This window comes from Ceratotherium simum, chromosome 11 (genome assembly GCF_057802395.1).
Source record: "Ceratotherium simum simum isolate JZ-2026a chromosome 11, ASM5780239v1, whole genome shotgun sequence".
NCBI lineage: Eukaryota > Metazoa > Chordata > Mammalia > Perissodactyla > Rhinocerotidae > Ceratotherium > Ceratotherium simum.
Genome location: NC_141910.1, coordinates 39,198,492 through 39,775,207, shown reverse-complemented (window position 1 = coordinate 39,775,207; position 576,716 = coordinate 39,198,492). Strand labels below are relative to the sequence as shown.

General features: G+C 44.9%; 2 protein-coding genes, 3 long non-coding RNA genes and 2 pseudogenes across 8 annotated transcripts; 2 read left to right on the top strand and 5 right to left on the bottom strand.

Moving 5' to 3' along the window:
• Positions 1-136,802: 136,802 nt before the first annotated feature.
• Positions 136,803-169,190, bottom strand: LOC147915978 (uncharacterized). Of its 2 annotated transcripts, none has more exons than XR_015553658.1 (3): positions 168,999-169,190; positions 137,111-137,376; positions 136,803-136,963 (listed from the first exon to the last, which is right to left on the bottom strand). It is a non-coding gene; the product is annotated as an uncharacterized LOC147915978 (long non-coding RNA). The 2 variants fall into 2 exon arrangements; XR_015553659.1 differs by lacking the exon at positions 168,999-169,190 and adding an exon at positions 164,053-164,348.
• Positions 151,495-155,971, bottom strand: LOC147915979 (uncharacterized). The gene is made up of 2 exons (XR_015553661.1): positions 154,087-155,971; positions 151,495-151,642 (listed from the first exon to the last, which is right to left on the bottom strand). It is a non-coding gene; the product is annotated as an uncharacterized LOC147915979 (long non-coding RNA).
• Positions 169,191-177,242: 8,052 nt separating the features above from the next.
• Positions 177,243-177,880, top strand: LOC101404046 (28 kDa heat- and acid-stable phosphoprotein pseudogene; annotated as a pseudogene).
• Positions 177,881-196,578: 18,698 nt separating this feature from the next.
• On the top strand, positions 196,579-213,077 carry LOC147915977 (uncharacterized). Its single transcript, XR_015553660.1, has 3 exons — positions 196,579-196,715; positions 204,674-204,795; positions 212,981-213,077. It is a non-coding gene; the product is annotated as an uncharacterized LOC147915977 (long non-coding RNA).
• A 21,751-nt stretch (positions 213,078-234,828) lies between these two features.
• ZFP36L2 (ZFP36 like 2 zinc finger CCCH-type) lies at positions 234,829-239,071 on the bottom strand. The gene is made up of 2 exons (XM_004436712.3): positions 238,715-239,071; positions 234,829-238,212 (listed from the first exon to the last, which is right to left on the bottom strand). Exons 1-2 carry the CDS (start codon positions 238,763-238,765, stop codon positions 236,767-236,769), a joined length of 1,497 nt encoding a protein of 498 aa, XP_004436769.1. The 5' UTR covers positions 238,766-239,071; the 3' UTR covers positions 234,829-236,766.
• A 3,316-nt stretch (positions 239,072-242,387) lies between these two features.
• THADA (THADA armadillo repeat containing) lies at positions 242,388-555,649 on the bottom strand. Of its 3 annotated transcripts, none has more exons than XM_087436834.1 (38): positions 555,295-555,649; positions 552,245-552,344; positions 551,619-551,713; positions 550,786-550,916; positions 546,415-546,563; positions 546,262-546,294; positions 545,959-546,007; positions 542,945-543,132; positions 539,710-539,804; positions 538,599-538,819; positions 536,723-537,429; positions 535,180-535,331; positions 534,109-534,264; positions 533,265-533,387; positions 529,991-530,114; positions 523,114-523,265; positions 520,051-520,264; positions 516,459-516,594; positions 515,958-516,091; positions 512,912-513,070; positions 511,353-511,510; positions 502,565-502,674; positions 484,437-484,569; positions 481,663-481,776; positions 476,185-476,307; positions 464,768-464,859; positions 421,431-421,520; positions 419,940-420,071; positions 388,639-388,807; positions 341,039-341,154; positions 318,114-318,208; positions 293,956-294,335; positions 293,208-293,326; positions 292,805-292,877; positions 289,634-289,787; positions 286,005-286,136; positions 244,608-244,777; positions 242,388-243,514 (listed from the first exon to the last, which is right to left on the bottom strand). In XM_087436834.1, exons 2-38 carry the CDS (start codon positions 552,318-552,320, stop codon positions 243,119-243,121), a joined length of 5,850 nt encoding a protein of 1,949 aa, XP_087292960.1. In that variant the 5' UTR covers positions 552,321-552,344; positions 555,295-555,649; the 3' UTR covers positions 242,388-243,118. The 3 variants fall into 3 exon arrangements, with proteins under 3 accessions (XP_087292960.1, XP_014647807.2, XP_087292961.1); XM_014792321.2 differs by having other exon boundaries at positions 515,958-516,094; positions 555,295-555,648; XM_087436835.1 differs by lacking the exon at positions 419,940-420,071 and having other exon boundaries at positions 515,958-516,094.
• A 12,112-nt stretch (positions 555,650-567,761) lies between these two features.
• LOC101388008 (dynein light chain 1, cytoplasmic pseudogene) lies at positions 567,762-568,173 on the bottom strand (annotated as a pseudogene).
• Between the last annotated feature and the right edge of the window lie 8,543 nt (positions 568,174-576,716).

Sequence of the window (576,716 nt, the reverse complement as noted above, 5' to 3'; positions counted from 1 at the left end):
TCCCCGCGGCTCACCCCACATCTCAGAGGGCTTGATAGTGACCTGACCCCAACAGGACTTTTCCTGCTGGTCCCAAACACCAGGGGAGCCCTGTGAGAAGCTGCGCAAGTGTGGATTCTCTCCCAGGAATACTGTCGACCTAAGTGTGCCACCAGGCAAAGGTGCAAACAGTTGCAGGGATCCTGGGTACCCGGAAGCCTGGGTACACAGAGCCCAGGTTGGGAGCTTTTGGTCCTACAGACCCAACTGCTGGGTTTGTCTGCAGGCCACCTCCACCCAGTCCTCCTTCCAACCTCAGTCCAACCCCTCCTCCCAGGAAGCTGCAGTGCCCGACCCCCGCCCAGAGCCTGAGCAGGGCAGGTGGCCCTCAGCGCAGCCAGGCCAGCAGGGGCTCCCTCCGTTGGACTCTGCGAATGGAGCCTGACCAACCTACACATTTGGTGATCAACTTGCTCTGTAGAAACAGTCCCTGGGGGCCTGGAATCTTTGTTGCAAAAATAAATTTTCCCTTTGGACTTAGCTTTTCTAACCTTGCTTTCTCTGCATTTTGTGGTTTTTTTTTTTCTTTCTAGTATCCCAAGCTGCTTTTATCTTCTTCCTTTCCTTCCACTGAGACCCAAACAGACCTCCTGGTAAACAAACTCTCCGGCCATGCTCTTAAAGAGACAGCACATGCTTATTGCCAGCTGGACGCCAATTCCTGCTCACCCAGCGTCTGCAAGACACGTGTGGTATGATGGGCTGGGGGTGTCAAAGATCGCTATGGAACACTCATAGGAAGAGGTTGGCTTAAAGCAGTTTACCAAAAAATTTCCCTAGGAGACCCTTCTCCCCTGCCACACCTCACTAAAGACACAGGAGGGAGTATTTTGGGGTTTCGCTATAGCAGAGGTCTCCCTGAGTGAGGTTTGACTATGAGACTATCATTTTCTTTTGTCTGTGATCTGAAAAGGATTTCTTCTTTTTCAAGTGTGATTTACAAAAGAAAATATTTTCATCTCAAACTCCCCCTCAACCGCTAGCAAATGAACACATCTTTGAAGTGATAATATCAAACAAAGGGGAAATATGATGGGAGGGACAAATCTATTCTGCACACAACTTTCCCGGAACTTGGCTGCTTGGAGAGGCTCTGGTCTTAATTTGCACTGTTTGTGTATTGCTGGGTTGGTGCGCTGAAGTCACAGTGGGGCGGGGGTCAGCGTGTGTGTGTGCACGTGCGTGTGCTTGAGTCTGCACATGCGCCAGACTGCTGCCTCAAAGGTCTTTGCCCTGAACAGGGGTCTCCACAGCACTGGGTATGTGGACAAGCCGAGGACAGTCGGCACTTCCCGCCTGAGTCGTCTGGATGGAAAAGACTGACAGTTCTCAGAGGGTGGGGCTGTGCTCATTTCCATCCCCCAAGCCGCCCAGCCCAGCGAGGAGGGTGTCCAGGCCCAGATCCAAGGCAGCAGGTCGGCAGGGGCTGAGATTCTGCATTTGTAATGGCTCTCTGGGGAGGCTGAGGCTGAGCCGCTGGTCTCAGCCCTCAGCCCCGTTCAAGTAGCGGGCTGAGAGAGGTGGCAGTGGTCCTGCTGCCCGCCGTGAAGGTAGGGCCACCTGCGCCCTTTCCTGCTCCCCTTACCAGGTGCTGGCACCGCCATCGAGGCACAGCTGCTGGCTCTCCAAAACCAGAGACCTCTGTGGAACAAACCAGACCTACCTAAGGTGGCTTTTCCCCTTTAAGAGAACACATTCCTAGGCGGGACAGTGGCCCCAGGGCTCTCTCCCACTCCCACTTGGAAGCCAGGCAGAAAAACTGCCTGGTGGGCAGGATTATGGGATTAGTCAACTTTCCCAAAACAGGCCTAGCGGCTCTGGGTCCCCCGATGAGTTTTGGTCTGAGCCTTTCCCTGTGATTAGTGACAGCTGTGTCAGTCGGGCTCCCTCCTCCCTCTCCCAGCCTTGCCTCATCCCTGAGGCCTAGTAACTTGCTGTGTTGCCTTAATCAGAGGCCCCAGAAATTGGGGGAAACATGTTTCAGTGAAAATGAGCCCTATGGCTCAGTGGCTCTGGGCCCAAGGAGGAAGGTATTACCTATTGGACCAAGGGTCTGGCATTGCCAACCTCTCCCATCCCACCAGAGAGCAGCCACCCTGTGCTAGAGGGGCTGAGGGGGCCTATTAGGCAATGATGATCTGTCGTCTGTCCAGCTCCTGCCTCAGATTCCTGCTGGCCCTCTGTCCCCCCACTGGGTCTCTGGGCCCAGCTCCCAGGGTCCCCCTACACTCTAGGGCAGGCTGGGGACCTGACCCTCCTTGACCTGGGCCTGCTCTGCAGTCTCAGTTAGTTTGTGAGCTGGTATTTCCGAGGATACGAGCTCCTAAATACCAATCAACTGACACCACCGTGCTGGGACAGTCTGACATCCAAGGATGTCCCTGTGGACAGATCCAGGGCTCAGATCTAAGCTGGGAGGGATGCCCCATAGCTCCACATGGGCCCAGCGGCCTCATCCGCATTTAGAAGTCCCTTGCAGAGAAGCCGTCCACTCACAGCTGGTGTCCTATGGGGACTCCCTGGAGCTTTTTTCTCTGTGTAAAGGCTGGTGGCAGGGAAATAAAATTTTGGTGTTCTCAACAATGCCTACAATCCCTAGAGCCAGTGTGGTCCTCTTTTTAGGCCTTCGGCTCCTCAAAAATCTTCTGGTGGAGCTGACCTGGTATCCTGTCTGGAAATGAGGTTCTGCTGCCATGTGTCAGCCACCAGGGGCTGCCTGGACTCCTCTGGGCTGTGATGTCCCCGGCCACACCCAGAATCCCAAGTCCTGCGCACAGGACAGAATTCAGAGCACAATAGGACCAAGGCCCAAGTTCAGGCGGAGGCCAGAGCTCTTTTGCTGCCAACCTCAGACCAGACTGGAAATGGGGACAAGGCTGAGCTCTCAGTCTTTCTCAAGGAAAGGGCTGGTTCTTCATTTAAGGGTATAATATAACCTGGGAAGTCAATAGTTCTCATGGGTAAAAGAAATAAGCTCATTAACTATTAGAGCTGGACAGAAGTGTATAGATCTCTTAATTTTAGCTCGCATCAGCATCACCTGGAGGGCTTGGTAAAACACAGAGTTCTGGGCCCTGCCTGAGACATTCTGATTCAGTAGGGGTGGCAGCGGAGAATTCGTATTTCTAACAAGTTCTCAAATGATGCCGAAGATAAAGGGACACACTTTGAGAAGCATGGTACTTGTCCTTCTCTCCCATTTTACAAATGCAGAAACCAAGCCCCGGTGGGAAGCCGCAGCTTGAGCGAGTCCGCAAGGGGGGATGGTGCAGCTGGGAGTGAAGATCTCCCACCTCCCTGGCAGGTGCATTTCCACTGTCCAGCCCTGCCCACAGCCTGCAGCCCAGGGTCACAGTGCTGGTAGCCAGCCCTCCCTGCCACTGGGCGCTGTTGAGTGCTGGCTGTGACTCGGAAAATGGGTTTGTGCCTGTAGCACCCATTTAGTGCTGGAAATGGAAGTGGCATGTTTTGGCGCGTCCTGGCCTCTAGGCTGATAACTATTTATTTGGACAATTAAGAACACAACTTCAGCTGAACCACAAAATCAGACGGAAATCTTTATCTCGGGTGGCATGCTCTCGGTTTCCTCCCATGCCCTTGCAGGCTTGCTGAGTGGGGCCACGTTGGACGTGGTGCATCTGGGAATAATTCCAGTGGCTGTGGCCTCTGCTCTAGAAGATCAGTCAAGGATATCAGAAGCAAGCCTCCTTGATTGTCCTTTGAGTTGACCATGGGGATGGGATGGGGATGTTAGGAAGGGACTCGAGCTCTTTAATCAGGGACCCTAGGGCCTGTGGGGTCCCTTGAGGTGAGGGTGGGTCTTCTTCTGCAATTGGCCATGAGATGCAGTATCTGCTGGACCATCTTCTGCTACCCCAGAGATCACTGTCTCAAATTATCCCCTCATCCTCCTCCTGCTAAGAAATGGGTGGGCGCACACCACCCATCCCCACTCCAGCACACCAGGGGGGCCCTTGGTTCTGGCACCACCTAGGCCCCCTTTCAGTCTCCACCTCTCTGGGCATTCCTGGGCCTCCACCACAAGGAGGGCTTCACAGGGAGATAAGTCAGGTGTTGCTTATAACCCTTCCTGAAGTTTAAGCTTCTCCCAAAACAAAACTCAAGCCTCAGTCTCCCGCAGCACCAACCCCCAGTAGCTCCAAGAGGAGCTGGCCCACTCAGCCACAACTGGTCACGGTTGGCCACTATGTTGAGACACGGTGTCATGACCGGGTGCTTGGGGGCTTGTGTGGGGTGGCCAGGATGGCCTCCCTCCCGAGGCTGCTCTCCCTTACCCACTCCCTGCAATGAGAGTTGAGCAGGCCTGCCCTGCTCTCAGATCTTCCAGGGCTCTACCAGGTGCCCACTGGGTTCCTGCAAACACTGATCCGACTTGTTTCTAGAACCTCAGATTTTAAAATTCTACATCTTATTCTGTTCCTAAATGATTTGTCAATCTCGTCTCCCCAGCTAAGAGCTGTGAAAACTTCTTGGGGCGGGAACTGAGTCTCCTGCCAATCACAAGCCCCACCCACCACCCTCCCTGCCCCCATGAACCACCTGGGGTCTGAGCTGAGGCTGATGAGTGATTTTGGCATTCACCACCTTGGCTAATGACCCTTGTCACATGTGTGTGCATGAGGACAAGGGGTGTGGGGGGACACTGAAACACATCTGACCTCTTTATCTGCCTCAGCAGCTACCTTGGGATGTCTGCCCCCCACCCCCACACACATCCTGGGGATAGGGTGCAAGGGCCAAGCACCTGGGAGGCAAGAGGGTGCTGTCTCCCCTCCGGAGGTGCCTTCTCACACTCTGCCCATTGTGGATTCCAGCAAAGAGGGTGGAGGGCGGGAGTCTCAGTGGAAACAGTCAAATCCCCAATTTGTTTCTCCATCTTGGCTCCAATCCCAATTTTAAAAGAAAGAAGCACAGCCACTGGAGGCTGAGCCGAGCGTGGGGGAAGTCAGCAGTCCAGGGAGGTGAAAATTAGGCAAGAGCGTGAAGAACTCTGCATTGTTTCAGAATCTGTCAACTGCTTCCACATTCACACAGACTGGTAAGGACGATGTCAGGGAGAATGGGATTATAACAATAGAGGAGAGAAGACACAGCAACACACAGTGTAAACCTGGGGAGGGTACCGTGGGTGCCATTAGCCCGTGAGGCCAGTGGCTCAAGTTGGTGAGAGCGCATCCCTGCCCTCCTGCCCTGGTCCCTCCCAGGCCTGCTGGTCCAGCCCACCTCCTTCCTCCTCCTCCTGGCGGCTTGGAGGTTCTGACTGTCAGCAGGCCCTTTCCCCTGGGCTGGGCCCTCACCATGCCCCATTTTTTGGAGACGTTGAGGACGTTTCCTAAGTTGCTAGCTGGGGGCCTTGGGGAAATGATGGAGGCCTGCCTGAGAGTGGAGGCTACAGCTTGGAGGTGGAGGAAGGAGGGACAGGGGGCTGAGGACTGTGGGCCCCTCTCCCTCTGTGAAGGAGTCAAATGGGGGAAGAGGGGAGAGGGCTCAGTGGTTCTTGTCCTGTGACCACACCTCCGTAGATGTCCCCTACTCTCCTCGTGCTTCAGGGGAAGGGGCCAGACTGCAGGGGCAGCAGCTGGTAATAATAATCACCCTTGTTTACTGAGTGCCACGCCCCAGGCACTGGGCTTCATGCTTCACACAAGTTATTTCATTTAATCACCACAGCACCCTCACACAGTGGGAACTGTTCCCCTTCCACAGAAGAGGAAACAATCTCAGGCCATGGGGGGAGCTTGCTCAAGGTCACACAGTTCTTAACTGGCAGAGCTGGGGCCTGATAGCAAAGCCTTGCATCCCATCCTGTTTCCCGACTTGGCTATGATGCTCTGGGGGGATGTGGCCTGCCCTGCAGAGTCCCTGTCCAGGGCAGGCTGGGGCGGTGGGCTGTGGGGGACCTTGCCTGGCTCTCTCCTGGGGTAGTGTGGGACGGGCGGCCCTGGCTCTGAAGGCTGCCTGGCTTCCTTTAGGAGGCGGTGCTGCTCCCCACAGAGCCAAGCCCACACACTCATCATCTGGACAGGCCTGACTGCTCGCCAGAGGTGTGAATGTGCTCGGGTGTTGGGACCGGAATGAGGCACTTTAATGGACAAGTTGGAATCTGTTTGTGAGCAGTAAATTGCCCCAGTCCCTGGGGCCATTTTCCATCATAAATCTGAACAATCTGACTTTGCAAATCCCCAGTGCTGGATCCATTTCCAGGGCAATAGGAAGGCTTTTGGGAGCTCTCACAGGGCTGGGCCTGCAAGGAGCTGAGCCCCCACTGAAGGCCACAAGCCCTCGCCCACCTCCTGCCCTCCTACCCGCACTGTGCTTGGCACCGAGGGGCCTGCCTTCCTCCTTGAGAGCCTGTTCTGCTCTTCTAGGGCGTGCACTGTCCTGATTATCCTCGGACCATTGAGCCGGCTGCTTCCTATTTCCCTCTGGCTACTCGTTCTGCTGCCTCCCACCAGGGTCTAGTCAAGGGTCTCTCTCCTGGGAGTGTCATCTGTGGCCATAGCTTCAGGAACCATGCTATGTGTATGACCTCAGAGCTGCATCTGTAGTCCTGACTTCTCTACCATGTTTCTGCCTATGAGATCCTCCACCACGGTGTCCCACAGTCACCTCAAACTCTTGCTGTCTAACCTGAACTCATCCCCCGCTTGTCTCCTAGCCTGCCCCACCAGCGGGCCCAGAACCTCTCTAGAATTGCCTTTGGCACCTCCTTCTCCCTAGTCTCGCAGGTAGCCCCAACTCCTGCTTCTAGACCCCAAGAGGTCACATCTCTTCATCCCTTCTCCATTCCTCTTGAAATCCCATATACTGGATCATTTTTTGCAAGAGCCTCCTGACTGTCTCCCCCCTTCCAGTTATGTAGCCCATGCTCCTGACCAGTCATCCTAAAGACAGACCCAGAGCATGTTACTTCCCAACACCAACACTCTCAGTGACTCCCCAGTGCCTCCAAAGTAACCCTACACTCTTTAGCATAGATTCACAGTCCCCTCCTTGAATCAGCTCCCAACCCTGCTCTCCAGCCTGATTCCCTACTCTTGCTCCTTAGAACCTGTGTGTTGCAACTGTTCCAGACTCTCCGAATCAGCCTTGCACTTATGACTCCACAACGTGGCTCCCAGGGGCCTCCTGCTCGGCGTGGGCAGTCAGTCCTGCCTCTGCCCGTCACAAGACTACTCTTTGTATGAGACCCAGCCCAGACACCAAACACCCAAACCCAAGTGATGGTTAAGAACATGGAAGCTAGAGCCAGCCTGACTGGGTACAAGACCCCGTTCTACAACTTCTATTGTTTGACCTTTGGGTAAGTCACTTAACCCTTCTGCACCTTGGTTTACTCATCTGTAAAATGAGGAAAATAGTGGTAGCACCTGCCTCCCTGGGTATTTGAGGATTAAGTGAGACTGTGTAAAGCACTTGGTCAGCACTTTACGTGTCAGCTATGATACCCCAGATTGTGAAGCCTCCTTTGATCCCATAGGCCAGATCTCCATACTTCCATAGCATTTTTGTTACACCGCCAGCAACACTCATCACATTTGCCTGGTTGTGGAGTTAGAATTCTTTGATGGCAATAGGGCAATTGTCAGAAACCCACTGGGGTAAACAAGGGGATTTTTATCACAAGGATATGGGTGAGTCTTGTAACACCCAAGGGCAAGAATGCAGCAGCACCTCAGGGGGCCCCGGCATTGCCAGCTGGAAATACTGCTTGGAACAGTATTCTCTCTTGGAACATCCACTTAATTATTTTCTTTGTAGACTGTAGCCTTGAAGACTTGGTTGAAATCCGCTGCCCACAGCACTCGAGGGTACATGCCACTGTCCAACATTGAAAAATGGAATCTCTGTCTTGATTCCAGGAGCTCTGACCAACCTCTCTTGGGTAGCAGTGGGAGGGGATCATGTTATATGGAATTGTTGCTGGGGGTGCCCCGCTATGGGAAAGGGGGTGAATTTAGGTGGGTCCATGCCATGGACTGCAAATTGGTCCCCAAAATCTGTTTCCCCTTCTTCTTCTTTTTTTTTTTTTTGTGAGGAAGATCAGCTCTGAGCTAACATCCATGCTAATCCTCCTCTTTTTGCTGAGGAAGACCGGCTCTGAGCTAACATCTGTTGCCAATCCTCCTCCTTTTTTTTTTTCCCCAAAGCCCCAGTAGATAGTTGTATGTCATAGTTGCACATTCTAGTTGCTGTATGTGGGACGCGGCCTCAGCATGGCCCGAGAAGTGGTGCATCGGTGCGCGCCTGGGATGCGAACCTGGGCCACCAATAGCGGAGCGCGCACACACAACCGCTATGCCACGGGTCCGGCCCTCCCCTTCTTTCTTAGTAAGAGAACTTCCAATTTTTGCTGCCCTGAATAAAGACTACATTTCCCAGCCTGCTTTGCAGCTGGATGTGACCATGTGACTAAGTTCTAGCCAAAGTGTCATTAAAGGGAGGGAATGCCCTTCTTTGCTTCTTTCTAGTAACTGGATTCTGGAGCCAGACTGAGTTGATATCCTGGCCCTGCCACCTATTAGTTGTATGACCTTGGGCAAGTCACTTAACCCTTTTGTGCCACAGTTTTCTTAGCAATAAAATGGGAGTAAAAATAATATTGACATAATAGAGCTATTGTGAGGATTCCATGAATTAATATTTGAAGAGTGATGAGAATGGTTCCTGCACACAATGTGTGCTCTATAAATGTGGGGAAGAAGATGGTGATGGTGATGAAGAAGAAGACGGCCAGGCTGGAGCTCCAGGGCCGTGGTGGGTGTTGAGGTAGTACCACATGTTGAGGGTGGCCTGGACCCTTAACACTTGTTGAACCACAGCACCAGCCTGGACTGCTTGCCTCCTGACTTTGTTTGCAGGAAAGAAAAATCAACTTCCACCTTGGTTAAGCCATTGCCATTTGGGGTTTTCGGTTACTTGCAGCCTAACCTAACCCTAAATGATATGGGGCCTTGTAGGTTCAGCATACACCCCAGGCCACTGCATCATGTTATAGTCCCTCGAGACCATGTCTTATTGTGCCTATTTAGGTTGTACATTCCTTAGATAGTACAAGACAGGGAGCTTTCCACGCTATCTTTGTGTCTTTTATTCTCCTTATAAAATCCTGCTCACAGTAGGTGCTCGATAAATAGGTATTGAATGAATGGAAGAATGATGCTAAAAATTGTTCTGATTAGGTCAACTCTGTCTACATTCTGAAACATCCAGAGGATTCTTTGTGTTGACTGGTTGCAGAAAATTGGTGATAATAATAATAACAACATTTATCCAGCATAATGCCTGGTGTTCTAAGTACTTCAAGTGTGTGAAATTGTTTCACCCTCACGACAACCGACAACCGTGTGAAGTAAGTACTCTTATCAGCTTCCTTTTACAAACAAGGAACTGGGCTTCAGAGAGATGGAGGTCAAGGTCTTAGATCTAGCCAGTAGAACCAGGACTCAAACTCAAGCAGTCTGACTCCAGAGCCCAGGACCTTAACAATTTGCTAGGAAGCTTGCTCTAGGGCTTTTCTCCTGTGAGCCCTTTGGAAAGGAGGTTGAGATCATGGAGAGCCTGTGCAGGCCAACAAGAACACATCGCTTCAGAGAGACCTTGCTTCTCTTTACACTTTGGAGGTTTGTTTGGAAGGCTGAGCTTCAGGGAGACAGAAAGGAAAATGTCAGTGTTTTCCTGAGATCAATGGGGTGAAGATCCAAACAGACCCTGAGTCCCTGGACCAACCCACTCTCTCTCCTCCGTACTGCCATAGCATTTTTGTGGACATGACCAGCAGCTGGTCGAACTGGTAATCTTTGGAAAAATGGTGACAGTGGCAGAGTTCGTCTTCATTCTGCTCCTATCTGCCTGTTTTCTGATTTTTAGCATCTTATGTCCTATTAGGGCCCTCACATGTTATCTCGGCAAGGAAAGCTTCATCGAAAAACTTAGTTGCCTCAAATGAAAATTTCATGGTGGGATTTTAGGCAACAGAGATTTTGGGCTTGGAGAACTTCCCGCTGCCTCTCAAATCACTATTGTCTGCTTCTTTTCCTTTCCCTTCCCCTCCTCCTCTTCCTTCTTCTCCTTTTATTATTTTTTTGTAAGCATTTCTCACCCCCCTCTCTTATTCTAAACCCCAAAGCCTGAGTATCCTTCATGGCCCACTTTCAGTCGCCTTGTCCAGGGAGCCTTTCCTGCCTATTCCCATGCACACTGGCCACGCTGTCACACTGGCACTTACATTCTGGCCTGTATGCTTTAGCACCTCTCCATGTCCTGGGCCAGTCCTCCAAATGCTGCTTTTGGCTTTGGTTTTGTTAAACTATTTGTTCTCAGAGGACCAAGGCCCCATGGAACAGCCAGAGATGTCGTTGCAGGAATTTCTACTTTGGGAAGTTGTTTTGGCCTCCCTTGTCTTGTAAGGCTCTTTCTGCCCTGAGACTGAAAGACTCTCGACTCCTCCTCTCATTTCGCCGTGGTGCCTGGTTCAGCGTTTGAGTAACAGATGTGAGCTTAGGAAAGACGTATTGAGCTAAATCTTTCCCTTTCTGGAAGCATGTGTGAAGGGCCATTGAGGCAATGGTGGAAAAGCTGTCCTGTTTTCAAAGGTCTCCCAACAAGGAAGCAAAGCACTTTCCAGGCGTGGGGATCAGAGCTTTTTCAAGGCCGCCACGTTACATGCTCTTGGTTGTGCTAGAATGGATGTTCTCCTGCTCCCTCTGGCCTGGCTGGCCTCAACACTCCTCTGGTTCAGTCTCTGGGCTGGAAACCACAGCTGGCCCTTCCTGAAATGACTCAATATCCAACTTGAACTCAGCTGCAGTCTCCTCCCTGCCGCCTGCAGGCGGCCAGTCCCGCAGGACCAGGCCAGGACCACAGAGGTCCCTGTTTTTCTCAGAAAGATCCCACTGCCAACCAGGGACGGCCACGCCAGAAATTCTGCAAAATGCAAGTGCAAGCACTTTCAAGCTGTAGCTTCGTGTTTCTTGTCCCTGCGGCCTCGTTCTGCCAAACTTGATGATGCTCGGATGGAGTGAGTTCATCTCAGACAAGAACACGTGTTTCCCTCTGATTTTCCCCAGAACTCAGGTCTATAGCCACCAGGAAACTGCTTGGGATGGGGCTAGAGGAGGGAGGCAGAGTCCCTGGGGTGGGGCCAGGGCAGAGCGTCCTGCCCCACTGGAGCCTGGACCCCTGACCCCAACACTACTGGAAAACGCAGACCCTCCAGGAGCCCATTCTAAACAAAGCTAGAGGAAGTATTTGCAACTGGGTTTGAGTTTGCACTGTGACCTGGTGTTCAAAGGCTTTTGGCACCTTAGGAGATGGCACCTATGTTCCCAGCATTCAATTCAAGACCTTCCTGCCTGCCTCTCTCCCTCCCCCAACACTCTGGACCACAGGGTAGAATGAATGGAGTTGTGACTGGAGACACAGGTGGAAACAACGACCCCTTCCTTCCTTCACATTTGCTTGAGACCCCGAGGCCTTTGCATCTTGCCAAGCCTGAGTTATTCCTCCTTTAGTACGCTGAATCCACTGTCTGGAAACGGCTCAACACCTTCACCCATCCACGTCCTCCCCGTCCTTCAGGGTGTGGCTCAATCTTGCCTTCATCATCTCCCTTCCCTACCCCGGAGGACTCAGACCTCTTTTTCTCCTTTGAGGTCTTAACTCTTGATGTCTGCACCACTCTTGTGTGGCATTAATCCACATTCAATACTGTGACATTGTTTATTGTCTCATGTGGCTGTGAAGTGTTTTGTGTGTTCGTTTTCTGTCCACTTTCTGCACACTGTAAACCAGTTCTGTCCAACAGAATAAAATGTAAGCTACATATGTAATTTTAAATTTCCCAGTAGTCACATTAAACAAGTCCAAAGAAACAGGCAAAATTAGTTTTAATATTTTATTTAACCCAATATGTCAAAAATAAATGGAACCAATATAAAAATTATTAATGATATATTTTACTTTTTTTGGTACAAAGTCTTCAAAATCTGGTATGTATTTTATTCTTATAGCACATGTCAATTTGGCTGCTAAATTTTCATAGAAAACTCCCAATCTGTATTTAGATTTAGTAACGACCTCTCTTTTTCTTCCATCTGCCAAATATCAGACCAGAAGCTTTCCTTGGTGTTTCCAATATGGAACCATACAACAAAGGGGATTCTGGGAATTGTAGTTCCCAGCTTCTCTTGGTGCCCAGAGGAGACCTTAGAAAGGGGTGGTGACGATGCTGAGCTGACAACAGATGATCTGCCCACTATTTCATTGGATGAGCACTCCTAAGAGTAAATAGGAGGAGTTGCCAGGTGAAAGGAGGAGCAGAGGCAGAGCACACACAGTAAGGGAAGACAGTTAAGTAGAGCAGGGACCCTGAGTAAACTGAGAGGAGAGGAGTCTGGCGTAGTATGGGAAGCAGAGAAGAAGAAAGATGGAGGGAGGAGCACACTGAGTCTCTGCGGGGCCCCTAAAGTGTTCTAGGCTTCCAGATGCTCCAGTGTCATGAAGTGGCCAGGCCTGCATCTAGATGACACCCATGTCGGGGTGGGGGTACTCACAGTTGTCCCTCTGCCTGACTCTGGGTGCTAAGATTTGCTGGGACAAGGTGGTTGCTCTCAAGGTTTCAGATGCTCTGTGAACTCAGAGGCTGTAGGATTCCCACCTCCTCCAGGAAGTCTTCCCAATCATCTCTCCATTAAGCCTGAACCCCTTATTTTGACACTTGTTCACACATACACTGTCACGGCTTGTTTGGTGTTCTGCACATGCTGTTTGCCCCCTTGTAGCTCCTTGGAGTCAGAGGCCCAACCTATCTTCTAAATCCCACACAGTCCTGGAAGGTGCTCCACACTTCTGGGCTGGACTGAGCTGGGGAAAGGTCTGCAGGCATCAACAGAGCCACTGAAGCTGCTCCTGTCACCCATGGGCAGGGCTCTGGGAGAAGGGACAAAAATGCATTTAGGGCCACTTCCTTTTATCCCCCAGAACAGCCAACCTAACTGAGGGAACTAGAGGAGCAAACCTCACTGAAGGAAATCAGAGATCAACTGGAATCAATCCTCAGGCTATTGAAAAGAGTAACGCAAACAAAACACAGGTTGTGTGTATGTTTGTGTATGGGGGGGGCTCTGGTTGCCCTGGTACTAAGAGCCACACCCACCAAGGCTGGGCCGAAACAGGGGTGAGGCTCTGAGAGGGAAACTTGGGTAAACAGCCAACCATCTCGGAGAGGCCCCGCACCGCATTAGAACAGCTGCCTAGTAATGAGGAGACCCGCAACTGAGGACACCAGCTTCTGACCAGCAGAGGAGCCTCTCTTTCTAGGCATTAACTCTAGAAATTGGAGGTACCTAAATTGGAGGTACCTATGACCCTTCTGGGCTGAATTTATGGGCTAGAGCCCATCTAGTCTAATGCCACCATCTTACAGGTGAGGAAACCAAAGTGAACTGGAGGTCAGGTTGGAAGTCAGATCTAGTCTCCTGTCTCCCTCTAAAAGCCTTTTCCTTCTTCTCTTGGTCCTTCTTACTGGTCTCACCACATATGTTCTCAGGACTGGGGTCTTTTTTCTGATGTTTCATCTTCTGAAGAGATCTCGTTCCCCATATGTTTATTTTAGCAGCATCAGAGCAAGCTTTGATTGCCAGGTGCATCTGAGGAACTTACGAATGGTTAGTTAGGTCTCATCTACCGATCTGGAGGGGAGCGTGCATGGGGCAGAAAATCAGACCCTCCAGGCCTGATGAGCTATCCAAATATCCAAAGTCACACCACGGAGTTTGAAGCAATGAAGTAGGGTTGACTTGACAAGGCTTGTCCTTGGAAACTATATTCCCCACCCCCCACCCCCCACTTTGTGCTTGCAATTCAAGTCTCTGGCACCAGATGGCAGTGTTGCTCTGTTATGAATTTTAGACAACTTGTTATTCTGAAGGAGGTTTTAAATATTCATTCATTCATTCATTCATTCCACAAGTATTTACTGAGTGCTTACAATATGCCAAGCACTTTCTAGGTACTTGGGATACAGCAGTGAACGCAACACAAAAAGCTGTGCCCTCTTGGAGTTTATGTTCTTGTGCAGGGAGATGACGAATAAATGAGAAAAACATTTGGTATATCAGATGCCGTGGAGAAAAATAAAGCAGAGAAGAGGGGAAAGGAGAGCTTGGATGGGAGATGTAGTGAAGCTAAAGGGGAGGTCAGAGATGACAAGATCATAGAAACTGAGAGCTGGAAAAGGCTATGGAAGCTTTAGGTAGGATCGTAGAAGCAGAAAAAGTTTGTATAGGAAGAGGGTTTAGAGGGGGTTATGTTATATTTGACAGACAGGGAGACTAAGGCTTGGAAAGGGAGAGTGACTTGCCCAAGGTGAAAAATCTGGCGGGCAGAGGCTGGCAGTCTTGAGTTCCGGGCCCACCCCACCCTTCCCTGCTGCCTCCATCTCCTCCCAAACCCCACCTTGGTTCTGTGAGGGGCTCTCCCTCAACTTGGCAGAGACTATGAACTCAGCAAGTACTGTTTGCTTTTCTTCCTGGGCACATTTTCCAGCCTACCTTGCAGTTACTGAGTTTTGGCCAATGGATATTCGGTAGGCATGATATACACCAATTCCAGGCCTGGCCCCTAAAAACCTCCCATATGATCTTGATGCACTCCCCTCTCCCCATCTGTGCAACTAGAAGCACGGGCCTCTAGACCCCTAGAGGATGAGGAAGTCACTAAAAGGAGGGAGACAGGGTCCCTGGGTGACTGCATGAAGAGCACCCCAGCACCCTGCTTTGGACTGTGACATGAGTAAGTTTGGTGTGTTAAGCTGTTGAGATTTGGGGGTTGTTTGTTACAGCAGCTAGCTTATTCTAACTATTACACCCACCATGACTGAACCTAACGTGTCCATGTCCCACCAGCCTTAGCTCCCAACACTACACCTAGGGGACGCCTGTCTCTCTGTTGCCTGTGCAGAGCCCTTCTCTCTTTGCTTGGTCAGCAAAGCATTTTTATTAGAGGAGCCACCCCTCTTCTTGGTGAAGCTGTGTCTTACGGGGCCTCCCATCACCACCCGGGGGGGCATGTGATCCAAGCAGCCATTCCGACTGCACAATTCTCTCGGCCAAGTGATTGGCTCAGGGGTGGAGACATAACACAGTAAGAGTCTTGCTTAGCATTCGGGCTATGGATGCTGGAAAGAGAGTCTCTCCTCCTCTGAGACACTGAATGATGAGGACCAAGAGAGCCTGAAGCTGCCGGAGCCACTGTCCGAGGACACGAGGAAGAGGCTGTCGGCAGAAAGAAACCAACACGGAGAGAAAAGGAGCCGAAGGGCCAGAGAGAAAATTCGACTCTACCACAACATTCCAAGCTTGGCTGAAGCCAGGCCTATCTTCAGTTTTCCCAGTTACAAGAGCCAATTATCGTTTTGAAAAAATTGATCCAGTTTGAATTTCTGTCACTGAGCACAGAAAGAGTTCTGATTAATAAGTAATTATTGAACTAACATGTATCGAGGCTTACTGCTCGTGTTCTGAGCCAGAGACCAGGATAAAATGGCAAACAAATGAGACACCACCTCCTGTCCCCGCGTGCAAATATATGGGCAGGTGGGCCTGGTGCCGAAACCAACGTAAAGTAGCAGAGCAACCTATTGAGAAGCTGGGTGTCATTTTTCGACTTTTTAGGTTGCTGGCTTATCAGGACAAGAGAGGAAATATGTGCCTTTTCCTTTACCCTTCTGGAAAGGCTGGCTTTTGAGTTCTTGAGGTTTGGGCTTTCCTTATCACCCCGAGGGAAGTAACAGTCTTTGGTCTGTGTTTCCGGCCAAATGGAGAAGTTGCCAGGCCGGGGTGGGCTGCCCAGTGATTTGGAGGGCCTGTGCCCATCAGGTGGTTAACCGGGGTGTCTGGCAGGAGGGCCAGGAGAGGGGCACGGGCTTTAGGGGTTGTGGGACCTCTTGGGCCGAAGAGGAGAAGTGTTGAGGGTTCTGTGGGGCTAGGGGCATGGATAGCAGAGATCTGCCCCCATAGAATTGCTGAGGTGGTACGGCCCTGGAGAGGACGGGGGCTGCTCTGTGCCTGCGAGAACTGGACCCCAGGTGCTGGGGCTCGGGAACCTTGAGGAGGGTCCCCAGGTCACTTCTGCCTCAGAATAGAGGTACCCCCTCTGCATGGACATGTGGGCAGCACCAGAGACAACCACTGATTGACAGTTAAACCCCTGTGAACTATTGTCATGGACAAGGCAAATCCTAGGTTCCTTCTATAATCTCCTTCATCTACTTTCTATAATCTTGACAAATGCGGGTTTTAGCTAGATGTAACTTAATTTGGGAAATTTAAAAATGCAACATTTCTTGCACCCTAAATTTTGTGGAGTGATTAATATCTGTATAAATTTAATTACAAGTTGTTACAAATTGTGAAGGGAAATTACTGGGCTCTGAGAATCCATATAATGGGGAATCTAATCAATTCACCGGGAGTAAATAATGAGTCGCTTCTTGAATGCAGTTTGGTCTTAGGTTACATGAAGTTGGGAACCCCCATAGTTCCTGGAATTTATTTTCTTATAACAATCACTTTTTATGTGCAAGAGCTTCAGGCTCTCTTGATCCTCATCACTCAATATCCCAGAGGAAGAGCGACTTTCTAGCACCTATAAACCAAATCTTAAGCAAAACTCTGATTTGTATCATTGGGTTGTGTCTATCCCCGAACCAATCAATTGGCCAAGAGGATTGTGTACTTAGAACACCAGCCGAGATTATCTTATTTAATCCCCACAACAACCTTCTAAGGTAAATATCATTATCCCCATTTTACAGATGAGCAAACTGATGTGGAAACAGGTTAATTTACTCATCCAAAGTTGTGGAGGACATTATTATTGTTCACCAACATCTAGTTCCCCTGTCTTTCTGGGAGCGTGGGAGAATGGTACTTCCCAGCCCTGTTGAAGTTAAATGATGTCACGTGACTTTCTTTGGCTAGTGAAATGTGAATGGACCTGATATGGGTAATTTCCTGGTGGAAGCACTTAATCGCTGGTGCTTGACCCCAGTTTTCTCCCCTCTCCACAGTGAGTGAGGAAGGCTGTGTCAATATGGCAGTGCACCACAGGTCTCCACATGGAGGGCAGCTGCAGAGTCACCAGACAGGTCACAAGGCTTTGTGTCAGTGAGTAGACCTTTGTTGTTTGAGGCCACTGAGATTTGGGGGCTATTTGTTTCTGCAGCATAACTTAGCCTAGCCTGACTGATGTCAACATTACTCAGCTAACAAGTAGCAGAGCTAGAATTTGAACCAAAATGTGTCCGACCCCAAAGCCTGTGTTCATAAGCATTACTCTATTCTGCGCCCATTCTTTGGGAGGTATTTTTAGCAAAATTTGCAGTCTCCTAACTCTAGTGTTCCCTGTAACCTCTGTGAGTTTTGATCCCTAAAGGATACAGCTTTCTCCCTCAGCTTTCACCCACTTCCTGGGTAGCTACGTTTCTCCTCATTGTCATCGAATGGCGTTTGGCAAAAAAGAAGGGTCTTGCCTTCAGGAGCAGCCGGCAAGCCTAACATGGTGTGAGCTGCACCTCGCTCCCATTCTCCTCCAACCGGTCTCTGCCTCTCACCGTGGTCCCTTTTCAGGAGCCAGATTCCTGCTGGAAACTCTTTGGGGGAAGATCCGGTTGGGATCCCAGGGTTATTACTAGTGTTGTGCCATGGAAAGAAAAGCCTGGAAACCAGGCTGTTGCTGTGTCATTTGCTAGAGAGGAGTGGAAGGGAGGACAGCCATCAGGGTGACAGAGAATCCAAGAGTCGCTGAGATGCTGAGGGGATGGGGGAGCTGGAAACCCAGACTGGGAAGACCCAGAGGCTCCCCCTCAGTGGTTTGATATCACTGGTCTGGAATACAGGACTGAGATCTCTCGATGGATAGATAGATAGATAGATAGATAGATAGATAGATACATAGATACATAGATACATAGATAGGTAGGTAGATAGATTAGATAGATAGATTAGATAGATAGATAGGTAGGTAGATAGATTAGATAGGTAGGTAGGTAGGTAGATTAGATAGATTAGATAAATAGATTAGATAGATAGATAGATAGATAGATAGATAGAGATATTTTTAATTAATACATTTTGCTTTTTAGAACAGTTTTAGATTTACATTAAAATTGACCATATGATATAAAGAGTTCCCATACATCCCCTTGCCACTGCACAGAGTTCCTCTATTATCAGCATCGTACGTTAGTATGGTACCCTGGGTACAATGAATGAACCAATATTGAGAGATTATTACTAACTAAAGTCCATGCTTTGTTCAGAGTCCCTTCGTTTTTACCTAATGTTCTTTCACTCTCCCAAGATCCCATCCAGGGTGTACGACACTACATTTGGTTACCGCGTCCCCTTAGGGAGGTAACAGTTTCTCCAACTGTCCCTGCTCTCGAAGACCTTGACGGTTTCGAGGAGTGCTGGTCGGGTGTATTGTCGGATGTCCATCTGCTGGAATTTGTTGGATATCAGTTTCTCTCACGACTAGACTGGGGGTTTGAGGTTTTTGAGCAGAGATATTTTTAAAAGTTTTTCCGGGTAATTCTCAGTTGCAGCCAGGGTTACCCAGATGATTAGCTCATGAGGGACAGGCTTCTGCCTCCGCCAGGCCTGGGCACCAGAGAGGCTGATCGTCTGTGACAAGGCGCTGCCCTCCTCCTTCTCCTGGAATCATTGATGCAGTTAATCCTGCGACTGCTCGGTTGAGAGAACTGAGCCTGTCACTCACCGTCCAGCGTAGGACAGCCTTGTCGTTTCAGAGGGGGATGAAGCCCGTAGGGAAGAGAGATGTCCCCCACAGCCCAGTGTGACCACTCAGAGGGCAGAGCAGGGGTCTGGGAGGTAGTGAGCCCTCATAACAACAAGGGGAACACTCATGACCATCTTGTCTGATCTTCAGCTACCCTCTAAAACACCATGTTAATTGACCACTAACAGCCGATCTCAACTCCCTTCTCCTTTGCCCTCTTCCAACCATAGAAGCTGAGAAAGTGACACTTTCCCAGCCTTCTTTGTGGCTCAAAATGGTAACCAGTTCTGGCTAACAAGATATAAGAGAAGTTTGCTGGGAGTTGTAGGGGTTGTGAGGGTTTTGGGGAGTGGAGATGGGAAAGCTTCTGAGAAAGATTTTTCATCCCTGATCAAATAAGAAAAGCCCATGAAGAGAGCTCTTTCCACTTTGACCATCACCCTACATCCCGACTTTGGAGGAAGTCTTAAGAAGATGTGATACCTGGAGCTGTGGCAGCCATATTGCAACCATAAGGGGGAAGATAGAAAGAATTTAGACACTGACCCAGAGCCCTGGCATCTTGGAGTTGCAAAGCCAGCTTGTTAACTGCCCACCTCTAGACTTCTTAGTAAGCAACTCTCCTTTGGTTTAAGTCCCTATTAGTCAGAGTTTCTATTACTTGCAGAAAAACACACAGGCTCTGTTAGAGGCCCTGTGAGATTTGGTAGGCAGGCATCACCGTTAGAGGACAGATGAGACCTAGAGAGGTTAGGGACTTGCCTGAGGTGTCCTGATATGGAAGGACATGTTATCCCAGGGTAGCTGAGCAAAGAGTGGGTGTGGCTGCAGATAAGACAGTGGTTGATCTGGGGTGGGGTGGGCATCTGGAACACCAGGAGAGGAGTCAGCAGCCACTGCAAGTTCCTGAGCATGAAGGAAGAGGCATTGGGAGGAGGCACGGGGAAGGTTTGGGGGACTTTGGCCAGAAAGCAGACATGCAAACTCGCAGGTGAAACAACAAAGAGCAGCCCGCCTCCCGGCAGGGACTTCCTTGTGGCGGCCTCCAGAGAGCCTGCAGGAAGGAAGGAAAGGCAGGGGCTGGGATTCAACGTAGACTGAAAGGAGCTAAATTTAGACCCGACATCCAGGGAGATGCTAGGAAATCCACTCGAGATGATCTCTCGCTCTGCAGGGCTTTGCTCTATAGAGGCACAGCCAGCTGCATTTTCTCATGTGGCCTCGGCCATCCTTTGTGGTAGGCGGGGGGAGGACGTTCATTTACAGGTGAGGCAGCAATGACACAAAGCCACACGGTGGAGCAAAGGCCAGAACCCAGGTCTCACGGGCCCTGGTCTCAGCTGTCTCCCTGGGAGGGGAAAAAAGGGAGCATTTGCTGATTTCCGTGGTGTAAATGCTCCCACTGCGGCTGATTTTGCCAATGTTTAAATAACGTTCTTGCAAAAGCTCTGGCATTTAACCATCGGCTCCGTGAGCTCATAGGAGCCTGCCGGCCGCAGCCCCCTGCCCTCTGCCCCGACCTGCTGACTTAGTTCAGGCCCACAGGCCCCTCCTTCTTTCTGGTGGCGGGCCTGTCCCTCTCCCACCCCGAGCCTGGCTGTGGTGTTCAAGGTCTTGACCCCACAACCTGATGCTGCCCGTGTGTCCCTAACCATGTCTCTGGTTTGCCGCCTCCATTTACCCCTAATCCTGACCCCAAATTCCTGCCCCTGCCCCTCTCGGTAACTTGCTGGACGGCTCATTGTGGGACCCTCTCCCTCGTACCTTGGCCACAGCTGTCCCTTGCCATTGCCAGCCTGCCTGGATCAGCCCTGGGACCTCATATGGATAATGTTCAACCTCGTGACTTGGGAGTGGGGTGTCTATATGTTACAGATGAAAAGGCGCTGGAAGCTCGCTCTGAATTTCTTTCGTTTTCCAAATGTCACACTATTCCCTCACAGAGCTCGGAGATGCCCTCAAAGCCTGGATTCCCTCTTGTCTTCCCAAATGTAACCGTCTGCCCTGCTCGCATGTGCTTACTCTCTCTCCTGCACTGAGCAAAAAACATGTGCCAAGTTGACCCACGGCTCCTCCAGCTCTCAGGGACCCTCTGTCCTTCCAACCCTCCCCTTCAGACCCATCCACTGGGGTCTGTGTCTGCTGTCCCGTGCCCAAAACCTACTCCTCCGTGCCCTCTTCCTGTCCTTATTAAGGTCTTATCACCATTCCACTACCCAATCCTAACCACTACTACCAAGGCATAGGTAAAGACCTACTGCCTCTCAATCCCACCCCTGATGTCCCACTGCACTTCCAGCTGAGCTCCTCAGCATGCTTGAGTACCACCTCCTCCAGGAAGCCTTCCTTGATCTCCTCCTGTCTTCTTTCAGGGCTGGCTGTCCTATTTTTCTACATCCCGAGCAAACCTGGATTGCAACTCTCCTCCCGCTGTGATATACCATTTCCTTGCAGGTCTCTCCCATTAGGCAGTGGTTTTTTGGGAGGAGGAACTGTGTCACTCGGCCTTGGAGCCTAACACGGCGCCTGGCATGTGGTAGGTACTCATAAACGTGGGGTGTTTCAGTGACTCCTGTGGTCATTTGTCTAAAAGCACTTCCTGTTGGAGTGCCTCCCAGCCTCTCTACTAGAGTGGGAGTTTCTTGAGGCCACGAACCTGTCCTGTTTCTCGGGGCCCCTCCCAACACATAGCTTCAGGCAGGCTGGGGCACAATAGACACTGTGGGGAGGGTGGGCAGAACCAAGTGTGTGCTTCATGTTGCTTCAGGCACACCGCCTGTTGACTGATGTGTCCTAAGAGGCAATTACATTTAAGGGAAAAGTTTTTTACATGCTCGCAAGTCCCATCTGATTATGAAGACCCTTGGAGGGCAGGGGACCGTGTGTTCTCTGTGGAAGCTGGGTGGCAGGACGCCACTGTGAGCAAAGGCAGAGGGCTGGGGCCAGGTGGGCCAGTTTCCAAATGGCCTATCCCTATCCCGGAAAGGCCAGAGGAATCTCTGAGTCTGTCTGTGGGGCTGGGGACCACTCATGAGGGTGGGACAAGCCTTCTCCTCCACCCTTCCACTCGCTGGCCAGCCTCCTTCGCAGGGAACCTGGACTCCGGCTCCCACTGGAACCCCACAAGCAGAAATGTTCCTTTGGTTTTCCTGTTGGAATCCCACGAGCAGGAATGTTCTCGTGGTTTTCCTGTTGCAATCCTTGGGGCAGGAATGTTCTCGTGGGTTTCCTGTTGGAATTCCATGAAAAGCGCTTTGATTCTTCCAGGCTTATGCCCCTAAAATTTCAGGGCCATGGGGTCCTGGGGGATTCCCAAGCCCAGCCCCTCCCAGGCTTTGCCCATGGGTTCTGGGCATCTAATTAGTGTGGAAACCTCCTGAAGGAGGGACTCTTCGGCCACATACGGTGCTGCTGCTGAGATTTCTGAGCTAAGCTATGGTAACTTCTGTTCTGCTGCCATAAACAGGTCCCCTGGAGGGTGGCCAGCCCTGATGTGGGGTGACGGGGTACAGCGGGGTCATGCTTATGTGGAGCCACACTGCCTGGGTCTGGATCCTAGCTACTTAGTAGCTGGCTATAGAATTATCCAGAACTCTGAGCCTCAGTTTCCTCATCTAGGTGGTGATCAAATCTATGTCACAGAGTTCCTGTTAGGGAGATCAATGAGGTAACTTTCCCCACCTCCTTTCACCGAGCCCGGGATCAGGTCACACTTGCCACACCTTTGGCGTGGTCCAGCCGCCCCCTGCCTTTGATGGGCAGAATCTCTTCTTCTCCTTTGCAAGGTCTCATCCAACTCACAGCTCCATTCTCCGTGCCCCTTCCTGCTCCCAACAGCTCTGGCCAGGTGTCAAGGGTCACACTCAGGTTCCCCATGGGCCCTACCTCTGGCTCCACCCACCTGCAGCCACCTCCCCTGGAGTCCTTGGCAGGCTGCGGGGCCTCCTTTGCACCAAGGGTGTTTGAGGAAAGAGGCCAGGGGTGAGGCCAGAGCAAACTGTCCAGTTGGCATGTCTTTTTTTTTTTGCATTCGTGTACATTTTTAATTAAATTCTCCCAATATCCTTTTTTACTGAGGCTTAGCTCCTGGGACAATGGCTTAGTGATCCTCCCACTGGGTCCCTGTTGGGGAGAGTGGCAGGGAGAGCCACCCCACCCATCACCCCCACTTCTTTTGCTTCTTCTTCATCCTCCTCCTCCTCCTCCTACTCGTTCCAGCCTCTTTCTGTTTCTCAGGGCACTTGCACATTCACTTTCTCTCTGAATCCCTACAAAACCCTAGTTAGGCAGACGGAGCATAGGCCACCTTTCTCATTTAGGGAAGAAACGAAAGCTCAGACAGAGTAATCATATTAGTAGCTCACATTTTTTATGTTAATTAGAAATATTTTGGAATAGGTAATACACTCATATGGTTGATGAATCAGAATTATACAAAACGTGTACAGTCAAAAGCCCAGCTCTCACAAGAGATTTTCACATTTGAGGTATATGGGATAACTATTCGGTTTCAAAACTGATACAGCTTGAACTAAAAAGCCTGACTTATGGCCTATCAAACATACATTGTACATCTGCTTAACCATTAAAGTAAAGAATAAACTTTCTTAAGATAAGAATGCATACTTCCCCTCCTACGCCCTATTGGTAACGCCCTATTGGTAATGCCCACATTAGTCCCTTTTCTGACATCACGGTCACGTTGACCTGCTAAATTGCAATTGAATACCTCCTTGAAATTTTGATAAAAATGTATCCTGGGTGTGTTTAATGTATGTTCTTTGTTCTAAAAAGATATAAGACTGTACTGAAAACCATGCTTCTCTAAGCATGGAACGCTTTCTAATACCTTCCCGGGTTATGATCCTCACTCTGGCTCAGGTAAATTCACCTTATTTCTCTTATCTATAGAATGGTTATTGGTTATTTTGCGTCAACAGTTCCCATCCTGTCCCCTCCCACCCTCCCTCTGCAAGGTAACCCTCTTTACCAGTTTCTTAGATAGCCTTCCAGAATATCCTTATGTAAATCCAAGCAAATAGGGCACGTAGTCTGACTTCTCCACTCCCTGCCCGGATGGTAGCATACTCCACAAGCTGTCATGTCATGCTTTACCCCTCAACCACGATCTTGCAATGTCTCCCCCCAGTTCCTGGAGGGTAGCCCTATTCTTTTCCCATCACAGACCACCTACACTGAGCATTTGCTGTGGCCAGGCACTGTGCCAGAGGACCAGCATGGATCACTTTATTTAATCATCACACGAACCTAAATGCCTGGTGTGCTATCATCAGCCCCTTTTACAGATGAGGAAACTGAAGTGTGGAGAGTTAACCTAGTCCAGGGGACATGCCCTCTGGTTCCAGAGACAGCTCTCTCATCCGCCCATGCTGCCTTGAGGTCCTGGAAGGGCCAACCTCCTGATTTTATCCAGTGAGTGGTTTGAACGCAAACACTCACCCAGTTCTGAAAGCCACAGTCTTTAGACTGCCAACTAACTCACACCCAATTGCGCTACTTCACCACCCACGAAAGGAATGGGTCAGAATGTTATCTAAGTGGTTATGTATGTGCCATTGTTTCACTGAATTCACTGTTCCACTGTATCCCCACTGCATGTAGAAATCATCATTCCCATTTTCTGGATGAGGAAAATGAAGCTCCAACAGGTTGGGTGACTTTGTAAAGGGATCAAGCCAGGATTAGGCTCAGGGCTCCGGACTCCTCTCAGCAGCCCATTCGGCCCTACTCCTCTTCCTCTACCTTGCCTCCTGAGGCAGGGGAGGTGTTGGCTGCCGAGGCCCCTCTCTGGGAGGGAGGTAGAGGCAGGTGTGACAGCTGTGGAGGCAGAGCAGGCTCTGGGTCAGCCCAGGGGGGTGGGGAGGAGGTGCTCCCTGACGGCTGGTGAAAGGAAGCGAATCCTGTCCCCTCCCCCCTAACCTGGGCCTCCTGGGACAGAAGGACCCAGGCCACTTACAGTGATGCCGGAGGCAGCTAAAGTGGCTGCCCAGAGCTGTTCTTCACAAGGAATTGGCTTCTCTGAGGCAGCTGGGATGATGGACTCTCCTTGGTTTCTTTCTCACTCTATAACTGTGTTGGGGGCAGGGGTAGGCCCTGAGTCCCGGCCTGCTGGCCTATCTGGCTGCTGTTCAGTTCCCTGGGCTCTGTGCTTTCCAACTCATCCCAACAAAGGAAATTCATGCCCAGGGTACGGAGGTTTTGGGTTTGGTGGGAAGCTGGCTTGCACTCCCAGGGTGGGGAGTCTTGGAACCAGGGGAATGTAGCCTCAGCAGGAGGGACCTGCTCCCCTTCTTTCTGGCCTTTGGTGGTGTCCTTGGCAGGGGCAGTCCCATGGGTGCCACGGATACCTGGGTCAGGGTGGGCCAAGGCTCATCCAGCTTGGGCATATGGTTCCATTAAGTCTGCACTGCCTTCCACGGGCCCCTTCTCACCAGCCTCCTCTGCCTCCCCTTCCTGCCCTCCCCTCTGCTTTCCTTCCCAACATTCCCAACCCCGCCCCAGGGAATACTAGCAGTGACAGCCACCATTGGTTGAGCACACACCACATGCATTAAAGCTGCCATTTATCAAGCCCTCACGGTGTGCCAGGCCTGTGCAAAGCATTTTACACACACATGCTATGTCAATTAATCCTCACAATCCCCAAGTGAGGAAGTACTATTATTATCTCCATTTTACAGATGAGAGAACTGAGGAAGAGACCCGCCCAAGGTCACCCAGCCAGCGAGTGTAGGCAAGGTCTGTGTGACTCAAGGCCGGGCTGAGTGGGGAGTCTCAGGGGCACGGAGGGAGAGGGGCCGCTGGGGCGGGTGTCCCGGCAGTGGCTGGAGGACCTCCACACTCACCCCCGCCTCTAGGCTGTGGGCCATGGGACCAAGAAGAAAGGAAACGGCCTACTGTGGGTGTCCCTCTCTTCTGGCCCTCTTAAGCAATCACCCTTCTGTCTGTCCTGATAGTTGTGGGCTGCAGGTGAGGACCAACAAAGAGGAACCTTGCTTCTGCCTCACTTCATGTCCTTCCATCTCTCTGCATCTTTATGCTTCTGTTTCTTTCATCTCTATTTCTCTGTGTCACTCATCTCTCTGTCTCACTCGGATCTCTCTCTCTCTTCATTCATCCCTCCATCTTTCTCTATCTCTTTGTCCTGGCAGGAGGTGGGGGGAGGCCTCTGGAGCTCAGGTGGGGTCATGCCCTCACAGCAAAAGCCCTTAGAAGCCCTCAGAACAGAGAGGCTCCTGTTATTACAGTTAGAGTCTTTCAGCCCAGAGTCCAAGCTCGGCCCCAGCCTGGGTAGACCCACCTGGGGACACCCTCTTAACCTCTGGACACATCCACTGCATGAAGCTTCCCCCTCCATGGATTTGGGGAGCTGGATGATTATTGGGAAGCCATTTCCTCTGTGTGTGACCTCTCACCCTTTTCTATTAGGGGTTCCCCAGGGCAGGGGACACCTATTGCCCCATCACAAGGGGTCCCTTGGGACACAGCTGTGCCTCCCTCACCAGTGGAGGACCTTACCTCTCTCAGATCCTCGGTCTACTCCCTTGCTCCTTCCTGTTTCACTGGCTCTCTTTTGGGATCTCTGGGCCTTTAATTCCATTTCCCTGGGCGCTGGACCTGGAGGCCTGTGCTTCTGCTGACCAGCGCATAGCAGTGGGGGGCTGTTCTCCAGACACGTGTGAGAGAGCATTCCCTGTAGGGCACAAGGGCAAGCCAAGGAAGAAGTCACCCTTGGAGAGTGTTGCTTTTTTGGCTTTTCTAAAAGTTGCGAAAATGTGGCTTTGTCTGAGCAAGTCAAAAAAAAAATCAGTGCCACCTCCCACAAATGATACCATTTCTCAGGCCTGGGGAGCCGCAGTTGGTAGACAAATAAGACATTAAAAATAGCCTTGTGTTTCCCAATCTTAAGGCCTCTGGGGGCTGCAGGGAGAGGCCTTGGCCCATTGTCTGCCTGCCCTGGGTTAGGGGTGGGCGTGGGGGCTGTTTGTAGGCGCAGTAATTCCCGGTCAGAGAAGGGAGGAGAGGGAGTTCTTGGCGAGGATGAGCAAGATAACGTCCACTTGAATGGAGTGGCTGTTTGGTGTTTATTTTTCCTTTCCCAGGCCAAGAAATAGAGCACACTCCATTTTGAACTTCGCTTTCCACCAACTTCTTTTTCCCCCCTCTGCTTTTGCTTTCTTTCAAAAGTGTGCAGGGGAGACAGAGATACAAGGTCTTATTTTCATCTGGGCTCTGGCCCAAGAACCTCGACCAAAAAGTTACTTAAGTCATATTTCCATCATCTGCAGATGGCTGTGTATTTATTTCTCACCAAAGTAAAATCCCAAATGGACTGCAGATATTTGCACGAGTCAAAACTGCTTCCTCCTGGCAGGGTGGGGATGGAGCTTTGATCCTTCTGAGAAAACAGAAATGTTGGCCTCCGCCGGGCAACAATGGTGCATTTAGGATTTCCCAGAAGTCCCTGACAGCTCATCCCTGAGTGGGTGGGATGGAGGCCTCAGGGGTCCAGAGGGGCCAGATCCCAGAGACGGGCAAAGGGGCTTTGAGCAGCAAAGCGGGCAGAAATCAAAGCAGGTAGGGTCACGGAGCAGGTGGCTGGCCCAGAATAACCCTGGGGAGGATGCAGCCACCCTATGAACTCTGTGAGCATGACTGTGTGCAGAAGGAAAGGCAAACTGTGGAAAATTACTCGGGGAGAAACGCTGCTCCTGGACACAGAGCCCCGCTGTTAGGCCCGTGTTGTCTGGCCCCCATCTCTTTCTTGGCTCTCTCACCTCCAGGGCGCTGAGCCTGGCACGGGAGACGGCCCCTCGCCTGAGGGCCACTGGTTCAGCCCTGGGTCAGGAGGGGCCCCTCTCTGCCACCAGGAGGTGCGCTCGTCCCCAGGGTGGAAATCCTCCTGGTGCCCCTGTCCCCCTCCCAGACCCCACCCCCTGTCCCCATGGGGCGAGGGTCTGAGTGAGGATGGTGGGGGGCTCTCCAGAGGACCCACTTAGGGGCTGAGGAAGGCAAACACGAAGGAACCAGAGAAAGAGAAGTGGGAAAAGGCTGAACACCAAAAGCTTGCGTTCTAATCTTTTCTCCCCTCTCCCTTTCCCTGCTTCTCATTTTCATTGATGTCCAATATGTATGTACATTGTTCCCTCTGTTTCTTGGCTTTTGTTTTCCTCCTTTTCAGCTTCAGGGATTCTTTGCAACAGGGCTTATTTCTGCCAAGTGACTCTTATGTTGCCGTCGCCGTCCATTACAAAATCGCAGATGTGTCCCCCTGGCTGTGGGGGGTGGACCTGCAAGCCCCCAGGAGGGAGTTGAAGGCTTTGCAGAGGAACAGAGCTTTCCCACGAAGGAAGCAGAAAACTGCGCGTGCCCTTGTACCCTTTCCAGAACTTTCCTGGCTTCCTCAGGGCTGTCCTTCACTCTACCCTTTTCCCAGCCCCATACAGATCCTCTTTGCCTGGGCCACCTTGGCATCCCAGACTGTAGGGCCCGAGTGGGACCCTGTGCCCCAGGGTCTGACTTTCTGGCTGGAGGCTCCCTCAGTAAATTCAGCACCCCTGCGCAGGGAACTGGGCCCCGGGTCTCTAGTTTGCTTCTTCCCAGTTGGTTTCTCTCGCTCTCCTTGGCTCCTCTCAATCCCCGTCAGTCAGCAGGCCCGTTCCCCCACCCGGGCCCCTCCCTCTCTCCCCCACATCTTGGCTCAGCCCTCTGTTTTCCTTTAAGACTTGCTTTCAACAGAGTGCAGAGTTGGCCACCAGTGTCTCTGGCCTGGCCCACCTCGAAGCCTGACCCTGACTCATGGTCCTGGGCCCCGACAGGACGTGGTTCACACTGGTTTAAAAAACTCTGGACGGCGAAGTCACAAACCATCTGCACCCTCTTCTTCCGCTCGAGACGTTATTTATGTGTGCGGCTTTGTGCTCGTTGCTAAATGCGGCCTGTGTGAAGGCTGTTAATTAACCCTTTGAGAAATGAGCTTCCCATCAGGCCAGGGACAGGAACCAGGAACATGTTTGTAATCAGGTAGTTAAAGGCTGAAGATTTATCCCGCTGCAGATTAATGAAGCCAGAGGAAGGGGCAGAGGAGATGCCCCCCGAAGTGGTTTAAATAAAGCTCGTTTTGTGCACACAGGTTGTCAGAAGGGCAGGAAATTCTAAATCAACTGTGCTCCTGGGCCTTGTTGAGGAGACAGGAGGTGTGGAGGGGAGGGAGTGGGGGTGTGAGGCGTGGCGGCAGAGGCTGGCTATCAGGGGACCGGTACAGGCGGCTCTCCCAGTGATGGGTTGTGTGGTCACTTCATCTCTTTGGCCATCTGTAAAATGGGCCCCATGTCTAGCCCTGCTTTTCCCACAGGACGATTGTGAGGGAGAGTGGAGGAAAGAGTCTGAGGGGCTACCCAAACATAAGCAGTCATCAAAAGGGTGATTATGTTGAGGAGGCATTTGGGGGGTGTGTGGAGAGGGAGGTGACAAAGTAGGAGGTGAGACTGTCATTCCCAGTGGGGCCAGGAAGTTCATAAGTTCTCCAGAGGGGACCTCTATTCCTTCATTTGTGAAATGAGGGTCATTCTAGAATCTTCACAGCTGGCTAGGTGATTATAGTTTCCCCAATGCTGGAAACAGTCCTTCTCCTGAAAAACAATGAGGCCAACTTTGAGTTTCACTCACCCTTGGTTTCCCACCCCACGATGCCTCGTCCCCCACCCCTTCCCAGATGCACAGAAGGTAGTGTTGCTGGGGGTGGGGGAGGAGGAGGGCAGGCGGGAAGTTCCACCATGACCCTGCTGGGCGTGGGGTGCAGAGACCGAGTGGGCCACTGAGGCCGGCCGGTATTTATAACGACGACTGTACATTCCGGGTAAAGGCATGCTGAAAAAGCGCCGCTGAAAGCCGGGCTCCGACGCCTGCACGCAGCCAAGCTTCCTGTTAAAGCCCAGAAAACAAAAAAATGTATTCACAGCTCTGAGCCTTCCTCGCTTCCCAGGCTTATTTCAGTTGAAAATATTCAGTGTTGGAAAGAGGAGAGGAAAAGGAAATGGAGTCCAGCCTGATCCTTAGTGACCCTGCATCTGCCACGCATCAACCTCATAAGGGCGTTGTGAGGGGCAGATGAGACAATGCAGGAAGAACAGCTTCAGCAGGCGAGGCACTGAAGAGTGCTCCCTCTACTCCTCCCTCCTCCCCCATCCCTCTCCTCCTCCCTCCCCCTCCTACCCCTTTCTTTCCTCTCCCTCTCCATGCTGTCCTGAGGTCTGCCATAGCACCCCTCTGCTGCATGCCTTTATAATGGATCCAGATTAAACCAACCCAATCTTTCAATGATTTGACCCGGACAGACCCAAATGATGATGAACCCTAAGGTGAACAGAACCCAAATATCTGTATTTCAACCTGATTCATAAACAAAGCGAAAGTGTACATGTTTAGAGTTTTCCCTTAGCTGTGCTTGAGCAAGTTTCCAGGTGATTCTGAAGCAGGCTGAAGCTTGATAATCACTGTTCCAGAGCGTGCAAGTGCTCCCCAAGCCTAGACAAGAGGCAGGAGAGAGCGATGACGTTTCACATTTGGAAATGGCTCTGGGGGAGCCCTTTGCCAGCAAGCACACCTGTTTTGGCCACCTGCTGCCTCTCTGGCGCCTCTTGTCACTCAACAGGGGCCCAGGAAGCCTGCATTCCACTCCAGGAGTGGGGAGGTGAGGCTGCCTTTGGAGTGTTTCCGCCCCCAGTGAAGGTCGGCTCCTGACTCCCCTTTATGGTGGGTTCACCTCCTCACTCCTAAGGTCCAGAGAGGACTGAGAGCATTTCCTGAACACTTCTCTTCCACAGCCCTCTCCTGCACCTCCCCACCTGGGGTCGGTAAAGCTACCAGTCTTCCCAGACCCTTGGCTTTCCCAACTGTCAGACACGAGTCAATAGAACTTTCCGTGTCGATGAAAATGTTCTATCTTTGTGCTGCCCAATATGGCAGCCACAAGCCACATGTCGCTATTGAGCACTTGAAATGTGGCTAGAGTGACCGAGGAACTAAAATTTTAATTTTCTTGCACTGAAATTAATTTAAATTTAAATAGCCACACATGGCTCATGGCTACTGTATTGCACAGTGGAATTCTAGAATCTCCTTCAATGCCTTGGTCTCTGAGGCCTATCTTCCCTGCGTCATTGGCATCTGCTCTAGCTTATGGAATCCTGTCCCATTACACAGAGGGGAAACTGAGGCCCAAGAGAGAGGGTACTCTGGGATGGAGGAAGCTAAGGGGGACTGGAACACACCTCCTACTCTGCCTTCTAGCCCAGGCCTTTGGCCTGCAGTCCCAACGGACCCTGGCCTCTGGCGGAGGTGTGGGAAGTTGAATGTGATGAAACCCAAGCCCCCTTGGCTGGCGCCCAGCTGTGGTTTCACACTTGAGCTGCGGAATCGGGCGGAGGCGGCTGGAGAGGACCGTCAGAGGATGGGAATTCGGGTGGCCCAGCCAGCAGGCCCTGTGAGTAGGAGCTGTCCCCAAGGGGGTTTCCAGGTCAAGCAGGCTTCCAGATTCGATTGGTGCCTCCTGGCAGCTGAGGGCTCTGTGTGACCCAGGCCCTCCGGGATGCCCTTCTGTGGGGATGGACAGAGAGGGGACAATGGAGGTGTTGAACGAGTATGTGTGGAAGAGAAGGGGTGCATGATAGCACCAGCTTTACTAGGGAGCAGACCAGCCAGCTCACCCTACCTTCCCCACCATCACTACCGGCTACACAATTTGTGGGACCCAGTGCAAAATGAAAATGCAGGGCCCCTTGTTCAAAAATTATTAAGGATTGCAAAATGGTGACATTAGAGCATTAAACCAAGTGGGGGCCCTTCTGATCATAGGGCCCCAAGTGACTGCACAGGTTGCAAACTCATGAAGGCTTCAGAAGAACAGAGGACCTATCATCTGGGCCAGGCTTAGGACAAAAGCTGGCCCATTCCTCTATTCCCAGCCCCCTGGGGCTTCTGGAGGCAGACAGCGGTTTCGAGCCTCCTCCAGGACACGTATCACATCTCCCCCAGTCTTCTCGTAGGTGGGCTAATGCCTTCAGGCTGGGGTAAGGGAGGCTTGAGATAGACCATCTCAGCACCTGCTGATCCCTGTCGCAGCCTAGAGGAGGGGACAGGGAGGCAACATGCAGCGAGAGGTCATAAAAGCAATGCCTGTTTATCATGGACTTTCTTCACGCCAGGTGCCCTGCTAAGTGTCCCAGCTGTATTGTCTCATCCGATCCACCTAACACACCAGGAAGCAGATGGGAAAACCAAACACGAGTTTGGGGGACAAAACCAAAAGTCCCTGCAGAACGAGGGACTTTCTGCAGAGGGAAATGTTCTATATCTTGGTTGTGTGGTTGTTACGTGTGTGTATATAGTTGTCAAAATTCCTCAAGCTGTGCACTTAATCCGTGCATTTACTGCATGTAAATTATCCCTCAATAAAGTTGATTTATTAAAAAACGTGTTTTAAAAGCTGAGGCACAGAGACTTTGAGAACTCGCCCAAGGTCACGTTCCTACTAAGTGACAGAACTAGGACTCAAGAGTAGTGCCATGCTGGTGCAAAGATCACCCATCATGGAGTGAGAAAGACGAGGTTTCAGACCTACTGATTTCTTCTTCTTGAGTAAGTTACAGAGCCTCTCTGACCCTCGGGCTCCTCATCTGTAACATGGGCCTCCCAGGGTGGTGGTTTAGGGCTGTCAGGAATCTGTTGGCAGGGTAAGGACCCTACAATGTTCCCGGAAGCTGGATGTGGTGCTCTTGTCCTGCTGTTTGTGCCTGTGGACTGGGGGCAATGCTGAGGGGCAGCCTCTCACGCCCAGCACCCTCCTTTCACCTCCACCAGCCCCCATGGCTTTCAGCGCACGTCCTGCCCAATCACCGAGAAGCACGGCCAGAGCAGGGCGGCACCAGGGGTCTCCGGGCAGCATTCGAGGTGTGGACCTCCCTCTGTGGAGTCACTGAGAAGCTCCCATTGTGGGGAGCTGATTTGGGATTTAGAAATGTGGGAGATGGGAGAAGGGATCTGCAGGGTGCGTGCTAAGGTCCTCGGCTTTGTTGGAGGGAGGGTGGAGTTTGCTATAGACATCGTTAGAAAAAAATATCAAGTTAAGAACATCTTAAAAAGTAAGGATCTCCACTAAAAGACTAGAAATAGGATGTGTGACTTCCAGCCTCTGGCCACATGCCCCTCCACTCTGCTGGGCTGGACTGTGTATTTACTTATGGGCCCCCCACAAGGAGCTTAAGTTGTGTTTATCTCTTTGGTCTCCCCACCCCTGCCCAGGGCTTGGCACATACTCAGTGCTTAATAAATGCTGGTAGATGAAGAACCGAGAACTGGGGTTAAACACGCCCACATGAGAACTTGGGCCCAAACTACCGGGCGGGGGGGTGGGGAGGTGCGATAGCCATTGCTCCAGTAGGAAAGTGGCTCTGAGCCCCCCGCCAGCTTCCTGACATAGGCCAATTCAGTGATTCTGTTTCCAGGCCAATTCCTTCTCTGGTCTGTTTTTGGGAAAATTCTATTGTTTTTATCCCCAAAGAGCCACCTTGGTCCCCAAATCCTAATAACACCTCCATCAATAGAGTAACACATGAAATGAGAAATAGACTAACACAGGAAGTGAGAAAGCTGAGGCTCAGAGAGGTTAGGGACTCCCCCAAGGACACACAGCGAGGTCTTGACGGAGTCAGCCCAAGCCCTCAGTCCTCCTGGCCCCTGTCCAGCTCCACAACACTCCCTGCTGCCTCTAGTGCTCTCTCAGCTCCCACCCCCCACCCCAGTAATAGAACCCAGCTGGGTGGGGTTGGCTGCTGAGAGGCTCCAGGCTTGGCTTGGGCCAGCGGCTCATGGAAATTGGGCCATTTTTCTGGGGCGGAAATGAGAAGCAGATGTGGTTCGGGAGCTGGGGTGCAGACTCATGCCGTGTCAGGGGGCTCAGGTTACATGAAGGAACACGTGACTGTGGTTACAAAAACAGCCTGAAACCCCTAAGGCCCACGCTGGGGTCCTGCCCAGACTGGGGAGCCAAGCCCCACCCCCACCCCTCACCTCCTTGATAGCCCCTGGGATCCTGCAAGGAGCTGGGGGAGACGGGAGGGGCTGGGAGAGAGGCCCCTGGCTACTGTGCCTTCTCACTGCCACTCTGTGTGTGTTGTTTCTGCTCCTCAGCTCAGAGTCCTGTCCATAGGAGGATGCCCAGGAAGGCCAAGGCACCCTCTACAGAGGCCACAGCAGCCTGTAGCCACAGGGCTGGCTTGATGCCTTGGCCCAGGCCCCCACACACCTTTTACAGCCTCACACTACACCTGATGTTTCGCCACTTTGCTTCCATCCTTTGGGTTAAGAGATTGGCCGCTGGTCGCAATGCCCGCCTTTTCTTGGAAAGCATCAGGTCCCGTGCAGTATTCAGACAGCCTCACCTGAGTGGAGATTAATTTATCAACTCCTTCCATAAACAGCCAACGGGGCCTGGACCCAAGGGGCAGGGGTGAGGCAGGACTCCGGAGGAAGTGCAGTCCTGGCACAGACGAGGAGGAGCACAGGAACAATTTGGCAATGGTAGCATTTGTGTGTGGGGGTCTCTGATCTGCTCAGGCCCCTGATTTTCTCCCTCAGCTAAAGAGGCAGGGCCCCATTCATTCATTCAGTAAATGGTTCTTGCTCACCCACTGTGGCCAGGCAAGCAGGCTAAGCTCTGAGGATCCAGAGGTGACTGGGCCTGGATCCAGTCTTAGGGACCTCACTGACCACTGAAGGAGCCCACGTGAAAACCAGTAAATAGCTTCAATTGATTCAGAGAAATGGGAGTAGGAGCAGAGGACTAAAGGTAAGGAGGGCCAGGCCAGGAGGATCTCAGGGACCACTTTTTAAGGTTTTAGGTTTTTCTCTGAATGAGATGGGAGGTTTTGGAGTGTTTTGAGCAGACAGATGCACATTGACTGGCTTTTCAGAGGACCACTTGGGCTGCTGTGTCCACAGTAGCCTGGAAGGGGTGAGGCCAAGGGCAGGTGGCCTGGTCAGGGGACATCAACAACAGTCCAGGCAGGGGCGATGGCACTGCAGCCAGGTGGTGGCGGTGGAGGCTGGGAGAAGCGCTGGGCAGAAACCTGAATACGGTACCACAGTCATCGGAGAAGGGCATGATTAACTCTGACTCAGGACACTTTCCCAGGGGAGGTGACTCAAGCAGGATCTTGAAAATGAGCAGTGCAGCAGGTACTCCAGAGAGTTAGAGCATTCCAACACCGAGTGTGACGGGCGAAGCGGAGAGAGCCAGGGCTGTTCGGGGAGCCGCAAAGTAGCTCCTCCCTGCTGGAGCAGAAGGGCCAGGAAGGGCAAGGCGGGCCAGGCCAATCAGGAAGGATCTTGCCCCTCTGCCAAAGGGTGTGACCCAGTGGGCACTGGGGAGTGCGTGACGGGTTTTAAACTGGGGGCTGGGAATTCACAAGGCCCAATCTCCAGTTAAGAAGAGTCCTGTGGTCACCATGAAGGGGTCGGAGGGAGGCGGAGAGAGGACACCCAGATGGGAAGGAGAAATGAGGGCCTGACCCAGTGCAGTGGAGACAGAGGAGGGGGATAGAAAGGTTTAGGGAGAACAGAGGGGTTCTCCGAATGCTGTGGGGCTGGGGAGGGAGGAGCAGGCCGTTTGGAGGAGGAGGAGTCTGTTTGGGATGGGCTGACTTGGAAGTCCCTGTGGGAAATAGCATGGAGGAGTGTGGAGGGCACTGCGCCCAGATGTCCATCTCAGAGTCCTCAGGGGGCAGGAGGCAGTTTAAGCTGGGAAGTCCACCAGCTAGGGGACACCTCCAGATTTCTATTGTTGTTTATTGTTTAGGAAGATCTGAATAGAGGTATAGCTCCCTGCTCTTTGCCTCCCTCCCTAGGCCTTTGGGAGACAGGGTTAGAAAAATAATCTTGAGGGTGAAGAGGAAGGATCCCAGGTCTCCTGGGATAATGCTGAGAAATCATAGACAAGTGCTTCTGAACAGGTGCCCGTTCAGCCAGGGTGTCTGTGGGAGCGCCCGGACATGCAGGGGTCTCGGCATCAGCCTGTCTGTGGGGCTCTGCGTGCAGATGCATGCTTCATTTCTTCTCCCCAGGTTTCTTGTTCTCCAGCAGCCTTTCCCTGTGCAGGCTGAGGTGCGGTTTATTGCCCAGGGACGCGGAGGGCGGATTCGGAGCAAGGCGTCGAGTGGAGATGCAGCAGGACGTGATGCAGAGAAGCTGCTGGCCGCAGCAGTAGGACCAGAACGGGGGACTCAAGGAACAGAGAACGAGAACCAAAAAGGCAGCGCCATCCTTCCCCCCGGGGGACCTCGGAGGGCTGTGGGGGAGAAACCCCAGTCAGGTTTGAGGGTAGACCTCACTGCAAGGGGCTGAGTGGGGCTTGACTCGCAGATTGCAGCCGTGGGATTTTCAGTGAACCCCCTTAGCAAAGCAGCAATTCACAATGGTGCCAATGCAATACGGTGCTGCCCAGGAGGTAGTTTGATATGGATGAGGAAGGGGTCTGGGAAGTGGCTTCATGGAACTCTGCCTCTTCTGGTGTGATTGGGGTGAATGCAGCCGGGTGGTCCTAGGTTCCAGGGGCCACAGAGGCAAGATCTGCACCAGCAGTCATGTGCAGGGACCACCCCTCCACCCCCCACCCCCAGTGAGCCCCAGGGACCAGGCCAGACCAGCCCTGTCCCATCGTGTGTGCAGAAGAATGCAGGGGGCTCCATGCAGACCTTGACTCCCTCTTCTCACCACCACGAGGTCACATGAATGTCTCCCTGCCCCAGGAAATTATCTTGGCTAGCAGAAGGGAGGCAGGGGCAGTGAGAAAACCCTAGAAAACAACATTTTACTCAAAGGAGCCTGAGTCAAACATACAGAAATGGAGATATCTGTAGTGGACAAGTTAAAGGTTTCTTTTTGTTTGTTTTCTTTTTCTTTCTTTTTTTTTTTTTTTTTTGCCTGTCAACAGTAGGAATGGTCTCATCAGATCAAGATGAGAACAGTATGGGCCGGCCCCATGGCTTAGCAGTTAAGTGCGTGCACTCTGCTGCTGGCGGCCCGGGTTTGGATCCCGGGCGCGCACCAACGCACTGCTTCTCTGGCCATGCTGAGGCCGCATCCCACATACAGCAACTAGAAGGATGTGCAGCTATGACATACAACTATCTGCTGGGGCTTTGGGGGAAAAAATAAATAAATAAAATTATTTAAAAAAAAAATTACAAGATGAGAACAGTACAAGAAAAATTAAGGATGCTGGTTTTATCCATCTGAGCTGAAGTGTGATTTCCAACCCTGGCACACACATGGCTGTACAAGTTTGCCTGGGCAGCTGTGTACTTTTGATTCCTGTAGTCAGACTTTGCTTTGAGACTCACTGTGTATTTTGCTTTGGCCAGGAGTTGAGAATCATAAAATCATCAAATCCATATTAATTATCTACTGCTGCATAATAAATTACTCCAAAACTTAGCAGCTGAAAACAACAATAAACATGTATTATCTCACTCTTTCTGTGGGTTAGGAATTTGGAAATAGCTCCACAGGAGTTTTCTAGCTCAGAGTCTCTCATAAAGAAATAGTCAAGATGTCAGCCAGGGCTGCAATCATCTGAAGGCTCGACTGAGGCCAGCAGCTCTAATTCTAAGACATGCCCGCCAAGTCGGGGCCGGCTGTCGGCAGAAGGCCTCCATTTCTTGCCTCATGGATCTCTCTATAGGGATGCTTGAGTGTCCTTCTGATACAGTGGTGGCTTCCTCCAGAGTAAGTCATCTGAAAGAGCAATGTCTTTTATGACGACCTAGCCTTGGAAGTCACACTTTTTCTTGTGGTCCCTGCCCTCAAAAAGCTTATTGCAGGGTGGATGAAACATCCCTACCACAAAACACGATGTCTGAGGTCCAAGCGACGTGATAGGGGCTTTCTGAGGACAGAGGGAGCTGCCCAGTCAGGCAGCAGGAAGTATTCCTGGGAATGGGCTGAAGAACGCCTGCCCCCTTGTCCTGCTCCAAGTGGCTCCTCCCTGCAGAAGAAGGTCTGGTACCTGTGGACTGGTCAGATGCCTTTGGGGACCTGGCCGAATGAGGGGGCTAGTTCCTGCTCAGTGGACAGCCAGGGGTATGTGGAGGGGGGCACTCTGAGACTGGAGAGAGGCTGCCAGGGAGCTCCTCTGGGGGAGCTGGGGTAGGGCCCCCTGGGGACTTAGAAGTGAGGCAAGGAAGGGGACAGTCAAGTGAGAGACGGGGCCAGAGAGGGGGGAGGGCAGGGATCCTAGGATGAGGCCACAGGGTCCTCTGCTTGGTCAGTGTGCCATCTTCCTGGCTGTCATCCCTGGTCACAGATTCATTCATTCATTCGTTCATTCATTCATTCCTGCATGCCTCGCTGCTCCAGGCCAGGTCCCTGTCCTCGGTGAGCTTGCATTTTAGGGGCTATGCATGCATGAGGAGCCTTCCTGGGAGAGGGTGGGAGACAGTCAGGAAAGGCTTCTCCTGGGAGATGAGGTCTGAGCTGCTCCTTGAAGGGGAGGAGGAACGAGCCAAGCAAGGGAGGGTGTTCCGGACTGGGAAACCAGCGAACATACAGGCCCAGGTGTGGCAGAGCACGATGCATTCCTGGCACAGCTGTAATGGGGACGGCTGGGAGAGTGTTGAGAGGTGAATCTGGAGGGGCCTAGAAGAGGTGTGGCCCTGCCAGCTGGGTGGGGTGGTTTGGATTCCCTCCAGGAGACAACAGGGAGATTATGCAGAAATTCAAACAGAGGCATGAAGGGATCGGTTTGACAATTGAGAAAGATTGTCTGGGCAGTAGAAAGAGTGAGTCCAGGAGGAAAGAGCAGTAACCTGGGCTATGCATGCGAGAGCAGAAGCAGGGACAGAAAGGAGAGAACAAGTTCCAGAGGTCTTTAGAAGGATGAGCAGTCCCCAGTTTGGCTTATAGACTGAGTGACAACCCCGCCCACAGACTGAGCCCACCTCAGCTCATCTCAGATAAACTGTCTACTTCAGGTCTTGCACCGAGCCCAACCCTCTGCTTTGGAAGATCTCTTGGCCCACACTGATCCAGCCAACTCCTACCCCAATCATGCTGCCCTCCTCTCAGAGGGACACTCATCCTGGTAACAACCGCCCTTTACCTGGAAGGTGGTGAGGACCTGATGTAGGCCTGTGAGTTGGGAAGTGGTGGAGCAGAACTGACAGCGGTAGGGAGGCCACTCCAGGGCCGTCGCCACAGGGCAGCCCGAGGAAAGGAGGTGCTGGGCGGGGGCAGCAAGCTGGGAGAGGTCCAGCCAAAGACAGAGACCTGGGCAGGGTTCCGGGCCCCTCCAGATAGGCTTGAGTGCAGGGCCCTGAAGAGTTGGGAGAAAGAATCTGGCCAGCCAGAGCACTGGCCACCTGAGAGGTGCCTGGGGGTGATGGGAGATGACCCCATACTGAGTCTATGTCCTATAGCCCGGAACAGAGGCTATGATCACTGAGATGGGAGTTACCCCAAATTATCAAACCCCTCAATGGAGTAAGCTGTGCTGCTCCCTTCCCACAGCAGGTGGCGCCATCGTGCTGGGATTGGTGATTGAGGGGTCTGAGTGAGCTGCCGGGAAACCCCGCCTGGGAGTAGGAGAGAAGGACAGGAGCCCTCCCTGGGAGCTGCTCCGGGGGCACCCCAGTCCTGCCTCCCAGAAGGCCTTCTCCTCACCTGGTGCCTACCTGCTCCATTCACTCCTCCCCACCGGCTGGCCTCGTCCGCAGCTCTCCCTGCCTCTCCCCTCAGTCCCTGCTGCCCTTGCGGTCCTCCAGACCCCTCCATTCCTGCTTTCAGCTGAGGTCCAGGGCAAGGGTCTGGGGAGCTGGTTCACTCCTACGCATCATCACAGGAGAAGGGAACTCCAGGCCCAGTCCAGGGGGCATGCGTTTGGCAGTAGGAATGTCACTGTGGGGGTTTTTCCCTCAGCAGCAGGGGCTTGCCCACATCTTGTGTTCTCAGGAGGGGCTCAATGCCCCTGGCTACGGGAGGGGGTTACCAGGAGGGAGCCAGGAGCATTTACTAGTGGCAGGAGGGGCAGGGAGGAGAGAGCGTTTGCTTTGTGTGATGAATGACAAAATAAATTACAACAGCTTCAGTGTGGTGAGAAACCCCTTGCCAGTGAATGTGCCTTGTGTCTCATAATCTTAGGCCTTCAGTCAAGGAGGAAAAGCTGAGGAGCCCGTCCGCTCCCCACTTCTTCCTTTCCTGCCCTTGGGGCAGGGGAGCCCACTCCTCACAAGGGGTGGGCATCCCCTCCCCCATGTCAGGGGGACAGACCTGTGTCAGCCAGCGCCGGTGATGGCAGAGCTGGCTTAGGTGGTGCATGGAATTGGGGGTGGGCCCAGAAAGGCAGTGGGACGTGGCAGCAAGGATGCCCGTGGCAGAAGGACTCTCTGAAGGAGCAGGGGAGTCCTCCAGGGAAACTTCCAAAGGGACCCCAGAGTCCCTAGGGTGGGGACTTAGGGGCACAAGGGCCTCCAGAGAGAAGTGCAGGGGGAACAGGTGTGTTGTGTTGGAACAGTGTGTTCTGGTCCCCAAAAGCCGTCTGCCTCGCCTGGGAACCCATAGGCGCCCAGCCTACCGCTCCTCCCATCCTATATTCCTTAAGGATAGCTGCCATGTTTTTTAGTTGGTGTCGCTAGTCTGCTAAGAATGAGAAGGCTGTGAGACAACAGAGCAGTATATTTTAAAGACGGGTGCCCTGGTAGCAAGAGGCGCCCCCTCCCCTGTGCCCGCCTTGCACACCGCCAGTCCCCAAGCTGTCACTCATTTCCTTTCCTCAACTGGGGGCACTGTGGGTCCCTACATCTGGTTCTGTTTCAGCCTTGAAAAAAAGGCAATTTGTCACCCTCAGTCTTCCTAAGGGTGGGGAGCCCTCTCTCTAGTTGCTTCTGGTTCACCCTGAACTTTAAGGTGGTCAGTGTAGCGAAGGCAGTGCGAGTCTGTATGTGACGTGTGACCTCTTGTTTCAAAGTGCACCTGACTGGGACAGGTGGGTTGGTGCTGAGGAGGCTGGGAAGGAGACCTGGGCAGTGTGAACAGAGGGGAGAAATGAGAGGATATCGGAGAAGGGAGAATAAGAAGAGCCAGGCAAGAAGAGGAGGTCACTGGCGGCTGCCCTGTCACTGCTCAGGAAGGGATGCCCACGGCACCCCAGCGGTAAGCGTGGAGCTGCCACAGGGAGGAAGGGGCCAGGAGGCGGTGGGGGCTGCACTTAGGGCTGGATCAGGTGGGCAGCCGCAAAGGTCAGCCAGAAATGTCCTCGTCTGCTCCCAAACTGGTGGGGCTGGAAGTGGGGGAGAGGGAAATGTGATAAAGAGTTCTCAGACATCTTGGGCAGCCAGCTGGAGGGAGGTCTGGGCTGGCAAGGCCGATTTGGGAACTTCTGCCATGTATCTGGAATGTTCTGACTGATGTAGAAGTTGTCTCCTGAGTTGTTGTTCTGCAAGAAAGTAACTTCTTGCTTGATTTGTGGCTGAGGGTGGCATTGCTGATAAACCTACCAACGTTGCTCATTGCTCATGGTGGAGGGAGGAGGGAGGTCATGGCTCTCAGCCTCCAAGGAGCTTACAGAGCAGCTGGGGAGGCAGCACAAGTGCAGAATGAGATAAGAAGTGACAGAGGAGTGTCAGAGTAGGAGGAACCAGGAGGATAGGATCAGGATGGGCTCAAGGAGGACTTCTTGGAGGAGGAAGCAAATTCAGATGGAGAGAGTAGAAAGGTTTCCAAGATTTTAACAATGCAAGCAAAGGCATCAAGAAGGAATGAAAGTTTTGGGGGATGGGGAAAAGTGGGGGGACACTAAGAAAGGGCCTGGCACACAGAAGACACTCAACAGATTTTCTAAGGAAGGAAGGAAGGAAGGGTAGGTGGGGATGGGGGAGGAAAAAAGAGGGAGCTGGTCTCAGAGGCAGGTCACCCACCCCCCATCAGCGCATGTCAAGCAGCTGCAGAAGCACCCCGCCTGGGGAGCCCCACAGTGGACCCTGGCCTCACCAACCCCCACCGTAACATGCCCGCAGACAAGAAGCTGAGGCTTAAAAACAGGCGTGTGGCCAAACCCCGCTCATCAGCCTCCTCCAGGGCCTATCTCCTCCCAATTCCTTGCTGAGCAGCAGCCACTCCAGCGCCCTGCTGGAGGTGGGGGTGTTTGCCACCCTGGGGTGACTGGCCGGCCAGTAACCCCCCACCAAGATGGCAGCCTAGCGAGACAGCAGGGCCTTTGTCTGGTCCTGACCCTGCTGGGAGGCCCAGCCGGCCTGAGTTTGCTCAGTGTTAATTATTGACCAGGTGCCCGGGGACAGGCCCCTCCAGCTAGCTGGATGGCGGGCACTCAGGCTGGGGCTGGAGCCTCCCACAGCATCAGGTGGGGCCCACCTGGGGCCAGGGGAGGAGAGGACCCTGGCCTTGAGTGAGGAGCAAGGGAGTTCAAATGCCTCCCCACTGCTCCCCGAGCCCAGTATCAAGTGAGGTGCAGAAAGTGTCCAGCCCAGAGTGACTGAAAATTCTGTGTGGCACCTCCTCGTTCTGACCCTCCAGAAGGACAGGGAGGAGCAGGAGAAACACCTTTACCCCAAAAAGCAAGGAGATGGAGGATGGAGAGAGGACCCCCAGATGAGGGTGTGAGGTTCTCTGGGGAAAGCACAGCCAGACTTAGACCCAGTGGCCCCCCCTCCAAGCAGCACATGGCACAGACCCCCTCCTCAGGTCCTTTGATGCAAACCACCAGCCCGAGAGAGAGTTTGGGGGGTTGATTCATTCTGCGCCAGAGAGGAGAGGGATAAGGACCCCTAGCCCTGGCCCGACCACTTCTGGTTTCTGGCCCCAGGTGAGTCTGGCACTGTCCATCCCAAGGCCACAGCAGGGAGGGCTCAGCCAGGAGCAAGGAGGAAGGTACACAGAGTGATGTGCATATCAAGAGACAGGTGGTAGGGGAGGAAAGGGGAGAGAGAGAGAGAGATGCTGTTTGTGAGATCACCAGCTCCTAGTGCTTCTTATGAGCAGAAGTGATCTCAGTTGATCACCCTCAACAGCCCTGTGAGCTGGGTGCTATTAATACACCCGTCTGACAAATGAGGAAACTGAGGCTCAAGTCAGTCACCTATCCAAGTCCCAGAATTAGGAAACAGCAGAGCAGAGGCAGTCTGACTCCAGACCTGTATGACTCTCTTATCTGCGGGGTCAGGGTGGAGGGGAGGGTTGAGGACGAGAATGGCGCCCATGCTGCAGCGGAGAGCGGAGAACAGTCCTGGGGGTCCTGGGCCCGGGCTCAGGGATGCCTCTGAGGTGGAGGCGGGTGGGAATCTGGCCTAGATACCGAAGCCTGACCACCTAATGTTCTCCATGGGGAAGGAGACCGCGTGGGCTGGCCCCAGGTGTCAGGCAAGTGTGTCCCAGGCTTTGAGAGGGAGGGTGGGGAGCCTCACCCACTTCCTCAACACCCCCTTCCCTTCCCCTTTGGCTTCACCTGTGAGAAGTCAATATTGATGTTTTATGACCCAGGATAAACACACATTTTTTTCCTCCCGTGGAGGGGTTATCTGGTCTGGAGGGTTAATCAGTGACCACTTGGGGGTGGGGGAAGCCTTTGAAAAGAAAGCAGCTATTCAATTCAGGCCCCTCAGCCCAGCCCCTCCCCTCACCCCCCACCTCCCCTGACACTCCACCTCCGCACTCCAGTGGGAACTGACCCAGCCCTGCCATGGGTGTGGACAGGGCATTTGGGAATCTGAGGCTGGAGTCCGTGTGGGTGTGTTTGGAGGACTGTTAGGTAGGATGCATCCAAGGAGAGCATCCTTGAAGCAGTTGGCCCTGAGCATGGTGGTTTTCACCGCAAGGACCGTATCCAAGGGTTGGCAGGACAGGTGGGCCCTGCATGTGGCTGTCATCGGCCCAGCGTGGTCAGGCCTCGGGGGTAAGGAACAAGCACTGTTACTTGGGAGTCATACACAGAGGAAATATGACTCATGTCACAAAGATGACCCAAGAGGATGCTGGCTGCTCCCCAGGCAGGGGTGTTGGGGCCCAACACGAGGGCCAGCCCTGCCTCTCACCTGCTGTGTGGCCTTGGATGGTGACTTAACACCTCTGAGCCTCAAGTGCCTCACCTCTCCTCCCGGGGGGGGGGGTTTCAAGGATTGAATGAGATCTCTACTTATAGAGAGGAAACAATAATGTGACTATTTAAAATTCAAATGGATTGTGGCCTCCACAGCCTTCTCCCTCTGCGGTTGATGGCCTCTTTGCTTAGGGAAACCCGGTGATAGGCCTTCAGGGTTTAGAAAACTGAGTGCTCCTGAGCTTCACCTGGAGGGGTTAGGCTGAGTTGGAGCAAGAGCTGAACTGTGCTGCATAACAAAGCAAGAGGAATTATGATGCTGTGAGGGCAGCTCAGGAGAATGCCCAAGGACCCAGGAATGGATGAGGATAGAGAGATATCAGGCGTCTGGAGAGGGGGCTTGAACAGCGCTGTGTGGGGTCGGAATAGGGACCGACAGAGGAACAGTCTGAGAAGAAATTCCCTGTGGTGGGTAATGACCAGCACATTCTGAGGAGGTGATATGTGACCATGCATTTGAAGTAGTTTTCCACCCTGTGCTATATCAACCTCCATTACTCCTGAATTTGATTAAACATCTGCCACACACGTGAGCCTTGGGTTCTTGGTGCACTGGGAGAGATGAAGGAGGAGACTGGCATCAGCTTAGAAAGAGGCAGTTCTGAGAGAGGACGGCAGGCCCGGGGCTGAGGGTCACGATGAGGAGCAAAGATACCTCGGAGAGGCACACTGAGTTGGGAGAAACAAATTGCCCACCTCAGAAAGCCCTCAGGAATATTGGGCATGGAGGTGATCGCACAAGGCTGGAGAACTTAAAGACACACAGGCTAGGGACACCTGAGACTCATGGGTGAAGCTGCCTTTTAAACATGAATCACACTACAAATATCCGCCATCATGGGATTGCGTTATGGTCTGAGAAAATTGAAGTTGAACCCATGTAGTCACCAACCCTGTGCTGGGCACTGGGGTGGGCCTACAGATGGTGAAGATGGTAAGACCAGGTCCTTGCGCCTCAAAGAGTTCTCTCAGGAGGAGACAGGCTGTGGCAGAGATGACTAATTGTCTCCCTGCATTGCTTCCTCCCTTCTCTCTCAGTGTGATAAAGCCAGAGTTTTTAGCTGGCATACAGAGGCCTAGAATAAAGACTGCATTCATAGCCTCCCTTACAACTCAGTGTATGATCAAAGGGAAGTGAACAGAAGTAGCATGTACAATTTCTAGATTGCACACTCCCCTGCCCCTTTCCCTCTTCCTGTTCACTGGAATCAAAACTTGGGGGTGAACCATGTTGGACCATGTGGATGAGGACACACTCCTGGAATGGTGCAGCAACAAGACAAAAGAAGCCTAGAGTCCTGATGATGTCACAGGGCAGAACCATCTCACCAGCTTGGACTCTCTCCTGAGACAAAAATAAACTTCCATCTTGTTTAAGCTGCTGTTATGTTTGGTCTCCCAGTAATAGCTGTCAAAGTCTATTCCATAATTAATTAATTTTTTTTTTAAAGATTTTATTTATTTATTTATTTTTCCCCCCAAAGCCCCAGTAGATAGTTGTATGTCATAGCTGCACATCCTTCTAGTTGCTGTATGTGGGGCGCGGCCTCAGCATGGCCGGAGAAGCGGTGCCGGTGCGCGCCCGGGATCCGAACCCGGGTCGCCAGCAGTGGAGCGCGCTCACTTAACCGCTAAGCCACGGGGCCGGCCCTCCATAATTAATTTAGACTACCTAGAAGTAGACTACTGTCATAAAAAACTCACATATGTGGCATTAGCTTCACGGTCAGGTGGCGCAAACACAGATATACAGACTGGAAAGTTGGTGACACTGGTTATGCTGTGGCAGAAGATTTAGTAAAACTGTCATCAGTGATTGATACCTTGACAGGAAGACCACATGCTCTCTGAGCCTGTAACTCTAGGAGAACTGGAGAATTGGTGAGTACTGACTGCTTCTTGCTGCTTTCAGCAGATTCCTAGAAAAGAGACATGAACTCAGGTTAACCCTAGCCAGTTTGCAAACAGAGATGGAAAGCAATACAGTTCAGCTAAGGGGACACCTCTGCCTGCTGCCTGCAATCTAAGTTAACTGAGAGTCTGGAAATTTGGAGCCTTGAAGAGTTCTAAAAGCCAGCTGCCTCTGTGCCCCGAATGGAAGCAGTGACCTAAGTTGGCTCTGAAAAGGCAGCCTTCGTGGGAGTTAAGACTATGGCCCTGAGCCTTTCTCAAGCTTTCCCAGTTAAGAATTCTCTGCCAGACAATGGAGCCAGCCCAGCAGCCAAGATCAGATTAAGGGTGTTCCCTTTCCACCCAAACCCATTGTCTCAGATGGCCTGAAGATAGCAGCCGTTAAGCTGAGAGAGGGGTCTGGGCAGAACATAGAAGCCAGTAAAAATACAGCCAGAGTCTTCAGCCTGACAAACTGTGTCAGGACAAGACCTTTGGCTGAAGTTACCTGCACATGGAACTGACTAGAAGCAAATAGTCCAGAAGCCTGAGAGAGGCATATTCTTCAATGCCCACGTCAGATGCAGTTATGGAGGATAATGACCTGGTAAGAGCCTCCCAGAAGGCAAAGCCAGGGGCCAAGGAGGACAGTGGACAAGGGAGCTACTTATAGAAAACAGAAGAGCAAGGAGTCTTTCTAATTTCTAACTAGCGTGATTTGGTAACTGCTATGGACTGGGGCCATTGTGTAGTTCCCATTGTTTTATTTTTTTGAATAAGAATTGTTTTTAAAATGTGGTATGTGGTCCTTGTTCCGTCATTGTGTATTGGAGGAGGGTGGGGGGCAGATAACTTGTCTTTTAGTGTGTTGGCCTCCAGGACACAGATAACCACATCCAGACCTGATTGGGGTGTTGGGTGCAGGATGGCATGGCACCTGAGGTTGTTTTTCTTAGAAGGCAGTGTTTGTGTTTTATGTGTGATCACAGAGAGGAGGGTGGCTAAAGGGGTGGACTGTGGCAGAGACTGCTAACTTCACCAAAGTTCCCTTTTTCCTTTGCCTCTTATAATAATTAACACCTGACTTTAGTGAAGCATGTGGCACCCAGGATAAAACTGCATTTCCCCGACTCCTTTGAAGTTTATATGTGGCTGTAACTACATTCTGGTCAATAGGATGTGAATAAAGTGATGGTACAAGTTCTGGATCATATCATTAAAAGGCAGGAGACACTCTCTCCTTCCCCTTTCCCTGCCCTGATGGCTGGAAGGCAGATGCATTGGAGAGCCGTGTTGGTCCACGCATATGTGTACAAAACTCTAAAGATGATGGAACAACAAGACAGAAAGAGCCTGGATCCCAATATTGCAAAGCTGAGCCGGCGTGTCTGTTAGGACTTTTAAATGAGACACAGATAAACTTGCTCAAACCACTGGTATTTTGGTTTTATTTGTTTGTTTTTGTTGTAGCAGCTGAGCCTCAAACTTAACGAATATGGACACATCTCAATTACTGCAATGCAGTGGAATAAATGCTCTAGTAGACATATGTGTAAGGTGAAGCGAGAAGAGGGATTAATTCTGTCTGGGGGAAATCTGGGGAAGACTCCCAAGGCGGGTGATATTTGAAATGAGTATTGAAGGATGATGGACTTTTCCAGATGCACAAGGGAGGTGAAAGGTAAGGACATACCTGATAGTTGGACAGTATGAGCAAAGGCTCCAAGTGGTGAAAACCCCTGACAATGGTTCAGATGCACAAAGGGAGGAGCAGTCCTGGGAGATGGGACTGGTGGCGTAGATGGGGCCAGTTGTGAAGGGCCTTGAACATCACGCTATGGGGTTTAGACTTTCCATTTGGAACCACTGAGGGGTTTAGCAGAGAAGTAACATGATCTAAGTTTTGGTTTTCTAAAAAAAGATAAGTCTAGCAACAGTGTTTAGGTGGATTTGAGAAGAGAGAGCCGGAGGGTAGAGGGAAGGAACCATGTAAATGTAATGTAAGTCAATTCTGATTTTCCCACAGAACAATATTATAATAGAGGATTATGTTCCTGGCCATGGGCCTGATATATGAATTTTTATAGAACTGGCCACAAAAACCAAACTCAAGTAGCTATAATGGTATACTCATAATCTGTACATTACAAAGTTTCTAAATAGTATAGGAATAATTAAATAGAGCCACACAGTAACTAACCACAAAAATATGTATGTATAATATAATACAATGACCTTAGTCTCATATTTCTGATCTTTAAGAAATTTATTGTGGGGCCGGCCTCGTGGCTTAGCCGTTAAGTGCGCATGCTCCGCTACTAGCGGCCCGGGTTCAGATCCCGGACGCGCACCGACTCACCGCTTCTCCAGCCATGCTGTGGCTGCCTCCCACATACAGCAACTAGAGGGATGTGCAACTATGACATACAACTATCTACTGCGGGTTTGGGGAAAAAAAAGGAGGATGATTGGCAATATATGTTAGCTCAGAGCTGGTCTTCCTCAGCAAAAAGAGGAGGATTAGCATGGATGTTAGCTCAGGGCTGATCTTCCTCACACACAAAAAAAGAAATTTATTGTGTTACAAAAGTGATCTCTGTTTATTTTTAATAGCTATATTGAGGTTTAATTGACCTATAATAAACTGCACATATTTAAAGTGTATAATATGATAAATTTTGACATATTTATACATCTTTGAAACCATCACCACAATCAAGAAAATGAACATTTCCATCACCCTTAAAGTTTCCTTCTGTGTAATTCCGTCTTCTCACCCCTTCCCCATCTCTCCCATCCCCAGGCAATCACCAATCTGCTTTGTGTTTCTAGAAAATTGAATTTTCTAGAATTTTATATAAATGGAATCATATAATATGTACTCCTTTTTGTCTGACTTCTTTCTCTCAACATAGTTTTGAGACTCATTCATTTTGCAGCATAGTTAGTTCCATTTTAATGTTGAGTAATATTCCATTGTCTAGATATACCGCAGTGTGTATCCATTCACCTGTTGATGGACATTTGGATTGTTTCTAGTATTGGGTTATTACTAATAAAGCTGCTATGTGCATTCATGAATGAGTCTTTGTATGGACATATGCTTTCATTTCTCTGGGTAAATATCTGGGAGAGGAATGGTTGGATCACACAAGAGGTGTATGATCAACTGTTTAAGAAACTGCCAAGAAGCGTCCCAAAGTGGTTGGTGGTTGTACCATTTTACAATCTCACCAGTTGCATATGCAGGTTCCAGTTCATCCACATCCTTGCCAAAACTTGGTGTGGTCAGTCTTTTCATTTTAGCCACTCTAATAGGTGTTTCATGGTATCTCAAATCTTTTATCCATTGTTTATTGGATTGTTTTCTTATTATTAGGTTTTGAGAGTTCTTTATATATTCTGGATACAAGTCCTTTATCAGATATATGATTTGCAAATATTTTCTCCAAGTCTGTGGCTACTCTTTTCATTCTCTGAACAGTGTCTGTTAAGAGCAGACGTTTTTCATTTGGATGGTTAATGTGGATAATTTGGTTGATTTTAATTTGGGCAATTTATCAATTTGTTCTTTTATACATCATGTTTTTGGTGCTGTATCTAAGAAATTTTTGCTTACCCTATGGTCACAAAGGTTTTATTCTAGATGTTTTATAGTTTTAAGTTTTACATTTAGGTCTATAGTCCATTTTGAGTTATATTTTGTATATGGTGCAAAGTATAGATAGAAATTTACTTTTTTGTTTATGGATATGAATTGTTCCAGCACCGTTTGTTGAAAAGACTATCCCTCTTGCACTGCACTGCCTTTGTGTCTTTGTTGAAAATGACTTGTCCATATAAGTATAAGATAACACTTATAGGTCAATTATACCTCAATAAAGCTATTAAAAAATAAGCATAGGGTTTATTTCTGGTCTCTCGATTCTGTTCCATTGACCTATTTGTCTATCTTTATGCCAATATCACACTGTCTTGATTGACTAGCTTTATAATAAGTTTTGAAATCAGGTAGCATTTGTTTTCCAACTTTGTTCTTCAAAGGGAGTTTTGGCTCTTCTAGGTCCTTGGCACTTCCATATGAACTTTAGAATCAGTTTTTCAAGACTTTGCTTATTTTTATGTACAGAAAACACAAAGAAGAAATTAAAAATCACAATAATCTTGCCACTTACAGATTATCCCTGATAATATTTTAGGTATATACTTCTAGACTTTTTCTATGCTTTAAAATATTTGCTTTATTAAATGTTTAGGTAGCATTTCATGCTAAGCACTGTTTGTTTGGTTTTGACATCAGGTTTATTGAAATATAATTTACATACAGTAAAATTCACTTTTCAAGTGTATATTTGACAAGTTTTGACAAACACATACAGGCTTGTAACCACCATCACAATCAAGATGTAGAACATTTTCATCATCCCAAAAAGTTCCCTTGTGTCCTTTTGCAGTCATTCCTGTCTTCCAACCCCCGGGAATCACTGGTCTGATTTCTGTCCCTATACTTTTGCCTTTTTTCCAGAATGTCATATAATTGGAATCGTAGTATGTAATCTTTTGTGTCTGACTTCTTTCACTTAGCATATTGCTTTTGAGTTTCATCCATGTTGTGTATATGAGTAATTTGTTCCTTTGTATGGCTAAGTAGTATTCCATTGTATGGACATACCACAGTGTGTTTATCCATTGATGGACATTTAGGTTGTTTCCAGTTTGGGGCAATTGTGAATAAAGCTACTATAAACATTTGTGTACCAGTATTCGTGTGTACATGTATTTTCATTTCTCTTGGGTAAATACCTAGAAGTAGGATTGCTGAATCATTTGCTAAGTGAATATTTAACTTTATAAGAAACCACCAAACTTCTTTCCTAGGTGGCTGTACCATTTTGTATTCCCACCAGCAACATATGAAAGTTCCAGTCACTTTGTATCTTCCTCAGCAGTTGGTATTGTCAGTTTTTAAGATTGCAGCCATTCTAGTTGGTGTGTCATGGTGTCTCCTTGGATTTTCATTTGCATTTCCCTAATAACTAATGAGGTTGTGCATCTCTTATGTGTTTATTTTATATTCATATATCTTCTTTGATGAAGTGCCTGTTCAAATTTTTCGCCTGTTTTTCAACTGGGTTGTTTAAATCTTCTTGCTATTGAGTTGTGAGAGTTCTCTGTATGCTCTGCCAGGTACAGTTTTAAGTGCTTTGCAAATATTGACTAATTTACTCTTCTAACACCCAAATGATGTAGGTACTATTATTTTCCTTCTTTTACAGATGAGGAAACTGCAGCACAAGAAGGTTAAATAACTAGCCCCAGTTCTCTCAGCTAGAAACTGGACGGCCAGGATTGATCCCAGATAACCCAACTCCAGAGTTGCCTGTGCTATTAGCTGTGATGTTATGGTGCCTCTCTACGTGCGTATCTTTTTCCTGCCTCAGTCTTGCAGTGATTCGTAAGGTGTAGGAGCACTCACACTGGAATGTAACATTTGGAGGTCCTCCTTTGGGGAGATTTTCATGGGAACTTTTGAAGAGACTTGGGGGCAGTCTTTGAGTCCCCATTTGATGGCCCTTGAAGAAGTGAAACAGGGGTATTTGTTCTCATCAGGATGCTAAGTTCCAAGGGTGGGACTCCTGTCCTCAAATATGGGTAGACGATGTCATTACGGTTGTCACTGCCAGATGGAATGAATTTTACGGGTTGTCATGAGTAAAGCTCAATAAGCAGAAATTTTTCTAAGCAGGGACTCCTGTAAGTTAGAGACGGTCTCTCTGTTATCAAGCAAGAACACAGAGAGCAGGGGCCATGTGGTGTAGTGGTTAAGAATGAGGAGTCTGGAACAAGACTGTCTGGGTCCAAATACCAGCTCTGATGCTTACAAGCTGTAAACTTTGGACAACTTCTCTATACCTCGGTGCCCTCACATGGAAACAGGGATAACAATAGCATTACTGCATCAGATTGTTAGTGAGCTGAAATAAAATGACACATGCAAAGCATTTAGGACAGAGGCTAGCAGATAGTAAATGCTCAATAAATATTGGTTATTTTATGTTATTATTATTATTATTATTAAGTCATGGGTTAGAGCAGTCTTAGAAGATTTTCCTGTTTTCTCACAGAGCTGGTAAGGAGGGTGACTCCTGGCTGCTGCTAACATTACTGCTCCCCAATCTCACAAACTGCCCCTGGGATCCCCTCTGTGACCCTGACCCAGGACCCAGCCCCAGTGAAGCCCTTAGGCTGGAAGCTACCCTAGAACAGACAGGCCAACTTGAAGTGGTAGCTCAGCAAGTTTTCGGCTGCAAGTGTTAGAAATTCTGACTCAAGCTGGCTTGAAGAATAAGGATGTTTATTATCTCATATAACGGGGAGTCTGGAAGTAGGACAGACTCTAGCTGGGTTGATCCACGGGCTCAGTGATGCTATCAAGGTTCTTCTGTTAAAATGCTCACTATTCTGTCTGATTGACTACGTTACATTTAAATCTTTTTTAATACTTTATGATACTGCAATTTGAATGTCTGATTCCACTTATTTTGAGTCTTGGTATTCATAATGGCCATAGTTGTAAGAAATGATAGGCAGGCATCATTCACTGTGCCCATGAAATCATGACGTTTATAATTCACTCCCATCCATCTGTTGTGCAATTTAATTGACATTTAGCTAGTAAATTTCCACCTTTCCTAACTACAACCAGTTATTCTTGTAAAATAATTAGGTTTTGTGTTTTTATATTTTTAACAAACGCTTTCAAAATTCTCTTAAACTTTTTATTCGGCAAATTTTCCAAGCTTATTTCTTTAACTGTATAGATAGAATTTTTAGTAGGTGACATATTTACATAGTTTTCAGTAATAACATCACCTTATAATGGAAAAACTTCCAAATAACCATTTTCAAAATGCTCTCTCCTTAGCATACATTTTATTTGAAAAGCTCTTCCTCGATTACTGCTAAAATGTCCCCTATAGCTTGATAGGAGGGACTATATTTGTCTGAAATATCTGCTGAGGTCGCACTCTGCTACAAACCGCCTGTCATAGAAAAGGTCAGAGAGTCTAGAACCCACTCATCTTTCCGTAAAAGAAAAATGCAGAAATCGTCCTTAAATTTCTGTATGTGTGTGTGAGGAGATCAGGCCTGTGCTAACATCCGCCAATTCTCTTCTTTTTTTGCTGAGGAAGACTGGCCCTGGGCTAACATCGGTGCCCATCTTCCTCCACTTTATATGGGACACTGCTATAGCATGGCTTGCCAAGCAGTGCGTCAGGTGTGCGCCTGGGATCTGAACCTGCGAACCCCGGGCTGCCACAGCAGAGCGCGCGCACTTAACCCCTTGTGCCACCACGCAGGCCGGAAATCGTCCTTAAATTTGATTCCCAGAAGACCTGTGGGCTCAGAAAAGTTTCCTGTTATACCCCTCTCATTGACCAAGTATGAACATATTCTTCTGTCTAAGGCATCGTTTTTCTAAAACCAACCATGCTGGAGATGCGGCAGAGCACTTGCTCAGTCATAAACGAAGCCATTCGCTAAAAGCAAGCCAAAGTGGGAAGACGCCCCCAAAACACCCAACACAGAGGAGCTTGCCCTCATCCCCGGGATTCCTAGAGAAACTTCCGCGACTGAGGATGGTCTGAAACTAGGACTAGGGGAGGGCATCGTGTCAATCCATTTATTAAATATTTGGTAAGTCTTAAATTTCTAGATTTAAAAAAAAAACCGACTCAATATTTTTATGCCTCACTCAAAGGATCATATTGCACATTTCGCTTTGGAGACTGAGATGTAGGGAGGGAGCTTCCATGGGGTAAGCCGAGAGACGCCTGACTGCGGGTTGGACTATGAAGGCAGGAGGTCCCCCTTTGGGGGAGTAATAGCTTTTCCTTCTAATCAGAAGGAAAGCCCAGGCTCCCAAGCTCCTCAGCTCCTGGTACCATCTCCTGAAGAGGGCCTGGGACCACCTCGTCCTCTGCGCCCTCCCCCTCTGGCTACCCCTCAGAGGGGTCCTTTGAGCCCTGGGGAGGGACAGAGGGCCTGGAGGCAGGAAGGGGCCGCCAGAGCTGCAGGGTGATTTCTCTGGGAGGCTCCTGGATGCACCCCTCTCTGGGCCAGGCCTCCATTAACGGGCAGTGGAGGGGCTGCTGGCTGGACTGCAGGCAGGAGCTGTGGGTGTTGTAGGGAGCAAAGCCCTACTGTGGGGCCTCATCGCCCTGAACCTGGAGTCATCCTGGGAGGCAGGACCTGGCAAAGGGCCCCTCCCCACTGCTCCCAGCTTTACAGAGCCTTGGCTTATAAGATCCTTTGTAAATATTTGTTGGATTTAGTTGAATGGAATTGAAGTCTCATTTCCTGATTCCAGCGAGGTTGAGAGTGCAGGCTGGGTGGGCTGGCCTCTGATTTGGGGGGTGGGATGGGAGGGATGCAAGGCCAAATTGGGCAGCTCAGCCTTGGGAGAATGTCTTGACCTGGAAGACTTCAGCCATTCCCGTCCTTTCATCTGCCATTGCTTGTGTGAGGGTCCCCAACCCAGATGAGGGTCCCTGATGTTGTCCAGGATGCAGGAAAGCAGCAGAAGGGAGAGGCTAAGAGGGACAAGGAGGGGCTGCAAGTGAAGGGGGCAGCCAAGCCCAGAACCCCAGGGAATGTGTGTCTTCCTGCAGAACCTGGGTTTCAGTTGGACAGAGTCTTGGCCCCGATCTTCCAATCCTTTTCCCCCAAGGAAGCTTCATAGCCAGTTCTGCCCTCTTGGGCCTGGCGCTTGGGGAAGGAGCCCTATTTTGGCAACAGATAAGACCTAGGCACGTGTGTCCCCACATGCTCAGAAGCATTACCTGTCCTCATTGCACACACACAGACCCACCTGTGTATGTACTTGCAGACTCGCCCAGCCAGCCCCAGACACACGTGTGTCGCCACATGCAGACACACAAGCACACACACTTGCCTGCACTCGGTCAGACCTACTGGCGTGAACACACATATATGCACCCCCAGAGACAGCCAGCGCTCCCAGACATGTGTCGTCCCTCAGGCGCAGAGAGTTACCCCACAGGTCCTACTCTGAGGGACATGAAACAGACGGGGTCCTCCAGGCTGCGTGCTTCTCCAAGGCTCTACCACGGTGGGAGCCACATACAGCTGCTGGCATGACACAGGCTCCCATTGTGCTGCCAGGCCCAGGGACACAATGGGGGCCTATTTCCTCCCTCTTCCTACAACCCTGCCCTGCAGCCTGGGGCCTGGAAGCCCAGCCGCCTGTTTCAGAGGGTTGGGGAAATTCCCCGGAGGCCACGTTCTGCATGAGGAGCTCTTGGGGAACCCCAGTCTGATGGGGGAGATGTAACTCCCACCCCAGGGGAACTGGGGGCCCCCTCCACTCTTTGAGTGGGAAGGGGAAAATCGGAGTTTGCGTTGTCCTGCCTGAGGTGGGCACAGACACCTACCACGTCTGAGGGGCGAGTTTAGATTCCTCGTCAAAGCAGGAGGTGGCCACTCTGTGAGTCTGGATTTTGAGGGTGTGGAGGCTGTAGCCTGCTGGTTGCTTGACCCTCTCAAATGTCCCCCATGAGCAGAGCCACTGTCGTCACCACACCTTTCACTCCTGTTTTGACATCTTCACTGCTTTTTCTGGCATTTAACACCACCCCCCTCCCACACGTCTTCATTCATTCAGTCTCTCAATGTTGATGGAGTGCTTACTAGGTATGGGGCACTGCTCTGAGCACGGGGGTGCTGGGCTTCTCTCATTTTACCCTCTGTGATATCTTTGCACGAGTCTTATCTTCCAGGCAAACTGATTTCTCTTGCTTTCTTCCAAATACAATGCCTTTCCCTTTCTCTGTGCTTTTTGCTCATTCACACATTCATAAATGCAATAAGCACTTATTGAGCATAGGGTTACCAGACAAAAGAATGCAGTATTTTTATTCATCATTATTAGTATTCATTGTTTATCTGAAATTGAAATTTAACTTAGCATTCTGAATTTTTATTTGCTAAATTTGGCAACCCTAACTGAGCACCTACGGTGAGCTGTGCTTGGGAGATACAGTGATGACAGACCCAGTGTCTGCCTCAGGGAGCTCCCAGCTAGTAGGTGACTGACACAAACACATCCCTACCACAAGGAAGAGTGGGGCTTTTATAGGGGAATTACAAGGCACCATGGGTGCTTGGGGAAGGGGAACCCAACCTGGCCTTGGAAGATCCAAGAAGGCTTCCTGGAGGAAGGGTACTTGAGTTAAGTCTTGTCTTAGTCCATTCCAGCTGCTACAACAGAATACCACAGACTGGGTGGCTTATAAACAACAGAAACTTATTTCTCACAGTTCTGGCGGTGGGTAGTCCAAGGTCAAGGCACCAGCAGATTTGGTGTCTGGTGAGGGCCTCTTCCTAGCTGATAGATGGCCATCGTCTTGCTGTATCCTCACGTGGTGGAAGGGGTGAGGGAGCTCTCTGGGCTCTCTTTTATAAGGGCACTAATCCTGTTCAAGAGGGTTCCGCCCTCATGACCTAATCACCCCCGAGGCCCCATCTCCTAATACCATCACATTGAGGTTAGGATTTCAACCCATAATTTTGGGAGAGACACAAATGTTCAGTCCATAACAAGTCTTAAAAATTAAGTGAGGAAAGAGCCACAGTGAGCACTGGAATGGGAGAGATGAGGCACAATTCTATGCATTGGCACAGGGAGCTGCACCTTTGAATGGCTGTCTACTGGGTGAGGTCGAATGAGACAGGACTGAAGGTGTTTGGAGGGGCCACAGTCAAGGCCAGCATTCAAGATTGGGCAGATAGAGACAAAGGAAACTCAGTCCGTGCCTGTAGCCTCTGCTTTCTAGAAAAGCCTGAGGCAAAGAAGGACCCATGATTACAGATTGAGTGCTTGAAGCTCAAAAGGGGAAAAGGCAGGTGTCACCTTGACCTTGTGCTGGGGACCACCTTGACATCCTCCCTTCCACTCCATGGTCCCCCAGCTGGGACCTAGGTAGCCAACTCGTGGCTGAATGTGAGGGAGGCGGCTGGGGCCAGGCGCCGATCTGAGTGTACATGCGTGTGAGCACATATGGCTAGGAGACGTGCTGGGTGCTCGCATGTGTGACATTTGTTATTGCCTCATTGGTTTGGATTTGCAAAACTAGCGCAGCAAAGATAAATGGACATGGCATCAGCTTTAGACACACTGAGTTCGAATCCTGGCTCTATCACTTACTAGCTGGATAATCTCCACTGAGTTACTTAACCTCTCTGAGCCTCAGTTTCCCTCTTTGTAAAGTGGGAAAAATTTCACGTAATCTTACCTTAAAACAAACAAGCCAACACATTCATGCAAGGGTGTTAGGAAGATTAAATGAGATGATGTATATAAAATAACAGGCACATAACAGGCTCCATAAAGATTTGTTTTTCTTCCCCTCTAAGCACCACACCTGCTATTCACAGGGCAGTCACCACATAAGTAACAACAGCAACGACATTTATATAATGTGAACCAACCAGTTAAGCTTTTCTAAGATATTCATAATTAAGAGATGCAACAGGGCCGGCCCCGTGGCGTAGCGGTTAAAGTGCACGCACTCCGCTGCTGGTGGCCCAGGCCCGGATCCCAGGCACGCACCGACGCACCACTTGTCAGGCCATGCTGTGGTGGCGTCCCATATAAAGTAGAGGAAGATTGGCACAGATGTTAGCTCAGGGCCAGTCTTCTTCAGTGAAAAGAGGAAGATTGGCACGGATGTTAGCTCAGGGCTGATCTTCCTCATAAAAAAAAAAAAAAGAGAGAGAGAAGGAACAAAGTACTCTTCTTCTATGGTAGTGAGCTTTCCCTGTAATTACAATCTTTCCTAAACTAAGAAGCATGAAAACTTGTTACTCACCAATGGTTAAGATTTAAAGAAATAAAAATATCCGGGCACAGTCAGGTATTTCCATCATTAAATCTCTACTGATACAAACGTTTTCTTTATTCTGATTTAAGAATTTCTCTGGGAACTGTTCTCAGGACTCCCAGGGAGCAATGGGCCATCTGTGGCTCTTCCTGTACTGTCAGCATTAATTGCCCCAAGAGAAGGCTAAATCTGTGAGTCTGTTCTGCTAATCCCGGGGAAAACCTTGTTTCCTACTACATTCTCTTGCCTCTGCTTTGCACAGTAAAGAAGGCATCTGTTAGGGACTGAACATTTGTGTCCCCCCTAAATTCATATATTGAAGCCCTAATCACCCAGTGTGGCTATATTTGGAAGTGGGGCCTCTAATGATGTAATTAAGGTTAAATGGGGTCACAAGTGTGGGGCCCTAATCTGATAGGACTGATGTCCTTATAAGAAGAGGAAGAGACAACAGCGATTTCTCTCGCTCTGCACCTGCACAGAGGGAAGGCCGTGTGAAGACACAGTGAGAAGGCAGCGATCTACAAGCCCTGAGAAGGGCCCTCAGCAGGAACCACATCAGCCGGCGCCTTGATCTTGGACTGTGAGAACTGTGAGAAATAAATGCCTGTTGTTTAAGCCCCTCAGTCTGTGGTGTTGCGTTATGGTAGCCCCAGTGGACTCAGAAGCCTCTCTGTTTCTCCCACGCCCTGACTGCCTATGGCAGCTTTGTTTCAGACCTGCGCCAGCGCACGACACACACGCACAAGACACGAGTTCACCCCACGGCTGGTTTCTAATCAGCAGATTTCCCCAGCAGCCGAGCTTCCACCACAGTCCATTCCCTTTCCTTTAACCCATGTCCAGTCTTCATTGAAGAGGCTTCTTTACTCGCTGCTTTGGGGCAGCAGATTCTACACACTGACATTGTCTAGGGACTTTTCCTCCTTAAAGTGATCTTTTCTTCCAAATCTATATTTTAAAGCACATCCAAATGGCACGGCAGAGTTTTCAAATGGTGATCCCTGTTACCATCTGGAATGCTCACTCTGTGTTCTGGTGGGAGGAGGTGGTGGTGTGGTTAATGAGCCCCTACTCCCACCCCCACCACAGGCTGGGCTCCTTTGAGCTGCCGTTCCTTTGCTTACTCCCACCTGCTACCCTGGCTTGGGTCCATCCCACCTTTCCCACGTCTTCCCTGCAGCGTTAGATGGTCAGGCTGCACCTTAGTCACCTTTGTGATACTGATTTACCGAGGGCCTGCTGCGTGCCCACGTGCTGGGCACCACGCTCAGTGCTCACCTTCTCTCTTTCCGTCCTCAGTGTTAACCCCCTTGGGTGGTTTCTCTCATCATCCCTGTTTTACAGATGAGGAAGCTGTAGCTCATGTGACAAAGTTCCTTGTCATCGGGGGAAAGAGCTGGGATTCACACGGAGCCTCCTGGTGATAATCTGCCTCAGCCCCCAGCCCAGGCCCAGCCCTCAGTGCCTTTCCTGACCAGCCATCCCAGAGCCACTACCCCTTTCCCTCTGTCTGACCCACCACGTGTTCCCCGAGGTGCTCGACTTTAGGACTCTTTATTTTCAGGTATATTCCACTAGAACATTAGCTCCTGGAATCCCCAGCACCTATAAACAGAGCCTGCACATGATGGACTCTCAATTATATTGGGTGAAGAAATGAACCATTTTTTCCTACCTAGACTTCAAGCCCTAGGCAGCAGAACGCACGTGCCTGGCTTCTGCCCCGACAACAGCACCCAGTCCAGGGCCGGGCACACCAGGGGGCCTCCTCTCCCACCCACTGGACACTCTTGACTGTCCTTCCCCTGCCTCTAGCTGCTTGTTATAAAACCGCTGCTGGGCCAGACTTGTGCCCTTGACCCCCACCCCTGCTGCCGGAACCGACTCTTGCTATGATTGCTAATATTCCTTTCCCTATTTTCTCTGAATCAACATTAGCTTCGCTAGCTCCCTTCCCTCCTCCTGATAAGGATGGGGTAACGGCATCTGTACGAACTTGGGGTGTGCTTGCCTTGCCTTGTCAGAACAGCAGCTCCTATCTGGCTGGCGATGGGCTGGGAGCCAGACCCCAACAATGGAGGCCTTGTGAGCCGGCCCTGGGGGTGTGCTGGGAGCCCGCAAGTTAGCACACACACAACCCTTCCTGGTGCCACCTCCTTATCTTCTGCCACCGAGCCCTTGCCAGTGCTGGGGCTGTAACCCAACCCCTGTAATTGCATGCATCGATAGAGCGTTCCTGGGCTTAGGCCACCATTAAACATTGACTTAGGGTGTTGGGGGCAGCCATCACAGACTGTGGGTGCTCCTGATTGAGGGAGCCTCCAGCTGGGTGTTCCCCACTCTCCTCCCAGTGGTCTTGGGCTGACTAAGAAAACCACAGCACAAGGCAGGCAGACTTGGCTTCCCACCTCTGAGTCAGTAAGCTGGGGGAGTCCCCAGCCCATTCAAAAAGAATGGTTTCTCTTCCCCTCTCTCCCTGAGCCTACCTCCTGCTGTCCCTAGCCCCCTCTTTCTCTGGATTTCTCCATCTCTCTCATTCTGCTTGCCTTTCTTGTCTTCAGCTTTCTCCTACCTTCTTTCTCAGGCTCGTTCCCTCCTTAGGCCCAGCCTCTCTCCCCATCTTCCTCTGTCTCCCTGGGTCTTTTCCCAGGTAGGGAGCTCAGATGGAGGCTCTGCTGTCTCCACCCCACCCCAGGACTCAGACCTCTCTGGGAAACCTAAGGTGCTGTGGGGGAAGCAGCTGCTTCCAAGACCCCCTCCCACCTGTCCCAAGAACATCATCCTGGCTGCACCAAGCCTCCAGGGCTGTGGGCTCCAAACAGTGGCTGGGATGTGGTGGGATATGTGACTGGCAAGACCCCTGCCCTCCCAGAACTTCCAATTTAGGGGAGGAAACAGGTGCTGAACAAGTCTTCAGGTAGCGAGTACTGTGATAAGTGACAGGTGAGTTCTAATTTGGGACTCACCCAATGGAAAATAAGAATTGGCTTCTTTGCACTGGGGTCTGTTTGTTCCAGGTACACCCCTAGTCATCATGTTATGTTCAGTCTCATTTGTATGTTTCAAGAGGATGCCTCTGGTAGCCATGTAAAAAACAACAACAAGAATGAGAGTGAACAGGCAGAGACAGGAGGGGCAGGCAAAGGGGACCATTGGAATAGCACAGAAAAGAGGTGATGGAGGGGCTGGGCAACAAGCTGGCAATGGAGAAAAAGGGACTGATTCAAGAGCATCTGGGTGGTGACTCTGCAGCTGAGGGTCGGATGCTGCTGGGTGGAGAGGGAAGGAGCACACAGCAGGGCATGACTCAGGCTGGACAGTCAGGACACGCTCCCCCTGGACACAGAGATTGGTCTTGGGGAGGGCACACAGCCACTTGGGGGACGCTGAAGAAGAGAGGTTGCACTCTTCTCTGAGTTTGTGAGCCATAAGGAAATGTAAGCCTGGCGCTGGCAGTGGCATCTTTGCCACCACGTCGAATGAGGCAGCCAGAGAATGAAACCAACACAGAAGAAAGCAGGAAATGGAGAGAATGAGTTCTGGTAACATCATTTGAACCTCTGGATCCATCCACGCCTAAAGCTAGATCCACTCTCTGATGCATTATGTGAACTAATAAAATCTTTTTATTTCCCTGGGAGCTTGTTTGAATATTTTTGCATGCAACTGAAAGAGGAATTCCAATAAGACTAACACAGCATCCAAAAGGAGATGTCAGGTGGACCTTCTGGAGCAAAGACAGATGCAGAAGCCAGGCTCTGAGGAGGAACAGACAAAGGAAACAATGGCTGGAGATGGACATGGAATCAAGGGACATGTGGCAGAGACTCCCAAATGACTCCAATATTCATTTTTGCTTTCTTTCTCAAATTTTTAGCTGAGCACATGGCCCTTCCAGGTAGGTGCGACCATGGGGCTAAGTCTGGCCAAAGGGATGTGAATGGAAGTATTGTGAGCGCTTTCCTTTACCAGTGGATGGGTAAACCTGGTAATGAGAACTGCAGCAGCTCTAGTGGACACTGTGGCGGTGGATACTGCCCAACACTAAGTTCAAAACTGAACTCCTTTCCACAACTGCCAAGAGTATTGTCTGCTCACAGCTCAGCTGAGTCTTTCCCCAGAAATTGCTTTGCCCAAAGTTATGCCTCCTGCCCACGAGTATCAAATGGAAGCCTGTATCCAATGACTGGTGGGATAACAAGGCCAGCTCCTTGTCTTAATTGAGACAGCTTTGAGGGCCACCCTAGCTCCTGAGCTCCTGTGGGATTGGCTGAGTCCTCTGTTGTGACCGTGTCACACCTCAACTCCGCCCTTTGCCCAGTCCTATTTCCACCACTCCCTTCCACAAGGGTTCATCCTAAGAGCACTCCCCAATAAAACACCTGTCTGCAAGTCTCTGTCTCAGTCTGTTCCTGAGGAACCCAACCTATGACAGAAGCTGTCTTAGACCATGTGATGGAAGCAGCATGTTGAAAATAGTGAAGTAAAAAGATACAAACCACTAAACCACACTATCAGCCCTGAACCATCAACTTACATGATAGAAAAACAAACTTCTATTTTGTTTAAGCCAACGTAGTTTGAGGTCTCTTGTTTATAGCAGTTTAAACCATATGCTGATTAACATAGATTTTGATATCAAGAAGTGGAACGTTGTGGCAAAATTTTAAATATGAGGCATTGTGCTATTGTCAGACAGTGGGCAGATATTTCAGGCTGGAAAGCTGGTGGTGCGTGTTATGCAAAGCTTTAGGTGACACATGTCCTATGATATCTTGGAAGACAGCTCACATGACTACTGAGCCTCTAGTTCTAGAGGAAGTGGTTAGAAAAGGTGCGAACACTGGTAGGTATAGTCTTCTTCCACATTTAGCAAGGTCATGTATGAGAGAAAAACTCAGAATAGAGACAGCAGTTTGCAAGCAGAGACGAAAGTGAATAGAGGTCTGTTAATGGAGACTCTTCCTGCCTGTGGCCAGTAATCTAAGTTGACTAAGAATCCAGTATCTGGAGCTTCTGCGTGCTGAGAGAGCCAACTGCTTTTGTACCCCAAAACTGAAGCAGTGATGTGAAGGGGCCCTGAAGAGGCAGCTTTACCAGGAGATAAGACTGTGGCCCAAGGCCTTTTCCCGGTCAGCTCCAGTTAAAAATCCCCTGCCAGACAGTGGGAGTCAGCCTGGCAGCCCAGATGGGATTGGGGGTATTGCTTTCCCACTCAGGCCCACTATGTTAAGTAACCTCACAAACTATCATTATGTTGAGGGAGGATGGACAGAGTATAGAGGCCAGTAAATAAATATGCGTAAATGTGGCTTCAGGCTCAAGATTTGCGTCTAGACCAGCTTTTTTGGCCGAGTTACTTGCTCATAGAACAGAATGGAAGCAAATAGACGAATTATACCAATTTTTTAAAAATAGTTTTTTGAGATAGAGTTCATGTATGAAAAAGTTCACCATTTTAAAGTGTACAATTCAGTGGTTTTTAGTATATTCACAGAGTTGTGCAACCATCACTATTATCTAATTCTAGAACATTTTCATTACCTCCAAAAGAACCCCACACCCATTAGCAGTCAATCACCATTTCTCCCTCCCCCTTGCTCCAGCCTCTGGCAACCATTAATCTACTTTCTGTCTCTACAAATTTGCCTATTCTGAACATTTCGTATAATGGAAATCATAAAATATGTGATCTTTTTTGTCTGGCTTCTTTCACTTAGCGTAATAGTTTCAAGAATCATCCCTGTAGTACCTGGACCAGTATTTCATTCCTTTTTATCGCTGAATAATATTCCATTATATGGATAAACATTTTGTTTATTCATCCATCAACTGATAGACTTTTGGGTTGTTTCCACTTTTTGGCTATTATAAATAATCTTGCTATGAACATTCATGAACAAATTTTTATGTGGATATATATTTTCAGTTTTCTTGGGTATATAGCTAGGAGTGGAATTGCAGGGTCATAAGGTAATCCTGTGTTTAACTTTTTGAGGAACCGCCAAACTGTGTTCCAAAGTAGCTGCACTGTTTTACATTCCCAGCAGTAATGTATGAGGGTTACAGTTTTTCCATATTCTCTCCAACACTTATTATTATCTACCTTTTTTATTACAGCCATCCTAGTGGTTGTGGAGCAGTATCTTATTGTGGTTTTTATTTGAATTTCCATGTTGGCTAATGATGTTGGGCCCTTTTCATGTGTTTATGAGCAATTTGTATATCTTCTTTAAAGAAATGACCATTTAAATCCTTTGCCAATTTTTAAGTTGAGTTACGTGTCTTCTTATTGCTGAGTTATAAGCATTCTTTATATATTCTGAATTCGAGTCCCTCATTGAATATAGAATTTGCCAGTATTTTCTCCCATTCTGTGGGTTGTCTTTTCACTTTCTTGATGGTGTTCTTCGAAGCACAAAGGTTTTTAATTTTGATGAAATCTGATTTATCTATTTTTTCTTTTTTTGCTTGTGCTTTTCATGTCATATCTAAAAAAATCCAATGTTTAATCCAAGACGATGAAGTTTTATAGTTTTATCTCCTACATTTAGGTCTATGATTCACTTCGAGTTAATTTTTTTACATGGTGTGAGGTAGGGATCCAACTACATTCTTTTGAATATGGATATCCAGTTGTCCCAGCACCATGTGTTGAAAAGGCTGTTCTTCCCTCATGTGTAAGAGTTTATTTCTAGACTCTCAATTCTACTCCATTGATCTATATATCTATCCTTATGTGAGTAACACACTGTCCTAATTACTACAGTTTTGCAGTAAATTTTGAAATAGGGTAGTGTGAGTCTTCCAACTTTGTTCTTCTTTTTCAAAATTGTCTTGGCTACTCTGGGCCTCTTGCAATTCCATATGAATTTTAAGATCAGTTTTCAATTTCTGCAAAAAAAAAGCAGCTGGAATTTTAATACGGATTATGTTGCAATCTATAGATCATTTGGCTGAGTATTGTCATCTTAACGATATTAAGTCTTCCAAAACATGGACACAGGATGACTTTCCTTTTATTTAGGACTTCTTTAATTTCTTTTAGTGATGTTTTGTAGTTTTCAATGTATAAGCCTGGAACTTCTTTTGTTAAATTTATCCCTACTTTATAGTTTTATATATGATTGTGAATGGAATTATTTTCTAAATTTAGTTTTTGTATTATTATACTAAGTTTTCGAGGGAAATTAATTGACAAGAGTTTACAAGTCTTGCCTTTAAAATATTGGGATTGTTCAACTCCTAAAGCAAGACATAAGCTCCCAAACTTGCACCAGCAGAAAACAGGCTGTGAGAGCTGTATCCTCACAGAAGGGCATATTCCCCAAGGCCCTCTTCAGATGTGGCCCTGGAGGAAAACAGGTAGACAAGGAAGGACCTCCCAGAAGGCAGAGCCAGGGGCCACAGAGAATAATAGATAAAGGAGATGTTTTCAGGTAATTAGTACCAAGGAACATACTCCTCTGGGAGGCAGGAAACCTTTGGAATTCTTGCCCAGTGGGATCTGCTAATTGCTATGTTGCTGCGATGTGTTTTCTATTTTTCCCCTTCCAAGTGGCAGTTTTAATTGTGGTTATCCTGTTCCTACCTCCTATTGTATATATGTATTTGTATGTGTATGTGTATGTGTATGTGCTGTTGGCTGGTGGAGGGGGCAAGTAGATAACTTGTTTTTTTGTTTATATGTCACTGGACCAATATCTGAACTTCATGTAAAGATATGACAATCACCAAGAGGGCCTGGACTCTGAGCTTGTGGGTTTGGGGCTTGGGAAGAGGATTAGCATGTTCCATTTGGGAAGGGAGGGTGCATTTACTTGGGTAGCCAAAGGTGCAGACTCTGGCAGAGGTCACTAGCTTTCCTCAATAGCAATTCTCCTCTTCCTCAATAGTGGTGGAATGTTTAAGTGAACACACTGCTGCCCAGTGAAAGACTGTATTTCCTAACTTCCTTTGCAACTAGCTGTATGTTTTGACCAAGTCTGAGGGCAATGTAATGTGAGTGGACACAACGTATGCAAGTTCCAGGCCAAGCCATTCAAAGGAAGTAGCCATATTTTCTCCTTCCTCTTTACCCCTTTCCTTCTGGCTGGGAGGTTGACATGCTGGCAAGGTCTAGAACATCTATCTCAGAGAGAAACTGTGAGCTAAGAAAGGCAGAACCACAGACAGAAGCTACTGTATCACCCTCTACTGCCTTCCTAGACTTTTCATGCAAGAGTTAAACTTCTTGTTTGATATACTGTCTTTGGGGATTCCTTTGTTACAGTAACCTAAACTTTATGCTAACTAATACAGGAAGTTTGTCTGTTTTTAAGATGGGAGATACTAGAGCATGTATTGTGCTCATGAAAATGACCCATTAGAGGGGGAGAGATTGATGAGGCAAGAGAGCGAGGGGATAAGCAAAGGAACAAAGCCCTTGAGAAGATGAGAAGGGATGGGATCCAGGGAACAAGAGACAGAGTTTTTCTTTGACTGAAGAAATTGGAACACTTTTTCCATTGCGATGGGAAGAATAAGCAAAGATGGGTGCAGAGGCAGGGAGATTCGTGGATTCAGTGGTGAGAAGATGAGGGAGGTTTAATATATTTGCAAGAGAGTAATGTCATGACAACCCATGGAATCTTTATTTTATTGGACTCCTCCACTCAGCAGTGGTTCCCTGACACGCTCATCACTGATCCGTGCATGGTTTATTTTTCTTTAATTAGTTATCTGTAATGATGTAATAGGCACCTGCAAAATCACCACCAAAACAAAAGCCTTGACAATGACCCACATCTTACCATATGGTTCCCTCTCCGCATCCCATTCCCCAGCCTCCCCGACCCACAGTAACCATCATCCTGAATCCTGTATGCCACATCCCTTGCTTCCCTTTTTATATAGTTTTATTGCATCTACGTATGTTTCCAAAAATTATATACATATATTTTATATTAATTGTTTTTAACCTCATTAAGAGGGTATCACTCTCATAATCTTTGGGGACTTACATTTTCATTTAATTGTATACTGCTAAGGTTTATCCGTATTGTGTTGTTGTGGCTCATTTGTTTAACCTACTGTATGATATTCCTTTGTGTGAATATACCACAGTAAATTCATCCACAAGCCGTGGAATCTCAGCTGGGAGAGGAGAGAAGTGAAGGCAGAATGGGGCTGATGGATAGAGAGAAAGTGAAGGAATCAATGGACTGGAAAGTTCTATGAGGCCAGAGAGCTGTTGCAAGGGCCCTTGGGCCAGGGAGCTGAAAGGCTTAGAGGTGATAGATGGATAGTAGGAGGTGAGAATTTCTGATTTCAGAAGTGGTGAGGTTTTTGGTGACTGTAAAATCTTCAGGGATAAATGTAGCAATGGGTAGCTAAGGCCAGAATTATTGGAGATGAATGTGAAGGAAGCGAGAGGCCAGGCTGTGGATACAGGTCGTTCTATTTGTCTAGGATGGTGGCAGGAGGTGGGGTAGAGAAAAAGATGATGAGTCTGGAACTGGAACTGGGATATCCAGTGGGTGGGGGAGCATGCCTGGGAGGCTGGGAGAGGACAGGGACGAGGAGGGAGGGTGGTATAGCTGGAAGGAAGAATGTCAATGGTGCAGGGCTTTACAAGAGGATGGGAGTATTGGGCTAGAAATGACAATGAGGAATAATAAGGACAAACTCCACGTTTTAGCTCTGAGGTGCAGAGAATGTGAGAATAAACAGCCGCCACTTGAGAGGGCTGCAGGGAGGTGGTGGCTTAGGGCCAAGAGGAGGAGGAAACATTCCAAGAAGAGGTTGAAGATATAAGGGGGGATGCTGACTGTGGTGCAAGAGCTCCAGAGTGCATTGTGTGAGAAGAGAGGGGATGGGTACAGCAGGTGAGGCAGCAGGTGTATCAGGACTCAGCTGAGGCAGGCAAGTAAGCCGGGCTGTGCTGAGAGAGGAGGTGACCCTGGATCTCATGGATGGCCAGCTTTGGCTATCCCTCACAAGCTAAGAGCAGCTGCATGCTCCTCACAGTGGCATGCATGTGGAAGGGTCATCGCTCAGCATCTTGCCCCCATGGTCCTGTGTCACCAGCCCTGTTTGTCCCTTAGGCTCGATGTACCTCATGGGAGGGGGAACCAGAAAGTCAATACTCTTCTCTTGGGTCCAGTGCTGGTGTCCGGGGAAACCAGTGTGGAGAATTGCCTTGCGTAGAGGTGGGGCTAGAGGTCTCACCTCCTCTGAAGACCTCTGAGGAGATCCAGGGATGCAGCCTAGAGACCTAATGTTGTCTTCCTGTTGGTTCATATGGGGTCTGCTGGCTCCCACGGCCCTAGGCTAGTCCAACTTCCTTTTGAGAAGTTTTCTGACCTCAGTCTGAGGGTAGAGACACCATCTCGGCTCTTAGGGAGGTCCATCTAAGGAGATTTGGAGAGAAAGAAGAAGGGGTGAAGCCACCCTCTTGGGAGCCAAGGACGACTCTAAGAAAGAAGTGGTCCTGCCCGCCATTGTTCTTAAATATAATCAGTTCAGAAAGAAAGGAAGAGCCCAGCCCAGCACCAGCCTGTGTTACTGTGGTTTGAGGCAATGTTTCCTTCTAGATTTCCCACTTGGGCTCAACTCAGTTATCCTTCAATTATGAAAGCTTGAAATGAAGGTAGGGGATCGTGAGACACAAAGTCCTCAGATTATCTTCTGTGCCTCATCTCCTACACCGACCTCAAACATGACCCGGCCACTGCCAATCCACCATCCCAGAAACCCAAGACCTACCCGGCTGGTGCTTTCTTTTCCCTCTCCCAGGGTCATGGGCCATAGAAGATCTGAGTAGGAGCCCAGGGACAGAACACTCCCAGGCAGCAGGAGAAGAGGCAGGTTTCATCAGTTTCTCCTGAGTTGTCTGTTGCTCAGCTCTCAGCAACTCTGAGCCCCAGCTCCCTGCCTCATGGGGAGATGGGCTGTCTGCTGTGCTTTGCCCTTACCCTAATGGGAGGGGCACAGCTCATCTCCTGGGGGCAGGGAGGGGCAACGGTTTTATATTTCTCCTTGGCTCTAGCACTCAGAATCCCCTGGTCTGATGAGGGAGCCATGGCCTGGAGCCCCTGGGCTGACACAGAGTCTGGTCTAACTCACATGCAAAACACTTTGGAACATGCCAGGTTGAGATGGAGTCAGGATGGAGGGAGAAATGAAAAGAACTTCTCATGTTAGGGAGAGCAGATCTGGCCATGTGATATGTCGTGTCACACTCTCAGCAAAGGGTGGGCTGGTCACAGGCAGGATTTTTCTGGGTTTGGATGGAGGTATACATGGTCAGGGAACAAATTTGGTCTTGGATACAAGAGATAGAGTTTTCAGCCCATGGCAGTGGGTACCAAGAAAAGTTCCCAAGGTGTATTACTTAGAGTATAGACTTGGCTGTTGTAATAGAGACCCAAAATAAGAGTGGCTCAAACAAGAGAGATGTATATTTCTTTTTGTGTAATAGTCCAAGCATAAGTAGTTTGGGGCCAAAATGGCGTAAAGGACTCAGGCTTCTTCTAACGAACTTGCTGCTGTGTCACCTCTATGGTCCTGTTCTTACCATGGGATCCAAGGTGGTTCACCATCACATAGGCTTCCAGATAGCACCAAGTCGGGGAAAGAGGGTCAAGAGAGGCTCCCTCCTTAAGGACACCATCTGGAAGTTGCATGCCTTGCTTTTTCTCACATCCCGTTGGCCAGAACTCTTAGACATCTGGCTGTCCTTAGCTGCAAGGGAGCTTGGGAAATGTAGTTTTCATTCTGGGCAGCCATGTATCCAGTAAACACTTTTTTGTTCTGTTAGAGAAAAGGGGCCAACTAGCAGTTCTGCCACACGAAACCCCAAGTGCACAGCAAAAGAGGTTCTTGTCTTTGCCCACCCGGTACCTCATTCCGCCTAGCTGCAGGGTTGGGCACGTGACTCAGTCTGGGAAAATCACGGTAACACATCCCGTTGGTCACAGCAATTGGTCCAGAACTGGGCACATGTCTCAAGTAGAGCCAATCAGAGTTCTTCCTCAGGACTTTTTCCTCACCAAATCTGGTAGCTGATGGTGCGATTTCCTTTCTGGTCGTGAAACTATGAGAATGCAACCCTGAACTGACATGGTCATTTTCCCGGCCAGAACAGGGCAGAGCCTGTCTGCAGAAGAAAGGGTGCCGCCAGACTCTGAGAGACGCGAAGAGAAGAGAGGCCGGCAGGGTGAGTAGGCCTCACTCCAGGCCTCCCTGTGGCCAGCTCCATCCTCGTCCTGATGGAGCCAGCTAGTCAATACAACATTTTCACCAAGCTGATTCAAGTTGAGTTTTGGCAATTTGCACCCCAGAGTCCAGACCTACACGGTAGTGGAAGTGATGATTTTTGTCCCTGGGGGAACCCGTGGGGTGAGGGTGTGGGGGAGACAAAACTGAGATTAAAAACCTGGAAGGAAAGAATGTGGGCTCCAGCCAAGCTGTATCTTTCTCCTGCTCATTTGCCCTGAGGCATCTTCAAGTTCCCACACAGCATCTCACAGTAGAGGCTGCTGGGTTTCTTTGCCTTCTTCCAGTCAGTCCTGTTTACTGCAAGGCAGCCCTCCTCTTAGGCCTGATCTAGCCAGCCCAGCTTTGAGGAGGGGGCCTGAGGAGGGGCAACCCTCACAAAGGGCTCATTCTCTGCTGGTCTGAGGCTATTATCAGGCAAACCTAAACTCTGAATCACCTGCATCCGTGGGTAGCCCCGTAGGTGGGACTGCTTGATTCCCCTCTGGGCCTCCCTGTGTCAGGACCTATGAGTGAGGGCGGACTCTCAATAAAGGTTCCTTGTGTTCTGTCCCCTCACACTATCAAGGTTCTGTCCAAGGCCTTCCTGAGCCCCCTCTTCCTATTCTCTTCACTCACCCCCTCTCCCTGGCCCCCATCCCATCCCACTCACCTTGTATACCAGCATTAACCCCTCAGGGTAGACGGAGTGGTGGCTGGGGACAGAAGGGCATGTGCGTGAACATACTCTCTCCAACTCAGTCAGAACGAGGACCAAATCTGAGAATGTCCTGTTCTTCTGAACCTCTGACTCCTCCACTTCCCTGGGGCCTCCCAGTCCCCTGACTTGCCAGAGACAGCAACCAAGCTGTCCTGGGCCTGTGGTATCACCCAGTGGCTAGCCTTGGAACTATCTGGCTCCCAACCTCTTTTCTCCTCCACCTCCTTTTTTTTCTTTTGGGGTTTTGGGGGGATGGGTCACATATATTCCATAATCTCCGTTTTCTCTCTGTTTTTATCCTTGTTTTCTACCACAGTCAGTTCAATTCAGCTCATTCTTCCTTAGGCCGTCTTTAAAACCCAAACTACACACCTTTGAATCTACTTCCTTCATCTTTCTAACAGCTCTGCCCCGATTCCCTCAGGAGGTCCTTTCCTCCTGAGGTTTATTCTGTATACCCAAACAGTCCTGGCTGATTGAGTGTCAGGATGGAGCCAGGCCTGCCTCTGTGTCAGGAAAAAGGCAGACTGAACGTCAGAAAGATTAATGATGAAGAACAAAGGCTTTCAGCCTCTAAAGCCCTTGAAAACCACCTTGAAGTTTCCTTCAGAACATCCCACCCATCTCCTCATACTCCTGTTAAGAAACCTGCTTTCCACCCACCAGCTGGGAGAGAATATTTGCAAAACATACATCTGACAAGGGGTTGATCTCCATAATATATAAAGAACACACACAACTGAACAACAAAAAAACAAACAACCCAATCGAAAAATGGGCAGAGGAAATGAACAGACACTTCTCCAAAGAAGATATACAGATGGCCAATAGGCACATGAAAAGATGTTCAACGTCACTAATCATCAGGGAAACGCAAATCAAAACAACACTAAGATATCACCTCACGCCCGTTAGAATGGCTATAATCACCAAGACAAAAAACAACAAGTGTTGGAAAGGATAGGGAGACACAGGAACTCTCATACACAGCTGGTGGGAATGCAAACTGGTGCAGCCTCTGTGGAAAACGGTATGGAGATTCCTCAAAGAATTAAAAATAGAGATGCCCTACGACCCAGCCATCCCACTACTGGGAATCTATCCAACGAACCTGAAATCAACAATCCAAAGAGGCTTATGCACCCCTATGTTCATTGCAGCATTATTCACCACAGCCAAGAAGTGGAAGCAACCTAAGTGTCCACGATTGGATTAAGAAAATGTGATATATCCATACAATGGAATACTACTCAGCCATAAAAAAAAGACAAAATCGTCCCATTTGCAACAACATGCATGGGCCTGGAGCCTATTATGTTAAGTGAAATAAGCCAGAAAGAGAAAGATAAACACTGTATGATCTCACTCATATGTGGAATATAAACCAACACATGGACAGAGAAAACTGTATTGTGCTTACCAGGGGCAGTGGGGGTGGGGGGTGGGCACAAGGTGTGAAGGGAGTCATATATATGGTGATGGACAAACAAAAATGTACAACCCAAAATTTCACAATGTTAAAAACTATTAAAACATCAATAATAAAAAAAAAAGAAACCTGCTTTCCCTCAAGCACCAGCTTTCAAGAGAAAATAAACAGACTTTTCTAGATCAGCATTATTATTTTTCCATTTCTACCTACAGGTTTTGCAAGAGTAGAGTTTTCTTTTTTCCCCATGTAGGTGTGTGGCAGTCCAGCTTTGTGATGGGTTAAATGGGCATTTATGGCTCAATCTGCAAAACCGAGCCCCATTCATAATGCTGAGTCCTCGACTTTCTGTTGGCTTATTGTCTGGAATGCCAACTCACTTCACAGAAACCAAGTTTTGAGATATAACTCACTGGTAAGCTGGAACTGCCTGATTGTAACCATTTAAGAAATGAGATACTTTCCGGGGCAAGATGATGGTTGCTTGTTATTGTTGTTTTAAACAGTCTAATACATGAGAACTATCGGATTTCCCAAGAAATGGAAACCATGACCCTGCTAGAAGCCTTGAGGCTTCTACAATGGGCTGGGCCAGTGGGCTAAGGTTGGGGGGAGGGTATACGGAGTGAAGAACTAAGTGATGCTCTGTGGACACAAAGACCAGGTAGAGAGGGTGTGAGAAGGGCCGAGCTGAGTGGAGGGGGCTGGAGAGAAGTCTTAGGGCCAAGGACTGGAGAGACAGACCCAACTAACATTTATTAAGCACTCTCCACGTGCCAGGAAGGGCCCAATGGGGAAACATGTGGGTACCCCAGGCAGGCTGACAATTTTGTGTCCCATCAAACTGATATTCATTTACTATCAGTCCAACTTGAATGTAGTGGCAACTGATCTCTGCTTAGAGGAATGGGGCAGTGGACAGAGAAGAGGATCCTTATTGTCAACACTCCATCTCCTCTGAGCAGTTCAGCTCTGACCGCAGGCTTGCATGCCCCAATTAGTCAAACAAAAGTTGTAGAGACCTTGCCTTGCCCTCCTAAGGGAACAGCTTAGAGACCGACTGTTGTTATTCTAACCTGATTTTGGGGATCCCCCATCCCCCTTTAGTAGCTCATTAAAGCAGAATATCTGACTGTCCTTTGGAGGAGTTCCAGACATGGTTGTCTTCATCTCCTTCTATTTCCAGTGATGTTTGAGTGCCTCGTAAAGATGGCTCCCTAGCCAGCTGCTTGGCTGGCTCACCCCTTTAACCCGCTCTGGTGTGGGCACTGAGAATGTAATCATGCTGCCATATAAGCATCATGATCTCCATTCTCCCTGGTGAAACTGAGGTTTAGCTGCCCTAGAGGTCCATAGCTGGTGAGTAAATCTCATCTTTGAGCTGAGATCTGAATTCAGATTCATCCATCTTATTCCAAAGCCCAGATCTTCTTCACTTCCTCCCCCTCCCCCAGAAGAAAGTGGAAAGAAAAAGCTGTTGAGACCAGGAGGGTGGGACAAATGAAGGGATATAGGAGGTGGAGGTTTGAACAGGGACTTATAGCAAGCCAAGTCAGAGACCCAGTGGGTGGCAAGGAGGCTGGGTGCCCAGCAGCAAGACAGCTCAGGTGGGGTGAGGGGAGTAGGGTGGAGCCAGTGTGGGCTCCTGGGGTTGGGGGGCGGGGGGGTGAAGAAGCCTTGTCCTGGAGAGAAGGGGGCATGTGATGCAGCCAAGCCAGGGCCCCTCCCTCCTCACGTGGGCCCACTAGCAGGGCCCACTGATGGGATAGAGTAGGCCTGGGGTCTGGCAAAAGAGGCTGAAACATAAGGGGGATTTTTGCAGGAGAAATCTCTCCTTCAGCCCTAGATTGGAGGCTGCAGAAAGTCATTTGGACCAGGTCGGGGCAGGATGCTGAGTGCCCGGGATCTGACCCTGGTTGGTCCCCCTTCACTCCCCATCTCCCTTCCCTCCAAACCCTCAGTCCAGGCTGGCTCAGCTCCAGGGCCAAGGAGGGCCTGCAGCCTGTTCCTGGCCTCCCCAGCAGAGGGCTCCAGAGCAGAGCTCAGGAGTGGGATGGGGGAGGAAATCTGGGCCTCTCTCCCTGAAGGGAGGTGCAGGAAGCACTGGGCATTCCGCTCTGCTCACGGGTGTCCTGATGTCCATATGCATGGGTGGTCTTTACTTGTGCATGGGTGTGTCTGCATTTGTGTGCACCCATGTGAGTGTATGCAAGTGTGTAAAGTGGATGTATCTGCGTATGTGGGTGTGAAGATGTCTGTCAGTGCATGTGCATGACTGCTTGTTTGTAAGTGTGTTGGCTGGTGTCTGTGCATGTGTGTTTGCCCATTTCCTCTTTGCACACTTGTAGCACTGCTTGTAGCCCTGTGGATATTAGTGTGCATGTGGGTGCCTGTATGATTTGTGCATAGATATCTATGCTTGGGCTTGTAGAGGAGAGAGGAGAAAAATAAGTGACGGGGTGTGCTGTGGAATCTCAACATTCTCAGGGACAGGGACGTGGGGCCCTCTCTACCATCCCACAGCCACACACACTGACCCAGCCGGGCTGCCTCCTGCCCTTGCTCAGCGCAGCCCCTGAGTTTGTCAAAACCTCATTTACGGCAGGCGTTGCTGACGTCCAGTTCTCAGGAAGCAGGGCTTTCCAGAGCTCTGTGCGTGTCTCTCTCTGCGTTCTGGTTCCCTCATTTGCAGCTTGAAAATGTTCTCCTTGTTGAGAGGGTGTAGCAGAGCCCCAGAGCATGGGGGGAAGGTAGGAGGCTGCGGGAGAGGAACAACAGGCCCATGCCTGGTTCATCCATGGGTGAAGGAAGGCGGCGGCCACAGGGGAAAGGGCCTGGCCCTCAAGTCTGGGGGCCTGGACAGGGCCTAGTCATGCCACCAGCTGAGGCCCTGGCTGATGGAAAGCAGCCCCTCCTGGGCTCCTTGCAGTGATCTGGGCTGGTGCTCAGCCAGGGCCCTGGTGGGAGGCCAGATGGGAAACTCTCCTCACCCTGCGTCATGTTGAAAAGACGCTTAGAGCAGGGAGTGGGGCAGAGTCTGGCACCCACCACACGACGGGAGGGTGTATTAGTTTCCTGTCACTGCTGTAACAAATCACCACAAACTTAGTGGCTTAAAACAACACACATTTATTATTTTACAGTCCTGGAGGTCAGAAGTCCAAAATCAGCCTCATTGGGCTCAAGTCAAGGTATTGGCAGGGCTATGTTCCTTCTGGAGGCTCTAGGGGAGAATCCATTTCCTTGCCTTCTCCAGATTCTAGAGGCCGCTTGCATTCCTTGGCTTACAGCCCCTTTCGCCATCTTGCCATCACATCGACTTTTCTACTGCCTTCCACCTTTCTGCCTCCCTCTTATGAAGACCCCTGTGATTACCTTGGGCCCTCCCAGATAATTCAGGACAATCTGCCCATCTCGAGATCCTTAACATGATCATATCTCCAAAGTCCTTTTGCCTATGAGGTGACACATTCACAAGTTCTGGGGATTAGGATATGGACATCTTTGGGGGCCATGATTCTGTCTGCCAAGGACATAATCACAGACAGGCTGACAAAAGGAGGTAACATTCTTAATCCTCCTGCAGTTTCACTGAGGAGCTGTCTGGTCCTCACAGTCTTGTCTGGGGGATTGAGCACCAGGAACCAGGGCATGCTGGCTGGGTAAAAGGCCTGCCCCCTCTGCCCGCGCTCCCAGCAACCCCCAGCCAGGCACCAGCTATGACCTCGGTTCAGACTGGCCACTGGAGCCTCCCTTACCCCTCCCAGCCTGCTCCAGATCCAGCCTCTGGCCTCGTCCATGCTCCTAGAGTGCTCCTCACTTGATTCCTTTCCTGTCCTGGCCTCCACTCCCCGCCCCAGAGGCAGTCTGCCGCCTCTTGACAGACGGTGGGGCTCCAGCCTGCCCGCTCAGCCCACCCCCCTCAGCCCTCTCCACACGTGTGAAAACCACATGCACGGGCTCTCTCCAGCTCCCCACAGAAAGCCCAACCACAAGATCCAGAGTGGAGGTGGGGGGGACACGCACGACCGTGCAGGCCAGCGCTGGGGAGTCCGATGGGACACCCGGCCTCCCAGATGCTTTACAAGGCCAAACTCCCCAGCACAGTCAGCCCCACATCTGGAGTTAAGCTGGAAATTCCAACTGCTCTCCGCTGCTAAGAAATGTGTCAAATCTTCCCAGAGATTTCGTGGAAGTGGGAAGCACTGTGGGGGTGGAGGTAGGGGTAGGGGTGGAGGCGCTCACTCCGCAGGACCCAAGAGCTTTGGGGAAATCCAGATGTCACAATGTGTCCACAGTCCTCTGGCTGATGGTTCCCCTGGCCCCCTCGGCTCCACTCCCTGCCCCGTGAAAATTAAAGACGGCTGGAGGAGGCGGGGTAGTTCGTTTCTTGCTAGGACCCGCAAGTCCGTCCATGTGTGTGCGTGTGAAACTGTGACCTTTTTGATAGGGATTGAGTTATTTTTTCCTGGAGAGAAAAATGTTGACATGCCTTTGGAGGACTGTCTGCCAGAAAATCCCCTGATGCATGAAGAAGGCATGCTCTTCCCTTCTCTCTAACACAGGCATGCGCACACACCTCTCAGAGGCCCAGGATCTCACCAACCAACCACGTTTGGGCCCCTTCAGGGCCTCACCTGCACTTCTAGCCCAGCCCCATCCCGTATGGGACAGGGATTCCATACAGCTGGGCCTGCAGGGTCCGAGAACAGGCTCGGCCACTTGCTCGTTCTGTGTCTCTAGGCAAGTGTATCTGTTTCCTACGGCTGCTGTAACAAATCACCACAAACTGAGTGGCTTAACACAACACAAATTTATTCTCTTACAATTCTGGAGGTCAGAAGTCCAAAATAAGTCTCACTGGGCTAAAGTCAAGATGTCCACAGGGCTGGTTCCTCCTGGAGGCTCCAAGGGATGATCCATCTCCTTGCCTTTTCCAGCTTCTAGTGGCTGCCGGTATTCCTTGGCTTGTGGCCCCTTCCTCCATGTTGAGAGAATGTCACTCCAATCTCTGCTTCCACCATCATATCGCCTTCTCTAATTTGGACCCAACCGCATCCTTCTTATAAGGGTGCTTGTGATTACACTGGGCCCACCTGGATAATCCCCATTCCAAGAGCCTTAATTTAATCACATCTGCAAAGTTCCTTTTGCATTCACGGGTTCTGGGGATTATCTGAACATATTTGGGGGCCATTATTCAGCCTTCTGCAGCAAGTGTCCCTCTCTGGGCCTCACCTGTAGCTTCAGAAGGTCGGTCTCCATTGGCCTCTTCCAGATGTGTTGCAGAGATGCTGAGTCTCTGCCCTACCAGACCTCTGGTGAAATGGGCCTGGCCCCTCCCTTCTCAACTCATCACTGAGTCTCTGGGACTCATATTTTCTCCTCTCCTTTGTCAGAAGGGAGGCCCTGTCTACCCTGCATCCAGCCCTGGGAGTCTGATACACCTATCTGGGGCCCTCACCCATCAGTCTACACCTGAGGAGCATCTTCAACCTGTGAAACATTCACTCCAGCCCCAACTTAGTTTAGGATCTCAATTATACCTTTCTCCAAGGCTGGGTCCTCAACTGCCTGTCTGTGACATGGGGACGAGAATCCTGGAGTTCATTCAAGGATATTGGGTAGGTATCCAAGACCTCTGAACGGGAGAGGCGGGGTTGTGGGAACCCATTCCCGGCAGTAGCCCTCATTGAGTCAGCCTACCAGAGCTCAGGCCACCTCAGTCACAGCGTGACCTTAAAACTCCCTTGCGAGGGAGAGTCAGAGAGGGACGATGCTGACCCAGCCTAGGCAGTCCCATGGGACCCAACTGGCCATGCTGGCGCCTTCAGAGGCCTCCAGAGTGAAGTGCTTCTTAGAGCCAGACCTTCCTTCCCTCCTTCCCTCTCTTCCTTCCTTTCCCTCCCCTTCCTTCCCTTTCTTCCTGTATGACCCAGTGCCCAGTCCAATGTCAGGCACAAGACACAGAGCTGGAAGGGGTCAGTCCCCTGGCCTGTGAGAAGCCAGCGGGGAGACAGCCATGCAAATATCTCCTCCCAAGCAGTGTGCTGGGCACTGGTCCCTGGAGTTCCCAAAAGCCCTGTGGAAGCCAAATGAGGCTGCCTAAGGTGTCAGGAGGGCTTCCTGGGGCGGGCAGTGCTACATTTTACACCCTAAAACACACAAACACTGAGTTGACCTACACATCCCATGTGAGGAGAGACAGCCATGCTTTGGCTCATGCAGTTCCCACTGCTTGATATTTTTCCACTCTCCTCTCCTGGATAGCTCTGAAGCAGGTGCCACCTCTTCCAGGAAGTCTTCCCTGAAGTCTGGGGAGGCTAAATTTCCTCCCTGATACTCTCGGCACCCCACAGGGAGGCTCTTTGAGTCCAGATGAGGCACTGATTTTATCCTGAAGATAAGAGAGAGCCACTGCCCTGGAGGGGCCCAGAGTGGGAAAGGGAGCGTGTCTGGTGAGATGGCACTGGGCTCTGCTGAGCCTGCTTTTTAGGAGTTGATGGGCCCCTAAAGATCACCCCCTTCCATCCCCCTCTCTGCACAGAAAGGGCGCCAAGCTCTGGGTGGTGATGCTGGGACCAGAAGCCCCCTCTCCTGATTTCAGTCCAGTGCCCTTTCCACGAACCATCCTGTCTTGATGGTGGCCCTGTCCTGACCACCTCTGTGTCCACAAGTGCTTGATGACCCGACGTGAGGGGAGTGAGCACAGGGGAACTGAGCCCACCAGAGACAAGTGTCCAGAAAGCACATTGAGTTGATGTCACAATTTGGTCACACACTGGCCTAACTCTCAAGGTGGTGCCCAGGTTTCCCATTATCCCCTCATGGAGGAGATGTTAAGACAAAGATCTGGGGGCCGGCCCGGTGGCTCAGTGGTTAAGTGCTCGCGCTCCACTTCGGCGGCCTGGAGTTCACAGGTTCGGATTCCGGGCGCGCACCGACACACCGCTTGTTAAGCCATGCTGTCGCGGCGTCCGGTATAAAGTAGAGGAAGGTGGGCACGGATGTTAGCCCAGGGCCAATCTTCCTCAGCAAAAAGAGGAGGATTGGCATCACATGTTAGCTCAGGGCTGATCTTCCTCACCAAAAAATTAAAAAAAATAAAATAAGAGAGAGATCTGGATCTGAGTTCTGGCTCTGCCTTTTCCTGCCTGTGTGACTTCTTTGAGCTCCCATCTCCTTATCAGCAAAATGAGGATAACAATTGGACATACCTCGTAGGTATGTTTTGACAACTAAATAAGATAATGTCTGAGAAGTCTGCAGTGCTCTGGCTGGCACATAGACATGCCTCTGAATGGTGACTCTAAGTATATTCTCTGTTATCCGAGCCCCCATCACTGCCTCTTCACGCTCTCATTCTCTGGGCTCAAACTTCTGGAATCAGGAAAGCAGTCTGATTTAAACTGATTCATACAGGTCCCAGCCTTAGCCCTACTCAAAAAGAGTTCATTAGGTCTGTGATGGGTTCCCAAACATTATTTTTATGAATCTTTATTTTTTAATGAACATCCTGAATGATCCTGATGCTTACCCAGGTTTGGGACCCCCTGGAATAAGTTAGGATGAGATTTTATTTTAATAAAGGCCAACTTGTGCCCTCAGAAATGCGGGGTTAGCTTAGAGACCCCTTCTCATGGCCCCTGGAACCACAGCAAGTAGGACCCTCTCACTTCCCATGGGGAGGGTGGCACTTCTCCACAGCAGCCCTCTGGAAGGGGTGGGGGCAGTGCCAACTGTGTCCCCTCCTGCAGCTGTTTCAGTGCCCTGGCCCAGTGGAAATCACTGTGAAATTCATTCTCCACATCTCCCAAAGCTGGGCCAGGTGGCCACTGGCTGGAGCGGCCAATCCCACCAGACAAGAGGCTCTGCGAGCCAAGGAAATATACCCACCCAACTCCACTCAGCACAGGGCTGCCGCAAATCCTGCCTTCCTGGGCCTACAAGTGCTTTTTGTCCCAAATCAATTCATGCTTTCTCATGGGGAGACCTTCTTGACTCGGTGTCAGGAAGCGCCCAGCTCTTGCGTTCCTGCAGGTTCGTTCAGGACTGTTTGGCTTTGGAAGGTGGTTGTGGCTGGATTCCACCTCAGCCCAGGGACACCGTGAGGCCTGGGACAGAGCTAGCCACTCTGGGAAAATGTGAGTGGAGGAGGCAAGGAAAGCTGTAGATTAGGACAATGTGGCCTCGGCAGATTTTGCTCATCCCTGTGAATGACAGCCTGTGGGGGCTTTCCCTGCATCAGGAAACTCGGCCTTTTTATTAGCTGCAGGGAGGAGCAGGAGCAGGGCTTTGGCCAAGGAAGAAGGGAAAGGCCCAGAATGAGAGCACTGTCCTCCGCCAAGGACACAGGACTGTTGACGTGGGAGAGATGGGCGCAGCCTCTGGATCTAGTCCACAGTGAGGAGGAAATGGTTTTCACTGAAAAACAAAGTTGAAAAACAGTTTACTGAAGGGAAGAGAAAGAGGAAAGGGGAAAAAAAAACCCACCTCAAACTGTCTAATCATCAAAATCACCTAGTTGGTTAAAAAAAAAAGATTCCAAAACTCGTTCCAAGTCAATAAAATATTATTCTTGGTAGCTCTGGGTTTCTTTTCCTTGTGGTTTAAAAATGTAGATCTCTTGTCAATTATATCTCAATAAAGCTGGGGAAAAAATTAAGTTACATGTAAAAGCAGTGGAAGAATTAAAATCAGTTGTGCAAGAAACAAAATTTTCAGAAGGGATTCAGCGGAAGTGGAGGTTGAGGAATGTGAATTAAATCTTCGCCTTCCTAAACCTAAGTATCTGAACTGGAAAAATTAATAAGACAATAAGCTTTGTTTTGTAATTAAAGGAGAACCTGCCATTGGAAATAAAACGAGAACAAATCTTTTTAAAATGTAGATTTCAACTCACATAGCTTGGGAGACCCCTGGGTGGGTGTGTATCAGGACAGAGAGGAAGCAATACCTTATGGCATCAACAACGTGGGTTATGTTTCTAATTTTCTAATTAGGCTTGATGAAGCAGGAGGAGAGAGAGACACAACAGGATTGGGAAAAAAAATCCTAAAAGCCACTTCTCTCCACCCAGGCTGGGTCTTCGTCTAAATGAATCTGTCCCATCCCTCCTTCCTTTCTCACTCAAGTGAATCTCACTCAATTTCTTGAGTGAATTGTCTCCATTCACCTTCTACATTCCCTCTTCGTCTCCCTTCCACCATCAGCCCCTTGCCACCTGAATAACAGAAGGCTGAATAATGCCCCCCCTCAAGATGTTCATGTCCTAATCCCCAAAATCTGTCCATGTCACCTTATTTATATAGGACTTTGCACGTGTGATTAAATTTAGGATCTTTTTTTTTTAAGGTATTTTATTTTATTTTTTTTTTTGTGAGGAAGATCAGCCCTGAGCTAACATCCATGCTAATCCTCCTCTTTTTGCTGAGGAAGACTGGCTCTTAGCTAACATCCACTGCCAATCCTCCTCCTTTTTTTCCCCAAAGCCCCAGTAGGTAGCTGTATGTCATAGTTGCACATCTTCTAGTTGCTGTATGTGGGATGCGGTTTCAGCATGGCTAGAGAAGCGGTGCGTCGGTGCACGCCCGGGATCCGAACCCGGGCTGCCAGTAGCGGAGCGCGTGCACTTAACCGCTAAGCCACGGGGCAGGCCCTAAATTTAGGATCTTGAGATGGGGAGATTATACTGGGTTATTTGGGTGGATCTAATGTATTCACAGGGGTCCTTTAAGAGAGATACAGAGAGGAAGGCGATGTAATGAACAGAGCAGAGATTGGAGTGATGTTCTCCCAAGATGGAGGAAGGGGCCACAAGCCAAGAAATACTGACGGCCACCAGAAGCTGAAAAATGCAAGGAGACACCAGGAGGAACCAGCCCTGCTAACACCTTGACTTTAGCCCTGTGAGACTGATTTTAGACTTTGGACCTCCAGAACTGCAAGAGAATAAAGTTTTATTGTTTAATCACTCAGTTTGCAGTAATTTGATACACAGCAATAGGAAACTCATACCCCTGATTTCGACCCTGCCCATCCCACCACCCAGCCCTTGCCAAGGTCTCCAGGGACCAATCCATGGGCCCTTCTCAGCACTTCTCTCTCTTGTCATCTTGGCAATGTTTGATATTTTCCCCATCACTCTTACTTAAATCCTGTGACAGCCCACTCCACTGGTGGTCTTCCTGCCTCTCAGATCCTCCTCCTCAGCCCCCTCCCAGCACTCTCCTATCCCACCTCCAACATGGAAGTGTGCCGCAGGGTTTTCTTCTGAAGCCACTTCTCTCACTCTTTTCTGGGGAGTGGCTACTTCCCAGTGATAATCCCAAATCAAGGCCATATGCTTCACATCCTAATATCCAACTGCCTAAGGGTCCCCCTGCTCCCTCAACAAACCAATATTTCTATCTGAAGTACATTTCCCACCTTGCTTGCCTCTTGAAATCTGGTTCAGCTGTTTAATCTCTCAAGGCCCAGCTCAAACATCACCTCCTCCAAGAAGTCTTCCTTGTCAGTCATACCATATGCTTGATTTTCTAAATTTTGCCTTGTTTTTAATTAATAAAATTTATCTTTCAGAGCAGTTTTAGGTTCACAGCAAAATTGAGCAGAAAGTACAGAGTTCCACACGACACATTTTTCGTAAGCTATTGTGCAACCAACTTTTATTGACATTATCTTATTTACCTTACTCAACAACTCTGTGAGGTGGGGATGCTTTTTCTTTTTTTTTGGTTCAGCTTTATTGAAGTATAATCGACAAATAAAAACTGCATATATTTAGGGTGTACAGTGTGCTGTTTTGATATAGGTATATATTGTGAAATGATTACCACAATCAAGCTAACTATCACATCCATCACCTCACATAGTTACCTTTTTTTGGTGAAAACAATTAAGATATAATCTCTTAGCAAATTTCAAGTATATAATGTAGTATTATTAGCTATAGTCACCATGCTGTACATTAGGTTTCCAGAACTTACTCATCTGATAACTGAAAGTTTGTACCTTTCACCAACATCTCCCCATTTCTCCCACCCCCCAGCACCTGGCAACCTCCATTCTATTCTCTGCTTCTGAGTTGGACATCTTTAGATTCCACATACAAGTAAGATCATACTGTATTTATCTTTCTGTGTCTGGCTTATTTCACTTAGAATAACATCCTCCAGGTTCAGCCATGTTGTCGCAAATGACAGGATTTCCTTGCCATATGCTTGTTAACTGTGCCCATCTGTTGGCCCCATGGATTGTGAGCCCCATAGAAGCAGAGTCATGGCCTGGTCAACCTCAGATGCTCAGTGCCCAGCACAGGGGGATGGAGCTCTAGAACACACCCTCCCTCCTCACAGCCTCAACATAACCACCTGACCAGGCGGTAGAACACTGCCCTAGCCCCTCTGCCACTCTCTTGTCTTCTGGCCTCAACCAGCCTGCCACAGTGGGGTCCCCTAACCTTAAAGGTTCAGGACAACAGGTGTCAAGTGTCCTGCACGGTGCCTGTGGCCCAGTGGGAGCTCACAAATGGTAGCCTCGCTCTTCCGATGGGAACACTGCTAGTTCTGTGACCTCATTCCCTGCACTCTACCCTTGTTTGCTCTGTTCCAGCCATACTGACCTCCTGACTTCTACTCAAACATGCCAGTCTTGCTCCTGCCTCAGGACCGTTGCACTTGCTGTTCCCTCTGCCTCGATGGTCTTCCTCCAGATACCCACAGGGCTTGCTCCTTCTCTTCACTCAGGCCTTTGCTCAAACACCAACATGGAGAGGGTTCCCTGAATTATCCCATCTGAAAGTCACTCACCCCTCTGTGTCCCTTTCTAGCCACTTTACCCTGCTTTGTGTTCTTCACATCTTAACACCATTGGACATGCTTTTTGGGTTTATTATTTTACACTAGAATGTTGTTTCTTGAGGGCAGGAACTCTGCGTCTTTTGGTCACTACTGTTTTCTCAGTGACTGGCACATAGTCTGTGCTCGTGAATGTTTGTTGACAATGACTTTGGCGGGAGCCCAGCCTTTCACAGGGCCTCTGGCTCAGGCTGCGCTGAGCCACTTTCCCATGGGATGGTACCCCTCCGGTTTGGCGACGCTGGGTGGTGAAGAGAGACTCAGAGCTGTGTCTCCGAGTCCAGGACCTGCCCTATGTCTCACCCTGCAGGCCTCGGACAAGTCTCTTTACCTCTCTGGGCCTCAGATTCCCCGTCTGAAGAGGGGGAAGGTGGTCTCTATCCTGTATACTCCCTGGGAGGCCACGAGAATAGGCCGGAAGAGATCCTCCACAGAGGGGCTTCCGAGTGGGCTTGGTGCTCCCACACCAGGCGCTGGGAGGCCCCAGTGGGGCCTGCACAGGTTTTGCACCAACCACCAAGCCCAGGACAGCAACTGCCCCTCCCTGAGCTCTCTCTGCTAGGCTCGCCAGCCCTCCCCCAAGACTCCGGGGCCTCCTGAGAAGCTGTGTGGGGGCAGCAGGGCAGGGCCCAGCCCAGGAGCACCAGGGACTGCTGGCTTCAGCTTCTGTCTGGGCTCCAAAGGGCAGTCACACAGGGTAGTAGAGAGGGTGCACCTGAGCCTCCGGAAACTTCTGTGGGTCTCAGAATGTGGGCCAACGTGGTAAAGCACTGCTCTGGGGTTTCCTGTTACTTTTGTTCAAGTTAATACAATTTAACAAGCGTGCATTGGTCAGAGACACCAAGAAATTTACAGACGTTCACCTCCTTTGACTTGGTGATTCTATTTCTAGGAATTTATCCTAAAGAAATAATCAGAGATGTATGCAAAGATGTACGTGCAAGGATGTTTATTAAATTATTATTTATAATAGCAAACAATTTGGAAATAGCTTAAATGTCTAACAATAGGAGATTGGCTTAATAATTAGTGTGCCGTACAATGGGATACTATGCAGCCCTTTAAAATGATATTTTCAAAGACTATTTTTTTTTTATAATTTTATTTATTTATTTATTTATTCCCCCAAAGCCCCAGTAGATAGTTGTACGTCATAGTTGCACGTCCTTCTGGTTGCTGTATGTGGGACACGGCCTCAGCATGGCCGGAGAAGCGGTGCGTCAGTGCGCGCCCGGGATCCGAACCCGGGCCGCCAGCAGCGGAGCGCGCGCAGCCAACCACTAAGCCACGGGGCCGGCCCTTCAAAGACTATTTTAATGATCCAGGAAAATTCTTATGATGCAATTTCTGTGGGAAAAAAATCAGATTTTATGTATGTGTGTGTGTATGGATTATTTGATATCTGTGTATAAAATCAGGATTTTATATGTGTGTGCGTTTGTGTATATATACACACACATATATACATAATATTATCCCGATTTTATTTAAATGTATATATGTGTGTATGTATGCCAATAATGTTTATCTCCATTTAGTGTGGTGACTATGGGGTAATTTTATTTTATTCCTTACACTTTTCTAGATTTATACGCTATTAGTTTATTTAATGGGGGAAAAAGATTCATGGATTACCTATCATGCCTTCATTAGGGCAGAATGTAGATGGAGTGGTGTTAAGAAAAGCTTGGGGATATCAAGCAAATGCATTTGCTCTTAAAGTCTGGAAGCTTCCTGGGTCCTGAGAGCTCTTTTATGTGTGTGGGGCATAAGTCCCCCAAAATGAGTGCTGTGGCTTGGTGGTACACTGAGATAGTTTTATCAGGAGCCTGAATGGAGGACTAGTGCCTTCTCCCCGTGTGTCATGATGGGTCCCGTCTGAGAGGGGAGGTCATTCTCAAGGTGAGAATGCCCCAGGTGCCCGGGGAAGAATGGGTCTTTCAAAGTGGAAAGTGGACCCGGGAAGAAGACACTAAAGACTAAGATGGGACAGAGGACTCTGGATGTGGGGCCTCTGTCCCCTCATGGACCTCCACAGAGGATGGGCAGGACCTGGGAGCCTTTGGAGGGAGCCTGGCTGAGGCAGGACTGGGCACCCTTCCCCAAGGAAGCTTAATGGGTTTTGCAGTTCTTCTAGGCACTGTGTTTATGTTCCTGTTGTTTTCCCTTAGGGTTTCTTAACACCATCTGGTATATCTCGCCACGTTTCTTAGCTGTATTCTGCAGAAAGAAGCCAAAGACTGGGTCTCTAACTAGGCTTGGTCCAGAGAATTGCAAGGACAGTGGCATCCTGGGGCACTAGCCAGGGGGAGGCAGTGGGAACAAAGAAAAGCGACCCACCCAGAGAAAAGTGGGAGTGAAGGGAGAGTGAGCAGAGGGAGCAGAGGTAGGGCTCTTTGATCCAGCTATCCCTCCTACCTGGAAATTCTCCTTCCTGAGCTACATCTTGGAGGTTCTGGTTTGTAAAATAATAACAGTAATAATCTTTATCCTTTGTTTATAAACAAATGCATGACTATTCTGGAAAAAGTTAAAAATTCAGATAAGCAAAACTAAAATAAAAGCAAAGGAAAAAGAAGGAATCTAAAATTACCCCTTAGGGCTGGCCCCGTGGCTTAGCGGTTAAGTGCGCTCCCGGGCGCGCACCAACGCACCGCTTCTCTGGCCATGCTGAGGCCACGTCCCACATACAGCAACTAGAAGGATGTGCAACTATGACATACAACTATCTACTGGGGCTTTGGGGAAAAAAAAAAAGGAGGAGGATTGGCAATAGATGTTAGCTCAGAGCCGGTCTTCCTCAGCAAAAAGAGAAGGATTAGCATGGATGTTAGCTCAGGGCTGATCTTCCTCACAAAAAATAAATAAATAAATAAATAAATAAATAAATAAATAAATAAATAAATAAAATTACCCCTTATCTCACAACCGGGCAGTGGTTTGGTGGATATCCTTCCAACATTTTTAATGAATTGACGTATTTTCAAAATCAATGATTTTCTGTTTCTATCAGCCTTTTTTTTTTCCTGCTGACTGTGCTATAAACTTATTTCAATGTCATTAAATGTTCTTCTACGGCATCATCTTTTAAAGGCTGCATTGCATTTCACTTTCTGGATAGTTGATAATTTATTTAACCAATCCTCTTTTGTTGTACATTTAGGTTGCTGCCAGTTTTTCAGGCTTATAAATAACACAGTGAAAAACAACCCTGTAGCTAGATCTTTACACGTCCTATGTGTATTCCCCTAGAATAAGTCTCAGAAATAGACGCCCTGCCTGAAAGGATGCTAGGTTTTGTTTCCATCCCTGAGCAGGCCCCAGGGAAGGCCGGATGTTTCTGGAGGTCTTGGCGCTGAGCCCTGCACGCCAAGCTCCAGGGCCGCATGCCTGCATGTTCCACACGCTCCAGGCCATCCGCCTCTCCTCTCCCCACCCCACCCCCAGGCTGCAGGCTCACCGGGGAGAATGAATTACACCTCCCAGCCGGACATGAGGCCATTTGTCTTGTGCTCTGGAATCCTGATGAGATAAAATCTGGGCAGAGCACATTTATTTATTTAATGTATTTCTGGGCGGGTGAGCCTAGCCCTTGGGGATCACCTTCTCCAGATCGGGGTTAAGAGTTTACAGGGAGGAGGAGCAGGTTACAGGGTGCAGACCAGCTCCAGGGCTCACTCCATGTGGGCTGGGGGTGGGGGGCACTTTCCCCACCTCAGGCCCACCCCAGCCTCCCCGAATCGTGCCTCTCAACCTCGGGCTCGGGAAATTGCAGGTGTCGACTCTTCGTTACCCAGCTGAGACTGGCAGCGAGGAATCCTCTCTGCAGAGGAGGAACCAGGTGCCGAGTTGTGCACCCAAATCTCTCCTTCCAGGAGAAGTAGAATCTCCCTGCCCCCGACTTCAGGGCTCTGGATTGCTCCCCAAGGCCTCTCTGGTGCAGCCCCTGGGGTCCTGCTCAGGCCTCTGGTTTATCTGAGCACAAACAGCGATCCCCATCTCTGGGGCTTTATCCTCGTTTTTGCTCAAACTCTGCAAATGCCCCCTTGAGATCCCTCAAACACGTAAGGTTCTCTTGTGCTCAGACAAACAGAACACACCTCCTGGCCCTAGCTGCTGCCTGTCCTGTGTGTCCCATCTTTGACTCTCTGCAAGAATAGTGTCTCTCCAGATAGCATGCACAGCATGTGTCCTCCAGGCCGGGGGGCTCCCAACCCCTGTCAGGTCACCAGGGGAGCTTCGTAAATATGCAGGCTCTAGGGCCTCTCCCCAGAGACACAGATTCTGCTGGTCTGGAGAGATGCCCAGGAACCTGTATTTTCACAAAGGGTGATCCTCCTGGCTCTTCCCACAGAGCTGTCTTCTCGTTCCTCATCTCTGCTGATGTGGGGGGACAGGGCGTTTGGCCGCTGGGTCAAGCAGGCCCAAGGCATGTGAAGCAATGAGAAACAGATGGCTACAAAGCTCAGGTAACCTAAGTTCAGGAGGTTTGGCAGCCAAACTAGCCTCTTCTGGCAGGGGGACTTGGCCAGGGGAACCTGAGCAGCCACACAAAGCCATCCTCACAGCCTCTCTGGCCGTGAGTCCCCAGGTGCTTTCTTGCCAGAGATGCACAGGCATGCCTCTGGTTGGCTGGGCCTGCAGGGGTTTGTGGCCAGGAGAATCAAAGCAGCTGTCCTCAGCTCCCATGGACGCTTCCTCTAGAAGGCTCTGGTGACAGCACACCAGCTCTGAGGAGAAAAGGCCTCTGTGGGCCAGAGGTGGGTCTGTCACACAAAGACCCATACTCCGCCCCTCCAGTTCTAACACCACCCCCTGCTCAGGGCCCTGGACCTCCTGTGTCAGCCCAGGGGACTCAGGTGGACCACACCCCTTCATGCTGCTGCCCCTCCCTCACGCCCCAGGCGGGAAGTTGAGCCTCCTTCTTTCTCCACCAGGGCCTCTTGGGGCCCCCTGGGACTGCGAGGAGTGCTATGATGAGCCAGGGGTCCCTGTGGGAGGTGACCTCACAGAGACCCTGCTTGGTTCCAGCCTCTCCTGATTGCTGGACTTTTGACAATAAAAGCAATTTATTAAATTACAAAAAAAACTCATTCTCCATCTCAGTTAATGGCAACTCCATCCCTGCAGTTGCTCAGGCCAAAACCTTGGAGTTATCCTTGAATCTTTTCTCTTAGAACCCTGTCCAATCCATCAGAGAATCCTGTCAGCTGGATTTCAACTTATTCCAGAACCCAATCACCTCTCACCACTTCTGGTCTGTCCTCTCTTGCCTAGATAATTTCAACAGCCTTTTGCCTGGTGTGCCTGCTCCATGAAGTAGCCAGGGGGGCCTGGCAGAATTGGATGGTGATGGGGGCAGGACTGGTCTGGGTCAAGCTATGCCACCGACCTCCATATGTGTTCAGGACCCTCCTGTCCAGATTCAATTTCTTCTTGGCTCTTCTTACTGAGAAGAGTAGTTCATTAGTCATATACAAAATGAGATTCCTTTTGTATACCTTCACAAGGTATCACAAATCTCAAAAATTCTTCTTCAAATCTCGTGTCCTAGTTCAGGGTATACAAAATCTGCCATCCTCATGACTCCTCTCCGGCATTGAGACTTGGAGCCATGATCCAGAGCGAGACACTCAGCAATCTGGGGGCCCATCTGAGATGCTGAGACCAGGGCCAACGGAGTCCCAGCACTGCAACACCCCGCTTGGAATCCGCTATGGGATGATTCTGCAACAGATATGATGATGCAACAGATGTGCATGAATGACATGGGAAAGCTGGGTCCCATCCCCTTTGGGGGACACTTTCATCATACTCTGTCAGCAGAAGAGGGCTCCTCCGAGGAGCTTGCATCGGGACCCATCTTTCTGTGGGAGCTCAGGCTCAGTGCCGGGTGATATGAGCAGAAACGGACTTTTCCTGGGACTCTGTGGTGTGTGTTTGGGTGTATGTGTGTGTGTGTGATTACATACCCTGCCCCACCTCCCCTGCAGCTCCTCCAACCTGGAGGTGACAGTGACCAGGCTCTGCCTCTCCTCCCTCCCACCCTCCCACCCTTCTACCCTAACCCCACCTCCACTGATGGCCAAGCCCTGTGGTGGGCCTCAGAGGGCAGCTCTCAGGCCACTCTCCCAAGCTGGCTTTTGCTTAGTCTTGTTTTCCAAGCCATCACCATTGGACTGGACTCCCTGGCTGCAGCTGAGCTGCCTTGCATCAGGGCTCAGAGGAGCCAGGCCGTCTTGTCCAAGTGGGGACTTGAGGCTCAGATAGGAGGAGGCACCAAGCCTGTGTTGCCCAGCAGCTCCACAGCAGAAGAGGGGTCAGAAGCCAGATCCGCTTTTCAGCGCAGGCCAGGCCTGCTGAGAAAGGGGTAGGCAGGGGAGGAAGGAGGAGCGGGTGGCCCCCAGGCTGGGGTGCTGGAACCAGCAGCTCTCTTCACCCCCGGCTTAGCCCTGAGGCCTGCCTGGGCCTGCTCTCTGCCAACTGTGCCTCCTCTGTCTTCATGAGCCCCAGGGCCTGCGAGAGGCTTCTCCCCTTCTGCGGTCCTGTGTCCGCCCCTCTGCAGTTCCCTCCCTCTCTTAGCTTCTGCCTTTGCAGGCTCCAGGCGAGGGTGCAAAGGCTGGCGGGGAGGGGGTGTCTATGCCAGACTCAGCCAGACTCACTTCCACCTAGTCGAGCTGCCCTCCCCTTGACAGCCTGCCTAGAAGGCACCCCTCCCTCTCCATTCCCCCTCCATTCCCCCCGCCCCTGCTGCCCCCCAGCCCTGACTCAGCCCATAAATTACCTGAAGATGGTCGCTGACTCAGCCAGGAAGCCCAGAGCACCCCTCCCCACCCTCAGGCCTCAACCCCACAGCTGGCTCTCATTCCAGAATGCTTGGTCCCCTCCCCTCAGGAAATTCCTGGAAAATATCAGGCTTCTTCGAGGGGAGGTCTCCTAACCACAACCGCAGCAGGGAAGGGAGCCACTGAAGCTTCATCCATCAGCCTGCCGCCCTGGCCCTCCTCCCCCAGCTTGTGTGTTTGTGTGGGGCTGAGCATGGAGGTGTCAGTTCCCCATAACCTGACAAGCACATGGCGGAGGAGGGAAGAGAGGAGGGAGGAGAGGCCAGCGTGGGGTGGGGCAGTTGGGGAAGGCCTCTGGGAGATAATACTAGTCCTGGGCCAGGAAGGGTGGTGAAAATGATAAGTAGAGAGAGGGAAAGAGTGCTCCAGGCCCAGGACATGGCCTGAGCAAAGGCAAAGAGATGGGAAGGAGCTGGGTATGTATGGGGGGTGGGGAGGGAGTTGAAGAGTAACCGGGCTGAAGGGGTTCCAGACACGAGAGCCTGAGCTGATGAGGCCAGAGGGCCAGGGCCAGGGCTAAGCTGCGGAATTTGCAGTGATCTCCAAAGCAAAGGCCTGAGAGACTCCAGGGGGCTTGAGAGTGTAGGAGAGGGGATGGAGGTGACCCAGCAATGGCTGAGGAGATGAGTCTGGGAAGAGATGAATCTTGATTAGCAAGCCCCAAGGAATACTGGTTCCTGCAATTCCTGGGGCCTCCTTGGCTCCCAGGGCCTGCTCAGACCTGGGGGGCTGGGTAGGGCCTCTACATCATGACACCTCAGTCAGATGGCAGAGGCCGGGCTCCTGCCCTCAAGGAACCCAGATTGAGGGAGACGGCCATTGCATCAGGGAACCCCCAGTCTAAAGAAGAAACAGATATCCCAGGCCCTTGCTCCCTCTTCTGGACCCTAGTGCCCTCTTGAATCCCTTCCTTGGAAACCACATTAGTTTGTGAGGGAAAGCCCAGTCCAGTCTGCAGATAAAACACCTTTTTTTTTTGGCTGTTTCCCCTCAGACAATAACAACTTTTTAAAGTACAAAAATTCCTGCCCAACTTCCCCCCAGGAAGGATGGCTGGGTGATGTGGCTGTAGCCATAGTAACAGAGTCACTGAGGAGAGAAACAAAGTAAGCCAGCTGACCCAAGGGGTGGGACGGATGGGGAAGCTGTCCTGAGGCCCCCAGGCCCCAGGGGTGGGACACCAAGCCAGGGAGCTGTGGGGAGGGGCCTGCTGAGTTTCTAGCATTTATTCACCTTTCCCAGTGATAGCAATTCCACACGGCAAGGCAGGGAGTCAGAGAGAGGTGGGGTCTGAGACAGAGAACGGCAGGGAAGGAGCCAGCCAGACAAACGAAAAAGGAAAGAGAGAGAGGCCGGGAGAGGCAGAGTGACACAGAGAGGAGAAATTCCTTGAAAGCAAGGATTGGGTCTCAGTTCCTCCTGTATCCTCAGCCCTGAAGCTGCTTAACAAGAGTGTTTCCCAGGAAGGCCCTCCTTATCCCCAGTCAGGACTAAGCTTCCGCAGTGCACAGGCCTGTCAAAGCCCCAAAACATTATACTGACATTCTTGAGTTGCATGTTGGACCACCCCACCCGACTCTGGACCCCAAGAATAAGATCTCCCTTGTTCATGATAGCATCGCAGCACCTAGAGGGTGCCCCTCCCCTCACTGTCTGTTCAACGTATGAAAGAAAGGCAGAAGGACTGTGGGCAATAGGAGGCCAGACAGACCCACAGCGGGCTTTGGCCTCTGGGGAGAGGTCCAGGGCACTTGCCCCTCCTTTGCAGCCCTGCGGCAGGGGCCTGCCTGTTCCTGGAGCCTGAGGTGGGGAAAAGCAGGCAGCGAGGCCCTGACAGGCAGGAGAGGGTGACCTCTGTGGGCCCCAGGCCTGAGAGGCCATGGGTCTGCTGGCAGGGCTGGTCTGGTAAGGAGGGAGGGCATCCTGCCTCATTGTCACTGGCCCAGCCGCATTTCCAGAAATTCTTCCCACCAGTAAGAAGAGGAAAGAGAAGCCTGGGCCGCCCCTCGGGCTGCCGGGAAAAGGGTGAGCAGGTGGGAACCAGGTTTCCCAGAGCTCTCACGGGCCGGCTGGAACTCTGGGGCCTCCTGCCTGGGTCAAAGGGCTGGCTCAGCCCTGGGACAGAGGCTGGGCCCCAGCCAGAGGTGTCAGAAGAACTGACCAATGGAACTCGGGCTTGCCATGTCCATTCCGGGCCAGGCCGTGTTTATGTCTGCAGAACAGAGACAGGAAGAATGAAGGCCTGGAAATCGCTGGGCTTCCCACAGGCCTTTTTAAATTCTGGGGTTGGGGAAGACTAAAGCTTATATTCAAGCCACAGTAGTTATTGCCTCCCCTCTATTTCGGTTTCTAGCCCTATACTAGCTCTTGATGGGGAGACATAGGAAAAAGTATTATTATTATTCTCCAGGATAGCATTTCCCTAGTGTGTTCTGCCCAACATCAGCCTATGGGGTGATCCTTGATAAAACAGGTAGGTTTGCAGAATGAGCACATCAGCTACCCTCTTTAAGACTCCCAGTGCACAATGTAAATATTAAAATCTCAAAGAAATCCTAAAGAGACCCAATTCACCTTGGTTAATCCAGTGTTTCTCAAACTTCTTTGACCACGGAACCCTTTTTTCATGGGACACCGTGAAGCAGAGTTCCTAGAAACATATTTTGGGAAAAGCTGCATTAACGCTTTTGATGAGTGGTTTTCTAACTTTGTTCCAGCCAAAGTGGCCCAGGGGTGATCTAAGGAAAAAGAGGGAAATGAGTCAGCTGGATTCGGTGTCTCCATCCCACCCCCACCCACCTCAACTCAACCAGTAGGTCCTTTATTCTACTTGAATTGGGCTTCCAACAATACATTTTTATCTGATGAAAGTGCTCTGCTGCTAAAACTAAGTTTGAGAGCCGTTGCTTTATGGTTCTTCATGAATATATGAAGAAAAAAAAAGAATAGGCAGAATCTAGAAATAAAAATATAAATTTAAAATTCAGTGCATTAAACAGAAGAGGAACATGGTGTCTGAGGAACTCACCCAGGGTGTAAATCTCAGAGTGCTCTGCCCAGGTATTTCTCATCCCATTTTACAGATGAAGAAACCAGGACAGAAGGAGTTGAGCTACCTGCCCAGGACTCTAACTAGGTCTCTGACCAGGTATCTTGCCATGCTTTGCGAGTATTGGGGGTTAGGAGAAGGCCTCCTACCCTCAGGAGGAGGTAATTTCATGGAGGAGGTAAAAGTTGGTAAAAAAAAAAAAGAGCTCACCAAACAATGGTGAATGGAGCAAAGGGTCGGGGGGCTTCTCTTTGAGATCTGGAATTGCACCATGACATGGCCCACAGCCTGGCATGATTCTGCTATGTGGAAACTCATGTCTGTCTTCGGTTCTAGAGATTTCTTAGCCATTGTCTCTCTAAATATTGCCTCTCGTTCCTTCCAATCTCTCTTCCTGGAATGCTACCTGGCGTAGGTTGGACCATCTCTTTCTATTCTCCTTACCTCTCACTCTTCCTTATTTTCTACTTGTTTACCTCTTTGTGCTACCTTTTGGGTGAATTCTCAGATCTCCTTTTCCGGCTCTGTTTGTCTCACTAAGTTTTACATTTTGATGATTATTTTTTATTTTAGAAGTTCCACTGTCAGGCTTTTGAAACTCAAAATCCAAGAATTCTAGCCTCTTCCCTGAGGCAACAAATACCGAATGGTCAAGCTCTGGTTTCCCACCTGGTGTCCTAGGCTGATGTTCCCAGCCCCCAGCAGCCTGACTAGGTCCCTGCGGTAACCCCAGGGTCCTGCGAGCACTCACAATCTCTGTGTGCGCCTCAAAGCAACCTAGCTACCAGAAGTGGGCGGAGCTAAGGAGTGCAAGAAAATATTGGGGGAAAAGACTAGTTACTATTTTTAAAAGTGTTATCCCACATCCCACATATATAGTAGATACCACTACTACCATAGTTACGATGATCGTTACTATCATACCACCTTCCTGAAACCTTGGGAATGTCCCTGTCTCTAAACCTTGGTTTCCTCACCTGAGCCTGCACTAATCTGCCGCATTTGAAATTTGATTCTTTTCCTCATCAGTCTCTGAAGCTTCCCCTCCCCGCAATCCGCCTTCTCTTTCCGCTTTTCCTGGTCCAATGAAGGGTCTAGGCTGGTAGAGGCTTGGGCCCTGATAACAGCCGAACAATGACAGCAGAAGCCCCTGAGCGAGGGCGTGGGAACCAGCTGAGGTTGTGGGTAGAGGGACAGGAAAAGGGGAGGAGGAAACCCCACAGCTGGACAGGCAGACACGTCCGCCCCCAGCCCTGCCCTGGAAGCCCTGCTTGGCGGTGTGTGGAAACCAGCCTGTTTCTCTTGGATGGTCCCTCCTGGGCCACTCATTCATTCAACAGCTATTTACCGGACACCTACTAGGTAGCAGGCCCTGTGCCAGGAACAACCTTGCCCCTCGGGACTGTCCCTTCAACTCTGCAAAAACATTCATGGCTGTTGCTTTTGGGCTCACACCACAGTCCCGTGTAGCAAGAAGGGCTCCCATAGACAGCCCTTTTTGACAAATCAGCCGCTCCAGAAGGCGCCATGCGTTCTCCAAGGGCACACAGCAGAGCGGTCCTCGCTGCCCCTTCAGCCCCTGGCCTGGGGAATGACATCCTCTGGCCATCTTGCCTGAAGGTGGCTAAAAGAGATTGATTCGCCACATTTTGTGGTCTGAAAAGTTTGATGAGTAATTTTTATTGGAAACTGCCAGCTGCAAACTTTTTCATCAGCCTTCATGAGCTGGCGGCTGGCACTCCAGTCACTTTTCTGCTTGTCTGGATTTCACAGGACCCATAAAGCAGACCCCAGAAATTCCTGATTTCTGCTTGGAAATCCGGGCTCTTCACTCTCATTTTTGGCTCTGGCTGCACGGGGAGCTGTTTCAAACCCTGATGTTACTTCATGTCCCTGCCAGGCCCTGCTCAAGGCCAGGGCATCACGGAGCAAGAACACCACACGCTTACCCATAATGCACACGTCCCGGGTCACGCACGCATACATGATGCACACACATCCTGCACACGTATACATTGTACCTTCCTATTCTGGTGTTTACTGTATCCAATATGCACACTGCATATACCCCATACACCATATACATCTGTGCTCTGCAGACACACCACTGCATAACACACACGCACTCAACACAAGCACACGTTCATTACACACTTACACCACACGAACAAACATACACCTTGTGCGTCGACACGCACTACACACATATTCACAACACACACACACATCGACATACACATTCACAAACATACTCTATTTTTTGATTAAAGTTCTTAAGATTTTAGTTCTATTTAAACCCAATTAAATAACTCACCAACTTCCTTTGGTCTATTCTTTTCTTTCTTGACAATTCTTATGGATTTTTTCTGTTTCAGAAAAAACAAACAAAGCAACAACAGCAAAACTTTCTTTATTATTAGCTATAGATAAAGACAGCTGGGCACAAATTTCTCAAAATACCAGAAAAACAAACAGACCAAGAACTCAGATTTGGGAGGATTTACTCTCCTCTTCTTCCTTATGAAACTGTGGCTAAGCCTTTGTCTCTACGAGGCCAAGTGGAACATACTTGGAAACACCATCTGGATGTGTGGCCCTGGGGGAACACACATAAGATTTGTCACAAGTACTGGGAGAACCACTTCGCATAGAAGGTTGGTCCTCCCCCTCACCCCTTTGCCCACTGTTAGAACACGGCTGTTGCAAAATGTGTTATGAAGACTGGAGGTAGGAGGCCCATGTGCCACCACACGCTGTGAAGTCACAGCAGACTTCACTAATGGGTCACTGAATCTGTCCCTCCCAGCCTGGACTTGGTGTCACAGTCCTCCACACAGCCTTACCAGTTAATCAGGGCTGGCGAGTGAGATAGGAACTATTTGAGATCCCACAGAGCCCAAACGCTTTGGTTTATGGGTGAGGAAACTGAGGCCCAAAGAAGGGGAGTGACTTGCGTGAGGTCACACAGCACCATTCAAGCTGCTTGGCAAAATAGGGTGACCCTCACAGAGCCCTCTGCTCTGCAGTTACTCCATAGATGTGGCCGGTGTGGGAGCAAAGACCTCCCTGGAGACTGAAGAAGAGGGGCCAGAGGCAGGCTAGGCCAGGCCAGGGTCTCCCTAGACCAACTGAACCTCTGTTTCCCTGGTCCAAGCCCTGCCCACCCTCACTGGGACATGCTGAGGGTCCCTGCTCGCTCAGATACAGCGTCCCTGGCCCTCCAGCCCTGGGCCTCTGGCCTTCAGGATCAAGGCGGTGAGTAGAGGGCCTTCCAGTCTCATGGATGTCATCCCCTCCAGTGCTCTCCCCTTCTCTCCTCTGTCTCAGACCCCACCTCCTCCCCAAAGCCTTCCTGGCCCCACTAGGTCTCACCAAGTGTCTCTCCCCGAATTTCCACACCTCACAAACAGATATGTGTCCGTATGCTGGCACCTATTGGCCCCTGAACTGGGCACCAGGTTTGGTCCCACAACTAAGCCAGAAGTGCCCCCTTCTGATCACCACACCTTTGCCGTTGCCGTGCCTCTGCAAGACTGCCCCTCCCACCTCCCCACTGCTTCCCACTCCTCCTTTAACCCCCACCGCAGATGTCACCCTGCCTTCCCCAAAGCACACGGGCCTCGCGCTAATCACCAAAACTGTGTTTCTGGGCTTATCTCACAACCCTGAGCAGGCCCTGCTTGCTGTTGTCATGAGCGTGAATGGTGTCTGGGTGGTATCCCTCAGTGCAGTCATTTTCAGTCTTCTAATAACCACTGAGCTTTTCTCTGAGAGAAACCCCTCCCACCCTCCACCCCCGCTACCCTCACCCCCCCCCCCCCACCTCCCTGCAACCCCAGGCAACTCAGGTCTCTTGTGGGAAACTCTGCTTGCCCACACTGAAAGCTCCTTGGCCAGGCCCCAGCTCTGGGCACATTGTAGGTGCTGAGGACATGTCTGTTGATGGGGCACCAAGGGATGCATAGGTGACAGAGTCCTGCCCTCCAGGGGTTCCTGGCCAACCCCACTCCCCTGGACTGGGCCCAAGGCAGGACAAAGGAGGGCTCCCGTGGACTGATTGCCTGGTCTCCAGGCACTTTCTCTCGGGGTGTTCCTGTTCCTTAGGGCAACAGCTGCTGCAGGCAGCACTAAAGGGGGACACTGGAGGGGAGGCTTCTCCCGGGCGGCCCTGTCACAGGGCCAGCTGGACACAGCGCCCCCACCTGTGCTGCTGCTTCCAGCCTGGGGTGGGTGTTGTGGCTGCCAGGAACATTCTTTCCCTGGGGGGGGGATACAGCTGCTGAGAGAGCGGCAGGGTGATGGGGAGGGAGGGGAGGCTGAGAGAATGTGAGCCTCAGCATCTGAGTCATATCACACCAGACAGACAGATGCTTACACAGACAGACAGATGTGCCATCACGCGTGCTCATCACACACTCACACAGATACCCCCACCCAATTACAAACCACACAATGGCAGGGTCCCCTCCACCAGGAATTTGAGCAAAACCAGCACTGAGAGAGGCTGAAATGGTTTCAGACAATGAAGGAACAGAACACAGCGACCAAAGGCAGGACAGGAAAAACTGTGCCTTTACCCGAGGAAAAGCCTCAGAGCCTATTGTTTCATCCCAGCTCAAACCAGGGACTTGAAGGGACTTTATCTTCTCTGGACCCCAGACCCCAAAGCCTGGAACTCAGCTCTGTGAACCTCACCAGCCCTGTAAGCTACGTGGTGGGAAAAACCTTGGATTGGGCCCCAGGAGGTCTGGGTCTCCAGGCTCAGCCAGGACCAGCTGGGTGACCTTGGACCAGTCCCTTGACTTCTCAGCTGCCTGATCTCCATGCAAAGGGCAGTTCCAATGTCCTTTCAGCCTTGAAATTATGTAAAAGGGGTGAGAAGAGGGGCAGCGGAGGATGGGTGCTTAGAAAGGGGGACCCTCTGACTGTCTGGGAGTCTGGGAATTATGGAGCACATCATACTGTCCCTTGAGGACACCTAGAGAGAGGAGAGGACAGTTGGGAAGGGAACGGAGGCCAGGCCCTTCCTCCACTGTGGGAAGAGGCCAATTTCTGGGGCAAGCCTTCCCTGCCCCCACCCTCACAAGCCCAGCCTGGGTGAGCCACCCATCAGTGCCTCCAGCAGGCATGCCCCTGTCTGAGAACCAGACTCTGAGGCTTGCAAAGATGATTCAGGGAGATAATATATGGAAAGGGCTTAGGTGTGCACCTGGCATGGTAATGCTGGCAATCGTCACTGTTGTTGTCCTTACAGCTATTATTACGTCTCTCTTGGATTTCCAGGGACTTGTCTGTCTCCATCCGAGGCTGAGAATTTCCTGAGGTGAGGATCATGTCTGTTTTGTCCGTTGCTCTATCTTATATGCCACAGTGCTGGGCAACAACAGGTGGCAGACTTATCTACTGTTGGGGGCTGACCTGGAGATGCGCTTTGGGGGAGAGGCCTCTTCCTTTCCAAGCCCCTGTCTCTGCATGGCTTCCTGCCTGGGGTTCCCCCATCTCACCATTCACCACTCCCTGTTGCACTCCCCGTGGGTAAGTCAAGGATGGTGGGACCACTCCAGCTCTGCTCTTCTGGATCAGTCTCCCCAGAGCCCTGAGTCCTGGTTCAGACTCTGTGCTTGGGTCCCAGAGATCCTCCTGGCATCCCTGGCCCTATAGGAGCCTCGACCCTAAGGAAGTACCTGATGGGCACTGTCCTACCTCTCAGGACCTGGCCACACTGGAATGAGGCTTGGATCCTCAGGGGGACTCATTGCAGAGCCAGGACCAGCGTGGGGGCAGGCAGAGTGGCAAGAGTGGGCACCATTCCCACTCCAGAGAGAAGAGATGAGCTCCCACCCTCAGGGAGGGCCCAGTCTGCTCCAAGTTTCTACCCTGAGAGACTCAATGCTGCAGTGTGGGAAATGACAACCTGATAATAATGGTCTGGGAGCAGCTCACGGGTTTCTGTTTGCTGTTGCTTTGTTTTCTGAGCATTTCCTCTATCCACTACTTATTTTATAAACTTGATCTTTTATCTTCACAGCAACTTGGTGTTAGACACTATCTTCATCACTGTTTTAAAGACAAACTTGCCAAGGCTCAGAAAGGTTAAACTCCGTGCCTGAGGCCACACAGTAAGTGATATACTTGGGACTCGAACCCAGGGCCACCTGGTATGAGAGTCTATTCTGCACCTCCACCACGGCAACAGCAATCCTACTTAGAGGTGTGGGGTTCTTTGGCAATTTATCAGCATGTTTCCAGTCGTTTGCTCCTTTATTTCTGCCAGCAATCTAGCATGGCAGGGTTACTATCCCCATTTTGCAGTTGATGAAACTAAGACTCAGAGAGGACAAGTGATACCCCAAGGTCACCCTTCCAGGAAGCAGCAGCATCAGGACTAGGACCCCAGCCTGAGTTTAAATCACGTACGTCTTCCCTCTGCCAAGATTCTCATCCACAGAAGAGAGAGCAAGAAGCATCTTCCCTGGCTAGAGGATGAGGGAGAGGAGGAAGAGAAGGAGCAGGAGGAGGAAGAGAGACGAAGGAAGGAAGAGAAGGAAATACCCCATATTTCTTTATCTGTTTCCATTTTATATAATTCACAGATGTTCCTGCCTTTTCATGGCTCCCTGGGCACATAGGATGTTTTTTTGGTCCTTCAGAATGTGGTACTGAGAGCGACAGTATTCGGTTTCCTGATCAATGTACATACAACTGAGTTTTTTCTTATCTTTATACAATGGTTCCCATGTACTTTGAATCCTTTTCTAAGACTATTATTCAGTATAACCCCTACATTTTATTTATTTATTTATTTATTTTTGTGAGGAAGATCAGCCCTGAGCTAACATCTGCCAATCTTCCTCTTTTTTCTTTTTTTTTGCTGAGGAAGACTGGCCCTGGACTAACATCCGTGCCCATCTTCCTCCACTTTATATGGGATGCCGCCACAGCATGGCTTTACAAGCGGTGCGTCGGTGTGTGCCCGGGATCTGAACTGGCGAACCCCGGGCCACCGCAGCGGAGCGTGCGCACTTAACCGCTTGCGCCACCGGGCGGGCCCACCCCTATGTTTTATGTTAGCTTAAAATGAGATTCACTAGACTTTCACCATGGAAGAATATATGAGGGAAGCCCTAAAGGTCACTGAATTTTGCAAGCTGCTTTTTACATCTAGTATATTTTGAACATAATTCCAGGTTAATCAATATAGATCTGCCATATTTTCTTCCTTTTTTAGTAAATTTTTAACATTTTCAATATAAGTATATGTTAGATACAACAAAACACAAAGATATTAAGTTTGATAAAATTTTTACGTATGTATACACTTATTTAACTCCTACCCAGATCAAGGTATTGAACATTTCTGATACTCCAGAAGGTTCCCTCATCTCCTTCCTAGTCAATACCTCCTGCCCCCATAGGCTACTGTTCTGAACTCTATCACCTTACACTAGCTTTGCCTGTTTTGGAATTTTATGTAAATGGAATCACGAGGTATGTACTTTTGTGTGTTTGGCTTCTCTCATTCGACATATGTTTTTTGAGGTTCATCTATGTAGTTGCATAAATCAGTAGCTCGTTCTTTTTAATTGCTGTGTAGATTTCCATCTTCAAATATACCACAATTTGTTTATCTATTTTTCTGTTGACATATATCTAGAAAGGCAGGTTAAAACCGCAATGCGACACCTTTACAGATTCCCTAGAAGAGCTGCAATGAAACAGGTTGACAGTATTGAGTGTTGGTGAAGATGGTGGGCCACGTGGAGCTGCCACAGACTGCTGATGGCAGCATTCGTTGGAACAATCACCATTTTGCTGCATTGACTCAAATTGCACATACACATATCTTTAGATCCAGCAATTCCGTCTTTGGGATATGCCCAGGAGAAAGGCGTGCTTATGCCTGCCAAAAGACGTGTACCAGAATGTTCACGGCAGCTTGGTTGATAATTCTATCACTGTGTAAATGGCTGCCAAGTTGTGCATTGTAGGAATGTACCAATCTCCCATTGACTGGTATCAGTTCTAAACAAGGCTGTGATAAGCGTCCTTATACACACGCCTTGAATGAACTTACTATTATTTCCTTAGGAGCAATTCCCAGAAGTGGATTGCTGAGTCAGAAGATATGTCTGTTTTTAGGGTTTGAGACCCACATTGCTAAGCTGTCCGCAGAAGGGTTACATCAGTGTCCCCTCCACTGGTCGCATGTGCCTGTGATCGCGAGGTTTTCACAAACCCAAAAGTCTCTCCCTGCTTAAATGTGCCCCGCCCACTTGGCTTTCCTGGCTCCTGGCTGTGAAAGGAAGGAATGTTTGGTGGTAAACACGCTGGATGCACAATGGCCACAGTTCTCAGTGCAGGCCACTGGGCCACAGGGCCACCACCCTCCTTCACCTGCTGAGCCCAGGGTCATCGGAGCAGCCGTTAGGGCCAGAGTGTCCACTGGTGCTGGTGGCCTCCCACAGGCTGAGCACAGGAAGCGGTGGCTGCAGCACATAAGTGACCAGCTGCCCTGGCCCAGGAGGCCAATGCAGGCCAGTCCAACATGGGAACATCAGCGGGTGAGCTAAACACCCAGCATCTCTTTCTCCTCAGCCCTTCAGCTAGGTTCCGGGCCTCTCTCTGAACCTCTTCCAGATTTCCCTTCCCCAAATGCCCAGAGGGTGTCCCGGTGTTCAGGCAGGCAGTGGTGTGTGCAGGGGCGTTGGGGAGTGGGTTGGAATGGCCCAAGTGTCAAAGGCCTTCCCTCTTCTTCGAGATCAGGGCAGGGTCACCCGAGTTGATGTGAATAGAAGTCCCCAACTTGACCAATGACACTGCCTGAAATGCCCCCATTGTACCCTTGCCTTTGTGTCTGACGCTGCCCCACCTGCCCATCCACCCAGGGAGTGGCAGAGTCAGCGCGAGGGAGGGAAGTTATGAGGCCCCTTCCCCCCAGCGGGAAAGGGGAAGGAAGGTTGCCGGAAGCCTGCTTCCCCAGCTTCACAATTCAGCTGCCAGCTGCATGGGTCAGACCAGCTGTTCCAGCCATTCCAATGCAGACAAGCCCTTTCTCCACGCCAGGGGAAGACCCAGTACTCAATTTCCCCCAAGTTCTTTCCTGCCAAGGGTCTGACTTCTGCCAACCCCCAGGGCAGGGACTGAGCATCTGCAGGGAACAGTTCAGCTGGAGTCTGGCAGAGGCACTCCGTTCCCTGGGAGACTAAGGCCTAGAGAAGAGATGACTGGTCTCGGTTGCCACATCTGTAAGACAAGCTTGTGGCTCCCAGAGGCCAGGCTCAGGGTGGGGGCCAAGAGAAAGGAGGAGATAGGCTGAGCAGCCCTGACCCTGGACTTCAAAGTCCCAAAGGCAAGGAAACAAGTATGGTTGTTGGTCCTCACCTGGTTATTGTCACAAACACGTCACTGACCAGGGGGGTGTGACAAGGATTCTGGACTCAGTAAATGCCCTGGAAATTAGAGATAGATTCTACACAGCTGTCCACTCTGTCCTCCCCTCCTGGGCTGGGCAAGGGGCTCTGGGCTGGCCTGGAGTCTAGGAGGAGAAGGGGCTTCTTCTCCTCATCTTGGGGTGGGGCTGGGCCGCGGTTCTCAGGCCGAATCCTACAAGCTGCCAGAAGGCAGTACCCAGGCCAGGCCACCACTTACACATACGTCACTGTGCAAATTAGGAAAAGGCACCATCATGAGGAGAGACAAACCACAAAAAACACCCCCTGTAAACCAGTGAACTTCAGAAAAGGCCCCTTCTTCAGGGAGGGTCTGCCAGGGGCCCTCCCCTTGGCTGCCCCCCCATGCGTTGGTTCTGCAGGGCCTCTCCCCACCTCAACCAGCCAACACTAGGAGACAAGCCCCTAGGTCATAAGCCCACCATCATCCCTGGCCCCCAGAAATGGAGACCTATTTCCAGGGTGAGAGAGGGAACAGGAAGAGTCTGGCTGGGTGCCTTAAGGCTCTGAAATCCTGAACTAGGGCAGAACTGGGGCAGCATCTCAATGAAGCTGCCGACAGATCCTGTGCCTTGAGCCAGCTGCACACCAGACCTGTGAGGGGGACCCCGGCTGTGCCAGGCTGGCAGGGTCGCTGGAGTCAGAGCCAGGGAGCACACGGCACTGCCCCATACCATGGCCATGGAGGTGCCCCAAAGGCAGCAGAGGCTGAGGGGCGTGAGGGTCCTGGGAGGCAGAGATCCTGAGCCTCCATTCAACGCAGCGACATCCACTGAGCCATGGCAGGGCCTGGTGACAGCTCGACCTGCCCCGAGGGAGCAGGCCCCTTGTTCCCTCCTCCCAACAAGAGCCTGCCTGTGGGGACTGGGAGAGGTGCCGGTGAGGAGTCCTCCATCAAGTCCAGTGCCATGGACCTCAATCTCTCAATCCTGCCTTCTCGTTAGAATCACCTGGGCCTTAAAGCAACACAGCTTCTGGGCCCACCAGGACTCCACCACTCTGCAGTAGGGTCAAGCATCATTTATTTACCTATTTTCAGGTTCCAGGGTATTCTACTGTGCAGCCAGCCAGGGTCAAGAATTACCAAAGGGAGGCTCCTTTCTCCAGAAAGGGCTCTGAGATCAACTAAGTTTGGGAAACCCCTCCTATTCTAGCTCCTCCTGGTGATTCACAGGACACATTGACATACCATAGACCTTTCCAAGCAAAAAAATTCTTTGCTCCGGAAACTGTTGGTGGGGCTGGTGGTGTGTGTGTGTGTGTACGTGTGTGCAATATCGTCCCTATTTTATAAACGGGACTCCAGGAGGCTAAGGAATTCGGCTGATGTCGTCACCATGGTCCGTGGCAGAGTGCCAAGTCAGACTCAGGGCTCCCTCCACTTCAAACATCACCCCCACTCAGCACACCCTGAATGCCTCCAGATACGGGACTCTCAGCGACTCCTCCTGGGGGTCTGGTGGCCCCAGGTGGGGCTGGAGCAGGCTGCTCCACACAGCTCCCTCTCCCAGCTAGACTCCTGTCTCTCCCTGCAGTCAGGCCCCAGTCCTGCTGGAGGCCAGGACCCTCCTGCTTCCTGCCTAGCCCCTCACAGAGCAGGGCTGGCAGAACCCATCCTCCCTGCAGAGGTGTTCAGTGCCCACCCCCCGCCCCGGGACCAGACCCTCTTGTTCTGGTCCGGTGCAGGCTGTCAATCCACTCTGCTATCTGTCTCCCCTCAGGGCAGGGAGGGAGGGGTACGGTTTCCAAATTCTATTCCTGCAGGTCAACAGCATCAACATGGCTTTCCCAACATTAAGAAGTGGGTCATTCTTCCAGACACAATGGTGGCATTGAAGGCACTAGGGAAGGCTCCGGGAGAGTTGCTGGAGGTTGCATGATCATCCTTAAGTATGACTTTAGGACCAGCAAGCTCCGAAACTCAGGCTGCTCTCCCCCCTGACCTACGCCCCTCCCCCGGGTCCCTGCTCCCTGCTTCTCAGGCTGGGGCAGTGGTTCCCCCTTCCAAAAGAATTTCAGAGAAATTCCCTTGAGCCCCAGGTCCCTTGTTCTTTCAGCGAAAGGGAGCTCCTAGAGCTAGTGAAAGCTGAGTCCTGGGGTGCAGCCTGGATGCAAAGCATTTCTGAGTTCTCAGAACATGCACGAAGATGTATGTGGGAAAGTCTGAGCATGTTCATTTCTCTCTGGCTACATCTACTTAAGATGAAACCTTAGCTTCCTCAGGAGTCTGCCGCATGTCATCAGGCAGTTCCTGAGAAAAGACTTTGTGTGTGAAAACTCTCTGGCTTTCCTGTGGCAAGGCTCACTCATACTGTGTCCCTTCTCTCTGGGCTCTGATTTCAACCACAAATCAATGTCTTCCCACAAGATGTGTGGATGATAAGCTTCTGTTTCCCAGTGACGTTTATGAACGAAACATCCTCCCCATCAGTGCATCACCCCCCAGAGCAGGGACTCCACATCCCACCTGACAACTCTCTTATTCCCTCAACAGCCCAGCCAAAAGGAAGTAAGCAGACAGTCAGAATCAGAGAGGTGTAGGAAGGGGTCAGGGGACCAGGATTCCTGGGCCACAAGCGCCATGAGAGTGAGCAATACACAGGCAGAGTGATAACTCATAGTCCGGAGAGGCAGGCTGGTGGCACCTGGGAAGTCTGGTTGGGGACCCAAGTGGCCAGGCAAGGATGATTTTAGATGGCAGGCCCTCCAAGGTGGGCCCTGGCTAGCATGCCAGAACCCAGGAGGGCTGGTACCTTGGCTTGGCACAATAATCACACACATGCCAGGTGCTTCTCTATGTACTTTATGTTTATTAGCTTATTTAATCTTCCCCAAAATTTTATAATATCTACTATTATTATCCCCATTTTACAGATGAAGTAACTGAGGCACAAAGAGAGTAAGTAACTTGCCTAGAGTCGTAAAATCAGTATGTGGTAGAGGCAGGATTTGAACCAGTCTGGCTCCAGAGTCAATGTACTGAACCACCACACCACAACTCACCCTCAGGAAGGAAAATCCAGTTATTGGATGTTTTAGTTACCATAGCTGTGCAACCCCAAAACTTAGTGGCTTAAAATGTCGTCAATCACCTCTTTAGCTCATGAATCTACAGCCTGGGCAGGGTGGGAACAGTTGGGTTCTGCTCTACAAGATGGTAGCTGGGGCAGCTTGTCTGAGGGCTGGAGGACCCACTGGCAAGATGACTCACTCACAGGGTTAGCAAGTGAGAACCGGCTGCTGGCTGGGAGCTCGGTCAGGGCCGAGAGCTGGGAACCGTGTTCCTCTCTCCGTGGGCCTCTCCACAGGCTGCTCAGGCTTCCTCACAGAATAGTGGCGGGGTTCCAAGGATGAGAATCCTGAGAGACAGGAAGTGGAAACTGACAGTTTCTTAAAGCCTAGGCCCAGAAACTGGCACTGCATCACTTTCCCCATATTCCCTTGGCTGAAGCAGTCATATATCCCAGGTTCAAGGCCAGGGATATAAACCTCACCTTCAAATGGAAGCAGAGTCAGAATTTGGGGACTGACCATGTTTTAAAACTGCCACATTGGGCCTGGGATCTGGAAGAAGTGCTGGATCTCAGGAACAAGGGAGAAGCAGCCAGCTGTTAGCTCTTGCTCAGGGCAGACCAGAGGGAAGGCGAGTGCACACCGACCCAGCAAGTCTCCAGTGTGTGCCAGGTCCTGGCCCTCTCAGGCATTATCTTAATTTATCTTTGCAGCGACACTTGGACATGAGTTTTCTCACCACTTTTTATAGATGAGCACTCAGGGGCTCAGAGAGGGTATTAGCCTTATCCAAGGTCACACAGCTGGTAAGTGGCAGAGCTTTCCTGAATCCAGAGCTGAACCCTTAACTCCTCTGGTGGGCTGCCCACAGATGCGGAACAGGACTGGCCCCAGAGGTATGACGAGGTTGGCCGGGAAGAGGAAGGAGGGTAAGAAGCCAGGCCATCACTCCCCACCCACTCACCTCCTCCAGAAGCCCTCCCAGATCAGGGAAGGGCTCCAAAACACCCTGTCCCAAGGCATCCTTTCCCTCTGGTGCCTCCTCTCAGGCTGGGGCATGTACAGACCTCCCTCCTCGGCCCTGCTTCCCAAGCTGTGTTTCTCAACCCTGAGCAGTTCCCGAAATCCTCTCTGTACTTTCTTGAAACCATTCCAGGGGCATTCTCCCCATGCCACCTGTCTCAGCCATGAGCTGTGAACAATTACCAGCACAAGCCTTTCAATTTTTTAAATAAAATTGTTATTTTAGAATAGTTCTAGATTCACAGAAAAATTGTGAGGATGGTACAGAGAGTTCCCATATTCTCCACACCCAATTTCCCCTATCATTATCATCTTAGGTTAGTATGGTACATTTGTCACAACGACGAAACCAATATTGATGCATCATTATTAGCCTTACAATATCATTAACATTATATGTGAGGCCATATTTTCTTCAGCTTTCCTTAGTTTTTTACCTAATGCTCTTTTTCTTTTCCGAGATACCGCATTATATTTAGTTGTCATGTCTGCCTGGGCTCCTCTTGGCTGTGACAGTTTCTCAGACTTTCCTTGTTTTTGATCATCTTGACAGTTTTGAGGAGTATTGGCAGGTGTTTTGTAGAATGTACCCCAGTTGGTACTTGTCTGATGTTTTTCTCATGGTGAGACTGGAGTTATGGGTTTGGGGAAGGAAGGCCACAGAGGAAAAGCACCATTTTCAGTACATCACAGCAAGGGTACCTACCACGGTGACTTGTCGCAGCCAAAGTTGACCTGGACCACTGGGCTAAGTCAGTGTCTGTCAGGTGTCTCCACTCTCAAGTTATTCTTTTTCCTCCTTTCCAGACTGCACTGTTGTGAAGGAGGTCACTCTGCACAGCAGCCCACATCTCAGGAGTGGGGAACTATGCTCATCCTTGAGGGCGAAATGCCTACATAAATCATTGGGAATTCTTTTGCACAGGAGTTTTGTCTTCGCCCCCATTTATTTATTTACTTTATTAAATAACAATTATTTCATTAACTGTTCGATCATCTATTTATGTAAGTATGGACTCATGGATATTTATTTTATACTTTGGGTAATAATCCAATACTACCGTATTTATTTTCTTGCTCAAATTGTTCCAGCTCTGGTCACTGGAGCTCTCTCAGTTGGCTCTTGTGTCCCTTTGACATACTCCCATAAGTTTTTTTAGCACTGTCTTACTTTTTGGCACTACAAGATGCTCCAGGCTCATCTTGTATTTCCCCTGCCCCATTACTAGGATCAGCCATGGCTCCAAGGAGCCCTGGTTCCTGGTATTGGAGAACAGGATTAGAAACCAAGATCTGGGCACTAAGTTTGTGCGTTGCTACTGGTGTCATTGCTTCTAGGCCCTCTCAGCTGATAGAATAAGGAAATATACGTGTGCATACTAACCTGTGTGCCTGCCAAACTAGTCAAATATACACATAATATTTCTATATGTAACCATCCGTGTCTATATTAAGGTAAACTTGAGTTCATGCTACTGTCTACAACTCTAACCCATTATCACAAAGATCATTCCAGCCTTCTCCCCTTGCTTGTCTGTAACCTCGCACCTCCCCCTCCCACAGTGAGAAACCTGGCCCCCACCCTCCACCCTCCACCATCCACCATCCATTTACTTACCTGTCCAATTCCAATACACCTGTCCTGTGGTTTTGGAATCGTTAACCCACACTCCACGGGAAATGGCTTCACCGACAGCACAGAGCTTACACGGTTTCTTTTGCTTTTAGTCTTACAGATTCATTTCCAAAGTTACTTAAATCAGAACCTCCCTCACCCACCCACTCTAGTGAGGTGGTTTCACACATTTGTAATACAGACAGGTTGGTCATAGTCTGCATTCTGTCCTGGATCCCCTGACCTCCTAAATGATTTTTTTAATTTGCACACATTAAGATTCGCTCTTTGTGCTGTAAAGGTCTACGAGTTTTGACAAACGCAGTGTCATGTATCTGACATTGAAATATCATACAGAATAATTTCACCTTCCAAAAAAACCCCTGGGCTTCATCTGTTCAACCTTTCCCCCACTCTCAAGAAGCCTTCACTTTTAAAGCATATGTAAATTTTTTTTCAAACTTCTTTTTATGCATATTATCTCATTTAATCTGCAAAGCAGCCCTGTGGGTTGGGAAGAACAGAAGCATCATTCCTACTTCACGGAGGGGGAGACTGAGGCTCAGAAGCGTGAACAGACTTGCCTTTGGCCACAGGGCTAGTGTGTGCAGACTCGAGACTGAGCCTGCTGCTGCTTTATTCCTGCTCCACCCGGGCAGGGGCGGTTCGCAGACCCCAGAGGTGGAGGCAGCAGGCTGGGTTTCAGTCAGGCAGAAGACCGGGCCATAAGTCAAAACAAGCCGTGGGCCGACAGCAGGACACCTGAGCTCTGGTTCTGATTCTGCCCCCCATTCACTGGGTGGCCCTGACTAACTCATTTTCCTTGGCTGGGCCTCAGTTTCCTCCTCTGTAAAGCTGTGAGGGATGAGGTGACCCCTAGGTCCCATTCAAGTCTACAGGCTGGGCCTGGCCTTGGGCATGCGGCTGACTGTAGTCAGCAAGGAGGTTTGGGGGCAGTCAGCGTTGGTGGTTGCGAAGTAAGGCTCAAGTCTACCACAGAGAAGCAGTGGGGGGCCCCATCAGCGTCGGGGTGTATGTGCCCAGAGTGCCAGTTCCCAAGGCCACTCTGCTCTCCCCCCAGCAAGCTCTCCAGGTGGTGAAACCAAAAATACTTTTGGGTCTCATTCCATGGTTTACGGCAGTGTTCTCCAAACTGCAGTTCAAGACCCAATGGGTCATGACCTGCAATTTTTGAAAAATAGAATGAAAGAGAATAAGATAGACTAGATCAATGCATTCAACATAATAAGGATAAGTATAAACTTTTGTTTCGATTGTATGTGTGGGTAATGGGAGAAAATGTAAAATGTATTGGTCAGAAAAGCCTGAAGTTGCTGGCTGACAGAACACATTTTAAATCCTTATCTCATTTTATCCTACTATAACCCTGCGTGGAGGGATGATTATTATTATCTCTATTTTCCAAGTAAGGAAACAGGCTTGGAGAGATCCAATGGTGCACTCGAGGTCTCTGAGTTAGGGAGGGGCAGGTTGTGAAGAAATCTCCTGGCTCCCAGACCCGGCTGGGGTTTCCCGCATTTGGCCCCAAACAGAACGGTGGCACTTGTCTACTTCACAAGGTCCCGAGCGGCGCAGCCCACGGGAAGGAAGTCCAGGTTGGAGGATGTCTGGACCCCTGAACCTGCCGGCCCCACTGTGGCTTGGCAGGAGGAGGATTGTTCACGATCCACCCACCATCGCCCCCCTAGAAGAACCCCCACTGAACTCAGTGGGAGTTCAGCCAGAACCAGGCTCTGCCAAGGTGGGCGATGAAGGCAGAGGAGTGAGCTGGTGGAAGAGGCTGAGAAAGGTTACCTGGGCCTCCTCCCTCCACCCAGATGCCACACACACCACACTTAGCAAACACACTCACAAAAGCAGCTCTAGCTGGGGCTCCAGACTCCCTCAGGACCCCAAATCCCAGCCCTGAGCAACTGTGGGTCCTACAGTGTGTCCATCTGTCCTGCCTCTATTCCCCAGGTTCTCCTGTGTTGCCTGAAACCACCATGAGCCCACTGGAGGCATATTTTGCCCCTTTTCTTCTTTCTTGTCCCCCTGATCTGAACACCCACAACAATGCTGTGTTGTCTTACGATTTATGAGCTCACAAAACTCACTAATCCTTTTTCCTCAATTACCTCGATGTAAAGAAACCCTTGGTTTCTCTGCCGACAGAAGGGCCCTACTTCTCCCTTGGACACAGACCACGAGGCCCTGGCCAGAACCCCTCCCACAGGGCTGTGTGGTTTACTTGTGGTCTCTTCATTCAAAGGTCATCATTGTTGGAAAATCCCTGACAGTGGCGAGGAAAAGGCAGGAAAAATGAGGGGCAGGAGGAGCACAAATCTTTTCCTGAAGCACAAATCTTCCGGCCAGCCCCTTCTTGGTCACTGTCCCTTGGTGAGCCAGGTACGTCCACCAGGCCACAGTGGGTCTCAGCATCTCCCAGTGACTGGGGTTTGAGGGCACCGGGAAGAGTCCCCTGGCCGCTGTGGTGGGAACTCACCTGCAAGCCCCGGATCCCCTGGAGTGAAAGCACCATGACCTCACTTCAGGTCTCTGCTCAAGTGTCACCAACTCAGAGAGGCTGCCTCTGACCCCCTCCTCACCCAGCTCTCTACGCCCCTTCCTGGTTTTGCGTTTTTCACAACCATTCCTACCATCTGATAGCTATCTGTTTACCTGCAGCCTTCCCCACTAGAATGTAGCACAGGGCTCTTGCTTTTGTTCATGGCCTTCTCCCTTGCAGCCTAGGACAGTTTCGGGCATATAGTAAGCACTCAATAAATATATATTGAATAAATGAATGAATGATTTTCTTGGGCCTTAAGATGGCCAAAAGGACCCACTCTGTGGCCTGCCCAGAACCCTTTGGACATGTACTCCCTATGAATTCTAGAAGAGCAGTAGTCCAGATCCGCTGATGGCTGGGCCAGATTCATGCTAGGAACAGCCCAGACCCTCTCGTTGGCCAGTCCTGTTGGGGCCGGTGGCTGCCCCCAAGGCTGTGACTGCTTCAGAGTTGCTCCCCTTTCTGGCCTGGCCACAGGAGGCCATGAGCTGAGGGCCTGGGTCCACTCAGCCCCCTGTACTCACACTCTGCTGTTGGAGCCCCGCCACACCTTCCCTGGCCCAGTCCTGGACATCTTGGGCGCTTCTCACCGTCCTGGAGCTGCTCCCCACTAGGCAGAGCCCAGAGCTTCCCTGGACTGTGCAAGAGACATGGCTTGGGCCCAGAGGGTTCCTGGTTTCCCTACACTTAGAAGGGGCCAGGACCCTGGGGTCCCCAGGAAGGAGGGAAGGGAGGGCCTGAGGCGTGTTGGGCCCCAAATGGACCCACAGTGAGCAGGCAAGTTGAACCCTGGCCATGGGAGAGATAGAGGGAAGAGAGAGACAGAGACAGAAAACCTCCAAGTGGACAGGCAGAGAGCGAGAGAACGAGAGAGAAAACAGAGAGAAGAGAATCAGAGAGAGAGAAACAGACAATCGGGGAACCAGCCCCGGAGACCCACAGGCAGAGCAGACAGAGGACAAGGGCGCAGAGGCCACCGCAGGAGCGGGCTGGCAGCGAGGCTCGCGGGCGGCTGAATCGCCGCTCTGTTCGGGCGCCGCACTGAGGGGCTTTCTTCGCGGCCGTGGGAAAGCGGTGGGCGAGCGCCCCGGCCGCCATGTGGACCGTAATTAGCCGGATTAGGGCGGGAGTCGCGCGGCCCCGGCGGACCGGCCGGGAACAAAAGGCCCCTCTTTGCCCGCGCAAACGGCGGGGTCGCGAGGTCACCGGGCAGGGTCCCCCAGGAGCGGGCGAGGGGACGCGCGTCCGGAGAATGGGGCGTCTGTGCACCTGGCGGGGACCCGGAGGAGGTCCAGATCTGGGGACGCGGGAGGAGAGCAGGGAGGAAGAGAAGAGAGGACGGAGGCAGAAAAGGGAGGCCAGAGGCAGCGAGACACCACAGAGGGCAGGGACCTGAACGGTCTCATTAGTAATAGTATTGATGACATGGATAGCATTTATTGAGCACTTCCTGTGTAACCAGCTCCGTGCCCAGATGTGCATCATCTCATTTAATCCTCATAACACCCTCTGAGGGGATCCTGTAATGCCCAGATTTTACACATAAGAGAGGTGGGTATAGAGATTGACTTGCCCAAGGTCACACAGGATGAAGAGGTGCCTCACACATTCGCTGGCCCAGAGTAGACACTCAACAATTACAGGTTGAATGAATGAATGCATGAATGAATGACAGCGTTGGCCCTGACCTTATCCCTGTGCTTACCTACCACCTGGGAGATATGGGACATGGGGGCTCCCAGCCTGACCCAGGGTCTTCTCCCTTCAGGAAAGTTGTTCTGGGAGATCCATGCTGGGGTGTGTCAATACTGACATCCCAACCCACCTGGGCAGTGCAGGGGACTCCAGTCACTAGGGTCAGGGGTTCAAGAGTGGGAAATGTGACCATTTGGTTTCCTTCCCAGCAGCCCCAGCAGAACCTCCCTCAGGGATCTGTGCCTGCAGCCCCCCAGCCCCTCCAACGCACAGGACAGCATGAAGGATGGTGACCCATGCGGGTGGGAAGAGGAGGACCTGAGACCTTCCCTTGCCACCCGGCTCTCACCAGCCACTCCAGAGAGTCAAAAATGCTCCAATTTTGAATGAAGAACATTCTCTGGGCTGTGAGTGTCATGCCCCAGCTGACCAAACATCTCTCCTCACAGGAGATGTAGTCAGAGAACACGTTCCCCTGCCCGTAGCAGCCAGCAGGTAGTGGGAATGGGAGTAGTGGACAGGTGGGCCTCATGTGAGGCATTAGGGCTGACTGAGACTGTGGCAAAGTCTGTTGTAAACGTGGCAGTGACTGCTCACTCTGGCCCATGAGCGCCTTATGGGCCAAACTAGGCAGGCCTGAGCTTTTCAAGAGAAATAAGAAATTCAGCCTTGTAGGTGGGATTTCCAAGTTTCAGAGTATACTGTGGACCACACTAACATAGGTAGTGCCCAGATTCAGTCCGCAGATTGGCAGTTCATAACTCCCCTTCTAGATGTAGCATTGGAAATGCTCCTGGTACTCTGAGGTTCAGGAAGAAGGAATATCCCATACCTTCCCCCAAGCCCCTCTCCCTGCAGCTTCTCCAGGGTTAGTGGGTATAGGGATGGGTATTGGAGGATGCCCAGCCCCTGCCCAGATCCCTGTGCCCTGCACCAGGCTATCCCCATGGTGGAGATGCTCAGGCAGGAAGTCTCCAGGCCACTGAGATCTGGGTGAAAGCCCAGTGAACCATTAAATGAGCGTTTTCTCCCAGGACAGCAGCGCTGGAGTGTGAAAGCCACCAGCACAGGAGGAGGCAGTGCCTACCTCTGCCCAGCTCCCCCTCACACCCCACCTCCATTCACCCTCACAAACGTCTCATCAAGTGTAGGATTACTGTTATCCCACTTCTCAGATGAAGAAACTGAGGCACAGCGGGCTGGAGCATTTGTCTGAGGGGAGTAGAGAGTGAGCCTCTGGGGGTATATCTTGAAGGGGCTCCAAGTTTGAGATTTGTTTGAAATGTTGTGTCTTCTTAAAAATTGGTGTGAATTTTGCTTCCTAGTTCATAATGTGTACAGGGCTATTTCGATATACAAATGATGGTAGTTTTTCCTCCTATAATCTGGTAAACTTGACTTTGGGACAGTGAGCCACATTATCTTAGGGCATCTCGAACCCCTAGCACTTCATTGTGAAGGCTCAGCAGTCCACATCCACAAGAGAGAGAAGCCCAGATTGGGGAACCAGCCCCCCAAAGTCAGATCTCGATGAAGTAGACCTGAACCCAGGGCCCTGAATTTCTCGGTGGGCATGACAGGCATAAAGGAGGTTTGGTTGCTGTTTGTGTCTCTCTTTAGTTCCCCATTTCTACCTCATGGAAAATTGGGGGGAGGGGCCTCTGCTGCCTCCGTGGGGCCACTTGTTCAGCTGCAGATCCCGACTCCCGCAAAGCCAGGACACAGTCTCTCTTTTCTCCTCCCTCGGCTACCTCCATGTTCTCTCCTTTTTACCCACCAAAACTTCTGCCACAGCAGCTGCTGCCTCTAGCTCCTGAGAGGGGCAGGCCCATGTGGCCAAGTGCTCCCGACTCCTGGGCAGGGCCTGAGATGCAGAGAGGGCCTTGGGCCCCAGGTAATGGCTATGAGGTGGTGGTGGGATCTAGGGGTCAGGCCACTCTCTCTCCTGGCCCCTAAAAGAGCATAAATCAGGGAGCCGGAGGCCGCAGGGTGAGCAGCCAGAGAAAAGGAGGGGTTAGTTCTGGGGCAGCTGCCCTCAGGGAGCGTGGAGCCAGAAGCAGGAAGAACTTTCTCTTTTCCCAGGAATACCCATCACTGGACCTTGCCAGCCCAATGGAGGGCTCTGTGGGGTCCTGGGGGGCTCGTCCATCTCCTCTCCAACACATGCCCACTTTTTCCTTCTAGCCGCTGATGGTGGTTTCAGAGATACCCAGGCCAGAGGCGTGGTGAATGCTGGCTTCCTGCCCCTACCCCTACTCCATTAGAGACGGGGACATGCTTAGGGGAAGGATCACTCAAAAGAAACCCAAGCTCTGGCGAGAAAGCCCTTGGAGAAATGTGGGAAATGTGTGGAGCTGTTACAGTCCCTGATCAAGTTTCTGAGCTCTGCGTTCCCAGCCAGGCCCAGAACATTTAAGTCACAGTGTCCCTCTCTTTGCCTCTTCCCCACTTTGCACGTAACCAGCTCAGGGGCTCAAGTTCCCACTCAGGAAGCACAAGGCGGCAGCTCAGCCCCTTCCACCAACGGCAAGGGAGCAATTTCATTCCAAGGCATATGGCTAATTACATTGACCACTTATTTAAGTCTCTGTCCTTGAGGAAAACCAAATTCCCACAAGTGTCTCCCCTCCCCCCCGGCTCTACACCCCACCCCAACTCATCGCTGGGTCACAAGCATGGACCTAGGTCTCCTGGCCTAGAGCACTCAAGATGGCCAACTGTGGCGTGGATGTCAAGGCAGGCCTGGGCCTCAGGAGGGGCACAGAGGGAAACCTGCTCTACCCATCAGTGAACTTGACGTCATGGTTCTGGACACGCACCATGGAAAGATGGGTTTGTGCATCCGAAATGCAGTAAGCAATGAGCTCAGGGCCCGATCCAGGTGGCCTTCATGTCCTATGGATGGGATGAGGGAGGACACCCGAGTGCGCAGCCTCCATGGCTGGATTCCAGCCAGCATTTCATAGCATCCTTCATGATGGAGACCTGGAGGGTGGAGCGGTCCATGTCCCAGGACTGATGAGTCCTCAGTGGATGGGCCTTGAGGCCCATGGTAGCCTGGAGAGAGCTTCCTATGCAGCCTTGGGCCTGGCCCCTTCAACATGTTTGTCAGGGACTTAGATGAAGAGGTGGGTGGCAGAATTCTCAAATTTGCAGAATATCAAAGCTGAGGAAGAGTAGGAAATACTCTGAAGGATAAAATCCAAAAGGTTTGGTCGTGCTGGGTGGCTAGGCCACATTTAAGAGGTAAGTCTGAAGAGAGTCTGCTTATGGGGTCCAACAGATCAACTGCCTCAGCCCATGTAAAAACAGAAGGATTTAGGCTATTCAGCTTAGTGCCAATCAGCTGTGTGATGAATCCGAACAAAACAGTGATGTGATCTTCAGCATTAAGGAAAGTCTTGTTTTGCAGGATTTCTTTGTCCCATAAATCCCATTAAGGGATTTCTTGTCAATCCACTGACCACTCACATCAAAAACCTCTGGGGCTTGTTAAAAATTCTGATTTAAAAAAAAAAAATTCAGATTACCAGGCCCGCCCCAGATTACTGAATCAGACTCTTTAGGGATGGGGTCCCGGAATGTGCATTTTTAACCACCTCCCAGTTGATTTTTCAGTTCTGCCTCCCTGTTTAGCCCACGCTAGCCTCTCTTGCCAGGACTGACCTACCTCTTAGCAAAGTAAGAGGATCCCCTGCCCAGCAAAACTTTCCTCTACACTAGAAATTCCACTGTCAGGGCTTTGCTCCTTTTGGGTTATGACTTTGCCCCTACAAATGGCCTTGTCATGGAAGATTTTAAAAGATAAAGACAGCTGGCTTATAGCAAAATTGTGGTGGGGGCACTGGGTGGGGACGCAGGCTGAACTTCCCAGACAAAGAACAAGGCTTAATCATACTGCCGGAGGGCCGAGATCCAGCTCAGCCTGAAGCCGAGAGACTGAGAAATAAGCCATTTGTTCCTCGCTGGCGTGGGAAGCACTCAGGCTTCAGAGAAGCAGCCTGACCTGAGTGTAAATCCCGGCAGGCCCTTAGCAGCTGTGTGACCCTGAACATTGACTTCAACTTCTCTGAGGCTCCAATTCACCCTCTGAGATAATGACACCTTCCTCACCCAGTTGTTCTGAGAAGTAGATGAAAAGAATGTCATTGTATGTATATAAAGCCCCCAAGGCTTTGCACACAGTAGGTGCTCAATGGTGCTTGTTGAATACATGAATGGGTAAATAAATAGTGGATGCATGGGTGGATGGGTGGATGGGTGGATGGGTGGACGGGTGGATGGGTGGACAGATGGACAGGCGGCTCTGCGATTCCTTCTTTCTTACTTGCAGAATCCTGTCTTTCTCACTCTCCCTCTGAATTGATTATCCATAGTTTTCCCACCCAGTGTAATTCCCTGACATCTCAGAGATGCCTTGATTTGGGGTCCAAGTCATGCCTCCCAGGAAAAGCCCTTCTCCTCCCTCCCCACCCCACCCAATGCCCTTCTCCCAGCCCCTGCCCAACTGCCAAGGTATTCCTGTCTGGCATTAGGTCTCAAAATCAGCACAGGGGCAAATCTCAGGGCACAACCTTTGGCAGGTTCCCCTTATACAGGCCGGCAGCGTGCTACTGAATCCAGGTCGGCTCACCTCCCTGGCCAGCCTCCGGGAACAACCTGTTTTCAGGCTGGCTGGGACTTGTAGAGGAACATCAGCTGCATGAGGCACAAATCCTGCCCTCCTAGAACTTGGACTCAAGGAGGAAAAATAGGAGACAGTTAGAAGGTGGTAACTGCTGAGCGTGAGAAAGCCCTCCCAGCCAGGGCAGAATTAGGGAAGACATAACGAAGGGAGTGACATTTGGATCTTAACGGATGGAGACATTTGGACATGCAGAGTTGGGGGAAGAGCATTCCAAGGAGAGGGAACAGCCAATACAAAGGCCAGAGAGGGCAGCGTAAGAGATGGTTCTGTCTGGCAGAAGCACAGGTGAGGGGGAAGTGGTCGAAGAGAACTGAGGCTGTAAGATTGTTGGAGAAGGCACCGGGCAAGGCTGTGAATGCCAAGCTAAGGTATATACTTGACTCCCCCAGTGTGAATCCAGGCAGAAGCAGGGTATGTGGTCTGGGTGTGGTCCTTCTTCCTCTCCCCTCAAGGCTCCAACCACAACCTCTTTCTGTACCCCGCTGTGTGTTTTCCCACCAGGTGTCTGTGAGCTCTGGCCTGGGTGCCTTCAGTGATTCATGGCAGCCTGGTGGGCCACTTCTTCTGGGGCCATCTGCATTTATAAATCCCTGCTCCCACAGGAATGAAGGGAGGAAGGTCAGACCTTGTGCAGGCTGTCTGGGGGTCTGCTGATGCCCGTGTAAGGGTGAGGGGCTTCTCAGCCCCAGGCACGTGCAGCTGCTCTTTTGGCTGTAGGGCCTCCCCACTCCTCCCACTCCTGCAGTCTGCAAGTGGGACATCTTACCCCTGCACTCTCCCCAGCTAAATCAAGCCACACAGAGAGCAGCCAGCCGCCAGCGGGTCTTATTTCACTGGAATGTTGGCATCAAACTTGAGATCGGAAATGAACTCATTATCTGATTATTTTTATTTATGAAAATGTAACTGCTCTGGGAGAGGTCTTTCTTGAGTAGTCTTCTGAGTGGATGAGTAATTCTCTCCCCTTCATATACACATGCTCAGGCACATATGTTCAGGCACACACACACTCAGAGACTCAGATATGCAGACCCTCCCCTTCAGACACACACACACACACACACACACACACACACACACACACACAGAGGCAGCTGCATGTTCCAGCAGATACATACCTTCAAGTACACACACCATCACATGGAGACACATGTTCTGGGTCTAAAAAGCTCCTTTGAGGGCAAGGACCTTGTCTTTTTTATTCACAGCAGAATCCCTAGTGGCACATAATAGGCAATCAGTAAATATTTGCAGAATGAATGGCTAAGTTGTAGATGCACACACATTACTCGCACACACACACAAACAGGTAGGCATGCACACCCAGCATCTTCCCTTCTTGGAGAATAGCAATGTCAGAGATTCCCTAATTCCACAGCCTGAAGTCTTCACACCATGAATCACACCTAGTATTAGTTGAGAACACACTATCCAGAAACTTCCGGTGGAGAGGTCTACCGCCAGTCCCCAGGAGGCCAAGGCAGTCCTTCCTCTGACCTGCTAAGATCTCACCAGATACTCAAAGCCATCCCACTGGCCTTGCCAACCTGAGGTCTAATGTGATGGTCTGGCCAAGAAAGCCTGAGGTGGTTATGCAGGGCAAACTATTTTCCAGGAATGTTCTCTGGAGACTGCCCCCACTCACCCACGGATGGCTAAGTGGCAGGTCCTGGCACAGGGTCTTGGGCAATGCCAGCCCCCAAGCTCTGTCTCTCTCTCTCTCTCTTCCAGCCCATGGCCATGACTCAGGCTTTCTGAGGCCTGTGAATGTCTCCCTGGGAGGGCACTGGGCCAGAGGCAGGGCTGGTGGGCAGGCAGGGGTAGAGAGCCAAAAAAAAGATTACCTGGAGGCTGATCTTAGCATGGAACACTCAGCAGGACCATGACCCTGACCCCTAACTGTCCCTAAATGCCTCCCCCATAGAGAGGGCAGCCTGCTGTGGTTGAAAGACCTCTGGGTGGGAGTGAGGCTCACCTGAATTGACAACCCTGCTGGTCACATACTAGCCACGTGACTTTGGATGGGTCATTGACACTGCAACTTAATTTCTGCCAGCATCTTGGGCAATTGTATCCTTCCTGCTTCGCTGCCCTAGGCCCCACCTTCTCCTGACCTCCCTTCCAGCCCCCAAAGAAGAGCCCACAACTCCCACTATAGCATTTCAGGCCTCTTCAAGTGACTCTTTAAAGGTGCAGAGCCCTCCAGGGTGGGCCATCCTAGCAGCGTGTAAGAGCTGCCTGATGTTCCCCAGAAGCTGCGCCAGGACACGGAGGGCACTGAGAGGAGGACACAACTTGTTTTGCTAACATTGCTGTGTCCCAAGGCCTAGCCAGTAAGAAGGAAGGACTGTGATCTCTTAAAACTCCAAGTCACCCATCAATTCCACTCCTACGTATATACCTAGGAGAATCGAATGCATGTGTCTTTGAATAGGCCTGCACAACAGTGCTTTATTCATAGTACCTCAAACTGGAACAACCCAAATATCTATCAACAGGAGAATGGTTAAACAAACTGTGGTGTACTCATATGATGGAACACTTACACAGCGGTGAAACGCCACTGGAAAAGAGCTTCTGCTACACACAACAGCATGGATGTGTCTCCCATGACGTTGAATAAAATAAGCCAGACACAAAAGGCTATATGATACCATTTGTAGGTGGTCAAGAATAGGCAAAATGAATGTATGGTGATAGAAATTAGACTACTGGTCACTCTGAGGAGTGGTATTTACTGCAGAGGGGCACAGGAGGCCTTCTGTGGAGCTGAAATGCTCGATGTCTTGATCTGGTGGTTACATGGGCGTAGACCCATATGTGGCAATCCATCCGGCTCTACACTCTATTGCACGTGAATTTTACTAGGGGAGCATCCCAAGACACAAAGAGCCTAACCCAAGGAGAAAGGAGGAGTTCTGAAGGGAACTCACAGGAGTTTGGGGCGGAAGACCAGGGAATAGGAATAGAGTAAAGCCAATAGCGGAAAAAAGAAGGCCCAGGGCATTTTCCCTGGAAAGGCTGAGTGACATGACCAAGGAGGGGTTGCCGTGAAGGAGGGGGTAGGGACCCGACCCTGCAGCTGACCCTGCATGTACCAGACCAAGTCAGGTTACCTTCAGTAGGTGTCCTGCACAGGGCTAGTGCAGTGGGGTTGGAACCCAAGGTGGAGGCCCATCTCAGACTATCTGTCTCCTCCCCATTTCTTTCCTGCTTGCAGCTTTAAGGCAAAGAAAAGACTGAGTCCCAAGCCTTTCTTTTAGCCTCAATTAATAGATAAACTTAATCTGCCCAATGTGCTTAAATAAAAGGTGTAAAGAAGAAAGCTAATTCGTTCTGCCTTGCTTTATCCTAAACTAAACTCATGGACAGAATTTCTCATAAGAAAGAACATTCCAGAAACTGCATTCTGGCCCACTATCCTGGGCCTCTTGATGATGGTCTGTGGTCCTGTGAGTGGGCAGGAATGTATGTCTTGGTGTGTGTTAGCCTCTGCATATTGTGTTTCCTGATAATGGGGTCCTCTGGTTTTATCTTCACACACTCAACCCCTCCTCATTCTGCTTTTATACCCCTGTTCAGCTCATCATGCCCCTCCCCCACAGATACCCCCAGTCTTCCTGCCCTGTCAGTGGGTCTGATTATCATTTCACCATGACATGGAGAGACTAAGACCTCATCCTTCTTGGATACTTTTTTTAAGAAACCCAGGGAAGGCAAAACTTAACCTGAAGGCATTGCTTTCAAGTGCCATGACAGGCAACTTAAGATCTCACCACACTATGGGCCTTGAGGGCTGATCATGGGTAGCTAGTGACATATTGAGGACCTGGGGTCCAAAGGGCATGGCACCTCCCTACTTCTGGAGCCCGAGCATCTGTATGAGTGACCAGAAGAAAGGCTACCTAGCCTTGGGCAGCTCTGGACATATCTGCCGCTCTGGAATGATGGAGGACAGCAGGGGCAATGGCCCCAGAACTGGGGTTCCCTTCTCCCAGGCCTGGCCCTGTCCCCTTCTCCTTCTCTGCGCAGCCCTTGCTCCAGTCCCGCCGATCTCCTCACACAGCCCACCGTGGGCCATCCTCATTCCTGTTCCCTCAATTCCCACCCAATGGCAGGCACGTACTGCATATTTACTACAGAGCCCGGCAGGGCACTGTGCAAAGTGAGTCAGTTACCTACTAGGTAGGTGCTGTTATTATGCTCACTCCACAGGTGAGGAAACCTTGGCTGAGGAATCAAGTGTCTCCTCTGAAGTTACACAGCTGGTAGTTGGTGCAACCAGGATTTAAACCCAGGCTGTTGGACTCCAGAACCCAGCCCTACTAACCCCTAGACTGTTAACTCCTCCCCAGAGCCCAGTCAGCTAGTCCCTCCATGAGAGGCTCTAGAGGGTGATGGTCAAGGGCACAGGCCAAGGAGCCAGGCTGCCCAGTTTGTGCCCAGGTCCTCCTCTTCCTGGGTGGACTCTGGAGCATGTTACCTAGCCCCTCCATACCCCAGTTCCCTCACCCCTCTCATCTGGATGGGAATCGGATTGGGTAGGGTGGTCGTTCTTGCCCATTCGGAGCTCTCACGTTCAGCCACCTCTCTGAAGGCTGTCTTTGGCTCTGGCACCACACTTGGTCCAGTCTGTCCAGGCTGAGAACAGGTCAATGGTATAATGCAAGGCAACATTTGTAGGGCCTGCTCCAAAGAAGACCATGGGACCCAGGGCTGAGTAAGAAAACGCAGCCCTCTGGATGTCACAGACTCCTCTCCAACACAGTGGCCAGCACGTACAAAGACCTGTGCCAGGGACCCTGGAGCCCACTGCCCGTGCTCCTCCAGCCCACTCTGCTCCCACCCCTGACCCCAGCACCCCCACCATCTGGATCTACTGCACACTTGAGTGCACTCTGTTTAATACTTTTCCCTGGGTCCCATCTGTGAATTTTGTTTCCCCAGCTAGGCTGTGAACACTCCTAGAGCAAGAACTGTGTTTTCCCCATGCTCCATCTCCCCGACAGCCCAGATACAGGCTGGAGCAGACACCAGGTCCTCAAAACACACTTGAAATGGATGCAATTGGGTTGGGGGCTTAGATACTATAACTTTAGGGTTTTGGGTTAAATATTTAGTCTTACTAGAGGTGGAAAAAGAAACAGTATGAGGTGGGGTGGATGTGGACTTGGATGTAAATGAATGCAAATCACAGTTCAATGATATGCAGATGTGCATCCAGGATTTGTGGGAAGGAGTCCCAAGACCTCAGAATCCTGGTCTTGGCAGGCTCTGCCCTCTGAGGGGCTCCATGTCTGCTGGAGATCCTGCGTGGCAACCCTAGAAGCAGGCCCCTGCGTGGCTCTGCAGCACCAGTGGAAACCATCTGAGGAGCTGCACCCACTCCCCAGGGCAGCCTGGCCGACAGGAGGTATGTAAAGATGGAGGTTTGCCCTGGAGAAGGGCTAGGGGCGTAGCTAGAGCTGGGGAGCCCTAGGTTCTGGGGACACACAGCTCTGGGGGAGCATAGAGCGCTGGACCAGGAAGGAAAGACCATACCTGGTGTCATTTCCAGGTTTTCAGACTCTCCCAGCTCTCTGCTGTGACCACCACTGGGGAGCCCCTGGCTGGCTGCCACACGCCACCACCACTCCCAGCCCTACGTTATGCTGCCCACCAATCCTCAGCCCGTACCCCAAGTGGGTGGGCAGGCCATGGTAACTGGAGGATCTAGGGGCTTCCCAACACTGACGGGTACCCTCTTTGGCCAGGCACTGTGACTGTAACTGTCACAGTCAAAGAAACTGAGGCTCAGAGAAGTTGGAGTGGCCCTAAGCTACACAATGGGTCAGGGCAGAACCAGATCAGAACCCAAGTCTCCAGAGTTGGGGAGGGAGAGCAATGACAGTCTGAATGGGTGGGTTCTCGCATGGCAACCCAACCCCAAAGGGGCCATCTCCTTCAGGCACGTCATGGCGAGGAGGCGGAAGAAGGAGAGAGGGAGGACAGGGCCAGAGAGGTGGCACCAAGAGAGCCAGGCTGGGCCTGCAGGGCCGAGAAGCCCGGCCTCTGGGAGCCTTCAGGGGGTTTGCAAGACAGTCCAAATCCGGGGTTCCCACGGCGGCAGGTGGGCATCCAGTGGGCCAGGCCGAACAGGGCTGGCACCAACTCTAGCAGGGTTGGAGGTGCCAGCTCTCACCCGCCAGCCGGCCTGCCAGCTGGGGAAGCTTCATTAGGATTCCTCAGCCCTCCAACCCATTTCCTTCCTGGTGAACAGGAAAGCTAATGGCCCCTGTCGCCTGCTGCCAGGGCAGGATGGACTGGGCTGGCAGCTTCAGGCCGGGCTGGGGGTGGGGGTGACCGCACAAGCTCAGGAAGCATACTTCCCCTCTGCCTTGGAGTAGGAAGCCCCCGATGTGACCCTAAATTTCCCCAAGTCAGAGACCATCTACCTGTCTGTCTGTCTGCCTATCTATCCCCCCAGGGTCCAGGAGGCTGGTGAGTGCGGACAGACAGACACAGGCTGTGGGAAGCTTCTCTGATTAATGGGTGATGAAAACCAGACTCCATCAGGATGGGAGTGGGAACAGAGAGGCGGAGAGAGGCTGTCTGTTTCATGCTTGGCTCAGCTTTGAGCCCACAGCCTGGGGAAGGAGGGTGGGGGCAGCTGGGGGCAGTGCCTGGCCACGGCCTCTATGTCCCAGCCCGGGCAGCAGGCCCCACTTCCCCAATGCCCACCTGGCATTCAGCCTCTGCCCCAGAAGGCAGCCCTGCAAGGAACCAGCTTTGCTCCCAACCTCCAGGGACTTTTGGAGGTCCTGAAATACCCTCCCTCCCAGAACACCCCGGGGTCTCACCCCAAGGTAAACACAGTCACCCCACTCCTCCATCCCTTCATCTTCCTCCTTGCCGTGGCGCCGACTCTCTCGGGGCCCAGACCCAGAAGCTCTTCTTACCTCTCACTCCCCAAATACCTGACAACCCCAAACTCTGTCCTCAGAACCTGCTCAGCTCAGCCCTCACCATGGAAACTTTGAAAAGTTTAAATCAAGTAGATTTTCCCCCAGAGATTCCTTGACAGCAAAAACTACATCAAGAGGATTTAGATCAAACCTCCAAACACGCAGTCTAGAGAAACAAAGTTAGAGGGAGCCTTGCACAACCACTTCTCGTAGTCTCCACCAGACAGACACCTGGAGGGACCTTGCAACACCCTCCTCCCTGCCCAAAAATATCCCCCCGGCCGCCAGATTCCACCGTTCAGTCCCCCAGAGTGAGGTGCTGCCCTCCCTCACAGATACTGAACTGTGAGAGTCTTTCAGAGGCTTCCCAGCATGTCCACCCCCAGGGCCCTGGGATCCAGCCAGGCAGGGCCTGAAAGGAGGAAATGGGATACAGATAGAGGAAGTGGCTTTGAGAAGGTGGGGCACACAGGCAGACTTTGCTGACCGAAGACTTTTGCTGCTGGCTGGCCAGGCCTGCCTGTCATCAGAATAAAAATTATGTTCTGGTTGTCAAAAAAATATTTCCCAGATAGCTGTTGTGTTATGGTGAGGCAGGCAGATAAGGAAAGCAGTATTTATTCCTTCCTCCCTGCGTACCAGATACCTTTTGCATATTTGTTTGGCTCACTGCATCTCAGAAACTATCTCTCTGGAGAAAGTGAGGCTCAGGGAGGTTGCCCACCCCACCCCACCCTCCACCCCTCAGGGGTAAAGTGACAGAGCAGAGATCCTAGGTCTGTCAGACACAAAACCCTCCTACTTTCTGAAGCCCCACCCTGCCAGGGGCTCCGGAGAGACAGCTGGACACCACCTAGGAAGAATCAGAGGAGATTTTTAGAAAAGGCCTCATGTGAGAATGAGAAAACCGTCACTAGGGTTTTTTAATCAATAAAGCAGAAATATAACCTTCCTCCTTGCAAACATTTCTGGACTCCCAGGGGTACCCAACTGTGTGTCCAACAAATTATTAAGGAAGCAAACATAAAATTTAAAAATCCCCATCCCTGCCAGTCAGAGAATGCTTTTTACCGGGGATAGGGAAGGGTGCAGCCAAACTTTATTGCTCCTTTCATCCCAGCTCCTGTCTCTTGCCTTGACAGAGCCCAGACATGTCATCTGAGAAGGCGGAGGGAGAGGTCACTGCCCTTCTCTTGTTTCTGCCCAGGGCTCTGCTCTTCTGCAGGGAATGCAGGCCTGGAACAGCTTTGCAGCCCACAGGCTGTGGTGTGGAAGGAGCTCCTGGGGCGGTGCTTATAAAGGGGGGTGTAAAATGCAGCCCTCCCCCCATCCCCTGAGTGGGAAGACAAGACACCCTTGACCTGGGCTGAGACCCCGAGGTTCATTTGTGGCTGTTCAGGTCAGAGAAGCGTTCATGACGCAAAGAGCCTTCAAATCAGCTGGACCCGGGCCTCAGCCCCAGCAAACTGAGCACCTCACTTAGCCTGCCCTGTCTGCAAAGGGGGAGTCATCAGACCCTCCTCACACACCTTCTCAGGATGAAATGAGAAAGGAGTAGCATATTGATTTTCCATTGTTGCATAACAGATTACCATCAAGTTAGCAAATTAAAACAACACCCGTTTATTATCTCACAGTTCTGTAGGTTAGAAGTCCAGGTGGGCTCAGCTGGATTCTCTGCTCAGGTCTCACAAGGCCAAAGTCAAGGGGTGAGCTGGCTGGGCTTGTGTCTAGAAGCTCCGGGAAAGAATCTGCTCCCAAGTTCATTTGGGTTGTAGCAGAACTCTGCTCCTGTTTGTAGGACTGAGGTGCTGTTTCCTTGTTGTTTGTCTCAGCTCCCAGAAGCTGCTCTCTTTCAGGTCTCTTCCATGTGGTCTCCTCCATCTTCAAGTCATCAAAGGTACGTGGAATCCCCCTCGTGCTTCAAATCTATGCCTTCTTTTCCTGCCACCAGCCAGAGAAAACCCCCAGCTTTTAAAGGGCTCAGATGATTAGATTAGGCATACCTAACAGATAACCTCCCTTTGACTTAAAGTCAACTGATTTATAATCTTAATTAGGTTTTTTAAATCCCTTTGCTATACAATGTTACAGAATCAGGGGCTTGATATCTCATCCTATTCAGGGATTAGGGCGGAAAATCTCAGACAGGTCATATTTAGAATTCTGCCTACTACAGGGAGCAAAAGCTCTTTGGCATATTTGTCTAAATTCTAGACTAGACTCTTATCACAGTATTTCCTTCCCTCTGCCCCAGGCACTCAGAGGAAACAGTGACACTGGGCTGGGCGGCTGCTTGGGAACCCCTGATCCTTCTCTCTTCCTCCTCTTGGGCCAGCCTCTGGAGATTTTCAAGACCTGAGGGAGGGAGTACTGCTTCAGGATCCTTGGGATTTTGCTGCTGTCCATCACCTTCTCCCTTCCGGAGTTTCAGCCACCCCATCCCACCAAGTCCCCTGCCTGGGCTCCACTCTTCCCTTCACACTTGTGGCACTGCACCATTTATGTGTTCCATGGTGGCCATCTACACTCGCCTACTCTCTGCCCACCAAATCTGGTATCTACCAGTCCCCACTCTGTTAGTCTGCTCTCTCCCTCTGATCCCAATGGATACCTTACAGGCCATATTTCCCAGACCTTACTGCAAGGGCAGGGATGGAGTCTGTCTTACACCCTCTTGTGTTCCCAACACTCGGCCCATTGCCAGGAGTGGAGCAGACACTCAACAAATATTTGTTGTGGTTTCTCTGGGCTCGTGTATCGGTTGGGTCCATTTGCTAAAGTGCTTCTCTCCCTGTCCTAAACCCAAACATATGTCACCACCCACCCCTGCAGCAAGTGAAGCCCAGCGTCACGCTCTCCATCAGCCCAAGGGCAGTGACCAAAGTGAGGGGCTGACTATGTGGGTCCCTCAGGGTGAAATGCCACCACTAACTCTGTTCTGTCCCACACCACACATCACACACACACACACTCATCAGAGACTCCACATCCCCCTTGGCCCATGGCGGGGGAGGGCAAGAGTCACCACCCACAGGCTTCCACCCCTCGCCAAACCTGGGCCTCAGCTCAGTGATCTCTCTAGGAGTCTTTTTGCACTGGCCTTAATCTTTTTTCATTCCCTCCCTGAATTTGGACCTGTGTTTTCATCCCCCAGGGACCCACCCACTTCCTCTTGGGAATCCAGCCGAGGACAGTGTGGTTTGAAGAACATTCTAATCCCAGCCCCAAAGCTCCAAGAGAAAAAATGACTAAAAGCCCTGGAATGTGGAGCCTGCTGCTTCCTGCAAAGCATTTTGAATGAAACACGTAACCAACAGCTGCAGCGCAGAGAATGGAAACTCTGAGGGACGTCATGGCTCCAGGTCCTCAAATAGCAGGGCTGGGAGCAGAACAAGTTCTTTATTTCAGCCCAGCCCAGGCGCCCTCGGGGCCCACCTCCTCCTCTCTCCTTCCAGGAACCAGGCCCGACGTGCCAAGGATGTGCTCTGGTTGCTCACTTATTTCAAACACTCTGCAACCCCCCAAAAGCCCCAGACTCTTCGTGGGGGGGTAGTAAGCCCCCTTCCCACTCACCAGCCCCCAATGGCCTCTAGGACCCCACAGCTCAGCCACTCTGCTCTCTCAGGAGCAGAAGAAGGTTAGCCCATCCCTGGCACAGTTCCCACCCTGGAATCAGCCCCAGGCCAACCCTGGCAGTGCCAGCCGGCTCATGCGAAGCTCTAGGAGAGCGTTACCCAAGGCCACTGTCAGGGTAGACTTGGGACGAGGAGGGAAGGACAGACAGTCCCATAAGGAGCAAAAGTCTTGGAAGTTAGGGAATTCCTAAAGATCATTCCTGACTGAAGGGAGGACACTCTAACACTTTTTCAACTTCCTTCTTGAGATGTAACATACATACAGTAAAGCACGTTAGTCTTAACAGTATAGCTCAATGAACTTTCATATAGACATACACTACCTGAATCAAAATACAGAACATTTTGAATACCCTAGAAGGTTCCCTGGAGCCCCTTCCCAGTCAATATCTCTCCACCTCAGAGGTAACCACTCTTGGAAATTTCTCTCCCCATCAATTAACTTTGCCCATTTTGGACTTCTTGTAAATGAAATGTGCTCTTGCCACCGGCATCGTGTCTATGAGATTCACTCATGTTGCAGACACGCTAACAGCCCGGTGGCACCTGCCGTGCTCCAGGCACTGTACAGAGGACAGCACGTTGACTTTCTGCACTGAAGCCTGGATTTCAAGCCCAGTTTGCAGATAAGGAAGTTGGTTAAATCAGCAGTTCATTGCCACACACTCAGGACACGGAGGAGCTAGAATTCAAACCCAGGAGAGATCAACTCCAGAGCCGATTATGTCTTCTCTTTCCTCTTTACAAATATAAGGAGACCTGCTCTCATTACACCAAGAAGTGGGAAAACATTGCCTTAGCCTGGAATTTCCCCACAAACGAAACTCATTTCAGGATTTTGCACACTCAAGAGCCCAACAGGAGCCCCATTTTACTTTAGTTCCCCTAGTCTATGGGGGTATAGGTAAGGCAGAGGCCAAGGGGTGAGCCGTGGGAGGGGAGGGCAGCTCAGAGCACCAGGCGAGAGGAGAAGACTTGGGAGGAAAAGAATGAAAAGTTTCATTCATTTAGTCAGCGAATATTTATTGAGTACCTACTGTATGCCAGGCACTGTCCTGGGCACTTTTGGGTTATCTAACACCATATAACAAACCACCCTAAAACATAGCGGCTTAAAATGAACAACAAACACTTGTTATCTCTCATGATTTTATAAGTTGACTGGACAATTCTTCTACTGATCTCACTGGGGGAGTCTCTCATACTGCTACTGCCAGATGGCAGCTGGGACTGTAGTCATCTGGGAACTTGACTGGGCTGGCTGAGTCAAGATGGCAGATTCTCATCTGGCACCCAGGCAAGGAGTCTGGAAGGCTGGGTTCAGCTGGGACTCTAGGATTCCTGGGATTCCCTCTCTCTCCACGTACTCTCAGGATCTCTCCCTCTCCGCGTGGCCTTTGCGGGTCTCCTCTCCTTATGGATTTCTCCAGCAGGGCATCCAGACTTCTTATGTAACAGCTCAGGGTTCCCAAAAATGCAAAAGTGGAAATTCCCAAGCTTTATTAAACCTTAGGCCTGCACTGGCGCAGCATCGCTTTGGCCTGATTCTATTGGTTAAGGTGAGTTACAGTCCTAGACCAGATTCAATGTGGGAGGGAACTCTACAAGAGAATGAATATCAGGAGGCGTGGTTCATCAGTGCCATCACTGGAGACTAACTACCACCAAAAAAAGTTCTTTTGCTTCTTTTTCGTTTATTCAACAAATATTCACTGTCAAGCACACAGTTCCTTCTTGAATAGAGTATACTTAAACTAAATGTCACTTTTGTTTGATTCACAGTTATAATTCGGGATAACAGCCACCGAGAAGCTCTGTAAAGGGTAAGGAACATTCATTGGGTGCTTACTACATACCAGTCCCCAAGCTTATTGCTTCACAAACTGTATCTCATGGACTCCTTACTCATTCACCCTCCTTTGAAGTAGGTACTATCATTAGCCCTATTGATAGATGAGGAAAAGGTTGCTTAAAGAAATTATCTATTGTTGAATAACAAACCACCCCAAAACTTAATGGCTGAAAAAACAACAATGATCTATTACCATTCACAGTGTCTGTGGGTCAGGAAACAAGTAACTCAGCTGGGAAGTTCTGGCTTGGAGTCCCATGAAGGTGTAGTCAGACTGTGACTGAGGCTTGTTCACTCACATATGTGGCACCTGGGCTGGGAGGACTCAAACAAGTCGGGTTGGACCAGCTGGGGTTCCTCCAGCATCTCTGTCCTTCTATGGCCTCTCCACGTGAACTCTCCAACATGGCGCCTTCAGAATAGCTGGACATCTTCCCTGGAAACTCAGGAATCCAAAGGCATATGTCCTGAGAGAGACCAAGACAGAAGTTCTGCCACCTTTTCTAACCTAGCCTTGGAAGTCATGCAATGTCATTTCTACCACATTCTGTTTCTTAAGGCAGTTACAAAGGCTTACCCAGGTATAGGGGAGGGACATCAGTTCCATTTCTTGATAGGAATTGTGTCAACAAATTTGAGACATGTTTAAATCAGCACAATCTATCCTCTGGACATAAATTATTTACATTCCTCTCACATGCAAAATATACTCACTCCCTTCCAATGATCCCCAAAAGTCTCATGCTATTATGGCATCAGGGTTAAGCTAGAGGTCTGGGATCCCTTCATCTAAACCACTCAGGTATGGAGGCAGTTCCTCAGATGCAATTCCTCAGGCACAGCTCCTGAGTACTATTCCTTTTTATCTAAAGACTTGTGAACTAAAGAGAAAAGTTATCTGTTCCATGCACACCCAACACACAATGATGGGACAGGCACTGAACAACCACTATAAATACTCCCATTCAAAAGAGGTGGGTAGGGTGGGGTAGGGAGGGAGTTACACAGCAGTCACTGGTCCATAGCAATTTTGAAATCCAGATAGGCACATATTGCCAGTCCTACTGCCTGGGAATGTTTCTCCACAGCTCTTGGCTCTGTCCTCTGGGCTCTTGGTTCCACCTTCTGAATCTTCCTTCCTTTACTATTAAAAAATGGTTGGTGTTTCCAACTGGGTACTTTCTCAGGTTGCTTCCGTCTTGGGGGCCCAAAGTCCAAAAAAATTGGGGAGCTTTTTCCATTTTTTTCTACTCTGCCCCATTTAGTCCAAGCTGGTGGTGCTTCTGACAATACAATTCTATTTAAAACTTTTTGAGTTTCCTATGGATCCTATTGAGCTTCACTCCCTTAGTTAAAAGCTATACCACAAGTCTCATCAAGCTCTTCTCTACCTTGAGCTTTGTGTAAGGTTGTTGAGGGACAATTCCCTTAAGAAACTTGGAAACCCTATTGTTTAATAAAGAGAATCTGTAAGGAACACTCTTGAAACAGTTAGAGGGCCTTTCTGTCTCTGAAAGATTTTATGGAGCATTCAATCTTTCTGAGGTTTTAACAAAGGTTCTTAGAGTCCCACTCTGGATTTTATCTTTGTCCTGAAGCCCTTTCAGACTTTGAGAATCTTTTGCCATCTGTGGAGGCTGAGAATGAGAAACAAGATTACTTCCAAACTTGGAAAATTCCTGGCTTTTTAATATTTTCTATAAATTTTGCTTGAAAATTAAAGTTTCCTTTGTAACTCATCTTTCTCTATCTTTATCATATGTAGTTAAAATAATCCAGTTGGCACTTTCAACATTCTGCTTAAAATTCTCTTATAAAATAAAAATTATCATAAATTTCAAGGAAAATTTATTTTTAAAAAAGTCTCCTTAGCCCAAACCATTAGGTCGTTACGTACATTTCTGTTGTCCACATCACTTCAAGTGACAATGTTGCTAAATTTTCCTCCACTACATAACGGCTCCCTTTCCTCTTGCTTCCACTAACATTTTTGTCACTTTCCTTTAAGCCCTGACCAGCAGCTTCCTTAAGGGCCATCAGGCTTCCACTAACAATATCTTCAAAACCCTTACAATTTCTGCCCACCTCCCAGTCCTAAGCCACAGACTTAGGTTTTGTTATGGCAGCTCTCCACTTGTAGGTAACAAAAGTCTGTATCAACTATCTTGCATTGTGCAATCCATCCCAAAACAATGGTCTTAAAACAATAGCAATCATTTATTTTGCTCACAAATTTGGGGCTGGGACTGGGAATAAGCCAGGCAGTTCTCCCTCAGGATCTCTCTCATGAGTTTTCAGTCAGTTGGTGGTTGGGGCTGGGGTTAGCTCAAATGCTTCTTCATTCGCATGCCTGAGGCCTAGGCTAGGAAGACTCAAGCAGCTTGGGGCTGGATGGCTGGGGCTCCTCAGGCATCCCTCTCTTTGAATGTGGTCTCTCTACAAAGCAGCCTCAGGATGGCTGGATTTCTTTTATGGTGGCTGAAGGCTCTCAGCAAGAGTGTCCCAAAAAGAGCCATCAGAAGCTGCACGGTCTTTTCTAACATAGCCCGAGAAATTACAGTGCAACTTTTGTCGCAATTTGTCTAGGCACTCCCAAATCCCCATCCAGGTTCAAGGGGTGGGAACACAGACTCCAGTTCTTGGTGAGAGGAGAGTGAAAGGATTGTGGACATGTTTTAAAACCATCACAAGACGTGAAGTAACATGTCCAAGGTCACACAGCTGGAAAGTGACAGAGTTGAGGTTTGAACCCAGGCATTCTGATTCCAGACTCACTTCCTTAACTGCTAGTCTACACTGCCTCCTGTGTTTGTAGACATGGAGGTAGATGGGGCACGAGGCAGGAGTAAGTGGGTCCCCTGGCGGGAAAGTTCCTGACCTGTTTTTCTCTACTCGGCTTTCTCTCAGAAAAGTAGTGGGACTCTTCGGGGAGCTGCCTGATGTGAAATGAATTAATGAATCAGAGCTGGAGCAGCATCCTCTTAAGGCATTTTCTCCTCCCTGAGATGATTTTCTTCCCCGTGGCCACCAGTGTCTTGATTGTGGTTTCCATGTCACCCTCACCACAGCCCGAGACACCTCCTTGTCCACTCGCTCCTGCACACTTGCTCTCACTTTCTCACTGGGTGTGTTCACACGGGGGAAGGTGAGTGTCCCGTGACATTTCAAGAATGTCTGCCAGACTGGTGGAAATCTTCCTCTGAAGCCTGCAGGTTATTCATCAAAAGATAAGGCTTCGGGCCCGCCCCACGGCTTAGCGGTTAAGCGCGCGAGCTCTGCTACTGGCGGCCCGGGTTCGGATCCCGGGCGCGAACTGACGCACTGCTTCTCCGGCCCTGCTGAGGCCGCGTCCCACATACAGCAACTAGAAAGATGTGCAACTATGACATACAACTATCTACTGGGGCTTTGGGGAAAAAAAGGAGGAGGATTGGCAATAGATGTTAGCTCAGAGCCAGTCTTCCTCAGCAAAAAGAGGAGGATTGGCATGGATGTTAGCTCAGGGTTAATCATCCTCACAAAAAAAAAAAAAAAAAAGATAAGCCTTCTGTCGACTTGACCAGGCCATGGAATTTTCCTAAGTTTCCTTTAAGGCTTGACTTTCAACAGATTTCAACACACAAAAATTAAAAACTACATCTTTGTCATGAGCGTTCAAGTCCTAAATAGAGCTTGCATGATAGAACATTTCCAGCGAATCTCGTCTGGAATAATGCTTCCTATTCTGAATGACACCTCGATACCGAGGATGAATCTGTCAGGAAACAAATGGTGGGCAGGCAGGCCGCCATGAATGGTTATGTAGTCTGTGCACTGCACAAAGGGGCCTGGCCAAGGAAATAAGCGGGGTGGGGCCTGAAAACCAGCCCCACATTCCACTAGCCAAACCTTTCACCCTGATAAGGGGCTGTGTCTGCCTGGAGGAAAGAACAGTTTTTTCTAATTTGTCAGCCCAGAGAGGCCCCTTTTTCTACCTCAACAAAGATACGATATGTATTAGGAGCATCACTAGGGGAAGGTGGGAAGATACAACAAAATATTATATTAACCTATTCCATAGGACAAGCAATAGAAACGAACCCTGGCAAATAAGATGAATAAATTTACTAAATTTCAAGGAAGAGTTGAAGAACTGTGCCTCAGGACAGGCCAGAGCCAGGGCAGTTCCGAGGACCTAAGCATCTGGAGTCAATGAAACTCTTTAGAACACTTGCATTAAAGCAGCCCCATTCCAACAGCTCCCAGTATCTGCCTCTCAGTTCCAAATTCCAGAATCTCGAGAGAAAGAATCTGGTTGGCCCCGCTTGGTTCAGCTATTCCCTCCATACCCATCAGCTATGGCCAGGGGCAGGAAGGGTCATCTAGCATAGAGTCTACACTGTAGATTTCAGCTGCTGAGCTCCTCGCCGTGAGTATCAGGGGGCCCATGAGCATCCTCACCCAGGCCCTAACTGTGAGCTGTGCGGCCCTCAAAGAGCTGCCTTCAGCAGTTCTGTACAATTGTCTAGGGCTTCTCGTCCCCAGGAAGGTCAATAGCTAATTGGTTATCTTCCCAAAGTCCTAACAGGCTGATCTGACCCAACCAGTCACAGAAAGATTCCTGTGGCTGTTCAGCCACTGGTTTTACTCTCTGTGCAGCAGACGACATTTTCCATTCACCAAAGATCTTATTTGTGAGTGCTTTTAGCATCAATGGAAAGTCAATTCTTCATATTCTTCTCCTTACTGAGATGTGTCACTGACAGGTGACAGCAGTCACACAGCTCTATAAAACTATTCAGAGGCCAACCTATGATCAGAAACGAATTTTGGAAAAATTCACAAAATTATTTTGCAGTGTCTTGATGGGCAACCTCCTGAAATTTTTTTTTTAATTTTTATTTTTTATTTTTTGGTGAGGAAGATTGGCCCTGAGGTAACATCCGTGCTCATCTTCTTCTATTTTGTATGTGGGATGCCTCCACAGCATGGCTTGATGAGTGGTGTAGGTCTGCACCCAGGATCCGAACTCACGAACCTAGGGCCTCCCAAGCAGAGCACACTGAACTTGAACCACTCTGCCATCCAGCCGGCCCCTTAAAATATTTTTTTAAATTACAGTACATTTAAAAATAATCTAACAGAAACCTAGGTGGCCACTCCCCAGATTCAACAGATGTTAACAGTTTGCCATTTTGCTTCAGATTTCTTTTTCTTTTTAAAGAAATAAAATTTCAGTTACAGCTAAGCCACTGCCCCCATCCCTCTCCCTCCTGCCCACACAGTTAGGAGTGCCATCCTGGAACTGGTGGTATCACTTCCAAGAGTGTTTTTGGTTTTGACTTTTCTTTTTGTTTGGACCTCAAGTGCAGAAGTTGAGTCAATCACTCTCCTCAATGGCACACTCTCATCACTGTTCCTTCTGCACAAAGGCCCTCTCTTGTTTTATTTATTCCTTTGATCCTCGTTCACTAACCCAGGCCCCTCCATCCCTAACAGCAACCACATTAATGTGTTTTTCATCACATCTTTGTTTGTATGTGTCCCTCTAAAACATACATTGCCGTTCTGTGTACACGGATTTTTAGTTTACATAAATTATATTGTGCTGTAGATTTTACTCTGTTTCTTGCCTTCTTCAGACAGCACTGTTTCTAGGTCCACCCACATCGTTGGGTGTACATCTAGTCAGTTGTACCTCCACCCCATTTGACTTAGCCCATTCTTACCCCATTCCCCCAGTGAAGTGGAGGAGGAGGCAAACCGAGGAGATGGTTAGGAATAGGCTTGTCCTCAAGATTCTGTCCCAGGAGAGAGATGTGCCAATGCCCCCTCCCTGACCACGCATGTGTGCATGCACGTACACACACAATCACACACACATACACACACACACATCTTTAGCTGGGGCCCTGGCAAGTGGAGGTGGGGAAAAGCAAGCTGGGAATTCTATCAAAAGAAGACCTTTCCTAGCGCTCTGGTATTTTTAAATCCAAGTCTTTACCTCCTCCAGGAAGCCTACCCTGACCACTCCCTTCCATACTGATCTCTCCCCCTTCTGGGGACTATGAATCTCATTTAATCATACACTAGTCTATTCCAGTCTTTCTCTGACTATCTCCCTAATCAGACTAAAATCCTCTTGAAGGAAAGAACCATCTCTTGTCATTTTGGTCTCTCTTGCTCAACGCCTGGTGCAGAGGAAATGAAGGAAGGGAGTGGGAAGTTGAATAGTGATTTTGCTTAATTCAGGCCCTGTTCCCTCTGTCTTAGGGATACACCAGCTTTTAACAAACACTTGCGTGCCAGGTTCTCAGAAGTTCAGAGAGGAAACATACACTGTTCCAGCTTTCATGGAGCCCTTTTATGGAGGATGCAAACATCCAAACATGAAGTTGTAGGACAACATGGAGAATGCAAAGACTTGAGCATACTCCTGGGGTACAGAGGAGGAAATTCCAGCTCAGTGCAAGGGGAGGCCTGGGGGGCTCCTAGAGGTGGTGACTTCCAAGCGGAACCTGAAAGAGAAGAGCTAAATTTAGAACTGGGAGTAGGGCAAGGGGATTATGAAATAAGATTGAGAGGATACAAGAAATATCATTATGGTGTGCATTCCAGTTATTATGGCTGTGTAACAAATTACCATAATATTGGCATCCACCAACCATTTATTATGTTTGCAGGTTCTTTGGGTCAGGAATTCGGACAGAGCACAGCAGGAAGGGCTTGTCTCTGCTCTGTGATGTCTGGGGCCTCAGCTGGAAGCATCTAAGGCTGGACTTTGGAATCATCTGAAGGCTCATTCACTCACAAAACTGGTGGTGGGTGCACACTGTAGGTTGGGGGCCTCAGTTCCCCTTCGTATGGGTCTTTCCATTGGTCTCTCCAGGCAGGCTAGTTTGGGCTTCTTCACAGCGTAGCAGCTGGGTTCCTAGGGTGAGCATCCCGAAAAAGAGAGAGCCAGATGGAAATTATATCCTTTATATGACTTAGCATCCAAAATCATCACTTCTGCTGTACCCTATTGGCCAGAGTAGTCACAAGCCCCTGCCAAGATTCAATGAAAGGAAAGACAGACCCCACCTCTCAGTGGCAGGAGTGTCATTCACATTGAAAGAAGATCATACGGGATGGGATATAGATTTTGGTGCCGCCATCTTTGGAGAATACACTCGCCACAATATGTACTGATAGGGTAGAGGGACAACAAGGGAGGGACAGGCGTCCAATATTGCTGGAGTAGAATATTCAAAACAGAGGCAGCCAGATACAAGGATACAAGGATAGGTCAGGCCAGGTTCTGGAGGGTCTTCACCACACTTAGGACAATGCTTATAGGCAAAAGAGGACTTTGGAAGCCCAGGACCCCTGCCCCCTCATTCCCATCACCCAGCACCTCCTCCGTGCTTGATCAGAAAATATCTAAGGCCCTCTATGGGTGCCTAGAGCAGAGGGACTCTCAGGGTTGGTCTGTGCCCTTGGTGTAAGAGTCAAGGATAGCCAGCCACCAGCCCCTACGCTTGTCCCTGTGTGCATGTGTCCACATACCTGGCCAAGCCCAATCTGTCAGCCCCAGAGTCCCATGGATGCTGCTGCTTGGGTGGCAGGCAGGGACTCTTCAGAAACGCCCTTCCAGATCCATTCTGAACGGTCCTGGGCAGAGCAAGACCCATACACACACAATCCCACAAGGTGTAGGCCAAAGGGCAACATGATATCAAGGAGAGAGCTCTTGTTTGGAGTCAGGAGTCCTATGTTCTCATCTTGTCTCCACCCGACGAGTGGCGGGCCTTGGGGAGGTCATTTATCTTGCTGGACTTTGCAGGCAAATGCAAGAATTGCACTAGAGAGGAGTTTTCTCCAAGTATAGTCATTGGAGCCCAGCAATTAAAATCACCTGGCTGGAAAATTACAGTGAGATACTACGTCACACCCACCAGAATGGCTAAAATCAACAAGATTGACAATACCAAGTGCTGACAAGAACGTAGAGCAACTGGAACTCTCATACTTTGTTGGTGGGGATGCAAAATTGTGTACCCACTTCAGAAAAGCTTGGCAGTATCCACTACAGCTAAACACCTTCCCTATGACCCAGCAATTCCACTCCTAGATAAAAGACATAAAAACATATGGCCACAAGAGATGCTTGTACAAAATGATCATAGCACCTTTATTTATAACAGCCAAAAACTGGAAACAGTCCAGGTGTCCATTAACAGGTGAACAGATAAACTAATCACAAGCAACAAACTACTCATACACACAACATGGGTGGACCTCAGAAACGTTACTCTGAGTGAGAGAAGTCAGAAACAAGAGTGAATACTGTATGACTTCACTTATTGTGAAGTCCAGAAACAGGTGAAACTCAACAGGTTATGACGGAAGTCAGAGCAGTGGATGACTAGCGGGGTGCGGGGGAGGGAGACTAGAAAGAGGGCTCATGGAACTTTCTGGAGTGAAAGAATTGTTCTATATCTTGACGAGTTGTAGGTTACACAAATGTGTACATTTGACACTTAAGATCTGTGCATTTCACTGTTATACTTTAATTTTTTAAAAATAAAATCATCGGGACTGCTTGTTAGAATGCGACTTCCTGGGCGCCTAGACTACTGAGTCGGGGAGTCCTCTGGAGTGCGGGCCGCGGAATCTGCATTCTGAACAGGCTCCAGCTTTGGGGAGAGCATTAGATTTGAGACCCACGTCCCCACGGGCGACACCCACACACTGCTCTCTCTCTCCATGTGCCCCACCGCCATTCCCACCCAGCATTTGGCGCCTCCCGCGCTCCGCAAGCCCCCAGCCCTCTGCCCAGTCGCCCCTGGTAACCAAGAAAGGGCTTGAAAACCCTCAAAGTGCAGCCGCCTGGGGAGGGGCCGTCCACAGTGTCAGCAAGACAAGGGCAAATACAAAATGCGGGGTAATCGGCGGTTTTCTAATTCGCGGCCCTTTGTGCGGCGGCGCGGAGCCGGCGGCGCGCTCCCAAGCCCTGGCCTTTCAGCGCGGGGCCGGCCGCCCGCTCCCCGCTCCGCGGCGCATAATTAATCGGGCTTTACAGGGCCCGGGACAAAGGCGCCCATTCACCCCGCCGCTCCTCCCCCGGGATATTGTTATTTCTAAAAACTGCAGCCAGCTGGGCCGCGGAGAAACGTCAGCTCTGTGGGAGAATGAGCGGCCGGCCGCCGAGGAGAGAGGGAGCTCTGTCTCTACGCGCGGAGCGGGGTTAGAGCGGGAGAGGCAGCCAGGGGTGGGCAGGGGGCCCCGGGTCTTTTCTGAAGTCTGCGCGACTTCTCAGACAGCCTCGTGATTGCCATGGGGCCCTGGAGGAGAGCGCCATGGAAATGGTAATGGGGAGCATTGAGGCTGGTTCTTAGGGAAGGAGAAGGGTGGCACTGCTCCCTGGGGGGAGGAGGGGCCGACGGATGGCCCGGTGAGGAGGCCAGAGTGTCCCCACCTGTACCAGGCCCTCCCTGACACCGGGAAAAATGGGTCAAGGAATAAAGGCCTGGGTCTGGGTCCATGGAGCCTGCAGTTAAGTCAGGGGCTGGGGATGTGAAGACCCCGTAGTTAGCCGGCTTCTGCACCAAGGACCATCTGGGGAGCTTATTCAAAACAACCTACACAGGCAGGGGCCTCACCCCCAAAGTCTGCACTGAGGCAGGGGCATCTGTATTTTCGTAGCTCTCCACGTACTTCTGAAGCCCACCCACTCAGGCCTGCCCCAGGGGGGTGGCTCAGGCGCTCCACTTCCCATTTCACAGAGGAGGAAACAGGCCCCGGCTCCCAAACCGACTTGCCCAGGAGGTCAGAACAGAGCTGGAATGGGACCCTGGGTGTGCTGGTTGTGTGCAAGATCAGAACGGAAGAGAGAGGCTGCTGAAAGAGAGGCCTCACCCCCCCCACCCCCCCCAACCCCCACCCCGAGAGCATTTCTTGACTGTTTGGGCCTGTTCTGAGCCCTCCCTTCCCTGGCCTCTCCTTGCAGGAGACTGATCTGCCTAATTAAATGCCTCCAGTGTGTTCTGCCGCATGGGTTCACTGGGGTTTCCCCTACCCACTCCATCAGAGGCACCCTTCAGTGCAGGCCCCAACATCACATTGGTGTTGTGTGCAGGCCAGAGCCAGTAGAGCTCCAGCCAAGGCTCATTGGATGTGAACAGCATCTCATGACTCCAGGGTCCAGTCCTCTAGGCTAAGTTCCCCTTAAAAGCCCAGTGCCCTCCCTAGCCCCAGCAGAGGGCTTGGGCCCAGGTCAGCCATAGCGGGCTACACTTTTGCCACTGAACCCAAGGAATCGGGCACCCGTTCATTCCTCCTCCCAAAGCTGGGAGTAGTCATGAACAGCCACCATGGATTTCCAAAACCTCAGCATCCTGAACACCTTCCAGAACAAGCAGGGACCTTTCCAAAACCCTGCCCATCCCAGCCCATCTCGAAGAGACATTCTGTCCCTCAGCTGTACTCTGGAAAATGTTCCCTCAGCGTAAGACTGCCAGTCCTGAGCAGGACCACAGGTCTCGGAGCCACACTGTGCCATGGAGCCTCGCTCCTCCCATGAGTCAGGGGAAGGAAGCCTCCTGTATTTTCAGAGGAGCCCAGGCTGGCCTCCAAGGCCCAGAGAAGGTGCCCAACCAAGATCACTCTGCTTCCGCCAGGCTACACTGGACACTGCCTCGCATGAATATCATGCGACATTCATATCTGTGGGTGGCAGAATGTGCAGAAAACTCAAGAACAAAGTGGAGGGAAAGAGAGCAGAGAGTTCAGCCAAGGCCTGGCCAGGCCTCTAAGGGGGCAGATCAGCCGTCCAGCAGCAAGCCAACTCAGGCATAGCCACTAAAGCCAGCAAAATTTCCCAGGGGACCTGGTGACCTAGGCAGCCCCCAATGGCCAGGCCACCAGCATGGAATCAAGCAGAAAAACAAGCTAGCTGTCTCCCATTGAATAAGCTCTTTTTAAGGTATACAGTGATCTGATACTGTCTGGAAATGAGAGAAAGAAGGCTCAGCTATAAGGAAACTAGACTAAGTAAAAAAATGTCATTGAAATACACACTGAAGTGTTTAGGGGTAAAGGGGCAAAATGTCTCTAACGTGTTCTCAAATGATTCCATAAAATGTAAATAATTGGTGAATCTCACAAAAGAGCTTATAGAAATTACCTATAATACTATAAATTTTCTGAAGTTTGAGATTTAAAAAATAAACAAAGAGAACAGTAGTCAGCACACACACAAACACAGCATCAGTATTCCAAATCCTAAACCCAGGGATGGGACTCCACTCTCCTGTTGTCCCCCATACATGTACACACACACTCCTAAGCATCTTTCATTGTCTTCTTTTTTTTTTTGTCTTGTAGTTTTTTTTTTTGTGAGGAAGATCAGCCCTGAGCTAACATCTGCCAATCCTCCTCTTTTTGCTGAGGAAGACTGGCCCTGGGCTAACATCCGTGCGCATCTTCCTCTACTTTATATGTGGGACGCCGCCACAGCGTGGCTTAACAAGCAGTGCGTTGGTGCGCGCCCAGGATCCGAACCCGTGAACCCCAGGCCGCCGCAGCGGAGCGCTCTCACTTAACCGCTTGCGCCACCGGACCGGCCCCTCATTGTCTTCTTTTATAGCAGTTTGTGAACCCAGGTTGGTTTGGAGGTCCTAAGGATAAGGCCTGTGTTGTTTCTCTCTATAATCCTATTGCAGCTAGCCCCGTACTTTGTAAACAGTAGACGTTCAACCAAACCTGGCATCCAGTCATTTGCCATGGAAGGTTTCCAGCTCTGAGTGAGATGGAAGAAGGAGGAAGAGAAGGGGGCTGGCCAATGGGAAGACAGAATCAAGAAATATGGTAGAATCCATTAAGATTTTCCAGTTTAATACATTCATGTCAGAACTGATGCTTTTTTTCAAGGTTAGTAGTCAGGCCCACCTAATCAGATCCTTCCATCCTTCCATGAAGCTTGGAAAGTATCTCAGCCCCAGTGGGGCTGCCCCATAGAGTCCCCTCAGAGTGCTTACAGGCATACACAGCCTGAACCTGGCCATGTTCACGTCAACATGTGGCTAGCAGAGTCAGTAATATATTTATTGAAACATCCCCTCATTCTCTGAGTGTTTCATGCATATGAATCTTGTCTCCCCAATGAGACTACAGGGGTCAAGGCCTTGATTCCTCCCACCCCCCAAACCATGGCCGCCCTAATGGGCTTCATAGAGATACAGACCCATGACGAGCCCTCCAGTGCCTCCACCAGGGACTGTGTCTGGTTTGCTCTCTTCTACATCCCTGGCAGTTAGCACAGTGGTTGGCACATAGTTGGCGCAAGTAAAGCCTCACTGAATAATGAAGTGAGTGGGAATCTTGTTGAGTTCAGTTGAGTGAATTGAGTTGAGTTGCCTTCTTTGCCCGGGCTTACTCAGCAGGCTCTTTGAGAGCTGTACTTCTGACCTCACATGCTCACCAGGAGGCAGAACCAATGCAGGCCTCCCCTCTCTGCCTGTCCTCAGAGCAGGTCCCTCTGGTTGCTGATTCTACCATGTCCCTGAGAAAGACGGTGGCACCCTCTCTGTGGCCAGTGTGGCACGATCAGTGTTAGGACAGATGGACTCTGCCTCTGAGTCCTCTTCTCGTGGTCCTCTGGGGTGGGGCCTCCTTGGGAAGAGAAACTTTGCCCCTCACATTTCTGGTGGGAACAAGACCTTCTGTAAGAGAGCTCTGGGTCGAAGTTATGGTCCCCACCCCCACTCCCTCACTCCATCCCCACAATCACAGGTGTGGACATGGCTCGGCATGGGGACAGGGAGTGCAGCACCCTGCAGGTGCCCGTGACTGAGGGAGAGCAGTGGGCTTGGTAGGGGCAGGAAAATGTGACCAGATTGGTCATCAGGAGCTCCCTTTTCCTCTCTGGTGCTTGGGACCAGGGCACTTGTGATGGGGCAGTGGGCCTGCTCCTTCCAGTTGCCAGCAGGAATGGGAAATTGAGGCATGAGGATCTTCAATCAGGCTCTCAGAACCCTTTCAGGCGTCTGACCCCAGGGCTAAGAGCCTTGTGCAATATTCTCCCTGCTGCTACTTTGGGGCCTGAGCCCCAGGTCAGTACAGGGAGGAGTTGGATGCATTCCTGGTCCTAGGGACGGGAGGACGTTTCAGGTTACCCAGAGAAATCTGCACACCTTGGGGGAGGGGGAAGTTCCTCCTTTAATAGCACCCACCATGGGGCTGGGCCATCTTGACAAAGCCTCTCTCTCTCAGCACCTCTCACATCTCCCTGCGCCCCTTTGGAGGAAGCCGCTCGCTGGGCCTTTGGGGCAGGACTGGGCATGCTCCCAGCACACTCCGTCCGGTCTACATTTGCTTCCAGTCCAAGAAAAAGCCAGGATCCCTGGCTGGGAACTCATTCTCCCTCCCCCTTCTCCCTTTCTTTTCTTTTTCCCTCCCCTTCGCTTTCCCCCAGCCCCCACAACCCACCCCAGGAGCTTCCAAAGTGACAACATCTGGGCCCAAATCAAACCCTTGTCCTCAGGCCCCTGCTGGCATCTTTCCCAGCTTGCCCACCTTCCTCCTCCAGCTCTGCAGCCTGGCCAACCTCCTCACCTCCACCCCCGCCATTCCTCTTTGTGGACAACTTTCTAAATGCAGCCCAACTTCCCCTTTTGGTCCACAGGCCCCGTAAAACAGCTGCAACAAGTCAGCAGCCCTGCAAAAGTTCTCTTGCAAAGTCTGGCTGAGAGCAACGCCCTCTGGCTCTAGCCATTGCTTCCCCACTCCCAGGCTCTGGAGGGCCTGTCTCCTCCTTCAGGAAACAGTGGGGAGACCCCCAGAGACACAATCTCTTCAACAATCTAATCTAGAGAGAGCTCCCTGAGGGATCCAGCTGAGTGCAGTAAATGGGAGGAGACAGCCCCAAGACTGGCCTGGTTTCTGGACCCTGCCGAGCCCTGTGGGACCCCAAGCAATCCACTAACTCCCTCTGGACACAGTCCTCTCCTTTGTAGAACAGAGGGATGGGTTGCTTGTTTTTCTGGCCCTTTCCAGTCTAAAATTCCACAAATCTGTAATTTCTCTTTAGGGTGCTCCTGCCCAGTGACTGGAGAGAGAGGGGGCTTCGTCCAGGGACACACAGCTACCTGAGGGTTGTCTGACTCGAACCCAGATCTCCTCAACTGCATTCGTGTTCTCTCTGTGACACTCAGCCCTCAGTAAAACAGTGGCTGTCACGCCTGATTCCTGATCAGAATCACCTGGGGACATTTTACAACCTATCAATCCTGGGCCGCACTCCAGACCAATGAAGTCAGAACCTCAGGTTGGGACCTGGTCATCAGCCTGTTTGGAAAGTTACCCAAGTGATTCTGACTGAGCAGTCAAGGTTTAGAACCATTGTGTAAAAGGCTTCTAGAAACTAAAGATGAAGCTCTAAGCCAGAGGTGCCACATATTGGTGCTACGCTCTCTGCTGAGAAGGATTTTGAGGCCAGTGAAACGGGCTCTGTGATGAACTAGGCATGTCTGTTGTGGGTGGGTGGGGAGTGGCTGTGGCCTGCTCACCACCCTCCCCAACCCAGGATGCTGGTGTAGGGCCAGCCTGCTCCCTACCAGGCCCCCAGGCCTACCCATGCACCTCCAGGGCGGACGACCCCAGGACTGCAGTCCAGGAGCTGGACACCAACCTCACAAGAGGCAGGAGGCCCCGGGGCAGCTCCAGCCCTCCAAGGGCTTTGTGAGGGTTGAGAAAAGGAAAATAGAGAAGGGAAACTGAAGCAGAGCGAATGCAGTGAAGGAGAAAAAGACAAGAGAAAGAGGAAGGACCCTGAGGCCAGAGAGTCATGTGAATGGCATTTAGGGAACAAAGCCCCCTCCACCATGCCTCCCTGCTCCCCAGTCATCCCCTGGGCCTGGTAAGAAGCGCTCTTCCGCCAGGTTCCAGGGCATGGAGAGCACTGCTGCCCACAGAGGCCCAGGACAGAAAGTCCAAATCCAGGAATTTGCCAGTTCTGAGTCTGTGAGCCCTGTGCATCCTCTCCCTAGGCAGAGCTGCAAGGAGCCCTCCCTGCCCAGCACTCTCAGATCCCTCCCTCCTCTGCTCAACAGAGCCAGGGTCGCCCATCAGGCATTTAAGCAAAATCACTTGGCCATTCCTAGTCCAAAGTAAAGGCTAAATCCAACTCCCGAGATACTTGGTGTCACATCAAGGTGATCCAGGTGACGCTGCTGGCTAGCCGTGTGACCTTGAGCAGGCCACCTCCCTCCGCTCCCCAGGCCTCAGTGCCTGATCTTGTCTGCTTTCCAGTGAAGGCATACTTGGAAGGAAGGAATGTGGCTGTAGCCCAAGGGTCGAGAGCCCGGGATCTGGGGACAGAGGCCTGGGCTTGTGTCCTGGCTTCGCCGCTTACTAGCGTTGTGAGCTCTGTGCCTCTGTGTCCTCACCTGTTAGATGCGAGTTAATAGACAGATGACAGAAAGGGAGAAGACAACACAGTCCAAACGAACGTGGGACTGAGATCTGGAACACACAAGGACCGCCTTCTGCAAACTGTAAGAAGAAGATGGCAACTCCGATAGAAAACGGGGCAAAGGCTATGAGCAGGCAATTAACAGAGCTACAAGAACACACACAAACAGGATAGCAGTTAATGCATCAGAGGTTTCTACCAGGGGGGAATGGGACAAAAATGGATGGTGGTTCCCGTCTTGGGGGCAATTTTGGCCCCCTACCACAACCAGGGGACATTTGGCAATGTCTGGAGACATTTTTGGTTGGCACAGGGTGGGGTAGTGCCTACTGGCATCTAGTGAGTAGAGGCCAGGGATGCTGTAAAACATCCTACAATGCACAGAACAGCCCCCACAACCAAGATATATCTAGCCCAAAATGTCAATAGCACTGAAGTTGAGAAACCCTGGACTAGATAGATGGATAAATAGATAGATGAAAGGGCCTTGCTAGGACAAGGGATGAAAATGTGCCATGAGATGCTGAGGCACAGAATTCATTCAAATAAACCAAATACAATGGCTATAATAATGGTTCCTAAATGTTTGAGACACAGTACAGCATTCAGTTAATGCTCACTGCTCTGTTGTTACTCTTTCCTTGAGGAGTCTGAACTCCTTGGCCCTCTTCCATTTGTTCCAGCAGCAAAGCTGTGGGCCTCAGGCCAGAGGGACTCCTGTGTTGCCCAGAGATGGGTGGGCAGTCATAGTGGGCACCCCAGCTCTCGGTCCTGTGCCCTCGCGGTGGGATGGAGGGAAGCAATAGCTGTACAGAGGCAAAGATGGGTGGGAGTGCCTGGGGTGGGGAGCAAAGAGGAAGAGAAAGGAGACACTGCAAGTTTCAATGTTTCACAACATCACAAAAATACCCAGAAAGCCTGGGTTGGGGGAGCGAGGGCCACGAGGAGAAGTTCAAATTGAGCAATGGCTGTGGTTCTCTTCTCAAATTCATGGAAAATCCTCTTTTCACACTCTCTGGTTCGGTGAAGCCAGACCCTTCAATATCTCCACGGTGGCCTAGAAAGGGACAGCCACCATGCCTTGCACTCTCGCCTTCCCCTCACCTCCTCCTCGTTCTTCTCCCACTCACCCTGGCCAATCCTCCATCCCCTGTTTTCTGGGATGGCAACTGCCACTCTGGTCCTACCAGAGCCCTGAAGCAATTGGGAAGATACATGCAAAGTAATAATAATAATATTAATAATAATACTAATCCCATCTGTTAGAAGTCAGCATCTGGAAAGAAATCATCTCCCTTATATAACAGGCCAAGAGATCCTCTAGGATTCCTAAAGCTGAGCCCCAAATTTGGCTCTGAGCTTCCTGGTAGCCCAAGTAAAATGAGAATTGGGGTCACTTTCATGGGTCACCTTGCCCATAATCAGAAGCCCACCAATTCCTCTGAGGAGGAAGAGCTTTGCCAGGAACTGAAGCTTAAAATATATTCCGCTTGAAGGTCTGATAGAGAGCACTGGCCGAGGTGGTGAATACTAGCAACAGCAGCATCCCAAAATAAATTCCACAGCGGGACTCCTCCGGCCATTTTCCATGAAGGCCCATCCTAAGGGAGAGACATAATAAAGATTTTCTGGTGGCTAAATAATGTGGTCCAAGAGCAACTCAGCTTCATGAGAGCCGACGCGGTTCAGGGATAAGTCTCATCTGGAAGAATGGCTGGAATGCATGGCCTTTAAATAACCCTCATGAACTTTATTTCTCTCAACTGAGCTTTTGATAAAACTTGGGCAGCGGGAGGCAGTTGGAGGTTGTAACCGCTGACAAGGGTCTGGCAGGCAGCGCTCTGGCGCTGGGTGAGGCAGGGCTGTGGGTCCCTGGCACCTGCAGAGACATCATTCATGGATTCAGCTATTCACAGACTCCCCCAAAGGCCCAGAACATTCAGGGCTTTCTTATTTTGCTCTGGCCTGACGTGGAACTAGACCAAGAGCCTGGCGGAAGTAAGAGCCTCGGATCTGGCGGGGCCCTGGCCGGCACCAAGAGCCCCGCCTCACTTTGGGTTATTATTAAGGGGAGTAATGGCTCTCATTCATTGTGGGTCTAGGCATGATGTCACTACCTCAATCAATCTTTACAACCAAGCTCTTAGGTAGATGCTGTGACCATCCTCATTTTACAGATGAGTGAACTGAGGCTCAGAGAGCTTTGCCAATGTAGCAGAGTTACTAAGAGCAGAACTACGATGCCCACTCAAATCTGATTCCAAAGTGCACACACTTTTAACCGCTACACCGTGATACCCCACTACATAGAATGAGATAAAATCTGTGGGAAAAGTGAAAAGGCAGTTAATTTGTGGCATGAGAGCACAGGAAACACATGACTCTCAGAATGCGATTCAGGAGAAAGCCGGAAGCCTGCAGCAACGTTTTTCATTTAAGACTGTGAGGCTTCTCGAAGCCCTCTCAAACATCCAGATCCTGCTGGGTGGTAAACATCAGTCGCACACAAGTTTCTGTAAATGTCAGGGGACAGAGGGGTTGCAGGGAAGGGCCCAGCTTAAACAAAACCTGCAGCGCAGTGGGTAAAGGACACCCTGTGACCAAGCTCAAGACACGCCCCCAGAAGGTGCTGGGGATCCCTCCTGCATGTCAGTGAGCGAGCAATGCAGAGCCCAACACTGCGCGCTTGAGCACAGGGCCAAGGATCCCTCCGAGGCACAGCCACATGTGCTTCCTGTCACTTCTTGGGAAACCAGCAGGTGGGCACATCCCGGACAAAATAGAACCTGTGACGTTGTCTTCCCAGCAGGTATCCTGTGACTCCCTTAGCTCATGACACTGAAGACCCCCCTCCTTTGACTGGATACACTGAACTTCTTTAGCAGGTCTCTTCAGAATGGGGATGGGAGTGTCTAGACCACAGGAAAGCTTTCCACATCAGCGAGCGACATGCTGACAAGCAGGGCCTGGGCTCGGCCCCAGGAAATCTGATGACTCAGGAGGACGTGTGTTCTCCCCACAGATGTGTTACCAGGCCCCTGGTGATGGGCCCTCCCTGTGCCAGGCGTGAGGGTGAGGAGAGGAGTCAGGCCCAGCCCCTGCCTTCATGGGATTTACAGTCTAGAACAGGGTGCAGACGTGGGAACACCTCAGTGTGTCTTCATTATTCCCTTCTAAAAACTGAGAAAGGAAGGAAGTGAGAGAAGGAGGGACATACCTACAAAACAGATCCAGACTCTAACCGCCTCTTCCCTTGGCCCCACTCACGCTTATCACCGTCCTCTCTGGCTTAGATTCTTGCAATGTGGACCTGAACACAGCAGGCCTGCTCCTTCCACAGGGACTTTGCCCTTGCTCTTCCCTTTGCCCTTTCACAAGTGTCCTCATGACCCAGCATCTTCATGTATTTGCTCAAATATCCCTTCTCAATGAGGCTTTCCTTTCATTGAGGCCACTCAACTAAGTTCACAAAAATACCCCTCTCTCTGCCAGTCCACAGATGCTTTAGTAGGTGCAATACAGGGGGGCTTTGCTCAGTAACTCCTCAGCCCATTCTCTTAAGGAACTCAGGACAGGTTTCCCCCTGGCCTTGGCCAGAGGCTATTTCCATGGTGCACAAGAGTGTACCCAGAAGTGGCCCTCCCTGCCAACCATCAGCCAGTGCACTGGGATCAAGCCCGGATCAGCCCAGTGTACAGTCCTCTCCCATCCTGGGGAAATTCCAGCAGAGCCTGGGCAGACTTCTCCCTCACCCTCTTGACCATGTTGTAGTTCTGACTTGTTGGAGCAGGGTTGGGTACCTGGTCACCAAACTCATTTTCTCCTCTTCCTGGGCACCCATCTGGACTACATTTCCAGCTCCTTTGCCATCAAGGGTGGCCAGTGGAGTGTGAGCAGGAGCAATGTGTCTCTTTCCCAGGCTGAGGATGTGAAGAAGTAGATGTGCCTCATCACCTCTCTTTCCCCGTCTACCATGACCTCATGGTCTAGGAGATGGCAGAGCCACGAGATGGAAGGAGCCTGGGTGCCTGAATCTCCACTTGGAGGAAGGCTGCGTGCCAATCCGAGCACCCATTATGTGAGTAAAAATAGACTTTGTGAGCACCCTACATTTCGGAAGTTGGCTACCGAATGAACTTGGTGTTTAACTTCCTGCCCGTCTAAGGACCCTGGGCCTGCCCTCACTCCAATGCACTTCTCTCCCCTCCCCTAATTGCATTTCCCACCTGAACTGTGTCCCCTCTTCCTCACCCATACCAGGCCTCCAATGATGACTGAGCAGCTTATAATGAATCATTTCTGCTCTTGGGATCTGTGAGCTGATGTGAAAGGCAGCCTGGCAAAGAGGGAAGGCTCTTCCCACGACCTCCCTATAAGCCTGGTCCCAACAGCATGTGACTTTGGGGGAGACTCCAACCTTACAGTGACTCAGCTTCCTCATCCTTAAAATGGGAATGAGAGCATCTGCTCATGCACCTCACAGAGGACAAGACAGGAGGCCCCGATATGCAGGAGCAGCTGCTGAGCCAGACCCTCTGCCAACATCATCTCCCTTACAGCACTTAGATGGGGAAACTGAGGCATACAGAGGTTTAAAAGTACCTGCCAAGTTCACCCAATTAGTAAGTAGCTGTCTGCTACCCCTGACTTGGTCCTCAGCATCTTCTCTCCCTCACTGAATGGCACCACCCAGGTGCTCAACTCAGAGACATCAGGTTATCCCTGACTCCTCCCTCACCCTCACCTCCCTTGTACAACTCAGCGCCAAAAGCCCAGTTGTTTTACCTTAAAAACAGCTCTCCAATCTAGCACTTCCCTCCATCTCTGTTGCCATTACTCTGGTCTAACCCCCCGCGTGTCTCTCCCACACTCCCGCAATAGCCTCCGTGTTGGTCTCCACACAGCTCTTCCTCCACGCAGCAGCCACAGGCATCTTTTGGAAACGCAAATCTGACCATCCAACTCCCAGGTTAAGGCAGCTCAATGGCTTCCTACTGCTCTTGTGACAAAGCCTTGCCATGGTCTGCCCAGCTTGTGAGATCAGCCTCTTCTTGAACCCCATTCCCCTGCCCCTCCTCTCTTCATCCTGGTCAGGGTGGCCTTCCTTCAGTCTCCTGAGTGCCCACCAACTCCCTCTTTGGTAGGAACATCCCTCGCACGTGCTGTTCCTTCTGCATGGAACACCCTTCCTTCCCTTCTTCACCTGGTTTACTCCTAATCACCCTTCATATCTCAGGTCTGGTGTCACTTCAACAAGAACTTTTCCCTGACCTTCTTGACTTGGTGACATCCCTCTATAGCACTCATCACTGTTATTATTTTATGTCTATTTGAGTAATTATTTTGAAGGTACATCTCCCTCACATGACTTTAAACTCCACGAGGACAGGAATTGTGACCATTTTGCTTGCCATTGAAACCCAGTGTCTAACACAGTGTCTGAGTCATAGGAGAACTTCAATATGGGCTGAATGGTTAATCAGTGAGCACTAGAATTGAAGTCCAAGTCTGCATGTCTCCTCACTTATCAGTTGTCGTGGGGAGTTGTATTGGTCTGCTCAGGCTGCCGTAACAAGAGACCACAGGCTGCGCAGCTTAAACAACAGAATTTTATTTTCTCATGGTTCTGGAGACTAGAAGTCCAAGATCAAGGTGCCAGCGGACTTGGTTTCTGGTGAGACCTCTCTCCTCGGCTTACAGATGCACCTTCTTGCTGTGTCCTTGTCCTCACATGGCCTTTGCTCTGTGCACACGAGGACAGAGAGAGATCTCAGGTATCTCTTCTTCTCGTAAAGGCATCACTACTATTGGATTTGGACCTCATCCTTATGACCTCATTCAACCTTAATTACCTCTTTAAAGGCCCCATCTCTAAATACAGCCACATTGAGAGCTAGAGTTACAACATATAAATTTAGGGGGACAAAATTCAGTCCATAACATTCTGCCACCTAGCCCCCCAAATTCACATCCTCTTCACATGCAACATACATTCACCCCTATCCCAACAGCCCCAAAAGTCTTAACCCATTCCACATCAATTCCAAGTCCAAAAGCTCACTAAATGTAATCTAAATCAGATATGGGTGAGACTCAATACGGGTGCTTCATCCTGAAGCAAAATTCCTCTCCAGCTGTGAACCTGTCAAACCAGACAAGTCATGTCCTTCCAAAACGACAGTGGTAGGACAGCCACAGGATAGACATTCCCATTCCAAAGGGAGAACTTGGGAAGAAGAAAGTAGTAACAGGTCCCAAGCAAGTCCAAAACTAGCAAGGCAAATTCCATTTGATTTTAAGGCTTAAATCTTCTTCAGAATAATGTTCTGCCCTCAGTGCCCACTGGGGCCCTGTATCTCCCCATGGCCCTACGCAGTGGCCCTGCCCCTTCAGCTCTGCTGGATGCTGATGGCCATGCCCCTGAGACACTGGGTGGTGGCATCCTGGCTGTCTGAAACTGAGGAAGTGGCCCCACTCTCTGAAACCAGGAGAAAGCAGCCTTGTCCCCTGGGCCTGTGGTGGGAGTGGCAGCCCTGATGATCTCTGAATGACCTTCACGGTCATTTTTCCCTTTTCTTGAAGGATAACGATGTTTGAAGCTGGATAGCTCTTTTGTCCTGTCCCGTAGATCCCAGACATCCAACAGCCTTCCTCCATTCCATTTTCTCTATCCCCTTTAGTCCCAGCTGGCAGCACCTCTGCTTGTATAATCCAATCTCTATTCCTGGCTTCAGCTGAGATGGCTGATTAAATTTGTGGCTGATCTCTTTATGGTATGATCGTCAGCCACACCCCTGGTGTTTTCTCCAGAACGTGCTTTCTCATTTTTTGCAATATGGATAGGCTGCGAATTTTCCGAATCATCAAGTTCTGGTTTCTTTTTGCTTAACAATTCTTTCAATTTCTCTCTCTCTTCTCACATTTTCCTTTAAGCAGTAAGGAGAAGCCAGGCCGCATTTTCAACGCTTTGCCTAGTAATCTACTCTGCTAAATATCCAAGGTTGTCATTCACAAGTTCTACCTTCCACCAATCTATCTATCTATATATCTATATACATAGGTAAAGAAATTTATTATAAGGAATTGGCTTATGCAATTATGGAGGCTGGCAAGTCCAAAATCTGCAGAGCTGGTGTTCCAGTTTGAATCTAAAGGCTGGCAGACTGCTGTAGAAGCAGGAAAAGCCAATGTCTCGGTTTGAAAGCTGTCAGGCAGGAGAATTCTCTCTTACTCAGGGGAGGGTCAGCCTTTAGTTCTAGTCAAGCCTTCAACTGATTGGATGAGGCCCACCCACATTATAAAAGGCAATCTACTTTACTCAGTCTACCAATTTAAATTCTTAATTTCTTTCAAACATACCTTCACAGAATAATGTTTGACCAACTATCTGAGAACTCCGTGGCCCAGTCAAATCAACACATAAATTAACCATCACAGGACTCATACCAGAAAATAGATGTGATTGAGACTTAATGAGTATGCAGGACGAGTATAAGGGCTTGCACCAGAGCTGGTGTTGTGATTTGCCATTCACTCTTTCCATACAGATTTGTTACACACCTACTACAAGGTATCTATTGTTATGTAACAAACTACCCCACAACTTAGTGGCTTAAAACAGCAACAATTTATCCTTTCTCGTTCATGATTTTGTGGATCAGGAATTTGGGCAAGGCTCAGCTGAGTGGTTCTTCTGCTCCAGGGAGCATCAGTTCACGTCACTCATTCAGCTGGGTGAGGCTGGTAAGTCCAAGAAGCTCTCACTAAAGTATCTGGTGCCTCAGCTCCTCCACATAGCCCCTCTCTCTCTCTCGGTGCTGTCTTGTCCTTCCTGGTCTGCCCACGATTCTTTACAGCTCAGTGGCTAGCTCCCAGAGAGTGTTCCAAGAGGACAAGCCTCAGGAGGAGAAGCAAGCACTTGTCAGATCTATTCTTGCATCGTGCTTCTAGTGGCACATTGGCCAGAGCAAGTCGCACACGCAAGCCCACATGCGGGAGAGGACTATACAAGGGCATGAATACCAGAATGTGTGGTTCCTTGCGGGCCCCCAGTGGAACAGTCCACCAACACATGACTCTTATAGCACGAGTGTATATGACTCATATCACACCAGTCCCGACTCTTGCCCTCAAGGATTTCGCAGTCCAGCACAGCATTTCCAAATGTACTGGACTACAGCATCTTACCATCATTGCTGTGATGAGCAAGCCCCTATTTGACTTCCTGGCCTCTTCGGATAGAGCATCCCATTCTGTAAAGGTGGATTATCATGTGATAATAGTGTATGAACATAGTTATCACTTTTCATACATTTGTTTTTCAAAATAAATGTTAAAGGAAAAATATTGCTAGTTTTGTATATTTGTGGGAGAATGCTATATTACCTTCCAAGACATGCTAATGTTGCTCAGAACATAGTTTTGGAAATGCTGGCCTGGTGACTCCTAGCAGGAATTTAAAGGTCTTTTGGCTTTTAGGACCACAGACCCAGGTGGGCCACAGTGGGTTGTGGATCAGAGACAGCTTGTCACAGGGGCTAGAAGGTCTGGGCTTTCTGTGGGACTATCTGTTTCATCTCCGCGGCCATGAGTGATGGGAGGTCAAGGATCATCATTCTTACACCACATCTGACAACACATGGGTCTGGGACAACACATGTCAGTTGACCCAAAATGTCATACTGTGTCACCCTGTGCCCTCTCTGCACCTGGCACCAAAGGGTGCCACATGTTTCACACACTAAACAATACCCACCCCACCACATCTGACCCCACTTCAGAATGATTGAGAACATCAGGAGGCAGTTCCCAAGGGCTTGAAAGTTCCATCCCAAAGCCAGTTTCTGAAGCACTGCGAAAAGAGAGGCCCCCAGCACCAACCAGAGCAAGCAGGGCCACCGGCCAGCAGACCAAGGTGGCTCAGAGTGGACTTGCTCAGGTTGTCTGTAGCAGAATCCCCAGTGGCAACTAGGAGATTCCAATGCAGTAGGCTGGAAGGACGCCCAGGAATCTGCATTCTTAGCCTCCACTGTGGGTCACAGGGTGCTAGTCCCTCCCCAGATTTAGGACTTCCATGTGGTTATTTCTGAAAAGTCCCCACGGAGTGGGGGCAGAGGAGGGACACCCACCTTGAGATGTGGCCCTAGCTGATGTCTACCAGCAGCCAGAGATTTGAGTCATGTCACGTGCCAAATGGACGTTTATTTGCAGACTCTTGAGATATATATTTCTCTCACAACTTCAGAGATGACTTGCCTCTACAGGTTTCCTTCACGGAACAATCCCCAGAGATTAAATCTGTTTTGGAGTTGTATTTTGAAAAAAGAGGAAATTGGATCCTGGTTCTGGGTGGGACAAGGGGTGAGGGGAGGGGAAGGGAAGTTCAGAAAGGAGGCAAAAGGCACAGATTTCCAGAAACTCCCTCATGTTTTCCTCCCCCCTGTATTTTATCCTGCTCACTCTCACCTCCCCACCAAGACAAAACCCAGGTCTGGCTTGGACAGCACCTTCCCTCCTTCCCTGCCTCCCTGCCCCTCACCCCAAAGGTGCCCACAGCTCCTCTCAGAACCAGGGCCCAGTGTAATAAGTCAGACAGAGAAAGTCAATTACTGTATGAATGGGGCCAGCCTGGTGGCATAGTGGTTAAGTTCACGTGGTCTGCTTCAGCGGCCCAGGGTTTGCCGGTTCGGATCCTAGGTGCAGACCTACATACCACTCATCAAGCCATGCTGAGGCAGTGTCCCACATAGAAGAACTGGAAAGACCTACAACTAGGATACACAACTATGCACTGGGGGATTTGGGGGGGGGGAATCTTAAAAAAAAAAAAATACTGTATGATCTCACTTATATGTGGAATCTATAAAAATAGAACTCATAGAAACAGAGAACAGATTGGTGGTTACCAGAGGTGGGGGAAGGGGTGGGTGACTGTGGTCAAAGGTACAAACTTCCAGTTATAAGATAAATAAGTTCTGGGGATATAATGTACAGCATGGTGACTATAGTTAACAATATTGTATTGTATATTTGAAAGTTGCTAAGAAAGTCGATCTCAAAAGTTCTTATTACAAGGAAAAGAAATCGTACAATGTGAGGTGATGAATGTTAGCTATACTTATTGTGGTAATCATTTTGTAATATACACATATATCAAATCACTGTTTTACACCTTAAACTTATACAATGTTATATGTCAATTATATCTCAATAAAAGTGGAAAAAATTAAAATTAAAAGGCATTGATCCACAGTGAGTTCAGGATTAATCTCAATGTCAAATATTTGGAACGCAGATATTCTGGATTAGCTCAGCCTTATGTTTTAACTATCAGTCACACTGGGGATAGAGTTGATATCCTACAAGAGGGCATTATTTGTGAATTCTAAAAGCTCTGCATTGTAATGTCCTAATTCCTGTGACAATACTCTTATCAAGTTGCGTATGTACTTTCACATCTGCATTTGTGTTGTATTGTGTGAGTCCTTCCCCTACTTAAAAAAAGAACTGGGCCCCTGTCTCCCCCATTAACAGCTCTGCCTGAGGCTCTCCCCTCAGGGCCTTCTCTCCAGAACACCCCAGGCCCCACTGTCTGGGTCTGACCATACACTCCGCACGAGGGGGATAATCAAAGGGCAATGCTTAACCCAAGGGCTACACCGCCAGCTCAGCAGTGTGGGTGGGAGAGTGCTTGGGGTCTTCCCAGGGACCCTGGGGGCAGACACAGCCCACCACACTCCAACCAGCCCTCAGGTGGCCTTCTGGTTTCTCCCCATTTCTGAGTACAGGTGACTCGTGTCCATACTCCAATCTAAGTCCTCAGAGCAGATGCCCTTAACCTGGGAACACAGACATCCCCCTAGAGGTCTGTGGATAGAATTCAGGGGTGCATGACTTTGGATAGGAAAAAATATGTCTTTATTTTCACTACCTCTAACTGAAATTTGGCATTTCCTTTCATTGTAAACGTAAGGGAACAATCTACAGTAGTATTTGCAGAAACTGTGACTTTGTCGCCAATAGAAATCACAGACATTTTCAGATCACATTAGAGTTGTTGCAAATGTTGAAATATCATTTATACACACCACTACTTTAAAATGATCACCACTAAAGTGTCAAGAAAGAAGCACATATGTCACTATATCATAAAGCTGTTTCCTTATTATTTTGATATCTGTATTTTCATACCGTTGGTTTCTTTTGCAGTCCTGTGGATTTCATTTTACACATTTGGAAACATTATTCCAAGAAGGGGTCCACAGGCTTCACCAGATGCCCATTGGGTCCCTGGTACATGAAAGTCAAGTCCTCGAGTCCTCAGTCCTAGCAGGCCTCAGACTGTTTCCAGTATGAAAACCCCAAAAGTGTCCTTCCTCCTAGTAATTGTACATTGGTATTCTCTAGATTGAGAAAACGCTGTAATAGACCAACGCCATTATGTGATGCTTGCCTTTAAACAAATTTGCATTTTATTCATCACAATAGTATCTCTTGACTTTTGCAAAACAGTGGCCACATCTGTAAGAGAGCTCTCATTGACCAGTCTGGTTTCCAGACCCTGCGCAGTAACCCTGATCCCACACTCGGGCCCACTGAGTTACAGCATGTGGATCTGCCAGGCAGAGGGCGTGAGTCTCAGAGCGGGTCACCCTCCTTGCTCCTGGCACAAGGCTGGCCCCAGGAAACACTTGACAGGGACGAGGTGGCTTGGGTTGACCTGAGTTAGCTGTGCTTGGGTAGAACATGACTGGAGCCTCTCCACTTCTCCACCAGCCCCAAGCCCATCGGCTCTGAAGGGGAGTTGCCAGAGTTAGCAAAGAAAAATACAGGGTGCCCAGTTAAATGTGAATTTAAGACAAATAATGAATCATTTTTTAGTATAAGTATGTCCCATGCAATATTTGGAATATACTAATACTAAAAAAATCAGTGATCTTTTATGGGGGCACCCTCCCCTCCAGGAGCCTGTTCCCAGAGAAGCCCCTGCCCTGGCCCAGCTGAAGGCTGTGCCCCAGCCCAGATTCTCAGTCGAGACTCCTACCTCAGCATGAGGTCTGCCCCGGAAAGGGACCATTCAGGATAGGAAGTGGGGCCAAGGAGACTTGACAGAAGCCCACAGCCCTGGCAGTCCATATCTCAAGCCATTCCCGTCACTGCCTCGGTCTGAGACACACCCCGCACCCCATCTGTAAAATGAGAGAACTGGTCCAGGGTGCAACTCTAAACCCCCTCCTCACTCAGTTGGATTTAATAAGTACTATTTACTTTAGGAAAGAAGACTCTCTAACCTCTGCTCTCATGAGGGACCTTTCCAAACCCAGCCTGGCTTCCAAACCCAGCCGTCTTTAGGCAGCAGCCTGGGCCCCCTCTGCTCACCTCAGCCTGGAGCCCCTCACTCAACGGCAGCTCCCACAAATCAAACCTACAAGGACACCATTGGAAAGGACCCAACAACCAGCCACCCACAAAAAAAGCACACAACAGCAAAAGCAGAGAGTCACATAGACCCATTTACTTAGGAGAGAGGGAGGCAGATAAACCCAGACACACAGAGAAGCCCTCACACGCACAGGACGGGAAAAGTGCCCACTGAGCACCCACCCAGCACACACACCCCACCCAGACACATGCCACACACACACACACACAAACTGAGCACAAATCATACACTCACTGAAGGTGGCCACTATCACCCATGTCCCCAGCCACGCCTCATCTGGGTTCTCATCCTGAACCCCAAATGTCCACGGCATTTCTGGGGCTAAAGCTTCTCCCAACTGCACCCCTCAAGCTGCTAAAAAAACCTGAAGGTGTTCCCAAAGAGCTTTGTTTTTCACACCAAGCTAAAGCAATAGAGTACTTAGAAGTTGGATTCCGGAAGATGTTACCCCAAATGGTGAAGATGACGATGATGATGACCATGAAGACGACAACAACCACAACCGTCAGCATTTATTGAGCGCCAGCTGTGCCCCAGGAACTGTGCTAAGTGCTTTACATACATCACCTCATTCAACCCTCCCAACAATGTATAAGGCAGGAACTGTCATTATGCCCATTACAGATGAGGAAACTGAGGCTCAGAGATGTTCAATGAATGCCTCGGGAGAGAGTCCAGCATCTGGCCCCAGGGCTGTCTAACTCCCAAACACAGCCTTACCCACAAGGCCACATGGACAGGTCCGGCCCCTGGGTGAGGCACGTCTGTGAGCTCGGGGTCCCCTCGCTAACCAGAGACCCAGGGATCCTCCGGGGTGAAGGGGGCTGGGAGGGCTGACTTCCCTCACCCTCCTTGTGGATCTCTGCCCCAGGGAATCGGGCCCAGGCCCCTCACAATAAAAGAGCTCCTCATAAGAGGAGAGATCTGCCTCTGCTCAGCTACCAAGAGCCCTGGTCTCCAAGCCCACCCAGGGAGGGTGCAGAGGAGGACCCTGAGGAGCCGCTAGAGAGGGCTGTCTCAGGGAGACCAGCCTCTGGGACATTCTTAACCCCAACTAAAGGAGGGGGGCACCCTTCACAGCCTCCAACCCTGCACTGGGGCCTGGCTAACAGCTGTTCCCAGCTGGAGGCTCTCTGTGCCCCCCACCCCGTCAGTCCCCAGGGGACATGGAAGCAGCTTTGATGAAGCCTATCAAAGCATTCTTGTCCTTACAGCTGTTTCCCGGGAGGGCCACTGGAGCCACAATAACCCTCACATCTGTTTAAGGGGCTGGGGGCTGGTACTCTACCCTCAGCCCTTCAGGAGGGCTGCTGCCCATCAGCAGAGGGGAAAATGACTGTGCACATCCGAGAGACACAGTTCAGAACCTTTGACCATTAGGACTGGAAGGGGCCACCCATCCCCATTTCACAGATGACTTAACTGAGGCCAAGCCACCCCCTGCTCCCAAAGGGTTCCCTACACAGATCCCACTTCCCCACGGACTCTCTAGGCAGGCCCTGGCTCCTTCTCCTCTGGCTCAGGTCAGCCTCCATGCACACAAGACATGACCGGCCCAGAAAGAGGTGTGAGGGACACGCGGGAGTTGAAGGCCACGTGGAGGGCAGGCTGGTGTCTGCTCTGAGACGCCTGCTCCATCTCATTCTCCTGCATGAGCCACTGCCCCCTTCTCGCCCACTATTTTATACCCAATCTGTGGATTCATTTAAATCAGGGTTTCTCAGCCTCAACACTGTTAACATTTGGGGCTGGATATTTCTTTGTTGTGGGGGCTGTTCTGTGCATTGTAGGACGGCTAACAGCATTCCTGGTCTCTACCCACTAGATGACAGTAGCACCCACCTCCCTGTAGTGACAACCAAAATTATCTCCAGGGGCTGGCCCAGTGGCGTAATGGTTAAGTTCCCATGCTCCGCTTCAGCAGCCCAGGGTTCACAGGTTTGGATCCCAGGTGCGGACTTACTCACTGCTTATCAAGCCATGCTGTGGCAGGCGTCCCACATATAAAGTAGAGGAAGATGGGCATGGATGTTAGCCCAGGGCCAATCTTCCTCAGCAAAAAGAGGAGGATTGGCAACAGATGTTAGCTCAGGGCTAATCTTCCTCACCAAAACAAACAAACAAACAAACAAACAAACAAACCACAAAACTATCTCTAGACATTGCCAAATGTCCCCCGGGAGCAAAACCATGCCAAGTTGAGAACCACTGATTTAAGTGGGCTTAAAGGAGCATGTATGGACTGTCCCTTGTGTCTTGCCAAAGGTACAGGGAAGGTGACATAGGTATTCCCTCCTGAGGCCTGGAGCTCCTATGGGGCAGATAGGATAATAAAGGTACCCAGGACAAAGCAGTGTGTGCCAGGAGATCCTGTAACAGGCTGAAGTCGGGGAAATCATTGAGGCTGGGATCCATCCAGGAAGGCTTCCTGAAGGAGGAAGAATGTGATCTGGGCCTTATACAGGCAGTCTGGGAAGGATTCAGTTTAAGAGGAAAATCTCAAAGACAATGAGCAGGTTCCAGGGTGGGGATGAGTGGAGACTTTCCAGGGAGGGGGCAGGAGGGTGACGGCAGCTGGCTGGATTTTAACCTGCAGTGTGTTACGGCTGTCTTCCTCCAGGGCAGGTCCTGGAGCCCAGAGCAGGGAAGATGTTAGGGATGAGTGGGGAGGGGGAGATGGGGGAATTGTGGCATGTCTGAGCTCCTAGGGGGCAGGTAGAGGCTTGTTTCTCCCTGAATTCCCAGCACCCAACGCAGAATCAGGCTAAGGAAATGCTGAGATGAAAAAGCTGCTGGTGATGTGGAGAAAAGGTCTGACGAGGAGGAAGGCAGGCCTGGGCTCTGGAGGGTTGGGAGGACCATCACTGGATGGTGAGGGTGCTGATGAGGGGACCCAGCCAGAGGGCAAGGAAGGGACCCGACCAGCCCCTCGCCCTGATTTCTCAGGGTCCGCCCTCACCTAATGTCTCCCCCACAGTCCATGGGGGATGGGGCCGGGGGCCAGTGGGAGGTAGCTCTAATCAAGGGGTAGCTGCTGGGCCAGGAGCAGGTCTCCCGGCTTCCTGCCAGGCTGCAGACCTCTCTCTCTTTGGAAGAGAATTCAGCGGGTTCATGCGAGGAGAAAGGTGAACTTCTTGGCCTAGGAAGGTCCCTTCCCAGACAGAAGCACTGGCTCCCCACTCCCAGTCTGGGCTTTCTGAGCCATGGGTGCACGTCCACCCTCAGACTGGACTCACTGAGGGCAGAGGCGACACCTTCCCGGGGATCACCCTAGGGAAATGCAAAGTGTGGGGCTGGTGCTGCCCACAGGGAGCTTCTGGACTGACTCATCAGCAGGGGGCGCTGTGGGCTCAGGCACAGGGTTTGGACAGCTGGAAGGGTGGAGACTAGACCCGACTCCAGTATATCCTGTTACATCCCCCACCCCAGCCAGGTTCGCCTGCCTTGGACACAGCAGGGGCTCTACTTCCTCCCAACGTCCCAGCCTACCCCATTCTCCTCCCCTCCTCTGAAAGAGGAAGAAGGGGCAGGAATTATTATGCCCATTTTGCAGATGAGGAAACTGAGCCATATAAATGCCGAAAAGACTGGAAGGGATAGCAGCAGGGCAGAATGGATGGAGTCTTGGCATTGGAGCCAGTAGACCCAGGTTTGCAAGGGTACCAGTTCAGCATCTCACTCCCAGCGTGGTTGGGGGCAAATTTTGGGGCCTCGACGAGCAAACCACTGCAGTTGCTGTAAGGGAGCCTAGCATGGCAGCCCAGATGGCCCCAGGCTGAGAACAATTCTGACACTGGGCATCCCAGCCCCTGTGGACAGCACCGGGTCCTGGGAGGAAGGCTGGTGAAAGGGGACAAGGCAGGCTTGCTCAAGCCATTGTCTGAGGGAGAGAGCAGACAGCCAGAAAGGGGACCAAGTCGGGGGTCTGAACAAAGGGCAGAGGGGACAGAGGGGCTGTGCTAGAGAGCTCCAGGGAGGAGAGGGGGGCCGAGGTGCCCGCTGTGCTGAGTCGTCTGCACTTTCTCCCAGGTCCTAGTAATTAACAACAACAGTGGAAACCATGGGTGCCATTCGCTACACTTCCTGGTGTGCCCGGCTCTGTGCCAAGCACTTGACTGACTCAATTACCCATCCTGGGGAGCAGGTAATGGTATCACCCCATTCGATAGATAAAAACAGGAAAGCTCCGAGAGATAAAGTAACTTGTCTGAGTTCCCCAGCAGGAAAGGGGCAAGACAGAATACCACCCAGGTCTGCCTGGCACTGCTCTCTTGGTGGGGTCGGGGTCGAGGTGGGTGCAGTGTCGGGACAGAGCTCTGATGGCTTCCTCTCAGGGACAGTGGTGGAGGAGAACCAGCCCTGGCCCAGGTGTGCTATCTGCTCTCAGGATCTGCTCACCAGCTTGCAGGGTCACAGGAGTGACCTCATTGGTGGGTTTTTTGGTTTTTCTGTTTGTTTTTTCCTTTTTCCTTCTAAGAACAATTCATTTTGGTCAAATAACTAGAGTTAAAGCGACTGGTGTTGAGAAATCTCCCCCACCCCCTTCCCTGGCCCCAGGCAGTGACATTTGAGGAACTGTCTCCTGGGGCCATGGAGGATGCTGTTGGGGCAGTTCAAAGGGTTGGCTCTTCTCCCTGCCCAGCCCCACCCACTTCCCCCCACCACCTCCCACACCTGCCGAGCTCGAGCTCGGGCGGCCTCCCACCATGGACTGAGGTCCAGCCCCAGCGGCCTGAGCTGAGCCTTTCTCTGTGGCCTCTCGGCCTCGCCCCTTCTGCTATCCATCTCAAGTGGTGGGGAGAAGGCAGAGCAGGACAGTGTGGGGAGAGGAACTAAACCCTCCCCTCTCGTCCCGCCCGGCCTCAGAGGAGGAGACCAGGGTGAGGCTGAAATGGAACAGCACATGTCTCTGGTCACCTCTGTCACCACTCTACTGACCCCATGGCACCTTCCATGTGGCACTGACCACAGGTCAGCATTGAGAAGGGTGACAAGGTGAGGGGGGTGAGAGGGAACGCTGGCCACAGAGGAGAAGGACTGGCTTGGGCTCTGAGGAGGCTGCCCAGGCCGACGAAGGCAGAGGAAAGAGTTAGGGCACCTGAGAGAGCTGCGTCCCAGAGCAGAGGGGCTGGATGGAGAGGCTGGACCCAGCTAGGCCTGCACCAGACAGAACTGAAGAACAGATGTCTGAGCCAGCAGAGGGCTGGACTCGGGGTCTGCACCCCAAGCCTACAGCGGGACACACTGAAGGGCGAGCAGCTTGGCACACATCTGAACAAAGAGAGAGGGAATAAGTAGGGGGCAGGGGTGGAAAGTGTCTCTCAGGACTTGACTCCAGACAGCACTTCCTGGGAAGTAAACTGAGGCCCCAGTGCAACAAAGCAAGAAACTAGGCCACGCACCTTGAGGCTAAAGGCCAAGTAACTGAGGGTCCCAATTTACCTGCCCTGGTAGCTTCTGGCAAGAGAGAGCCCTCCACTGCCTTTCCCTGCAGGATGTGCCAGGCCAGGGGCCGCAGTGCCGAGAAGAAGACAGAGGCGGTGGTGATGTCAACCAAGAAATTAAGTAAGCAGAGGAGCTGATAACGCTGCCCAGCAAGGCCACCTGCGGGCAAGGTGACTCATCGAGACGGGACCCACATCACAGGGTGCTTGTTGTTGTGCCCAGACTGTGGGACGGGGAAGGAGGGGGGGCCGGGACAGGTTCCTCACCCAGTCCTCTGCTCAGTGGAGAGGTCTCAGAACACAGTGTCCTCCGCCTCCGAGCTCGCCGCCAGCTCAGGAAACAGCCCTCCCTCCGCTGCTGTGATTATCTTTGTCCACAGTGTTTGGTGTGTGTTTGTGGGGCATGGCAGGGTGGTTTCCCCACCCGTGTCCCGCTGGGCGCTCCAGGTACCAGAGATTGCTAACAGCAGAACAGTTGCTCCCCCTGGTTGGACGACTGTCTGTGGAAACAACACCACCGGATGGCAAACTGCTAACCGCGACCACGTGGTGTCCTCATGGAGGGAACAGCCTGTTCCTCTTGCAGCAGCACCTGTAGAGTTCCCTCCACTCATCGCTCCCTCTCCCTTGGGCCGGCTGAGGGGGCCAAAACTGTCGTGTTCTTCCCCAGCCCCAGGGGCGCCACGTACTGTCATCCAAGTTGAGAACTGTACAACTGGAGGGGGCACCATTCACTTTACAATGTATGTGCCAGACCGCATGGCTGTGCTGGGTGGCCCTGCCCCTTCTCATTTCTAAATTACGTCCCACTCCTCTGCCTAGAATTATCTATTTAGCTGGTCCTTCATAAATTTGTCTTCACACCAGACTTTCTCCCATTAGCATAAGCTTCTTCCTCTACCACCAGACTCCTTTTATTCATTCATTCATTCCACAAAACATTGTTGAGTTTGTGCCAGGTACTATTCTAGGCAAGGGAACAAGACAGACCCTCCCTGAGCTCACGGAGCTCACATCCCCCCCCGGGGGGGGGGCACAATAAGTAAATAATCTGATATATAAAACTGCAAGTGACATAAGTGCCATGAAGAAAAATAAAGCCAGGCCAGGAGGAGGAGGGTGATAGGGCCTTGCTTCAGCTAGGACTTTCCAGAAAGGTTTCTCTCTGAGGAGGTGGCCTGAGCGGAGACCTGGAGGCAGTGAGGGAAGGAGCCTTCCCGGCAGATCCCCTCCTGCCAGGCCTCCCACGCCAAAAGAAGTTTCTCTAATCCTGCCTGGGTCTGCCAGGAGCCTGTGGCGTGGCCTGGGGCACTCGCTTCCCGGCGCTGGGTGTCCATTTCCTCCTTGACAAACAAGAGGCCCGGTCGCACTGGCTCTCCCAGGGCTCCTCCAGCATGAATTCACTCACCTGTAGGCATGAGGAACTTCATGACAGGAGCCTGGGTTGGAAGGCCAGCTCAGCCACCTACAAGCTGTGTGATCTCAGGCAGGTTACTTGACCTCTCTGAGCTGGTTCCTTATATAAAATGCCTACCTCAGGGTGTTGTGAAGGATTCAATGAGCTTGTGGATATAAAACCACCTGGTGTATAGTAGGTGCTTAATAGAGATCTAGGATCACACCTGGGAGAGGTGAGGTGATGAGGGTGGGGGGAAGAGGTGCTGTTAACCCGTTGCCTTGCATCAAAGGAGCCTGGAGAGAGCAGTGCCGACCTAAGGACAGGAAGCTCTGCTGGCTGCCTGGTTGTGCAGAGAACAGCGCGGGGGCCTCGGGGCGGGGACCCTGCCTCACAGACCCAGGCGGGGGAGGGGGGCGTGCGGGCTTGCGCACTCCGCAGTGACGTCAGAGGTGAGGGTGGGGCGGGGAGCGGCGGCGCAGGCCGGGGAGCCGTGGCCCCACCGCCTTGCTTTCAACTTCCTCTGCGGACCGGGGTGTGCTCCGCTCATCTTCTTCCTTCCCCCTTCCTTCAGGCTGTTTTGGGGGAGCGCTTCCACACTCAGCTCCAGTCACTGTGCCCCCTTCTCAACTCCCAGAGCCCTAGATGGAGAGGTGAAAGTTCATGCTGGCCCAGCCAGGTCAACAGGTCTTTCCCGAGGCCCCCTGTGTGTCTGGGCTCCTCGACCCTCCGGGAGCCCCAGAACAGCAAGCCGCAGCCGCCAGGCGTGGGGTGCAAGCGGTAACAATAGTCGGCGCTGCCGGCCGCCTCGGCCGCGCACTGTTCGGCCACGACCTCACTCGACGTGCATCTGATGATGTGGGAGTTCTTATCCCTTTGCTAGTTGAGGACACTGAGGCCCCAGGAAGTAGGGCTCTGGGCACTCAGGCAGCAGGGTTGACCCGCGTTCTTGCAGGAGACGGCCTGAGAGGAGCCTTGCAAGGCAGAGGGCACTGGGAGAGGCAGAGGCAAGAGGAGGTGGGTGCAGCAGCCTGGGGCTGGGATGGGGCATTAGGGGGATGTCTGTCCCACAGATGGTTGCAGGCCAAGGTGTGAGGCCTCCCCCAGCCTCCGCCCCCCACCTGCTGCATTAGGGTCCCCAGGGTGGCACTCTGAGTCTCCAGCGAGCTCCCAGGTGGCCTGGAAGCTGCTGGCTCAGTCCGGGAGGCCAGAGCTGGGCTGCCAGCCCTGATGAAGCCCGTTTCTCAGGCCCCTCCTGGCCCTGGGGCAGGAAACAATAATAGTGACAGCTAACATTTATTGACAACTTTCCCACACAGCAGGTGCTCTGCTCCGAGCGTTGCATATATGAACCTATTTAATCCTCACATCTCTGGGAAGGAGGAAACTGGGGCACAGAGAGGTTAAGTGACTTGCCTAAGGTCATACAGAGCCGACAGTCAACCCAGGCTGCGAAGTTCCAGAAGCCACCCTCACCTCCCCTCAAAGCCGGGTGTCCTGGAGCAGAGAAGGTGCCAGGCCAGGGGGTTGTGCTGGACCTGGCAGGCGCTAGGGAGCCACGGCAGGTACCCGCCAACCAGCATTTGCGTGATGGACCACGGGTACACGGGCTCTACCCCACTGAGGGCTGAATGCGGGACCCATCCTATGGGGATATGGTTTTGACAGGAGAAGGAGAAGGAGGGCAGTGCTCCCCCCAAAGGAAAGAGCTGACAAACGAGGCTGGGTGGCCGTGCACCGGGCATGAAGCATGAACGGTGGAAGTTCAGACACCGGGAAGGGAGCACCTAGCCGCTTCCTCTGCCACCTCTCCCCGCCTGCAGGGGTCCTGGTACAGATGGGTGCACAGCTCTGGTACTAAAGCCTAAGAGCAGCCAGCCCAGTAGGGCCACCTTGCTGTCCATCTGTCTGTGTGCACGTGCGTGTGTGTGCGTGTGCAAGAAGGGAAGGAAAAGCGGCCTCTGCATATGCTCGTTTGCAGGGGAGGCTGTCCCCCACCCCCACCTGCTGCTGTGGTCGCAGAGAACAGGACACTCTGACTCTAATCTGCACCTCTGGAGCCTCGAAACCACAGCCACGTCAGCGGCACGTGTACCGGGGCTGGGTGGGAGGTGGGGCCCCGGATGCAGGGTGCGCAGGTGCATGTCAACATGTGTGTGCAGGGCCAGCCTGGGGGATGTGGTTCCCGCCCTCACCCACCCCCCGGGGAAGAGGGCAGGTGGGGTGGAAGGAAGCTGGATGTCTCCCAGGTGGTGGGGCACAGAGTCCAACCCCTCTGGCCACAAGCCCAGAGGTCCAGCCACCACCCCTCCCCAGCCCCTCAGGGGAGCAGCCATTCCTGCCTCAGGTTCTGTCTTCTCTCAGCAACAGTCCCAACGTCTGCGGAGCATCTAAAGTGGCCCCACACAGCTCCAGGCACTTGGGAAATCGGTGAACAAAACTAAGGTTCCTGCCCTCATGGGTCCAACACTCTTGTTGGGGAGACACAACAGCTAGAATGAATCAACTCTGCAGCATGTAAGTAGGCAATGGCTGCTGGGGAAAAAGAGGAGCCAGAGCAGGGCTGGGAGGTGACTGTGAGGGCGTGTGTGCACGTGCACACAGGTCACAGTGTTGAATTGAGTGGTCCAGGTAGGCCCCATTGAGAAGGTGACATTTCAACAAACGCCTGGAGAGGGAGGGTCCAAGCAGGGAGAACATTCCAGACAGAGGAAATGACTAGAACAGAGGCCCTGAGGCAGGAGAGTGCCTGGCCAGGACTGAAGGAAGTGCAGCCTGGCCTGGGGGATGGACTGAATTGGCCCCACACTTCCTGGCATCTGCTCACCTTGCTAAAAGCAAAGGCCTGATTTCCAGTGGGTTAAAGAAAAAGGACCCTCTGGTACCCATAGAAGAGGCCAAAGGGCTCTCAGTGGAACCGATGTCATGGGAAGAAGGGGACAGAGAGGGAAAAGGGGTTTAGACCAGAGGGAGCATATGACTGCTCTGGGGCCTGAGCTCAGGGAGGAGGCCCTAGGCCTGGGGAGCCCTAAAGGGGGGTGAGGGGAGGAAGCAAAGGATGGGACCAGGCTGCCCTGGGGCCCATAGGCCTCCCTGAGGGGGGCAAGTCTCTGGGGTCCCAGGGCCCCGACAAGCCAGCCCCTGGGAGCTCACTGAGACAGTGCAGTGTGGAGTTCCATCCTGCTCCTGGAGGGTCACCTGGCCGCCCACAGGAAGGAAGGAAGGCTTGGGGTGCAACCACTCTCTGCCCCACCTCCCTCTGCCTGCTGGAGGCCACCAGACCTGCCTGCCAGACCCTTCTGAGGTCAGTGCCACTCCCCCCATTAAAGCAACCACCAAGGAAGTTGGGAGGGGCCAGCGGACCTGAGGAGATCTAGCTGATGGTTGACCGGGGCAAGGGTGTGCATGCACGTCCACCCTGCCCTGCAGTTTGTGGGAGCTGGCATTCTAGGAGATAGGGTCCCCCTAAACCAGCCAGACCACCACCAAAGGATGGGGGCCAGCCCAGTGTCCAGTTGTGACAGACAGGGAGGTGGGAAATGAGGAAGTAGAAACAAGGGGGGAGGCTTGACCTGGGCCCCTAGGATGGGAGCTAATCTGAATGGGTAGAGAGGAGAGGGACATCTCCGTGCACGCACACATTTGCACACACATACACACTCAGTCCCTGAAGCCCCCACACATGTAGGTTCTCACAGGCAGGGATATGCACATACATCTCACACACAGCCAAAGTAACACTCAGACACCCCTGCATTAGGGACATTCACACTCACGTAAGGCATGCCATCATGACAAAGGGCACACATGTACTTACACGCTGTCGTAGACGTAGATGGGTTCTCGGGGGCACCAGAAGCACGTAGGCCCCTTGGAAACGGGCCTGGGAGAAGATGGAGATGTGCCTGCAGAGCATAAGGAGAACAGAGGATGGAAGGGGGTGGGGCGAGACAGGTGGAGATGGGTGACAAACAAGAAGACCCAGAAAAAGGCACATTGTAGACACACCCACAAGCAGACCACACACACCCCGTTACCAGTCAGCCTCAGACAGACCCCACAGCCTTCCTGCCTGCCAAGGGACACGACTTAGCAACCATGTGACATGGTGCAAGTCACTCAATCTCTCCAAGGTTTGATTTTCTCTCCTATAAAAGGAGAATTTGATAACACCTGCTTTCCAGGCCAAACTGATTTCCTGTGAGTGGACAGTAAATCCTGTCTACTCTACCTCCAAAAAATTGTTCAGAATCCCACCACTTCTCCCACCTCTACCACGACCACCCTAGCCAGGCCACCGTCCCACCTATCTCCCTGCCCCCTCTCTGGCTCCCCGCTGCAGTCTGTGGTCCAGGCGGCAGCCACTGCCCCTCTCCTCCAAACCTGCTGGTATGTTTTCATCTCATCCATAGTAAAAGGCAAAGTCCTTAAATGGCCCAGGGGGAGCTGCCCTCCCAGTCCCTTCTCTCTCTCCTCGTTCTCAACTCCAGGGGCACTAAAATATAAAGCCCTTCTTTCTTCCATACTCTCTCAAGTCATCATGATGTTTTTTATTTGCTACTTAATGTTGTTCTAAGTAAAGAAAAAATTAAATTTTAAAAATATTAGCATGGATTTTACTGGTCAGCTTTTTTATTTTTTCCCCCAGAGCCCCAGTAGATAGTTATATGTCATAGCTGCACATCCTTCTAGTTGCTGTATGTGGGACGCGGCCTCGGCATGGCTGGAGAAGCGGTGCGACGGTGCACCAGGGATCCGAATGGGGGCCGCCAGCAGTGGGGTGCGCGCACTTAACCGCTAAGCCACGGGCCGGCCCATGGTCAGCTTTTAAATGCAAATATTAGAGCACTTAACTCATGTGGAATCACCAAAATTATGCAATTTCTATTTCATAGCTTGTGTATGCACATGTATTTCATTCTCTCCAGAATGGTGGAAACACTGCTCAAAATACTGCACAAAACTCAATTTTTTATTTCTTTTTTTTTCTGCTTTTACTTTTATTTGCATTTATTTTATGCCGAATTTATTGGTGGCCATAAGTTTTTGTGTGCTCTAGGATATCTTTTTCTTCTGTGCAACCTCCTCTCTGGTTTAGGAGCGATCTTCTCTTCAGTGACGAGCATCTCAGCGTGGCGGGCGCGCTCTCGCAGGGGTGAATCAGACCCGGAGCTCCGTTAAATGCGGCAGCACGTCCTAGGGGCTTTCTTCACCAGGGTATGCTCAATGACCAGCGAGTCTACATCTAAACCTTTAAGTTCAGCATTACTCTCTTCGTTTTTAAGCATGAGCAGCAAAAATTCAGCACTCTTTCTGTGCCACCGCCCCTGTGTCCAGCCCCGCGGTTTGCCCGGGGCACCCCTCCCAGCTCCGCCCTTGTAACAACGGGACAGCACACATTGCTTCTGTAAAGTGACATCCTTCAGACTCAGATGGCTTTTCAGATATGCACATCCTTGATGGCCAGGGCAGTTTCACGGGTGTTATTAAAGTGAACACGAAGATTTGACCCTCTTGATTTGCATGATTTTGTGGGGTTTTCTGAGTCAAGTGACCGGGAGCCATTTTTTAAAATTACTGCAGGCTGCTTATGGGAAGAGCTTCTCTTCTTGGTATGCACACATTCTCCCAAGATTCTCTACCTCTGCTGGCTGATAGGTAAGGAAGGACTTAAAGAAAAAGTAACTCTCTGTATAGGGACAGGGATGCAAGGAAGAGGATGGGCATGCATATTGTGCATGTCTCCACTGCGCCACAGACTTCACTTACGAAACACAACGCTACACCTAGAATAAATGAGCTGTCCCATGAAGCCCTGCCCGAATCTTAGAACCATGAGCAAATAAATAGTTGTTTTGAGTCACTGAGTTTTGCAGTGGCTTGTTACGTGGCAGTTGGCGACTGATACAATGGTCAAGATCACACGCAGCTAGTACGAGACCAGGCTGCGGTTGAACCCACGTGGGTCTGCTTTTCAAGTCCACGTTCCTCTCTGCCCCACCTGGGCTTCCTTACAAATGTTTCATAGTGTAACTCCTGTTCTTCTCCTTGGAGAGTTGATGAGTTTAGGGTTGAGCTAAGGGGCGAAGGTTACTTGGCTGCAACAAATCAAAGTTATTATTAGAGCTTGGAAGAAATCACATCTGGACTTGATGTGGGGAACGGGGTTGGCGGGTGGGTCAGGGCTGAGAACAGGCCTAGCCTCTGTCCAGGGTGAGCCTGGGCCCAGCAGGGTGCTTGGACATCTGTTTTCCATCCTGATTCAGTAAATAAAACTGCTTTCCTCTGCTGACCCTACAGGAAATGGGAGTCAGAAGTTCAACTGGCCAGGAGTGGACCTCTTCTCTGATAGGAGCCCTCCTATATGCCTGGACAAGATGCAGAATGCAGGGCCTTAGGCTACTGCACTCTCTTCCCTCTGAACCAGCAGAGAAAGGAACTCTTAGGGCCTCCCTTTGTTGAGGAATCAGGTTTTTCTCATTTAACCAATGGCTGTTGTCCCTGCTGTCAGCTGTTAGCATATCAAATTAGTATGTTGGGAGTTTGTTTTTTTGATCCCATGGTTCATGCATCAGTAAAAATGTTTTCAGTGGCCAGAAACAGAGAACTTCTATTCAGTTGGCTTAGACAATAAGGAAAGTGTATTATCTCACAGGACAAGAAGTCCAGAGGAAGGGTAGCTTCAGCAGAGGTTAATCCTGCAGCTCAACATCATCATCAAGGCCCCAGGTTATTTCCTCTTTTTCTTCTCGGCTATTATCCGCTTGTTGCCTTGTCCTTGGCTAGCTTGCCTCATGGTCACAAGATGGCTGCCACCACCCCAGACATCACATTGTCACAAAACAATGTCCATAGCAGCGAGACAAAAGACAAAAAACATACCCCAGGAAACATCTCATCCTTGTGTCCCATTTTAAGATCAAAGAAAATTTTTCCCAGAAGACTGTCTCTCACTGCTCATTGGCTAGAATTGAGCCACTTCTCATGCCTGAATCTATCCCAAGCAAGGAGGATATTCCCACTATTACTGCCACAGTACTAGCCCTGAGCCCAGAAGGAAAAGGATGAACACCTGGAACGAACCCAGATTCAGCAGGTACTGAGGGGGAGGGTAGTGGGAGGGAGAAGGGTCACTGGGTAGGCAGCCAACTGTGTGTGCTCCTCATTTGTTCAGACCCAGTTTTTCTACAGGTGGGGGAAGAGGAGGGGAGGAGATTGGTATTTACAAAGTGAGCCAGGCCCCAGATTCTGTTACTTAACTGAATTGCCTCACGAAGTACTTACAGGGAGTATACTTCACCTAAAGTATTCACAGGAAATATGTAAAAACTCAGGGATGGAGGCAGAGACATCGGTCTCTCATCTGAGCATCTGCCTAGGTCCTTAAGAGCATCAGTGTTGGAATTAGACAGACCCAGGTGTGAATTCTGGCCCTGTCCCTGTCTGCGTTTCTGATCTTGTACAAGTATTTCATCTCTCTGTATCACCCTTTCTTTATATGTAAAATGAAAATAACAGGACCCACCCCCAGACTATTTTATTAACCAGTACACTGCCCGGCATATAGAAAAGGGTCAAAAAATATTTTGGGCAGATGGAACCGTGTAACCCAGCTTGGCTTTTTCCTCCTACAAAGCTACGCCCGCCTCCTTCCTCGAGCTCATCTCCCTCCTCCCAGCCCCATCCTCGGGCTCCAGGCTCTCTCCTCTCACATCCCTCCTACCCCTCAGGCTCAGCACTTCCTGTCTGGGCTGCCCCACCTAGCACCCAGACATGGTGTCCCATCCACCTTCCAGATAAGGAAACTAGATTCCTCTGTGGCTGCCCACCCCACAGAATCACTGCTCACCAGGTACCCGTGTATCCACACTCCAGGCCCCAGCTCCTCTCCGTTCCCATGATATTGACTTCTCTCTATTTATTGGTCAGGGTTCTTGGTTGCAAGCAACAGAAAGCTCACAGACTCCTCGGGCTGGCTGGAGAGCCAGGCTCAGGAATCAGGGAGGACCAGACGGCAGCCAGAACCCCAGCCCAAATCACACCTCAGGGCCAGACCAGGGAGGACACTAGCGCAACTGGCCCTGAGGCTCCACTGCCCCTGAAAACATCCTGCTGCTGCTGCGGCCAGTTCTGTCAGAAACATCCCATCTCTGCTTCTTTGTATCCCTTGTTTAAGATTCAGAGTTCCTGGGTGGGTGTATCTGATTGGCTGAGCCAGGTCACATGCCTGCCCTGTGGCTGCAAAGGAGGCTGGGTAAGTGAGGTCAGGTTTCTAGGGTGGGAGGAGGGCTCTGCCTCCCCATGAGACTCACAAGGTAGGGGATGCTGGAGAGCCACAGAAAGCGTGAAGGGGCACTCTGCTGGGTGAGAGATTGTTTGCTCCCAGAGTGTCAGGGCCTGTGGCTGCCTATCCTGTCCCTCCCTCCCAGCATTAGGAGCAGCCATGCTCTCAAACAGGCTTCAGGAATGTCTCCGGTGATCTGACTCACCTGGACTCAGAGAACATCGGTGCTGGGGGGACCACACCCTGGGATCCCTACAAAGGAAGTTTGAGGACTAACACAGGATCGCCACTTTCTATTTTGCCAAGTAAGACTATCAAAAGCAAATAATAAATAAACCACTTTCTACTCTCACCATCATATCATACAAGAAGGGACATCTTAAACACCAATAAAACTAAAAGGACAGGGGAAAGCATGATTTTAGAATTGAGCACAACCCTTAGAGCTAAATACTTGTTAGCTTTAAGAAGAACTCCAGGCTGTCCGGATGTTTCTACTCTCTCTGGAAACCTATGAAAAGGTCATGACACAGCTGACTGTGCCCATGCACTGTAGACTAGATGACAGCGTTATATCAGTGGTCAGTTTCCTGATTTTGTTAACTGCAGGGGTTGTGCAAGTCCTACGTTGTAAGAGAGTGTCCTTGTTCTTAGGAAATACACCCTGAAGCATTTAGAGGCAAAAGGGCACTGTCTGCAACTTACTCTCCAATAGCTTGGGAAGAAATTGCACACACACACACACACTCTCACACTCTCAAACACATCCATCAGTGTACAGAGAGAGAGAGAAATAAAGCAAAAGGGACAAAGTGTCAATAATTGATCAATCTGAGTAAAAGGTATGCCAGAGTCTTTGTACTATTCTTGTGACTTTTTCACAAATTTGAAATTATATCAGAATTAAACGTTACCAAAAAAAAAAGTTAGCAGTGAGTTAGTGATTCTCAAGAAGGGTTGGGTTTCACTTGGTACGTTACTCATTTTGGTGCTGTTTGAATTTTCATGAACATATGTGATGTTTGTAATCAGAAAGAATAAAACAAAAAATATAGAAATTAAAGAGAAAAAGCAAAGGCCATGACAAAGGGCTGGCCCGGTGGTGTAGCGATTAAGTTTGTGTGCTCTACTTTGGCAGCCCAGGGTTCATGGGTTCAGATCCTGGGCGTGGACCTACACATCACTCATCAAGCCATGCTGTGGCGGCGTCCCATATAAAGTAGAGGAAGATGGGCACGGATGTTAGCCCAGGGCCAATCTGTCTCAGTAGAAAGAGGAGGATTGGCACAGATGTTAGCTAAGGGCCAATCTTCCTCACCAAAAAAAAAGAAAGAAAGAAAAGGCCATGACAGACTCAGTCTAGCATTTGACACTTGCCGATCTGGCCAAAGCACCCATTCCACAGAGGAGGGAACTGAGGCCAAGGCAGGGGCTGTGGCTTGCTCAGTAGCACACAGTGGGTATCATCAGAGTCAGGACTCGACCAGGGCTCCTGCTGCCTGCACAGGTTCCTTCCATTCCGGGATGCTGCCCCCCTAAGCTGAGTTGAGGGCCCAAGGCTGTGGACGGCCAGGCAGAACTGCGGGGGGATGCAGGGATCTGTCCCCTCTGAGGATGCCACATCCTGCCAGGATGTATTCCTTCAAACTTTCATCCCCATGAGGCCCCTTCAAGCCAAGGAGGGTCATCAAGAATTGCTCCCTGCACATTTACTCATTTCTTAGATGGGGAAACTGAGAGGTTCTGGGTCCTGCCCAAGATCACACTGCAAGTTCCAGACTCTAGTTGAGGAACAGAGTAATTGGCCAGATTTGGCTAAGTCACCTTAAGCCCAAGTTAGGAACAAAGGAAGGGAGGGGCCTTAGGAATTTGAGGGGGAAAGGGAGGGGAAGCCCGCGGTGGCCAGATGAGGAAATTCCCCTTCCCTTACCCTTTTCCCTTTCGGTGTGGCTTCTGTTCCCCTGAGCCTGAAAGAAGAAGAAACAGTGTTTCGCAGGTTCACCATGTCCTACAACTTCAGGAGGCATCACTCACATGCCAGTCTATGAAAAGGGCACCTCCTGGAGTTGTGCAGTGGACAGCCCACACAGCTGTACACGGCAACCCTGGGAGAGTCATTTGTTGTTGTTGTTGTTGTTGTTGTTGTTGTTGGGTGGCAGGGAGGTGTTTGGGGAAGGGTCAGGAGTGACTAACACTGTGGCCTAGATTAACCAGTGACTGATTCCATCCACTCAGTCAACCACTATTTATTGCCACAGATTATATGCCAGTCATCACACTAGGGGCTGGGACTTTCCAGGCTTGAAATAGATGGACACTCTAAGGAGGAGCTGGAAGTAGGGACGGGGGTGGAGAGGCAGCCTTCCCACAACAGAAACCCACAAACCTTCCCCATCCACTCCTTCCCCTCTGCCCAGACTTCTCCATCCTTCAGGTCCTCAAGGAGGAAGCCTCCAGAATCCTCCCCTCCCCTCCTCCCACAGTCGATAGACTGTCGGGCTTTCCACCTTTCCTGGAGGTCTCCTCCACCAGGTCGTGGGAGCCCCTTGGACACCAGGCTGCAGTGCAATTCCTTCCTGCATGTGGTCTCTGGAATTCCCTCATCCATCCATCCATTCACTCATTCGTTTGTCTGTTCATTTTACTTTTATTCCACAGGCATTTGTCTGTTTGTCAACTATATTTTTTTAATGAAAAAAGAGATATGTACCGGTGGTTAAAAAAAAAATTAAACATAGCAAAAGCGAAAAGTAATTCTCCCTCCATCTTCCCAGTTTCCCTCTCGGAGACAACCATTCTTCCCAGTTTCTAAGTCTCCTTCCAATTCTTTCTAGAGATTTCCTAATGTAAAAATATGAATACATGTATGTGAATGTATATTATTTTCCTTTTTTCACAAGAGAAATAATGCATTGTTCTGCACCTTGACTTTTCTTCACTTAACTCTGTATCAAAGTATTTGTTCCATATCAACTCATTCTTCTACAGCTATGTATCATTCCAGTGTGGGGATGTCCTGCCATCTATGTCAGTGCCCTATTGGTCAACATCTAGTCCATTCCCAGTTTTGCATGGCCATGAAAGTCTTTCTCCATGCCTCTTTTTTTTTTTTTATAATTTTATTTATTTTTTTCCCCCCAAAGCCCCAGTAGATAGTTGTATGTCATAGCTGCACATCCTTCTAGTTGCTGTAGGTGGGACACGGCCTCAGCATGGCCGGAGAAGCAGTGTGTCGGTGCATGCCCGGGATCCAAACCCGGGCCGCCAGCAGTCGAGCACGCGCACTTAACCGCTAAGCCACAGGGCCGGCCCTCTCCATGCATCTTTGTACATTTGTAGGAGCCTAGATTCCTTGAAGTGTGATTTCTGGGTTAAAGGGAATGTGCATTTTGTATTTTGATAGATATCATCCAACTGTCCTCAAAAAATTACACCAAATTGTACCAAAAACCACTTTTTTGTCTTTGCCAACCTGGAGAATGAAAATGGTATCTCATTTTAATTTTCATTCTTTATTATGAGGGATGTTAGCTTTTTTTTCCTATTTCCAAATCACTGTATTTCTCTTTCTCTTCCCTCTCTTCAACAGTATTGAAGGAACTGCTGGGCACCAGACTGTTCACTCTTTCAGTCACACAGGCAGAGTATCTGGGACCTATGAAATTTTTGAGGTCCTACAAAAGGGTTTGAGACCCAGGGGGGAAAATGAATTGGCTTCAAAGTATTTTTAAAAGACTAGAGGTCAGTTCGAGGTGCCACCGCTGCAGCTGCCAGAGCCTTGATGCCTAAAGGAGGGAGAAGGGGAGGCCACAAAGGCCAGCTGAGGCAGTACACGAGCCCCAAGGAGATCAAAGCACAGCTCCAGGCTGAAAAGCAGAAGGCCAGGGGAGAAGAGGAACAAGTTGAAGGTGGAGATGGGGCTGCAGGTGACCCCCAAAAGAGAAGAAATCCCTAGACTCAGATGCAAGTGAGGATGAAGAAGATGATTACCAGCAAAAGCGCAAAGGTGTGGAAGGGCTCACTGACGTTGAGAACCCCAACTGGGTGGCACAGACAACCAACAAGTTCACACAACTGGACCTGGACGGGCCCAAGGAGCTTTCCAGGAGAGAACGAGAAGCAATCGAGAAGCAGAAGGCAAAAGAGCTTTACATGAAAATACATTTAGCTGGGAAGACTGAGCAAGCCAAGGCTGACCTTGCCAAGCTGGAGGCTGTGAGGAAGAAAGAAGAGAGGAAAGCAAAAGACGACGCGACTTTGTTGGGAAAACGGATGCAGTGGCTCTCCCTGAATAAGTAGCATGGCCCATGGCAGGAGAGACCAGCAACCTGGGCGGTGCTGCCAGCACCACTGCCGTGTCTCACCCACCCCGTGCCCTGGCACCGCTGCAGCAGCCCCTCACGATGAGAAGCCTCCCCACGGCCTGCGGCCTCCTCTTCATCTTGGCACAGAAATCGTTTGGGGGGCTGGGACGGGGCTGGGGGGAGGGGGCAGCTGCTATCTTTGAGACAGAATGATGCAGGACGGCATTTCATTTGTAACCGTTCGAATGTTTTTGCTGTTTTTAGAATTCCGAACCCTGGTTGGGGGGTGCCTGGGAGGTGGGGTAAGAAGAGCTTCCATTTGTCCCGTAGATTGCATGGTAGGGGCCGTTGTGCTGCGGGTAGCTGCTGCTGAGTTTGCAACAACCAGCCCGTCTGGTGCCTGGGTGCTCACTCAGAAGAGCTGTCCTCTGAGAGCCCCAGCCCCGGGGTCCTTGAGGGTCATGGCTCGTCCCCAGCCAGTCCCCTTTGACGGAGCCCTCCCCTCTGCCCTCCCCTGCCTCATTCCCACCCACCTGACCAGGGCCCAGGCCCATTCTTTTTTTTTTATAATTTTATTTATTTATTTTTTCCCCCAAAGCCCCAATAGATAGTTGTATGTCACAGCTGCACATCCTTCTAGTTGCTGTATGTGGGACACGGCCTCAGCATGGCCGGAGAAGCGGTGCGTCGGTGCGCGCCCGGGATCCGAACCTGGGCTGCCAGTAGCGGAGTGCGCGCACTTAACGGCTAAGCCACGGGGCTGGCCCCCAGGCCAATTCTTAATCCTACCCTTCAATCACCCAGGAAACATGCTCCACAAATCCAACTTGTGTATTTGGCAGATTAAACTTGACATTATCGTAAAAAAAAAAAAAAAAACTAGAAAATTGAAACTAAAATGATATAATTTACTGTCAACCAAACATAATCTTACGGCAAGTTCGTTAACTGGAAGACCTGGAACTCGTGAACATTTCATTATATTTGAAAGCAATTTGTTGGTTTAGATGTTCTCATTTCAAAGAATTCCCAAGTACGCGTGATGCTTTTCAAGAAATTAGAGTCAATTTTAAATTAAACACATTAACTGTTAAGTTGGATAATTTTACAATGATAATTATCTGAAAACCCTTTTTAAAAATTTACGATAAAATGACATTCAATGTGGAATCAGAGTGCATTTTAATATGTTTCATGTGATTTGGCTGGGGCCTCCAAAAGTAAGCGTGTCAAGGGCCAATGATAGTTTTATTTAAAAAGCCTATAAACCTCTGAACCAGACAGACGAGGTCTCAGCCCTCATGGACCTTCCGGTCGAAGAACAAGCTGACCTTCTCACCAGAAGTAGGAGACAGTGAAGGGGATCTGACTGAGTCTGGCTAGCCAAGGACCCCTGGCTCCTTCCCCAAACCCCTGACTGTCACAGAGATGAAACCATCTTCTGTGTCACCCCCACCCTCAGGCTAGTGGCTCAGCGCTGGACACCAGGATTTTGGGAAAACAATGCTGGGAAAAATAGGGGTAGAGGTGACACTATCTGTGGTCTCAGGACCAGCCTGGGGTGGCGATGGGAGTGGGAAGTGGGGGACAGAGATAGGGAGGAAAAGGAACAAATTGTCCCTAAATGACATCTCAAGACATCAGAACAAAATGTGCTTTTCTGTTTCCTACTCTCGCCCTCTTTTAAAGGGAAATAGAGGTCATTCCTTGAAAGGGACCATCTGGGGTCTAAGTCACAAGTGTGAAGGTTTTAAGACTGGGAAGTGAGCAATTCAGCACCTCCCCCTCCTTGCTGTCTGCCTTCCCTCCCAGTCTGAAACTGAGCCGGGAAGGGCAGAGAGGACCCACAGGACGTGGTGTTAGAGCCCAGCGCATGTGTGTATGCGCATGTGCATGTGCACACGTGCCCACGCCCTCCCCCAATACTGTGTCTATCCCCAGTCGCAGGCATAGGATGGAGCTGTCACACTCAGTAACGATCTGTTAAATCCATTGAATTGAATGGCACAGTGGAGTCAGATGAGTGGCTTTGAATCCCACCTGTGCTCTCTACCAGGTGTGTGGCCTTGAGCAAACTGCTGCCCTCCTCTGAGCTCAGTTCCCTCATTTGTACAAAGAGCACTAGGAAACCTAGCTTGTAGGGACATTATGCGGATGAAATGAAGTGAAGTTGGTAAGTAGCTCTGGGCAGGGCCTTTTTTCTTCTTACGCTTTAGCTGTCCTGGAAGGGAAGCCCCCTGCACAGATGCCGGTGGCAGGGCAAGAGCAAGACCACCTGGTTAGAGGGTGCTGTCGGGGAGGAGGAGATGGTGGTAGTGCAGGAAAGGTGCACATTGGCCTGAGAGGACTTCAAGCTTGCCCTGCTATGTGTGTGTAGGGAGCTACTGAAGGTTCTGCAGCAGGGGAGGGGCCAGAGCAAAGGGAGGTGGTTGGGATCCCCCTGTTCCATCTTCCACGGCCACTACCTGGATCCCAGATATGTGTCACTCTCTCCTCCTTCTGCGCACCCCGTCCCACAGCCCAGGGAGGGCTCCTGAGCCACAGCTCAGCTCCCACCAAGACTACGTCAGGGAGGAGAACAGCAGAGAGTGAGCCCACGGACAGAGGATGACTAAGGACGTGTCTGAGCCTGGGTGTGAAGCCCTACTCTGCGCCCTCCTTGCTGGGTGACCTGGATCCCTCGGAGCCTCAGCTTTCTCCCTGTCAAGTGGGATGACAGTGACCTCACCGGGTCGTTGTGATGGTTAAATTAGGTCATACCTGTAAAGCGCTTAGCACCCTGCCTGCCATATGGTTGGAGCTCGGTGCGCGTTGTTATTGACTCTTAGCAAATTGACAAGGGAAAGAGAAGATGAGACCGAAGGGAGACAAAAGGGAGAGAATGAGGAGGGATTAGAGGCAGGGGAGGGTGACACACGGGCAGCCCAGCCTCTTCTGCCTCTCTGGACGGTCCACCTGCAGCCAGCAAAGAAGCCCTTTGGAAGGAGTGGGTGACAGAGGGGCCCAGCCATTTGGTAAGAGAGGAGGTCATCCCTGGCCCACTTGTCTCCTCTCCTCCCACCTCCAGCCCTGCCTGGCCCACCTCTCAGGGTGACTGGGCTGTGCATGGTGGGCCAGCAGCGTCCTGGGGGTTCCAGAGCTGGGCCTCCTGCAAAGGGAGATGGGGTGGGAGGTTCCTGGGAGATAGGGGGTAGGGCTGCAGGAGTGGGGCATGGGAGCTGGGATTCCCCAGTGATCATCGGGGCCCCAGGCACAGCCCACCCTGCTTAACTAGAGGTCACAGGCTGCTCTGTTTGAAGAGTGGGCCTGGGTGGCAGAGAACCAGCGGCACTGGCTGAGACGGTTCACTCCCCCCGCAGGCCAGCTGGGCCCTCCCCAGAGGCTGGGCACCTGAGCAGGTGTGGGGGGAGATCTACAGGCTGTCACTTCTAAAAATAAGAGCCTAGCAGCCTGGGAGTCAGCCAGGTGTGGCTGCCACATAGCCTCCCAGACTGGCTGATATGCATGTGCACGCCAGTTCTGGGCCTGCACAGACACACGCCAACTGCCTAGCACAGACCCAGGGGACCCACAGACACCCCCAAAGACACACGCTCAAGTTGACATGCACACGGCCTTGCTTAGGCCTGACCCTGTTCACGTAGAGCCCCCTTATCCACACACAGCCTCTCACCACACTCACACTCCCCAACACACGCTGGCACAGACCCAGCAGCTCCTGGCTCCAGAATACCAGCCTCCTGAGGACAGCGCCCCTATTGGTTTTGTCCACTGCTGCTTCTTCAGTGCCTATAACAGTGCCCGGCACATCCCAGGTGCTCACAAAATGTTTGCTCTGTAAACTAATGTGTGCACACACACTCCCACAAACACACATTCTATAATTAATTACCCCACCCTCAGCCCCAACCCCGCCCCAGTGTTCCAGTTCTCCTAGGCCCCAGAGAGGGCAGCACCAGGAGGCCTGTCCTTCTGTGGCCTGGCCAATCCCCCACACCCAGATTCCAAGCCACGGTGAGGACTTTGTGGGGTCCTAGGGAAGCAGCAGCTTCAAGCCTCTGTTTGGGAGGGTGTGGGAATCATCATTTTCTACTGAAAAATCCTCCCTAGGGGAGCCACAGCACTGTGCTGGAGTTCTGGGTAGCGAAAGGTCTGCCTGGATCATGTCCCAGGAAATCCCAGGGTGGGGGGGGGGCATGTGACCTGCCCCGTGGCTGTCCCTGGCCCCCTGCTCTGAGGGAGCTCGCATTTTAGGTGGCCCCTCTCCATCTAGGAGCACTCAGCTCTGCTCCCATTGGGCGTGGGCCGGGCTTCCCACAGCCTGCACACAACCGCAGCAGAGTGAGGCCTGAGGACACAAGATCAGAGCAGGGTGGTCAGAGAGGACTCCCTGGAGGAGAGAAGCCTTGTATGGCGACAGACAGGAAGACCTTCTGGGAAGAAGGCTGGAAGGGGCATCTGAGCATCTTTGATTCCAGGGCTGGCAGCGGAGAAACGTGTCTGTGCTAGGACCTCATGACACCCACGGGGTGAAGTGGAGGCTGACTGGGCGGGCTGAGCACCAGGAATGAGGGTGTGCTGTGACCCTGGGAGCTATCAAGGGTCAGGGCGAGGCCTGTGATCATAGCCTGCATCAGACAACTTGAGAATGAGGTGCCTGAGGGGGGAGGGACCAGGGACAGACAGGTGGCCAATGGATGGATGAATGGATCGACTAGCAGATGGACTGAAAGACACAGGCAGCTAAATGGACAAATGGGAAGACAGAAATGAGTGGATGGCCACTGGATATCTCCCTCTCAGTCCCCACAATGGCCTGAAGACCCAGCTACTCCCACCCCAGTCCCCGCCCTCTCCCGCCCCATTCCCTGTCTCCTTCCCTGGCCAGGCTCCCAGGGAGGCCAACACCTGCTTGGCCTGATGCCCAGAGACTCACCTTCCAGCCAGGTACAAGCCCAGATGTGGAATCACCTCCAGGTGTTCTCCCCTGAGCAGGTGTGCATAGGATGGCGTGGGGGGAGGGCAGTGTCTATGAGCTAACACCTCTAAAAATAGCCCCCCAGCAGCTAGGGAGTGCCCAAATCATGGCACAAACACACACTCGCACACATAGCCATTGGCTGAATCACAACCCCACAGACGCTGGCTGACACGCACAAGTGGACACCCATTCACTGATACCGAAACACCAGGGCCCCAAATGCCACAGGGCCACTACCATTGCACAACTCCAGAATGAGCCAGTCGTGTGGTCTACAATGTATAGGGCAACCTGGACCCTCAGATACACCCCAATGCTACATTAACCTGCAAAGTTTCATTGAACAGCTCCTGGCCCCAACCTCGTGGGATGTCAGAACACCTCTCACCCTCTAGACACTTTAAATCTCACCTTCAACAGCTCCTTCCAGAGAAAGCTGGACCCACGGGGCCCTTCCTGATCTCCCCATCCAACCCTGCCTCCTGCCCCACCTCCCCACATTTGCCCTCCTCCAGTCACATCTCATACCTTGGGTGGGCTCCACACTATTCCGACAACTGGGAACCCCTTTCCCAACTCAATCTGGGACCCCACATACTGGTCCCATCATTCAGGACAGAGATCTCTGTATACCTAAAGTTTAACGGTGTGACGCACAATACAGCCTTGATAAGTGTTTGTTGACTGACTGACCAGCTGACTGGCTGGATGAAATCACTAGAAATATAAGTCAGCTAAGAATTAGCGCCAGACAGGCTGGTGTGGACCACCTGCTATGGAATTCTAGTCAGAGTAGGGGAGCCCCCACGGGCTGGAGGACTTTAAGCCCCCACAAGCACGCATTTGTCACTACCACCCCCATGGAATGAGTCCTGCACCCTCGTACCTTCCCCTCTACGTAGAAAAGATGCACAACTGACGGGTCAGCCAGGCCTAGCCATCTAGCGAGGGCAGGGGAGATCAGCAGGCCATGGAAGGAGCCTGCAGCCAAGGCCGGGGTCTCCCCATCCCGTTTCCTCCACCCACTAACACCTTGGGAAGCCCAGGCACTTTTCTAGGCCTTTCTTCAGGGCTGGTGAGTGCCAGGGCAGGCCCTCTGCCAACTCAACGGGTCCAGGGACTTTGGATGTGTTGACGCTGGTGGCCCTGCCACACCCCACGTGGGCCCAGTTGTCCAGAGCTCGGTACTGGCCTATGCCTGGGCCTGGCATTGATTGATTGATTGATTGACATGGAGTTTCGTTCCTGCAGCAAGGACCAATCACACTGTGCCGTGTTCACTCTGTGTAAGGTCCATTTCTAATCACTTTATTCATAGTTGTCATTTAATCCTTGCAATGACCTTTAGAGGTAGATACTATTCTGATGCCCATTTTACCGTTGTGAAAACTGAGACATAGAGACGGATGAACCAGCTTACCTGAGGTCACAGCAGCTGGGAGCCAGCAGAGCAGTCCGGATTCAAACCCAGCCTGTCTGGCTCCAGAGCCCGCACTTTAACCACTGCACTATACTAGGTCTCTTTTTAAATTTATTTTTAAAAAAGAAAAGGTGAGATTACTTGGTCCACACTGCCTTTGGCATTAGTGGCATGGACATGTGACATTCCAGGTCATTCTCAGCCCTGTGTTTCACACACACACACACGTGCACACAGCTTGCCTCATTCTGGTGCTGCCAGGCACATCCCTGTGACCTGCTGGTTCCTCCAGGGCCAGGCATCAGGCCGGTAGGAACACTGTGCTCGCAGCTTTGGGTCCAAGTCTATTCTGGAACATACCACCCCCTCCTCTGCCACCCTAGTTCTGCCCCAGGCCAGCAATCCTGGAAAGCTCAAAGGCGGCTTCTTTCAGGGGAGATTTTTCCACGGGGCTTCTGCGGCTGGAATTGGGTTAAGCTGAGAAGGGTCCCACCCACAGTCCCACAGAAAGCTTGGAGTGGGCATCAGGGCAGTTCCTTTTCTCTGGGCAGGGGCCCTGGGAGGCGTGAGACCCACCCAGTACCCTTTCCCATCCTGCCGCGTCTATGGGGGCTGCTTCTGGACTCTCAGAGGATTTCAGGCCCCCAGCACTTTTTTCACCAGCTTTGCTCGGTCCCACCCCGTTACCAGAGAGTGTGTGACTGTGCGCCCAGCACTGGGCTGGCTGCTGCGGGGCCTGCCCCTGACAGCTTGCCACGCCCATCGCACGGTACAGCCTCCCATGAGCTGTCAGTGACACTGATGCAGCAAATCCCCGAAGAGCTTCCTGGGCCTGTGCTCGGCCACCAGCCTTGGACTCACCTCCAGGACCTCCACCTGCTGCTCAGGGGCCCAAGAGTATGTCCTACGCTGCGTCCTGACCACTGGCCCCGGCCCTGGCTGTTGTTTCGGTGGCAGGAAAGCCCCGGCCACACTGCCCCCTGCCCAGGGCTAAGTGCAGAGCCTGCCACTCAGCAGATGACTAACCAGGCCCCTCCTCGGCCCAGGCACTTCCAGCCCCTCCTCCTTGCCCAGCCTGAGTCAGAGGCCCGTCAGCTCCTGCTGCCCCCAGGGCCCAGCGGATTTGGGTGGGAGGAGCTGTCCGGGTGCCAGGGCCTGAGGAGATGGGCCAGGCTCTCACTCCTCACTGACCTGATCTTTAGCAGGGCCTCCTGAGCATTCTTTGATCTAGAAATTCCGCATGTACATGCACACACACACACTCCCATTCACACCCAGCCACTCTCTGACCAGAGATGGAACAGTCCAGGTGTGGGGCTGAGGCAGGCCAGGGAGGAGTGCTGGGCTGAGCCAGAGCAGCAGTGTGAGTGCGGCCTCCTGGCCTCTCCTGCAGAGGCCCCAGCACCTCCTGGTACTGGAGAGCTTCTTGTTCCCTCCCCAGAAGGGGTACAAATTCTAGTGCTCTCTCTCCCTCTCACTCTCTCCCTCTCTCTCTCTCCCCACTCAAGTTCTCCCCCTTCTCACACCAGCCTCACAGAAAGAGTACCCAAGCCTCATAAAGCCTTGGGCCCCCAACTCAACCCCTGGAAGCTGAGGTAGGGCCCTCATGGTCCAGTCTCAAGGGATTTCCCCTCCCCAGGGCTGCCCTGTTGGGCCCCACTCCCCCCTGGCCGGACCTAGCCATTGCTGCAGTGGCCGGCCCACTCCTCCACTTGCCGGCTCCTGCCCAGCACACAGAAGCACACGCTGTGGCTCTGCACCACTTCCCAAGACCTGCCAGACTGCTTAGGGTCGAGGGGCATTTTATTTTCTTTTGTTTTCACCCCCGTGTACACGCTGTTGGCTCTGCCGGAAATGCTCTCCCTCCTATTTTTGCTGAAACACCTTCCTGACCGTAAAGTCAGCAATCAACGCTTGAGCACTTAGTGTTAGCCAGGCCCTGTACTAAGAACTTTCCATATATGCATTCATTTGATCCTCACAAGAAGCCTAAGAAGAAAGTACCATTAATTATACCCATTGTTCAGATGAGGAGACTGAAGCTGAGAGAGGTTAAGGAATGATGCATTTCTACCCATCTTTCAAGATTAACTTGGGCACCACCTTCCTGGGACTCTCCCTTCTCCTCCTCACTGCACCCTTGCCAGCTGCCCCAGGCAGGAGAATGTGCCCCCAGCCTAGAGCCACTCCCCCTTATAGTGACTTCTGTTGTGGCTGTTATGCAGCCCACAGGCATTCATGTTTGTCCTTCTCCTCTGTCAAGGGCCCTGTGAGAGCCAGTGGGCGGGCCTGGGTCTGAGTCACTGCCCAGTACTGAGCCTGGCAAGCTGGTGGTGCAGGTAACTCTTTGCTGCCTGGAGAAGTGACCAGAGGAAGGCAGGCCAGGGCCCTCCTCCCTTCTCTCCTCCCTCTGACTCGCCCATTCCTCAGCCACTTTCCTCCCCCTCTCCTCACCCCTGCGTTTCTCCGTGCCCGACCCTGTCCACACCTTTCCTACCAGTTCCCATGAAGAGCAGTGGGCCCCTGCCCTGTCCTCAGGTTGGGCTTGCCGGTGGGCAGCAGAATCTGTGCTGGGCTGAACTTGGGAGAGGGGTGGGGCCGGTCCCTTTAGCAACCCCCCAGCTCCAGGGGGCCCAGCATGGACCTGAACACTGGGAGCCCAGGCTCCGCACCTGGGTCACCTCTGGCCGGCCCCTTCAGTGTGTGTGTGTACACTCGTGGAGGGGAGGAAGGGAAATGAACCATTGCGCCCAATGCCACATTTATTTAAGGGGCACCGAGTTAAAAATAGACGCCGAGTGCCCTGCGAGCAGGCAGCAGGCACGCTGACCTCTGGCTCAGATAGGAGAGGGATTCCAGGAGCCCTGAGAACTGTCTGCGCCTCGGAGCCCTCCACACAGGTCCCTCTCCTGCAGACAGATTTGTGGTTCTGTCAAGTGTCACACACACCCCAGCGTTGCTGGGTGGCACCAGCGACATGTTTTGTGCGCTTCGCAGATTGCAGGGTTTTGTAGCAGAAGAGCATGAACTGTAGACCTAGATGGGACCCCTGCAGGGGATTACTATAACTGCCCCATTTCCACCCCATTTTGCAGAGGGGGGCCTGAAGCTCCTGGAGAAATGACTGGCTCAATGTTATGCAGAGCAAGGCTGGAATGAGGTTCCCAATTCTGGACTCTTTCCACTGTTATATCACACTAATCTTGTTATATTGTACGGTGTTCGAATACATTTTGTTCTTTTGTGTTATGTTATGTAATGTCTTGCAGGCGGGGGTGGGGGTTGTGGTGGGAGTGAGGAAGTCATTGGAAGGAGGAGGTGACAAAAAGGCAACAAGTCTGAGGTACAGGCCCCCCTCATCCTCCCCCACCTGAGATTTCTCCTCACGTCAGGTGTATTGGGTGTGGCTCAGCACCCAGAGCCCTAATTAGTGCCTGTTGACAGTTTCTGGTTTGTGTGTTATCACCTTGGGTCCACTTATCTTTATCAGAGCTGAAGGTTGATTGGAGCATTCTGGCTAGGGCTCAAAGCAACTCCACTCTGATTCCACCAAGCATTTATGACCACTGTGAATAGCAGCTCTCTTCTCTCCAGATAACAGCCCCACTTGTCCAAGAGCTGCTCTATGGAGTCTTTGGCTTGATCCCCAGCGTGCACGCCAAGAAGATAGCACAGAATTCTCCCTTCAGCCTGGGGAGGACAGTGATGCCCAGTGAGGTGGGACCCAGGCCTCCTGATCTCCAGGCCTCCTGATCTCCAGCCTCAGGCTCCTGCAACAATGCCCCAGGCAGCTGACCTGCCAGAACCCCCTACCCGGGGCTGCTGTCCTTGCTCCTCCAGCCTCTCTTGCCGGTTCAGCAAGGAACAGAGGTTCCTAGGCCTTATCAGCCCAAGAGGCGGAATATTAATCTCGCCATCTATGTGCCAGCCCTGCCCCCTCACAGCCGGCCTGCCCACTCCAGGTGGGTAAGGGCTGTACTCATCAGGCCAGGGTGAGAAGGGCCCTGTGTGAGCACTGCATGTGGCCTCTATGGCCACCTGAGGGGCTCATCCTTGATCTCTTCCCAACATTAGCCTCAGGGCCAGGCCTTCGGGTCCTTCCCAGCTCCCCTCTGAGCCTCAGGGGAGACTCCCAGCTTGGCCACTGTCTCCTTCCTCAGGACCCAGGGCAAGTCACTGCACACCCAGACCTCACCTGCATCGCCTGTCAACTGAGAATGGACTTTGCTCTGTCCTAGAATACCCTCCTTCCCGCTGAGTCTGGGTGACCACCCTTCCCCTCAGAACAAACCCACCTGGATCAGGATCCAGGGCCCTAGATATAGCTCTTTTGTGTCTCGAACTTCACTGGCTCCCACTTACTGCCACCCAACCCCATTAGCTCCTGGGCCACGTCTCCAGGGACCGGCTGAGGGAGATGGAGATGCCTTGTGAGGATGTCCTGAGAGAACTCAGGTGGGGATAGGTTCCTGCCAGACAGGTGTGTGTGTGTGTTTCCACCCACCCTCCGGGGGCATTGTCTGGAGGGGGCATTGTCCAGAGGGCTGGGCGGTTGCCTTTATGGCCAGGCATAAAAGATAATCATTGACCACATCAATGCAGCCCTGCGCTTCAGTGCCGCCCAGGCTGGATCCTGCCAGGCCCTGGATTACTTTACAGTCACATAAAAGGAGCCTCCAGACTGGCCCCTGGGGACTTTGGCCCTCAAAGGGGGAGCGGGAGGGTGCCGCTCCCTGGAGATAGCCTTTTCTTATAATATTTACTTGGCCAGAGAAGAGCCCTTGCCTTTTATCAAACACCACTGGGATTGTCTCAGCCCAGCCTGCCTGAGCCACAGAGTCCCCATCAACAGGGGCCACCTCCTTCCCCTCCCTCCTCTGCCTCTCCTGTCATGACCCACCAGCAGCCTGAACACACCCAGCAAGGCTCCTTCCCAGGCTGGGACTCAGGACACATCTTGGAGGCCTTATTTCCTTTACAAGTTTTATTTCATTGAGCCCTCACTAATGCCATGGGGTAGGAACCGAGATAACTCCCATTTTACAGACAGGAAAACTTGGGCTCAGAGAGGCTGAATAACTTTCCTAAGTCACACAGCCAGTAAATGGCAAATCTCATTAGCAAATATTTGCACCCCAGCGGAACTACCTTTTCTCATCCTGTCATTCAAACCAGATCAAATCAACTCAACGAACACTCCCCAAGGCTTGATTCTGGCAGGGACACCTGGGGGCAGAGAGAGAAGGTGGGAATTGGACTGAACCCTGGAGGAAAGGTAGGCTGCAGACAGGTGAATATACCGGGAAAGGGCATTCTAAACAAAGGCTTGAGCAAAACCTGAGAGGCAGAAAATGGCAGGAAATGTTCAGGCACAGACAAGAACCCTGGGAATGCGAAAGGGGATAGCCAGAGACAATGCTGGAAAGTCCCGAGGGGCCCAAAGCAGCCGGCCAGACTGGCAGCCCTTGTCCAGAACGCAGTGGGGAGCCACAGCGGGTTCATGAGCAGCAGCGTGACTTTACCAGAGCCGTGTTTTAGAAATGTCTCCCAGGCCACAGAGTGGCGACCGACGTCCCTGGAGTTGTGTAACGCGGCCCTGTGGGAGGCGCTAGACTGAAGGCCAGTCAGGAGTTGCCACGCCTCTGTATCTTTGCTCACACTCTGCCTCTACCAGCTGCCCCACCCTGGGCGAGCTCAGTGACCTCACTGGCCTCGGTTTTCTCATCTATCAAATGGAGATAACAGTAGTACACACATCATGGGTATTGTTGTTGCTCTGACAGTGGGGGAGAACTAGCTGAGGTCCCTGATTCAGTGCCTGGCACATAGCAGATGCTCAGTGAATGGCAGCCGCTCTCAGTGTTAGGACACACCGTTCCTTTTGTTCTGCCTGAAGAAATCAAACCAGCCCCTCAATAATCTAGTTTGGACTTCACTTTTGAGGATCCCCATGGACGCATTGCTCTCTCCCCTGAGCTTACCTAGCTCTGGACTCGTGCCAGTAATGTAGCATTAGCACATCATGTGACAGTTGTTTGAATATATAACCGTCACCCTCACCATCTCTGTGCTCCTGCACCAGACGCTTAGCGGGCCTTGGTAAATTTTTGTGACTTGGTTCAAAGTTGCATAAAAAGTGAAATAATGTCAGAAGAGGAGAAGCAGAAAGAGGAAGAGGAAGGGGCCTATTCAGGGGCACTTTGCTAAGGCTCTTCACGTGCATTATTTTATGAATCCTCTCATCTACCCTATAAGGTAGGTGTATCAGGCAGGATAGGCTAGCTGATGCCTCAGTAACAAACATCCCAATATTTCAGCAGTTTAAAATAGTAAAGATTTATTTCTCTCTCATTCCAAATGAGCACTGCAGGTCACCTGGAGGGCTCTGAGCTGTGTTGTCCTCACTCAGGGACCCAGGCTGAAGGAAGTTCCTATTGACATCATTGTTCACCATCACCATGGCAACAAGAAGGGGATATACAAGTTCACACGTTAGCTGTTGTTGTTGCTACCTGGAAGTGGCATGTACCAATTCTACTCACATTTCATTGGCCAAAGCAAGTCACTCAGCCACACTCATTTCAAGAGGGTGGTGAAAGCCTGTGTTCCCAAGCCCCTGTCATGAAGGCCACACAAGGCACGTCAGGTCCATCTCCAGCTTTGCTAACAGCACTCCCAATAGGGCCACCCAAAGCCCCCTTGTGGCCCATCCAAAGGATATCCATCTCTCCCCTCCCCTGGAACCCCCCCTCCTTCATAGCATCAACACACAAGAATCTGGGTCAGTCTTCATCTTCCAGCAACACTGAACTCATCGAGGAATTAGCCTTGACTTTGGTTAGGCATGAAAATCACAACCATATTTCACGTCTGACACCGAGACATTGTGGATCTAGCAAGGAGCACGGGAGAGAGGAAAGAAAACCAGGGACAGCTGGCTTGGGGTTGGAATGGGATTTATTCCCAAATAATTACATGCTATCTGTGGGCTGGGATCACACACTTGAGTTTGTACCACAAAGAGAGTCTGCCCCATGCATTTCCCAGAGCCCATTACCTGTTTTTTCCATCATCATTTGCAACGGGGATTGTGTAGGCTCTGAAGGCAAGTCTGTTATGGTATGTGTGTGTGTATTTGTGTGAGTGTGCGAGACAGCGAGCCAGAAAGAGAGCTACGAGCAGCCAAGGAGTGTCTCTTGTGAGCGGAGTCCCAGCTGGTGCCGAGGAGAGAGAAAGATAGGTCTCTGTCTAGCTTCTGACCCAGACTTAAGAAAAGCCTTCCACGTCCAAAAGTGTGTGCTAAGCCTGGCTCCCTCTAAGAAGTAGCAAAATAGAAACGCCCTCAACCTTGGGCAGACTTCATTCTGCTCCAGGGGCCAGTTAAAGGAGACGCAGTCAGGCAAAATGGTCAGGGCTCAGGGCTCAGGGTTGGGGGGGATGGGGGCAGAAATAGGCAGAGTGTCAGGCAGATAAAGCAGAGCAAAAGTTCAAGGTCAGAGACCAGCACAATTCAGAGGGCAAACTGGGGACAGGGGCAGGAGCTGCTGAGGGGGCAGGACGATACTGTGAGAGCAGGATGGTACAATGGGGAAGCAAGGCTCTGGAGCTCTGCTGTTTACCAGCTGCGTGACCTGGGCAGTTCCCCAGCTTCTCGAAGCCTCCGTTTCCTCAACTGTAAACTGAGGTTAATGAGAGCCGCCACGTCATGAAGCTATTGTCGGGTGAGTGAGCTCATGAGAAAAGCCAGCCCAGGCCTGGCTCTGAGCAGGTGTGCGGTAGACAAGGCCTTGCCCTGCTCTCTGGGCCCATGACTGCTGTGCCCTGGCCCCTAGCGTGGGGTGGGGCCTGGTGAGAAATCCTCCCTCCCTCGCTCCCCAGCCTGTGTGAGCTGCGGAATGGGGAGGAGCCTTGTCCGGGAGAATCAAGTCCAGAGGGACTCCAGGAGAATCAAGTCCAGAGGGACACCAGTTACCGGGTGGGCAGAAGCCTAAGATGAGCTCCCCTCGGTTTTCAGTCCTTCACATCCCTTACTGTCCTTCCCTCCAGACCTTGCTGGGCACTTGCTGGTTGCCAGGGCCCTGCTGGGGGTGGGGGGTACAGTTCTGGAGGCAGAAGAAGTTCCAGAGCCTGCCCTTTAGGAGCTCATAGTCTAAATAGGAGGAGCGGGGGTCGCTCACTACCTAGGAAACAAGGAAAAGGAACCATGATTTGGGGTGGGAAGAGCTCGGGGCCAGGAGGTGCCATCAGCAAAGGAGCTGGAGCCTGAAGGATGGAGAGGACGAGGGAAGTGGAGGGGCACTGCAGGCAGCGGGCACAGCCAGAAGAAAGGCCTGGAGGGGTTCATGGGATGCAGCGGGTGGCGAATGCAGGATCCTAGAGACAGGAGCAGTAGGCTGGGCTGTGCGTGGGGGGGACGTCTGACTTCGGGAATTATGGTGAGGGTAAACAGAAGGGCTCTGGGGTTCTGTTTGGTCAGGGGCGGGAGGGCAGCCAAAGCACCTAGAGATAAGTACTTCCAGAGAAAGGACAGGTGCTGGGGAATGTGGGATGCTGAGTTCACAGCCCCCAGGTGCAGACAGGGGAAGGGCAGGTCTCTTTGGGTGGGGTCCCCACTTCCTCTATCACAGGCCTGGGGACAGGACCTCACTTCACCATCCCACAGCCAGGCCCCGGCTATGTTGACAAACGTGCCCTTCCCCTTGGCCGGAGGAGCTGAGATGTGGCTTTGTTAAGCTGGAAGTGAGTCACAGAGCTTTTCCTTCCTTCTCTTCCTCTCCACTTTGTTTGCCTGACACCTTGGGCATTCTCTCTCTCACACACACACACACACACACACACACACACGCCTGCCTTTCAAAATCCATGAACTATAAATAAGTAGTCTACCGGCATAAACACCTCGATCCAGCCAGCACTTGGTGGGGGGGTGGTGAGGGGCTTGGCTCAGGGTTCTGGAGTGTGTGTGTATCTGCAGAGCGTGTGCCGGTGTGCGGGTGCACACAGGTGTTGTCGAGTCTCTGACGTGCTGGGTGTCTCTGAATGTGTGAGCTCATCTGTGTGGTTGAGGTCAGGAGAGGGTATCTGTGAAGGGAGCTGTGGCATATATGTGTCTGTGAGGTTGTGGTTGGAAGAAAGTTTCCATGGGAGGCTGGGCCTTCGTCGGTTGTGGGGACGAGCAGAGGTGTGTGTGTTGTGTGTCTGTACCTCAGAGGGGCAGGGCGTGGGCGGCGAGAGTGTGTTTGTGCCCGAGGTGTGTCCGCATGGATATCCGTGTTGTGGAGGAGGTGGGTGCAGGGCGTGGAGGAAGTGTTTCTGTGTGTGTTCGTGTGGCCGTTGAGGGTGTCTGTGCCTGGACAGCCAGCCTTGCGTCTGGCTTTGCAGGATCTGAAAGGACTTGGGTTTGTGACTGAGGCCAGTGTCACACCTTCCAGTTACATTTTCCTCAGCCTGGCTGGAGGGTCGGAGATAAACCCAGGTCAGCATTGGTGGCTCTGGTGGGGGTGATGTCACAGTCCCAGGGCTCTCCAGGGGTATGGAAGCTTATCAGACAGAGCACCTGGCCTAGGAAAGGGGCAAAGGCAGGGCCTTTCTCCCTCCCTCCCTCCCGCTCTCCCTCACTGTAGTCCACCTGCCGCGCAGAGTCCAGCCAGGGAAAAGGGGCACCAGGAGCACAGGACCCGCCGGCCGCCACCAGGCAGGACTCAGCTTGGGCATCCCCTCCACTAGCACGTAGGTCTGTCCCCTACTTATGAGCCCCTCCCACCCGACTCTGCTCTCTGCTAGACTGTGAACTCCAGAAGGCAGGGCCACTGTCTCCTCTTTCTCCTCCCAGCCTCAGACTCCCCATGTGTGAAAGCAGGACAATGATATCTACGGACAGGGTAGCTACACCCCAGGTGAGCCTGGAGCAATGGCCGGCAGAGTGGAGCTCAGCACCTTCCTTCTCACCTCCCTTGCCTCGGAGAAGGAAAAACAGTTCAGCCGGAGACTCCCTGGTGGGGGGTGCAGGTCCTTGGGCCATCTCTAGGGGGCGCTGACAGGCAGCCAGCGCCTGCCTGCACCTGTCAGTGGATTAAATGGGCAAAAAACAGGGCAGGGCTGACGGAGAGGGAGAGGGGCTTGAGGGATTCGTGTGATGGGGGGCGGAAGTTCAGTGGGGCCTGAGGGAGGATTTGTCTGTGGGATGTGTGACTTCTGTCACCCACCGGCCGTAGGAAAAGCACCAGGTGCCCCTCTGAGAATTCAATCCCAGGACCGGGCTCTATGCAGGGGATGGTCAGGTCGTCCCTGGATGCTTGATTGAGGCCCCACTCCTCCTGGATGGTGGAGGGAGGGCCACAAGGGATAACTGGGGTCTGCCTGCTTTCCCTTACCTCTGCAGGCCTCGCCAAGGCACACCCTCCCCTAGAGCCTGAAGGAGATGAAAATCAGCTACCTCAGCCCCAGGAGGTGGCAGCAGACAGGATGAGGGCACCGTCCCCCAGCATGGGCCCTGGAGGGAAGGGTCATGTGGGGGACTCTGGCCTTCCAAACCTGGCTGCCTTCTCCTGGGATGCACCCCCATGACTGGGGACCCGTGAGGGCAAAGCCATGCCCCTCTGCCCCATGGGACCAGGCTCCCTGCATGCCTGCATTGCCAGGAGGGAGGCAGCTCCAGGGTCAATGCTGAATTCTGGGGGGTGGTCCCTGTGTAAGGAGGTGCTGCCTTCCTCCAGCACTGCCCCTCCATAAAGGGCATTTGTGCCCAGACAACACCCCCCACCTGGGGCTGGGGGGCAGGGGCTGCTGTGAACACAGTGCCACAGTGAAAGCAGGACAAACGCGCCTGTGTGCACCCTGGCCGAGGTGCCGGAGGAAGCGCGGTCGGGGCCGAAGTGTTAATGGGCCTCCTTCCTGCCCTGCCCATGCCAGCTCCTCAGTGCTCATCCCCTCTCCCCTGAAATGCCCGCTTCCGCTCAAGTCCCAGCATACTCCCTCCGTGTCCCTGGCTGCAGATCTGTCCTGCTTTGACAAACATCCCTCCCAGCCTTCGGGTTTATGGCTTTTCCGTGTGCCTTCCTTCATGTGGTTGGGAACCAACTCTCTGGTCCCCAGAGCAGAGGCTGGGCCTGGCCAAGCCACGTGAGGGGAGACTGGGACCAGGGAGACAAGGCCCAGCCAGGGCACAACGCAGGAGGGACGAGCTCTGTCCTGAAGGAGGACAGGCCAAAGCAGCTGCAGGAGCCAGGAGGGGTCCCCAGAGAGGACAAGGAGACCATTCCTGAAGGGGACAGCACCAGCCCACGTGATGGCAAGCAGCAACCGCAAGAAGCCAAACAGGGGACTCGTGGGCGTGTTTCTATTTTGGGGTTTTTTTTCTATTTTTGTTTTTAATGGAACATTTATTAAGCACCGACTGTGCCCTGTGCTAAGTCAGTCCCATGAATTCATTAGTTCATTTAATTCTCCCCATTTTACAGATGACAAAACTAGGGCCCAGAGAAGCTAAGTAACATGAGCCCGGGTCACAGAGCTGGCTACTGGCAGTGCGAGGACTCAAGCCCAGGCAGTGTCCGTGTGTGGAAGAAAAGGCACCACACTATTTGCATTCTTGTCAGTCACTGCTGGGCTTTTGTATCTGGGCCTGGGACTGCCCCTTAGGCGTCCCTGCATCCAGGGGTCAGCCCCAAGAGGGCCGAGGAGGAACCATTCAACCCCAGAGCTACGTGTGCCCTCAGAGAGGAGGGCGCCCTGGGGGCCTCAAGCCCCCTTAGGTATCAGCATCATCTACAAGCTGACATCTCCCACATAACAGGACACATTTTCAAATGTATGTAGAAGCTCTTCAATAAAACACACTCATTTAAAAGCATTACTGAATGTGCACTTGCTTTTGGTCATTTGTACCTTTTATTCAAAGGATTTTAAAAGTATGACTGCTGTCACAGGGAGCCAGGAGCTGGTCTGCAAAATGTTTCGAGTCTATAAAAGAGGGTTTGTGTTCAAAAAGGTCAGAAATGACTTTACAGACGGAGCCCCTGAGGTCCTGAGAGGTAGCACATCTTGGCCACGATTCAAAGCAAGCTGGGGCCCAGGGAGGGTGCTAAGAGTGGGGTGGGGCTCTCTGTCTGTCTGATCAGGGCAGCCCCCCACATCTCACCAAAGAAGAGGGCCTGCCCCAAGGCTGCAGGTGTGGCCCCTGGGGGATACAACGCAGTGGGGTGTGGAGCTTGAGGTGACGAAGGGGCTAGGAGAAATTCAGGACGTTGCCTGTCTCCCAGCAACATAGGGACAATTCCAGGAACCAAGAAAGATCCCCAGCCTTACCTGTCATTTACTTCTCAGAGCCTTTCCTAAGGCCGGCACGTGCAGATCCTGATGGGGAAGAAGCCAGCCTTGTACGGACAAGTGGGAAGACGAAGAGGGGGGCCTCTTTCAGTGGGGAATATGCCCCCACTCCACGCAACTGGGCCAAAGGGATGGACACCACCCCCCCCCAATGGAAGGAAGCAAAAGAAAGACATTTCTGGAGCATTTACTGTGTGCCCAGCATTGTGTTTTCACAGGTTAGTAATTTTCTTTTGTTTTTAATCTCAACAATCTTGTAAAGCAGATCTGACAACTCCCATTTTCACAGATGCACCTCAGAGAGGTTAAAAGCTATTAAAAGGCAGAGCCAGCACCTACACTTAAGCCCACACTATGGGGCCTGATCTGTGTTCTGGGGGATCTGAGCTGCTGGAGGGAGGGCTGAGGGCGGGTGGGGGGGAGGAGGCCCAGCCCCCACAGCCCCAGCCCCAGCGAACATCCTCTGCCTGCCTTTGTTCACAAAACCGAAAAAATGATGATGGTTTTCCTTCCTCTCTTTAAGAAAACAACAGAATCAAAACAAACAGAGAAGGGGAACTCCCCTCCTGTAGCTTTTGCCAGAAATAAAAGGAAGAAATAGTCCCAGTCATGCCCTGGGCTGCCCTGCTGCTGGGACAGGGTCTGGGAGGGGAAGAGAGAGCAGCCCTCGTGAAAACCCAAAGCTTCAGCTCCCCCACCTCCTGGTCCTGATCTGAGCTTGGCCTCACCCCCAGCAGCCCTTCCCCCATCCGTCGCCTCACCACCCAAGATCGGACACACACACACAGCTGAAGCAGCTGAAACTTCCCAGAGGGCTTTAGTAAATCCTAAGGAAGGGCAAAGAGGAACAAAAAACATGCAAGTCCAAGCAATAAAAACAGCCCCCAAAATGCACACCAGCACTGTCAACTCCCATGGCCAGTTCTCACTCAGGGCTCCCAGGCTCTGCCCACTTTCTCTCTCCTGAGCTACCTGCAGTGAAGCACCCAGAGGGCAGTGATAGCCTCACGGGGTCCCTTCCTTCCTAGAGTCAGGCTTGTCTGCACTTAGCAGCCACAACAGTCAAAGTCTGGAGTAGCCTTGAGTTCGTGGTACTGCAGGACACCCACCCCTACTCTGGCCAGGGCCCTCCCATCCATCACCTAGTTCAGCTTGCCATTCCAGATGTCTTGTGCTGATTGGCTCACTTGGAGTGACTGACAGGTTCAGAGATCTGCCCCCTGCATACAGGACGGTGGCCTTAAAGGCTCAGCAGTGTCATCCTCACAGAGCTTACAGTAACAGGACTTGGTCTCACAGAACCAGCCCTTCGGTCAGCCTCACTCTTTGACAGGGACTCTGGGGCCAAGAGCACCTTTTGAAAACTGCCTGGATAGATTAAGGAATTTGTGATATGGGTTCAAGGTCAGGCTATAGCTGGAGAATAGTTTTTCCCCACTGAGACTAATTAGTCTCAGCAAATACTAAATGAGTACTTAGTTATGTACTCAGTGCTGTACCCGGTCCTGTGGGAAACGTAAGAAGACAGAGGAGTCTCAGTCTCCCAGGGACCTGTGAGAGATGGTGGCAGGGAGAGGATTAGGCCTAAACAATTAGAGAAGACTCTAAATGGAAACGCCTCTCCTCTTGGAGCAGTGGGAGGTTAGAGAGAGAAAGAGCACGGGTGATGTTGCTAACTGTTTGAGGATTACTGCACAGGGCTGACAGGTCCTGCACTTAGTAGGTGCTCAGTTGGTGTCTGTTGGATGAACCACCACTGTCTGGGCTTCACTGGTAGCAGAGGGTCAGAGGAGGTCAAGCAAGGACCCCCAATGCCCCACCCAGCCTTCATCCTTTCTCATCTGAACATTAAGGCAGACATCCTCATTTGCTTTACGCCTTTAATACATCCTCCAAGTGGAGCTATTGTGCCAAAACACAGGACAGATTGTGTCATGCCCTCCATCAAAAGCCTTTGCTGGCTCCCCATTGCCCACTAAATAGTCTATGACAGCTGCCTCCTTCCCCCCCAAAAGGAGTGAGCACAGTGGTTGGGGGCTCAGGCTCCACAGTCAGACCCCTGAATTTAGATCCTGGCTCCAACCCTTACCAGGCATTGACCGGGGACAAGTTTCCAGTACTTCCCTAGCCTCTGTTTCCGCTCTGTAAACTGGGGATGCTAAAGGCATCTGCTTGTAGAGGTTTGGAGAAGGTTAAACAAGGTGCATCCTGCATAGGGATACACAGTGGAGCCCCCACACGTGTTGGCTTTCCTCAGTATTACAAGGATAATAGTTTTGTCTTCCCACTGGCCCAGGAAGCTTCTTGAGGGCAGGCACCACGTGACAGTTGCCCTGCATCCTCCCCCAGGCCCAGCTCAGTGTTATGCCATGTAGGAGCTCAGTAATGCTTGTAGACCAGAGGGTAGAGCTTAGAAAGGGGGCCCAGAGCTGGTGGATTTGATTTCTCCCCGGCCCAGAACACCCTCTTCTGCCATCTCTGGCCTGGGCACTCTCTTACTCAGTCTTTAAGATCCCACTCTGTCTGCCTCCTCCAGGAAACCTTCCCTGTCACTCAGGTTGGGTCAGACCCCTTGGTGTCCCCACTGCACGCATGGCAGATAAGCCTTGATCAATGCACTATTATACAGTAGTTCTTGGTTTATGCAGCTGGCTCTCAAGAGACTGTGCCCCCTGTCACTTCTCTACGGAGTCTAGCTCAGCAGCAGCCTAACAAGGTTTTGATGAATGTATTCACAAATTTGCTCTGTGACCTTGAGCAAAACCCCTCTGTCCCATTCTAACATGGGGAAAGCACTATCTTTCTTAGATAAGTGGGAGGAAGGGGCTCGGAGGTGGAAGGTTCAGGGCCAGGAGAGGAATGAAGTGACTGGTGACACCCACTATGGCCAGATGGGGCATTAGAGGAGGCCACATTGGCTCATCCAATGAGGGCAAGGGTAGAGAATTGCCCCATACCCTGATGGGCCCCTGGTGGGGGGCTCTCTCCACATGGGGGTAGAAGGGCATGGTCTGTTGGCAAGGCCGATTAAAAAAAAAGGAGTTCTATGTTTCCAGGCTCTTCCCATCCAGTAACCTGGTCCCCAAGACCTTCCTGCAGGATCTGCTCCACCCTCCTGGCCATCAATGCCAGTTGTGACCTTGAACCAGTCACTACTCATCTCTGGACCTCCAGGTTCTCCTCTTCACCGACCAGGGCTTAAGGTGCCCTCAGGGGCCGGTGCCCAGGAGGGAGCCCAGGGATGGAATCCTGGCTAGCTGACCACCCCCACCAGGGTGTTGGCCCAGGAAAGCGAGTTTCAGGTTTCAGCTTTCAGAGTGTTTTCCTGTCTAGGGCACTTTCTATTTTTCAATACTTTTCCTATCACAGCCAAACAACAAAAAAGGAAATTGGTGAGCCTTCTAAGGGCTGGGAGGGAGGGGGTGGGCAGAACCCACCCTGGGAAAGGCCTGAGGCAGGGCTGGAGGGGAAAGGCCCCTCTCCTCCATCCCCCACACCCTCCCACCCCCCTGCCCCATCCTCTCACTCTCCTCCCTGCCTGGCTGACTCATTGTTTTGCAACAAACAGCAGGCGGCCAGGCCCTGGCAGTTTCTCGAAGTCCAGCCCCAAAGCAGGCTGGGTTGAATCCCGGCCCTCCCAACGGCCCAGCCAGGCCCAGAACGATTGGGTTATCTCCGCCCGCATCCCCTTTGTTTGGGGCGGCCACTTGCTCACCCAAGGTAAACAAACGTGGGGCATGCGAGAAAAGAAGGGACTCATTACCTCCCGAAGCCACAGAGGCCTGGCTGGGGACCAGCAGGACTGTCAGAGATCCTCCTCCCCCAGAGAGGTTTCCCTGCCTAGAGGAGGGATTTCAGAACACAGCATCCAGAGACTGGTGCCTGGGTTCAAATCCCAGCTCTGCCACTTACTGCTGGTGACCTTGGACAAGTCACTGACCCTGTCTGCTTCAACCTCCCCGTCTGCAGAATGTCGGGATAATAGCACCTACCTCACAGAGTGTTCTGAGCACTGATGAGTTCATATTTACAAAGGGCTATATAAATGATGTTAATTTTTTTAAAGAGCTATATGTAAGTGGTGTTAAATGGAAAAAAAAGAAAAAGTCTATAAGCAATGTCAAATAAACCCAATGCCCAAGGCCAGGCTCTTAGGAGATTTCTCAGTCCCCCAGCCCCCAGCCCCCAGCCCACCTGACTCTCCCAGCGGGCCAGGCTCCTTCACTCTGCATCCCTGCGCTGAGGGCATTGATGGGCCCCAGCAGGACAGGCATGGAGGCCCCAAGCTCCTTTTCAAATGGAAGTTGTGGGGGATATCCTCCAGGGAGGCAGGCGCCAGCCCGGGAGGATCGGGCCACCTGAGGGGCTGCACTGAGAGGCTTTTGGGTTTCCTGCTAGAGCTTTTGGAATTTCAAAAAGCTGTCCCCAGGGATGGACAGCCCACAGGGGTGAAGTGACGGAGGGAGGGTGGCGGTGCTGCGAGCTCTCCCTGAAGTCCAACAGTGGAACCTGTGCTGCCATTTTCTTCTCTGGACTGATTTTCCCAAATAGCTGATTTCTCAGGCTCAAGTTCCAGATTCAAATCCTGGTTCTGACACTTACCAGCTGGGAGACTTTGGGCAAGTTGCTTTCTCTCTCTGAAGCTCCATTTCCTTGTCTGTAATAAGAGATGATAATCCTGCTTTGCATGGCTGGCAGAGGATTAAACGAGGCAACACAGGCGAAGCTCTTAGAGCGGTGGGTGCCTGGGTGCAGGAGCAGGGCTCCATTAGCGGGCGTCCTCACCGGGGACCTGGGAATCTCCTTACATCCAGCCTGACTCCATTTGGCAGTAGATTGGTGCCCAACCCCCACCCCGTTTCCTGCATCCTTTCTGATGAGTCTAAGGGCCTGAGGTTGGCTTCTCAGCCTCTTCCTTCCTGGTTCCCCCAGTGGTGCCAACAGTGCACAGAAGTTAACAGAGTGCACTTCAGAGCCCAAGAGATTGGGGTTGATGTCCAGGCTCCTCCATCACTAGCAGTGAGACCCTGGTCACAAGTCATGGGTCCTCTCCAAGCCTCTGTCACTCAGTCATTCAATCAGCAAATATTTCTGAGAACCTGCTCTGTGCCTGACACCATGTACCTGCTGCAGGTACAATAGTGAATAAGAAAGATCAAACCCCTGCCTTCAGAGAGTCAGAGTCTAAAAACGGAGACAAATATTAAATGTATATCTGAACATATGATTATTGAGTGCTACAGAGATTGAGGATGCCATGGGATAATATTTCCAGGAGGGCTCAAGGGAAGGTCTTCCTAAGGATTAAGCCAGAACCTGAAGGATATCTAAGAATGGTAAGTGCTGGGCAAGTAGAGGGAGAGAACACTGTACAGACAGCAGAAATAACATGTTCAAAGGCCCTGAGGTCAGAAGAGTTTGGTACTCATACTGAAAGGAGTCCATAGCAAGTAAGTAAAAGAGAGACTCAAAATGAAGTTGGAAAGTAGCAAGGGCCAGATCAGGTGGGACCACATAGACCTTGGGAAAGACTCTGGACTAGAACTATTGAGCAGTTTTAAGGAGAAGGGAATGTGGTTAGAGCTCTTTCAAAAATGTCTTCAGCAGCTGAATGGACAATGGCTTGGAGTAGATTCCAGGAGACCAAGGAGGAGGCTATCTTTCAAGGGAGAGAGGATGTAGTTGGACTAGGGACAGCAAAGCTAGAGAGGAGGGCAGACCAAGACATGCTCAGGGAGTGAATACAATACGAATTGGTGATGGGGTAGGTATGGAGCTGGAAGGAGAAGGTGTCAAATATAAGTCAGGTTTCCACATGGGAAACTGGGTGGAAGGCAGGGACACTCACTGAGAGAGGAAGCCCCAGGGAGGGGCAGATTTGACGGGAGGGGGGATAACAGGATTTTAGTTTTAGAGATCTATGTTTGAAACATCTATATCAAGTAGGCAGCTGGATACATCAGTCTGGAGTTTAAAAGAGAGGTCTAGGTTGAGAATTGGAAATTGAAGAAATGGAATTAATACGGGAGAGGACAAGATTGCCTGGGAGAGAGTAATCTATGCTAGTCAAAGAGGACCAGGCCCAAGGCCTGAGGAGCGCCCCATTTAAGTGCCTCGTGAAACTGGAGCCTCAGTTTTATCATCTCTAAAATGGAGATAATAGTCCCCATAGCTCACAGCATAACTGAGGGTTATATCAAGTAATGGACGCAAGGCTCTTACCCAGCTCCCAGCACACAGCAAATGCACAATAAATGGTGGGTAGGAAAGGTGTGCTCATGCATATGGTCAGCAATATTCTTCATTTGCAAGTGATGGAAACTCAAACTAGTTTTAGAAAAAGAGGAGTTTATTCAAAGGATTCAGGAAACCCCCTACAATCAGAGGAAGAGCTGAATCACAAAACCACGCACGAAGGGGAGGCACACAGTCCTCGAGGGACGCTCGCTAGGCCTCTCCTCTCTACCTCCTGTTGGGATCAACTTCTTTCTCTCCCGGATTCTCTGACTTCCCTTGGGTGACAGGGGACACAGCTGCAGGCCAGGCCTGCTTTCACATCTCCATGTTCCCTCCACCAGAGAGGGACTTATTCATACTCTCTCTGATCCCAAGTGAACGAAATCTCAGGGAAGGACTCTGAATGGCTCAGCTTTGTTTGGGAACCTGCCCCCGCCCCATTCAACACAGGAGGACAGGGACCAGCGTCCACGAAAACGTGGCATTGCCATATTGGGGGGTTGGGGGGCAGGGCTGCTAGGTCAGCAAAACAATAGGCAGCCCCCTCATATTATTAACCTGGAAATGTTCTTGTAGTCAAGAAAGGGGGCTAATTTAGTACAGGTGATTAAAAACAAAACACAACCCCTGGCTATGTTGCCATCTATTGATCCTGACGCTCCCTTGATAACCACCCCTCCCCACTCCCCCCAGCTCCCCATCCCCTGGACTCACCAATAACCCCATCACATGCCTCCTAGGCCCATGGTGTTTCCCCCACAGGCAGTCCTTGCAGATGGACCTCCTCTAGGCCCAGCTTTGAGGGGTCCCCTCTTCAGAGCCTTCAATGACATCCCAGACCCTAGGATTGAGGTCAGTCTCCTCGGCCTCACCTCTCAACGTTTCCCGTCCTTCCATCACGGCACCTCTCATGTCAGTCAAGGCCCAGCCTACCCCAGACCTCCTCCGGGATGGGTCTTGGGACCTCTCCAGCCTCCTGCCCCCTCCCACTGACCTCCAAACTCCTGCTGCAATGCTCCTCGCTCACATTTGAGGAGTGCCTGCCACATGCTGGTCACTGTAGATAGTTACTGTTTCTACATGCCCCGTCTGGCTTACTGCCTGAATGACAGACCGCACCACCCCATCTGACAGAGAGGAAACAGGCACAGCGAGGTTCAGCAACTTGCCATGATTTCACCGCTGGTTAGTGAAATACCCAGGACTTGAATCCAAGACTGACGACCCACCCCAAAACCTTTGCTCTAAACCAGGGGCCAGCAAACTATGGCCCCGTGGGCCAAATTCTGCCTACTCTCTGCTTTTGGGCAGCCCAAGAGCTAGAATGGTGTTCACATGGTTAGGAAAAAAAAAAGAAGCATAAAATTTTGGTGCATGTGAAAATCACTTAAAATTAAAATTTCACTGTTCATAAATAAAGTTTTATTGAAACACAGTCACACCCATTTGTTTAGATATTGTCTGTGACTGTTTTCACGCTACAATGGCAGAGCTGAGTAGTTGTGACAGAGACCAGCCTAACACTTTTACTGTTTGGCCCTTCACAGAAGAAGTTTGCGGACCCCTCCTCTAAAAGGCACCACCAGCCCACCTTCCCTGATGTCCCACAGCCCCAGGGAGTTCTAAACGCCCCGCCTGCCTCTAGGGGTTGCTCTTTCTCTGAGTGCTGAGCCTGCTCTAGGATCTTGGAGGGAAAGCAAGGTGGGTTTTAGCCTTCTTTGTATACCCTCAGGTACTCAAGACTTGCCCCGGATGGAAGTGAAGGTTCAAGACTTCACTTGAGAGACATGAGAAAGTCCCAAAAATTCTTCTAAACTAACCCTACTGGTGTCCCCTGGCTGAGCCAGGCTGTCCATCCCAGGGTGGACTGTGGGAGGCCTTTGTCCTGGCAGGATCTGACTCATCTGAAGTGCACTCTGGGTCTTGTTTGGTTTTCAAGGAACCAGCTTCAAGGAAAGAAGCAGAAGGACTGCGTCTTATCCGGAAGAATGAGCCGGAGAGTTGTCCTGGGGACCGAGCGGGATCATGAAAGAAAGCACGGAGCCTAAAGGCTGGCATGTAGTAGGTGCTTGATGACCAGCAGCTTTTGTGAGGAGGAGGAGGTGGTAAATGGAGAATTCTGGAAGCTCCCAGCTTTTGCTTGCCTGGATGGGGCTTTTGTGTAAATTAGAAAGAGGCTCTCCTTCCTCCAGCACATAAGGCCCTGGCCACACCAGGACACCCTTGGCGAGTGGAGTGAGAGCTGTACATCAGCCCCCGCTCCCACCCTCAGACCAGGTGCCTTTGTGCAGTGCACACACTTCACAGCTGTCTGTGGCAGCCCTGCTAGAACTGGAGTAGGGAGGCCCTGAATGAGGTTTTCTGAGTTTACCCTCCTAACTCGGCCACTAACTCGGGCCAGTCCACAAACCCTCCTGGGCTTCAGTTTCCTCTTCTGTGTAATGCGGATGCTTGTCCTATCTCCCTCAGGCAGTTCTGAGGATGAAATGAAGGAGCAGATGTGGAAATCAAGGGTGAAAGGTTTTGATGTCAACCAAATGACCAAATGGAAGCCTGCCATTTGGGGTCCTCCAGAAGCTGCTATTCACAGAAAGGGCTTTATTGTTGACGTTTTTAGAAATTATATGTCGTAGAAAGTTTGGAAAGCAGAGAGCTATATTGCCCATCATCTACCATGGCTAATATCATTTCTACGCTTATCTTGCTTTTTGGGGGGACAGGGGGTAGGGGAGGTCCAGAGAGGGGAAGACACTAGAGCAGTACTTCTCACACTGCACCTGGGGGCTTTGTTAAAAAGCAGATTCTGGTCCGGTAGGTCTGGGTTGGGTTCCGAGAGTGTATTTTTAACTGGGTCCCAGATGATGCCTATCTGAGGACCACACTCTGTCACAAGGACCTAGAAGACCCTAGAGCAGCCCGAGGGGTGGGCCCAGGGTTTCCTTGCCCCAACGGGGCAGTGGGAACAGCGAAAGTTTCCGCCATCCCAGCAGACCTGCTCCTTGAAGGAAGAGGAAGGGTAGGACTCCAGGGAGCAGCCCCTAGCCCGGCCGGCCCCAGATCTGGAAACCGTGGGAGTGAAGGCCTGGTTGAAGGCCCCGCACCCTCAGCGGGGGGACTGAAGCTGGGCAGGCAGGGAAGGGCTGGGTTTCCCCAGATCAAAGCAGGTCCCCCAGCCTTTGATTCCCAAACAAGCAGCCTCTTTGGAGGCTGACTGGAGTTTGGGGCTGACTGGCCTTGGGGCCTGGGGTGCGTGGTCAGAGGCCCTCCCCCGGCCTGCTCTCTTTTTGCATAACAGCTTGGCTGCCTAACAAAAGGGCAGTCCTTGAAAGGCCGAATGGGGCTGTTAAAGGCTTCCGGCAATGGTTTAATTGGGGGCGATTAGAGTGTCCTCCCCAGGAAGGCCTGCCCTTCAAAGGCCAAGCAGGCCTGGCTCCCCTGCCCTCAGCACCTCTCCCCTCGGCCACGCCCCACATGGTGGCCCTGCCCCCAGCCTCTCCCCTCCCCTGACTGGGCCCCCACCTCCCCTGCGGCTCCCTGCGGACCTGGGAAGTCAGCGACCGGACACTTTGGCCAGCCTGTCTGGGGGGATTCCGTGCCGGCCCCTGGACCATCAGCACCATTTGTTCACACAGTTTGGTCTCGTGGCTGAGTCTGGTGTGGGAGGGCGGGGAAGGCTGAGTTAGAGACGCAAACGCCCCGGAATCGGCCCACCCGGAGCACTCCCGCTGTCTGGCCCCAGGACACCTAGACTGGTCTTTGGGTCCCACCCTGAGCTCCCTTACCAGCCCCTCTCCCCAGGACCCCCACCTGTCTGGAACTTCATGGTCACTGTTGGGGGTCCCATGGCCGACCACACATTAATCTTCCAGACATCTGCTGAGCACACTACCTGGGAGACCTTGGTGGTTCAGAGGTGACTAGAATGGGACCACGGGGGTGGCGGGTACTGGGGAGTGACAGGCAAAAGCAATAGGGCATGATACGAAGTAAAACAAGGTAAGCTGTAAGCAGACGGCTACCTCTGGTGGGGCTGGGGGAGCAGAGGGGCAAGGAAGACTTTCTGAAAGCAACAGAGTTAGAATGCGGTCGGCTCACTTTTGCCCAGCCGCCAACCCTGATGTTGGTAGCAAGAACACAGCTGGCTTCACTAACAGGCCTTGCCCACCCAACCCACTCAGGGATCCCTGGGAGGGGGAGCGGGGCGGGCTTTCCATCATGTCTAGAAATAGTTGCTCTGTGGGCTTCTGGTTCAGACACTCCCCCAGAGCCCATGGAGTCTCTCAAATACCTTCTGTGAAACGTTTATCCAGAGAGAGGAAGACACTAGGGCAGTACTTCTCAAACTGCACCACTTTGTTAAAAAGCAGGTTCTGATCCAGTAGGCCTGGGGTGGGGCCTGAGAGTTTGCATTTCTAACGGAGTCCCAGATGACGCCCACCTGAGGACCACACTCTGTGACAAGGGCCTTGAAGACCCTGGAGCAGCCCAAAGAGGTGGGGCCAACCTCCCAATATGTTGGCTAGGCCGACCTATTGGGAGCTGTCCTAGGGGCTGCTTTGGATGCTCTTTTCCTCTCTCATCTCTTCAGGCCCATCCTCCAAGTGAAGGTCTACAGCCTTTCCCTTCAGGGTGCTCTGTTTTGTCCCCCACGCCTGCTGTCGTCAACCCCATTGGGCTTTGGTCCCCTGTTGACTGCCCAGTGCCTTTCTGAGGATGGAGGTGCTGGGGCCAAGGGTCTCTGGGATTTCCGTATCCCAGGATGAGAGTGCAATAAAACCAAGTCCCTAGGCTAGGAGGCAGGGAGCCTAGACCTGAACTGCAGGCTGCAGAAAGCCTCCATTTGGACATCCCTGTCCTGTGTGAGTCCTCTCTAGGGAGGTGTCCCTGACTATCCCCCCACCCACCTGAGAGCTTTCCTGTCCTGTCCCCAGAACCTGCTCTGGCTCTCAGAAGCCCACGCAGGGCAGGGCCGAGTAAGCAGGGGCCCTGAGAGGGGGGCGGGGACACAGACTCTGAGCAGAGCATTCTGACTGAATCCCAAAAGCCAGGCAGGTGCCCTGACTTTGATTCTCATCAACGTCTGATCTCAGAGATCTGGCTGCTGGTTACATCGGAGGCACTGTAGCAGCTCACTAACCAGAGCAGCCAGCTGGGAGGCACACAGTCGAGCCCCATCTCTACCTCTGGAGGCTCCTGGAGGGCAGAGCAGCAGATATCAGAGATTCTCACATGAATTCTCCACCCGTCCCAGCCTCAGCCTGGCAAAGAAGCGGCTAGTGAAGCAGCTCCAGACTTCCAGATATGAGATAAAACTGGAGCCATTCCCTCATACAGGGCATGCATTGAGGACAAGTAGGCACGCTTAAGAATCAGGGCTGTGGAAACTTGGAAAGGAGCTGTCTGCTCCCCCTACGCTAGCACCCTGCCCCCCAGACTTACGCCTTTACTCCTAGGGTGACCAACTGTCCCAGGTCTCTGGGACTGAGGTGAGTTTCTGGGATGGATAATGGACTTTCAGTTTTAAAACCGAGACAGTCCCAGGCAAACCATCCTGATTTGTCCAGGACTGAGGGGTTTCCTAGGACAAGGTTTCAGCATTAAAACTGGGAAGGCCCTGGGCAAACCGAGACAAGTTGGTCACCCTACCTTTCCCCCGTATCCTGGCCCCTGCCCCCATCACTCCCCTGACACTGTGTACGAAGGCCACCACCAACCTTCAAACTCCACCTCCTGCGGCCTCTTCTCCCTCCTCCTGCCCCATGGCGGGTAGGCATGAGAGAAGGCTGGGGCAGTCCTGGGGGGTGCACCGGAGGTGGGGCAAGGGGGCAGGGAAGTGACAGCCTCCTTTGTCCCACCCTCCCTAAACCCGTTTCTAGGCCTGCACCCTTTATCACTCCCTCACACTATCTGGCCGCTGAAGGAGTATCTCCTCCTCGCTCACCCCAGCCCTGCCCTGACTCAGATAAGCTGAGGGGCCACCCCAGGAAGATAGAGGTGGAGCTGCGGCCTGGGTCCTTCTCTGCCCTGAACCTCCCTGCCTGACCCTTGGCCCGACCTTGGCCAGTAAAGCACCAGGGCATCCCTATGTGCCTTACACATCCCAAGGTGGACAGGAATTCCTATGCTCACTTGACAGACAAGAAAATGGAGGCGGGAGAAATGATGTGATCTGCCCAAGGTCGTCAGGCCAGACCTGCAAAATGTAGGGGCTGGAAGGGGCCCCAGAGGGCAGATCGAAAGGCTCCTGTGATGGAGTTTCAGGGAGGGTGTGTTTTGAGGCCAGCCACAGAGAAGACCCCCAGATGAAGATTCAGCACTTCTACCCCCCTGCTGGTCTTGGGCCAGACTCCCAGACCACCAAGCACCCAAGCCCAGAGCCCCAGGGCCTGCCTCCTGCAGCCTCCTGTCCCCAGGAAGGCCTTCTGCCTGCATTTCTCCCTCCAACAAGGCCTGCTTTCTGCTGCCAAAGCTCAGTTTTAGTGTTATCAGGGTCCTACTCACAAGCCTCCCTGGGTTCCCCTTGCTCCAGGACAGCCAGGCATTCCAAACCTTCCCTGACCACCCCCCCCAACGATCAGCCCCACTTCCATCCTCTAGGCAGTGGCTGTGGCCGCACAGAATTCCTCGTGGTCCCCAAACATGCCGTGTGCTTTCTTGCCTCTGCTCACCCTGGCCCCTCCGCAGGGAAAGGACACCTTTCCTTCACCTGGATCTGTGGAAACCCTGCTGGTCCCCGAGGGCCTGTCACGTCTCCTCCTCCAGGAAGCTTCCCTGAGCATTTGAGTCAGAAACACATTCTCCTTCTTCAAACGGCTTTAGCGCTTACCATGTGCCAGGCGCTGTGCTAGGCCCTGTGTCTCATTCAACCCTCACGACAACCACAAGCAATAAGTACTTTACTACTATCATCCCCTTGTTATAGACAAGAAACTGGAGCACGAGAAGTCAGGGAACAGGCCCAAGGTCACACAGCTGGAAATGGAGGCAGGATGTAGGTTCTGGCAGTTTTTCATCCAGAGGCTGAGCTCTAAACCACTGTTAGGCCCCCCTCACTCACTGCGTGGTATGTGAGTCTTTTCTATCCTGTCCTGGCTACACTGGACTAGAAGTTCCTCAGGGCAGGGACCATGGAACAGGACTGGCCTCCTGCAGGAGTCTTAGTATTTACTTAGCTCAGAAAAGGCGGCTTCACTCCAGGCCCCTGTTCAGCCCTAGAGGGAAGGATGGAATTCTATTAACTCTCAGACCCATTTCTGATTCTCACCTGGCTTCTTTTTGGCTTTGGGGGCCTGATCATGGGATGTGGGTGGGGCAGCCAGAAAGGGACTGAGCCCCCCGTAGCCCCCCAGGACTTCTCTGCCCCTCTAATGCCTCCCTCCCAAAAGCCAACTCCACACACTCCTCCTTTGAGAAGCCGTTCCTGCTGCCCCCGGGCCTGCCTCGGCCTGGTCCCTCGGTCCTCTTCCTGCCTGTCTCCTGCTCCATCTGGGGGATGTGTCCAGATCCCCATGCTGACTCTGAGCTCCCTGCCTGCAGCTCCCTAACATCCACACGGGCTCTGGCTGCATGTCTGCTGAAGGAGGGGGCAGAGGAAAAGGAACTCTGCTTTGGGATAGACTCCTTGGCTTCTTAATGTACCTTGAAGACTTCAGTCCTCTGGTGGGTGTCAGCCAGGCTCAGATACACTGAGTTACCCAGAGGCCCTCAGAGCTGGGGCTGGGAGAGGAGGTGCAGGCATGCCCAAGGGTGTGCCTGCGTGTGTCTGTGTGTCCACACGCCCATGAGTGACTGTGTGCATCCATGTGTGAGTGTGTGTGATTCACATACACCCTTGCACAGTCTGCTTATGTGTGTGAATTCCTGTGCTTGAAGGCTCCTGGGTACGTGCGAGCATGCACGCAGGACTCCTCCCTCCCCCCACTCACCCAACTCCTACTCAGCTCTCAGGATGCTCCCCTGCCCCGCCTCACCCCTGAAGCCTGCTCTGACCCTCCAGCTCACACTGTCCTCCACCCCCCCACCCCCACCCCCGCCTCCTCCCCACTGACCTGCAGCCCTGACCTCCTGACCTGCGTCACATACACTACCCATCTTGTTCTGGTTCAGGCCTGGAGTTTGGTCACCCTTGCTCCCTGAGGGTGAGGCTAAGTCCTTTTCAAATTACCCCTAAAGCCCAGCTTACGATGGGGGACACAGCCTTGCCAATATACACTCACTGACCTGAATTAAAACCAGCCGCGTTGAAAGCAACTGCACTGAAGTGAATGGAATCAGAGCACCCTAGCTTTTCTCTCTGAATTCTTTTACTCTCTGTATCTTTCCATCGGTACTTTCTCTAATTTGTTTGCTGTCTCATTCGTACAAAGTACTTCCTGGTACACCCGTATCTCGTTCACATCTCATGACAATCCTTCAAGATAAGAATATTTATCCTCATTGCACAGAGGAGGAAACTGAGGCTCAGAGAGGCTACGTGACTCGCCCAAGGTCACACGGCCTGGAAGCAGGGCCTGGAATCCTCACCCCTAAATGGACACCACCCCCAGCCACTCCCCACCAGCAAGTGCCTCCACCTCTGGGGTTAGAGGGTAAGCCAGGCCTGGAAGAGGTTCTTCCTGACCTTCTCATACTCTCTTCTTGTCCTGAGGTCACTGTGGGAAGGAGATGAAGCAGGCCCCCCCTCCCCGCCCGGGGCCAGGGACGACCCCACCTGGCCAGCACTCCCAGCTGCAGGAGAGGCAGTGAGACCTGTGGACATTGTTCCTCACCTGTGGTTACTGATTTGACAACAGTCCCGTTCCTCTCTAGCCAGCCAGGGAGTTAATGATTAAGGAAGGGATTAAATATTAACCACCTGTCGGGCCATGGCGTAATGTCTCCGTCTGCACCTGAGCCTGCCTAAAAATACCTCCCACCCACGATGGGCCAGCCCCATGCAGGGCCGCTAAGCCCCTTGCTTCTGGCCACCACCTCCCCATGCACCCACCCCGGCCCTGGCCCTAGCCCACTTCCTTCCTGCCCATGCCCACCCCGTCATAATCTCCCACACCCACAGCGCAGACCCAAGAAGTGTTCCTGTAGCTTGAAAGCCACATTGCTGGAAGCACTCCTGGTGGGCTTTCTGGAGGAGGAGGATTTGCTGGGAGCTAACTGCTGTGTGTTCCTGGGGCTTGGAGGGCAGCCTGGGTCAGTAGGTTACATTCCTCTGTGTGATCTAGTTTATCAGTGTTCTTATCTCCTCTCCAAAGTCCTTCCTCCACCGAAAGACCTCTCTGAATCTACACATACCAGGCCCCAACACCCTGGGCTACAGGGATTTATTTCCCTAAAGAATCACGAACCATTCTTTTTTTTCTCCGAGCAGTGAGGATCCGGGGGCCGCCTCCGGGAAGCCTCTCAGACTGAACTGGCCCCAAGCACTTGTGGGCCTCCTCCCCAGCTTTCCTCAGCCCTGGGTGATTCAGGCTGGCAGGGACTGTTGCACAGCTGCAGGAAACTGGCTGCATCTGTTAGAACGGTCCTTTGAAGTTCAACCGTGCAGCCCATGTGGCCCTCCCAAGGCGGGGGGCAGGGACAGCTCTATCACACCCAAGCCGGAGGCCTGCCCTCCGCAAGCAAGCCCGTGGTCAGCCTCCCCACTGCAGGAACCACAGACCATGTGTCACAGGGCTCAATCAGTCTTTTTCTAGAAAAACTGAATTCTTTATTCAAGTCACAAGTCTACTGAAAAGCTCTCAGTTTCTGCTCACGGGGAAGCCCCGAGTTTGCCTGCCAAGCACCCACATCAGCTTATACCACCCTCCCTACGTGTCCTACGGAAGCACATGCCCTCTGCAGGCCTGGTGACAGGCATTATCATCCCCATTTTACAGATGGGAAACTGAAGCTGGGTGAGGTAAAAGGACTTAGCCAGGTTCAAACAGCCAGAAAGTGGCAGAGGCCAGCCTGCCTGACTCGAAAGCCATACAAAATTTAGGAGAGCCTAGTACTGTTCGTCCCACAGCTGCCTCAATCCCAGACTCACCTGTTCTCCAAACCAGGTACGGCCGTGTCTTTCCTTTTTCCTTTAACCTTCTCTCACCTATGTTGACACTTAGGATGTGACCCAAGGAGCCTCCACAGGGAGACTAGGAGCTCTAGACGGATTTCCAAGTCCCTCCCAAAATAGGGCTCATCACTTTAAAAGGTTTTGTTATGCTCCTGCAGAGACTTCTAGAAGGACTCACGGCCTTCCTTCTTCCTGCAGGTTGTAAATCATCTCCCCAGACCTGGACGGCTTTGACTCTGCCTTGCCTGGTGGTTTCCTCACATCGTCGCTTGTGTTTACACACGAGGAAACCCTGGTCCCCAGAGGTCAAGTGCCTCCCTGGCCGGTGGCTCCCACAGGAGTTCCTCAGGGCGGCGGTGGTGCTGAGTGCAGCGATGGACTCCTGTTGGCACCCATGGGGGCTTCCAGGCCAACATCTGGGAGGTTTCCTTTGGGGGCTATGGCCCCTGTCTTAGACCCAGAGCAGAACAGCTCACCCTGGCAGCCTCATCCTGCTCCCCTCTGCCCCAGCACTGTCCCTAGGACACTGCTCCCCAGAGTCTGCCTTCTCCCACCCCTGACAGTGACCCTGAGGTTTCCCAGAGGGCACTCAGAAGCCCAGGAAACACGCACTCTTAGCCTAAACAATGCTCCCATCTCCCACCCCCAGTACACACATCCTTTGATTCAGGCCTCCCCGTGAGGAGGGAGTGCAGCCCGGGCCCTGCCCCTTCTCTCAGGCTCAGAGGCCCAAAGCTCCACCCCCGGCCCCAGGCTGGCCCTCCACTCTGTCCTTTCACTCTGCATTTCTGTTTCTGACTTTCTCGCTCACAGTCACTGACAGGCACTCACAAATTTAGATGAATCCAGCAGAGCAGGGAGGAGAGACACGACACCCAACACCAGACAGGTTTTAAATGGGGGGGGGACTCTCAACTTTTTATTTGCATCTCTTTTGCATATATTTGCATGCGCTGCTTTGGAAGCTCTCCATTTCCCAAAGAACACGGAGAAGTAACGGATCTGTGGGCCCCAAGGGGCACTGAGGCCTCAGTGAGGTTTCCAAATGCCTTGGGTGAGTCTCAGGATCCGGGTCCTGAGGTGCAGGAGGGAGCACAGAAGGGGCAGAGCACTGAGGTGAATAGGGGGAGGGCAGGATAGAGGGAGCAGGGAGGAAGCAGCCGCTCCTGGGCTGGGGCCTGGAGGAACTTGAGGGCCTTGGCTGCCTTCCTGTGGCAGGGACCCCCGCTCTGTGCACCCCTCCACTTGCAGGCCACTGCCTGGCCAGGCTGGGGGTAGGGGCAGGAGTTTTCCAAAGGTCCAGGTGCACTGTGAGACATAGCTCCTGGGGGCCAAGTATGGAAGGTAATGGAGAAGCATGAGGATGGACCCCGAGAAAGCGGGAGCACAAGAGACACTGAGGCAGGGCCAGAGGAAAAGGGCACCAGGAGAGGACGGCCCAGGACTGTGGCTGCTGGGGAAGGTGGGTCCTGCTCTTTAGGTGAACTGGACCTTGGAGGCCCAACGCTATCTGCCCTCCCACCCCACACATCAGTTCTCAGTGTATTCCCCACAGAACCAGAGCCAATATTCCAGGCAGCCAGAACTCTGGCCTGGCTCTGCACCCCTGGCTGGGTGACCTCGGGCAAGTCTCTGTCCCTCTTTGGGCCTTAGTTTCCTCTTCAGTAAATCATCTGGGGAGCAGATGATTTCCAGGGGCCCACTCAGGTCTGACATTCTGTTCCACGCTGGCACAGCCTCTCCCGGTTCCCTGAGGCTCAGGAAGCTTCAGTGTCTACCTCTAAGATCAAGTTCAAATCTGAGTGTTCAGGATCCTTCTGGACCTGGTACCATCCGACCAAATCAGCCTCATCTTTCCCTGTTTTTCCGACAGTCCTGCTGGCCCACTTCCTCCCTGCCCCTCCAGTCCCTGCTCCAGCCTCCTTTCCTTTCCCCACCAAGTGCCCCCTTCCTGCAACACCTGCCCTTCCTGCAGGTCCGGCTTCATGGACACGTGACCTGTGCAGTTACTCAAGACCCTGTGCTTAGAAGGGCCCCTGCTCAGTTTACGACTCTGTTGATGCCATCCTGAAATTTAAAAAGTTTGAACAAGGGGCTCTGAATTTTCATTTTGCACTGGGCTCCCCAAATTATGCACCTGGTCCCACCTTCCTCTCTTGCCATCAGCTCCTCCTCAGCCCCACCACCCCGTGGAGCCCTCATTGATCTAGGGAGAAGGTGGGGCCTGGGATGACCAGAAGTACAGGCCCAGGGGGAAAAAGCAAAGACCCTTTGCACATCATAGGCTCAGGCCTTGTGTCACCTGGGGAAAATGGCTCAGGAAAAACCACCGGGTGTGGAGAATGGAAAGAGGCAGAGACCCTGGCTCTGTCTTAGATGGAAACCTGACTGCTGGTCCGGAAGTCCCGAGGCCCGATGGGGAGGCCAGGCACCTGGCCCAGGAAAGCCCTAATCTCGTGCAGGAGGCAGTTCTCTGCCAGGGCACAGTGGGGGTGGGGGCAGGCCCACACTTTGAATATCACTTGCCTCCTCCCTGCGACCCTTGCTGGGAACAGAGAGGCTGCTTCTGGGGCCAGAGAAGCAGAAGCTGGGTACCCGCTCTGTCCCTAATCCCCACCCTGCAGAGCTCCCACTCCAAAGGCATCTTCAAAGAGAAGCCTCTCTACCTACACCCCCCACTGAGGGGACTGAGGCAATGCCTTTCCTGTTTGCAAATAGCCTCACTGAGCGGGGTGGACACGGCCCCTGTAGCTGCAGCCCCTGCAGCCCCTGCAGCCCCTTCCCTGCAGGGGCCTGGATGGAGCTGTCCTCCCTGCAGCCCCCTCCCTGGCCCTGAGGGTATGTTGTGGTCGGGCCTCCCCAGTGCCTTGTGAGTCAGGCCCCACCCCAACCCTGGAGCCACAGGTGGGGCACTGGCCTGAGCTCCTGCTCACCTGGCAGATCCTGATTGATTGTCATGTATGTAGAGGGAGGGCAGAGCCATCCCTGCAGGGGCTGTGATCCTGCTGAGACCCCAGGGCTACGGAGGCTTTGGGCCAGTCCTAGGCCTTGGGCACTGGAGAAGGAGAGGTGGGAGGAGTGGGCTGGACTGTCCCAGCTGGCCTCTGGCTTCTCCTCTCAGAACCTTCTTTAACCAGAGCCCTGTCCACATCAGGTAGCCACTGGCCTTTGGGCCTCTGCTAACGGAACACCTTCCCACTTCTTTGCCTGGCTAACTCCACTCATCCTTGAACATCTGACTTGAGAGTCTCTTTCCCCAGGAAGCCTTCCCTGAACATAGGGTTGCTTAAGTGTCCCCATAGCCTTTCCTCAGAAAATTCTTGCCTGTGTATGCCTCTAGCCTGATCAGCTCGGGGCTTCCTGAGGGCAGCGCTGTGTCCTCTGCTCTCCACGACCCCTGGCAGGTCTGCAGCTGGGGTCAAGGTCTCGGGTGTGGCGGGGAAGCCAGACTGGGGCAGAGGTGAGGGGTAGGTGGGAGGTGGGGTTTCTTCCCTTCCAACATGTGCAAAGTGTGTGTCCCATCTGCCATAAGAATAAGCACTGCCACTTATGAGCCTATGTACCCAGAGAGGAGGTATTCACAGGGAGTGGAGCTAGGACCCATCTAGATAGAGTGGCCGCTCAAATCACACAGACCAGTACAAAGGTCTGCTGCGGGGGCTGTATCGCCCAAGCGATGTCCGAGACCTCAGCTGCCTGGTCCGGACACATCCTGCACCAAGGCAGGGGGCTGAGCCAACTGACCCCTCACGGGCCTCCAGGTCAGGATCTGAGCATCCAGGTGACCACAAGCTGAGGCTCCCACTGACTTGCAGCCCCCCACCCCCACCCAAGCCTGCAGCCCCTGACCCACTCCCGGCAAGTCAAGTGTCCTCCCTCCCATCAGCCCAACCGGCTCCCAGTTCAGCTGCAGAAACGGCCAAACGTCTCTCTGGAACCCAAACAGGAAGCCAGGGAGAAGGGGGCCCAACGGCCGGGATCTCTGAGGTTCCTCCAGGAAACGTGTGAGGAGGAGGGTGGCGCAAAGACGGACCTGCTCACCCCACAGCCCTGGCACTGGGAGCCCACCACAGGCGCCTAGCACCCCCCAACCCACGTCCTGCTGGCAGGGTCCTCTTATGGGTCTTTTGGAACCCTTGCTCCTGGATCACTTTTTTTTGTTTTTTCACAGACTTTATTTTTTAGAGCAGTTTTAGATTCACAGCAAAATTAAGCGGAGAGTACAGAGAGTTCCCATATACCCTCTTCGCCCCACGACACATAGCCTCCCCTATTACCAACATCCCCACCAGAGTGCTACAGTTGTTACAATTTTCAAACCGATGTTGACACATCATTATTATCCAAAGTCCATAGTTTATATTAAGGTTCACCCATGGTGTCGGACATTCTATATGTTTAGACAAATGTGTAGTCACATGTAACCACCATTATAGTGTCATACAGAGTAGTTTCACTGCCCTAAAAATCCCCTGTGCTCTGCTGATTCATCTCTCTCTCTGCTCTAATCCCTGGTAACCCCTGATCTTTCTACTGTCTCCATAGTTTTGCCTTTTCCAGAACGTCAGATAGGTGGAATCATACAGTATGTAGGCTTTTCAGATTGGCTTCTTTCACTTAGTAATATGCATTTAATTTTCCTCCATGTCTTTTCATGGCTGTATTCATTTCCTTTTAGCATTAAATATTCCATTGTCTGCATGTATCACAGTTTATTTACTCATGCACACACTGAGGGACATCTTGGTTGCTTCCAAGTTGTGGCAATCATGAATAAAGCTGCTATAAACACCTGTGTGCAGGTTTTTGTGTGGACATAAGTTTTCAACTCATTTGAGTAAATACCAAGGAGCACAATTGATCCATCATAAATTGCTCCTTTACATAAATTTGTAAAAAATTGCCAAACTGCCTTCCAAAGTGGGTGTACCATTTTGCATTCACTCCCACCAGCAATGAATGAGAACTACTGTTTCTCTGCATTCTCGCCAGCATTTCATGTTGTCCGTATTTTGGATTTTTGACATTCTAACAGGTGTTCAGTGGTATCTCACTATTGTTCTAATTCACGATTCCATAATGACATAAGATGTTGAGCTGGGTCACTTTGAAGGCAGGTTTTTCTTCAACTAATCCTGAGATCTTATTAACTTCATTTCGTATCAGCGTACCCTCGAGGGTCAAGCACACAGGATGGAGAAATGCCTGAATCTTAGGATCTGGCTCCTTGTTGGCCTTGGCAAGTCACTTAGCAACCTGGACCTCAGTTTCTCAGCTTATGAAATGGAGCTCACAGCACTTTTCCCACTTGAGGGGGATGTGGGGGGGGTCTCTGTCCACTAGGATGTGGGTCATGGCTTAGCATGGGGGGCAGTGGTGAGTGAAGCCACAGACCACAGGCTGCCTCACCTGGTGCTGGGCCAGCAATGACTGCAAACTAGGGAGCCCCACAGGCCAGGACTGAGGAGAGAGTCAGGGCATCACCCCCCGACCCTGCACCCCCAGCTGAACCTCAGGCCCTCCAGGACTGGCCAGCGCCGTGTGGTACGTGTGCACGCATCAGCCGCAGGGATGTAGGAGGCTCCTCTGAGAGGACAGGAGGGCAGGGCTTGGCAGAGAGCCCCTGGCCACAGAGTATGCTCCACCAGCTCCCCTGGGAAGGACTGGACCAGAGGCTCAGAAAGCAGGGCAGGCAGCGATGGGACATGCAAATTGCAGGCAAACAGCAGAGGTCCTGGTCCTTGTCCCCAGAGGAAAAGAGCCTGTGCTCTGGGAGGTTTCACTCAAACAGGAGAGAAGACCCCAAAGCCTCTGGGCTGGCCTGGGCCCCTCAAAGGCCTCCTGAGCCAGTTGGGGGTGGGAGAAGCAAGGCAGGGCCTCCCCTCCCCCGTCCTCTGTCTGGGGCCCATGGGCCCTTCAGCCTCTTGCTACCAGCCAGGCCCTGCCCTCAGCAGCAAGACCCAAAAACCATACCCCCTCTCTCATCAACTGTCATTACATCTTTGTTTTTTGACACTACAGAAAAGGAGCAGAATGGCTTGTAATCCCAAGTGCTCAGATAACATCTGTTGACATTAAAAAAATAATAATATATGCACATGGTAGGGAAGCCAAACAAAAACGTTTAAAATAAAAGTAAAACTCTCCCCTCTTCACTCTTTTCCAGCCTCTGTCTGAAAGTAACCAGTTAGTTTCTTGTGTAGCCTGCCAGAAAAGATGTTACGCCCACGCTGGCACATATGTAAGTGCGGGTATCTGTAAAGAGAATGCATCAGACAGGAGCGCTGGAACACACGGAGCTTCCCGCGCACTTTTAACCTCACGGCCTAGACGGCCCTCTGATCAGCACACACAGACCCAGCCCATTCTTGGGCAGCGTGGAATAGACCTTTTTACAGATGTGCTGTGGGGGGGCACGTCCCCTGAGAACAGCCCTCTACATGGTGTCTGGTCTCATTAGAGCATTTTAAATCCTCACTCACCTCTTTCCTAATCACCCCTGATAACCCCTGGGCCAGAATGTCTTTGGCCCACCTCAGAGCCCAGAAATCAGAGTTGCAATTAACCCAAAGCGAGCAGAGAGAGCTTCTGGAGGCAGGGAGGCCTGGTGGCCTTGGGCAAGGCACGCACTTTCTCTGAACCTCAGTTTCTGCCTCTGTAACATGGGGTAACCCTGTCTTAAAGTGGAGGTAGAGATTTTTAAAAGACAGCACGGTCTGATAAATGGGCTTCCTATACCCTTGTGGAATTTGGAGGCCATTTGATGAAACAAAACTTGCCCTTGGGCCTTCAGGGCACAGGAGAATAATAGATGACGAAACAGAGGCACAGAGAGATTGAGGAACTTGCCCAAGGTCACACAGCTGGTAAATGGGAAAAGCGGGAGGGAACCAGTCAGCCTGGCTCCGGAGGCTGTGCTCTGCAATACCAGGTGGACAGCGATTGCCACGGGAAGGCATGACCGTGGCGGGGCGTCCAGGGACTGGAGGGCTGGAGGAAGCTGGGCGGAGAGGGAGCAGGAGGTGAATAGGAGCTAAGGGAGGCAAAGAGACCTTCCAAACTGGACAAGGTGTACGAGCGCATTCACCCTCCAGCCCCTCTGCATCCCTCCTTCTCACGGAGCCCAGGGCCAGGACTGCAGACTCCGACTTCACTAGAAGGAGTGACCACAGGAAGGTTTGCAGGGATGCTGCCCGAGTGGGGAGAGAGGAAGGCCCTGACATTTAGGGTCACTGTGTGCCAGGTGTGGTGTGTTTTATGTCACTTAATCCTTGTACAACAGAGAATTTTACTGCTGGGGGAGGCTAGCCATTGCAGTTCATGAACCATCCCTCCCTGCTGAGGGTGGGTGACCACATGGGCCCAGCGCAGCAGGGGAACAGAGGGAAGATGATGTGATCCGGGGCCCTCAGGACCTCCCAGGCCAGGGCGAGCGGACAGGATGGCAGGATGCTTCCTCTGGCGGGGGGGTGACCACAGAGCCAGCCACGGGCCACCTCGCCCCTGGGCTCCCCCTTCCTTCCTGCTGCCCTGCCCTGTCTTTGACTCTGACCAGGACCACAGCTCTCCTTGCTTTCTAGAAATCTTTGCTTTCTAGCTTTCTGGTTTTTACTCACCTGTCTCCCTAGTTTGGGTTTCCACCTTAGTAAAGAGAATTTTCTCTCTCTCCCTCCCTTCTGTACACGCACAAGGACACACAGGCTGCTTGATGACAATCTCTCCAAAGGACTCTCAGGGAAGGACCCCAAGGTCAAAGGGACCCTGAACCTCCCAGCGCACTGGAAGCCCCTAGGGCAAGACTTGGCTGCAGGGTCTCTGGTCAGAGCCTGGCTTTCCTGGGGCTGAGCAGCCCACTCAGATTACAAGACACCTCCTGCTACAACCGTGTGCCCCCGCCACAGGCCCGGCTGGGTTGAACTTGGAGCAAACGGCCCTGATGGTCAAAGGAGGGAAGTACAGGCCTCGTCTCCTGCGCTTGCCTGTAGCTGGACTCCCAGGCCTTGGTCTATCCATATCTGCTCCCTGCACAGCCCCTGCCCACCTTCCTCTTCTGAAATCCACCTGAGCTTAGAAAAGGGGAGAACAGTTTGGCTGGGCACCATCTGCACTGTGATGAGATCAGAGAGGGGAGGCTGTGCTATGGGCAGGTGCAATCCTGGAAGCCTTTCTGCAAGAGGTGGCATGACACAACCAGACAAAGGCATTGGGAAGGCAGTGCTGGCAGGGACATAAAAGGGTGGGAGTAAAGATACCTGGCGTGAGTGTGCAGTGGGCAGGAGGGTGGAGATAATGCAATCATTCCTCCAAGTATTTGTTAAGCACCTACCATGTGCCAGGCTCTGTTCTAAGTCCTGGTGGCATAGCAAAACAGACCAGAGAAACAAACAAAATTCGCTAGAGCTGACATTTTAGCGGGAAGGACACCATCGAGTGGGAAGGATGCCCTGAGGGGATAGGCTCAGCATCCCCCAAGGATCAAAAGCTCAACTGAGTCAGGCTGGGAGGGAGGACCCATTCCAGTGGCCCGCTTACCCTGTGAGAGCCAGGCCTGGGCCCCATCTCTGCTGCCAGAGGGAAGCTCGGCACAGATGGGGCAAGTGGAGGCCCAGGCCAAACTTACCTCCAAGTAATTGCAGCCTCTGCCACGTTGCCTTCTTCTTTTAAGGGTCAGCCTTGCCCTTGCCCTGATGCCCACCTCTTTCTGGAAGTCCTCTCTGATTAACCCCTCCCCTCATTGCAGTGGACAGATGAGGGTGCCATCTTTCTTAGAGGACACTGCCCTCCAGCTGATCAGAAACTTTTTTAAAGTCTAGAAAGATATCCTCCAACTGACCCTGTCACTTCTCCCCACACTGACCTGGATGAAAAATGCTGGCCTGTCTTGTTAAAGGTCTGGAGCTAGGAATCAGTAACCTGCAGTTGCAGTCCAGACTCTGTCAGATCTCAGGAAAGGTGTTTCTCTGGGCCTCAGTTTCCTCACCTGTACAATGGGAGGAGGCTTTCCCCTGCAATCCCACTGCAAGGGGAGCAGCAGCAGAGCTGGCATTTATTGACCACTAAGGGTGCCAGGCACCCAGCCAAGCCTGTCACACAGTGTGGCCTGTAATCCTCTCAGTAACCTTGTGAGGAAGACCCGATGGCCATTCCCATTTTGCAGACCAGGAAACTGAGGCTCAGAGGGGTTCATGAGTTGCCTAAAGTCATATGGTGTGAGATTCCAGAAACCCTGCTCTTGACATATCACTCTATTGCTGTGAGTAAAAGATTCCATCCCATTCTGTTCAACCAGTTATTCAGTCAACTAGCAGTTAAGAGGCACCAACTATATGGTAGCCACTGAGTAAGCCACAGCCTTTATTTGAGCATCTAGTGGGCGCCTGGCTGGCTCTATGTTGGGGAGGGGGACGCAGGGCAGGTTCCTGCCCTTCAGGAGCCTGGAGGTGTGGGGGCTTAGTCCCGGGAGGTTATGAACGTGGGCTCTGACACCAAACAGCTGTGTAACCCTGGATAATTCACTCATCCTCTCTCCGCCTGGGTTCTCGGCAGGAAGAATGCCACCATCTAGGGTTGAAGCGGGGATGACATGTGATAATGAGGGCCCCTCCAGGGACCGGGTTTGGCAGAGAGTGTGCTGCATAAATTGTGGCCGTGATTATTAAAGTGAACAACTGGAGAACAAGGGATGATTGTGCAGGGCCACATGTCAGGCTGTGTCCAGAGGCGCCTCAGGAGTTCAGAGCATGGAGAGAGGACTCTGGCCTGGAGCAGGCCAGGGAGGCTCCCTGGAAGAGAGGGGCCTGGGGTGCAGGGCTGAAGGGCTGAGCAGCTGGGAGGCGGGTGTCTGGGGATGAGGTGTGGGGGGCAAGGAGGAGGCACACCTCTGCACCCCAAGGCCACCCTGCGGACGTGAGCAGTGAGTCCACACTGGTTCACCGCAGGGCGACAGGCTCCTCTGGGACACAGGGAGCCCCCGAAGGCTTCAGAGAGAGGACAGCTCTGCGGGTGAGGAAGGTGGTGTGTCTCATTTGTGGGCGATGCACAGCCTACGGCAGACCCAGGAGAAGCCCAGGTGGATCCGGCTGGGATCTCCTCTCTGACCTGCCCCCTGGGCCGGGATCAAGAGCTGGAGACTCTTGATCACTCCCTGGAGAGTTCTTGTGACCCCTGGCCTCGGCCTCCTTGGCCCCCATCATCACCCCCAGCCCAGCCCGCAGGACTCAAGGCGGCGGGAATGGAGGGCCAGAAGAGCTGCGCCGTCCAGGGCCTGCTTGTGGCGGGCAAGGGAAAGGCCCAGAATGTGTTGACGTTTTCCCTCCTTTCCTCCTGGTGGCCCGCCCGGCCGGCAGTTACACCACTGCGGTTTGCTGGCCCCAGGGAGGGCCTCCGTTACATAACGCCTGACACAACCGCCCCTAAAACCCACGCACACTGGCCCGCGCTCAGACCCCCTCACTCCTGCACACATACACGCTTGCCCACGCGCTCCCGCAGGGATGCACCTACGCAGCCTCACACCCTCGACGGGCGACACTGTTGTCTCAGGGGGGTTCCCGCTGCCCCCACCAACCCTCACACGGGTGGGGGCCTCCCCTCCAGCTTCAGTGGGAGAATCTTCCCACCTCCTGGCCCTCAAGCCCCAGGGGCCCTGAGCCCAGTGGGACTGACCCAGGCCTGCCCGTGGGTCCCAGGTGACAGCCTCAGTCTTTGGTGCCAGCCCTGGCGGTGGACAACCACCAGCTGCCCTCGAGAGCCTGGAGGTGTGGGGAGACGGGACTTAGCCACGGGAGGATTTGAGAACAGCACAGGGAGACAGAGAAGGCCAGACCCGGGGGGCAGCCCCTGGTATGTGGACTCTAGAAACTCAGAACAGGCATCCCGGGAGCGGATGGGGAGGGAACGGCCTCTGAGGCCCTGCGAGGTGGGAGGTATTTAGTGCAGCATTTTTGGAGGGCTACTAGATGGCAGGTTTTAGGGTTTTATTTTTTTTATTTTTTTAAACTTTTTTTTTTGAATTTTTTTTTTTAAATTTTATTTATTTATTTTTTTCCCCCAAAGCCCCAGTAGATAGTTGTATGTCATAGTTGCACATCTTTCTAGTTGCTGTATGTGGGACGCGGCCTCAGCATGGCCGGAGAAGCGGTGCGTCTGTGCGCGCCCAGGATCCGAACCCGGGTTGCCAGCAGCAGAGCACGCGCACCCAACCGCTAAGCCACGGGGCCGGCCCAGGTTTTAGGGTTTTAAATGCACATTACCCTCCACAGAAACACATGAGCCGCCCCACAAGCCAGCAATGCTGCCTCTGGGGATTCATCTGATGGAAACACTCACCCAAGGGTCTGTGTGCAAGGATGTTTGCGCTGCACTGTTGGCCGATATGAAATAGTGCAAGCCTTGGCGGCCATCGCTAGGGCCCTCATACTGTGGAATACCATGCCACCATTAAAGGAAGGTGCTGGCAGGCTGAGTGAGGAGAAGGGGCCTATGGATGGGAGGTAGAGTGTGACCCCATTCTGCGAACTCAAACGATAGATGAACGTGTGTGTCTAAATATTTATAAATATAGCTGCATGATCAAATCTCTGGAACTCCTCACACCAAGCGGTGACCAAGTGGTCAGCTCATCTAGTGGGGCTGAGGAGCAAGGTTAGGAGGGACTTTTCTATCTGTACATATGGGAATTCAATGTCTGCAGTTGGGTATTCAGAACAAGCATGCATGAGTTTGGAAGAAGAGGAAAAACTCAACGAGAGGCCATGTCCACCAAGGAGCGGTGTATTTCTCCCCATTCTGAAGGGCTGGGGCATCCATCCTCACGGGGGTGGAGGTGGCATTCATGAGCTGGGAGACCTTGGGCAAGTGTTTTCATTTCTCTGAGCTGCATTTTCCACATCTGTTAAACGAGAGAGAACAGTACCACGCTCACAGGGGGTCTGGTTTTATTGCACAAACAGTTATTGAGGCCCTTCTAGGAGCCAGGCTGGGGTGTGCAAGGAGGAACATGATGTTCTTGCTTTGAAGGAATTTACAGGCTAGATAGGAAGACAGAGCTGTAACCAGCTGGCGTAGGACAATGTGCTCTGTGCTCCTTCAAAAGCCTGCGTGGGGGCCCTGGGTGGGGTGGGTGAAGGGGCCAAATCTGAGACTGAGATTCAGCTGAGGCAGAGGAAGCAGGGGCATGTGTGTGTGGGGTGTGTGTCCCAGGCAGGGGCTTGGGGAGAGCAGAGGCCCAGAGATGTGAAGAGCCATCGGTGCTCCAGGGCAGGGGAGGAGCAGTGAGCATCAAGCAGAGCCTCCAAGAGCATGTTTGGAAGCTTGGATTTGAACTGGGGTTGAGGTAACTTCAGGGTCTTTGGGCAGGAGAGGCATGATGGCCTGAGTGTTTTAGAAGCTGGACCTGGGGAACGGTAGCTGGGAGGAGGAGCAGCTGGGGGACCCTGGTTCACTCGCTGTCCAGGTGAGCGGGGGAGCCTGAGTTTCAGGCAGCCTCTGAGGGGAGGGGTAGAAGCTGGAGAAAGCCAGGAGGACGCCAGGTTCTGGTGTGGGCGACTGGATGGATGTGGTACCACAGGTGTGGAGACAGGGATAACAGGAGGGGTCGGTGTGAGGGTCTATGTCTCTGGGGCATCTGAGAGGAGGCGGGTCCCAGGCTACTGGGTGGGGCTGTGAGGTGCCACCACTTGGTGGGCAGTCCCTTCATTTCTCCTCCACTGGCACTTACAGTCTACTGGACAGATCGGTAGTTGTGGAATATTCTGGACTCTCTTGGCTCGTGGAGGGAGGGAGAGCCATCAAGGGCATTATGGGTGTGTCCCAGGACCTGCTTTGGAAAAGGACAACCCTTCAAGGGTTAGATGACAGAGGCTTCCCTCCTCACAGTTGTTTGCATTTTAATAGAACATTCTAGAATAGCAGTGCTGTCCAACAGAACTTTCTCCGATGATGGAAGTGTTCTGTGCTGTTCAGTGCAGTAAGCCTCTAGTAACATGTGGCTACTGAGCACTTGAAATGTGGCTAGTGTGACTGAGGAAATGAGTTCTAAGTTTTGTTTAAATTAAATTTAAATAGCCACATATGGCTAGTGCCTACCATATTGGACAGTGCAGATCTATCTAGAATTTCCAAAGGAAAGCAGTTGCCACTCTCATCTTTTTTTTTTTTTTGGGGAGAAAGATCAGCCCTGAGCTAACATCCATGCCAATCCTCCCCCCCTTTTGTTTTTGCTGAGGAAGACTGGCCCTGGGCTAACATCCATGCCCATCTTCCTCCACTTTATATGGGATGCCGCCACAGCATGGCCTGACAAGCGGTGCGTCGGTGCGTGCCCGGGATCCGAACCCGGGCCGCCAGCAGCAGAGCATGCACACTTAACCGCTACGCCACCTGGCTGGCCCCGCCACTCTCATCTTAAGGTCTGTGTGGTTGGGGGAGTTTGGTGGGGGCAGACTAGGGGGCCTTCCTGACCCCTCTCAGATTGGGTGGCTATTGATTACATGTGAAAGAAAACCAAGAGAAAAATATCAAACTGTTACGTCATCAGGTTCTATTTTCACGGCGTGGGTTGATTCACTTAAGCTTCGTGATAGCCCAAGGAGGTAGGCCTGGCATTTTACAGACTAGGACATCAAGGCACAGAGAGCGTTAGAGCTGGCTCACGGTCACACAGCCGGCAGGAGCAAAGCTAGGCTCTGAATCCGGCAGCCTGGGCTGCTAACCACACTGCTTGCCTGCACATAGCTTCATCCGTGGGACCCTGAGCCGGCCCTCTCCTAGACACTTCTGACATGGCCTCATATTTTGAGCCTCATGCTGGTTTCGTGCAGCAGGACCTGCATCATCATCCCCATTTCATAGATGAGGAAACTGAGGCTCAGAGATTTGCTCAGGATCACACAGGTAGGGAGTGGCAGTGGAGTCTACAGGAGCTCTTGCTGTAACCCCTGCGTGACCAGACCCCTCGCACAGCGGCCACGACCTGGAGCCCTCTCGTGCCCCAGCCCCTGCAGCAGCTCTGGGCTCACAGGGCTGTACTTTGTAAGCTCCCAGCCATATCCACCCCGCCAACCCTCCAGGCCCTCGCTGAGTGGCCGGCTGGACAGAACAACCGAGAGCTGCCGTCTGAGCCTCTCAGCCCCGAGGCTTTCCATCTGCTTTGGTGAGAGTCGATATTTAGCATTTTTACCAACAGCCCCACCAGCACAGCTTACACCTAGGGAGGACAGTGTCCTGGGGGGTCTCTTTTCCCAGGGCTCCTGGAGGCACCCAGAAACTGGGAAGTCTTCAGAGGGGTCCTCCCTGCCTCTCTTAGCCTTCGTTTTCTCATCTGTGGAATGAAAGGGCTACATTAGGTCATGGATTGTCAAACCTTTTTTAGCGTTAAAATTGTTTTTATAAGGAATCATTTTTTTCTAGTCTACTCTCCACACAACCGAAATCACTTAAAAATGTGCAAGTGGTTTTCTTACTCCCCGGCTTAAAATGCTTCAGTGGCTTCCCCCTGCTCTGGGGACAGTGCCCGCCTTCAGGAAGCTTAGAGTCTAAGAAGGAAGGACACACACACATAAACAAAGGCATTTAAAATATGTCAGAGGGTAACAAGTGCTAGGGAAACATAAAGCAGGAGAGAGAGAGGGAATGCCGGATGGGGCTGTTGTTTTAGAGCAGGTGGTCTGGGGGCCCCTCTGAAAAGGCAACAGTTAGCAGGAAATTGAAGGAAACGGGCCATGGGGAAGAGCGCGACAGAGGGAATAGCAAGTGCAAAGGCCCTGAGACAGAGGGCAGGCCCAGCATGATTAAGGACCAGCCAAGAGGCCTGTATGGTTGGAGCAGGATGAGGGAAGGGGGAGTCAAGGTCAGAAAGGAAAGCGGCTAAGGGGCGAGCGGGGAGCGAGAGATAATGTAAGACCTCGTAGGCCTTTTAACATTTTAGATTTTATTCTGAGTGAGGATTTTGAGCTGAAGGGTGACTTGAAGTAACTGTGTTTTAAAAGCACAGATGAGGTAGGAGGCAGTCTACCCTGGAATGCAACCTGGGAAAGCTTCTTGGAAACCTGGGTTTATACACTGCGTGGGAGTCAGACCGGTAGAGAGGAGTCAGAGAGGCAGCCTGAGGCGATCTGAAGGAGCAACAGCTTAAATTCCTTTGAATTCTGCTTCAGCCTTTTCCCAGCTGCTTGGCCCCAGGCATATGACAGCTTCTCGGAGCTCAGTTTCCTCATCTTTGAAATGGGGAGAGTAACAGTTCCTCAGTCTTGGGTAGATCTAAGGACTGTCATTAACATACATAAAGCTTGAGTGCAGAACAGGAGTTCCATAAAGAGGAGCCATTAGAATCTTTAAGGCATTCCGACCAGGAGACCTGTTGGCCAAGCTGCGGGAGGAGGGGCAGCGGAAGACGATGCAGCATGATGGTAACAATAATAACAGCCAGCTAACCCCTGTTGAATACTTATGTCTCCTAGGCACTGGGCAAGGCATTTCGCATCTATTATCTCACTTAATCTTTACAACACAAACAAGGACAACAACAGATTAACCCATTTTTCAAATGAAGAAACTGAGGCTCAAAGAGACTGTGAACTGTGCTCAAGGTCACACAGTGGGTAATCTGCAGCCCCTGGGACCCATTCCCTTTCCCCACCTCTGACTTCCAGTTCTTTCCACTGGTGAGAACCTACTGGGCTCTGGGGTGAAAGGTCCAAATGAATCTCACTCTCAGGGGTATTTACATTTTTAGGGGGGGCTCTGAGGGTAATTTTTTTAATTGAAAACGTTTAACCAAAATATAGAAAAGTTCAGGGCCGGCCCCGTGGCTTAGCGGTTAAGTGCACGCGCTCCGCTGCTGGCGGCCTGGGTTCGGATCCCCGGCGCGCACCGACACACCGCTTCTCCGGCCACGCTTAGGCCGAGTCCCACATACAGCAACTAGAAGGATGTGCAGCTATGACGTACAACAATCTACTGGGGCTTTGGGGGGAAAAAAATAAATAAATAAAATCTTTAAAAAAAAAAAAAGAAAAGTTCAAAGGATAATATAAGAAAACGACAGTGCAGAAGTCATTGAAACTTCTAATAGAGGAATTGGTGGGGGGGGGAGGGCAGGCGAGAGAGCTCTTGGGGGCTGAGCCGATCACCCTAGCCCCATCTTGTGTCACTTTGCTCTGTTCTCCACCCCCAGGCACCGTCTCCTTTCCTTTCCTCTCTGGAACCATGTTCCCTCTAACCACAGGGCCTTTGCACTGGCTTGCTCCTTTTTACTTGGAAAGCTCTTTCACTGGCCCTTTGCCTTATTAAGTGTTTCTTACTCTTTGTTTTTTCAGGGGCTTCCTGGGTCCTAGGTGAGGTCAGTTTCTCTGACAGAGGCTCCCTCGGTACCCTGCCCGTCCCCTTCATAGCCCAGATTTCAGCTTGTGAATATACATTTAAAAAAAAAATTAAGGTATAATTCACATACAATAAAATTCACTAGATTAAAGTATACAAATGTACAAATTTTAGTATATTCATAAGGTTGTACAACCATCACCACTGTCTAATTGCAGAACATTTTCATCAACCCAAAAATAAATATTGTATCTATCCAGTCCTCCAGCCCCTGGCAACCACTAATCTACTTTTTGTCTCTGCGATTTGTCTATTCCAGACATTTCATATAAGTGGAATCATATAATTGGTGGTCTTTTTTGTCTGGTTTCTTTCATTTAGCATAATATCATCAAGGTTCATCCACGTTGTAGCATGTATTGGTACCTCATTCCTTTCTATGACTAACTACTATTCCATTGTATGGATAGCCCACATTTTGGTTATTCATTGGCTGATGGACATTTGGGTTGTTTCTACTTTTTGGCTATTGTGAACAAGTGTACAAGTTTTTTACGTGGACACCACGGAGTCCATGTATTCAGATCTAGTAGGGGAAACAGACATTAATAAAATAGTTATAAAAACAAATGGATTACTTTGGAAAATAGTATGGCAGTTCCTCAAAAAGTTGAATGTAGAGTTACCACGCGATCCAGCAATTCTACTTCTAGGTATATACCCAAAAGAATTGAAAAATTATGTTTACACAAAAACTTGTGCATGGGTGTTCATAGCAGCATTATTCAACAATAGCCAAAAGGTGGAAATAACTTGACTCTCTATCAGCCGATGAATGAATAAACAAAATGTGGTGTACCCATACAATGGAATATTATCCTGCCATACAAAGGAGTGAAGGCTGATTCACGACACAATATGAATGAACCTGGAAAACATTGTGCGCACTCCATGAAGGCAGGGGTGGCGTCTGTCAGCTCACCTCTGTTAACCCAGTGTAGTCATTTACTAGACAATCAAGAACTATCTGTGGGATGAATAGAAGGTCCTGGCCAGTAGTCCCAGCATCCCACCGGTTAGATGCCTGGACAGAATCCCAGGGCACGAAGGGGAACCTGCCAGCAAGTCTGAATCGCACCAGCTCCAGCCCTCAGCAACATATGCCTCCCGCCCTGTGGCATCCCAGATTTCCATCTCCACTATGTCTCGCCCTGGGAATCTGAGCATCCCGTACGCGCTCGGTCAAGTCCCGGCACATTAGTCTGACTGGACCGGAAGCCTCAGCAGTAGCCCGGCCAGGGGGAGACAAGCAGGTAGGACAGGATCGCCTGCCACATACCTCAGCCAAATTCCTCCCCCCTGAAGTGCACCCCTTCTCTGCTCAGTGGTGCGGGGGAACAAACAGCAGCTTCCCGGTGACCCCACAGCCCCTTCTCAAGTGGTGCTGGGCTCAGAGACTGCCCTGCAAGCAGCCTCTCACCCCATCACCACCGGGGCTGTGGGATTTGGTAAGACAAGGCCCTGGGCCTGCATTTCAAATGGTCCCCCTCCCCACAAAGCCGGCCAGTGGAGGGGTCACAGGCCACCCCACAGCCTGGTCCAACCTCCTGCAGAGGGGTCGCTGGGAATTCTGTGTTTCTTCAAATATTTCTGGGCCATAGAGTTTTGTTTGAAATAATCTTAATTAGCCGGAAACTAGGAGTTTAATAAATGGAAAACAGAGAACTTTCCAAGGCCACCACTGGGAAACAGTCGCTTTTTTAAAAATTCCGCCTGGCTTCTCAGGCCAGCGAAGCACCCTGACACGAGGGCCCAATTGCCAGAGGAATCCACAAAGAAAACAAAGCTTATTTTTAGAGAAATATTTTAAACTCGGTTTCAGTGAGCTCAGAAGTTTTCTTGTCTGTCTAAAATCCTTAATATCTTTCCTTCTATTTCAGAGCTGCCTCTCACCCCAGAGGGCACAAGAACTCCTATCTGACAAGAGCTATTTCTGTACAGATGGAAATAAAAGGGCTCCCTCCCCCTCCAACCAGAGAATTAATTGTTTCTAAATATGTCCCTGCAGTCAGGCCCAGAGGCCTGTCCTTGGCAGGTGTGCCCAGCCATAACATGGGTCTGGGGTCCCTGCGGGCCTGGAGGCCTGTCTGCCACCCTTCCACGAAGCCCCGTTCTGCCCAGCACCCTACAGGAAGCGGATGGCAGCCCGGCCACCATTTCCGGGTTTTGAAAGCAGTTTTTAACTTGAAAGAGGTCTGCTAAAAAGGGTTGCTTTTCCTCTGTAGGTGTTGTTAACACCCCCATCCCCACATAGACACCACCCCCCAGACACACGCAGACCTAAACATACAGCAACACCCACAGATCCTTCCTCACATCTCACAGACACACACACCTACCCAACACAGCAACAGCTACACAGACATACCCACCCACAGCAACGGGCACACCCAAACCCACACCCACACTCACATGCAGATACACACACACCTACACACACACACACACACACAGAGCAACAAACTCACACCCACACTCACACATGATCCACACATACACCTACACACATAGAGCAAAAGACACACTCAAACCCACACCCACACACATACACATGCAGTGACAGACAACTTGAACCCATACCCACACTCACGCACAGATCCCCAAACACACCTATACACACACAGCAACAGACACACCCAAACCCACACCCATACTCACATGCAGATTTCCACACACACACCCATAGACTCGCACACCCTACGGACACACATACCCCACACACATATCAACAGCCACACAGATCGACACACCTCACAGGCACAGCCCCACACACCAGTACTCCCCTACAGAACACCACACATAGACACAGACTCCTGAACACTTGCACACAAAGCAATACCCACGAACGTGTGCACACCCACCTAGACAGAGAAGGACACAGATACACACACGTATACACTCTCCATATGGACACACCCCACAGACCTCCCTCCATACACAGACACACCCACACTCATAAGCTTTCCAGGCCTAGCAAAAACTGTCAGGGGAAAGGGGAGAACCCACCTACGCAGGGATGGGCCCTGAGGTGCCCCGGGTTCCTGCCGCCTGGGGCCCCCCACCCTGCCTCCTTTCCACAGGGCTCCTCCTGGGCAGGCCCGTCCAGCCACCAGGCCCTGGCTTCTCCCTGGCCCTCCCTCTTCTCCTCCCTTCTTGGCCTTGCCAGCAGCACAGAACTGGAACTGCCCTGGATGGCTATGGTCTGCACATCCCCTGGAGTGTGAACAAGAAGATATAAACATAATTAAATGAGGTAGCAACAATGGAGACTGGCTACAGGCCCCTGATGGAAGGTGAGCCTGGCCACGGCTCAGCCTCCAGGGGCCTCATCAACTCACGAGGCCGAGGAAGGCGCAGAGACCCAACTTCCGCTTTCAGGAAGACGTGGCCAGAGTCACATCTGCCCTCACTCTTGTCACCACAAGCAAAACTGAAGGAGAGCAAGTGTCTGGGGACGATTCCCTTCCAGGTTCAAACGTTCTCTAGCAGGCTTCCTCCCTGCACACATCCAGCAAGGGGGTTTTCTGAGGCCCCCCAGGCAGGTTTTAACACTGAGCATCCTAGTGCTGGGCCAGACCTGCACCAGGAGCTATGCCTGTCTGTCCTTCCTGCACTGGGCCCTCCCAGGCCTGGCCCTTGCATCCGGGTCTCACAATCCTCCACCTATTCCCACGGGCGAGTGCAGGGCTTTGGCCTTCTCAATAGTTTTGGTGTGTGTGTGTGTTTCCTTTTATACGCTCAGCAGTAGGTTCAGACAGAGTGAGGGGTGGAAAATACATACATGCACGCATCCCTCTTCTGAAATCATTTAGAAGGTGGCACACACTAATTGGGCTGCTTAAAAATACCTTAGTTTCAAACAGCCAGGGGAAATGCCATTCTAAACACCATCACATTCTGGGCTCATTTTCACAACTGACTACAAAAGAATTTTATCAACGCAGTGTAACGCAGTCTTGGAGCCAGAATCAGTTTTAGTTCCGCTCCCCAGCCCCTGATAGGAATCCTGGCTTGTCCTTACTTGCAATTTTTACTTCTAGTTCCCTTAATTTACAAGAAAACTTTCCTAAGGGTGATCAAGCAATAGTAGTTTTGTTTGCTGTTAATTCCAGCCGCTGCAGAAAGACAATGACCTACATACCCTCCATTGATCTGCGGCAAGAGGAAATTTCTGAATGATTCCCCCCAGCTTTCCACGCTCCACTGGGCCTAAAATACAAAACATCAGATCCTAGCAGTTGGGCTTTCAAACAAACCAATTTTTAAAAATCAATGTGGTTTACCCCCAAAAGAAGTCTAACATTCCAGCTGATCAAAAGTACTTGTTTAGAAAAATAAGTTTTGGAATGAAGTGGAAACAAGGCCTTTGAAATGCAGCTTGGCCTAAATAGCACCACATTCTAGACTTTTCCTTCCCATTGCACATTCTTTATGATGAAGAGGCCAAGGAGCCTGCAGGGTCTTCGCTGGGCGAGCCCTCCTTGGCCTCAGGCTTCCCCTCCCCCACCGCTGCGGCCCTCAGCCAGGGGCCGGGCATCTGAGAGAACTTTGAAACTATTCCTCATCCCCTTCGGCAGCGTGTGCCAAGCACCAAAACGCTCCAGTTAACACCAGCGCAATCATCGCTAACGTAAAACAGCTGCCCGAGGCCTGGAGGGCTCCAGACTGCCCCGCCCGCCAGGCTCAGCTGTGAGACGCAGGAGACCCGCCCCCCGGCTAATGCAGGGCAGAGAGGGGACACAAGTATTGGTTGATAGAGTCCAGCTGTTGCAGATAAGAAAACAAACTATTGCTAAATCTCTTACCTACTTTGGAAAAAGCATCTGAACTGGGGAGGGGGGCAGGGGGGAGCATGATGGAGAAGAAAAAACATGATTTATGAACCTGATTTTTAGTTTTCAAAATAATTGTAGAAAAAAAAATATAAGGTTTAGTTCAATTGTGAGCATCAGCAGACAAATCGGTGGGGTTTTTTTTTTTTTTTTCCTTTCCCAGAGACCTGGGTTGAATTTGCTTTCTGGCCCCTTCCAGTCGTCTAAAGCACAGACATGAATCCTTTTGCATAAATAACGAGTGCTCACTCTCAGAGGAAGCTGTCCGCATAAACAAACATTACCCAGATAGAAGTTTAACTTGTTTAATCTTCCCTCCTCCCTGGACCAAGACACAGCCAGGCTTTCCAAAGTCCAGGCAAAACCCTGGTTCTCGGGCCCAAGAAAGGCTGGGCCTAACCCCCCACCCTCTGGTTCAGCACTCTAAAGGCCCGCAGGGCTGGCAACACTCTCCTCCCTTCTCTGCCCAAGCAGTTGTTTCCTGGGTGTCCCAGCGAAAAAGTCGGACCTTCAGCTGCCACTGCAGACATGTGATCCACTTGGTGACTCACAGGCGGGCCACACCCCTTCAGGCCTCCCAGCCAGGCCCTGCCACCAGCCAGCCAGCTAACACTGGGATGCATCTTATTACCGAGGGGAACAGCTAACTAATGCCCCTGACAGTCCAAATAATTTCTTTCTTTCAGCTAAAAGAACTTGCTATGAAATACATAGGGGGCAGGCTCTCTGAATGTTAGCCCCCAAGCCCTCCAAGACCCTGGCAATGCCTGACCCAGGGGAAGCTGGAAAGCTAGATATTCCTGTTTAAAAAAAGAAAGCTGTGTTATACATCAATACTTTTTTTTCCCAAAAATTTTATTGGGGGAAAACTACAAAACATTTACAGTACAATGTTTACAGTCACAATTTGTAGTGAACTGATTCCCCAAAATATATTACAACTCAAGTTGACTTATCTTGTTACATTCAAAAACCTACTTCTGTCAAAGTAGTCCAGAGTACATACATACATAGTGCTCCAACTGTACCTACGTACAAACTAAAGCTACTGCTCATTCATCAGCTGTCCAGGAAAGCGTTCCTGCCTTTCTACACGGAAAAAAAAATAGTACAAGTTTTGGAATCTTCTGTAATTAAACAAGGCATATTCATGTACTACATACCATTTTAGCACTAAGAGGTGGACTCTTCACTTTGTATCTATATAAAAAAAGTGGTAAAAATCTTTTCCTTTTGTGCAGTTGAACCCATCCTACATTCAAATTCTCTCAAGCACTAATAGACAAAATACTTATTTGGTTGAGGAAGATTTAAGGCAAGTTCTGGCCCTTCCAAAGGCACTGAGACTATCCCCCCATTATTGCTACATGTCTTTATATGCAGAGTACGTCACAGTAGAACTGGTGGAATATGCAAACACAAAACATTTTTTGCTAATTTATAAAGTTGGAATGAGAAAAGCATGCCACATTTAAGCCCGATTGCAAAGTATGTGGGCACTTTTTTTTTTTTAAAGTTGGATGGGCTACAACCATTATACATTCTAAGAAAACTCATAAGATATTCCTCAAACTACTTCCACAGCATCAAGATAGATTTCTGTAAAGAAATCATGCAATCTTTCAAAATTTACGTAAACAAGGAAAGAAATTAATGAAATAAATATTACATACAATCTCTTAAATTAAGATTTTTTTACTCATTTACAATAAAATAACCAAGTGAAGTTACAAAAGGCATATATTACTGTGAAAAGAACATACACTCCACATTTTGCCGATTAATAATGGCAATCATAATTTAACATAATAAAAGAATATATATCTATTGCTTTTCATCATACTTGATAAATACAGTATGAACAAAATTTTCAATGTATACTTTTCACAAGATAATAAATAAGTTAAATAGTTTTTTCATATTGAGTTGTGGTGCAGTGGTGCGAATCAACTCAAAACAGCTAAAAATTCAGCAGTTATTCCCAACAATTACAAACTAAACTCTGCCCAAGGCTTCCAGAAAGAGCAGACAAAATGGTTCTAAATTAAACATAAACTAAGTGGTGGCAACGAAACCAGTAACCAGTATGAAACTTTGGAATGCAAGGGTTTTTTTTCCAGACATAAAACTTTGTTTGAAAAGAAAAAAAAAAAAACCTATGGAGCTGAGGACTACTATCAAGGCATATTCTTGGCAGAATACTGGATTCTAAAAGCTTATAGGTTTAGCAAGGTGGTGGCTGGCTGGCTTTGTTTACACTGGTCTGAGACAAACGACAATTAGGAACTTCTCTCGAGATAAGAGTTCCCACATCTGGACTGTAACTAATGCTTTTCAAGTGAAGATATGGAATGGTGGTTGGTAGCTGCTGGTGCTGGGTTGATTTTCCTCAAGTCCCAAACTCGTCGGAGACCTTAAAAAGTTTAAGTGTTTGGTTTTTTGTTCTATTCGCATCACAACTGCCCTGTTGTGAATATTTTGTTCATCGATACAAAAAGTTCGTTGGCTTTTTTTGCTCAACAAGGAAACTTCGTAATAATAATAAAAATAATAATAAAAAAACAAAAGAGGAAACCGAAAGGGGAGGGGTGGGGGCCCCTCCCGGCACACAAGTTCGAGTCCAAGTGCTCGGTCCGGCCTGCAGTCTTGCCTGTGGCCTATGTCACCCCCAACTCCCGTGGCCCCCTGCCCCTAGCAGGGGCGAGATGGCAGGGGCACCCTCCGACACCCCCAGAACGGCCTTCCCTTCCTCCTCACTGGCGCCCTCTTGCCTCAGTCGTCGGAGATGGAGAGACGGCTGAAGATGGGCAGGCGGCGGCCGGGGTCGAGGCTGGGGGACTCGGAGCCGCTTAGGCTGCCCGAGCTCAAGGAGCCGCTCAGGTAGCTGTCGCGATCCGACAGCGAGTCCGGGGGACTGGGAGGCGCGTCGAACACGGGAGACTCGGACAGGCGGCGCGGCAGCTGGAAACTGAAGGGCGGCGAGGGCGGCGCGGCGGCGCTGGAAGGGAGGGGCGCGCTGGGCGGCGCCGGGGGCTGCGCGGGGGGCACCAGGCCCTGCTGCTGCTGCTGCTGCTGCTGCTGCTGCTGCTGGCTGCGATAGTAGGCGGCGGCGGCCACGGCGGCGAAGTTGTGGGTCTGGATGGCAAGCGGCGTGATGAGGCTGCTCAGCTCCGGGCCGAAGGCGAAGGCGTTGTTTGCGCACGAGGCGGACGAGCAGGCGGCGCACGGAGCGCCCGGCGCCAGCAGGTCCTCGGCGCCCCCGGTGCCATACAGCAGTGCGGCCGCGGCCGCTGCCGCCGCCGAGGCACAGCACGTCGGGGCGCCAGAGGGCGTGGAGGCCGCCGAGGCCGACGAGCAGGACGAAGCGGACGAGGAGCAGGACGAGGCCGAGGAGCAGGAGGGCGGCGGCGGAGTGCGAGACGTGGGGCTGTCGAGCAGCAGCGGCGACTCGAGGCCCCCCGGGGGCTGGTGGTGGCCCGACGGGAAGCCCGAGAAGCTGAGGCTGTGGTGTAGCTTGGGCCGCGGCTCCCGCGGGAAGCCCAGGTGCAGCGCGTCGCGCGCGCTGAAGGTGCGCAGGTCCCCAGAGGCGCCCCCCGACGGCGCGGGCCGTCGCTCATCGGCGTTGTGGATGAAGTGGCAGCGCGGCCCGTAGGGGCAGAAGCCGATGGTGTGGAAGGTGCGGCACAGCTCCGTCTTGTACTTCGGGTGCCGGGTCAGGCTGCGCAGCTCGTGGAAGCCATGCGCGAACTGGCACTTCTCGCCATACTTGCACGTGCCGCTCTCCTCGAAGGGCCGGCACAGCTCAGTTTTGTAGCGCGTCGAGTTGATCTGGGAGCCGCCACCACCCTTCTGCTGTTGCTGCAGGTGCAGGAGGTGCTGGCTGCGCTCTCCGTTCTCGCTGAACGAGCGGTCCCGAAATTTGTTCTCCTTGTTCAGCAGGGCCGTGCCGCCGCCCCCCGACGGCTCCTTGAGGGTGCCATAGGTGGCCGGGCCGCCGGCCGCCCCGCTGCCACAGCTGCTGCCGTTAGCCGCGCCCGGGAACTTGGGTGAGCAGCTGCCAGGGCTAGGTGCGGGGTGGGCGAGCGCGTGCAGGTTGCTGGCCGAGTGCCGTCGGAGGAAGCCCGGCGTGAAGCCCGAGCTGGGGGCGGCGGCCACGGGCGTCCCCACCGCCTTCTTGTCCAGCATGTTCAGATTGAGGTTGGCCAGGGATTTCTCCGTCTGCCAAAAGGAGGGGAGCGGGGAAGGGATGAAAAACGGAAAGGGAGGGAAGAATTGGAGCGAATTGCACGGTAACTTCCAGCCTTCTGATTCTTTTTCCTTTTTGCAGATTTCGACTCAACCCTCACCCTCCGCCCGTACACGCGCAAAAGAATCAAGTTCGCGTTGGGAGGAGCCGGGACTCCCACCCCAGGCCGCGCTCGGTTTCGACATGTGATCCTCAGCAGTGGGCCGCCGGCCTGGGCGGCGCAAACCCCGTCCGGGAAGCCTTGGGTAGCGTGGCCGCGGTCGGCTCCGGAGGAACTAAACAGCTACAGCGGCTCTCTCCTGCCCTTCCTCTCTCCCTGCTCCCTCTCCCCGCCCACAAGGCGAGAGCACACACTACTGTAAACTTCGGGATTTTTCCCGACCCCAAAAAGTCAAAGTGGGGAGGGGTCCCCCAAAAGCCAAGGACAGAAGGCAAAGTCTGAAAACTCTAAGGGCTTCCTGCTCTCCCGCCTACCTTGCACAAGAAGTCGATATCGTAGAAGGCGGACAGAAGTGTGGTCGACATGTTTCTGGATCCTGTAATGGTCGGAGCTGCAGGCAGGGAGGTCCGGAGGAGCCCTCGGGGCGGCGCGGCCGGGCTCGAGCCACGACGAATAACGGGCGAGGGGCGGGGAAGGGACCGAAAGTTTGCCGGGGGGCGAGAAGAGAGGGAGAGGGAAGCAGCGTGGACTGGTTTGAGGGTAACCGGGAGTGCGAAGTGGGGGGGAAAGGAGAAGCAAAGAGTGCTCCTCTGCGCCCCGGGGTGCCCGGCCCGCCCCCCCTCGCGGAGCCGACGGCAGCTCGCGGACTGCTGGAACTCGGCGGCCAGCGAGCGCGCGCCCTATATAGAGCCTGGGAGCGCGGCAGCGGCTGGGCGGGCGTGCCGGGGGAGGGGACAGTACGCTGACCCTGGCGGGGTCTCCAGGCAACGCCGCCCGCCGGCTCGCGGACGTCAGGCGCCTTCCTGGCCTCCCATTGGCCGCCGCCAATTTTTTTCCTCTGGGGGAGGGGGTGGAGAGGCCTCGGGGCGGGGCAGACTGCCCCGGCGCCGGGGGCGGCGTGTAGAGCTCGGCCCAGATGGGTGCAGCGGGCTGGCGGCGGGTAGATACGGCTCCCCTCCTCTGAGGCTGCACTGTTGGAAATCCCCAGCAAGTGTAACGTGGCCGGGGTTCTGCAGCCATGGACGTGTCTTTCCCCGCCCGGTCCTGCTAGGTGGAATTGCGGAGCTTTTCTCTTCCACCCTGGGTTTTATACTGGGCGCGGGAATTGCAAAATGCAAGAATGTTTGCAACTGTCCGCGCGGCCCAGATGGTTTGCAAAGGGTGTCCTGGCCAGGGGGCGGCGGCTCTGGGCCTGAGTCCGGTGGGTGGTGGCTCCATCCCGGCTGCACGTGGAGACGGGGTGGGGGTGGGGGCGGGAGCAGCCACGCGGACGACTGCCGCGGCCTTCTCGCCCGGAGGAGCCTGGGCCGGTTTCTCCGCCCCCCTCCCCGCCCAGGCTGCAGTAAACAGGGCTTGAGAGCCGGGCCTGCCGGGCAGGGCTGAGTGTCTGAGGACAAGGCGCTGGCGTTGCTAATCACATCACAAGACCTTGAGACTGGGCCAAAGGCGCGGAGTGGCGCGGGGCGTCCCGGGCGGGGGAGCCGGCTGGGAGGACTGGAGGAAAGGCCGGGAGAGCCGCGCAGGCATGGAGGCAACTTCCCGCCACCCCGTCCGTCTGCTGGTCCGCCAAACCTTCCCCAGCCCTCCAGGGGGTTGAGGTGCAGCCCCGGCGGTAGGGGGCGCCACGCCCTGCCTTAGCTCGTTGTGGCCTCTAGGCTCTGGCTGAGGCCGACCAGCGGCCAGGCGGGGCTGGGCACCGAGGACGTGGATGGGGGGCTCGCCCCCGTTTCCTCCTCTCGCCAGTCCCGCACCCCAAAAGCCTGAGCAGGGAAATGCTCTTTGCCAACGGGCGCGCTTCGGGTATGGGGCAGACACCCCCCCCTAGCGCCCAGTGAGGCTAAAGCCGCTGACAGCCCCGCTAGGGCAGATCTGGAGTCTGGTGCAGAGCACTGCTCACTCTACGTCTACACGTGTGCCGCCAAAAAGCTAGAGCCGGGCCGAGTTGGAAGGTCCAGTACCTGCCAGAAAAGGAAGCTACGCGATGACTCACGCCCCCTTCCCAAATTGATCTTATTTCTTGCTATGTTTCCTTGTGCTCGTTCCCATTTAGTGCTCCTTCCCTCTCTCAGTTAACCTGGAAGGGGATGAGCCAGGCCGGTCACTCAGGGAACAGACTCTTCAGAGTTCAGCTAGCATGCAGTTCCCACTGCTGTACTCCTCACTCCGCCCAGGGAGCCAGAGCCGGGGTAGGGCTGCAAGGACTTTGGGATCAGAAACAGGACTGGAGTTCAGGCCCTGCCCCTTACAAGCCATGTGATCTCAGGCAAATCACATAATCTCTTTGGTACCTGGGTTTCCTTGTAAAACTAAGATAATTCCTGCTTTACTCATCTCTCACCTTTGTCAAGGCCCAAATGAGTTATCTGTTAAGGTGTTTAGAAGATAAACAAGTATAATCCATCTTATTTATTAAAACAAATTGACAAAGCATAAAAATAGAGAAAGCCAGGCCTCTGAACTATGGCCACATGGGTAGAAGTCCACAGAATCATGAATGCAGAGCTGAAGGGTCACCAAATCTTAGACCCTAGAGCTTGGAGCCAAGGGTAGTGACCTCGGAGGAGGTGACTGCTTCACCCTTTATGACCTAGCCTACGCTGGCCCCTAGACAGGGCTGGGTGACTGTGGCTGACACTCGTAGCTTAAGAGTCCCCAAGAACTCTGTTTTGTTCTTTGTTGAAATGACCCCAAACACAACAGTTTGAAGGTGGCCTGACAGTAGGGTATCTAAGTCCTTGTCGTGTCCACCCTGCCCCCCCCCACCCCCAGGAATGCATCAGGAAAGTGTGAAATAGCCATTTTCCCTAGCCAATGCTACTTGAGGTCAGTAACAAGATTTCAGATACAAAACCAGTGGGAACATCTGTCCCTCCTGCCATCCTGGGCTGGCCACAGCCAGGCAGGATCAAAATCTGGGGTAATTCTTAGTCAACAGCTATGAGAACACCGGCTTTGGGGGCTTGGTAGAAGGATTCTGGAGATAAAACGTAAACAGGCTACGGTACAGGCTTTGGTAGAGAGTACCTGCTGGTGTAAAATGTTTTTATTATTATGTAACTGCTTTTATTTTATTTAAATGGAGAAAAAAGGAACGCCGGCCTTTTCCAATGAGCTGGGCTTTGCTGGGGCCAGTTTCATAATTATTCTACCATGGTTATCACCACATTACGCCCACAATTCCCTGAATTCTCACCAGCTAGGTCTTCTGAGAACAAAAAGAAATCTTAGGTTGGCAACTTGCCATCAAGTGTGAGCTACACAGATGCCCCACCAGGTAATTAATTGAGGATAACAAAAAACACATTTTGAGCTGAAAGGTGGAAAACCACTCAGGTAATTTCCTGTTCTCTTTAGGACAAAACTTTGGACAGTAAGTTAACTTTATTCCAGCTTCTTCCCACAGAGCCCTTTCTCTATACTTTCGGTATGGCTGTGTTTTTAGTGTTAGGTAGTTTTCTTTCAAATAGAGACAACTTATATTCAAAACATAAGCCTTTCTGCAGTAGGAAATGATCATCTCAAACTCTCTCTCCTCTAAACTGCCGCTCAGGCTCTCACACATGAGAGAAATAATTCTAAGTGACTGCACATCTGAGAAGTATTTAAAAATATTTACAGACACTAAAAGCTGGACCAAGTTTATATACTATTACTGAAATGCCTTTTTCAGATAACTAGGGTGAAAAATGAATGTGGATGAGGCTATGACCCATCCTAGCTATGAATTTCAAGATAACTGTCTGCAGGTAACACTTATTCTGAAATTATAAATTAAAAAGGGCAAACCAGTGAAAAACGAGACCAGCAGTAAAATGTATGCAAGAGCGACACCTGCTGGGAGTCTGAGGAAGAGGGGCTGGGCCAGGCTCAGAAAGGGGGAAAACCCTTGTTTTTAGATTACATCAGTAAAATGCGTAAATGTGTCTTCTGGGATCTTAAATGAGAATCTTCTTGTTACCGCCACCAAGAAAGTGATATTAAACAGTGTAGGCATCAAATAAATCATTTATTCTGGCTCTCCTTTCCCCAGGTTCCTTCTAGCACCCAAGAGTCTATGCTTTCACTGGGTGGCAAAATCAGCTCTTCTAGCATTAGCGCAAACTCTTTTTTGGGAAGCACGAATTCTCAATGGCTCTTTTAATAATTATGAAAGCATGTGTAGGTCACTGTAGGACTTTCACATGCAGACAGTAAAAACAAAGCTATTTGTATGAAGTTGATCCCTAACTTTCCCAGGATCCAACATTTGGAATATATTTTTGCCTTGGGTAAAATGGAATAAAATTTGGAAGTCTGACCAAATGGGTTGTTTGCCAACTAATGCGCCCCCTACATCCAGCCAAAAAGGGCGGGGGGGGAAATCATGTATTAAAACCCAATTCTGTGTAGCCAATTCACAGAAAATACAGGCCGGCTAAGGCTGGACATTAGAGGTCCTGGGGGACAGAAAAGGCTAATTCAGGGACGCAGGTGGCCTGCACCTGGGAACAGAGTAAATATTCAACGTGTGGCCTCACTTCCTACAGTAGCTGCAATAAACCAGGTTGCCTTGAATGAATGAACTGAAGAAAAATTCCTCTGCAGGAAGAGACAGAAGACTAGACTCACAGCAGTGGGGGAGGCCTGAGGGGGAAAAAATATTTGAATTTATGTTTGACACGTTTCCTGCAGAGTTAGCGGGGGAATAATCCACCCCCACCCCCACAAGTCTTCTTTCTTCAATAAGCTGTTTCTCTTCTTGGAAGAGTTAATTGATTCACTTCTGCAAGAGAGTCCGAAGCACTGAGAGCTAGTGTGTCTTCCCCTTCCTTTCCTTCCAGAAAGGCCAGCAGCCTCAGGCAAGCCAAAGTCCTCTCCTCCTGAATGCGTAGTCTTGTGAATTCCACTGTCCTCAAAAACTCGGCAGTTGGTGGCAGCTCTCTGAAGAGCTGAGAAAGGAGGTGGCACTGCTCTGATGCTGTCCTTTGAAGATGACGGAGACTCTCAGGGCTGAGGGGCCGCCAGCTGGACTTGGAGAGGAGATGGAAGAGGTGCTTGTAGAGGTATTTCACGAAGATCAGGGTCTCAGCCCAAAAGTTGACTTCTGCTTTTTCAAACAGGTAGTCTTCTTCCACCTGAATCAAACGAAAAAGCCAAAAGTCAACCTTCTAGGGGATGTTGACAAGCCCCAGTCCAGACCAGAGTCCTGCCAGATGCAGAAGAGGTGTGTCCCCTCCCCCTGGGTGAGAGGACCCACTCTTGCCTGTCAACACCCATGTATACACACCACTTGCAGCCTTGAAGGTCACCTTCTATTTTCACTCATTGTACTTCTCCACAGGAGAGGAACTGTTTTCCCCAGACTTAACATGACCTTTGATAAAGATGTGTTTGTGGTTCAAAGCCAAGATATTTTGGGGGCCTGGTACTGAAAAGGGGACCTCAACATGGGAGTGGGCCCTGGACCTAAATTAGGTACATCTAGAAATTAGGGAGGAAGGAGGAAGGGAAATCTTAGCAGCAGAACAAAGACAAAGAATTACCAAACACGACACTAGTCTCTGAATATGAAACCAAAGTTCTATAACACTGGGGATTTTCAAGGTCATTTTATCACAGACATTTTATCTTGTCTCCAAATTTCCCATAAACAGGCTGCTTTTGAACTCTTGGCCTCCTGGTGATGCCAAGTAGGCCAGCTGAGTCAGACACTGGTAGATGTGAATTTCAGTCCTCAAGATGATTTTGCTGTTTGTCTCGGTCCTCAGTTTCCCTATCTGTTGACTGCTCCCCCACCTGGAGGGGGCTAATAGTTTTCCTCAAGTAACAAATGCCCTGGAAGGACCATGATTCTCTGGAAATGTTTCACCTTCAGACCTAACCATGGGGGGCCCCTGGCCATCCCAATGTTGACTAATAAGCATTCTGCATAATTAAACTCTCAACTTCCAAGGGGCCTCTTTCAAAGTCCTCTCCCCACACTGACCTGAAGGCTTACTATGGGAATCCCAAAAGCCAGCGAGAGAGCTGCCCCCGTGCCCCCAGCAGCACCCTGCAGGCAGCCATGGTCATTTGGAGACTTTCCTAATCGGTTATTGCTGTGTCTGAGCATTCAGCAGCACACTTTCAGCAGGCACGTTAAGCCCAAGTAAGCCTGTAAGTGGTGTATGCAGTGGGTGTAGGACACTCCACCCCGCCGCCTCCCCTGCCCTGAGACCCCGAGATTACCTGATGTGCACGCTCCACACAGACCATGAGGTCATCACCCTCTCCCAACAGCCATCCCAGCAGGACTGGGAGTCCAGTGGCCAGCTGGTCCCACTGCTGGAGCAGGTCACATAGCACGGCCAGGGCCAGGTCCAGTGTGATGGAGGCATCCACCTGGCAGAAGGCAAATTCTGCGGAAACAAGAGAGAGGTGAGCAATCAATGTGCTGCTCAAGGCGAACCCACTGGGAGGCTCTGCAGGCCTCTGGGAACGTGAAGGACCTCAGGTAAAATCAATGCCACCAGCCTGGCAGGGAAGCTGGTGGGATGGGATCACTAAAGGTTATTAATCCCTTCTGAGTCTTGCTGTCTATACAACTAGAATGAGTCATGGGCCTGAATCCCACCATTTCCATGCCCCTTATCCCATTGTGGACAGAAGCAGCCCCACCTGCAGGACTAGACATTTATCTGCCCTCAGCCTCTCTAGTGTACCTGGAAGCAAAGCAGGAAAGCTTCCCACCCAGTGTCTCCTCCGCAGGCCTGCCACAATGCCTGAATTCCACTGGTTTGCCTTTTCCTCTGAAAGCAACTCCCGTTAGGCACATAACACATTAAATCTCTAACATCTTAGTGCGGGCCATCAGCAGACCTTTTCTTTAAGTGTCAGAGAGTAAATATTTTAGACTTTGGGGGTCTTAAGGTCTGTGTCACAACTACTCAACTCTGCTGAAAGCAGCTATAGACAATATATAAACAAATGGTTGTGGTTGTGTTCTGATAAAATTTTATTTACATTCCAATAAAATTTGAATTTCATCTAATTTTCTCATGTCACAAAATATTCTTTTGATATTTTCCCAACCATCTAAAAATGTAAAAACCATTCATAGTTCACAGGCTGTACAACAACAGGCGGTGGGCTGGAATTAGCTCATATTTTGCTGCCCTCTGTCTTACAGCGAATTCATTTTTCAGACACACGTCTTCCTAGTTGGCTTGGGGAAGGATGCTGAAAGAGTAGAATGGGGTGCAGAAAGAGGAAGTGGGTGCACCTTGGGGAAACCATTGCTTACTTCACCATTTTGCCTTAGACAGTCCTAAATATGGGTTTGAAGGGAGGTTCAGGGTGTTGACACTTCTGCTAACAACCTTGTCTCTCCCACCTCAACCTGCAGGAGATCTGAAACATGGGACTTAAATCCCACCACACAGACAATGAACCTCTGTAGATCCATCCAGGCACCAATGCTTGTCTTTCAATGAACTACTTCTGTTGAGACCTCGTCTTTCCCAAATCCCTATCTCCAACTCCAGCCCACAAACCTATCCCTGACCATCTGGCTCCAAAAGAGACGTGCTCAGCACACAGGGAGAAGGCTCAGAGTCTGGAATGGAAGGCTGAGCTCCCCAGGGTGTTGAACCAGGCTTAGTGGGATGGCTCCCCACTGAAGGCCTATTATGTGCCTTTCTCTCCAGTCCTCAACATCCTATGGGCTGGGTATTACCATCCTTTCTTCACAGATGAGGAATCCAGGGCACAGACAGGTTAACCCACTTGCATACAGTCACAGGGCTTTAAGTGGCTATAAAGAAACTGGAATCAGCAACAAGTTTCACGGTGCATGCAGAGCACAGATTTGGAGAATCAGCACCAACATTCCAGAGATGTAGGTCTTTATGGTCAGATAAGCAGGGTTGGTGACCCTCCAGCAGGGCCAGGACTACCTAGAGCCCATGGAGCAGAGCCTAGACTCATGGAAGCAGCCAAAGGACCAATGTTACCATCCTCAGAGCCCCAAGTCAATCCCCCAGGACACCTGCCCCTTAGTGCCCCTGCTCCCCATGCTGCTGGCTCTGCAGCCTGGAACCAGGACTTAAACTGGGAAACAGAAAAAAGCAGGGGGAGGAGGGGGTGTGTGAAGGTGTGTTCTGGCATGTCTGAGCCATGTGTTGGTCGAGCCTTCACCTACAATACAGTCTCTATTTTTATCTCTACCTGACTCCTCTGTGTAGTTTTCAACTGGTTTAGAATCTGTATGGGGAGGAGGTATAATTAAACTGGCATCTTTCAAACCTCAAAGAATTGAAAATATACATGAAGCCCAGCATAGGATTAAACACATAGCAGATGCTCAGAACATTCCAGGTTATGGCTCTGGAGATCATGAAATCTTCTCCTTTACCCCACGTGGTTTAGTTTGAACACTAACACGGGGACTGCCACCAAGAAAGCATTCCGTAAATGGTTAACTAGTATTATTGTTGGTAATAGTGAACACTCTCCTTCTATTGAACCCTTATTGCTCCCACCACCATGGGGGAGGTATCCCTGTTTAAGAAATGAGGAGGCTGTGCTCACAGGGGTTGGGTGACAGGTCCGAGTTCGTATGGTTGGCAGTGGAGGCAGAGGCTGCCCCTACCCTGCAGGGAGGCAATGCAGACACACTCCCTGCACCCCATGGAGATGAAGAAGTCAGACTTGGTTTTATCACTTTTATTCATTAAAAAAAGTTCCCAGCTGGAGGCCATATTTTGAAAAAAGGTGACAACTGTAAGTCCTTGTATTATGGCACCAACAGGAGCTCAGTTTATCTTGAAACCTTTCAGAAAAATCTGCCCTCTGATTCACCCCTGTCTTCCCTACCCTTGTTTTTTTTCAGTCTCCTTAAGGCAAGAAGTGAAAGTCCCACAAGGAAGAAAAAAGTTTCATCCACGAGCAACATCAGTGCCTGCAGCTCAGGCAACACCCCGGTTGAGTCCATAAGGAACACATGGAGGTGACCAGAGATGCCACCAGGAAGACGAGACTGCCGCACTTGCCCCACCTGACAGGAGAGAGGGCCCTCATCCTGCACCACTTGCCATGAATCGTGTTTAGGAAGTGGCAGGAAAGTGCCAGGAATGACAGAGGCACAAGAGGAGAGCTAGGGTGTTGGCTGGAAGTGGATCTAGATAGAATCATAACCACCTAAACGCTGACCCTGCCAGATGAGGAGGGAAGGGGAAGGAAAGCTGGGAGGGGGGTGAGGGGTGGGGGAGGATTGTGGGATTTAGATTTCCTGCTTGAGGGGCCAGATGCACCCCACCAAGTTCCCTCTTTTACTACCTTGCCCTGGTCTAAGACAGCTTAGTCAGAACAGCCCAGATCAGCCCAGATCTCCCCTGGCCAAATGCCTTGTGAAGGGGAGGCTGAAGAGTAGGGAGAGGAGCTTGTCAGTTAATCATGCAGCCAGCCAGGCCGTCATAGGCTCGCCAGTCCATCAAGGAAACAGGAAAGTAAGTGACCAAGCAACAAGTGTATCTGAAGAATCTGTTGTGTGTCCAGAACAGCCAAAACAATCTGGAAAAATACAACAAAACTGGAGGACTCACACATCCTGATTTCAAAACTTACCACAAAGCTACAGGAATCAAGACAGTATGTTACTGGCAAAAGGAGAGACATACAGATCAATGAGATAGGACTGAATGTCCAGAAATAAACCCTCACACACACAGTCAATTCATTTTTGACAAGGGTGCCAAAACAATTAATTGGGGGAAAAGAACAGTCTTTTCAACCAATGGAGCTGGGACAACTGGATATCCACATGCAAAAGAATGAAGTTGGTCCCCTACCTCACATCATATACAAAAATTAAGTCAACATGTATCAAAGACTGAAATTTAAGAGCTAAAACTATCAAACTCATAAAAGAAATTAAAGGAGTAAAGCTTTGTGACCTTGGATTAGGCAATGGTTTGTTAAATATGATAAGAAAAGCATAAGCAACAAAAGAAAAGTTAGACTTCATCAAAATTGAAAGCTTTTGTGCTTCAAAGGACATCATCAAGAAAGTGAAAAGACAACTCACAGAACTGGAGAAAATATTTGCAAATCCTGTATCTGACAAGGGACTTGTATCCAGAATACATAAAGAGCTCTTAAAACCCAATAATAAAAAGACAAATAACCCAATTAAAACATGTGCAAAGGATCTGAATAGACATTTCTCCAGAGAAGATATACAAATAACCAATAAGCACATGAAAAGATCAGGAAACCATCAGAAAAATTCAAATCAAAACCATAATGAGATACCACTTCACACCCACTAGGATAACTGTAATCAAAAAGACAGATAATAAGTTTTGGAGAAGATGTGAAGAAATTGGAACTCTCATACATTGCTGTTAGGAACGTAAAATGGTGCAGCCACTTTGGAAAACAGTCTTGAAGTTTCTCCCACTCTTAGGCATATACCTAAGAGAAATAAAAAACATGTGTCCACACAAAAACTTGTACATGAATGTTCATAGCAGCATATACATAATAGCCAATAAGTGGAAACAACCAAAATGTCCATCAACTGATGAGTGGACAAATAAAATGTAGTATATCCATACAATGGAATATTATTCAGCCATAAAAAGGAATGAAGTACTGATACATGCTACAACACAGATGAACCTTGAAAACATTATGCTAAGTGAAAGAAGCCAGACACAAAAGACCAGGTATTGTATAATTCCACTTATATGAAATGTCCAGAATAGGCAAATCTTAGAGATAAAAAGTAGATTAGTGGTTGCCAGGAGTTGCAGAATGGAGAATGACTGCTGACAGATACAGTGTTTCTTTTAGGGTTGATGAACATGTTCTGGAATTAGATAGTGCTGATGGTTCCACAACCTTATGAATATACTAAAATTTATACATATGTACACTTTAATTTGGTGTATTTTATGGTATATGAATTATATCTGGGCTGGGGGGCATGCGGAATGTGGAAGGCTGAAAATGGCCTCCCACAAGATATCCATGTCAAGTCCCTGGAACCTATGAATATTACCTTACTTGGAAAAAGGGTCTTGGTAGATATGATTAAGTTGATGATACTGAGGTGAGGAGATAATCTTGGATGATCTGGGTGCACCCTAAATGCCATCACAATTGTCCTAATAAGAGAGAGGCAGAGGGAGATTTGACCAACCAGACACACAGAGGAGAAGGTGATGTGAAGACGAGGGCAGAGGGTGGAGTGATGCAAGCAAAGGAATATTGACAGCCTCCAGAAGCTCGAAGAGGCAAGGACTAGATTCTTCCCTAGAGCCTCCAGAGGGAGTGTGACCCTGCTGGTTCCTTAATTTTGGACTTTTGGCCTCCAGAACTGTGAAACAATAAATTGCTGTTGTTTCAAGCCACAAACTTGTGGACATTTGTTACAGCAGCCACAGGAAACTAACAACAGAGGAATGAAGGGTAATTGCTAAAGGGTGTGGGATTTCTTTCTAGAGTAATGAGAATGTTCTAAAATTGATTGTGTTGATGGTTGCAGAACTCAGTGAATATGCTCAAAACCATTGAATTGTACCCTTTAAATGGCTGACTTGTATGGTATATCTCAGTAAGTCTGCTATATTAAAAACAAAATCCACTACGTGCCCAAGTTGGTTCCAGTTGCTGGGAGGAAGCCTGACCCCAGTGCCTGCCTTGAAAAAGCTCACAGTCTACTTGAGGAGCCTGGACAAACGCTTAGAGCCCTCATGCTTGCTTGTATTGGCCTAGGACTCAGGTGCTGGAGGACTCTGCAGGGGTGAACGGTTGGTCAGAAGGTGGAGAGGGCCCAAGAAGACTTCCTGGAGGAGTTGGGACTCTGCCCAGCCCTTCACCAAATGGTCAGGTACTAGGTGCTGACGGTCTTCTGTGTGGCCAGCACCATGCTAAGGACTGGGAAAGCAAGGTAAGTAGCTGACATGTCCTGCCCTCAAGAACTGGTGGTCTAGATGAGAAGGTAAGACTAACACTCAGGCAACAGTGAGGACATCAGTCGCTCAGTGGAGGGTCTGGATCCTAAGGCTGCAGGAGTCAGGGGAGGGAAAAGAGGTCAGTGTGGTCATCTCCAAGACTGTGCTTCCCACCGGCTACACAGCTAAGGCCAGAGTGAAATATACCCTAGACCCCTCCAGGAGTGCTTCAAAGGGGTGAGGTGTGCTGGTACACACTCATGTCTGTGGTAGGCCTACAAAAGGGGGATTCACATTCAGTCATTTGGAAGCGAGTTGGAAACCCAACAAATGAGCATTTAGAACTGGTTAATCCTGCACCTTCCATCCTTGTGAGTGTATAACTCACTTGGATTGTAAGGAGGGAGAAGCAAACAAGAGGCTTCAGGGCCGCTGCATTGTAGACTTCCTCTTGCTACTGCCCCAGCGACATCAGGGCTCTCCTGCCCAGGCAGATGCTTGGCTATCAGAAAGTCTTACTTGCTCCCCACCTCCATAAAGAGGCCCACCTTGGGGCTGGCAGCTGAAGACCCAGGCTTCACACAGTGATCCACCACAAGTCCCAGCCTGCGTCCCCTCACTAAGAGAAGCGATCATTTCTAGGCAGGTAGACAGGCTTTAAGGTTATTTTCAATTGTACTGATTAAAATGAAAATGCCAATGTGGATTTTTTCCATGTTGCCAACCTTGAAAACCAATTCAGACCACGGATTAAAAGCCCACAGTCGGATTCTAAGGTATCATGGAGATGCCTTCTAGATTAAGGCCATTGGTCAAGTCTCTTTCCCAGTCCTTTCCAAGAGAGGTTAAGTCAGCACAGTAAATGATGAGTAAATGGCGATGGGTTGAATGCTCCCTGCCCCTAGAACTCTAGAGAATCCTGTATTTTTTTGTGAGGAAGATCAGCCCTGAGCTAACATCCATGCCAATCCTCCTCTTTTTGCTGAGGAAGACTAGCCCTGGGCTAACATCTGTGCCTATCTTCCTCCACTTTATATGGGACGCCGCCACAGCATGGCCTGACAAGAGGTGTGTTGGTGCGTGCCCGGGATCCGAACCCCAGCTGCCAGCAGCAGAGCGTGAGCACTTAACCGCTACGCCACGGGGCCGGCCCCTAGAGAATCCTGTTTTAAGCATTTGTGGAAAAATCCCTCGACCCCGCCATCCATCCATCCACTCACCCACTCATTCACCCATCAATTCAAGCTTTTATCTACCCACAAGTTTTTATCAGTCACCTGCTGTGTGTGTGGGCACTGTGAGGAACATGAAAATTCTAGTCCCTTCTCTCAGAGAGCAGATAGTTTAGTCAGAGGCAAGCTGACAGGAAATAGTTCAAGATGGTGTATGATGTGGACTAATTATACTATTACTAGCAGTAATGAAAGGACAGAGAAGGAAAAAAAGTGTGGGGAGTGGGAGGAAGGAGAGCTTCATGGAGGGGAAGCTGGGCAGGCATAGGGTCCGAGACCAAGCACGGCTGGGCTGAAGGGAAGAGGAGGGAGACTAGACCTGCCTGTTGAGAAGGGGCGTTTGTGAGGGGAGCTGGAGGTGAAGATGGAGGAGCAGTCAGGCTGGAGCAGGCCTGAGGAGGCAAAGGCAGTGTCTGACTGAGTACTACGGTGCCTTCTTTTCTGTGAGCAAAAATATTTTAAGGTTTCACTAGGTTGTTTCCAGACAACTTCATTATTTCCAGTCTTCTCCATAGACTTCTTCACTTCCCCTCAGCAGGGCAGGAGCCTGTATTTTAATTAGTCACGAGAAACAAGTGTGGAACTGAAGCTTGCTTCAGCTGCTGACTCTGCCATTCAAGTCTTCCTGGGGCTGCCAGAAGCCTCTCTGGCCCCCTGCCTCTCCTGACCCTCCACCCTAGAGCCCAGGGCTCTCTGCTCTTCAGAGCCATGAGAGCCAGGGCTCAGAGCTGGGATTTCCAGGCATGGCAGTCCGTGAGAGGACTTCATGGTTATACCATCTAAGGTCATCATCTCAGCCTTTACCACTAAACAGAGCTCCCAGATGAACCCTACCCGAAACAAATGCCCAGAGGAAGGTCCTAAGGAATGGGGAGGGGTGGCACTTCCAGCTTTGAAGAACCCAGCAGGAAGTCTGGAAGGGGGAACATGGGGTATTTGTGGTATTAGTCTCTGTTCTTTATCTGAATATTTAAAAAATTTCATCAAAGAAGAACCAAATGTGCCGGTCAGTGCTCCCAAGGGCAGCCCCAGCATGCACTGGGCCGAGTGCCAGGGGCGTGTGCAGCACTAGGACTACTGCCCACCCCCTCACTGCTCTAAGCTGTGCTCCTGGACTCCAGCGAGCCCTTCCCCCACTCCCAACCTGGCCATGGTATTAACTCTGCAGGTGAATTCAGACATGATTCACCTGGCCCAGGTGGACTCCTCTACCTCCTCCTTTTTCTTCTTTAAGCCCTGGAAACGATTGTTTAAAAGACAGTACACATGGAGGCAGAACACAGCCAAACATACACAGCTCAAGGGTTCTAAGGTCCCAAGGGACCCATCAGAAGTGTCTGGACAGGGGTACAAATGGACTGTTTGGTCTTCACACAAGTTTGGTATAGCTCACATGATTTTTGTAAAAATCAGGAAGTTTCTCATAAAAATCCAAATTTCTAGCATCTTCTGAAAATTCAGAAAATAGGACCGGCCCCATGGCTTAGCGGTTAAGTGCGCGTGCTCCGCTACTGGCTGCCTGGGTTTGGATCCCGGGCGCGCACTGATGCACCGTTTCTCCGGCCATGCTGAGGCCACGTCCCACATACAGCAACTAGAAGTATGTGCAACTATGACATACAACTATCTACTGGGGCTTTGGGGAAAAAAAAAAAAGGAGGAGGATTGGCAATAGATGTTAGCTCAGAGCCGGTCTTCCTGAGCAAAAAGAGGAGGATTAGCACGGATGTTAGCTCAGGGCTGATCTTCCTCACAGAAAAAAAAAAAAAAAGAAAGAAAAGAAAATTCAGAAAATAGAATCCCGTGTCCCTAGGTCTGCATTTTAATGTGACAACAGCTGCCTGGAGCAGAGCAGTGACCACGCCCTACAGGAGGCATCTGGGCATCCAGTCTGGGACCCCTCTACTGCCTCCCACCTCACCCATTTCACAGGTGTGTGTCATTTGTGTGGCCCCTGTGGACATGTGAATTTGTGACCCGTACACTAGGGTACTGAGGAAAGCAGCTGGCCTCCAGCCAGCCCCTCCCCTTTACAGATGAGAACACGGACCCTTGACCAGAGCTCTCCTCTCACTGGTCTCCCCACTGCTCTCTGGGCCTTCCCTCTCCCTCCAACTCACACGGCTTTGATTTACTTACCATCCCCTGTCTGAGAGATCTTCCTCATCTTGACTCAGCCAGGCCTACTTGTCCCTCAGGACCCAACTCAGGTCCTGTGGTCTGGATTTCTCCAGCCCACTGTGACCTTTCTCTGCTCACATCTGCACTCAATGTGTTCACAGATGGTGAGGGAGGGCATTCCGTGGCTGAACCCCACGTCTGTGCTTTCCCCAGGACCATCTGTAAATAGCACTGGGTACACAGCAGACACTACTCACTTGGCACTTGATTAGAGTCTTGTACTAAGCAATTTACTTAAGACTTAGGTTTCCTCAATGGGAAAACTCCAAGACTGCAAGAATCAGGTCACATAGGTAGATAGAATTATTGTTGCCATTTTACATTCAAGGTTTTTGAGGTTTCGAGAAGTAACTCATTTAAGATCACGTGGGTTGTAAGTGGTAGGGCCAGATACAGACCCAGGCTTGTCTGACTCCAGAGCCTACATTATTGACCGTTTTGCAGAGTGACCTATAAATGCTGAATGAACAGATGGACGGATCAACAGACTGATTATTTTCCGTCTGAACCCCCAGACCAGTTCTTTGTGCTTCTCCACCCCACTCAGGGCCCTAGGAGGCTGACCTCTGTGGACCACATTCCCCAGGTTTCCTTGCCACCTGGCCTCGAGCTGGATGCAGCTAATGGGAAGGGAACGCTAAGATTTTAGAGAGTAGGAAGAGAGAAGTTGGGTATGTCTTTCCTCTGCCCTCCCCTGCAGGTCGCCAAGGTTCTGGCAGTGGCTGCACTCCCCCAGTTCAGCTCTCACTGGGTTCTGGTAAGCCCACTCCCTCTGCTCTCAGTTGTAGGTGGGGAGGGCAGTAATAGCTTCCTGCCGTTGCCAGTCTCTAGGTGCCTCAACATCACTTACTATCTCCCTTCACCTAGTGGTTCTCAACCTCAACCAGAGATGCTGCTGCCTCCCAGGGGACATCTGTCAATGTCTACAGACATTTTTGGTTGTCACAATTTGGAGGAGGTGGTGCTATTGGCATGTATTGGGTAGAGGTCAGGGATGCTGCTAAACATCCTACAATGTACATGACAGCCCCCCCCCCCAAAATGTCAATAGTGCCAAGGTTGAGAAACTCTGCCTTAACCCCACCCACAACCCTACACAACTGCAAATAGTCCCTGCAGTGAAGTCTCTTTAAGTAAACAGTCTAGTAGGTGAATGGATGGAACTCTCCAGTGTTCATCAGGAAATAGAAGCCTAGGTCTCTCCTTGGGCAGATGAGAAGAAGCTCATCTCCTCAGCTCCTTTTTCTGGAAGGCAATCCCTAGCTCACCTCCTCACCAGCTCTCTGGGCAGAGGTGGCAACAGGTGAAAAGCAGCCACTTGAGATGAACAGCTTGCTACAGAGCACTTTTTGTCTGGAGGTGGAAAAATTTTCCAGGTCTGAGGGAAAGGATAAAAACACCATCATTTGAAATTCTAAAAATACTTGAGAAAAAAACCTTTCCAATATTAGTAATTTGCTTTTTCTTAATTTTCTAGCTATTTTCATATGGAACAAATGGCTTGGGTTCCCAAAAGTTCTGTAGATCCAGTTCCCAAAGACAGATCCCCACAGATGCAGTCATTTGCCTGATGTAAACATTTTTCTGGTGACCTAACACGAAACCAGAAATACTCCAGCAAATCCTTTCTTTTCATTTTAAAGAAAAGATATTTTTAAAAAACCTTTATTTTTAAAGTTAAAAAAACTGTAATTTAAAAAATGTGGGCCCACTTCAAATCACTGGGTAAATATATATGAATTTTTCCCCTAACTGTATCCAACCCTAAAAATGGATACAGCCAACAGGAATGAAAACAAATAGGCATTTCATAAGAGTTAAAAGTGTGCAGTTCTTATTCAGTAGGGCCATACCTCACTGAAAAGGGGTTGATAAATTAAATTACAGCTGGTTAATAGTACCTTCAGCTCAAAGCTCATAAAAATACTTGCATTTGTTCACTTGCAACCACACCAAAGAATAAGGAATGGATTCAAACAAATATCACCCTCAGGCAACAACGCCTGTGAAAAGGACCAGGTTTTTCTAGGGGCTTTCAGCTTGGCGGACAGGAGGGTGGCACCCACCAGCCTCTCAACCTTTCAGGGTACTGCACTTACACCCAGTTTTGTGTGCGACTCACTGTCCTGTTTCTTGTGCTACCTCCCAAGCTAAGTGGGAAAGACTAAGGTGCACATGGGCTTCGTCCATGGCTGTTCCAGAGCAGGATAATGAAGGCCTGTCCTTGGGCCCTGATGTGTGAAGGGGCACAGGGTGAGGAGTGAGCTGGGTCCAAACCACAGATGCTCTGTACAATAGCGACTGGCCCACCCTTGGCATTCCACCATTCAGCAAGGATTCCTTTGGCCTGAACCTTGTCAGGCCCTTCCTGTGCAAGGTGCAAAGTCAGCCCCTCCCCCTAGATGACCCCCGCCCTTTCCAGCACGTCCCTGCACCCTGCCTGCTCCTCAGTGATTTCACTTGCTGAGCCTCCCAAAGTGTTCAATGACCTCCACCTATTCAGCACCTTGTGCTTTAGTCCTTTTTACATGGTCACTCACCCCAACGCACTCCTCCTGGAAAGGGCAATCCGACCCCCTCTCCCCATCTCCCTGACCCTGCCCAATGAGCCAGTGAGGGCAGGCAGAAGAGCCTTTGATGGAGGTGGGGTACAATGAGGCAGCCTACAGACTGGGAAGCCCTCTTGGAAGGGCCTGGGATCCCCTTCTTCCATCAGCCTCCTCTTCCTCTGCCTGAGCAGAGTTCAAGGGCTCTGCAGACACACTCCTCACTGACCAGCTCGGATCTTGCAATTTCTCCTTTCCCTTTCCTTTAGGTCACTCCAGTTTTCTTTAGCTTATTTCACTACTAGAACTTCTTTCTCTTACCGGGCGTTTCTTCTCAGCCTGAGCTGTGAAGACTGACTAGCTCCTTCTGAGGGGTTCTTCCTGAAGCTTCTGTGACCCTCAGTGCCACCCCTCATTACTCCTCCCTGGTCCCCCACTCCTATTATCCTCAACCCTTTCAGCTTCTTCATGGCTTGAGGTGGGAGAGAGGAAGAAACCAAATGACTGGTTCATTTCAGCAAAGCTGTCATGGGCACAAGGTGCTGTGTCAGGAGCCGGCGCTCCCTTGAAGAGGCATCCCGTCTGGGCATGGGACACACAGCACAGAGCTCAAGACAGGGGGCTGTCCAGCTCCCCCAACACGTTGGTGGGATATGGAAGGTAGCGGATGCAGATGGTTCTGAAGTGTAACTGAAGACTAAAAATTTTAAGTCAGAAAAATTCAGGAAGATAATTTTTCTCTCCTGAGGGCTTTACCACCACCATCTCCCAGCCTTATCCAGAATCCAGAAAGCTCCCTTATAGGTATCTCCTCCTCACTCGAAGACTTTTACAGCTCTAAACAGAACAAAAACAGGCCATGGTAATATTAAGAGCAAATCACAGTATAAATGACTCCTAAACTCACAAACTGACTTTAAGATTTATAAACAGTGTTCAAAATGTTAAGGGCCTATGATTTCAAAGTTTTGGGGAATTTTATATCTTAAAATTGAGTTCACTCCCAGGTTTCCCAAGGCCTTTGCTATCTGTCCTTTGTGACTAACACTCCCCAGCAGCCTCCCTGGAATTACTGTCCACCTCCCAAAGGCGTTGGAAACCACCCGCTGGCTGAGGCTGGAGAAGTCGGGGGTGAGGGAAGGGGAGGGGCAGGAGGGGCCCACAGAAATCCTCTCTCGAAGAACAAGCCCAGGAAGAGAGGACGATTCAGAGAAGAGAGGGCAGTGAGGCTCTGCGTTTTTACCCAACCAAAAAAGAGACAAGATCAAACTGTCACAGGATGGATTTAAACTAGCCGCTGGGAAGAGCATCTGGGTGTTGAGAGTTTTGAGACCCCTGAGCCCACTGCCCAGCACAGCTCCTTTCCTTGCACTATCAGTCTTCGGGCAGGGAGGGCGGGGAAAGGGATGAGGAGACAGCAACTCCGGGAAGAAGCAGGTTGCTTTTGACCTTGAGGGTGTTTTGATCTTGCCCTGAATGTTACTGGTAAAAACAATCAACATAAAACTAAACTGACAACGGCTAAATAGCACATGATAAAATTCACACTAACAGACCAAAGAAGTCATGTTGTTATAACACTGAAAATGCAAATAATAATAATAACAATAACCACCACCAGGGGGAAAATATGACTTGGTGGAAACAAACAACAAAAAAATAAAAACTGACAGAATCTAAAACTAGGTATGGTAAAATTCTTGACTAAAGTCTTTGACCAAAAATCAAATCCTCATTGTCAAATTTACCCATAAAAGAGCTGATACTTAAGAAAATAAGGGAGAACGTTAGAAATGGTTTAACTGCTCTCTATAAAAAAACTGATCAAGGAATTAAGTTGGCTTGATGGAGTTACACTGGAAAATAATTTCTTGATGAAAATTAATCAATGGTGGTATGATTCAGATTAAAAATTTGTTTTTACATAGAGTCGCAATGTCCTCCAGGTCAAAATAGTGAGGTCAAAACATACTGAACTCACGTGAAAATTTCTGTCACTTGAAGGGAGAAAAAGGAGGCAGCTTTCCTCTGAATTTCGTCCTCACTTAAGAAGGAATAGTCTGGCCTGCTTCCACAACCTTCCCGTCCCTAAACGCACAGCCTCCCACCTCTTATCTGAATCCAGTCTTTGTCAGTGTGAGCAGTGCTATGGAGCTCTCTCCTCTGCTAGTTCCTGCCCTTTCTTCTGGGTGGCATCTTGTCCTGGACCCTCACCTCTGTATCCAGTTACCTGCCCTGACAACTGTACCCTGACTCTCCATCCCCACTGCCGCTCCTAGGTTCACCCTCACCAGTCTTCTTTAAGAACAATGGCAACCTTCTAACCAGCTTCCTTGCTTCCAGTCTTGTCTTCCTTATCTCTAAGCCATCTTCTACCCTGTGGTCAGGGAGATCTTTCTAATGCCTCCTTTCAAAAGCCTTCAGTGGCTCCTCAAAGCCTAAACGTCCTAACTTCTTAGTATGAAAGGCCCTTTCTGCCTGGCTCCCCTGTCCCCACTGTTATAGGAATAAGTAAGTCCATAGCTCTCTTGTGTTATTCCCCCATCACTAGTGGATTGGCCGTCCAGCCATGGTGTTTTAGGTTCACATCTTCCTTCGTTCTGGGCTATTAAGTCCCTTTCTCACTAAGTTCTTCCCCTGCCTTAGTCTAGTCTTTTTAAGCATCTCTTTGGTGACCTCTTCATTTCGAAAGAGACTCTTGGTTCCCCATCCTTATTCCTTCGGTTTCTTTCTAGATCTAGCAGAACAAGGTCAACATGTCTTGGAGGGTGGGGATGAGGTGGTACATGCCTGCTATTCCTTCTCAGAGCAGACCCAGGAGAATGTCCATCAAGAAAGGACCTCCAGTTCCTCAAAAAGTTAAACATAAAACTACCATATAATCCAGCAATTCCACGTCTAGGCACATATCCAGAAGAATTGAAAACAAGTACTCAAACAAAAACTTGTACATGAATATTCATAGCAGCACTATTCACAATAGCCAAAAGGTGGAAACAACCCAAGTGTCCATCAATGGATGAATGGATAAATGAAATATGGTGTGTAGCCACACAATAGACTATTACTCAGGCATAAAAAGAAATCAAGTCCTGATACACGCTACAACATGGATGAACCTTGTAAACACACCTAGTGAAAAAAGCCAGGCACAAAAGGCCATATATTATATGATTCCATTTATATGAAATATCCAGAATAGGAAGATTCATAAAGACAGAAAGCAGATTGGTGGTTGCCAGGGTCTGGGAAGGCGAGGGGAGGATAGAGAGTGACTGCTTAATGGATGTGGGTTTTTTGGGAGGGTGATGAAAAGGTTCTGGAACTAGATAGTGGTGATTGTTGCACAATATTATGAATGTACTAAATGCCACTGAATTGTATACTTTAAAATGGTTAATCTTATGTTATATGAATTTCACCTCAATTAAAAATAAAAATACAAAAAAGAAAGGACCTCCTTGGGGATGCAGCCAGAGACTGTGCCAAGAACAGAGGATGATGGGAATCAATTCTGTGCCCCTGCAGCTTTAAGGAAAAGGAGGTGAGTAAGAAAGGGCCTCTTCAATGAGCATTGCTCCCCAGAACACACTTCCAAAAGGCTAACCCTGAGTAGGGGTGTGAGGAGTGGACAGATAAAGGTGGACACAGGGCTAGCCCACCTTCCCCACTGCTGAGCCTGGGCTCACACTGGACAAGAGGTTTAGGACTTGGAGGACTAGAAAGGTTGCAAGCCCAGGAGGGTCGTCTGAACAGTCACTGAGGAACCCTGGCTTTCCTGCACCTCATCATGTTCGGTAATAAAGCAAGACATTTTACGTCTGACAGTCCCTGCAAGGTAAGACTCGTGTGTAAGTGGATCCTGTGAAACAGTTTTATGCAGAGAGTAGAGATCAGATCTCAAAGCTGCAAGGAGAAATCTCTTTACCCGAATTACACAGACCCACTCGTCTGGTTTCCATTTCATTGCCTGAGTCTGTTTTATAGTTGTGCTTTTTCATGAAAGCTTTTAAAGGAGGCTATTCTCTGACGTCATGCAAAAAAAATGTCCAAATACAATTACATTACAGAGCAGCGCTCTTGGAAGAGAAAGCAGCCACGAAGCTTGCTGGTGTCCCGTTTCCTTCCCTTTAAAGCCATTTGAGTTCTCTCTGCTCTCTAAAAGCAGAAGCCCCCAATCCCAGCTCTTCTGGTCCCTCTACCTGTCAGAGCTCCCAGTAGCACTGACCTGAGAAATGCATGAAAACCTGTGTACCCTCCAGAGCGGGAGATGCGGGCGGGCCATGGAGCAGTGGTGTCTAGCTGGGCTATGCCCAGCACCAGCACACAGTCCTGAGCCAGCTTGTTTAATGTCGCACATCTTACAATCGAGGTGAGGGAACAGAGCCTCCTTCTACTGGCTTCCTCAAATCTCCTTTCCACTTCCTCCCCTACCCTCATGCCTTATTCAGCCTTGCCCCCAGCCTCGGGAAACGATTTTTCTTAAAAGCCATCATGAAAAAACAGCTCTTCTCAATCAAAATCTCTTCTATGGTGAACAAATTCTCCATATTTTTCATTCTTTCCCTGTTTCTTCCTCCTCCTGGCAAAAGCTGCCACCCTCCTCACTTTCCAGTAGAGGCTGGTCCTTCTTTCCCTCAGTCTCTGCCTCAGACAGATCAGCACACTCCTGCCACTTCTAGACAACCCTCTTCCCCTTCTCACTCAACAATCTCTCTTATTTTGAAATCCGTACTAACCACCTCCCCATTCTTGTTAACCTTAGCTAGAGATCTGGCCTGTCTCAATGATGCAAATTCATTGCCACCCCACTGGTGACTTCAACATCCATAAAGATGTCCCTCCCAGTATTTGGTTTCACCATTCTTCAACCTCCTCAGTTCCAATACTCTCCGTCTCCAATTTCACTCTACTCCCAATAACCATAATGGCATCTGAGAACTTGTCATTACTTAGAATTGTTTCAACCTCAAGATTTCAAATTCTAAGCTTTTCATCACTTTTAAATGAACATCATCCTCGCCAACATTTATTGAGCACTTATTATGTGCAAGCACTATAAGTACTTCATATATATTAATTACATATGTATTAATGACAATGACCTTTTGAAGGTTTTATGAGCCCCATTTTATAAACAAGGTCAGCAGAGACGCAGGTTAAGACATAGGATTTAAACCACATAGTTTATACACTATGGCTCCTATACCATATGGCCTCTCTAAATCCTTAAAACAACTGTTTAACCTTCTACTTCTTCCACTGATTCCACTGAAACTACCCCCTCACCTTAATCCTGACCACATCCTTGACCCTGCCCTTCTCGCAGGCCATCACTTGCCTCTCTCTACATACCTTGGACTCCCTGGGTCTGTGATGCTCTTCCTAGCCCCCAATCCCCTCGTCAACTTGACCTGGTACCAGGCTCAACAGTGCTCCATAACCACCTCTCCCCAAACCCAATCGACTGTTCCACTTGGAGCCATCAATTCCAGCTGAAGAGAGGCAGTATGCTGATTAGGCTCTCTATAAATTCATGCTATTTAATCTCAGCTGGCCTCTCACTGCCCCCTGGCAATTCTTTCATTCATTGTTTGGTGACTTCTAACTGAACCTCAATATAAACTGTTCCAATCTTCTCCCTGTCCCTATATCCTACTCCCTAACCACTCACTCTTATAGATAATCTTGTCTTCTACAAAGGACATTCAACGTAAGCTCAAACTTCTGTCCTCCCCAACTTCAAAATTTCTCTGATTCTTTTGAAACATTAGCTTGAAGGCAGGGCAGAGTCTAGGAAATGTAGTTTTAGGACAAGGGAGTAATGTCAATATTTGTATGAGAGATAGCCCTGGAGAGGGAGAGGGAGAGCCTAAAGACGTATGGGAGAAAAGGGCATCATGGCTGGGTGAAGGTCTTGGGCATGGCATAAGGTGCTGCGTGAAGCATGTGTGGAGGTGAAGGGGCAATTTTTTTTTTTGCTGAGTTTGAAGAGGGGAGGGTGAGAAGACAGATGATGTTACATAGTGGCCTCCTACTTACTTCTAAGCTCCTTGAAGTTGGCTTCTGACCTTCCCACTACTGGACTTTCTCTCTCAACTCTCTTATGACATTTTCTCAATCCTTATCCTCCTTGACTTGATCTTTTGACTGTTTGGCATGGCTGAACAATACTCTCCTCTTGATAGTTCTTCCTTATGTGGGTTTCGTGACAACGGAACCTGCTGGTTTTCTTGATGAGTCTTTGTTACTTCCTATGCTAGCTCCCCTCCCAAACAATGGCCTCCTAAGAATGCTTCTTACCTTTAATTTCTCTCTCTCCCTGCCCCCAATCCATCCATTTATTTCTCTCATTCAATATATATTTATTGAGCCCCTACCATGTGCCAAGCACATGGCAGCTGTTAAACTGTAGGTGAAATAATCTTAATGCCTAGCTCTGATCATGTTACTTATTTGTTCAAAAATCTTTACTGGTTCTTTAGTGCAAATGATATCCAGATCCTTTGGCCTGGCACTCCAGGTTTTAGTGGACATCTGTTGTTTTTGTACCCTCGCTTCCATTCACTTTCTTTGGATAGCTATATCCCAATCTCCTCCTGGAGAGTCAACCCCTCCACACCTTTTAATTCATGTGGTTTGGGTGGGGCTAACGCTACCCCCGACTCCAGACATGGTCACCTGCCCCAAGTCTAAGGCAATCAGGGCATCATGTTCCCCGCCTCAGAAATTAGTTCCGGGATGGGCCAGAAACACAACTAGAGCCATTTAAAAAGCAATGGGACTTGATGACACAGGCCTTACATGAATGAAGATGTAAAAGCTAGACCTGCTGCAGCCATCCTACAACTCCAAAGGAAGTGAGAGCCTATCTGAAGACAGAACCAACTGAAGGGCAGAGGGGAGAAATGGCAACAAATCAGGTCCTTGGGACACCGTTTGAGCCCTAGAATTATGACACATCTGAAGCCAGCTCTAGCACCAGAATCCTCTGTTACATGCCCCAGCGTGCCCCTCTGTGCTGATGCAGCTTGGGTCGGATGTTCTGTCCTTTGCATGGGAAGGAGTCCTGCTTGATCCAAAGGTCGTCCACTGCATCCCAGCTTCATCTCACCCCACCCTCCTCACTCACTGGAGGCTTTCGCCATACTAATGTATTCCTTTCCTGAACAGGCCTCACACTTGGCCACCCCTGTGTTTCTGCAATGCTCCACATCTTTCCTCACTGAAATTATCCCTATCCTTGAAGGCTCAGTTCTCATGAACTTTCCTCCAAGCAGCCATTCTTCTCTAATTTCCCTCAATGACAAATGTTTGTCAAACAGACGACTAACTGAACAAACAATGACACAGAGAACCAGGGTCTGAGGTGGGGTTCTCGAAACTGATGTATAGACCTGGCTTCCAGCAACCATGTTCATGACCCCTCGGGGTTGGGACTTGTCTCCATCTTCCACTGGTCTAAATCCCTGCTTCCTACCCACCTTGGCCATCATTTCCCAAAAAGTTTTCCTTGGGATCCTGGCTTTTTAGAATGTTAGTAGATATTTAAACAAAACAAAAGAAAAAACTCCAAAACTAACCACAGAGGGAAAAAAAAGATTTGGCTATTAAATAAGTTTGGAAAATTCTGAGTTAAACAAAGGTGTTTTGTTTTTTTTTTTAATGCAGGGAGGTGGGGTTGGGGGCAGGGTATGTAGCCTTTCTCCAGCTTACTTATAAAACAGGTACCGGTGCAGAGGGAAGTGCCACATTCTTCCCTGCAGACATGCTTCGGTTTAAGGTAGCGCAGGTTATTTTATGCACACATATAAATATCCTACCCTTTGTTCAAGGTGCCTATTTGCTCCGCACAGTGACTATTATGAACGTAGAAAACTGTTCATTGTTAAATATGGCATGCTAAGTGGTTTTGCTTTCTGGCAAATCTCCAAACCATAATTATTAAGGGACTCAAGCTGCTGAGGAATTCTTGGGTTACAACAGGCTTTGATCCTGCTCCGGCCTTCTTTCCCTGACATGAATTTCCACGGGTGTGGCTGATTTGCATTGTTTTTCACTGCTGTGGGGCTGCTTCAAAGGTGAGGATTGAACAGAACTTCAAGGTGACCAGGGGCTTGGGCCCCTCAGCAACCACTGAGACAAGGCTCTGGCTAAATCTCTGTGCCTTTCGGAGCCCCAAATGGCCGTAACCAAGGGAATGCACAAGCTCCGTCCAAGTGTCGGAGTCGGAATGTTGTGGCTTCTAATATTCAGTTTCCCACACGCTCTGGGAAACCCAGATTCTTAGGCCTCACTCATTATCGGGTTTCCAGCTGGGGTAAAGCCTCTGAACCGAACGGCTGACATAACTTTGCTCAGCAAAAGGCAACAGGCTCCGGGTGGGTGAGGCTTTGTTATTTTATTCCCATCAGAGTTGAGAGATATAATCCAAAATTCTTTGGGAAGCTACAGCCATTTGGCAGGTGTTGCCCTCAAGCTCACACGGCCGCCTCCTCTACAGAGTGAAGGAGATATCTCAATTCCGTCAAACTGTTAGGTCAAACTTTTGAAAGTGTCAAACTCCTTTCTACTGAAACATATGATGAAATGTTAAGAGGGACATACCTATTCCATCAGCCTCTTTTAAATTCCCCCCCACCTGAAAAGAGAGACAGGAAAGAACACCCAGATATTCATGAATCTATGATAGAGGGAATTAAAAGACACCTCCAAAATAAAGTGGTGAAGTTCTCTAATCTGGTGAATAGAAAAGGATTCTTTTTTGTGTGTGTAAGATCAGCCCTGAGCTAACATCTGCCAATCCTCCTCTTTTTTTGCTGAGGAAGACTGGCCCTGGGCTAACATCCATGCCCATCTTCCTCCACTTTATATGGGACGCCGCCACAGCATGGCTTGACAAGCAGTGCGTCGGGTGGCGCCTGGGATCCGAACCGGTGAAGCCCGGGGCACCGCAGCAGAGCACACACACTTAACCACTTGCACCACCGGGACGGCCCCTGGAAAAGGATTCTATAACAAATACTAAGTTTCTCGTTTTCCAGCATTAAAAAAATATTTAGCATTTGAATTGAGGATGGAACTTTGTTTACTTTTCACATTTGTTTTTATTCATATTTTAATACAGCTATTCTGTGAGATATGTGATCGCCCCCATTGTACAGATGATGAAACTGAAGCCAAGAGAGTAGAAGCAACTAGTTCAGGAGAGAGACAACTCTCTGATTCCCAGATCACTATTCTCTGTCCAGGATGGCACCGCCTTTCAAAAGTCTCCTTCCCAGATGGGAAAACACCTCCTCGGTCATGGGTAGAAATCCTCTGTTGGTGGGTGGAGAGTGGGGATAGAGAAACACCACCAGGGAGAGAAGGGGGGAGAAGACAGAAATCAGAGTCCTTGAGGGCAGCAACTAGACACCAGAGGTTCTATTGCATGGGAGCTCAGAGAATTGCCCAGACCCCACCTGTTTTGGGGAGGGAGCCAGAATGGAGTTTCCTTCAAGTGTCAGCTCCCATCTGGAGAGGCAGAGAATGGAAGCAGAAGGCCACAGGGGCCCTAGTCATTAGCCCAAACCATGCTCTTCACTGTCTACAGAGGCTGCTTCTCACGGGTAAGTATTCAGGTGATCGATCACCGAGAGGAGAGACATGTACCCCATCCCGGGCAGCTGTGCCCAATTCCAAAAGACTAGGCTTTGGGGCAGTACAGAGGGCTTCTGAGCCTCCTTCTCCCCTGAATGGGTCAACTTAGTGGCATCACCCTTTGTCCCCCCACCTCAATCTATTTCACTCCCACCTTCCCCACTGGCATCCATCTTAGGAAGAGGCACATGAGCTCATTCCGGACACGGGAGACCTTTCTTCCCCCTCAAGGTGAAGGTCAATGATTCACATACCTAAAAATGAACTCAAGGCCACCTATCAATAAAAGGAAAATGAAACACACACAAAAGTTACATTCCCCTGCTATTTAAATTACAGCAAGAAACATAAAACTTTATTTAGTAATTACAACCAACACTCAAATATGTAACCTTTAATTATATGTTATGGACCAGTGAGAGCAAAATGAGGAAAAAGGAGGAGGAGAGGTGAAGGTAGAGGAAAGCCACAGACTAAAAGAGAGCAAGCCCAGAGGCAGGAAGTGAGGCCCAAGCTCACACATCGGGAAGCGAGTAACAGGAGGGAGGAGGCACAAAAAGGAGGGTGTTAAGTAGGTACTGCCAGTGAGGTGATTTCTAGTGCCCTGGGCAAGGCCTATCAGAGGGTACCTATTCCTCACCACCCCTACTCATCTTTACCCTTAAACTTCCAGATGTCCCCTTGGGATGGGGAGCCACAAGAGCCCACTGGAGAAGAGTTGCTGGATTAAACAGAGGATGCCCCAGTTAAATTTGAATTTTAGATAAACCATAAATAACTTTTAGTATAAGTATGCCCCATGCAATATTTGGGACAATATTTGGGACAAAAATTATTCATGGTTTATCTGAAATTCAAATTTACCTGGGTGCCCTGTATTTTTATTTGCTAAATCTGGCAACCCTACACTGGAAGTTGAACCATTCTTTGGACGGCAGCCTGAACGACCAGGCCAATATTTACACTGAGAGGGTCGGGGGGGGAGTCAAGTTGAAGGTCACTTTTGGAAACGAGGAGTGAAGCAGCAAAGAGATTTTGCTAAGCAGGATAGAAATCAGCAACTGGGGGGTATATCAATCTTCAAGTTTTCTCCTCCTTGAGCTGTTTATTTCCTGCCGTTCTCCTCCAGTACAGCTGAGCCTGTATTGGCCCCTCTCCCTGCCAAGAGTTATAGAGACTAAAAAATAACTCTACACAGGGTTACATTGGGATTGTGGGTAACTTGGCCTGTCTGGGGTTTCCTGAAGATTCTGGAAGTTCTGAGGAGGAGAGCGAACTTGCAGAACACTAAGGAACAAGTAAAGCCGAAACAAAACACAGTCCATAAGTTCTAGGATGCTAAAACAAATCTTCAACTCCCATTTTCATCACTGTAACTTTCCGAGTGACACAACTGAGCCTATGCCATCATGCTCAGAGCAGAGGGACAATGAAGCTGCCCTCAACTAGAAGCTCCAGGTTCACCCAGCACTTGTTGAAGAGGACCGGAAGTGATGTTGACAAGCGCCACTGCCACTGCCCTTGCTAAGGGGCCAAGAGGTCATACTGGGGCTGAAACAGAGTTGCTGCTGCTGAGTCCGATGCATGGACTCGGGGCGGGTGCAGGCAGGGGATGTGGAAACGTTACAAATCGCAGCAATTGGCTGCAACTGAGACAGCACGAGCTCTTCTGTTCACCTCGGCCCCTACTATTTACTCTGATTGCATACCCAGCCAGTTTACACATTTATGCTCCTTGCCAGGTCCCACAGGCACCAGAGACTGTAATTCATAATATATGACCTTCTAGACTTTAAAAAATTATGTATTTATGTATAATAATAACTATTTTTATTATAGCTTAAAATGGGATCATTCCATATATTCTGTTCCACTACTTGCTTTTTTCAGGTAACGATATATAATGGATACCTTTGCATGTCAGTTCATACAGATTTACTCCATTATTTTTAACTGCTGCATGGTATGTGGATGTATCAAAGTTTATTTAACTAATCCTTTGATGGACATTTAAGTTGCTCCTTCTTTTCCTGCTATAAACAATGTTGAAAGGAATAACCTTGTACATATATCTTTGCACATGTGCACATATTTCTATAGGATAAATTCCTAAAAGTGGAATTACTGGTCAATTGGCATATACATTTAAAATTTCTATAGATACCATTAAACTTCCTCTAAAAATGTACAATTTACAGTCCCACCAGCTATGATCATGGCTGTTCCTTCACAGCCTTAGCAATCTTGGGTGAGAACAATCTTTTTATTCTCTGCCAGTAAGATATGGGGACAATGACAGGCACTGTTATTCTAGTGGGCATTTCTTTATTATTAGTCAGGATGAGCATTTTTTTCATATGTGTACTGTTCATGGCTATTTTTTCTTCTACAAAGTGCTTGGTTTTTATCTTTTGCCTCTTTTTCTATTATCTTCATTTATTGATTTTTAAAGAATTCTCTGTATATTATGGATAAAAATTTAATTGTCTGATACACTGCAAGTATTTCCTCTGAGGAGAGGCTCTTGATAGTGTTTTCATCTGATTGGGCCTCAAAGGAGTCTTTAAGTTTTGTTTTGTCATTGCCATAACTTACTAGAAAATTATGTGTAAATATGCAAGTGGTATTTTGTTGTTATATTTTTATTTTAAATTTCTAGTTTGCTTGCAATTTGGTCGGAATGTGGCCTAGAATGATGCCTACTTTATGGAATTGAAATTTTCTTGGTGACCCAAAATAGAATCAATTTTTGTAAATGTTACATAGCTACTTGAAATGGATACTTATGTTCTGTCTGCAGAATACAAGGTTTATACATATTTGACCTTTTAAATATGACCTTCAAATCCTTTACAACTTTATTTATGTTTGGTCTGCTTGACCTTATAAATTCTGAGAAAGGTAGGTTAAAGTATCCTACTATGGTGGTAATTTTAACAATTTTTTTCTAAAATTTCTTATAGCGTTTTTTTGGGGGGTATATTTTGATGCTATTTTACCTGATGTATAAAGGTTTATGCCTGTTACACCTTCTTTGCGGATCACAGCTTTTATCATTATCTGATGCTTTCCTTCCTATCTTCCTACCTTTTGTCTGAAATTTTAGTTTACCTAATATTACTATCGCCACCTCTGCTTTCTTTCTGTTGCCATTTGCCTCGAATAGTTTTGTTCATCCCTTTATTTTCAACCATTCCATGTCATTTTCCGTGCATCTCTTGTATCAAAGTGACGTATAGCTAGATGTGCTCCCCTCTCTTCCTTAGTAAGAGAACTCTAGGTAATGTGCCCAGGCCAAAAGAACACATTTCTTTGCACATCCTGCAGCTAAATATGGCCACATAACTAAGTTGTAGCCAACGAGAGGTACACAGAAGTGTTTTAAAAGGGAGAGGGTTCAAGCTCTTGATTGTCCTCCTTTCTTCTCATCTGCAGTGAGGACAGCACAGCTAAGGCTTCTAGCAGCCATCTGGGACCAAGAGGTGACCTTGAGGATGGAAGCCACATGCCAGGATAGTGAAGCAGAGAGACAGAAAAAGCCTGGGGCTCCCATGACTGAGAGCTGCGAATCAGCCTGGACTCCTCCTTACGGACTGCTTTTACTTGAGACAGAGAAATTTCCACTGTGTTTAAGCTATGGTTTGTTTGGCTTTTTGTTACATGTAGATATCAGGATTCCCAAAAGAGACATCAGATTTTGCCTATTTGGGGGGAAAAACTCAATCTAAGAGATAGTGTCTTTTTTCCTTTAATGATTTGAGTCTTAATTCCTACTTCAGTTCTATCAATAGTTACATTAAAATGCTTAACAAACACATTTGGACATTTATTTCCCAAGAGATGTTCTTTAGAGTCTTGTGACTCTGCGTATGGACTCTTAACCAGCTGCATCACCGTCACCCGGGACTTTGTAAGAAATGCGGAATCTCAGGCCCTCCCTAGACCTACTGAATCGGAAGCTCATTTTCACAAGATCCTCAGGTGATCTGTGTACCCACTGAGGTGTGAAAGCCATTGCTTTAGAGGGCACTGGCATCCCCTCCACTCTTCTGGGTAATGTGCAGTCATCTCTTCAATTTCCTCCTTAGAACCTGGCAAGGCTCCTGTAGACAGCCAAGTCATCAGCAGGGCATTCTTGGCCTTTGAAGACCTGGCCCTCACCTCTCTAGTTTTAGTTCTTGTCCTTCCCCCACCCCCACTCACATTCTCCACTCCTCATGCTGGACTACTTATTGTTCCCTCAATGTGTCACGGCACTTCCTGGAGACACACTAAGTCCTCGTCTAGTAGCCCACCCAATAGACACGCCCCTTCTTCCTTGCTAACGGAAGTCCAATTTTGTTTTGGGGGTGATGTGCCTAGCCCTGTCTCATTCTCCTTTGCGTGATTCTTCCTCTCGCAGCCTACCTTTGTTGCTAAGATGGTCATATACCCAGACCTGGCCAAGGAGACACACAGACATATCTGCTGGGGGCTTCAGGGGACATATTTTCCTCCTGAATAAAAAGAACCTTGTGATAAGAAAATTGTATGTTCTTGCTCCTTCCTTCCTACCTAGAATGTTGGGGAGATATCTGAAGGTGCAACAGCCATCTTGTAACCATGAGAACAAGCATGAGGTCAAAGTCAACATGCTGAGGATGACAAAGCAGAAAGATAGAAAGCCGGATCCCTGACTGGGAATCTGTTTCTCTGCCCCTGCTCCCCCTTCCTCCTTTCTCTCTTCCCATCTGCTCCAAATTCACTCTCCCTCCATCTCTCCTTTAGCTAATATAACAAGGAAGTGAAGTATATTCTAGCCCATTAGCTATAATATACTCTATCCCCTATTTTCAATTCATAGTAACAGGTAAGTTAAGCCTTTCATTACAAATATCACCCATCTCCCCAAATCTCCCCACCCACCAAATCCACCACTCTAATAAAATGAGAAGAGTGGAGTTTTAGTTCTCTGAGACTGAAATTATTTTCCCCCATGGGTTAGACCCAGCCAGCCCCAATCTAGGCAAACCTACCCTCACTCTCCCCTCCCCACCCCATCCCCAGGTGGCTCACCTTGATTCTAGCAGGTTATGTCACGGGGCACCTTGACTATTGGGACTGATTTTTTTTACATTTCTGTGGTTTCTGGGGAGTGAATGTTGTAAAATAGAGTGAAAAGAAATTGAGGTTTGAAGTTTGGTGAACTTTTCCCTGCCCTTTACATGTGAATAATGACTTGCTGATAGAAGCGGCTTTTTCAAAGATGAAAAACAATCTAAGATTTATGGGCATGTCTGTTCAAAAAGACCCAATGCTGCTTGTAGCCAAGGTGGAAACGTCAGGAGATTCCTAAATCTGTTCTGGTGGGAGGAAGGGAAGGGCAGGGAGGAGCTTGGGGAACAAGAGAAGGCAAGAGGATAGAGGGAGGGGCTGGAACTGGTGGGAGAGGAACACAGGAAGATCTCTTATGCCCATTCTCTGAGTTCTACAGTAACGTGAACATGATAACCATTTCCAGCAAGTGGCGTGGATGAAGCACACGAGCCTGCTTTGCTGGCATTGTTTTTACCTAAGTGCCATGCTGCCCACACCTTCTCCATGCATGGTGAGGGAAGATGGGGGCCAGGAGAACTGTACATATGGAGATGAATGAACCTTTTATCTCAGACTGGCACTTCTGCTTCTAAGGGTTCTGACTCCTCATTGTACGCTTGGGAAGGCACCAGAAAAATATTCCTGCCAATTTCTCAGAGTCAAATCTAAAATACTTGGCCAGAATTCCGCTCATGGTCGGACCAGTCTCTTAGAGCAACCGCTGTCCCCGTCTCACTGGTCCCTCCTCCAAAGGCCAGGGATGGGGGCAGGGGCACTGTGGGCGCAGCCCCGACACTTGGCATCTGGACAGCCTCCTGGGTCTTGTGGGTGCAGAGCCCACGTTTTTGAGTGTATAGTTTATAAACACAGCTTTGAAGTATAAAAATAGAGTGTGAAAAATAAAAATGGGACTCACAATCTGAGCCTCAATCACCCTGCTGGTTAGAGAGGTTAGAGAAATAATAAAATTAGAGTAACCAGATTGAAACCTTGAAGAACGCTCACTTGCCTTGGCAAGGAGAATTCCAGGGCCGAGAGTGTGCACAGCCTTTCTTAAGTGCTTAAGGCAGCTCGGCTCCCACTTAAAACGTCTGTTATCACTCCTGTCTCCCCCGGGGAGTTATTTATGAAGGAAGGTTTCCCGGCCAGCCTGCCACACAAGGCATCTTTAACAGGGAGCTGCCCAGGCAGGAGGAGCTGAAGGAAAAGCCCACAAAGGCTGTGGGTCGAGGTGCCGCTCGATTCTGCTTCTTCAAACACGCCCAAGCTGTAACTCAAAAACTGAAAACAACTGAATCTTTTTCCAAACACAAACCAAATCTTTTATGTCAGGTTCCATATATTTTCCTAACTCCATTCCCCACCCCAGCCCCACTCCACAGCAGAAACCAATTTGCTTAAATGAGTAGGTTCTGGGAGTTTTCCTCCTCAGAACTCTCATTTGGAACAGATTAACAAGGAGAGGGCAAGAATCTGATTTTTTTTCCTTCTACTTTTGAGAAAAATTAACACACTTGCAACTCTGAATCAGAACCACTATATTCTATGAGTGGCTTTTAAAAGAAGAGAATTTTACTTTCTGGTATAACGGGACTGGACTGCTTGGGGAGCCCCTGACAATCCATCCCCATCGAAGCTGATGGTAAGTGATCAGTGCTGGATCACTGGGGCCCCTGGGCTCGCTGTGAGGCTGCACAGGGGACTCCAAGCCAAGGGGAGCTGCCCACTTCAAACCCCATGTCCACATTTATCTCCAAAAACACCCATGCTTCAGGAGTATATAATATGTCAGCCTGATGTGACCTACTTGAGAATTTAACATGCCCAGCTTTGCTGTCACAGAAGCTCCTGCCCCTAAAAAGCTTATAGCCTGGGTGGGATCATAACCAAGAAACAACATAAGAGCTAAACAGTGTGGGTCTGAGGGAAAGAGAATACAAAAAAGGGAAAGAGAATACAAAAGCCTGGAAGGCTTTGTGGGAAAGGAGGGCCTGGGGCTGGGCCTTAGAGAACCAGCACCATTTATGTAGGTGGATGAGCACACACTAGGCCTTTATGGCAAAAGCAGAGAGGAGGGAATGGGCAGGGTCTATATAAAGAGATGACCTCTGGACTCTCTCCTCCATTTCTCCACTCTTGAGTCTCTTCTAAGTGTGGTCTCCCCCCCCACCCCACTACAGAGCTATCTGTCTAGTAAAGTCTAGCTATGGGTAATGTAATTGCAAGGCTTGCAGTCTTGTTTCCTAATAAAGTTTTTTTTTTTTGCATTTTAGGTGATGTGTGTGATTCTAAGAAATGTAATGGAGAAAAGCAACTAAGCTTATCAAGTTAGTGATAAAATTTAGATTAAAATTCTTATTATTGATTATTGATTACTCTCTTTTCTTGCAAAATTGGACGAGTTGCTAAAAAAAATAATTTGGATGCAAATAAAGGGAAACCTGTTGATTTTAGGCGGAATAACACCTGAGAGGTTGGACTCCCAATAGTTTACAGCCAGAGGCTCTATCTTATTTAACTCTGTGTCCCCAGCTGTTAGTAACCAGCCAGAACTTTCCAGGAACTCAGTAATTAGTACCTGTGTGAAAACAAGAAGATGGGAAATGGCAAGAAGTGAAGGTCCTATCTCCCCAAATCCATCCTTCTCTCCTTACACAGAAATAGACTTTTTAGCTGCACACGTGTCCACTTAGCTCAAAACCGTATTTCTGAGCCTCCTTTGCTGAGCCATGTGGCACACGACTAAGTCCTGGCTGATAAGACACCACTGAAGTGGTGTGTGTAACCTCCTGGTGGGCCTTTCTCCTCCCTCCTTCCTGCTCACTGGACTGTGGACACGGCAGTGGGAGCTGGAACTGCCACCCTGGATCATGAGAGGGACGGTTCCTACCGAAAATGGCAGAGCACCAAGAAAGAAGGTGTGGGTCCCTGCTGGTTGTGGACCACCACAACAGTCCACTCAGCCTTTTATGTGAGGAGGGAGAAATAGCTGCTAACTTGGATCTGTTACAGGTGCCAAATCTATACCCCAACCAAAACACCAGCTGTTTCATGCTTGAAACCCCAAGAAAATACATCAGAAAGTCGATTTCAAGATGTGCCCCAAACTAAGATCCTTGGTTGCACTCCAGGAACTTGAGTACTTCAGATGGAGTTGGGGGAGGGTGGAGAGGGACACAGAGAGAGACAGAGACAGAGAGACAGAGAGAAAGCAAGCCGCTGTCAAGGCCAACCCTTGTCTCTGATTCCCACTTGATGCTCTCCGCCTTTGCTCCTGCAGATCAGCCTCCCAAGAAATCACTTTTGAAAAGCTGAATCACTGAACTACAGTGAGGATTTCCTGCTCACTTAGACAGTGTGGGGAACATTTCTTACTTATGCAATCATGATGCATCAGTGAACCGGCCAGAGCATATCTCCTAAAATCCCATATTCCTCCTAATGCCCATAGATACATTTACATTCAAACTGCTTCTGTGCACTCTTTACAAAGAGCCACCCTGCAAAGTGCACAGATTTACAACATACCAACTTATACATTTATCTAACGTACACCCGCCATGTGCACAGATAAAAATACAGTCAGTCATCACTTAACGAGGGGGATACGTTCTGAGAAATGCATCGTTTGGCGATTGTGTTGTGCAAATATCAGTGTTAAACCTAGATGGTATAGCCTACTACGCACCTAGGCTGTATGGTACTAATCTTATGGGACCACCGTCATACATATGGTCTGTCGTTGACCGAAATGTCATTATGTGGCACATGACTGTACTCTCTGTGATGGCCTGTGACCACCAGAGCTACCATTCATTCTGTTCTTCTGCCTATAAGCTCCTGCCATGTGGATTCTTGCAGTCAAAAAAGAGCAGTAGGAACAAGGAAGCCCAGGCTATCACTCTGAGAGATCAAAGGACAGAACTTGGAGGGGCCGGCCTGGTGGCGCAGCAGTTAGGTGCGTGTGCTCTGCTTTGGCGGCCCAGGGTTTGCAGGTTCGGATCCCGGACGTGCACCGATGCACTGCTTGTCAAGCCACGCTGTGGCGGCGTCCCATATAAAGTAGAGGAAGATGGGCACGGATGTTAGCCCAGGGCCAATCTTCCTCACCAAAAAGAGGATTGGCAACAGATGTTAGCTCAGGGCTGATCTTCCTCACAAAAAAAATAATAAATTAATTAATTAAAAAAAAAGAACTTGGAGGGTTTCATGGGCAGGATGAAGGCTTTACAGGTCTCTGATGTCACCCTTCACACCTCCTGGGGTAACAGCAGGATGTTGAAGAATGAGGGGGTACTACGGTGGCCAGATGTACTTTCTCGGGCAGTAGCTATGTTGTAACAGTCTGGATTTGACAATCATTTGGTTGTTGGGACCAGAGGAAGACAAAAGATCAGTCCTCTGGCAAGTCTGTAGGTGAATGGACTCAGGTGGGCAAAGGGCACAGGCCAGCGCCGGACGAGAGGCGTGGATGGAGTGTGCAGGAAGAGCACTCCCTGAGAAGTCGGGCCTGAAGCTGGGGGAGGAGGCGCTGGGGGAGGAGGGCACTGGGCAGCAGGGCTCCTCAGCCATCCTAAGCAGCCCAGGAGCGCATGAGGAGGGAGGCCCATCTGGTTATCCCTGACAGAGAGGTGACCTTAACTCTTGAAACTGGCTTAGGTTAAAAAAGGAAGACCGCTGGGGCCGGCCGGTGGTATAGCGCTCAAGTTCACACGCTCTGCTTCAGTGGCCCGGGGTTCATGGGTTCGGAGTCCAGGTGCGGGCCTATGCACCACTTATCAAGCCGTGCTGTGGCAGACGTCCCACATATAAAGTAGAGAAAGATGTGGACAGATGTTAGCCCAGGGCCAATCTTTCTCAACAAAAAGAAGAAGATTGGCAGCAGATGTTAGCTCAGGGCTAGTCTTCCTCACCAAAAATAAATAAATAAATAAAAGGAAGGCTGCTCGCAATAGTGAAAAGAGAAACTTGCATCCTGACATGGCCTAGCTGAGGAGAGTGAAAGCTCCTGAGGTCAGAAAAGGAAAGCACGGAAGAGGAGAGTTGAGGCCACGAGCAGAGGATGAGGATCAGCGGAAACTGGGCTTGCCCTGACTAAGAGGGAAGACAAAACCATGCCAGCCACATCAGTGCCAGATGGCCTAAGCCCCACACTGTGGGGTTATCGCCACCCACAGGGGTCAGTCACCTTGGGCCCAGGGAGCTTGGCTTTCAGGAGCAGCAACAGTGGAAGCAAAATAATGCAAAAATGACTCTCATTTCCTCAAGAGGAGCCTGTTGTTGTCTCTCTGGGGCTTAGTCACTGGAGGCCATGGAAACAATCCCATCACCCTAGCAACCAGGCCCAGCCGGGGTACTCAGTGGCGGTGGCAACCTGCTCCCAGATTTAAGACGGGAGCATTAGTTTGCATCTGCTTTTGCACATCAGGGGGCCAGCTGCCAGTGACGCACTTGCTGAGACACAGGTGAACGTCATGGGCCCAGATTCCTGGGACAGCAACTGATGGGAAGGCAATTTGATACATGGTAACTGGGGCTCCACGGGGACAGCCCACCGAAGCTAGGGGAGGGGGACAATGGCTCCTGGCTTGATCAAGCATCTTCGTTTTGAAGGAATAAATGAGAACACAGAGAACTAGTTCCTGCACAGCTACCTTCTGTCCACAGCCATTTCCCTCGCCCTCCGTCTGGGCCATGCCAGAGGGCCGCTTAAGAGTTAGAATCACCATTCCTAATTTCTTGCCTTTCCTCCCCTGGAACTCTTCTCACAATACAGATGAACACCCAAGCGGCCCTGGGAGAGAGGCCCAGGAGGGAGCGAGGCCGCCAAATCTCAGGGCTGACTGCGGGGTGTGGTTTTATTGCTGGGAGATGCCTGGTTTCATAGAACACTCTGTTCTTCCCACCCCTGTGATGCCGGAGTTACTCCAAGCCCTCTCTCCAAGGCAGTCTTCCATTTCCTCTCCCCTTACCGCACAGCACCCATCTCACCCCCAATGGGTTCCCTCCAACTCAGGAGTCTGGATTATTCCCAGCGCCCCCCTGCATTTCTGTCACTTCTTTTCTGTCAATCAGGGCTTGGGGAGCAGTAGAGAGAAGTGCTGTTTGGTGTCTCATGGGTCTGTGTTTTAGACCTCATTTCGCCACTAATTATGTGACGCTGGGGAAATCATTTACCTTTCCTGGGCTTCAGTTTCCACATCTGTAAATTAGAGGCTCTAAAACCCTCAAGTTGTGTGACTCTCTTCCTCTAGGACTGGAAAATGGGGACACAATCAGCCTTGATGTAGGACCTTCTGCCATCTGTGGCTACAACTGCCCTGGGTGCCACAACTTCTACTCTGTTCCCCAGGACAAGCTCTGTTTATCTGAGCTCTTGGGTCCCCACTCCATTTTCTCGGGTTATGATTCCAGTGTCTTCCTTTCAAACACAACATTGAGTTTAGAAGACTTTCAATGTTTTCCTTCTATTAACTCCTAGCTTCCAAACCTAGAGGCTGGGTCAGGATTCCTTTTCCTGTCTTAGAAGAGGCCCAGAAAATGCCAGGCCTCCGTCACCACAGGCACCTGAGCTCTAATTCTGGCTCAACACTCACCTTCCATAGGACCTTGACTGAGTCCATTACTTCAGCTCTCTGAATCTCAGATTATTCATATTTAAAATGGAGAAAACAGTAAAATATCCCATAGAGTGGCTGTGAAGATTAAAAGAGGTGAGATGACGCAGGAGCATCCAGAGGGTAATGTTCTCCTTCCTCCCACTCAACCACTCGTCCTCAGAGTGGGAAGAGACTGTCAGACACGGGCCTCAGGAGGAAGGGCCCCCATTCTCAGAGCTGCTGCCACCAGTCCCCTGACCAGGGCCTGCTGATCCCCTGAAAGCTCTTCCCCTGCTGGGCACTTCCCAGTGCCAGCCCCATGCTAGGTCCATGGGCCCCTGTGGATGAAACTCTTGCTCAAGAAATTCCATGCAGCACAGGACAGGATGGAATGGTGAGGGAGAGGTGGCGTTAGTCCAGGATCTGCCACAGTGGCCTAGCCTTAATAGATGCTCCATCAGCTCCTTGTTGAATTAATGTCTTTGGGAAGGGGTGGGGCCTACAGTAGTTGATTTAATCCGCTATAACAAGGAATCAATCGCCTCAGGACAATTTCACAACAGAGACTCCAACAGCCCCACCCACTTTAGGTGGATTCTAAAAACACTAATCTCTTTATTGTATTTAACTACTGTGATTGATACATTCCTCCATTCCTTCATCCAACTGATCATCCATCAGTGATTTTTGTTGAGCATCTATTATGTGTCAGGTTCTGGGAATACAGCAGCAAGCAAAGCAGACAGAAATCACAAAATAAATAAACAGTAAAAGGATAAGATAGTGAAAAGACTATGCAGAGAATTAAACCAGCAGGGTGAAGTAAGAGCAAACACTGAGTGGCTACTGTAAACTGGGTGGTCAAGTCAGGCTCTCTGCAGGGACGATACTGAAGCTGAGACTGAGTTCTGAGCAGGAGAGCAACGTCATCTGACCTACGCCCTAAGAAGAGCCCTTTAATAGTGACGTGGACAATAGACTGCAAGCAGACAAGAGCAGACAGGAGCAGAGGCAGGAAGACGAGGCTGGAGGTTTTTGCAGAAGTCCAGGAGAGAGAGCTTGGACTAGGACATGAAACAAGCCTGGTGGACAGGCACTTTGTAAATACCTGAATGAATATGCCTGATGTTACCACCTTTTGCCTCATACCTAAATAATAAGACAAAAAGCTGTGGATCATCTAGGGAGGAGTGAGAAAACAATTTAGAATTTAAAAATAGGCACAAAGCAATGAGAGAGGCAAATAAGTTTAGCTTGTCCTAAGAGGAATGTAGGTCAGGCCTGGAGACAGGTACATTCTAGTGCACTGGTTCTTTTTGGGTCATTCTTCTCCAGAAAAAGCTACTTGGTACATACGTAGAAGATTACACTCATGGAGCTTAAAGGCCCTCTAAAACTGAGTCTGGGGCCAGGCTCTGGTACCACAGTACAGAAAAGTCACTTTGGAGGCAGTTTATCTGAGTACATTAGGAAAGAACCTGTTGGAAGGGAGAGGGAGGAGGGAGGAGGGAGGCCATTCTGGAAAGCCCTTCTCCCAGGACCTGACCCCGTGAACTTGCAGGAATTGAAAAAAGCACTGGGCCTCCCACTGGGCGTGTGCCTAGGCAGGAGGACCTGGTGGGCAGGTTGAGAGGTTCCGGGGGTGGAACCGTTTGTGACTCAGCGCAAAGTCCCAGAGGCCCAGGGCTTTGCTGACTGGGCGGTCACCTGGGGCCGCTGTGTAATGTCACGGTGACCGGCCTCCCTCCCTGCTTGCTCAAGGGTCAGAGCATGTAAGATGTGTTCATACTCTCATGCTGGCTCTCGGGCTATGTGTGGGTGTCAATGGTGCATGTGTGTATGTGTGTGAGGGGGTAGGGGTGTGCGTGTGGGTGGAGGGGAAACACATTTTTGGGGAAATTAAGCAGGCATTGGATCTTCGCTTCTTCACCTTGCCCTGCGGTATATGACTATTTCATTTCAGCCCTACAATGCCACTTGCCTCCTCCCCACCACATTCTACAACCTCTGAGTCTCAATTTTTCTACATCCTGCTCCTGTTTCCACTCTTCCACCTCCCTGCTAAGCTCCATCATTATTCATTGTCTCCACGTGTCCTCATGCCAAGCACAGAGGTTCCTGTGGTGTTTCCTGGTTAACCCGGGGCCATGGCCCCTGTAGCCCCAGGCTGGCTCCCTGGCCCTGCAATCTGAGACCCAGACCTGAGAGGTAAGAGTGAGGAAGGGCCAAATGCTACAAAAGGCTGCCAATTCTTAGTCTACCAGACCCAGACAGCGCGTCACTCAGAAGGACTGACACTCCAGTTTGTAGAAAGCAATGAAAACCAGTGCCGCTTGAGCTGCTTCTAGCAGGGAGGGTCAGTAGGCCTGGGTTGGAGCCTTCTCTTGTTTCAAAGGGCACTCTAATCTCCTTAGGGAACTCAGGACTGACTGAGACAATCAATGACTGTTAGGTGGCCTGTTGTGGTGAAAGATCAGCCCATCAACACAAATGGAGCACCTACTGTGTACCTAATAGAAGACAGTCCCTAAGCTCATGGGCTAGTTGGGAAGATAAAACTAAATAAAGCACATGAAAGAGAAAATAATACAAGAGTAGAAAATCAAGGGCTATTTGGGGCAACACAATAACAAAATGCCACAGCAGTTCAGAGAAAGGGGAGATCCTGGAGGGCTGGGGTGTTGTAGAAAAGGTGGGATTTAATGCGTCACCACTAAACATTGATATGTGGCAGGATGACCAGAAGTTTTACATGACTTTTTGTGGGTAAGGAGCCTGGTGAGAGGGAGGGATCAAAACTACTTGGAGCCAGTACTCCCAGGAAAAGCACCACCAGCTGCGTGCGTGCGCATGGGTATGCACACTTGCTTCCCTCTCCCTCTGTGTGTGTCTGTCTGTTTCTCTCTTTCTTAAAAACTGACAATGAGTTTGAGGTCTGGAGCCCCTTCAAACTCCTTATGAACTGGCTTCTCTTTCTTAGCCTGCATCAACTAAAGCCGACTGCTGGTCATCAGGAACTTTTTCCCGAATCTCACAATTGGAAATGGGGGAAGGGAGGAGGCTGCCTGAATCAGGAGCAAACCCTGGCTGAAGCTGAAAGAGGAGGAGGGAGGGAGATCTCGTGCTGGGGAGGGCACGGAGCCTAAGAAGGGGGTTCAGAAAGCCAGCCCCCTGCCTGCCCCACCCCCACGGCCTCTCCCACCCCGTCTCCTCCAGCTCACAGAGATCTCCATCTCTGCTGGGTGGGCATGTGGGGTTCCTCCTGGGGGCCTCCAGATCTGGCCGTCTCTGCAGGACCCCTCAGGCCTGTGCCATCTGTCCTCCTGTCCTGGATTCCTCAAGTCTGACTCCACAGCATCTCAAGTTCAACCCACGAGAGAGAGCCGGCATCAGAGACAAAGGGCTCTACAGGCAGGAAAGGCTCAAACACCCCTGTTGGTGTTCACCCCCAATTGCTGAATTCCGGCCAGCTTCTAGCCCTCTAGGTAGGGTGTTTTTTTTTTTTTTTTTTAATTCTGTTCTGATCTTTTTCATTTTACTTATTTATTTATTTATTTTCCCCCAAAGCCCCAGTAGATAGTTGTATGTCATAGTTGCACAGCCTTCTAGTTGCTGTATGTGGGACGCGGCCTCAGCATGGCCAGAGAAGCAGTGCGTCGGCGTGCACCCGGGATCCGAACCGGGGCCACCAGCAGGGGAGCGTGCGCACTTAACCGCTAAGCCATGGGGCCAGCCCAGGGTGGTTTTTTTAAAGGTGTTTTTTCACCCTCTCTTCCTCCAAAAGCAGCCTGATGAAGTTTGCACCTTCACAGGGTCCTGCCCTGTTGCTTTTACCCAGAACTCTGTCAGACTAACTGGAGAATCACACAAAGTTAGTGATTTAAATTTCAACACTGTCCAGGTTGCTTTTTTCCTCACATGGAAGCACTTGTTCAAATGAAATCTGACATGAAATCCCGATACAGTATAGGAGACAGACATGAGTGAGCAGCTCGGGAGGAAGAGGGGACCCAGGGAAGTGGAGGCAGCAGAGCTGACGGCCTTGAGTTCTTCTCTTGAAACCAGAGCTCTTCCCAGAGCATTTCAAGGCTCTAAGTCAAGTCAGAGCAGGGAAAGGAGAAAGGTGGAGCCCCACCTGGAGTCCTGCCCATGTACTTTCTTATCCTAGCCGCAAATTTCAGTCCCCTACTCTGCAGTCCTAGAAATGCCCTTTTGTGCTCCTCTTGGTGTGCTCGCTCTATGACTGGCATAGAGGACTGGGGACCTAAGTGGCGGAGAGGATCCCACTGCTGAGGCTTCCTGAAGTCATACTTTCAAGGCTGAGGGGGTCTCAGGCGGTGCTCAGAGAGTTGTTAATAAGCTGTGAATTTCACCTTCCAGGTGACCATGCAGGGTGAAGTGCAGAAGGACAGCAGGAGAATTCAGCAGGCAAAAAAGGTGAACAACAGATCCATCCTCACCAGGGCCATCTAAACACCAAGTTATTTTCTGCAGGGCTTCCATGTGGATCATTAACTCATTCACACCACAACTCTGTACCTAAAATCAACTGTGTGCCAAGTGACATGCTAGGGTGATGCAGCCTGAATGATGGGTTTAATGTTTGCCTCTTCTTTGATAGTTCCTAGCCAGTGCCCACTGGGACCAATAACTGGCCCTGTTAAGGAGTGTTGCGGCTCCCAGGATAACTGGGCAGTGTGCTGGAGAGGGTAGGACAGAGCTGGACAGTTCATTCTGTTCCATAGCAGATAAAGGTCCCCTTTTGCCCTCTCAGTTTCCACTGCCAATCTCTCCAAGGCCTAAAGAATACTCTGTCCCAGATCACAATGACATGTGGCCTCTGAATGCCTTTCCCGATTCCTGGTAATTTCACTTCCTGGAATGCCACGGCACAACTGCTACCTCAGTGCCAGGGGCAAGTCCAGGTATTTCGCCTGGACACCTCACAGGTTTGAAACCTTGAAGTCACCTCTGCTTCCCCTTCTCTCTGACTTCCCACAAGCACCAGCCCCCAAATCCTGTTGAGTCTACCCCCCATGCTCTCTCTACTCCATCACACTGATGGCAGCTCATAAGGACTACTGCTACCAGCTCCCAGTTGGTCTCCCTGCCTTGAAATTTCCCTCACTCACCCCAGCCCTGATCCATCTCACACACTGTTGCCAGAAAGAGCTCCTCAAACACACATTTCTGGCAACATCACTCCCCTGTTTAAAACCCTTAAGAAGGAGGTCCTTGGCTTGGCATTCAAAGTCATCCCAAGTGTGGGCACCCCTGCCTTTCTAGCTTTATCTCCACTCCGTTACCCTGGCCTCAGCCTATGTTCTGGCCACACAAGTCCACTTGCTGCTCCCCAGTCAGCTCCCGAGTTCCCCCAAATCCAAGTTTTGGCTCTGGCTTTTCGTTCTGTGTTGATGCTCTCATTTGTGTCTCATTGATCTCTTCCTTTGGGCCAGCTCCACTCTCAGGAACCTTCCTAGACCCCACTGTCAAAATGCACCTCACACTTCCCCATGTCCCCCGCAGGCTGTTAGACAATACGAGCGCAAAGCTCCTTCCGTCTGCATCCAGCCCTCATTTACAGAATGAGATCTCAGAGAAAGGGAGTCCTCATGTTTTTTTCTTAGGAAGAAAAGTAAGAATTAATTTAATTTATTTTAACAACATTTAGCCTTTTCAAAGACATTAAATATTAACAAAATTTAATAATATTATTTTACTGTGGCATTTATCAAACCACCAATTAAGCGACAAAATTAATGACATACATTTTCAAAGTATTCCAGATCCAATAGTGATGACTAACTTGGGACACCAAAGAGTAAACTATTAGCAGTGTATTCTACAAAGTCCCTGTATGTTGAAAGAATGTGAAAAATTACCATCCGCTGCTTGATATCCTTGAGAGATGTCAAAACAAGATAATATTGTTCTGATAAATCAGCTGGTTAAACTTCTGACTAAAGTGAGAAATCAGGGATGACCCTCAGGCCTCAGCTACTTTTCAGTCTAAAGCAGAAAGATGTGTAATTTTTGCCTAAGAAAATCAAGCTGTATTATGAGGTTCTAAGTGTTGCTCTCAGGCTGAACAGAGAACACACGGGGATGCCAGGGACATGCTGAACGAGTGTCCTCACCCAGTGATGTTATGTTGCTGAGATCTTTGATTTTGAGGAATCTGGCTTGAGTTTGATTTTTTGGATGCCAAAAATCACTCAAAATGAGTAAAAAAAGTGGGGGAGGCAGGATGTTTTCATAAAATTTAGGAGAATGGAGTCTCACTGGGGGCTGAATTGTTGATAAACCAGTCAGATAGTCTATCAATATATACACTATGTTGGTCTTTTCCAGTTGTGGAATTGGATTTTTTTAAAAATATTTTATTTGAAACAATTTCAAACAGACAGAAAAGATACAAGTCTAGCAACTCCATATCTGTGTTTACTATTTATATGAGCACATAGTGTTATTTTTTTCTGAACAATTTGAGAGTAAGTTGCAGGCCTCTTTACCCCTTAATAGTTCGGCTGTGTATTTCCTAAGAACAAAAATATTCTCTTACAAACCCACAGTATAGTTATCAAATTCAGGAATTTAACATTGATTTTAATCTACAGACAATATTTCAATGTCGTCAGTAATTCTAATAATTTCCTGTATGGCTTTTCACCCCTCCAGTACAGGATCTGGTCCAGGGTAACATACCACACTTAGTTGTTATAGAATTCTTGTCTTTTCTACACCTCAGATCCTTTTTTATAGACCAACATGAGGAATACAAAGATAGACCAGTAGCTTCCTATATTTATTATTCCCTCAGAGGCATTCACACATGGAATTTTACATGCAAAAGGCACTCAATATATAATTAATGATTTCTACTTCTTGAGAAGAAATTCAAACTAGAAGCAGGGAGAATATGGTAATATAGTTTTACTAAAAATGAATTTGGAAAAATTCTTTAAGAAATAATGGTGGTAGGGCAAAGACTATAAAGATTAGGAGGGAAGAACTCTGCCTACGAATTCCACTATGAAATTATCTTTCCCATCTGTGGTGGAGAGGGTCCTAGAGGAATCTAGTGAGTATTATGTTCTACCAAATATTTACTGAGCACGCGTTGGGGGCTCTGTGTGTCCTTCTAAGGACAACGCACAATTGGAAAAAGGAATGAATCACTAATGGCAGAATTTTAGATATCCAGGAAATCTGACAGGTTGGGATGGGGGTAGGGAGAAGGCTGCTTGAACAACACTCGCAGTACCAATCTGAATGCTTTTCCACTGAGAGGCAAAGCTGATCCTGGCTAAACTTGGTCTGGAATAGTATCGCTGAGAGATTATTAAAAAAACTAGCTTCTTCCATATACACAGAGAAAAGTACCCAGACCATTACAACGGACGACTCAGGTATGGGGAAGTTCACACATCCGAGGGAAGCTTCCCGGGACTGCAGCACTAGCCATGGGGCTGAGGGGTCCTGAATCAGTTACAACACTGTATGGCTATTTCCCCACCCATCCTGCTATCCATTAAGGTAAACTTCTTTGCTCAGCCTGTGATCTCTTGCCTCAAAATGGTGTTCTTGCTTCTCTTTGGGATGGTCTGACCCAGAGATCTTTCTTGACACCCAGTCCCAAGTGCAGGGAATCCAAGTCCACCAAAGCAGCAACCCTCCCAGATGGCCACGTGTCCAGAGGTGTGACCTTGCTTCTACTCCTCCTGCCTCCTGTCCCTTCCAACCAGCAGCCCATTTTCCACCCGCAGCCAGCAGCCCCCCTTTGCTTCCCTGGCATTGGTCATCACACACAGATGACCAGGGCCCAGGGCCGGAACAGCTCATATTATGAGGTGAGTGGCTGTGAGCTCAGAACCACCCATCTAGGCTGCTCCTCCTTCTCCTCCCCTCCTGCCTCCTGGTGCCTCCACCACCAAATGAGAGCCGAGGCACAAGGTGGAGAACTCAACTTACACTCGTTTGTTTCTGTTGTGTGTAAAAAACTTAAAGAGGAACAAAATGATGGATCTGTGATTCCTGGGTTAGGTAACCACGCAGATTATCAAGACTTGGTCTTATTTAGGAAGGATGATAATATAACTAACAAAAGGCACTGTTTATTACATTTCTATCTTTGAAAACAATTTTTCTCTATGATGTCCTAGAGCAGGACATGGCTAGCAGATCAAATCTGGGCAGCCACCTGTTTTTGCAAATAAAGTTTTACTGGAACACAGTCATGCCCACTTGTTTACCTATTGTTTATGGCTGCTTTTCCACTAAAGTGGCCGAGTTGAGACAGAGACTAAATGGCCAACGAAGCCTAAAATATTCATTCTCTGGCCCTTTATAGAAAAAGTGTGCCAATTCCTGTCCAAGAGCAACAAAGCATTGCAGAGGGATAAGAATCAGTTACCTGTTAACTGGCAGGTGTTTTCTTGTGACATGGCGGTTGTCACAGTTTCTGTTGCTGCATCTCTGATGGCTTGCTCCTCACTCTGCAGCAGGGTGAAGACACACCTCCAGAGAGCAAGTGTATCCTGCAGTCCTAAGAACACCAAAAGGAATTCGAATTATCTAGGATGCAATTTACAGGCAGGTACAAACACTGCTTCAAATCCATGGTGGGGGAGGGCAGTGTTAAATGAGCAATAGCCAGTCCTTTCTTTCTGGGTATTGCAAGAAAGGAAGACCTGAGAGTCAGACAAACACAGGAAGAGAGACGGCCCTACGGAGGCAGGTTTAGAAATGTCTTTTTTTTGAGGAGGAGGAGGAGGAGAAGGCTTCTGGAGGGAGGCAACCAGCCCCAGCAAGGGCCCTGAGAAAGTGCAGCCTGGCTGACTGTCCACAGTGACTCACGATTCTCAGGAATGAAACTTTATGCATCAAGAGTGCTTTGGGGAAACTAGTCCAGTGTTGATTTGAGTGACTGTTTGAACTTATAAATTCTGAAAGCAAAGTTTCAATCAAGATTATGTGTTGGGGATCAAGAATCAAAAAAGGGCAAGGAACCACCATAAAGGCACCAGTCTGTGTGGGGCCCACTAGCTGACTGCCATTGCCCCTGGGCAGGGACACTGTCTAGTCCCCGTTTTAGGTGCTGTTGTGGATGACAGAACAGGAAAAAACAGTGTCTGCAACTGAGCAAATGAAAGGACCATCAAGTCAAGAACACAAGGCAATGAGAAGTCAGGGATGGAAATGTGTGGCTATGACTCACAACAGGGAAAGGTCACAGTGGACTCGTGTAACTGAGGACCACTTCAGGAGGGAGGTGAGAGGTGGGCAGGGCCTCAAAGAGAGAATACATGTTGTATAGGCGGGTGGGCCCAGCCTTGTGGAGGGTCGAGATGGAGGGCCACAGAAGACCACCACTCCTCATTCCTAGGCTTTCAATGGGGAACCAACCCTGTCCTAAGAACTCCGCTTAGCCTACCCTCTCCCTTGTCTGTCCACAGAGAACCTGCTATCCGAGTCACCAATGCTTTAGTCATATTAAGAACAGCAACGGCTCCCTCTGGGGTTTCGTTCTCTCTTTTCTTATATAAATCTGGCTTTAAATTTTACTCATCTTTCAGAATCTATACATTCTAATTGTTCTCTAGGGTTTCATATTTTCCTTTCTTAATATTTTCCTCTTTAATATGGTCATTTATAGCCCCAAGATACTCAACCTCCCCTCTTTAGTCCATTTCAATTTTTCTTTTATCTTAAATGACTTTGTTCTATCCTTGACTTGTTCTATCCTTATCCCCATGCACTGTTAATGTCCTTTGTCTCTCAGTTCTGTACCTATTTTTCATGTTCTGGTGGCCCATCAGCCACCACTGACTTTTCATTGCCTATAATGCCATAACCAGCTCCAGCAATTAATTATGAACCAGGGGCTGGCCTGGTGGCGCAGCGCTTAAGTTCACATGTTTCGCTTCAGCAGCGTGGGGCTCACCAGTTTGGATCCCGGGCGCAGACCTACTCACTGCTCATTAAGTCATGCTGTGGCAGTGTCCCACATAGAAGAACTAGAAGGACCTACAATTAGGATATACAACTATGTACTAGCGGCTTGGGGAGAAAAAAAAAAAAAAAGAGGAAGATTGGCAAGAGATGTTAGCTCAGGGCCGATCTTTCTCAAAAAAAAAAAAAAAAAGAACTAATGGCTCTTGCCCAGGACTCTATTTCACGCAGGAATTCCAGGTTATTCCACACACATTTTGCCTGATATGAGCTGGGTTAGCGTAGCCAAAGACACCCAGAAAATGTCCTGCAAAATAATATTACCCGCACTGGAGAAGCTTCACCAAAGTTTATAAACCTTTGCTTATTCCCCTGGGTCCAACGATTAAATCACAATCAGGGAAGGTTCCCTTTTAGCCCCTGTTTGGGTGTAAGAAAAACACCTGCAAGTCACTTAGAAGAATGAATGAAAAGGATCTCAAAGACAACTTTGGGCGCCGGCCCAGTGGCGCAAGCGGTTAAGTGCGTGCGCTCTGCTGCAGCGGCCCAGGGTTCGCAGGCCCAGATCCCGGGGGCGCACTGACGCACTGCTTGGGAAGCCATGCTGTGGCGGCGTCCCATATAAAGTGGAGGAAGATGGGCACGGATGTTAGCCCAGGGCCAATCTTCCTCAAGAAAAAAAGGGGAGGATTGGCATTGGATGTTAGCTCAGGGCTAGTCCTCCTCACAAAAAAAAAAAAAAAAAAGACCACTTTGTTTCTCAGAGAGACCCAGGGATGTCAGACACTTCATTGGTCTAAACTCCAATAACACTTAAAATTGGAATCCTACCATCTAAACAAAAAATTCTTTGCTTTGTTCTGTAAATCCTTTCTCTACAACTACACTGAAAGCTCCTTGGATGCACGGACCACAGCTTATTCTCCAGGGCGGGGCACGGAAGAAGTGAACAAAAACAGAATTCCAGTAAAGAATGGAAGAGAATCGCAGCACGACAGCACAGGGATAAGACGGCAGCAGAGGACAGGGTCGGGACAGAGCACGGCTTTAGGTCCCTGGTTTTCCTTTTATTAAACTCTCTGCTTAAAAGCAAAACAAAATACCACAATTTAAAAAAAATTTTTTTAAGTAAAACGAAACAGAACAAAAACCTCTCTGCTTTTTCAATTCCTTAGGATCTCCTAAAGCTTGGTTCTCTCCAATACCATTGACATGTGCTCTTTCCTAATTATTACTCTTGAAGCACTGGGGTGGCAGTGAGGAAAGAGACACGAAAGTGGAGAAATGGTTGGAGACCAGCTAAGATCCAAATATCCATCTGATTTCAAAATTTCTCTACCTTGATGTCCCAAAGATGCCTTAAACTTGAAACTAAGTTCAGGAACTGGCAGTCTTTCCAGTCACTTAACCTGGAAGCCTAGAAGTCACTCTTGAATCTTTCTTTTACATTAACCTCAACACTAAGTCCTGTTGACTCTACTTCCTAAATGCCTTTTGAGCCTGTCCTTTCTTATTCTTCAATGCCATGGCTTCACAATGACCCACTCATTTCTCACCAGGATCACTGCAACAGGCTTCCTGGAAGAGGTGACGGTTAGGCCGAGTCTCGAAAGACAAACAGAAGTCAGTCAAGCAGCAGTTTGTTTAGAGAACTGTTCCCTGCTGATGACGCATAGGGCCCGAGTGGTGGCCGATGAGGAGGGAGGAGTGGGCAGAGCAAAGAACAGGAAGGGCCTTATGAGCCATGTTAAAGGGTGTTTAGATTTTCTCCTGAAGGCAACAGGAACCTATGCAAAAGCTTTATGCAGTGGAGAGAAATGATCAGATCTATACTTCAGAAAGACCACAGAGGGTTTTGCAAGCATGAGGAGAATGCTTTGGGGGCCAAGACTGAAAGAAAAAAGGCCAGTTAAGAGGCTGTTGGTGAAACATGACTAGAGCAGGAACTAAGAGGGTGGGAATGTATCTGAAAGATGTAAAGGTACGGTGCATGCTGTCATTTTTCATCTTCCCTTCTTTTTTAGCCTAGAATAGCTATTCATGCTTTTAATGCATTTGGTGCAATGGATTCCCCCCACTCAGTACACTTACCAAGGATGGGATGGGGGTTGGTGAGGAAAAATGGTGTGGTGCTGGTGAGGACTTCAGCAGCAGCCAGCCTGGATTCTGTGGGAAGATGATCTCCACAGGATGAGACGACCAACTGAACCCACTGCTTCAGCTCCAGGGCTACCGAGTCCCTGGTCTGAAAGCACAAAATGTACAGCAGTTCAGAAGATGAATCAGGGGCCGACAGGGAATTAGGGATGCGCTCTGTACACCAAACTGAATCTGCAAATTAGCTCTTTGTGCAGTGGGAAGAAAATCTGACTTGCCTTTCAGTAATATGGAGTCACCATAACTAGCAAGCAAGTTCCTTGAGTCTTTTCTGATGTAAATCAGGTTTTCAAAACATTGGTGTATTTGATAGCTTCAGTAAAGACAAAATTTTGGGGAAAGACTGTGGCAGCAAATAATACTTGTTGGCTCCAATAACCAGTTACTCCTATCTTTAGTAACAGAACCCCAGATTTTTGGCTGGGCATGTGGGCACCCAGCTAAAGACTACATTTCCCAGACTCCCTTGCATTTGGGAGTAACATGATTAAGTTCTGACTAATGGGATGTCATTGAAAATGGTATCTGCGCACTTCCGGTCATGCACTGGGAAATAGGTTTTCCTAGTTTTCTTCCTAGGTTTCTCCTCCCTGCTAGCTGAACAAGGACAAGATGATGGGAGCTGGAGCAACCATCTGGGACCATAAGATAGAAGCCACATTCAGGACAGCAGAATAAGGTAGAAGGGCCTGGGGGCCTAACACTGTCAAGCCACCATGTCTGCTTTGGACTGCTTCTATCTGGTTTAAGCCATGTATTTATGAGTTTCTGTTACAACATTTAAAGTGGCATCCTAACTCACATTATTGTTTAAACAAAGTCCTGTTGTTTTTTATAGCAACAGCTTTATTGAGATATAATTCACATACCATACAACTTCACCCATTTAAAGTATACAATTCAATGGTTTTTTGTGTATTCACAGATAATGTGCAACCATCACCACAGTCAATTTTAGAACATTTTCATCACCAAAAAGAGATACCTTGTACGCTTTAGTTATCATCTCCCCATCCTCTCATCTCCCCCGTCCTTTAGCCCTAAACCACTAAGCTACGTTCTCTCTATGCATTTGCCTATTCTGGACATTTCATATAAACTGAATCATACAATATCGGTCTTTTGTGACTGGCTTCTTTCACTTAGTATGTTTTCAAGGTTCATCCATGCTGTAGGATGTATTAGTACTTCATTACTTTTTTATGGCTGAATAATATTCCATTGTACAGATATACCATATTTTGTTTACCCATTCACCAGTTGATGGACATTTGGGTTGTTTCTATCTTTTAAACCCTAGTTTTTTACTTTTTCTAGAAAGTGGATTACTGGTTCAAATATACTTTACTTCTCCTATCAACTAAGCTTCTTTAAATATTCAAAATGAGACTACTAGCTCCTCTGATCATCTATGGAGCTAAACTGGTGAGCATCTTAGACCCTGAGGAAGATGCTGACTCCCAATGCACAAAGAAACCCAGGTTTCCCCGGAAACTTCTTTTATGTGTTTCTCTACAGTTTTTTGTGGTTGTTGTTGTTTTGTGTTGTTTTTTTGTTTTTGTTTTAGTTTTTTTGTGAGGAAGATTAGCCCTGAACTAACATCTGTTGCCAATCCTCCTCTTTTTACTGAGGAAGATTGGCCCTGGGCTAACATCTGTACCCATCTTCCTCCATTTTGTATATGGAACGCCGCCATAGCATGGCTTGATAAGTGGAGCATAGGTCCACACCTAGGACTGAACCTGTAAACCCCAGGTGGCTGAGGCAGATCATGCAAACTTAACCACTATACCACCAGGCTGGCCCCTCTCTACAGCTTTGTTAATTTTCTTCTCCCTGGAAAACTCCCAATTTTCATCAAATATCATTTCATTCATGTACCAAGCAGTGCCTTTAAGATGCACATGACAACTGGTTAGAATGGCTTTAGATGAGAATGACGTCTTTTGGCAGACTTGTTAGGCTGCTCTGTGACTACTTTTCTAGAACTTGTTTTTCTTCCCCTCTGGGCTACAGTTTTTTAGCAAATCTTCTCCCTTCCTACAAACCTCCCCTTCCCCCTCCAAGACACACAACTGACTTTTTTTAATCTCCTAGTGACCACCTAGCTTTGGCCTCCCTGGTCTGCCTCTGAATGACAGACTCAAGGAAACTGTGTCTCTGCTGAATCTTCACCCTCTGGTTTTCTCTCTGCCCAGCCCCAGGCTCTCTGAACTTAACAGTCTCCTCTGGGAAGTCCTCCTCAGCTCCCAAATACTCCCTCCCTCCTCTGGGTTCCCACAGCCTCCTCCCTCCTAGAGCATTTAATGTCATGATCTAACATTCCTTTTCTCTTGTTACACTGTCCCTCCAGTCTTTGTTTATCTTCGTGTCTCCAGTCCTTTCTCAGTGCTGCTTTATTGTAAAAAATTGGAATCCGCAACGTTATGCCATCACTAGCACAGCGTGGTGATATGTAACCAAGATCTTCAGGTAATTTTACTTAGTATTGACTTCCTTCTACTTATAATTCTGTGATGGTGGCACCTTTCTCTTATGCCCCAAGTATGCATGTATCTGTGTTGAGACATCTTCCCATCTTAACTACTTTAGTTCCACCTCGCCCCTAAAGGACAAGTAAGACAGGTGGGGCACATCTGGGCCTCCATGCAGAGCCAGCTGGGCCACGTTCTGGGGGAATATTTAAGCCTTAGTGATATATTTTCATACTTAGTGGACTAGGATGCAATCCTAGTGACTTGCAGTCCTCGGAAATGACTCGCTCGCTCCCTCTTTAAATAAAGAATCTAGCTAGAAAAATTGGAAAAGACAAGGGGTTTGGGCTTGTGTGTGTGTGTGCTGGAGTGGGCAGCAGGTTGTGTTATTGTCATGGACTCTAAGCAAATGTGCCCAGAACAACAGAAAAGAAATGCCCAAGGTGGTGCACAGAAAATTCTTCACAAGTTATATCCAAAGAGAAAAATCAACATGAACAACATTTTTGTAGAAGCTACACATATACGCCATGTGATTCTGCCTACTGGGACAGTTCACTCTTACTGACACCTTCCAAGTAAATAAGAGCACAAAAGCCTGACCCCAGAACAGAGGCAGGATCGGCCTTACCTCCATACAAGCCTGCATATGGTGAGCAATCACCTGGGAGGCAAGTCTCAGAGCTACACTTTGAATGTCAGACCTAGAAAAAGTAAGCCAAAAAACACAAAAAATAAAACCAAACAGATTTATATACTGATATACAGATGGCTTTTATAGATAGTCTGTAATCCATGTGGCTGTGAATGCTGGAAATCTCCACCTCACAGCCATACAAACGCCTCCAGAAGTAATGTCTTTTGGTTATTAATGTGAAACTCGGACATCATTCTATTACACGAGCTTAGAACATGCTCCTAGGCTGAGATTTAGAAAGGAACAAAGGTCCAGGACTGTGCTCAAGTTCATTACATAATTGACTGACAGGACCACAAGTCACACCCAGTTCACACAGGGAGTGTTGGGGGCAAACCTTTCATTGGAAGCAATATCCATTGTCCAGATCAAGAACTCCTTTGGGGTTAGATGGATACAGCACTCTGTCTGGGGGAGCCACTCACTGGTGTCCATGCAATGGAGAATTTTCAGTATCTGTGTGAACCAGACCATGGGAAAAATAAAACAAAACAAAACAACACAACTCAGGAAAAAGTCTCCAGAAGCTAAATAATAATCACTTGTACCGATAAGGGGGTTTATCTTTCAAAAAGCTCCCATTACCTTCTTATTTCCCCTTTAATACCTTTGGGAGACCAAGACAGGGTGGAGCAGTGACACACCCAAAGGACCCTAGTGACCTGGGATCAGAGTCTAGATGCTCAGATTCCTATGTCAGTGCCCTATCCTTTTGATTATGCTTTCTAGGTGGCCATCTGACCCCAAATAGCCAGGTCAGCAAAGACTACCCTCTAACACATTCCACAGCCAATTTTCAATGCTCTGTTTCCTAGAGCATTGAGTGGCTTACTCTCAATCTCTGTCTTTGGTTAATCTCTGTCATCAATACCATTATCATCAAAGACTTTTCTTAGTGCCCTTCTATGCATGAAGCCATGCCAAGCACATACAAAGAGAGTCCATGCCCTCTGGATGCTGAATCTCCTTTCTATTCCTCCTGGAGAAGCCAAACCCAACCCTGCCTTCATGATCTTATCATTCCGGTGGGCTCGCCAAAGAGTGTGGGGAGCGGAAGGGGATGGTCAGTACACCAGAGACTTTACCTTGCAGAAGCATTCTGGGTGATTTTCCTTTATAGCCAACATCAAGAACGTCCCTCCCATATTCCACAGCAAGGGAGGCAGTCCCTTCTCTCCTAGTCCAGAGGCTGCTGCTGAGAACCTTTCCAACAGGGCTTCCAGTGTCAGCAGGCGCACCTCAGGGAAGGAAGACTCTAAAAGCTGAGAGAAGTAGATGGGAACATCCCTTGTCTGCTCTCCAGCCTGGGCCGCCACTGCCCACACTGCGGCAATGGCTAGCTTGGTGAGGCTCTGGAGGTACTGGGGCAGGCCTGGCACCGTGAAGGTATAGGGAAATCCCGTTATCAGCTCTGATCCTGAGATGATCCTTCTGACTTCCTCCCAGAAGCCGAGATGCTCCAGAACTAAAACGCAAAGAGAAAGAGGTGATCACTTTATTCAAAGTTCCACAAAAGGACATGGGAGAAGGCAACGTTCTGGATACACTGGGTGGGACTGTCAGATGTCTTTCCTGAGTAGACCTGACACAATGATGTAACAAGCGACTAGCCCACTAAGGTTCAGGCTTCTGGCCCAGAAGCAATTTCTATTTAGGTAATTCAGAATATTTCCCCTAGGGGGACAAAAGGCATTCCTTTCAGAAGATGTGCTCCTGGCACCCCTCCCCAGTATTCAATAAATATGAACTGAGTGACCTCTTGAATCACCAAGCCTTAAAGTTTAGCAGGATAAGAGGACATCTAGTCCAGACTTCCTTCAGGGACTCAGATCCCCTCTACAGCACCTCTTCTCAGAGGCTCTTAGTTGAACAGTACAGTGACTTGGCGCTCACAAGACAGACTATTCCATTGTTAGTAGATCTAACTGTCATGAAGTTCTTTCTGGAGTTTCCACTCATCAGCCTAATTCTGCATTTTGAGGTTCCCAGTGAGCCCTTTAGGCCTTTGAATACAGTTATTATGCCCCTCTGTCTTCTCCAGATGAAACACCCCTCCTTCCTTCAACTCCTCCCCATACGAGGGGGCTCACCTTCTCTCACTATTCTAGCTGCCTTCCTTTGGACATGCTTCACCCCCTCTTACGGTGTGGCCCCACAGAACGGAATATGACTCTCGAGCATGGTCTGCCCAGCAGGACTACTACTTTGCCTGTTCTGACGCTAGGTTACTGGGGTTGCATCACACTGCTCACTCATGTGGAGCAGAGTCAACTGAATCACAGCCTTTCTTTTTTTCCATGGTCTACTGATGGTGGTGAGTCATCCCTCTCCCACCTTGTACTAGGTACTCAGATCGAGACCTGTTTTCTTTGTTTGTTTGTTTTAAACGCAAGTACATCTCTGTTAAATTTTATCTCCCTGTTAAGTTTTATGGTCTGCCTTTTAGATTGCTGAGATCTTTTCGTATTCTCAGTTCTAATAAAAAAACCACTTATTGCCTGCTTTCTATGTGCTGGGTGCTAAATAAAATAAGAATACTGCCCTTATGGAGTTTATAGTCTCGTTTGAGAAAGAGAAACGAATGACTAGGCATATCTAATATAGTGGTGTAAATGAACCTGAGTCTTAAAGGAGAAGAGAGGAGAGAATGCATTGGAACCACCAAAGGCAGAGCAAAGGTTCAAAGGCATGAAACAGAATGGACCACATGGGGAACTACAGGCAGTCTGATATCACTACAGCATAGAATTTGAGGTGGGGAAGAGCAGGAGATGAGGCTACAGCAGTATTGTGGCCAGGAGATGGAGAACCTCCTAGGCCATGCGAAGGAGCTTGGACATTCTTCTGTAGGCAAGGGAATGCCACTGAGGGTTATTTTAAACAACAAGGTCAGGTGAACATGTTCCCTGATGTGTTATTGCCAAGATAGCAATATTAGAGGCAGGGAGACCAGTTAAAAGACTACTGCATGGGGCCGGCCCCGTGGCTTGGTGGTTAAGTGAGCGCGCTCCACTGCTGGCGACCCGGGTTCGGATCCCGGGCTCGCACCGACGCGCTGCTTCTCCAGCCATGCTGAGGCCGCGTCCCACATACAGCAACTAGAAGGATGTGCAGCTATGACACACAACTATCTACTGGGGCTTTGGGGGGAAAAAAAAAAAAAAATCTTTAAAAAAAAAAAAGACTACTGCAGTAGTCTAGGAGAGAAATGATGAGGGCCTCAAGTAAGGAAGGGATAGGGAGAGGATGGGTTTGAGAAGCACTGAGGAATAAAATTGGCAGCACTAGGGACTGACTGGGGGAGAAGTCTTGGGTACCTCCCAGAACCCAGATTCTTCATACAACAAATTCATCATCCAACAGAAGTTGGGTAAACTTCAATTTGACAAGCATGCCATAAATGCCCACAATCAAATAATTACTAAAAATGTGGGCTGGGCCAGTGTGGAGGACAGAGGTCTTTGGCGAGTGTTATAGTTGGCTCCCTGCCCGCCCCCGTCCCCCACCCCACTCCAAGCTCTCATCAATTCATTAACCAGCTGTCTTTGGGTCTAGTCATTCCCCAGTTATGAATCCTCTTAACTTTGCATTCTGTCCACAGAATTTTATCTACAAGAACATCAGGATAGACTTCGTCAAATGCCTTGCTGAAATTTAGATATTTCATAACTCAGTGAACACTACTGACTTCTAGAAAACTATCATAAATATAATAGAAATGCAAAAGACTAAGGTAACTGTTGAAAAAACTTACTTGTAATTGAAAAGCTGCAAGGCTTGCAATAATCCAGGAATTAAAACTATAGAATATTCAAGTTACACATCAAATTGTTTCAAAAAGAAGTTTGCCCCAAGAGGCAAAGTAGGGACTCAGGCTCCAATATGACTGTGCCTCATGGAGGCCACCATCCACCACCTGCCAGCTACAGTTGCAGACACATCTCTGCTTTTAACTCAGACTCTGCAGAAGTCCAAGTTCAAGCAGGAGGGCAGCCATCTTTACAAAGCAGCAGGGAAACCCCAGGCAGTTGGGATCCTCAACCTTTGTATCATCATCTCTATTTCTCAATGCCTAAAAACCTAATCCCATTACAGTTTAGTAATGAGAAGACCACACTACGGTGGTCCCCTGCTACCACCTCCCTATCCTTCCCACCCACTGCTGCCTAAGGACAACACTGCATTAAAAAGGAGTTTCATTTGTTTGGCAAGGAGTCAGAAACATGGCTCAGAGATCTGCTCTTTAAAACATAATTAAAAACAGGAAGAACTGTCTAGGCCATTTTGGATAATTTTCAGAGGAACCTGTTATCTGAAAGAGATATTCCAGGCAGAGTGTGTAATCCGCTGGACTCAAGAACCGGGCACTCAGACCCACTTGCTTCCTCTAGGGCCTTGAGGAAGGATGACATCATCAAGAAGCCAGGGACCGAAGGCACCACCCCAAAGAAGGGGGAGATGGAGTACGTGCTCAGGAAGGGCTCCTTTGGGACTTCTTGACCTACACTGCCTGTCGAGTTCAGTATAATTCTATAAGCATTTATTGAGCATATATTAGGTACTCTGGGAGCTATAAAGATTCAGAGCCAAGAAAGCTATCAAAAAGCTTTAAAACTAATGGGAGCAGGGGTCGGCCCCGTGGCTTAGTGGTTAAGTGCGTGCGCTCCGATGCTGGCGGCCCGGGTTCGGATCCCGGGCTCGCACCGACGCACCGCTTCTCCGGCCATGCTGAGGCCGCATCCCACATACAGAAACTAGAAGGATGTGCAACTACGACATACAACTATCTACTGGGGCTTTGGGGGGGGGGGGGGAACTAATGGGAGGATAAAGACAACTGCAAAATTGCGAAATGCTCAGTACCCTAAAATTGTTAGTGAGAAAAGCTGACATTTGTTGAGTATTTATGTGCCATGCACTATAGAACATTACATACCCATTATTTAATGCTATGAATAATAATTACTTTATTTATTTTATTGAGGTCACCTTGGTCTATAACGTTATATAAATTTCAGGCATACATCACTGTATTTCGACTTCTGTATAGACTTCATCATGTTCACCACCAAAAGTCCAGTTGCCATTCAGCACCACAGACAGGTGCCCCTTTACCGCTTTCACCCTTCCCCACCAATAAATACTTGTAGAATTGACACCTGTGGAGTATTATTCTAAGCACTTCAACAAGTATTAACTCATTTAATGGAGTAGGCACTATTATTATTCCCATTTTACAGATGAGGAAACAGAGAAGTTAAGTTACTTGCCAAAGGTCACACAGAAAATGGTAGGTAAAGAGAATACAAAAGCCATAAGAATGACCAAAATGAATGCAAGGGGCACTTTTTTTTTTTTTTTGTGAGGAAGATCAGCCCTGAGCTAACATCCATGCTAATCCTCCTCTTTTTGCTGAGGAAGACCGGCTCTGAGCTAACATCTATTGCCAATCCTCCTCCTTTTTTTTTTTCACCAAAGCCCCAGTAGATAGTTGTATGTCATAGTTGCACATCCCTCTAGCTGCTGTATGTGGGACGCGGCCTCAGCATGGCCGGAGAAGCGGTGCGGCGGTGCACGCCCGGGATCTGAACCTGGGCCACCAGCAGCCAGCAGCGGAGCGTGCGCACTTAACCTCTAAGCCACGGGGTCGGCCCGGGCACTTATTTTCTATTGGAAGAAGTGAAAAAAGGGCTTTCAGGAGGGAACAAAATTTAAGATGGGCCCTGAAGGCTGCTCAGAGGTACCTGACTGGGAGAGAAAAGGGCAAATGCTCCAGGGGGAATTAGGAGAGAGTAGACAGAGACACGCAAGCAGGTTCGCTGAATTAACGTGTCAACAGAGGAGCAGCGGGAGAGGTCAGGTTAGAGCTACAGGCTAGGAAATTACCAAATGACATTCATTTAGGCACTTTCTCCAAACTGCTGCTTAGAAAACACATTCTCTGTTGTGCAGCAAGACCCAAAGAGATGTCCTAAAGCAGAGTTTCTCAAAGTTGAGTGAGCATCAGAATCACCTGGAGGGCTTGTTAAACCAGACTGCTGCCCGGGCCTCACCCAAAGTTTCTGATTCAGGAGGTCTGGGGTGCCATCTGAGACTGCATTTGTAACAAGCTCACAGGTGATGCTGATGCTGCTGGGCCAGGTACCTTGAAAACCACTGCCCTCAAGGGATGGTTCCTAATCAGAGGTTATTAAAAGCACACATGCCTGAATCCCACTCTTGTAGATTCTGACTCAGTTGGTTTCAAGCTGGGCGCAGACATCTGTAGTCCTAAGAAGCCAACAGGTAATTCTGCTATGTACCCCAGCCGAGAACCACACTTCTTTTTTGTGTGTGTGAGGAAGATCAGCCCTGAGCTAACATCCATGCTAATCCTCCTCTTTTTGCTGAGGAAGACCAGCTCTGAGCTAACATCTATTGCCAATCCTCCTTCTTTTTTTTTCCCGAAAGCCCCAGTAGACAGTTGTACGTCATAGCTGCACATCCTTCTAGTTGCTGTATGTGGGACGTGGCCTCAGCATGGCCGGAGAAGCGGTGCGTCAGTGCGCGCCCAGGATCCGAACCTGGGTCGCCAGTAGCGGAGCGCGCACGCTTAACCGCTAAGCCACGGGGCTGGCCCAAGAACCACACTTCTAAGGTACGACTTTTACAGGGGTTCGTAGAGTTTATGGGTGGGTAGTTAGGGGTTACAGTTCCAAGCAGAGTACAGCTGACTCCAGTCCAGTACTTCACCATAGTAAAGAACTAGAAAATTCACCACACCTCATCTTCTCTTACAAGTAAAAACACCAAAGGAGGAGAAATCACCAATAATTGACAAGAAGGAATGAGCACCATAAAGGTCCCTGGCAGGCAGACCTTCAACGCTGGCTCACTACGTATAGGTTCTGTTCTAGGTCTAGGAGGTAGCAATGAATTAGACCAGGCTCCGCTCTCATGGAGCTCCCATTTAGCAGGGACCACAGAACACCCTCTCCCCAGTGCCTAGAGTGAGGGGGTCTCTAGGTGGAGAACAGGAGCTTGGAGTTAGAAATGCCCAATACTTGAACATAAGCAGCTGCAGTGACTAAACAAGACATATTGCTTTCCTCTCTAGCATAGTGGTTTCTCAGCGCAGGAAGTACATTAAATCCATCTGAAGAGCTGTAGAAAAACACTCATGTTGGGACACTTGACTGTATCTCTGGGGCGAGCCTGTTTTGAAGTGACCCAGGTGATTCTAGTGTGCAGCTGGGGTTGACAGCTACTCTCGTACCGGCTCTGCAGCCCACAGCACGTCGAGTTCACCCAATGGTTTTCACAACCAGGGTTTCTTCCTGGCAAAGCACGGTTTTGTGTCGTGCCCTACCAAATGCATTTCAAAGTCTAGATCAACAGGGGACCTATTTCCATTTCTGTGAGTGCCTGCTGTCTGCAGGACACAAAAAACTGAAATTAGTTCTTTGATGGGGTTCCTCAGTCTGAGGGTTAGCAACCCTCTTCTCTAGAAGATAACTTTTCTACTTGCAATTTCAAGGTTGATTACTTTCTGTTTCTTCCTTCCTATCTTTCTTGGAAAGCCAAGTGTTCCAATGAAAGAATCCAGTCCCTCCTTTAATGGTCCCATCTTATTTTTCTTTTTTCTTTTTTTCCCCAAAGCCCCGGTAGATAGTTGTATGTCATAGATGCACATCCTTCTAGTTGCTGTATGTGCGACACAGCCTCAGCATGGCTGGAGAAGCGGTGCGTTGGTGCGCGCCCGGGATCCAAACCCAGGCCGCCAGTAGCAGAGTGTGCGCACTTAACCGCTAAGCCGCTGGGCCGGCCCCATCTTATTTTTCATAAATTAGACGATTTTTGCAAACCGTTATTAATTGGAGTTTTCCCTAGCTCTGCTTGTCTGGCAAGTCTTTGGATTTTCCCATCAGTGCAGTCATTTTAGTCACCCAAGTATATGTGACTGATTCTAAACACCCAATTTGATTTTACTTATGAAATTAACTTTTTTTCTACTTAGAGCAAGCATATTTCTAGCCTTTAAAGGAATGGCTTAATGGCCGGATTCACTTGGAAGGATAGTACATCCTGCTAAGTCCTGGTTCAATGGAGAAATAATTCCCAAGTTTGGAATTCAAGGACCAATAAAATGTCAAAAACAATGTGACAGACTGGATAAGTTGCCAACTTTTTATTTTGCAGAGTAAGGATGTTAAAAATCTATCATTTAGAGGACGGCCCGGTGGCAGAGTGGTTAAGTTCATGAGCTCCGCTTCGGCGGCCCAGGGTTCCAGATCCTGGGTGTGGATCATCAAGCCACACTGTGGTGGTGTCCCACATACAAAATAGAGACAGACTGGCACAGATGTTAGCTCAGCGACAATCTTCCTCAAGCAAAAAAAAAAAAAAAAAGAGGAAGATTGGCAACAGTTGTTAGCTTCATCACCAAAACAAAAAACAAAAAACTATCATCTATTATCATCTCATGAAAGAAAGGCTATCTTAACACCAAAAAAGCAGTAAATTTGTAGTGTCATCATAAAAGACAATTCTTTAAAGAAACTTAGCTTCAAGAAAAATTTGCTATAGTGTCATTTTGCTATAGTTTTATTGTGAAAACAGCACCAGGGACCAGCATTAGGGAAATGCAGCTTTGGAGAAGTGGTTGGAAGTTTCCTGAGGCTGATCTGTTTGGACAGCATGACTACCTTGAACAGAGATTTCCTGGGGAGGAACGGAAGGGGCTTTGCTGAGTCCCTCAGGACAAGGAGCAGAGTGTCTGTGAAGGAGCATAGTGGTCCATTCACACAATTCCCTCTGGTCATCTCAGATGTGTTATTTTAGCAGTTGTCCGTTCTTTGGCAGGTTGCAGGTTTCAGTGTTATGTCTGCACCCTGAACAGTGACTGCTAAATTTACTGGATTTCAAAGCTGCCACTCCCTAGCCAACCAAGGTGGGGCGCTAACATCGACCTGGCTATTGAAAGAGGATTTAAAAGCAGCCCATACCTTGAGCAGGGACAATGTCATATTTCACAAATCCTGTTTTACTATTTAGGGAAGTCTGTCTCCTCCCCAGAGGAGGAGCATAGCCCCCAAGGGCAGGCCTGGGGGTCATTCATCTTCGATTTTCTGAGCTACTCACACAGGTTTGTTAAAATTTCTTTTAAAAAAATCAACATAATCGTAAAAGATGCATGTTAATCTAAAAGCTTTAACAAGGGCATTCTGGAAAAATATGTGGATGATATCATTACCACATAATTATGGATACAGTGGAGTTTCGCCATAAGAGCATTTAATTTAGGTGAATTTAACTCTAAGTACAAGGCAAAGAGAGAGGGAGATTGGAAAATAACAATTAAAAGAGAGAGGGCAGTTTCACCTGGCATTCCAATCACTGAGCATATCCCAGAAGGGTGGTTGTACTGTTACCTCAGACCCACGTTCTCCAACTTGAGTGTGCTCTCCTCCAGAGCTCCTGATTCAGTAGGTCTGGGGCAGGGCCCCCCAAAATCACATTTCTAACAAATTCCCAGGTGTTGGTGATGCTGCTGATGCAGGGACCACACTTTAAGAACTACTACCTCAGACCATCTGAGATCATCTGTTTCTCACAGTGTAAACATCTATCCACGCTGAAAGTGTGTAATTCTAGTGTTTAATGGTATTTGTTTTTGTACCTCCTGGCCCCTAATCATAAGTCAACCCCTTCATCTAGTGCTCAAGCAAAGAGCTCCTGAACATTATACAGTTCCTGGCCTTCCCTGTTATGTCACGAATCAAGATAGCCTGATTGCTTTGTGTTGAACTGGTGGAAAGAAAAGGGGCAAGAGGGGATAAGTGTACAGGCCCAAAGTGACAGCACTTTCTTGGCCCCAGCAGAGCTGGCTATAGGGGAAGCAAAAACCCCAGTAATCACAGCAAACTTGTTCTACTTATAAGCAGCAATCAGTATCCATGAAGGGGCAGAGATCCTCCCCAGGACTGAAAAGGCCAACCCAACAGAAAAAAATGGTTCCACTGCTGTGGAATAAGTCACTTATGGGGATACTGTGTAAAGGGCAATGATATTGATTGTGCCACTACGGTAGTCACTTGCCACTGAGCCTCAGAAGAAGGTTCTTTATTCTACCTTGCCATGCTGTTCCCTCTGCCTCAAATGAATGAACAAATTTCTTTTTGATATACTGTCAAGGCTCTGAATTCTCCAATACCAGTAGGTCGAGAAAACTTTGCAAATGTAATTGTTCTGAAGTGTCCTCTATCCTCCTCCTCTCTCCCAGAATCTCTATCCTCCTTAAAAAAGTAGAGGATGAGAAAATACGCAGTAGATTTCACTTTTAACGTGCAGGGAGATGGCCAGCTTTTTCTATTTCAAAGAATTGTAGCTCTGGTCAGAGAGATCTGTAATCAGATCCAACAAAAGTTCTTATCTGAAACAGTTGACAATCTGGTTCTAAAAATACTCACAGATAATTTGTACACTCTGTGAGTGTTAATGTCCTGTTTTGCAATTTCTCAGTAAAAAAATTATATTTGGAGAGAAAAGGAAACCATAGGAACTACAACAACAACAAATCAACTGATTTAATAAATCTTGGCTTCTCCTTATCGAAGGGAAATTCCATTCTTCTATTTAATCCTCTGCCCCTCCCAGTAAACTGTAATCCTGACCCTAGGGGCGCCTCCAGTTACACACATGTAGAACGACCTGGTGAAATGATCTGGAGACTCTTGAGGAGCACTCTGAACTGGTGCTGGTTGTTCATTTCTTGCCTACTTTTATTTCTAGGTCTCTGAATCCCTTATGCCCTGCTTACACAGGCATGGCACCCAACACACACTCCTTTGAAAACAACCCTTCCTTCCTTTGCTCCTAGTATATTCACAAAGGCATGTACTCTCTAAGCACAGAATTCCTTATCTGCTGCTGAGGAAGGAGGATGAGCTTCCGAGAATACTATTTGAAGACTAACTTGTCAACCCATAAAATAAAAACACAGTCCCTGTGGCTTGAGAGACAGCGAATCAGAAGAGCTCTGAAAGGATTTGGGTAGGCTAAAAATGAGCTCATAGGGCACTGGGTGGGACCAATATCTTTTACTTCTTGCCTCCACCCACCATCCCATCCCTGCCTCTGCCCAACACAGGGAGGAAGTCAGGAAATTCTCGTGGAAAAACACATGACAACCCAAAGACACACACATAAAATTACTTCTAAGCATCCACTGCTTCTGGTTCTTTGTCAGTGAAGTGCTCCTAAGGACAAGATTGGGAAATCAGAAATTTCACTATTATCACACCTCAGATATCCCTGTTTAATTTAACCTTAAAGGACCTGGGGCTTCTCTTGCACCCTTAGGCAATGAGATGCAGTGTAAACCAACTTGAGTGTTGGTAGCTGGCTGGGAAGATTCCTTTAAATAACTGGGGCTAACGTCTGTTGTCTCACCTGTAATAAGTGAGAGGCTACGATCACCTATTTCAGTCCCTTGCCAGCACCATAGCTGACAGTTTCTGGGAGAAACAGACCCTAAAACTGAAGAGGTTCCTGGCACCAGTGGACTGCAGACCAACCCTTGGAGGAATGATGGTGCAAGGTGCAGTTTACCGCTGGCAAATCCAACAGAATCTGGTTGAACTGGGAATGCTGTTTAATGTGAAGTCCGACCCCAACATGGAGGGAGGAGTTAAGTAAATTATGCCAGATGAGCAACAGAGGTGAACCTGGGAGTAAGTGTACCTGGCCATGGGACCAGCAGAAGCTCTGTCTCCTACTCTGGATATAATGACCATTTAGTTCCTTGTTCTTGCTATCAATTTTACATTCTGATAGCTGCTTTTCTTCGAATGTAGCATTTTTCCTTTCTCAAAATATGATTTTTCAAGGAGTTTCCACAAGTTTTTTCATGTGACCTTCACCCCAATTCCCTGAGGGATTGGGTGTAAAATGTGTTACACTCATTTTACGGTTGAGGAACCAAGAGGTTTCAAAAGAAAGGGATGGAAGTGATTTTTGCTTCAGCTCATGAAGGTTTAATTGCTACAGAAATTGCCCTTCTGCCATAAATAACTAGAAAACTGGACAAAATGTTTGAAATTATTTTTTAATTTTTTAAAAATTTTATTTATTTATTTTTCCCCCAAAGCCCCAGTAGATAGTTGTATGTCATAGCTGCATATCCTTCTAGTTGCTGTATGTGGGACGTCGCCTCAGCATGGCCGGAGAAGCGGTGCGTCGGTGCACGCCTGGGATCCGAACCCGGGCCGCCAGCAGCGGAGCGCACGCACTTAACCGCTAAGCCACGGGGCCCGCCCTGAAATTATTATTTTTAAACATTAGACATGGCACTGCAGGACTGTGATCTCTGAGAGAAGGAAACAAACAAGGTAAGCCTGAATTACGCCGAACTACTACCTAGAGTAGTAGCCTGCGCCAGCACCGAGAGACCCCAGAGCCTAGAGGTCTTGCTGAGTTGAAAAGATGAAATATCAGAGAGGAGGAATCTGTACAGAGAGAGCTCTAAAGATCTGCAGAGGTGACCCCTTGAATCTTTCTGCTGAATACTGATCTGCACATGCAAGTGAAACTCCAGGAGGCTGGGGAAAGAACCACGACCAAGCAGTGAGCTGAGCAATTCACAAAGCTCATATGGGCTCACGATAGTTCACATTTCCATCAGTCAGAGTAAAGAAACCCTGTAATACATGGGGCATCAGGCAGAGACCTCACAAGGGTATTGCCTTGTGAGTGGAGCTAAATTTGCACTAAACTAAAGGCTCCTCTTTAGGATGGACCCACCATAATTAAGCTTAAGAGCAAGTCTTGGAAAAATCTAACTTTTTCTAAGTAACTTAACCATGCGCCAGAACAAAGTCCAACACTTTAAAAGAATAAAACAAATCCAACACCCAAAAATATAAAAATTAACATTGTCTAGTGTCTAATCAAAAATTACCAGCATGCAAGTAAGTGGGGAAATATGACCCATAACCAGGAGAAAAATTAATAAGAAACAGACCCAGAAATAACAATGATAATGGAATTAGAAACAAGGATGTGAAACATGCTACACATGGTCAAGAACCTAGAGGAAAACGGAACATGATGAAGAGAGATATAAAAGATATAAAGAGGACATTCTAGAGATGAACAATATAATATCTGAAATAAAAAAAAATACTAGATGGAATTAGCAGACTAGACACTGCAAAAGAAAAGTGAAATTGGAGACATAAATTAGAAGCTATTAAAAATGAAACACAGATAGAAAAAACCCCAGAGCATCAGCGATCTATGGGACAACTTCAAGTGACCTAATATACATATGAGTACAATCCCAGAAAGAGAGGAAAAAGAGGAAGGAAAAATATTTGGTGCTGGAACAATTAGATATTTGTATGCAAAAAATGAAAGAGAACTTCAATCTTATCACATGACACACATGAAAATTAGCTCAGAGTGGATCATAGATCTAAACATAAAACCTTAAATCTAAAACTGCAGAATAAACTATGAGACAACATCTTTGTGACCTTGGGATAGGCAAAGACTTCTTTACTGGGATACAAAAAATATAAAAAACACAAAGAATAAATTTCTAGGACTTCATCAACATTAAAAACATAAGAAAATGAAAAGACAAGCAACAGCTAGGTACGAAATATTTGCAAAATATTTGTCTGTATAAAGGACTTGCATCCAGAATAAAGAACTTTCACAATTCAATAAGACAGCTCAATTAAAAAACATGTGCAAGAGACGTGACTAGACACTTAACCAAAAAAGATATATGTATGGCAAATATGGTACATGAAAAGATGCTTAACATAATTGGTCATTAGGGAAATGCAAATTAAAATCACAATGAGACACCGCCACACACCTATTAGAATGGCTAAAATTAACAAGAGGGACAATGCCAAGTCTAGGTGAGGATGCAGAACAACTGGACCTCTCATACAGTGCTGGTGGGAATGTAAAGTGGTAAGTAAGCTCTTTTGGAAAACAGTTTGGCAGTTTCTTTCTTTTTTTTTTTTTTGGTGAGGAAGATCAGCCCTGAGCTAACATCTGTTGCCAATCCTCCTCTTTTTGCTGAGGAAGAGTGGCCCTGGGCTAACATCCGTGCCCAGCTTTCTCTACTTTATATGGGATGCCGCCACAGCATGGCTTGACAAGTGGTGCATCGGTGCACGCCTGGGATCCGAACCCCGGGCCGCTGCAGTGGAACGTGTGCACTTAACCGCTACGCCACCAGGCCGGCCTTGGCAGTTTCTTATAACATTAAACAATCCTTATCATATGACCCAATAATCTCCTTCCTAGGTTTTACTTAAGAGGAATGAAAACATATGACCACGCAAACACTTCTATGTGAATGCTCAGAGCCACGTTATTCACAATTTCCAAAAAATGGAAATGCCCAAATGTATTTCAACTGGTGAATTAATACAAAACCATACATATAACGGAATACTACTCAGCAATAAAAAGTCATGACTCATACCATATTAATAAAGAACAAAAATCACATGATCATCTCAATAGATGCAGAAAAAGAGTTCGACAAAATCCAACACCCTTTCATGGTAAGAAACAAACTAGAAATAGAAGGGAACAACTTCAACCTGATAAAGGGCATCTACGAAAAACCCACAGCTAACACTATACTTAATGGTGAAAGACTGAAAGCTCTCCCCCTAAGATCAGGAACAAGACAAGGATGTCTGCTTTTGCCACTATTATTTGACATTGTACTGGAGGTTCTAGCTAGAGCAATTAGGCAAGAAAAATAAATAAAAGGCATCCAGTTTGGAAAGGAAGAAGTAAAAACGATTTCTATTGCACATGATACAATCTCATATACAGAAAATTCCAAGGAGTCCACAAAAAAAACCTATCAGAGCTAATAAATGAGTTCAGTAAGGTTGTAGGATAAAAGATTAACATACAAATATCAATTGTAGTTTTTTTTTTTTGAGGAAGATCAGCCCTGAGCTAACATCCATGCTAATCCTCCTCTTTTTTTTTCTTTTTTTTTTGCTGAGGAAGACTGGCTCTGAGCTAACATCTATTGCCAATCCTCCTCCTTTTTTTTTTTATCCCCAAAGCCCCAGTAGATAGTTGTATGTCATAGTTGCACATCCTTCTAGTTGCTGTATGTGGGACGCGGCCTCAGCATGGCTGGAGAAGCGGTGCGTCGGTGCACTCCCGGGATCCGAACCCGGGCTGCCAGTAGCAGAGCGCACGCACTTAACCGCTAAGCCACGGGGCCAGCCCTCAATTGTAGTTCTATACAGTAGCAACAAACAATCTCAAATTGAAATTAAGAAAGTAATTTCATTTACAGCAGCATCAAAAAGAATGAAATAAGAATAAATTTTTTTTAACAAAAAATGTTCCTGATGTGTACACTGAAAAACTACAAAACATCACTGAAAGAAATTGAAAAAGATCTAAATAAATGAAAGGACATCCTGTGTTCTGATCCGAATATGTGAAGACATAATATTGTTATAATGACAATACTCCTCAAATTGACCTACAGATTTAACACAATACCTATCAAAATCCTACCTGGTTTTTCTTTCTTTTTGCAGAAATTGACAAGCTAATCCTAAAATTTGTATGAAAATGCACGGGACCCGCCAAAATAATCTTGAAAAAGAAGAACAAAGCTGGAAGACTCATACATCCTGATTTCAAAAGTTAGTACAAAGCAATGATAATCAGGACAGTGTGGTCCTGGCATAAGGACAGACATATAGATTAACGGAATAGAATTGAGAGTCCAGAAATAAACCCATGTATTTATGGCCAACTGATTTTTTTGACCAGGGTGCCAAGGAAATTCAATGGGGAAAGAATAAGTATTTTCAACAAATAGTGTTGGGACAAATAGATAGCAACATGCAAAAGGATGAGGTTGGACCTGTACCTCACATCAAATACAAAAATTAACTCAAAATGGATCAGAAACCTACTTGTTAAGAGATAAAACTATAACACTCTTAAGAAGAAAACATGGGTATAAATCTTTGTGACCCTGGATTAGGCAATGATTTCTTAGCTATGACATCAGAAGCACAAGCAACAAAAGAAAAAATAGATAAACTGGACTTCATCAAAACTAAAAACTTTTGTACATCAAAGGACATATTATCAAGAAAGTGAAAAGACAACCCACAGAATGGGAAAAAATATTTGCAAATCGTATATCTGATAATGGATTAATATCTAGAATATATGAAGAACACTTATAATTCAAGAGTAAAGACAAATATAACCCAAGTTAAAAATGAGCAAAGGATATAAATAGACATTTCTCTAAAGAAGATATACTAATGGCCAATTAGCACTAGAAAAGATGTTCTACATCATTAGCCATTAGGGAAATGCAAATCAAAAGCACAATGAAATACCACTTCACACCCATTAGGATGGTGTAATAAAAAACATGGACAGGGCCGACCCCGTGGCTTAGCGGTTAAGTGCACGCGCTCCGCTGCTGGCGGCCCGGGTTCGGATCCCGGGCGCACTCCGACGCACCACTTCTCCAGCCACGCTGAGGCCGCGTCCCACATACAGCAACTAGAAGGATGTGCAGCTATGATGACATACAACTATCTACTGGGGCTTTGGGGGAAAAATAAATAAAATTATTAAAAAAAAAACGTGGACAATGATAAGTGTTGCTGAGGATGTGGAGAAATTGGAAACTTCACATTTCTGGTAGGAATGTAAAGTGATGCAGTCTCTTTGGAAACAGTTTGGCAATTCCTCAAAAAAAGTTAAACTTAGAGTTGGCATATGGCCCAGCAATTCTACTCCTAGGTAAATAGCCAAGAGAATTGAAAACATATTTCCTCCACAAAAAACTTGTCCAGGAAGCTTCATAGCAGCATTATTCATAATAGCCAAAAAGTGGAAACACCCCAAATGTCCATCAACTGATGAATGAATAAACAAAATGTGGTGTATCTATACAATGGAATATTATTCAGCCATAAAAAAGAGCAGAGTGTGGATTCATGCTACAACATGGATGAACCCTGAAAACATTATGTTAAGTGAAAGAATCCAGACACAAAAGGCCACATTGTATGATTCCATTTACACGAGTGTAGAATAAGCTTTCAAAAACAACTTGCTTAACAAATTTAATTGACATGGGCAACTAGTTTCAGATTATTTGTGATGAGGGGGGCTGGTGTGGGGCAAGACAGGAACACAGAAAAACTGAAATCACAAATGTTCTGAGACACCAGTTGCTCATTTGAGTAGTATTTTACTCCCAGGGTGGAAACGTGGGTAAGAAGGTTTCACGATGTGGTTCTGTTACAGATCCAGACACTCAGCCCAACTCTCACACTATTATGAGATTGTTTATGACCATGAATAATGATTAAATAAATGATTATAATTATTATAAATGATTAAATTATGACCATAATTTTGGTCATGGAAATGGACAGTGGACCAGGAGCCAGGAAAGCCTGACTATTTCACTAACCAGTTGTGTGTCCTTGGGCAAGTCACTTCGTTGCTATAGTTTCCACTTCACCTACTGATCAAATGGTCTCTAAACTGAAGTTCTAAGAATTGTAGGCCCATGTTCTCAGCCCCAGGCTTGGAATTAACAAGGGGTAAACACCACACGAACCTAGCAATCTAATAACACATCCTGTATTATTCTGACTTCCGAAAGGCAGCTAGGAATCATCCACTTATTTTAGGAGCTCACTATTCCCTGGGAAAGATACTTTTGGCAAAAGCAATAGTTTGGACGACAGTCCCAGTGTTTTGGAGAAAAGCAACTAATTTATTGACAACAAAGCCTGTTTTTTTTCCTTGAAATTTCTTAGCTGCAGGCCCAGAAATACAACGTGCCCAGAAGACTCTCAAAATATGTTCTCAATTCCCTTTTATCTCCCACTCAGAGCTGAGAGAATAGCACCAACTGTGTCATATTAAACACATCTGCATCCAGCACCAATAAAAGTGCATGACCAAGGGAACAGATAAGAATTGTTTTCAATTTGTTCAGATGGGATTAGTTAAATTTAACCTAATTAGACCAAATAATCAAAGCAGGTGTTTGTAAGTTGCCAATGTTTTTATTCTCTATAATTGTTTGGCTATATTTCCCAGGAACTTAGGTAAAGGAAGTTAATGTCATAAAAATCATTGACCTTATATCTATTCATGTCACACATCTATTATTCACGTTCTAGGCAGTACAAATACAAGGCATTGTTGAATACTTCTCACATATTTTACCATTTAACCATCAGCAACATCTAAGCTGGCCTTTGGGAAGGCTTACGTTACCTAACTTCCATTATATAAATACAAGAGAAATAAATGAGAGCCTGTCTTCTAATCTGATACTCATCTACAAAGCACCTTGGCTTGGCATTTAGACTATTCACAGATTCTGACTTCACACTCACAAGCTGGTCACTTTTAAGGCATTTAGAAGAAAAATAATAACAATAATAAAAGTTACATTCCAGTTAAAACTAAATGTTTATTGCACTTGGCAGAATGATGAGATCTGAACTATAAATCCCAACTAACAAAGAAACCACAAAATGCAATCACCAGCAGCCTGGTCCTGGGAAGAGTTTCGTGCAGTGGCCGTAAGTTCACTTTCAAAGGGAAAAAGGACAGGTGGCTACCCAGGAGCAGTCAAGCTTTCTCTTTCTAGTAACTGCTCCAGTCCTGGGTATGCTCTCATATTATCCCACACACTCTTGGGATGGGAGACAGAAACACAGGCAAGAAAGTCCCCATAAAAAGCATGTGATCTGGAAGCTCCTGTAAAGGGGATCCCTCTCTGAGGCCTGGGGGTTCTGCAGGAGGGGCAGAAGCCTGGAAGTTGAATCAACAAAGAGGATTCTGGGGCACCCCTCCCTGAGATAGTGAGTGGCTTTCCTGATTGGTCCTGATTTAAGGCATTTAGAAGAATGTGGAAGTGTGCTGTGGGGCCACAGGGTAGGAGGCTGGAGAGCTCAGCCTCTGCTATCTTAATACACGTGACATCGGGCAGTTCTTTCTGGGCCTCACTTTCCTAATGTCTAAAATGAAGGACCACCAGTACCTCCTATTAGTGCACCCAAAATGCTTGGCACAGTGCTTGGCATGAAGTTAAATAAATGCTCAATAAATGTTGGTCATAATTATTATGATCCCTACTCGGAAGATGATATATTTTTAAAAATATTTCCTGACAATGAGAATATGATGGGCATCCTCTATACGTTTCAGGGGTAGGGAAACAGCCTTTTGAGATCACTTATATGATGTGGAGTAGGATGGACAAACCCTTCTTCACCTCAAACGTTTCTATGAAACTGTTATTATGTCATTTCTTTCATTGGGATAAACTAATCCTCTTCAAGATTAAACATACATTATATGTACATATAATTATAAAAGAAATAACTAGTTTACATAAAATTAATAAAATAGAGACTAGGAAAAGAAAAATCCACTCAGAAACCCACCAAGAGAACTTAAACCGAAAGTCAGAAAGTGCAAATAGGTAAGATATTTGTTTAAATACCTGGTAAAATAAAATGTTCAATTGAATAGCTGAGAAAAACACAAATTTAAGGGATGTGGGCATAAGAGAGAAATAGAAAGTCCATCTCTCAGAATAAAGGGGGTAAATATTTAGTCAGGTCTCAGACAGTGTTTCAGTAAATAGATATTTCAATGGACAATTTCCAACCCGAGAGCAAATAACTTAAGATGGGTGTAAAATGAGAACGAGAGCTCCCGTTTCCACGTCCCTGCCCAGGCCTGTAACCAGCCTCTGAGTCCCTGCGGCAGTTAGACTCTTCTGCCTCACCCACCCCAGCTCCAACTGGAGACTATAATTTTCTTTCCAGCAGGAAACTGATATATACTAATGATGACAGCTGGATTCAGAAGAGGAAAAAGAATACAGGGGACAGAGAGTCCTTGTGGGTTTAAATCACTTTAAAACTCAAAACAAAACCCCCAGATTTGGAATTTTTAAAACCTAGTTAATGGCTGAGGAAACCTCAAATGATTGGGAAGTACTAAGATAAAAGTTTGAATTACACAAAACACATCATTATCTTAAGCTTTTCTAATCATCTTCTCTGCCTTTCTCCTTCACTGTTTTTCTCATTGTTTATGCCCTCAGCCCTTCAATGTGGTTCTAAGACATTTTAGAGGTAGGAATAGCCTTCCAAGGTCACTTACAGAATAGTATTTGAGAGGAGATGGGCAGATCCTCCTCCAACCAAAAAAGTTTCCCTGAAATTGATATTACTTTGTTTCTTTTGGAATAATTAATCTCCTTCAAGATTCCTATTTAGATACATTTACTGTTGAAATACATGTACACACATTCACTGTTGAAACACATGTACACACATTTACTGTTGAAATACATGTACACACACGAGTAAAACAGAATTATGTTGTGTAAAATCAGTAAAATGGAAAATTACAGGAAGAAATCCTTCTATAATCACACCATTCTAAAACAACTATTTTCAGCATTGTGCTGCCTTTAATGTTAGTCTGGTCCTCCGCTGCCCACCCTCCATCTCCCAAAACCCCAATACTGATTATCACAACGCCTGGACAAATCTTCCTGACATTCTATGAATGAATTTTCAATTACATTTTTCTTTCAGTGACAGTAGGAACTTAGCTTCAAAAGGATCCTAAGAATCCTGTGAGGATGCAGGCACAGAAAGAAATGTCACCTTGTCTAAAATCACATGACCCCACTCTCCGTCTTATATTCTCCAATAATCTCCTTTGTCTACAAGGTCAAGTTCAAGCTCCTTAGACTTTGGCCTATGAGCCCTTCATGACTGAGCGCCTGCCTCCCCAGCCTCACTTCTAGTCACAGCCGCCTGGTCTTGAACCCGACACTCCAGTCACACTCGCCTAGCTCTTTGAAGGCTGGGTGCTTTTGTGGCTTTGGCCATGCTCCTCCCTCTGTCTATAATGCCCACCTCCACCTTGTCCATCTGGTGAGTCTCTACTCATCCTCAAAACCCTGCTCAACCACCTCCTCTTCTATGAAGTCTTTCCTTTCCTCCCAAGTAGAAATGACCTTTCATTCTTTAGTGCCTCAAATGTATCCCACACACACTTCCTTTATAGCATCCGTAATCCCTTATTGCATCTACTTATAAGCCCAAGACATTTTCATATGTACCTCCAGATATAGGTGCTCAACATGTCTGATGCTAGCATATTATGTCTGATGAATGAAAAAATAAATGAACAACAACAAAAAATGATTATTTTCTGGATCAGTCAGAGGGGCAGGAACATCCGTAATCAAGTGAACTCCAAAGTGAATTCCTGACATTCTATGCCAGGTATGCTATGCTTCGGTGTCTTCCTAGGAAAGCAGGCATTTCTTCTTTCCTGAAGGTGTTTAAGAATATGAAAAGGGGGCCAGCCCCATAGCCTAGTGGTTAAGTTTGGTGCGCTCCACTTATCCACATACAAAATAGAGGAAGATTGGCACAGATGTTAGCTCAGGGCAAATCTTCTTCAGCAAAAAGAAAAAAAAAAGAATGTGAGGAGAATTGTGAATGTAAGAGGTAGAGCATAATTCCGCCAGGCTGCAGGAGACTGGATTAGATGCATGGTTACCAGCTAATGATAATGATGATAATAATAGTATTAATGGTAGCTAATGCTTATTGACCACTTATTCTGTGCCATGCAAAGCACATTCTTTACACGGGGCTTTACTTGTATTAGTTGACTCTAAGATATAGATCCTATTATTATTCCCATTTACAATTGAGAAAAAGTGTCTCAAAGAGGTTAAACGACTTGCTTAAGGTCACAACGCTAGTAAATGGCAGACTGGGATTCAAACCCAGAGATCTGGCTTGAAAGCCTATGTGGCATACTTCCTACTCTGAGCTTTGTGAGCTAATAATGGAGGTAGATATATACATATTTATAACCATATACACATGATATAAACATCTGATTTGAATTCAGAAAATGATTTTACGGGCCGGCCCCGTGGCTTAGCGGTTAAGTGCGTGCGCTCCGCTACTGGTGGCCCGGGTTCAGATCCCGGGCGCGCACCGACGTACCGCTTCTCCGGCCATGCTGAGGCCGCGTCCCACATACAACAACTAGAAGGATGTGCAGCTATGACATACAACTATCTACTGGGGCTTTGGGGGGAAAATAAATAAATAAAATTAAAAAAAAAAAAAAAAAAAGAAAATGATTTTACATCCAATTGATGTATGAGTTTAAATAAGATTTGTATCTCAATGATAATTGTTTTTGTTTTTGTGAGGAAGATCAGCCCTGAGCTAACATCCATGCTAATCCTCCTCTTTTTGCCGAGCAAGATCGGCTCTGAGCTAACATCTATTGCCAATCCTCCTCCTTTTTTTTTTTCTTCCCCAAAGCCCCCAGTAGATAGCTGTATGTCATAGTTGCGCATCCTTCTAGTTGCTGTATGTGGGATGCAACAGGAGAAGCGGTGCGTCGGTGCCCGCCCGGGATCCGAACCCGGGCCGCCAGTAGCGGAGCACGTGCACTTAACCGCTAAGCCACAGGGCCGGCCCCTCAATGATAATTGTTAATATTCTAAAAACTGAGGAAAACTCTGCATTTCAATCAATCAGTTAATAAATCCATTTAATGAAGGCCTGCTATGTGCTTAGCCGGGGGACAAAGAATGTAAGGCATGATCCATTCTTTCAAGGTATTTACAAGGTAAAACTATAATGTCATGACATTCTTTTGAAATCTACACATCCAAGAAAGTGATCACCTTGTTTGGTGATATATTTAGCTATTGCTCAAACTGCTTTTGGAAACAATTTATGAAACACATAATAATAGATTTCCTTACTTTAAGCTCACAGTTTATTTTTATCCCAAACAGTGTTATTCATCTTAATCGCCATTTTACTTCACATTTGGTTAGTTCTAAAAATCTTAATTCATCCTCAAAGGAGGAAACTTTGTTACCACTGTTTGTGTGGATTTACTATAGGAATACATACATTCATATAGATAGACATAGATACATACACACATACACATATATCCTGTGCTTTATGAGGGCAATTCCCAAAGGACTGGACAAAATCAGTACTTGTTCAACAGGAATACAATATGAGCCATATATGGAATTTTTGATTTTCCAGTAGCCACAATTTTAAGAGTAAAAAGAAACAGGTGAAATTAATTTTAATAACACATTTTATGTAATCCAATATATCAAAAATATTATAATTCCAACATGGAGTCAATATAAAAAATTAGTGAGAAATTTTACATTTGTTTTTTCATACTAAGTCTTTGAAATTCGATGTGTATTTTATTTTTATGTAACATTTTAATTTGGATCAGCCACATCTAAAGTGCTCAAGAGCCACATGCCATACTGCACAGTGCAGGATAAAATGTTTAGTGCTATGGCTGCCATATTAGAAGAAGAGTAAGCGCCCATCCTCCTCACATCTTACTCTGCAAAGTAACGACTTTAAGAGGAATAATACGTCGATGCAAGTGAAATCTGCTGAGTAATAAATGACAGCTTGTGATCACATTTAATTGGAGTATAAACTCTATATAATGTAAAAGTTTGGAGGAAAGGATGATTCAAAAAGGCCAAAGTCATCCTCATAGGGGAGCCCAACTCGTCAGTAAAGACCAGGCAGTTGGAGAAGAGAGAAGGGTATTTTACAACATTCAAGGGTTAACCCTTCCAGACAAGGAATAATGGTACTAATATGCCAAGAAAAACTTAGTTCAAATAAACTAATGATTATAATCAACCACACAACTCTGATAGGATCCCAATGAATGGGCTTGTACGTAGTGAACAACTCTTTCACGGCCAAGGCCCTTTAGATACTAAGCAGAGAAGTATTATAAAGCTATATAGAATTTGGAACTGAAATACAAAAACGGCGGAAACCCAAAACAACTTATTTGGTAACATGTGATTGATAATCTCTTTATAATCTCTGGACCCCAGTTAGCTCAAGTGTAAAATACAGTGGATGCAACCCTGAGGGCCCTTATAGCTAGGGTGCCCTATAATTTATTGTGCAAACCTGGACCCTTTCAAGAATAAAAGGGGGCACCATTAATAATGATGTTGGGACAAGAGGTATAAACTAGGACTGTTTTCAGCCATAAAACTATATGATCCTCTTCTACCAAACGGATACAACAGCTACCCCTATGCAGGGATGTGGAGCTGACAAAAGTCCAGGCGTGTTATTACTACCTCTGCATGGCCACAGGGGCTTTGTGGGCTAATACACGTTGATCCAGCTGAGGCGGGTTCGCACCTCCCCCTCAAAGCATTTTAAATTGGTTTGAATTTGGGAACAGGGTTCCATATGGACAGAGCTGGACTCTGACAGCCTGAATATATTTATTGAAGACAACAAATCATTGACAGACTAAATGTAACAGAGAAAAGGCCTGGCCTGCTTGCACTCAGAATCTGACTTTGTAATTGCAGCCTCCTTTAGACAGGCCTAATCAATTAGAAGAGGCTGATTTTAACCAGTTGCAGGTTCATTACTCTGCATTCCAGTTTGTGTTGATGAAAATCAGTTTCAGTCTGTGGCCTGGAACTCATGTAAAGCACTTCCTGCAGTCTCTTATATAAACACATCAAAAAATTTTTTTATTTAGAGTTGCCCTTCTCCCTTTTAAGAAAACCACTTTGTGAATCGTGGTTAAAACAGAATAATTGTATGTGGATCTGGGGCCCACACTAGGAAACATATATGACCAAGGAACACATATAAAGTCAGAGCTTAGGTAGCAAGGGGTGGATCTGAGACAGAGTCTCAAATATCCAGGCTCCAGCATCAAATGAGTCCAGCTCAGTTATCTCTGCAGAATGGAACAGAATGAACTCGCAGTTATTGAAGATGACGATCTTTCAAAGAAAATGCATGAAATAGGAAAGAGCCAAGGTCTTAGAAGCACAGAGGGTATCTGAGTAGAGTCCATACTCTTCCCTGAATGACCAAACAGAAAATACACAGCAAACTTCCAACTAAACAAGGGCAAGTTCCCTTGAGAAGCTTCTATGAGGGAACCATATGACGCTATGTTTAATTTTGACGTGCGGTTAGTCTCACAAAAGTAGAAGGTGGGGGAGTGTGTGGCAGAGCCACTCAAAACCCCACCTACATTTCAAAGACCTGTAATCATTCCAAAATATGATATAACTATATCATATGACTATGAGTCATACCTGGCTGGGTGCCTTTTGCGGGTTTGTCAAGGCAGCAAGTCAACAGGAAGAGAATATCAATATACACAGCTCTGGTCACCAAACATGGATTTTGCCTAGAAAGGTAAAGAACAGAAAATAAATTGGCATTTTCTTTCCCTGAGGCCTGGGTCACAGAAAAGAGAGAATGGGTATTTTCTATCAGGCATGTCATGAGGCTTAGGGAGTTCTAGCAAATGCTAAAAAAGACAGATAATCACCAATGGCAAGAACACATCAGTAAGTCAAGTGAGAAAATGAAATCCTAGAGCATATGGCGGAGGGTGGGCTACGTGTGTACAAAACTGATAAAACTCTACGCTCTGGCTGCAAATAAACTGAAAACAAACAAAAACCAATATCCTATCCCAGTAATTTGAAAACAAGGAGATGGGGGGAAACGACTATATTCTATTATTTTCCTCTTAAGTGGACAAATGTAGAGGAAACATCACTGGTTATGAACATCCCTGATTTAGCATTTTGGAGAAGACTTGCCCTGACATACAACAAACCACATCTATAGACTTACAATGACCAGCTGACCAGCTGAAAACCAAACACACAAAAGCATCACGCACACTGCAGTAGACATTCCTTTCCCCACACATGGAATTTCTTCTTCTTTCAATAAATGGAGCAGTTCATTTTATTCTTGGAACCACATGCTGGAAAAGTTAGTGGGCTCGGATTTAGGGGTCTAGATAAAAAAGGAAAAATGAAGACTTCCTTTTGAGAACAGTGCTGAAGGCCCTGGCTCTGAGCCTCAGTTCATACTGACCATGAACAGGGTCCAAACCTCCTCGGTGCACTAATAATTCAGCACAAGTAGTAAAAACAGTATGGACAGATCTGGGTTTGAATCCTGGTTTTGCCACTTATTATCTCTGTGACCCGAATCAGATTCCTGACCTGACACTCATCTCACTGTGAGGGTTCAATGTGGCACAGAAAACCAGAACGCCCACCTCAGTGCCCGGCCCTGACAGACGCTCCCTAAGTGTCCAGCCCCTGCCTTCTTGGCCTCCAATATAAGATTAGGGAATGGCACAGTGTTCTGGCTAATGGATTTCCATTTTCTTGATCCCTAAACCCATCCTTCTCATTCTCTGTAAATTAACAGTTTTACCATTTCCCTAAAATTTATTCCCACTGTATCCTGAACTGCCCATATCCTAGGGCTGGCATATGCTCTAGCATGAAAAGAAAATCAGTTACTTTTGATTTTGTTTTAAAGACATCTTGCTTCAAGATCTCTCTGTTGCTGACCTGCCTCCTTTCTGTCCCACTGACTTGCTTTACCTACCGTATCTGCTCGCTCCCCAACTCCTACTCTTCCCTAACTCCTAGTTTACATCTATGCCTTGCATTTGGCCTAGTGTCATCCCTGTGCCTAGCTATTTTTAAAAAGTTAGTTTTAAAAAATAAGTAACACGTGTACATGCTATAAAAAGAATTCAAACAGTACAAAAGGGCATTCAATGAAAATTAAGTTCCTTTTCCATGCCCCCACCCTCTACCCAATATTCTGTTCCCCTGAAGCAACCACTATGCTTTGTACTTTTTGCTTTTACTGCTTTTTAGTATATCCTTGCAGGTGCATTGTATTCATTTACAAGCATTTATTGATAGCTACCCATTTGTTTATTTTTACATACAAACTGGCTTACTACATACTAAGTTCTGAGCATTACTTTTTTTCAATATATTTTGGGTATCATTCTATTGAAAACATAGAGATTTGCCTCATTTTTAAAATAGTTATAAAGTGCTCAATTTCATGAATATACCAATCCCCTACTGAAATAATTCAGATTGCTTAAGATATTTTGCTGAAAACAATGCTGTAATAAATATATAAGTACATCAGTTTTGTGCATATGAGTGAGTACTCAGAGGATAAATTCCTAGAAGCTGAATTGCTGGACTGAGATATTTGCACATTCAAAATTTTGATTGATTTTGACGAGATGTTCTCCAAAGAGATGGTACCAATTTATACTTTAACCAACAGTGTGTGAGGATTCCAGTTTCCCCACAACCTGGCCAACACAGTGCATTATTAAACTTTTTGACCTTTGTCAAGATAAATGAAAAACAATACCTCATTGTTTTAAATTACAATTATTTTATTATAAGTGAGGTTGACCATTACATCATATGCTTTTCAAAAAAGATACTTGAATTTCCTTTTCTGTGAACCGTATTCAAATCCCCTATCCATTATGTTGTTGGTCTTTTCCTTATTGATTTGTAGGAGCTCTTTATATATTACGGACATCTGCTCTTTGTCACATGTTACAAATATGTTTTTGCAGTTTATCACTTGTCTTTTAACTTTATAATTGTTTTTGTAATTCAAAGATGTTTCGTTTTATGTAGTCAAATATATTATTTTTATTTGTCTCCTGAGTTTTATGTCACGCTTACAAAGTCTAACTCTTCTCCAAGATTATATATAATATATGTATTTAAAATTTTTCCCATGTTTTCTTCTAGTACTTTACAGTTCCATTTTTTGTTTTTGTTTAAACTTTTCTCTATTTGGAATTTGTTGTTGTTGGGTCCCCCCCGCCCCCAATCCTGCCCCTGTCTTTTGTCTCCACCCAGTTTTCCCCAGGTCTGTCAATCATAACTTCCTGTCCTTACTCTTCTACCCACTATGAAAAGCCCACAATCTACGAAAACTTCTTTAATGGTATGCACAATTCTAGCACTTCCACTGTTTAACAGGTAGGACATCCCCCCTGCCAAAGAAAGGACCACTCAAAAAAAAAAAAAAAAAGTGAGAAAACCCAATGCAGGGGTTAATAAACCATCAGATATCTGCCACAGGGCTGAGTAAATGGCCTGCAGAGAGCAGATGGAATGCCGCCTGATAATCTGGCTTTGAGCTAGGTGCTGGGAGGAGATGCACATGAGATGATTTCTGACCTCACAGAATTTTGTCTAGTTATGGAGACAAAAATAAAGACAAACTTTGGGACAGGATGTAAGGAGTTAAGAAAAACATATCAGGATGGGCTGGAGAAATGGAAAGGGTTTATGAAGATATAATGCCAACTGGGCTATGAAAGATGGGAAGAATTTAGACAGACAAAGTTGACAAGGAAGGACATTTTGAGAGGGGGTAATAAGTGTGAGAAGGAATTGGTCCGGCTTGTCCAGGGACCCAGGAGACCAGCTGGGGAAGATCAGAGAATATGCTGAGAAGGTGGGAACAAGAGCAAGGCAAGCCAGGCTTTCAGGAGATAGGATACTTTGTGCTAACGGGGTGCTTCTTAGTGTAAAAATGTATGGCCTGCTCCCGTGTGGTCTCATAGAGTCACAGCGTCTCACCCTGGATGTTCTTCTGTTGGTGGAGCCATACAGAACCATAAAGAGAAGCTTTTGGGAAATTGGTTTGATTTTCAAGTCTGAAGGGAAGCCTAGTTTCCATGAGATTGCTAGCTAAGTTAATACATTTTTTTAAATTTGTAAATGTATAGAGGAAAGGCTGGCAATCTCCGGAGCCCCCTGCCAGGCTGAAGTGTTCTGCATCTTCTCTTGACTTGGCACAGGTTGGCGACCTTGCTGGCCTCCTGGGACACTTCAGGGACCACTCTGACTGCTCCCATAACTGTGAGGCTCTGGGCCATGTCTAATGTAGTCAACGAGATCATGGGAGGCTCCCTCAAATGCTGCAGCTTTTGATTCCAGGAAACAGAGAAGATCTGGGGCCACAAAGAAGTCCATCCATGGCTTCTCCTTCGAGACTGACTCAGAGAGAAATTCTGGCCTGGAGCCCACCGTTCATGGCTCCACCCTTGAGGACAGCCACAGCCACAGTCACATAACATCCCTGTCTGGAGTCAGAGTCGGGCTTCACCCTCAACTGGCTTCTTAGTCAGGAAAATAATTTTTTTCTCTTTTTTTTTTTCTCTATTACTTGGTGTTCTGACTTGGAAATGGTACACTGTGAGTTCAGGGTGAGCCAGAGGTTTGTTCTCGGTCTGTTAAGACACTTTGATGATGGGAATAAAATCCTGGGGAAGAGCAAGCCAGCTGGAGAGGAAACCAAGCCACAGGTTTTTGGTGGGCTGGGGGACTTTTTTCTGCCCCCAAATGGAAAAATCCTGGCATAGGGCATGTATAAGGAAGATTTAGAGTGTTCGACAAAAATCTGAAGTGGTCAGGGTCTAACAGATGGGCTGAAAATAGCATAACAGAGGCTTTAGAAGGAGGAGCAGGAATCAGGTATGATGAGGACTAAGTTTACTTATATAAAATGAAACAAAGGGCTTACTAAAAATCTTGCTTTCTTCCACTCTTTTTATCATTTGTCCCTTGACAAATATCTGCCTGACAACCTGATTAATATGTTTCTGCTTTGGGAAATCTCTGAACTTCATTAAATCCCCCTCTCCTGGACGTTGGGGTTAGGCAGAAGGCAGGGCAGAGAGTAGGGCTTCCCAGACACGTCCACAATGGCCCTAGTGTCTAGAGGACAGCAGGAGCTCTTGGGAAGTCTGTGATAAATTATTCACTTCTCCTGTCCCTTCCGGAATCCCAGTGGCTGCAAGAGCTTTTTAACTGAGGCCCATTCATTCAGAAAACATTTACTAAGAGGCTACTGAGAGCCAGGAATAGTGCCAGGGTTTAGAAATTTGAAGATGAAATCTTCAGTGACATAGTCACTGCCCTCAAGGAACTTAGAGTCCTGAATAGTGTTTTTCAAACCGTAGGTTATGACCCATTTTGTTGGTTATGAAATCAACTAATGGGTGGTGACTAGCATAACTGAAAGAAAGAAAAGGAGAGAGGAAGGAGAAAGGAGGAAAGGAAGAGGAAGGAGGGAGTGAGCTAGGGAAGGGCAGGAGGAGGAAAATATAATCAGAGGGCATCCAAGTAGTAAAGGTGAGCATTGTTGCCTTCACTTGTTTCTGTAAAGTCCTTGCACAGAATGAATTTTTAATAAATTATCTTTAATGTTAGATGGAAATAATTTATGAAATGCAATCATTTTAAGTTAAAATATTGATTGATTTGTTCTCTTTTTCTTTTCCAAGTAATAAGTCACCCTACCTTATACTGAATATCTTATTTTGGATACCAAGCATCCATAGGGTTATGCTTGGTATCCAAAATGATGGTGGATATGTTGAAAGCAAACATTCTTGAAATCAAATATGCTAAATCTTGAGTAAAGCTCCTCTCTGTTGCATTTTTTTCACACTGTTCATATTTATACAACCATTATTAGCATTTCAAACTGTAAAATTTCATTTTGAAATTCATGAAATTTCACATACACACTGCACACAGATACACATTAGGTCACATGTAAAATGTACCTCTTGTTGTGAGTGGCTGTCAAAAAAACTTGAAAGCCAGGGCCAGCCTGGTGGTATAACTGTTATGTTCACGCGATCCGCTTCAGCGGCCCGGGGTTCACCAGTTCGGATCCTGGGCAAGGACCTACACATCGCTCATCAAGCCATGCTGAGGCGGTGTCCCACGCAGAAGAATTAGAGGGACCTACAACTAGGATATACAACTGTGCACTGGGGCTTGGGGAGAAAAAAGAAAAAGACGAAGATTGGCAACAGATGTTAGCTCAGAGCCAACCCTCCTCCTCCTCAAAAGAAAAAAAACAACTTGACAGCCACTAGTTTAGTGGGAAAAACACACAACCAATCATACTAGAGCATGATGGGTGCCCCAAAGGAGGGGTTAACAGAGTGAAAACTAAGGATAGTGGAAGAGGGACTGCCGGTCCACCTGGGTGAGTTAGAAGTGACTGGCAGAGAACTGGAGAATGAGGAGGAGTCTGAAATACAGCCTACGGGCAGATGGATCCCAGCAGAGGAAGGAGCATGTCCAAAGACCAGGGCACATGACATGTTTGGAGAATAACAAGTACAAGGGGACATGGGAGGGGAAGGACAGCAGGAAATGACAGAGGATGGGTGAAATGCCCAAAATGGAAGAGTTCAGGAGTGACCTTCAAGAGCTCCAAAAGTTCCAAAGGGTTGAAACCCCCAGTGGGAGCCCATCAGCCCAATCCATACTGGAGAGCTGGGATCCCCACTCACTATATGAAGCCTTGGTGGGCACCCTGGAAAGGACCGACAGTTCACTTTGGACAAACCAAGCTCTTTCAGAAGAATTCATTGCCATCTTCAGAGGACTGTAAACAGCTGTTCTGGCTTTAGGCTGCTAGTGTCTGTTAAGGTCTCTAAGTCAAGAGGCATATCTGGACTTCAACAGAGTCAGGGTCTGAGGTCACTCCAGTCCCTAGGGAACTACTCCCCGAGAATCCTGATTAGACTCATGGCTTAACTTTATTAATTTAGAAACACTTACTGAGCACCATGGGGGATATCCTACTTGGAATACAAAGGGAGGGAGAAGACAAAGTTCTGGCCTTGCAAAGCTTATGGTCGTGTGTGTGTGTGTGTGTGTGTGTGTGTGTGTGTGTAAAAACAAAATACACAAAAAACAATCAGAGGGAATGTCATGGAGGAGGGTCTGGAGACACAGAAGGATTTGGCCAGTGAAAGGAAAGAAGGAATTCCAGGCAGGGGAGTTCACTGGAGCAAAGATACAAAGGTGGGAGCATGCTTGCCACATGCGGGGAAGAATGAAGACCAGAAAATGAAACAGGTGCAGCTGACAAGCCTGTCAGCCTGAAATGACTCTGGGCCTCGCGTCCTAGCAGGGGCTCATCAGCACCCACTGCAGGCTCTTCCTCTAATCTTGGCTCCCAGGCAGGCTCACTCCTACTCGGATCACTTCTGGTCTCAACCACCGTGAGCAAAAAGCACTCACAGCCTCTTACCATGGAGCCAGCAGTGAAGTTAATGGAGCAATATCTTGGGGACCATGACAGTCTGGCCCAAAAGAGTCTGGAAAGAAGAAAACCAGAAAAAGAGAGGAAAGTGGGTGGGGAGAAAGGAGAGAGAAGGCAGGTGAGAAGTGAGGGGAGGGGAGAAGAGAAGAATAAAGAGAGAAGGAAAGTGGTAGAGGGAGAGGGGAAAACAGTCTGTAACATGTTCCCACATCCTGCCATGATCCCCCCACTTGACACATGTTGAGCCACACCACGTCCTTTATTTAAACCTCACTTCAAAGCCTGTCCTCTAGGAAACCTTCCCTGACTAACCATCAGAAAACGGCCTCCAAGGGCAATCTGAATGGCTGACTTGACAGAATATTTTGTTGACCTTCCTTTGGTCTCCTGGAGATCCATCCCGCTGGCCATCTTTGTAGCCCTAGGCAGTTCACGTCCCTGCAATGGTAGCTGTCCAGAGACGGGTTGTTGTCTCCTTATATTTGGTTATAAAAGGAAGAGCTGCTGCAGTGAGGAACCAGGAGGTACTTCTTTGATGCAGGCCGCATTAAGTCATGTAAATGTGGAAGTGTAAATTAAATAAAAAGAACCCCTCTCTCCCTTCTGATTTCCATTTTTACCACAGCCCCTAGCCAAGCAACCATCATATGGCATTCCTGGAGAAACAATAAGGGATTTGTTTAAACCAAGGTGCCAAATGGTCATGAATTGCAGAATATATATTTTTAAACAAGTTATTTTCCCCCACTGTAACATCCAGAATTTAGATCTGCAAGCGGGGCCAGCTGGCAGCAGCATGCAGGGTCTGGCTGGCTACCCAGGACTGCTCATTTACCTTGCCCTCGCCTGGGGGGGTGGGGGCGGGGGGTGACGGCAGAGCTGCATTTTTATGGTATGCTCCAACTTCCATCCAGCCTTTCTTGGTCTGGAGCTTTGCAAGTGTTTATACTCACACCCACACGGATAAGCTGCCCCGCAGGCCTCCTACTTGGATTTTCCTTTTAAAGTGAAGCCATCTTCATGCCCTGCTCTGGTGGCTGACCAATTTATAGGGAATTCTTTGTCAGTTGCCACGCACAAAGCAAGAGACCATGAGCTATGAGTCTGTCCAGAAAGGGACCAAATGTCCTAGCCATGGAGTACAGAGTAATGGGGCTTCCTCTGGAAAAGCAGGTTTTGTTCCTTGGGGATGGAATCTGTGAAAACAGAGAGCCTTAACCACTTTACCAGGGTTCCGAGTAAACACTCGGCAAGGCCCAGGCAGTCTGCAGAAGGCACTGGGACACTTCTTAGATCAGGGTCAAAGCCACAGCCACCTCTGCTTCCCTGGGAATGCCACTGCTCGAGGGGAAGCCCCAAACCCTAATGCCCAGGCTTTGCCTTCTCCCTCCATTAAGGCTCACCTGCCTTTTCAGAGGACCCCTACGGAGCCTCCCACTCCCCCAGAGGCCCTCATCTTTTTCCATCTTTCTATTAGGCATCTTTTTCTCATTAATGTACTAACACTCAAGTTATGTGCAGAGAATGAGGAAAAAGAGACCTTGTGTGGGGCCTGGGATTTGTTCAAAGCCTGGGGAAACTGTTTTAGAGGGTGTATGTTTTTTATTCCTTTTATGAGAGATGCATGTTTCCCCCCCTCTGTGACTTGTTTAAAAGTAAAGTTTAATATGCTGCCAGAGAAATTGCTGGTTAATAACTTAATAAGCTATGTGCTCAGAATTATGGGAGAAAAGTAGTATCCAAGAAAACTTTTATGGTACAGTTTGGGGCTTGGAGGATATATAGCTTCAGTTATTATATAAAATGCTAACAGAAGTCTCCTTTCTTTTCAAACTTTACTTTCTCCCTAGGATTATAAAAAAGGATAAATAAGTGAGGTGAATGAAAACTTCTAGAAGCTGCATGAGACGTCTGTATGTAGATCACAAGGTGAGAATTTCTAACAGCAGTCAACAGAACTGTGCTGTGTGAACTTGGCAAAGCACACACTGGGAAATTAGCCTGCCAATAATAGTAACAATGATAATAATAGTATCAGCTGAATTTTATGAAAAGTTTTATCTTCAAAAAATATTCCTATTTTATCTTTATTACATTCTTAAGAGGGAAGAAAACTAGGCATTATTATTCCCAGTTTTACAAATAACAAAGTAGCTCATATTGCTCAAGTGACCTACCCAAGATCAGGGCAAAAACCAAGAATAGAATCAAGGTTTTCTAGACAAATTGTAACTATGTGTCCCAAACCCAATCTGATGAAAAGCGAGATGCTGTGCCAAACAATGAGGGTATTTTGGTTTGCAGCCACATGCTCTGGTGTTGTGTCCTGGGAGCTGGTCTGGTGAAAAGCAAGACTCCCAGCACAGCTGTCTGTGAGGCCACATAAAGGCCTGTTTTCAACATGGATGATTATGCTGATAAAAACTTAGTATTCTGACGATAGAGATTTCCTATACGTATTTGCTTAGTGCTTTTATACTTTCACACTCATTACTCACCATGCCCTTCCCCGCTCTCATCTATTTCATACCATCATTTTAGAGCTTCCCACTCTACAGATAAAAGCTGAGGCCCAAAGAAATTATAAGTCACATTGCTGGTTAGTAACTGAGCAGGGACCAGAACCCAGAACTGCTAACCCAGAGAGTACTCTGCCTCTCCTCAACTTCAGCAAGGTGCATTCACAGCCTCTGTCATTCGCCAAGTGCCTCTCAGAGTGATCCTCCCTGTGGTCACCTAGGAACACAGGGCCTTCAGGTTGGTGAGGGTCCCTTCTGGCTCAGGGAGGAAATCCTGGAATAAACTCTTGAAGTTGTGTGGGAAGGTATTATTTCCAGAGGCCCACAGGCCAGTCCAATTGCTGAGGAAGCCTGGGCATCACAGGCAGCTGAGGGGAATGAAGGACGCCAAGGCTTTGGAGGGTCTTTCTCAAAGCTGCTCCCTCAGCCCATTCACATAACACCAGCCCACGTGCCCTACAAGCCCTCCTAGAGGCAGCCTGAGGCCTGGCCACACAGAATAAACATACCAGGGCTGAGTCAGCTTAATATGAGGACAGAGATGCAGGACGCTAAGCGGAGCCTAAAGAAGCACTCCCACCAGGTCTGCGTGTTGCCCCAAAGCCTGACCCCAGAATTACTGACTTCAGTTAAAGGTACTGTCTCCAAAAGTTCACTACTGAAAAACAGCTATATGACCAGGAGAATTAACTTAGGTATATATTGGAACTTAGTAACATGTTAGCATGATTTGTTGGTCAGATCAAGTGGCAGTCAGCCAGCAGAGAGTGGATCTCTGAGGAAAGGGGATCTAGAATAGCTAAGTTTTGATGGCAAGAAGGTCTAGAGCATGGGGTCCCAGGAGGGCAGCTCTTGAGAGAGGGCCTAACGGGAAGCCCAAGGGCATGGGGTTGGCAGTATTTTCTTTTTTTTTGTCTATCTATCTATCTATCTATCTATGAAGATCAGCCCTGAGCTAACATCCATGCTAATTCTCCTCTTTTTGCTGAGGAAGACCGGCTCTGAGCTAACATCTATTGCCAATCCTCCTCCTTTTTTTTTTCCCCCCAAAGCCCCAGTAGATAGTTGTATGTCATAGTTGCACATCCTTCTAGTTGCTGTATGTGGGACACGGCCTCAGCATGGCCGGAGACGCAGTGCGTCGGTGCGCGCCCGGGATCCGAACCCGGGCTGCCAGTAGCAGAGAGCGCGCACTCAACCGCTAAGCCACAGGGCCGGCCCCAGCAGTATTTTCTAAGAGGATGATCAGGCTGCAATAGAGGAAGAAAGTGGATCAAGAGGCAAAACAAATCTGCTATTTACATCCCTAACTTGAGCCATCTTCAGAGCCAGCCACATCTGTCAAGTAGGAAGAAGTCACCTGCCCCCCTGTGTCTATTTCCTCGTCTACAAATACTGGTTAGGATTAGATCTCTGTTTTAAAACTGGGAGTCAGGGTGCTCCTCTTAATTCCTTCTGGGGCTCCCAATGGGTGAGAGGCCATGCGGGTGGGCCTTCAGGCCCCCATCCTAGCTTGCACCATATTTGCCATCTCTACTATCTTCAACATCCTGAACTTCCACTTAAGCTTCTGTTTGAAGCAAGGATTCCACTGGATTAGATGATCTCTAAATTCTCTTTCCTGCTATAAATTCTGTAGTATTTCGGTCCTCTTAGCAATGTTGAGAAGACAATAGTCATGTAGTCTAAAACGCACATAAGCAGCATCTCTATTCCCATTACTAGCTGCCCAGGCAGGCAACAGGGGCTTCCACGTGACAGAAAGAGAGCTAGTGGATTGCTACTAAGGAGCTTTTGTTAACCACCAGGAGGGGCTGGAAATTTTGCTGATAGTTGGGAGAGGCTGGAAAGATTTTTTTTTTTTTTTAAAGATTTTATTTATTTATTTTATTTCCCCCCAAAGCCCCAGTAGATAGTTGTATGTCATAGCTGCACATCCTTCTAGTTGCTGTATGTGGGACGCAGCCTCAGCATGGCCGGAGAAGTGGTGCGTCGGTGCGCGCCCAGGATCCAAACCCAGGCCGCCAGCAGCGGAGCGCGCACACTTAACCGCTAAGCCACGGGGCCGGCCCTTGGCTGGAAAGATTTAATACACTCCTCAGTGTATCTCATATGCATGGAGATAGCAGCCTATTTACCAGTGTAAGCCTGAGCTTATTAACTTCCTCTTAACTCTTAGATCAAATCCAAATTCCTCTGGCTGACATTTAAGGCCTGCCACAACTGGTCTCTTATCAAATCTTGTTCTCCAAAACACACCATGTCTTCTTTAGCTCTATCCTCTCACTGGCCCACACTCCATCACGTGCATTCTCTACAGTATGCCATTGCACGTGTTGTTCACCACCTTGACATACTCTTCAAATCACACTCATGCTCTAAGACCGATCTCAAATAGCTACTCCCCTAGAAAGCCTTCCCTGACTACCACATTCTTTTTTGAATTCTTGTACTTATTATATGTACTACAGAATTGAACTTCTATATGAACGTCACTGTTGGTTGTTTCACATGGATAAGCTCCCTTTTCAACTAGATTGGATCATAACTAAACTCTGACAATAGACACTCCATTATATACGCCTGAAGTGGTTCCCACAATGCTGAGCACTGTACTAAGACTCCTTCCTCTGTACTTTGGGCAATGAGATCTTCACAATTTACTTAGCAACATAGGCTCTATACCAATATAACCTCACTCATTCGCCAATCTTAGAAAATTAACCTTATCTAACAATTAAATCTCACCTAGCCTTTAAAGACCTCTCCTTCCTCCTAGAAGACTTTCTTGACATACCACCCCCTACAAGCTGGCTCCTGTAACACACTTTGACCTCATTCTGGCATTTACCAAATTCTTACTTGTTTACAGTCAATTAAATCCATACCTGTCTTATTTACTTGGTTTGAAAAATAGAGACAATATCATTCATCTCTATATTCCCCACTGTGCCTACTACATTGCTTTGTACTGTTTGTGAATCTGAATTAGCTTGAATTCATTGAGAATGGCTCAATCAAGGTAACCAAGGTGTTGACTTATCCAAAAGATGGCACATGTTACAAGCTAAAGGGGAAAAAAAATAGCCCACTATATTGGAGTTTACATAATATTATGAAAATGTGTTGAGGACACTTAAAGCCCGCACTCCCTTGTAAGCTGGGCAATGACAACATTGCCCAAATCTTCCAACAGCAATACCCCAACAAGCCAACAGCTACAAGCTGAGCAAGACAGATATTTCTGAACCCTTTATCAAACTAATTACCATCTCCAGGTTAGGGGTGCAGATTTCTATATTTAAAAAGTAGAAAACATCAGTAGTTGGGGGTAGAAGTCTTGATGTGCAGTTGCATAAAAGGACTATTTTTATTTCTCAATGCAATATGAAGAAGCTTTGATCTTGGGCAACTTGTTCAAAGGCTCAGTTTAATACATTAATATAGGGCCAGCCCCGTGGCTTGGTGGTTAAGTGCGCACGCTCCGATGCTGGTGGCCCGGGTTCGGATCCCGGGCGTGCACCGAGGCACCACTTCTCCGTCCATCCTGAGGCCGAGTCCCACATACAGCAACTAGAAGGATGTGCAGCTATGACATACAACTATCTACTGGGGCTTTGGGGGGAAAAAATAAATAAATAAAATCTTTAAAAAAAAAATACATTAATATATAGTGATCAATATATTACCTGCTTTTACCTAACTAGTTTCCATAAGCTTAGTCTGTCAATAAGAAATACCTCCTATACTCTCAAGCTTCACTTCTTCTCAAACAGCTTATTCCTTTAAGACTTGACTATTTTTAAAAGAAATACTAATGAAGAAAATGTTTTGCATCTTGTCCACTGGTTTGGGTTGAAACGTACTAACTTAAATGTCTCTCTCTGTTTTTAAAAAATACAAACAGGATCTTATCCCAAGATATCATGACCTTAAACATTCCTGAGAAGTCTGAAAGGGAAGCGAACAAATGTCAACAAGCCTGGGTCTAAAATACACCAACTTCATTTCTCTCATCATTCAAATATGCCTGAGGCTCAAGGAGACTTCTAATAGGCTGAGCTGGACGATAAAAAAGGGGTCCAAATGAGAATCTCCAATAAAATGTGGGGGTTAAAAGAAAAGCAGTTTTAAAGAGGGGGAAGGAAGGGAGTACTGGGAAAACTTTTATCTTGAAAAAAAGAAAGAGCAAAGAAGAAATAAACCAAAACAAAACCCAACCCCCAGCAATGCCTGGAAACTTGCTATGTAACTAACTATCCCTGTTAAGACTTGCTTCCCTTCAAGCTTTGGCAGGGACCACAAATGATAGCCTTAAAATGCCACATGATAATCTGGATATTTTAACAATCCTTCTTGACTGAATTCATTTCAGTGGCATGGGAGTGAAACAGCAACCTGCAGCTGTGGCAAAAGGCTGAGCCCTCTCTTTATGTCAAGTAGTTGCGAAAGAAGGACCTCTTCCTTGGGGAGGGGACCGGTCCAGGAGGCACGAGGGATCTGGGAAGGGCTAAGGGACAGTGGGAAAACGGAATCAGACCTAAACCCCAGTATTTTTGCCTGGGAAGTGTAGTCTCCTATGTGAATAAATCTGGTGGTTAGAAAACAAATGCTGTCTTCAGCTGTAAAAGCAAAACAGAATCTTAAACCAGAACTTCTACAGTTGGCCACAGACCCCCCTGAGGCAGACTTGAGATTGCCACACAAAAGCAAGCCCTAGCTTTGTCTCTATAAGCATACTTTCCTTACACATTTAAATCCATAGGCCTTCAAGGAGCACTCCACTTAGCTTAGTGGGGATCAGTAAATAAGAGAGAAAGCGAGAATAGATGAACATCTGGATAAGGAGATGGACGGGGAAGGAGATACAGAAGTCACTGGAAGCATATGTACTAGGGAGATGGAGGAAGAGATGAGACCACACAGAGGAGTGAATAGGGGGCGTCAGGAGCACAATGGGGAAGCTGTATAGGGAAGTGGATGGATCATATGGTTCATAATTTTTGCGAATAAGAATTAACTTGGGGTAACAAATCTCATTAGGTCTAGCACAAAGAGTAGGTCTTCAACAAACATTAGCTCCCTCCACCATCTCTTCCCCCCATCATGACTGTTTTATTCAAACATTTATTTCCCAAGGTTGCTTTCCTAAGTAACCTTGGGACCTGTTCTTGCATTCCTGAGAGCCTGTTTTTCTCACCAGAGTATCAGACTATTATTTTCAAAATGATAAATGCTCACTGCATGCCAACGAAGCATTGGTCTTAACCCAGGCACTGAGGCCACTGGGATGGCTGCGTGGACAGGGGAGTGTGGACTCCACATAGCGGTGATCGTCCCAGATGGATGGGGAAAGGATTCAGGGCTGACCCCTTCAGGAGCCTCAGCCCTCTCTCATGGCTCCAGTCACAAGCCCTTGAGAATGAGGGCGTGAAGGTGGAGTATTTCAAAGGGTGGTGCTGGGTGATCACAGTGGCCGGCTCTCTGACCCTCGGCCCTAAAAATACGTACTGTGTCCCAGAACCAGCAGCATCGGAATCGCCTGGGAGCTTGTCAGAAAAGCAGGCTCTCAGGCCCCACCCCAGACCTACTGAATGAGAGTCCCATTTTAAGCAGATCCCCAGGTGATTCATGTGCACATTAAAGTCTGAGAAGCATTGTTCTAGAGGGCTCATGCTTAACTACTGCTCTTCAAAGCCTTGACACCAAAACACTGTCTAGACAGATGGAGGCAATAGGGTCCAATAGAAAGAGCCTGACGAGGAGCAGGGAGCTAGGTCCTCAACAAATGTTAGCTGTTGTCAGGTAGGATCTTACCCCCGCTCAGCTGTGTGAAAATGGACAAATCCCCTGAACTCTCTGGGCTGCACTTTCCCATATGCATGGGGAGGGGAGTGGACTACAACAAACTTCATGATTTTTTCCATTTCTAAAGTTCTAGGTCTATGATTCTATTTGACATAACTCTGTTTTGTTACTTTCTCTACACTGAAATAGTGGTCTTAATAAATAGTTGCAGTATTTCATATGGCCTGGCATACAGCAGGGCTCAATAAATATTTGTTGAATGGAGTGATACAAGTATAGTCTATTCTATTCAAGCCTCATCTCAAAAAATGAAAATGTGCCATGAGCTTCCAGGACAATTGACCATACCAGAGTATCAGGTTTAAATGGCACCCCTTAGGACAAGTGACATAAATTAAAATATCTTGCTAAGGTAGCTTTTAAGTAACCAACCTCAGCAATTCACTCATACAAGAAACTACACAAGGGTATGGCCCCTCACACTGGCACATCTGTAGAACTGAAGTTTTAATGGCTCTGTCTCCTGGGTAGCAGGCTAGAGGGACAGTCAGTCCATCTTTCTTGAATGAATCTTTGGCTTTAAAAGAATACACATTCCCTCTAGCATGACCGCTATTTTACTCAATGCTCATCCTTGGCCCTCTCCCTCGAGGAGATGGGAGACACAAGAATGCACAAGAAAACATCGGTAATTCTCAATCTGACTACATTTTAGAATCTCCTTGAGAGTTTTAAAACTACCAGTGCCTGGGCCATACACTAAACCAAACAAATCAGAAATTCTGGAGGAGGGGCCTGGCATTGGTAGGTTTTATAACTTCTCCAGATTATTCTATTATGCAGCCCTCAGCATTAAGAATTACCGCCTGGGGGCCGGCCTCGTGGCTTAGCAGTTAGGTGCGCGCGCTCCACTGCTGGCGGCCCGGGTTCGGATCCTGGGCACGCACCGATGCACTGCTTCTCCGGCCATGCTGAGGCCGCGTCCCACATACAGCAACTAGAAGGATGTGCAGCTATGACATACAACTATCTACTGGGGCTTTGGGGGGAAAAATAAATAAATAAATAAAATTTAAAAAAAAAAAAAAAGGCAAAATTATTAAAAAAAAAAAGAATTACCGCCTGGAATAAAAACTCACCATCGGCCAATCTGGTACATAATAAACACCAATACCAAGAGTCACAAACTCCTCATTCTGTGGGAGCTCAGCAGGTAATGTAATGAGAGAAGCGGCTGGGAGAGGGCAGTGGTGACGTACAGAGAGCATGTTCTATCAAGAGAGGATGGCCAATACTTAGCTCTGGCCCTTTGCAGCCATGTGGGAATTGGGACCTGGTGTTGCCAGATCTTCCAATTTTTCAAAAAAAGCTGAAAATCCTAATTTACTGTGAAATTTCCTGATTTTTAATGCCAGCAAACAATTTAATATATACATATATATTTATTTATTTAAACCCTGCTCAAGTAAAAAAAAAAAACCCACGTCTATGGCCAATTTGATCCAATGCAGTGCCAGTTTGACCTCTCTGGCTGAGAGTGCACAGTATACCTAGGCCTGAGCAGTGCCCTGTGGAGAGCCCAGGGAAGACTCTTTATTAAGCCGATACAGTAAAATGCTAAAGTATGGCAGCTTCCATGCTAAAATGTAGGAAGTAAAAATTGAAAAAATATCTACACTCTTGTGACTTATCTGTTAACTCATGCCAAGGTGAAATGCTGACCAAACTGGGTGTCTTATACACAGGGTTTGTCTCCCCAACTGTTTTCACTGTAGAAAAGCAGATTTTCTTATCCTAAAGGAGATTTAAGCACAGTTAATGAAATAATATTCACAAATCTCCTAATACAGAGCTTGGCACACAGAAGGCACCCAAAAAGAAAAAATTTCCTTAACCTAATTTTTAAAATCTTAGTTAAAATTTTTCTTTATTATTTTTTGTGTGTGTGTGAGGAAGATTAGCCCTGAGCTAACATCCATTGCCCATCCTCCTCTTTTTGCTGAGGAAGATTGGCCCTGAGCTAACATCCGTGCCCATCTTCCTCTACTTTATATGGGACACCACCACAGCATGGCCTGACAATTGTTGCGTCGGTCCACACCCAGGATCCAAACCTGCAAACCCCGGGCCACGGAAGAGGAGTGCGCAAACTTAACCGCTATGCAATGGGGCCGGCCCCCTTAGTTAAAATTTTGATGGAGGTCTCCCATGCACTATTGGTTGAAAGACAAACTGACATATCTCTTTTAGAAAAAAATCAATCTGGCAGTATATATCAAGACCCTTAAAAATTTTCAAACCCTCTTGATCGATTTAGTATCTACTTCTGGAAATCAAACCTAAGGCAATAACCCACAATCACACACACAGACACACACACACACACAATCATGCACACAGACTTTCACTTTGTAAAAGTGAACGTTATTTATGATATTAAAAAATGGAAAACAAACTGAATGGCCAGCAATGGAACACTAGTTAAGTAAACTTAATGAATGATTACTCAGGTGACAAAAATATGCTACCTTTAACAAATGATGTTTTGAAAGATTTTTTTCTTAATTCAAAAATAAGCAAAAGTATTTTATTTTTAGAGATGCATAGGTGGTAAAACTAGGAAGAAAAGCAAAGAAATAATTATCATAAAATTCAGGACAATGATAACCTCAGAGGAATGACAGGGTAAAAGAGTTTTTTTTAATTGTCATTTAAAAAGAATTTTTAAAATTATGATAAAGTATACATAATATAACATTTACCATCTTAACTGTTTTAAGTGTACAGTTCAGTAGTGTTAAGCACAGTCACACTGTTATACAACCAATCTCTAGAACGCTTTTCATTTTGTAAAACTAAAAGTCTATACCCGTTAAACACTAACTCCCCATTCTGCCTCGCCCAACCTTGGCAACCACCATTCTACTTTCTGTCTCTATGACTATCCTAGGTACCTCATACACGTGGATTCATATAGCATTTGTCTTTTTGTGACTGGCTTATTTCACTTAGCATAATGTCTGCAGGGTTCATCCAGGTTGTGGCATGTGTTAGAAGTTGCTTCCTTTTTAAGGCTGAATACTATTCCATTGTCCATATATACATTTTGTTTATCCATTCATTCATCAGCAGACACTTGGGTTACTTCCATTTTTCGGCTATTGTGAATAATGCAGCTATGAACATGAATGTACAAATTTCTCTTCAAGACACTTTTAATTCATTTGGGTATATACCAGAAGTGGAATTGCTAGATCATATGGTAATTCTATTTTTAATTTTTTGAGGAAACACCATACTATTTTCCATAGTGGCTATACCATAAAGAGTTTTTAATAATAATAGCAACTGCTTTCATGATACTGTTAAGTGAAAAGTAAGCTATAACTTATATATATATATATATATAGCATAACCTCATCTATGTAAAAAAAAAGCATAGGAAAAAAGATGAAGTAACTACATACATAAAACTACTAACCAATAATAGTGGTTTCCACTGGATGTTGGTAAGAGTAGAATTATATTCTCTTCTTTTCCAAATTATATACTTGACTAATTTTCTATGACAAGCATATACTACATTGACAATCAAGAAAAAACAAGTGGAGAAGATTTAGTAGGACACATTTCTCTTCCTGGTCATCACATCATCCACTGCACTTAGTCTGATATTCCATTTACTAAAAGTCCATCACATTTACTAAAAGGAAAACACACACACTTACTTTTTTCTTTTTATAACCAAAGGAAACAGTAGATAACCAAATTGATTTCTGAAAAATTTTAAGCCCAATATAATAGTAATTCCAACTCTCAATCAAAGTAAATAAATCTTTTCTCCTCTTAGTCCTACTTGACAGGGCTTTTAAAAAGTCTTTCCTATTTAGGGAGGCCTGTGATCCAGCTGGGACAGCAGAGCTGGAATCTGCAAATAGCAAGGATGGCAGATGGGGCCACGATCAGGGCAGCGCTGATTTCCCTTTCATGGCGCCCACAGTCAGCCCCTCTCCAGGCCAGCAGCTGACCCCTATTCTCACTCAGTTTCTGGCCTGAGTCAGCTTAGTTTTCCTTCAGTAGTTGGTAAACTGCTTTCACACCGTGAGACAGACAGTAAACTGGATTGAGGAGGGAGGGATGGAGGAAAAAGGGGAAGGAAGGGACTGGAAGGATTAACGAGCTGATTTCCATACAGGCTTTGACATCTTGGAATGAAAAGCGGCCTGTAAGAGCAGAAGCCCAGTCCTCTTCTCAGGCCATGCTGTCAGCTGGCCATTCATCACCAGAAATTCCCCAACAACTCCATGGCTATTGCTTAATCACCTCATATAAATCCCTATTAATCTTGCAAAGTCAAAACATAAATATATGACAAAAGTTTTTATTTTATGTGCCCTCAATTTCAGGGTCAAAATTTTAAAAACTGAATTGGTTATCCAATGGCTCCCATGAACTTTTTTTTAAAAAAAACCTTTGGGAATAAAAGGACAAATAAATGACACCTTCACTGACGTTTTTGTACTTATTGGAATGAAAGAACTCAGGCTAATAACCAAATAAGTTGTAGAAGAAAAAACCTGTTGGTGCTAAAATTTAAACTAACATTTTTTTTTTGCAATAACATTAATGTTTCATAGCTTAAAATGATACAGAAGCTATGTACTCAAAAGATATAGAAAATCCTAGTAGACCCAAAGGAAAATTTATTCCTCTTTCATGTGTAAATTGCTAGGGACATAAAGGAGCCTCTTCAGCAGTGGAATTTGGAATACTGTGCAGTGTAACGTCTTGCACGGGAAAGGCAGGTGAGAATGCGAAGACAGGGGTTGGCTTTGAGAAGGGCCCACGAGGACCCTGAATGGGCTCATATGAGCAAGGAGCTATTAGTGCAGATAAACACCTCCTGGGGCAACGCTGTCAGAAGACCTCAGGGACAGGGCAGGAGTGTGACGGGCTGAAGCTTCATTGCTCATATCCAATTCTGTACTTTCCTATTCAAGAACCTCAAGGTTATTGCGTCAATGATGTGAATGATATAGAAAAACTGATGCATGGCTTTGGAACATATTGTGCTCTGGCAGTGCGCTTTCCTCCCCAGCTTTATTTCAGGCTCTGAACACATCCTGATTAGTGGGGTAAAAGTGTGTTGAGGAGCAAGAGGAAGCCTGGTGTTATGAACCATCTACAGACCACCCATGAAGTATGAAGTTCACACTTGGATAATAAAGAGTTGACTGTACTGGAAACATAAAAGTGGCTTTCCTGGACTCTCAGGAAGGAAGGTGGAAACCCAGTCAAGAGCAGTGATTCATGCCTTTGTTTTTTAGGGCTGGAAAATCATGGAGAAAAATGAGAGAAGGTGGGTGGAGGGAGGGTGATGCTGACGAAAAGCCTAACTAGAAAACTGCAATAGGGTCCACAGGGAAGGTCACAAGAGGCCAGGAGGTCTTCTCCAGCTGAAGAGGAGGCTGATGGCAGCTGTGTCATCCATCTTCAGGCATTGTACAACACGAAGGTCCATTCAGATGGCTGGCCTATTATGCCATCTACTTCCTCCCATCCAACAAGAAGGAATGGACTCAGGAAGCCAGTGGATGATGAATTTCCACAAGAACGATGGAGGGGTAGCAAGCTAAGGGGTAGAAACTTCTTCCTTATAGCACTTTAAGAACAGGAGATTTAGGATTCTGTCTTCGGGCAGTCCTGACTGGAAGCAAGGGTTTCAATAGGATGGTTTCTGGGGAGCCCTGACTTCCTGATCCCCACAAACAGTAGCTAAAAGGACCTAGCCTACTAATTGGTAAACAGATGAGAGCACAAACGTAATCACAACTCCCTGTTCTCCAGAAAAAGGCATCTTGGGGAAGTTGTCTAATAGCTACACAGAAGGCAAATGATACTAGGCTCAGGAAAGCAGTTTATGGTCAATCAACTCCTTCTCTCTCTAAAAGAGAGAAAACAAAAATTGGACTAAAAATGAGAGGTCAACCATCACTTTATTGGCATCAGACACTAAAGAATGTCCCCATTGGGTCCAGCCCGGTGGCAGAGTGGTTAAGTCTGCACGCTCTGCTTCAGTGGCTGGGGTTCTCGAGTTCAGGTCCCTGGCGTGGACCTACACACCGCTCATCAAGCCACGCTGTGAGGGCGTCCCACATACAAAACAGAGGAAGACTGGCACAGATGTTAGCTCAGTGACACTCTTCCTCAAGCAAAAAGAGGAAGATTGGCAATAGATGTTAGCTCAGGGCCAACTTTCCTCACCAAAAAAAAACCAAAAAAAAAAAGAAAGAGAATTTCCCCATCAATATCCCTGTCTAAAGCTATAGGTGCTTAGATAAAGATGAAGACCCAAATCTCCTTCACTGGCCCCCTTTCACCTAAAGGTTTCTTTTAGGAGCTTTTACTGTGTGGCTTCCATGTGTTTCCTTAGCCTGATCCTCTGCCACATGTACCTTATACTTTAGGTTCCAGAAGAACTAACATCTTTAGAGTTCTCCACACTCACCAGGCCATTTCATACCACCACATCTCTGCGTATGACATTACCTGAGCCTGGAATGCCCCTTCTTGCCCTAGCCACTTAGTAAATTCTACTCATCTCTTGCAGGCTGGTTCAATGCCAGCCCTCCCCTGCCTGTCCCCTGTCCTATACCAAATACATACATTTGTTGTTACAATTACCATATTGGATGAAAATTATTTATTTATACATCCTTCGCACCTCCTGGATGCGAGCTCCTTGAAGCCAGGACTAGTTCTTCTATATCTTTGCATTCCTACATCTCCTAACACAAATGCTAGTGTGTAGCCTGTGCTCAATAGTACTCTGCTGAATTACACCGATCTGTGGGCCACATACTGCCCATGGCTTGCCTTGTCATATAAGGTGGGAAGGCCAACAAAAGTGAACAAGAGTGCATTTTTTGAAAAATAAAAAAGAGGCTTCTATGTTAGACAACCAATATACTGATTGTTAACCAAATGCAACAAACATACTCCTGCATGGAATGTGGTGGCATGTGGGCCTCTGATGGACCTACTCTGCTGGATCTTCCAGAGGACATAGCGCGGCGCCCTTGCAGTAACACTGGCCTACCAATATCAGAGTCCTGCCACATGGATTTTGAACACAGCGTTACAGAGAGGATTTCCTATGTGATAAATGAGAAATTCTTTTTACTCCATCTTTTACATAGGAAATGTTCTAAGTTCTAGAATAAACTAACAATGGCAAGGATAAAAAAAAATATGTATCCACCCTTCTTTGCCTTGCTTATTCAAGCTACTCTACTACCTACCTAAAATGGCAACTTCCATGTCTTCTGCTTATTCACACCCTATCTGTCCCTTGGTGCCTGCTTAAGCCTTACACCAATCTCTAATTTCTGAGTTGCCATGGCACCTAAGAGTTTTGTACCACATACTTTAGTCAATTACTGCCTTTCATTGTTATAATATCTAACACAGGGCTGGGCATATAGCAGGTATTAATAAAAACAAGCTGATTGGTGGACAGATAAAAAGTCATACTACATGCCCTTTAGCCACACAGCAGTTTTAGAAAAATTGTCAAGAAAATGTTTTTCTTTCTTTACCACAACCCAAAGTTCTAAAAAGATAAATACTCCAATAAGTTTAGAAAACTCATGCCAATGACTTTTAAAACTCCCACAACTAGAAACAGCAATCCTCCAATGTATTCCTAACCCCTGATAACTCGTTGCTTATGTGGGGTTTTAACATACCTCTTGGCCAGCCAGAGTTTGGCTTTGGTACAAACAGCGATGTCAGCCAGCTCCTGCTGAAAGTACGTATTCATTCTGTATTTGGAGTCTGAGAAGGCTTGCAACAAATGATAAACCTAAAAGAGAGAAAAAGCAATATCCCGCGGTGAAAATATATTTTTCCTAAATGCTCAGTTCCTCCCTTTTAGGTTTCCTCAAAATATTCTCCTCAAAGAAAACAGACACCTGCAGCCTGTGGCTCTGCTCTCTGCAGAAAAGCATGTTGGTTTCAGAGGACACAGCAAGTGGCAAGAAACCTATGTCCTTAATCTGTACCTGTGCTCTGGGCTCCCTGCACAATCCCCAAAAAATGTGACTGCTCTGTGACCAAACACTCATTTGATACAGAGCTTAATAGTTACAACCTATAAACTGATTTTAGCAAAGAAATGCAAACATCTTTCTCTATGTTTGCCGTCTCATATGAAAAAACAAATGTACCTTGTAAAGTCGAAGTTTTACTACATAGGAAACATCAATTGTCTGAGAGTCTAAACGGGTTTACACGTCTGGGTTTATCAGAAGAGGGGCGGCTAAAGAAGCAGGCCACAGTGACGCTTGCCTTTGCAAACACTGGATGGTGAAGTTGGCAAACCACTTAGATTTTTTAGCAGATCTTCACTGAGATGTCAGATGAAGGCAGCAATGTAGACACATCCCCCTTTCTTATTCTTACATGACATTATATACTAGAATTAAGCAGAGAAATACAAATCCTGTTTTATCTCTAGCTGCCTATATTTAGAATGAAGGCCACAGTTCCACAGACACATGACATAAGCCGTGTGCAAGTGTGCGTGCATGTGCACCCGTGTGCACTTATGTGTTATCTTGGGTTCATACTCAGTGATGACATCAACAAGGCCTTTGTGAGGAGCACAAACCTGCACCAGAGACAGAAAGTGAACGAGGGTGTATATGAGATCCTCTGCTCTTAGCTAGTGCTAAGGAGAAAGACACGTGTCAGAGAAATCCTTCAGTCTCCCTTATCTAAATCAACCAGAGGAGTGGGGTGGAGTGAAGCAAATACAGATAAACACACTGAGAACTCTGAAAGTCAATTTCAATAATCAGTTTGTTTTCTTTTCCCTCTTGTATCCTTCACCAGAGCTGCAGATGATTCTTTCTAAGCAACAAGATTCAACTTTTTCTTTTCCTTCTCTGCTGTCAATGAGGGGCATTACTGAGAGTTAAACACGGAAGGGAGTGATGAGAAAAAGTAAGAGGCCAAGTTAAAAGGGATCCAGAGTTATCAGACCCTGAGCAGGTACGAGCTGGCAGGTTTTCCTGGGTCACACACCTGCAACTACCAACAACAAACATAAGCTGAGCACCTTTTGTTTAGAGAATCAAAATAAATTTTGATTAATTTACTAAATGTAACTTATTTTTTTTCTAAACAGAAGTAATTGTACAGGAGAATGCATACAAGTCCCGATGCAGAGACTGAAAATGCTTTGTCTAATAATGGATCTGTTATTTCAGAAGCAACAGATCAAATATCACTACTTTACCACACCCCCACAGGGACCCAAACCACCCGTCGTGAAGTCTGGAGAAGTGGGTCTGGCTGGGGCTTCTGTTCCTATGTGGTGACTGCCAGAGTGAAAAAAATACCTCCCTCCGCCTGAATCCCCACTCTCCTGAAAGAGTTGGCACAGTCACTGGGCCTTGCTTTACTTTTCTCCACAGCTGCACAAAACCAACCACCAGAGCTTTTTCATGGTGTCACAGGATCGTAATTAATCAGCAGACACCAGCAAAATACACGACTTTGGAATTTACTTGTACAGAAAGCTGTGAGATTTTCAAATGCCTCTCATTTAGAAGCAATCACTTCAAAAATAACTCCTGATGGGGATATTTAAACTTAGTCTATATTTGCTCACCTTAGTTGGCAAAAACAAGGCTGTTTTTGAAACGCTTGGTAGCTCTGGTTTATGAAAATCAGTCTACAGGTCCATCATCTGTCACCGTGGGCACAAACCATACAACAATTGTGATCCTGGTTATTCATCAGGAATGGAGAGTGATCTATTTACATGGGACAAATGGAGACAGAGGTACACTTAGAAGAACCTTGGGGGAGATAAGCATGTAGGAGAGACAGAGCAATATAAGTGAAAGACAGGGTCAAAGAAGTCAAGGAAAAAATCAGGCAGGGAAGGAAAGGGAGAAGAGAACACAGAGGGAGTGGAGAGGAAAGTTAAGTTTTGTAAGCAAATGTCTGAAACAGGTTACTGTGTTTAAGATAATTATTTTCTTCAAGAAAATTAATGAAAATATTTGAATACATGATTACTCTCACATGACATTTAGAGCGTTGGGTTTAGTTCTTTCAAGAAAAATGAGGCCATCCTTCAGTGTGCAGTCCCGAAGTAAGGCCAGGCCTCTGGAACTGTGGTCTAAGGTCAGGTCCAGGAGCTCCAGGCAGCTCCCAGAAAGGGTCATCTGTCCATCAGCTCTGAAAGGACAGCAGGGGCAAGCCATGTCCTCCTCCTTCCCCCCTTTCCTAAAGTTCGGGTCCAGAAGAACTTCCAGGCTAAGAGCATGGTCAAGCCCAGGCCTGGAATAATCTGGACACAGCTTGTAACACAGGGCTGCACTGAACCAAACAGAGAAATGAAAGCTGCCAGAACTGAGGAGGATGACTAACTGAATACACACGGGCACTCTGAGAAGTTTAATGTCATGTTAGGTGTCCCAAATTTGCAATAGGATTCAAACATTCAGTCCACAAATATTTATTAAACAACTATTACTACCAGACACTGTCCTAGGAGCTGCAGCAGAGAACAAAGAGAATCCCTGCTCCCCCCGCAGCTTACGTTCTAGTCGTGGATAAACAGAAAATCAATAGCTTCCCGGACTCTGCTTGGTTGGGATCTATAACCTGCACGGTAGCATCGCCATCACTTTGCTCTTATGCTTGACCTCACCCTCCACCAAGCCCATCGCATAGCAGGAATTCAACAAGCATTCGCTGAATTGATGTCGATATCTGGCACCTCTTCCTATATTAACTCTGCCTTTAGGACACATATCCCTGGGATTGGTGAGCTGCTGGAAGTGCCAACCTCATGTCAGGAGTGGAGACACAGAGCTGAATAACACCACGCTCCTCGCTCCAGTGGATTTCCGATGCAGTGGGGAAAGGAAGGAGGCCAGATGAGTGGTAAGAAGGCAGCCCTATGGAAGAGCGTGGGTGAGCACAGACTTTGGAGCCAGGTAGACACGGGTGTAAACCCAGTTGCTAGCTGTGGGGCTTTGGGCAACTTATTTGACCTCTGTTTCCTCACCGTCAATGGCGTACAATAATATCTATCTTATAGGATTGCAGAGAGATTTAAAAGAATATTAGTAATTGGCGCATACTAGGCACCTGATAAATGTTAGTTCTCTTCCTTTTCTGTCTGCTCCCTCCCTTCCAGCCCCCATTCCACAAATAAACAGTCAGAGGAAGCTTTGCAGAAAGAGTGATATTCATATTTGGCCTTGAAAAGAGTCTTGCCAAAATCGGGGGAAGAATATGCAAGCAGAGAAAACAATTATAAAAAACTTCTAAAGGGTATACAAATATTGGTATTGCCAACAAAAAGAGAAACGTAAATGTAAACTACAGACTTCAGTTACTAATAATGTGTCCATATTGGTCCATTAATAGTAACAGACGTACACTCTAATGCAAGATATTAATAATTAGAGAAAACTGGGGAGAGGGGGCGGGGAGGAGAGGAATATATGGGAACTCTCTGCATTAACTGCTCAATTTTTCTGTAAATCTAAAACTGTTCTAAAAAACCTATTAATTAAAAGAAAATATTGGGGCTTCTCAGGGGACAGCAAGTAGTTGTGTGTGACAAGAGCACAGCCAGGGTATGCATAGGGTGGTAGGAGACACAGCTGGAGAGAGGGGTCAGGTCAGAGAGAGAAGGATCTTAAATGCAACATCAAGGAATGTGTACTCTGTTCTGGAGACAGCAAAGACCCCTCCAGAAAGAGCTCTTATGTGATCAGATCTGTAATTTGGAAAGAAAAGGCCAGGGGCAGTGTGGAGGCTGGATGAGAAGGGGCAGGATGACCAAGACTACTGCCAGTCTAGACGAGAGATGGTGAGAGCCGAAAGCAGAGGCTGAAAACCAAGAAGAGCCTATGGCCCAAAAGTAGCTGCAGACGTTTTATTTGGTCTACACGGTATTTTAAAACTGTCTTTTATGAATTGGGAGATTTCATATGAAAATCATCCTGATTTCCAGCCTCTTTTGAAAAATCAGAAGATCTGGCAATCGTGGGCCCACACTCCTGAAGGGCAACAGTCACCTGTGTGGGGCTCGTCCCTACATGAGAAGTGCACGCTCTGGTTCACCACCGCCCCCACCTCTGCCTATCACTCACTACGGTGGAGGGACAATGTCATTTATCACTGCTCTTGTGCTTTTTTTTTTTTTTTTTTAACTTATGGAGAATCAAGAGGGAAATGAAATATTTACTGAACCCAAATCTCTATCAAAAGTTTGAAAACAAAGGATGGACCAAGAGGGCCGCGTGTTTATACCCATCCCCCTTCACTCACTTACCTGCCTGCCCCATGTAAGGCTCTGACTTTGTGACACCCACACACCACCCCAATCTAAATGGAACAGAGAAGAAAGGATACACCTGAGAGACATTTCTGAGGCTGAAGCAGCAGGACTTGGCAACTGCTATAGACATGGAGTTGAGGGTCAGGAAAGAGACTCTTATCTCAGGCAGCTGGTAAGCCATCCCTCAAGACAGGGGTTGCAAGAGAACGTGTGGCAGGTTTGGGAATGAGGGAGGGGGATTTAATGTGTTTGGTTAGGAATATCCATGTGCAAACCAGGAATTCTTTTGAGAGTGGAAAGGAGCTCTATTAATAACCACATTGGGACAAACCGGGGCAGCTGGTTACTTCTAGCTGCAGTAGGCCCCTTCGAGAAAAGTTAGAGTGGATTTAGAGATGTCTTCAGCAAAAGAAACAGGCGAGAGCTTCATTGACTTAAGATAGTTGTGACCTAGTCAGAAACAGACAGAAAGCACACACAAAACAACCAAGTGCAAACCAAGAGCATCACCCATGACTACCATAGGCGTGGCTGCCAAGTGATGGAGTGGTCATGTCCCACCCTGAGGAGAGGGTGGTCAGCAAGCAGCTGAGAGTGGGCGAGATTTCTTGCCCCTGAGAGGCAAGCCTTAATGAAACTCCGGGAGCATCTAAGACGAGTCTGGGAGCAGAGGAGCAGTTACCCTCTGCCCATCCCATCCCCACTCTAAACAGAGAGAGAGTCAGGAGAGCCCCTAAGCATCTGTGTAAAGCATGAGGTCCATTTTGGCAGCTTTGAACCTTAAAAGCGACTCCACAGAGCAAATGTAATGCTCTTTGAATAAATGCCACTGGCCTGAAAAGAGTCATGAGGCTGATCCCTGAAAAAACTTGTCCTGCACCAGTAAAATACGTCTGGTTTATGCTGCTGGACTAAAATAATGACTTGTGTTAGACAACATCAAGATGATCTATGGTTGTTTGGGAATGCAACGCTGAGATGGGTTTTCCTCTTCACCAAGCATGGCTTCCAGGCAATTTTTCCCCCTATAAAATCAACAGCAGCTGAGCTCCAGAAACCAGCAGGTTCCAGCAGCAAAAGGACCAGGTTAGGCAGGCCATCAAAAGGGACAACTCCAAGAGAAAAGAGATGTTCATTTCAGAGGTCAGATACAAAGGGGGTAAACGTACTGCAGTCATTAACAATCCAGGACTCCGAAGATCAACAAATCTATCCCCTTTTGCAACTATATTTTTTTAAAAACGAATTCTATTCTCCTTCTCGTGCAGCGTGCAGACTGGGGGTGAACACTTTTGCCCCTCTCCCATTCAGCCAAGTATAAAATTTCTTTCTCTGCCATTTTGCCTACCTAGCCTTCTTCCCGTGCTGCTCCAACCCCCACAGCTAAGTCAGAGCTACATTTTTCCAAGCTCAGTGTTTACACAGGATTTTATTTCGGCTGGTAAAACATCTGTATTTTTTCAGGGACTTAAATAAATGATCTATGCCGGGAATGTACAGTATAGGGTGATGTCAGGCCCCCTTTTTTCTCGACTCACTGGGCAGAACAGGCAAACATTGTTTCAGCCTGTAGCTGGGAATGTGAATATTTATCCTGTCGACTTAATTCATACAAACAGAACTAAAGGCAGGCAGGCAGAAGTATTTTATGGCTTTAAGTCAGACTGAAGGGGGGGTGTGTGAGAAGGCGGATGGCTGAGGGAGGAATCTAAACTTTCTAATTCACAGAAACATGCCTAATCATATAACTGCCGGGAAACGGATACAGCAAAAATTATTTAAAAGGTACATTGTGTGTGTGTGTGTGTGTGTGTGTGTGTGTGTGTGTGTGTAGGGGTGGCAGCGATGGAAAAGCAAGAGAGAGAGAAGAGTTCTCTAACTTACATGTCACTTCTAATCATCACAACGTGGTTTAGGATTTAACTGTTTTCTGCTTCAGGCATATTAATCTTATCCCCAACTAGATCACAGGCTTCTCAGGAACACTCTCTTACCTCTGACTTCCATGTGCAGGACACAGTGCTTGTTGGGTATATGTACCTGCCTATGTCATCTGTACAGAGAGCTCAACATATTATTCTTTTTTATTGACAGCCCAACTGTTACCAGCCTTGGAGGGTCAGTGTGGACTGGAGGCATGACTCTGGGATACTTGAGCTACTCAACCTGGTCATCCTTACAAGAAAGAGTTTAGTGGGCTGGTGCCACCACAGTTACCCACCAACCTGACCCTATGCTAGAGGGCAGGCCAGGAAGCATTTCAAGTGGTTACTCCCCCAAACCTCAACCTATTTATCAGATGAGAACACATCCTTAGGAAGGCCTTGGTAAGTTCCCAAAAGGTGACACTTGGCTGTGTTGTGTTGTTGTTGCCAGGAAAAGGATGCTAATTACAAAGTGTAATTACTTTCTAGCTAACTCTGGCTTGGGGAAGGGAATCATAGGAAATAGGCCATGAACATCTTTAAGGACTAAAATGTACAAAAACACAAAGTCTGTAGGAGCCTGGAAATCTACTTCGTGTCTCAAACGCATTCTCTCCTTTCTTTTAACACTCCTACTGTTCTAGTTCAAGAACCAAAAGTCCTTACACCTAGATGAGGAAAACAACTTAACTGACTGGTCTCTGCCTCCAAAACTTATTTTACTTACTTTATTTACCCATGGCTTATGTGTGTAAATAAACATATTTTACACGTGGCTGCAGAGAAATTTTCTTAAAGCCAAGCCCTGATCATAGCACTCCCAAATTCAAAATCCCTCAATGATTTCCACCCTCCTAAAGAATGTGCTGGGCACTGGAGGCTCAACCTAACTTTCCAGTTTCACCTCCTATTTCTTCCACTTCAGGTACCTATTCTGCAGCCACATGGGACAATTTCCCATTCCCGACAACTCACGAATGCTCTTCCCTCCAGGATGTTCCTTCCATTTCTCCCCTCACCCTCTCCAACTCTGCCTATTGAAATTCCACTCACGGTGAGGCCCCACTTAAACACCACCTCCTCCACAAAACCTTCCTTAGCTTTCATCAACTGCCTGTGCCACCGTCCCCCAAGACTTACTCTTTTCCTACTCAGTGCCCAACAGCTCATTTGATTTTTTTTTTTTAATGTTTTTAATCCTGCCATCATGGTTATCAATCTACAATTTCCTTTCCTGGAGTATAATCTTCTAAGTAAAAGGACTGTGTCTGTTCGTCATAGCCCCTGGGCCCCAAGGATATGTAGCTTTGTCTGGCAGAGAGAGGGGCTCAATAAATAGAGGATTTACTGATTTGGAATTCTACCATGCCCCCTTGCCAGGGGTGGCAGGAGCAGAACCTATGTTCGCAGCAGCAGCTGGGGTGCTAAAAGCCACCTCTTTAAACTCTCCCCATACAAACAGATCGGGGGAAATATACAGTATTAAAAAGAGAGTGAGTATATATTTGTCTTGGATCATCTCTGGCCTGGTGCTCCAAATTTTACAATATAATTAGAAGTCCTCCTCTCTCAGAAGCATCAAAGGGCTTGAGCTGTTGGGTAAGGGCAAGGTTTAGAAAAATGATAAAGGTAGTCTTAATGCAAGATACAAACAAATGCTTGCATGTAAAGAATTAACAGTCTACTAACATAGTATTATCACTGATATAATATCTGTTCTAACTAAAGAGTTCCTAACTTGAGGACACAGATACGTTTCTGAAAAGCTAGGTATAAATTTTTTAAAATTAAAGATTCCTTATTTGTAAAATAAATCCCAGTTTAAATTCTTCAGAAGAACCTTTACTATACTTGATAACTTGTCTTTTCTATATATCTGGATCTTCAGCTACTGAGTTTCCTTAAAGACAATACTGAGATTAATAAGGAATTCTCTGATGTAGCAAAACTTACTAATGAAAAATAATATAGATAATATGTTCAGTCAAGACAGTTAACTTTAAAGCAATACAGAAGGAGGGAAGTTGGTGGTGGTATAAATGAAACAAAATTAGTCATGAATCAATAATTGTTGAAGCTGAGTGATGGGTACACGGGGATTCGTTATATTATTCTGTCTATATCTGTGCATATTTAAATTTTTCTACAATAAAAGTTTAAAAAAAGATTTTGAGAGGGAGAGAAGACGGGAAAGGGAAAACAGCTATAGGACATAGAGATGAAATTAATATAAAAAGAGTTTATGATCTAGTGCAGAAAATACGATATGTACATTAAAATTCAAGGTAGAAAACAGTAAGTGCTTTAAGAGAAATAGAGAATAGAGGGTCTTAGAAATAAACTTGCTAGAAGTTGAGATGACAAAAGTGACATTTAAACAGTAGTGGAAAGATTGATTTATTCAATAAATGGTATTAAAACAATCAACTAGTTCTTTGGGAAATAATATAGTTGGGTCCCTACCCAAAGCCTTGCAAGAAAATAAACTATATGGGGCGGACCCGGTGGTGCAGCGGTTCAGTGCACGCGCAGGTTCAGGTTCAGATCCCAGGCACGCACCAACACACCGCTTGTCAAGCCATGCCGTGGCGGTGTCCCATATAAAGTAAAGGAAGATGGGCAGGGATGTTAGCCCAGGGCCAATCCTCCTCAGCAAAACAGAGGAGGATTGGCAACAGATGTTAGCTCAGGGCTGATCTTCCTCATAAAAAAAAAAAAAGAAAAAGAAAAGAAACAAAACTATAAAAATGCTAGAAGAAAACAGGAAGATGTCTTATAATTTTCAGGTAAAAATGGGCTTTGTAAGAATGAACACAAAGCCATTAATGTAAAAAAAAAAAACAAGATGTATAAATATGTCAACATAAAAACTGAAAACTTTTGTAGAGCAAAAACTACTAGGAATATTCAAAAGTAAAGGCAAACTAGAAGTAAAATATTTGCTAATTCCCCTAAGGGACAAACCTCTTGCAGATCAATAACAAAAATGAAAGTAATTGAATGAATGAAATATGGCAGGGAGTTACAAAAACTCTCTCTATTCATAGCATCCTCAGCACCTCAATAATTTTTTCATGGTGCCTCTAGGCCAAAAGAAATACCTAATAGTTCCATTTGTTAAGTAGTTAGGTCCAAACAACCTAATGAGTATTTATGCCCTAACAAGTTAGGAACTGTTTGAAAAAATAATACTTCTAAGTTGAAAGAAAGAATATTTTTATTTCACTCTTTAATGACCACAATTACTTACTAATGGGATATGTGCGCCTGTTGGACACTGCATAGGACTTCCCAAGCCTTGGAATCACTGGACTCCACCACTCTCATTCCTGTTCCACACTGATTTTCTCATGGTACCTGCTTTTTATCACAGCAACTATTGAATATTCAACTTTGTAAAGATATATAGCATCAACAAAAGGAATGTAGTGTGAGCTAATGTTGATAACTGTAAATTACTTCAAGCTAGTAGTTCAGATAATATCTCACAGATGGCAAGTGTCACTGTGCTTTCCCCCCAAATTTAAAATATCCCACAGCACTTTGGCGCACACTTTGGGAACTGCAAATATTTAGCAAAGAATATAAACAAGTAATTCACAGATGAAATACAAATAGCCAATAAACATATAGCCAATAAACATACGAAGAAATGTTTAATTTCATTAATGTTTAAGGAAGTGCAATTAAAACAATGAATTAAAAAAAAAAGAAATACTGATTTACACCAAATTTTTTTCCAAAAAAGGGTAAGACCCAACTAATAACTAGGAAACAGACACTCTCATTCATCACTGGTGGGAGTATAAATTGTCACAGCCTTTTTGGGGGTCAGCAGGGCCCTGTTGTTGCACATACAATGTATTCTATACAAATGGTATCACCTGGAGTTGGAAAAAGCAGCACCTTGGAAGTCTGGCAATTGCTACCAAAATAGAAAACACGCACTTTCTTCAATCTTGCAATACTCATTTATTTCTCAGAAACACTTACAGGTATGGGCAAAGACACAGATGCCCAAGGATGATCTTCAGCAGCGCTGACTATAAAGGAAAATTCAGAAACAACCAGTGTAGCACCAGTTAAAATGGCATATTCCTACAAGTATCCCATGATTTATAGTCAAGCTTTACAGCCATTAAAAAGAATGTTGTAGATTTATATGGACCAAAATGAAAATATCTCCAAGACATACTGATAAGCGAAAAAGCAAGCTGCAAAAACAGTATGAGTCCATTTTTATTGATGCCAAATATTAACAGTGGGGGTAGGATTTTTACATTCAATGTTGCATACTTCTGTAATTTAGCAAGTTTTATAGTAAGAATCCATTACTTTTTATTTGGAAATAATTATAGCCTCATAACAAGTTGCAAAAATAGTAGACTTGGTGTACCTTTCACTCAGCTTCCCCCAATTGTGACATCTTATATAACTGCAGTACTATATCAACACCAGAAAATTGACATAGGCACATTCCTGGTAACTAGACTACATACCTTATTCAGTTTTTGCCATTTTTCACATGTATTCATTTGAGTGTGTGTGGGGGTGGGGGGTAATTTTATCCCAGTTTTTGCCATTTTTTACATGTATTCATTTGAGTGTGTGTGGGGGCGGGGGGTAATTTTATCCCATGCATGGATTTGTGTAACCACCACCAAACTCAAGACATAAAACTGTCCTATCACCACAAAGGAAGAACACATTCTTTTTGGAATCAGAAACAATAAAAGCTAAATAATATTCTTTTTATCATGTATTCCCTAACTCCTTACTCACTATGAAAATTCACATACTATTTATTGGGACAGGTGGCTGTGTAGTATTTTTCACCAAGAAACAGAAATCAAAGAAAAGGAACTTTTCAAAGCATGAAATTGAGATGTTACTACTTTTCCAAGGCTCTGCTTGGTCTCCTCCTTTAACTTTTCAGATCTGTGCCCAATGTGGGTGGAAGAGTAGGTCAGAGGAGAGACCCACGGAGGGCAGAGCAGGCTGGCCATAGGAGAGGTCCGTAGCAGCCTTCTTGAGAGCTGCAGCAACATCTCCAATGTTGTCTCTTCAGCAAATAAGGCCAAAGGAAATGCAGAATTATTATACTAATTTGCATTTCCCAGATTTTAGAGCAGCTGTAAAATATGCCTTATAAGATTTTGACCCATGGAAAAGTATCTGGCTTTCAGCATCTGGTCTTCAGGCTGGTAACACACGTTACTCCCAGCTGCCCAGTGAGGGGGTTTGGGGCAAAAGTCCCTGCAAACCTGGGCCTGGGCTGGAGCCAGCCTTGGGGCCCGCTCCTGTGGTAACACAGGAGTATGTGGTAACAGAGACTCCTCTTTCTGAAAAATGAAGTTGGAAATTTTTTTTTTGACTCTTTGGACTGCAGCTTATTTCAAAGGTCATCAAAGTAAACAAAAGGAAAAGACTGTGAATCTTTATAAGTCAAAAAGTGACAACTGTTTATAAAGCAACTATTTATATTTTCACATGGAGAAAGGAAAAAAATGATTCCTCTAAGCCCCTAAGGACAGAGATCTGGGTGGTTCTCCCTCCTCCCCTCCCCCAGTTTGTTTGTTCATTGGTCATTCAACACCTCCAGCAGCGAGGTCCAGGAACATCTGTTGCATCCATTTTACGCAAAATTAAAGAAGTCTACTGGATGGCTGGGATTTGTGGAATAAACCAGGCAGTGTCATAAGAAGCAAAAGCCTCTGTAGCCCTTATTGATAACTATGCCTCCCACAATCCTGCTGAGTAGGTGTAATGTCTAAAGTTACACAGGCAGGCCGGTTAGGTCCCTCCAAATCTTAAGCTGTTTCCTATGAGGGCACCTTTGTTCAGAGAAGGGTGACGATGTGAGGTCTAACCAAAGCAGAAGGTTAGTGAAACCATTCCTTATGAACCTCCTCTGATCCCCGAGAGTAATCAAAAAATCCTTTTTGCTTATGAGTTTTCTTGGTTGAGCTGACAGTGAACTCTGGACAATCATCATAGATGAGCTTCTAATTGGATTTTATTTCTGTTATTAGACATATTCCAAAATAATGAGACTAGATGGCATTAAAATCATCATCTAAAAGGTACTTTTTTACATGGAATACTGTGTGAATTAATCAGGGTGTGAGCTCCAGTCTGTCATAAAGATTTCTTATTATTTCTACTTATCCATTAAGGCTCAGCTCATCAACAACCTCTGTGAAGTTCTCCCTGACAATTCTAGGTTGTGGCAATCTGGCTTTCAGCATCCCATAGTATTTATTATCTGAACCACTCATTTGGCACCTAAGATATGTTGCCTTGATTGCTATTTCTTGATTGCTATTTATCTTTTTATGTAAACCACGTTGTTTTATCTCCTACAGAGACTTACTGGAATGCAAAAGTTTGTTGATTTGATTTTAAATTTAAGGCAATTACCATGTGGGCTGAGATAAACAGTACTTTCAAGGCAATAGTTAACTCAATAGTGAAAGTAAACACCAAGACTTCTTGCAAATGGGTTGGCTTACAAAGTAAGATGACCAATGAATGCAAGTCCTCAAGGCTGGAATATGTTTGTGGCATGGGCCATCAGCCTGCTATTCCTAGTCTACTAACATGTCATGTTATCTACATGAATTCATCATTCCCCAAGCTCATCTTGAGGAAACTCATAATCTTCCCTCTAAACCTACTTCAGCTTGAACACTGGTGCCTCTATGAAACCATTCTCCCAGGAACTGTTAAGTTTATTTGTTGAATAAATGGCTGAACGAAACAATGACTCTAAGTAATCATCCATAATCCATTTGGCCTGTCCCTTTTCACTGTATTGCTGGAAGGCTATGAGGATCAGGTTTAGGAAAGTTCTAAGAGAAGTTGTTACGGATTTTTTCCCCATAAACGAGTCCTCCCAGCCAAATACAGGGACTGACTGCAATGGGAAACAGGATATTCCTCGTGGTGCCCACTAGATTCATTGTGAGAAACTTTAGTCTTTAGACCACTGGTTCTAAACTCAGGATGATTTTACCCCCAGGAGACATTTGGCAATGTCTAGAAACATTCTTGGTTGTCATAACTGAAAGGGCGTGCTATTGGCAACTAGTGGGTACAAGCCAGAGATGCTGCTAAATATCCTATAATGCATAGGACAACCCATCACAACAAAAAATTATCTAGCCCAAAATGTCAAACAGTGCTGAGGCAGAGAAACCCTGGCCTACTGTAAGGGCATAGGCTTTGCAGTCAAGACCTAGCTGGTGACCTCGGGAAAATTATTTAACCTCTCTGAGCCTTAATTTCCTCATCTATAAAATGGAGCTAATAATACAACTCATCTCATGAGGGTATTGTGAAGTCTAAAAGATAACTGATATGAAAAGACTTTGCAATTACTCTTTAATAAATCAGTCATCCTTATTAATGAATGGCATGTGCCATGTGTGATTTTAATTTTGCTGTGCACTTTAGGCATCTCTTGGTGTTGGTGTAGAAAGGAGACTCACCTCACCCCTCTCCATCCATCCGAGGTATCTGTGTTCTCCTGGTCCTGCGTTATTAAGTAGGTTTCTTACTCCTCTGTGGGTACCTGCTTATGTTCTTTTTCTGGCAGTTGTTTTTGCTTGACTACTGGACTTCTGCCTGTTGCAGTACTGTTCCTGAGCAATACTTAGTAGTCTCTGATGATTCTCCCAGAAACTGTGCTGTCTGATTAATCATCTTACTACAGCTCATAACAATGACCAGGTGTATGGCAAGGATCAATTAAGGATTATCCCTCAGGGGCTTTGAGAAGTATAAGTATAGCACTTGTTATCATGTTTGCCCTTTTTGTCATAAGATAAATTTTCTGCTTTTGTGATTTACGTCTAAGAGCAAGTTGTGCCATCAGTGTCTCAGAAGAATAAATTTGGTGACCCTTGAAGATATTAGCTCTATTAATTATGACCCTCAAGAGGTTTATCCTTGATACTCTTTCCAACAGATCACGCTCTATAAATTCACACATGCAGAGGTACAATTTCCAGCTCCTTTGTCCTGTCTCAGCGAAGCAAACACCTTAAAATAAGCTAAGTAAGCACATTCTTATTTTTTTTTTTTTTTTTTTAAAGATTTTATTTATTTATTTTTTCCCCCCAAAGCCCCAGTAGATAGTTGTGTGTCATAGGTGCACATCCTTCTAGTTGCTGTATGTGGGACGCGGCCTCAGCATGGCCGGAGAAGCAGCGCGCCGGTGGGAGCCCGGGATCCGAACTCGGGTCGCCAGCAGTGGAGCGCGCTCACTTAACCACCAAGCCACGGGGCCGGCCCTAGCACATTCTTATTTTCATAAGTATTTTTTCCTGAGTGACCCAAATCAGGTAACACTTTAACAAATACTTTAGCTTCCACCCAGGTCATTTCCTGGGTGAATCTGGCCAGTTTGATTTCATTTTATTCAAAGGAAGCAAAGCGTCTTTCCTGTGTATATTATCCTGTATATAACTAAATATATTTTAGTTTCACAAAATGGAGCTATCTGGATATTTATATAGCAAAGCCTTATGGTCTTAGATTGTAGTCTTATTTGAAAGGTGTATAAATATGTGTGCCATGTATTTAAAATTCCATAGATTCCTGATTTTTTTTAAAAAGGCAATATAGTAGTTAGTCCCAATCTTCTTGAAATTAACGGTGAACTCTTAGTAGATTGAATCATGAATCCATAATAGGCAGAATCTTAGCTGTCACATAAAAGGAGTTTACTCAGAAACCTTTTAAGCGGCAGAGGAGGAAGAGGGAGATTTCTCACCTGATCCAGAGTGATGCCTTCAACTTTGGAGATAAGTGGTCATTTTATCATTGGAAGAACAAATGGAAAGGCTGGGCTTATCTTAGCATTATGAGGAAATAAGCCAGATAACTCACCAATAGGGGAATCTTGGTTCATAAATTTGTGGACTAGGGGCATTTACTCTTATGGAAATAACACGGTCCCTGAGGATGGGAGAGTAGTCTTTAATCAAGGGGATTCATTTTCCTAGTATTATTTAAATAGGCTTTTTATGTAATAGACTTGAAGATAGACTTGAAGGCCCAGCAGAGCTATTAAAACTAACTTCTCACAACTCAAATGTGTTCATCTAAAGCAAGGTCTTTCAACCTCAGCACTACTGACAGGTGGGGACAGATAATTCTTTGTTGTGGGTCCTGTCCCGTGCATTATAAGATGCTTACCAGCATCCCTGACCTCTACCCACTAGATGCTGATGGCACACTGCGAGTTATGACAACCAATAATATCTTCAGACATTGCCAAATGTCTCCTGTGGGGGAAAATGGCCCCAAGTTGAGAACCACAGCACTAGGCATTCTAAGCTATATACTGATATCATGTATTATATCTACTTATGGGAGGTGATACTTAGTATAGTCTATGTCCTTAAGAAGCTCCTGACTCATTCATTCACTCAGCAAATATAATATTTGTTGAAAACCTGCTTATGTCCCTTCCAGGCAGAATGAACAGTATGTACCAAGGCCGTGGGGCAGGACAAGGCCTGAGTACTAGAGAAAGGTGCATGGGGTTAGGGTTGAACGAAAGGAGGAAAACAGCATGAGATGAGGTTGGAGAGGCAGGCTGGTCAGGTCATTTTGGTGCTGATAAACTACTGTAAGCAGTTTGGATTTATTTTAAGTGTGATAGAAAATGATGAAAAGACTTTAAGCAGAGAATTAAGTTAATATCATCTGTGTTTTAAAAAGGTCCTTCTGGGCCGGCCCGGTGGCGCAGGCGGTTGGGTGCACGCGCTCCGCTGCGGCGGCCCGGGGTTCGCTGGTTCGGATCCCAGGCGCGCACCGACGCACTGCTTGGCAAGCCATGCTGTGGCGGCGTCCCATATAGAGTGGAGGAAGATGGGCACGGATGTTAGCCCAGGGCCATCTTCCTCAGCAAAAAAAAAAAAAAAAAAAAAAAAGAGGAGGCTTGGCAGATGTTAGCACAGGGCTGATCTCCTCACAAAAAAAAATAAATAAATAAAAAAAATAAAAATAAAAATAAAAAGGTTCTTCTGCCCTACACAGAATGAAGGGGCAAGAGTATAAGCATAGAGGCAAATGTAGTTGTCTAAGCAAAAGATGAGGGTGGCTTGGACAAGGATAGCGGTGTAGAGATTGAGAGTAGAGAAGAAAATGATACTGGTGGATTAGATGCCAAGCTAAAGAAAAGGTAGGAATCAAAATGTGATCCCCAGGTTTCATCATGAGAAACTAGGTGAATGGGCCGGCCCTGTGGCTTGGTGGTTAAGTGCGTGCGCTGCGATGCTGGTGGCCCGGGTTCGGATCCCGGGTGCGCATCGAGGCACCACTTCTCCGTTCATCCTGAGGCCGAGTCCCACATACAGCAACTAGAAGGATGTGCAGCTACGACACACAACTATCCACTGGGGCTTTGGGGGGAAAAAATAAAATAAACAAAAATCTTTAAAAAAAGAAACTAGGTGAATGGTAGTGCCATTTACCAAGAATCAGCAGAGGGCCAGATTTGTGGCTAGGCCAGAGGGTAGAATAAAGAGTTTACATTAGCTCAGATGGGAAGGCATTGTCTCTTGGTCCAATACGGGTGCAAGGAAAGATAATCTCTACTTCCTAGGAGTTTATGATTATTTGAGGAGACAACATTGTACAGAAGTACAATACAGTCGCATCCTCTGTGGGAGTAGGGTCTAAAGCCAGTGACTAAGGTGAACATTGTATACAGTAAAAATTACCTTGAATTGTATTCAGCATAGCCAGAGACACTAAAGAGACATTGCCAACTCACATCTCACTGTGCACTCCAGGGCACAGGCTCACTGAGAAAAAAGTCAATATTTAATAGGCAATTTGTAAATAGACTTTTTCTCTTTTATTTCTTAACTTGGTCCAGATTTAGCAAGTTACATGGGTTCTATGCAATTCTACTTAATAAAAAATACAATCAATTTCACTTAAAAAGTGAAATACCAACAAATGAAAATTACTGTCTAGTAAACAAATGCATAGGGATTCAGTTAATGAAAGATCTAAGCAAGGTGGGGTGGAGAAAAGACTCACTTTCTGAAGAATGTGGAGTTTTAATTAGGAAAAAGTCACAAAGAAAGAGGCCTGGGTGGATTTGGAATTGTATACATATAATTTGGTAGTTATCCTCCATAACCACGTGGGTCTTCTTATTTCTCAGATTTCCAAACAATTTCAGTGAAAAACATAGGAGATTTAACTGTTTCAAGAGGAGCGGGGTATCAAGGTGGGTGGAGAGGGGAAGCATCCACAACACAGTGGAAGAACACAAACGAGAAAGCATAAGTTTATGCACAACACTTCTTAATACTGGAGGAAAATGAGGCCAAGAAACCATCAAGCTTCCCAATGAAGTGATTGTCTAACTAAAACAAGAAATTAAGATTCCCTACATTTCCACGGAAAAAAGTATTGCAATTCCTCAAGGAATTAAAAATAGAATTACCATATGATCCAGCAATTCCACTTCTGGGTATATATTTAAAAGAATTGAAATGAGGGTCTCAAAAAGATATTTGTACACCCATTTCAAAGCTACACTATTCATAATAGCCAAAAGGTAAAAGCAACCCAAGTGTCCACTGGCAGATGAATGGATACACAAACGCGGAATATACATACAATGGAATATTATTCAGCCATAAAAAGGATATTCTGACACATGCTACAACATGGATGAACCTTAAGGACACTACGCGAAGAGAAATAAGCCAGTCACAAAAAGACAAATATTGTATGATTTCACTTATATGGGGTATCAAAGAGTAGTCCAACTCATAGAAACAGAAAGTAGGAATGGTGGTTGCCAGGGGTTAGGGGAAAGGAGCAATTGAGAGTTACTGTTTAATGGATATAAAGCTTCAATTTTGCAAGAGGAAAAAGTTCTGGAGATTGGCTGCACAACAATGTGAATATACTTAATGCTACTGAACTGAACACTTAAAAACGGTTAAGATGGTAAATTTTATCACAATTAAAAATTTAAAAAATTTTTTAAAAGATTCCCTACATTCAAGTCACCAATATTCAATAATGTAATATTTTATTCAGTATCATTTCTGGGACATGTTTTAAATTCTCTGATTACAGAGTTCCCCATCTATTAAAAAGCCTTATGGGTGAACTACACATTTACTTTAGAGTACCAACTGGTATTGTGAGCCTGCATTAATTAGATGCTCTTAGAACCCCATTCTGATTCCTTTTAATCCTCAAAAAAAAAAAAAAAAAAATAGCATCAGGTGCTAATAAAAAATAGCCAAGTCTATCATTAGAGGTAAGCTATAAGGTTGTACTAACTGTAGGGAAAGGAACAATTCTCAAGCAACAGAGAGACACTGGAATGGATGAGCAGATAGTAAAGACCTGTTTTATTGTTCTTCTAGCATCCACCACTTTTTCAGTCTCTCTAGTACTATGCAGGGGGAAAAAAACAACCACCACAAACGAAACTCTCAGACAAAGTTTAATTTTTTAAAACTTTCTCCACTGCAGACTATTTTTAAAAGTATTATGCTTACCAGAGAAGATGTGGTTGAGACTATTATTATGATCACTATGTCATCTAGAAGTCAGCTTAAGGAAGTACAAAAGTTTTTTTTGTATCATACACTTGTGCTGAACCATCAACTCTACTTCCCATATAATATCTACTTTTTCTTTGCTCACAGCTAAAAACCCTCTCGCAACATTTTCAGCCCCTTTCATTATACCCACTCCACACCATTTTTTAACCTGTTGATAACTTTTTTTCATTTACCTATGCTGAAATCTGTTCAAAATTTCACAAACTCACCGACCCAACTTAACATCAATATAGTCCTTTTTTGCTCTTCTCCATCCTCCCAACACTTATCCAACCTAACCCATGGGTCAGAAAACCTATTGGCTCTAATTCTCTTACTTTCTTCTCTAGCCTACTACTTATAGCAATGACATCTGTCCCAATACCTCTAGGTCTCCAGCTGTAAACTGAAATATTTAATCAACCTCCCGTCTATGGCTCCGGACGAGGATGTCATGAGGACAAGAGTTTATGTGCACTGCTGACCTCCTTGATCCTAGTAAGATGTGTCATATACAATTATTATTGTTATCTCTGCCCTGGTTTCTCGCAACTCTTACCTCACGCCCCTTGATCTTGACCACAAAACACTGTGTTACTAACCAGCTCACTCAGTCTCCTGTTTCCTCCACTCCTGCCCTTGGGTAGTCTTGCCAGCTGCCCTTTAAACTTGTGAGAGTCTCCCCTCACATCTGCCAAGCTGCTATTTCAAATACTTCCTCCTTACTCATGTCTGCCTGCCTGCTCTCCACATGAATGGCCAGGTGCACTCTTCCCAGGGCAGAACAGGTATGGGGTAGAAATAAGTGATGAAATGAAATCCAGAACACTTTTTGCCCATTAAATATTGAGCTTAGAAATTTCAAGATTTTCTTATTGCTCTTTATGGTCCTTTATCCTCAATGGCAAATGACCTAGTGATATATAATATCTATCAGCTGGGGGATAAATCTGCTCCATTATCTCCTGGACTTGACACAACAATCATTGGTCTCCTACAATTTTGTACATTGAATCTCTCTCTTCCATTCTTAACCCAATGTTTTCCAAACCTCCCTGATGATAAGAATCACCTATGTTGCACATTAAAAAGGCAGATTCTAGGGTCTTATCTCAAATCTACACAATCAAAATTTTCAGGACAGAAGCTTGGGAATCTGTATTTTAAACAGTGCCCCAGGTAACTCTTGGGTCAGGTAAGTTTGGGAAACATTTGACAGCCTATAAAATCTTCCTGTTTTTGTCAGTGTCCTAACAGTCAGAGGTCTGAAGATATATAGTCAGATGGCCTGAATTATTTAAGGTTTAGTCATGAAGATTCTGTCTACTCCAGCCATGCTAACGATTTGACTTAAAATTAATACTACGTGATTCTGCTCTCTTATTCTTCTGTTTCAGATTTGTTGGTTGTATTTCCCCAGTCATACTACAAGATTCTGGGGATGAATTTATACTGCTTTATACTCACCCAGTGCTTAATTAGCACAGTATTGAGCATTTAATTAGAACTCGATTAAAACCTTACTGGTGGATGGGTAAAAGCACCACCCAATTCAAAAAAACTTAAAAACTACATGTCTTAAAGCCTACGTGAGGGACTGGCCTGGTGGCGTAATGGTTAAGTTTGCGTGTTCCGCTACGGCAGACTGGGGTTCGCTGGTTTGGATCCTGGGCGCGGACATACTCACTGCTCATCAAGCCATGCTGAGATGGCGTCCCATATAGAAGAGCTGCAACTCTACAACTATGATACACCACTATGTACTGGGGCTTTGGCGAGAAAAAAGAAAAAAGAGGAAGATTGGCAACAGATGTTAGCGCAGGGTCAATATTCCTCAAAAAAAAAAAAAAAGAGAGACAGAGAAAACAATGGCCAGATTTAATTAAAAAAAAAAAAAAAAAAAAAGCCTATGTGAGTAGCACTGAATCCTTCCCTCACCATCAGGTTAATGAGAATGAGAATGCAAACTTAGGGTTTATCTTTTGGCCTGAAAGAGGAAGGCAATTATTCAGCAATTTGGCCAGATTTCTAGAAACTATTGTTATGCCTTGTCTGACTGCCTAGATTTCTCATAATAGAGTCAACTTCCTTTTATCCCTCAAGGATTACTGCTTTGACCCTGTGTTCTTTCCACGGTCAAGCTGGGGAGATCTCAGAGTTAATGATTTGCATCTGATAGTGCATCATAAAAATTCAAGTGGCAAGCCTGCTTTCAGCCAAGGACACACAGGAACACTTCTCAGAAATGGATAGAAGTTTCAAGTTGAAGACTGCAAATGTTCAAGGATGCTTATTTTAAAACATACTTATTTAAAACATGAAGACCATTCTAGATTAAAATAGAAATGAATTATATCAAATAGAAAAGAATGTAGGACACTTTCTAAAAAGTACAAGATTACCACTTATATAATATCCAGAAAAATGAAGTTGAGCAAACAATGGGAAGCCAATTTATTCCAGAAGTTAATACAGAAAACAAAAGTTTCAATGTGTGTGTACCACAGTTATGTTCAATATTACATTTTTCAAAAGGATGAACCCATTGTCTGTTAAATAAAAAGCTTCGAATGTAAACAAGGAATGGTCCGTACGATGAGATTCATCTCTGAAACTGAGCAGATTTCTAAATCAATGCATAGACCAGGCTATTTATAAACTCTACTTCCCATCAACCTCAGTACGATGTCAACTAACAATAACAAGTTAATGTTTTCCAGTAATCTTCACTGTGCCATTTAATTGCCAGCACTCAGGCCAAGGTAAACTCGAGAGTAACAAAAGAGCTAACAGCACAGTCAAAGAACAAGATTAATGAATATTACACTTCTGCTTTGAAGTGAATGCTTAAAATCATGCCCATAACATACTCTTGTTAAGCCGCTGGACTTTGTGCCAAAGAGTCTATACAGTGATTTGAAGGTAGAGTTTAGTTTAAAAATATTCTCCCAGTTTTTAATTAACCACAAGCTTCAGTCCTTGGGGGACTTTTTTAAATAAAGAATATCCTCTCCATATTATTATAAAGTATATAACCTCCCAAATTATCAAAGACAATCCCTAAACCCTGACCACCATTTCTAATTGAAGATTTTTTTAAATTAAAATACAACTTAAAATGCCAAATCTGAAGTGTACAGCTTGATGAATTTTTATATATGCCTAATTATATAGTTTTTGCTTGTTAATAATATAACTCAACAAATCATTCCACTACATAAGACAATTATAAATCATCACATGTTCTAAAAAGTACATTATAACATTCTTTTGCATTGGTGGTTAAATGGCAGCATTTTCACCTTCTACACAGACTTAAATGCTAACACAGTAGATACTGATTGTTCATAATAAAACAATTAACAGCACTCACTTTTTGTGGGGTGGGGGACAAACCTTCAGAAGTAAATAATTTGCACCTCTGTATTAAAAAATATTCAGTAAGAAAATGTTCTTATAAAAATGAAAACAAAAGAAGAAAAAACAAAAAAATATGCATCTTTTGCTACAAAGGGGAAAGATCATTGACTCTGATTTTCGAACTCTTTGATTCTTTTGTTACCTCACCCCTGAACACATCAACTCCTCAGTAAACAAGATGAATTAAACCTTTACAGTTTTTCCAACTAAAACTGTTTTACTGTCTATGGACCAAATCACCTCGGTCTGTTTTCCAAACCTCCACATAAAATTTGGCCACTTAATTGCTAAGAAGGTCCACCATCACTTCCCTTTTCTGATGCATTAAGAAATCACTTGTCATTTTAGCAGCTATGTTTATGTGCTAACTTTTCCCACTGTTTAAATGTCTACCACCCAAGCCAGTGATGGATTATAAAACCCAGGACCAGGATACACAACTCATCCTGGATTTCTAATGGTTGAGATAACTCGTCCCTAGGTGTTAGGTTTTTGTCACCATTCATCCAAACACATTCTCCCATCTTTTAACTGCCTATTGTCACCTCCTCATAATATAAACTTCTCCCTTGGTAGGCTACAATGATGATGCACTCAGCTAAACAAATGTGTACAGGGGCCGGCCCCATGGCTTAGCGGTTAAGTGCGCACACTCTGCTGTTGGCGGCCCGGGTTCAGATCCCAGGCGCGCACCAACGCACCGCTTCTCCGGGCATGCTGAGGCCGCGTCCCACATACAGCAACTAGAAGGATGTGCAACTATGACATACAATTATCTACTAGGGCTTTGAGGGGAAAAAGAAAGAAAGAAAGAAAAAAAAAATGTGTACATATCATTGGCAAATATCTAAGAAATAGCAACGCTTCCTGGATACAAACTAACTGGGAAAAGACCAACCTGAATGCACAAGAAATCTTTCTAAACAAAAATAATTTTTAAAGAGCTGATTATTTAAATATGGTCAGTAACATGATCTATACCAAAACAAACAAATGACTATCAAGTAATATTTCTGTTAAGCCGAACCTGAATAAATTCATAAGATTCATTTGTAATGAACATTCATGGAGGAAAGTAAATTTGTGTGCAGTCTTTTTTTTGTGTGTGTGAGGAAGATCAGCCCTGAGCTAACATCCATGCTAATCCTCCTCTTTTTGCTGAGGAAGACTGGCTCTGAGCTAATGTCTATTGCCAATTCTCCTCCTTTTTTTTCCCCCAAAGCCCCAGTAGATAGTTGTATGTCATAGTTGCACATCCTTCTAGTTGCTGTATGTGGGACGCGGCCTCAGCATGGCCGGAGAAGCAGTGCGTTGGTGCGCGCCCAGGATCTGAACCCGGGCTGCCAGCAGTGGAGCACGTGCACTTAACCGCTAAGCCGCGGGGCCGGCCCTATGTGCAGTCTTAATGTCAGAATTACAAAAACAAAATAAAACTCCAAAATAGTGAAATTCAAATGAGATTTCCTCGTTAATTTAGAAAAATCTCACTCTTTAATGAACAAAGTGAGAGTTGACATGGCCATTAAACCTGGAGTTCTAAGGTCGGGAGCATCTAACCACTCTGAAAACTTTGTATCGCAGGGTGCAAAGGTCCTCAAATCTCCACCAAATTAATACAGCCAACAGAGGGGAGTTTTCTACAACGTGTGTTTTCTTGTTCTGCTGAGCAGCATTCCCATGTTTCATGTCACCAAAAGGAAATGGGCAAGCCAAACTGTTATCTCAAAGTGGCGGAAAGTTTAATCCCCCAATGTGACAAAAGTAGAGCATTAGTCTAACAAGTACTTAAAATCTCCATTAGATTATTCCAGAAACACTTATTTCTAATGCTACCAATAGGAAAACATAGAGGAAAAGAAGAAAACACTACCATACTATACCCTTTGGATTATTAAAAAATAGTGTTAATCTAGTTCATTCATTCAACAAACCTTTATGGAGGGTTTAAGGTCAAATGCTACGGGAGCATACAAAATAATCATGACATGTTTACATGGTTATTTAAAGTACAATATACAGTTTAAATCATAAATAGTGACTCAAAGATTAAAACAAAAAGCCCAACATTTTCAAAAAGCCCAACATTTTCAAAAGCCCAACATTTTCAGAAGCCCAACATTTTCACTATCCCTATGAAAACTGTGCACTTTACAGGACTAACAGAACCTTTATAATTTATTAACTTTCATATATACTAGGGTCTTTTTTTCTCCATTTTGTCTTCTGATCTTTCTTTCTAATCATTAGTTAGTACCATAACTTTTATTAATGTAGAATGATTATAAATATTAATGATCCTTTACATCGTGTTTTAGGATTTGATACGGCAAGTTCTACAATTACTGAGCTTCCTATTAAAAAATTTTTTTTCTAGACACAAAAGCCCTTAATAAAATGCTAACAAATCTAACCCAGTAATTAATAAAGAGGATAATATATCAAGAAGAAATGGAGTTTATCTTGGCACTGCAAGGTTGGTTCAACATTCAAAAATTAATGTAATTCACTATATTAACACATTACAAAGAGAAAAGCGAGCCAGCCCTGATGGCCTAGTGGTTCAAGTTCGGTGCACTCTGCTTTGGCAGCCCCAGTTCGGTTCCCGGGTGCAGAACCACATCACTCGTCTGTCAGTAGCCATGCTGTGGTGGCAGCTCACATAGAAGAACTAGAAGGACTTACAGCTAGAATATACAACTACGTACTGGGGCTTTGGGGAGGGGGTGAAAAAAAGAGAGGAGGATTGGCAACAGATGTTAGCTCAGGGCGAATCCTTCCCAGCAAAAAAAAAGAAAAGCATCTGATTATCTCAATAGATGCAGTAAAAGCGTCTGACAAAATTCAACATCTGTTCATGATAAAAATTCTCAATAAACTAGAAATAAAATGAAAATTCCTCAACTTGATAAACCTACAGCAAATATCATATGTACTGAAGAAAGGGTGAATGCTTTCCCCCTATGGTTGGGAAAAAGTAAGAATGCCCATTCTCATTACTCCTATTCAGCATTATACTGGAGGTCCTAGCCAGTGCAATAAGACAAGGCAAGGAAATAAAAGGCATGCCAACTGGAAAGAAAGAAATAAAACTGTCTTATTCATAGATGACATGATTATTTATTTATGCAGTAAAACCCTAAAGAATCTACTAAAAAAAGATACAAGAATCAGTTTAGTGAGGTCTCAGAATATGAAGTCAATATATGACAATTAACTATATTCCCTAAAGACTAGCAATGAATACTTGGAATTTGAAATTTAAAAAACATCATTTCTAATAGTATCAAAAACATGAAAATATCTTGGGACAAATCTAACAAAATACATGTAAGATTCATCATCCAAGGATTGTGTAGGCCTGTATTCAGCAAACTTTTTCTGTAAAGGGCCAGAAAGTAAATATAATAGGCTTTCTGGATCATGTGGTCTCTGATGTAACTACTCAACTCTAGCATCATATCATAAAAGTGGTCATAGAAAATATGTAAACAAATGGGCACAGCTGTGTTCCAATAAAACTTTATTTACAAAATAGAAGGTAGGATGGATTTGGCCTGTAGATCATAGCTTGCCAACCCCCTGGTCTAGAGGAATAAATTTAGTGTATCTCCTTGTTTACTATTAATTAAAGGTCCCAGACTTAGTGAAGCTACTTGTGAACCTGTAGGCTTCTATGGGGTAGAGACACAAATAATTTCTGTCCAGTGGAACAGATAACCCCAAAGATTTGTAATCTGTTGGACATTAAACTGTTTTATACCTAATTCAGCAATCTTATTCTAACATTCTGTTAAAATGCCTATAAATGCCCTAGTTTTTCAGATGCTCTTTGAACTGATCATAACATCTTACTGGTTCCCTTACTAATTAATGAGTTAGATGATATCTTTTACACATGTTCACTTTATATTTGCCTGAAAGTGATGATTTTACCTTTATGACAATTATACTTTAAAAACGTCAATTCTTCCCCAAATTGCTCTAAAGATTCAATGCAATCCCAATAAAAAAACATTTTGTCTATTTTCTTAATATTTATTCTTTCATATGAATTTAACTGCATTGTCAAGGGAAAGTTTTTTTAAAAAAATTAAAATTCTTTTGGAAATGCATTAAACCCATGTTTAAATTTGGAGAAAAACGACATCTCTATAATATTCGGTTCTACCAAACCTTGGGGAAAACCCAAGAGAATCAACAGAAAACATATTACGAAGGATCTTTACAAACAATATTATCACAAATGAGAGTTAGGTGACTGAGTACAATATAGTATAGAACTTATGAGTAGAGGCTCTGAAACCCTGGATCCGCCACTTTCCAGCAGTGTGACCTTGGGCAAGTTACTTAACCTCTTTGAGCTTCAGTTTCTTCATTGTAAAACAGTACTCACTTTCTAGGACTATTATGAGGATTTAATGAATAAATATATGTAAGTACATGAAACAGTGTTTGACACAGAGTAAGTGTAATATAAGTGATGACTAATAGTATTATTACAAGGTGAATATATAGAAATTAATCACTTTCAAAAGTAACAACAGAACGAGTCAGAAGATAAAATGTAAGAAAAGTACTCATGATAATAGTAATAAGAGGAGCTGGCCCCATGGCTTAGCGGTTAAGTGTGCGCGCTTCGCTATTGGTGGCCCGGGTTCGGATCCTGGGCATGCACTGACGCACTGCTTCTCCGGCCATGCTGAGGCTGCGTCCCACATACAGCAACTAGAAGGATGTGCAACTATGACATACAACTATCCACTGGGGCTTTGGGGAGAAAAAGGGAAAAAAAGGAGGAGGATCGGCAATAGATGTTAGCTCAGGGCCGGTCTTCCTCAGCAAAAAGAGGAGGACTGGCATGGACGTTAGCTCAGGGCTGATCTCCCTCACACACACACACAAAAATAGTAATAAGAAATATAAAAAGAGAAATATATAATCTACAATGAAGAAGGCTTTAAAATATAATGCTACTGAGGAACATAAAAGACAAATGAATGGAAAGGCATACCATGTTCTTGAATAGGACAACAGCAAAATAAAGATGTTACATACAGTTCATAATTTAATGTATAAATATAATGTAATCCCAATAAAAAAAATCAATAGAATGGAGGATGGGGGAACTGGATGAGCTGATTTAAAGCTCATAGGGTACTGAAAAAGAAAAGCCATGAAGGGGAATTAGCCTCCTCCAAATTGTAAAACATATTATAAAGCTACTGTGAGCAACTGGTGCATCAACAGACTGTTCAATGGAAGAGACTAAAAATCTAGAAAACAAGAGCAACTACGTACTGAAATTTGGTATATGACAAAGATGGCCTTTCTGTCAGGAGAGATAAGATGTATTTTTCAATAAACAAATTTGGGACAAAAAGATACATGCAATAGCTCCCCATTTAATCATTTTTTTATTCCCCTAGATTATGTTGAGTAATTTTCATAATAGTATTCCTAAACTTATAATAACAATTAGAAATGATAGTCAACATTTATCAAGAAACTCTACCATGACAGCCACTATACTCAGAATTACATATAACATCTTTACTTCTTATATCAACCTTGCAACTTTTGTGTTGTTATTATTTTACAGATGGTTAAGCTTCAGTTTAGAATTTAAGTGATTTGCCCTGGGCCAAATATCTAGAAAGTGGAGAAAGAGTATGCCAAGCTCAGGTCTGCCTAGATCTAAAACCTCTTTCCATATACCATCCTATATACACAAAATAATCCAGTTTGTCAATGAGACTCCAAGAACGGAGCAATAAAAACAGTATGAGATTACAAATTGTGCAAACCAAGTAGGAATGAAGTAACTATAATGAACACAGTATCTTCTCCTTATGCTTTTCAGTTTTAAAATGGTAACTACACGGGGGTCAGTGTCTTATTTATACTCTATCATGGTAGCCTGGTGTTTCAGTGACTGGAGGACATCCAAGGTGAATCTACCTTTACCAAATTCTTGCCACTGGAGAAGAAAGTTAAAGTGAGGCTAGAGTGAGCCTTGACATAACTTCACCCTGAGGAAAATTCTGTAACTGTTTCCATTCTCTACGTTCAAAGTCTCAACGTGGGAAACTGAAAATCCGTATGCCAAAAACATACAACCCCGGTTATTTTGACTTCCCTCTGCTGGGCAGTAAACCTCTTGAACTTCTGTCTATTTTTGGAAATTGAGGTATTCCTTTAATCCTCTTACAGAACTGCTGACGGCGGTAAGAAAGCAAAGGAAAATCGGCACAGGGCCTGTACCAGTAAGGTCTCCAGGGACAGGAATAAAACAAAGCACAAGCAAGCAAAAAGGCATTTTGCAAGAGAATTTTGTGAAACTGGTGTCAGTGTTCACAACCCAACGCAAAAAACACCACCCAACTGTAAGCCATTTCAGACTAAAAGGGGCTCCTGAAGCGGGACCAATGTTGTGCAACTCCCAGAGCCAAAACTTACAGCACAGTTAAAGTTGTCCTTGTAGAAAACAGAACAGCCCTTCTCTGTCTGTCCTCTCCCCAGATTCTACACAACCAGCAATACTCTCTTCTACTTTACTTGGTGTGTATAAAGATATAGTTCAGAAAGTGCAGGACGTCTTCTGTTTGGACCATCAGGTCAAAGACACTCCTGAAGTAAAAGCCTTCTCTTTTTTTTTGTGAGGAGGACTAGCCCTGAGCTAACATCCGATGCCAATCCTCCTCTTTTTTTGCTGAGGAAGACTGGCCCTGGGCTAACATCCGTGCCCATCTTCTCTACTTTTTGTGGGACGCCGCCACAGCACAGCCTGACAAGGGGTGCATCGGTGCGCACCCAGGATCCGAACCCTCGAACCCCGGGCCGCCAGCAGCGGAGCGCACGCACTTAACCGCTATGCCATGGGGCCGGCCCCCCCAGCCTTCTTTTTTTTAAGACTCTTCGATGACGATTTGTTTTCTACAAGCTGCTGAGACAGTTGAGCCAACTTTTTTTTTTTAATGAAAATGGTCTCTTCAAAAATGGTCTCCATTTAGCTCAATTCATTTTCCAAGTTCTCTTTGATTCTAAAGCTGAAAACACACAGCACTAATGTCCGTTTCCCAAAACGAATTTGGTTCTAGGGATTTACTAAGATGCCCCTAGACAATGATCAAAATCCATATTCTAAACATTCAGACTCAGTTACTGAAGGCCACATGTTAAATGAGTGAAGCCTAATTCTAGCCCACTTAGAAGCAAAACAACCAACACCTGCTCGGGGTCAACAGCGAGGACCCTGTTGCTACCCTGCCCTCTACTTTGCAGACCGAGGCCCAAATACCACACTTGGATGACGTCAGATGACAATAATTATTGACTTGCAGAAGAGCCCTTTCAGAGGCTCTGGCAATCTGGATACACACAGCATGCCTACCTCTACCCATCGCTCCTCTGAGGAAGAAAATCTGTCCCTCTAAGTGAGAGGACTAGAAAGCAGGGTGCACTGGAATAAGCTTTAAATGTGCTAAAAAGTTGCAAAGATGGTACAGAAAGTGTCTGTACATCCCTCACCCGGTTCCCCCATTGTTACCATCTTACATTACTATGGTACATTTGTTACAACTAAGGAAGTAACTGATATATCACTGTTGCTCCTCTGGCCTGTGACAGTTTCTCATCCTTTTTCCTTGTTTTTGATGACTTTAACAGTTTTGAGGGGTACTGGTCAGATCTTTTGTAAAAAGTCTCTCATTGACTGATTTTTTTTTCATTAGACTAAGATCACAGATTTTGGGGAGGAAGACCATAGAGGTGACATGGCATTCTCATTATATCCTAACAAGGGTACACGCTATCAACACGATTATCACTGTTGACATTAGCCTTGATCACACAGCTTAGAGGTAATGTCTGCCAGACTTCTTCACTGTGCTGTGATTCTCCTCTCCTCCCTCTTTCCATACTCTGTGGAAGCAAGTGACTGTGTGCAGCCCACACTCAAGAGATGAGGGAAGGGAAGTTAAGCTTCATCTTCTGGAGGTGAGAGGAGTATCTACATAAATTATTTGGAATTCTTCTGCGCAGGACATTTGTCTCTTCACCTCATTTATTTATTTGTTCAATCATTTATTTATTTACATCAGTATGGATATTTATTTTATACTTTTGGGTTATAGGCCCACTACAACATCCTGGAAAGGGCTTATTTGGACTAGCACATCTTAAACTTTAATGAGCACACAAGTTTAACAAGATCTCGTGAAAATGCAGCTTCTGATTCAGCAGGTCTGGGGTGGCCCAGGATTCTACATTTTTAACCAGCTCCAGGCCACGCTGTTGCTGCTGGTCTGGTGCTACACTTTGAGTGACAAGGCCCTCTAGACTGCGTGACCTGCTCTGGGAATGAATGCTTACTACACTCCACAGCAACAACCTATTCTACCATTGAAGGTCAATCAGGGAAGAAAAAATAAAGTGGAAATGTGTTCAATCCTCAAATCTATACCAAAACACCAAAAAGTATTCACGTGAATACAAACTCTGAGGCAGACTTTTTGGTGTTATTTTTGTTTTATTTTAAACTAAATTGTAGATGTTTTTAGGCCTCTACCACCACTCCCAGCCCAACCTCTAACACACACGCAGGCCACCTCTACCTTCTTTATATGAATTTAAAAATGACTAAACTCAGGGGTCTGCCTGGTGGCATAGTGGTTGAGTTCGCACGCTCTGCTTCGGCGGCCCGGAGTTCGCAGGTTCGGATCCCAGGCACGGACCTGCGCACCACTTATCAAACCATGCTGTGGCAGGCATCCAGCATAGATTGTAGAGGAAGAGGGGCACGGATGTTAGCCCAGAGCTGATCTTCCTCACCAAAAAACAAAAAAACAAAAAGACTAAACTCAATGTGATTGATGCAGTGCTAAGACAGCTGGGAACTGTGCATCTCTACTCATTCTGTGCTCTCCTTCAGGAAGGAGACAGAGTAAAAATTAGAGAAACAACAAAGAAGGAAGAGCTAGGACAAAGGAAGAGTAACAAAGCAAATCATACATTTATCCAGAACAGATGAAGTGATGATCTTGAACACATATTTGCAAAACAATATGGTCCTCCTTCTTTAATGAGGCCGTGGAGGGCTTGAGGACGAGTGGGGTGCATGAGCAAGAGCCTCACCACTGCTTAGAGACTATAAACCGAAGGGCAAATGGCACTGATTTTCTTCAGAAATCTACCACGTCACACCTTTTGATTTGGTGGCCATGGATGACATTACGTCTCTAATTCACTATTAGGGATTCCTTTGAAGAAGATGGACTCGAATTTCTAGCACCTTGATTCTAAATGCATACACATACACAAATGAGCATATGTTCAATCATAAATTTTAACATAAATTACTGCCTTGCATCTCTGTTATCTAAATATACATCTGAAAATCAAACCTGATGACTAAATTTTCTCTCAAATAGACTAATCAATGAATACTGCTTTTCAGTATAAAAAGAGCAGTTTGCTAACTGGACTAGTAAATGTCTCACATACTTGAAAAAACCAATTATAAAACAGAAAATTGAAACAAAGTGCATTTTAGAAACAACACGTTAGATATAAAAATGACTATATATCCTGTAATCTGAGAAGAAAGGAAAAACATAAAATCTATTTGCTATAAACTGACTTAAACTTACAAGTAAAACCTGTCTTACCTTTTACATGAAATAAAGACACTTTTTAAAGGCTTAAGTAGTGAATAAGGGAAAAAAATGTCAAACAGCACATTTAAGATGTTAATTATACTGATCTCTTTGAAGATTAACAAAGGTGATGGAATTTTCTGGCACTTATAAACTGTTCAAAGTCACAATTAAAAAAAAAACCATTAAATCCATTTGAAATAAAAAATAACTTCAAACAATTTTAGACCCCTTTTTGGAAATACGATTCTCAGGAAGTTAATGAAAAATGTCCCTCTCACCAGAAATTTTACTTTACTAAGATTAAAGAGGCATCACAAATCGGAGAATGACCAAGACCCTAGTGACAATAGAGGATTACCTATTCAATATGAACGTGGGTCCAATAGTAAAACATCTAATACCTGTACATACCTAACAACTGCTCCAGAGTGTCATTAATCCAAGTATATAACACACATCCTCTTCATTAATAAGAGAAAAAAGTAGAGGATGAAGCAGAAAGGCTAGTCTACCTTCATTTGATAACAAAAAATGAACATCTGGAGATTTAGACTTGTTAGGAATCCCCAACAGCATGCTGCACTCAAGAGTGATCATGGAACTCATCTGCACACAGAGGAGGCCTCAACCAATGAGGCTCTAGAAGAGTTTCAAAAGACCCCCTTCCTGCCCTAAAGAACAATCCCCCCTGCTCTCTCTCCGAGACAGAAGATCCGGCCATTGAAGTTGCCCTGTTTTATTTCACTCTGTTTTAATTTTCACAACTATCCCCAGAAAACTATTTGTTTCTCTATCTTACAGAGGAGAAAATGAAGGCTCAGAAATCTAAGCAGACAGTAGAGCTGGTATTTGAACTTAGATAGTTCTACTCCAGAGCCTTCCCTCTCAATCACTATTACATTAAGACAGAACTATTAATTGGGAAAAGCAACACAAATGAAGCACAAGAGCAAAGGCTAAATCTAATAATCTGAGACCAAAGGTTAGAGTGTGAGACATGGAATGGGAGGAGGGAGCCCAGGGTAGCCAGGGAGTCAGAATGGTCAGCACTGCTCTAGGAGCTGGATGCAGACATGATTTTGTTGAATAAATGCATTATCATCTGAGCGTCTAGTGGAGCACAGGAATAAACAAGGTAAAGAAGTAAAAAAGGCATTTATACGAACAACTATATGCCAACAAATTGGACAACCTAGAAGAAATGGATAAATTCCTAGAAACATACCTAGAAACCTACCAAGACTAACTTCGGAAGAAATAGAAAATCTGAACAGACCAATAATGAGTAAGGAGATTGAATAAGTAATCAAAAACTTCCCAACAAAGAAAAGCCCAGGACAGATGGATTCACTGGTGAATTCTACCAAACATTTAAAGAATTAATGCCAATTCTTCTCAAACCTTCCAAAAAACTAAAGAGGATGGAACACTCCCAAACTCATTTTACAAGGCCAGCCTGATACCCTGATACCAAAGCCAGATAAGAACACTACAAGAAATGAAGACTACAGGCCAATATTCCTGATAAACAGAGACGCAAAAATACTCAACAAAATACTAGCAGCAAACCAAATTTAACTGCACATTAAAAACAGCATATACCATAATCAATTGGGATTCATCCCTGAGATGCAAGGGTGGTTCAACATATGTCAATTAATAAATGTGATACATCACATTAGTAAAATAGAGGATAAAAATCATGTAATCATCTCAATAGATGTAGAAAAAGCACTTGAGGGCTGGCCTCATGGCTTGGCGGTTAAGTGCACGTGCTCCGCTGCTGGCGACCTGGGTTCGGATCCCGGGCACGCACCGACACACCGCTTCTCTGGCCATGCTGAGGCCACGTCCCACATGCAGCAACTAGAAGGATGTGCAACTATGACATACAACTATCTACTGGGCTTTGGGGGAAAAAATAAATAAATAAATAAATAAAATTATAAAAAAAAAAAAGAAAAAGCATTTGACAAAATTCAACATCCATTCATGACAAAAACTCTCAACAAATTGGGTATAGAAGGAACGCACCTCAACATAACAAAGGCCATATACGACAAGCCCACAGCTAACATCATACTTAACAGTGAAAGGTTGAAAGGTTTTCCTCTAAGATCAGGAACAAGACAAAGGGGCCCACTCTCACTGCTCCTATTCAAGATACTACTAGAAGTCCTCACCAGAGCAATTAGACAAGGGAAGAAAAAAAAGAAATAAAAGGCATTGGAATTGAATTGGAAAAGAAGAAGTAAAGTTGTCCCTGTTTGCAGATGACATGATCTTATATATAGAAAATCCTAAAGACTCCACCAAAATTATTAGAACTAATAAACAAATTCAGTTGCAGGATACAAAATCATCAAACAACAATCAGTTGTGTTTCTATCCCCTATCAATGAATTATCTGAAAAAAGAAAGAAAACAATCCCATTTATAATAGCATCAAAAACAATAAAATACTTAGGAGTAACCAAGGAAATGAAAGATCTGTACACTGAATACTATAAGACACTGATGAAAGAAACTGAAGACAAACAAATGGAAAGATATCCTGTGTTTATGGATTGGAAAAATTAATATTTTAAAAGCCCAAAGCCCTCTACAGATTCAACACAATCTCTATCAAGATCCTTAATGGCATTTTTCACAGAAATAGAAAAAGTAATTCCGAAATTTGTATGGAATCACAAAAAACCCTAAATAGCCAAAACAATCCTGAGGAAGAACAAAGCTGGAGGCACCACACTTCCTAATTTCAAACGATATTACAAAGCTATAATAATCAAAACAGTATGGTACTGACATAAAAACAGACACATAAACCAATGGAACAGAATCAAGAGCCCAGCAATAAACCCATGCAGATACGGTCAACTACTATTTGACAAGGGAGCCAAGAGTACTCAATGGAGAAAAGATAGCCAATTAATAAATGGTGGTGGGAAAACTCGATACTCACATGCGAAAGAATGAAAATGGATCCCTACCTTACACCAGTCACAAAATTAACTCAAAATGGATAAAGACTTAAACGTAAGACTTGAAACCATACAACTCCTAGAAGAAAACGGAGAAAAAGCTCCTTGACACTGGTCTTGGCAATAACTTTATGGATACGACACCGGAAGCACAAGCAGCAAAAGCAAAAATGAACAAATGGGGACTACATCAAATCAAAAAGCTTCTGTACAGCAAAAGAAACAACAAAATGGGAAGGCAACCCACAGAATGGGAGAAAATATTTGCAAATCACATATCTGATAAGGTGTTACTATCCAAAAAATATAAGGAACTCATACAACTCAACAGCAAAAAAACAAATAATCCAATTAAAAAATGGGCAAAGGACCTCAATGGACATTTTTTCCAAATAAGATATTCAAATTGCCAACAGGTATATGAAAAGGTGCTCAACATCACTAATCATCAGGGAAATGCAAATCAAAACCACAATGAGATATCACTTCACGTTTGTTAGATTTGCTATTATCAAAGAGACAAGAGATAAACGCTGGCGTGGATGTGAAGAAAAGGGAACCCTTGTACACTGCTGGTGGGAATGTAAATTGGTATGACCTCTATGGGAAATAGTATGGAAGTGCCTCAAAAAATTAAAAATACAACTACCACATGATCCAGCCATTCTACTTCTGGGTATACATCTGAAGGAAATGAAATCACTATCTCAAAGAGATACCTGCACCCCCGTGTTTACTGTAGCATTATTTACAATAGCCAAAACATGGAAACAATGTAAGAGTCCATGCATGGATAAATGGATAAAGAAAATGTGGTGTGCGTGTGTGTGTGTGTGTATAGATATATAAATATATATATATATATATATATATATATATATATATATATATATCTACAATGGAATATTATCCAAAAAGAAGGAAATCCTGCCATTTGCGACAATGCGGATGTACCTTGAGGGCATTAAGCTAAGTAAGATAAGTCAGCCAGAGAAAGACAAATAGTCTATGACCTCTCTTATATGTGGAATCTTAAAAAACCAAACTCGTAGAAACAGGGAGCAGATTGGTGGTTGTGGGGTGGGGGGTGGCTGAAGCTGGTCAAAGGGTACAAACTTCCAGAAGAATAAGGTCTGGAGATGTAATGTAGAGCATGGTGACAACGTAGAGCATGGTGACTATAGCTGACAATTCTATATTGTGTATTTGAAAGTTGCTAAGAGAGTAGATCCTAAAAGTTCTCACCACAAAAATAAAACTGTGATTATGTGAGGTGATGAATGTGTTAACTAACCTTAACGTGGTAATCATTTTGCAATATATACATACATCAAATTATGTTGTACACCTTAAACTTACACAATGTTATATGTCAATTATATCTCAATAAAGCTGAAAAAAATACAGGCATTTACATAAGACAAATGGACTAATTTTTCCTTCTTACCAATTTAGACAGGAAAATCTCTCTGGACAATTTTGGTGGAGTTAATTATCCAAAGATAGTTTTGCAAAATCATAAGACACTCGGAAATGGATGTCAATGAATGCGTATTTCAATAGCAACAGGAATTAAACAGAGGTCCAGTTGAATGAGTTCCTTAATGAAAATGGAGAGGAGACTACCACTGCCCATACGTTTATTCTAAGGACTATCACGAGTCTGGTTCCATATTCTTACTAATTCTTTATATTTTGATGTCAAAATCTATAATTAATTTAATAGAGTGATAAATTAACTATGCAAAAGTTAGAAGAAAAAAAAGATTTACCAAAACATTCACAAGTGCACGTTTTTACCCCAATTATCAACCCTTCATATCTCTTGACTTGAAGGGAAGTCACAGAAAATGCTTCTTATTGACAGGAAGAAGAGAAACTCAACTAAGATTTAATTTGCCTATTTTTTCAAACATATGCCTTTAACAAAAACAAAGTAAGACTTCATTTTAATATCTGTAGTTATCCTTTTAAACAGACAAAGAAAAGCACACACAAGAATTATTTGACAATTTCTAAAAGAAGTATTAAGGATATGCTTTAAATACTCTTATTTTTATACAGTGTAACATTTTTGAGAGTCAAGCCACAGATTTACTACTGGCTTTCTAAACATTTACCTATCTGAGGCACACACAATATTTAATAGTCTTTTAAAAATAAAATTAATATAATTACCCTCTCCACTAAGTATTTTTAGCACCCTCATCTAGATTTATCCTCCACTTTCCTTTTTGCAGTCTGAATCCGGGGACCTGGAGAAAGCTTTATGTTTAACTCAAAATTAAAATTCTGCTGTCCTAGGTTAAGTTTTCAGCAGAACCTCTGTTCCTAGGGAAGATTTTTCCATACAGCCTCCTGTTGCCGCCTGCCCAAGAGAGGCTCAATGAAATAGACAGCAACTATACCCAGTAATACATCAGTGTTGCAAATAAAACAAGTGAGAAAATTCTAATTATGTGTTATTTTCTAAAGCTCCCCTAGGTAAATAGAACCTAGAATTTTCTTATGCTCCCTGAGTGTGGAGAGGGTAGAAATCAGTTTCAACTTTACATTACACAAGTGGATCAGAGGCAGGTTGGGACAGGGATATGAAGCAAACCATAAAAAGCTAGGATTTTGAAAGCCAGCTGGCTCACATGTTCACAGCAGTTTTCCACTAGAGAGAGAGGGAGGGAGGGAGGGAGAAAGGTGCTTCCTTTGAGATGTCCGGCCTGAATTTTGTATTGCCCCTCCTATTCTCTTATTCCTATGCACAGCTCATCGTAGTCTGTTGGGCCGCCATCTGTTCGTGGGTCAGGAATGGTTTCTTTCATGGCCATCAGTATTTAAAAGAGCTGGAGTTCGCCCTGTCCACAATGGATCATGGACAGAATCCATAGGTACCATGGAACAAAGGTTCTCAACCAGGGGTGATTCTGTCTCAGGGGACATGTGGAAATGTCTGGTTTGTTGTCACAACTGGGAGGGTGGGTACTTCAGGTATCTGTTGGGAAGATGCTACCAAATATATTACAATGCACAGTACAGTCCCCACAACAAAGAACTACCAGCCCCAAAATGTCAATAGGACCGAGGCTGAGAAACCCTGCCACGGAAGGACAGGTCGGTAGGGGATCGAAATACACAGTACAGAGAAATATAAGAATGTCATGAACAATAATATGGTTTAAAAATAGAAAGAGTTTTATTACTTATTTAAACTTTCCTTTAGGCCCCTGGACTGATTTTACTTCAGGCCTCTGGGGTGTCTGCCAAATTATCTGGCTTTACTCAACCCCAGTGCTTTTAAACAGCCAACCGAGTCCTTAGTTACTGAAATATGTTGGGTGCTCTAAATAAATCCAAGGGCTATGCAACAAGTACATATGCTCTGCAATCTCAAAAATGCTTCCCCAACAAAAACAATGAGGTATTACTTTTTGCCTATTAGATTGGCATAGCTAAAAACAAACAACAAATAACACTATTTTCATGGGACTGAGACCCACCAAACAAACCACATCACAAAATGGAACCACACATCATCAGATATTTTACAGGAATTCTGGAAAACGACAGAAGCATCCTAGCGTGCCCACAGTGTGATGTTTTGTTTTGTTGTGTTTTTAAAGTACCTTCAGAATTATCTTCAGTCATAAAAAGTCTCAAACAATAAGGCTGGGAGGGGATGGAAAGTGTGTCTTCCAAGAAGAAAAATGAACTCAGAAAAGTGCTAGATTATTCTATCTAGGAGGATCCTATATCTCCCTTTCACTTTATGAACTTCAAATTTCCCCCTTTGAATGGTAAAAGACTCCTTTGTCTGGGACAGTGTGACAGTGTTCCTTTCGTGATTCATCAGGTTTCTGATGGGGTCTGAGGGAGGCGGTGTAATTCAAAACAAAACAGGTGCAAGGAATAACAACCTGATAGGCAGGAACTCAACCTTAAAAAGTCAGAACTAATCTCAGCTCTTATAATCTTTAATATGATATACAGGGAGGCAGAGAACACTGACTGACCAGAGGGACTTCTTTGTGAAGCACGCTAACACATATAGTCAAAATTGCTGAAAAATGACTTCTCTCTTATGCACACACGCACACATCAATAGGAATCCTGACATTTTTAATAGTATTATTTCAATGTACAACATTAATTTTTCTAAAACACAGCTTTCTTTAGCTCAAAATCTTTTGCTCACCATTTACATCAGTGGTGGTAATTAATTTGTGGTCTCTCTCATGCTGACCGGCGCCCACTTAGCCAATTCCACATCCCATCCCCGACACACTCCTGTACCTGACAGGCTGGCTTAGCCATTGACCCTGCAACCACCTTCTGCATGCCCTCCTCCGTGCCTTGGCTCACATCAAGTCCCTTTCTTGACAACAGAAAACTAGTTTAAAGGTTTCTCCCAAGACCCACTGTCCCCACAAAGCCTTTTCTGAGCTCTCCTCTCAAATATGTGTTCTTGGCCACTTGCCTGGCACACACCACAGCCATGTATGTCTGTGTAATTGTTTGCGGTGTGGATGGCTTGTTTTCCATGGTAGCTCATAAGCCTCTTGAGGGCAGAGAATATGTTATATATTAACCTTTCTTTGTATTCTCCATGGCACCTGGCGTGGTATTATGCACTTAATAATCACTCAGTAACTATTTGCTAAATAAAAGAATAAATAAGCATTCTCCACATTTACTCCATATCTCTAAGGCTCAGGTACAGACAGTTAAGGTAAAGACCACCCTGGAAAGCAGAGGAAGTGATGGGATGGATGCTTTCCTCTTTGCTAAGCTCAAGGGAAGCACGACAGACTGACTTGACTCACTGTGACTCTTAGGGAAAGGACTTCCTGTAGTCCCCAGTGATCTGCACGTACAGCATGGGGGCTGTACAGAGCATTGAAGTTTCTAAAGTAATGGCATCCTTCCTGGCCTTGTTTATCCACTACTGTCTAGTCTGTTGGCACTTCTCTATGGTTAAAGGCAGTCTCAAATATAGAGACATGTGTAAGCAAGCCAATTTCAAGAGAAAAGATGTTTACTCTTTAATCCAAAAAAAAAGTTTTCCCTTGTCCTTTGGTGAGATTTGCTCAAACGTTATCTTTTCAAATGACTATTCTGACATCTCATTTAATCCTACCATCTGCCCTCCTCTCTTACCAATTCCTGATTCCCCTTATCCTACTCTACTTGTTCATATTGTCCACAGCAATTATTACCTTCTATAAACAATATAGTTTACTTATTCATTATACTTATTAGAATATATTAGAATAAATTTTATTATAACAGCATTTACTATTGTCTGTCTCTCTGCTTCTAGAATGTAAGCTCTGTGAGAGCAGTGATCTTTGAGAGCAAGGGTCTGTCTCTTTTGTTCTCTGATGTATTCCTGACACCTAAAACACTGCTTGGCATGTACTAGCTGGTGCTCAATCAACAGCCGTCAAATGAAAGAATAAATAGACGACACCAACTTCCATTCTATCCCACACCTTGAAGGACCCAGAGAGAGTCACTCTTGCCTGAAAATGTTCTTTCCCTCATCCAGAGAAGTACTATGGTATAGTGGTTAAGTGTATAAGCTTGAAAGCTTTGAATCCCAGTTCCACTTTTGACCATTTACCCTTGTATAACTTTAGTCAAATCTCATAACCCCTCCTACCCTCAGTTTTCCCATTAGTACAATGGGAATAATATCCATCATCCAGAAGAGCCTCCATGGGCACTTAATACACAGACACACACACACACCTATATATATACACACATACACATAAACACACGTACATACAATCAATAACTGGTGTGTGTAAATGTGTATCTGTGTATATGTATGTGTATATGTACGTATGTGTGTATATGCATGTATGTGTTCATATGTGTGTATATTCTTTTCATCTTTACTTTCCCTACTCTAACCCCGAACAGTAACAAAAGCCTGGGGACACATCAAATGACAAATCTCTAAATTCTACATTCCCCTGACTGATACTATGAGTTCAGAGCATTTCAAAACAGCAGTAGCACAATGGCTAGTGACAGTGACAGTGCACTACAGTCAATGCTCCAAACCTGGCAGCTAAAAACTGTCTCCTACACCCAGCAAACACTCCCTAAGTAACACACACCAAAGAAAAAGCCTTTCGATATTTATAAGGAAGGGATTAATTCATCTTCAAAAGTAGCATTTTAATTAAAAATGACTTTTCTGGGCTTATATCCAGAAAGAATATATTGCCAAAAGGTAAGATTTAACAAGGTTTAGTTCTTTCTTTAATTTTAAGAGCCCAGTGCTTCCCAATCCTTTTCACGTCAAGGCACACATAGAAAATAATCTTTCTTTGGCACTCTGGGATAAACAGATGCTGCTGCTCCCAGCTGCAGGTGACTGCCTGGAGCCTCCTGCCCCCCTAGGTCCTGCTCAGACTCCCCCAGAGCTGAAGGAATCAATAAATACTTGGCACAACTACAGCCACGCCACTGGAGAAGCTCTGCCTTAGTCCTTCTTGGACTGGGAACCTTCCTAACAACTTAGATTTTTCTCCTTTCATACAAACATAAGTTCTCAGAAAGGAAGAGTGAATCTGGCCACTAGCGACAACAGCGAGCATTTTCGTTATGACTCACTCCAGAAAAAAAGCACACTGACCAGCAATCCATTTATAACTTACAACATCAGCATAATTTCATGCTTTTGTTTTCAATTTTCCATTCTGAAATTATATTTTCTGTGTATGAAATAAACAACAATGGAGATAGGCCAACCTTAGGTCACCAAATGAAATTTATCAAGTAATGTTCCATCTCTGCACAGCTTGAGTATTCTACTTTATGTTCCACAATTTTCTACTTTTAAGAAATATGAAAAAGAAACTGAAATTCTTCAGGCATAAGGTGCTGTATTATACGGTCACAGTTTTTTTGTGTGTGTGTGTGTGAGGAAGATCGGCCCTGAGCTAACATCTGCCAATCCTCCTCTTTTTTTTGCTGAGGAAGACTGGCCCTGGGCTAACATCCATGCCCATCTTCCTCTACGTTATATGGGACGCCGCCACAGCATGCCTTGCCAAGCGGTGCGTCGGTGCACGCCCGGGATCCAAACCGGCAAACTCCGGGCCGCCACAGCAGAGTGCACGCACTTAACCGCTTGCGCCACCGGGCCGGCCCTGGCCACGGTTTTAAAAGATGGAATTGATCATTCTTTTAAATTATATTTAATTATATGTTTTGGTGCAACAATATTAGTAAAAATATATTTTTTCTAAAAACATTTCCTTATTTAGAAAACTCCAATAGAATTTATACTTAAGGCTACCTCTACCACTGGTTTTCTATTTGCTTCCACTGCTTCTCTCAGAGAGTAAAGGATGGTTGGTCTTATCCCTGTTTCTTGAAAAGGGATTCCTTCAGACAACTAGCTGGCTGAATTGGCCTACTTTTCTTTCTTTCCTGGTTTTCTGCTTTTCTTTTCCACACAGGTAATACCAAGATCTGCCTCTACTTTTGTCCTCATACTGTCCCTCTCAGCCTAGCACCATGTTTCCACTCCCATAAAGACCCTAACTCTAGCCCTAACATGGACTACATCAGGCTGTTACAGACTACAGCAGACATGGCCTTCGTTTCAGTCTCCTTCAGGCTTGATGCCCTGTTTGGCTGCTTTATCTTCTGCCTCGTCTTCATTTCTGTTATTCATACGCTCCCTAGTCCCTGAGGGTTTACATGGCTCACCTGGTTTGTAACTCACAGCTCCCAACACTGGGAGGTAAGAGCCTAAAATGCAAACTCGTGTTTTCACCCATGCCTAGAACCGGGCAAGCATACCACAGTGTCCACTGAATTGAATTTAATCTTGACCACTTTTTCACGGTCCCATCAGCTCCCAGGCCTAGGATCTACAATTCCTATGGCTGCCCATGTTTGAGAGGTTTTGTCACGCCCTGAAGGACGACAGAAAGTGTGGACTTCCTCTGTCCCTCCTTATAATACTGACAGACTTAACTTTGTTTCCAATGTTGTAGTCTCATATCAAATTAGATTTAAGGAGACCAACTGAGTGACAAGGGATTACAAACTGAATGAAGAAGGATTCTTGGTTTGGTTTCCCCAGGCACAAAAAGTTGTTATTCACATCAACTATCAGAGAGGCAGCACGTTCGAAAGAGAAAGACAGTACAGGCTTTAGAGTTGAATATCTTATCTCTACCCCTGACTACCTCTGTGACTTTACACAAGGCACTCTCTCAGGCTCACCTCAATTTCCTCATTAGAGACAGAGACTGAGACAGGGGGAGGGGTGGGGAGAATAACACCTACCTTGCAGGGTTGCTGAGAGCAGTAATGAAATCACATATGCAATTCACAGGGGACGCAGGAGGTGCTCAAAATGTTCATTTTACTTCTCTATGGCAACTTTCCAAATGTGTGGGCTTAGGCTGTCTAAAGTCTATCCCTGGCTAATATTTCATGTCAACCGAAGTATGCAGCACTGCTACTCAGCTCCACAGCCAGAAAAGTGGAATCTTTTTGACTAAGATTTCTCAAAGTGCACAAATCAAGGCTCCAAATTTGGGTGGTGGGCGGGGGGTGAAGGTGGAATAAAAGAATTAAAGTGTTCAACAGATTCTTCTGGTAAAAACTGAGAAAATTTAATACCAGCAAAGGGATGTGCAGAACTGTAGTAATTATTTGAATTGACTGAAAGGAAAAAAAAGAGAATACTTTTGCCTAAAATGTTCAGATAAATGCAAAAGTGGTTTTTCTGCTTTAACAGAAGCTAAATTACCTCAACCGCCCACTTCACTTTACCCATATAGAAGAGCTTAATCAAAGAAAGCACGGATCACCTTTTCAATGTTCATACCATCAGAAAAATAACCAAAATAGACAGAAAATGAAACAACTGAAAATTCAAATTTTTACTTCAAATGGTATATATTTCCTTATGAATCACCAAAAGGTGAGTTAAGTACCCATGAATAAGAATAAATCATGATTGTTGGCCAAACTCTTCCTCAATACAAGAGAACTTTCTGAACTCCAATATGATTTCTCAGGAGTGATAAGTAACCTAGTAATAATGTTAAGTCCTCAACATGAAGAATTTTGGCAACAAAAACAGATGGTTAATTCTACTTAAAAGACAGGGTAGCCCTGCCAGTGTTGTTCCTAAATGAGGTAATGTCCATGGCTCTTATCTAGCCTTTATTGAAACTTAATGTCATTTACCACTGGCTCTCGTGAACCTGCTGCATAATCTCACCTTTTCTGATTGCATTACTTCCATCTATTTCAACATTGCAATTATGAACCTCTGGTTTTTAAAATGATTAAGAAACGAATCCCACATGTTCTTTCTTTTTTTGCATGTCCTATAATTTGAGTCCTTCTTCCATAGCCCCAGATAATTCAGAGATCAGCATATTTCTCATTTTCAAGGTATACTACAGCAATACTCTGAGGTTTGATATATTTATGTAAACATTTTTCAAAGAAGTTGAAATGTATAATTCAAGAAAATGTTCTGTGAAAGAATTTGTTTTCTGATTACAAAATGATTTCCTGCTTTTGAAAAAATAACAATTTTATATTTACTTAGCTGGCTCTGAAAGTCCCATGGAGATTATTATTCCTTTCAATCCCTAACATCTCTTTTCCAGGTGCAGGCCTTTTACTGATTTCAAAGGTAGCTTTATGTGGAGAAGGAATCTACAAGCTGTAGAAAGGAAAGAGAAAAAGAGCCCTCCCCATCTTAACTCCTGGTGCTTTCCCCATAAAGAACAACAGGGTGAAACAGAACTATTACAACACAGACGAGACACCCGAATGGACACGACAAAAAGATTTTCACATGCCTTTGACTTCCTTTTTTTCACCAGGGTATAAACCAGTCTTGAGAAAGGCAGGAATCTATCTGACAAACATGAACACAACACCCAACACTCATACTGTTATTTCTTTTCCAGCAAGCCCTTCATCTCGCCAGCACTCAGGAATAAGAGCAGCAGCCACAGCCAGCCCAGAGTTACAGCGAGTTTTTAACCTTCTCAGAGTGTTTCACATTTTATGTAGCATAAAAACGTAAATTTGAGAATAACAGAGACAGAACAACAGACCCTGTTTTGTTGCTGGGCACACTGGTAAAACACAAGCCAGACTTGTTAGTGGTGTGTGTGGGAAACTAGGCTGGGAGGCCCATTTGTACAACTGGTGAAAGAGCCAAAGAAGCAAATCCAACTCACTTCTGACAAAGTTCAGCCAAGAGTGGATCTTCAATAAAGAAAATCTGATGGCTGAACCCCCTTGACAATCTGAGCCTTCCTTCTAACTCAGCTGCATAATCTGTGAATCTTGGAAAAGCCCGTTCAGCATGACTCATTATTGCCAGCCCCTTCCCTTCAAAGCAGCAGCAGCCTCTGACAAGAATCAAGAGATCTAACCTGTCTGGGCCTCAGGGTCCCATGTTTGAAACAAAGATAATAACCCCTGCCCCTCTCTTCACCACAGGGATATAGTAAGGACCAAGGGAGATGAGTGCTTAAGAGTTTCTACTAAAGAAACTACCAAAGATCCATAATGTATATAACACAGACCAGAGGATCTGGGACCCTTGGGGCTCACACAATCTTTTCAGGAAGGCTGCAAGATTAAACTATTTTCAAATAGTTTGATACTCAGACATTACTTTCCTCTTTTATTCTCATTTTCTCACAAGTGTACAGTGGAGTTGGCCAGAGGCTACAAGGTGTGTGATGATGTCATCACTCTAATGACTAATGGAATGTGTGCTTGTGAGTTCTTGTGTTTTAAGATTTTGTTTTAGTTTCTAATTAAATATTGATAAACAAAAGCTCTTTGGGATGCTCAATAACTTTTAAGAGGGTCAAGACGTCCTGAGACCAGTTTGAGACCTGCCAACCTAGAACTTCAGACCCCCCCAAACTTGCAGTTCCCAGACAGGGTGACTCTTCACTCTCCCACCCCCACCCCACCCGCGAGCCTTTCTCCATGTTGTTCTGTCTGCATGGGAGACTCTCTCCCTCCCTTCACTTGGCTGACTTCTGCTCTCTGCTTAGATGTCACTTTCTCTGGGAAGCTTTCACTGATTCCCCAGTCAGGTAGCCCCACTATGTGCTCCCCTACCACTTAGCACACTATGCTGTGATTGCCCATTTTCCAGTCTTTTTTTTTCCTCCTCAACTCCTTTAATGCAAGAACTGACTTAGTCACTGTTTTGACTGTGACACATTAGTATGTAGGAGGCATTCAATATATACTTGTTGAATATATAAAATAACCAAGGAAGGAAGGCAAGAAGATAGGTCTATCCTGCATTCTCACCTAGAGGGAATAAGTTACTCAAAATATTAGTTTTCATTATAGCACAGGCTCATTAAAACTATTGTAATAATCTCTATCTATATCTACATATCTTATTGTGTAGTAGGTACTGTTCTAAGCACTTTATATGCATTAATTCACTTAATCTTCACCAAATCCCTATGAGGTATACAGTACTATTACACTCATTTAAAAAATGAAGACACAGATGTACAGGCAGTGAGTGGTGGATCTGAGGTTGAACCCAGACAGTCTGGCTCCAGAGTCTCATGCTGTTAACCACTCTACATACTGCCTCCGTGTCAGCAGCATAGACCTCAAGCTTATAACATATATTGGGATCTCAAGGCCATCTTTCAACTCTGCTCACAAATCAGAAACATGACCTGATATTTAAATCCCATCCCAGCCCTGCCCAGTGTGAGTGACCACAGCAGCCATGTGAACAGCAGATCTTCTCACCAACATCAACTGTCCCCAAGTTTATAGTTAGGGGTTAAAAAGGACAGTTTCATTAAGAAGTCTACTTCTCATTCATTTGTTGTACTTGAGTCTTTTCTAGAAGAAATTTTAAGTTAAAAACAATAAATAAAAAAGTCTCTTTTGTAGTACAGAGAAAACAGGGAAGTAGGGTTTGATATTTCCATGTTATGCAGCAGGCAAACTCTCTCTGATGTGTATAGCTCTCCCTGTGCTTCCTGGGCTAACCTCTCTTGTAAGGAATGCTCACAACTTCACCCTGAACAGGATGTGGCCCAGAATGTTCTGCAGGCATATTTGATGAAAAAGACAAAACTTTATCTGGTTCAGAGAGGTAAGTCCAAATGGGAAAGCATGCTGTAGAAAACACAGGATTTAATGCAAAAGATGATCTGACTGAATCACAGAGTAATACTGTATTCATGATTATGATGAAAAAAGCACACCTAGGACATACCTGTTCCTTCAGCAATAGAAAAAAAGTTCTACAAAGTTTAAAAGCTTGTGTATCAAATTTTCACCTGAAATAGTATATGAGAAACCAAAGTTCATCTTGTGGTGTTTGACAGAAGTCACACAGACTAACTTTAATTACCTGAAGAAGTGTCCCATGAATATGGTTTTGCCGGAAACACTGGTCAGTGCAGTTGGGGAGTTTGGCCAAGAGAGTTCGGATGGTGTCAGGAATTTCATCTATCATAACAAATGGGACCAAGGCACGAGCTGCCATTTCACGGGAGCGGTAGAAAGGTGAGTCACCACATCTGGGAAGAAATAAGAACACAAGACCATTCAATACTCATTTCTTCATCCATGCCTTTGGATATACTGATGTTCTATCTAGCTTTGGCTGGGACTTCCAAGCTGGGGGCAGGGGGAGTTGCTCCTTATTCCAAATGATGTTGGATTTTTTTGTATTTGCATTAGTTCTACAGGTGACTTTGCTTTTCTTATAAACATCATGAATATCTATGATGCTGTCACAGGGAGAAATGCAGATAGGCTTTGGGAATAAGAAAATAAACAGGTGGTAGCAAAAACAGCTTATTCCTCAACAATCAAACATTTATTGGGCACTCATAATGAACAAAAGCACCATGATAAGTGCCACGAGAAATAAGACAGTCATTGCTGTCTTTGATGAGACTATACTCTAGGTGGCAAGATGAGAAGTACATTTGAAAAGACGACCAAAAGCACGAGACAGTTCCAGAAAAATGATAAGCAAGTGATCTTGACATTACGGCTACAGGAGGATAAGACTGTGGGTTGTGGTATTGAGAAGGATGAACTCAGGAAGCAAGCATGATTCAAGTACTCCAAAAGAAACCAGGCAGTTGTTTCAGCCAGAGTCAGTAGTATAAAGGAATGGTAGAAATGCTCAAGGAATAGGCAGATGTGTCTGGTTGAAGTAGAGGCTCATGAATAAGAGTGAAACTTAAGGCTGAGAAGTGGGTCAGGCCAGACTGTGGAATGCCATAAATGGCAGACTATATGATCTGAACTTACTGTCAAGACAACAGGAGATGGACCCTCAAGTCACCAAATCCTTGCCTCTGGGCTGACTCACACCAAAAGCGCTTGAATAGAAGTCAGTTCTTAAATAAGTGAAAGTCATGGACAAGTGGTATTTTCAGATTCCACAAAGGTCGTTGGCAAGGTAGGTCATCTGAGGGCCTCTTTGCTCTGCAAACACTCAGAACCTGAGAGTCCACAACCATTTTGTTGAAACTGTGCCCCTGAGAGCGTTCACAGATATATTATTATTGGAGAGGAAAGCCCAAGATGGTAAGTTCTAGCTTAAATAAGTTCTTGACTAGAACTCTCAAGACTTCACGCTCTTTCATTCAATTAAAAAAGTAACTCAACTTATAGAAACATCTTAGATGCCAAGACAAGGATGGGGAAGATCAGATGATAGCAGACTCTGCAGGGGAAAGAGATGGCCTCTTGTTTTTTTGTTTTTAAAATTAATCAGTATTCCAAGAAGGAATTATTGGTAAGATCTGGGCCATTAGGCCCATGTGGCCATGTAGGCTTAGCATGTAAAGAGACAAAAAGCCCTATGACTGAAATGTTTTTAACATCCCGGAGGTATCACTGACATTTATTTTAATATGACAAGAAAAGTACAGATACAATTTCTGTACAAATGGAACGATCCAAGCAGAATTTCATCATGGGGATTAGGGTAGCGAGAGAGAAGAAAGATGTACAGGGTAAGTCAAAACATTGTGTCATTTTTTTTCCCTAAGAGTGTAGGTCCGTGAGATAGGTCAATCAGCACACGCTTTCAGGATGGAGAAAAGCTCACCTTACGTCACATTATGGGAAGACACTGGAAGGCCAAGTTTACTGTAGGTACTTAGAGATTTCCCAGTGGTCTTTGACTAGGTTCTGCCAACTCACCCATTTTCTCACTTATTTTTCCTTTAACATGATTAAATGTTTAATCTGTAATTGGCGAACACAGTAATAACGCAGTTTGCTTTGGCCCATAGGGGTTGGGGGGCGGGTGGTTAGTGAGAAAACTTCACTTGACAGAGAAAAGAAAATACTCTGAAAATGCTTTGAGATTTAATTAGCAAATGACCTCACTCAGCACAGTCATTTGTCAGAAGCTTCCCCATCTGTCTGTCCCCCAACCCTCCAACACACACACTTCGTGTTACAGTGTGTTTTATGTTACCGAAAGGGCTCTTGTGTATAAATGTTTCTTTTCAAATACAAATAACTCTTGACATGGTTACAAATGTTTAGTTTCTAATTAGCAGTAACTGTACACTAAAGAATGCCCCTCCTTTTGCTCCTGACCTTTTGCAAATGATGATTTCCCAAAGGAATCTGGCATCCACACAGGAGAAAGAATGCAAAGTGGGAAAAGTGCCAGAATTTTCTGCTTTTGGATACCCTGTACTAGGGTATTTTCCAAAGGCACACATCAGGATAAAGAGCAAAACAAAACCTCCCCTCAAAAAAGTAATGCAATTACAGAAAAAGAGAAGAAGCCTATTTCTAAAGTAATATTTAATTAAGTAACATTCATTATAGAGCAATGATTAAATGTAATTTCAAACTCCTCTCCATTGCAAATTGTTTAAATGGAAGGAAAGATTATAGTCAACACACAACATGAAGCAAAAAAACATTTCCAGGTTACTGTTTCGTCAGCTATTGGGGGCTGGGAGGGGGTCTGATGAGATTTAGCTTTTCTCCAGGTATATGTTGCCTGGAGTGTGAGGGGATATAAACATAGTCTTTTCAGCCCTGAGGGGAATATATTTGAAGCTAAAATCTATCTTTCCCCTGGATAAAGTCTTCTAGTCTTCTTACATTCAGTAAATGTGCCACAATCAAGCAGATATGCTCTTCAGGGACACAGAATCTAGTGGCTATTGGGACGAAAAATTAGAGCACCTGGATTTTCATCCTGCTTGAACACTGATTTTTGTGACTTGGACAAGTCATAGTACCTCTCTGGGTCTCAGTGGAGCTGAGAGTGGTGGCAATAATCTACACCCAGTGCTCTGATGTGATGTCTATGAAAACATTCCAAGAAAAAAGGTGCTTTGGAAATACGTTTTTATAGTGCATTGTACCTGTGTCTGGTATAGGACCAGCATGTTCTAGCAACCGCAGGCCTCTAAGTGGCCCCAACAGAAGAATTAAGACTGTGGTGTGAATGCTATACCATTTTTAAGAAGGTAAGACAACAAACTGATGATATGAAGGCAAGGAGATTTTTTTATCCTTTGGCCTCCATTAAAAGTGATGAGGAAGAAGCTCAAGCACTTCTGAAAAGAAGTGAGACAGCCTCTAGCTCTCTAAATCTCAATTTCTTCCTGGAAATAAAGCAAATGGATTTGGAATCTCGAAGATTGTTTCTACTTTTACCATAGTTTGAAAATCATTTCCTCAGTAGCCCTGACTGTGTTGCAGGCCTGAATACCAGGTGCTCCACAGGACCTATGGCACACGTAGACAACAGAGTCTTTAAACATCTAGCCCTCTTACCCCAATAAACCCTTCCACGTTCATTTTAATCACATATTTATTGATTGCCTACTGTGTTCTTGGCACTGTGTAACATGAAAAATGACAGACTTATAATAATAATACTTGCATCCTGCAATTGTACAACTCTTAGCAGTTTATAAAATGCCTGCACACGTATTCTCTCTTTTTGGTGTGCGTGTGCGCGTGTGTGTGTGTGAGGAAGATCAGCCCTGAGCTAACTCCATGCCAATCCTCCTCTTTTTGCTGAGGAAGACTGGCTCTGAGCTAACCTCTATTGCCAATCCTCCTCCTTTTTCTCCCCAAAGCCCCAGTAGATAGTTGTATGTCATAGTTGCACATCATTCTAGTTGCTGTATGTGGGACGCGGCCTCAGCATGGCCGGAGAAGCAGTGCGTCGGTGCGCGCCCGGAATCCGAACCCGGGCCGCCAGCAGTGGAGTGTGCGCACTTAACTGCTAAGCCACGGGGCCAGCCCCACACGTATTCTCTCTTTACTATGTAATATTCCTGTAGGACATGAGGGTATTATAAACCTAAATTAACAGATGAAAAATAAAATGAAGCTCAGAAAAGCTAAGTGGACCCTCCAGGATGTGTAAGCAGCAGCGTCTGGGTCAGAACCGCCATCCATCGCTCCAAGATGGAGCTCATGGGCTATTCCAAGCTGTAGCTCACACCTGGAAATTGAGGAAGCATAAAAATATTTCCCATCTAATTAAAGCACAAGCTTTAATTTACAAGTATGTGGAAAATCTCTAAACAAGTGAGTTGGGTTTTTGGTTTTTTTTTTAACATTTGTAAGATCATGAAAACATTTCAGAATCTAATGTAAACTGTGGACTCTCTCACAAGAGAAAATAGATTTATGAACATATACACACATTTCCCCATATAATTTCAGGAGGTTCATGACGCACATCCAAAACCCTTAGGGAGCGTTTCCCAGACCCAGGTCAAGGATATACAGTTGCTCCTTTGCACACAGTGTGACTGCCAGGTATGTGCTTTGCTTTAGAGATATGGAGATGCAGAAATAGGACACTGCTCACAGGGAACCACCAGTTTAGAGGGGGAGCCCAATCGACAGCCTCCTGATCACAAATCAGCAGTACCCACGGAGACATACACAGGTGTGGAGCGGCACAGACGAGAGAGCAGGAAGGAGACCTGGAGTGGCTTTCTGGAGGAGATAAAGGACCTGCAAGTGAGGATGATACACACTTTTGGACTTCAGGAACCCTAGAGAGTTTAGAATATAGTATTCTGACCAGGAAAGACCACTCTTCTGAGATCATCCCCTCACTTTACCCAGTTTCACAGAACGGTGGCTAAGTTTTTTTCCAGGTGTTTCCCTTCTCTATTTACCCTCAGAATCTGTTCCAGTTTTCCCGAAAGGTCTCACAGGTAAGTGGTTGGACATCACCAAAACTGCCTCTGCTCCCCCTAACTGTAGGTTAGGCATGGAGACATCTACTGAGTGCCTAGCCAAGCATGCCCTGGGTTAAGCACCAGAGACTCAGAGAGCCAAGTCACTGCCCAGGCCACAGGGAACCTACAGTCCAGTGGGAAAGATGGGCTAATCAGTCAATGCTTCACAGGGCCCTGAAAAGTAAACACAGGCTGTTGGAGAAGAACTGAGGCAGGACACTCAGTGTGGGTGGTCTGGGAGATCATGGTCCAGCTGAAACTAAGTGGGGTCAGGTAGAAAGAACATTTGGGTTTGGCATGAAAGAGGTGCCCTCGCCAGGCCTGCACCTTTCCCTCATGAACCCAAACTGCCCCTCAGTGCATCCAGTCAAAAGGAAGGGAACCGAGGTTTATTAAATGACTACTGTGTGCCAGGACTGGCTACGTACTTTAGACTCACTATTTTATTTACTTCACTAAATCTTCCTTATAAGGTCATTATCACCATCTCTATTTTAAGATAAGGAAAATGAGGTTTCCCAACATACTTTAGGTCATAAAACTAGCAAGTGGCAAATCCTGCATTCTAATTAGGGTCTGTCCACCTGCAAAATTCAATCTTTCTAAGACTTCACAATGTAGTTGCCTCAAAATCCTCAGAGCCTTGGAAAGGCCAAAGGTTTCCAAAGTAACTTCTTCAACCTAATCACACTGAGGCATGAATGACTTATGGAACTAACCAGTCTCTGATTGGTAGAATATAAAGCAGAACAATAAAAATGATGCTGATAATAATTAACACTTATTGAGCATCTACAGAGGGCCAGAATTAGTGTTAAAAGCTCTGCATGTATTACATCATATAATCCTCACAGCAAAGCAGAATGGTTGAGAGAACATTTGTAGGTAATGTGGGAGAGGTATTTTTGAACTGAGAAGACTCCGTGAGGCCTGGTGGCCTTGAGTGAGTCCCCCATTCCACAAGACCCAGAGTGACAGTCTTCAGATAAGTCTCAGAATTGCTTCAGGATCCAGCCAATATCCCTTTCTACTCTCCCTCACTGACATATCTAATGTTCTCCAGGTCTTCTGCATTCCCAGACCAAGCTCCAGCCCTAATCCTCACTTTCCAGAGGTCAAGCTGTACCTTATACAAATCAGAAGCCCCAAACTTCTGCTGATGACGAAAACGATCATCCACTTTCTCTAGATGCCCCTACTCGACCAAGGGATTAGCATCTTGGGAGCTGGGCTGAGTTTGAAGAAACTATGTCTGACCTACCCCCAAGCTTCTCACTCAATTTACTCAAGCATGCCCTGCCATTATGGTCTTGTTTCATATATAGTATGATCGATTGCTCTTGGAGAATGATCACCTATTGACAATCTTAAAAGTTGAGACAACCCTACCTTGCAGGGTATCTCTGAAGGCTGGGTGAGAAGGAGTAGGCTGAGGCCTCAGGTTACACTACTTGAAAGAAAAAAATCTTTCTATGTATATTGTGTCAGGCCAACCATTGTTTCATCCTTAGTGCCTCTGCACACTGCACTTCACTCTCACTGGAATCAATGTCCTTTCACCCTGTACACTTGGGGAACTCCTCTTTATCCTCTTAACTCTGCTCAAGTATCACTCCTTTTGCAAAATCTGACTGCACTTCCTCTTGTCAGAATCCATCACTTTCTGGGGCTGGCCCCGTGGCATAGCAGTTAAAGTGCACGCGCTCTGCGGCTGGCGGCCCGGGTTCGGATCCCGGGCGTGCACTGATGCACTGCTTGTCAGGCCATGCTGTGGCGGTGCCCCATATAAAGTGGAGGAAGATCGGCACGATGTTAGCTCAGGGCCAGTCTTCCTCAGCAAAAAGAGGAGGATTGGCATGGATGTTAGCTCAGGGCTGATCTTCCTCACAAAAAAAAAAAAAAGAATCTATCACTTTCTTTCCCATATCACTGCAACTGCAAATTCAGATCTGTCCGAGCAGGGCGTACATCTCATTTGCCTTCCTCACAGTAGCCCTTGGGCATCAGGTTGGCTAGACCAAAATGATCTTGAGAGCAGAAAGAGGGTCTTTATAGTTCTGAATAATATAGCTTATAGCCTAGGAGTTAAGAACATGTTCTGGAATCCAGCAGACCTGAGTTTAAATCCAAGTCCTGTCACTTGGACAGGTCTGTGAACCTCCTAAGTTTGTATCTTCTATAAAATGGGGAGGAGTAATTACCTCATAGGGCTGTTGTGAAGCTCAGATGAAATAATGCAGAAAAAACACAATGCCTATAAGTTAGTGATCAATAAATGGTAGCTATCATTGAATCTGGTAGGTGGAATAACTTTCAAACTTAAAAGCTTTATCTGCATGTACAAACTCTCTAGTGTTCTCTATCTCAACAACTGGCTGAGAACACAGAGCCTCGCTATTCCAGATAGGCTTCAAGCACTCACCAAGGCCGACTCTTCCCCCTCCCACCAACAGAGCTGAGAAGGAAGACTGAGTTTCTTTGGGGCTAATGGACTTGTTTACATGAGGGTCCACCGCCTTTATTCTTCAGGTCTAGGGCCCAAATTCTATTTTTTGTCAATTCTAATGCCGTTTCACCAAAGATTTCTTTTTCCTTTTTATTATGTGGTTCCTAGTTTCAAATCTTGCCTTCAGGAAACACGTACATGTGTGGGTCTGTGTGCACGCAGAAAGGCGAGAAACCACTAAAAAAATAAGTTTGTACCACTGAATTTGAAAAGGCAGACATTTCAGCATGTCCTGTGACTATTAAATATGTTTTTGTTATAAATGTGGCGTTCCTGAAGCCCTTCTCCACATTCTCAGGTGAGTTCAGTGCCCATCAAAGTTGCCAGATTCTCCACTTGTTCTTCCTATACCAATTTTCAGTTCATCAAAGGGCCTACCACCACCTGAACTACTTGTTCCTTTCCTGCAACTCAAACCACCAGCACTTAAAAGTTGCATTTACTGTAATCTTGCCCTTTGCACAGGTCATGGATTTCTTTATTCAAATATATTTCTTGGAAAGGTAATGGGTTCAGGACTTTTGAAGTCTGATTTTTTAAAATCCTTGGTTGGGGTACTGAGGGGGAAATAAGCGCAGTAGACAGTAGCTAAGATAAAAATTGCACATTTCCAGCTTTCATGGACAAAAAAATATATATGTATCTGTAGGTAGAATGTTTAGTTTAAATGTCTATCTACTGGGCAGCTCAAAGCAGTAACTGCTCTTTGCAAATTAACTTTTGCAGAGAGCAAAACCTTTTAAAAATATTTTTAAACGTTAAAACCTTTCTAAAATATTTTTATGAAGAAATGCCGACAATAATAAGCCACAATAGAACATCTGAAAACTGCAGCGTGTAACCACCTGGGACAGCCCAACCAGAGTCTAAGCTGTAGAAGACACATCCTTTTAAGGTCACCTCCCCTCTGCCTCCAGGTTACCAAGGCTTTACCCAGGCTGACTAGTCACAGGCTGTTAATCCCAAAGTGGTGAAAATGGCAGCTGTCAGGAGCTGGGAATCAGCCTCCATCACTTTGACATCCCTCCACTTGCCCCTGCAAGAACTGGGCACAGCACTTGGCTACGTACATGGCAAGGACATGGGGTCATGGATGTAACTGGCAATGGCTACTTGCATTCATACTATTCCTTTCAGTGTTAGGAAATAAAGCAAGGGACTCTTCCAACAGGGATGGGAGAAGGTATCCAGTGTGGTACTTACTTTAAAAAGCTCTTTGATTAATGCTCTTTAATTATTTAGAATTACAAACACATCTTAAGTAAACAAAAGGATGCATGATTTCTGAATGCTAATCCTTGGTTACTTGCTGATATCAAAACATAGAGATGAAGCAGGAAAATTATATTTCATCTGAAATTTCATTTCATTCTTTCATTTTTTTTTGCCTAGATAACAACAAATACAATTTGACACTGATTTTTTCAGATTCCAACCAAATTTTCTGGACAGCTGGAAAGAAGGGTTTATTCCTCTGGAGCAGTGAGATGCGGTATACCTTAACAATCATTCTTTCCTGACTTGGAAAAACATGGAAAAGACTTTACAGCAAAATAAATATAAGAACTTTGGAAGCCTAGAGATTAAAAGGGAATCATTAATTTCAGTCTTCACTCAAAATAAAATGGAGTATTATAAACTGGAAAAAATACAAAACTCTAACATAAACGGCATAAAACTTTCCTAAGCAATGAAAATAACCACTAGATTTAGTTCGAAATTTTGGCATAATCTTCCCTCCCAGTCCATCTGTGGGGTTTCTCTCTGACCCTGGATCAACAAGCCGCATGCTGGTCTACTGGTCTTCTCATGGACAGCTGGAAAAGCATTCTGAATCTACCCTCAGGCTCTCAGGCTGGGATAAGCTGCGTGCAGGGCAGGAGCACAGGGCTGCAGCTTGTGCAAATTGAGTAAAAGAGCTGCACATTCCTCTCAATAGCAAAAGCCCTCACATTGTTTCTGCTCTGGCTCCACAAAAGATGGAGAGATGAACACATTCAGGCAGCCACTGGTTCTTGAAAGGGGTGGAACATAATACCTGGCCTCAGCATGTCTTCTCCTTTCCTTGCAGGTAGTGAGTGGGCCGGAGAAAACAGTCCTGAACATGCTGAGCCTCCTCGTGGTGACAGTCACTGCTCAAAGTTCTCAAAGTGATTTCATACAGGTGAAACCTACCCCATTAACCTTTAGAGCATGTGGTTCCATGTTTACAGTAAATGGTTTTCAGTTCACAAACACAGGACCGGGCGGTCAATTTAAGAACCTACACAAAGATATAGAGAGAATTTACAGTCTTCTTTTTAATCTAATATATATATTTAGGAGGAAGGTTTGGAAAGGAATGTTTTTGGTCTCGTTTTTAAAAGTTTTTTTGTTTGTTTTTAGCTTTCCAGTGTTCCAGAACCTATGATAGCTCTCTATTGCCACATTAAATACAAATTTCTCCTTCTGGCATTCAAAGCACCCTAAATCTAGCCCAAGACTGGCTGGACAAATCCTAGGTGCTGAGTAAATCTTTCTTGGATCAAGAGAATTTGACTTTTCAGGTGTCTATTTCTGAAAAGACATTAAAATCTTGTAAAATCTAAGCAACGTATGAGTCAAGTGAGTGCTCAACATACATTGATGATAATTTTAAAATAAACACTTTTAAATGTGAACAATTTTATTAACTTCCCTTCTGATAAAAATCTGTCACATTTCTGAAAGATTCCAATACCCATGCTAAAACCCAAGGAAGGATAAAGGAAGGTAAGGTAGGAACATTTACTGAGTGTCTGCTAGATGTCAGGCAATGTGCTAGGTACTTTCAAATATCTTATCTCATTTTTAATACTCACAGAAAACCCTCTGAAATAAGTATCTAATACTATATAAACATATGTAGGTTTTTGCTCTAGATGGTCTAGTGGGAACATGTGCAGAATGATGAGTTACCAAATAAAATGTAACCACAGTTAAAGAAAGTACATTGTGCATTGTGCCAATTTCTTTCGGTTGTGGTAACGGGTGTGCAATCCTTTATAAGCAATTTATCCCACTAATTCCAATGGTTTGGACTCATATTTGCAGATCCTATATACAATGAATTGGTGGCCTAAATATGTTTCCTACTGCTCTAACTAGCATTCAACAAAACAAAACCTAAAGCTTTCAAATGTATTATCTTTAAGGAAGGCAAATTAGTCACTAGGATATAATAACTGACCTAAAGTCATCCACCAAATTGTAGTCTTTCTAGCACAGCCATCAACCAAAAGTTCATGAAGAACCCTATATTAGACTAGGACAAGCTCCCTAAAGACTGTGGCGGTGACTTCTGCTGTCCTTTATCAATATTGATCACCTCGGGTCAAAGCATCTCCAGTCTTTCATGTAGAGACAAGTTCAAAATGTCCAAGAATAAAAATCTTGAACATTTTTAATGACAAGAGACACATACAGTTCAGTACATTGGCAGGATCTTCATGGGCTTAGGAAAAAATAATACACATAGTTATCAGCCTTAAGGGACTATTTTGGTGGAGTGAACCTACTGTGAAGCAGAAACTCTTACCAGATCCCCTTGGTGTCTCTTAAGTGAGGCTACTTGTAAAACATCCTCAAATTAAAATATTAGTATCTAGCAATGTGGCCACAGGCAAGTTACATAATGTCCTTTCACATCCTCATCTGTAAAAGGAAATTAGAATAAGTGATCTCTGAGGTCCCCTTCAATAACACAATCATATAATTCAACGGACATTTAAACATTCCAGGCAGATAGCTATCTTTTTTATTTTAAAACATCTTTATGACCTCTCTCGACTTGTTCCATTGCTTCATCTCACAATAATATTGATGCTGATAATAAAAGTTTTATGTCTAACACTAACCACACTCAATCTTTCTATAGTTGGAGCCAATTTTCTCTAGTTTGAGCATCTCTGGAGTTGAAGAACAAACGACCAGTGTTTTCTACACACAGGAAAACCCTTCATTAACTATACTGGAATCCTGTCATTAAATCACCCCTTACTCTTCCCTTCCGTGGGCGAAAACAACCCCGACTCCTTTAATCATGTAGAACCTTTTCTCTAGAATCTAGTTAATTATTTTGCCTCTACAGAGAGTTAAATGAATCTTCCCAACACTACCAGCTAAAACAATGATTTGTACTACTGCTGGATGAGAGAAATTTGAGCATTTCTTTTAATTTGATTACTCTCCAGAGACTGCAATTTGTTTTTGCTAAAGCTAATTAATGCCCCTGAATAACCCTCCTCAGGTTTTGTAGCAACACTTCAAGCTAAAATCAGAAAGAATAAATTTTTAAAAACCATAAAGTACATGGAAAGTTTTGAAAAATTCCAAGAAATTGAACTTTTTTAGCCTGAAAAAACAGCAGGAAAGAGCAAGGAATATTGAGATGTTAGCAACAGATCCACCCCAGGGAAGATTCTTTTCTCAAATGAAGACTGCAATTAGGTAAATTGAGTCAAACATCAGTATGCCTACAGCATCCCAATAGACCATTCCAGCCCTATTTTTAAATACCTTCAGGGAAGTTTTACATCCTCCTTTGGTTGTCCCAGTGCCCACATCAGTGTCACAGGCAAAGAGTACTTCCTTAAGTATAGTTATACTCTTTCTTGCTGCAACTTAATTTTGTTTTTCTGGTTCTACATGCCAGGGAAATAAATGAATCTATGCCTAAAAGAATAACTTTTTGATTTGTGTCCAGAATATATTCTGAATAATAAAAAAACCCCAAACAACCCAATAAAAAAATTGGGTCAAACTGAACCAACACTTCAGCAAAGAAGATACATGGATGGCAAATAAACACGTGTAAAGATGCTCAATGTCCCTCATTATTAGGGAAGTTCAAACTGAAACCACAATGAGATACCACTACATACTCACTAGAAAGACTAAAATTTAAAAGACCGAGCATACCAAGTGTTGACTAGCATACAGAACTACTAGAACTCCCATCTTCTGCTGGTGGGAATGTAAAATGGTACAATCACTTTGGAAAATAATTTGGCAATTTCTTAAAAAGTTAAACATACACGGGGCTGTCGGGTGGCACAGCAGTTAAGTGCACGCACTCCGCTTTGGTGGCCTGGGGTTCGGGGGATGCACCGACGCACCGCTCGTCAAGCCACGCTGTGGCGGCGTCCCACATAAAGTAGAGGAAGATGGGCACGGATGTTAGCCCAGGGCCAACCTTCCTCAGCAAAAAAAAGAGGAGGATTGGCATCGGATGTTAGCCCAGGGCTAATCGTCCTCACAAAAAACAAAAAAAAGTTAAACGTACACCTTCCATACAACCCACTCATTCCACTCCTAGGTGTTTACTGTAGAGAAATAAAAGCATATGTCCATACAAAGACTTGTACATGAATATTTCTAGCACCCTTATTTGTAACACTCAAAACTAGACAGAGCACCAATGTCCATCAACCGGTGAGTACATAAACAAATTGTGGAATATCCGTATAATGGAACACTACTTGGCAACAGAAAGGGACAAACTACTGATACATGTAATGACATGGATGAAGTTCAAAATTATTATGCTGAGTGAAACAGCCAGACAAAATAGAATGCATAATATATGATTCCATTTATTGAATTCTAGGAAAATGCAAATTAATGTGTAGTGATAGAATGTGGAACAGCTGTTGCCAGGTGATAGGGCGGAGTTGTTAGAGATGGTTACAAAAGGGCAAGAGGAAACTTTGGTGGACGATGGATATGTTCACTATCTTGACAGTGGTGACAATTTCATGGGTATATAAATAATGTACACTTTAAATGTGCAGTTTGTTTTATAACAATTATACCTCAATAATGCTGTTTTTAAGAATAACTTTTCACATACATTAGAAAAGTTAAGTTATACATCCTGTCTTGTTTTCCCTTCTCAGCCTCCAGTCTTATCTCTAAAACATCCCAAATCTTCTCTTCCTCAGATTAAACAAGCCCAGCTATTTCTTTTGAACTTTTATGACCAAAATTAACTTTTCCACGTGCTCTTTTAAAGAATCAAATCAATAAATACTTAGATCCTAACAATTAATCATATAAGAATTAAAAAACAAAAACTAGCTTTTTTCCAGGACAATGTTCCAAACCTTCCACATGTTCTTCTAGGACAAGCTCAGAGACATTCAGTGACCTGCCGAAGCTCACAAAGGGTATGAATGGACAAGCTAGATTCAAAGTCAGGTCTGTCTGACTCCAAAACATGTGCTAGTTGCAAAAATCAGTGTGCCCAAACTATATATTTTTTTTACCACCATATATATTGAACAACAATAACATATATTAGAAGAAATTCAATTTTATTACTCTTACATACACTTGACAACTCAAACTGTTCAAGCAAGCAATGCCTCATTTGTTGGGCCAGCTTTACTAAACTCATCTGCATTTAGCAGAAGGATTCCATGTGATTATTAAGGTAAAACAGATTTTTTCCCCCTCCATCTTGAATAGATTAAACCTGCTTCCTAATATCTTTTATTTTTGCTTATTTTTATAATTTGCTTATTCCCTAGTGAAAAGGTAACTTTCAACTCATCCCAGTCTGAATCATGCCAAATTCTGAAAAAACAGAAACCAAACTAGTGTATTATTATTTAATATAGTCCAAATGAATGCACAATGGAGACTGCTGCACAAAGTTTGAAGATGAAACAAAACTGATTACACACATACATACTCTACTACTAATTAAAAATATACTAATGTTACAAGTATACAATTTCAGTGGTGGTGGTGATCTTTGTTCAGAAGCAAGGTACATTACTATATGGCTAAAGCCCTCCAGCATTTAACTGGGTTACTAATTATAAGGAGAATCATATTACCTTTAAGTCCTTCCCTGGATTGTGACTAAAGCTTAATATATTAATTTCATGCTAATTGTATTTTAGGATGGGGAACATGTCAATAAAGAATTCTGGTCACATCCTCTAACATGTCCACGTGACTGAAGGTTTTGGCTGTGACACAGTTTGATACATTTACTAGAAGAAAATCACTGCTAATTCCACGGCTACTTTTTGTGGCCAAGAGATACTTTATATTGCATTTTAAAAGTAGCATTCAAGAGAATCTTCACAGGAAGTACACAGAGGAATATAAAACGAAATAAGAAAATCATTAAGTGACATTTTTTACTTCCATTTGAAATCAATTAATACATTTAGCCTCAATTCAGTATCATCTTACTCCCCAGCTTTCCTTCCTGCCCATCCAAAAAAAAGTCAGTGAAAATTGTATGAGTCATTCTTCAATCATGCCAAGGACATAACCTTCAACCTAAGATTAAAAATAAAGAGCTGTGTGTGAAATTCAATACTGTTTAACTTCTGGGTGCTAAGATGTAATAAATACAACATTTCAAAAGAAAATTAAACAATCTGGATCACTTCCGTTCATTTTCATGATTTCATCAGCAGATTTCTATGGCTTTGGCCACATTTGCTAGTATTTGAACCCTGGGTAGACTGGTGGAATTTGGCATCATTTAGTTTATAATCTGTATCACCAGTTCGTACAAGGCACAGAAAAGTTCTCCACTGCCCTCTATACTTCAAAGCATTTCATTTATTATTCCAATGATTATTCTGACAAAACTGTGACCAATGTACTGGAGCTGCCAGGAAGCGAGTATTATCTATTTATTTTTATTGTAGTAAAATATACATAACATAAAATTTACACATTCTTAACTCTATAGTTCAGTGACGTTAAGTACATTTACTGAGAAGTTTCAGAGCCTTTTAGACTCTGGCCTCAATGTCCAGATACCCAGTCATTCATGGTTGATACTCATGGCTTCACAGAGATAAAGGTCATTCTATTTCCAGGTAACCTCTCAGCTAAGTATTCAAAGTCAGAGTTCATTCAATACACTAGGGTTTGTATGCTTGAGGTGAGGAATGAACCGCCAAAACCAAGCGTTTGTCCATTTCCTTCCAGATGGAAGATAGAAACTCTGATATTCTCTTCCTTGCCACTAAAGCTTTCAGAAAATAAGGAACCCACTATTCCCTGACCTTTGGGATTTTTACAAACATCAGACTGCAGTTCAGAACACAGACAAGAAACTGTCCAAAGAAAACATGCCCCCACATGAACAGGATATAAACAAAGCTGTAACTAGGTAATTAATGGAAGGGACTTGACGCCCCTCACTTCACTTCTCTGATAACAATCTGCCATTTTATCAGCAGAGTCTTTTATCTGGAAGGATTCACTCTGTTCTGCTGCCTGGAACAATTCTGGGAGAGCACAAAGACAAGCTTTCATCTTAGAAAGGAAATGGAACCACATCTAGAAGGGGTAAGGAAGAGTCAAAGCTGTAAAAGACCTCCAAGTCTTTCCCTGCCAGAAGGGAGAGGTAAATGGAAAATGGGATGCCCTGTGTCACTGAAAGCATGGGAGCAAATTCTGGTGGGGAAGAAGTCACTGCAGTCCTCACCCAGGCCACCCACGTGAAGGTGGCAACTTGCTTTCTGCCTTTGTTCCAAGTTCTGCACCCTCTCTCCACCACCTGGCCTGATCCCATCTCCAACACTTCATCCAACCAACGTCTTCTATTTTTCTTCCTGTCAATACCAAAAAAACCTCCACTAATTCATACTTTGGTATAAATTATTAATAATATCTTAAATATACTTCATAGTGGGACTTCCATTTTAGAAGGGCTCAAAACCATATACTTAAAGAATGAAAGTCTACCTGTGAAACTTCAAGGTTCAGCTCAAAATGGAGGAGGAATGTGAGAAAACTGGGTGGGTAGAACGCACTGCTCAAGACCTCTCAAATCGTTTCATATAGGTTTCAACGACCCTAGGGGTAAAGCTGGTCCAGGTGAATGGCTACAGTAGGGTTAGAATCTGGCCCTCCAAGTGGCTTCATTTCTAAGGGAAAAAGGGACTGCTAGGGGGGTACGTATTAATTAGTAGTAGAAAGCATTCCCTTATTCCCCCTCCAAACATGGTCACTCCACTCAGACTCATAACATGTCATGGATTGGTTGTGGAAGGACTCGGGGAAAAACAGGGCTTTGAATTCCCCACCCTACTTAGAACCCAGGAATATTTATCTATGGTTGAGCCAAGGTGGCTGGCCAGTTCCAAAACCCACAGCCTGGGGCTTATAAACCAGAGCACAGATTGCCCAGTGATACCAGTGCCCTTCTGTCAGGCTGTGTAGCAATCCTGTGGAGCCCTCTAGGTTCATATCCAGGGTCCTCATGACAATTCACAGTGGTGCGGACAGGGGAAGGGCACTAGGAAGCCACTTTTCTGGCCAGTTTTCAACGGGGAATTCTATTAGGGCATGGCATTCTAAAGCTGCTACTTTAGGGACGTGTTCAACCATGCAGCAGAATGCAAATCCCTCTCTAGTCTTTTCAAGTTTTTCCTAAGTCCGGTTTTCATTCTGGCTATGAATTAAATTCTGATGTCTTAAATCATGCAGAAAAAAAATGGGTAAGAAGTGATTGAATTATATTAATTATATGGCCTTGAAGCTCAGCTAGAAAACAAGAATTACATTTCTTAAGTTTCTCTTCACTAGACTTATGCAGGTTATAATTAGTATTAAATGAATTTTACTTTTCATTTTGTCCAAGCTGAAAAGAAGCTGAGCCTACACTCTGACTTTACAGGAATAAGAGATTCTTCTGGGGAAAAAAAATGAATAAACAGTCAAGCAAAAAACAAACCAACACCACTCACTCATCACCCAAAAATCAGTTGAAGGAACTCACTTGTTCAGTGTTTGAAAATAGTTTCTACCCACTGCTTTGTAAATTATTTTCTTGTCTGTGTGACACATCCTTCACTAACAATTCAGCTTTTCCTTGGCTACCTAGATATATTTCCATAGTTTCTACCAAAACAGATGGCCTTTTCCTGTATAATTGTAATAATCAAAAAGGAGCAGGCTTATTTACATAGTAGCACCCTTTGTACAAATATCTGTTTTGTTAATGCTCTGGACATGGTAGAGACCAACAGAAAAATCCCATTCATGTGGGCCTGCCCAATTTTGATTTTGTGATTATTCAGACTGAGGCCGAGCTGACGTTTATCTTTGGGATGGAGAGTTTTCATTTAAAGTTAGGAGAAATGTGGCCATCTCTTGAGGAGTGGTGGCCAGGACACGAATATCCCAGAGCAGGAATTCTCCCTGATGCAAAGAAAAACCCCAGGGGCACATCTCACTCTCAGTGTGCCTTCCAGCAGGTTTCGGCTAGTAACCTTTGGTTAGTGAAGGAGGGAGGTGGGACTGTGCGCGTGAAAAACACAAAACTGAGGAACGAAGGGGGATTTCAACCCACCTCAGAGGCCTCATGGTTTGGATTATCAACTAGCCGCTACTGTTATCCACCCAATAAAGCAGTTCCCTAAAGTTACTATATGCAATTTGGAGTAATGAAATTTTCATTTCATAATATTCAGTAATTTGAACACTTCACTGATTCATACTTGACTTTTTTTCCAAATAAGTTTAGGATTACCACATCAGAAAACATTGACAATTTTTTAAAATTTCAACATCTATTGATATCCTTGTGATTCTGTCTTCTTTCTAAGAGAGTAAAAAGAGGATGATCAAGTAAGCTACTGTGTATGCAAGCACTTTGTAAGCTTCAAATTCTTATATAAATGTTTGTTGTTATTATTTTTTTCTTTTTCTTTCAACAACCATGAAGACCTCAAAATTATGTGAAGCTTCAACAGCAGAAACTTAAGATAGTAAACACACAGAAAACATTTTCTTTTTTTTTTTTTAAATGTTTTTTTAATTTTTTTTTCCCCCAAAGCCCCAGTAGACAGTTGTATGTCACAGCTGCACATCCTTCTAGTTGCTGTACGTGGGACGCGGCCTCAGCATGGCTGGACAAGTGGTGTGTCGGTGCGCGCCCGGGATCCAAACCCAGGCCGCCAGCAGCAAAGCGCGCGCACTTAACCACTAAGCCACGGGGCCGGCCCCATATTTTCTAATAGTCTAAAAATTATGCATAAATAGCAGCCCACAAATAATCTCATTAAGATTTTATGCTTCGTAGCCTCAAGACACATTTTCTCTTTGCTAAGACACTTATAACTGTGCAATGACCCATGATTTCCTATTATAAGGAAAAGTTCTTTTGTAAGAAATTCTCAGTATTTCTCAAGAATCTCAGAACTTCAGTTGAACCAGTTTTATTTAGCAACCTGTCACAACCACTTGTGCTTAAGTGCAAGTTTTTCTTCCTTTTTTACTGATTTCAGATTAGAAAAAGCAATGCCAATGCAGGGGGATGGAGGGGCGATATCTCAAGAAAGCAAAGTAAGTCTAAATGTCTGTTATGAAAACTGCAAGTTAATTTTGGCATGTTGAAAACTAGTTTGTCATAGACCACAGATATAGCATCATAAACAGATGAGTAGAAGGGTATATTGTTAGTGTTAAGGGCTAGTAAAGCTAAGGGAGTGGCGAAGAGCATGGGTTCTGGAGCCAGAATGCCTGGTTCAAATCCTGGCCTTATCGCTTACTAGCTGTATGACCTAGGATACATTTCTAAACTTCCTACTGCCCAACTTTCTCTCTCTGTAGGATGGGAATAATAATGTTATGGACTTCAAAGTGCTGTCACGATGATTAAATGAGTTAGTATGTGTAAAGTCCTAAAACAGTGTCTGGCCCATAGTAAACACTTGCATAGTATTATCATTTATCACTAATTAGATGGAAAAAATCAGAGCAAAGAAGATAGGGACCAAGAAGCAGCACAGCACAAAGGACATCCCATTATTCCAAAATGCTATCTGATGCTCCACCTTATTTCCTTATTTCCTTATTTATTTATTTATTTTTTTGTGAGGAGGACTAACCCTGAGCTAACATCTGATGCCAATCCTCCCCTTTTTTCTTGAGGAAGATGGGTCCTGAGCTAACAACTATGGCCATCTTCCTCCACTTTACATGGGACGCCGCCACAGCATGGCTTAACAAGCAATACGTCGGTGCGCGCCGGGGATCCGAGCCTGCGAACCCCGGGCCGCCGCAGCAGAGCGCGCGCACTTAACAGCTTGTGCCACCAGGCCGGCCCCTCCACTTTATTTCTATCATGCCTGACACATAATTGACGTTCGCAGTAACTATCTATTGAGTAAATGAATGAATGAATCAATCAATCTGTGACTCCTTAATCACTTTTTGACTGTGGACACATTACGCTTAACTCTTTCTGGGCTTTGGCTTTTCCGTCTCCAAAGGAAGGTACCAATATCTGCCACTTGCTACCCCAAACTGATGATAATCAATAAGAAAAAAGGCACATCATTTCAAACTTACTGGAAGGATATCAAAAGTCAATGACTTTTTAAACCAATGCTCCTTTGTTATTGAGTACACATGAACACAGTCAATAACACTGGGAGGAGCCTCTGTGATAGTCCTGGTTCTAACACGTTTCCTTTCAAGAAGTCCTCTGACTTCAGCTGGCCAGGTGGAATGTGACGCTAGACACTGTGCTAGGCCCTAAGAGATGGCTGCTCAAACCTCAGTGTGCAGAGGAATTACCTGGGGGCTTATTTTGAAATTGCTGACTTGGAGGTGTCTGTGGGACACGCAGAAAGAGTTGCCCAACAGAAAGCTGAACCTATGATTCTGTACAAGTTCTAGATCTAGGACTGACTCATCAGCGTATGTGAGTAGCAACCCCGGAGAGTGCATGCAAAGTGAAAAAGAGGAGAGCAGAGGGCATGACAAAGAGGTGCACCAATATTTAGGAGGCAGCGGGAGGAAGGGGCCCTGCAAGAGGAGAAAGAAGCAATGGCCAAAGAAGACCACAGAGAAAAGAGTGTCATGAAGAAGAGTGTGCAATAGTGTCAAATTCCAGAGACAGATCCGGAAGGATAAAGCCTGAAAAGCATCCAGTGGCTTTTGTCACTAGGAGGTCACTCCTATTTCACCTGTATAGGTGCAGCTTCAGTGAAGTGGTGGAAACATCAGCCAGGCTACAGTGGTTTAAGGAATGAATAAGAAGGGAGGAAGTGGAGACTGTAAACAAAGACAACCTTTTCCAAGAGTCTAGCTATAAAACAAAGGAGAGAACTAGGGTAGTAGGTAGAATGAGTGTCTCCATGAAGAGAGCCCATGCCTGATGGCCTCTATTTTCTCTTGTAAATAAGAGGCGATGAAAGTAGGGGCATTGGGTTTAGGCAATGACACAAAGTAGGCCCTCAGCAAATATATTTAATGGATGGATGAACTGGTGATGAAGTGCGCTCACAAAATAAAGTGAGAGACAAGAATCAACGGCGAAGAAGAGACTATCTGTAACTGGTTTGGAGGGGAGGCAAGAGGAGCAGTCAAGAGTCTCAAAGTTCAAGGTGAGTGAGGAAAATAAGATTTGAAGGGAAAAGTAAGCAGATGTGAGGGTGAATGGATCTTGTGCAGTTAATGTGACTAATGCAGCTCATTTTAACTAGAAGATTATAAATAGACTGATAAGGGTCAAGGTCCAGAGGAGAGAGAGGAAAAAACTATGCCCATCAGAGAAAGATAACCCAAACATGCTATGTCGTTATTTTTCCTTGTCCTCATTTTAAGCTTACTCTAATTCATCTTTACCTTCCTACTCTTTCCCCTAATTCATATTTTCTGCCTAAAGAGAAAAAAAAATACATTTTTTATCTTAAAATGTTCCCTACCATGTAGGATAAGACTATATATTAGTCAGCATTTGGGGCTTAGTACTGAAAAATCCTTCAATTCAGCAGTAAAAATGCCTGCTGAGCACCTTGGCTACAATTTTTTGAGTAAATATTTAAGACTAAGGAAATAAAAGCTCTTTAGGGAAAAATATTGTTAAAATATTTTAAAATTTAAATATTACTAAATTGTTTCCCACTACTATTCATTATTTCCGTTAACACTTAAATGCAACTCTTGGAGCAAATACTGTTCTTTATTAAAGTTACCAAAGATTCATCATTGATGGTTTCTCCTGTTAAGCAGCAAACCATTTATTTTGTGAATTTCCTGAGGCACCCTTGATTCAAGTGGAAGCAAAGCTCTGTATGATGACTTCCAAGTTATGAATCATACAACTCTCTATAGCAAGCTTCCCCTTGTTAGATCCCACTGTCTACAGAGGGGACAGCATGACTTTTCTCTCCTCTCACATGAGCTGCTAATCACCATGGGTGATATCTAAAAAGTCCTCGAGATGGCAGACTGAATTCCTATATTTTTTTCCTGCCTTAGGAAAGCCTCTTGAACTTCTCCAACTCACTAGTGCTCTTCCCCTTCCTTACAGGCCCTTGGTCCTTAGTGCATCCATCACATAATTAAGAGGTTAATACACAGTATGTCAGGTTCACAAGCATGGGATTTCCCTCACTAGCTAGACTGTAAGTTCTTCAAGGATGAAGACCTTTTTTCTTTGTTTTGCATCTTATCCAAGACCTAACACTAGGTAGGTACACAATGGATGTTTAACAACTACTTGGTTAATCTACTAACTGATTGGATTCTAAGTTTTAGAGTGAATGGCAGCAATAGACCATGGATTATCATTATTGTCAGAAATTTCACCTAAGAATGAGGCTGTTTGCAGATCAAATCACTTGTTCTAACACGACCTGAATTGGCCTGCTGAAGTAACAGATAACACTGAAGGAAAGCTGGTCCCTACAAGTTTTGTTTTTCTAGCTTGCTCTGTCAATGCATTCCATAAGAGGTGAACTCCTCATTCCTTTTGTTCAAAAACCTATTTAGAAAATGGTCTTAAAGAGATCTGGCACCAGAGATGAAGTTGGCTGGAGCCCTCTCTAGGAAATGAGAGATAAAAATTGGTGACAGATGACAAAGTATCTTTTTATGCCAGAACTCTTTGCAAAGGAGCCACACAATGCAGAAAACATGATTTCATTCCACACGCTGAACCTCAGCTACCCCAGGGTGGAATTCGGAAATTCAGAAGACCATGAGCACAGTCCTCCAAATAAAGCACTAGCTAGGCAGGGCCACGGTAAAAAGCAGGCCGAGTAGGTAGCTGCCCAAACTGTGATTTCACCAGCTTTAGGAAACAACTTGCCAATCTCCACTTACAGGTCTTCCCTTATGTGAGGCCTAAAATTCCACCACCAAGTTTCCTCGCTTTATTTCAAAATATTTCTCTCTGTAATGCAACAATAGCCCCAAGGAAAGTCATGACTAGGGTCATTTACAAGTCTATATGAAAGTAAGGAGTGGGCGCAGGTTTGGCTTATAGGCAAAGAGGAAAACTGAGCAGCTGAAAAAACCCTGAGCAGAACTGAACATCTGCATCTTGACCATCTTGCCCAAAGCTTGACCTCTAATCAGAGTCACACTAGTAAAACCAGAGGTCAAGGTTTCTACAAGTTGATGGGATGGCAGATCCCTTATTTCATCCAACCATTGTTAGCAGATCAGAATGGTATAGGGAGACACCTAACCTTTAACCTCCTTCTCTAAACCTCAAGGAATTTAGCAGTAACCACAGATGGGGTGGAGTTCTGGACTTCAGAAGGCAGGAAGAAGTTCGACATTAACAGCATTAGCAAAGTCCTATTCTCAGGTGTTTCTACTTATAACAGGCTAGGCTTGGGGATTCCTGTATTCTCTCTACAGGCATCTCTGTTCAAAGAAGATCCTTTGGTAAGTTTGGACAACAAAGAGTTATCCATTTTAATAAACTCTTCAGAAAAGCATCTCTGACTTTCCTGAAAGACTCATGTTCCTTGTACTTGTCAGAAAACAAATGTGGCTTAAGCCAACATCTGGAATGGAGAAAAATACAGCAACCACAAAAAAAAGATAATTAAATTAATATGGAATGCTTTTCAGACATAACATCCCATAGGCCAAAAAAATGTTTTCAGAACTATCCAGAACAAAGTTATAGAAATTACTTAGAAGCTAAATTTAAGTGGATTAACTCCTGGAGGGCACCATGTAGGAACAAACCACCGTGACCCTGTGGGCCATGCCAAGAATGGCACCCCAACTTCTTTTCTTTGGCAGATTGAGGAACTCATAAATAAAAATGTATAAGTATGTGTTTCAGGTTTAGAGGCAGGTTTATCATTTCATTCACTGCACATTTAGAATCTACAGCTGAGTTGTTCAGCTGTTCTCAAATAAGACATCCCAAAAAGATGCCTTGAATGGTCATCTAGCCCAACCTCGGATGCACTGCAGAAATCCTTTAAAAAATATGCTCAATATGTGATCAGTTTTCCATGAACACTTTCAATGACTGGCAGCTCAGTATTATGGAAATCTGCTTATTATCTTGATGGAGAATGCTAACTTTCACAAATTCTTCTTTATATTAAAATCTGAAATCTATCTCCTACTTTCCCATTGGGAGCACAAAAGAGAAATTATGTGCCTTCTGCCATATGGCAGCCTCTCAAGGATGTAAAGACCATTATCATGTTGCCTCTAAGTAAGTCTTTTCCAGCCTAACTATTTCCAGATGTTTCGTTTCCTCCTCATCTTGGTCACCTTCTCTGGATAAATATTAGTTTATCAGTCACCCTCCTAAAATGGGGAGCCCAGAGAAGAATAACGTAATAAGCAGAATGATGGGATTTAGTCTGACCAGCAGAGTTCAGGGGCACTATAGCCTTCATTATCTGAAAGGAGCAACTGTGTCACACTGCTTCCTTAGAGCTCACCAGGAAATCCCACTCCCTAAGATTTTTGTCATAAAAACTGCTACGAAGCCAGAGAACTCTCACTCAGTATGTATACAATTTTTATTTTTCTTTAAAAAATCAGAATATGATACATACCTCTATTAAATGTTATCTCAATATATTGTCTCAGCCCATCAATCTAGTCTTCCAAGGATATTTTGATTTTTATTTTTCACTTATGGACTACATCAGACCTATCAAATAAAAAAGAGTATAGGGGGCCGGCCCCGTGGCCTGATGGTTAAGTTCAGCGTGCTCCGCTTTGGCGGCCCAGGTTTGGTTCCTGGGCATGGGTCTACACCACTCATTGGCAGCCATGCTGTGGCAGCAACCCACATACAAAATAGAGGAAGATTGGCACAGATGTTAGCTCAGGGTGAATCTTCCTCAGCAAAAAAAAAAAAGAAAGAAAGAAAAGAGTATAGAGAATAATATGACAATCAAGCATTTGCCCAGAACCCAGTTAAGCATACATTACAAATAAAACTGAAGCTCCTGGTATGTGCTTCCTCAGTTTCATCCTCTTCCTCCCCAGACACACAGAGTTAATGGTCACTAGCCTGAATTTGTGTTTGTCACTCCTATGCTTAAAGACTATGTGAATTTTGATTCCATCATCTACTATATTTATTTTATATACAAACCTGATAAGCATGCAATCTAGTCTGTCTTTAGTTAGCAATTCAAATGTTGAATAAAGCAGCATTGTCCTCATCTTTCAGACTAGTAATCCCATCAAAACAATGAGGTGACTCAGGCATGACTTATTCTTAGGGAATCCTTACTAGCTCTCAGCAAGTAAAATGTGAAGGACTTGCAAGTAATACATTGAATGATTCAGTTGAAAACAATCAATATCAACACAATTGTTGGGTCACTGATAAAATATGCCTTTTTCCCTCTCTTTTGAAAATCCTTCTGCAAGCTCCTAGCATCACATTCCCATGCCACATTTTCCCGAAATTCAACGCTCATTTGCACCTGAGGCTATAAGTTATGTGGGTCCAGGGATTTGCCTTCATTCACATGAGACAGTGCTCTGTTCCATTACCTTGCCTACATCTGGCTTCTTGGTCTTCCTTCTATTTTACCAGCAGAGACAAGCTAAAGCAGGAGTTTAAAAAGTCTGCCCTCTCTCTATCACCATTATACTATGAATCCCTTCCTCTCGCTAGAATTTTTCTTAACGGGCAAACCAAGGAGCTTTTATCTGCTATTTTGTAAGCAGGATTATCCCCATTATACAGAATGACAGCCTGAAGCACACAGGGGCCCTCCTATTCATGCCACATTAATCTGGGAGGCTTTCCCCCTTGTGTTTTGGCTTGTTTATAATTCTAAGACTTTCAACAGAAAAATGGCACCTCCCTCCTCCTTCTATTCTTATCAATCCAGGCTCCTCTCATTTGGCTCTAAAGGTTGCAGCAGGGTAGTCATGAGGGGTGGGCCTCTAGAGCAGTTCACTGGACAGCAGTCAGTGAAGAGAAGTACAGAGTCCAGGATGGCCTCAGGTCTCAGGCTCATGAGGCCAGACACGACCTAGGTAATATCCAGTCCAACACCTTAACTTGAGAGAAAAGGAAACAGAGGGCCAGAGAGGTAAAGTCAAAATAAAAGCAAACGTCAGAGCTTGTATTTAGAATACAAGCCTCCTCAAATCCAGGTAAAAAACACAAAACCGAGCCAAGCCTCCTTTCTACATAACTGACAACCAGTGGGATACAAAACGTGGCTCCAATATTGTAAGACTAAGAGTCCCTTAGTGCTTCATAGACACACAGAGCTGCTAAGACACAAAATGTCTCAATTCACAATCAGTTTCATTTTTAGGTTAATAATTCAGTCTCTGTGCCTAAACCGGGGCTAGGCAGAGAAAGGTACCAAAAAACAAAAACAAACCAAAAAACCCATAGCTGCTTCTGCATAGAAAGAGATTAAGATTTATTTGGAGAGAATAAGCATTGAGCATATAAACTACAGTATGGTAACAGTAATGATGAACAGCAAGATAAGAGGTTTAAGTAACAAACGCTACAGCCATTCAGAGAAATGAGAGATGATTAGAAGCTGAGATGGAGAGAAAGGGAAGAGGGCATGTCTTCCTTCCCAGCATTGTTTCAACTGCTCTCTGCCTCATTTATCTCTTTATAAAGCAAATCCTGCCTTCTATTTATCTACAAGGATTCTGGGAAGACAGAGCAGATAGAAATGTGATGTGCAGCCTTGAAGGAGAATTCCCGGTATTACAAACACAAATGAAGGTAGAAGCCAACTATTGTCTACTGCAAAAACTCCAGCTCGACCCTATGGAAAACAAATTCTTTCAACTTCATAACCTAGGTAAGGAGTAAAGTGATAATCCTGGAATTATGTCACTTTCAAGGAAAAGGAAACAAGAGTTAGTATTATTTCCCAATATCATGGGCTTAAAAGGCCTGACTACCTCTTAGTTTTTATACCCCCTACCCCTCCTCCCTTTTTAAGACAGGTACAATCAAAAGGTTCCATGAAATATTTTAAAAACATATAAAACATGTATTTTCCAATTTTTTTTTTGTTGACTATCTTTTTCAATATCTCAACTAAAAAAGTTTCTACTGCATAGGTCCCTATGGGTGATTTCCACTGTCATGTGTTTAATTAAGACTGTGTTGTTATTTGTACCTCAATATTTCACAGAGAAAAGAAAAGCAGATTTCACTAAAAATTTATCTAAAGTGAACAATGACTGAAACGATTTGGGGAAAAACATACTGAAAGTCATCTGCAATGAAAAGAAGCCAAAAAAGGAGAGAGAGGTGGGGTGGGGTGGGGAGATCCTTTTAAAAGCACAAGAGAGAATGAAAGGCAGTGAAGGGATTTCTCCCACAGGTATTAATCCAATGCTGAGATCTCAGTTATCAGCAACAGAAGGCACTTTTTGTCTCAACTGATACCCTCACACACACAGGTACCACACTGGTCCAGAGAGGGTGAACAGCCTTGTCCAAGAGTCACAGCTAGTGAATAAGGGGCAGAGCTTAGCACCAGTTCTCTTGAGTCCAAGGTCTTTACTCTATGCAGGACTCCATGCTGTCACCTAGCTTTGGGGCATATTCAGCTTCCTACAGCTCTTCAATTCAAGCTTGAAACTCGCTTGTGAAAGGGAATTTAAAGGTGCATGTCCAGAGACATTTTGGTCTTGGAAAGCCCCAGACAAGTGGGCACTGGTGAGCTGTATTCAGGGAGCCAGCCGGGTCCCTTTAAAGCACGAATCACTCTGCTTCGTGGTATCTGAACAGAAGAGTGAATGGCCTTAAACTGAAGGCAGTGCACGCACATGGGACAGGGCTGTGTATATGGATCCAGCACAGCACCAGAGACATAACACACACTGGATTAAAAAAAAAAAAACTCGCAAACAACGTTGGGATTAACATTATCATTTTTTTCCAAGATGCTGCAACAGTCACAACAGCACTCAGGCATAACTGTGGAAAATCCGAATCAGACATATTCTAAGACTTAAGTCAACAAAGAAAATCAAGAGAGATCTAAGTTTATACTCCCAAATGTGGGATAAGGGAAAAAATACAAATAATACCTTACAGAGAGGAAAGATATGGCAGGTAAGGACACACAAATCAAAGGGAAGAAAAAGCTGTCATTGAGGCTTTTTATCTTCTCACTGTGCACCTCACTTTAGCACCCACGGTCAGGGCAACCTTTGGCTACTCCCACTAGCTGACAAATTTCTCTTTAGCGAAACTCAGAGTATCTAAGAGCCTGATTAGAGCTCCTCCAAATACATAAATTAACATTAGTAATACTACAAAAATAAAACACCACTCATCCACTTGTGCATACATCCATCTTTTCAGCTATTATTCCAAGTCAAAAGAGCCCAATCTTTACCAGGACTAGAACCACAAATACTGCCTAGAATGATATAGGTTTTTTGTTTTGTTTCTTAATACTTTTTTAAGATTTTATTTATTTATTCCACCCCACCCCCCCAAAGCCCCAGTAGATAGTTGTATGTCATAGCTGCACATCCTTCTAGTTGCTGTATGTGGGACGCAGCCCCTGCACAGCCGGAGAAGCAGTGCGTCGGTGCGCGCCCGGGATCCGAACCCGGGCCACCAGCAGCGGAGCATGCGCACTTAACCACTAAGCCACGGGGCCGGCCCAAGAATGATATAGGTTTTATGATCAATCTTACACTTTCTTCATGAATAAGTTTCTCAGAAGTAATTTAAGTCAAAACGTAGTTTTATCAAATTCACTATTTTAAAATAATCTGTTTACAGTTCATCTCCCTAGTGTGACTGTGAACATTTTAGGGTAGCACATGGGTGTCCCTGTAATAGGCTAATGAAACCCAAAACTGGGTTTTCTAACTCTAAGCCTAGGGTCCTACCACTGCACCACAGAAGACTGTCAAAGAAGAAAAGCCAGCCTTCCTCTATACCTGGCCACTGACCAACCCCTTTACCCCAGCGAATGACCCCACAGATGTGAGCCTGAGAGAATGGCTGCATCCAAGGAAGCCACCCTCACTACTGGAAAAGCAAAGTAAGAAGCGGATCCCACTGCTAGTGGGGACATGACTTCTATATCCAGAAAACAGCCTGTACTCAGATCCACTGACTCTGAATATAGGCTCCTCATCTCTCCTAGTAGCGTAAATTTCAGGGCCTACTCAGTGTAGCTAAAGCTCTTGGCTACACAAAAGGGAGCTGGTCATTTTGGTATAATAGAAAGAGGACACCCAACCTTCTTGACAAGCTTTATACTCTTGGTTTCATATTCCAGCTCTATAACTGACTCACTCTCTAAACCTCAATTTCCTCAACAGGAAAATGAGGGTAATAACACCTCCTCTCAAAGTCATTGTAAGCAAGATGCCCAGTTTAGTGCCTGGCAAACAGTCAGGGCTCAACAAAGCCTGGTCTCTGTCCTACCGACCTCTCTGCTCAGAATACTTTCTTGCTTGTTCTCTGCATTCCTGGGTCAAAATCTACTTCTTTTTTTTTTTTTGTGAGGAAGATCGGCCCTGAGCTAACATCTGCCAATCCTCCTCTTTTTGCTGAGGAACACTGGCCCTGAGCTAACATCCATGCCCATCTTCTTCCACTTTATATGGGACGCCTGCCACAGCGTGGCCTGACAAGCGGTGCGCCGGTGTACACCCGGGATCCGAACCAGCGAACTCCGGGCTGCCACAGAGGAGCGCACGCACTTAACCGCTTGCGCCACTGGGCCAGCCCCAAAATCTACTTCTTATATACCCCCTAAATGGCCTAACCAAGTACCAAGTACGACCCTACCACTGTCTAGTTTATTAAAATCATCTGTGTGTGTGTATGATTCTGATAATGTTTGAGTTTAATATTCCAAATTTAATCTTGCTGCTCAGTGTGATCTACAGGGTTAGTAGCATTAGCATTACCCGGAAGTTGGTTTGAAATGCAGACTCTCAGGCCCCACTCAGACATACAGAATCAGAATTTATGAGATTCCCAAGCGAGATGTTTACCTCTTAAAGTTTGAGAAACACTGTTCTATAACACACATGGACATTCAATAAATCAGAGCCTATTGACACTCTAAGGAATCAATTGTGGCACTTCTGCTGGTGGTGGTGCTGTATGAATCTTTATTCAAGTAGAAAGCAACTATTGACCAAGGCATTTTCAGTGGAAAGACAGGATAATTGTACACTTATTTTGTGCCTTCTGAATTTAAAAAAATGACGCACTAAGTACACTGGCTTTTAAGGCAATATTTAAATCTTCTATATTAAAGCAATCTTTGTTATATGTAATAAGTGCTCTGAATTAATTAGTAATATGAGCATTCTGATTATATGTAAACTAATAAATAACAGTTAGGAAGGACACTTTCAATGTAGTAATTTCTGGTTACTAGGATGCAACACATAACAGATTGATTAGTAATAAACTTCCACAAACTGAATGTTCTCAACACAGGATGACCAAGTGCTAAAGCGTGTCTCTGTTTCTAACGCACACTGTTACTCTGTGCATGTGCCTTCCCCCTTCCCACCAACTTTCTTTACAATTTTTAGTTCTTTCCAGTTATATGTGAAAGTACAATTTTTAACTGCTGAAAGTAATATTTACAACCCAAATTCCTAAAATGAATCACCAAATGCTGGATAAGGGAGACCGGTAAATTTGTGTATCAGGAAACAAAACCAATCTGAGTGAGTCATCTCTGATCGCAGATAACACAGCCACAGCCAGGGCTTGGCACAAACAAATGGCTACAGCAATCACATGCCAGAATCTCGTGTTTAATGGTTTCTCACATTAAAATGCATCAGTCAGCTCTATGAAACCAGGAAGTGGAGCCCAGGACACCACATAAACAACACTCTCTCTTGAGTTTAGTATATTTTATCCTTCTGCTGTAAGTCTATTTCAATTTTTGGTAGATACTCATAAAAATGAAGGTGCTGTTTTGTCAAGAGATAAGCAGAAAGGTAAAAGCTAACTAATATGACAGGGTATCTGAAATATTTCATAAGAAAATTTCAATACTTTTTGGAGGCCTATCTATTGAGGCCTTTGATCTAAAATGAAAAAGGCGATCAGAAGTTGGCAAATGCCTCAAAAAATGTAACAGAGAAAGGGATAATAGGCCCAAGAAGCAGAAAAGCCTGTTAGCACGTGCTTCCATGCACAAATGTATGCATGGCCCTTTCTAAGGTACTCCAAGCTTGAAAGAGAAGATGAGTGGGAAGTGAACTTCTGCTACACGGGATTGCTATCTAGATGCTACCCCTCGTACCCACTAGCAAACTCCTCTGGAGTAAGGAGCCAGTTGTCCTCCTGAGTCCCTGGACTGGGGATATACGCGAGGACCAACCCTGCCCCATGTTGGCTAGGCCCAACACAGGGATAATGCAAACATCCAGGCTGTGTTTTTCAAAAGCGGGTATCTCCAGTCATCACCACACATCCATTAGCAGGCAGGGCTCCACAGAAACATTACTTAAACAGGAGATACGAGCTCCGGCATCCACCATATAAGCGCTTTCCTCTGAAACACTGGAGACTAGTTGGGGGCAACGGCAATAAACCCCAAGCCCCTGCTTTCACAAGACCTGTCCCAAAGTAAAAAAATCTATAATTTATGACATAAGAACAAGATGAAATACCCCCATAAAGAACCCATGCCCACCCTATTATTTCCATGAAGCATACGCTACCTCATAATGAAGGGAATAAAAGGGGCCAGGCTGAGAGCAGAATAGGTGCCATCCATCGGGGAAGGGTAGAGTCTCCCCAACACCAACAGTAAGAGAAACATGCTTGGGTGTCGGTTTAGTTCTCCTGTACCACTGAAAAAAAATTATTGTACATAAAAGATTAAAATTTAAGAGGTGAGGTACTATCTTAAACATTTTTCTCATTAAATAAATATGTATATAAAGTGAGACTCTCTATGATCAAGGGATAGTTTTCTTTTTTTCCCTTCATTCACTTCGTATATTCCGAATGTGCAAATAAGGAGGAACTACTGGCAATCAGGTTTGGGCTTTTACATGCGATTCTCTCCTCAAAGCTAATCATTTGATAATCAAGTCTGCTGTTTTGATTTGAGCTGTTCATACAGTAGAGTGGTGCCTGTTCCACAATATGCTATGCAAAACTCTCAACATCCAAATGTACTTAAGAAAGCATGGACAGTCACTTACTTGGGCCAAAAAAGCCTGTCGGCACAAATTACTAACATGAGGAAATGTATCATAAGCAGAAGTAAAATTCATTGATGTTATTTTATTTTCCCATTATAATTAGTATAAATTCATACCAAGTGCAAAAATTGCTGAAAGAATAAAAAAGCACATGTTCTAAGATGTCCATACCAAAATTCCACTACTAGCCATAGAACGTGATTAAGAGATAATGGTGAACTTTTCTATCTGCCCTGATCAGACTGGAAGTCCTCTTAACGGCTTTATTTTGTGTTTCTAGGGTCACTGGCCATGTTTGCTCAGGTAGACCAAGTACCATGTCTGATAAGAGGTGACCATATTAGTCAGTTAATTGCGGCAGTTTCACAATGGTCCGCTGTAACAGGTCAGTAATAAAAAATGACAGGTGTGCATTAAAGCAAACAATATGTAAACACATATTTTTTAAATATAGTAGGAAGAAAATGATTCTTTACAGAAGAAATCACCATGTGTTTCAAAAACAGGATTAAATTTGATAAAATTTAATATAAAACAGGATTTTAAAAATATAAACTATAATACAAAAACAGGATTTTATACAACTTCTCAGGTACAAATCTACTATAGAGAGTTAGGCAACATGATGTAATAAAAAAGCACTTGTTAAAAAATCTATCTAGGGCCGGCCCAGTGGCTTAGTGGTTAAGTGTGTGCGCTTCGCTGCTGGCGGCTGGGGTTTGGATCCCGGGCGCGCACCGACGCACCGCTTCTCCAGCCATGCTGAGGCCGCATCCCACATACAGCAACTAGAAGGATGTGCAACTATGACATACAACTATCTGCTGGGGCTTTGGGGGAAAATAAATAAATAAATAAATAAAATTATTAAATAAAAAATAAAAAATCTATCTATGTTACAAGGAAGGAGTTAATTAAAACTGTTGCGTGGAGGGAAAATCTCAATTAATAAAGTAATTCACATCCCTGATTTCACTTTGCCCCACCCTCTTCTCTTCTTACCTTTCCACAGTATTGGCTACAGCTTCCAACTGCTTGAGGAGAAAGGGATAGAGTTCTGGGAAACGAGAGAAAAATTCGCTCCCTGTCATTCTGTGGAGGGAGGGGAAAAAAAAGATAAATTACTATCATTTATTTCCTCCGATTTGATAATAAAGCCTTTTTATTCATTTATTTTCTTAAAGAAAGATAACTAAGGTCATTTGTTTGAATATTTAATGAAATAAAGTTAAGAACAAAACCTACATCTGAATAATTTAAAAATCAATAGAAACAATACGTTTAATTTTGATTTTGGAAGTGCTCTTAATGCATGGAATTTTATCTCAAAATTTAAGATTACGTATATTTACAAATATTTGATATTAAATTCTGTCAGGGAGGAACTATGTAATTTGTGAAAATGCCAAGTTTCCACAATTGATTTGGACTATGAATATAGTCAACATGTGATTGACTAAGACCGTCTCAGCTTCAGTAATAAGGCCAGGTCTAGAACAAGGTTTCTCAAAGTTGGCACCAATGACATTCTGGACCAGATAATTTAATTCTTTGTTGTGAGGGGCTGTCCCATGCGTTGTAGAATGTTTAGCAGCCTCCGTAGCTTCTACCCACTAGATGCCAGTAGTACGACACCTTCTCTGCAGTCATAACAATCAAAAATGTCTCTGGACATTGCGAAATGTACTCTGAGGCAAAAAAGATCCCTAGTTGAGACCCGCTGGTCTGGAGAATGGTTATCAGAAATACAGACTTGGTGTGTGAGGTTCTAGAGATGTAATCCCAGCTGACATCTGTGAGGATTACCTTTTCCATCTTTATAAACTACTCTTGAACTCTGACAAGATGCTAAAAATAGTTCCTCAGACTGTACAAGTGACCAAAAATTTCAAGCTAAATATAGCATTTAGTAAAAATTTTGTCTCCATAACTATTAAAGAACTATTCTGAAGGGGTGGCATAAATATTCCCTAACTTGATCCCTCTTATCAACTCTAGATGTATCCTCCTACTAATGGAGCCCCGAAATATCTTATTTTTTTTAAATTAAGGTATATTTTACACACAGTGAAATGCTCAAATCTTAAGTGTTAACATTCGATCCATTTTCACAAATGCATACATTCATGTAATCCACATTCCTATGAAGACTCAGAAAATTTCCATCATCTCAGAAAGTTCCCTTGTGCCCCTTCCTAGTCAACTCCCAATCTCCAACTTTCAATCCCCAACGATGACTTGATTTCTATCATCACACTTTGGTTTTTGTCTATTCTAGAATTTCATATAAATGTAACAACATTACATAATTTTTTGTGTCTGGCTTTTTTCACTCAGCATAAAATGTTTATCAGATTCATCCATGTTATTCGATGTATCAATAGTTTGATTCTTTTTTTGTTGAGTAGTATTCCATTGTATGAAAATACAAAGTTTGTTTATCCATTCTCCTCTTGACAGACACGGACTGTTTCCATGTGTTGGCTATCATGAATAAAGCTGCTATCACCATTCTTGTACAAGGTTTTTTGTGGACATATGTTTTCATTTCTCTTAGATAAATATCTGAGAATAAAACTGGAGTATGTTTAACATTTTAGGAAACTGATAGTTTTCCAAAATAATTATAGCATTTTACATTCCCCAAAACAATAAGTAAGAGTTCTAGTAGCTCTACATCCTTTCCAACATTTGCTATTGTCTTTGTTTTTTCATCTTTTTCCATTTTAGCCACTCTAGTGGGTATGCAGAGGTATCTCCTTGTTATTTTGATTTGCATTTCCTTGATGACTAATGATGTTCAAGATTTTCATGTGCTTAGGTCATTGGTATGGCCTTTTGTGAAGTATCTATCCAAGATTTTGCCCATTTTTAAATTAAATTGCTTGTTTCCTTTGCCATATATATGCAATGCATGCACTTTCTCCTAGTCTGTGCCTTGCCAATTTATTTTCTTAATAATAACTTTTGATGAGAAGTTTTAAAATTTTGATGAAGTCCAATAATTGGATCATTTTTTTTCTTTTATAATTCATACTTTCTATGGCCGATGAAATCTCTGCCTATCCCAACATCACAAAGATATTCTGTTTTCTTCTAGAAGTTCTATAGTTTTAGCTTTTATGTTGAGATCTATGACCCATTTCAAATTAATTTTTGTACATGGTGTGAGGTAGAGGTCAAGGTTCTTCTTTTCTACATTGGTGTATCATATTTTTAATAGGGAGATGCTGTAAGAAAAGATATACACCTTAAATAGGAGAGATGTACCATGTTCATGGGTAAGAAGATTCAATATTATATAGATGAAATTCTCCCCAAGTTCAATGCAATTGCAATAAAAATAGTAATTGTGTGTGTGTGTAACTGTACAACCAAATTCTAAAATACATATAAGATGCACCAATGGCCAAGAATAGCAAAGACAATCTTGAAGAACAAGGTTGGAGGACTCACCCAATCTAGCTACCAATTGGTAGCTAGAAATAATATAAAACTTTAGTAATTACGACACTGTGGTGACAAGCAGACCAATGAAATAGAATAGAGAGCATAGCAACACACACACACATATATGAAAACTTGATTTATGAAAGAGCTGGTACTGCAGGCGATAGTACTACAAAGATCATAGGTGCTGTGATAACTAATTATCCACACGGACAAAATTAAAATTGGACTTTAACCTTCTACTATATACAAAATTAAATTCCAGACTTAGAAGTAAAAAGTAAAACTGCTAAACTCTTTAAAAGACTATCGAGAATAGAATTTATTGAACAAGATGCAAAAAGCATCAACTAGTAGCAAAAATTGATGCATACAACTACATCAGTTAATATATATTTTTAAATTTTGTACACAAAAAAACAAAGAAAAATACAAAATAATATATGCACAAAGTATTTTTGGCTGAGGAGAAGTATGAAATGTTATGGAATAAAAGAGATTTAGGAGACTAAGAGACTTAAAAGACTATGAAACTAAAAATGATTAAATGCAACATGTGGATCTTGTTTGGATCCTGAGTCTAACAAACCAACTATAAAAAGACATTTCTAAGACAATTAGGAAAATTTGAATATTAAGGAATTATTAACTTTGTTAGATGTGATAACAGCACGGTGGTGTTTCTTTTTAAATTCTCTTATCAATCAGTAATGCACACTTAAGTATTTACAGAAAAAATGATATGGTGTCTGTGACCTCCTTTTTGGGAGGGCAAGAAATGGATAAATTAAGATCAGCAAAATGTTCATACTTGTTGAAGTTGAGTGATGGATATACAGGGGTTAGTTAAACTAGTCTTTTCACTTTATGTTAAAAATTCCCATAAGAAGTTTTTTAAAAATTAAAAGTAAAAATTTTTATTTGACAAGCCAAAAATGAGGAGAAAATTTGTAATACATGTAACTGAGAATTACATAATTAGTATTCAGAATATATGAAGAACTCCAGTGAATCAGTAAGTACAAGGCAAATAACTCAATACAAAAATGGACAAAACCTATCAAAATACAATTCACAGAAGATAAACATTAGTGGCCAATAAACATAAGAAAAGATGTTCAACTATACTGACAGACCACTTTATATCCTCAAATTGGCAAAGATTAAAAAGTTTGACAATACCAAGTACTGGAATTTTCAGCCACTGTTGATGGAAATGAAAAATTACTACAACAATTTTGAAAAATAATATGGCATTTTCTTGAAGGCCACAGATGTTTTCACCCAGTGACTCAGAAATGATATCACTAGGTAAATGACCTAATAAACTCTTGGACATTGGCAGCAGAAGGCTGGTACAAGCACATGCATAGCAGCCCTATGTCCACCAACAGTGGAGCGAATAAACTGTGGTATACTCACACAATGGAATAATGTACAGTAGTAAATATAAATGAACTACAGACACATGCAACAACACAAGGGAATCTCAGGAACATATTGCTAAGTGAAAAAAGCAAGTTACAGAAGAACATATGCAATATAATCCTTCTATATAAAGTTTACAACAAAGCACCATTAAATAGTATATTGCTTAGGGAAACAAATTTATGTGATAAAGAAATGAAAAGCAAAGGAATAAATAAAAACAAAATTGAGAGAAGTAATCACTTCTCTCCAAGGGAGACAGAAAGGAAATGGGATTAGGAAGGAACATATAAGGGGCTTCAAAAGTAATGTTCCATTTCTTAAGCTAGGTGGTGAATCCAAAAGTGTTTGTTACATAGTTACTCTTTAAATCTTATGCACACTGTATAAGTTTTCTTTTGTACCTATTTCATATTCAGTAAAATCAAAATTTTTTTAAAACAGAGAAAGTCCTTACTCCATTCCAAATTACAAATTTATTGAACATTTATTGGACATTTTCTTTAAAATGTGCTCATTTTATTAGATATTTTTATGTAAAAAAATAATAAATGCAAATGTTAAACACAATTAGACCCCTCAGTGGCCCTCCTTATAGAAAACTATGCAAAAGCATCTTAGCTTTCTTTTTTAAAAATTTAGCGCCGGCCAGCCCCGTGGCTTAGCGGTTAGGTGCTCGCGCTCCGCTGCTGGCGGCCCGGGTTCGGATCCCAGGCGCACACCGACGCACTGCTTCTCTGGCCATGCTGAGGCCGCGTCCCACATACAGCAACTAGAAGGATGTGCAGCTATGACACACAACTATCCACTGGAGCTTTGGGGGGAAAATAAATAAATAAATAAAATCTTAAAAAAAAAAAATTTAGCGCATACAAGTACATACTTTTAGTTTGGCTTTTTCCCTCCATAAATATGCATATTATATAGACTGCTGTGCACCTTTATTTTTTTTCATCTAAACTATATCTGTGAAATCATTCACTATCAGGCAACATTGATCTATTTCTTTCCATTTAACAGCTGCAGAGTAATCCACTGTATGGTTGAACGTAACTGACTTAATCCCTAATGATAGGCCTTTTGGTTGTTACCAGTTTCTTGCTGTTATAAACTATGACATATGTAAATTTCCTTGTTAATAAGTTGCACACTTGGGTTTTGCAGGGTCAATGTTTTACACAGGGAGAAGGCAAAACCATCACACTACAGGCTATTGTTACATTCTTTACTGCCTCCAAGCAAAACTAGCCAAGGACATCAGTTTCCATTTTTAGTGTAACCACTTAAAGGTAAAACTGTGTAAGTTCAGCAATGGGATCCCTGAGTATGCTTGCCCATACAGAATCTCTCCATCTCTACCACAAAACCTGGAAATATCTTCTTGAGGAATCGGTTACTAATTTCTAGGGGAGTTAAGTCATTCCTTAATGGCCTGATATCTCCTGGGGGAGTCAGAAAAACAAGTATTCTCACTTAAGCAGACCTTATGATTGTATTACCATGATCTAGAAATTGCATAGAAAAATAACTGGCTCTGCTGTCCACAACACTGCCAGAGAAAAGGGTTATGGAAATACTATTCTAAAATTAAAGTCATTGTTTTACTTGAATTAAAGCTAATTGTCTCAAACGGCGAATTACCTTATTCAGCTACCCTGGGAAACATTTACCAACTAGTCTATCTTGGAGGATATATGAAGAAGGTACATTACTCAAAGTTAAACATTTGGTGAATGTTTTAACTAACTGTTCTTAATAGCTTGGTGGGTTTTGACTACATCTTTTAAAAGCATTCTGTTAAAATTATCGTTTCTATGCTTAATGGTGTAGGACTTTGAAGCATCAACTGTACATCTGTCAGGGTTTAAGAAAAACTGAAATTATTTTCTAAGAAGAATTTTGACCTCGCTCAGGTACTCTGAGCATACAGGAGATGTCTTTCTATTCTAGCATTCTTAGGTTCCAAGATATTGTCGAGAAAATGTTGACCCTATTTCTGGTTCCGCTCACCTAAAAGGCCAGGGCTGCAATTCACTGCAAACACAGAAGAGTTGAGCTCCATGTCCTTGCTGGGTAGCATCCTCTCAACTCTCCATCAACAAGGACTACTAAAGACTTGGCTAAATATTTATTGAGTGCTGCCTGAAGGATATGCAATATTAACAATTCCTGTGTATTAAAAAACAGAGCCTAAAGAGGTATGGCATAGGAAGATATCAGATCTAAGGGGCTTATTCAAACTTCACTCACCCCAATTCTCAACTACACCAAAAGGTCTACAGCATCTTGAATCCAGAATTTAGGATGCTAATATATTAATTCCAGCCCTCAACTAACCAATGACTACATTTTATGGTTACACTGAGTGGAGAATCACCATTTGTAACAGTACGTCTATGTGGAGGCAGTTCATAGGTTTTGGGCTGCCCATATAGGTCTGTAATCTAGTCTTATTTTAAAAGGTCAATGGGCAGAGGACTTGAATAGACATTTTTCCAAAGAAGACATACAGATGGCCAACAGGCACATGAAAAGATGCTCAACATCACTAATTATCAGGGAAATGCAAATCAAAACCACAAAGAGACACCACCTCACACTTGTCAGAATGGCTATTATCAAAAAGACAAAAAATGCTAAGTGCTGATGACGATGTGAAGAAAAGGGAACCCTTGTATGCTGTTGGTGGGAATGTAAATTGGTGCAGCCACTATGTAAAACAGTATGAAGGTTCCTCAAAAAATTAAAAATAGAACTACCCTATGATCCAGCAATTCTACTTCTGGGTATTTACCCGAAGAAAACGAAAACACTAACTCAAAATGATATATGCACCCCTACATTCATTGCAGCATTATTTACAATAGCCAAGATATGGAAGCAACCTAAGTGTCCATCAGGAGATGAATGGATGAAGAAGATGTGGTGTATATATACACAATGGAATATTACTCAGCCTTAACAAAGAATGAAATATTGCCATTTGTGACAACATGGATGGACGTAGAGGGTATTATGTGAAGTGAAATGTCAGACAAAGACAAATACTGTGTGATTTCACTTATATGTGGAATCTAAGAAACAAAACAAATGAACAAACAAAACAAAACAGAAATAGACTCATAGATACAGTAAACAAACTAGTGGTTACCAGTTGGGGGGTGGGCAAAACAGGTGAAGGGGATTAAGAGTTACAAACTTCCAGTTATAAAATAAATAATTCACAAGGATGTAATGTATAGCATAGGAAATATAGTTAATAATATTGTGATAACTTTGTATGGTGACAGAAGGTAACTAGACTTACATGGTGATCATTTTGTAATATATAAAAATATCAAATCACTATGATGTACACCTGAAACTAATAGGATATTGTATGACAATTATACTTCAATCAATCAATCAATAAATGGACAAGGTCATGGAACCATTTTAGTCCATATTTGAATCTCTTCCTCTGACTCCTGGAACACACGAATATTACCTCTCACTTGCTAACTAATCAAAACTGTAAATGTGATCATATTTTTCTCAAGAAAGTAGCAAACATTTTTTCTAAATACTTATATACTTCATGTTGAGCGCTGTGCTAGGTCCTATGGGAGATACTATGAGACAATGTGAGACAGTCACTGCTCTTGGAGCTTAAAATCTGATTAGGAAGACAATGCATATACATAGAATATAACTAAGAATGTAAGGCAAACCAGTGCAAGGGTCAGATAAATGACACAATAAGAGTATAGAGTTGGAAAAGATATCATTGGGAGCTGGAGAGGTTAGGGAAAGTTTTGCGGGAACCATGGAAACCAAGATGAATCTTGAAAAATTAGAAGAATGGATTAAAAAGGAGAGAAGACAGCATAAAGGGAGTGGGTAGGTACAAGAACCAAATGGGTAGATAAGTTGGCTGGATGAAAAGAGGACTCCATGACAAGAGAAGGTAGAAAAGGTAGAACGGAGTACAATTTTTTAGAAATTTGAATGCCAGATGAAGTAGCTTCACCTGTGTCTTACAGGCATTGAAAACTTCTGAACAGGAGAAAGATGTAACAAGAGCAGACAGACTAGACTAGAGAAAGAGCAGAAATGTGGTGACTCAATGGACATTCTCTAAACGTCTATCTTTTCACCTCAACTAGAGCATAAACATCTATAGGTAAGGGATCGTATCTATATTTCCTTGCATCTCTCTTGATACACAGCACAATACTATATAAATGTTGGTTGACTGGTAAATATTTTGGCAATGAAGGAATAAATAATATTAGCCAGAGAAGAAAAAATTCTAATATAGAATTTTTAATCTCAAACCTATGCCTTATGCCTTTTTTTCTTCTCTCAACGATTGGTACCCCCACAACTGATACCTAACTACCTACCTACCCAACCTCCCAAGCCCAAAACTCTCCATGCATAAAATCAACAGGCAAATCTTGCTGTTTCTACCTCCAGAGCATCTGTTGAATCCACTTCTCTCCATCTCCATTGCTGCCACCCCAAGTCTGACTGCTATTATCTCTTGCCTAGATATTGTGTCAGCCTCTCACCTGATCTCTTTGCCTCACCTCTTCCCCCTCTGTAATTCTCTGCTGTGATAAGAATTCTCTTTCTAAAATACAAATCTAATCATGTGACATGAGATTAATGGCTCCCTTCTGCCTTTAGGATAAAGTCTAAACTCCTTAGCCTGATATACAAGCTAAATCCGCTTAATCTGATTCACTTGTCCACCCATTTTTTGCCTCTCCACCTTCACAAGCCAGCCATATAAAATTTCTTTTGGTTCTATCAACATTCCATGCTCTTTCTAGTCTCCAGATCTTGGCAAATGGACTTTCTGCTAGGAACACTTCTCCTCTCCCCTAACCCAGACCAACTCCAGATAATCCTTCAATTTGCGGCTTAGGCCAACTTCTTCCAGGATACCTTCTCTGATGTCTCAAATCTGGATTAGCTGCCTGTTACTGGTGTTACTCTATAAGCTATAATCTCCCCATCATAGCACTTGTCGCATATCATACATGAGAGTTCCTATGTACTTGCTTATTTCTCTCATTGGATTATACATTGTGCATGGGCCGACTATATCTACCTTATTTTTCCACATTATCTCAGATACTAAGTATGATGCTTATTAGTTCACAGCTAGTGCCTAATAAACAGTTGCTAAGCAAATGAAGCAAAACAGAAGGACAGAGTCCTTGACACAGTCAAGGAGAAAAGGAATTATAACTAAGATGGTAACAAATCTGGGCCGGCCCCGTGGCTTAGCGGTTACGTACTCACACTCTGATGCTGGCGGCCTGGGTTCAGATCCCGGGCACACACCGACGCACCGCTTCTCCGGCCATGCTGAGGCCACGTCCCACATACAGCAACTAGAAGGATGTGCAACTATGACATACAACTATCTACTGGGGCTTTGGGGGAAAAATAAAAATAAATAATTAAAAAAAAAAAAAAAAGATGGTAACAAATCAATAATTTTTTAAAGTGCGTCAGCTGTATCTAAGGACATTCAGAATCATCATTTGAATTAATAAATTGAGCATCCTGCCAGGGCTTGAAATTTTCTTAAACACAAATACATAAACCTTGTCTCACTGGTTTGTAAACTGCAATTCTAGTTTACCCAAATAAGCAAACAGGCTGACAGGTTACCTCCATAGATATAGCAAGCCCTGGGGGGTAAATTCTCCAGTGACAGGTATTTCAAACCTATTTATCTATATGGCAAAAAACTAGCCCAGCAACTTTACGAAAACAAGAGAAGTGATAACTAAAAAGGAAAAACTGAACCTCTGTAAGTTCAAGCTCCTAGGAAGACAATAGGAAACCACCAAAAATTGTGAATGGGAAAAAACAGGCATAGATGAAAACAAACAAGCCAGGATAGAGGGTGAGAATAAAGCAGCTTTAACCTTGGGACTGTCAGTCTATACAAAAGGTGAGTTATTCCCCATCCCATCAGGCAAGAATTACACAGGCACAACCGAGGAGAGGCCCTTGGGGAAACACAGAAGATCCTTGAGGAAATCTGCTTGCCTAGTACCAAGAATAAGGTGCCAGGAGCACAGAGTGGCTGTGAGCTCCACCAAGGCGCTCCTCTGCCTGACTCCTCCAGAGCCCAGCCGGGGCCTAGAACAAAGCAGGCAGGCAAGACCGGTTTCCCAAATGAATGAAAACGTCTGCCTGGCACCATTTTGTTTTATTTTAAAAGCTTTTTAAAAATTATTCTAGCGCTACTTGTTTATTGAGGAAAAATTAGATAATAAAGACCACTGCAAAGAAAAATCTGAAAATCACCTCCAACTCAGCACCCAAAGACAGCTGCCAGTCTGTTTTGATGGCTATCTACACCTTTCTCCCCCTTATATACTGTTCTATAATCTGCCTTTTACACTTAACAATATATCAAGAACACTGTTTCATATTGATCTGAGCCCATTTTAATGTAGGAGCTTCTGTGTGGTACACTCTTTGTGCTTCTCTTCTGTTCATATGTCTGGGGCTCTAACCCAGACACCAACCCAGAATGACTCGTCCACATCTTGGCTAAACCATGTGTGGAAGGCAATCCCTACTCCAGCCACGTTCAGAGCTTCTCTCTGTCTGCACATTCCACATCTAATCTTGGTAATGCTGAGAGTCTAGTTTTTAAGAGCATCTGAGCTTTTGCCATTTTGGTAGGCTTTGAATCCAGCCTGCCATCCCACAGCCTAGAAAAACCTTCACCTGAATCAAGTTTCTATTTCTCTTAGAGGCCCTGTCCTAAGATCTGCCACACATATGAAAAGTTGAAATGCCAGAAGCACATGCTTCTGAGCTTCACAAAAGCATCCCGATGAAAACTATCAAGCAATGAAAAGAAGCATTTGGTGAAACACATTAAAAGTAAAAATAAGGTCTGTTCACCCCTCAATTCCTACATACATATCCCTTATCATTCTCAATCATCTCAGGAACAGTGATCAACAGAGTCATGTACAAAGGTATAAAAAGAGAAAGCCAGAAAAGGCAAGCAACAACATGCAGGAGCAAGGAACTGCATAGTAAACAGCAGCAAAGGCATAGCTTGTGCCCAGTTTTAAAAAAATAGGACTTATTCACAGGCCATGGAGCAAACACCATAAACCTGGTCATTAGATGAAAACAAATGCTGAAGGCAAAATTCTGGAGGTTTTCAGTCCGTATTTCAAATGGGAACCTAATAAACTATGAGAGCCTAGCTACTCCCCAGATTCTGGCCTATAAAACCACCCCGGAGGAGAGAAATCAGCTAAGGGCCTATGTCTCCTTACCACAGTGATTGCTGATTAAAAACAGCAAGCTCATCTTAAGAAAAACAGTACCCCAAATGGAAACAACCCACAAAGAAGACAAAGTATACACACACATTTCAAAGGATGATCAAATGCAACTAATAAAATAGAAACAATAAAAAAATAAATCTGGGTTTGGAATCCCACCAGGAGGACCATCTCTGACTCTGTTCCTAGAATCCTCTCCCCACCTCTGACTGGGGCTGACACCAGCATTTCTCCCTAGAGCATAGTGGTTAAAAAAGAACGAGTGATTGGACAGAAGAGACGTCAGTGGTCCCAGGGTCAGAATCTCACACTCAACAAGCACTTGTAATCACTGCAATGATTCCACCAGGAAGACCTGTTATTAAATTTCAGGAAAATCATGCAGGAAGTTAAAGGAAAGGCATCTTCTTCAGGGCCACTGTTCTAAGTGCACTTGACTGACCAGGTCACCTGCCAGTCTCATTTCCCTTCCTATCCTCTGTAGACAGCCATGAAAATTCTTGGACTTGTCAAATGCTTTTCTAATCCTTCCCTTCAGGAACTGCTTTCCAGGTGGAGAATCACCCAAATCAAAAAATAAGCCATCACTATACTATATCCAGAGAGGGAATTGAAAGGTCTTAGTTCTGGAAGTGCCTTGCCATTCCTCCTGTGAAATCACTGGCCCAAAAATACATTCCCACTCATAACACAGCCAGTCGGTCAGTAAACACGCATCTCTTAAATACCACATGTGAGCAAGGTCCCAGAAATTTTTTTCTTAGAAAATATTTCTTGTTGAATCCCATCGTCTATAAAATCTCAGAACCAGTCTACCTCCAATAGTTAATTCAGTAATCATTTTCTAAATAGTTTGTGGTAGACTGTTTCCAAAGATGGCCAACAGCAATTCCTCCTACCCTCCCTTCCAGAGGGAGGGTCTATTTCCTTTCCCCTTGCCTCTAGTCTAGCCTGTGACTTCTTTGATCAACAGAAGGCAGTGGAAGTGATGCTGTACCAGGTCTGCCTTAGGCTTCAAGAGGCATGGCAGCTTCTATATTCACTCTTTTGAAGACTTGACTACCCTGCTAGAAAAAGGCCTCACTAGCCCACAGTCATTTATGACCCCAGTTGAGGTTCTAGATATGAGAGTGTGAAGCCATCTTGATCATTCCAGCGCCAGCTGAGGTCTCAGATGAATGCAGCCACCTAAGTGATCCCAGATGACACCACATGGTGAAGAAGAACCACCCAGCTGAACCCAGCCAACCCACAGAATTGTGAGAAATAACACATTGTTGCTATTTTAAGCCACTAAGTTTTGGGGTGTTTGTTATGCATCAGTAGGTACCTGGAATACAGTTATAACATCTAAAGCACTGAGTTAGACTCAGTGGAAAAGGTAATACTAAATAAAAGAGCTGCTGATAACAAGGAACACACAATTTAACATAACTACTATATTTATTCTCTCACGGATCTGGAGGCCAGAAATTTGAAATAAGTATCAATGGTCCAAAATCAAAATGTCAGCAGGGCACCTCCAGAGGCTCTAGGGGAGAATCCAATCCTCATCTCTTCTAGCTTCTGGTGGCTGCTGGCATTCCCTGGCTTGTGGCTGCATTACTCCAACCTCGGACTCTGTGGTCACACTGCTTTCTTCTTTCTGTCTCTCAAATCTCTCCCCCTCCTCTTATCGGTGTTTGCATTAGTGCTCACCCAAATAATCCAAGATAATCACCTCATTGCAAGATCTTTAATTTGATCACATCTACAAAGACTCCTTTTCCTTGAAAGTTAAATTTACAGGTTGCAGGGATTAGGACTTGATGTCTTTGGGGAGTCATTATTCTGCCTATCACAACTGCTAAAACATAAGAGTTAAGGCACTAAGAGGCAAGAATGAACATAACTGGTTTATTCCAAGGCAGTTGTTTTCCAAATCTTCAAAGCAAAAGACCACTTTTTAAAAAAATATAATCCCAATATTTAAAACAAAAAAACAAAACAAAACCAGAACTGCTCTGGTTGAAGCACAGTTGAGGTGGGTGGGCATCAGTTTGACCATCCTCTTATCCTTAGCACGCACAACTCCTGATACACCTCTGTGACCTCAGAGGCACAGTTTAGAGTTCAAAGGCTGTGGAAGACAAACTGAAACTCAGCTCTTCACACTCCCCACCTCCTTACTTCCTATTATTCCCATCTTTCCAAACTCTCTAGTTAAAGAAGCGCACTCCATCCATCATGGCCCACTATTCTCTACAACAGTGGTTTTATCTTTTCCATAACATTAATAGTTACTGTTGTGTTATTAAAACAAGTTTCAAGTCTGTCTTCTCTCACTAGGAAGTTAGCTCCTTGAGACTAAAAACTTTTGTTTCTGCTCTAAGCCCAGCACCTAAAATGGTGCTAGCACACAGGAGACACTCAGTAAATATCCACTGCCTTCTTACTGTTTTCTTAAAACTCCCTCACAAATCTTGCCCCAATTAAGGATGGGCTGTCTTCTTTACAACTAAACGGGTCCTATCCCCAACAGCCTGACTCGAAAGATATGTAGAGGATTAAAGAAACTCTTATTTGGTAATTCTAAAGAGCATTATATAAGCATTACAATCCTAGTCAAGCACATGCACTAAACATGCAAACAGTTCAAACAGTGCTGAAGCTGCCTCATCCAAAATGCTACAAGAAATCACCTAGAGATTTCTCTTTTACTCATTAACGTAACAGGCTAATTTAGCATAAGGTCCAATATTTCAAAATAAGCTTTTTGGTTTCTATCCCTGTAATACTTTTGTTCAATTAACTCTTTCAAGCTCCTACTTTAAACCTTATAGACATTTTCATCAAGGCTAATACTAATTTGCCAATGGTATTATTAAAGCAAACAGAAAGTGCCAACAGAGTCCCAGATTTCAAGGAACACAGAACTAGAAGGACTCTCTGAGAAGGTCTACTACTCTAATTATTTAATTTTACAGATGAGGAAACCGATGCCCAGAGGAATTAAGCGAGTTTCCCAAGATCAGAATACAAGTTGGGGGAAAGTGCAGAACTCAACTCTCTTGTTTCCCAATCTAGCCACTAGACTTTTAAGGGTTTCTATTACACAGGTAATCCAACCATCCCTGTGCCAGGCATCCACTTAATGAGCAGAGGACACTGGCCCAGACAGGCCACTTTTCAAAGGAGTTCATGTCCCCATGATTGGGTCAGATAGCGATCTCTCCCCTGCTGTCAATCAGCCTGCTCAGGTTAGATTAAGGTTCCTGACCTGAGCTTCCACTTCCCTGCACTGAGCCAGGCCCACCCACTGACTTTAAAGGGAGTAGATGAGCAGGCAAACTGCCAGCTAAACGAATCTTTAAAAATCTATCCATCTGCTCTTACAAAGTATTTTCAGAGATCACTGGACCACGGATATTCCATTTGGTCTAACAAGTCTCAAGTCTCTCCTGTATTCAAATTAAGAGAATCTTACTAACACACTGCAATACCCCTAACCATCCTCCCCCCCAAAAAATAAATACAAAAAACCTCTAACTCCCATGTAAATCAAACCAGAAAAGACAGTGTGTATACTTGTGCTTATTCAGGCTCAGTGCTTCCTTTTCCCCTGTGAACCCATGTTTTTTTCAGTTTGTGAACACTCAGGCCTAGGCTTATTTACCAGGGAAAAAAACAAAAACCAAAAAACCAAGCAGTCAGCAGGCAAATGTTATACTCCCAATTAATACACAACACTGTCCATAACTAGATATGATGTGATTTCCAGTGTACATTTCCCCAAATTCACAGCTAGAAGAAATGAAATAAGACTCAGAATACAAAGTGTGATTTTCTTCTGCTGCAGAAGCATGGAAAAAGAGTCTCCATTTAGTGAATGTCCATCTCAGACTGTAGGATTTAGCCTTCTCTCTGAACAACTGCCTGGAAGTTCTCAAAAAAATGGGATAATTTTCAACAGATTGGCTGGATCTCCAGACAGAGAGGAAAAGCCAGCATTTGGCAGAGTTGTGAAAGGAACATTTTGGACATCTTAGCCATTTGTTTTTTGGAGAGCCAGAAAACTAATATGGAATAAGTATAACTCATTATTGTTATTATTATTAAAAACTCTAACCTCTGGCTTCTGGGGCTGGCAGCAGGAAGCATGTGGGTTTCTGCAGGAATGCAAATGAAATTTATTAAATTAGACGTTCTAAGGTCAGGGTCTTGTGTTTGGTGTTCTCACAAAGGCTAGTTTTTCAAAGTACTCTGAAGTTAGTGGGCTGCCACCTCTTCACGGATCCTGGAAAGCCATCTGCTTGGCCCTGAGAGCAGCCTGTGCATTGAGATCACACCGAGGCAGACTTTCCACACGGCTGGGAGCCATTCCCTGCCATGCATATTTCCCCTTAACAGCCAGACTCAAAATCCTTCAAAGGCTGAGGCTGTGTTTGCTACTTCAACTGTATCTCCTACAGCCCCTAGTAGAGAAGACAGACATAGCATGCACTTCCTACATTTTAAAAAACAAATGAAAGAATAAATCATATCTCTTTTCTTCCCCTTTTCTTATATTCTATTAATTGCAATTAAGTGCTCATCAAAAAAAAAATCAGACATACAAATGAATAAGCAGTAAAAGAAATTTCACCCTGCCCCATTCTAGACCTTTTCCATACACATTTAAAAACGTTAAAATTATACAGATAATACACACAGTTGTTTTAGAGGAGTAGCAAACATAGGTGTGTTGAACAAATATTGTTTAGCAACTTGCTTTTTTAAAAACATAGGTGCTTCACTCATTTATGTTCTGGAAGTAGAAAGAGAAAAATCTAGTTTTCCTTGTCCTTAATTTAAAACAAAGTTTTGAACAAGAGTACATTCTTATTATTTTATCTCTGCATTTGATCAACAGTCTGGCTGAATACAGAATAACAGGAAGGAAATCACAAGCCACCAGAATTTTGAACGTAACGCTCCATTAACTTCTATCTTTTAAGTTGGTTGCCATTTTGATCCTTAATTCGCTATATGTGAACTGTTTGGGGTTTTTTTCTCTCTACAAAATTTTAGAAATTTCATTGATGTGTCTTGGTGTGGATCGTTTTTCATTCACTGCACTGGAACTTGTGTCTGTAGTTCTAGGAAATTTTCCTGGGCTATTTCTTTGACCATTTCCTGCCCTCACTTTTCTTTCTGAACTCCTATAAGCTGAAATAATCTTCTAATTTTCTTATTCTTTCCCATGTTCCACCTATCTTGTTCTCTTTAGTTTTACCTCTGAAAGAGTTCTTTTACTCTGTCTTCCATCCTATCTATTGAAATTTCCATTTGGGCTACCATATTTTTAAATTTCCTAGAGCTCTTTCTTATTCTCTAATTGCTCTTTTAAAAATACCATTCTGGGGCCGGCCCGGTGGCATGGTGGTTAAATTCATGTGCTCTGCTTCCGTGGGCCAGGGTTCACGGGTTCGGATCCTGGGCGCGGACCTACACCACTCGTCAAGCCACGCTGTGACCGTGTCTCACATACAAGATAGAGGAAGACTGGCACACACGTTAGCTCAGTGACAATATTCCTCAAGCAAAAAGAGGAAGATTGGCAACAGATGTTAGCTTAGGGCCAATCTTCCTCACCAAAAATAAAATACAATCCCATCCTGTTCTTATTTCATGTAATCAATTTTATCTCATTTCTCTAAGAATGTTTACTTTTTTTCCTTTAATTTTCTTCTGGTCCCTATATCGTACTTGCTTCTATTTAATTCCTTTTTTTATTTAAATCTCTATTCTTCTAATACTGTTGATAAATTTTAGGTGGCAGCTGTTTCTTCAAATGATTGTAGTACTTCTCTCCCTGTCACACAAACATAGACATATGCACACACTCCAATGCAAAGAATAATTCTATCAGTTAAAAACAGAAACATGAAGTTCTATAATGTGCCAACGGTTAGAAAACAGGTCAACGAGAAGGAGGCACAAATGAAGACCACCCTGAATAAGCAATATAGCAGAAAGGCATTTTATGCAAAGGATAGGTTCTGGTTTATACTTGTCCATAGAAGCTTTTCATCACGTGAATCTAAAGAACACCAATTCTAAACACAAAATGTTCTGCTTAAAAGATTCTTTCCCTTCTTTCCAATTCGGCTATGACTCTAAAGAAATAGAGACACAATAGTTACTCAGGAGGCAGGAAATCCTTCCAGCTAACCAACTTTTACATACTGTTCCTTATGGTCAAAATGTTGACCACACTGTGCTAACTCTTTTTGACTTTATGACCTTATTACTAAGACTGTCAATTATATTCTCTGTTATTTGAGCAGAGGAACTGCTTGAATGCCAAAGACTCCTCTACAGTGCTATTTAACCTTTCCCAACAGAGACTCATTGAAACTGGGAATTTGGTAAAATGTTTTACCAAACCTTACAAAGATACTTCCCAGTAAATATTTGAAGTATATATAAATACTTCCAAGTAAAGTTAAAAATGTGTAAAACTCAAATGTTAAGCCAAATACGCATCTTAATTATACAATCACATTTAAAGCAAAATAATGCTATGAGTTCAGACAAAAGTAATAATATGCCACATAAACTAAGGCAGTTCAAATATTAGTTATCTACCTACATTAAGCCTATTTCCAATGGCAAAATATTTTCTTATAATATGCACAGCATTTTATTTTAGAAAAGGCTGCTACTTCATCATGGAGTAAAATCTGAAACCATGCTCTGTAGATTATTTATTCTGTGGTGAAGCGGGAATGAGAAAACACAACATAAAGAAAGAGCGAAGGTTTGGAATCGGCTAGCCCAGAGGAGTACTACTTATTGGCCAGGTAACCTTGGGCAATTTGTTCAACCCTGCTGAGTACCTTTCTACCTTGTTTTCTATAAAATGGGAATAATAGTGCCTATCTCGTGGAGTTACTGTGAGAAATGAGATAACACGTGGACAAACCTAACACTGTACCTTCTCAGCAAATTACACACACGTTGTTCTTTGGCCTTGGCTCCTGCTACCCAGCCCTCTTTGTTCCCCTCCCCACTTTAAAGAGGAGATGAAAGGCATAGAGAGGAGATTGGTATAAATTACCATTAAAGTGAACACAATCTGAGACTCTAAGAGCCAAGAGTACCAGAAAACATAAGTCATTTTCACTCTTGCTATACAAGAGTATATTTTAAAAACATACGAAGTGCAAGCATTGAAAATATGGTTAAAATCTGGGTTTGGCATAAAAAAATTTTACACGGTATTCTGAACACGTTAACACCCGTACTTTGCAGTAATCATACACAAACTTATATATATATAAGAGCCAAAGGCAAGGAAGAAAGCTATAAAATGGGATGGATGGATCCATATTGGTAGAAAATACATGGTTAGGGTGTCTAAACACAAACACATACAGACACAAAATGTGTGTGAGATGATAAAAATGTGGTATACAATGCTGTTCTCACACTCTTCCCCTCACACATTATAAGAAAACAGTATTTGTTTTTGATGTGCCCATTCTAGTAATAAAAATAGATAGCTCCATAACTGAACATAGACACAAACAGGTGCAGATGCTTCAATAAAAGTAGACTTCATCACTGGAAAAGGAAACCACATTTCTCATTTTTGTGATTATAATAGACTGGCTAGCAGTTGAGTCTGCATGGATATCATTTAAAGTCATTCTAACAGTTTTCTGAAAAGTCTCCAAATTTGCCAGAAAACAAGGAACCTACAAAAATGACTGATATAAAGACTAAATAAAAATAACTAATTGAAGGAACAGTCGCTGATAGTTTTCATATGTAAATTTTGGCATTCCATCTTATTTTTAATTAATTCCATTAAACTGGTGTTTCATAGGTCAGAGGATTTTATGACTAAACACCAAAAATGCTGTTTATAAAGCCATTTACAGGGAACTGCCCACAAATTTTCTAATACATTTTTTCCTTTTGTTCTATTCAAATTATTGCTTCATATTTTCCTCCTTTAAGTCCAATTTCGTTCTTTTTATTCACTTCCACTTCCTTTCTTTGCCCTTCAACAAGGGGTAGTCCATTACTAAGTCTATTCCATTCTTTTTGGAATTTATATAGCACCAAATTACTTTAATCTGCAAGTACACTAAGAAAGAAAAGGGGAAAAAAACAATAAACCAGGTGGTAGGAGATAAATATCCTTACATACACACAAATTCTCACGTCCCCTATCCCCCCCACCCGCCCCACAAAACCCATAAATAAGGTGGCCAAGGCTTATTCATGGAAAGGACAAAGAGTAACAGGACAAAAATGAAAATACAGCCAAAGAAGCCTTTTACTCTCCTCTGGCCTAATTTAAATAGGGTTACTCAAGTTCATGGAACGGTAATGGATGATGTCGCAAAACAAGGAAGAATCAAAGAGTCATCACTAAAATATTGTTTTATTCTAAGGATGGACTATATCATATGTTTTGCCCTAAAAGACGTGACTCACAAGGGAGCCCATGATTCCTTTTCCTTTCTTTCCTGAAATTTGAGCAAAACCAAAAAGGGGTGGGGTAGGGGAGCCACATGTCTAGAGTCCCACGTCACTTCAATGATGGTTTCAATTCTGCTAGTAATCAGACATGCGACTTAGGTAATTCTGAGTCTCAGTTTCCTCATCTATTAAACGGGGATAATTATACCTAACCTTCCTACCTACATGGTTACCATTAGGATCAAAAGAGATAAGAGATCTGAAAGTACTTTGAAATCACTGAGTTCTGCTGATTCTACCTCCTATCTCTCAATTCTACTCACTTCTTTCAGTCTTCATTGTCACTATCCTAATTCAGAGCACCATCATTTTTTTTCCCTAGGCTAGATCACTAATTTACAAATATCACACCACACCGGTGTCTATTCATAAGGAAAATGAGAAAAACCTGGGCAATGTAGTAAATTTTGCATAAAGCTAAAGATATTCCATTTAACTATCTAACACTTATTCGAGATTCTCCTGTGTATGTGGTGTGTGTATATCTGTGGGTATGTAGGTTAAAATGTCCTTTATTTTATGAAATGATTCTGACAGGTGGTATTTTTTTAATGTCCTTACTTAACAAAATGAAAGATTAGCAACTCTATTATGTTGACCCTCAAAACTAAAAAAAAAAAAAAATTTTGCTGGTTCATGAAATCCAAAAGTCTGCGTACCACCAGCCTACATTATCCTAACAAACAAAACTATTCAAACAAGCTGATCTCCCAATCTTCAGTTTTTATTTCCAATCTAGCTACAGTGTGTTCTCTACACAGCAGCCAAAATGATCAAACTAAACAAATCTAATCTTGTTATACCTGTGCTTAAAATACTTTCCTTGTTCCCTTGAGTGGGCTGACAAGGTTCCTACCTCATCACATGCCACCTCTCCCTTGCACTCTGCACAGCAACCATGTTTTCTGATGGCTCATTGTCACCCCCAGGATTTTGCACAGGAACAGGCACCCCCTACCTCATATCTCCTCTTTCCCAACTAAATATTGCATACCCTGCTTAGCCATCATCTTTCTTGCTTTCAGGGTCTTCCTCGATTCCTCCATGCCCAGATTACATGGATCCCCCATGTGCTCGTACAGCAACCCTTACTTCCCTCACTGTAGAACTTCACTCATACAGTGATAAATATTTACTGGGCTTCTGCTATGTATCAGGCACTGTTCTAGGTGCTGGAGATACAGCAGTGATTGAGACAACGCCCCACCCCCAAAAAGCTGACATTCTCGTATGAGGAAACAGACTAGAAATTAAAATTCAAAATAAAGAGAAGTAAAATACCTGGTGATTGCTCATCATCATATCCTATGAACCTAGCACAATGCCTGGCTCTTAGCTGGTGCTCAAAACATATCTGCTGAATGAATAAATACAGGAGTGTCAAAAAGTGTGTGAATGTGAAGGATTGACTACTGTGTGCATGGGCTCATACTGGCCTATTAAATCTCTTTTCAGAGTCCAGCCCAAGCTTTCAGAAGCCTTAAAGCATGCTGTGTCAGTCATACCAGGGCATTCACTATTCTAAGACTTGGTTTTATACTTGGCAAAGTAGTCATTTTACCAGTAATTTTCAGATCAAATAAGCTAAACACTGAAGTCTCGAAAGTCTCAACTTGGCATAGTATGCATCTTCCTCAAACTCAAAACACAAAATTAAAAGAAAGCCAGTTGCTTATATGGGTCAGACAGCAGGATGCTGGCTTCATGCTATATCTAAAAGGTTAATACTGGAAAAGTCAATAACTACCATGAAAAAGGACCTTGTCAGATCACTGTCAAGGCATAATCTCACCTGGTTATCATCTGCTGAAGTGAATTAAAGTTAAGAAAGTAAACATTTAATGAATATTCACTTGCCTTTGGTTCAGGAAAGGTCTTAGAAATAAGCTTTCCTTTAATTAAGAATAAAAGTAACCCAGAAAGTTGAAATGAGATCTGAGGAACACTCAACATGGGTCAGCTGGTCAGCATAAGAAAGAGTTGGCAGCACCCAGGTGAAACTGCTCCAGGGTGTGACTGTAACACCATTCTGTTCATGCAAAGATTTGGAAAATAGATTTTCTGAACAGAACTGGGCCTAACATCTCCACTACCAAGCTGACAAGCCAAAAAATAAACCTGGTACAAAGGTACCCAGTGATTCTGAAAATAGCTCTCTGTCTTTATCGACTGCAAATATATCAAGCCCTGGGCCTGAGACATGTACCAGTCAATCAACCAACTGACAAACATGTCTTAAGCGTTATGCTAAGTGCTCTGAAAGACGCTAGCACACATAAGATACAATTCTAAGCCTCAAGGAACTTAAAATCAAGTTTAAAAAACAAGACAGAAATTAATGGAAAAACAAAAAGAACAAACCATGATTGAAGGATTGGCATGGTAAGAGCCAAAGAAGTGGTACAACCTTGCAGAGGTTGCAAGGTTTTGCAACCAGCAGAGGGGAGAGCCTACAAAGGGATGCTCAGGCAAGGCCAGCTTCACAAGAGGCGAGGCAACCAGGAAGCTGACAGATATGGAGAAGCAGAGGAAGAAAAATCCGAAACTAGTTTAGGTGAAGCTTGGCCGTAAGGACAGCTAGGCTTCACCTTTCCCAGGGGGAGGCGGAGGGAGAAGGAAGTATCTGGAGGAGAAGAAGGGCATGAGGACGCTGTTGAGGCAGAGATCTGTAAGGCCAGCCTGGGGACAGTGAAGAAGGCTGGAGCAAACAGCTCCTCTAGCAGAGAACAGGTTGGACTGTGGAAGGCCCTGAATGCCAAGCTAATGAATTTAAACCTTATGTCTCAAATACTGGAAAGCTACTTGAAGTTTTGGCAAATTAACATGTTTGGGTCTGTTCTAAAAAATTTCACATAAGTCTACACTGCCCACACAAATGAATCAAAAAAAGAATTTTTCTAAACAATGTTCCAAAAATTTAAAAATTAGCATATTTTCATAGATATTTAAATAAAAATCATATCATTGTGACTATGTTTTAGATCATTCAGTAAATCACATATACTTGAGTAAATGCAGCGACCACTGAAAGGCCCATTTTAAGCAGCACTGAAAAATGACGTTTGAAAGGCAAACCCAGTCCTAACTACACCCACTCCCTTACTTCACCCTCCCCCCTAAACCTGACTAGGGTCTTTATTTTACTTTAAGCGTTACAGATTTCCTTATGTACCTGGAAGGAAGAGCTGTTAGTCATCAATCTGGATGGTGTGCGTTAATAGGGTCTTTGTTCAGAAAATTTAATTATAGGTTTGAGCCTTGGACGAATGTAAAATGAAAATATTGGAAGGGGGCCGGCCCTGTGGCTTGGTGGTTAAGTGCGCGCGCTGCAATGCTGGTGGCCCGGGTTCAGATCCCGGGTGCGCATCGAGGCACCACTTCTCCGTCCATCCTGAGGCCGAGTCCCACATACAGCAACTAGAAGGATGTGCAGCTATGACATACAACTATCTACTGGGGCTTTGGGGGGAAAAAATAAAATAAATTAAAAAAAAAAAAAATCTTTAAAAAAAAAAAAAAAAGAAAATATTGGAAGGGACTTTCTCTCTGTTAATCTGCCAACTAAGCAGTACCACGGACTTTCAAAATTGTCCCTGTGTGCATTATTTGGAGAGGCAGTTTCTTGCCTGGTGTCTAGGGCATGGCTGACCCGAGTTTACTCCTACTTGCTTCTCTTCCTGATCTTGACCTGCCCTGTGCCACTCAACTTCCAACAGAGGTTCTGTAATCAAAGGCCCAAAGATGCTCAAATGTAACTTTGGCAGTTTCATACCTTTTAGAGGCTTCTGCCTCAACAAAGGCAACATGACTGCACTCGCTTGCGCTGGCTCCAGGCAACCCCAGGGCTTTACCACCTTTGACCCCCATGAGCTGAGAAGAGGGAACACAGAGTTTAAAGCCAAGCTTTAATCTACCTCAAAGTTTACTAAATAATTTTACTCTGGCAAGTGATTATCCAGGGAAGGCTGCTGAACCAAAGGTATTTGGGGCTGCATTTTATACTTTGTTGATTATCATATAGATGCTAGCATTTGAGAACTATAAACAAGGAACCAAATAAATAGCAATAATACCAGTTAAAGACACTGGATTTTGAAAGTTTTCTGAGCAACAACAAAGCAAGGAGAAAACTCTGGTTAACAAAAGACCGGGTTTCTAAATCTTGGGACATGTTTAGGCACTTTTCCACAGAAAATCTAAGATTCATACCAGTGTCACAAAAGGGAAAGTTGCTGACCAAAAATGTCAGTAAAATCAATATGAAAAGTATAAAGAGAATTTCCTAAAGCAGTAGGGTGAACAACTGGAAGTGCCTGGAAATCTCTAAATCAGTTCCTCCAAAAGCACTATAGAGTTTCAGTAAAACTTCAAGTTTAAACAAGGTAGGGGAAGCTTTTTAATTTCAAAGTAAAAACGGAAGTTAACAACATCTCCAACACATTCAAATATTCAGATTCCTAGGGAAAAGCAATATGTAAACATAATATACAGGAATTATTAGGGCAACATTTAATTGAATGATGAAAGAAACTCAACTCAATAGATGATTTTAGAAACAAGACCAAAGGACTTTGGTTTGTCCTAATTTCTGCCATTCTTTCATTGAGCCCTTATGTTATTAGAGGCACCATGTCCGGCAACATGGGGGAGACAAAGATGAATTTTGCCTTTCAGTTCCTCTCAGTATTGGTGGGAAACCCCAAATCAAAAATCATACAACACACAACAACAAAAAGCTATCATGTTTTGAAATCTGCCTTAAACATTAAAAGGCATTTCCAGTTCAAAATGCAGAGGTAATGATTCCCACAGAGCACCGATTATTTGGATAGAGACATGTGGTAAACATTTCCTAGGGAAGGAGCAAATGAAAAAAGGTCAAAAGTAAAAGTCAACTGAGAAGAGCTGCAACATCTCAGCAATTTACAAATTTAAAGGAGAGCAACAGTTTGAAGGGTGGTGATACACACACCACCTCCATTCATTATAAACTAAGATTTAAGAGAGAATCTTTTCCTTCTCTGGGGTGAATACTACAACATCTGTTCTCTTGTCATAACAGCAACTAAGTTGATTTAAGAAAATATTCTCTCTCTCTTTTTAAAGTTGTTGGTGCATAATTACATGATTTCTCTTGAGCCTTGGTTTCCTTAAGACGTGTTTATTCTGCACATCTGCTCTCCCCATACCTGATTACACAAAGGCATCATAAATAGCAAACCAACAGGTATAAAGAGACCAGCCCTCAAAACAGATCAAAGCAAACAGCCCGTGGAGTCCTTTGGAAATCTTGGCTGGCAGCTCTTGTAAATAAAAGTGCTTCTAAAGCAGAAAGCATTCAACTACCGTATTTATATAGGGCATGATTGACAGGTCAGTTATTAACTTCATAAAAACACAGGCAATGTTAACTAGCAAGAATGTTTGTTCTAGCTGTTCTATCTGAAGGAAAATGAAATCCAAGATAGAATGGCTTGCTCTCTGTTTCTTTTAAGTATTTATTTTAGAACCGTGCAGTATAAAAGAATGTTTTTTCAAGTCAGTGAACTTAAGCTATTTTGCTTACTGTTCTGGAATTTAAGTATGTTGTTATAATTCCTTAGAAAACAAATGTTACATTTACTAAAGGCAAATTCCAATGGTGCACCATGATCTTTTCAACCCCTCAAAAAATTTTATTCTTTTGAATTACTAAAATTAAAGAAATTTTACATTAATTGTTTCTTCCAGTAACTAAAGTATGTCAAATGAGAGAATTTAAGAGCAGGAAGGTTTCCTCCTACTGCTCTGGAAGAAGGCATGTACGTGTTCCTTGAATTGCTTATGGTAGCAAGTCTAAAACTTGCCAAAGGAGATAAGAATAAACTGGTCTGTGTTTTATTAATATTATTTTGAGAGCTTTTCTTTACTGCTAATACATTCTATATGTACATTCTATAATACATTCAATATTACAATGCAGTATATTTTATTTTAAAAATTCTTCCCAAAAATAACATCAGTTGTATGCAGATATATGGTCAGGAAATCCTCAAAATCCACTTTTGTGTGCAATGGTTTTCATCCTTGAGGCTTAATTTGGTTAGCCCCCACCCCTATTCCAGTGGAAAGTAACAAAAATGTCAGCCTATGTTTCTCTAACTTGAAGAGCAACTTTTATAATGGTAGCTTTAAGCCAGTATACAGCAAAGAAATCTAAAATCCTTGCATTTATCCAAACTATGATCTTATTCTTCTATAAAATGATTTATTTAAAAGTATCATGGAAGAAGTAGAAGGAAAAGTTAGGAGGAAAAAAACCCAAATTTTCCTTTTTTGAATCAATCAGCCCATACTTTTAAGATTAAAATTATATAAAGTTGGCATTTCCCAGCCAAATAAATGCTTAGGAAGTGGACTGTGTGTTTATGTGCATGTTTGTTTATATGTGTTTAATATCCTCAGGCCTGAGAGTTTTTCCCTGTAAACATAAGTTTTGTTAAACGCCTCTTGAATTAAATTTAAAAGGCTATTTGTTATCAAAATGTTTCACTCTTAGTAAAGGCTGTCATCATATGAGTTGAATACCAACACAAAAACAAACCAAAAATCCACCCTTGCTCATCAGTACATTTAATGTACCACAATCTTGCTTCCTCCAGCATTCCCACAAGCAACAGTCTTTCAGAACACAGAATTCTTATGAAATAAATACTCAGCCTTAGAACATGCCCTGGCCTCCTCCACAACCCACCCCTCCCCCTTCCCCCACAGGACTGTATTTTCAAACTAGAATATTTGTTTTGACAGACTTCTGCTTGCTTAATTCTCTGGCAAAGGATTTCTTGCGCACCCCTAGCCAGTAAGGAACATTTTGCCAGAAATATGCAACTTTTGGCACGACAAGAATAGGGAAGAAAAAAAAAAAAACCCTGCCGGCAGAGACTTCCAGAATTGAAGATAAAAGCAGGCTCACTGGATGAACAGAATCCCTTCCCTTAACATATTATAATTTCCTCTTGTTTTCCCTGCTTCTCACTATCATGAGGAAAACCTTCATTTGGCAGTTTCACATGCCTTCTCTACACCATACAAAGCAATGGGAAACTATTCCCTAAATCTTGGTTTCTAATTAAAGAACTACTTAACCAAATGAAAAATGTAGGTTAGCTAATCCTACTCAGAGAGTAAATCTCCAAAACAATTTCTTAATAATAGTTTATCAGGAAAATTAAAATCCATTGAACTTGTTTAATCCAGTGGAATACTTCTCTTTCATTATTTCTCCAGTTACATTTAAGGACCTAACGCTCAAAAACTTAACAATGCAAGATGGCCCCACCTTCCCCCACTGAGCTCAGAAGGGTTGGGCGGGATAGCATACAGCTCTCCTCAGAGAACTCAGGGTGTGGGTGAAGAGCCTCTTTCTACAACTACCCAGATTCTTGGGAGAAGGAGTAGCCCACAAAGTAGATTTCCTGCATGGGTGGAGTCGGGCACTTTCCAAAAAACAAAACAAAATACTCATGGATCATGAAAGGGGGCCACAGGGGAACAGACAAGCATGTCCCAAAGAATATCAGACTGCTGAAATACTCAATCTTGGCTGAAAAATCCTCTTCTTCCACAGGTCACTTAAACAGCGACGCCTCCAGGAATCTATCTTCACCACTCACTGGGTTATCCTATTCACTCTCCTGGCATAGAATACTATCTATACATGATGACTCCTTCATCTAGCCCAGAACTTGCTCATATGCTCCAGCCTCAGTATATTGAACTGCTTAATGAACATTTCCATTGGATGTCCCTCAGACATCTCAAAACAGATACAAAGCTGAACTCGGTATCCTCCCCCCACCAATCTGTTTCTCCTCCTAAATCATCACTGCTGTAAACAGCACCATCAGCCCCAAACACTGTCTCAAGCCAAAAATCTGCATTAACCATCTTTCCTCTTCCTTCGTCCCCTTGTTTTTCATGAAGGCCTGTCAAATCTACTGTCTTAATATTTCTACTCACTATCCCCCTCTCCATCTTCCTTGCCCACCCTATTTCTGACCTGAATTCACTTCTCACCAGTCAGTCCACCCAGAGTTTCCCAAAGTGTGCTTTTTAAAACATAGCTCTTCATAAGATACTCCATAAAAAAGCATTCCATGATTCAGTATTTTAAACGAGTAACTCCAGTGTGTACTGGAGAGTCACAGTACATATTGGCATATTCAAGTTTTCAAGAAATCCTGGATGAAGAAATATGTTCACACCAACCTTTCACCACCATCATCTATCCTCCTGGCTCCCTTTTCCCCTACTGTTTTTCTTCACTTGGCTTACTTCTACTTATCCTTCAAGCTCAGGCCCTGACTTACAGGAGGCCTCCTGACTCACAGAATAGGTGGAAGCACCTATTCTGTGCTTCCAAATCTCAGCTTGCATGCCTCTATACAGAACCTCACGCTAATAGTGTGCAGCCTGGAGTATGTCTCCCCCGTTTGATTGTTAAGACCCTTGAAGGTAAAGATTCTGACTTATCCTCCAATGCCCAGCATATTACCTGGCACATAGCAGCAGGTTAATAAACCCTACTGAGTAAATGAACACTAACAATAGCTAAATGTATTGTCCTTTACTCTGTGCTGGGCACTCTTCTATTCTCCTTGCATGTATTTACTCACTTAATCCGCCCAAAAACCCTACGAGGTAAGTGCTAGTATTTTCCTCATTTGATACATGAGGCAACTGAGGCAGAAAGAATGAATGCGTTTCATTATTCCTCCAACATGATCTTACTATCTTATCTTGAGCAGGGTAAACAAGAGTAATTTTACTCTACTTCTTGGGAAAGAGGATGCGATTAAACCACTGGAAAGCTGGTTGGCAGAACTTTATTACCTTTAGAAATACTGTATCTGACAGAACAAAAAGCTTTAGTGTAATGGGAAAATAACTGGATTAGGAGTCATATCTGAATTTGAACACCAGCTCTGCTTCATACTAGATATGAGACATGTAGCAAATTAATAATCTAAATTCCAAGTGTGTTATTTAGAATGAGGACAATAATACTTACCTCACTGAATATTCCTACCAGGATTACAAGAAGTACATATATGAAAGTCCCTTATGCTATAAACTTGGGTATACTGATGCTATTGTTACCACGAACAATACAATGGAATGATGTCTGACTCCCCACATAGCAAATACTTATAACTGATTACTGTATATTTCTATTTTTATTTCCCTTGTGAATAAACTGGTCCAAATAACTGGAAAAGTTTTCAAATCTACATAGAGGGCCGGCCCCGTGGCTTAGCAGTTAAGTGCACGCGCTCCACTGCTGGCGGCCCGGGTTTGGATCCCAGGTGTGCACCGACGCACTGCTTCTCCGGCCATGCTGAGGCCGTATCCCACATACAGCAACTAGAAGGCTGTGCAACTATGACATACAACTATCTACTGGGGCTTTGGGGGAAAAAAATAAAAGAAATCTACATAGAGATTTCTACTGAAAGTTTAAAAACTTTCTACTAAATTGAAGCAATCAAACTATATCTGTTTTGAGGCTCAGAGTATAAACTGGGAAATAAGAAAAATCATTGAGTATTAATAAAAAAGCTTGACAAAAGTCTTAAAAATTTCAACAAAACCATGACCAGAACAACTGACTAAATTATCTACACTGTAAAGACTGTCTACACTTTCCTGTCACTAATGGAATCTTATATAATATAACCAGTGCTCTCAGCCCTACAAACTATGAACAGCTCAGTAGATAAATCTCAATAAGCCTCCACATCAAACAGACTGGAAGAAATCAAAAGACCGCTGAGCTAAGCCAGACCAGGCTGATATTTTGGTTTATTGGTTAACTGTTATGTTTGGAAAGGCATAAAGCTTAATTGCGAGGCTTGAGGTGTATGTCAAAAATGCCTGACTTAAGTAGAAATTCTGATCATAGCATCTGTCACTAGTTAAAATACATGGAGATTTTTATCCAGGATATTTTTTATTGTTTATATTTTCAATAAATGAAAATAACCCAGTCACATGGTGACTAAATATGAATCACTGTTTCAGCTTTTTGAGAAGGTTTGGAAATCCCAGGTGTAAAGTAGGGAGTAACACTGTTGCTAATCCAAGTCATGTGAAAGTTAAAAAGGGGGGAAATCTGGTTTAGTTTATGACTTCTTGTGGTATTAACCATAGGTTTCTCACAAATGCTAACGAATACAACACTTCGAAACACTATATGGAAAAGTGAAATCTAGTGGTGTTATTTGGATACTTTTACCATTTTCTACTGAATAACTAACTCCATTTGGCTGAATAAGCAACAAAACTAAACATTTCTTAAAGGCCCTAGGAGAAAGTAATTTCTCCTAGTAGAGGTCCAGCAAAGGTTTTAATAAAAAATGGAAGATGAGGTCTGCATCACTGGTCTTCCCTCATTTCACTGCTACCAAAGCTACCCAACTACACTCAACCCCTCAGTGTTTACACGATGCTTCAGGACAGGCAGCAACTTAAAACACGAGCTCTCCCCTTAAGAACCTGGAATTGATTTGAGAGTGTGTAACTAATTCACAAGGAGCAACACCAACACAAGAAAGAGACAGCACACATCATGTGGAGTACGCCAGGATGAGTCCTAAGGAAAGGAGAACAATGAGGGCTGGGATGACCATTTTATTCATCCAATTAATTTAAAAACAATTCTCACTAAAAGAGAGTTCCCATACACCAAGCATCACGGCACCAGGCCCTGTATAAGCACTATTACATTTACTTCTCACAACTACTCTGGAGGCAGACTCTATTATCATCCCCAGTTTATGATGATTCTGAGATAAACTGAGGCTCAAGGGGCTAAATAACTTGCCCAAAGTTAGCCGAAAGTTAAATCTAGATCTGCCTACCTCAACATGCATTTTCTCAGCAACATCAATATATCACTTCTTTCTCTCCTATGTAAGGTAGACCCTTTACAAGGCACAGGGGTAAAAAGGGGCATCAGACACAGGCCCTGCATCAGACACAGGCCCTGCTCTGAAGGAAGCCCCAGTCAGGTCAGGGAAGACTTCCTAGAGGAAAAAAGATTCAGGTTGAACCTCAAAGGATGGGAAAAATCAGCATACTGTAAATAAAAGATAAGGGACAGGCATTTTAGGAGCAGAAAAGGCATGAACAAAAAAAACAAAAAGGAAAATCTTAACATATTCAAAAGAACAGTAGGAGATTAGCTTGATCAGAATATACGTATTTTGTTGGTAGATGGCAGGAATTTAATAAATATTTGTGGGTTTGAATAATAGGAGATAAGGTGAAAAGAGCAGGTCCAAATTATATAGGGCCTTGAAAGCTAAGCTGAAGAAAATACAATTAACCAACAAATAATATGGGTAAATGTTCAACTTCACTAGTAATAAAAGCAATATAAATTGAAACAACATGGTAATTTTCTCCCTCACATTCTCTTAAACATGCATTAAAAAAATAATACTACCCACTACTAAGAAGATTATACATGCTGGTAAATTTGTAAATTGATATCTTCTTATTTAAAAGAAGTCTGGCTATCAGTTTCATGGAATGTTTATATTCTTTAACCCAGTATTTCCATTTCTGATAATTTATCCCAAAGAAATAATCCAAAAACCATGGGCAAAGCTAAAATGCATGAGGATATTCCCTGCACCACTTTTTACAACATGGAAAAACCAGAAGGAATGTAAATGCTCAATGGTAGGCAGTTGGTTAAAACAAAAAGAAAAAGGTTTAACAAACAGGGAAAAGGCCAATTAAAGGGGTATGGACTTTAGACCAGAGGCAACAGAGTTAATGAAAATTCCTGAGTAGGAAGGTGACACAGGGAAACGGTTTTTCAAGATCAACTTATCAAGAAATCTGACAATATATAAATAGAAACTGGAGACTAATTATACCCTATTACCAAGAAATTACACCTAGGAGAATCTATCTGCAAGGAATAACCCTACATATTAAAACACTTTGTAAATACAGACCCTCACCACACCATTATTAATAATATTATTTTAAAAACTAGGGGGAAAAGTAAATATTTAATAGTAAGAGAATTATTAACTAAACTATGATTTGTCCATTATAAAGAATGTTACTTAAAAATGCTAGAAAGAAGGATATTACACACAGAATCCTGAAAAATCATTCAATTTCAATTTAACGGGGGGATGGGGGGGTGGGGGAGGAGCAGGGGCAGGAAGAGATTTCTAGAGAAAGAAACCTCTACAGAAAATGCCATGAATCCCATAGAATTCAATTTTCATGGGTGAGCCAACCAGTTTGACAATGAATGGCAACACAATTCTGAAGGCAGTCAGGGCTGAAAACAGGAAGGGTAAAAACAGGCAAGTGTTTACAAATGGTATGTCCATCTGTGGAAAGGCCACAGCTTATAAATGGTCACATGACAACTGAAATACATTTTTCCAAAGACATAAATATTATAAATGGTGGCATTGCAGGTAGCCCACAGAAATCTATTCACTTCCCCATTGAAACATTATACTTTTACAATGATAGAAAATTGAAACCTATGCTATTGCAATATTAGAACTAATCAAAACAAGAGCCCACCACTGAAAGAGAAATTCCCTTTTATTTCCTGAAAATGTTGAAGCTTAAGCAAAAGCAACCCAAAAAGCTGGCTTAATTAAAGTAGAAGGAAGACAGAGATGACGACTTACGGTGTGTTTCTGGGGAAAATTGGGCATTCACCACCTTTGGAGGCCAGTGACACTGTTTTTTTAGTACATGGAATTTCATTTCCAAATACAGAGAGGGGAAACATATCACCAATACTGCTCTAATGTTTATCAATCAAGATCTGAATCACTTATTGTCATATAGATAGAACTAAAGAAGGCAGCAAGATAAAGAAATGATCAGGTGAGATTTTCCCGCCTAAATGGGAGAAGAACTGGGATGGGAAAGAGGAAGAGGTTTACAGAGGATGTGTGTCTGAAGAGTGTGAGAAAGAGCTCTGCTGGAGGTGCAGCTATGCAGTGGCATGGAAGTGAGGAAATGGGAGGAGTAGGGACATGCAGGCTCTTCCCCTGAGGGAGAGGAAAGGAGCTGACAGTTCTTATGGCTTTCACCTTGCATTACAGTAGAGTTCAAGTTTTCCCTCTCCTCCTCTACTGTTTTTCAAATATTTAGACCATGTTTTATAAATGTCTGTACTCAGTGCTCAGAGGCTTGAACCTAGTAAGTGCATTTGTTGAATGAATGATGAAGAAAATAAAATGATGGATCACCTAAACAGACCACCAATTATAGAAATGGAATCAGTGGCCTAGAAGGACTTTGATTGCAGTGGGTAAAGAGGAAGCAAGTGAATTAAGGGGAGTAAGTGTGTAAATGACGATTTATACGCGTCTAAAACAAATGTTCATAATTTGACTGATCATAGAGATAAATACAAGAAAGACAAAGATGTACTAAGGGCAATGGATGGCTCTAAAACTGTTCCTATAGAGTAGAAAATTCTAGATCTCCAAGATTTAGCAACTGGAATAGACTTACAGATCCTTCTCAACTGTAGCCAGTCTGACCCCGTCTTCTGTCTAGCCCAGCTGGTTTGCCCTGACCCAGACAGCCTCACGTTCTACTTCTATAGAGGCAGTTTGTGCAGAGCAAAAGGTAACAGTTTGGAGGAAAGAGAAAAAAGAAACTTAGTGGATAGAGAAAAAGAGATTGTTCAAGGCAATTAACCTAATTTGAGATCAGAGGTCAAAAAAGTCACATCAAAATATACACTCAATTGCAATAGAATAGGGATTTTCAGTTCATAAATAAAAATAATTGAGTACCAATTCCAATAAATTTAGAAAGATCATTTGACTTCATATCATTTGTCCTTACAAACAAAATGAAAATTAACAAAATCAATGTTGTAATATGTGGGTCAAATTCCAAAGTGAATTTAAGTTCATAATAAAAAACAATGTTAACATTCTGTTAGCTTGTTAGAGATTAGCTATGAACCAACGAGACATGTCATATTGCAGAGTAGCATTTTCTGACTTAGAAATTGACTGTATTTTATTCAGAATCTCTATTTTAATGCTCTACAAAACTTTTTTTCATGTGTGAAGAAGACATATACTTTGTTTCTGAGTGAAATTTTTATAATGCAAGGTTGGTTACAGGAATGAATTATACAGAACCACACGTCCAGACACTTGTACTATTTCATATCTTTTTAAAATAATATGAAGGAATTGCAATAAATAAAAGACACACTTTCCTATTAGGCTAAAATACTACATATATTACTTACCTTCCTATTAAGCCATTGTTCTTAATGAAAACATTTTCAAAGCTTTTGAGATAGCCTAGAAGAGTGTAGCAGCAGATGTCACCTAAAAATCAGTCACCTAAAAATTCACTCCCCCTTCTCACCCTTCCTTTTAACAGTATTTGACTTTGGTTGGGTCTTCACCCTTCTTGGAGTAGTTATATGCTTCAGGAAGGGCTGGCACCAACCCCATACCCAACTGGAGAAGCCTGATTAGTCTAAGCTTATTATGGTGGATCCATTTCCCTTGACAGAGTTAAGTTGGGGCACGCTAAGATGTTAACTCTGGCCAAAGAGATGGAAAGGGAAGGCTTTAGGGTGTGAGGCTGAAAGCACGGGAACATATACAGGAGGTGTTATCGTCACTCTTAAAAAGAAATAGAAATGCACACGCCCACTGGATATTGTGCCTACACACCGTTGCATCTAGATGTGATGGCTGGAATTGCACCCATCCTGCAACCATGAAGAAGCTTCCCTGGGGCCCATGTCATCACATCAAGGATGGCACAATAGAAAAATGGAAAGAACCTGGGTCTTTGATGATGTTATCAACCTGGAATGAACTTAAAACTTCCTGGTTATATGTGAGATAACTTTTCTTTATTGTTTAAATTTTGATTTGGGTTTTCTGTTACTTGCAGCCAAAAGCATTCTAATTGCAACAAGTCTGAATTATTTCAAGCCTGTTTAAATATTAACAAATGGAGCTATTATTTTGGAGATGAGGGACAACAGCAGAGTATACTGCTTAGTTTATTAGCAAGACATACAGTCAAGGCATAGAACTCAGCCATACTAGTGGATCCTAAAGCCTTACCTATTAATATTTCAAGGCTGGTTACTATTCTGTTCCCCTCTCCCTCTCTGCTCTCTCTACACACACACACACACACACACACACACACACACACACACATCACAGTCTGATGGGTTTGGTACTGACCTTGCTGATCAGTTCATCAATCATGTTGTAGGCCCTATTTCTTCCAAATCAGTGATCAAGGCTTTGGGAAAATGGACATTATCTTCTGACAAAATGGTAGAAGATTCATTCTAACGTAGAATATAAAGTTCATTCTCAGAAAGAGGCACTTTAAATATTATAAGATTTTAAAAGGCCTAAAATTATGAAATTTTCATTGATTCATATTTATTGACTACCTACTATATGCTAGGATACAATTTTAAATTATCTGAAACTTGGGATACTTCATAGTATATTTAACTGCACCTAAAACTAAGCCTTTTTGTTGCTGCCAAGATGTAACTGAGATGAGTATCTTCCTTTCTCACAGATGGTGCTGCTCCTAATGATGGGAGACATGCCTTTCACCTGCCTTACTCAGCATCCCCACAGCAGTCCTCCAAACTATGTCTGATGGAACACAAGATGGTAATAGATGGTGTTTAAAGAGAGCGAGTTTTCCATGGTCAAATAATTTGAGGAAATACTGCATGTTTTATCCCACTCCTGAAGATTCACAAAACACATTACAGCACATTAAATGTTCTGAGAAGTCCAGTCATAAAGAAATTTTTATTTAATCCAGTATTTCTGAAACTTACTTGACTCTAGAATCTATTTTTCACTAATATCTTTTAATGTCTTGGGGAAACTAATAATCCGTAAAACATATTTCCCTTTAATACAGCACTACTCAATTTAGAAGCAACAAAAAGAATAAATGCTGAAATAACCACACCAAGCTGGAACCATGCTTTAACAACCTACAGAGAATACGAGTTATTCATAAGTAACTCTCTTCCAGGGTCTTGCATCATATTCTCCAATCCCACCAGCCAGGGATACAGAATGCAATCACTTTTCAAAAGATTCCTAAAACAATGCTTTTATCATGGAATACTCCAATATAAAAATGAATCCTAACGTCATGTAAAATTCCAACTAGCCTCCGTGGCACATTTGTTTTACTCACTGACACAGAGCCCAGAACCAGCTACAGTGCTTACACAGAGTAGGGTGGTCAACGAATCCTTGTTCTAGGAATGAATGAATTAATGAATTAACGAATAATAAATATTTCCATTGTGCCCTCCCTGTCCTAGTCTGGTTTATCTTTTAACTTTCTCAGACACATACAACGTATGTTCCAACCTCTGTATCTTTGTTCATGCTATATAACCTCATATGCAACACCCTCCTTTCTGCCTATCCCAACACTGCCAATTCTTTCAAGTACAGATTTAGCCCTGACTCCTGCATGGATCTGACCTCATCCTCTTCTCCCCTATCCCTTGATAGTACCACAGAGTTTGATACTCATTTTCTTAAACTAGTTCACATGTTGGTCCTATCTCTCAATAAATGATAAACTCCTTGAAATCCAAGACTATATCATCAACTACTTTTGTACATATTAGAGTGCCAAGGTACATAATAAGTATTCAACGAAAAAATTTTATTGATTATATTTTATAAAAAAGTTCAGTGTGCAACAAGAAGAGTTGGAAATTCCTGGAATTTCTAAACTGTACATTACTAAAATCAATAATTACAAGGACCATGTTCTAAATAAAGAAGAAATATTATCCAAGTTCTACAGAAATTGCTCCCTCTGGCTTTAACCTCTTTGACTCCACTTTCTCATTTGGAAAATAGCTCTGTGGTATTTCTCTACAGGTATTGAATGAGCAACAAATACTGCTTGTAAACCCCCTGATAAATGAAGACTTTATCTCACAGTCCTGGAAGCAATCCTGACGTCTTACATTATGTAACCCTGGTATTACATTATATTAGTCTGGTTCATATAAAATGTAAGCTACAAAAATACCAAGCTAAGAAAAAATATTTACTCATGCTCTTGCTAAGATGCAGGAAGAGGATACATGCATTGCCAAAATTCCATAGAGCATGCTCAAACTAAAGCAACAACGCCTTAGTTACTAAAGAAGGCAATTGCCTGAAGCAGTCCTTACGAACAAAGATTACTTGGTCCACGCAAGACTCAATATTTAAGAACACAATGACTAATTCCCACTTCAACTTCATGAACATATTTCTTCTTAAGAGCTTCTTTTTGGTTAAAATTTTTATTTGTGGTTTTCCTACCTGTGATCCATGAACCTAAGAATGAATAAAAACTTGAAACACGAAACTCTCCAGTAGGCCGAAGTGTCAGTTAGACTTAATTCTGATTTTAAGTACTTCTCAACAAGGGTTACATAAGACTTGTACTTTACTTCTCAGTCTCCAAAAATACTCATTTATCTACTCTGCCTAAAGAACCAGACTGAATGTTCTATAAACAACTGTGGAAAATGCACGAATGACACCTCCAGACTATATCAAAAACTGGGGCTCAACTTAATTTCAAATTATTTGAACCCAAACTAGTATTATTGTTGCTAATAGAAATTCCACTTATAAATAATCAGCTAATTTTTTTAAATGTTCTAGTTGAGCCTACTGTGAGCTAAAAGTAAACATTAAATTTATTTCCAGCACTAGCTTATGACCTTCAGCAAACTGCTCAAAATTTTCTGCACCTCAATTTTCAAATCTGCAAAATGAGAATGGGAATGAATGGCTTGTTAGGTCCCCTCACAGATAAAAACTAATAATAGCAGTTATTATTATCATTTCTATTAAAGATATGAATGAAAAATTAAGCACTGACTTGGAAAAAATTAGGTTAAGCCTAGAAAGCATCATACCACAGGCAAGGATTATCGCAAAACCCCCAAATCCTCTCCCCATAGCACCAAACTATCACCAAATATAAGATTTTTACAGAGGTAAGTGTCTTACTGGCCACACTGATATCCTATTGGGGTAATAATTCATTCCCTACATGCCAACCAGAAAACTAAGACTGCCACCTTCCTGGCTTTACAGTATGACATTAGAAACATTGAGACCTGCTCCTCCCTCACCTCTGTCTGCATGAAAACAGAGTGTGAGGCTCACACAGCAGGAGAATGTTCATGGGATAGAAGGCACACAATGTCTTCCACCACCACAGAAAGGGTCTTAAAGTCACCTCAAAACAAACTTCTCCATTGCCCCCCACCCCCCATTCCTTCTAAAATCAACCTGTCATGTGGGAGATGTGAGATTCTTGCTCCATCTTGAGACTTGGTGAAGTGGCTCATTTCCCACAGCGTTTGACAATGTAAAATCTAAAGCCCAATTCTAAAAAGATGACTCACCGCTTATGAGGGGCTGTGTGTGTGTGTAAATCCGCATGTGCTCTGCAGATGGAACTGGATTTGTGTTCTAGATCTGCCACTTTCTGGCTGTTTGACCTCCAGCAAATAACTAAATCTCACTAACCTTAGAGTACTCCTCTGTGAAATTAGGATGACTCTACTCGCAAGGCTGTGATGAAGGCCAAATTAGACACCTAGAAAGGGTCTGGCAGGTGCTATGCATCCCAATAGGCACTAAAGATATGTTACCACCTCCCACCCCCCGCAACTTCTCCCTTCCTTCTACACAAGTGGAACAGAGACTCCAGCACAGCAGATAACTGCTGTACTCTTCATTAGACTGTCAGTTTCCCTAGTGCCGAGAGTATGTCTGATTCATCTTTGGATCCCAGTACCCAGCAGAGGGCCTGGTCCAGGGTAAAAAAGTAATAAATACTTGTTAAATGGAGAAAATGAGACTCCTTTGGGTCTGAGGATGTTAAGATTATTCTGGCCACAGTTAAAGAAAATTCTGATTTTCAGTTTGGCCAAACAGGCGCTTGCTACAAAGTACTATGTAGTTCAAAGCAAATAAGCTATTCTGAATTCTAATAATTACATTCTGTAAAATATAAAAACCCAATTGCCCTACAGCTCGCAATTTTAGCTTTGAGAATCCAATTCTTTCCTAAACAATGGAGTGGGTAACCACAGAAGCTTGTGGAATCTCTTTTCCTAGAAAACATGAGGAACAGGAGAGAAGCCAGTCTGTCTGGAAATTGCTTCAAAATCTGTCTATAAGCAGGAGCTGGACTAGATTAGATGCCCCTCAAAGGATCCTACACCACTAAGATGCTAAGAGAAATAACTAAAATAATTCTCTGTTATTTACACTCAGGAAAATAAAATAAATACAATTTAACATCTCCAAATATAGTCAGTAGAAACAATTTTACTTGGACCTAGTGATGCTTTCACAAACATTTTCTTCTTAAATTGTACTAAACCATCCTAAACTATTAATTTGAAAATGAGCTCCCTCTAACAAGACAGAATAGAGATCGTACTTAACAAGACAGAAAACAAGATTATTATTCTTTTGTTCCTCTTCTATTCATCCCCAAAGCTTTATAAGAAACACTACTTCCCCCCAAATACTCCACTCAATTCTCCCATTAATAAATTTCTAATGCATCCATTACTCATATCCTAGTGTGCAGCTGATTATTTTATGCTTCCTTCTATTTGTATCTGTTTCACAAATAACAATTTTTGTTTCCCTAGCAGAAATGTAGGCTCCTTGAGCAAGGTCTAAGTTTATATTTCTCATGTATTCCTCTATTGTGTCATTATTGAGTTTATGACAAATGCTTACAAATTCTTATTGGGTGACTGATTGATTTCAAATGAAGAGAGAAAGCAAGAGCTATAGAACACGCTGTACCCTGAGCACCTGTACGAAGCTTTAGCAGAGTCTAAAATAAAGCTGTGCAGACTGCTATATTGATATTTGTCATTTACCTGGGACTAGAATAGTGCAAGTTAATACACACAGCGTTGCTAAAGGGAAAGACCCAGAGTTAAAGATCACATCGGTTCAACTCCTGCCCTGTAAGGAATGAGGAACTATCAAGGTGAGCCCACTCACACTGCAGATGGAGACTATTCTGGAAAGCCCAGGACACTCCCCAGGTCACAGAGCTGTGCAGGTTCTGATTCTATGTGGGATCAGTTATTCACTCTGTCAAGCCAAGTCAAGTCAGGTGGTCATCAACAGAAAGGAAAGGAGCGTTAGAAAAGTAAAATGTAATAATGTAATTGGAAACAAACAAGTGAAACTTATACTTTCTCCTTCTTCACAATCCAAAGAACACATCTAGAACAAGCCTAGTGAGCTCTAGAGTTCATAAATCAGGAGGTAGAACCCCCTGTGCCTTTCTTTACATATGAAAATGGAACTGCTTATCCTTACTACAGGCAGGCACTGCTCTAGGCACTGGGAATACACAGTTGACCAAACTCACAATTCTAGTAACAATTACGGAAAGCCTTAGCTTAGTATTTTACAGAAAAGGAGACCTCAAGGATAGGCCATATCTCTTATCTTAGAGGAGAAAACCAAGAGAGGTTGTCTCAGTTGGTTATCATGGCCATCTGGTAACAAAGGCAGGAGTACAAATCAGATTTCTTATCTCTCCTCTAGTAACAAAATTTACTTATTCATTAAGCAAGTATTTCTGTGTGCCTATTATATGCCAGACACTATGTGAGGAACCAGGTATACAAAAATGGGTACGATACTGACCCTGTCCTCAAAAGGCACAGCGTAACTGTAAGACAATGAGATGAGGATAATAATAGAAGTGGTAACAGAAAAAGCAAACTATATCTCTAATTGCACAGGACTTCCAACATTTTAAAAGAAAACGAACTGTTAATAGTTTGTTTTATCCTCGCCATAGCCCAGTGAGTACAGAGCACAGATCTCATTGTTCCTGTTACATAGATGGAGAAACTAAAGTGCAAAGCGCATAAGGGAGTCTATTAAGGTCAACTCCAGTGGCAGCAAAATGCCTAGAAACCAAGTCTGTTTACTCCAAGATAGACATTTTTTTCCACTAGATGAGAAAGGCAGATGTTCTTTTTATGTCCAGTTTCCTTCTGACCAAGAGGACACATTTACAAGATTGTCTGCAGAACAATCTGTGGCTGTGGAAGTAGACTTAACTGGCCTGCGAGGTCTCATCAGCTGAGTTTAGTTATTCGATGGTGGAGTAACCAACCAACAAGACATCATTATTACTACATTCTTCAAGTGCCCGTTATATATACACAGAATAGATGGAAAAGGCTCTGCCCTCAGGGAATTAATATTGTAGGGAGAGGCATATAAACATTTCAACAAAAAGTGACATAATTAAACAAACGACAACTAGAAAATCATTACAAATAACGGCAAATCTAAGACACTAAAGGTTTTGCAGAGCAAATCTAGTGGGTGCTGCCAAGAAATATACTCTTTAAGGGTTAAACAGAGAGCAGAAGACTTGTATATGTAGTGATATATACTAATTTTCAGATTATTGAAATAAAGGCTTTTACCAAAAATGTTCATCACATTTAAAAAAAATTATTAACTTCTTAATTCCTTCATTTCACTTTTCAACTTTACTCAAAACAATTATATGAATATTCCATTTCCCTCTTTCTAGGAAAGTTATATATTTTGTAACCTTCCCTATTTGAGAGGAATGAATTTATAATGGAGGTTCCCACCAGCATGCCTTTGGCAAAAACATTAAAACAGTGTGGTTTCGGGCTGGCCTCGTGGCTTAGCAGTTAAGTGCGCGTGCTCCGCTACTGGCGACCCGGGTTCAGATCCCGGGCACGTACCGATGCACCGCTTCTCCGGCCATGCTGAGGCCGTGTCCCACATACAGCAACTAGAAGGATGTGCAACTATGACATACAACTATCTACTGGGGCTTTGGGGGAAAAAAAAAAAGGAGGAGGATTGGCAATAGATGTTAGCTCAGAGCTGGTCTTCCTCAGCAAAAAAAGAGGAGGATTAACATAGATGTTAGCTCAGGGCTGATCTTCCTCACAAAAAAAAACCAGCATGGTTTCTTCATTGTGCTATTCTTCCACCCTCCTTCAGATACAACCTAAATAAAATGAGTCTGAAAACTTTCTCCTGTATATAGTAAAATCTGTATACACATCCAAGAATCACTCACTTCATAAAAAGTAAAAGGGAAAAAAAAAATTCTTCAAGTTCAGTTTTAAACATTAGTTTCACTTGCTTGATAACCTCTTATCATCTTTTATTTATATCACGATTTATCATGGCCTTATAATCCGACCAAACTGTTTTTTAACCTTAGCACTTTTTGTAGAATTATTAACAAAATAAACAAAGCTAAGGAGAAACAGATATTAGTGATTTCAAACTACTGACAGGAAGAATTTCTTTAGGAATCAGCTAAATAGTAAAAGTTATAATCATCCTTTCAAAGGAATAGTATTATCATTATTTTAAAAATACAACTCTAGTTAAAAAAAACTCTGGTTATTTCCTGAATATACTCAGGGGATTCATACGTATAGCTTGTTGCCTTCCTTTCAAATATTTATTGAACATTATAGGGTAACAAACAGCAATTTAAATGACAATTCAGTAGGTAGACAAACCAGTAGGTTTCATCAGAATTATCAACAGTGCATCATAAAATTATTTCATGATATTTTCTAACTCCTAAGAGTTAATTCCATCCCAAGAAAATATATTTTAATAAACAACAGGTTAAAATCTAAATTAACAGTGTGATAATCAAGTTTTTTAGGGAAGAGAGGAATAGGGCCTGATTTATCTCTACATCATCAAGAGAAAGACGAGTGGGCCAAACTGGATCCTAAATGAAGTTACAAAAGTAATTAAACACGCAGCGACAGTGACATCTAGTGTTAACAATCGCAAGCCACTAGGCTACCATTAAATCCTCCGGAGTGTTAAAGAAAACTATTCAAAGCTCCTCTTCTTTAAAAACCAACAAATACAACTTGCGCATGGTGTCTAAAAGTTACCCATAATCAGTGTTTCAATAGGTTTCCTTCTAGATGTTAAAAAAACTTTAAGAGAAAAACATAACACTAAAGACCGAAAAGTAAAAAGTATTGTTTATTTTGTGTGGCCAAGATCTGTAACTGCTCCCCTTGGTCACAGAGTTTAATGCAAAGGTAACCCGGGACATGTTCTGATGAGTGTATCATAAACATTTACACTTACAGCTGTAAAAGCAAAGATACTGCACAAGCTAGTGGATGACACATCAAGAAAAAGCAATTTAGGACATTTTAGGAATACCTGAAGAAGATGCAAAGAAAAAAAAACTTTAGCTGTTGCACTGAGAAACAAGTTCTGCATTTCAGCCTTTGCTACCTTGCTATATTTTTGTTGCTTTGAAAGGTCCACTTATTAAACAGTAGGTATTTTTGCCCAAGGGCTAGAATTTGTAGCATAGGTTAATTTACTACAGCATTTTTATACTTTTATGCTCTAGATGAATCTATAAAAGTTAAGCAAAATTCCAAAAATTATTTTTGGCCAGGACAATATTTTGTAAAAAGTAAAGTTAGCATTAGATGGCGCTTACCTATTTTTTTTGGAAAGTTCATCCTTTCCCCTTTTAACTCCAAATATTCTTGTGATCAAGGTACTGAAGAGAAGTGTGGATGAATTTCTCACCTAATGTAAAAATAAACATACAATAAGGGCTAAGAAATATTCATGGCATGAAACCAACATTTACAATGTTCAAACTAGACACTCAAAATCATTACCCAACTGGCTAGTGTAAGGCTAAAGAAAATATGGTTTGTGTTCATAAAATAAGACAATTTTCAAAAACTTTATAGTAATTCAATGACTTCCTCTTAAACTGAGCTCTACAATCTAACCACATGCACACGACACAGCTCTTTCCTATACTTTTAATATTACCACCAACTGTTTTCATCATCTCTTTGTATTTGTATCATCAAATAACACTTCTTTAAAAAAATAAATTCATTTTTCCATATCTCTTCTGATGATGAATATCCCAGGAAAGAACTCAGCTCTTTCCATTTATTTTTGGTAATCATTTACCTATGAGAAAATATTTATAAGACCTAACTCAAAGAATCCATGTTATTACTATGACCAAGAAAATATTTACTATCCAAGATGTTGTCATTAACCCCATAATGCCAGTAACCTAATAAAGTAATTTTAACACTAAAATTATCTGAGACAACTGGTTAAGAAAAATAAGAGGAAAGAACTAACATTAGTAAACATAAATCATTTCTTCAAGATGATAATAATAGAGCATATCTATTCCCAAACCAGTGTGTCAAGATGCTTTGCTATATCATAAAAATGTCTTGAATGCCATGGCATATTGGGCTTCTTCAACTACCTTGCCAAATCAGAGCAGAGATACATGAATATGTACTGACTTTCCTACTGCATGTAAGGCATTATACTAGAACCATGGAAGACACACACTTACTGCCAACACAGGGCTTATATTCTAATTAGATATGTGTCATAATCACATGGCATGTTAGGTAGCAACATAAGAAGAAGTGTAATTATAAGTAACAATGTAAGATTTAGAAAAGAGCTTCCTGAAACCACTGCAGAAAGGGTCACAAACTCCAGGGCCCACAAGGACCAGTGAGTGACAGGCACAGCAGAGGACTGGGTCTAATGCAGTCACTATTCAGCTTTAGCTGAGTTGTTGCCATGAGAGAATGTAAGCTCAGTGTTGCCAGATTTTCTGTTTTTTCAAGAGAAGCCAGAAATCCCAACTTTTATGTGAAATCTCACTATTTTGAAGTGTTGGTAACAAATTAAAGAAAAAAAAAAAACAATTGTAGAGGCCAAATAAAACACAGTTGTAGGCTAGATTTGACCTATCAGCCACCAGATTGCAACCTCTCCTCTAGAAGCCCAAGACTGACTCAATTCATGAATGGAAACTCTAGAAGTGGACTACAGATACACTGGCACAATTCATACCAAAATTGCAATGAAACCCTAAAATTGGACAAATTCACTTATGTCCATTCGACAGTCAACAGACATTAATGAAGCCACTACTATGTGCCCTACCTAATATCCCCAAACAACAGCCCTTCTGCCCTGGCTCAGGTCTTGATCATCTCTTACCTAAACTATTGACTTAGGTCCCAAGCCTCCTAGGTGTAAGACGATTTGGTAAAGTTATCTAGGGCCCTGCCTTCTCTCAGGATTTGCACAAAAACATAAAAAGAAAAAACAGAAACACCAAACTCCACCTTGCTCTAAATCAAACTTTCTGACAAAGGCTGCCAGATGCAGTCAAGTTAAATCAGGAGTGCCTGGAGATTAAAGAGGATGCCTACCAAGGCAAACCTTAATGAAAACTGTAGAGGACTGTTTTACAAAGTGAATGGGCATTCCCTTGTTTGACTCAATAGGCTGGAGACAGGAGACATATAACCTCTTTTAGTAATACTAAGACTGATCAGTAGGTTCCAGTATTATCAGCCTGATCCATTCATTATCAAGCTCCCTCATTAGCAGCCAATGATCATCATTACCTATTCTAGTAGGTGTGGCAAAATGGTGATATTCTACCATTAATTAATTACAATTGCCAGAAAAACTACTATTGAAAAAGAAAAAGTTTTCCCTCATCAGCTGTTTGGTTACCCTGTTACTCAACTAGCACAGAATTATTTCCAAAAATTTACCAGTTTGCAGAATTTCATGCCATAGCAACCTTTGGTCATCAAAAGTGACCAGATGATGATCTTTTAAGATATTTTTAAAAATAAATTTTCCTTTTATTGAGATATAATTTGCACACCATAAAAATTCACCATTTTAAAGGGTATTAATCAGTGGTTTTTACAATATTCACAAAGTAGGAAACTATCACCACTACCTAATTCCAGGATATTTTCATCACTCCAAAATGAAACTCTTCACATTAGTAGTCATTCCCCACCCTCCCACACTAGGCAAGCACTAATCTAGTTTCTGTCTCTATGGATTTGCCTATTCTGGCCATTTCATATTCATGGGATCCAGTAATATGCAGCCCTTTTTCTCTGGCTTCTTTCATTTAGCTGTTCTCAAGGTTCAGCCATGTTGTAGCATGTATCAGTATGTCATTCCTTTTTATGGCTGAATAATATTCCATTGTGTGGATAAAGCACATTTTTAAAATCTACTCATCATTTGATGGACATTTGGGTTGTTTCCACTTTTTGGCTATCATGGATAAGAATGCTATGAACATTCATGTACAAGTTTTTGTGTGAATATGTTTTCATTTCTCTCAGGTATATACCTAGAAGTGGTACCGCTGGGTCATATGGTAACTTTTTGCTAAACATTCAAAGAATTGCTCAAGTGGTGATACCATTTTATATTCTCACTAGCAACATATAAGGGCTGTGATTTCACCAATTCTCCAAATCCTCTCCAACATTTGTTTTTGTCCATCTTTTTAATTATAGCTATCCTAGTGAGTATAAAATGATATCTCATTGTGGATTTGATTTGCATTTCCCTAATGATTACTGATGTTAAGCATTTTTTCATGTGCTTATTGGCCATTTGTATATCTTTTTTGGAGAAATGTACTCAAATTCTTTGTCCATTTTTTAATTGGGTTGTCTTTTTATCATTAAGTTATAAGAGTTTTTTATATATTTTGGGTACTAATCAAATATATGATTAGCAGATATATGATTTGTAAATATTTTCTCTCATTCTGTCAGTTGTCTTTTCATTTTCTTGATAGTATCCTTTGAAACACAGAAATTTTAAATTTTGATCAAGTCTATCTCTTTTCTTTTGTTGCTTGTGCTTCAGATGGCATATCTAAGAAATCATTATCTAATTCAAGGTCACAAAGATTTACACTTACATTTTCTTCTAAAAGTTTTATCGTTTTAGCTCTTACATTTAGGACTTTGATTCATTTTGAGTTAATTTTTTAATATGGTATAAGACAGGAAGCAAAGTCATTCTTTTGTACGTGGACATCTGGCTGTCCCAGTACCATCTGTTGAACATACTATTCATTATTGAATTGAATTGTCTTGGCACCTCTTTTACTAAATGTTAGGTTTTCTTTCTGGACTCTTCTCTCCATTCCATTGATTTATGTATGTCTGTCCTTATGCCAGTACCACACTGTCTTGATTGCTGCTTTGTCATAAGTTTAGAAATTTGCACATGTGAGTCCTCCAACTCTGTTCTTTTTCAAGACTGTTTTGGCTATTCTGAGTCTCTTGTATTTCCATCTGAATTTTGGGATCACCTTGTCAATTTCTGCAAAAAAGTCAGATGGAATTTTAACACATTGTATTGAATCTGTAGACCAACTTGGAGAGTGTTGCCATTTTAACACTATCAAGCCTTCCAGGCCATGAACATGGAATAACTTTCCACTTACTTAGGCCTCCTTTAATTTCTCTCAACATTGTTTTGTAATTTCCAGCGTTCAAGTCTTACACTTCTTTGGTTAAATTTCTTGCTAAGTATTTACTCTTTTTGATGCTATTATAAATGGAATTGGTGATTTTTGTTTGTTTGTTTTTGTTTTTGTTTGGTGAGAAAGATTCACCCTGAGCTAACATCTGTTGCCAATCTTCCTCCTTTTTTGCTTGAGGAAGATTAGCCCTCAGCTAACATCTATGCCCATCTTCCTCTGTTTTATATGTGGGTCACCGCCTCAGCATGGCTGACTAGTGATGCAGGTCCATGCCTGGGATCCAAATCCATGAACCTGAGCTGCTGAAGCAGAGCATGCCAAACTTAACCACCACATCATGGGGCCAGCCCCCAGAACTGTTTTCTTAATTTCATTTCTAGGTTGTTCATTGCTAGTGTACAGAAATGCAATTGATTTTGTATATTGATCTTGTGTCCTGCAACCTTGCTGAACTTGTTTATTAGCTCTAATGTTTTTTGTGTGAGTGTGGTTTCCTTGGTATTTTCTATATACAAGATCAAGTCATTGAAAAACAGAGATAGTTTTTCATCTTCCTTTCCAATCTGGCTGATTTTTATTTCTTTTTCTTGCTTAACTGCCCTACTTACAACCTGTGACAAGAGTGGATATCCTTGTCCTGTTCCTGATCTTAGGAGTAAAGCTTTCACTCTTCCACCATTAAGTACATTGTTAACTATGGGTTTTCCATTGATACTCTTCATTAGGTTGAGAAAGGTTCCCTTCCATTCCTAGTTTACTGAGTGTTTTTAACACGAAATGGTGGTGTCAAATGCTTTTCCTGCATCTGCTTAAAGGATTATGTGGTTTTTGTCCTTTAGTCTATTCATGTAGTGTATTACATTAATTGACTTTCAACTGAAAAGTTGAAAAAATAATATTCTATATTTTAAAAGTGTAGATGTTATAGAACATAACATTAAAAAAAGTTATTGTAAATGTAGAGCAAAATAACTAGCATGGAAGACTCTACTTGTTACTTAAGATAGAAAAGTGTCCCTGTGTTTCTGTGTGACAGTATAAATGGTTCAAGGACACCTGTTTCAGGTGTTCCTTTTTATTTTCTAATATTTCATCCACATTTTCTGTCGCTATCCACTATAAAGCTAATGAGGAGGAAAATTAACTAGAAGTACAATGAGAAAGAGGTTGTGACTGATTAACAAACTGTATTATCAATTCCTAAATCATTGATAGCAAATGTTAATGTGAATCATTGATGTTAACTCTTAATGTGGTTAATGACAAAGGTCATTAATGGTACTAATATATTTTGAAAAATTCATAGTAGTAACAGCAATGAAAACATGCCCTGTTTGGGAAGGATGGATCAAGGAGAATGCAAGTAAAAAGGAGAGTAACAATAGAAAAGAGTAAGCAGTAGTTAAGTTAAAAATGGAGAGAACACGGGCCAACCCGGTGGTGTAGTGGTTAAGTTCGCACGCTCCGCTTCAGCGGTCCGGGGTTCGCAGGTTCAGATCATGGACATGGACCTACGCACCGCTTATCAAGCCATGCTGTGGGAGGTGTCCCACATATAAGGTAGAGGAAGATGGGGCAGAGATGTTAGCCCAGGGCCAATCTTCCTCAGCAAAAAGATGAGGATTGGCAACAGATGTTAGCTCAGGGCTAATCTTCCTCACCAAAAAAAATGGAAGAACAGAATGGCTGCCAAATAACTCCAGCTATAATCAATTCTTATTACAAGAAAAACACCAGAAAACTTTCCTGTTCCCTTACCTCCTTCTCCACCAAGCCCCCAAAATACAGTTGACAGGAACTTGGTATTCAGTCACAAATTAACAACTGCTACCAAAGCTTTTCCCTTTTATTCACTGAGTACATATACTTTTTCTCTTCTTTCTAGCATGAAAAAGCTTCCATATAGGCTGTGTAAGATACAGAAGAGTTAGGTAAATGAAAAGAAAATTAGGTTTCACAAAGCTGTGGATGTATGTAGAAATGCATATGCATGTATATATGTTCATGTGTACATATGTATATATTTTTCTTATATATGCATGGCTTTTCTTATATAACATAAATGCTCCCTTGTCAAATATTTAAAAAATATGGATGGAGAGCCTACCAGGTGCAATCACTATGTGGTATGGTCATTTATACTCCATACACTTTCACCCTTAACAGACAGTCAGGTCTTTGAGGATGAGATCTGCATATAATATTATAAAATATTTTGTTGAGTGTATATGGTGCCACTTAATAGTAGAAAGGAATACTTTCTGAAAAAATTAAATGAGATTTGGGGGCCGGCCCCGTGGCTTAGCGGTTAAGTGCGTGCGCTCCGCTGCCGGCGGCCCGGGTTCGGATCCCGGGTGCGCACCGAGGCACCACTCCTCCAGCCATGCTGAGGCCGCGTCCCACATACAGCAACTAGAAGGATGTGCAGCTATGACAGACAACTATGTACTGGGGCTTTGGGGGAAAAATAAATAAATAAAATCTTTAAAAAAAAAAAAAAAAATGAGATTTGGATTCTAATTTGCCTTTCATCACTTCTTAGACATGTGACCTTGAAAAGGACACTTAAAACTTTAGGTCACAAGTCCCTTGCCTGTTAATCCAAAAAAACTACTGGGATTTCTGGGTCTATAATTAAGGAGAAGGCCAGCCATGTTCTGAAGTTCATGGTGACTTTCTTTCAAAGTAGCAAGACACCTTACTCATGAGAAGACAAAAGAAGTGACAGAGCTTCTGCTAGCCCATACAGCAACTATGTGTGAATCAGAAAAAAAGTACTCTTCCTGAGAGTGAATAAAGCTCCATGCCAAGGCATGTAGCATAATAAATAGAACATGGCTGAGTTTCAGCACCATACAGCCCTCAGCCTAGCACCCTTGTGCCAACCTCTAAACCACCAGAGGGCCTAGAGACGTTGGTGCCAACAGAGGCACAGAGTACAAATGGCAGCGCTACTGGGAATATCTGAAGGGCTCTTTTTTCCTCCTCAGAAACTCACTGCATACTATGAAACAGAGTTGGCCTGACAGAAGCAAACTAAAGATATACCAAATAAAAATATAAACCCAGTGTGGGTTTTAGAAGGACTCTAGGGCCGGCTCCGTGGCTTAGCGGTTAAGTGCGCGCGCTCTGATGCTGGCGGCCCGGGTTCGGATCCCGGGCACGCCCCAAGGCACCACTTCTCCGTCCAACCCGAGGCCGAGTCCCACGTATAGCAACTAGAAGGAGGCGAACCTATGACATACAACTATCTACTAGGGCTTCGGGGGGAAAAAAATGAATAAATAAAATCTTTAAAAAAAAAAAAAAAAAAAAAAAAGAAGGACTCTAAAGTGGCATAATCAATGGAGTTTCTGAGCAAGATGCAAAGAGGAATTACCTGCCTTGCAATGAGGATGCAGGAAAAGAAGACTAGGTGTTCCATAGTCACTGAACGTAAAAAAGAGAATGACCAGAAACGTCTCAGTTTCCAAAAACTGCCCAGAAAATGCTCAGTTTCCATATATATGGACATATAAATTACTTTCTGTTACCTAAAGTTTTAACTAAACTAGCTTCATCTCTAAAATATATGTCAAAGATTATCACTTGTCACCATCTTTACTAATATTTCTCTGTTCTGAGCCACCATCATCTCTTGGCAGAACTATTACAATAGCTTCCTGATTGGTCTTCCTCCATTCCTCTTGCCACCTTACAATTGAGTCTCTACTTTTAACTATATCAGTCAGATCCCATCACTCCTCTACTGAAACCCTCTCATGCAGGGTTTTTCAACAGCAGTTGGAGCCACAGTTTCAAACCCCAGGTCGACCTCAACTATACCCATGGAGGCTGTGACTCATGCAGCCATTTCCAGACTGAGATGAGATGCTACATTACAGGATATGGGATCTGGCTTCTCTAGCAGCTGCCCATGGGTTATACCAACACCTGCCCAAGTTGTGTTAATACCCCAAGGGGTGAACTTTGACCAGTAAGAGACAGGAAATGGGACTGTTCGAAGAAGTGGTAGTTTCCCATGGCCTGGCTAGAAGATGACCACATGGCTAGAAGATATACCACGTGATGAGACACACAGCTCAGTTTTCCTACATGGGTACGGCCCGCTTGGTAATGTCTTTCCTCTTTCCTTGCCTCACTTCCCTTTTTCTTCATTCTTGCTGCTTTGGGTTTGTATCACTCAATAAACCTAAGCACATAGGCTACACCTCCAGCTTTGTTTTCTAAGGAACAGGACGAAAACCCTACAAGGTAAGAAAAAGGCACCTTCTTTGTATTCCTATAACATCCAAAACTTTCCCCTATAATAGCACAGATTCTAAAGTCAGACAGAAGAGTTGTGTGTCCTTAGACAAAGTTATTTTTGCCTCTCTGAGCCTTGTTCTCCTCATCTGTAAAAGGGAGATTAAAATAACAGAAGCTACCTCACAGGGTTCTGAGCATTAACTGAGATAATCAATGTAAATGATGCCAGGCACACGGAAAATACTCAATAAGGCAACCATTATTATGATTATGTCTTATTTATCTTTGTATTTCCAGTGCTTAATACATCGTCTGCAACGCAGTAGGTACACCTAATGCCTAACATGTTTACAGCAATACATTTCCCTGTAGTTTAAAAATGTCAAATAGGTGGCAAAGACTGAGAGATTTGCATGGTCTCAATAAAAAAGACTGATGAATCTGTAAAAACAAATTAAATATATACATGAATGCTTCCTGGAAAATTTTCCTTTACTGCAATATTAAAATTATTAAGTTCATTTTACTTGTGTTTTCTTCTTCCCTAACTTATCAGGAAAAACAATTAAATCAAAAGTACAGATGTAGTCACCTTAAGGCACAAGATATATTCCTGAGAAGATGTGTACAAATCAGATTTCTGTAAACTAAACCATATTTCACATGCAATCAGGAAAAGTCACTCTTTAAATGACTTCAACAGAGAATACTGCAGTAAATTGTTTTGTAAAATAAAGAGTTCTTTATATTCATTGATGATGTTGATTTATGATTTTGATGTATCTTAGATTAGGTTTTTTTAAGGAAGGAAACAATCAATATATTAAAGTCACAGTATGGATCATTAGCTCTGATGTTTATTTTCTCTAGTAAAGCAAACAAACTGAATGAAACAAAAAGATTCCTCCATAACCAGTGTTAAAAAGGACGATACCCCAAAATAAAACTATACATAAGCACTTATATATATTTATGCAATCTTTGTGGATATTTGTGTGCATATGAGTACTACAAACATACAAAACCCACATAGAAAAAAGAGGAGAAAAATGCATCAAAATGCTAATAATGATTACATCTGTATGGTAGTTTGACAGGTGATTTTTACCTTTCTGTTTATGCTTTTATCTTCAAAATGCCTGCAGTGCACATGTGTTACTGTGTAAAGGCCTCAAAAAAGACTTTAAAAAAATGAACCACTCATTTCTGATACTTTCAGTTTTCCTAAAAAGTTGTAAAAGTCACCAGGTTTTACTTTCTCAAAGCTCTTTCACAGAGAACATTTCTTTGTTCATCTTGAAGAAAACAATACTGATATTTTTGGCAATCTGTTTTATGATCTCTAGTCTTCCTGATGGTCAAGCCACATTCCTACCTCTATGACTCTACTGACGGTACACAGGTATTGCTCCGCTTACTGTAAACGCAAAAGGTAAACACTGTGTCCTCAGGAGTAGTTAGGCAATGCTCCTAGATAGAATTTCAGACATTTGACTTTCTTACAGGAAGATGTACAATTTTCCAGGCAAGAGTTGGCAACCTTGAGGATTCCTCTTAACATTAAGAGTCTGTGCCTTTGGCTACACTGCAATATACTGACTCAATTACAGGCTTATTATACAGTTATGAAATGGTTTGTGCAGCTCACTAATTGGAAAGCCTGCCTTTCCAGTAAATTCTTCGTTCTACAGGTAATGCATTATGGTCTACCTTCTTTTCTCCTCTCCCTTTGCCAGTCAAGCATCTACAAACCATAGGTTAGTCTTCTTTACTCTAGAAGGCACAATGATGTAGGAAAACAACAAAATCATGGTGTTTCTCCCAGGAATCATGAAAAAACCTGTGAAAGTTTACTTTCTTACATCCAAGAACTATAATGGGTATTGCCAACTATCTTTAGAGTTCTGAATCAAAAAGTTTCTGGACAGTGATCATACTGCAAAAGAAAATGTGACTCAGTGTTTAACCTCTTGCATTTTAATGCTTTGTGAATGTTCATTTTTTTCACCTTTTGAGAGAGTGTATTTATAACACTCACTTAACACACTGATACCCAGAACCCACAGCAACCAAAAGAAAGACACATTAAGATACTAAGAGTCGTTCTGCTTCCAGCTCAACATCACTAATCATTAGGGAAATGCAAATCAAAACTAGAGTGAGACACTACCTCACACCCATTAGGATGGCTGTTATCAAAAAAAAAAAAAACAAAACAAAAAACGGAAAATAACAAGTGTTGGCGAGGACGTGAAGAAAATGGAACTTTTGTGCACTGCTCATGGGAGTATAAGAAGGTGCTGCCACTGTGGAATACAGTTTGGCAGTTCCTCAAAAAGTTAAACACAGAATTACCATATGATATACACGAAAGAATTGAAAGCAGGGACTCAGATACTTGTACACCAATGTTCACTGTAGCATTATTCGCAATAGCCAAAAGGAAACAACGCAAATGTCCATCAACAGATGAACAGATAAACAAAATGTCATATATACACACAACGGAATATATTATTCAGCCTTAAAAAGAAATGAAATTATGATACATACTACAACATGGATGAACCCTGAAAACACTAAGTGAAATAATCCAGACATGAAAGGACAAATATTGTATGATTCCACTTATACGAGGTACCTAGAATAGGCAAATTCATGGAGACAGAAAGTAGAACAGAGGTTACCAGGGGCTGGGAAAGGCGGTGATGTAGAATTACTGTTTAATGGGTACAGAGCTTCTATTTGGGATGATGAAAAGTTCTAAAAATGGATAGTGGTGATGATTGGGCAACACTGTGAATATATTTAATGACACTGAATTGTGTACTTAAAAATGATTAAAATGGTAAATTTTTAAAAAGAGATAATTGACAGTTTAAACAAAAATAATAACAATATAGTGTGGGTTTACAAAATACATAAACGTTAAATGTAAAATAACAGCACAAAGATCGGGAGGAGAGAAATAGAAATATATCCTGTTAGGTTCTTATACTTTAAGTGAAGTGGTATAATATCACTTGAGAGTATACTGTGATGTTAAAGATATATACTGTAAACCCTAGAGCAATCACTAAAATAAGAAAACAAGCCAACAAAGGGGACAGAATGCAACCATAAGATGCCAAGAGTCAAAATGGAGGTGGATCCAAGGATTTATCCCTTAGAGAAACTCCTTGATAAAATGCAGTACATATTTTTTATCACCCAGTGAAAGGTTAGTTTACTAAAACTTACTCAGGAGTATAATTAAGTCAATGAAAATAAATGGCAAAAGCACTTACAGCCCAGATTGGTGATGTAAAGCCCAAAATTGCAGCCTTAGCTCCATCAGCAACATAAGGAATAATATTTCCTCCTAGACGCGTATCTCTATACAAGGCTCTAAGGATATTTAAAGCATGAACCTAGAATAACAAGTTTAAAATCAGTTGTGGGTTGAAGACTGTGGTAATTCTAAATCTGTACATATTCAATAGCATAGCCTGAAAACAAAAAAAATACTGAATTATAAGAAGAAACAGAAAATCCACAAATGAAATAGCAGATTTTAATAAAACACACCTAACAATTGATAAATCAATTTTTTAAAAATTAATAAGATTTGAACAATGCAAGGAAAGCTAGATCCAACCGACATATATAGAATATGTAAGAGACAACATTCTTTTCAAGCACACATGAAACATTTATTTTTTTAAAAGAACTGAAACCTAGCTACAAATAAAGTCTCAACACATACCAAACAATTAATATCTTACAGATTACACTCTGATCACAGTGGAATTAAGTGAGAAATCATTTTCTTTAAATACTTTAAGAACTGACACATTTTAAAACACTGGCCAAAGAAAAAAATGTTGTAATATTCAGATCTGAACAAAAACAAAGATACTACACATCAACACTTGTGGGATGCACTTTAAGTGGAACTTAAAGGAAATGTATACTTTACATGCTTCTATCTTAAAAAAGACTAAAAATAAATGTGCTAAGTATCCAATTAAGACAATAGAAAAAGAAAAATAAACTCAAAATAGAGAAAGAAAATTAAAAACAGCAGAAAATTTGAAAACAGCAATGATATAACTAAGAGCATTAACAAAACCAAAAGCTGATTCTTTGAAAAACAAACAAATCTCTGACAAGACTAACCAAGAAGAGAGAGAAGAAAATAAGCAATACTGTAAATACCAAAGAGGACATGACTATAAATACATCAGAAGATAAAGCAAAAATAACACAATGAATAATACTACCCTAATCAATTTGAAAAATGAAGGCAAAATGAATAATTTCCTAGAAAATAGAATTTATCAAAACAAATTCAAGGAGAAATTGAAAAGCTAGATAAATATTACCATTATATAAAGAAAATCAATAGTTAAAAACCTTACCCACAGACCAAAAAGAAAACAAAAACCAAACCCAACAAAATAACCACACACACAAAAAGATCCACATGATTTTATGGATGAATTCTACCAAATAGTCAAAGAATAGAATCCCATGAATTCTATCAAATATTCAACGAATAGATAATCCCAATCTTATATAAACTGTTTAGAGAAGACTCCCAAATTTATTTTATCAATCGAGTACAGCCTGGCTATCAAAATCAGGTAAGGACAACTACTGTGGGAAGATGGTAGTATCTGTTAAAGCTGCATATCCCCAAGAACCACCCCTAGATCTCTACTCAAAAAAAATGCACATATACGTTCACCATTAGGCATGCACAAGAATGTTCTTAAAAGTACTATTCTTAATAGCCCCAATTTAAAAACTACTGAAATGTTCATCAACAGAAGAACAGATAAATAAATTGTATAATATTATATAGCAATTAAAATTAATAAATTACAACATGGATGGGTATCATAAACATAATGGTGCTCAAAAGAAACCAAATCAAAAGAGTATATAATCTATGCTTTCATTTATATAAAATTTGAAAAAACAGGTAAAACTAAAACTAAGGTGTTAAAGTTAGGCTAGTAGTTACCCTCAGGGAAAACATGCTGATTAGAAGGGAACATGAGGGGGCTTTCAGGTGCTAAGATGTTCTCCTACTTGTGTTTTACACAAGTGTGTTCATTTTGTGAAACTTTACTGAGATACACATATGATTTGTACACGTATTTGAATGTATATTATAACTTAAAAAAAAAAATTCACGTAAAAAATAGGGACAGGTACAGCATGAAAAAGGAAAACCACAGGCCAATTTCACTTAGGAATCCAGTGAAAATATGCAAAAATATTTTTAAAAAAATTTTTAAGTGAATCTAGCAATGTGTAAAAAAATTCATCATGTCAAAGTTGGGGGTTCATTCTCTGTATGCAAAGACCATAAGCATTTAAACACACCAGCAACATATAATTTTTAAAACACCATTTATAATCGCAAGAAAAAATATAAAATATGTAGAAATAAATTCCACAAAAGACCTATAAGACTTTTATGGAAAACTGTTTTTAAAAACAATGAAAGACATTAAGCAAGATCCAAATAAATGGAGAAATAAGCCATGCTCATGGACTAGAAGATTCAACACATTAAAAAAGTCATTCTCCCCAAATAAATCAATAAATTTAAATTCCAACCAAAATTCAAAAAGGGCTGTTTGTTGAACTTAACAAGCTAATTCTAAAACTCATATGGAAGAGTAATGGGACAAATATAGCCAAGGCAATTCTGAAGGAAAAAAAAGGGAGATTCACCCTACCAGACATCACAACTTGTCAAAAAGATAGAGTAATTAAAATAGTGATTTTGGCCCAGGGATAGACTAATAGACCAATAGAATAGAGTACAGCAACAGACACGCATATTGATAGAAACAGTACATGATAGAAGTGGTACTATAAATCAAGGTCAAAGGATGTACTATATCAAAAATGCTTGTATATTAGTTATTCAAATGGAAAATAGTAAAATTATTTTCTTACTTTACACATCAACAAAAAGAAATTATAGGTGGTATAAAGACAGAACTATGGCAAGCAAAACTTAAAAACTTTAAAAAGAAAATATAAAATATCTTTCTGATCTTGGGGTATGAAAGGATTTATTAAACAAGATTCAAATGCAGAAATCATAAAAGAAGAGGACATATTCCATTTTATTAAAATTTAAAACTTTCATGCAATAATACAGACCATAAGCAAAGTGAAAAGAGAAGCCATAGATTGAGAGAAGATATGTGTAATTCAAATAACAAAAAAAGAATTAATATCAGGATAACAATTTTAAAACAACAACAAAAAAACCCAACTCGTGGCCGGCCCTGTGGCTTGGTGGTTGAGTGCGCGCGCTCCGATGCTGGTGGCCCGGGTTCGGATCCCGGGTGCGCACCGAGGCACCATTTCTCCGTCCATCCTGAGGCCGAGTCCCACATACAGCAACTAGAAGGATGTGCAGCTATGACATACAACTATCTACTGGGGCTTTGGGGGGAAAAAATAAATAAATAAAATCTTTAAAAAAAAAAACCCAACTCGTGCAAAACAAAGACAACTAAATTAAAGGTAGGTAAAGTCTTTAAGTAGACAATTCACAGAAGTAATCCAAAAGACTAATAAATATATGAAAAGACGTTAGAGCTAGCCAGTTATCAAAGAAATACAAAATAAAATGGGGAAACACCATTTCCTATCAAGTAGAAAGGCAAAAATTGGGGGCCAGCCCCGTGGCTTAGCGGTTAAGTGCGCGCGCTCTGCTACTGGCGGCCTGGGTTTGGATCGCAGGCGCGCACCGACGCACTGCTTCTCCGGCCATGCTGAGGCCGCGTCCCACATACAGTTAAATTGCTGCATGTCAGCAATTTAGAAGGATGTGCAACTGTGACATACAACTATCTACTGGAGCTTTGGGGAGAAAAAGGAGGAGGATCGGCTAGATGTTAGCCCAGGGCTGGTCTTCCACAGCAAAAAGAGGAGGATTGGCATGGATGTTAACTCAGGGCTGATCTTCCTCACAAAAATAAATAAATAATAAAAATAAAATAAAATAAAAAAGAAATGCGAAAATTGAATACAATGAAACACCATCCAGAAATTAAAATGAACTTGGAGCTTACTAATCTTAACTTGACTGAAAAATCCCAAACTATAAAAAGATGTGTAGATGATATCATTCATGTAACAAAAAAAAAGTCATAAAAGAATGAAAAAAATGCATGGGAATGATCTGGATCACTGATTATAGCTGAGGAGGAAGAAAGGGGAATGGGATGGGGAGGAATCCATAGTGTAAGCAATTTAACTGTAATGTTTTACTTCTTAAACTTGGAATTGGTGTCATGGATGGTTATTATTTCAGAATATTTCACAGATACATTAAAAAAATAACAAAGAAGTAAACCATGGGAGGTGAGAAGGAAAGCAAACCATCAACTAATGCCTAGAAGACTAGTCAGAGACAACAGTTTAAAATTTTACCAATTTAATAAAAATGATCACTAAAATGCCATTAAGGTTCTTGAAGTAGACTAGGACAGTAATTGCCAGCACTCTTTAAAACCAAACTCCATTATTTTTAGATTTTACTTATAGAGTACTTTTTTTAAAGTGATAATCTAGGGAAAAGGAACCAATTATATTTTTCACATTTTGTTGGAAAATATCTTCAAGTGATCACTTTGGAAAGGTGATTAATAACATTTTATTTAAAATTTTTAAAGATAAGTTTCACATCTTATAGTCACAACTCACTATGTGCCATATGTTAATAAAGGCCATCCTTTCCACCAGTCCACATTCTAGCCCATGGGCTCCCCCTGAACACCTCCCACAGGCTCTGAAATAAAACCAAATGTACTTACTGTACTTGATGGTAAACCTCAGCTCTCAGTGCATTCCCTGACCTCGCATGGGCCTCCCACAGTTGGGTAGGAACACCCTACTATGAAGCAATTACTGAGAAAGCCCAGACAAGAAGTATTTGGCAGGTATTTACTCCCATGGAGCGGAGTGGAGTGGAGCTGTGAGGAGTGCTTAACCCAGTTTCAAACACACATGCATACATACTTAACCCAACTTTAGCAGTGACTAAAAGGGATAAGGATTAACCAAAATTAAAATGTTAATATACCAAAAGTTAGACACTACACTTTAGGGAAAGATTCAACTGCTGAATTATAAAATTTATATCAACTCAAAGAAGCACACATAAAATTTTAAAATGATAGCACATTTATTTTTAAATTTTTAGATGCAATAGTAAGATTATAAAATATTTTACCTAAGTTGGATGTTTTCACCAGAGTTTAAAAATAGTTCATTTTGGTCAATTTATATCAACTAAAGCAATGGTTTATTCTGTGGACAAAAAAGACCAAAACAAAACAAAAAACTATCCAAATAAGCTTCAAATGTCTGTCCTATCTTCAAGAGTTCTATAGCTTTAGCACACACTTTTTTCTTTTTTTTTTTTGGTGAGGAAGACCAGCCCTGAGCTAACATCTGATGCCAATCCTCCTTTTTTTTTTTTTTTTTTTTGCTGAGGATGATTGGCCGTGAGCTAACATCCGTGTCCATCTTCCTCTACTTTATATGGGACGCCCCCACAGCATGGCTCGACAAGCAGTACGTCGGTGTGCGCCCGGGATCCGAACTGGCGAACCCCAGGCCGCTGCAGCAGAGTGCCAGCACTTAACTGCTTGCACCACCAGGCAGGTCCCGACACTTTTTTCTTTTAAGTACAGCAAACCTTTAAAACCACTGTCTCCCTAGCAGGGTTTGTGAATTTCCATTATTACCTGGGGGACTGTGCTCGATGAGTCATCTGTAGGCTCAGCCAAAGAGATTAACTCTTTCATTGTTATTTTCAACAAATCCATTTTGCCTTTCTTAGGTTCAGATGCCAACAGCGCCTATGCAAAAACAAGGCAAAAATTAACAGGGCTCTTATTTTACATACACCTATTTGCTACTTCCCAGAATCAACTCCAAAATGCAAAATGCCCTTTATAAAAACATGTGGTATCAAGCAAGTTAATTAAGCCATGTGGCCTTGGGCAAGTAGCTTAACCTCTCCCTCAGATTCTTCAAGCGTAAAATCAGGTGAAGGTGATATCATGGAATCTCCAAAGCCACTTCTAGTTTGCTTGTTAATTACACCATTCTAAGAGGTTGAGAATGGCTCCTGTTGACAACTCTTTAGGACAATAATTAGGTGGCAGGTCTCAGATAAAATAAGCAACTCAGTTTTAGTAACAAATTTCTTTTTTACAAATTTCTTAAATTTCTTGTAATGATTCTGAAACTTCCTGAAGACTGATCTGTTATTTAATTCTTCACAAAATAGCCTCTACCTGGAAGACTACCAAATTGTAGCATTAGGGACAAAAAGAAATACTATAAACTCCAAAGGGGTCCTATATTTGAATTTTCAGGAGCTGCTTTTTTCACTTTGTGTCTAACATTTTGCCAATATTTAATAAACATAAAAATAGCACATCAAACCACTTGAGGCAATAAAAAAGAATGAAGTACTCATAGATGCTACAACATGGATGAACACTGAAAACACTGTGCTAAGTGAAAGGAGACAGACACAAAAGACCACATACTGTACAATTCCATTTATATGAAATGTCCAGAATAGGCAAATCTATAGAGAGAGAAGATAGATTAGTGGTTGTGTGGGGCTGGGAATAGCAGGGGTATTTCATATGTATGTAGCTACTGGCTTCCAAGAGGGAAAGTTTCAAGCTACTCAGCTTCTTCTGAAGCGTTTATAAACCCATAAAAGAGGAAAGTAAAGAAATACACACAAAATAGTCAAGTTTAAAAGAGAAATTTCTCACAGTACATTTATGCTTAGAAAATATATATACTATTTTTTTAATGATCATTCAAAAATTTTTTTATGTCTGTCTGCACAAAAGGTAAGCTCACAAACTAAATACTGCAGTCAGTTTTTCTCCATAGCTAACGCTGAGCAGAGGTTTTCACCAAAACAAGAATATAACTTTATTGGTAAGTGATGCTAAGAGAAATGTGGCCTCCCTGAGTAGATCTTTCTAATAATTTAGATTTTATTCAACTAAAATAAATAAGAAAGCTATATGCAATTATTGAAATATCTTCTTGGAACCATGGCTTTTTTTCCCCAAGAGCTATGCAGTTATGACACTCTTCCCAAGGATGGGCTAAGAAAGTACATGCCCTGATGGCTCCATCACTAGGACCAATATTTACTACTAGCGGGGAACCAGAGGTGGAATAACCATACAGCACAAACATGCAACTAGACTTTACTGGTGCCTTAACATTTGTCCTCAGACAGACAAATGACGCAAAAACACACTAGGTCAGAATGAATTATAGGTAGGAGAATGAACCACACTGATCCAGACTGGGTCAGATCAGAGAGGAACTGATTTCTGAAGATCACCAAAATCCATCCAGCAGAACTACCTCAGTGAGCTCTGTATCAAATCAACACATCTGCAACTGATGCCCATTGTCATCAAAAAAATCATGACTCCAGGAATTTGAGGGAGGAATAGGAAAAAATGTAGGGGCACTAAAAAACAGAGACTTCATTTCACTTATTTTCATTTCTTTCATTCTGCCATCCCCATTCCTGGATTTTATCTTACTGAATATTAAACAAAGACTTTTCAGAGCAGAGTCTGATTTAGTATTGTGAGGACTTTGGTTTTTACTCTTTGGATTCATGAAGGTGAGAGCCACTTCACTTCCACACTGTAGAAATAAAATATTTTCCTATAAAATAGCAATATCTGGGTGTGCTGACATGGAGCAATCTCTAAGATATAATGTTAAGTGAAAAAAAGCAAGGGGCAAAACAGTGTGTATAGTATGCCTTCATCTGTGCTCAAACAAGGAAAACGCACTCACACACACATCCCTTCTCACATGCAGAGGGCTTCCAGAGCCAGGCTGCCTGGGCTCCAGTCTTTGCTCTGTTCTTACCATCTCTGTGGCCTTTGGCGAGTCACTTAACTCTTCTAAGCCCTAGTTTCTTCAACTATAATATACGGCTGATAACAGGACCCATGTCATGGGGCTTGAGGAAGGATTAAATGAGATGATGTATGTGAAATACCACTTATAAATGTTAGCTATTATTAGGATTCAGATTATTTTATGCATGGACATTTTATGGAAGGATTCAAAAGACACTGTTAACACTGGTTGCCCACGGAGAGTCTTAAGGGTCTTGAAATTAGAAGACTATTTTTTCTAATTTAAAAAAAAAAGGCAATATGTGCACTTCCTGGAAGTGAGCAATGAATGTGCCACAGTGATGTCTGCCTACTTAATACACAGGCGGAATACCAACCCTTGTTCATATTACAAGACTGACTTCTTAGAGGGTTTATTCCAAGAATAGACCTGTCACAGGAACACACTGTCCACACATTAAAGCAAAGCCCCAAATGCTACAGTGGTGAAAAGACAGAAATAACCCTTATGCATTATGCTCACTCACATGTCAAGGGGGTTAGAATACACTACTATCAAAAAACAAGCAAACAGCTACTGTCCTGTAGATAAGTACCTGTATGTAGAAAGGAATTCCAGCACTGCGCCTTGTAACACAGAGTTTAGATGAAGGATCACTGCATTTAATTTCCTCTAAAACATTCCATAACCACTGTTCCGGTAGCTTTTGCAGACTCACATCAGGGCATCTAAAAGTCATATATAAAGCAAACATCTGAAATTATCAGGTACCAAAAAGTAAAAGTACAAACTACTGATACACATTAACACTGTTAGAAAAGAATAAATATCCTTACATTTGGAGGGAGGGAAACTAAAAAATATTTCACTTTCTACTTTTCATCTACTTTCCTCTTTATTATGGGTCTTAGGATTTGAAGTGATTACAGACTCCATTTCTTACAAAAGCACGCAAAGCATGTGTCTTGTCTGCAAAATAAGCTTTAATATCTAGGCTCACACCCATACTCAAATGTTCTGAAGGTTAATCAAGCTCTCACAGATGTTCTCTACTGCAAAACTCAAGATTTCTTTATAGTTTATTGTAATTTATGTTCTGCATTTACAGAGATTCTACATATTCAAAGAAAACACACTTTAAAAATAGTTATTAATCATTTTCATCTCTCTCAAAATGTGGCCTCCATGAATAAAATTTTCAACCAGATCCTATGGAGAATTAATAAAGCAAGCTATCCGGGAAGAGTTATAAACATTTTGGGGTTATTTGGATATTACTGTTAGTGAGATTCTGCTCTATTATATTAAGCATTATTCTGAGTGCTTAAGAACATTTAATTAAAAAAATTTTTTGTAACTTATGCCCTACCAGATGGTATAACATTCTAAGAAATAGCTTATTCAATGGTAGATAGATACAATTATTTTAGGAGGATTGTAATTGGATTTAATTAAAAGTAATATATGAAAATTAAAAAGGAGAGTATTTTTAATTGAGGAAGACATTCTACAGAAAGATAACTGCTTTCTAATGTACAGTGAGAATTAGATCTCTTAAAAACACATGCAGGGGGCCGCCTGGTGGGCAGTGCTCCGCTTCAGCGGCCCGGGGTTCGCAGGTTCGGATCCTGGGCACGCAATGATGCACCACTTGTCAAGCCATGCTGTGGTGGCATCCTACATAAAGTAGAGGAAGATGGGCACAGATGTTAGCCCAGGGCTGATCTTCCTGAGCAAAAAAGAGCAGGATTGGCATTGGATGTTAGCTCAGGGCTAATCTTCCTCACCAAAAACAAAAACATCGGATTTTTTTCTTTATTCTAGTTTGGTGTAAGAGAGACAACTTCAGTTTCTGACTAAACATTACAAATAGCAACACAAATTTGGCTGTTTATGTCTTGTATAGAACAAAACAGTCACGCATCACTTAACGATGGGGACACCTTCTGAGAAATGCGTTGTTAGGTGATTTCATCTTTGTGTGAACATCACAGAATGTACTTACACAAACCTAAATGGTATAGCCTGCTACACACCTAGGCTATATGGTACTAATCTTATGGGACCACCCTCGTATATGCCGTCCAACGTTGATGGAAACATCATTATGTGGCGCACGACTATACATATAAATTACTGTATATATATACTACTCTAAAGGAGGCATTTTAAAAAGATTGACATAGGCCTAAAAATATTATTTCAGCCATAAATGTTACAATCAAACCTCCCTACTCCCAGCAGGCTCTGTGGTTTTAAAGGTTTCCTTTTAGCGTGGCTTAAAATCTATCACCTCACTTCTGCTTCTTCCCACTCATTCCCCTCAGCACTAAAATCAGCCACTAACCATCTAAACCATGAGATTAAAAGAGACTCAAAGGCACAACAACCAAATGCAAAGTGTGAACCTTGTTTAGATTCCAACATGAACAAAACAAATGTAAAAAGTTTCCTCATAGAGGAAATTTATATATGTTCTAGCTATTATACGACATCAAAGAAATATTTATAGCATGTGCCAATGGCACTGTGGACATGGAAGACAGTGTCCACGTTTTTTAGAGATGCACAGTGAAGTACACAAGAATAAAAATAACAAATCAGGGCTGTACTTTATAACACTTCAGCAAACCACAATGAAAGGAACAGATGAAGTAAGTGTGGCAAAATTTTGATAACTGTTGAATCTGGGTGATGGGTAAAGGAGTTCATTATATTAGTCTATCTACTTTTACATATACGTGTATATATATGTTTGAAATTTTTATATATGTTTATATATTTATATACGTTTAAAATTTGTATTTGAAAATCTTCATAATAAAAATAATCTATTATATATGTTTGAAATTTTTCATAATAAAAGTAATCCTCCGACATTTTCATATTTATAATGATTGAAGTTACTTCCCATCAGCGGAGTTACATCTTTTAATAATTTTATTTATTTATTTTTTCCCCAAAGCCCCAGTAGATAGTTGTATGTCATAGCTGCACATCCTTCTAGTTGCTGTATGTGGGACACGGCCTCAGCATGGCCAGACAAGCGGTGCGTCGGGCGCCCGGGATCCGAACCCAGGCCGCCAGCAGTGGAGCACGTGCACTCAACCGCTAAGCCACAGGGCCGGCCCTACATCTTTTAAAAATTAAGATAAATGCCTTGTGTTTCATGGAATAATTTCTCTAGTTGATTTCTAACACTGCCAGCTTGGTATAATCCTCACATAGTTGCCCAGTTGAAAACTGAAATCCAAATTCCTCAGAGCTGTTATTTAAGTGCTAAGGATACATTATGGATTACTGCCTTCTTTTGCTCCTTCTTCACTCTCTTTTAAGTATATTTGAGTTAATTTACACCACAATATATGACCAGGGAAAAGAAAAAAAAAAGAGAATTAAAGCAAAGTCATCTTTTTGTGATCTAACTATCCAAGAAAAAGCTGGAGTCACAGAGGTGAAAAAAGTAAAAACTACTTGATCTAAAATTATCTGTGGATTTCATTTCCTTAGATTTTCTTCCCCACCTCAGGATCACTGGCAATGGAGGACGGGCTCATAGACAATGCTGCAGTCTAAGGTCAAGTCTCCTGTAGAAATTCATCATGTAGTAACAACTAAGAGGAAAAGAAACCACAGGAGTCTTTTCCTATTTCCTTATTTTCCTATCAAGTGCACTGAAATACTAGTATAACAAATACCAGTTCAGTAATGCTCCTCAACACTGTCAGCAAGCCTCTCCTGGGCCTCTCTGAGCTGGCACTCAGAGGTTCTAGCAAAACCAACCAATCAGAGAAGGCACGTGGGTCTGGGATCAGAGTGGGCCACCTCACTATGCATCACTCTTCCTGCCTGAACTCACAACGGCTCTTGACTGTTAACAAATCTTGATCTAACTCCTACCCAGCTTGATCAAATCTTCCAGCTTGAAAGGTTGCCTGTGACCTGGCCCCAACACTCCTACTTCAATTGAACCTTAAAAATTCCTACACAGACCTTCTGTTTAATAAGGTTGCTCGCTTTTCTGATTCCCATACTAACATAAACCACACACACACACTCTCTCTCTCTCTCTTTCTTTCTCTCTTCATATTCCCAACTAAGCATTTGCTTATGGTCTCCACACTTATCCCTATTCATACAAATTGGTGAAACTTCCTCCTAGTATTGCATCTCACAAGGACCTTTCCTTTCTCGAAGGTTCTAATGTACTTAGAGCACAAGGTGTACGTGGGCCAACAAAGTGTCATGGAAGGAGTAGAATTTGAGCTGGACTTTGAAGGATGTGTAGGCAGAACGGTGCAAAGTCCACATACGCAGGGTTGAGGAAGTAGAAGATGAGAGGACTGAAAAAATAGCTTAAGTAAAGGCCCCAGAGCAATTCCCTAATTTAGATTTTTGGCTATTATAACTCTAAACAGTTAACCAGGTCTATTTATTGTTGCACACTAAGACTAAATGCTCCTCGTTAATTTGGGGAATTTAAAAACAAAAGCCAGAAGAATGTTCCAACAAGGTCAAGGCTGGCAAAGTGCCATCAACAGAGCCCTCTCTGCCCACTGCCAAGGATCCAGGAGCCTCAGGAGCTCTGGGAAATGCTCAAGGCACCAGCTCCTACCATCTAGTCCAAACCTTACTGCTCTGCTCTGGAATTCCCCAGGATCATACCGGCTTTTCTGCAGAATCCTTCAATTGTCTGGTTTCCAATCTGGACTTTGCTCTTGGACCCTATTTCTCTGATTCCCTTGCTTCCTAGCTCTGCATCTCTCCCAGACCAGTCCTACCCCCACAGCCATACGAGGGAATTGGTCCAATAATAGAACTCTCACCCCTTTTACTAAAATTAAACATGCTATATTTTAAACAAAATCCACTTATAAGTTTTGTTTAAATTATCATACTGGAAATATATTTGCCTGCCACTAAGGAAAGAAAAATAAACATTTACTGAATGCCTATTATACATCAGATACGGCTTTTCACACCTTATCTTTCTCTGCAACAAATAAATCTGTGACAAGGTATTATTTTCCCCAACTAACAGAGGAGAAAGTATATATCACAGTGGTTAGGAGGACAGACTATGGAGCCCAGTTATTTACTTTAGAATCCTTGCTCTGCCATCTAATAGCTTGTGTCATCCAGGACAAGTTACAAAACCTTTCCATTTCTCACTTTCCTCTTCTATAAGATGAAAGTTGTTGGGAGGATTAAATCAGTTCATTGTTGTAAAGTGTTTAAATAAGCTCTTAATAGCTGTTTTCTAAAATTATTATCTATTATTATGAGAAAAGCAAGTTTTAAAGAGTTTCAATTGAAGTTCTGATAGAGATGGAATAGTTGGTTTACATTTTGACAAGACACACCCCCCAATACACAACACATATTAATAATAACCAAAATATACAAATAGAACCCCAAAACCAAGTGAGTTCGAAAATAAGACAATTATCTGAGTAAAACAGATGCAAAGCAGTGAGTGTCCTGATACCAGAGATCTGTGGGGTTACAGCTCTAGAAGCAGCAGTGATGGCCAGGAAGTTAGTTCCTCTGGGGTAACTCACCTTTCTCCCAGGAAACAGGGAGTTTCAGCAGCCTCCTCTCCCATGAAAGGACGTTGAAAAGGGGCTACTGCCAGAGCTGCCAGGGCTGCAGCAGTAGCAAAAGCCAGAGACTGTACCAGGCTGACTATGCACTTAGTGACTAGATCTGTGATGTCCCCAGGATCACTGTGGACGGGAGACACAAAACGCCACTATCTAATCTAGTTCCTCTGACAGAGAGGAATGAGCCCCGGGAGAAAAAAATAAATAAACCCAAAAGGTTCCCAATCATAGCCAGCAAACCACGACTAAAAACACAGAAATAAGTTTTATATTAAGAAAGACAATCTAAAAAAATCAATAATTAGAATAAATTCACTCCATATGAAATCTAATTTTATGGAGTGGTCTGATAAAGACATTAAAATATATGTTGAGAATACTCAAGAGATAAATGAAGGAATAACTTCTATTTAAAACAGCAAGAAATTATGAAAGACAGGCAGTACTGAAGTAAGAACAAGTATATACGAAAATAAAGATATTGGAAATATTGGAAATGAAAACGTACTTTCAAAATAAAAAAAAAATAACAGATACGATGAATTCTAGAGAATTGGTGACTCAGAAGACGGTTTTCTGAGAAATGTACCCAAAATCGTATTCAGAAAGACAAAAATACAAAATATATATGTGGTGTATATATACATATACATACATACACATACATACACACATACATACGATAGCTTGAGAAAATCCAATACAATCTAATAAGAGTCAGGAAACAGGAACAGAATGGCTACTAGGAGAAAGATACTCAAAGAAATATCTAAAAATTTCCTAGAACTGAAGAAAGTTATGAGGCCTCAGATTCAAAGGATATGCCAAGTACCTACTCCAAGTAAATAAATTCATACCTAGACATATCATAGCGAAATTGTGATTAAGAGAACACCTTAAAAGCCACAGGAGATGAAAGAAAAAAACAGACTACCTACAAAGGAACACCAATTATATCAAAGACAAGTTTCTCACTGGCTATAATAAAACACATAATATCTTCAAAGCAGTGAGGGAAAATAACTGTCAACCAGAATTCTATACCCAGTTAAACTACATTCAAAAGTGGAGGTAAGATAAAGACAATTTGCGACGTACAAAGAGTAAGTCTGCCTCTCAGAGACCTGCACAAAAAGAAATTCTAAAGGGCATACTTCAGCAAACCCAGAGCAGTCTCAGTGTGGTGTCTACTAGACATCTCAACCTTACCATGCCCCACACTAAACTCCTGGTCTTCCTCCAAAAATCACTTCTACCCAGTCTTCCTCATACTAGTTTATGATTAACATATCTTAGGCCAAAAATTTTGGAATCATCCTTTCTCTCAAATACCAAATGCAATGTGCCAGCATATCCTGTCTATTCTACCTTCAAATTACATCCAGATTCAGATCACTTTTTACTATCTCCACCACTCTCCAAGCCATCACCATCTTTCTTGAATTACAATAATAGTGTAACTTCCTAACTGATCTGTCTGCTTTTACTATTATAGTAACACAACAGTCAAAGTAATCCTTTTAAAAGGCCAGATCATGATACTCTGTTCACAAACCCTCCAGTGGTTCCCCATTTTACTCAGAATAAACGTCAAAGTCCTTACTACATCTTATAGTATTTAGTCCCCATTACCTCTCTGATCTTATCTTCCACAACTTCTTCCCTTACTCCACTCCAGTCACAAATGGTTTACTTGCTGTTCCTTAACTACTCTAAATTCATTCCTCTCAAGACTTTTGCCCTTGACCTTCTCTCTGCCTGGAAAGCTCTTCCTCCAGCTATCCAACTGTTGATTATAGTCTCCACTGTACATACCAATATGTTCAAGTCTTTCACACTAATTTTTTAAATCAAGTGAAAAAAAAAAAAGGAAAGAGAGAGAAGTTAAATAATTTGCCCAAGGTTATACAGATAATAAGTGACAAAGGGAGAATTAAAATGTAGATTGACACCAAAACCCTTGCTTAATAAAAAGGCATTATACCCTAAATGCTCAGCTACACATTTGGCTTGATCTAGCTCATGATGGAGATACTATCAACTCTCTATTATTTGCTTCAGTGGATTTCATTCATTTATTTGGAAAAAAGATCTATTAAGTACCTAGTAGTTGCCTGGCATTACGCTGCGCCCTAGGAAGGGAGCAGTAGAATAAAAACTCCAAATGACATATCATTCAGAAAGCATGTTCCTCTGGCTTTGGAATGTATTAACCGAGTATATTGTTTTTAAGAAATTACCTTCCCAATCATGTTTTATTCAGGTTACCGTTCAGACTGACCTCAATCCCTGAATGTCTACCACCCTGAAGGTGGAGGTTAAAGTAGTTTTTAAACAATCTGAGTGATATGGATGGAAACCTAGCTGGAGAATGAAAATATCCTACAGAAAAATCCACTCAGTGGATAAGCTACTTATAATTGACTTGAGGTGAACTGTGTCTCATTCATTCTGGAGGTATTCCAACTCTCTTAGACAACTGGGGACATTTATTACTGTTAAACTGTTTTCTTACATTAACTGAATGACTCACCCCTGGCCTAAAGAAATTATTTCACCTGCAAACACAAAGCAACTAATTTCAGTTTTTAAATGTGAAGTACATTTAAAGCCAATATATGAGGCAAAATTCCCAGAAAATTATTAAGACTCAATAGCCAGGAAACTAGTTATGTGTAACTTCAGCTAAGTAAAGGTTAAGCCTCTCCCTTTATCCTCATTTCCTAAATAATAATTTACTAACCAAGCTGTTATCACTAAGGGCTTTTAGCACAAGAAGGAAGAAAATCTTTCCTCTTTCCCATAAACACAGACTTTCATTTTGTCAGGTTTAAGAGAAATTCCAAATGAAAACTCATTTAAATAAGTTATTGGGGTTGATAAAAATAAATATCAATAAAAACAAAGTATTTATTTATTGATTGTTAATAAAATTTGTCTTACCATGGTCCTTTATTTCTCTTTCCTTATTTTTCATTTGCTAACCATTAAATAATTCTAAATAATGCAAACAAAAAATGAGTTTGTTTTTGGGACAAAATCAGAATTTGTCCCTAAACTTGATACAAAGTAAATGATGTGTTTACTCAAGCTCAACATCATCAGTCATCACCAGCATCATCTGAATGAAAACAGCTATAAACAATAATTTAAAAAATAACAAACTCTTAGCCTGGCTATTCAGAAGAGCACACTTAGATACCCAAAACCCTGCATATCACACATCAGATGATACACCGGCAACCAAGGGGGAATAATTAGTACTGGTCTGATATACAATACAGAGACATAAGAGTTTTATTCCCTCATACAGATGAAAACAGAGGAAACTGAAAAACATGTACCTATCCCCATTAAAAAAAAAAAGAGTGAGGCTTTCAGGGAAAATAGAAGAAAGACAATCTGATAATTTTAGAATCACCTCCAAACCTCTACTATATTAATGTTATGAGGAATGCCACTTTTCTCACTCACACAAGTCCAAAGTGTTGCAAAGCAAAGCTTTCGCAGCCCATAACACAGAAAACAAGTCAGACTATTGACTTTGAACTGTGGGGAGGGAGGCTACACCCTAATAATTGGAGCAGCATATCCTTCAGGCTTAGAAGAGAAAAATTATCCACAATGTAAAAAGAGGTGTTTGCTTCACAAGCTACGTGCTTTACATATTCCACGCACTAGTCTAAAATCACCTACTGATGATATTGAACAAACTGATCTAATATTCCAAGTACAGGTAGGAAAAGAGTCAAGAGGAGATAAACAGCTTGGAGAGATACAGTACACTTTCTGGGAACACAAACTTTATTTCCATTTATTTTATACATTCATGTAATTTCTCATTTGTCCTATCCAGCCACTCTCCACTCTTGTATGCAACTCCATAACACACACATATGTACTTTATTTGTTGATAATCTGAAAGCTACTTATTAGGGTTCATACATACTAATGTTTGAACAATTCCCAAAGTACCTTTTATTTTTATATCTATTTGGTTGGAGACTCTCAGGGAAAAAAAAAAAAAAAGATTTCCAGGGAACACAAAATCCAAACTCCTTATCCTGCCTCACAAAGCCCTACATATTTGGACAATCTCATTCAATTTCATCTTATAGCACTCTGTTCTTCAAATACAGCAAAGGCTTTTGTGTGAGCTGTTGCCCTTGCCTGGAGAGCTGTTCCCACAGAACGCTGCTGCTTGTCATTCAAGGCTTGGCTCACTTTAGAGCAAGAGGAAAGAGAGATTTCTCCTTAACACTAAACTTTACCACATCAAAATACATATTGCTAATTAATAGTTTCTTATTATTTTCTAGATGTCCTTTAAAATCCATGTCCATGATATCAGGGACACACTCTGTCCTATCCACTTCTCTACTCCCAGCACCAACAGGGCCTGGCACCCAATAAGGAGCTCAGTAAATATCTGTTGGATAAATGAACGACCTATAACTCGCCGACTCTGTTAAGTGTGCCATTCTAAAAAACCAGGTTGACAAAGAAAGAGGGCATAGTAACTAGAAAAGAAGGTATAAACAAAAGTGCTTTCCAGTGACAAGAGGCGTCATCATTAAAGCCAGCAGGTGATTCAACTCCTTAGCTTCCTCAAATAGGTATAAACACTTTCATAATCTCCACATACCAAGGTCACCGCACTCATACGAAGATATTTTCTACTGAAACCCCCAAGCAGCCTATCAAAATCAACTCTGTTAGCCTAAATGATACCCCAAGAGATATTTTTTTTTTTCCAAGATTCTAGAACAAAACCCAGTATAGGGTTCAGGTTTGTGTAAAGTGTTATTTAACTGAGGTTTGTATAGCTGTGAACATGGGGTAGAAACTATGTTTCAAATGACCAGTGTTTCTGAGTTCTAACAAATACAAGATTTAATCTGAGGTTACAACCTTTTCCCTTCTCTCTTAAGGCTCTTTAGGAGACCTCTTCCAGGCCTGTGGCTTCAATTATTTCCTCTGTATGGCTGACTCTCAAAATATATACCCCCAGCAAGAGAGACCAACCATCCCTGTCTGCCTGGGACAGAGGGGTTTCCCAGAACGTTGGGTTTCCGCTGCTAAAAAACTGGGGGAGTTCCAGGCCACCCCATCTCCAACTCTGACCCCTCACCCAATTTCTCCACCTTTATTTCCACTGTCTGCTATCCCTCTAGGCAGCCTCCCAGCACCACCTCAAACTCCACATGTCTAAAGTATTAGCCTGCCTCCCATCAGTTCCTTTCTTCTTCTTGCCTTGCTTTGTTAATGGCATTAATTATTCTTCCCATCACCTGGGACAGACTGCCAAGCAAGTGGAACTTTTTCTTGGTCCTTCATTTCTTCCTTGTAAATGATTTAATTTACTTCTCTAATCCCAAAAATTGTGCTAGCCTGGAAGTTCCGCTAAGAACAAGAACCATGTTTTACCAATATTTTATCCTCTATAATGCTGCCTGTCACAATTTCTTACATAAAGCAGGTGATCAATAAACTTGTTAAACTGCTAATCTCTGAAGCAGTATGAAGTTCCAAAAAAACATTTGGATTCCAGTCCCGGCTCTGTCACCAACTAGTTGTGTGGCTATGAACAAATCATTTGATTTCTCAGTGCCTAAGAATTAAAATAAAATCACTATAAAAATGCTTTGAAATTCAACGAGCTATTACTACCTGGGTTACTATTGCAAATGGAGAAAGCAATGACCCTAAATTAAATAAGCACCCAAAACTACTCATGAAAACGTCTCCAAAACACCTCATCATGGTCCTACACAAGCCTTAGTTCCTTTTTCAGGTCTTCATATGCCTCTCAGTTCTATAGAGATCAGTGTTTCAAATTTAGGTCCTAATAATTGTCTCTAGGTTTACAGCAACTCTGGCCTACCATATTATACTCTCAATGGTCAAACAAAGCATTTCCATCACAGCATCTGGCACACAGTAGATGTTCAAGAAATATTTTGTTGAATGACTAACTAAGGACCAACTAGTGTTGATGCCAGCTGCTGTACATTAGCTGTGCCTTCAGTTGGTCAGATAATTAAAAAATCAGGTGTAGAAAGGGAGGGCTAGAACTTTAAGTTTTCTCAATGGTGAAGTCATTCACCATTGTACCTATAAAACACAATAGCCTAATCCAGAGTTCTGACTAGTCAATGAAACTTCTGTCTACTCCCCAGCAAGGAAAGATTACTTTATAAGGAAGTGATTTCAAAACTCCAGAGTTGCTGGTGTTTGTGATAATGAAGGGATTGAGAGGTAAAAATGGAACCATGCAAGGCTCCCAAGAACAATGTGACAAAGTCTAGTTGTTTGTTTTGGTTCCTCATCACACAATCCAGGGGTCAGCAAGGAAAAGGGAAAGGTTCCTGAGTGAAGCAGTCCTCGGTTCTCTGTGCCAACTCTATGCAGTCACCAACCACAGCTACGGGGAATTCCAATCCTGCTTTTGTTAGCGACTGCCCCTCCACTAAAAGAGCAGACATCCTCTTTGTCTGAAGGCTCTTTTGCTTTATTTCACTCCCATGTCAAATTAATACAAAATACACAGTGTCTTTAGACTTGAGTACAGTATAAAAATTGTAACATTCTTACCAGTGATTCAATGTTCTTCATAAGCAACTCTCACTAAATGTTATTAATCCACAAAATACTCCTAAAAGATCAGTTTACAAATTCTAAAGGAAGTTTACTAAAAATGTATCCCACTTCCCTCAATCTTACATATCCCAAATCCCCAGACTTTCCCAATCAGAAACTAGAAAGCAGTACTGTACACCGAGTAGAATGCTCAGAGCTGAAAGAGGCCTTAGAAAGCTGAACCCTCTTACTTTATCAAAAAGGACAAGGCAGTCCAGAAAGGTTAAATGGCTTTCCTATTGTCAACAAAGCTGGTTGGTGGAACTCAACACTAATTCATACCTCAATATTCTTTCCTCCATACTCCAGGGGAGGTGGTGGTTGAGGGTGGGGCTGTGGGAGAAAGCAGACCACTCTGATTTTCCTGTTTATCACAGCCAATAAGTAGTAGAAATTAAAAAGAAAAAAAGCCTGATAGGAAAGAGGCAGGGGGTTTTGTTGAGTTTTTTTTTTCCTGCGCTAAGTGCTATGGCCTGAGTCTCTACTAAAAGTAACAGAAATGAACAGCCCAGGCCACAGCGGGTCTTTAGGCCTTTGTGTTGTCTTGAACAGATCACTGGAGCAAATTATTGTTCCATAAACAGATTAGTCCAATTTCTATCCACAAAGCTATCTCACTCGTAGTGGATAAGTATTCTAAGATAAGCATAAAACCCGCAGACTGAAATCAAATTACATATGCTGTACCCAACTAATTGGTCATTAGACTATTTTGTGCCAATAAATCAGGTTCCCTGACTACAAAGTGGCTTTCCAATGGCTTCATCCATCCACTGAAGTATGGAAACACAGAGCTATTTTTTGTTGAGTTCTGATTAGTTATATTACTATTGTTAATTGAGAAATCTTACCTTCATTTCCTCAAACTCTTTCACAGTATGGTTATTTTTCCTAACTTAGAGATTTTTCCAATCTCCAATTATTTCATAAGCTAAATTCTCCACTCCATTCATTCTTTGGTCAAGTATTATGTTTATTATTTTAAGGTTCATGTTTATTATTTCAATTATACTAAACAGTGACAGATGTGCAGGAAGGTTGTGTGCATGTGCATGAACATTTTAAAATGGGAACATAACCCTGAAGCATGGAGAAATTTTAAGCCTGAACAATGATTTGCCCAATTGAGATCCAGTGAGAAAGCTACATATCAACAGAAGCCATCTTAACCGCCCTCACCACCATCAAATATTGTTGAGGTTTACTGCAGGCTAAAACATCAGGGGGCTAGTCTGAAGCCTCAGCTGCAGGCAAGGCAATAATAGCAATGACCAAATCTAAATTGAATTACCAATCAGAAGGCCAAGGGGAGAAGAGCATGAGTCGGTGGATTAAAAGAAATGGTTAGAAGGATGTACCATATTGTTGGTTCTCTTAATATTTAATATAACCATTCCCTGAGATCAAGGAGAAAAAATTAATATTAAAAACTCTGGGACTTAGCTGAGATAAAGGCTACTCACTGAGAACAAGATTCCTCCGTTATTGTGTCTAAATGACTCAGTATTATTATAAGAACTTTAAAAACGAGTATTCAAAGTTCCAGAAAGAAGGTAATATCCGACTCAACTATGGAGTGGGCTTAAAAATAAATATTCAGGGGTCACAAACCAAAGACCCAAAGAATACAAAATTTAGAATTTAGAATATAGAATATTTAGAATTTAGAGTATAGAATTATAGAATATAGAATTTAAACATTAAGACATCCTAGTTTTCCCCCAAATCCTTTTAATTCACTACAGAAATGGGAAATTTAGAAGATTTTCTCTATATATAAAAAATTAATATGACTTCCTAGAGTGGATCATCACTTAGTTATTCTTTATTTAATTATTAATATTTCAAATAAAATTCATAGGATGTGCAGAAATAAAAAGTGTCTTATTTAGACACATTTGCCAAAGGAGATGGGAAGAAAGGTTTAGACAAAATTGTATATTCTTTCATTTAGAGTTGAATGACTTTTTCTCCAAATTTCATACATTACATTCTATTCACTTCTTGTTCAACTATATATTCTTTAGAGACTTGGTCTTTCATTCTCCAGTAAGGTAGACAAAATTATTTTTTCATTATTATATTTCAGTTGTTCATAAGAAGTTTTCTGCTAAATTTGAATTGTTGTAGCATAATTATCTGTTGAAAGTTTGAATATATATTTAAATTACTTCTATCCACCCTAATTGTTGACATCCATTAGTCAGCACTAGCTAGCATTTTATGACAAAAAACTAAATGTCAGCAGTTCATTTTTTCAGGCCAATAATGTGAAAATGATTGTAATTATTGCAAAAAATATTTGTAGGTTAAGCTACATTTCAATAAGCAGAACAACTCAAATATATGAAGAGTAAGACAATATCAAGTACTCACGAACCTCCCTTCTAGATTTAGAATTGTAGTCAACAATTTAGTCCCTTTATAGTTAAGTTTTTCATTTATAGTTGGATGAATGAAAGCTAGATTCCCTTGCTCAACACCCTCGTTTAGGGTTCTGTTCATTTTCATCGACAGAACAACTTAAAATACTAAGATCATGGAGAGTAAACAAGAAAATATGAATTTCATCAGAAACTTGAATTTAGGGCTATGACTTTAATGCACTTAATCACTCCAATCAAATGCTTAGGCAGGTAACTATGCATAGGCAGGTAATTATGTTTTTTAAAGAGAGTATGAATATTTCACCAAATTCTAAATAGAAAGCACCGTATAAGAAAATCATATTCTAGAAAATTAACTCAACATATTGTTTACATGTGTATGTGTGCAAGTGTTGCCTTCAAAAAATTCCCAGGAAAAAAATGGTGTTTCCCATTCCTATTTATTCTTAGACGATTGTTTAATAGTGAAGTCAGTTTACATTTGAAGACATTTTGAATAATCCTATTAAAAACCAATTCAAACAATGTGGCTCATGTTTAGCTCTTCAGTTATTTATCCATTAATCTCTGTAAGTGCTTCCTTCCTCAACACAGCTGTAGTTCAAGAGGCGGCCAGCAGTTGGCCTCCATTTCAGTGGATTTTCATGAAAGCTCAGCTTTATTTCTGCAAACTTTTTAAATGCTGTATGTCTAAATAACTTTTTCATAACTTAAGAGCTTATAAAAAGCCTTTAAAAAGATCCAAAAGAAACACAGTTTCTTTTAAAAATAAAAAACCAAACAAAAGGAAGCCACACACACCGTAAAGATGTTCTCTGCAAAACATTCTGTTCAGCAAATCTGAAATGTCTCCAAAGGGATCAAGAACCACTTGGTTTGAAAGCAACAGTTGAGAATTCATAACAAGTTGGTTAAAAGCCAACAGTGACAGCCATGAGGAGATCTTTACAGCAGATTAGGAGTGGCTGAGATACCAGGCGCTGGGCCTTGCCTGGTCTCCCCATTCCACTTATTTGGAAGACCTTCAACTGTACCATTCAAACACACAGCACAGTTGTTCAAAAGCCTCTGTCCTTGGTCCTCTGTTCTTTTCTCCTTTTACGCTCTCCCCTAAAGACTGTAATCCTTCTATGATGTTTATGGTGACAACTCATAAATCTACATCTCTGTTTCTGTTATATCACCCAAACTAATCCCCTATCTCCAGGTTCTGACTTAAATATTTCCACCAGGATATGCCATCATCATCTCACACTCAACACACACAAAAAACAAATTTATTCCTTTTTATCAAACCAATTCCCTCTTTCAGTTTCGTTGTCTTTGTTAACATAAATCTCATTTTTCTGGTCACCAAGAATTAAACCACAGATACAATCGTGGACTCCCTGGTGACCTCCATCACTCACATTCAGTTGGTTCACGTGGCAGATTCCATTTTTCAAAGATGGTCACCACAATATCTCCCATCCCACATGTATTTCTCCAAAGTGATCTTGCCACTTCACCATCAAATGGTGGAATCTAATTCCTCTGCCCTTGAATCTGGATGGACCTTAAGACTCACTTATAACCAAAAGAATGTGACTGAAGCACTGTTATAAGACTTCTGAGGCTAGGTCAGAAAAGAGCACACAGCTTCTGCCTAGTTCTCTTCAAACACTCTCTCTGAGGGAAGCCAGCTGCCATAAAAGAATTTCAGCTACCCTAAGACTGCCACGCTGACAGGCCACATGCAGTCCCAACCAGGCCCAGTTATTCTACTAACTATCCCACCAAGGTGCCATAAATGTGAATAAAACTGTCTTGGACCCTCCTGACCAGTTCATCTGCCATCTGAATGCCACCAACTGACCTCAGTAAATACCTTGAGAAGGAGAATCACCCAGCTGAGCCCCGCTCTAATTTTTGACACATAACATCATGAAATATAATAAAATATGTCCATAGCTTTCCTGCTAAGCATTCAATACATCATGTGTGGAGTTGTTACTATGTGGGGCTGAATGTTAACTGAGGTGTCATTTCCTTCCCTCCAGTCCCAGAGCCACTGTCACAGAGGAAGCTCTCATCACCTCAGATCTAGATGGTTATAACTGATTCCAGGCTCTCCTGACTACAATCTGTCATTACAATCTACCTAACACTTCCAACTGAAAAACTACTTTCACACACCAACACCACAACCAACATCAATCTCACATTTGCAGAAAGTTTTATAATGCAAAAGGATCTTCATAAATATCTATTTTACTTGATCCATACAAGAAAGCCAGAGAGATCTGCCAAAAGGGCAAATATTCCTTTCCTTACTTTAGAGATGAAGAGATCAAACACTAAGAAGATTAACTATCCAACTGCCAATAAATGGAATAGATATAACTAGAATTAAGAGCTTATATCATAGATTATTGCTATTTTTCTATTCTATGACGCCTCCTATGATCTATTTCAGATCAAAAATGTTCAGTGCCTCTCTCCATCCCTACTATAGCAAACCTACTTTCTAGATAGCCATAATTTGGCCTCAATCTCAGTTGTATGGTATTGCCTACTAGCTCCACCACCACCCCTACAATAAGGCTGGCTTATTTACTCACCTAATAATATGCCATGCTGATTCTAACCTCTGAACATTTGCTCACAAAGTTTCCTCCTTTCTCCTCCTATCTACTTAAACCTTATGCATGCATTAGCACAAATTCTACCTCCTCCATTAAGCCCTACCAGCCCATCCCTGTTGCTTTCTCTCTCTGCTATTCCTACAGAATTTCACACAAATTTTGACAATTATATTGGACTGCTTTTCTTGTCCAAGTGTGCTGGTCTCACTTTCCAGGCTGGTATTCAGCTAACACACATCCGCACATACAGTGATGTTGGGTGCTTACAGCCAGTGTCTGTTCTGACCAGTCAGTGCCCATAACATACCATTTGTTAAACATATTTTGAATTTCATCCCTGCTTATTTCCCAAACTAAACCATAAATTCTTTGAGAACAGCAACCTCGCCTTATAAAGAAGTATTATATCCTCCAAACCAAGCACAGTACCAAGTACACAGCTAGTGTTCAATATATATTTGTTAATTGATTTGAAGGGAGTGAAGTGTGTTGTGCTGTGAGAAAAAAATATTCCTAAGTCATGTCTACACTGGAAAGGAAGAGTTGAAAAGATAACAAAATATTTTCAAGATCAGCAGTTTAATGTCAGGGACATTTTTAAATGTATCATTTAAAGATATTCTGTGCAGCCCATAACTGCCAAACTGTTTTATAAATGTTTTTACCAGGAGTGTGAAAAAAAAGTTTCAAAAATATTCAAGGAGTAGATGCCTTAACAGCCCAAAATAAAATGTTTGCTGAGGCTACAAGGCTGGCAGAACTCTGCTTCATTTCAAAAAGTTTCCAGGCAGTGGAAATGTTTTCCTGGAAAATACTACCTTTTATTTAGAGAACACTTGCCATGAACACTTAGTCATTAAGTAATTTAAGGTTTCCTCACAAGCTTTTTGGAGGAAATCTATTATACGAATGAACGAAATTATCAGCACCTATAATGTTGAAAAAAATACATTTGGCTAAATACACGAAATCTACCAAAGTATTTTTCCAACTAAGGGGGAAAAATATTTTATACTTTTTAGTCTATTTACTGTTCTTTTAAAATTTTCTATAAGATAAAATTACGAAGAAAAGCACAAAAATCTTTGAGTGTTTGTCTGTAATATACACAAATCCAAAAACTGGAGGGCTTATTTTATTCAAAATGCCAAGTAATTTTCAAACAGACAAAACAGTCATTTCATTCAATGAAAAGAAACGGTAACTTCAGAGCTATTTTTAGCAAAATCTTTGAGTTTGCTTCAAATCACCTTTCAATGAGAGAGCAATTCAGTTTGGATATTTTACTCAATCATCTACAGTAAATTACACAATGAAACACAAGAAAACAATTTCTTCCAAGAGTTTTGAAGCCAACTAAGTCTTATTCTTTTAAACATCAAAAGACACAACTAAATTCTACTTCGAGCACATGGTTTGTACATTTAGTCTTTAAAACATGTACACAAAAGGATATTTGTTTTGTTTTACCTGTTTAGTATTTCAGTGAGTTTCACAAAGCCAGTGTAAGCCAGTTCAAATGCTCCTCTGTGCCTGGACTGTAAAAGGTGTTGTTTAAAGTAATCTCCTATTTCTTTTACCTTTAAAACAAAATCAAAAATAAATGTTCAACTTATACTTACATTTACAGATGTATTTATGTCAGCAATATCATTTAGAACTCAAGTCTTGCTGTCCATCTATTTAGCACTTACTATGTGACAGGTAGTATTTTAAGCATTTTTATAATATCACAATTAATCCTCACAATAATTCCATGAAATAAGTACTGTTACTATCTCCACTTTACAATGGGGACTAGGAGGCCCAGAAAGGCCAAGTAACTTATTCAAGGTCACACAGCAAGTAGGTGGTAGAGCCAGTATATAAACCCAGGCAGTCTGGCCCCAGAGCTGGCCATCTTTAACTGCTACAGTAGAACGGCCTCCCTACGCCAGCTTCACAAACCTCACTGTGTTCTCTTTGTTAGCTCGTATTATTCAACACCAAGAGCAAATCACACGAAGTGACAACCCTCACACACCTACGCCTAGGTGAAATAATTACCTTTTTCTTCCTCTTTAAAAAAATTTTTTTCTGTTGTGGTTAAAATAGGCATAGCATAACATTTACCATTCTAACCATTTTTAAGTGTACAGTGGCATTCAGTATATTCAGACTGTTGTGCAACCATCACCACCATCCACCTACAGAACTTTTTCATCTTCCCAAACTGAAACTCCAACCCATTAAACAATAACTCCCAATAATTACCTTTTAGAGATATACAAATGTTAATGGCGATGGAAGACGTAGTGCAAAGGGCCTCCTGAAAATCGACAGGCTTCACTTTGAGTCAGAACCACGGAATTTTCCAGAATGCTACCCAATTGCTTTCATACACGTTGCCTTTTTCCATGCAAGGTTAGATAAGTAACAAATGTGACAATTTATTTTAAAGAAGACACGACTGACAATTAGTTGCTGATGAGGTTTTGTACAGAATTAACTGTTAAAATGGGCTGATGGTTCTTTTATACCATTAAGATTTGGTGGCTATTGGCTTTAGAAAATCCAGATTTCATATAAAACTCAGGACCACAGCTATAATTGGCTATCTCTTGATCCAGGTCTCCCCAGCAGACCACAACATGGTGAAAAGGCAAGCTAGCCCAAGACAGCTCAGGAATGTTTACCTGGAAACACATTCTACCTCAGCCCAGTGACCAGATCAGTGTTCTGCACACATTAGAGATGACAAATCATACAAGGAGTACACATGTGACCATGCGCAAGCGTCTGAGTTTCCTCATCTATAAACTAGGGATAATAACAGTACTTGCCTCAAAGGTTGTGTATTAAAATGAGTTAATAAATCTAAAAGCTCACAACAGGCCCATAACCTATAATCCAGCTCAATTCAATATGAGCTCCGTCTCGGTTTTCAAATAGAAGAAAAGTAAAGACATACTCTATACTCAAAATATATCTAATTATAGAGAGACAAGTGATACATTCAGAGAAATAGGCATCAGATATGAGACCAATGGAGAATCAGAAAAGCAGTATGTAATAGAATTTAAAAAATTCTAATACTTTAATATCCCAAAGAGTGACATGTCATGTTCTTCAGCTAAAGGCTTCAGGTAAAGATCTGATGATACTCCTAATTTTTAATATCTTTTAAAAGCCACATACTACTAATTGTCAAAAGCCACAGTCAGGGTAAGCCTTATCATTTTACATTCAATACAGCAATTTCAGAGTATATTTTGAATAGAATTATCAAGCCTTAAATCTGAATTTAACCCCCAAGATAGATTGGAGGTTCAATAATTCTACAAAATGGGGACCAGAAGAAAACCCACTCATCTAACTTATTATGACCATCATTTCTACTTGAGAGAAATAAAAGAAGATAACCAAGTGTTTTAAGCCACAGAAAATAAAAACAGGAAGTCAAAGAGATGGAGCCTCTCTAACTTAATTTTTTTTTTCAAAATGTTACAGATATTAAAACATACTTCAGGAAAACATAACTGTTACTGGTAAAGTGCTTCTCTGTGGACTTACAACGGTTCACAATCTAGTTCTTAAGCAAAGATCAGATTTTCATTGCTTCCTTTATCCTAACTCCCTTCAAAGAGGCCAAAATCAAAAGCATAAAATAAAATCAAAGACCTCAGAAATGTGACCAGTGGATGGTCTTCTCAAGAGTGGACCTCAACTCTGGGTAATCCTGGCCTTAGAAAACAGAATGAGGTTCTACGGATACAAGTGAGAGGTAGACAGTTTTTCCTCATTTCATTTTGCATTTACTTTCCCAACAAACCCACCTGGGTAATATCTAGGCTTAATTTGAATTTTTCCCTTTGAAGAGAGTATAAAATTTCTGTTCATAGACAGGAAGTATTTCTTTAGCACCCTGCCAAACGCACAGCAGCTTAGTGCTACTGTTGACAGGAAAGAACAAAACAAGATGTCTGTCCTCAGGAGGCTTTCAGTTCAGAGGACGCCACTATGCTGGGTGGTACCCGTTAGAAGCTTAACAGCTCCAAGAAATGAAAGATCCTTCGACACTGAAATAAATTATTAGAAAAAGCTTCATGTCCAGACCTTAAACAGGAGATACTTGGGTGAACCAAAATGGAAGAGGATAACTAACATGAGAAGAGGTGGGGATACTAGAATGAATGAATAAACAGTCACTAAGTTTACTGGGTCTTTTTATATGAATGAACCCAGAATAGACAGGAGAGGGTTAGCAGACCTGGCTGAATGGCCTCGAGGTTCCATGCTAGAAAACAGTGGAAGATAGGGTTGCAAAGTAAGGATGTACCTCATTATAAAGAGTGAGGGGAATCAGCTGGGCGGTGTGGTCTATGAGCAGCTGGACAGGGAGAAGGGGCCATGCTGACACCCTCCCACTGGACAATCAGACTACAGGGAACATATTTGACCCAAACAACTCAGAAAATTAATGACAACAGTAGAATCGGAAAAAGAATTTTTAAATTTAATTTTAAAAATGAAAAAGTCCTCTGAAAATCCCACTTATTTGCCTTTCTATTAGATACCACTACGTTCCTATTTAAAGTTCACAAAAAGCTTTTTTTAACGTGGATGATACCTTTACAAAATATTTTCTTAATAAATATAACATATATCTCAGAATTTTTGAAAGGGAATTAAGGTAAAATGCAAAAGAAGAAAAGAAAAAGACACTGATTTCTTAAAATTAAATTCGAGTCACTGTCTCTTTAAGTTTAGCATATGCTGGTTGTAACTTTTCATAAAATCTACTTCTATAGATAAATTAATATGCTTTATGGATTTACAGGATGTAAATTGCCACAGGGGAGGACAGCTACATGCCACGTCCCTAGGCATCTAGAATTCACCAACGGTCTAATTAGGGGAGCTAAATGCTCATCTAGAGCATGAAACTGACAAAGGACAAATGTAGATACATTTTTTATTTGTCCTTTATCTATATAGTAGAAAAATCAAAGTAGAAAATTACAGTAGAAAAATCAAAGCTAATTCCACTCATTATAAATTAGATAAACAGGTGGGATGTGTCTACAAAGAGCATGTGCAGTGGTTAAGATCTGAGACTCCGGAGCCAGGAGGGCTGAGCTCAGGAACTCCACTCCACCTCCTTACTAATACAAGCTAACTAAGCAACACAGTTCCCTCATCTGTGAAACGGGGATAAAACTAGAACTTACTTCACAGGATTATTCTAAGAAATAAATGAGATCATGTACATAAGCATTTAGCAGAGTAGCTGGCACAGAGAAGCAATCAATATTGCTAAATGTCCACTTTTGTTTTTACTTTGTATCACCAAGTAGTGACACTTAATCCCTAAACCTTAATTTAAATTTTTTGTGTGTGTGAGGAAGATCGGCCCTGAGCTAACCTCTGCCAATCCTCCTCTTTTTTTTTGCTGAGAAAGACTGGCCCTGGGCTAACATCTGTGCCCATCTTCCTCCACTTTATATGGGACGCTGCCACAGCATGGCTTGACAAACACTGCATCGGTGTGTGCCCGGGATCTGAACTGGCGAACCCCGGGCCACTGCAGCAGAGCGAGCGCACTTAACCACTTGCACCACCAGGCCGGCCCCTAAATTGTAACTTTAAGACACAGTCAGTTCTCATAACCTTAGGAATGTCAACGGTTAGGAGTTTCTAATTACACTTTGGTTAAATGGAATAGTTTATAAACGTTTACACTGTAGTAAGAAAATTAACGTTTTAAACCGTACATTCTCCACTATAGTGAGTTCTCACTAACACCTGGGATTTCTTCAAAGACCAAACATTGTTTTCCTACCTAATAACAACAAAGATAACAGTTTTCTGGAATTTAGACATCTTCTTACCAGAATGTTTATTCTTTGCTTTCTAGCAAATTCTTAACCATCTGCCATTTTAACTGTTGCCCTTTAGTCTGACTTTTTAAAATAAATTTCTGTCTTTATCCCCTATTATATTTCTAAGCCCTTTGAGGTCAGAGAACCACACATTATACTTCTTCATGTTCCCACAACACTTTTGTAGCAAGGCAGTCAATAAATAGGTGACAAAATGATGTGGTTACACACTGAACTTCATTTCATAGCTTAAAAAATTCAATAAATACTTATTCATAATTTCTAAAAAATAAACTTTGGCAAAGAAAATACAAAAGGCAATTTCTTTAAGACTTATAAATGCACTAAACGTACATCCCATTTATAGTCCATTACAGAAAATCTAAAACAGTAACAAAAGACATTGAGGGGGGCCGGCCCCGTGGCTTAGCGGTTAAGTGCGCGCGCTCCAATACTAGCGGCCCGGGTTCGGATCCAGGGCGCGCACCGATGCACTGCTTCTCCGGCCATGCTGAGGCCGTGTTCCACATACAGCAACTAGAAGGATGTGCAACTATGACATACAACTATCTACTGGGGCTTTGGGGAAAAAAAGAAAGAGGATTGGCAATAGATGTTAGCTCAGAGCTGTTCTTCCTCAGCAAAAAGAGGATTAGCATGGGTGTTAGCTCAGGGCTGATCTTCCTCACACACAAAAAAATAAAAATAAAAAAATAACAAGACATTGAGGGAATGTATAAACCCAATTAGCCATGCATATCATGAAAATTACAACAGAATCTAAAGCAGGAGTTAAAAAAAAAATAGCTAATTTCTAATAGCTGGTAATTATTTTTGTTCATGTGATTTCTGTGGCAATAATTACCAGGAAGAGGAAAGCGGATATGAAAAATCTACCCAAAAGCCTCTTTTTTAGGAATATTAAGAGAAATATATAAACATATGAATTGATAGTCCAGGTAGAGGAAGTTGTTTAAAAAAATCCACAGGCACTGGGTATCCGATATCCCACGGAAAGAGGACCAACAAAATGTATCAAGCAAAACTCCACATCAGCAAAGCATCCAGCCTGAAACCTAGACACACACCAGTCAGGAAGTTGTGCGATAAGGTTGCACGCACTGCTCACTCCTTAAGGGTCTCGACTTACATCCCTCAAAGCTGGTTTTATCTCTGCCTCTTGTACAGGGACATTATGAAAGAACCTTTCATTACGTGATTACAGCGCAGGAGGAAAGTCAGACGTGCCTCTCAATGAACACATTTTCCTCTTGGTGAAGTCACGGAGGACACGTTGGTTCACAAGAAGTGACCTAGGGAAATGGATCATTTGCTAAAAAGTTCAGGAGCAAGTTGCCTTACTGTCCTGTAGCTTGCAAAAATTTGGTTGGTTATGGGTAGTAGGGAAAATTGAATTTAAAGAAAAATTAAATGAGCAGTTCAGAACAAAGGCAGCACTGTGCCGTGTCAGAACACAGGCTGGGAAGGAGAAGAACCGGGTTCCTGTCCCAGAGTTGCCACAAACCAGCTTTGTGATCTTGGGCAAACCAGGTAACATCCAAGGGCTTCAGTTTCCCCTTGTACAAGAGAGCTGGATAATATCATCTCTGTGATCCTTCCAGCTCTAATAGTTTGTGAATATAGCACTGAATATTCAGAATTATAAACAAGCACCAGTTCTTCTCCTCATACAGCAACAAAAGTTCCCAAACTGTAATCTCACTACCTGCTGGCCTGTTATAAGCTAGACTCATGTGTGGGGGATTTAAATGGTCAGCCTTTTAACAAAGGGCCATAAAAGGAGGACGAGCTGAAAGCAACTGAGCTACAAAAGAAATCCTCCCTGTCTTCTACATTTGAGACCTCAAATTTCAAATTATAATAGAATCCTACTACTTTTTCAAGAGTGAAGGGTGAGTGGAGAGGAAGAAGCATCAGACTGAACATCAGTATTTTAGGTTGTATGGAACAGCTTCTTTCACCCATTGAGAGAAGAGCAGTTCACAGTTATTATTATTCTTGGGAATAAGAAATCCAAGTTCCAAATTCTCCCCCAAAACGCACAGCATTCTGCCTGCAAGTCACTTTACTGCCTCTGTCTCTGCAGGTCTGTTGTGGTCAACCTCACCTAAGCTGTTGACTCTTGAATTTGTAGTTTTGCCACCAGGTGCACAGAGCTAGCTTTGCCAGGGCGACTATGCCCTTGGAAGGTGTACCTTAGGCATGGCCCAGCCACTCCAATGTAAATTACATTCTTCTCTGTCATTTATATTTTTAACCCTTAAAAGTTTTAAGTACATGGGAGTATTTTTAGTTTAAGGAAATTTCACGGAGCAAAATTTTATGTTTAAAAACAGGAATCCTCTAGTAATATGAATAACACTAATTTCTTGATGACTTTGGATTTTCACTGACTAAATGCTTCTAAACTGAGGCATTTCCTTAGTTAAAGTCAGCATCATCAAGAACAAAGTTTTCCACAGAGGGCAGGGTTTCAATGTCAGAACACCGTTATCACATACACTCTTGATCACTCATTCAGTCATTAATTTCTTCTCAAACATACATATGTGAGGTCACCAGGTGAACATCAACTTGGAAAAATGAATGGACCTCATTAGAATGGAAACTAATATTTTATAGAAAAACAGGCTGGATTCTATTTTTTGTGTGTGTGTGAGGAAGATCAGCCCTGAGCTAACATCATGCCAATCTTCCTCTTTTTGCTGAGGAAGACCGATCCTGAGCTAACATCTATTACCAATCCTCCTCCTTTTTTTCCCTTTTTTCTCCCCAAGGCCCCAGTAGATAGTTGTATGTCATAGCTGCACATCCTTCTAGTTGCTGTATGTGGGACGCCGCCTCAGCATGGCCGGAGAAGCGGTGCATCGGTGCGCGCCCGGGATCCGAACCCAGGCTGCCAGTAGTGGAGCGCGCGCACTTAACCGCTAAGACACAGGGCCGGCCCCCGGATTCTCTTTTTTATGCAAGAAAAGTCATTGGAAGAGTTCTTTGGTTTGTAAAGAGCCTCTCTTTGTAATTGTTGCTGTTTTACTAACATCTCTTTTATTTTATATTAATTCCCAATTTTAACATGGTTATCCCACGTAAATTAAATTCATGAGATCTGGGTGCCATGTAAAAGGTGTCAAGGCAAAATGATTTTCATACGAAGCTTTCAGGTCTTTCTCAGTTGCAGTAAAAGCAAAATATGTTTCCCTTAATTTTTTTTTTTAAAATACTATCCAACAAACCCAAAAAACTAGATGTTTCAACTTGTCCTTGAAAAGGTGAGAAGTCAAGGGATTCTAGCACATGTTTACTTCTTAGTCAGATGGTGAACATCAGTGAAGTAATTATTAATCATAGCTGGATTCCTCAGCAAAGATGTTGGCATTGGCACTCCAGCCAGTCACCAGCATGACTGCAAGTAACTCTAGGACACTAACGCCTATTTGATTTGGAAGAGTATAAGGAACACGATGCCGGCAGTGTACTGTTTCCCTCTGCGTTCTCCATCCCAAGGCCTCGCAACATCACAAGCCCAGCTGTCCTCCAGATGCAAGCACACGAGTGACAGAGAGTGTGGGAATAAAAATATCAGCATTATTTCCATGGAACAAGTCACACAGTTATTACAGAAATAATCAGTATTAGCATACGGCAATATTTGTTTTGTTCTTAAATGTCGTAACACCCGAGGGGAAAAATTATCTTTATTTGAAAAAGGTTAAAAGTGAAAGTACATGTTACATATCTTTGCTGGAAAATGGTGGGAAATGGATTTGTTGAAACCATATGGAAAGGAAGAAGGAATCAATTAAAAGCAGAAATCTAATAAATCTAAAATATTTCCAAATGAAATGCTTGTGGTAAACTAATTTCTTGTAAACACTGGGCTCAAGTCACTTGAACAGTCCCAGATGGTGAACTAACTTTGTGGTCTTAAAATAAAAATCAGCCAAAAAAACTAAAGTGACTACAACTTTATTATCAACGTAGTGAGAAACATGAGATCCATAATCAACCAATATATTACTCTTATTTCTTTGCAAAATTTAAGAGGTTTGTGGAGTTTTACTAAATAGATAATTTCATTTAAATTTAAAATTTAAGTTTGTATGTGTTAAATGGAGAAACAAAAATTAAAATGATAATTTAAAGTTAAAAGTGAGGTAAAATCTATTGTTATTTATATAACAGAAAAATAAAAATATTTCCTAAAATGCCATAGTTTTCAAATGTGCCGCAAGATCTGATTCCTAAACTACCGTGAACTTTCTTCAGTTGACATCCGTAGGATTTTATTCAAGAAAAATTCAAAACTCTTTTTTTTTTAAAGTTGGGTTATAAATAAAAGTTTGTGACTTATGCTTTGACCAGAAATTATACCCTACCTGCTCCACTGTCAATAATCCATCAGGGGATGCTGGCACAGACTGCATGGGTAGAAGCTGGCACAGTGTGCCTAAAAGTAAAGCAACTTCCTTCATACTTCTCCAACAACATACTAGCACCATCTGAGCAGTTACATCACATGTTTTTCCTTCTTTACCTTAAAAAAAAAAAAATCTATTGCAACACTAGACATTTGATTACTCACATCCCAGGTTTCTTAGAACAAGCTTATTCATAATTTCCCCAAGAATAATCTACTTGAACAAACCAATTTGTCATATGTTATATTTATTCAGGAAAAACTAACATTTGTTGAGCATGTGCTATGAGTAAGAATCATGCTAAGTATTTTTTTAATATACTATTTTCAAAATAAATTTAAAAATAAAACACAATATTATTTCAAAACTTAAGTCTAACCTTTGGAAATTAACGAAACAAACTCTGCCTCTCAGTCATCCATAAAATATGACTATAATAAATATACTTCACTGTTTATTTTGGTGAGGGTGGCTGTTACATCAATAAAAGAGTAGGGTAAGACTTTTAAAATCAAAGGAAAATACAAATTCTCTTTCAAAATAGATTTAAATTCCATGGCCAATAAGCTATAATTATTCTTACTCTCTTTTTCTAGTTTTAGGAATATTTTAGTACTGACAAAAAAAAAAAAAAAATCCAAGACAAACTATTAAATTTAAATGGCAAGTTAACAAAACAATATTTATAATGTAATCCCATTTGAGTTTTTTAAAAGCCCACTAAACTAAAAGGATAAATGTACATACATATAAGTACACAGACTAGGTCTAAAAGGATATACACTCAAAAGAGAAGAAGTAGGGCTGGGGAGGAAATGAAGGGGGATTTTAATTTGTTTTTAATTCACACTTACCTCTGTATTGTTTGAAACTATTACACAATAAGCATATATTTACATGCTATTTTGTGTAACCAAAAAAAAAAAAAAAAAAACACAGAGAAATTTTTAAAAGACAATATCCCCATCTAGTGGAGAATGTAGACTAAATCGCTAAGACATTACTACTTCTGATCACTTTTTACAGCACTACAGAAAATTATAAAATAACTGATGAGAAAACAAGCATTAAACTTGAATTCTGGAGGCTTGGTACAACAGAGCTGCTCACATTTTACTGAGGAATCAGATTGCTTCCTTTACACGGCTGCTTGACTGTAAGGACTCTCACAGCCGACAATGAACCACACTGCTGAGAGAAGCCAGCTGCTGCCCAAACCCAAGTTCACGGTGCATCGCTGCTCTTACGTCACCTGGCTGTCACAACAGGTGTCAGCTCTCAAAGGCTTTCTGTTGTAGCACCTTATATACTGCACTGGGGCACACTATTTTCTGGTGAAAGTCTTATCAAGTCATTCCTCAAATAAATCATTTATAAGTTCAAAAAGACCTTATTTTCTAGAAGTGTTCTGCACATGTCTGCAGCCTCTGATTTACTATATAAAAAGAGCATTTTGTACATTTTATTTGTCACAAACACTAATTACAATATTACAACATTCATTTTATAGATATTACCTTTGATTTCCAAAGAAGTATCAATATTCGGTACACTGGCATTCAAGTCTTCCAAATCAAAGCTGTCATGTTCTTTCAATATTTTGGCTTGACCGAAGTAATCATTTGTATCTCGTGGCTGAATCTCACTCAGAATCGTCTGTAAGCGGCTGGCTGACTCTGAGGGAGAAAGATGAGAATACATAAAGCCCCAGAGCCACATCACATGCAGATTTCCCTTCGGGGTATTTGCCCTTAAAAATTTTGTGATTTTCAATACTCGATCATCAGATTTATTCAGAAGGGACTCACAAGGTGGATAATGTGCAAATTATTTATATAAGGTCTTCACGACACTTGAATATACTTTTAAAATATGGCAAACATTTCAAAGAGGTTGAAGATAGGACAAAAAAACACAACAGGAACTGTCCATAGTTGTGACAAAGGCAGCCATCTCATTTACATTGCTTTTCTTAGTGTTGTCTAGGAATCTGAAATATGGTGCTCAATCATGTGAAAGAAGACCAATAAACTTCAATCAATTTTGTTTTATGAGGTTGTTTCCCCACCTACAACATAAGTTATCAAGGTTTAAAGGTAGAAAGTTACAAAGACATAAAAGAAACCCCACCAACAAGAAAAACAATCCTTTGGAATATCATAAAGATTCCATATTTGACTTTGAAATGTATTATGTAATATACTGCTTTCTAAGTATGATTTACAGTCCTAGTATTACATTAAACTTCATTTTTATTCCCCAAGCACTCACTGGATTAGGAAATGTAAGCTCATGAATGCAACATTTTGTCTGTCTGTTCACTGCTGAGTCGCCAGTGCCTAGAACAGAAACTGGCTCATGGCATAGGTACAGTAACATGGGCTGAAGGAATGAATGGATGACTAGGTAAGATAAAGCTGGCCAGGCTCAGATTTTTAAAGAAAAATAACAAGTAATCATCTGAAACAAATTAACAAATCAAAGAACAGGTATTTACTGTATACCTGTTTTAAACAACTGTCTTTTAGGTATTTAGGAAATATAAAGACCAAAAAACTGCTATCATGATGATTTAACCAACATCTTATGTTCATGTGTGGCTTCCATGAAATTTTGCCAAAAAAAAACAAATTTTGACAGCCATGAAAAAGTAACACTAGCCCAAAAAGAAATCATGGAAAGACTAAGAAAAAAGAGGGAGGATCAGAATAAAGTTTTAAGAACCCTACTCATTCATTTTTATGGCTTTTGGGGGAGACTTTTTTCAAGGAATTCAGAATGCATGGCAGATAACATGGGAAAGAAACAGGAAAAATGGAGACAACCAGAGGAAAAAACAAAAGGTAAAATTAAGGAAAAGTCTGTGGGCCAAAGACAGTTTTAGAGACCAACAGATATTTTAAAACTTTAATAACAAACAGAATTTTAGCATACTCTGCAGGCCCTACCCACAATAGGTGACAAATATTCAAGATTTCTCATTCAGAATATACTGGTACTTGCCTGATCCAAATAGTAACAATACGACTGGATGTTCCTTATTCTCATACACTATTTAAGTAGGAAAACTGAAGCGGTAAATTTTGGTACTTAGACTATCAGCCAAAATAAATAAATAAATGTGTCTTACTATGAACCATCACCAATCTTCCAACTCATTTTTAGTAAAAAACAAAACCTAACACTTTCTATGCAAAAGATACAACTCCAGGTTACTTTAATTATCAGCCCAAGGTACTGCACTGTGTGATCCAGTGTGTGTTTATGATACACTCACTGTGTTTTTAATACAAGCCTCTCATTTGCACTCCAAAATGCATTTGCAAACTTTATTTCAAAACCAAATATGAATTTACTTCATGATTTTCTAGGTGTTCAAAGAAACACTAGTGTTAGTATACACCTTTAACAGCCGATCCCTTCTGGCCTGTTGTAGCACAGGAATAATGCCACCTAGGGCATCCCAGGCACTGAGTTTGGCTCCTATCCTTTCAGGAATTGTTCACTCATTGACTTATTCATTATAACAAATATTTATTGTGTACCTACTTCTACAAGGCACTGTGCCAACCAAGCACAAGGGAGGAAAACATAGACAAGATCCCTGTTAAATTGCAACAACTCCGTGAAGGAGAATTCTTTGGGAAGGGAAGAGTGGTAAGAGACAAGACTGGTGAGGCAGCAAGAACCAAACTATCACAGGACCTGGTCTGAGGTGACTCCAGTATTTTAAATAAGAGGGGATGGGAGTGGGGCAGGGCACAAGGGTCAAGTGAAGATTATGTGTAACATGATGAATTATGTGATGAGAAAAGATTACTTTGGATGTAGCAAGACGGAAATGGAAGGAGATAAGAGTAGCTGTAGGGAAACCAGTTGGGAGGCCCCTGGGGTAGTCCAAACAAGAGAAGATAAAAGCCTAGAGTAAGGGAAGAAGATACAGATAAAAAGAAAAGAAGTTTGAAAGATATTTAAGGGGAAACTGAAACAATGTGGAAACTGGCTAGATATAAGGAGCAAAGGAGAAACATCAGCAGCCCTAGGCTCCTGATCTGCGGGAAGAGATCTTTGGTAGGCCCATTTGTAAAGACACAGGAGTTGGGAGGGAAAAGGCAGACGAAAGGTCATGAGTTCAATCTGGGGCGTTTTGAGTATCTCCTTCTATTTTTTTTTTTTAATTAAATGGTCTTTGTATGTCAAACGGTCTTTGCCCATTCCAGATTCCTAATAAGCTGCCTTCTCTGACTGAACTCCATCTATTGCCCACCTCTTTAATTTATATTGCCTGTCTCCCAGTCCCAGCAATTACGTGGTAGTTGTGTTCGGAAATGACAATATTATAAAACCCAATTTACCCCAGGGGAGGAAGCACCTTGCTCATCACCTGGTTATTTATTTATTTAGGTTATTTTTTAACAGTTAAAAATATTACTAAAAAGGCAGAAATATTTCTAATAATTAATAATAATAATTGCTTTTCTTCCCTCTTCAGCTTTTATATCTCTCCAAAGAAATGATTACGGGAGAAAAATATAATAATTCTAGCTTTCATCGTCTGCTGACCTGAATCAGTGTCCATTGGGATGAGGCCTTCTGGGGAGGAGCTCTGAATGACTGGAGACACGACGGCAGAAAGCCTGTAGGACACCCAAAGGAGCTTCTCCACGACAGGTCTCCATTCACTCACCAACTGCAGACTGCTGCAAGAAAGACATGTAGGAAATTTATACTAAGAGCAAAAATCAAAATTTTTAAATGGAAATTAATAGATCAAAGGGAGTGGAAAGAATTTAGGTTTCAAAACTGTGCAATCTAGGAACTGTTTGAGACATAAAAATATGTATATATATGTACATTTTCTAATCTAATGTATATATATGTACATTTCTAATCTAATTTTCTAATAATGTACATTATGTACATATATATGTACATAATCTAATCTAATCTATATATATCTACATTTTCTAAGGCAATAAACTACATTCCTTTCCCAGGACACACTCCAATAAGGGTTTAAAGCTCAAAAATGAGTACTCAGGAGAGAGCTGTGGATAGCCTTACTTCAGAGATAACTTCTGCAAAGCTCCTGTGATACAGTGGACTCGCCCATACATTGGAAATGATGCTGCTGCCTGAAGCAGAGAATTTCCAGCCTGAGATACTTCTTCCTCAAGATTTTCCAGCAAGCATTTGATAACTAGAAAAAGCAAAACACCAAAGTAATGACAGTTTAAAAACATATTTATAAATTTGTGAACAGCAAAACAGTTCCCATGAAAACACCCAACTCAACTGAACTTTATAATAGAGGTTTTGAATAAAAAAAGAGATCTTTCAAGGTTATCCAGCCTGTTATCCATTTCCAGTTAAGATGGAACTGAGTGTCTGTCTCTGACTTCCTGGATCCATTTACAGCATTCACTCCGAATCATTCCTCCTAGACATCCTCTATGGGGGGTAACAGACTCTAGGTGCGCGTGTCATGTCCTATTTGGACAGCAGATGTGGTGTTTTTATATAATGGCTTTACTAAGATATAATTCACATACCATACAATTTATACATTTAAAGTGTACAAATCAATGGTTTTAGTATATTCACAGATATGTGCAACCGTCACCACAGTGAATTTTAGAACATATTCATTGTCACCCCTCAAAAAACCCTCACCTATTATCAGTCACTCCCCTTCCTGCACCTCTTACCTTCCTCAGCCCTAGGCAATCACTTATCTATTTTCTATCTCTATAGATTTGCCTATTCTGGACATATCATATAAACGGAATCATACAATACATGGCTTCTTTCACTTAGCATGATGTTTTTAAAGTTCATTCATGTCGTAGCACATATCAATATTTCATTCCTTTTTATGGCTGAATAATAGTCCATTGTAAGGATATACCATATTTTATTTATCCATTTATCAGTTGATGAATATGTGCACTGTTTCCACTTTTTGGCTATTATGAATAATGCCGCTATGAACATTCATATACAAGTTTTTGTTTGGACATAGTTTTCATTTCTCTTAAGTATATGCCTGTTATGGACTTAATGTTTGTACTCCCACGCAAATTCATGTTGAAGCCCTAACCCCCAATGTGATGGTATTTGGAGGTACTTTTAGGAAGTAATTAGGTTTAGATGAGGTGACGAGGGTGGGACCCCCATGATGGAATTAGTCCTTATAAGAAGAGAGATTAGAGCTTGCTCTCTTTCCTCTATGTGAGCACAGAGCAAGAAGGCTGCTGCCTGCCATTTTACATTCCCACCAGTAGTGTATGAGGGATCCCCTTTCTCCACATCCTCAACAACATTGGTTATTACCTATTTTTTTGAGTAGAGCCAACACACTGGGTGTGAAGTGCTTCCTCATTGTGATTTTGATTTGCATTTCCCTAACGGCTAATGATACTGATCATCTTTTCATGTACTTATTGTGATGGTTATCTTTTTTGGAGAAATAACTAATCAGATTCATTGTCTATTTTTTAATTTGGTTACATCCTTTTATTAGTGAGTTGTAAGAGTTCTTTATATATTTAGATACAAGTCCCTTATCAGATAAAGGATTTGCATATATGTTTTCCATTCTGCAGGCTGTCTTTTCACTTTCTTGATGGTGTCCTTGATACAAAAACTCTCAAATTTTGATGAAGTCCAATTTATCTATTTTTTCTTTGTTACTTGCACTTTGGGTGTCATAGCTAAGAAACCATTACCTAACCCAAGATCACCAAGATTTACACCCATGTTTTCTTCTATAAGTTTTATCATTTTAGCCCTTGCATCTAGGTCTTTGATTCATTTTAAGCTAATTTTTGTATATGGTATGAGGCAGTAGGTCCAAGTTCATTCTTTTTCATGTGGATATCCAGTTATCCCAGCATAGTAGATATCTCCTCTCACTGCTAAGAGGGAGAGGGTTATATTTTAAATTTTAGAATTGTGTATAACCAGTAAATTATTAATATTTAGAATATATAAAGAACTCCTAAAAAGTAATAGGAAAAGACCAACAACCCCAGAGAAAACTGAACAAAGGATATGAACAGGCATCTCATAGAAGGGGGAAGTGAACAGCTTATAAACATGTAAAAGGACGCTCAATTACATTAGCAATCAGAAAAATGCAAGATAAAACCACAGTGAGATATCATTTTATATGCAGGAAAATCTGAAAGTCTGATAATACCAAGTTAAGGTGATGATGTGATGCATCATAACTCTCAAAATTTACTGCTGGGAGTGTAATTTGAAAATCTATTTGGCATCATCTAGTAAAGTTGAAGATGCACATACTTTATGACTAGGCTATTCTACTTTTTTGTTTACCATAAACTCTTACACATGTCTAGTAGAAGATTTTTACAAGAATGCTCACAATGGCATTATTTATTTAGAAAAAAGAAGTCCATCAATAGGAGAATCATTAATAAATTGTAGTAAATTTGTATACTACATATAGTACTATTTACATAAAATTCAAAATCATGTAAAAGAAAATAATATATTGTTTAATGATATATATACACAAGTGGTTAAAATCACGGTAAAAACAAGACGAAAGATTAATATAAAACATAGGACAGTAATTATATGTTGGGGGTGGTTTGAATAAAGGAGAGGCTTCAAAGGTATGGGTGCTGTTGTACTTCTTAAGCTGGGTGTTATCACCTAGGTTGGGAACAAAACTTGTGAAATTTTATATTACTATATAAATCTTCTATATACTTAAATCTTCTTTGTATGTTTGACTTATTTCATAAAGTTTAAAAATGTCTTGAATTTGAAAGCCTTACAGGAAGCATGGAACTCCCGAGTTCACTCCAATTGCAGACCCCTTCCCATCATCCTATCAGCGTCTCCTTTTGAACCCAGCTCTGAAGCAATTAGTGTGGGCAAGCGTCATCTTCCCCGGTACTGTCATCTCTCTATTCCCAGAGCTATGGCCACACTCCCGCCAGAACGACCCATGGCCTTTATTAGTTTTCTTTTTCATGGTTTTTTCTACCATCTTGGAAAGAATAATTTTCCACTCTCTTTCTATATCTCACCCTTTTTTTTAAAAATAAAAATCCTTATCTGTCCTTAATAACAGTATAATTCCAAAATGAAGACTTACTAGCATAAAATCTCCAACAAATATTTGCCGAAAATCACTAGATCTAATCCAACTCAGACCCTAGGTTTGCAACTGGCTGTACGGGAAGAGTAAAAGGCAGGAGTACGACAGCCAGTTAAAACATAAACCCTGACAGACACAGGAACTCAGCTCTGTAGAAAAACAACAAGATGATCTGGATAGTCATAGTACATTTCTGCAGGAAAAAAAGTACATTTTTGATAGAGAAAGAGGTCTTATTTAAGTAAGGGCTTTATTAATGTACACTTGTATATGTACTTATTTAACATGAATCTTCTGTTTCGAAACAAGTGTTATAGCTGAATAAACTATTTATTTGCATAAGAGAAATTCAGGGTGTTCTTATATGCTGGTAAACTACTATGCTTATATGCTGGTAATCTCTTAAATAAAAAACCACAAAGTAAACGTTTAACCATTAGATATTCTAACCAAATGAACAGTGAGAGAGTAAGATATTGGTTTTGATAAATAACAGCCAAAGGTCATTTACTCAATACAAACCCATTAATGTGTTCCTTTCCACCACAGTAGCAGACTTATCTCCATCCCCACACGCAACGTGCTGAGTTTTGACATAGGCAGACAGAGATGACGGCAGAGCATTCTGCCAGATTAAGAAGTTCAGCAGGTAGGAAGCTGTTACAGAGTCATACGGTTTGGTGCTTGTGCTGAGCTCCAATGCTGCCTGGAATAAGCCTTGCAGTTTCTCTGAATCCTAGAATAAAGCACAGACCCAGTAACTGTCACTGAAACATTTCTTTAATTTGAAGGAATAATACACATTTAAAAAGAGAGCCTGCCACATAACTGTAACTCAATATGAACATTAATTCAATTCTCTTTCTCCCTGAATACAGGTTAGAGCTTTTATTATAGTAATTAATGATTATTACTAATCAGTTTCAGTGATGAGAGTCTTGAAAATAATTTCAGTTGGAAAATTCAACATTGATACAGCTTTTTTTTAAAAGAACTTCTTTCTTCAGCAAAAAGTACACTTTTCCCTGCAGAAATTCTGCTATGACTATAGCCAGATCATATTTATTATTTCTATATAGACCAGAGTTCTTTTACATATCAAGGTTTGTTTTACCTGGGCATCATACTCCTGCCCTTCTCTCTCCCCCGCTTCCATACAGCTAGTTCAATGGAGAAAAATACAAATCCATACAAAAATACAAATCCCCCAGGCTATTCCTGGTGAAGCTCCATGTACATGCATGGAAAATAAAGCAATCAGATCAGCCTCAGAAATTCTGCATCAGAGCTCCCACACTTCTGTCTCATATAAACATCCACTCACGTGGCCTGTCCCAAAGGAGAGAGAGAACAAAGGATAATCTACTGTAACATGCACAGAAAGGCACTAGGCTGAGGACAGGAGATGTGGGTCTTAGTCTCAACTCCACGGTTAACAAGTTGTACGTTCACCACATTGGAACTCAGGGTTTCATTGTTCAATAACATTGATTCTACTAGGATTATTCTATAACGGTCTAATATAAGGTAAAAAATCATTATAAATTTAATTTTGAATTTGATTATAGGTACACCAATACTTAATGTCTTAGAATTTCAAATAATAGATATCAAACATACTGATTCAAATATCAGTTTATTTCAATTTAAAATCTTTGCCGTTTGATATGTTTAATTTTCTATGACCTAAAAAACTTAAAGATAGTGGCCAAAAGCTCAAATCTAAATAAATACTAGAAAGAACCAATTAAGCATCTAAGTCATTTTTTGTAACTGACAGTTAAGTTCCTGAATTGCTTAACTAACAAACTAGTAAGAAACACAATAAATAGCCTTTGGAGTCTAAAATATCTTTGTTCTATCAACTGCGGTCAATCAAAACATAATACAAAGACCTTGGCTATGTAGCTACACAAGAAAGAAGAGCAATAGACTAGGTGAGTAGGAAAATCATATATCAGAAAGATACGCCATCAAAAATACATGTATACAAGTCCTTAGATTAGGTTAGCATTCAAAAAATGTTTTAAAGTTAACTATATTAAAAAATTAATTATATATTATATAAGGTATATCCAAAGAAAGACTTTGAAAATATGTAATTAATATTTTAAAATCTTGAATGCCTATTCCTATGATCATTTTACTAATATGAAAGCCATACCAGATAGTATAAAGACCAAAATCCTATAGCAAGCCATATGTGCTACTTAAGTTTCCTGAATTCTACAGTTAGTGGCTATATACCAAACACGTTTATCAAATTAGAAATACAGAGGCCCCCTAGGGCCCTTCATAGGTCATATAAGGAGCAGGTCTTTCATGTAAGTGTTATCATAGACCTTACCTACTCCAGATACTCTCAAAATATTTGCCAGGAATGAGGCATAGTTATATGTATGATACAAGCCTACAGTGTGATGAATGGTAAGGAGCAGGGGGGAGGGGTGTGTGGGAGAGGAGAAACGAAATAGAGGAAGAGAAAGTATCTTCTTTAAAAACTCTGCATGGTACAAAAATTAGAAGCCTAAGCACCAAAGAAGCTTCTGCTCACCAGGGCACTTGAAAGACCACAGGGATAGGTGGACTCTGGAGAGCAACTCACAATACGGACCCAAGATAGAAAAGATGCCCTGAGATCTTGCAATGCCACCTGGAAGCCACAGAAATAGACATCTATGCACTCTGACATACGCTCCTACAGAAGCCCACTGCATCTACAAGCTGTCAGGCCCTAAATGAGCCTAATAGCCGGAGACCAGACCATGGCTCAGCTATAGCCCCTGTAGGTGCCCTTGGTCTCTATACAGCTCTAACAGAAAGCCATAGCAAAGCTCTTGAGCCAGTGACCTCACAGCTGCTGGTGACCTCACAGGCTCTGAATCAGCCTCAAGGGCGCAGCCAAGTGGCTGGGTGAGGGGGTCCCCTGCAGACTCATCCCCATGCTGTGCCCTCACTCCTGAGCCAGCTTTGGTTTCCACGTCAAAGTGAGAAATGCAAGTTGTCAGGAAGAGAGTGGGAGCTGCGGGTGAGGAAGAACGCCTAGAGAGGACTGCTGTTAACCTCAAGGACTCTGAGTTTCAGTCTCAGTTTAGCTTTTGCTTATTGGAAAACCAGAAACATGTTCTCTACCTCACTTACACTCAGCGTCCTAGTCTACTAATCAGGGAGATTATCTCAAAAAACTCAAGTTACTGTAAGTGATGTGTTTTGATCAAATATTAACATGTCCAAGGAAACTGAGGAGACCACAGTTAACTGAAATCTACCAATAATCTTGTAAACAATAAAACCTACTGTGGTTATTGTCCTTCACCTCTCTTTTCATCAAAACAATAAAGCAAGCAAAGCTCACTGATTTGGACTTCGTTTTCTCTTATATTTCCTCCTTCCCCACCATCCATCCTGACCTCCTCCATCCCATCACCCAGTAACAGTAGAGGTATTAATGATAACTGAAATAGATGATGTAAGAAGGCAGATGCAAAAAGCCTGGACAATCCACAGACCATTTTACCTGCTGCTAAAATAGAAAGTTTTCATGCACACATCACATTTACATTTACATAGGAAAAGTCCAAATACCTGAAATTGTACAACTGTTTTTGGTAACTTCATTAGAAGATCAAATGCTAATATTTTCACTTCTTCAAAAGTGCTGGCAAAACATGCCACTAGTGTTTGGAAACGACCAACATCAATATCATGACTCAGCTGATACACTGTTTGGACTCCACCTAGAAAAAAAAAAATATTTAAAAGTGAATAAAAGGAAGATGAAACCAATATTTTGAAGTTATTTGGCCAAATTTATAGAAAATTTGTACAAAACTTCACATTTCATACTTTACCCACAATAGTATAAAATTTTCCATTAATTTGTTTCCTAAAAGGATAAAATAATAAGTATTACAATTCTCCAAACAGGAAATAAATATTTTTTTTAAATGTGTTCAAAACCCCTCCATTCCATGGATAAAGAAAATGTGGTATATACACACAATGGAATACTACTCAGCCATTAAAAAAGATGAAATCTTGCCATTTGCAACAACATGGATGGACCTTGCGGGTATTATGCTAAGCGAAATAAGTCAGAGAGACAAAGTCAAACAGCGTATGATCCCACTCATACACAGAAGATAAAAACAACAACAAACAAACACAGAGACAGAGATTGGATTGGTGGTTACCAGAGGGGAAGGGGAGAGGGAGGAGGACAAAAGGGGTGATTAAGCACATGTGTGTGGTGATGGATGGTAATTAGTGTTTGGGTGGTGAACACAATGTAATCTACAAAGAAATCAAAATATAATGATGTACACCTGAAATTTATATACTGTTATAAACCAATGTTACCTCAGTAAAAAAAAATCCCTCTGGAATACGTCAATGTTCATAGAAGCATTATGCACAATAGCCAAAGAGTTGAAACAACCCAAGCGTTTACCAACAGATAAATAAAATGTACTATATACATATGATGAATATTATTCAGCCATAAAAAGAAATGAAGTTCTGACATATGCTACAATGTGGATGTAACTTGAAAGAATTATGCTAAGTGAAATAATCCAGACACAAAAGGAGAAATATTGTGTAATTCTACTTGAGTTAAATATCTAGAATAGGCAAATCATAGAGACAGAAATTAGATTAGAGGTTACTGGAGGCTGGGGGCAGAGGGGAATGGGAGTTACTCCTTAATGGTTACAGAGTTTCTGTCTGGGGTGATAAAAAGGTTTTAGAAATAATGGTGATGGTTGCATAACATTGTGAATGTAATCAATCCCACTGAATTAACAAGGGGCAAAATAGCAAATTTTTTGTATTTTATCACAATTTTAAAAAATTAATAATATACCAAAAACCAATGAATTGTATGGTATGCAAATTATGTCCCAATAAAGCTGTTTTTTAAAAATTCAAAAAAACACAAATAAAACCACTCCATTCTTTTTCAAAAGGTTATATATTATATAAAAGATAACCTAAGTTATTTTTTAAATAAACAAATAAATTTATGAATATATCTTTTTAAAAATCTTCATAAAACTTGTTTTCTTGACCTAGCATCCAAAGTCCTACCATGCCTTAAGTGAACTGACACAGAATAATCAATATGCTCACATACCCTAATAGAATTACTGGGCATCAAAGATAAGGAATCTTTTGGCCATTCAGGCAAAAAGCTTAATAAATCCACGTAATGGAAAAAATTAGGCTGGCTTCACTCTTCACCATAGCATCATACAGTGCTATTAGATAGAGCAATGGTTAGAAAATCTTCAGGGAAAGGAGATGTGATGAAAAATCGTATGTCAAAATCCTATTCTACTATCAAGTATAACAGTAATATACACATTTTTGAATGTGCAAGAAATTAAGAACTACATTTCCCCAAAAACTCTTCTCAAAGAAAGATGAATTTCAGCCAACCAAGAAACGAACAGAACAACTATCACAAAAGAATGATGGCAGTCACTGGATTCATTTAACTCTAAGATTAAGACTAAACAACTGTGGGAATAACGGGTTTTATAGCAAAATGTGAAGAACATTTACCAACCTTTAACAAATTAACCCCTGATAATAACTGAAAACATTCCTATACTTACTTAATTTGAGGAATACTGTTCAATATAAATCAGCATGTGGGTGTCTTCTTTAATCTTAACTTACAAGTTAGTACAACCCTGTGAAATTCCTAAGGCAAGCAAATGAAGTTTTTGTCACTTCCTTCACACCTCTGCTCAAATTCGTTTCTTCTTTTCCAATTCAGATGCCTTTTATTTCTTTTTCTTGCCTAATTGCTCTGGCTAAAACTTTCGGTACGACGGAGAACGGCAGTGGTGAAAGTGAGCTTCTGTATCTTGTTCCTGATCATAGGGGAAAGGCTTTCAGTCTTTCACCATTGAGTATGGTGTTAGCTGTAGGTTTTTCATGAATGTCTTTATCACATATAGGAAGTTCCCTTCCAGTCCTAGTTTGCTGAGTGTTTATTTATCATAAAAGAGTGTTGAATTTTGTCAATGCTTTTTCTGCATCAATTGAGACTATCACGTGTTTTTTTCCCTTCATTCTAATGTGGTATATTACACTGACTATTTTTTCTTATGCTGAACCACCCTGACATTCCTGGGATAAATTCCACTTACTCACGGTGTATAATACTTTTAATAAGCTGTTGGATTTGGTTTGCTAGTATTTTGTTGAGAATTTTTGCATCTATATCTATAAGGGATACCGGCCTGGAGTTTTCTGTTCTTGTGCTGTTTTTAGAATCTAGATTTGGTATCAAGGTGATACCGGCCTCATAGAATGAGTTAGGAAATGTTCCCTCCTCTCCAATTTTTTGGAAGAGTTTGAGAAGGACTGGTGTTAATTCTTCTTTAAATGTTTGGTAGATTCACCAGTGAAGCCACTCCGCTTGGACTTTTCCTTGCTGAGAAGCTTTTGATTACTAAGTCCATCTCTTTATTGTTACAGGTCTGTTCAATTTTTTTATTTCTTCTTGAGTCAGTAATTTTTATGTTTCCTCTAGGTTACCTAATTTATTGGAAATACAATACAAATACAATTGTTCATTGTATTGTCCTATAACCCTTTTTATTTCGGTAAGGTCAGGAGAAATGTCCCTAACTTTCACTTCTGATTTTAGTTATTTGCGCCTTCTTTCTTTTTTTTTCTTAGTCAGTATAGCTAAAACTTTGTCAATTTTGTTGATCTTTTAAAAAACCACTTTGGTTTCGTTGATTCTCTATTATTCTTCTATTCTCCATCTCACTTATCTCCGTTCTAATCTTTATTATTTCCTTCCTTCTGCTAGCTTTGGGTTAAGTTTGCTCTTCTTTTTCTAATTCCTTGAGGTGTTAAGTTAGGTTATTGACTTGGGATCTTTTTTAACGTAGGCATCTACAGCTATAAATCTCCCTATAAGCACTACTTTACTTCATCCCATAAGTTCTTATATGTTGTGCTTTTGTTTTCATTCCTCTTAAAGTATTTTCTAATTTCCCTAGTGATTTCTCCTTTGACTCATTGGTTGTTTAAGAGCTCTACTCAAATTTGAAGTCTTTTCTGACACCACTGTATGAAACAGCTAGCACTCCCCATCCTCCCAGGTACTCTATATGCCCCTACCCCTTCTCTTCTTGAAATATCTTTTTACAGTATTTATCTCTAGCTGAAATTCTATATATTACTTGCTAATTCATTGTCTGACTCCCTTCACTAAAATCTAAGCTCAAAAATGGGAAGCACTTTATTTTGTACATTGCATATTCTTGGCTGCTTCACATATAATAAGCACTAAATAAACATTTGTTGAACAAATTCTTTTAATCTAATTGTGGAATCCAATTTTTCACCATGAATACTGTGACATTTTATTCTGAGTAAGAAAGATGCATGTGGCTTATTCTTCTTGAACTAGGACATACTTGAGGAAAGGCAGAAACTATTTTGACTAACCATAGTCCTTCTGTAAAATAATATAAAAACCCACATTAAAGTTCTTGAGATAAAGGTGACGAATGAATTTACATTTCCCATCCTATATTTCATGGTCATGCCTCTTTAGCCTCCTTTCAAGTAAATGGGTATAATGTGGCTTGCTGCATTTGCATTACCTCCCAGTTGTTTAATTAACATAATTACTGTGACATCAGTTACTGCCCAATTATATATGACTCATTCATTAGGGAAAATGAGTATGGTTTTTCATTTTTAAAGTAGGTTTAAATATATTAAACTATTCTCTCAATTGAAAATTACCAGTATAATTCAGCCTAGCGTTATTTCCCATACACCCACATACAACTATAACTACATCAAACGTACAGAAAACTTTCTGTTAAATGAATAAGCAGTCACTCTCAGGTAAAACTTCATTTTCTAAGTTCATTTGTAGTACCACTGAAATTCCCTAAACTGATAGATATCCCTGTATTCATTTTCTGTGGATGCTATAAAAAATTACCACAAACTTGGTAGCTTAACACCACAGAAATCTATTCTCTCACTGTACTAAAGGCGAGAAGTCTAAAATCAAGGTATTGGTAGGGCCACGCTCACTCTAGAGGCTCAAAGGGAGAATTTACTCCCTGTCTCTTTCAGCTTCTAGTGGCTGCGAGGATTCTATTGTTTATAGTCATCTTACTCCAGTCTTTACCTCCAACGTCACACTGACTCTTCCTCTTCTGTGTGTCACATCTCCCTCTGCCTCTCTCTTATAACAACACTTGTGATGGCATTTAGGCCCATCCAGACAATCCATGATCATCTCATTTTAAAATCCTTAACTTGGGGGGCCAGCCCCGTGGCTTAGCGGTTAGGTGCGTGTACTCTGCTACTGGTTGGCCCGGGTTCGGATCCCAGGTGCACACCAACCCAGCGCTTGTCGGGCCATGCTGAGGCCGTGTCCCACATACAGCAACTAGAAGGATGTGCAACTATAACATACAACTATCTACTGGGGCTTTGGGGAGAAAAAGGGGGAAAAAAAAGGAGGAGGATTGGCAATAGATGTTAGCTCAGGGCTGGTCTTCCTTAGCAAAAAGAGGAGGATTGGCATGGATGTTAGCTCAGGGCTGATCTTCCTCACAAAAAAAAAAAAAAAAAGGCATTTAAAAAAATAAAATAAAATAAAATCCTTAACTTGGGGCCAGCCCAGTGGTGTAGTGGTTAAGTTTGCGCGCTCCACTTCAGCAGCCCGGGGTTTGCAAGTTCGGATCCTGGGCACAGACCTATGCCCCGCTCATCAGGCCATGCTGTGGCAGCATCCCATATACAAAGTGGAGGAAGATGGGCACAGATGTTAGCTTAGGGCCAATCTTTCTCAGCAAACAGCAGAAGATTGGCAACAGATGTTAGCTCAAGGTCAATCTTCCTCACCAAAAAAAAAAAAGAAAAAAAAAAGTCCTTAACTTAATCACATTTGCAAAGACCCTTTTTCTAAGTAAAGCTCATATTGACAGGTTCTAAGGATTTGAAGTAGATACTTTACGGAGGTCAAATTTTGGCCTACCTCACCTACTTTAATCAGGTGATCAAACTTTTCATCATGAATAACAGGACAAGCCAACATCATCTACCTCCTGATATGATGCCCTGAGAAGAACGTCACATCACCTATGCAATGTTCCTACCAAAAATGCATAACTTAAATCACGAGGAAACAATAAGACAAACCCAAACTGAGACACATTCTTCCAAAATGTTAATGTCATGAAATAAGAAACTTGCCAGATTAAACGAGGCTAAAGAGATGACGAAATGCAATGTGTGATCTTGCATTGGTTCCTAGATCACAGGAAAAAGTGTTTTCTTCTAAAAAAGGCCACTTACTGAGACAACTGGCAAAATTTGAATATGGATTGTATATTAGATAATAGCGTTGTATCAACAGTAAATTTCCTGAATTTGATCATTGTGTTATGGTTAGAAAATTATTAAGAGAGAGAGATAAAGTAAATATGGCAAATTATCAACCACTGATGAATCTAGGCAGAGGGTACAGGGCTGTTCACTGAACTTGTCTTGAAACTTTGCTGTTGTTTTGAATTTTTTCAAAATAAAAACTTGAAAAAAATGGTTTTCTTCAAATGAAGCAAGCCTGTATTAACAGCAAATAACTGTCCTTCTCCCCATCAAAAAATTATACTTTGCCTAAAAATTTAAACAACAACAAAAAAATCCAACTATACTGCAAAGCTCCCTGGTCCTCTGGCCATTCCCTCCAAAAGAACAGCTGAGCAGGATATTTTTCTGTCTGACCAGAGTCAAGAATGATTGAGCACAAATAAGAAATCCACATTAAAACACACAGTTACTTATATACGGGGATAAAAAGAATCATTTCTTGTCAAAAGGGAAAAAAAAAAACAATTCAGAGGGAAGTTAAATGTTTCTCCTCTTGAGTACCCCACAGAAGGAAAAACAAAAAGAACAAAGGGTATCATTAAACCAGAATGCCTGTAAATGACATCTTCATATTGCCTTTCCGAAACCAGATTGAGACTTACGAAACAGATAGCATATAAAGGAAACCACATTTTAACCACAAAGACTCACTGAGGAATGTTATACATAAGAGAAACTATTTTTTTTTTTTAATTTTTAAAACTTAAAGCACAGATTGGGCACTATGTTAAAGCAGCAACACATGAATTGGGGATGAGCATAATTCATAATTCCTTCATTCTCATAATAAGAATAATCCATGAAAACTGTAGTTTTGGGTTGCCAAATAATGATCACTGAAAACAGTTTCTCTCCCTTATGTCCCTTATTGAAAAATTTAATTACATGCAAATAAGAATTATATAGCGAGAATAAAACCTCCCGTAAGAATCTAAACAAAAGACGACAAAATTGAAACTTCAAGTAAACCAAAATGTTGAACAAGTACGTGTTTTGCAAGAAAAAGAAATACTTTCCCCAAACGTTACTGAAAACTTACCTTCTGGGACAGGAAAAACTTCAGCTATTGAGCCTAAAATGGTTAAAGCTGAAAATCTAGTTGGGTAGGAAGAGCCAGGAAACAATGCTTCAAAAAGAGTGTTGCAAATGGATGACATGAAACTCTAAAAAAGAAAAAAATTACAATAAGTATAATTAACTCACAATAGGTCATCTTCACAGTACCACCTTTAAGAGTGGGGTATTTTTTTTTTAATTAAGAGAGAAAAAGATTTTTAAAAACAGTACCAGTTTTTTCGCTTTGCTTGACAATTCAGGTTGGCACCCTTGACCAGGAGTTGTATCATGACTTGAATGAACCCTATCTTTGTAGAGTCAACAAGAAGTACAATTCCTATTGCAGTCCACACAAGAAAAAATGCATTTTTGTTGAAAACAAGATCCGTTCTGCCTGACTTGTGCTAAAGCTGTGTGAATATTGATTTTCTTCACCAGAGGCATTCAGGCATCAAAGGTAGGCATACTTATCAAAGTTTTAAAATGACCAAATATCCAGTACATACTACTTGATAAATTTGATAAATATAATACTTGATAAATTTGGCTATAATAACATAGTTCATAAAAAAATTCAATGGAATAATTGTCTTCTATCTGCCCCTTTGAGGCTCCTGCTCTACCATTGTGTTTACATAAACGATAAAATATAAAACTTTTAGTACAATGCAATTAAAAAAAGCAGCAAAGTGAGAATACTTTATCCAGATAGAGTCTTCTTTCTCTAATTAAAAAAAAATGTTTTAACAATAATAATAATGTCTGTGTTAGACCAAAGAGAAACATTATAAGGAAAAGCTGTGCTTCTCAAGCATCTCATATGCTGCCTCACCCCGACGACATAAACTTTTAAGCGAGCAGCATATAAGCAGCCCTAGTCCCAAGTGACTCCCTGCATTCATTTCTCTGGTCAAGGACACACAACCTTCGGGATTTATCCTGCAGGGCCTTACAAGCCCTAAGTAAGAGTTTATTAATTTATAAACTCTATTGGGTTTCAAAGTAATAGGACAGTTGTTGAAAGTATCCTAGTTAAACTAGTTTTAATTATAAATGAGTAGTAAAGTACTCACATTAAAGAGCAGTAAGTTCATCCTTTAGGAATTATCTTATCCTAATCGTAGTGCCATTTATATTTTTAGACATAGTTCTTCTTTTCCTCAACCCGACTGTAACCACAACGTAGGCAGGGACCACCCTTTATGTTTATATCCCTAGTCCTGAGCATAGTGTCCTACACACACAGCAGGGACTCAACACATGCTCTAGTCACTTTTAATGGCTCCTAGTGAGGCTTCCAAAAACCTTAGCCTAGCATTCAAAATTCTCTACTACCCATCCCCAACTTGATTTTCTAATTCATCTCCCATTACTCAACTTTTCTATTCCCTCAGGTATCTTATATGTCATTCACCTTAGTGAATTCACCATTCCCCAAATTCTTCCTGTACTTTCTTACCTCTAAGCCTTTATTTTAGCTGGTACTAAGGAAAGCCCCATTCAGATTTTGGGGTCAAAAGATCGGGACTGGAGTCTGGCTCCACCACTTGCTAGCTGAGGGACCCTGGGCAGGCTACTCATCTTTTCCAAGCTTCAGTTTTCTCACTTGTTAAGTGGCGACAATAATACCTTTCTCACAGCCTTGTTACTAAACATTAAATGAGAACATGGATGGAAAGCATTTTGTAAATTTAAAAGTACTCTAGCTATTAATATTAGTTATTTAGGTATGAAATAATCTCCTTCACTAGACTAGAAGACTTTCCCAACTAATAGCCTCCTCTTCTCCCTCAGCACTTAGTCTGCTAATGGGCACTGAGCCTACCACACACCGTACACGACACTCACTGTTATAATGATAATAATACGGTGCCAAAGTCGCAGCATCCAAAAGCCATAGGTGACCACAACTGGGAGAAAATATCAGAACCATGAGATTGACTCAGATTAAGACTCTAAAAGACTAGTTTCCAAAAATATATATATCCATTAGCACAAACTAAGAAACCACACATACGTGAAAATTCAGAATGTCAATCCACAAAATAGATTTTGTGATTAGTACCTAATTCAGATTTCAGAAATGTCATTTTACCCCAGCAACAAAAGGCTAAAGGGGTGTGTTTTCTTAGATTATTGTTAGACAATAACTGTTCTGCACACACAGTAAGTGCTCAATATATACTCCAGTCACTTTTAATGACTCCCAGCAAGGCTTTTTAGAATGATTTCGAGTTTACAAAGAGCTTTCTCATTTAATCCTCAAAACCAACCTTTTCAGACAGGTTACTAATCCCACTTATAGTTGAATAGACTCAAAAAGTAAGCCAACTAGTCAGTGGTAGAATTGGGACTAAACCTATGACCTTAAAAGTTTAAGTTATGACTTTCCAATCTTCACTGTGAGGATTTTACAAAGATGAAGCTGATTTCAGCCTTTGTATAGGAGTATTTTTCTTTAGATGATTTTTTACCTTTCAAACACAAAATTGAAAACGAAGGCCCATCCATACTAACGTTCAGAATAGGTAGTGAGTATGTCGTGGCTCCCATATATCATTAATTTATTATATTTTTTCCCTAAATGAAATAAAATAGATAATCTCTGTCCTATCTGAGTCTTAGGAGAGGCTGCTTCTGAGAGGCTAGATTTGGAGTAGGAAACCACTGAGAAGCTCATTTTGCTCTGATGGACATAAACTGAAAGTTGTCAAGCTGAGCCTGGCCCAGACTGGAGCTGCTACATCTGGGGTTCCGCCCATCCTATTAACACAGTGCCCTGAAACCCAGCCCTACTCTTCAAGCTCACTCCAAAACAGGACAGACAGGAACCTCCATAGCTGGACCACGGGCCAGGAGTCACTAATGTAAAGCCACTGTAAGTCATGGTAGCCTAAGGGGAGGCAGGCCCAGACACAGAAGTTTTCCACCCTGGGGAGAGGTGGAGGAATTCAAGGCCGGCAATTATCTTTTTGTTAAAGTACTCAATTCATCTGGCCCACATAAGCTGTAAATTAATGAGGTTAACTCATGAGTGTTATTCTGTAACAGACCTCAAGTCCAGCACTGGTTCCACAACTTAGGCTACCTCAAAAGAAAGACCAAAGCACCAGAAGAAATATGTAAAACCCAGCTTGAAGGAAAAAAGCAGAAACACTACTCACCAAGAGACTTACTTCTATTTATTTCCCTTTGATGTTTACTCATAACTGTTTTAGGTTTCTTAAAACTCCACATGTCTAGAAATATACACCTACCTTATATTGCTGTAAAGAAACAGAAGGGCGCTGTTTGGTTAACTCATTCTCTGGTTCCTGTTTGGATTTACTTTGCTCCAGTTTATAAAGTGTCTGAGAACTTTCCTGTATCCTACAAAACAACTTTTGAGAAAGAGAAAAATGAAGCATATGTGAGCCACGTTAACCTTAAACATCAGCCTAAAAGAAAAAGAGAAAAGTTTCTAAATTCCTTAGACTAAAACTGCAGGCAAGGAGAGTACTGGTTTTTAAATTCTTAATATTTACACAGTGTTTCTTTTTGACAGAAAATTAACATTTACATTTTTAAACCAAAAACAAAATATTACTACAAACCAGAATACAGTCATTAAACCATAGCTCTATTTCCTTTAAGTCAGCACGAACTTAAAGATGATATACTCACTTCTATACTCTACCAATTCTTCACCCCATTGACGTGTCATGTGATTAACTCAAGTTGAATTATTCAATAATGACCGTTTCATGAGGTGCTTAGTGAAACTATGGAAAAACAAGGGCATCCTTCCTCCTCTTACCAAAGTTTTCTTAAAATACCTTATACCCTGAAAACACCATCACTAGATTTTTTTTCTTTCAAAAAAAGAGCTCAAGTTTGATTCATTACACCAAAATGAAACGATTTTTCACTCTGGACTTTAATCCCAAATGTAAACTTTATGGAACCATAGAAGAGTTCACAGAAGGGCCATGAAGAGATGCGGTAGGTAGTCCAATCCCATGGCCATTATTCTCACACTCTCCCAAAGTCTGGGCACTTTTAAAAAATTATTTCCAGAGCAAAGTTCACCACTTCCCTATACTTTCTGAGGAGAAATTCTACCTTTTTAAGCAGAGAACAAATCTGTTGCCGCACTCCTGGAGACTGACTGTTAAGATTGTATGTGATAAAGAATTGAATCCACTGCATTTCTTCACTGGAAACGATTTCTGTGCTTCGATTACTCTCACAAAGCAAGCCTAATGTATCTATCCGTACCTAAAACACATCAAGCAATAAAATGTTAATTTTTCTATGAAATAAGCAAAGCCTAAACCACTTGACACGTTTAATTATTTACATACACTACCACAGGAAAAAAAACAGTAAACCTCAGTTTACTCGTGCGTGCTCCAGAAAGGTTCCCTAATCCCAAAAATGTTGTAATTATTTCCCCAAAAATTATTTTATTAAATGTGTAAATTGGCTAGTTATAAAAGTCAACAAAGCTTCTTATTTCACAGGAATGCTCAACTTCATTCTTTTTTCCACTTTACCCCAGGACCTCATCACCTCATTCTTAGATTACCGTCACGCACATCTAACTGGTCGCCTGGCTTCTTTTTGCTCCCACTCTGGGAACTCACATCTGTTTCCATTAATTCCACATCCTTCCTGAGGGCAGAGTGGTTCTGGTTCCCAGTAACCAACTGAATAAAATCTGAAGTCTTCAGCCTAGCATTGGAAGCTTCCATAAAATGGACAAAAAACTCCACTCCTGCCAAACAATGTCCTTAATCATCTTTTGGACCTTGTTTATTTGTGTTCTTCCATTTTGTGTGCTGCTCCAATGCTGCCTCTCCTCTAATCACATTTATCACTTTCCTAATCAAACGTCAACTACTCTGATCACTCTCTTCTGAGCCTCCCAAGTCCTATGCATAAAGGCACACTTGTATCTGCATTTTCTTCTAAGAGTTTCCATTGTTCTATGTAGGTTTTCTTATTAGCTCAACTAAACTTTAAGTAGCCTGAAAGCAAGGTCTACACTTTTCACTTTCTATTCATCCTCCTTATGGACCCCTTAAAACAGTGCTGGGCATAACACAGGATCCTCTATATTGGACTGCTAAATGAATAAATGAATCAGGGATCTACTGCATGTATGAATTTCCAGTTATTTTGTTTACTTACTTGGCAGTGCTGATGAATTAAGCCTTGCTTTATTCTTGCACTGGACACAAGATTCCCCCAGGCATCAGTTGCAGAATGAAGATGTCCATGAGTTCTAGCTGTTCGTAGACATGCCATCAAAGCTCCCAGAGCCCCTCTACTATTATAAGATCCTAAGGATGGAAAAGATTGCTCTTGTCTTAAAAGCACAATAACAAAGACCACTACTGTGCTATGGAACAACTACCATTTTTATGTTTCCAATAAACACTGTATTCCAAGAAATAAAAATCATATTTTAAACTAAATTCTAATATGAATTAAAGTTCCTATTACAAAATAATCATTATTTAAAAGGATTTAATAGTTCTTGCATCAATAACTTTAAGTAAGCATAATCCTCTTATCGCTAACAAAGAAATTATTTTTGGTTAATATTTACTTTTTCCTTGACAGTCAGGAGATAAACCAGGAAGAGAATCAGGAAAAAAATTAGGTGGAGAAATATTTAAAACAATAAAAATAACTAGAATGACTTTCAGCCAAAAATAGGAAAAACACTTCAGTGGTCAAAGACCATTACTTCTCTAAAAATAAACACTGACCATCTCCACATATTTTGGAGTTATTGTTTCACCCAGTAAAGAAGATAAAACGAGGATCACAAAGAACCTGATGCTTTCAGAGGACATCAGCCATTACGAAGGGGTCAGGGAGCTCTGGATCACAGGGCTTTGACACAAAAGTAAAGACTGCCTCACTTCAGAACAGATTCATGAATCCTGAACTTCAGGTGGTTTCTCAAAAAGGCAAGAATGACTGTTGTTAAAAATTACAAATAATGGCTCACTTTTGTGTACAGGAATCAAATTTTCCAGTTATCTCATGGTTATTCTTTGAAGTATTAAAAGTTTTTAACTATTTTAGTTGGAAATATTCTTAAAATGTGATATAGGGTACCATATTCCTGCTTTGTTAAACAGAATACAATAATTTTAAGATCTACATGATGAGTCAAAGTCATCATTTTCTATATTAATTACTGAACTATGTTTTAATGCAGTGATTCCTTCAATGGAATGTTTACCCCCATTCTAAATGACTACAGATAGCTATTTCTTGAAGTCATGCCTCTAAATTTTTTGTCTCTTTCCCAGAGACAAAAACTTGCTGCTGCCAATTTACCCGTCTTTAACCTTGCCTAAAACAATTTTTACTTATTATTTCACTTGAATAAGCAAATTATATAAAACACACAAACTTTTACTCCAGTCTGACAACCAAATAAGAACTTGGTAAAATCAATTAAAACCTATTAATAAAGGAAAACTCATAATCATAACTGGAATCAATCCTTAGCATGTAGAAATTACTTCAGCCAAAAAACTCTACTGAGCTACGTAGAGGAACATTCATTTCAATATGAAATCTCTATCATCAATATCCTCCTTTACTATTTATAGAAGTGGTAATATTTAAATTTGAATATGGTCAACATCTGCCTGGGTACCTACACTTAAGCACCCCAACTAGAAATTACTAAAACAAAAATTCATTTTCTCACCAGTTTTAGCATCAGCAGAAGTCTGAAGAATCTTTACCATGTAGCTTAAGCTTTCAGGGTTGCAATTCAGTAATTTTGGCAAGTAATAATCAATCACATAAGATTTCTGATCCAGATTTCCTTCACACAGTATGAAAAGGAGAGGAGAAACCCAAGTCTCATGCCACTTGTCAATCCACGTACTGTCGACAGCCTGAGATTTCAAACGACTCTTATGACTTTTAAACATGGTTTCCAAGAGGTCACTTGCGTAAGGTACCAATGACTGGTCCCCCATCACCTCTAACATCTGCAATGGAATAGTTGTAGCTAATGCCAAAATATGTTCAATTCCTACGTAATCTACTAAACAACCAAGGCATGAGTACTTTCCTTTAATATGCCATTCCAATCGCAGAAGACTCTCAGTCAGTTCAAAAAGGAAAGGATCAGTAGCCAAACCTGACTCTTCTGAATCTGACTCTTCTACAGCGAGCTGGTGCATTTGGAGAATATTTCTGAATATGATTTTGGTTTGGTGTCTCAAAGCATCCAATGGATGTTCCCAGTGGGTATAAACATAGTCCAAAAGTCTCCTAACTACGTTTGAATTCCCATTCAGACTGCCCTTTAGGCTTGAGGAACTTGATTCAAGGACATGTATGGCTGAATTAGTCCACGATGCCAAAATTCTAGACAGAAACATTTCCAGAGTTGATTCCCTGATCCTGAAGAAAAATGAGTCATATTATTATAAACTGAAAATTTCATTTTATAATCATTTAGACTAATGAAAATATAAAATACAAAAAAAGATCAGAAAATTCAATTATTATTAAATTTACAACAAAAAATTACAAACAAGGCCAAAACAGATCTCAAATTTGTATAAGAATCTTTTCATCTTGTAAAAAACAATCCAAAAAAGGACACAGGAAAATTTTGGGAGTCATGGAATATGTTTATTTTTATTGTGATGATGGTTTCACAGGTGTTTTAAAACATACTGAGGGGCTAGGGAAGGTTAGGGAGAATGGGGCTTCTTTTTGGAGTAATAAAAATATTCTGAAGTTGATTGTGGTGATAGTTGCACAACCCTATGAATATACTAAAAAAGTGGAACTGCACACTTCAAATATGTGAATTGTATGGTATGTAAATTATATCTCAATAAAGCTGTTATAAAATAGCACAATGAAGGAAAATTTTACATTCTTCTAAAATATGCACAATTTAAAAATATATATAAACTGAAAAACATGTAAAAATTATTTTAGAACATTGTAGTTTTCTTCCTTTATTTACATGTTCATTACTATCAAGCCATATCTATGGTTTGACATTTTAAGCACATGATCACTTTCAGGCATTATGGCAAAAACACCAAAAAAACACAAAATATAATCCAATGAAGTCAGAAAACCTAGTTACAGTTCTGGCTCGGGTGCTTATTAGTAATACTTTCTGAGGTTTAACCATTTACTTTTCTAAGTGTCGCTTTATCCATTCAACAAATTAGATTTCCTATGTATCAGATGTGAGGATCACCTTGATGACCTATGTTTCAGTTGTTCATAAACTCTAAAACACCCTAAATATAGAAATTTTTATAGTTTAAAAAAATGTTAGCCTTAGAGACTGAATGTTAAAATTAATTTTAGAAATGTTCACTACAGGTTAACCTGCACCAATAATTTCTATAACTCTCTCTCTCCCAACATCCCATCTTCTCTTGTTCTACTTTCACATCCACTTCATTCTCTACACATATCCCCCTTTTAATTTAGGATTATCCTGACCACTTTTCATTGAATTACTGAGTATGCTGGCTCAGTTGCCATCTTTTAAATGTCTGACAAGCAAAACTAAGCTATGAGACAGTAGCATCAAAACTCACTGTGAACTCAAGGTGAACAGAACATGCACAGTATCCAAGAGCAGGGCCTCCCCACTCGGGCCCATCCTCCCATTCTGCCAGTCCAACATGGTGAGTGTCCCCTGACACAGGAATAAGAGAGCTGACGGGGAGACATCAGCACAACAAAGGCTCCTACAGCATGTCAAAAACCACTCGGGGATGCTCGTGTAGTCCACTGACCGGAGAAGCAGACTACCAATCTGAAACACATAACAGAGCTAACACGTTTCAAGCCTCTAAAACTTTTCAGAGTTTTACCGAAACATCCTAGGAAAAATAACTGAACCTAAAGGTGAAACTGCCACAAGTGTTAAAATTATTATATCACAAGGAACAAAATTAAATCTAAGTACACGAACCACTTTGCTGGTTTAGATGTAGTGGTAGAGCACAACACATCGCCACCTGCAGGTGGATGAGCTTAACTAATGCTTTTCAGAGGTGATTTGAGAAATAAAAATTTTTAATGCTATTCAATGATAATTACTTTATGGGACCTCATAGAATAGTACACATCTATTTTGCATAAAGTCAGGTAAAGAGCTAAAATAAGTTTCCAGATACTACAGTAAGGAAAAAAAACTGCTAGTAGTAAAAACAAGGATTGTGGCCCAAACTATCAAATTATACTTGCCATATGATCGAATTCACTGCACCTGCACGACTGATTCTAACATGCTTCCTGTCTAAAGAACATTGTTTGGGTTATTCTTAATAAAAAGAACATATTTATCAAAAAGTTATTACTCTATATATCTATGTATTAATCGCGGCATAGTTTTAATATTACAAATATTTTTTATAATACTGAGAGATGGAACTGAACAAACAGCACTAGAAAAAAGCTAGGATATACACCAAAAAAATGTTAATAGTGATTATCTTTGTGAGATGGATTTACAGGTGACTGTTATTGTCTTCTTTCTGCTTTATCTGAATTTTTAGAATTGTCTTTTATTATAAGCGAAAAAGGTCATCAGAAAGATTCTAACTACACAAAAAATTTTTTTTTAATTCACCTCTTTAAAAATATTTTTAAAACGTATCTACCTATCAATAAAGTACAATTCTAAAAAGGAGATGCACTTACCAAATCAGGGATCTTTTCAGGTGGATGAAACATAGCCTTAATAAAAAGAATAACAGCTAATCCAGATGTACTCTGAACTGTCTGTAAGAGGTCATCTATTTGGCAAAAAAGTAGAGAGCACGTGTTAATGATGATGGATATTGTGGAACAATGGAAAGAGCTGCAGAGTCAGGCCTGGCTACAATTTCTAGCTCAACCATTGCCTAGGTAAGCAGGCCTTGGGCAAGTTATTTAACCTCCCAAGGACTCACCTTTCTCTTCTGGAAAATAACAAAATATAACTCCTATCTGATACACTTGTTCTAAGGTTTAAATGAATAATGAACATAAAGGCTTTTATGCCCAGTACATAAATACTCAATAAATGTGATTCTTTCCTCTCTCCTCTAACATCCACTCTCTCTTCCTCTCCATCCACTGGCTCTCAGCACATCTAGCAGCAACACTACCTGTCCTCTTCCCTCCACTGATGCCTCTGCATCCCAACCCCCATATCCATTACTTTTTCTTAAAGTGATTTCTGGGCTTGTGTAAAGAGCTTGCATCAGTTCTAATTACAAACTTTGCTGATGTTGGCTCTGTAGCCAATGCAACCAAACCATCTTGACTTGCTATCTTCTTTTTTGCTATTAGCCTCTGGTTTGTGAGCAAGTATACAAAATAACATGGTGAATTATTCAACCTGGGGTAAGAATTATAAACACTTGCTATAAATTACCTACTAAATGTCCATTCTGCCCTTTACCCCTCTAATAGAACTGTGACTTTGACTGAGGCATCCATATGCCCAGCCAAAGGCAGCACACTTGCTTCCTCAATCTTTCTTATAACTAAAGGTAACCATTCATATAACCATTCAGGCCAATGGGATGCGAGCAGAAATCTCTTGGGTACTTTTGTTTTCTCTGATTAAAGGGAAAGATGCAACTGGTCCTCCTTTCTGCCTTGAACACAGACACATTTGGAGCTACAGCAGTTCTAAGGCAACAAACATGTGGGTGAAAGCCAACATGGTGAAGATGGGAAAGCAGAAAGGCAGCATGTTTGGGTCCTAGACTGCCTGCAGCAGTTCTGGATCACCTGCCTCTGACTTCTTATTATGTGAGGAAGAGGAGAGGCACAGTTGCTTAAGTCCCTGAACTTCCAGTTTCTGTTACAGCTAAAGATTTTACTGATACATGAAGCTTTAAAATCCTGGGGAAGAACAGCATTGATTAGGTACCATCAACTTTTCAGAAGAGGCCGCCTCATATTAAAATCATGTTTTCTCCGCATTTCACCAATTAAAGGCTTTTTTTTAGATTAACAAATTCCTTTCTTATTTATTTTTTATTTTTTTGTGAGGAAGATCAGCCCTGAGCTAACATGCATGCCAATCCTCCTCTTTTTTTTTGCTGAGGAGGACCAGCTCTGAGCTAACATCTATTGCCAATCCTCCTCCTTTTTTTTTTTCCCCAAAGCCCCAGTAGACAGTTGTATGTCATAGTTGCACATCCTTCTAGTGGCTTTATGTGAAGACACGGCCTCAGCATGGCCGGAGAAGCGGTGCGTCAGTGCACGCCCGGGATCCGAACCTGGGCCGCCAGTAGCAGAGCGTGTGCACTTAACCGCTAAGCCACGGGGCCGGCCCCCCAACAAATTCCTTTATTAAAAAGCAAATATCTTCTGAAAAGATGTCTGTAAATTACGTGTTAATAAAAGTAACTTTACTTTCTTTTTAATACCTGAGATCCTAGGCAAAAAAAGAAAAAAGAAATACTAATTGGACAACATAGCTAGGACTTTCACTAGTTACCAGCATTAAAAACATATAAATGAGATACTACTTTTTCCCATGAGCCTAGCAAAACCTGAGTCAGTTACTGCTCTTTACAAACAAGAGCTCTGAACAGAGCCCATTAACATTTTTAAAATAAGTTAATATTCATACATATATTACCATATAGAGTGGGAAGTGAAGGGTAAAAAGGTAATTGAACTTTTCATGTAGATGCTTATGTGCTAAGTATCACTTTTTTTGTTACTCTTACTGTAATATAAAAAAAAGATACAGAAAACCACCAAAAACAAATATATAACTTAATGGATTATTAAGAAGCAAACAACTGTACTCACCAACCAAGTCAAGAAATAGAACTCAGCCACCTAGCCCAGAAGGCTCATCTATGCGCTTCATTCCAGTCACAAGCCCCACCTCTCACTCTGAGTAAGCATTATCTTGACTTTCATAGTAATGACTTCCTTATTTTTTAGAAGAGTTTTAGTAATCAAATGTGCATCCCTAGACACTACAGTTTAGTCTTGTCCCTTTTTTAAAAATTTGATACGTCTTTTAATCTAACGTCTTTTAATCTATATGTGCCCTCTCCACCCCTTTCTTTTCGTTACAATTTCTCTGTTGAAGAACTCTGGCCTTTTGACCTGTAGAGTTTTCCACAATCTGGATGTTGCCTTTGTTTACTCCTGCTGCAATTCAACACGTTCCTCCATCCTCTGTAATTCCTGTTAATTGGCAGGTGACCTAGAGACGGGATCAGTCTCAAGTTCAATTCCTTTAGGAAGACTATAGGTGGGAAAGCAAGACTCTAAGAGGCACGTGTCTGGTTGGCTGTTTCAGTAATGTTAGCAGGTGTTGATGCTTAATGCCTACATCAACTCACTGAGAGTTACAAAATGGTGATATTCTAATTCTATCATTTCATTTCATTAGTTGAAATACTTTTATAAAGAGACATTTCCTCTCATTAACTATTTGGTTTCCCTGTGGTACAGCTCATATGGACAGAAGCAACAAATGAGATATAAGGAGGAATAATGACCAGCCCCACAATGACTATTATCATTATTTGAAGGTAACACTTGCTGCTAAGGAGAAATGGAAGGGTTACACTAACCTCACCAGATCTTCCTTCCAAATTTGGAAATTTCTTCTCAAAAATTTTCTTTTGCTATGTAAAGTCTGTGGCTTTTCAACACTAAGACTGTTAGGTTTTCTTCTTTGTATACAAAACACACACACACATTTAGAAAAGTCTTTCAACATTATCCCTTGCTGAATTGGTACATTTGAAAGAAAAAGCATTAAAACCTTGTAATCCAGGGCCTTTCCGCACTTTGAGGGGTTGGGGGAGGAGAAGTTCTACATCTCAGCTAAGTATCAAATATTTCACACTATTATTAGCAAAAGATGACTGACACTCAATTATAATCATCATTTGTATGGTTTTACACTTACCATCACTTAAAAACTTGGTGAAACTACTCAGCAATCCACACATACTTTGCCATGTGGAAGAACTGGAACTCTTCAAATAAATTCTCTGAAAATCTTGTACTTTCTGTACTAACATCATTGAAACTCTAATGCCTACCAACAAGTCATTCATCAATTGCGTTTGAACAATATGATTTCCAGCAAATTTTCTACAAAAAAGACATTATTACAAAAGAAAAGTCAAAAGAAATGTCATCATTTCTATCCTTCTCCAAAATAAACACATTCCAAGCGCCAAAATCAATTTTAGATTATAGTAGACATTTATGCTTTTCTCTTCTATTTCCATAAATGTTCCGATTATGCAGACATTTATTGCAAACTTTCAACACTCTAAACTTACCTCAACATTTCCCTCTTTCTCAGCCAATGACTAACCTCATTTCTCTTTTTTAGAGTAAAAATAACAAATCAAGAATGAATGACACAATTTATAAACTTGATCATTCCCTCAACCTTGATATACTTTCTTCACCAGGCTTCCAAGACGCCAGGCTCTCCTAGATTGTCTCCTACTTCACCATCGCTCCTTCTTAGACACCTTGGCTAGCTCATCCTCTTCTCCCTGACCTTCTTATGTTAGAGCTCTCCATGACTCAGTCCTTAGTCCTCTTCTTTTGTCCATCTAATTCATTTCCTTGATGCTGACCTCAGCTAGTTCATAAACTTTAAATCATAATGTATATGTTGACAATTCCCAAATGTTTACCTCCAGCCCAGATCTCTCTAATTCCAGACTTGTATATGCAACTTCCTACACAATATCTCCACTTGGATGTCTAACAGATATCTCAAACTACGTAAACTTGTCTTTAACTCTAAACTGGCTCCACCTACTGGGATCTCTATCCTACAAAAACTTTGTAATCATCCTTGACTACTCTCCTCCTCATCCCATCCTGTTGGTTCTAGCTTCAAAATATATCCAGAATTGGACCACCTCCACTGCTCCTCATGGCCCGAGCCACTCTCATCTCTCCCTTGGATAACTACAATAGCCTCTTAACTTTTCTCCCAGCTTCTATCCTTGCTCCTCTCAGTCTGTTCTCAACATGGGAGAACACAGAGTGATGATATTAAAACCTAAGTCAGGGAAAACAGTTTGGGAGTTCCTCAAAACATTAAACATAGAATTACCATATGATCCAGCAATTCTACTCCTAGGTATATGCCCAAAAGAATTGAAAGTAGGAACTCAGTTACTTGTATACCTTATTCACATAAGCCAAAAGGTAGAAACAACCCAAATGTCCATCAACAGATGAATGGATAAACAAAATGTGGTATATACATACAATGGAATATTATTCAGCCATAAAAAAAGAATGAAATTCTGATACATACTACAACATAGATTAACCTTTAATACATTATAAGTGAAACAAGCCTGACACAAAAGGACAAATATTATATTCCACTTATTTGAGGTATCTAGAATATGCAAATTCAGAGATAGAAAGTAGAATAGAGGTTGTCAGGGGTTGTGGGGAGGGATAAAAAGACAGTGAATTTTCTTTTGGACACACGGAATTTGAAGCAGCTGTAAATCATTCAAGTTAAGACGTCCAGGAGGTGTCTACCACTCAGGGAAGAGATCTAATTTGGAGTGACAAACATGGAATCCTAAGTATAGAGATGGTAGCTGACACCAAAGAAGTAGAATGATATTAAGCAGTCAGAATAAATAGAATAAAAAGGACAGAACCCACATTTAAGAGATGAGCAGAGGAAGAAGAGCCTAAAAGAAGACAGAGAACGAGCCCCTGGTAAGACTAAAGGAGACCTTGGGTTAAAGCTGGCACACAGATACTACTTCTACTTTCCCCCAGAACCTCCCGAAACCAACAGCCAGAGGATTTAAAACATAAAAAGACATAAATACACAAAGGCAGCAAAAAGACAAGACAATAATAAAACTTTAGAAGCTACAAAGCAGATGGATGAGTGATAACTGACTTAGCAGAATCAAGAAGGGTGACTACTAAGCCAGAGAACAAGCCAGAGAACAAGCCCAGAAGCAACCTGACTTGCAGCCCCAAAAGGCTAAGAAACTGTTGGCACCAGGTACTCCATGATGTGCAGGTAAATGTAGGGCTGAAAACAGGAAGACTGCCTACTAATCTGTTGAAGAAGAATAAGAACTCTGGATCATACCTCTCAGCCAGCAAACTGGTTTACCTCTAGAAAAGGTAAAACAGCAGGTGTCCAGACAAGAAGACACACAGATAAGGTAGCAATCCCATATTGCAAACAGGAGAATTAGGTAAATATATGCACAATGAATGTCAAATGCCAAGCCCTCAGCTTTCTTTCCTCATTGGCAACCAGAATATTAAGCCAACGGTTTGGAAGATTCTTCCATGGTGAATCTGCTACCCATGCAAAAGACGTAGATATTGACATCAGGGGTTCCCCAAAGAAATGGTCCAGCGAGACTAGCCTACAGTAAAAGCTGCAATCAACCCCACCCATATGCACAGAGATTCAAATAACTCTCAGTGCCCCATTCTTAAATATGAGTGCTCAGCCAAGGATCACCAGACTTCTGAGGAAAGCTTCCAGCAACAAATATAGTGACCAAAAGCAGAAAACAGAAAAAAAGCAACTTGGAAAGAATAGAGACTATCTAAAGATAAAATTAAAAAAACCACAACTATCATTAATATCCTTAGAGAGATAACACAACATACTTCATCCATGAAATAAGAACAGGATGCTATGAAAAAGGAACATTCAAGTAGAGGAAACAGCTCTTCCCTTTCTCATTTATTCTCATAATAATTTATTTGATTTTTAAAAAATTAAATATCAAACCTCTAAAAAATAAATTTAAATTATTAGGTCTAATACTAATGGAGAGGGATGGAAAGGAGCATACCCTGGAACCTTTTTAAAAATCTCCTTTGTACAAAGACAATGGACAACTGCCGGCGTGCACACACACATACACAAGCATGCAAACATATAACACTTGCCTATTTTCTTCCGAGATTTCATTTAAACTCTTCTGCAGAAAATGAAGCACTGAAACAAAAAGAATACAACGACAAACCAGAATTTAAAACTGTAAACTTTAGCTTCAGAGCAAGAAAATATTTTAAATCACTGTTACCAAAAATGATATCAGAGCACAGAAGTAGACATTTAAAAGGAAGGAGCATGATGTACCTTAGTCATCTACAGTACTCTACCCATTGCCAAGATACTTAAAAGAACCAGTTCCAAATGAGTCATACAAGCAGTCACCTCTCAGAATAAAATAAAATAATAGGACTTACCATTTTTAAGTAGATTATTAACACTTGTTCCACCTGTAGGGGAAAAAAATTAACACTGGTAAGGAGTTTCAAAACCAAACTTAACATCATTTAAAAACAATGATGCAATGACAGGTGTTAGCCAGAAAAAGTACTAGAAAAGAGCTGCCTTACCCAAGTTAAAGTTCTCCATGCAGGAAGATATATTGTCAATTACTTTCCTATAAGAGTATATATCAGTAGTATTCAATTCTTCCTGAAGACGAGAAGTAAAACTTTGTACGGCCTCAGTTAGAAAAAATTCAGGTAGGTCATTTAGTGAGCTGGGAAAAGAACGAAATATTAAAAATCTGACAACCTTGTAGTACAAGGATATGTGGGGAGGGAGGGGAATCATTACAAATGAAGGAATATTGAACTAGACCTTCAAAATACAGTCAGAAAATTTTAACTTCACTGGAACTCCCTGGTCTATCATTTCTCATCTGGTCTCCTTGCTTCCCTCCCAAACCCCAGGACTGTCCTGGGGTTGACTGTTGAGGACAGTCAACAGAGTAGCCAGAGTGATGGTACTAAAATGCCATGTTATTCCTCTGCCTAAAATCATCCAACAACGACCCTCTCAGTCAAAGTAGTAGTCAAAGCGCTTACAACGATTGACAAGACCCTGCATAATCTAGCCCCACCATGAGCTCTCTGACTTCATCTTGATCCTTGTTCACTGAGCTCTAGCTACATGGCCTTCCTCTGCTCTGACAACACGTCAAAGCCTTTGCTCTCGCTATTTCCTCGACCTGGAACACTTTTCCCTCAAATATACCCAATAATCACTCCCTCACCTTTTTCAGGTCAATCTCAAGAATCATCCTATCAATGACATCCAAGTAAAGACATCTGAAGCACCACTACATTTTAAACTATAACTCTCACCCTATCCTTGGTGTTCCCTTCCCCCTTCTCTGCTTTATTTTTCTCCATAGCACTCATGCCATCTAAATCTATGTATTTTGCTTATTTCGTCTATTTTTTATCTTCCTCTTAGAATGTAACCTCCATTCGACTGTTTTATTCACAGTTTATTTATCCCCAATGCCTAGAAGAGTACTTGACACACAGTAGGCAGTCAATAAAAATTTACTGAATGGATAAATTAAATTTAATGTCAATGTTACCTCAATTAATCTAAATCAAAATCAGTAGGCATTTTTTAAAATTTGGACCGAACAGTTCTAAAGCTCTTCTGGAAAAAAAAATTCAAAAACAGTAATATTCGAAAAAGAAGAGTCACTAGAGGGGTGACTTACTCTAGTATATAATTAAACCACATTATCAAACTATAGTGAACAAAAGTGTGGTGTTGGTGTGTAAACAAATAGACCCAAGTCTAAAATCAACCTATGTTTATACAGGAACATAGAACAAAATAAGATGACTTATTTGATTTGATTCCCAAATATGTGGGAAAAGATGAACTATTCAACAGTTTTGGGATAAGTGGCTCCCCATATGGAAAAGAAATCTAAGTTGGATCTCTACCTCACACTACACTGAACACTTAATTCCAGGTAGATTTAAAAGTTAAACAAAAAAATAAAAGTATTTTAAGAAAAGACAAGCAAGTAATTTTATATACAGTCACGCACTGCATAACGACGTTTCAGTCAACAATGGACCGCATATATAACAGTGGTCCTGTAAGATTACTACCATATAGCCTAGGTGTGTAGTAGGCTATACCATCTAGGTTTGTGTAAGTACACTCTATGATGTTTGCACAACAAAATGGCCAAACGACATGTTTCTCAGAACATATCTCCTTCATTAAGCGACACATGACCATAATCTTTAGAGAAAGCATACACAAGCAAGGCATGCAACTCAAAAATCTATACTAAGAAAACCATTAGCAGGTCTGATTACAAAAATTTTTTTTTAATTTCTATAGAGCAAACAGTATGAAGAAAGTTTAAAGACAACTAACAAAATAAAGGAATATATTTGGCACATAATCTACGTAGGGCTCTTATAAATCAAGACATTCTATGGTTGACTGCCTTCCTACAGGCATTCTCCATGCCTTTCCTTGCTGGTAAAGCCCACTTCCCACTAAAGAGGCTAAAGGTGTGAGATCCTTGCCTCCCAGCCATTTTTTACAACCAGAGGGAGAGCATTTGACCCAATCCTGACAATGAAAACCGACAGGAAGTCTCCTGGGAGTGTCTGCAAAATGCTTTTCTAATAAAAAGAGATGCAAAGAAGAAATTTCCCTTCTGTTGCTGGACGCAGTAAAGTCTGTATAAGGTGCTTGTAACTGCTACAGGCCCATAACTCTGAGGGAAGATATGGCCAACACAGTGGGAGAAAGACGGAAAACATCAAGATCTTTGATGACATTGTTGAGCACTTCACCAAATCCCTAGAAATGGCCAGTATCTGATCATTTGCTTTGTCACACAATAAATAAATCTGCTTAAGAGAAAAAAAAGACATTCTAAAAAGAAAATATACAAAGACATGTAATCACAAAAAATGTAAAATAGTCAATCAAACTCCACACATTAAAAAATTCAATCTCACCAGTAATCTGGGAAATGCAAATTATAACATAATGCCATTGTTCACCCATCAGATTTTTAAAAGACTTAAAGATTGATTTTATTTTTTATTCATATCTTTCCAATATGAAGAAAAAGGCACTCTTATTCACTGTTAGGAGTATAAATTGAAATAGCTTTTGGGGAGTACAATTTAGCAATATCTATCAAAAATTTTGATAGGCATAAATTTGGTGAAGAAATTCCACTTCTAGGAATTCATTTCAGAGAAATACACATATACAATTACATATATGATTAAGAATATCACTGTACCATTGCTGGAATAACGAAAACTTGAAAAAAAACTAAATATCTATCAATGAGAAAGTGATTAAACAATATTCTATCAATGGGAAAATGATTAAATAATATGTAATATGGTACGTATAAATTTTGGTACATCCATATTATGAAATATCTACAGCGGGGCCGGCCCTGTGGCTTGGTGGCTAAGTGCGCGCGCTGCGATGCTGGCGGCCCGGGTTCGGATCCCGGGTGCGCATCGAGGCACCACTTCTCCGTTCATCCTGAGGCCGAGTCCCACATACAGCAACTGGAAGGATGTGCAGCTACGACACACAACTATCCACTGGGGCTTTGGGGGGAAAAAATAAAATAAATAAAATCTTAAAAAAAAAAAAAAAAAAAAAAGAAATATCTACAGCTATTAGAATGAATAAGGATTTTTTGTGGGAAGGTAAAATGGTGCAGCCATATGGAAAACAGTATGAAAGTTCCCTAGAAAATTAAAAATAGAATTACCATATGATCCAGCAATCCCACTTCTGGGTATATAGCCAAAAGAATTGAAAGCAGGTCTCAAAGATGCATTTGCACACCCACGTTCATAGCAGCATTATTCACAATAGCCAAGAAGAAGAAGCAACCCAAATGTCTATCAACAGATGAATGGATGAACACAATGTGGTATATACATACAATGGAATACTATTCAGCCTTAAAAAGGAAAGAAATCCTATCACATGCTACAACATGGATGAACCTTGAGAACATTAAGTCAGTCAAGAAAAGACAAATACAAATATTCTGCTTATAGGAGGTATCTAATCAAATTCAGAGACACAGAAAGTGGAATGGTGGATGCCAAGGGCTGGGGGAAAGATGAAAAGGGGAGTTGTTATTTAACGGGTATAGAGTTTCAGTTTTGCAAGATGAAAAAGTTCTAGAGATCCACTGCACAACAATGTGAATATACTTAACATGACTGAACTGTACACTCAAAAATGGTTAAGATGGCAAATGATATGTTATGTGTTTTTTTTTACCATAATTTACAAAAAAGATAAAAAACTACAGTGACATGAAAATGTCTCTAAGACATTCTTTAGTGAAAAAACGAGTTACAGAGCAATATGCAGAGTATAATCCCATTTACGAAAAAACTAAAGTATAACACACAGACACTAAACGCAAAAGGTCTAGAAAGATAGATATCAAATATTAAGTGTGACCTTCACTATGGAAAGTAAGATAGGCCAGAAATAGTAAAATAGAAGGCTCATTTTTTGTTTTGTACACTTCTATATTGCTTGAAGTTTTTACATCAAGCATATATTCCTGTATTACCTGTGTAATTAAAAATATGTTTAAACCAAGAATAGATGGAACAAATAGAGAAAAAAATAGCAAGATGACAGATTTAAATTTAACCAATAATTGCATTAAATGTAAATGGACTAAACCATGAATCAGCAAACTACAGCCTATAGGCTGTTTTTTTAAGGCCCGTGACCTAAGAAGGCTGTTTATATTTTTAAAGAGTCATAATAAATAAATATCAAAACAAAAGAGAGACCATATGAATGAAATTGTTAGTGATATATTTCAGTTCAGTTTTACCAAACCAGGAAAGGAACTTTAAATATTGGTTACTTTTGGTCAAATTTAACTTTTATAATGCCTAACTTCCCTTCCTTTTTTTCCTTACCTTGCCAAGACTTTCTTCAAGGGATTCTTTAGACTCAAAGATAGATAAATGCCTGCTAAAATAGCCAAACAACTTCGAACAGTGGGATCACACACGCCATTTTTATTTGCCTTCTCCAGTAAAGGCACAATCTACAATCCAAAAAATTCAAAGTCACAATAATTTTTCTTAATATCAAGTAGAGCAAAGTAACATGGATTCAAATACTTTAAGTCTCAATCATAATGTGAAATATTTTCCAAACTGCACCATTAAGAATACTGATTTAAATACTTATTTCAGTATTGAACCTTTTTAACCCATGCCCCCAACTCCCACTTTACCCTCCAGACCCACCTTCATTGAGAATTACAGACTTGTTAATGGTTTAAGGTACAGGAATTCTGTAGCACTATTAAAAAACCAATAATACATTTAATTGCTTTCCAAAAAATATTAAACAAGTTCAAATGGTAAATCCTAATAGTGAAATACTAGTAAGGACAGTCGTTACATTTCAAAGTAACTTTTTTAAGTGCCTGCTAGAAAGTTTTGAAGATTCAGAGTAACAGAAATATATATACTTTTAATTTACCTCCACAAAAAAAGGTATGCACAATTATCTCACTATCCTATCTATTTATAGCTCCAATGGTGGTGAAAGCCTGGATAGGCTTCTACTGCTACTTTGAATAAAAAGATACGATACAATGAACAGAAAAAAACCCAAATCTATTCTTTACTGATACATTGACATTAAATAATCAGGAGCCAAAAACTATCAGGTAATTTAAAAGGTCCACAGCAGCACGATAATCTTCTACAAGCATCCACGAGTATCAATCCAGCCTTACCTGTTTAACACGATGGATTTGGGACACTCCATCAGTGAGTTGTACACAATGTAACAGCCAAGAAGCTAGATTTTTCCCTTCCACATCAGCCAAAGCTACATCACACACACAACAAAATTTCTTTAGTGATTTCACAATAAATGAATGAGTTTGCCTTTATTATGCATTCTACAAAATTTACATATTTATAAACCAAGAAAAACAGGCAGAACTTAGTCTGAAGATAGAATTTTAACAAAACCATTTTACATCCAAAACTGAATGTCAAGAACAAGGGAAATTAAATAGCAACAGTTTGAACATTATGTGATATGGAGTCCCAGGGATAAAAATACTGTTTTCAACCTAGAAAAGAAAGAAATGAGGGGCCGGCCCGGTGGCGCAAGCGGTTAAGTGCGTGCGCTCCGCTGCAGTGGCCCGGGGTTCGCCGGTTCGGATCCCTGCACACCAACGCACCGCTTGTCAAACCATGCTGTGGCGGCCTCCCTTATAAAGTGGAGGAAGATGGGCACAGATGTTAGCCCAGGGCCAGTTTTCCTCAGCAAAAAGAGGAGGATTGGTAGATGTTAGCTCAGGGCCGATCTTCCTCACACACAAAAAAAGAAACGAAGTCAGAAATCACTTACATCTCAAAGTTTCAAGGTCCTGATGACAAATGGTCAACGCAGCAACCTGCATTTCTTTCTTCTTCTTTACACCCATTTTAAATAGAATCAAGAGTAGTCACTACAAGAAAGAAGAGTTTAAGGCACTGTCAAATGCAGGGTTTCTGAACCTCAGCATTATTGACATTTTCGGCCAGATAATTCTTTGCTGTGGGGTGTTGTCCTGTGCATTGCAGGATCTTTAACACATGTCTGGCTTCTACCCACTAGATGCCAGTAGCATCCTTCTCCCCCCAGGTTGTGACAACCAAAAAATGTCTCCAGATATTGCCAAACGTCCCTTGGGGAGCAAAGTTGCCATAGGTTGAGAACCACTGGTCTAAGGATTTCTGCTTTGAAAAAGAAAAAACTTTTTTTAAGCTCAAGACGAGTATATTAGTGTCTAAAGTTACTTTTACCTACTATGACCCATTACCTACTATGACCCAATCTTTGTACTTTAAAATACAGCAAACCTTCATTTTAGTAATAACAAAAGAAACCAGCATGGTTTTTCCAAAAATAAACTGGGCCTAACTAACCTCAGTGATTTCTTACACTGACAGTCAGGAGGTGTCATAACACTGTATCTTCACTTCTGCAAAGTATTTAATACAAGAAACTTCTGCATACTATCCTTGTGAGTTTGCTTTCAGTTAACAGAGTTTTAGTTAACAAAGGTTCACAATAGGCTGAACAAATGCACTCAAAGAATACACACTAATAGTACCACGCTATCTGGAGAGAAGACGCTAGGGAAATGCCACGCCAGGCTCTGTTCTTGGTGCAGTTAGCACTTTTAACACTGTTTATGATGCGGGCATCAGAGGACATAACCCAGTAAACTTATAAAAGATACAAAGCTGGGAGGACATGTTGGATGATAAAACCAGGACTAAAAAAAAAGCCCAATAAACTTAGCAAGATGAAATAGAAATAGATGTAAAATGCTGCATTTAGAGTAGAAAAACGTAACATAGAAATAAATATAGGATGAGGAGGCAGAGGGAAGCAAAATGTGATCTGAAACAGTTCAATATGCAAGCCAACAGCACAATTGCTAAAAACCACATTAGAAGTCAGCTAGATTAAGGGAGCGCATGATCCCTTGGTCAGCCCCACAGCAAGGCGGCATGTGGAGCATTAGGCGCAGTGCTGGTGGCCACATCTTAAGGAGCTATAACAAATGATAGAGCCTTCAAGGAACAAGCAGATTTCTGAAGGTCCTAGAGAGCACCTCCTTCAGAGAACAGCCCAGTTAACCAAAGGTGCTTGGCCTGGAGAAGACAGGACAGGACAAGTGCCTTAAAATAGCTGATGGACTGTTTTGGAGAAAAGGGGAGTAGATGTCTTCTGTCTTGCTATAAGATTAGGAAAAGTCAGTGCAAGCTTCAGCGGGGCAGACTCCAGCTCAATACAAAGGAAGAACTCTATGCTCCAACTATGGAATGGGCTGCCTTTTAAACAGAGAATATCCCAACCCTGAGAATATCCGAACAGAAGCTGAATGAACCCTTTTCACCTGGACTCCTGCGACAGCCTCCTAACCAGTCTCCTCACTTCTACCCTTGCTTCTGAAAGGTCCATTCTCTTCACAGTCATCAAAGCAATCTTTTAAAAACTAATCATATCTAATTACTGTCTTGGGCTTTCCAAGAGCTTCCAACTAAACTTAGAATAAAACCAAACTTGAGACTTTGGCCTTCAAGACCCTAAATAACCCGGCCCTGCCTTCCTCTGCATTTCATCTCAAATCATTCTTCTCTTCACCATCTCAGGGGCTTTGCACACCCTGATACCTCTGCCTGTTAATGTTTGTTTCACTAGATCTTTGCAAGCCTGACTCCTTCTCATCATTCAGGTGTGTTCTCCAATACCCCTCCTAAGAGAAGCCTCTGTGACCACTCTATCTAAAATGCCACCACTCCTACTCACATACACACCATCTCCATTACTTTTTCTTCATAGCACTTACTACTACCTGAAATTACATTGACTTATTTGTATATTGTCTGTCTCCCCTGGTAGTAAACTCTATGAAGGCAGCAACTTCAATCTGTTTTGTCCACTGTTTTAATTATCAATTCCTAAAACAGTACCTGGCACATATAGGTGCTTAATAAATATAAGATGAATAAACACATGAATTAATTAACAAACCTTTGTCAGAGATGTTCTAGAATGGTTGTATGCCTTTAAGGGCAGAAAGGTGAACTACTTGGTATCTAAAGTATATGCTATATATAAGTGACAAGCTAGTCCGGACACTGAGGAACCTATGGTCCATTTGCAAAGTAAGAAATCAATACAGCAATGGCATGTGAAAAACCACTTAACAGGAAATGGCAATAAAAATGGACACAGCTAAAAAGGCAGGGACAAGGGAAGAATTTGAAAAGTGACATGAGCAGATCTAGGGGAATAATTGCGGATCACGTCCTACAGAAGTGACCAGTGTACAAAGTTTAGAAGAAACAGCGACAGATAACTGGTGAGACTATTTTCTGGTAAATGGCGAGCAAGTCTGCAGCAGGATTTGGTCTTGGACCTTTTAAGACTACACAAAAATAAGCTCGGAGTTTACGCACGCTCAATGGAAGCCTAAAGGTTGGTCCTGACAAACCAGGCCTCCCTAATAGGGAAAACCCCATGCTCACCCTAAGCCATTGCTTAAGTGACCAGAAGATGCTCAGTAAATTATACTCCTCCTGGGTTCCCCTGGCTGCTTCCCTTTTGAACCCTGCTTCACTCCCATCTACACCTTTCTGGGCAACTCCCACAAACATTCTCTGGGCAATTTCCGAACCACGTGGAGCCGGGGACTGAGAAGGGGAAAAAAAAAATGGTTACAATGCTGTCTCCAAGGAGACCTTAGCGACCGGAAATGAGGTTCACAGCCGCCAAATTCTCGCGATACTAAAAGACGGGAATTGGCGAGAATCGCACGGCTGCTCTAGAACAGTGGCCGAGCAGAGCGATGGAGGGTCAGGCGCTACCGCAGATCTGGCAGATAGGACGCCCGGGAGCCAAACCTCGTAACCGTGGGCGTCTGAGAAGCGTCGCAGCCGTCTGGATGAGTCCCGGAAGCTGGTCTAGTTTTACGGTGTGTCCGTGGCTGGCAGCGTGGTGTGTTGTCGACTACCGGTCTGGGTGAAAGGAGGGAAGCAAGGACCTGCGGAGGAATCGTCGCGAGAATTGAGCTAATGCGCTCTTCCAATCAGGAGTCCGGAGAGGTCGTGACGTCACTGGAGAGCGAGTGTTAGTGAGTGGATTTGGTTAGACGCCGACTTGGAGGAGTGTATGGTGCGTTGTCTCCAGTGCCGGGGGGAATTCAGCCGGTTGGAACCGCGATCTCATTCCCCTTAGGGCTTCCTGGACTGCGGCCTCCGCACCCCTGAGTGCCTGGGAAGCACCTTTGCCTCCACCCGGATATTCCCCCCTTCTCCCACTCAGCTTATCCAGCGCAGAGACGGGGAGAAAACTGCCCTCCGGCGGAGGAACGAGGAGCCTAAGGACTTTTGAGCCGGCGAGATGGAGTAGGAGATGGGGCAGGCTTTGAACCGAAGTCACCATAAGAAATTTGACAAAAATGGGAAGTACTGAAATGAACTAACGTATGCCAAAGTGCATTTATTCTTTCAGCAAATAGTTAATGAGCGCTGTTGTCGGAGTTTTGCCAGGCGCTAACCTTGAAAGTTATCCCCTATTTAGGACATATATTTTACACAGATAATACAAATGGTCAGATGGTTCAGCTCTTATAAAAATAAGTGAAGAAAATAACTAGGTGCCAAACAATACTCTAGGAGCTGGGACGGGGGTAAGATCAGGAAGTAGACAGGGATGCTGTGTTCAGGTGCAATTAATTTGGGAGATACTGAGAAACATTCCACTTTCCTAAACCTTTACTCAGATTGATGATTTTAAGTTTTTTTGTTTTGTGTGTGTGTGTGTGAGGAAGATTGGCCCTGAGCTAACATCTGCCAATCCTCCTCTTTTTGCTGAGGAAGACTGGCCCTGGGCTAACATTCATGCCCATCTTCCTCCACTCTACGTGGGACGCTGCCACATCATGGCTTGCCAAGAAGTGCCTTGGTGAGCACCCGGGATCTGAACCGGCGAACCTCCGGCTGCTGCAGCAGAGCGTGCACACCTAACCGCTTGCGCCACCCAGCCAGCCCCAATGATTTTGACTTTTTAATCATGACTTTTCTGGAGTTTATCTCGCCTTCCCGTGTTTTTCTTTGTAGATTTACCACAGGTGTGTATCACTAAACAATATCTTATTTTGATTTTTTTTACAATCGCATATGTTTTCTCCAGGACTTTGCTTCTTTCAGCATTGCTTTTTGCATTCATCTACATAAAAGCGAGTCTCTTTTGTTGTTCGTTCGTTGGCTGTTTTATAGTATTTCTTTTTTTAATATACCACATTTATGTGTCTGTTCTACTCCTCTGGAGATTTTGTTGATTTCCAGCTTTTGCTCTAACAATGCTGCTGTGAACTTTCTCGTACATGTGAACTGATGAGTGTGTGCAGAACTGTCTCTACAGCAATTTTTTTCTAATATTTTTAACTGGGACTGATAAGAAATCCACTGTACCTTGAACTGTAAGTACTAGTACATACATAACTGAAAGAAAATTTTGTTGAAGTATTTGTTATGCTTTACAGGAGATATGTGCTCTGATATTTTCTTTTATTTTTTTTAAATTATGCTAAAATACACATGACATTAAAATGACCATCTTAACCATCTTGAAGTGTTTTCTTTTTTTAATATAGTATGTTGTTTCAGGCCCACTGAAATAACTACATAACAATCAATGGATCCCAGCCCTTTTTTAATTCTAGCCCAGCCATTTAAAAGTAAGGAGTAGACATTGTGACTCCTCACCCCATACAAGGGGGTGGGCTAGGAGGTGAACAAACACAATAAACATATGTGAAAAGGTGGTAACTGCTGTAGAAAAAATAGGGGGAATGGAAGTTGGTGGGGGGTGGGATTTGTTGCCATTTTAAATAAAATGGTTAGGGTAGGCCTCATTGAGTGTGGACAGCCAGAGGAAAAGCGTTCCATATGGAGAGAACATGCAGTGCAAGGTGTTAGGGCAAGAGCTTGTCCATGGGAAGAACGGCAAGGAGGCCCGTGTGGCTGGAGCCGAGTGAGCAAGGGGGTGGGTGATAGGGAGTGAGGCAAGGGGATTTAGCTTTTGTAGACTTCTAAGGACTTTTTCTCTAAGTGAAATGGAGAGTCGTTTTGAGCAGTAGAATAAAAGGGTTAATTTACATTTCAAAAGAGTCACTGGAGCTACTGTGTTGAGAATAGACTGTAGTAGAAGCGGGACGACCAGTGAGGAGGCTATTCCTGTAAACTAGGCAGACAAGATGCTGATGGCTCAGACCAGGGTGGTAGCAGTGGAAAGTGTGAAGGGTGGACAGATTCTGGATATGATTTGGAAGTAAGCTAACAGGATTTTCTGAAGAATAAGACAGGAGATATGAGGAAAAGAGTCAAAAATGATTCCAAGATTTCTGGCCTGAGCAACTGGAAGGATGTAGTTGCCATTCATAGGGTAATAGAGCCAAAAGTTTGCTTGGAGTGAATTGGAATGGCTTGAAAAGAGATGGGGAGGAGAGGAATTTGCAAGATGGAGTAGAGACAACTCTAGTAATTCTAGTCCACAAGGGCAAATATATGGTAACTCGTAGGAGAAATAGAGGCAAGAGAACGTTTAGGTTTCAAAGATTGAAACAGTAACACGTTTGGAGAAGATAGCCTTTTGTTTTTGTAGTCACCTGGCACTACCAACTTGAGGCCGCTTTAAATTAAATTCTTTGCTTGAGCTTTTTCAGAACACAGCATGAATTTAAGCCATGAACTTTTTTTACCGAGCTATGTATTTTATTTGTAAAAATGTATTCCAAGGGGATTTTTGAACAGTCAGTAATCCTCAGTATATGAAAGTATAAAAGAAAACACTTAAATGACGTCTTATTGTAAAAGTGGACTACATAAAATCATGAAAAGTAATCAATGTATCCATGTTTTGCTCAGTGTAGTTTAGATTTGTAAATATGTACCTCTTAAAGCAATATTTTCCCCTCAATTGGGGAAGGGAATATTTTTTGTGATTATTTAATGACACATATTCCTACATAATTTTTTAAATTCTTTTACGTTTGAAAGGACATTTGAATAATTTGACCCTTTTTTTTTTGGTGAGCAAGAGTGACCCTGAGCTAACAGCTGTTGCCAATCTTCCTCTTTTTGCTTGAGAAAGAGTGGCCCTGAGTTAACATCTGTGCCAGTCTTCCTCTATTTTGTATGTAGGATGCCACCATAGTGTGGCTTGATGAGTGGTGTAGGTCCACGCCTGGGATCTGAACCCGTGAACCCCGAACTGCCAGAGTGGAGCGTGCCAAACTTAACCACTGCACCACCAGGCCAGCCCCAAAATTTGACCTTTTAAAACGACAGAAAAAGGGCTTTAATTGCCTAGTCACTTAATACTTGTTCATAAAGATCTCTATACAAGCCAAAACTTCAGACCAATTGAAGGTAAGTTTTTCCTTTAAGTATTGTTCTCCATAACTGAAAAGCATAATAGAATCTCAGTTTCATAGTCACCACTACATCCTAAAAAAATGCAATTTGTGGTAATCTTCCAGCAATGCATGGTGATTTATGTATTGCTGCATAATAAGTTACCCCAAAACTTAATGTCTAAAACACTAAACATTTATTATCTCACAGTTTCTGTGGGTCAGAAATTCAATGGCTACTGGCTAACTGCTCTGGCCAGGGCTGTCTCATGAGGTTGCAGTCATTGGAAGGCTTGGCTAGGGCTGGAGGATCCACTTTCAAGGTGACTCAACTCAGTAGTGCTTGTTGATAGGAGGCCTCAGTTCCTCCCCATGTGGGCCTCTCCTCCAGGCTGCTTGAGCATTCTCACAACCTGGTGGCTGGCTTTCTCCAGAATGAGCAAGAGAGAGCAAGGTAGAAGCTTCAATGGCTTTTATGGCCTAGCCACAGAAGTCACACACCATTTAACAATATCCTGTTGGTTACGAAGGTCAGCTCTATTCATTGTGAGAAGGGACTACACCAAAGCGTGAATACCAGGAGGCCAGTATGATGGGGGGCCATTTTGGAAGCTAGCTACCACAGCTGCCACAGCACTATGATACATCTTCATACTTAAAGTGTACTAAGTGATCACAACTAAGGAATGATTTATGTAAGAGTAGTTTGAATATGATTTCCACGTCTTAAGGAAACATTAACACTCATGTTTTCTTGCAAATAAGTTTGTAAACAACATACATTTTCACAGACGACAGCCACAGAATTTAAACATAAAACTAAGTTTATTATGAGTAAGGGAACTTTTAGATGTTCTTCAGACTTTCTCAACAATTCTAATCTTATCCTTTCCCTACTTAAGCACATAGTGGCTGTGTTCTATGTGACACTCTTTTCCTCCCCATATCCCAGGCTCAGCTTGAGTGACCTCCATATTCCCTGAAAGCACTGTTCTTTCATGGACTGTGCTGTGCTCTCTGCTGAGAGGCTCTTTCTCACTCCCACCTGAGAAACTTCCTCACACTTCAAGATCCATCTCAAATGTCACCTCCTCAGTGAAACCTGACAAGAAATCCCTGTTCTTCTGCCAATAGTTTTGTCTCAGTTACAGCATTGACACTTCGTTAGCTCTTTGTAAGCTTGTCAGTCTTCCTACTCATTTATGAACTTTTCCAAGACAGGAACCATCTTTAGATCCCTAGTGACTAGCACAGTGCCCAGCATGAATAGCTCAGCAAATATTTGTTGGGTTAGGACAACAGAGCCATCCAGTTCTTTCCAGTGTTGATGTGCACTGGCGCTTATGTTACCACTATGTGGCAGCAAACTACAGAATTATTTCCACCTTTTAATATTCACTGAATTGTAGACAGTGGTTTTTCTGGGAATGGAATTACAGGAGGCCCTCAATCTCCATGTTGTTTATTTCTGCATTGTTTGGATAATAGCATTTTTTATATGGACTATAGAACTCATACAGAAAAGTACATAAAACAAGTATTTATAGACAGATTTTAGCTTATTAACTTCCTTCCCAAAAGTATGTTAAAATAACTTGTCAACTCAGTTTAAATGATATATTTATTATGAAATATTCAAGTAGGGCCAGCCCTGGTGGCCTGGTGGTTAAGTTTGGCACATTCCGCTTTAGCAGCCCAGGTTCGGTTGCCTGGGCACGATCCTACACCACTCGTCTGTCAGTGGCCATGCTGTGGCAGTGGCTCACCTACAAAAAGAGGAAAATTGGTTAGCTCAGGGCAAATCTTCCTCAGCAAAAAAAAAAAAAAAAAAGAAATATTCAAGTAGAAAATGACTTTGTTTATGAAAATTGCTCAATATTATGTTTTGAAAATTCATATTGTTTCTTACACTTTTTACATCAAAAAATCAACTAAACTGTAAAAGAAAATTTAAGTAATGAAGTACTTTAAAAATTAAGTAATAAGGAAAAATAGTTATAAAATAATATGACCTGAAAATAATAGAAAATTATATATACATTATATTTACAACTTGATAAAAATATGGATACTATGAATAAGAGTTGGAACAGAACTTGTTGGAAAAGCAGTTTATTAGCCTGATTACATTGAGTGAACTTTTTTCCTTCTTAAACTTTGATGTTGTAACACTGGTTTAATAAACTTTTCTTTTGAGTCTTGTTTTTAAGGTTGTAGAGTTGCTAATTGGAACACCCTCAAATTACCAAAAAGTTAACTTTTTTTAACAATTGATTGATATTACTGTCATTTTAAAGAAAGGCAGTAGTTGTGTGTGTTGGGCACAGATGGAAAAACACAAAATTTTTAAATACATAGCACCATCCTTGATTAAAATGCTTTTGAAAAGGAAATAAATTTTTTTCATTCCTGTTGCAGAAAGCAGTCTCATTTCCCCCACGTTATTCTGCCACCCAAAAACGTCCACCATGGGGGAGCCCATGGATGGACTGTATCTGAGAAAGACAAATGAGGAAGATTTGTATCCCCCAGTCCATATAGCAGTTCCATTCTCAGCCCTCCCCAAAGAAGGGACTAGCAGATACCTACCACCATTTCTTTGGGACCTCTGAAGAAGAAATCCCTAGGACAGGAAGAGATGGAAAGTTTGATATAAATTTTAAAGAGTAGGACTCTAAGGGGAAAAAACAGTTTGTCAAACAGTTCAAATCTATTGGGAAAGGTAAAGATTCTGTTGTTTTTAGTATCCATATTTATTAATATTATTCTAACTGCATGATTAAAGGTTTCTGGAGCAGAGCAGATTACTATTATCTACTTACAGCAAAGAACAGCCACACGGTTCCCCAGTGCCCAAATTCTTATCCCTGGGATGATATGATGAGAGCTGGTTGAATACAACTCTACGTATAAGTAACGTGTATTATAGGTTAGAAACCCTGAAAAAATGAACCTGGGCATTTATATAGAAGGGAAGGCAGCTGTACCTCTCCCTTCTTCTGAGAGAGTATCCTTGAAAATGCAGTGGGAAAGATCCTGAGTTCTTATTCTAGCCCGTTGGAATGTAAATAAATTTCTCCAGGGAAAAGATAAACCTGGTGTCTCCAGCTTTACTACCCAGGGATGACTCCACAACCTGTCTCATTCCCCCTTGAAATATAATCCCAGACATATACCCTGGAGGTAAATCTCTAATTTATCTCCTGTATGTGTTACAGAGTAAATGTCGCCTGTATTTGTAAACCCTATATGCATATGACTAATCAGTCGTGAATTAACCTTCCAAGACTTGCTTTTGGTCCATGGCTCCAGTAAAATTTGCTTAGAAAGCCCTAACTGTACAGAAACATAAAAATATTTTCTCTACTCCCCCACAGATTGATTAAAACAACATCCCAAAACTTGTATGGCCAAATTGTGTGATCCTTCACACTTATTTCAATCTTGTTGCAAGCACTTCAAAATTTCTAAAACTCTTTTTTTGTTACCATTGTTTTGTGTATTTTGACTACATAAGAAAATTAGCCTTGCTATTTGTGGCATAACCTTGCTTTTGGCTGTTTGATAAATTGAACACTCCCCTTGATCATACCTGCCATGTCTTAAAATTACTTTTGATGGTTTCAAAAAATCAAATCCAATTCCAAAGCATAAACTTTTCTACATCATTGGAGATACTGAAGAGAACACTTACAAAGGAACATCCAAAAAGATTTCCAAAAACATCATGAGCTATACAATTTTTGAAGAAACAAGTGTATGGCCTCCCCCAAGGTGTTTTCTCTGAAGGGGACTATTCTTATTTGGATATGTAAGTTCTGGGGTGTTTTGGTTTTTGAAAAAAAATCACAGGTTTGTATAAGAAGCAAGTAGATAAGGTATCCTGGTCCTGGCTTGATGTCACTAGAGCTAACCCTCAATTTAGTTAAGGTAACCTACAAAGTTTACCCCAGTCCTTCCAAACTTGCCTGCAGGAGAGTGGAGTATTCTTTTTCTAAAATCTACACTGTAGCATTCCAGGAGCCGCCATACTACCTTTCCTGTACCCTGAGCAGGAAACCCATGAGGGTAGCTAGCTAATCTGATATTAATGAACTTGGGTTGTATGCTTATAGATGGTGTCAAGGAGGCAAGAATTCCAGTGGCAGAAAATACCAAGTGGGAATGAGCAACCTCAATCTGGGCTGTGCATTCTCCAGGCTCCGAACCAATATCTGGGTATATAAGGGAAAGGGCCTGGCTACTGGGGTGAAGAGCATGCCAAGTGAGTGGTTTTATGGGTATTAAAAACTTAACACAATCTTCAGGGCAGGAATCCAGGCTCATAGAGCAGTAGGCTGAGAGGGAAGTGGAGACTGTGCTTCCTCAGTAGACAGGCAGGGGAACCCAGAACTCACTCCTAACAGCCAAGTGTTCTATCTCAAGATCCAAGTGTGGTCCAACCATCAAAGGAATGAGCTAGATCTGAACTTCCCAAGTGTGCTTAGCAGACTGGTGATGTTGCAAATGGGCAATGATACACCAAGATAATGATTCCTCAGCCTTCAGAGCAGCCAGGCCAGAGCTGGGGGCTCCTACACGTACAGCCTTGTCCGTTTACCTGTATACTACTCCATATTCTCATTTTCTGTGTCTGTAATGGGAACCCCTGGACAAGTTCTTTCAGCCTTAAGGACAGGAGCTGACCAGTTTGGGGTAATTTTTTGGAGATATGAAATTCAATACAGTAGTCCCTCCTTATCTGTGATTTCGCTTTCTGCAGCTTCATTTACCTGCAGTCAATCATGGTCGGAAAATATTAAATGGAAAATTCCAATTCATAAGTTTTATTTTATTTATTTATTTTTGTGTGTGTGAGGAAGATTTGCCCTGAGCTAATGTCCGATGCCAATCCTCCTCTTTTTGCTGAGGAAGATCAGCCCTGGGCTAACATCCATGCTCATCTTCCTCTACTTTATATGGGACGACTGCCACAGCATGGCTTGACAAGTGATGCGTGGGTGCGCGCCCAGGATCCAAACCTGCGAACCCCAGGCCACCGAAGCGGAGCTCAAGCACTTAACTGCTGTACCACCAGACTGGCCCCAATTCATAAGTTTAAAATTGCATGCCGTTCTAAGTAGTGTGATGAAATCTCACACTGTCTCACCCTGTCACACCAGGGATGTGAATCATCCCTTCGTTCAGTGTATCCACGCTGTATATGCTACCTGCTGTTAGTCCGTTAGTTAGGAAAAACCATGGTACAGTCATCCTTCGGTATGCTCGGGGGACTGGTTCCAGAACACACACACACACACACACACACACACACGGATACCAAAATCCACAGGTGCTTATATCCCTTATATAAAATGGCATAGTATTTGCATATAATCTATGGACATCCTTTTGTATACTTTAAATCATCTCTAGATTACTTATAATACCTAATATAATGTAAATGCTATGTAAATAGTTGTTATACTGTATTGTTTAGGGAATAATGATGAGAAAAAAAAGTCTGTACACGTTCAGTACAGACACAACCATTGTAGGCCTTTCCATCCAGGGTTGATTGAATCTGTGGCTGTGGAACTCGTGGATACAGAAGGCCGACTGTATATACAGTATAGGGTTTGGTCCTGTCTGCTGTTTCACCATCCACTAGAGGTCTTGGAACATATCCCCTGTGGGTAAGGGGGGGACTACTGTACCCCAAATAAACTTCTTCAACTTCTCTACTTGTGGGACATAGTCAGGAGAGGTACCTAAATGGATTTAAAAGATGATTAGGAGGCCTGAACCACAGAACTCAGTGACTAATTGAGTACAGGCAGTAAATGAAAGGCAAGAATCGAGGATGATTTCTAGGATTCTGGTCTGAGTGAAGATACACATGGTGGTCCTAGTCTTCTGGCAGGACTGAGTCAAGAGCCAGCAGAGTAGCTGCTTGGAGCATTGTTTGTGTGCGTGAGGAAGACTAACCCAGAGCTAACATCCATTGCCAATCCTCCTCTTTTTGCTGAGGAAGATTGGCCCTGGGCTAACATCTGTGCCCACCTTCCTCTTCTTTATATGGGATGCTGCCACAGCATGGCTTGACAAGCGGTGCTTTGGTCCGTGCCCAGGATCCGAACCTGCAAACCCCAGGCCACCAAAGCAGAGCACAAGAGCTTAACTGCTACCCCACCACCCCAGCCCCTTGCTTGGAGCATTTTTGACATGAGTTAACATAGTTAACACCCTTGCCCCTTTCAGGCAAAGCCCAAATCACTTCTATGGGCACTTCTGGAAGAAAGTCTACAAAATAGGGCCATTCAACTTTATTTTTAAATATTATGCAAAAATAGTATCTTCATTCAACTGAATGCTCTGCCCTAGTATCTCATGGTACCAGCTCTGTGGCAGCACACTAATTTCAGAGCTTATAGCCTATCTCACCTAGAACTTCAGAGCTTCTGCCTACTTTGGTCAGAATTGGCTTAGAACTAGGTGAGGCTCTGCCTGCCTGAGAGACAAGGGACTTGAGCCAGGGGGGACCAGGGAAGGTTAAGACAGTAACAATCACCGCTATCACTAAGGGAACACTCCCCATGTGCCACACCCTCTTCTCAGCCCTTTGTAGATGTCACCTCATTTAATCCTCACACAAACCTATGAACTAGTTACCGTCTCCATTTTGCAAATGAGAAAACTGATTTTCCTAGAGATTAAGGGAAAGGATTGAGTCAAAGAGACCCAATTGCGAGCCTTTACCACTGACTGGTAAACTAACCTCTCTGAGCCTCAGTTTTCTCATCTTTTAAAAAAAATGGCTGTAACAATACCTCCTTTGTTCCATTGCTTTGAGAGTTAAATGAGATAGCACACGTAAAGTGCCCATCATAGTTTCTGGAACATGATACACGTGCAACAAATGGTCTGTTATTTTTCTCATTCACATCTGACCCTAGACCACAAGCCTTTTTGGGCTCATTCCCCCTCACTCAATTTTCAGAACTCCCTGAGGCAGGCTGAATAAAGATTCCCCAAAGATGTCCATGTGGTAATCCTGGGACCCATGAATATGTTACCTGACATAGTAAAAGGGACATTGCAGGTGTGATTAAGTTAAGGCTTTTGCGATGAGAAGATTATTCTGGATTATCCAGGTGAGCCCAATATAATCACAAGGGTCCTTACTAGAGGGAACAGGAGGATCAGAGTCAGAAAAACATGTCATAACAGAAGCAGGGGATAGATGGATGTGTTCTGAAGATAGAGGAAGGGGCCACAAGCCAAGGAATGCAGACAGCCTCTAGAAACCAGAAAAGACAAGGAACACAGCGCTCCTGATGCCTTGATTTTTAACCCCATAAGACACATTTCAGGCTTCTGACCTCTAGAACTATAATAAAATAAATGTGTGTTGTTTTAAGCTACTGTATTTGTGGTATTTGTGATAAATAAATGACAAGCAATAGGATATATTGGAGTATATGAGGAAGCCATTTGGTGTAAAATTAATTCAGCCTGACCTTGTTTTTCTAAAAGGGCCTGATGTGGCCCTTGAGCATGCATTGTATATCTGCTTTAAGTATTTACTGTGTCTCAAAGACAAGAACAAATGCCCTTAAGATAAAGTAACTTCCCCCACATCAGCCTTTCCTTAAGGATAAACATCTCTCCCTAGGGTAGGGATTGATTGCTGACCTTCTGTGACCACCCAGCTGGAGACCACAGACCTGCTACCTGCTGTGTTCAATTGCTGTGTGAATCACTGTGCCAGCTAGGCAATCTCATGACTGTTGTAAAAGGGACATTCCAATCATATGTGATACATGCTCTTTGACAGTATATAACCACTCTGTATGTTACCGCCCAAGGGGTGTTCATCTGCCTGCTGCAAGATATGCCAATAGGCAAGAGGCAAGGAGGTAGAAGAGAAAGGATTTTTTATTACAGCTTGCTAGCAAGAGGGAAGATGGCCGACTCATGTCTGAAAGAACCATCTTAAGGGGGCACAAAATCTTACAGCAGTTATATAGGCTGGTGGGTTATAGGGGAGGGGGTTAGAAATTTGACCCTCTGGTGTTACAGATTGGGAATCGCCACACCAGATCTTTCAGTTTTCACTGATGATGGCTATCAGCATAGACTCTCTGTTCAGGGGTCATCACATTCCTAAGGAACTCAAAAGAACACAGTTATTATCTTACTGCAGCTGGGAGGTACTTGCACAAGCAGGGGTTGTAAAATCTACAGAGCAGTTACATTTCCTGGAGGGTGCATATCCAGCTGGGTTAGTTTGTCAGACGTCATTCAAAGTTACAATAGGGTTTCTTTTCTACAATATGGCTTCCCTTATGTCAACCTTGTCTTGAGCCAGTATCATGTACACCCCACTTCTTTGGTGCCCTTCCTTCCTTGGGGAAGGATGGCCCTGGGCTAGTCCTTAGATCTGGCTCATAATAAACTCACCCCAAATTTGACTTGTAGATTATGGATTATTTGCATTGACATTTGTTACAGCAGCAACAAGAAATTAATACACTCCCTAACTGAAAAAGGAGAGAGTAGACACCAGGCTGCACACCTCTGTTGACCTCAGTATCCAAGCCTGACTGGCTCCAGGGTACTCACCTGGCTGTCTGCCCTCAGCCCCTGAGCTCAGATAGACTCAGGGCTGGCAAAACTAAACCTGTGCAGCTGGGAGTTCTGAGTTTTGTTTTAATTTAAAGAATAGATTTTGAGGAGAGAAAAACATGAGGCAGTGGGATAGAAAAGAAACACAAATGCAAGCTGTTTTCTAGTTGTTTTACAACCACAACAAACTAGTACAGAGAACACCGGTACAAAACATCACAATAGAGGTTCAAAGATAGAGGTGTTCCCTTGGCAAGGCTGAAGGTTTCAGTCTCAGGTCTTTGGAATGTAGGCTGCCATCCTTGTTTTGGGTGGATCACTGGGTGCCTGGCACAGTCCACACTTTTAACCAGATCTGAACAGAAGAACGGCCACTTGGCGGGGGTAGAAGTGGATGAAGTGTTTGGGTTCGTGTGTCACGTGACTACCCTCAAAGCGGTGCCAGGTGGGGCCCTACTTTCTGTGAAACTCCTTCCCGATGTGGGCTGCAGTGGCCCCCTTTGGGTCGTTTATTTCTCCAGCGCCTGAATAGCGCTCTCCACGGAGTCCTGTGGTATCTCCTCCACACGTCGGCATGTTTGATCAGGGCCTCCCGGTCACACGTGGTTCTGGTGGAGCAGGGGCTGGCCGACGGGAGAGGCTGGCGCAGCTCAGGCCTGGCAGGAGCTGCCCTCTCTATCCTAGCCGGGGTGCATCTAAACCTGGACCAAACTATCCTGGGCTTGGTTGGTGCTAGCTTCTTGCCTCCGCCGGACATGGGTGTGGGAATGGGTAAACTCAGGCAGTGAGGTGACCATCCCATAGCAGTGTGAAAAATACATCCAAACGCGGCTACTTATTCCTGGTCTCATATCATGCACAAACAAGAAGGGCAGGAGTTGAGAATTCTTGGAAGAGATAAACCATACTGTCTGCTCCCCAGTATGCAGGAAACCTTCATGCTGTTCTAGGAGGGGGAACAAACTTCAGAGGGCCCCACAGGAGGAGGAATAACTGCCCAGCCCAGGAGTCTGGCTTAGACTGGAGTGTGCATATCAGCAGGCAGGGCCTCCTTCCAGAACATCGCTCACACTAGCCCCTCACTCCGCGAGCCAGACAAAATTCCTCCACTATAGGGACTCCATCCCGTGCCCCCTACACCCAGAGCTCTCCTGGAGTAGGGAGGAACACCTCAACCCCAATAATTTTCATGTATTCCTCACAACAGACCTGGGAAGCAGGCAGGGCTGGGATTCTCATATTACTGATGAAGAAACACGTTCAAATGGAACAAATGGCCAGTGTGTAGTGGTTCTGATGCTTAGTCTAGGGCTCTTTCCATTATAGTCCAAACTCTCTTTTTTGTATGCAAATGAGGGCAATGTGTCGGTGACAGTTTCCTACAAAATGAAACAATGCCATAATTACAAAGGCTTGGGAATTAATGGTACTAAATGGGTAATTTGGGTTTAACCTTAAATCCTGGAGTAGACGACCCAGGGCCAGAAAGAGTGGCTTTCCAAGCGTCACCTCTGCCATCTGGTGGTCAAATGACAATACAACTAAAACAACTGGGTATTGAACGCATGACCCCAAGTCTGGGTCGATGATTTGAGCCTGGGCTCTGACTTTTAGAGCCTGAGACGACAAAATAAAATGTTAAACATACAAATAAAGGTCAGAATTTTCCACGATTATCTCTGCTCAGGGTGAGGAACCTCATAGTTTACAATGGAAGAACCCTTCATCCATTTATTCAACAAATATTTGTTAAATGTTGTCTTAAGTCGGTTCCCCAGAATACAGATTCTAGGCAGAGATTTCCATGAGGGAGGGTTACCTCAGAGTACCCTTGAGAACAACACTTGTAAGGGCTTGAGGGAAACGGAATTGGTCAGAAAGGGTTGGACTGGGATGAGTTTGCCACAGAGGTCTTAGCCAATCCTACTGGGAGCTCTGGAGTTGGCCTGGCAAGGGACAGTGCCTCTGTCCTTCTGCATCAACCAGTTATTGGATCAGCCAGTGAGCTGTAGCAACTGACACTAGCCACATCTGGGGAATGAGTGCCTTGGTCCTAAAGGGGGGATCTAGGCAGCTCATCACAGTATCCACTACAGACCCCTACTATGTTCTGGGCACTGTGACACAGTCTAGGAATACAATGTTGAATAAGACAACATCTCTGCCTTCAAAGTTACCCAGGGTGCAGAGTTAAAGAATAAATACATGCATAAATAAATAAATAAATGTTTTAAAAAACAGGAAAGAGAAAGTAACTGTCTTGTAGCTAGAAAATGTATCCAATAAGCTTAAACAACAAAGAAAAATTCTTGCCTTTTATTGATGGCAATAAAGAAGGTTGAAAATATTTAGAGTGAAAAGTGAATCCACTTTCTGCTGATGTAACAATTGAAGAAGAAGACAAAAAAGAAGAAAAAAGCCATCTAGAAGAAAACTTACCTATGAAACATAACCAAAGCAGTGAGAGATTGCTTTGGTGTTCATCTATTATGGACTGTGGACCCTTTCAGCTCTACCCGAGAGTAAGTGATGGGGTTTTCCGTCTATTCTGGGGCCGACAAGTGTTCTCAGCTATTGGAAAGGAGGGCTGCCCATAGGCAGTGTCATTCCTGAGGGGTATGCTGGCTGCTGATCTTGGGTTGTTCTTCCCAGACGTAGCACTCTGGTACAATCAGGAAAGGCAGCTCTTTGGGGTCTGCTTAGGTGGAGCCAGGGTGGTTTTGATGCTGATTCTACTCCTGTCTATTTGGTGCCCCCAACCCAATTCCATTGTCCCAACCATCGCCTCCTCTACATCCCCTTTGTCCTTCCTCTTCCCCTGCCTGTGGAATCTTTATTTCCTTTCAGAGAAAAGTACTTGGACTTGCCTATTATCCCAGCCTGTTACTTACAGCATGACAATATACCTATACCTTGAACTCTGTAGGACTTAAATATTTGAAATGCACAAAACTGTTTCTCTGCCATGAACTTAAGAAAAATCATGTGGGACTTAGAAAGCCAAATATTGCCTTCCTTATCTCCTGGTTTAGCTGTGGTGTCCACTCTATGAGACAGGAAGGATGGAATTGTCCCAGAGCTTTGAGTGGGGCAGAGGTACACAATAGAGGTACCTGTTGACAGTTCTAGAATCTCTCTCTTCAGAGCTTCAGATGCTGGCCTTCAAATGAACATCTCCGTTTGAATGTCCTGCCTCAAGCTCCTATCTCTTTTTGCATCACTTCTTCCTAACTAGCTCCTCCACCTGAATTCTCTATACCAGCCTGTGCCCTAAGCAAGAAAAACTCTGGGGGTCTTTCTTTCCGTCAAACTCTACTCCCTCCCAGCTGATTAATGATCAAGTTCAAGGTAGTTCAACATTTGCTATCACTGCCCCAATTCAAGACACTGCTAACAATATCCTCACTTGTCCCTGAGAGCAGTTATGCAGAGTTTCATAACCTCGGTACAACTGACATTTTGGACTGAATAATTCCTTGTTGTGAGGCCTGTCCCGTATATTGTAGGATGCTTAGCAGTATCCCTGGCCACTACCCACTAGATGTCAGTAGCACCCCTTAGTCATGACAATCAAAAATATCTCCAGACCAGTTCTGTGCCAAGCCATATTGGAGCCTGAGGCAAAAAGGAAAATTTGTGCCCTATATACACTTATCAAAATGTCCTCTCATATTTTGAACCAAGTGGAAAAGTTCATGAAAGTTCTACAACAACAACAAAAGACTGAATTCACTCTACACTGATGTAAAATTTGAAGGAAAAAAAAAGACATCTAGAAACCATTCCAGAGAGAGGTTGCGGGGCCCAGCACAAAATGAAAATACAGGGCCCCTTCTTCAAAAATTATGAAGAATTTCAAGCCAGTGACAGCAGAGTGTTAAACCAAGTTTGGGGCCCCTCCAAGGGTGCGGTCCTTCTGAATGTGGGGCCATGTTCTACTGCATGAGTCTCACACCCAGGAAGCTAGCCCTGAACCCTGTTGTTACCCGATATGCCCGATGGGAAATGTGACAGCTATGTGAGCCCTGGAAACCCCAAGCTGATTAGAAACAACTGTTTCCATTGCACAACAGCACAGGGTCCTAAAACAAACATTGTGAATTTTTGGCGTTAATCTTGATTTTTAAAAAATATTGCATTCAATTACTATTTACCTTGATTACTGAGGATTTTGTCACTCTCTTAAATTTTGCGCCTGAGGTGAGTTCCTTACTTGCCTCATCCAAATCTGAGCACCCCTCCAGACTTTGTCAAATGTTCCCTGCTGATTTGGAGCAGTGGTTCTCAAACTTGGGCCTGTATCAAAAATCACCTGGAGGGCTTGTGAAAATACAGACTGCTGGGCCCCACTCCTAGAGTTTCTGATTCACTAGGTCTGGGGTGGACCCTGAGGATTTGCATTTCTAAGTTCCCAGGTAATGCTGAGGCTGCTGGTCCAGGGCACATTCAGAACCACTGCTTTAGAGCCATCCTTCGTGTCATGCCGGTGAGAATGATACTTCCAAAATAAAAGACATTTCTTGGCTTAAAACTCTTTATTGGGTCCCCCCATGGCCTGTGGAATACAATAGATGCTCCTTGGCATGGCATACATTACTCCCATGGGCAACTTTTCCAGGCCCCTGATATACCCGCCATGTGATGATCTAGTAATATGGGACTGGATGACTCTCACATACCCTTTAACACTCAAATCAGCTGTCATTGTCTCTAGAAACCTTTTCTAAGCCTCTAGATTGAGCTAAATGCCTTTTGTTTGTCATTCCATTGCACATCGAGTATGCTCTCTGTTAGCATTTAACTTTGTATTGAAATGACCTGTTTATGTGAATGTCTGCTCTATCACATGGCAGGATCCTAAAGGGCTGGGATTGTCTTTATTTCTCTAGTCCGTGTTACAGTCTGTGGCAAACAAGTGCTCCAATAGCGTCTAAGAACTGAACTGAACTGACCTGAATGCCATTCTATTATAGTGTGGTGAAAACACAGAGAAAAAGAAGACAACCTCAAGTGACAGCTAGAGATGTAAGCACCTGTGGGGAACACAGCTGAGTCTCAGAGTCTTGAGGTTTAAGGGCCTGGCAGACTCTTTTTCAATTGTCTGTAAGAGTTTAACGGTTTTTTTAAATGCAGAATTAACCCTTATTGTGTTATTGGTGACCTCTAGATCCTATTGATAGCAATATCGAGATAAGCTGTGAAAGAAAACAGCTAGGAAAGAAAAATGTGAAGCATTGGTCACAGCCAGGAAGAAATGCAGTCAGAAAGAAAGAGCAACAATAGTATAGAATGGTCTAGAATGACACAGGTAGGGGAAAAAACTAGCACAAGAGAAAAAATTCTTAGATTCAGAGGAAATGTGGGGTTTTTCCCCTAAAAGGTAATTTTTATAATGTTAATATTCTTCAATAACATCTATTATAATGAAAAATTTCAAGGAATCAGTTGACTTCATTGCTTTAAAATAGGTTTGAAGAATCATTTTATAATATAAAAGATTAACACTAAACTTCACAGTACATATGAGTCAGTTTAAGTGAAATTTGTTGGGATAGCTGGCTCCTGATGTCATGGAAAAGGGATGGAAAAAATGAAATTCACAGGACCTCAAAGGAGAGAGGCAATCTGCCATGGAAAATGTTAGATGTCTTTTGGGACAAAGTAAACCAAAATTCTGACATAAAAGTATTACCCATCAAACTTAAAGAAAGGAAGTGAAGGGGAGGAAGACTATCGTCTACCCACTCTGGGTCCTTTCTGGCTGGGCTACAAATTAAATTGACATGAGATTGAACAGCAGGAGAAAATCAAACAAAACTCTATATCATGTATACATGGGAGAGACCCACTGGGTAACTTGACAAAATGGTGGAAGTTCTCTTCTTAAATAGATTCAGGTAAAGACGAAGGAGGATATTGGGGGTGGGGGGAGTCAGCTACATGAGAATTACCAGAAAAGCACAGTAAACAAGAGTAAGGTTATTATGCAAATTTAAGGCCTCACCTTCTGCACTGACAAGTTTCTAGAGATGAGGTCATCCCCCTTCTTCCTGATAAAGAGAGGGAGATACATTTACAAATGGAGATTTCCCTTACAAATGTAAATGTTTGGTAAACAGAGCTTTGATAAGAATGGGCTTAGCAAGGACCCTCCCCAATCTATCGATACCCAGAGTTATCTATGGTGATGGCTGTCCTAGGGACAGGCCTCTTATCTTAAATTCTTTTAGGCAGTTAGTTGGGGGGGAGGTCAAAGTGTCTTTCAGAACATAGGGTAAAGAGACATATTTTGAGGTGGCCAAATCTGATCCTCCACAGAAGCTACATGGGAGTGCTTCAAATTCCAATAGTATCTCTGAGAAAAATGTATTTGTAGTATATTTCCAATATACTGATTTCCATCATACATCTTTGATGTTTTCTACACCTTTTTAAATACACACATTCGGGCCGGCCCTGTGGCTTGGTGGTTAAGTGCGTGCGCTGCAATGCTGGTGGCCCGGGTTCGGATCCCGGGTGCGCATCGAGGCACCACTTCTCCGTCCATCCTGAGGCCGAGTCCCACATACAGCAACTAGAAGGATGTGCAGCTATGACATACAACTATCTACTGGGGCTTTGGGGGGAAAAAATAAAATAAATAAAATCTTTAAAAAAAAAAAAAATAAATAAATAAATAAATACACACATTCGAGCCGGCCCAGTGTCGTAGTGGTTAAGTTTGAGTGCTCTACTTCCATGGTCTGGGGTTTGCAGGTTCTGATCCCAGGTGTGGACCTACGCACCACTCATCAAGCCGTGCTGTGGCAGCATCCTACATGCAGATAGAGGAAGATTGGTACAGATGTCAGCTCAGGGCCAATCTTCCTCACCAAAATAAATAAATAAATAAAGAAGTAAGTAAATAAACACATTCTTGTTAGGGAAATTTGAATATAACCTACTTCATTTGAAATTGTGACTGTATGTTTATCGAATAAGACAGCGGTGGATACAGAGGTCCTACTTCAGGGAAGAACTTGCTGCACAGGCTGCTGGGAATGCAGTGACCAGACAGCCTCCAGCTGTCACTCCCATCAGAGTTTCCTAAACTGTTGCCACACCCAAGCATGCACCCTTCCATCCAACTACTGATAGACTGACTGATAAACTGATGGCATTCTTGGTATATTTCAGATCACTGTGGAACAAGTCTGACTGGGGTCCTATGTGCTTGAGGACTCCCCATGGCATTTCCTGAGGCTTTGGGGAACCTACCTCGAAGTTCTCTCTCCAATCCTACTTCCTCCCCTTCCAAAAGACAGTTGGTCCCTAATAAATACCACGTGTGCCAAGCCCCAACTCAGCTTCTGCTTTCACAGAACTAATTGGAGACAAATATTAACAGTTATCCATAAACTTATGGAAGAAGACACATTTGTGGTTCTTCACCTCCTTTACTAATCAAGCAAGAGCTAGTGTACCGGGACCGGCTCCGTGGCTTAGTGGTTAAGTGTGCGTGCTCCGCTACTGGCGGCCCGGGTTCGGATCCCCGGTGTGCACCAACGCACCACTTCTCCGGCTATGCTGAGGCCACGTCCCACAGACAGCAACTAGAAGGATGTGCAACTATGACATATAACTATCTACTGGGGCTTTGGGGGAAAAAAAGGAGGAGGATTGGCAATAGATGTTAGCTCAGAGCTGGTCTTCCTGAGCAAAAAAAGAGGAGGATTAGCATGGATGTTGGCTCAGGGCTGATCTTCCTCACACACACAAAAAAGAGCCAGTGTACCAATAGATAGATAGATAGAAATAGATATACCTAACTATCTATATCTATATTTATATTAGCTTTCACCCTGCAGTCGTTCCTTTCTTGATGCAGGAGAGTCCTGGGATTTTCCAGTCAGTGTCTTCTCCAAGTAATCGAATCAGGATATCACATTCAGATGCAGAACTAATTATTCACTCATTCATTCAACACACATTTAGTGAGTGCCTAGTCTAAGCCAGGCCCTTTGAGTTCCTAGTGCCTAAGGATACAAAGTATATGAGACATACTCTCTGTTCTCTAAGGAGTTCCATCTGGTGTTGAAGAAAAACATTGCCAAGGACTAGAGCGGAGGAAACACTGATGATAGTGATGAGACATAGAAGGAAGTGATTACTTGGCTTCTGTGAGGCAGGTTTAGCAAAAGGTTTTTCAGGATGTAGAGGTGATTAACCCGCCTTTGGGGAGGGTGAGTCTTTAGTCTCCAACATCCTCTCCCACAGACTGTTCTCTTTGCGTGAAACACTCTTGACTCTCCTGTTTTTCACCTGGATTAACTCCTGGTCCTTCGTGTCTTTGTTAGGTCGTTACTTCCTCCAGGAGTTCCTCCTTGGTTCCCACAAGACTGGGCTCTAGATGAGTCTGCTGTACAGTCCCACAGTGTTTAGTACTTCTGCCTATTGCAGCATCTATTACACTGGGCTTTAATTGCCAATTTACTTGTCAGTTTCCCTCTGACTAGACTGTAACCTCCTTGAAGGCAGAGGTTAGTCACTGTTCATCACCAGATCTCAACATAGTGCCGAAAGATAAAAGATACTGTTTATTGAATGACTAAATGAATGCTGCTAAGTGCCATGGAGTTAGGAAGGCATATTTTATTTACTTAATAAACACTTATTCAGTGCCCGTTATGTGCTGGACATCTCTAGGCACTGGAAATAACAGGAATGAACAGAACAAAAAAACTCATGGAGATTACATTCTGGTGGGGAAAGACAGACAATAGATAAACTGCTGTAAAGAAATATAAAGCAGGATGGGGGAGGAGAAGGGTTCTTATTTCATAGAGTGGTTAGGGAAAACCTTACTTATAAGGTTATGTTTGAGCAAATTCCCAAAGGAAATGAGGGAATGAGCTATAAATATTTGGCAAATAGGATATACATTGGAAATATCGTCAGCAGTACTTCTTAAGATTGTCCCACTAATGTTGGTTCTAGATCATGGCTAATTTCTCTCAGCTACTGTGGGTAATGTCATGCAGGATTTTTGTTCAACTTTCACTTTTATTGTGGCTATCCCTTTAGGTACTAGCAAAACATCTCAAGGTTCTTTATTTCACAGTCCATTTTGTAAGGGTTCCCGTAGTGGTCAGGAAATCTCTTTGTTTCTGAAGCATTTTGAAATCATAGACTAACCCAAACAATACCTACTATCAGTACAAATATTTTATCTCTTGCTAGCTGGCAGGTCTGGGCAAGAACAATTAATATGGCCATCTGAACTGATTTAATTTCTGTGAGAAGCTTAAATTTCAAGCATAA

Coding starts and splice junctions, on each gene's coding strand:
- ZFP36L2 (XM_004436712.3), bottom strand. CDS start 238,765: ATGTCGACCACACTTCTGTCCGCCTTCTACGATATCGACTTCTTGTGC. Junction 238,213..238,714: donor ATATCGACTTCTTGTGCAAG/GTAGGCGGGAGA, acceptor TCCTTTTGGCAG/ACGGAGAAATCCCTGGCCAA.
- THADA (XM_014792321.2), bottom strand. CDS start 552,320: ATGGGTGTAAAGAAGAAGAAAGAAATGCAGGTTGCTGCGTTGACCATT. Junction 546,564..550,785: donor TTGAAGAAAGTCTTGGCAAG/GTAAGGAAAAAA, acceptor TTCTTTTCCCAG/CTCACTAAATGACCTACCTG. Junction 520,265..523,113: donor AAACAGTTGTACAATTTCAG/GTATTTGGACTT, acceptor GCTTTATTCTAG/GATTCAGAGAAACTGCAAGG.